Below are 576,716 nucleotides of genomic sequence, written 5' to 3' on the forward strand. Positions count from 1 at the left end.
TAGTAGTGCATATGTGAGAAGGTGATTGGATGCTTCTGGAGTCAAACACAAATCATAACCCACTTCCCTGGATTCTTCCCTCTTATGTTGCCAAAAAGCTGAGCCTCTGGGGCAGGAGTAGAAAACCCTTTTATCCCAGAGCACAGGAAGAGATTCTTGTATTCTTAAGTAATTGTTTTAATATTGTTATATTTAAATAAGGCAGAAGCTATATTTCTAATACTCCCGTATGCCATTTTTCATTTTATGTTGAAATTAATTTAACATAAAATGAAATTTTATTTTATTAACAAATGAAAGTTAATTGTTCTCTGGAGTTCCATGGGTAGTTTTTTTTTTTTTTTTCATTTTAGCTTTAAAACTTTCTCCCAAAGTAGCAGGATGCCAGGCAATTTTGTTCAAGATTTCAGCAACTCCAGTAATAGGTTTCAGACACCATTACAATGGCCCTTTCTAATATTCAGCAGAGAGATGAAAGCTATAAGAAAATGTCAAGTAAAATGGCTTGGAATTTTTTTTAAAAACCATGATATCAGAAGTGAAGAATTCTTTTATGTAGCCTATCAATAGTCTTGAAAGAGAAGAAGAAATAATGAATGAACATGAAAATAAGTCAATAAAAATTACCAAAACTGAAGCACAAGGAGAAAATAGAGTGGAGAAGGGGAAACAACAGAAAAAGGCATCCAAAAGCTGTGGGATATGTGTCAGTCTGACATATATAAACTTGGTGATCTTGGAGGAGACAGAACAGAGCAGATGATTATGTGAAAATATAATTGCCAAAATGTACCAAAAATAGTGGAAGATATCAAACCATGGGTCCAGAAGCTGAGAAAATGTCAACATGATAATTCTAAAAAATAGATACATTGCAGTCAAACTTCTAGAAGCCAAAGCTAAAGAGAAATCCTACAGGCAGACAGAGGAAAGAAAAAGAAATGTTATCAACAAAATACACAAAAATGACAACAAGAATCATAGCAAGATTCTCATTAGAAACTATATTATATTACATTATAATACCCTATGCTGAACTATATGACTGTATCATGCACCAGAAGACAAAGCGTTGTCTTTAAAATATTGTCGACTCAAAATTCTATACTCAGCAAACATATGTTTAAGAATGAGAGATACAAACGTCAAAAGATGAAACAAACATGTTTTCAGAAAAACAAGATAATTGACCGCTGGTAGAACAATATGTTCTTAAAAATAGACTTTCAGTTATAAGGAGTGTGAGACCAGACCAAAGCTTGGATCTACACAAAGAAATAAAGAGTGCATGAAATGATAAAAATGAGGATAGTAAGATAGATATTTTAATCTAATTTTTAATAATTTTAAAAGATAACTGTCTAAAGTAAAAATCATAGGTTTAAAACGTATGAAACTAAGTTGTTCATCCAATAATCTTGTTCAGAATAAATTGGATGACAACAATCATGTAAAGAAGAAGGGGAAAAACTTGAAAGTATATGCTTGTAAAGTTGTTGCACACTCTAAATGAGGTGGTAAATATTTAAAGGTAACCATGGTAAGTTAATGGTTTCTTTTGTAATCTATAAAGAAAGTACTAAAAACATGTACACCTAATAAACCAATAGTAAAAATTGAATAAAGCTATTTTTGAAAATATTCAATTAATCCAAAGAAAGCAGAAAAAAGAAGAAAGGTGAATGAACTTGGATGTGTTCAAATAGAATACACTCATGAGTTAGTAAATACAAACACAATTATATTAAGAATTATATATAATGTAAATGTCTAAACACTCAAATCAAATGGCAGACATTGAGAGACTGGTTAAAAAATTCCAACCACTGGCTGTCTACAAGAAATCCATTTAATTATAAATATGTGTAGAGATTTAAAGTTAAGGGATGGGAAATAATTATAGTATGAAAGCATTAACTCAGGAAAGCTATAATCACTACTTATATCAGATAAAGTAGACTTCAAAACAAATAGTTCCAGAGGGAAAAAGAGGTATTATATAATAATAAAAGAATCAAGTAGTCAATTAGCTCTAAAAATTCTATATGTATATGCATCAAACTATGCAGTTTCCGAATGCATGAAGCAAAAACTGGTAGACCTGCAAAGAGAAATAGAAAAATCTACAATTGTATTGGACATCTCAATATTCCTCTTTTAGTAACTGAATAAGTAAATGGGAATCAGTAAGGATAATGAAAACCTGGACAACATAGGCTGGGCATGGTGGCTTATGCCTATAATCCCAACACTTCGGGAGGCTGAGGTGAGTGGATCACCTGAGGTCAGGGGTTCGAGACCAGCCTGGCCAAGCTGGAAACCCCATCTCTACTAAGAATGCCAAAATTAGCTGGGCATGTTGGCAGGCACCTGTAATATCCCAGCTACTTGGGAGGCTGAAGCAGGAGAATCACTTGAACAAGGGAGGCAGAGGTTGTAGTTAGCCAAGATCGTGCCATTGTACTCCAGCCTGGGCCTCAGAGTGAGACTCTGTTTCAAAAAAAAAAAAAGAAAGAAAAAAAAGAAAACCTGGACAACACTATCAACAACTTGACTGAATTAATATTTTGAATACACTATACAACATGAACTAAATACATATTTGCATATGCACATGAAACTTTTGCCAAGATACACTGTGTTCTCAGCTATGAAGAAACATCAACAAATTTTGAACAATTGAAATCAGGCAACATATGCTATCTCACCAAATGGAATTAAAACAAAAATCAATTACAGAAAGAAATCTGGAAATGCTCAAATATTTGAGACTAAATAACACACTTTAAAATAGCCCATGGGTCAAACAGCAAAACAGCCATCGAAACCTAAAAATATTGTGCACTGAATGAAAATGAAAACTCAACATATGGAACACACCTAAAACAGTGCTTAAATTGCCATTTATGTAACGTTAAATGCCAATTTTTAAAAACAACAATGTTTTTGAAACAATATAATAAGATTTTAAGAAACCATGAAAAATAAGGGGAGCAAATTAAACTCAAAGCATGAAGACAAACGGAAATAGGAAAATAAGAGCAGACTTCAATGAAATTTAAAAAACAAAACCTGATTACTTGAGAAAAATTAATAAAAATATAACAAAGATACCCAAGTAAAAGTTTGGGGCATGATAGCTGCAGAGCTGAATTCTACCAAATATTCTAAAAAGAACTGGTTCCAATCTTTTTCAAAATTTTTTAAAAATCCAAACTCATTTTATAAGATCAGCATTACCCTGAGACCAAAGCCAGAAAAGGACACTACAAGACAAGAAATTTACGGACCAACAGCTCTAATAATCATAGATGTAAAAATTCTCAATATTAGCAAACGAATCCAACTGCACATTAAAAGGATCATTCGCCATGATCCAGTGGGAGTTATTTCTGGGATGCCAGAATTGTCCAACATAATCAATAAATGCGATACACCACATTAACAAAATAAAGGATAAAACTCATAGATCATCTCAACAGATGCAGAAAATGTTTTTGACAAAATTCAGCACTCTTTCATGATAATAGCTTAAGGATAGAATAAATATATCTCAACATACTAAAGGCCATATATGACAGGCTCACAGCTAACAACATACTTAACGGTGAACATCTGAAAGCTTTTCCTCTCAGATCAGGAGTAAACAAAAGTGCCCACTCTCACCACTACCACTTAAAATAGTATTCAAAGTCCTAGCCAGAGCAATCAGGCAAGAAAACAAAATGAAATACATCCAAATCAGAAAGAAATAAGTTAAATTGTCTGCAGACATAATCTTATGTATAGAAAACTCTAAAGATTTCCCCCAAAACTGTTAGAACTAATAAATAAATTCAGTAAAGTAACAAGATATAAAAATCAATATGTAAAAATCAATTGTATTATATCTCATGCTCATGGATTGGAAGGTTAACACTGTTAAAATAGCTATACGACATAAAGCAATCCACAGAGTCAGTGAAATCCTTATCAAAATTCCTATAGAAAATTTCACAGAAATTGCAAAACCACCCTCAGATTCTTACGAAATTACAAAAGACTCTAAATAGACAACATAATCTTGACAAGGAAGAACAAAGCCGGAGGCCTCACGCTTCCTGATTTCTAACCATATTACAATGCGTAGTAATCAAAACGGTTTGTTAATGGCATAAAAACAAACACATTAACCAATGGAACAGAATAGAGAACCCAGAAACAAACACACACAAATGCAGTCGTTGTGGTTTGAATGTGTCCCCTCCAAAATTCAGATGTTGACAATGTGATGGCATTAAGAGGTTGGGCCTTTAAAAGAGAATTGCACCATGAGGGGTCCTTCCACATAAATGAGATTAAAGTCTTTACAAAAGAGGTTTCATGCAGCATTCAGCAACTTGTCCTTAGAACTTTTGCCATTTGAAGTCATAAGTTTCTCTTTTTCAGGGAATATAGACATCACCAGATGACCAAAACCTGCTGGTACCTTAATCTTGGTCTTGCCAGCCTCTACAACTGTGAGAAATAAATTTCTATTCTTTATACATTACCCAGTCTGTAGTATTCTCTTATAGCAGCACAAATGGACTAAGACAACAGTCAACTCATCTTTGATAATGGCCCAAGAGTAAACAACATGAAAAGGATAGTCTGTTTGATGCGTAGTTTTGGGAAAACTGGATATAAATAATTTGAAAGGGAATACAACACTTTCACGATTCATAGGTAATGTGATTGTAAACATAGAAATCTAGAATAATGTAAACAGTTTTTAAATTAACAAAAGGATTTAGTAGAGTGTCTGGATACAACCTAAATATACACATATCAATTGTATTCCTATATAACAGAAAAAAACAGGAAAAAAGTATCAGTTACAATAGCATTAAACAATCTAAGAATATTAGGAATTCATAAAATTTGTGAAAATCTCCATGGAGAAAATTATAATTTTATTGAGGAATATTAAAAAGACTGAAAGTAAAAGGAAGATATGCTATGTTTATGGAAAAAATATTTTTCAGATGTAAATTTTATCAAAATTAATCTATAAATTTCATGAGATTCTCATATAAAAATGAGAAGAAATAAGAACAGGAAAGATACTCTTGAAGCTATGGTAATTAAGACAGTTTTTTTTTTGTTTGTTTGCTTTTTATAGCACAGAGATAAGGAACATAGACCAGTGACACAGATCAGGAGTTCAAATACAAGCCCTCATACATATGGACACAAAATGACAGAGACGCCATAACATGTCAATAGGTAATTGGCAAGCTTCAACAAATGGAACTGGGCCAGTGAAATGGCCACTTGAAAAAAAAATTTTAAAGTGTATTTCCAGATAGATGAAGAGCCTGAAAGTGAAAGACAAATCTATAAAACTTTAGGAGATAAGAAAATATCTCCATGAAGTAGAGTAGGAGAATATTTCTTAAACAATATACAAAAGTCACTAAGTAAAAAGGAAATATCAAAAAATTCAAACACATTCAAATTTTTAAAACTCATTCATAAAAGCAATATTAATGAGAGTGAAAAGCCATTGGAAGAGAGGTTACGACTGCAACACATATCTTGAACAAAGATCTGGTATACCAGTGAAATCTTATAAATCAAGAATAAATACACCACCACCTAAAAGAAAATGAGTAAATAAGGCTTTAACAGTTTCCTTACAAAAGATGAGATCCAGGCGACCTGTAATGCATTAAACTGTGTCTCTCAAAAATTCATATAGTGAGGTCCTAGCCCCCAATACTGCAGAATGCAATAAAATTTACAAATTGGGATTGTTGCTTATGTAATTAGTTAAGATAAGGTCATACTGAAGTAAGGTGAGCTCCTAACTCATTATGATCGTTGTCTTATAAAAAGAGGAAATATGGACACAGACACACACACAGGGAGAATGCCATGTGAACATTATGGCAGAGATTGGGCTGGTGCATCTAAAAACCAAGAAACACAAAAGATTGCCAACAAACCATTGGAGCAAGTCAAGAGGCACAGAAGAGATTCTTTCTCACAGCCCACAGAAGGAACAAACACTGCCAGCACCCCAGACTTCCAGCCTCCAGAACTGTGAGACAGTAAGTGTCTGTTTAAGCCACCCAGTTTGTGGTCTTTGTTATAGCAGCCCAAACAAACTAATTCATGGTCAATTAACCTAAGAAAATGTGTAGACCAAGCTAGTAATTAGAAAAATCAAAATAATAATAACCTATTTCTACCCACCCATCAGATTGGCAATAGTACAAAAATATCAATGAATGGTGAGGATGTAGAGCAATAGAACTATCCTGTCATCCACTACTTTTGACAACCACTTTCCAAACAGTTTGGAACAACTTGATATCACCTGGTAAGTTAAATCTATACATTATTTCTTAATTCAGAAACTCTACTGTCTGGTGTATACCCTAGTGACTAATGAGTGTGTATAATGATTTCTATGCACCCAGGATACATACACAAAAATGTGTAATTAGAAGCTAAATGAGAAACAAACTAAATCTATCAATAGCAAAGTAAATAAGCAGATCAGTGTATATAATTGACCCTTGAACAAGACAGGTTTGAACTGCATGGGTCCACTTACATAGGAATTTTATTTTTTAGTAGAATTAGTAGGCCCTCTATAGGGACAGGTTCCATGTCCACACGTGGATCAAAAATACTGTACCTTATTCACAGAATGTGAAACCCTTATATAGGCAGGTATAACTTTTCATATCTGCAGGGCCAACTGTGAGACTTGAGTATGTGCTGATTTTGGTATCCATGGGTAGTCCTGGAACCAATGTCTCATGAATACTGAAGGCCAACTGTATTTCTTGCAGCAATGAAAAAAAGTAAAGCTACACACAACAATATGGATGACCATCACAAACAAAATTTTAAAAATATGATACAGATGGTGACATAGGTGTTTGCTTTATGATTATTTGTTAAACCAAATCAGCACATTATTTGCTTTTCTTTAGTTATATTTCACAGTTTAAAAATTCTAATATTTGTTTTCTATTTGGGGGAAGTCCCACCCAATGTCTTCAATCTTCAGGTGGAAATTTGCCACTTGGCTACCTCTAAATGCACAGTCCAGAAGAGTAAAAACAACAACAATGACAAGATTCTGTTTAAGAAAAAAGAAGAAGATAGATATTTGGTAAGGAATTAGCAGTATCTGCTCCCCTCATTCTAGTCGTTGTTTGACATGCTTGTGCAATTATACTTTTTCTTTTTTCATATACTTTTAAGGTATATATTTTTTCATACAACAATATGTATAAATGAGGTCTGCTCTAAAACTTGAAGAATAAATTTTCTACATTGAACTTAGTGTGAATGAGTATGTCAGCGGTTACCTTGATTTACTTCTGAAAAACTTTCAAGCGGAAGTGTTCATCCTCAAGAACTAATCCCTCTGTGGGACAGATTATAGCCTATCCCTCTTCTGTGGAGTTGGCCTCTCACTCAACTTGGCATAGTGATCTAGAGAGGCCAGGCCCAGAACTATTTCCTGGTTCTGCTGAAGAGATAAGGATATAAACAAGATTATACTTTTCAGAATTTATCATTGCATTTTTACCTCAGGGTCACTTTTTTCCCCCTAAATTTCAGAGGATTTTGGTAATCCAAAATCTTCTGTGTGATGCCTGAGCCAACCCTTACTCATAATTCTTTTTCCCCTAGTAACTTAGGGAGCCTCTGTGGAAGTGGGGAGAGACAGAAGTGGAAGGGCTGCTTCGAAAACTTTTGCTTTCTTGACACAAAAGGATCTTTTCTGCTTGTACAGAATGTTGTGGAGATGTTGGCAGGTGTGATGCAGCAAGCATGGAGACTAAAGCAAATCATGGATTGTGGAGCAGAACTTGGACCAAATCCAAATCCCAATAAGCATTGCTGAACACTTGCATCAGCTCAGGATTGCCTATCTATAGACTCCCACATCACACACCACTAGATGCAGAGGCTACATCCTAAGAAGTATTCCAGAAATGTTAGAACGTAAAAATTATTTCTCACTCTGTCTACCTGTTGAAAAATAGAGGCCATTGTTGTAGGGCCCCATCCAGGGGCCTATGTCATATAAATTACTGAACAACAGTTTATTGATCCATTCTCATGCTGCTATAAAGAACTACTCAAGACTGGGTAATTTATAAAGAGAAGAGGTTTAATTGACTCACAGTTTCACAGGCTGTGCAGAAGGCACGGCTGGGGAGGCCTCTAGAAACTTACAATCATAGCTGAAAGCGAAGGGGAAGCAGTCACGTCTTCATATGGCAGCAGGAGACAGAGAGAGTGAAGGGGGAAGTACTACACACTTTTAAACAACTAGATCACATGAGAACTCTATCACAAGAACAGCAAGGGGGAGGTCCACCCCCATGATCCAATCACCTCCCACCAGGGTCCTCCTCCAACACATGGGGATTACAATTCAACATGAGAATTGGGTTGGGACACAGAGCCAAACCATATCAGACAGTCATTTGAAATTTGACTTAAAATCAGTAAACTACCTAGATAAGAGATTATAAATAACTTCAAAAACAATTTGGTAATAAACTCCTGATAAGTCATATATTCTTTAAAAATCCAGCTAAACTAAAACTAAACAAAAATGCTAATAATAGAGAGGCTTTCAAGTTCAGAAGAGATAACACTAGTTTAATTCCTCATCTTTGTTCTCTCTCTCTCTTTTTTTTTTTTTTTTTAGACAGAGTCTTGCTCTGTCACCCAGGCTGGAGTGGCGTGATCTGGGCTCACTACAGTCTCCGCCTCCTGGGTTCAAGCAATTTGCCTGCCTCGGCCTCCCAAGTAGCTGGGATTACAGGTGCTGTGCACCATCACACCTGACTAATTTTTGTATTTTTAGTAGAGAGAGTATTTCACCATGTTGGCCAGGCTGGTCTTGAACTCCTGATCTCAGATGATCCACCCACCTCAGCCTCCCAAAGTGCTGAGATTACAGGTGGGAGCCACCGTGCCTGGACTCCTCATCTCTTTTCTTACCTTAAAGAAGTTAACTAACATTTTAGTCTCAATTACTTAATCTGTTAATTAGTTAGTAATACCTTTCTTACAATATTATTGCTATACATGGAAAACAGCAATTACATTTCTAGTACATAGTACTTTTTCAATAAATAGCAGCTATCATTAAAGCTCACAAAATCAAGTCATTCCCTAAGGTCACTAGCTATGTCAATTGATTATTCTTGGGGCAATTGATTCTTCTTTTATATAATAAGTGGTTTAGGCAAAATGACTCTAATATTTTATAACTATGTAAGACAAAAATTGTCCCTATAAACCAGCATCTCATACAAGTGGAGTTGCAGAGAAAGAAAATGATCCTTGAGTTCTAGTCCTAATTCTACCGCTGGCTACCAGGTCAACAGAGAAACCACAGATCCCTTCTGTGTAGAATTACAGGGTTGAGTGAATATGAGCTCTGATAGTCTCTGATGCTGTTGATATCAGACAGAAATATCTAATACTTTTGGTCACGGTGGGCAGAAAACATGTGAAAGCAGAAGTGAGTTCAAAGCTGGAAGAGTTCACCATATTTCAGGATCAACTGCTGAGACTTGGATGTCTGGTACCATTTTGATCAAAAGCTCAAATCTGTGCCCCTTGACTCTGGTGTCCAGTGCTGGGAAGTCTATTTGAGACAAAGTTGCTTCCCTTGCTCTAGGATAAAAGGGAAGTTATAGGCTCATATTAATTAAATGTCTATAAAGTGTGGATGAGTGAGGCACATATACAATGAAAGTGAAAAGGGATGTAACCAGCCTAAGGAAGGAGTTCTAAACTCCATCAGCACACACTAGGCCTATACAAAGAGGTAACACAATAATTATAGAAAAGGGATTATAAGCACGAGGACCTGAAAATTCCCTTTTTTTTTTTTTTTTTTTTTTAATGGAGATGGAGTCTCTCTCTGTCACCCAGGCTGGAGTGCAGTGGCGTGATCTCGGCTCACTGCAACCTCCGCCTCCTGGATTCAAGCAGTTCTCCTACCTCAGCCTCCCAAGTAGCTAGGATTACAGGTGCCACGCCCAGCTACTTTTTTTTAAATTAATTTATTTTTTATTATTATTATACTTTAAGTTCTAGGGTACATGTGCATAACGTGCAGGTTTGTTACATATGTATACTTGTGCCATGTTGCTGTGCTGCACCCATCAACTCGTCAGCACCCATCAACTCATCATTTACATCAGGTATAACTCCCAATGCAAGCCCTCCCCCCTCCCCCCTCCCCATGATAGGCCCCAGTGTGTGATGTTCCCCTTCCCGAGTCCAAGTGATCTCATTGTTCAGTTCCCACCTATGAGTGAGAACATGCGGTGTTTGGTTTTCTGTTCTTGTGATAGTTTGCTAAGAATGATGGTTTCCAGCTGCATCCATGTCCCTACAAAGGACACAAACTCATCCTTTTTTATGGCTGCATAGTATTCCATGGTGTATATGTGCCACATTTTCTTAATCCAGTCTGTCACTGATGGACATTTGGGTTGATTCCAAGTCTTTGCTATTGTGAATAGTGCCGCAATAAACATACGTGTGCATGTGTCTTTATAGCAGCATGATTTATAATCCTTTGGGTATATACCCAGTAATGGGATGGCTGGGTCATATGGTACATCTAGTTCTAGATCCTTGAGGAATCGCCATACTGTTTTCCATAATGGTTGAACTAGTTTACAATCTCACCAACAGTGTAAAAGTGTTCCTATTTCTGCACATCCTCTCCAGCACCTGTTGTTTCCTGACTTTTTAATGATCGCCATTCTAACTGGTGTGAGATGGTATCTCATTGTGGTTTTGATTTGCATTTCTCTGATGGCCAGTGATGATGAGCATTTTTTCCTGTGTCTGTTGGCTGTATGAATGTCTTCTTTTGAGAAATGTCTGTTCATATCCTTTGCCCACTTTTTTTTTTTTTTTTGTATTTAGTAGAGACGGGGTTTCACCATGTTGCCCAGGCTGGTCTCGAACTCTTGAGCTCAGGCAATCTGCCCGCCTCGGCTCTCAAAGTGCTGGGAAAATCCCCTTTGAATGTAAGGGACAGGTTACCTAAGAGAAAGGCACAGCATTGCAAACATAAAATTAATTAAGTAGCTAATTTCAGAGGAAAAGACTGAGTTTTAGAAAGCCCCTGTTCACTAGCAATAAAAAATGTGACCATACAAAACAGCCTGTAGCATCATTTCCAGCTTAGGCCAGTTAGTAGGGAGGAAATCATGGTGTGTTCTGTGTGTGGTCTGGGCCTCAAGCCATTGGAAAATGCTTAGAAGAATTTGATCTACTATGTTTGTAAGTCTGATTTACTTGATTTACAATTTCAGTACTTAGCAAGATGTTGTTAGATCTGTATTTGAGTGTTTAAAATAAAATCTGTACGTATCTTAGTCAATTAAACATTTGAGATAATGCAGATGTTTTAAAGTTGTCATTGTAGTTTAACATATCCAAGGCAATTTTATTAAATACATAAAATGGTTTTGTTTGAAAAAGAATTTGATCTCAAATATCAAATTCAGAAAAGCATTTTTTCAAAATTACTGAACGTAAAAATAAAATAAGATTTATAATTCAAACTTAAAAGTCTTGAAATTTTTTAATTTAAAAATTATACATTTAATCAAAGGAATATTGATTAAAATCCAAGTTTTGGATGGAATTCCTGTTCCTGAACAAAATCCCCACTGGTATTATTCCTTTCGGTATTTGTCTTCCTCTAGTCTGGCTACCCCAGGCAAAGTGCAGCATAAGGTAGAAGAATCCCATCATAAGTAGGTAGGCACAAATCTAATAAATGTTTCTGCCCATGCCTGCATCTGTAATGCCACCTAGTGTTAGAGAGGGATGATAACATTTTTAGAAGTCAAGCGTGGAGCATGAAATCTGTTTCAATTATCAATTTTTTCTTAAATTCTTAATGCGTGAAACTTTCCAAAATCATGGTGTCTAAAGCCCTTTTTTCCCCTTCTGTCTCATGGCATTTTGTGTTTTCTTGTTTATATTCCCATAGCACATTCTATTCATATCATTGAGTATATTTCTTCGCTTTGTGTTTAGTGAAACCTCTGCCTCCATGCAGCTTGTGCACTAGTAAGATTTTCACTTCTGTCATACTATTTATCACAGTTGTTTCATATTATCATCATTTATATATGTCCACCTCTTTTATTGCCTGGGAGCCGTTTTCTCAATAGCGCCTCATTACTAAAGAGGGCCTTGCATTGTGTTCAATGAATACTTATGGAATTAAATAGATGTCCAAAAAAGAATATTGAGCATGATGTACAAATAAATTGATTTTATAGATTTAATGTTCCTTTCATCTTTGTGTATTTGGTCAACAACTATTTTCTTCATCTTTTTATGCTGGAAGTCACACTGTTGTATACTTTCTAGCTAGAATAAGATATAAGATAATGGAATTTCTCTTATTTTGCATGAGAATGATTAGACGCTTATAAAAGAAAATGGTCAAGTCTATGATTTTTACAAAATAACATCATTTAGTCATCTTTTCTACTGTATTCTATTTCCTAATTTATCAAATGTTATGTATCATGTGAGAAAAATTATTCAAGTACTACATATACAAACATCGTCTTCCACAAACATGTCATACTGTTAAATAAACATATCATTAAAGAATCACAATGTTCAACTCATTAAAAGAAATTCTAATTTTTTAAAAAGATAATTGATACTGGATGAGTTGAGGTAGAAATAATAGGTAATAATAATAGTAGTAGAATAATAGAAATAATAATGAATAAAAAATAATAGAGATATTTTATTTGATCCCAGGATACCTGATATCAAATGTACATTTTAGGGAATCTTATATACTAGTCTTTTAAAAATGTAAACAATATTAACTAGATTCACAATAAAGAAGCTGGTCTCCATAATTTTCATGTATTTGAAGTTCATGCAAATACAGAATATAAAAACACCTATGATGTTTTGTTTCCTCAATCTAATCCCTAGAAAGTGTGAATATGCAATATAACATAGCAAAGTCAGTCTAAGGTTGCTGATAAAATGATAGTTCCTAATCAGCTGACCTTACAGTAGAAAGTTTAGCCTGGCTTATCCAGGTGGGCCCAATGTAATCATGAGGATCCTTAAAAGTGGAAGAGAGAATCAGGAGAGAGCACCAGAGGTGGTAGCATGAGAAGAAACTCAGCCTGACTTTGCTGGTTTTGCAGATGGAGGAAGAGGGCCAAGAGTGAAGAGGGCAGCCTCTAAAAACTGGAAAAGGCCAGAAAGCAGATTCTTCCTAAGAACTCTCAGAAAGAAACACTGCCCTGAGGGCACCTTGATTTTAGCCCAATATGTTAGTCCGTTATTGCACTGCTATAAAGAAATGCCTGAGACTGGGTAATTTATGAAAACAAGAGGTTTAAGTGGCTCATGTTTCTGCAGGCTGTACAGGAAGCATAACAGCATCTGCTCCACTTCTGGGCAGGTCTCAGGAAACTAACAATGATGGTGGAAGGCGAAGGGTAAGCAGGCATGTCTCACATGGCTAGAGCAGGAAGAAGAGAGTTGCAGGGAGGTTCATGGAGGGGATGGTACTAACCCATTCATGAGAAACTGCCCCCATGATCCAATCATCTCCCACCAGGCTCCACCTCCAACACTGGGGATTGCAGTCTAACATGAGATATTGATGAGGACACAGATCCAAACCATATCACCCAGTGAGACCCGTGCCAAACTCCTAATCTAGAGAATTGCAAGTTAATAAATCTGTGTTGTTTCTTTGCTGCTAGATGTGTGGTATTGTGTTGTGGCAGTGATAGGAAATTAATTCATTCCTACATTCTTCTACTAAAGAATGATAGAAACTGTTAAAATTGCATTCCATTAGCTGTCAACATTGTCTATATTAAGTATTTAAATCAGACTGCAAAAGTCAGGCAAGGAATAAACAATCCAGCCTTTTGATAGCAATACCAGAAGGAGTTCATTAATTTGGGATTTCCTAACATCCAGTTAGTAATATATTGAGAAAGACCAAAGATCAAACCCCTATTATGGAATAAGAGTTATAGTCATTTATTTATTATATATATACAAATTGTTCATACACAATATGTATATGTGAGCAATTTATTTCATAATCTCACTCCATATATATATGTGTGTGCACATATACATATACACATATATGCATTTTTTTCACATATATATTTTATACAGATGCATGTGTACATATGTGTGTGCATACACACACACATATATATAAAATCAGGAACATGTAAAAATATAATATAGCGACAAAACATCTCAGTTAGTTACTGGCCAATCTGCATTTGACTCTTTTCCTGTGCTTTAAAAGTGATATTGAATTTTCTCTGGATTTTCTATGCTGTTCTGATCCAGTTCGTGTTGCAACCCCATTTTCTTGTACCAAAACCCTTATCACAATTTGTAAAAGAGTCTCAGTACGTAAAATTTTAATTGCTTCTAGACTTTGTCATAAATACTTTTATAAGGTTTTGTCTTCTCCAACAGACATGAAAAATGCCAAGTTCTTACTTTGCCCATTATCCCAGAGTGACTTTGCTTTTAGCTTTCTCAGTGCTTCAGCTCTGCACTGAGTTCTGATCTCTCTCCTAAGTCCTGTGTCTGCGTGTACTCACAACATGGGTAGAGCCAAGTTAAATCCTCCAATATGATATCGGGTCAGGAGCATAGCTTGAGACCTGTTTTCCTCATGGCTCTGCTACTTACTACCTATGTGACTTGGAACAAATTTTGTTGTCTTCCTTATTACTCCATTTTCTCATCTATAGAATGGAAGATGTTAATACACACCTAACAGAGTGGTTGTCAGGATGAGATGAGTATATATAACACTCATCCACACAAACATCTACCATATAAAATACCATTCCATGGTAGTGAATGCTACCATGAAAGTTGTGCTAACCAGAACTAGTATTATCAAGAAGTATAAGGGGACTTAGCTTCTACATGTATGAATATGAGTACTGGTATGATATTGTCAAGACTCTCTTCCTCTCTTAGATCTGCTTTTTATTTGCACTTATCTCATTTTCAGGGTATCTCTTTGCGGTAGCAAGATAATTGGCAATAGCTTCATCTTCTGAGCAATGACAGCAGGATAAAAAAAAAAAACAACAGCAACAGAGTATATCTTTACAAGGTGCTTCAATAAAAATCCCAGAAATAGATTTGATTGGCCCCAATGGAATCACGTGACCAGTCCCTAAACCAATCACCATGTCCAGAGGAATACAAGACTCTTATTGGACAGCCTGGAAACAGAAGCAAAATAAAATCCGGGGAAACAGAAGTGAAAAAGCTGGCACAAATAACAAGCAAAAGCTTCCAGAAACATCACCCCATTCAGCTGCATAGATCCTACACAAACGAGTCTGGTGAGGGGCCAGAAATCCAGTCAATTCCCTCTTGTCCCACCTGACTGGGAGCCGAAGACCATCAGGTGTCCTTTGTGCTAAATGTGGCCCGGATCACATTCCCTTCTCCACTGCATGTCCCCAGGCCATGAGTAGGGCCAAGCTGAGAGAAGGAGAAACGCTTTGAACTGAAGGGGAGATTAAAGTCTTATTTTGATTTGACGAGGTATATATATATATATATATATATATATATATATATATATATTTTTTTTTTTTTTTTTTTTTTTTTTTGAGACGGAGTCTCGCTCTGTCGCCCAGGCTGGAGTGCGGTGGCCCCATCTCGGCTCACTGCAAGCTCCGCCTCCCGGGTTCACGCCATTCTCCTGCCTCAGCCTCCCGAGTAGCTGGGACTACAGGCGCCCGCCACCACGCCCGGCTAATTTTTTGTATTTTTAGTAGAGACGGGGTTTCACCGTGTTAGCCAGGATGGTCTTGATCTCTTGACCTCGTGATCCACCTGCCTCGACTTCCCAAAGTGCTGGGATTACAGGCGTGAGCCACCACGCCAGACCGTAATATTCTTATAATACCTAAAAGGGACCCAAGATACATTAAGGGATGAAGAGAGATAAGACAGAGCAAACCCGAAGGTAGTAGTTGGAACAAACGTGTAAAACTGTGTTCTGGTCGTGCCTGTTAAGTCAGCTCATTCACTAAAGCTGCTTGCTTGTGGGCATTATGGTCTCTTTACACCACTGCTGAATTTTAAAAATTTGTATCAAGAATATATTTATTCTAGGCACGCACCAGGAAAAAAAAAGTTTCATTTCTCTGCAAAACTGAAGAAGGAGGCCAAGGCAGGAAGCCAATATTTATTGATGTGAACTATGAACTCAGCCCTGTATCTTCTTGATCCCCTGGAATGCTCCCGAAGATCCTGAGACACATTATTATTTCACAGTTGGGGAAACAGAGGCTCAGAGATGATAAGTGATTTAACCCAATTCAAAGCAATGGTATACGGTGTTGGGAGGGTCAAATTTAGTCCATTTTGATGAAACGGTATTGAATTTCTCATCTCCTATTGTGTGAAAGTGAAAGCAGTTGTAGGATGGGCCCCATCTAAATCTCCACAGTCATTGAGCACTTCCTTGGGAACCCACACATTGGTCCCTCAAACCTTAACCTGTCTGGAGTCACCACACAGCCTTGACCTAGGTTAAAGTGAACTGAAGCTGATAAGGGTGTTGCGTAGTCCAGTTTCTAATCCAAACAGCTGAAGAACCGGGTGCGCGTCATAAATCACTGAACTTCACAACAGTGAACTTTTAATTTTAATGTGGAGGCAGATAATTTTTTTCATATTTGTGCAAAAAAAATTTAAGTTAAATTTTTGCATTCAAATTCCATTCTTGCTCCTGGGGAAGGTGTGCATTCACTGGCGGATACATTCTCCTTTTCTCTTTGCGGGAACTGCAAAACCTGCAAAGCCAAAAAATTTACTATCTAGCTCTTTTCTTTAAAAAAAAAAAAAAATGAAAGAAAGAAATGCCAATCCCTGTCCTAGAGTATCGGTTGTTAAAGTTGATTGCATATTACAATCACCTGAGGAGTTTTTAAAATTCCAGATGCCCATGCCACACGCCAGACCAATTAATTCAGGACTTCACGGGGGTGGAACTGGCGTTATTTTACAAAGATCTCTACTAAGTTGAGAACTCCAGAGCAATGGTTTTCAAATATTGGTGAGCACAGGAATCATCTGGCCTGACTGTCAAAAATGCAGTCCAGGGCCACATTTCCAGATTGTCTGATTTGATAGGACCAGCAGGGTTCCAGGAACCTACATCAGCATACCAGGGCTTCAGACATAGGAGCCTCAGGACTTTATTTCAGAATTGACCAAGGCACACGCCTTTTAATTTCATAAAACTTGCTTTATTAAAAGTTTCACATCATCTCAAGTATTTACAGAACCACGATTTACAAGAATGAGTCATTATTACAAAGTACAACCCGTACCAGCAGTCCTACTCCTTTCCATTAAAAGTGATCCTGCACACAGAAAAAATGTCACCCACATCCTATTTTACTTAACCTCTGAGTGTCATTACTGCTGTAAATATCAGGCAAAAAAGACGAGTTTCTCCGGAACAATTCATAGTCTCTATGATTGCCCTTAGGAGTTTGCTCTTTATTAGCATAGAAAGAAGGAATGAATAACTTAATAATTTGAAACATCTAGAAAGATTTGTATTCCTCTGACTGTGCTTAAGGTTGCTTTAAAAATTAGCAGGACAAAAAGATCATTTTTATTTAATCGTAATATTTAAAAATTAATAATAACTTACCTTTTAGGGCAGCAGTGTCAGTGACCAAAATTTCTAATGAAATTATGATAAATGTGGACCAAACCCATTGTTTTTACAGGGTCACTGTACTATCTGCCTAATGGCAGGGACCTTAAATCAGTAGTTCCCACACGACTTCACTTTCTACATTTGCAGGACCTGGGTGTGGCAGTGGCTTTTCAGATTCCTCCTCCTTCTTTGGGCATTACTAGGATAAATGTAATTAAAGTAGTCAGTGAGATCCTCATTAAGCCTGCCTTTCACATCTACTGAGATCCTAGTGGAGTTTCACATAGGTCTTTCACAGTCTCATGGAAGAATCACCATCTGATCACTTATTTTCCTTTTTTTTTTTTTTTTTTGACAGAGTCTCACTCTGTCACCCATGCTGGAGTGCAGTAGCACAATCTCAGCTCACTGCAACCTCCCTCTCCTGGGTTCAAGCGATTCTCCTACCTCAGCCTTCCGAGTCGTTGGGACCTACACCCGGCCAATTTTTGTATTTTTAGTAGAGACAGGGTTTCACCAGGTTGGCCAGGCTGGTCTTGAACTCCTGACCTCAAGTGATCCACCTGCCACAGCCTCCCAAAGTGCTAGGATTACACTCCTGGCCTATTTTCATTTCATTTATCCTTATGTCTCCTAAAGGCTTGTTGGAATCCTGATCGATATCTGTGCAGTCAGGCAACGGGAGAAAAGTGAAGGAAAGCACACGTGAGATATTGATTGATTGCTTTAGGTTCTAAAATTCAAAGAAATAAAAATATCCAATACGGTTCTAAAGAAAACCTAGCACGTCCCTTCTAGTAGCATAGTCATTTGGCTGCATGGATTAACAATCCAACCTTCCACAAGATGAAATAACTTTTGGAAAAAAATGAGTTTTTTTTCTAGAAGAGGAGATGCTAAGCACCAAAGAGATGAGCGGGAAGAAAGGTCAGTTTTTCCCCAGTGCAGTGAAGAGGACTGATTCTAAAGCAAGGAACTCCTGGCAACTTGCAGTTCCTCAGTCAGTGTCCGAATTTTAAAAACCAACAAATGTTATATTTCAATTGGTCACAAGATGGCAGGATTTCAGCACATTCACACAGATAATGGCCTCCTCCCCATCAGGGTTAATGGATGGTAGTGATTTAAGCGTTGACACTCTCTTCTCAAGAGACTTTATACTCTCATAAATGAAATACGAATTGGTTCAAGGACTTATGTTTTATAGTTTTAAAATACCGAGAGTCAGCGATTCACATAATGTAATTGGCATCCACACATGTTAAAGCTATGGAAAAGGTTCTAGTTTTGTTAATGGGCCTCTCATCTATCTCACTGGATGAGGCCTGGGAACCACCTGGACTTTATTTTGCTTTGCTAAGCCTTTCTCAGAAGGAACAAGTCTTGCCGCTACTGTGGACGCACAGCTTCTGGGAGTTCCCTAGGACCACGTGCGGAGAAAGGAAGGGACGCAAACTTTGACGGTAGAAATAAAGGAAAAGGGGCTGGGTGCGGCGGCTCACGCCTGTAATCCCAGCACTTTGGGAGGCCGAGGCGGACGGATCACGAGGTCAGAAGATGGAGACCACGGTGAAACCCCGTCTCTACTAAAAATACAAAAATTTAGCCGGGCGAGGTGGCGGGCGCCTGTAGTCCCAGCTACTCGGGAGGCTGAGGCAGGAGAATGACGTAAACCGGGGAGGCGGAGCTTGCAGTGGGCCGAGATTGCGCCACTGCACTCCAGCCTGGGCAACAGAGGGAGACTCCGTCTAAAAACAAAAAAAGAAAGAAAGAAAGAAAGAGAGAGAGAGAGAGAGAGAGAGAGAGAGAGAGAGAGAGAGAGAGAAAGAGGTTGTGGGGGAAAAGAGAATGTTTTCGCTTTGAGTTAAAGAAAGACGGACAAAGAAGTGTCCAGTAGGGTACAGTCTCTCAGAAAACCGTAGACTGTGATACAGCTCTAGCATGTTCATTCATTCGTTCATTCATCTGTCCATCTGATATTTATTGAGCAATTGTGTCTCACTAGGCAGTATGCTGGTCTCAAGGAATGGGAAAAAAGGGGAAAAAATATTCTACCCTCAAAGAGCCAGTCCATTAGAACATCTTGAAATGACCGAGAAAAAGAAAAATTCCATATGGTAACTAGACTAAAACAAAACTACAGAACAATCGGAAAAGGAATTGGTGGAATTACAAGCCATGTGAAGAATGAAGTGGGCACCCTGCAGGGATTATCAATAAGAAGTAATGGGGGCCATGAGATCAGATAAAAAGTCAGAAATGGGGTGCTCTTCGGGAGTTGGGGGTTGAACATTTATTTGTAGGAAGGTTGGGACCCTATGTGGTGGAGGAACTTGGGACTGGAATTAGAAACAACAATAAAAAATAGTTGAGTTTCATCAGAGATTTCAGAACTGGCTCGTTGTACGACCTTGAGCGAGTAGCTAAATCTTTCTAAGCTTCGATTCCTTCATCTGTAAAACGGATCCTGCAATAACTAACTCGGGGAGCTAATAAGGATGATAAAGGTGAAAACATAAGGGAGTGTGCCTGGAATAGAATTGTTCATTACATAATGTCAGTTGTTTTTCTTCCGTGTCAGACCATTTGAGAAAAGTTAGCAGAAAATATAGGGAGAGCAGGGCCCTCCAGGCTGCATAGCTAAACAGACACACTTTCATCCCAGAAGCCCAGATCCTCCTCGGCACTCATACTTGCAGTAAAGGCAACCGTGATGGATTCCTGGGCTCAGAAATCACGAGCTAGCTAGACAGAGGCCCCATACTGCATTCCACTAAGGCACATGGAAACACACTGTTTGCCTTTTTACACAAACATGGATACATGCTCCTCATATAAAGAGAAAGAGAGAGAGACAGAGAGTTTAAACTATGAACCCTCTTTACACAGTACAATCATATGCTCCTGTTCATGTAACCACACAACAGTCTGGGATGTGGTCTCCTAGCTTTTGACTGATGCTTGTGTGTGTGTGTGTGTGTGTGTGTGTCTGTCTGTCTGTGTCTGTGTATGTGTGTGTGTGCATGTGTGTGTATGTGTATGTCCTCATATATGCATGTCCGTGTACCTGTACCTGTAACTCAGATGCTGGCCATCTCCAGATGAACCCATCTCTTCCCCTTTCCAATCTGGAAGCTGGTGGTAGCATTTTTCTACACTCTACACAAAGGAAATTGACTCCACAGAGCATTAGGGAGTGATGTAGAATTTGCTGAAGTCTTCTTCACCCTAGGGCAAGTCTTTTCTAAGTCTTCCTTCACCACCACCACCAACTGGGAATTCACTTCTCTTTGACTTTCCCTAACACTGAACCGAGCCTTGAACCTGCCCACTGCCATTCTTTACCATACTGAGCCTCTGCCTCCTTCCCCATGAACTTCGGTCCTCAGGCTGAGGCACTTTTCTGATGTACAAGGGTCTTTTCAAAGCTTCTTTTCAACAAAGATAAACCCTTCCTCAAAATAATTTCTGTGCCAGTTATCATAAAGATTAATAATTTTCTCCATGTTATAATGTCTATATGACTATAACTACATACATTATTACATATACGAATGTTTTTAACATGAAATGGAATCATACGATCATATCATGCACATTGTTTTCTGATTTTCAGTTGCTTCTCAATTATATATTTTGTGTATCTTTCCAAGTCATTAGAAATAAGTCAAACTCATTTTTTTAAATTACTGAATAAAATTAGTACTTTAATGTGAGACATGGTCAATTTCTTTGTGCTGTAATTTTGTTATTGACAAGATGGAACATAATAACACAGAGTTATAATGAGAATTCCTCAGCTACAATATTAGAGACCTTCAGTTGCTTAGAACAAGTGAGCTACATAAATAATAAAAATTACGTTAGCTATATAAACAATGCTAATCAAAGTTGCTAACACTTCATCAGCGTTTTTCTATGTGCCAGGACCTATTCATAGTCATTTATATGCACTAACTCATTTAATCCTCATAGCGACCCTATGAAGGAGATACTATTATTATTCCCATTTTATAGATGATCTTTCTGAGTCATGGGAAAGTCAGTACATTGCACAAGGCAACGCAGCCAATAAGTGACATTGCCAAAATGCAGTGAGTCTGGCTCTAGAGTCTGTGTTGTTAATCACTAAACCATCTATCATCATCTCCAACAGGAAATACTTTGTACAAGCTTGCTTGCCAGGGACCCGAACTGGCTGTCATTGATCACCTTTAATAAACGTGCTCACTGCAAGTGGCGCTCCAGCTGATCCTGGCGTGGGGCTCTCTGCACTGCTCCAAATCAGGCAGCCAGGCCAAAAGAAGATATGTAGCATCCATGGGGAACAAAGCGAGGCAAGGTCTGCTGAGCAAGGCATGGTTTGGAGGGAAAATTGGGGTTGCGGGGAGAAGCTACAAGGAGTCAGAATAAAATAATGAAGAGGAATACTGCCAGGCACCTGGCCCAGCTGAGGAAGCCTCTGAGGTGTGCATGCCAAACCTCAGCAGCTCCAAGCCCAGCTCCCAGAATAGCTGGAAGGAGGCACACTGCCAGCGAGCCACTTATTACAGACAGAGCTGGGAGCACTTAATCAGATGCATCCGGTTTGTGTTCACAAGATATTAGGCGGAAATATGTGGTCAACTGCAATGAATTGGCATGCCCTGTAGTGGGCCAGCCGTTGCCGGAAGCCATGTCTCCGGCAAATTGAAACCTAATCTTTCTCTCCTCTAAGTGCCTGCCATAACTAACTGATTATGTACATTTTATCTCTGTATGATATACTATCTAAGGAAGAGGAAATATTTCTTTTTTTTTGTGATGGCCCAATGGAAATTGAGAATGCATAAAGCTAGTAGGACCAAATCCATGGAATACCCAAAGCAGGTACCCATCAGATAAGGCCAGTCTCCTACCTCCAGCAGGTTACTACACAGCGAATGTCATCTGATGCATCAGGCCCAGGGAGGCTGGCATAGAAAGCATGAAAACATTATGGAGAGGGTTAAAATGACCCTAAGGATTGCTGAGCTTCCTTTTCTGCCAGGAATTCCCACAAATGACATATCATTGTTGCTAGTTGGCTCCAAAGTCTTCCTGAATTAAGAGCTACCAGTTGGCGATCTCAGTGTACTTGGGGTGTTTAATATTCTTTTGAGTATTTTTTTTCCTCCTAAAATTGCATTGCAGACACTCCTGGTGTCCTGTCCAGATTCCCTTACCAGGCAAGTGCAGTCATCATCCAGTTGCTGTGACTGTTCCAGAGGATTGCCACCTCACCAGGACATGACTGGAAAATTGTACTAATCCTACAAGTGTCCTATGGCCTGTGGCAGACTGAAGTGAGGTTATGACAGTTCAGCCACCTTACCCACAGGCAATGCGAACTTTTTGTTTCATTTAAACATTAAAATTACTTGGGGGATCAGTCTGAAGCTAATATTCTCCTAAAACCTTGACTTGCCTCGTTTCTTATCGTGCTCTATCTCATTTCCCTTCCTCCGCTATAGGTTTGTCCTGAAAGTGTCCCCTCAGTAATTCACCTGTACAAAAATCCCTGCCTCAGGCTCTGCTTCTCAGAACTCTGGCCTAAAACAGTATGTAAAATCTTTGTCAGCAAAAACCTTATAGTAAACACATGCCACCAGAGAAATACAATGCAGTTTCCCCAATCTCAGCTGTTCATACACTACCTACATTATTTTCCCATAATTGCATATTGCTTATACAGCTATTTACCTAGCAGTTATTTGTAAGTAGTTTTCAAACTAACTTCTTTTTCAAAAAACTAGCCTTACCCTAGAAAAATCATAATTCTGCAACCATGATTTTGAGGCATTAATGAGATGTATCAATTACATAGTGAAATAATGTGTGTATATATATGTATATTTACATATGGGCATTAATCTATGTATAACTTAAAAATTATTCTATCTTTCACCATGAATTGTATGTACATGAACCATGTCTTTTAAAACATCATAAAATGAAAAGTATGGTTTGTAAAAATCTGTTTTTCTACTTTATAGTGCTACTGCAGAGCTATCTCATATTGAAGATAGAATAAATTCTTGCTGATGTTTCTAAATTCAATAAATACTTTTTAATTTTCTCTTAGCCCCTGATCTTGCCAATAGTTCTAAGGGGATGCACAAAACATGAAGTAAAAAGAGGAAAGAAGTATCAATTTTTTAAAATAAAGAAATAATTTTAAAATCCTTAGCATTCTATCTTCAGTGCTTAGATTTTTCTGGGATCATCTGCTAATCTGCTCCTGTCACACAGGAACATGTTACTCAATGATTGAATTGACAGTGACTTGCAAGGAAAGAGAAACTTCCAGAAACTTGAAATTCCTGTTGCAAGGATGATTATCTGATATCATGAAACTCAGATACTCCTCTCAGAAAAGGGAGAGCCATTGATGGCCATTACGGCAGGTTTTGGACCATACGGGAATGCTTTACATTGCACCTTTTCCTCCAAGTTGCAGCAATGCATTAAACCGCATGACCCTCATCCAGAGTATTTCAGTGTGGAAGGTAAAAGGTCAACTGTCAACAAAATACTTTAGGGTCAGGATTTTGATTCTCATCTCCAGCATAATGTCTTTTCTGATCCATTCATCCTTCATACATTCTTTCAGGAACAATCTAGTATTGAGGAAGTAGAAGCCTGAAGACCACTGTGTCTTGAAATGCATGCTTTGCACAGTTGCAAAGATTGCCAAAATCATACATTTCAAACCTGACAGGACAAGTTTAAAATTAGACACTAAGGAAGCATAGCACCTGTAAATCAGGGAAATGAGTGCAAGCTTGGTATTAAAAAAACCTACTTAACTAAGTCATAAAATTCTTTCCAAAACTAAAACCTGTTCTTTAAAATGTAATTCTTCATGTTTTTATCCACCTGAGCATGCTTCATTGAATGACAAGATCTGCTGACAGCAGAACTTCAGCTCCATTAATATATCGATTAATATATCTGTGCATAGAATTTCCTGGTACTGGGTATAGGATTTCTCTGATGCAGGAAAGTACATCATCTTGGTCTTATTCTTTAACTGGCAAGGAGTTTTCTTTTACAAGAGATTTGGTTATATATTCCAGTAGTAGTTATATGAGTTTAATTTTTTAAATACAATCCCTATATGTCCCTTCATTCTCAGAGGGTTTTCTTCTTAAAGGCTCCTTATTGTGACAGTAGCTGCTTGAGTGATCTGTCTGCTTCCACTACTCAATAGTTATAGCCTCAGGAGTCCAATTCTGTCCTTTCTTGTAGCTCTCTAATTTAGCTGAGTATATAAACAAGAGACATTATACCTTAAAGCCAAGTCAATCCTCTCTCCGTGGTGGAATGTGGACCAAAAGATAAGAACTTTTAATTATATATTTTAAATTAAAAAAAATAGGAAAGTAAGCTTTTCTAACACATCATATATGGATTTATACTGGTGTCCTAATATATTCACATGGAAAAGAAGCAAGTGTCACATATGGTCACTGAGGCATGCTGGGAGAAGGGCAGAAGTTCTAAGTATAGAGGTGGGGTCAGTCCTGGCTTCATGCCATAGACTTCATGCCATCTTGCAAAAAACATGGACTAAACATAATAGCAATAATCCACAGACAAAGAAAAATTGGCAGAAACTTCCACTTTTAGTTTGATCTTTTTACCAAGCACATCAAAATGTTGAAAACAATGAGGATGTAATTAGATAAGACAGGAAGTAAACCAAAATGATTTGAAATTATCCAAGCTGTTTGAATCTCATGCTAGGTGTGTTTGCTGCCTTGACATGGTTGCAAATGATAATACAGAGCCATCATGATTAGTGAGACATTTGGGATCTGAGCATCCAGAGAATGCAGACAAACCTTTACAATTTTTTCCAAATTTTTTCTTAATGCGGTTTCAAGCCGCATTAAGCCCAATTTGCTAACCTGTTCAGGGAGAACTAGTGATTGTCAGTAATGTGCTACCCAGAAGATATCTTTCTCAAAATAAATATATAATCTATTCCTTCAAGGTAAAGGTGAGTTTTTTTAACAAAGAGTGAGAACCTACCTGTTTTTAAAGGCACTTGTCATGCAAAATATATTTGAGAAGTGCTATCAGTTAGTGTTTGGAGCAGTATGTGATTTTGTTGCTGAAAATTACATCACTTATGAAAGCTCTCATATCTGCATGCTTAAAAATACAGCCACAAATGTATTATTTAACCTATATCAAAAATATCCCAAATAGTTTTGATGGATTTTGAATCGTATTTTTAAAAAGAGAAATGCAACATATTACTACTTATTTTCAAGAACAATAATCAACATTGGGGAAAACAGAAATACAATAACTGAATTTTAACAAAAACTTTTGTGTAATTGATGGGTGGAATATAAAAATCAGTATCATAATACAATAAGCATAGACAACTCTGTACTTCATTTATTTAGCTCTCTAATTATTTGAAGATTTTTTAAAAATATGATAGCCATTCCAATCAATTTCTAAAATGAACGGAAATTAGAAACTTCCACTTCTTCCAAAACTGGATTAATGGAAACCAGATTTACCATCCTACTTGAAATGGGGAGGAAAAAACTGGAACAATAAATAAAACCAAGGTTTTCATGACATCGGACATCGAGCAACAAAAAACAGTGATCCATGACAAATGGGAAACAAATAAATAAGCCTAAGTTGATTCAGGCTTACTGCCTTCAGAGGAATTCCAGGCAGCAGCTCAGGGAGGGGAAACACGGAGTCAAGTGAACTCCCCGAATTGAGGGAATAAGCTGAGAGTCCGTAAAATCCAAGGTGGCTAGACTTTGCAAAGCAGAGTAGCAGAAAAGATAAAGCTACAAAGTGAGAGAACCCCAAAGATCTGCAGAAGATACATCCTCAAGTGATAAGCAGAATGCTTATTAGTGCATGTACGTGAGGAAACTACCTAGTTCCAGGGAAGAACCACCTGAAAGGATGAGAGAGAACAACAGCCAGCACTCATACGGGACTGGGAACAGTGCTAGTTTCCACCAACCAGACTGGAAAACTTCATAAATACCAGTGCATTGGTTAGAGGACTCATAAGGAGTCTTGCCTCAGGAAAGTGAATAATTAGTGTGCTCAGGTTCCACCTGCCAAATCAAAAACTGTCTCAACACGATGAGTTGTTTTGCACTAACTTAACTATATCACAGCATTAAATTCAAGAATATATGTCAAAACGCAAATTATACAGTACCCAATAATGTAAAGGTTATAATTTCTGATGCCCATTCAAAAATTACCTAACACACAAAGAAGCAGGTTGCAATCCATGAAAAGGACAAAAATCAATTAATTGAAGCTGACCCAGAACTGTCAGAAGTTTTAGTTAGCAGACAACACCACCTAACATTTATTATAACTGTGTTCCATATGTTGAAAAGTTAAGTAGAAACGTGACAGACACTTTTGTAAAAGACCAAAATAAAACCTTTGGAAATGGAAACAATAGTACCCATGGTGAAAAATAAACTAGATAGGAGAAACAACAGATTAGATATTGCTGAAAAAAGATTATTGAATTTAAAGACATAGTAATGGAAACTTCCTGAAATGAAACAGAACAGAAACAGAAAAAAGCACCACTGATCTGTGGGACAATTTCCTAATATTCATGTAATTGGAGTCCTCAAAGGAGATGGGAGAGAGGAGAAGAAATATAAGATGAAATATGGACAAGTTTTTCTTCCACATCTGAAGAAATATATAATATAAATGCACAGATCCAATAATCTCAATAAATGCTAAGTATATGTTGAGAGATATGAAGAAAATCACACCAAAATACATCGTGTGCAAACTGCTCAAAACCAATGATACATAGAAAATTCTAAAAGCAGCCTGAGAAGTGAGACATGTTAGGTGCAAAAGAACAAAAATAAGCATAATGGTAGATTTCTCATTAGAAACAATTAAGCAAGCAATAAATGGAGTGAAATCTTTAAAGTACTGAAAGAAAAACACTGCCGGCCAGATTTTATACTCAGATAAAATATATTTGAAAATGAAGACAAAATAAAGACTTTTTAACACATAAAAATGTAAAGAACTTATCTACAACTACTTAAACTTTAATTGATGTTCAAGAAAGTCCTTTAGGAGGAATTAAAATTACAGTAGATGGAAATGTGGGTCTACACAAAGATACGAAGAGCAATGGAAATGGTACCTATGCAGGGAAATCTATAAGATTATTTCCTTATTATTTAAATGTACTTAAAGAGTAATAGATCGTTTAATCAAAAATAATTACAATGTACTGGTAATAACATGTACAAATAAAATGTGTAACAGGAACAGCATAAGGATGGGAAAAGAAAAATGAAAGTATACTGCTACTATGTTTCTTACACTATCCATGAAGTAGTATGATATTACTGCAAAAAAGACTGTGATAAGATAAAGATGCATACTATAAACCTTAAACCAATCAGTAAAGTAATGGAAAAAGAATTATAGCTAATAAGTCAAAAAGTAGATAAACTCAAATTATAGAAATTATAATTTATCCAAAGGAAGACAAGAAAGGGATAAAATGGAAACAAATAACAGACAAAACAAAGACAAAATAAGATCATACATTTAAACCCAACCATATTAATAATCTTATTAAATTGAATTTATGTAAACACCCGATTATAATGTGAAGATTGACAGGTTTGATAAAAAAGCAAACCTATCTATATATTTTCTGTGAGAAACACTTCAAAAATAAAGACAGAGTAGGTTAAAAGTAAAAGGATAGGAAAAGATATACCATGCGTACCCTAATCCAAAGAGAAGGAAATGGCAATGTTAGTCTAAAGCAGAATACGTTTCAGAGCAAGTAGTATTAACCTGGATAGAGTCACTTCACAATTACAACAAGCTCAATCTACCCAGAGAACATAACAATCCTAAGTTGTTGTACCCTTAATAACAGAGCTTTTGTATACATGAAGAAAAAATTGATAGAATTGTAAGGAGAAATGGACAAATCTATAATTATTGTTTGAGACTTCAACACCACTTTCTCAATAGCTACTAGAACTATAGAGAATATAAGTGTATAGAAGACTCGAACAACACTATCAACCAACTTGACCTATTTGACATCTATGTGATATTCCACCCAAGAGCAACAGAATACACTTTATTTTCAAGTGCACAAGGAATATTTACTACGATAGACCACATTCTGGGCTTACCTTTTGATAAAGTTAAAAAAATTTAGGTCATAAAAAATACTTTCTCTGGGCACAATGACTGAAATAAAAAACTAATAACAGAACAGGAAGATCTCTGGAAAAATACTCAAATGTTTGTAAACTAAGCCCACGGATCAAGAAAAAATCAAAGGCGGAAATTATAAAGTATTTTGAGCAAACATAAATGAAAACACAATATACCAACATTGATGAGATGAACCTAAATCAGTGATTCTCAGCTCGGGTAATTTTGCCCACTTGCGTTCAGCGGACATTGAGTAATGTCTATAGACATTTTTGATTGTCACAATGGTGAGGAAGAGGAGAGATGCTATCGACATCCAGTAGGAAGGAATCAGGGATTCTGCTAAACCTCCTACAATGTACAGGAGAACTCCCCATAATAAAGCAGTATCCAGTTCCAAAATGTCAATAGTACCTCTATCGAGAAATTTTTATCTCTACCAATAACAAGGGAAAACGTTATAGCACTAAACACCTATATTTAAAAAGAACAAAAATCAAATAAATGAACTCAGCTTCTGCTTTAAGAAACTAAAGAATCAAATTAAACCCAAAGCAAAAGAAAAGAAATAATAAAGACTTGAGCAGAAATCATTACTTTTAATGGAAAAACAATAGGTAAAATCAATAAAACCTAAAGTTGGTTTATTCTGAAGATCAACAATATTTATAAACATCTAGCCAAACTGATCAGGAAAAAGAAGAAAGAAGACACAAATTATCATATCAGAAATAAAAGAGATATTAAAATGATAATAAGTTCATTCAAGAAAAAGTAGATACCTTTTATATATATACCTTTTACACCTATACCTATAAAATAAATTAAAATTTTTATTACACAACTTCCAAATAAGAAAATTGTAGGTCTAGATGTCTTCACTGGTAGATTCATGCAAATATTTAAGAAAGATATAATACCAGTTCTATACAAACTCCTTCAGAATATAAATGGAACTTCATCACAAATTGTGCTATGATAACATTACTCTGATACCATAACCACAACATGATATTACAAGAAAATAAATTATATTACAATATCCTTCATGAGCATAGGTGCAAAAACATCCTAAAATTATTTTTAAAATTCTTAACAGTGTTTATGTATTGGAAGACTCAATATTGTTAAGATTTCAATCTTCTCCCAAGTTAATTTACAGATTCAAGGCAGTCTCAATCAAATTGCAGCAGGCTTTTAAAGAAATTTACAAGCTCATTCGCAAGTTCACAGGAAAATGAGGGAGACTAGAATAGCAAAGCAACCTGTCAAAAGAATAAAGTTGGAGGACTAATACTACCTGTTTTCAAAACTTGTAAAGCTACAGTAATCAAGATAGCATATTATTAACCACAAAATTGACAAATAGATTTGTGGGACCGGTAGGAAGTTCAGAAATAAGCTCATGCATATAAGGACAACTTATTTTTCCCAAAAGTGCAAAAGCAATTTATTGGAAAAAGTTTTTTTTTTTCCCAGAAAATAATGCTGGAAAAATGTTCCTTTATTATTATTTTTTTTAAATAACTTTAATCCATACTTTATATACAAAAACGAATTCAAAATGGATCACAGTCTAATTGCTGGAAGACAACATGTGAGAAAATCTTTTTGACCTAGGGTAAGGCAAAGATTTTTTTGATAGAACACCAAAAACATGATTCAAAGATTTAAAAAAATGATAAATTGAACTACATTAAAATAAAAACTTTCTATTATTTGAAAGACACTGTTAAGAGAATGAACAACAAGGAATAGACTGGAATAAAATATTTGCAAATTGCATAGGCTAAAGAAATTTCATCTAAAATATATAAATAACTCTTGGAACAAATAAGAAGAAAATTAATGACTTAAACAAAAAAGGGAGAAAAGGATTGAACAGACAGTTTACCAAATAAAATAAATGGATGGCAAATAAACACCTATGGTAAAATTAAATTTATAGTTTAGGTACAGTAAGAGGTTAGCAATAATAAATAATAATAAAGTGAAAATTATAATACACTGTAATAAAAATTATGTTAATATAATATCTCAATCTCTCTGTCTCTCACACACGCACACACAAAATATCTTATTATACAGTACTCACCTATTTTTGGACTGTGGTTGACTGTGGGTAACTGAAGCCACAGAAGACAAAGCCACAATAAGAGGTAGCTACTGTATATTTCTTTCCTACTCATTCTGGTTCTGCAGAAATAGCTATAGAATAGGTCTCAGTCTCACTGGACCAACTGTGAGATAGATTTGACCAAGGTCAGTCTGTTTAATTAGATCTTGTCCTTCATAAACCTCCACTCTGATAATCATACTGATGTGTCATTATGAGCCTCCAAGTGTTAATGTCTATTCTGTCAGTATCTAATAATTCCTGGGAGCCCTGGACATTTTCCTGTTCCCATTTCACAGCTGCTCTAGTTAATGGCCATAACTCTCTTTAGAGAAGGCTTGGGACTGGCTGTAAAACATGGTCTCCACTTTATCTGAGAAGTTTAAAGCTTGTGAACTGAGGAGTGAAAACTAGCTGAGAAGCTGTAAACCCTTTTTGAAGGCTCATTAATATTAAAATTTTAATTTTAACATTTTCTGATGTAGTGAGTCAAAGTCTCGGTTTAAATTTAGTTTTGTTTAAATATTTCTTTTTATTCTCAGTACTTGGGTGATGGGTACTGAGAATAAATTCCAAGGTTTGGAGTCAGCATCATGCAATATAGTCAGGAAACAAACTTGTACATATACCCCCGAATCTAAAATAACAGTTGAAAACTAAAAAAAAGAAAATAAAAGACAAAAATGTTTCTAATATATTTATTGGAGTATAGTTAATACACATAAAGTGTACATATTTAAAATGCACAGTGTAATATTTTGACCAATGTATATACCCATGAAGCCATCACTATAATCAAGATAATGAAAACATACATCATATTTTAAAGTTACCATGTATCCCTTTGTAAGCGCTCCTTCCTGTCCCTCCTCCTTAATCCTAAGGCAACCACTGGTCTACTTTCTGTTATTATACATTTATTTGCATTTTCTAGAATATTCTATAAATGGAATCATACAGTACATACCATTTTGTGTATAGTTTCTTTCACTCAGCATAATCATTTTAAGATTCATTCATGTTATTGCTTCTATCAATAGTTCAATGCGAAATAGAATTCCACTGCACAAATATGCCATGATTTGTTTATCCATTCACATATTGATGAACATTTGGATTGATTCCAGTTTGTGGGCTATTACAAATTAAACTGATATAAACATTCATGTACAAGTTTTTGAATGGACATACGCCTTCATTTCTCTTGAGTGAAAACAATGAAAACAATAGGGACATGTTCTAAGAAATGCATCATTAGGCGATTTTGTAGTTTCGTGAAGACCATGAAGTACTTACACAAACCTAGATAATATAGCCTACCACACACCTAGGTTATGTTGTATAACCTATTGCTCGTAGGCTGCAAACCTGTACAGCTTGTCACTGTAGGGAATATTGTAGGCAACTGTATCATAATAGTATTTGTGTATCAAAACATGTCTAAACATAGAAAAGGTACAGTAAAAATATGGTACAAAATACAAAAATGGAGGCTGGGCAAGGTGGCTCACACCTGTAATTCCAGCACTTTGAGAGGCCAAGGTAGGCAGATAATTTGAGGTCAGGAGTTCAAGACCAGCCTGGCCAACATGGTGAAACTCTGTCTCTACTAAAAATACAAAAAAAAAAAGGAGTCAGGCATGGTGGTGTACACCTGTAATCCTGGCTACTTGGGAGCCTGAGGCATGAGAATAACTTGAACCCAGGAGGCAGAGGTTGCAGTGAGCCAAGATCGTGCTACTGCACTCCAAACTGGGTGACAGAGTAAGACCTGTCTCAAAAAATGTCTCTCTATATAAATGGTGCCCTTGTATAGGGCACTTACTATAATGGAGCTTTCAGGACTGGAAGTTGCTCTGGGTGAGCAAGTGAGAGAGTGGTGCGTGAATGTGAAGGCCTAGGACATTATTATACGCTAATGTAGACTTGATAAACACTGGACACTTAACCTACATTAAATTTATGAAAAAATGTTCTTCAATAATAAATTAACTTTAGTTACTGCAATGTTTTTTACTTTATATACTTTTTAAAGTTTAACTTTTGACTCTTGTAATAATATTTAGCTTAAAACACAAACACATTGTACAACTATAAAAAATATTTTCTTCCTCTATATGCTTTTTCTATACATTTTTTTCTGTATTTAGTTTTTTGTTGTTGTTAAAAACTCAGACTCAAGTGCGCATATTAGCCTAAGCCTACACAGGGTCAGGATCTTCATCACTGTCTTCCAACTCCACATCTTGTCCCATTGGAAGGTCCTCAGGGGCAATATCACTCATGCACTCTCATTTCCTATGATAACAATGCCTCTCAGACGAATACTCCTGAAGGAACTACCTGAGGCTGTTTTACAGTTAACTTCAGTTTTTAATAAGGAGAAGGAATACACTCTAAAGTAGCAGTAAAAAGTACAGTGTAGCATTACCAGGTGGTAGGAAATTTGCATTGGAGCTAACCATTACAATCTTACAGGACTGCATGATATATGTGGTCCATCATTAACCAAAATATTGTCATGCAGAACACGACTCTATATGGGGTTTGGAACTCTCCATGGTTTCAGGTATCCAGTGTGGGCCTTGGAAGGTATAGTTCACAGTAAGAGGTCGGCAGGGGCGGGGTACTATTGTAATTAGTAAAAGACGGGACCTTTAGGTTCGTCCCCTGATTCATGACTATCATGATATGAAGGATCAAGTGAAAGTTCCTCCAATCACACCCCCATCCAACTCCCTCACCAAAGCAGTAAGTCAAAAACAACACCGTGTCCCTAGGTGTATTAAAGAGATTAGTGCTACCGTCTAAGAACTGAACATCTCTGGGTACAGTTTTTACCATTTAACTTGCCCATTTGGCTGGTGCAGAGGCCAACAGGTTCTGGAAGAATGACGGTGAATTATTGACAACATAATCAGAGGTAATCCTAATCACAGATGTAGCTCAGAATGTGATATCTTTATTAGAGAAAATTAGCATAGCACTTTGCTCATGGTATGCAACTATTCTGGATATGGAAATGTCTTTTCTGTCTGGAGGGTTTCTATCCAGCACACATTTGTAGACTTACAGAAAACCATCTTCATTGTTGTCATATCTCGTCCAACATCACATCCAACTGGGATACCTTTATTGCCTGGAAAGTGCAGCAATGAGCTCTACTTACAATTCACTGATGTTTCATGTATCCTATCACCTAGAAAAACCAAGCAGTAGAATGGTCTGTTGAGAATTCATTATGGTACCAGCTGGCATGCAATTCCTTAAATATGGGATGCTGTCCTTTTGGATATGGTATGTGCCATCACCCAACCAATGGACGATGTATGGAATGCTTTTAAAATCTAACTCCAAGATTCGTAATACTTATGTTTTTATTTGAAAATGATGTTGCAGCTTTGTTTTCAAATAAAGAGGCAACCAGAGTATGCACTAAAAACTGTAGGAAAAATTACAATAAAGATATGACAGATACAAATATAGGTTATTTTTCTGGATTTTTTATAATGTTTGTGGTATTTATTAACATTTGTTTAATTTATTGTGATTTTTGTCCTCATTCAAAATAAATATTTGCTTTTACATGTAATATTGTATTTTCAGTTGTGTATTCTTTTTCTTAAAAAAGGCTTCCCAAACTCTGTAAGCCTTAAGGCTGCATATCTACCTTCACTTCTAAAGTTGCTCAATGTCACTTGACCAAGTCATTTCTCCCACCCTAACACACAGTTCCAGGCTGTCACCATGTAAAGGGTCTAGGATGGTCACTCTCCTTTGCTCTATTATTAAGGTGACTTAGGAATTTGACATTAGTTACTTTCTAGAGGATTCAAAATAGATTTTTTTAAACTGAAGTTTCACAGGACCCAAGTATTCTAAAGCACAAGAGTATGATACATAACCCACTAATAAAACTGACTTCATTTTAATATCCTGACTGGAATACTGCAGAATGATTTTTAGGTAGTTATTTATTTACTTTCAAATATAAGCCTTGTCTACATTTAACTTGTTTCCAAAATGCACGTGTGCTTTCAGCCATCAGCACCAATAATCTGGACTCTTATTAATTACTTAGAAACATTTCACATAAAATATGGAAATGCCAAAGTATTTTAAATTCTCTCTGATATAATTCGAGAGTAGATATAAATAAATGACTCCCTTTGTGATGAAATAGATTATCAAGTCCTCCAATTTAGAATATCAGAAAAACTAATAACACACACATGCACACACAAAATGCTCTATAGCGAAAACGTGTGCTTGATTGAATCAGAAATATAAAAAGGCATTTTATTCCTATATATTACAGAATCAAATTATGGATAGAATTGGATGCGTATGTGTGTAAGGAAACAGCCAAACTACAGTTCTTGTTTCCTCATCATTCTTATCTCTGCTTAACCATGGTGGGTTAATGGAGATATCTTACTGGATCCATTATTTCAATACAGATGTCACTAACTTCTCTCAGACATAGTTTAATTGCTATTAGTTTCTAATGAAATTTATACTCCTGAGGGAAAGTGAATCTCCTTCAATAAGGTTCACTAGCTCACTACAGAATACTAAGCAGCACAAATTACTGATACTGACATAATTAATAACACTGCTTGGGAAGAAATTTATTCCAAAGGATTGGCCAAAAATTAAATGTATTAGATACTATACAGAATAATATATTTTCTAACCTATCACTATTCTAATGTAATATGCTACGATAATATTGATCATTTTTCAAAACATAGACTAAGAATCCCTTATTTGCAACACTAAAATTCATAGCAAATCTGACGCCTGGATTTTGTCATAGCTGCTGAACTGGAATTTTGCCAACCGAGATATGAACAACATTGTTCTTAATGTGTAGCAGGATCAAGGGACTTTTTCCTACTGATGTTTATTTTGATAAAATGTTATATAAAATGGGAAGCCGAGTAAGATGGCTGAATAGAAGCCACCACCGATCATCTTCCCCACAAGAATACCAAATTTAACAGCTATTAATATCTTCATTTAAAAAGCACCTTCATAAGCACCAAAAATCAGACAAGTGATTGTAGTACTTAGTTTTAACTTCTTATCACTGGAAGAGGCCCTGAAGAGGATAGGAAAGACAGTCTTGAATTGTCAATGCCACCCCTCCCGACTCCCTGGCAGCAGCTGTGTGGCACACAGATGGAATTGTGGAGCCTTGTGTTAGAACTCAGTGCTGCAAACACCGGGTGGAGCTCAGTCAACGCCCATGGAGGGAGCATTTAGATCAGCCCTAGCCAGAGCGAAATCACCCATCTCATCAGTCAGAACTAGAGTTTTGTCAAGCCTCACCACCACAGGTTAAAGTGACCTGGAGTTCTAAATAAACTTGAAAGACTGTCTAGGCCACAGTGACTGCAACTCCTATGCAAGCACTAGTGCTGTGCAGTGCCTGGAGCCAGTGGACTTGGTGGGCATGTGCCCTAATGAGACACCAGCAGGGGAAGCTAAGGGAGTTTTTGCATCACCATTCCCCAAAGTCAGGCAGCATGAGTCACAGCTCCAAAAGAGACCCATTTCTTCAACTTGAGGAGAACAGAAAGGAAGAGTAAAGAGGACTTTGTCTTGCAAATTGGACACCAGCTCAGCCACAGTAGGAGAGGGCATGGGACAGAGCCATAAGGTCTACATTCCAGGCCCTAGCTCCTGGATGACATTTCTGGACACTTGCTCCCTTGAAAGGAGGGGCCCAATCTTGCAGGATTTATTACCACCAGATGACTAAAGAGCCCTTGGTCCCTGAAAATCAGCAGCAGTACTTATGCAGTACTCACCATGGGATATGGGTTTGACTCTGGCATGTGCTGACTTCAGGTTTGACCCAGCACAGTTCCAGTGATGGTGGTCACAGGAGTGATGTGTCACCCCTCCCCCAGCTCTGGGTGCTCATCACAGAGAAAGACTTGGTTTGTTTGGGAGAAAGTAAAGGAAGAATGCAAGAGTCTCTTCCTGGTAATCCAGAGAATTCTTCCAGATCTTATCCAAGATCACCAAGGCGATACCTCTGCCCATTGGTAAGAACCACAGCATTACTGGACTTGGAATGCCCCCTATTGCAGATAAAATTGCGGTGAACAAAAACTTAAATTCCAACACCGAAGTCCTTTTGAATACCTGGAAAGCCTTCCAAAGAAGGACAGTAACAAAAAGAGTTCAGACTGCAAAGACTATAATAAAATACTGAACTCTTCAATGACCAGACACCAGCTAACAATCACAAGCATCAAGACCATCTAGGAAAACATGACCTCACCAAACAAACTAAATAAGAAATCAGAAACAAATTCTGGAGAGACAAAGATATGTGACCTTTCACACAGGTAATTCAAAATAGCTGTGACGACATTTAGCTCTGTATCCCCACCTAAATCTCATATCAAATTGTCATTCCCAGTGTTGGATGAAGGGCCTGCTGGGAAGTGACTGAATCATGGGTGCAGACTTCCCTCTTTCTCTTCTCACGATAGAGTTCTCATGAGATCTGGTTATTTGAAAATGTGTAGCCCCTCCCCTTTCTCTCTTTCTTCCTCCTGCAGGCCATGTAGGATGTGCCAGTTTCTCCTTCATCTTCCGTCATAATTGTAAGTTTCCTGAAGCCTCCAGAGCCATACTTCCTGTACAGTCTGAGGAACTCTGAGTCAATGAAATTTTTCTTTGTAAATTACCCAGTCTCAGGTAGTTATTTACAGTGGCGTGAGAATTAACTAATACAAGCTGTTTTGAGAAAACTCCAAGAAATTCAAGGTAACATAAAGAAGGAATTCAGAATTCTAACAAGTAAATTTAACAGAGGAATTAATTTAAAAAATCAAGTAGAAATTTTGGAGCTGAAAAATAGAAGTTACCTACTGAAGAATACATCATGCCTATATGATGTACAAAAAGCCTTAAAAGAGGAAATCTAAGAATTATTGGTTTTCAAGAGGAGGTAGAAAAAGCTAGGTAGAAAGTTTATTCAAAAGGATAAACAGATAACTTCACCAACATAGAGAAAGATACTTAATACAAAAAGGTTATAGAACACCAATATTTGAGTACAAGAAGGTTTTAGAAACCCAAGAATATTTAACCCAAAGAAGATTAACTCAAGGCATTTAATAATCAAACTGCTAAAGGTCAAGGATAAATAAAGGACTCGAAAAGCAGCAAGAAAAAAGAAACAAGTAACATAAAATGGAGCTGCAATACACCTGGCAGCAGACTTTTTAATGGAAACCTAATAGGCCAGTTGAGATTTGCATGACATATTTAAAGTGCTGAAGGAAAAAAATAAAACTTTACTCTGGAATAGTACATCTGGCACAAATATCCTCCAAACATGAAGGAGAAATAAAGACTTTCCCAGACAAACAAAAGCTGAGAGATTTCATCAACACCAGACCTCTCCTACAAGAAAAGGTAAAGGGAGTTCTTCAAAATGAAAGAAAAGAACATTAATGAGCGATAAGAAACCAAGTGAAGATAAAAAACTCCACTGGTAATAGTATGTACACAGAAAAAGAGAATATTATAACACTGTAATTTTGGCATGTAGAATCCTGATACCTTCAGTAGAAAGATGAAAAAATGAAACGATAAAAAATAACTACAACTTTCCAAGACACAGCACATTAAAGTTTAAATAGAAAAGACAAAAAGTCTAAAAGCAAGAGGATGAAATTAAAGTGTGGAGTTTTCATTAGTTTTCTTTTCACTTGCTTCTTGTTATGCAATCAGTGTTAAGTTGTCGTCAGTTTAAAATAATGGGTTATGGAATAGTACTTGCAATCCCAAATTGAAAAACATACAATGAATACACAAAAAATTAAAAGCAATAAATTAAAACATGCCACAAGAGAAAATTATCTTCATTAAAAAAAAGACAAGAAGGAAGGAAAGAAAGAAGAGATCAAAACCCAAGCAAAAAACTAACAAAATGGCAGGAGTAAAGTTTTACTTATCAATAGTAACATTGAATGTCAATGCAATAAACTCTATAGTGAAAAGATACAAATAGGTTGAATGGATTATAAAAAGCAAGAGCCAACAAACTATTATCTACAAGAAACACACTTCACCAATAGAGACACACATAGATTGAAAATGAAGGGATATAAAAAGATATTCCATGCTGATGGAAATCAAGAAAGAACAGAAGTAGCTACACTTCTATCAGACAAAATAGAATTCAAGAAAAAAGCTATAAAAAAGACAAAGAAGTTCATTTTATGATAAATGGATCAATTCAGCAAGAGGATATAACAACTTTAAATATTTATGCACCCAACACTGAGGTACCCAGATATATAAGGCAAATCTTGTTAGGGTTAAAGAGATAGACCCCAGAAGAATAATAGTTGGAGACTCCAACACCCCACTTTCTACATTGGTCAGATCTTCCAAACAGAAAATCAGCAAAGAAACATTGGACTTAATCTGCACTATGCAGCATATGAACCTCATAGATATTTACAGAACATTTCATTCAACAACTACAGAATACACATTCTTTTTCTCAGCAAGGCCCCAAACACGTCTCAAAACGTTGAAAAAATTGAAACATTTTCTCTGACCACAATTGAATACAACTATAGATCAATAACAAGAGGAGTTCTGGAAACTATACAAATACAAAGAAATAAAACAATATTCTCCTGAATGTCTAGTAAGTCAATGAAGAGATGAGGAAGGAAATTGAAAAATTTCTCGAAACAAATGATAAGGGAAAGAGAACATACCAAAACCTGTGGGATAGAGCAAAAACAGTAATAAGAGAGACATTTATAACTATAAGTGCCTACATCTAAAAAAGAAAAACTTGAAATAAACAACCTATCAATGCATCTTAAGGAACTAGAAAAGCAAGAGCAAACTGAACCCAAAATTAGTAGGAGCAAGGAAATAATAAATATTAGAGCAGAAATAAGTGAAATTGAAATAAAAACAATAATACCAAAGATCAGTGAGAGAAAGAATTGGTTTTTTTGAAAGAATAAAAAAATTGACAAAACTTTAGCCAGAATAACAACCAAAAAGAGAGAAGACACAAATAATTAAAATCACAGATGAAAAAGGAAACATTACAACTGATACCACAGAAATTCAAAGGACCTTTATAGGCTATTATAAACAACCATATGCCAATAAATTGGAAAATCTAGAAGAAAAGAATAAATTCCTAGACACATACAACCTCCCATGATTCAACCAGGAAGAAATAAAAAACCTGAACAGATCAATAATAATAAATGAGATTGAAGCTGTAATAAAAAGTCTCCCAGTAAAGAATATCCCAGAATCCTATGGCTTCACTGCTGAATTCTACCAATCATTTAAAGAAGAACTAATACCAACCCTACTCAAACTATTTCTATGTATTAATCCATTCTCACATTGATATAAGAAAATATCCAAGACTGAGTAACTTATAAAAGAAAGAGGTTTCATTGACTTGTACTTTTATGTGGCTGGGAGCCTCAGGAAACTTACAATTATAGCAGAAGGCACTTCTTTACAGGGCAGCAGGAGAGAGAATGAGTGCAAGCTGAGGAAATGCCAGACACTCATAAAACCACCAGCTCTCATGGAACTTACTATCATGAGGAGAGCATGGGGGAAACTGCCCCCATGATCCAATTACCTCCACCTGGTCCTGCCATTGATATGTAGGCATTATGGGGATTACAATTCAAGGTGAGATTTGCATGGGGACACAGAGCCAAACCATATAATTTCACCCTGGACCCTCTCAAATCTCATGTCTTTTCACATTTCAAAACAAATCATACCTTCTCAACAGTCTCCGAAATTCTTAATTTCAGCATTAACTCAAATGTTCACAGTCCAAAGTTCATCTGAAACAAGGCAAGTCCCTTCTGCCTATGAGCCTGTAAAATCAAAAGTAAGCTAGGTACTTCCTAGATACAATGAGGAAACAGGCATTGGGTAAATGCTCCCATTCCAAGTGGGAGATTTAATAAGGCAGTCATTAAACCTTAAAATTCTTTTGACTACATGTCTCACATTCAGGTCATGCTGATGCAAGAGGTGGGCTCCCCTAGCCATGGGCATCTCCACCCCTGTGGCTTTGCAGGGTACAGCCCCACTCCTGGCTGCTTTCACTGGTTAGTGTTGAGTGTCTGCTGATTTTCCAGGCACACAGTACAAGCTGTTGGTAGATCTGGCTTTCTGGGGTCACGAGGATGGTGGCTCTCTTATCACAGCTCCACTAGGCAGTGCCCCTGTGGGGACTCTGTGTGAAGGCTCCAACCCCACATTTCCCTTCCACACTTCCCTATCAGAGGTTCTCCACAAGGGGCCCTGCCCTTGCAGAGGAGTTCAGCCTGAACTTCCAGGTGTTTCCATATATTCTCTGAAATCTAGGCAGAGGTTTCCAAACCTCAGTTCTTGTCCTTTGTGCACCTGTAGGACCAACACCACATGAAAGCTGTCAATTCTTGAGGCTTGCAACTTCTGAAGCAACAGCCTGAGCTGTACCTTGGCCCTGTTCACCCATGGCTGGAGCAGCTGGGGCACAGAGCACCAAGTTCTGAGGCTGTACACAACAGGGGAGGGGGCATCCCAGGAAACCATTTTTCCCTCCTAGGCCTCCAGGCCTGTAATGGGAGGGGCTGCTGTGAAGGTCTCTGACATGCTCTGAAGACATTTTCCCCATTGTCTTGGTGATTGGCATTTGGCTCCTCTTACTTATCCAAATTTCTGCAACCAGCTTGAAATTCTCCCCAGAAAATGGGATTTTTGTTTTCTACTGCATTGTCAGGCTGCAAGTTTTCTAAACTTTTATGCTGTGTCACCTCTTGAATTTCTAAGATTTGCTCTTTAGAAATTTCTGCCCCTGGATATTCTAAATCATCTCTCTTAAGTTCAAAGTTCCACAGATCTCTAGGGCAGAGGCAAAAAGCCTCCAGTCTCTTTGCTAAAGCATAGCAAGAATGACCTTTACTCCAGTTCCCAACAAGTTTCTTGTCTCCATCTGAGACCACCTCAGCCTGGACTTCATTGTCCATATCACTATCAGCATTTTGGTCAAAGCCATTCAACAAGTCTCTAGGAAGTTCCAAACTTGCCCACATTTTCCTGTCTTCTTCTGAGTCCTCCAAACTGTTTCAACTTCCACCTGTTACCCAGTTCCAAAGTCACTTCAACATTTTCAAGTATCTTTATAATAGCACCCCACTCTCCATGGTACCAATTTACTGTATTTGTTCATTCTCATGTTGCTACAAGGAAATATCTGAGAGTAGGTAATTTATAAGAGAAAGAAGTTTAATATTCACAGTTCTGATTGACTGGGAAGGCCCCAGGAAACTTACAATTATGATAGTAGGCACCTCTTCACAGGGTGGCAGGAGAGAGAATGAGTGCAAACAGAGTAAATGCCAGATGCTTATAAAACCATCAGATCTCTTGAGAACTCAGTCACTGTCATGAGAACAGCAAGGGAGAACCACTCCCACAATCCAATTACCTCCACCTGGTTCTGCCCATGTGGCGATTATGGGGATTCCAATTCGAGGTGAGATACTGGGGTGGGGGGGGACACATAACCAAACCATATCATCCTATAAATAGAAGAGGACGGAATACTTTTAAACTCATTTAATAAGGCCAGTTTTACCCATATGCCAAAATCAGTCATAAATGCATTGGGGAAAAAAAAAAAAAAAAAAAAAAAACTATACTCCAATATCCCTGCTGAACATTGATGCAAGAATCCTCAACCAAATACTAGCAAACAAAATTCGACAGCACATTAAAAAGATCATTGAATATGATGAAGTGAGATTTATCTAAGGGATGCAAGGATGTTTCAACTTATGAAAATCAGTCAATGTGACATCATATAAACAGAATGAAGAATAAAAACCATATGATCATTTCAATTGATACTGAAATGGCATTTGATAAAATTCAATATTCCTTCATGATAAAAACCCTCAAGAAACTGGGGTTAGAAGGAACATACCTCAACACAATAAAAGGCATATATGACAGACCCACAGCTAATGTCATACTGAATGGGGAAAAACTGAAAGCCTTTCCTCTAAGATCTGTAATATGGCAAAGATGCCCACTGTCATGACTATTGTGTAACATAGTACTGGAAGTCCTGGCTAGAGCAATCAGACACGAGAGATATAAAGGCCATCCAAACTGAAAAGGAAGAAATAAAATTATCCTTGTTTGAAGAAGATATGATTTTATATTTGAAAAAACCTAACGAACCTATTTTCCTTAAAAATTATTGGAACTGACAAGAAAATTCAGTACAGTTTCAGCACACAAAATCAACATACAAAAATCAGTAACATTCCTATATGCCAACAGCAAACAATCTGAAAAAGAAATCAAGAGAGTAACCCCATTTTAAAAAGCTATGAATAAAATTAAATACATAGAAATTAACTGAACCAAAGAAGTGAAAGATGTTTACAATGAAAACTATAAAACACTGATAAAAGTAATTGAAGAGGGCACAAAAAATGGAAAGATCTTCCACGTTCATGAATTGAAAGAATCAATATCGTTAAAATGCCCATACAACCCAAAACCATCTACATACTCCTTGTAATACCTATCAAAATACCAATGACATTCTTTACAGGAATACAGAAAAACTCTCTTAAAATTAATATGGAACTGCAAAAGACCCAGAACAGAAAAAGCAATTCTGAACAAAAATAACGGAATTAGAGAAATGACATTATCTGACTTCACATTATACTACGGAGCTATAATTACCTTTAAAAGCATAATACAGGCATAAAAACAGACACATAGACCAATGGAACAAATAAAAAACCCAGAAACCAATTCATACATCTACAGTGAAGTCTTTTTTGAAAAAGTTTCAAACAACATACATTGAGGAAAGGAAAGTGTCTTTAGTAAATGGTGCTGGGTAAACTGGATATCCATATGTAAAAGGATAAAACTAGACCACTATCTCTTGCCGTACATAAAAATCAAAGCAAAATGGATTAAAGACAAATTTAAGACCAAGCTATGAAACTACTAAAAGAAAACATTGGAGCAACTCTCTAGGGCATCCGATTCAGCAAAGATTAATTGAATAATATTCTACAAGCACAGGCAACCAAAGCAAACATGGACAAATGGGATCACATCAAGTTAAAAAGCTTCTGCACGGCAAAGGATGCAACCAACAAAATGAAGAGATAATCCACAGAATGGGAGAAAATATCTGCAAACTATCCACCTGACAAGGGATTAATAACCAGAATATATAAGGAGCTCAAAAAACTCTGCAGGAAAAAATCTAATAATCTGATTTTTAATATGGGCAAAGGATATGAATAGGCATTTCTCAAAAGATGTACAAATGGCAAACAGGTATATGAAAAGGTGCTTAACCTCACTGATCATCAGATAAATGCAAATCAAATCTACAATGAAATATTATGTCATCCCAGTTTAAAATGGCTTATAACCATGCTCACTTCGGCAGCACATATACTAAAACTGGAACGATACAGAGAAGATTAGCATGGCCCCTGTGCAAGGATGACACGCAAATTTGTGAAGCGTTCCATATTTTTCATACTGAATGGGCAAAAACTGGAAGCATTCCCTTTGAAAACTGGCACAAGACAGGGATGCCCCCTCTCACCACTCCTATTCAACATAGTGTTGGAAGTTCTGGCTATGGCAATCAGGCAAGAGAAAGAAATAAAGGTATTCAGTAAGGAAAAGAAGAAGTCAAATTGTCCCTGTTTGCAGATGACATGATTGTATATTTAGAAAACCCCATTGTCTCAGCCCAAAATCTCCTTAAGCTGATAAGGAACTTCAGCAAAGTCTCAGGATACAAAATCAATGTGCAAAAATCACAAGCATTCTTATACACCAGTAACAGACAAACAGAGAGCCAAATCATGAGTGAACTCCCATTCACAATAGCTTCAAAGAGAATAAAATACCTAGGAATTCAACTTACAAGGGATGTGAAGGACCTCTTCAAGGAGAACTACAAACCACTGTTCAAGAAAATAAAAGAGAACACAAAGAAATGGAAGAACATTCCATGCTCATGGACAGGAAGAACCAATATTGTGAAAATGGCCATACTGCCCAAGGTAATTTATAGATTCCATGCCATCCCCATCAAGCTACCAATGACTTTCTTCACAGAATTGGAAAAACTACTTTAAATTTCATATGGAACCAAAAAAGAGCCCACATTGCCAAGACAATCCTAAGCAAAAGGAACAAAGCTGGAGGCATCATGCTACCTGACTTCAAACTATACTACAAGGCTACAGTAACCAAAACAGTGATATAGACCAATGGAACAGAACAGAGCCCTCAGAAATAATACAAACATAATTTTCTCTTTTTAAAACTGACATGGTATATACATATGATTTTAGCTGCATTATTATGCATACTCGCCCACATTTAAAATACTTTACAAAAAAATTAAAGGCAAATTGCAATCTGAAAGATTTTATTTGCAATACATATTACATATTAAAGAAGATTAAATTATGAGACTACATAGGATTTTTTAAATTAAATAAAAAGTAGAATGGGAAATCAAATAAAAAAAGAGACTGAATATAAACAAGAAATTCACAAAAGAAATTTTAAAAAATAATGTGTTCAACCACTTTAGTGATCAGGAAAATGCTAATTATACTGTATGTATTGGCATATATTATATCTCATTAATTTGAATGATATTATCCAATGTTTCTAAAGGTGTAAAAAACTCTTGTAATCTATTGGTTGCTATACTTTCCTCTTCAGAAAGCAATGCACTTGGTAGCTTTTTCTATCCACTTGTACATATGCTTATTTTTTGTACATAAATGGGATCACACTGTATATACTGTTCTATAATTTTTTTTTCTGTTAATATAAAAATATAAACATTTTATAAAAACTCATATAAACTGTTGGTTGTTAGGCATCAATCTGAGGGTAATTTAGAAAAATTAATGAAAATATAAACTATCCACACTTTCTTGCCTTAGCTAATTTACTTCTATGACTCTGTCATACAGATTGTGTGCATGTACACATGATGTATGAAAAGGAATATTACAAGCAGTGTTGTTCATAATAGTAGATCATAGAAAGCAATGTATGTTTCATCCCAGGCCAGTGATTTGCTACTTAGTGGAATATTTCATGTTATACTATGGTAATTGCTGAAAAAAATAAGGTGCTCTTAAGTGTGCTGAAGTATAAAGATACACAGATATTGTTAAGGAGAAAAAGCAATTTGCAGAATCCTATGTACGATATGATCCCACTAATGTACAAATGCATATACATATGTACAAATGGAGAAAAAACGCTAAGAGTATTGCTTTCTGAAGAGGGCACTATAATCCACAGAGTGCATACAGAAAGGAAATTTTTATAGTTTATTCCACATACTTTTATAATGCTGAAAAATTTACATTGAGAGTATGTTTGATGAGCCCATTGGCTTTAGAGTATATAAAATTTTACACAAAATAGTAATATAAAAATAGCAATAGTAAGGCCACCAATTAAAAGACAGATGTGGAATATTATAGATTAATTTTAAAATGGATGGATAAATAAAGTTACTAAACACATGGAAATATTGAGGACATAAGTAGGAACACAATGAATATGTTTGAAATGAAATAAAAAGATTAGCCTTATATAATATTTTTAGAATGTAATTTTTTCAATTTTAATTTTTTAATTTTTATGGGTATATAGTAGTTATATATATTTATGTGATATGGGATATGTTGATACAGTCATATGATGTATAATAATCACATCAGGGTAAATGAGATATCCATCACCTGAAGCATTTATCCTTTGTTACAAATACCTTTTTAGTTATTTTAAAATGTACAATTAAATTATCATTGACTATAGTCAGCCTGTTGTACTACCAAATATTGATCTATTCATTCTTTCTATGTTTTTGTACTCATTAATCACCCACTGTTCCCTTTACACTCCTTACTACCCTTCCCAGCCTCTGGTAACCATCTTTCTACTCTCTCTCTCTGACTTCAGTTGTTTTAATTTTTAGCTCCTGTAAATACGTGAAAACATGTGACTTTATGTCTTTCTGTGCCTGACTTATTTCACTCAACATAAAGACCTTCAGTTCATTCATGTCGTAAATGACAAAATCTCATTCCTCTTTATGGCTGAATAGTACTCCATTATGTATACCTACCTGACACTTAGGTTGCCTCAGAATCTTAGCTATTGTGAATAGTGCTGCAATAAACCTGGGAGTGCAGATAGTACTTCAGTATACTGATTTTATTTCTTTTGGGTATATACCTAGCAGTAAAATTGCTGGATTTTATAGCAGCTCTGCTTTGAGGTTTTTGAGGAAACTCCAAACTGTTCTCCATAGTGGTTGTACTAATTTACATTCCCACCAACAGTGTATAAGAGTTCCCTTTTCTCCATATCCTTACCAGCATTTGTTATTGCCTTTTGGTTATAAGCCATTTTTTTTTATTATACTTTAAGTTCTAGGGTACATGTGCACAACGTGCAGTTTGTTACATATGTATACATGTACCATGTTTGTGCGTTGCACCCATTAACTCGTCATTTACATTAGGTATATCTCCTAATGCTATTTCTCCCTCCTACCCCCTCTCCACAATAGGACCCAGTGTGTGATGTTCCCCTTCCTGTGTGCAAGTGATCTCATTGTTCAATTCCCACCTATGAGTGAGAACATGCGGTATTTGGTTTTCTGTTCTTGCCACAGTTTGCTGAGAATGATGGTTTCCAGCTGCATCCATGTCCCTACAAAGGACATGAACTCATCCTTTTTTATGGCTGCATAGTATTCCATGGTGTATATGTGCCACATTTTCTTAATCCAGTCTGTCACTGATGGACATTTGGGTTGATTCCAAGTCTTTGCTATTGTGAATAGTGCCGCAATAAACATACGTGTGCATGTGTCTTTATAGCAACATGACTTATAATCCTTTGGGTATATATCCAGTAATGGGATGGCTGGAGTCAAATGGTATTTCTAGTTCTAGACCCTTGAGAAATCGCCACACTGTTTTCCACAATGGTCGAACTAGTTTACAGTGCCACCAATAGTGTAAAAGTGTTCCTATTTCTCCACATCCTCTCCAGCACCTATTGTTTCCTGATTTTTTAATGATTGCCATTCTAACTGGTGTAAGATGGTATCTCATTATGGTTTTGATTTGCATTTCTCTGATGGCGAGCGATGATGAGCATTTTTTCATGTGTCTGTTGGCTGTATGAATGTCTTCTTTTGAGAAGCGTCTGTTCATATTCTTTGCCCACTTTTTGATGGGGTTGTTTGCTTTTTTTCTTGTAAATTTGATTGAGTTCTTTATAGTTTCTTTTGCTGTGCAGAAGCTCTTTAGTTTAATTAGATTCCATTTGTCAATTTTGGTTTTAGTTGCAATTGCTTTTGGCATTTTAGTCATGAAGTGTTTGCCCAAGCCTATGTCCTAAATGGTATTGCCTAGGTTTTCTTCTAGGGTTTTCGTGGTTTTGGGTTTTCACTTAAGTCTTCAATGCATCTTGAGTTAATGTTTGTATAAGGTGTAAGGAAAAGGCCCAGTTTCAGTTTTCTGCATATGGCTAGCCAGTCTTCCCAGCACCATTTAGTGAATAGGAGATCTTTCCCCATTGCTGGTTCTTGTCAGGTTTGTCTAAGATCAGATGGTTGTAAATGTGTGGTGTTATTTCTGAGGTATCTATTCAGGTTCATTGGACTGAAGTTTTCTTTTTCTGCTGTGTGTCTTCCCAGTTTTGGTATCAGGATGATGCTGACTTCGTAAAATGAATTAGGGAGGACTCCCTCCTTCTTAGTTGTTTGGAATAGTTTAAGAAGAAATGGTACCAGCTCCTCTTTGTACTTCTTGTAGAATTCAACTGTGATTCTGTCTGGTCGTGGGGTTTTTTGTTTTTGTTTTTGTTTTGGTTGGTAGGCTATTAATTGCTGCCTCAATTTCAGAACGTTATTGGTCTATTTAAGGATTTGACTTCTTCCTGGTTTAGTCTTGGGAGGGTATATATGTCCAGGAATTTATCCATTTCTTCTAGATTTTCTAGTTTATTTGCGTAGAGGTGCTTATAGTATTCTCTTATGGTAGTGTATATTTCCGTGGGGTCAATGGTGATATCCCCTTTATCATGTTTTATTGTTCTATTTGATTTTTCTCTTTTCTTCTTTATTTGTCTAGCTAGTGGTCTATCCATTTTGTTAATTTTTTTCAAAAAACCAGCTTCTAGATTCAGTGATTTTTTTTTGGAGGGTTTTTTGTATCTCTATCGCCTTCAGTTCTGTCTGATGATAGTTGTTTCTTGTCTTCTGCTAGCTTTTGAATTCATTTGCTCTTGCCTCTCTAGCTCTTTTAATTGTGATATTAGGGTGTCAATTTGAGATTTTTCATCTTTCTGATGTGGGCATTTAGTGCTATAAATTTCTCTCTTAACACTGCTTTAGCTGTGTCCCAGAGATTCTGGTACATTGTCTCTTTGTTCTCATTGGTTTCAAAGAACTTCTTGATTTCTACCTTAATTTCATTATTTACCCAGGGATCATTCAGAAGCAGGTTGTTCAATTTCCATGTAATTGTGTGGTTTTGAGTGAGTTTCTTAATCCTGAGCTCTAGTTTGATTGCACTGTGGTCTGAGAGACTGTTTGTTTTAATTTCAGTTCTTTTGCATTTGCCGAGGGGTGTTTTACTTCCAGTTATGTGGTTGATTTTAGAATAAGTGCCATGTGTCACTGAGAAGAATGTATATTCTGTTGATTTGGGGTGGAGAATTCTGTAGGTGTCTACTAGGCCCATTTGATCCAGAGCTGAGTTCAGGTCCTGAATATCCTTGTAAATTTTCGTCTTGTGGATCTGTCTAATATTGACAGTGGGATGTTAAAGTCTCTTACTATTATTGTGGGGGAGTCAAAGTCTCTTCATAGGTCTCTAAGAACTTGTTTTATGAATCTGGGTGCTACTGTAGTGGGTACATATATATTCAGCACAGATAGCTCATTTTATTGAATTGTTCTCTTTACCATTACGTAATGCCCTTCTTTGTCTTGTTTGATTTTCATTGGCTCAAATTCCGTTTTGTTAGAGACTAGGATTGACAACTTGCTCTTATTTTTTTTTTCTTCTTTCCATTTGCTTGCTAAATTGTCCTCCATCCCTTTAGTTTGAGCCTATGTGTGTCTTTGCACATGAGATAGGTCTCCTGAATACAGCACACTGATGGGTCTTGGCTCTTTATCCAATTTGCCAGTCTGTGTCTTCTAATTGGGGCATTCGGTCCATTTTAGGTTTATATTGCTATGTGTGAATTCGATTCTGTCATCATGATGCTCTTTGGTAATTTTGCACACTAACTGATGCAGTTTCTTCATCGTGTCATTGGTCTTCATATTTTGGTGTGTTTTGGCAGTAGCTGATACCAATTTTCCTTTCCATATTTAGTGCTTCTTTCAGGAGCTCTTGGAAGGCAGGCCTGGTGGTAACAAAATCCCTCAACATTTGCTCTTCTGGAAAGGATTTTATTTCTCCTTTGCTTATGAAGCTTAGTTTGGCTGGATATGAAATTCTGGGTTGAAAATTCTTTTCTTTAAGAATGTTGAATATTGGCCCCGAATCTATTCTGGCTTGTAGAGTTTCTGCTAAGAGGTCCACTCCTAGTCTGATGGGCTTCCCTATGTAGGTGACCTGGCCTTTCTCTCTGGCTGCCCTTAACATTTTTTCCTTCATTTCAGTCTTGAAGAATCTGATGATTATGTGTCTTGGGGTTGATCTTCTCTTGGAGTATCTTAGTGGTGTTCTCTGTATTTCCTGAATTTGCATGTTGGCCTGTATTGCTATGTTGGGAACGTTCTTCTGGATAATATCCTGAAGTGTGTTTTCCAGCTTGTTTCTCTGTCTCCTTCAGGTACTCAAATCAATTGTAAGTTCAGTCTTTTTACAAAGTCCCATATTTCTTAGAGGCTTCATTGACTCCTTTTCATTCTTTTTTGTCTAGTCTTGTCTGCATGCCTTATTTCAGCAAGGCGGCCTTCAAACTCTGATACCCTTTCTTCTGCTTGGTCGATTTGGCTATTGATACTTGTGTATGCTTCACAAAGTTCTTGCGCTGGGTTTTTTCAGCTCTGTCAGGTCACTTATGTTTCTCTCTAAACTGGTTACTGAAGTTAGTAGCTCCTCTAACCTTTTATCAAGGTTCTTAGCTTCTTTGCATTGGTTTAGAACATACTCCCTTAGCTCAGTATTTTTTTTTTATTACCCATCTTCTGAAGCCTACTTCTGTCAATTCTTCTTCTCATCCTCTGTCCAGTTCTGCACCTTTGCTGGAGAGGCGTTGTAATCGTTTGGAGGAGAAGAGACATTCTGGCCTTTTGGGTTTTCAGCACTTTTTCATTGATTCTTTCTCATCTTCATGAGGTTGTCTAGTTTCAATCTCTGATGCTCCTGATCCTTGGATGGGGTTTTAGTGGGGGCTTTTTGTTGTTTTTGATGCTGTTGTTTTTGCTTTCTGTTTGTTTTCTTTCAATGGTCAGGTCCCTCTTCTGTAGGGATGCTGCAGTTTGTTGGGGGTTCACTTCAGGCCCTATTCATCTGGTTCACTATCATGCCGGCAGATGTCATTTAAGGAGGCTGGAGAACAGCAAAGATGGGTGCCTGCTCCTTCTTCTGGGATTTCTGACCTCAAGGGACACCAACTTGACGCCAGTAGGATTGCTCCTGTGTGGGATTTCTGACCTCAAGGGACACCAACTTGATGCCAGTAGGATTGCTCCTGTGTGGGATGTCTGACAACCCCTGTTGGAGGGTCTCACCCAGTTGAGTGGTATGGGGAACAGGACCATTTAATGAAGCACTTGGTTGAGGGGACATGCTTCACTGGAGGGAACGACACTCATCTGGGCTGCCAGGATTCCTCAAAACTTCCAGGAGGAAAGGCTAAGTCTGCTGGGTCCACAGAGACTGCAGTCACCCCTCCCCTTATGGGCTCTGGCCCAGGGAGACCTGACTTCTGTCGCTGAGCCTCTGACTGGAGTTGTTGGAGTTCCTGCAGGGAAGCCCCACCCATTGCAGAAGGAAGGCTGGATCAGGGTCAGGTCTGAAGAGGCACTCTGGCTGCAGTCTGCCACAGCTGGTGTGTACCAAGCCATCCAGTCTCCCTGGCTCCAGCAGGGGAAAAGCACAGCCTGGAGATATAGAGATGGATGCTGCCATTACCCCACCCAGGGAGCGGCAGTTGTGAGTCCCAATGCTGGCTGCTGCCCCTCCCCCAAGGAGCTCAAATGGCTTAGAAAGCAAGCAGTAGCAGCTGTGGTGCTGGTTGCACCTCCCACCAGGAGCTCAGAAGGCTTAAGCATATTCCAGCTGAGAGGCTGTTGAGCTGAATGGTTCCGGGGTTGGGATGCTAGGACTCGATGGCATGGGTTCACAAGTGGGATCTCCCAATCCCTGGGTTGCACAGTTCCGTGGAATAAGCATGGTTCCCCGGTTCCCCGGCTGGGTAGCATGCTCACTCACTGCCTCTCTTAAAATGGCAGTGGGGTGGGGCTCTCCTGCCCCGTGTGGCTCTCACAGGGGTCACTGCACCACACTGTTCCTTCCTCTCTGTGGATCATGCCAGCCTCCTGGTCAGTTCTGATGAGAGAACCTGGATACCTTGGTTGCCAGTGAAGGATTCACATGCTTATTATGTTCTTTTCAATAGGAGCCTCCAAACGCTGCTCACCTCTTTTCTTGTAAATTACCCAATCTCAGGTATTTCTATTTTTCCTTCTTTCCTCTTTTTTGAGACGGAGTTTTACTCTGGTCACCAAGGCTGGACCGCAATGGCGCGATCTCGGCTCACTGCAACCTCTGCCTCACAGGTTCAAGCGATTCTTCTGCCTCAGCCTCCCAAATAGCTGGGATTACAGGTGACCACCACCATGCTGGGATAATTTTTGTATTTTTAGTAGAGATGGGGTTTCACCACATTGGCCAGCCTGTTCTCGAACTCCTGACCTCAGGTGATCCACCCGCCTGGACCTCCCAAAGTGCTGGGATTACGGTAATGAGCCACCAGGCCCTGCCTCAGGTATTTCTTTATAGCAGTACAAGAATAGCCTAATACAATACCATTATGGAAAACAGTCTGGAGGTTCCTGAAAAAAATTAAAATAGAACTGCCATGTAATCTGGCAATCCCACTACTGGGATTTCTTTCTTTTATATCTAAAAGAAATAAATCAGTATGCCAAAGACCTATCTTAACTTCCATGTTCATTGCCACATTATTCACAAAAGCCAAGATACGATACAATCAGCCCAAGTGTCCATCAGAGCATTAATGGATTAATAAATGTGATATATGTATATATACAATGGCATATTCTTCAGCCCGAAAAAAGAAAGAAATTCTACCATTTGCAACAATGTGGATGAACCTGTAGGACATTATGTTAAGAGAAAAAAGGCAGGCCCTGGAATACAAATGCAACATAATCTCACTTAAATGTGAACTTAAAAATTCAAACTGATAAAAGCAAAGAGTAAAATGGTAATTACCAGGAGCAGTGGGTGGGGTGAGGGTGGGGGTAGGTTTTAGGAAATGCTGATGAACGAATACAAAATTTCACTTAGGAGGAATAAATTCAGGAGGTTTATTGTAAAATATGGTGAGTACAGTTAATAATAATATATTGTATATTGAAAATTACTGCCGGGCGTGGTGGCTCACGCCTGTAATCCCAGCACTTTGGGAGGCCAAGGCGGGCGGATTGCGAGGTCAGGAGATCGAGACCATCCTGCTTAACACAGTGAAACCCCGTCTCTACTAAAAATACAAAAAATTAGCCAGGTGTGGTGGCGGGTGCCTGTAGTCACAGCTACTCGGGAGGCTGAGGCAGGAGAATGGCCTGAACCCAGGAGGCGGAGCTTGCAGTGAGCCGAGCTCACACCACTGCACTCCAGCCTGGGCGATAGAGCAAGACTCTGTCTCAAAAAAAAGAAAAAAAAAAAAGAAAATTACTAAATGTAGATTTTAAGTCTTCTCACCATGAGAAAAGATCAATATGTGAGGTAATATATGCATTAATTAGCTTGATTTAGCCATTTCACAATGTATACATATTTTAAAACATCACGTTGTGTATCATAAATTTTTGTCAATTAAAAATAAATTTACATTAAAAATAAAAGTAAAATTAATTTGCCAATTAAAAAATTTAAAAACACAATCTACTATATAAATTCATCAGTTCAAAAATCAGAATGAAAAGTAAAAATTGTTTTAACTTTAATAACATTACAACTTATGAGTCATAAATAAGAGAAAAATTTATAATATAGAAAAACATACCAAAAGTTAAAAGTAAGACACTGAATGTTGCATCTAAGTTTTCACATAAATTAGTTCTTTATAATATCCTCAAGCTTAAAAATATCTGGGAATCAAAAAGCCACCTAATTTTTTGTTTTCAATGTTTTTTCTTTATTTATGTTATCTTAGCCCATCTTACCAAAAGTTGTTTTTTTATTTGTCTTTTCAAAAAGTAAACTTGCATCTTCTCTTTTTAAATTTTGTTGGTACATGGCAGGTGTGTATATTTATGGGGTAGACGAAGTGTTTTGATACAGGCATGTAATGTGATATAAGCACATCATGGAGAATGGTGTCTCCATCACCTTAAGTATTTATCCTTCGAGTTAGAAAAAATTCAGTTACACTCTTTAAGTTACTTTAAAATATACAGTTAAGTTTATTATTGACCATAGTTGCCTTGTTGTGCTATCAAATACTAGGTCTTATTCATTCTTTCTTACTACTGTTTTTGTACCCACTAACTATCCCCACCTTCCCCACCATTTCCAACCTCACCTTCCCACTACCCTTCCCAGCCTCTGGTAACCATCCTTCTACTCTATATGTCCATGAGTTCAATTGTTTTGACTTTTAAATCCCACGAAATGTGAGACCACGCAATGTTTGTCTTGTTGTGCCTTGCTTATTTCACTTATCATAATGATCTCCAGTTCCATCCAGATTGTTGCAAATGACTGGATCTCATTCTTTTTTATGGCTCAAGTACTCCGTTGTGTATATATACCCCATTTTCTTTATCCATTCGTCTGTTAGTGGACACTTAGCTTACTTTCAAATGTTAGCTATTTTAAACGGTGTTGCAACAAACTTAGGAGAGCAGACAGCTCTTCAATATACTGATTTCCTTTCTTTTGGGTATATACCCAAAAGTGGGATTGCTGGATCATATAATAGCTCAATTTTTAGCTTTTATGAGAAACCTCTAAACTGCCCTCCATAGTGGTTCTACTAATTTACATTCTCACCAAGCATCATATGAGGGTTTCATTTTCTCCACATCCTTGCCAACATATTTTATCACCTGTCTTTTGGATATAAGCCATTTTAATTGGGATGACATGCTACCTCATTGTAGTTTGGATTTGCATTTCTCTGATGATTAGTGATGTTGAGCACATTTTCATATATCTGTTTGCCATTTGTATGTCTAATAATTATTAGATTTTTAGATTTTTTTATAGAGTTGTTTGAGCTCCTTACATATTCTGGTTATTAATCACTCGTCAGATGGGTAGTTTCCAAGTATTTCATCCCAATCTGTGGGTTGTCTCTTCACTTTGTTGATTGTATCCTTTGCAGTGCAGAAGTTTTTTAACCTGCCATGATCCAATTTGTTCATTTTTGCTTTGGTTACCTGTGTTTGTGGGGTATTGCTCAAGAAATTTTTGCCCAGACCGATGTCCTGGAGATTTTCCTCAATGTTTCCTTGTAGTAGTTTTATAGTTTGAGGTCTTAGATTTAAGTCATTAATTCATTTTGATTTTTTTCCTGGTAAATGGTGAGAGATGGGGCCTAGTTTTATTCTCCTGCATAAGGACATCCAGTTTTCCCAGCACCATTTATTGAAAAGACTGTCTTTTTTCCCAGTGTATGCTCTTGGCACCTTTGTAGAAAATGAGTTCACTGTAGGTGTGTAGATTTGTTCCTGTGTTCTCTATTCTGTTCCATTGGTCTATGTGTCTGTTTTTATGACAGTATCATACTGTTTCGGTGACTGTAGCTCTATAGTATAATTTGAAGTCAAATTAATGTGAATCCTTCAATTTTGTCCTTTTTGTGTAGGCTAGCTTTGTTTATTCTGGGTCTTTTGTTGTTCTGTATAAACTTTAGGATTGTCTTTTCCGTTTCTATGAAGAATTTCATTGGTATTTTCATAAGAATTACATTGAATATGTAGATTGCTTTGGGTAGTATGAACATTTTAACAATATTAATTCTTTCAATCTATGAACATGGAATATTTTTCCATTTTTGTGTCCTCTCCAATTTCTTTCATTTGTGTTTTATAGTTTTCATTAGAGATCTTCTACTTCCTTGGTTAATTCCTATGTATTTAATTTTATGTGAGGCTATTGTGCATAGGATTACTGTTTTATTTAATTTTCACGTTGTTCACTCTTGGTATGTAGAAATGCTACTGATTTTTGTATGTTAATTTCGTATTCTACAACTTGACTGAATTCATTTATCTGTTCTAATAATTTTCTTGTGGAATCTTTCGTTTTTTCCAAATATAAGATCATATCATCTGCAAACAAGGATAATTTGACTTCTTCCACTCTAATTTGAATGCTTTTATATCTTTCTCTTGTCTGACTGCTGTAGTTAGGACTTCCAGTACTTTGTTGAGTAACCATGGTAACAGTGGTCATCCTTGTCTTGTTCCAGATTTTAGAGGAAATACTTTCAGTTTTTCTCCATTTAGTATGAACTAGCTGTGGGTTTGTCATATGTGGCTTTTTTATGTTGAGGCATGTTGCTTCTATCCACTTTTTAAGTGACTTTGTCATGAAGGAAAGTTGGCTTTTATAAATGCTTCTTTAGCATCAATTGTAATGATGATATAGTTTTTATCCTTCATTCTGTTGATATGATGTATCACATTGACTGGGTTACATATGTTGAATCATCCTTAAATCCCAGGGATAAATCTCATTTGATTGTGATACGTGATCTTTCTAATATATTGTTGAATTTGGCTTGAAAATATTTTTTGACAATTTTTGCATTGCTATTTTTCAGAGATATTGGCCTATTTTCATTTTTTGGTATGTCTTTTTCTGGTTTTGGTATCAGGGTAATACTGGCCTCATAGAATGCATTGGAAGTATTCCCGCCTCTTCTATTAATTTGTAAAACCCTAGAGTCTAGAAACAAATCTTCTGTAGGTCTTTCTTAATGTTTATGCAACTTTGCTATTATCATCTGGAAAATGATCATGAGTAACACTAAGTCTTTATATTTAGGTAAACAAAAACAACAGAGGTTTTTAGTACCAAGAACAGGCCAGTGTATTTAATTTAGGATCAACAGCACAACAGCAGTTGATGTGGATCAGTAGAGATCTACAAGAACTAGTAGCTTTGAGAGTTAGCAGTGAGATTCCCAGGATATCCTTTAGCTCTTCAAGGTCATTGCTGAAGGACCTCATGGCACCAATATTTAATTGGCTTCTTAAATTCAAAGTAACTTGACTCATTTTGCTTTATAATAGCTTTGAGTGTATCAGTAGTTGGAATTTTAAAGAATCGTTTTCTTATAAAAAATTTCTGAACATGAAATTTTGCCAATATTGCTACAGTTATAAAATAGTAGATGCATGCATATTTGATTTTTCGCATTTCTAACTTCAACTCTCTAAAAATAACAATATTCACGCTTTCTTTCTGCTTAAATAAATCCAAAGAAAAGTTTTTCAAAACATAAGGAATGGAAACATAATAAAACCAACAAGGTTTAAAGCTATAGGACCTAGCCGAAAATACTTAACACATAATAAACACTTAATAAGTTCCTAATGAATAAAAGAATAAATTATTCAGTGAGAGTCTTTGCATAACTAAAGATTATGTAATTATAAAAGAAATATTAAACCAAATAAGACTGAAATACTATTGACAAAATGTTTAATAAATCATATATATATAGAGAAATCTTTATGTTGGATTCTTACTTACATTTACATATTCAGATTGCTCCATTAAGGTAGGCTGTGATACTTATTTTATAAACAGATTATACCATCATAGCTATGTAAGAGAAGACCTCCACAGACTTAGGTATAGGGGTACAATTTGTCTTCATTCTGATGAAGGGAGAGAAGGAGAATTTTTCCCTCCATCTATTTCTAGAGAGCCTACTGCTGCATTCTGAAAAGCCAGAAAATGAAAATCAGACTAATTCTCAGTCTTTGGATTTCTTCTTTTCAGTACCGACACTCTCCCTTAGTGATCTCAGACAGTTTCAGAGTTTTAAATATCATTTAAAAAACTGAATATGCCTAAATATATTACTCCGGTCCAGACCTAACCCCTCACTTACAGAATAATTCGTCTGATTCTTATTCAGGATCATCATTTAGGTGTCTAATAAATATCACAAAATTAACATATCTGCATGTCCACTTTGAACTATTATTTCCTCAAAACCTGCACTACTTCTTTCTTTTTTTAAAAAAAATTTTTTTAGAGACAAGATCTCACTTTGTCACCCATGCTGGAATAGAGTGGCACAATCATACTTAACTGCAACTCAAACTCCTGGGTTCAAGTGATCCTCCCATTTCAGCCTCCCAAGTGTCATTCATTTTCAAATGATGGCAAGTTCATCATTTCTGTCCATGCCAAAAACATGAGTTTCATCTTCCTTCCTTACTTACTTCCTTTTCCCCTTCCTCCCTTCCTCCTTTCCTCCATCTTTCTTTCTTTCTTTTTCTTTATTTATTTATTTATTTATGTATTTATTTATTTCTTCCTTCCTTCCTTTCTTTTTCTTTCTTTCTTTCTCTCTCTCTTTCTTTCTCTCTCTCTCTCTTTCTTTCTTACTTTCTTTCTTCTTCCTTCCTTCCTTCCTTTCTTCCTTCCTTCCTTCCTTCCTTGTTCTTTCTCATCCTCTTTCTTCCTTTTAATTTTTTTTATGTGCCTTTGTCTGGTTTTTATATCAGGATAACACTGGTCTTGTAGGATGAAGTTAGAAGTATTCACTCCTCCTCTATTTTGGGGAATAGTTTTGAGTAGCACTGGTATTAGTTGCTCTTTAAGTATTTGGTAGAATTCAGCAGTAAAGCCCTCAGGTCCTGGGCTTTTATTTGCTGGGTGACTCTTTATTACACATTCAATCTCATTACTTGTTATTGGTATATCTATATTTTGGGTTTCTTTCTGGTTCATTCTTGGTAGGTTGTAGGTATTTAGCAATTTGTCCATTTCTTCTTGATTTTCCAATTTGCTGGCATACAGTTGCTCATGATAGCAACTAATGATCCTCTGAATTTCTGCAGTATCTGTTGTAATCGTTTCTGATTTTATTTGGATCTTGTCTCTTTTTACTTAGCCTGACTAAAGTTTTGTTAATATTGTTTAACTTTTCAAAAAAGCAACTTTTCATTTTGTTCATCTTTTGTATTTTTTATTTGTTTCAATTTCATTTATTTCTGCTCTGATGTTTATTATTCTCTTTCTTCTACCAATTTAGGGTTTGGTTTGTTGTTGCTTTCATAGCTCTTTAAGATGCGTCATTATATTGTTTATTTGAAATTTTTCCTCTTTTTCAATGTAGGCACCTATAAACTTCCCTCTTAGTACTGCCTTTGCTGTATCACATAGGTTTTGGTATGTTTCGTTTCCATTATCATTTGTTTCAAGAAGTTTGTCAATGTCCTTCTTAATTTCTTCATTGACCCACTGGTCATTCAGGAGCACAGTGTTTAATTTTTATGTATTTATATCGTTTCCAAAATTCCTCTTGTTATTTATTTCTAATTTTATTTCTTTGTGGTCAAAGAAGGTGCTTGATATTATTTCAATGTTTTTCAGTGTTTTAAGAATTGTTTTGTGACCTAACATATGGTCTATCCTTGAGAATTAACCCCGTGACAAGGAAAAGGATGTTTATTCTGCAGCCCTTGGATGAAATAGTTTGTAAATGTACATTAGATCTATTTGATTTGTAATGCAGATTAAGTCTGATGTTTCGTGGTTGACTTTCTGTCTGGAAGATCATCCAATGCTGAAAATGGGGTCTTGAAGTCTCTAACTATTATTGTATTGAACCTGTCTTTCTCTTTAGTGCTAATAATATTTCCTTTTTATATCTGGGTTCTCCAGTGTTGGGTGCATATGTGTTTAAAGTTGTTATATCCTCTTGTGGAACTGACCACCTTTTATCATTATATAGTGATCTTTGTCTCTTCTTACGGTTTTGATCTTGAAATCTATTTTGTCTGATATAAGTATAGCAACTCCTGTCCTTCTTTGGTTTTCATTGTCATGAAATATATTCTTCAATCCCTTTATTTTCAGTCTATATGTATCTTTACAGGTAAAGAGACTGGAGTCAAAATCTCATAAGTCTTCCTGGTGGTCTATTGTTTTGCAGCTGAGCTGACATACAAGCAACTATATGCAATACCTGCCACTCTTCTCTCTGCTTTCCAAAGGCAGTGGAACCTCAACCCATAGCCACTGCCACCTTGGCTGTGAGGAGCACTGCCAGACTACTGCCTGTGTTCCTTTAAGGCCCAAGGTCTCTTAAGTCAGATTGTAGTGAATTCTGCCTGGCCTGAGACTCACCCTTCAGGGAAATAGGCTCTCCTCTGGACCAGGACAGGTCCAGAAATGTCTTCCAAGGGTCAAATCCTGGAATAGAAAACCCCAAGAGCCTGCTTCGTGTTCTACTCCATTGTGGCTGTGTTGCTACCTAAGATGCAAGACAAAGTCCCCTTCACTTTTCCCTCTGCTTTTCTCAAGCAGAAGGAGTGTTGCTCCACAGCCACCACACCTGGTAATGGGCCGAGTCTCATCTGAAGCTAGCAAGTCTCAGAGACTCACTAAGGCCCTTGATGTAGTACCTGGGTACTGCTGCTGGTTATTCAGAGCCCAAGGGCTCTTCAGTTAGCAGATAATGAATGCTGCTGGGACTGGGTCCTTTTCTTTAAGGAAGCAAGTCCTCTCTGACCCAGGGAGTGTCTAGAAATGTCTAGGAGCTAGGGCTTGGAACGGGGACCTCATAACTGTGTGTGGTGCCCTATCCTGATGTGGCTGAGCTGATATCCAAGATGCAAGACAAGTCCTCCCCACTCTTCCCTTTTCTCTCCTCAAGCAGAAGGAAGGGGTCTCTTTTGGAGCCATGAGCTGTGCCACCATGGGTTAGGAGAGGGGTGATACCAGCACTCTTTTGGCTGCCCCAACTGGTGTCTCAGTGTATCATGTATCCCCCAGTCCACTGTCTCTGGTCCTAGTTCAGCTCTAGAGCTCACTTAAGAGTTGCCATCCTAATGGTCTAGACTTCTTTCAAGTTTATGTAGAGATTGAGAGCACTTTGGCCCTTGGTGGTCCAGGTTTGGACCACTGGTATCGGTGATTCCCCTCTGGCTAGGGCTGGTTTAAATGTTCCCTCTGTGTGTGGGCATCAGCTGAGTTTGGTCTGGCTTTCCTTTCTGCCCTAACAGGATAGCACTGAGTTCAATGAGTCATAAATTGCTGTCTTCTCCTTCTGTCAGCACCCAGAGATGCTCTCTGCACCAGGCCGCTGCTGCTCAGGGTCATGCCGGGAGATTTAGGACTGTTTTCTATCTCTTCAGTGTCTCTTTCAGTGATATGAAGTGAAAACCAGGTATATGAGAGTTCACCTGATTTTTGGTTCTTATGTAGGTGTTTTTTCTGTGTAGATAGTTGTTAACATGGTGTCCTTGTGGTGGGGGGCAACAGGTGGAGCTTTCCATTCTACCATCTTGCTCTGTCTCTCTCCTATATAGAATTCTTGCTTGGAGTTTTTGTTTTGTTTTTCTGGATTTTTATTTTCTTAATTTTAAAAAAATGCATTAAAATTCATAAATTCATGCTTTTTAGTATAAAGTTTGATGGGTTTTGACAAATGATAAAGTTATATAGCTGCCAATGAAATAAAGATTTAGAATATTTTCATCACCCCAAAAGTCTTGTGTGTCTTCTAAGTTAACCCCTTTCATCACCCCTAGTCCTTGGCAACCATTGGTCTGATTTTGTTCTTCATAGTTCTGCCATTTCTAAAGTGACTCATAAATGAGTACATACAGATTGTGATTTTTGTGTCTGACTTCACTTAGCATAACACATTTTGAGAGTCATTTACATTGTTACATGTATCAGTGGCTCAGTTACTTTTATTTCTGAATAATATTCTGTTGGGTGCATGAACTATAGTTTGTCTACTCAATTACAATTGAAAGATTGCCTGGATTTTGAGTAAAATTATCACCCTCATGAAAATGACTTTCCCTTATGTGTTCCTCTCCTTGATCATTCACCAACCTTTTGTTCTGCACCCAGTTCCCTGGGATCAATCATATGCAGATATTATTACCTTGTTGTCTCCTACTTGTTCCCTACAAAAAATAGACGTTAACCTAGGGTAAATTTTAATATCTCACCTTAGACAATTATCAAAACATTAAAACAAACATTTCATATTTCAATATTTGATGGTATAATTATCACTGGCAATTATTCTACTTTATTCATTCAACCCATACTCTCTGTGTAGCTACTTATTTTCTGGAACTAACTTAAGTGCTCAGGAGAAATTGCTCAGGAAGTACCTGACATAATCCCTGCTCTTTCAGAGTTCATAGTGATGAAAAAGAAAACAAAATATCAATACTAAATAGACTAGGTGGGTTATGAAAACTTAAACTCTAGAAGTATGCTGAGGAAGTAAAGTTTGAGCAGAAATAAGACTACATTTGGGAGAGGAACATTCCAGGCAGAGAGAATAGCACACATCGCAGTATCAGGAGGGAGCATTGTATGAATGAGTTTTAGAAGTTCAGAGAGCAAAGGTGATGGAGATATCACAAGAGATTGGAGATTCAGGTAAGGGATACATTGTTTAGGGCCCATGGACCAGAGGAATTTTTTTTTTTTTTTTTTTTTTTTTGACAGATTTTCACTCTTGTCACTCAGGCTGGAGTGAAATGGCGAGATCTCGGCTCACTGCAACCTCCACCTCCCTGGTTCGAGCAATTCTCCTGTCTCAACCTCCTGAGTAGCTGGGATTACAGGTGCCTGACACCATGCCCAGATAATTTTTGTATTTTAATAGAGATCAGGTTTCACTATGTTGGCCAGCCTGGTCTCAAACTCTTGACCTCAGATGATCCACCCGCCTCGGCCTCCCAAAGTGCTGGGATTATAGCCATGAGCCATCATGCCTGGCCCAAGCTAAGGAATCCTACTACTATCCTGGAAGCATTTGGAAATCATTGGTTAGTTTTATGTAGAAGAGTCTGGTTAATCAGACTGAAGTTACAAAAACTGGTTCTACCTTGATGCAGTTGGAAATACTTTTTTGTTGTACTCCAGGCTGAAGTGGAGGAAGCCAGAGAGGATAGAAGTAGACTAGACTCATACAAATAGGTATTCGTGAAGGTATTGCAATCGTTCAAGCAAAAGGTAAAGATAATTTGAACTAAAGTACAGGTAGGGTGGGATAGAGAGAAATGAATTGACACAACAACTATTTCAGAAGCAAGAGAACAGGACATTGAATCACTCTGGATTTAGTGCTGTTGGAGGTGGGTAGATGGAGAAAGAGGCATGAAGAATGATACCTGGGTTTCTGACTTTTGTGGATGGTTTGAGCTTGGTATAATTTACAGAGCTAGAAGTTTCTGGGGGAAATTATTGAGTTCAGTTTCAGACCTGTTAAGTTTGAGAAGTTTGAAACACTTACAAGGAGATTCAAGCATGCAGTTAGCTTTGTGAGTGTGAAATACAAAAGAGTGTTTTACTAAGGCTACTGACAGGACCCTGTGGTTCATCCTCATAGGTAGGGATTGAAGATGTGGCCAATGATTAGACTGGCAAAGGCAGAGATTCAGAGGAAAACAGGGAAAGTCTAGGATTAAGAATTGAAAATTGCAACATTAAATGGACAGGAAGGTGAAAATGAACAAGCAAGGGAGATACAAAAAGAACAGTCAGACATATAGACACAAAACAGGGTTGTGTAAGATTACGGAAAGTTGGAGAAGAGAATGCTTGAGGAAGAAGAGAATAGCCAACATAGCATAATCTCCCAAGAGGTTCCTCGTGGACTTTGGTGAGAGCAGTGCTCAGGAGATAATGGGAACAGAAGCGCTACAGAGTGGTTTGAAGAGCAAGTAGAAGCTAAAAAATATGGAGACCGAGTATACACAACCTTACGAAAATCATTGCTGTGAAGGGGCAGTGTCTGTGGTGAAAGATAGAGAGAAAGAAAAGGTGGCAGCCAAGGACAAGCAGGGTCCAGAGAAGACTTTCTTTCCTTCAGTTGTGAAGTTATGAACATGGCTAAAAACCCAAAGGATGGAATCCATCAAAATAGCACAGAAAAAGCTGGAAGTAATGAGCTCCAGAAAATAAGTGGTAAAATTTGCTTTATATGGTTACAGATTGAGAGAGAGAGAGAGAGAGAGAGAGAGAGAGAGAGAGAGCACTCCTTATGCTCAACAAGACAGAAAGGAATTTAATATGGGTTGGAGTTATGTTTACTGCCAAGGAAGATAAAAAAAGTTGTCACCTCTGTTTCCTCTGTAAGGTAGAAAGTGAAGCCAAAACACTGAAAAGTTTTGCAGGGGAGAGGGTTGAAGCTTTGAGATGAGTAGAAAAGACAGAAAGTGGTCACTGTAGAGTGAGATAATGAGTTAATCGAGAATGGCCATAGGCTTCACATATATTGATCCCTGATCAGATTTCACTCAAATCATCCTAAGATACATTAAATGCTTACTCTTATAATTGTTCCACATTATCTAATTATTAAGTGAAACAGGTGAAATCTCTACATACAATCCCCACTCCCAAACTGCTTCTCTTACAGATATTCACACTAAGCAAGCGTATCTAGAAACGTGTGACTTTCCTGTTTTGCCTTTTCTTTTTGTGTTTTGATGAGGAGGATGTTTTAGTTTTCCTTTGGGTACTTCATTTTCTCTAGAATTACTGTGCCTTCTTTAAATATTTTCTCCTAAGTCCCTCTGCTAAGACAGGTAATAACACCAATCTATCAGTGGCATCCCCTCATCTCTTCAGAGCACGGTCTTCTTTACCCCTTCTCTCACAGTTACATTTGAATATATCATTAGCTTTGGAATTTCAGCATAAAATTGATTTAGTGTAATTGATTCGAAGTATGATTGTCAATGCAACGTTGCTATACCTGCTATAGTACTATAACTGCTGAGGTACAATCCTTAGCAGTTAAGGCAGTGGATTTTCAAAATATGCGATTAATGTTTTCATAGTTTTTACATAGCACCTGAATCTCACCATCACCAAATTTTTCATAATTAGATATTGGTAGCTGCTTTTAAGTGGCACATATGTAGGCACTATGTGTGACACCGAGTTGACTGTAAATGTTGCATTGCACCTTTAATTTGAAGGGAAGTAAAGAAGGAAGGGAAGGAAGCATGAGCAGATACCATTTCCACTTAGCAAACACTATGTCTTGTTTTAGCTATAAATTACACTCAGGTTCTGTTCTTGCTTTTTATGCCAAGCTAAAGTGAATCACCCAGTGCGGCGATGCTAATACTTTAAATTATAGTTAGCCAAAAAACCTAGTTAGGAAGAAAAGCTAAATTAGTAGATGATAGCAATGTCTGGAATATTCAGAAAAAAAATATTTTAGAAGTTCATTAGTCAAGACATTTCATATAAATAAAATATGGGATAAAATTGTATAACTTAAGGCTGTCTAATGTCTTTTATTAAAGTTTTAGGGCAATTAAATGAAATGCTAGCAACCAACAGAATTCTAGTATATGACTGAATGAAGATATAATATCTAAAAACATGACAATCTGCATTTCTAATGTAGGATTATTTATCCTGTAGCCTGTAATTTGTGTCCGATGACACATATCTGCTCACACTTTCTATGTATGTTTCCTTATTTCTTTAAGTATATAATTTTGTGTTATAAAATGTATCTTGTAATGCAATATTCTTATTTGGTTTTCTTTAAACACGTAAGGGTCAAGTACAAATAAGATAGGTCTCTTAATAGGAATCTTGCAGTGGGGGGGGGTAAATATAATGGGAAAAGCCTCTCCATGTAAAAGCAAAAATGACCTCCTTTAGTGTATTTCCACTGTTTTTCAAGTGTAGCAAGAGTAATAAGCCTTGGCAGTTGGAACATGCCATTCACCTGAGGGCTGTCAATCATTCTAATTTTGAAAGACACAAAACGTATGGATTGTCAACACATCATTTAGGCGAGAAACCAGTGCTCATCAAGAGAAAAAATTAAAACAAATGCTCAAATAAATAGAAAATCAAAATGCTTCCTGGTCATTTTCTTCTAAGAGCTTAATACAGATAATCTACAGTTTATATGCTATAAAAATTGTAACGTGAGATATGGACAAAAAACTGAATGGCTATTAGTTTTCCAGTGGAATATGGTCTAGAGATCAATTGCTCAAATTTTTCTCTTTATTCCATAAAAAGTAAATTATTTGTCATTGAACATCCCCCATAAATACAACTATCTAATACTGAAACTGCTGACAGTCTCATAGGCTATTTCAGTAGTGGACTGAACTACATTAGAGTCGGTCCCTGGAGGACAGAATTGAGCTTCATTGGCAAGGGCACTGTAAGAGTTCCATTTGACTCCTCGTTAAACCTCTCACAGGGATTCTAGCTGCTTCTCTGTGTCTGCTCTTGCTTTTCCATAGAAGAGATAGATGTGAACCACACAGGCAAAGACACATTTCTACATATTTAGGAAAAGTTCTCTTTTCTTGGTAAAAACCAAGCCTCCTATAGATTTTAAAAAGATCTTCCAGTTTCACGATCATTAACCACCTTTTTATAATTTTCAAAGAAAGTAGAGAGCTTTATTTAAATTTGTGAGAATTTATTTTTCAATGATTGTTTTATGGCAGGTAAGAGATTTTATTATTTTTCTGTGTTTATTTATTCTCCAGGAAAAGTAGCATGAGGGGAAAATAGTTGGTGGTAACGATCTCAGCCTTCTTTACCTAACAGTGTGGTTGTCATAATGAAATCTGGACCAATATGTAGAAGCAATTGGTGAAACATAAATTACTATATGCACTGTGTGTTGCCACTGGCTGTTTTGTTGATTTGGAGTCTTGAGAATAGCATAATAAGATTTATCGTACTTTGGAAGTATTGTACTGAAAAATCAGTCAATAGTTCAAAGAAACACAAAACATGCTCTATGAATTGAAAACCCCACACTGCGGATGACACAGCATTCACATTCTTTATGAGAGTCTCTTCTAGGTCAATTCAAAACACTGTTATGGTTTAAGTGCAATAAAAACAAATGAAAGTATTTTATCCAGCAACAGCAATGTAAAATACTTTTCTCTAGAGAGGAAATTTTCTGTGATTATAAAATAATACTTTCAGTCTTCAGCCCATCTAACCACAATGTTACTAATAAAAGAACAACAATGCCAAGTACTAATGCTTTACTACTTACTGTTTACTGTTATTGTTCCTCCAAGGTGGTCCACATATACATATGCACAAAGACAGAAAGAGCTGAATGAATTGTGATATATGACTAAGAGAAAAACAGAAAGACACAGCAAAATATGATTATTTAAAAGTGTGCCTCATTATGAAAATTCTTTTAGCATTTACAAGATTAATTTATGATCAGAATTGCTTTCAAATGCCCCACACACATCAGGCAACATTATATCCATGTATAAACACACACATACACATACACACAAATGAATATCATCATACACGCATAATTCACAGACACATTTTAAAACTAAAGGCTACTCCAAAGAGAAATTACTGGCATCCTGTGAGTGTAATTGCTGCCCTTGGCCTATACATACCTTATGTTCTAGAGGTTAGATCACTTTACAGCCACTTCTGAGGGTTAGTGGGAATAAAATGCTGCTTCAGGAGCATCAAAATAAAAAGAAAACGTATTAAACCAAAGTTCCTATAAGTGCAATCCCAAGGATTAAATGTTCAGATAGCTCGTAAGTCTGACCCAGAGGGAGGGAGGAGCAGCTAACATTTTCTCAAAAGAAGAAAATGTGCAAACCAATGAAGAGTGGACATGAAGGGCCTGAAGAGAGCATGTGATGGGAAGAAGGCGAAAACAAAAGAAGCTTCTAAAAGAAGACACCAAGGACAATATTCTCACATAAATTCAGATCATCATTCTATATTTTCCCGCATATGAATTTTGGTACATTTATACATATATATACATATACATATATTCACACTTATGTAAATATACTCAATCTAAAGCTTTCTTAAGACACATACATACAACAACCAAATGATTAGTGTTTGGCATTGCTCATGCAGCAAATGCTGAGAAAGCACAGCCCTGGGTCCTTTTCTCAGGCCACCACTCCCTAGCAGTATGACTGACAAAGTCTGTGCCTGAAAGCCTACGTTCATGACCAGGGTGGCCTTTCCTGTCTCCTGGTGCCCAAGCATGTCTGGGGTATAAATAAGTTCCAATACTGAGAGGGCACAGCAAGGGTAATTTACATGACAATAAGAAATGATTTCTATCTGAATGGTGCATACCAGAGTTGATTTCGACAGATTTATCTTTAAAAAAATACACATAACAAAAAAGGAGACAGGTAGAAGATTGGGGACCACAGCTTGAAAGTCGTTGCTTGTGATTCTAAAACGTCCCAGTAAAATTATTCACAGATAATTGTTACAAAATATAACTGCGGTGGCTCACCCCTGTAATCCCAGCACTTGGGAGGGCGAGGTGGGCGGATCACGAGGTCAGGAGATGGAGACCATCTCTGCTAACACGGTGAAACCCCCTCTCTACTAAAAATACAAAAAAAAAAAAAAAAGGAAAAAAAAGAAAATAGCCGGCCGTGGTGGCAGGCGCCTGTAGTCCCAGCTACTCGGGAGGCTGAGGCAGGAGAATGGCGTGAACCCCGGAGGTGGAGCTTGCAGTGAGCTGAGACTGCGCCACTGCACTCCAGCCTGGGCGACAGAGCGAAACTCCGTCTCAATAAATAAATAAATAAATAAAATAAATAAACATATATATATATATATATATATATATATATATATAAATCTGTACATACCGTTGACACTTGGACAGCACAGAGAATCATGCAGTTGAAAATCCACATATAACTTTGGATTTACCAAAAACTTAACTACTAATAGCCTACTCTTGACCAGAAGTCTTACTGATAACATAATAAACAGTTGATTAACACACATTATGTGTTGTATGTACTGTATCCTGTATTCTTACAATAAAGTACGCTAGAGAACAGAAAATGTTATTAAGAAAACCATAAGGAGGAGGAAATACATTTACATTCATTGAGTGGAAGTGAATTATAAAAGTCTTTAACGTCATCGTTTTCAGGTTGATCAGACTGAGTAGGAGGAGGAGGGTTTGGTCTTGATGTCTCAAGGCTAGCAGAGGTGGAAGAAAATCTGCATGTAACTGGACCCAACAGTTCAAACCCGTGTTGCTCAAGGGTCATACATGTAAAATATTGTGATTTTTTCCCGCTTCCATATTCAGCTTCAGTTGACCCGACACACTTTGGCATCAAAAGAGAATCTGAAATGTACAAGAACTGGATTTCGAATGGAAAACGTACATAACTGTGCTATTTGTTCCTGGGTGAGTGAGGGACGGAGAGGGTGAGAGTGTTTAAATGGGATGGAGAGAATGGAAGCAGTGGGGAAGGAGACAAAATATCCTTCCTATCACACACACACTCACACTGCACACTCTATTCTAAAGTCACAACTACCCAAGTGTTATTGATCCTTTATAACTGCAACTGAGTACAGATGTAGCAAGACTGAGAGGGAACTGGGATCTGGCGCCTGGATTGCTCAAGAGGGGCCAGGGAAAACCCTCAGAACTCCTGAGACCCAGAGACTGTGGGAAGGGTTGAGGCGGAGTCTGCAGTGGGGGCTGTCCAGCAGTAGTAGGCAGCGGCCGACCCTGGTGGAGGGTTGGGAGGCTGCTGTCATCTTATGGGTCGGCAGCCAGAGTGAGAGTGTCCCTGCTGCCAGAGGACCACAGCGGGCTAGGCGCGGGGCCTCCACCTCTCGCTCACCACGCGGACCCCGCGCCTCCTCCGGCAGCCGCGGTGGTGGCGGCGGCAGAGCCTCGCCCACTCCAATCCCCACCCTCTCCATCCTTAGTCATTAAAGAACAGCAGCGCCTGGCACGTTCTTGGAGGACCCCCGGCGCAGAGGAGGAAAGGGAGCAGGCGCAGGGGGACTGGAAAGGCAGCATGCGCCCGCCAGGAGCAACCTCGGCGCCCAGGGTCTGAGGCTGCCGCCCCAGTTCGCCATTGTGAGGAGCCGCCGCCGGGGGAGTCCGCTGGCGCAACCGTGCCCCCGAATCCCCGTCCGCGCAGCGATGGGGCACCTGTCCACGGGAATACACGGTGGCCGCCGCCTCCTGCCTCTGCTCTGGCTCTTTGTGCTGTTCAAGGTAGGGGAGCTCCGCCACCCCTCCTTCCCAGCGGTCCGGGCGGCATCCGCGCTCCGGCGCCCTCGCTCTGCCGTGGGGAGCGGCGCGCCCCAGGGCGCGATGGCCCAGCCGCGGGAAGCGGCTGCCGTGCAGCCTGGGAGCACGCTTTGTTGTCCTTGCGTGTGCGTGTTCCTGGTGGTCTTGAGAGGTGGGGGGCGGCAGGGGGAAGAATAAGGGAAGTTTGCTCCCTCCAGCTTTCACCCTTTGTGCTCTTTTATCGCCGCTGAAATCCACATCAAAGGTGGGCTTGTTGGATAGTGCTTTCTCAGGCAAAATGAGGTCACTTTCTTTTCTGGTTTCCACTGCACCCCAACGCTGCTTAACCTTTCCGCCCTCCCTCTCACACAATGTGTGGCTGCTTTGTCTTAATTCTCCTTACTGCTGGAATTATACACTGGGGAATGGAGGGGGACTGAGCTCCCTGGCCACACATGGACTGCCAGGGCTACGTTAGGGCAGACTTGTATTTGAATAAGGAGTGTCAGGTAGAGCTTGGGAAGGATTCCTCTCCCCAACTCCTATCAACATCTTTAGAATTCCTTTTAAAAGTCTCTCGACTTTCTCCACTGTATTTACAGATGATAGTACCCCTAGATTTAATGGTGGAAAATATATAATAATTAACTTTTTCCTATCTTCTTTGGAATGTGCTACCCTGAGGTTTTACTTTGAGAAAAATGAAAAGGAGAGGAGTTGCTTTTGAAAAATCAGTTTGACAATTCCATTGTACATACATTTTTTTGAAGAAATGTCAGCTAGATGTTTTTCTTGGACGGCGATGTGAAGTTATGAAGTGATTGTCTATCACTCATGTCTTCGATGGATCTACGTTAGTTCTGTCATTCGTCCTTTCCCCTCTTCGCAAAGCAAACTCAAGAATGTCGACAGGTGACTTGGAGCTATCCTTTCAGGACCACAGTGATACTTACCCTAGAAATTTATGCCAGGTTAATGGATCCAGAGGTTTTCTTATTTTAGAGTCACTTCTTGCTTATATGCACCATTAATTATGAATGCCTGAAAAGAATATAGTGAAACAGGACCAATGGATTCAGAACAGCATTAATTTTAAATACTCCTTACTTTCATTTATCTTAATGAAAAATAGAAAAAAAATTTCAGGGCGAAACAGCAACAGAATGCCTAAGTGAGACTCTAAATTATATTTAATATGTTTTTACTTTTTTTCTTAAGTTATCAATAATCATTAATTTTAAAAATATGGTAACTAATAAGCTCAGTTATATGTTTTTACTGTAGGAGCTTGTTCTTTTGTACACACCACAAATGCATTAGACTTATTAGGTTGTCTATTAGTCATTTTCTAACTATTTATCAAACTGTCACAACTATTTTACCTATGCAATAATTGTCATGAACCAAAAATGAGAAACCAAGTCACTATGCATTTTACCCAACAACAGCTAAGAGTGATATGTATGACATCTGATCCAAACCTAACGTTTAGCACAACTGCAGGTTTTTGCTTGAGTTCTTCATACTGAGATAATTCCAGAAATAAGAGAATGACTTGGTTGGGAGTGAGGGTAAGGTTTTGCAATTAAAATAAAATAAATGTGGCCATTGTTTGACTTAAAACTCGATATTGGAATGAGAAAATGCAGTTAGTGACGGCGTAATGAAAATGTTAGTGATTGTCATAGAGGTCCAGCCTACTTCACATAATAGATATATTCCTGAACATTGCAGGTAAATGTAAATTATGACGAACTGCTTACATAGTAAATACATTGTCAAAGTTTGCCATTTAAATAATAATTATTGTAATGGGAGACATAATTTTGTAAGAAAAATAATTGTCCTTTATTTTATGTGAATGTAATATTTTTGTCACCTGAATATAAAATATATCAAAGGAAAGAAGAAAAGACTGTATATATTAGATATCTTCTATGTGCCAGTTTTTTAAGGTATTTTAGATATGTTATTTCCTTTAATCCTATTTTGCTGCAGTTGACAAGAGTTGTTCAAAGTGGTAAATTGAGCACATAGTGTAATGTCTTACATTTAGGGGATAGTATATTACATGGTTCATTGGGCACATGGTATAATCTCTTTATAATTTGGAGATTTTTTTAAATTAAAGGTCCTGATTAAGTGCCAGTAAAATAGATCTACTCAAGCAGATGGTGACTGGAAGATAAGAAAAGAATCCATTATTAAATACCGAACTGCTAACTGTATCTCAATAATAAAATCCAAAATGTTCCACGTGTGCCGAGTCAGAAATAAAACATTCTCTCAACTGTCCCTTGCCAAAAAAATTTCCATAGTTTTCACTATAGTTAATACATTTTTCATTACTCCATATGAGTATCCTTTATATAAGAGTGAAAATCCCGAAGGAACAGAAGACAGAGGAATTCAAGTATGAGGCTTAATTTATAGGTTTACATTTTCCACAACTCAAAACTAAGCAGCTGGATATCAGTGGTGGAAAAGTAGGAAAGTTTGAATGTGTATGAATGGCTATAACCAGTTCCATTGAGGGAGACTAAATGTGACTGGCCAAGAAAGTCTTTGTGCCATCATTCCTTATCCATGAAGCGGTGATGGGCACATATAATCGGGCATCTCAGACTGTCTAAATCAGCCACTGCACATTATGAAGCTAATATCTGCATAATTTATCTTGCCTAAACACAATGCTGGTTATGAAAATTTTTATTTTTATATCAATATTGATGGTGTATATAAAATAGAAGCAAAAAATGGAACTCTATTATTAAATTGAAGGCTACTAATTTCAAAGTCTTCTATGGATGAATGCAAGTGAGATATTTATTTAACGAGCCTCACTGTTGTGCGTCTTCCCATAATTCCCAGTGAAAGAAATGTAATTGTCCTATCTTTACTAAAGCCTTTCTAGAAAATGTCTTCCTGTATCAGTTTACTCAGTGTAAGTACTTTGTCTACTAAGGCGCAAATTGTGGAATATGACATCATAGGAATTTGAAGTAGGCCTTCCCTGAAATGTTGCTTTTTAGTAGTCAGCTGGAATACATTCCTAAACTCATGGGCTTGGCGTGTGTCCTTTTTTAACTCCTTCTCTTTATTTCTTTCTATTTCTGCTTTTAGCAGAGATATCATCAAATAATATTAAATTTAAAAAGAGTCTTAATATTGTATTTTCTGAAACAAGTTTATATTTAATTCTATAATACATGAGTGTTATGATACTGGCCATTCTACTCTTATCCAGGGGAAATATCTGCTTTTCACGGTCTGTCTGCCTTTCTCCCCTTTCCTATGTCTCCCCTCCCAACCCCATACACGCACATAAAGAAGTTTCACTTTTCATGGTTGAGATTTCATCCATATATTGCACAGTGTTGGCAGGTGAACCATAATCCTTTCATTTTCCTGGAGTAGCTTAGATCCTTTCCATCACAATGAAGTTTGCTGCCCTAACTCCCATGTCATCTGACTCCTTTAATAAATCATATTGCCAACCTTTTGGAGAAAGCTTTTTACATGCGACATCTCCAGTAGGTTGGCAAAGGCTCCCTGGGCCACGCTTCTACAGACGATCGAGTAATAATCCTTCCCACTGTGAACATATGTTTGCTTTTGTTCTTTGTTTTGTGAGAGACTATTGTTGTATGAAGGAATGGAAAATTCACATTACACCTCTGCCTCATTTTGGCCCAAAAGAAAATACACATTTATATAGATAACTGATTAAAAACAATATGAGTTGTACTTCATTTTAAAATGTAACACTGTTTCTACTATCTAAATATCCAACTTAAAGGTATTTAAATGTATAAGCAGATTTACTCCTGAACCTTATAAATATATTTCTAACTTGAGGCTTCAGGGGTTGTAAAAGAATGTTTGATGTCAGATACAGTTGATGCACCTAAATAAAACATTGTAACTGGTAGCAGTGTGGCACAATAGAAGGCTTAACAACAATGACCACAGATATCAAGTTCTCATTTTCTCCCTAATTTAATGCCTCTCCGTACACGGTTCCAGTGATGTTGCATTTTCAGAAACATAGCCCAGTGCAATGATGAGCTTTACTGTAAAGCACTTAATGTTTTCATTGAATTACTCCAAATATGTTGTAAATATTTTTGAAGTAAAGGAATGTCTACTGTAATATTTCTCTCTTCCATGGTGCTACTATGTGGTGTTAGGAATTTAATAGAAGGTTTCTGCATTATATAAAAGCTCTGACTGAGAATAATGAAATATTATAATAGTGACTTGTGAACACATCTTTAAAGAAAATATAGGAAAATTATCATTATGGGAGTTAAATAATCATGACTACAATGCACTCATTACATTAAAAGAGTAAAAATTTTACCAATCACTTATATTAGGATCTTATTAAAACCATAAATTAAAATATCAATGTGCTATTTTTTCCCCAAAATGTAATACTCTCAGTTGCTCATTTATTCGTTAATGTTGCCTCACCTCTCTTAAATATTATTAATTAAAAGGTAGCAAATGACATACTAGGGGAAATTGATTGTTTTAACCTCTATGGGTGACCCACAATTTCAGACAGTACCCAGATATACAGACAATATTTTTGCCTCCTCTTGCGCATCACCACTCCCCTATGACCACAACCAACCAGAACTGGCCAAGATTTCTGTGTTCCTAGTAGAAATCCTCCTAATGTTTTGTCAGACATCACCCTTAAGAGATGAAGTCTTTTCTCCACTCTGGTCTTGGTTATATCTATGGTGCTGTTTAATCCAAGGTCATCCAATTTCTTACAGAACTGTTCTATAGTCATCTTAAATACCCATTATATCAGCTCTTTTTGCTTCAATAAGTATGTAAGTTTTTTTTGTGTGGGTGCATTGTTGTCATTAATTTGAGGAACCCAAACAAGGCTAATGCGGCCCAAGTAAAGTGAGCAAGAGTGTGAATGGATCGGGATGAGTGTGAGTGGGTTCCTTCTCTCCTGGTGCTATTGACTCCAGCAGGTCCCATATGGTTTCTATCAGCCAATAAGGGGGGCTCACGCCTGTAATCCCAGCACTTTGGGAACCTGAAGCAGGTGGATCACCTGAGGTCAGGAGTTCGATACCAGCCTGGCCAACGTGGTGAAACCCCATCTCTACTAAAAATACAAAAAATAGCTGGGCGTGGTGGCAGGCACCTGTAATCCCAGTTACTCCGGAGGCTGAGGCAGGAGAATCGCTTGAACCCGGAAGGTGGAGGTTGCAGTGAGCCAAGATCACACCATTGCACTCCAGCCTGGGCGACGAGAGTAAAACTCCGTCTCAAAAAAAAAAAAAAAAAAAAAAAAAAAAGGGGGATATGTGAATAACCTCCTTAATTGAACACTTCTCATATAATCTGCTACCACAGATTACTCCTAATGTTTCCCTTTTCCAAGCTTGTTCTAGGTCTTCAGAACACCAATTCTTAGATTTTTTTTTTCTTCTACACATTGTGCCTTTGAATTTATTCCTATGAGTAGGATCACATCTTATCCTTGTGCCAGAAAAGCGTTCGCAACTCTTTCAGCATCTAATTCTCCAGTGAAAGATTTCTTCTTTCCTTAGACATTCTAGTTACTTAAAGGCCAGCTCCTTTTTCTTCTGAATATATTAAAACCACCGAACAAACAGAAGATGTTTGAAACAAGGTTGCAGGGATTTCTTGATAAAAGCCTTTTTTTTTTCTTTCCTTTTTTTCAGGAAATTGAGATGAAAGGGGAGAAAAGTGATATATGCTTGGAAAAATATTTCAGAAACAGAGAATCAGAAATGGAAATAGAACTTCAAGCTTGAGAGCGTTATTGCAAATTATGAGTATGAATGGTAATTTCTGCAAGAAAATGAATATAGGGAAAATTAGAGAATGAAATGAAGAACATTCGATGAAAACAAATACACTGCTATTCTATTTATATGCAAATACATGTATTTTCTTATCAAATACTCTTTATCTATTTGGTTTTCCACTCTTTATAAATAGGAATGCCGCGCAGTTCATTTTTCTAACGAAACTATTCCTATCTTAATGACAATTTAAACGAAATAAACCTGTTTTTTAATGTAGTTTTTGGTACATTTACTAGCAAAGTAAAAGAATAAGAATGCAATTTCTCTACAAGTAGTGGTCCAAGATCAGAATTTTATTAATAGTAATCTACACGAGATTTAAATGATGAATGTTTCTCTTTTTTGTGCTATTTCATTTTACTGTTTTCAGATAATTGAGACTTTTATTTTCCTCTTTCTGCTCACTAAGTTTTTAATATCAGTGATTTATGTAATGGGTGAGGAAGGGCATCATATGACTGTACCATGCCCTCAATACTGTTCCTTCGTTATTACCCGCCATTGACCAAATTAAGTTCAGAGGAATTTCTGACCCTGGTTCTCTCAACCTTTAACCCATATCAGAGACCAGCTATGAGCCTGCTGTGCTGATCCGTGTCTTGTGATTCTCCCTTGGTTCCACCCATAGGAATTTGTGATTGGCATGTACAAACCAGATGTCAGAGAATTCAAAAGAATATTCAGTGCCCTTTGTGTCTTCGGTCCTATCTGAAGTCTGATTCTGACCTCCCGTACTTACTTTCTGAATCAATATTCCATTTTGATAAACTCTAGTATTCCTGCTTTTGGATCCTGGCGTTAATTATAATGAACCTCTCCTTGTCTTTTAGTTTCCTTGAAAGAGCATCCTATAAACATTTTTTGGCTGACCAATCTTTTCCCAATGCCAAAATGGCAAGATTGAGAAGCTCCTTTTCTTCTTCAATACTGTCTTTTGTATTCCAGAATGAAGACTTACTGCCCAATTCCATTTAGTTAATCAAACATCCATTAAACATTTAATAGGTGCCAGGAATTTTACTAGATATTTTAGGTACAGAAGTGGATAATACTCAGTTGAATCCCTGCCAATGGCATAGTGGGAACATGGACACAGACGATGGTCATTAAAATATGGTGTTTTGTTTTAAGGAGGAAAATGTGGGCTGCTAGAGGAGTGACACTTAACTATTTAGTGGTTTGGGAAATGATTTCTTTTAAGATGATTCCTGAGCTGAGTCCTGAAACATGCGTATGAGTTAGGTTTAAAAATATACACACATTGGCAGAGAAAACTGCATGAGCAAAGGCCCAGTGTTGTGAAAAGCATGGCAGAGTTTAGGAAAATGCAGATATATATATCAAAGGCAATGAAGCAACAGGAACCAGATCAGGAGGACTTCTGTATGCTGAGCCAGAAAGTAGGATGTCCACATTCTCTAGGTGAAGAGGCCTTATTGAAGGGTTTAATCAAGGCATTAGTGAAGTAAGAGTTGCATTTCAGATAGAGCTCTTTACCTGCAAGAAAGGCTATCCCAAAGGTAGAGCAAGCATGGAAGAATTAAACTAGTAGTTATTGTAATTATCCAATTAAGAGATGACGAACACTGGCATTAGGGTGACAGACAGAAAAGAGTGGCAATGCTGAAAAATGGCTACATTGGCAAGACTGATTAGATGTGGAAAACTGGGGAGAGCAGGATGTAGGGTAATTTCTTGGTAACCAACCCTCTTGCCTGGAAGAGTAGCGGTCTCAAGATAGCATGTGTGCTGGATAGTCTACTCTCGAGATCAACTCACCCCTCCACTGTGCCCAGTGCCAGGAAGCTTCCCTCTATAGACCATTTCTTCCTCTTCCCTTGCCCTTTGGCTCCTAGTGAGTTTGGCCAATAGAAGGCACTAGCCAAAGATTACTGCTAGAAGGAGGGAGAAATCAAGTCATTTATTCTCCTAGCCTCCATGCTGGCCAGCCCCCATTAGGCAGTGGCTTCATTCTCTCTTCCAATTCTATAGTAAGCCCCTCTTGCAAGGCTGATATTCTGGCCAAATTCCTGAAACAGTTCTCTGTCCTTATCCCTTGAGATCAATAGCTTCTCCCTGCTTCTAGACCCTAAGTATGTTTTCTCCCTGCTTAATACAGTATTTCTGCTCCACGCCTTGATCCCTTCGGCTAGTCCATCCCTTCATTTCATTCTCTGGGATTTTCTTTTTGAGTGTCCTGCTGAGACCCTGACTGATATAAGACATGGTGGTTTAGTGGTAGACTTTTGAGTTTGAAGCAGCTGAAAACAAAGACACAAACAAAAACAGGTGCTTGATTATGAGCCTGAAGGGTAGAGGAGATGGAAGGCCTGGAGATGTGAGTGGGATCCCCTAGCAGAGAGAAAGGGAGAGAAAGGCAGTGGGCCAGAAGGGGGTCTTGAGAATCACCAGTTGTTAATGTCAGGCAAATAAGGAATCTAAGAAGCTGAAGGCGCAGTCAGAGAGGTACAAAAGCAAAATTAAGGAAACCCAAGATCTAGGAAATTTCAAGTGGAGGACTTGGCAAACAGCATCTAATGCAACAGAGAGGTCCCATAAGCTAAGATCTGGAAAATATCTTTGTATTAGGAAATAGGTAGGCTATTGGACTCTATGGAGACTGGGAAGTACAAATGCTTCTGGGAATTGAAGAATCAAAAAGCACCCCCTTATCTGATAAGAGCCTAGGTGCCAGGTGAGATCAGAGAGACCTGAGGTCAATATCAATTCTCCACTGTGCTATTTACTGGCAGTAGGATGTTGGGAAAGTTATTTCACCTCTCTGGATTCCCTTTTGGTCATCTCTTATACATATGTCTTAGAATTATTGTCAGGAATTAATGGGAAAATGACCATAAAGTACTGGGAACAGTGCCTAGAATACAGTAAGCACTCAATTAGTGTTATGTACAACAATAAACTGAAGACAAAAATAGTAAAAACAGGCAAAGCAAAGTCAAAGAGGTAGGGCAATAAAAATGTGTACAGAGCAGCATTTCCCAAAATATGCTCCACAGTACATTGGAGAGGCTGGCAATACTCTTTTACTGAATGTTATTAAAAATGAATACCTTTGTGGTGACATGAATTTCGGAAATTATTAGTTTAACTGTGTTTAAATTAGTATTAACTTGTTTGTGTGTGCCAGAATTTATTAGAACTTTTAATATGTTAACACATATTGTGTCATCCACAGGAGAAATATAGTGTATAATATTTTCAAACTTGTTTGTTATAGTATCCTTTTCCTTTTTTTTTTTTTTTTTTTTTTTTTGAGACGGAGTCTTGCTCTGCCACCAAGGCTGGTATGCAGTGACATGATCTAGGCTCACCGCAACCTCTGCCTTCCAGGTTCAAGCGATTCTCCGGCCTCAGCCTCCCAAGTGGCTGGGATTACAGGCATGTACCAGCATGCTCAGCTAATTTTTGTATTTTTAGTAGAGTGGGAGTTTCAAGATGTTGGCCAGGATAGTCTTGAACTTCTGACCTCAGGAGCATAATGAATACGCTCTAAGAAACAATATTTATCCTTATACACTAGATGCTTTGTTTATCTTTCCTTTGCTTAAAAAATGATAAATGTAACCTTAAGGATAAAGAAAATATAGCAGCAAGATCAACTGTAACTTAAATCTCAGGATCAGGAGAATTTGCTTGGAAAGCAATCATCCCAACTTTCTTATAAAACAATGATGTTCAGGAAAATGCTTTTGGAGGAAAATATGTAGATATCCTCTTATTTTATGGATTGTACTAACTCTGGCTTCAGTAATTGTACATGTAAAATGTTTCTTTGAGTTTTGAATCAAAAAATGAAACATACATTTTAACATCATTTTCCAATGTGATTATCTTAATATATAACTTCACAGACCAATCAATTTTGTTCAGTATATGTCGTTGAATCATAAAGCCATATTTTTTCAAAGACCATCTAGTTCAAAATGTAAGCTGATACTTAGATATTGTCTCTAATATCACTGCCAATTAATCATAAATGGTGACATTACCAACAGCTGTAAAGTAGCTGTTCCACCTTTAGACAACAGTTTTGTTGCTTTGTTGTTGCTGTGTTTTGGTTTGATTTAGTTTGGTCTTGAGATTAACTATTTCTGGTTGTAGTATTCACATGCTACATGTTACTTCCATCTCTGCTTGACTTTAGTAGAGCACTATATAGTGACTGTTCTCGCTCTCATGCATGTTATGAATAACTGCTTTGCCAACAGACCTGATGGCTTATAAAGATAAAATGTGAGAAGCTTGTCATCTCACCATTCTGTCCTCATCCTCCATCATACCACTTTAAGCTTTTTACACCAGCCCAAATTTTCTGCCTATTGCCATTTTTTTCTTTTTTATAGTCACAATAACAAATTGAGTGGAAGACAGTTTTTATTCTTCCCAAGGGAGTTCCATGATGAACCATGGTAAGGAGTTGGGGATGCTAGTGTGAGAAAAATGCATGGCATGTAGTAAGCATTCTATATATGCAGATTTTATATTATTCCAATCTCTGCTCAAAAAACGTTTTTATTCAGCATGTCTTTCTGAACAGCCTATCTAAAATCATCCCTATCACTCTAACATTTTACCACTCTTACCTAAGCTTCTTTTTCTTCAGAGAATGTATCATTCAGTACATGACATTGCATTGTATTTTTATAACTTAGCTCCTCTACTGGAATATTTATAGGTTTCATGAGAGCAAGGACTTTGTCCATTGTGTTCATTATTGTATCCTCAGCACCTGGAAGAGTGCTGGCCAATGGTAATGTCTAGGGAACATTTGTTGAATGAGTGAACGAATGAGTGTTGAATAAATAAATGGAGTGAGGGAGGGCAAACGGGAGGTATGGGACAGACTCGATCCAGAGGAAGAGCAGGATGCAGGCATGCAAGCACAGGGAGTAGAGAAGCTGCACAGTGAGATGAGCTAGGAAGGAGGGTCTATCACGCAGGCACCGCTGAGTCAGGCTGGCGAGGCAGTGGCATCAGGGTGGAGGATGACCTGAAGATGCCATTTTGCTCTGGTGGAGGGAACAGAGGTTTTATTACCACAGGTGAAAATGAACTTGTTTAGACGTTAAGATAATGTTCTTGACACTTTTTTCTTCTCTTTATTTTATCAGGTTAGAGTAAACCACTGAAGACAAATGATGGGTGCCCAAGTCGTATATAGGTTCCCTTGTGTAATGAAGCAAAAACATAGCTTTTCTGATGATTTATACTCCATCTTATTCATTGACTGTGCCTGTAATTTACTTACTTATAATAAGAAGTTTTCTGAGTTTTTAAAATGTAAAAATTTGTTTTCGTTTTGGCTCTACAGTTTGAAAATATCAAATTGAAAATTAATGTGTAAATCTTTTTTTCTCTCTCCATGCATGTCAATATAACCAGATTGTCTCTAGACCTCAAAAGGCATTTCTGGAAACTCACACAACTAACTGAAGCTCAGATGATAAATTATTGTTTTTCTTCAAAACTTAAAACTTTTATGATTTCCTTTACTTTTGAAAATTTTATTTTTATTTTTTTAAATGCTTATAGATACCTCATGGAAATTTTAAAAATGACTTTTTCAAAATGATTGTCTTTTCTTGGATAAAATTCCATCGGGTAACTTCTTACAGAAACAACTGGTAATTTTTATACTCAGTTGAAATACTAGGTGATAAATATTTTATAATGCAACACAGACAGTGAGTTAAACATGCTGATTCATGAGTGCTACATACATTAAAGTGTTAGTATATATAGACCAAAAACCTAGATTGTCAAGATTTTCAAGTGACTAACATACAAAATATATGCTTAAGACAATTGCTATTACTTAAATAATTCAGTATTTCTCTGGTAAGTTGAAAGGTATTACATAATCTTGTAACGCACTGATCTATTCCATAGTCTATTAACTGTGCTGAAAAAGTACTGAAGTTTGGGTTAGCTGTATTTTTTGTTCTACAACTTTAATTTTGTTTTCATTTGTTGGCAAATCAATATATATCTTTATAGAAGGAAAATTGTGATCAAATTATTTACACTCTCACATACATGATTGAAAGGAGTTTTTGCTCCTCCCTTTATAAATTTATGATCAGGAGACTCACTTCTGGAGAGTATAAAAATAACATTAGTAATTCTTTGATTAATGAATTGTTTTCCTTAAAATTAATAATCTTCTTTACTTAACATCAAATCAAAATTTCTGGAAACATTTGAGAACACATTCGCACAAGTCTTTTTCTGTCTCTGCAGTGGCTACACTAGAATTAGGCTAATTGTCACACATTACCCTGTCTTTGAGAGAAGCCAGGAATTTCCAATTTAAGTCAAGTTGGTGATCCATAAAATAGATATTCTAGTAAAATTACTATGAGCTTTCTACTTACTTTGATATTGTGCTGATAACTAAAGTGTAATTATAAAAATTGAAGTGTTGTTACTGCCAAATACCACAAAATATAAACATCACACTTATAATAATAAATACTGACACCATCACCTTAAGAAATATCTTCTCATTTGGATGTACTTAAAATTCTTAGATCTTTATCTAGGAAAAAAATTAGCTTCTAAAGTTCTTGAATGTTAAGTTGATTAACAAGATAAATAGTAACAGATCAAGGGAATGGTATATTGTCTGCATATATTATTAAACATTGAGTCATATGGTCATCTTTTAAAGGATTATAGGGAAAAAAAGGTTATTATGAAATGCATTGGTGTAATAGCCTTATTTACATATAAACATAGTGATGAGATGTGGCCAAGTGCATTCTGTATTGTCATGGGGGAATTTCCTCTGCAATTTCCCCTAACTAAATTATACTTTTTAATAAGTCTTTCAGAACTGATGATAGGCCTTATTCAAAGTGGTTAGATACTTGAGATTTTTAATATGGAAATTGTGGTATTGACAAAGCTTTGCTAAAATAATTATAAGGACATAGAACTAAATACTTTGGAATTCATTCTAAAAACTTAGTTTATGAAGTTTTGTTAATTTTTTTAATTAACAAAATTTGCTAAAACTGAGCCACCCTTACAATGTGTCTCAGATTGCTTCCTTGGATTTACATTTTGTTTATTTGCAACAAATAAAATACAGTTGCATCTTTAAACCCTTTTTCCATCTCTGTGCTATTACCTTGGTTCATTTCCACTGCTAGATTGATGCAACATCTTTCTTTTCTGAAGGATAATTGAGAAACTAATGAGAATCTTTCCATTGAAATTCTTGTTGCTACACTGAGGCCTTCAATTAGCCTCTTTACTATACAGCTGCTTATGGTTCTTAAGTAAGGCATTCTTAATTTGATATCTTTAAGCCTGAATCAGGTGTGCATCATCATGCATGACAATTCTATAATAACATACAAAGAACTGGAAAACTGATAGATGTTCACAGTGGAAGATGTATAAAATACAACAGGCAGAAAAAGAATATCATCATTCCCAAACACTGAATTCCAAAATAGCTACCATCTGGAGACATATATTTCCAAATCTTTTCCTATGTCTGTGCATTTGAGGGTGTATGTTTAAAAAAAGGTATAAAACTTCCCTACTATACATGCTTTCTTCTCTTAAAGGTGTTGTGATAATTTTTTCAAGACCTGAACATTTTCACTCTTCTGCAATTTAAGACATTAACCCATATGTCCTGGTCAAATTGCATACAATTCCCAAGTGTATTTGCATTGTTAAAGACGTAGATGATCATTGATACAGACTGTAACCATGAAGTGGGGAAAAGGAATTTGTTGAGCAAAGAGATTGTTGTCTATGTGTGTGCCCACCATTAGTGTTTAAGAGTTACTTAAGAATTACACACACAACAAAACTTCAGATGCTATATTGACAGGCATTTACTTTCTATTTTTTTCACAACTAAATACTGTGCATAAGAAACTTAAGTATAAAGGCATGCTGGTAAAAAATAAAAACGATATAGGATTGAATTCTGGTTGTATTCTTTACTAACTATGGCATTTGGCAGTGTACTGATCTCTTCACAGAAGACAAATCACAGTGGCTGCCCAGATCACTAATCCTCTAGCAGCCCAGTCTGCCATCCCACCAGGTCAGCCGATGCCCAGCCTTGCTAATATCTTGCTAATCTTGGAGGAAAATTTCTTCTCCTCTTTTATCCACATTGTCTGAAGTGGGGATACCATTCTCCTACTTGACCTCACTGCTCTGGGCAGAGCAAACAGCAAAGAGGTGAACACCTGACCTAAGTCCATGTGGGGACTGCACCTCGCTGACCACTGTCTTTGGAATTGGCATGTGATCTAAGCCAGAACAATCAGAACCTAGTCCTACAATTGTTTTCAAACCAGCAATGGCAGGGGAGGTGAAAGAATATTTTCCTTTCCAGTTGTGGAGCTAAGGCATGAGCTTGGACAGTATCCTCAGCCATAAAACTGACTTAGGAAGAAACATTTTGTAGGAAGAAATATTTTGTAGCAGAAAAGAAGCCAGCAGGAACAGTAGAGAGACTCCAGCAAGACTATCATTCATTGCAGGAAGATGATCTCATTCCTCAGACTCCAGTGAGTCACTCCACAGGTACTTAGAAAAATTACAAATTTACTAAAATTCAATTCCATCATAACCAAGCAGGCCTAATAGTGATACTTGGGATCCTTAAGTAAACTGAATCAGAGTGATTATGTAATTTATCATACCAACCAGAACGCTTCTGGGAGTGAAGGGATCCTTACGCCAGGACAGAAGACACAAATCAGCCTGTTCTGGGAAAACCATGATGGATGGTTACCTCTTCCTGAAAACACAAAAAAGCAACACGTTTTGTGCAGTATGCAGTCATTAGTTCCTCGCCCGTCTCACTCATCCATGAAAATCTCTGCTCTAAGTAAGATGAACTAACCATAGAAGAGAAATTGCAATTGTCTTAATCAAAAATTAAAACCTGTACACACATATTCCTAGAAACTTCATACTGGTCCCAAACTGAGAATAACCAAAATGTCCTTCAATAAGTAAAAGGTTTAAAAACTGTGGTGCATCCATGCCATAGAATATTACTCAGCAATGAAAAGCAATGAAACCACTTAAGTGGTTCACTGTGTATCAATGAACCATTGATACACAGAGCCACTTAAGTGAACTTCAGGAAAACTATGCTGAGTGGAAAAAGTCCATCTAAAAAGGTCTCATTCTGTATGATTTCATTATAGAACATTATGATGAAGGAAAGCTTCATGGTTGCCAAAGACTAGGGATTAGGGGAATGGGGAATAGCTGCATGTGGCTAAAAGGGGGTAACATGAGGAAGCCTTGAAATAATGAAACCGTTATATACCTTGATTGTGGTGGTAATTACATAAAGTTATGCATATGAAAATTGTAAGATCTAGACATACACTCACAAATGAGCACATATGTAACTGGTGAAATCTGTATATACTCTATGAGATGTACTAATGTCAATTTCACAGTTTGGATTTTTCTTGTTTTAATATGTAAGATATCAACATTGGGGGAGGCAGGATCAAGGGTACATGGAACTTTCCTGTATATTTCTTTGCAACTTCCTGTAAATCTGTAGTTATCTCCAAGAAAATGTTTTTTAAAACTTCATTAGGTTTTTCAAAGCTTGCTGCTTTGTTTTTTGTGTGTGGCACTCTGCTACATATTTTAATAGTGGATAGATACAGTCTTTGTCCTATAGGGACTGTCTCAGAAAAACAATAACTACAATTGCAGGGAAAATAAGTTATTGAAACAAATGTGAAGCAATTTAGGAACATACACAAAATACACAAGGACCTCAATAAAACACCATCAGCTTTAAACTCAAATTTATTATGAAGCAGGTTGTATATTGGACTGTATTCTTACAAGGTTTATCCAGAAAGTTCTTGAAGGGACCAAGTGTTAAGGTATTCCCTTTCATAATTCCCACAACATTGTTAAAGGCAACATTTTAAAGACTCTTCAGAGAATCAGATAAAAATGGAAATTATCATTGTAGGAGGTAAGGGCAAAATATTAATTGATGAAGTAATATTCTTCCATTCTTTTAGTAATTATTAAGTAGCATATCTGGAAATGGTATAAATAAGTTTGAACAAAATAGAAAGTATAAGATAAGTTTACAAGGTTTGAGTAAAATCGGAGCAGAGTAGAGGAAAAGGATGGATGAAGTATTAATGTGAAGATGAATAGATGTTCAGATATTTCCACCAGTCAATCATCAAACATACATTAACGTACACATATGAGGAAGGCACTGTGTTCCTCATTTTTAAGAGTATAAAACGAAGTTATTTTCCTAAGAAATCTGTGATATAAATGTAATAACATAAACATGTAAGAAGCTAAAGGGCAATATATGAGTTAATACTATAATAGAAGCTTTGAAGTATTAACCTATTAATTTGTAAATGAATGGGAAAGAGAACTGTATTCAAATAACTGTCCTTGCATTCAGATAAAGGAAAAAGCTCTTGATCTGGAGGGGGAGCACTGATTTCATGAAGGAAGACAAAATGTAATATAAGTCCAATAGAGTTTAAATAGTTAGAGTACATTAAGAAAAACATTTCACATTGGAGAAACAGAAGAACAGAAGTAGAAACACGAGAAAATGTAAGTTACATTTAGGAGGCTTGAATAAAACAGTGGGGATAGATTCAGGTCCTGAGGAGGATGAGTAGTTGGAAATGAGGTTGAAAAGGTGGTTTTGCCCAGCCATGAACTTCTATCCATAATAATCTACTCAATCATGCTACAAAGGGAAACATTAAAATGAGCTTTAGTTCAGCAGTGGTGTGCAGGAAAAAAATTATCATACCTCATTTTAGCTTTAATTGCTTTTATAATTCTGAATTTGCCGTTAAATGCAAATGCTTAATTCTAAATACGTGTGCTCTGTCTTAATTAGATAAAATAATCCTCTGTTGCTTGGGTAGTTCAGCAAATTAGTCCCTAGACTTAAACTCCCCTGGATCATGTTGTTTATGCATTAATCGGTATGCACTCTTAGAGATAAATGAAAAATAAATGGATTTTTTCAGAGACAAGTTGTAACTGTCAACATACTTTCAAATTTTTATCCTCTGCATGTGACTAAAACTTTGCCATTGTTTACTATAGTAATTACAATTCATATATATATATGCCCCCATACTTGTAGAATTTCTTCTACATGTTTATATTTTATTTAAAGCTACATGTTGCTAGCCCAAGCTAAGTAGAGAATCTAAACCTCACTATTATTTACATAACCATACCACCAACTCAACAATCGAGGTTCTATCTGTGCTTGTATATAAGATATGTCCCAAAGGAACTAATCAATACAGGTAACTCAAGCAGAAATTAAATGATTTAGTTCTTCCAAGCTTCACTGCCTTACTGATAATGATGGAGATGATACTGATGATCACTACCATCAATTGAGTGACTGCCGTTTATCGGGGACACTCCTAGGAGCTTTATGTACATTATCTCATCAAATCTTTACATACTCCTATATATTATAATCATTTCAGTAATGGGGAAACTGAGTTTCAGAGAGAAACTAAAGGAGTTAGGAGTGAAACCTTGATCCATTTGACCACAGAACTCTACACACACTGTAACATACCATACTTCTTTTTTTTTTTTTTTTTTTTTTTTTTTTGAGACGGAGTCTCGCTCTGTCCTCCAGGCTGGAGTGCAGTGGTGCGATCTTGGCTCACTGCAAGCTCCGCCTCCCGGGTTCACGCCATTCTCCTGCCTCAGCTTCCAAGTAGCTGGGACTACAGGCGCCCGCCACCATGCCCGGCTAATTTTTTGTATTTTTAGTAGAGATGGGGTTTCACCATGTTAGCCAGGATGGTCTCGATCTCCTGACCTCGTGATCCGCCCGCCTCAGCCTCCCAAAGTGCTGGGATTACAGGTGTGAGCCACCGCGCCCGGCCAACATACCGTACTTCTTTGTGTGAAAACTCTGACGTGGCTTGTATTGCCCCATTTATTGGTTTACCACTTCTTCCTCTTCCTCTTACTATAGAAATATCTCAAGACACAGGTGAACTGAATCAGTCCTTGGTTGGGACTGCCTTTTGGACAGAAATGGGGTAGGGATTACTCCTGGAGACAGCTGATTCCTGCCCATCCAAAATCATTCTTGCAGTTTCTTTTTTCTGTCCGTCAATCTGTCAGGCACATGTTCCCAGAAAAAAAACCCTGCTATCAGGGGATTCCTATATATTCATAAATGTCAGATTTATTCTTTTGTTTTTTTATCTTCTTCAGTGTAATAGATTTGATGCTTCTGTACTTTGTAAGATAATTACACAGAGCTGAATGTAATGCTATGTGCTGATGGGGAGAACTGGTGTTTTAAATTCTTTTAAATCCGGAGCTTTTATGGTCAACTATAGAAGCACCATGGCAGACTCATGCCCTGGCTTTAGAAGCCTACATGAGATTTTGTGACTTGCTGGCTTTATGAGACTTTTACACCTCAGACTGGCCTTTCCCTCCAAGAAAGATACCACCAGACAACAACAATTTTAACACTAATGTCTTCCTTTTGATTACATTAGATTTGCAAATTAAACAGATTAATAGTAGTGTTCTGCGTTCCTCTCAGCTCTTCTGTTTAATACTCTTATCTGACAAAGTGTAAATAGAAGACATAATTAATTACTCATGACTTGCATGTCAAATTGCATAAAAAATTACAGCCCCAGGAGGCCCATTATTACATATCTGACTGTTCAGTGAAATTAGTTTTGCAAAGAAAAAGCATACCTTAAGATAAGGGTTTTGTTTGTTTTTCTTTTCCTTTTATTTAATTTATTCGAGTGTCTGCAAAAAAAAGTGGAAGAACAACATTAACTCTTAATACAAAATTAAGGAGCTTAATTCTTTTGCCCAAGGACATGTTATTTTTCCTTTTTTTATTTTTTAGTTTGTCCATGAGATACTAAACTTTGCATATGAAAGTTATAAGGTGGTGATGCTTCTACAAAAGGAAGACCCCAGAATTTGCCTATTTTCTCTTTAGTATATATCCCCACAGAGAAAGTTATTAGTCAAGCGGGCTATGCCATACCCCCTCCTCTGTAAATTGTCTCAACCTTGAGCTGGGAAATGTACTGCCATGACTGAAAGAAATGGAATAATTTTCTAGCCACTTCTTGTCTTATCTGTCTAGAGTTGATCTGAATGAAATGAGGTCTCTGCTTCAACCGGAGAGCTCAGCATTTCATATTTAGCTCTCAATCTGTTTCATGATAATTTTTGAAGGAACAGACCGCTTATGACAAAATGTGCTGTACTATTATTAAAGGCATACTGCCTTTACAGAGTTCCATCACTTGAAACAAAGTGTTGGCTGGGAAGAATGCTTGAATGTGCATATCTTCTGAGGTTTTTCTAACAGCTATTAAATAAAATACAGTATGTGCCTCAGGTAAGAGAAAACCAAGTACCTGATTTAAAAAAAAAAAAAAAAAAAAAAAAAAAAAAAAAAAAGGTCATAGCATTGTCAGTAGAGCAAAGCAGCATAAAGCAAAGATTACCTGCCTGCAATCATTAGTCACTTCACCTCTCTGGAAAAATGAGAATCATAATCACTTCTACCTCGCGGGATTACTGTGAGGTCTAAATGAGCTAATCTGTGAAAGCACTTTGTAAACTGTAAAGCACAATTTAAATACATATTATCTTATCAAACATGTCTGCATCGCCTGTTTCATTGACTCTGGGATTGAGCGCTTTTCTTCTCCACATTTTTGTGTATCTGTGCATGTGTGTAGTGTGTTTCATGGAAGCCTATAATTAACATGGTCGTACTTTCTTTTTCTTTCTATAAACTAAAGTTTGCCATACCCAAGTGCATTTTCTGTCACCTGAAGTCACAGCTTAATTATGTGTCTGGAATGACTTAATACATAAAAGTCATAAAATATTTCTGTCTAATGGCAAATACTTTTATGTTAGACCCGTCTTTTATATACTGACCAGATCATTCTCATTAAAAATTGTTGTTTATCTAATTTCACACCTATACCATCCAGCATTGTTTGTACAGTGTTTTATGTTTATGATCACCAATCATCTTTTATATGTTATATTGGAGCATAATTTATTCTTTCTGTGAACAATTATAGAGCATCAATTGTATGCCAAATACTGTGCTAATCATTCACTGTCTCCTTGGATTTCACTTATCTGTAGGTGAAAATGGTTACACATTTATAATAATAACTCCAATTACAGTGCAGTTGGCTCAACCTGTACACACCCAGTATCAGCCTTTTTCCTATGAAAAGCCCTCACAGGTGTTGTTCAGTGCCCAGTGGGGCTTTGCTATGGAACCCTAGTTCTGTGTCCTTCCATCCTCGAAGGTTTCCTGTTAGACATCTGCCCTGCTCGACCAGGTGCTGCCAACCCCAGCACCTTCCTTAATGTACCCCAAATCTTCCCATCCCTTGAAAACTAAGCCTTTCTTAGTATGTCAAACTGTTGCCTTGGTTTTTCTGTTTGTTTGGTTTTCCCCTGGCAGTTTGTCAGCTGTGGGCCAATAGGTTTCTGGAATTTCAGTGCCACTAATTATTCAGGTATGGGTCCCAGCATAATTGTGTGTGAAGGCGTGTGAAGTCCATTTAGGCACAAGCTGGGATCTCCACTCCCGACCCCATCACATTAAGAATAGCAAAAATTACTTATCTCATTTTATCTTCCTCTCATTTGCCTTGTCCGTCTTCTGGCGGAGTTGAATAAACTAGTGGACTGTGAAATAATCAAATGCGGGATAGCATACAGGAAGATGAAAAACATAAATATAATCGAATTTTTAAAGCCTGTGTTACATTTATTATGTGTGTAAAAGTTTTGACATCTTAATTGAATGTGAAAATGGATACAAGGTAAAGGGTTTATTTTTGTTTGATACATGTCCTCCGTGTATGTATTTCTAATTTCCACAATGGATGAGATATTACAAATTATTGAAAGTCCTAATTATCTCAAACATATTTGCATTTTATGTTAAATGTCCTCAATAAGCAACCATTTAATATGAATTTAAAATTAAAATGCAAAGGCTGGACGCGGTGGTTCATGTCTATAATCTCAGCACTTTGGGAGGCCAAGGCGGGAGGATCACTTAAGTCCAGGAATTCCAGAATAATCTGGGCAATGTGGCGAGACCCCTATCTCTACAAAAAATTTCAGAATTACCTGGGCGTGGTGGCACGCACCTGTAGTTCCAGCTACTTGAGAGGCTGAGATGGGAGAATCGCTTGAGCAGGGGAAGTCGGTGTTGCAGTGAACGTGATTGTGCCAGTGCACTCCAGACAAGATGACAGAGCAAGACCCTGTCTCAAAAATAAATAATTTTTTTTCTTTTTTTTTGGGGGGGGGGACGGAGTCTCGCTCTGTTGCCCAGGCTGGAGTGCAGTGGTGCGATCTTGGCTCACTGCAAGCTCCGCCTCCCGGGTTCACGCCATTCTCCTGCCTCAGACCACAAGCACCTGCCACCACGCCCGGCTAAGTTTTAGTATTTTTTAGTAGAAACAGGATTTCACCGTGTGAGCCAAGTTGGTCTCGATCTCCTGACCTCATGATCTGCCCGCCTCGGCCTCCCAAAGTGCTGGGATTACAGGCGTGAGCCACCGCATCCAGCCATAAATAAATAACCTTTTTAAGAAAAGTTTCATTCTTTATAGAAACATATCCTACGTTGAAGGAGAGTTTTAATGTGAGTCTATATAATCATTGTCAGGTTCTAACTGAAAAGAAAGCAAATATAAAAACCAGGCTTTGTGACTTGAAGAACACAAGAAATAATAATGAGAACTATGCACCAGTTCACAATTCTCACACTTGAACATTGTTAATGTTGAAGCCCCAGGATTATGGAAACATTGGAAATATGCCACACTGTGATCACATTGATTCGTAGAATTAATAGTAGGTGTCATCCAAATGGTTCTAAAATACATTTTTTAAGTGTGAAATGTCTCTCACAAAGATGGTCACGAGTTTTCAAAGCACTCTTTTGCAAATAAATAATTCTGGATAGCCAAATTCTACTAGACCTCCCCATACAGAAATCTCATAAAACTCAGATAAATGCAAATAAGTCAATGAAAAGAATACCTCTCTATCTTCCTCCTAACTCAGCCACTGAAGACTAACATTACCTCTATTAAAGCGATGAAAGCAGATGTGGTATACATTATTGATAATGCTCCACACTGAAAGTTAAAACTTTTATATATGTTCTCTCAGATTATATAAAACTCATATAAAATTTACTTAATGAAGTTTTCAAAATAGTATATGGAAAAAAGGGTAAGTTTGTGATTTCATAGCTGTTTTCATATGCTGATCTCAATTCAATATCGTCTCTCTCTTTTCACAAACCATCTGGGAGATTGACAAGTTGCATCTCACCAGATGGCCTCGCATACCAACCTCACACTTCCGTGGCACCATCCCTCCATGATAAATCCTGAAATGCTTTAATACAATGTTCCTGCTCAGGAAAAACTCCACAGCTCATGTCTTAAGAACCAGCTCATCGTCGCCCACTTCATTTCCCAAGGTTGAAATGGGATGTGATTTCCACTGGGTGCCAAATTATTCTATGGCTCAGAGGAATTAAGTGATTCCAGCTGGATACACCACGGAGCTCCTATCCTCCTATCTTTCTACAATCTCTTTTCTTATTCTCTGTTTCCCTTACTACTCCCTGGCCTATTGTTTTACAACTTACACTTTACAGAGAGATTCCATTCTTTTTTCCTCTCCTTTTCCACATACATAAATCACTGGAATGTATACTTTAAAGCGTCAGAAAGCAACTACAGTTTTGAGCTGTGGTTCATGTCTTCCTGAACCTAGCATGCAGAGAGTTGATACTGTAAAATACAAAACTGAATTGTCTGTGTTTATTATTTTATAGTATAACTACATATTTAAAAGACACATGCACATATGTGTTTATTGTGGCACTGCTCACAATAGCAAAGACTTGGAACCAACCAAATGCCCATCAATGATAGACTGGATAAAGAAAATGTGGCACATATACACCATGGCATACTATGCAGCCATAAAAAAGGATAAGTTCATGTCCTTTGCAGGGACATGGATGAAGCTGGAAACCATCATTCTCAGCAAACTAACACAAGAACAGAAAACCAAACACCATTTGTTCTCACTCATAAATAGGAGTTGAACAATGAGAACACACGGACACAAGGAGAGGAACATCACACACCAGGGCCTGTCGGGGGGTGGGGGGTTAGCATTAGGAGAAATACCTAATGTAGATGATGGGTTAATGATGCAGCAAACCAACAAGGCACGTTTATACCTATGTAACACACCTCCACATTCTGCACATGTATCCCAAAACTTAATGTATAATAATAATAATAAAAAGATACTGCCTGGGAAGAGATTCTTAAGATCCTTCCTTCTTCCTTTTGCCTTTACAAATATCAGGGAGGCACTAAAGAACTGTGTGGGAAAAAGACCTGAAAAAATATCTTTTTCCCCCCTAGCTTACAGATCAAATCTGACCTCAATATCTTCTCCCATTCCCTCCCCTACTTTTCCCCTCTGAGCCTCTCTCATAAGTTTTATAAATTCTTCCAGTCATTTAGTGTTCAAGAAGAGAGTCCAAATCAGAAACTTTGATGAATATGATAGGTCTTATTTCTCTGGTGCCTTGATCATCTTTCTTTAAATACAGTGAATTTTAGCTTCCAAGTTACTTTTTCTTCTCTCTTTCTCGACTTTTAGACTTTACTGTGTCTGTATTCTCTGACAAACATATAAACTGCTTATATCTTCACCCTCATGTTTTGCATATCAAATCCAACTCTCTGCTAAATTTTTCTTTTCATTTAGCAGTAACTGACTACCATAAATGTACTATCACTGTAAGAACAAACCATGTCATAGAGAAGTTTGCCTCCAGGAACTTTATTTCAACTCTTTTTACTTAAGTTTTCAAAACGCTACTTTATATGTTATTTTATTTCTCCCGTTGCATCCCAGGTTGGGTCAGATGACAGTATACCCGCATCATCTTTATACATGGATATCAGCTTCCATTTCCTGTTCTCCCAGATGCAGAGCTGCAGGAAGTTGTCTGCAGCTTGCCAGGCACATAAAGATCTTTATGGAACAGTCTCTGCACAATCCAACATAATACTGACCTCAGAGAAGTTTGGTGCTTTCCTTGGGTGTGACTTTGTCGACTAGAAGATTAGCCCAGTGTTTCTCAAAAATACTGAATGGTCTATTTAGTGTAGATAAAAAGGGAAATTGTGATGATTAATGATAGAGGAATTTCTTGATATGGAAAGAATAAGATTAGTTCTGTCATGAGGATAGGGAGACCAACAGCTAATTCAGTTAGTTAAAGGATAATGGAATAGAGCAAGATGAAAATCTGTCATCTTACTTCCCTGCTTAAAACATACAAATAGTTTTCTATGGTTCTTCAGATAATGTCCACACTTCTTCAAGGGTTTAAAGTCTTTCATGATCTGATTTATTATCACTTTGTTAGTATCATCTCTTGTCAATTCCTCACTTTTTTATGCTGTAATCATTCTGAATTTTTCTCCATTCCTCAAACTTGATACTCATTCTCACCTTCCTCTAATCCTTTGCATATACCATTCTCTCTGCCTGGAAAATTCCTAACTCTACACTCTCCCCTTAACCCAACAAGTGGCTCCTCATCCTCCAGGTCTCAGCTAAGATGACACTCTATTCACAAATGCATTCCTGACCTCCTCTCCTTTAAAACTGGGAGAAGGACTTCAGTTTTTTCCTCCTCCCGAGAAACCTTCCCCACTCCATCCTCAATTGGCTATCTGGAAAAGTCCTGTTTATTTATCAAGACGCAACTTAAAACAATTTTCTATTCTTTGAAACCATCCCAGCCTCATTCAAGTGTAGTTGACTCTTTTCCTTCTTAATACATCACTATAACTTGAATATGTCTATTATTGATTAAATTATACTGCTATGACAAGATTTCCCTGTATATTTGTATTCCCAACCAGGCAACAATATAATCTCCTTAAAGAAAGAGACTGTCATATATTCACTGTTATCATTTTACCCCCAAATATACTCTTTCCCCACCTGCTCGTCTTACAGATGTAATTAATGTTTAGTTACCTGTCTGTTACTCTGTAAGCCTTCTAAGGGAAGGACCATGTTTAATTCACCACTCTTTACCTACCACGTTTCACAAAGCTTGGCACATACAGACACTCAGATACTTTTAGAATGAATGTATGAGCTTGCATTAGTATACAGAAGATAAATTTTTCTGCAAGTATTAACAAAAAAGGGCTGGGCCAGAGACTCTTGGTAGTTTTCTGTAGCCTTTACTAATATTGATAATATATGATAAATTGGAGGTCATAGAAAATTCATCTGGTCTATTTAGTTATAATGTATTTGCATGGTCCCATGCATGGCAGAGATCTAGAAAAAATAACACTTGTGAAAAGTTATGACAAATAAATCAGATAAGAATACCAAATTATACAACTTACCTGTGACCCTAAAAATGGTCTAATATACTTAAAAGACATACTTAATATCCTCTACATACATTTATTTTTTTCAACAAGCATTGTTTAAAGATCATCTAAAATGTGCTAGGCTGTGTTGATAGGAAAAAACAATGCACCCCAAAAGATGTCCATACCCTAACCCTAACCCTAACTGTGGAAGCTGTAAATGTGTTTTCTTACATGACAAAAGAGATTTTGCTGATTGGATTAAGATTAAGGACCCCAGAAATAATCCCACACATCTACAACCACCTGATCTTTGACAAACCTGACAAAAACAAGAAATGGGGAAAGGATTCCCTATTTAATAAATGGTGCTGGGAAAACTGGCTAGCCATATGTAGAAAGCTGAAACTGGATCTCTTCCTTACACCTTATACAAAAATTAATTCAAGATGGATTAAAGACTTAAATGTTAGACCTAAAACCATAAGATCCCTAGAATAAAACCTAGGCAATACCATTCAGGTCATAGGCATGGACAAGGACTTCACGACTAAAACACCAAAAGCAATGGCAACAAAAACCAAAATTGACAAATGGTATCTAATTAAACTAAAGAGCTTAGAGCTTCTGCACAGCAAAAGAAACTACCATCAGAGTGAACAGGCAACCTACAGAATGGGAGAAAATTTTTACAATCTATCCATCTGACAAAGGGCTACTATTCAGAATCTACAAAGGATTTAAACAAATTTACAAGAAAAAATCAAACAACATCCATCAAAAATATGAGCAGACACTTCTCAAAAGAAGACATTTATGCAGCCAACAGACACATGAAAAAATGCTCATCATCACTGGTCATCAGAGAAATGCAAATCAAAACTACAATGAGGTATCATCTCACACCAGTTAAAATGGCGATCACTAAAAAGTCAGGAAACAACAGGTGCTGGAGAGGATGTAGAGAAATAGGAACGCTTTTACACTGTTGGTGGGACTGTAAACTAGTTCAACCACTGTGGAAGACAGTGTGGCAATTCCTCAAGGATCTAGAACTAGAAATACCATTTGACCCAGCCATCCCATTACTGGGGATATACCCAAAGGATTATAAATCATGCTGCTGTAAAGACACATGCACACGTATGTTTATTGCGGCACTATTCACAATAGCAAAGACTTGGAACTAACCCAAATGTCCATCAATAATAGACTGGATTAAGAAAATATGGCACATATACACCATGGAATACTATGCAGCCATAAAAAATGGTTAGTTCATGTCCTTTGTAGGGATGTGGATGAAGCTAGAAACAATCATTCTGAGCAAACTATCACAAGGACAGAAAACCAAACACCACATGTTCTCACTCATAGGTGGAAATTGAACAATGAGAACACTTGGACACAGGATGGGGAACATCACACACAGGGGCCTGTCATGGGGTGGGGGGAGGAGGGAGGGATAGCATTAGGAGATATATCTAATATAAATGACAAGTTAACGGGTGCAGCACACCAACATGGCACATGTATACATATGCAACAAACCTGCATGTTGTGCACATGTACCCTAGAACTTAAAGTATAATGAAAAAAAAAAAAAAACAACAAGATTAAGGACCTTACAACAGCAAGATTATCTGGAATTTCTAGCTGGGCTCTCCAATCACATAAGTCCTTAAAACTAGAAGAGGAAGGTAAAAGACTAGGTCAGGGAACTGGCCACAGAGAGACTCCACCTGCCATTGCTGACTTTGAAGATGCAGGAGGAAGGTTATAAGCCAAGGTATGCAGGCAGTCTCTAGAATCTGGGAATAGTCCTCAAGGAAATGGTGACCTCAATCCTTATAACAGGAAGAAACTAAATTCTGCGAACAACAGTGAATGAGTTTAAAAAAAAAAAAATTATAGAGCCCCTAGAAAGGAACACAACTCTTCTTCTGATACCTTGATTTTAGCCCAGTGAGACCCATGCCAGACTTCTGACCTGTAGAACTATAGGATAATACATCTGTTTTCAGTCATTATGTTTATATAAATTTGTTGGGCCGCAATAGAAAACTAATGTAGCACTGGGCTAAATGCTTGGGAGAGAACAATAGATACTCTTAATTACTGTCTCTTTTTTATGGCATTTTTAAAGACCATCGAATAATCTGGCCTGCAAAACACATTTATGGAACAAGTAATACTAATACAGTATAATAAAACTTATAGTAGATGTATATAAGTTTTATACTTCAAGAAATAGTGATGGAATTAAGGAAGGTGTCAAATCTATTCGGAGTGGGATCAGGGAAAATTTCAGAGAACAAACCATTTTAAGATGGGTCTTCAAGTAATAAATACTAGTTTCCCAATTGTATAGATGGGGGATACGATTTAGTACAATGTTAAGCTAAGAAGGAGTGCAACTGGAGATGCATGAGTGATCGATGAATGAGTGACATGAGGACTTGTTTGTCACACAAAATATATTTGGATGTATAATGTGGAATAATTTGCATCTAGAAAGTTTGCTCCAGCTGCAATATGTGGAGAATGGAAGAGGGGCAACAGTGTATACAGAGGCTGCTACCATAGGCTAAGTAAGAAAGGATGAGGTCTCCGTTTCATAATAGCCACCATTTATTGGAACTTGGCTATGTGTCAGCAACTGTAACAACACTTTACATATATAATTCCATTTAGTCTCTATTAGTTAACTCTGCAAAGCGGATGTCGTTTCTATCTCACAGATTAAGAAACCAAAGTTTAGACAGATGTGACCTTAAAAAAGAAATACCCCCACAAAAAGCTAATAAAAGTAGGATTCAAACCCAGTTGTTAATCACATTAAAGCCTGTGCTTTAATTCACTCTACCACGGCAGGAATACAGAATCAATATAAGAAGATGGAAAGAGAGAGACTTAATAGGTAAAATTAGCTAAGCTTATTGTTGATTACACATAGGACAAGGAAAAGAGAGGAATTGGGGCCTACTGACAGTTTTTGGATTTGAGTTATAGGGGAAAGGAATTGCAGCTAAGATAGGAACCAAAGTAGAAGACATCTTCTGAGTCAGGAATAAAAGTTAAGCTCTGGATGAATTTAAGGTGTGTATTGGGTAGCCAGGTAGAGATGCCCAGAAGCCAGTCTGGAATTTGGAACTGGGACATGGACTGAACAGAAAGATTTGAAAACCATCTACCTGTAGGTAACTTTCATGGTCTGGAACGCTTCATGTAAAAATGTTGGAGAAATCTCCTGTTTTTAATGAATAGTGAAAGAATCTATCCTTATCTGTGCTCTGAAAGAAACTTTCATCTGAGACTCCCTGAGAAGATGGCTCAGCCTAACACCAACGCTGACTACCAGACTGGGGGTGCTGGCAAAATGGCAAACTGAGAGTGCCAAGGGCTTTGCCTGTGTCCTGCTTGGTGAGGTCAGAACCTTGTTCCCGTGGAAGACCTACTATGCCATACGGCTCTGCTGCATCAACAGCCAGTCTGAACGTAAATACTTTGCTTTAGACACTGTTTTTAATCTCTTAATGAGCATACTGACTTCCCACCCTACCCCCCAATTAGCTGCATATCAATCAGTCAATTAGCAGATTGACAGCTCAGCCAAGGAACAGTGAAGGCTGGTGTTGCAACTGATTGTTAAATTTGTCTTGAATTTGCTACTGGAAAATGAGAGAAGTTTAGGGCAAATACTGCTCCCTGTACTCCTGACTGAAATCTTTTAGACAAAATAATTGCTATCAAATATTCTGATATAGGAATTCTTGAAACTGCCTGGTTACTTTACTAGAGAGGGAAGCAGCCACTAACTGCAAAAGACTACCTCTGTTGTACCAGACGCACAAGAAGAGATTTTCACCATTGCAGAGCTATTTATACACAGCCAACTTCTGTCCTCAGTTCACATATACACACAACTCCCATTGATATCAATGGAAGCTGCGGACATGTGGCTGAGAACAGAATTTGGCCCACTGAGCTGCAAGGCTTGGCATTCTTTTGCTCACTATGACAACTTCAGAACTGGATCTCTTAGCACATGTGCATTTAGAAGAAGAGTTCTTGATTTATTTTCTTTTTTTTTCTCCCCTCTTTATCTTGGCCTTGAAAAACAAAACGGAAACTTGAGAAACTACTGGCAGCAATGGGTTTCTTGCATAGAATGAACTGTGTGGGGGACTTGGAGAAACAGAGACCATACAAGTTTTTGGATTCAAAAACTTGACAAAATAGTTTTATGTAAGCGTGCTGCCACTCGCAGGATGCTGACTAACAGCTTGGTTTCACAGTCATCCTTGAAATAAAAGCAAAAGATGCCATGAAACAACTTTTACACACGTAAAATTATCAAGTCCAATATTTAATTTGCAGATGACATATTCCAGAGAATATTTGAAATCTGTCATTAATATGTACTTTCATTCTTCTTATAGGAATTGCCCTTTCTCTAGTCCAAGTGATTTTAGTAGGGCTGTCAGGAAGACTCCTGCCTCCTTGTAAGTGTACATGTCAGGCTAGGCAATCAGTGTATCCAGTCCTCTTGGAAACAAAAAGCCTATTAACCAAGGAGAGACAACCAGCATATGATATTCCAAAGATTATATGGAACAGGGAAACAGGCTCTCCTCTGAGGTCAGGAGCTTAAAGGATACAAAGTCTTTTAGCTTTGGGGGGCCAGTTTTGTACCACTTGGAGAAAAACGGCAGGTAATGAAGCCAACAGGGAGGAAAGTAAAGAAGGAAGAGGAGAAAACATTTTTATAATATTTAAATCCCCGGATCTAGCCATGCCTTACTGAATTTTCCCACTATGAGCAAAAAAATTAATCCCTTTATTCTTAAACTGGTTGGAGCTGAATCTCTAATAACTTGTAACCTATAGGGATTTAACAAAAAACATTGCTCCTTCATTCACTCTAGAGATTTTCTCTGCCAAAATATATTTTCTTATTGTGTTCAAACACTCAGATTTCACCATCTTTGTATATACTAAAACTTTCCTAAATAAATAACCTCAGGAAAAAACATGTGATTTGCAATGACTGTGGATGCTCTGCCCACTAAGAAGATAAACAGGAAGATTATACTAGAGAATGCAGAGCACACAATGTCTCCATGTCTCCGCTCTGTTGGGAAACAGGAAGCCAGTGGAGGACGCTCTTTGTGGATGCACTTGGAGGAAGCACCTCATTATCTGGACTCTTGGCTGTTGCCCATTGTGGTGCCCTGATGGAGTCTGAGCCCAGCATGTAGCTCTGGTAATGGATCCAGTGACAGGTAGACTGTGCTACAAGGTGCATTCCACTTGACCAGCCATCATTACATCGGTTCTCCCCAAATTATTTGATTGACATTTTTAGAGAAAGTCAGGAACTGTTCATGATTGGTAGCCAGGAAGCCACTATTTTCAAATAGGTGAACACCAAGAATGAAGGTGCAAAGGAAGAGACTTAAAGAAATGGGAAGGATCTAGGGAAATGGGTCTTCTGCCATTGTGAAATTTGGATTTCACATTTTAGGATGTGTGGGCCTAATCCTAAAATTAGGAGAATGTGATTCAGCCTTGATACACATGAATTGGAAGAATAGCTTATATAAGCAGCCTTAGTTATGTCTATTTGGCATAGCAATGAATCTATGCAAAACCTTAATAGTTTATTGTGCAGTAGATTCCCATCAGTTACCCAGAAAATATATGTCTTATATGTCAATATATCATGCAGTAGATTCTCATTAATCATCCAGAAAATATGTCTTAGGAATAAGTTATCTACTGCCTGAGGAATTTAATTTAGTTGTTGAAGAAACTGTTTGCCTTCAGCATGGACTGATTTGTTGCATCATTATCAGTGAGTGTTGCCTCACATATAATAACTGATTTTCCAGACATTCACCTTATTACTCCTATTTATGTGCAGGCTACAATATCCATTAGACATAGAAGTCCCCCTTACCACACATGAAAACACATACACCCACCTACCCACTCATCTACCACGCCCTACCCATCACACACACATAAGAGGACTTCAAAAAGTTCGAGGACAAATGGAATTAAAAGATAAAAACTAAAAAGATGAACTTGTTTTTCAACATGTCATCAAGTTCAAGACACTTATTATAAGTTATGATACCAGCCATTTAGTCCGTCCCTAAAGAATTGAGGCTCCTAAGAATTTAACCATGTTGTCGCAGTCTTTTTTACATTATTAAGTGAGGAAAGATAGGTACTCTTTACAGACTTTTTTTTTAACATTAAGAAACAAAAAGAAGTCAGAATGAGCCAAGTCAGGACTGTAAGTTGGATATCTAATGAATTCCCATCAATATTCTCACAATATTGCCCTCGTTTGATGAGAAGCATGAGCAGAAGCATTGTTGTGGTGGAGAAGCATTGTCATGATGAAGCTTTCCTGGGCATTTTTCCTCAAAGGCTTTGGTTAACTCTCAGAACACTCATAATAGGCAGATGCTATCGTTCTTTGGCCATCCGGTATGTCAACAAGCAAAAAGGTCTAAGCATTCCAAAAAACTGTTGCCATGACCATTGCCTTTGACTAGTCCACTTTTGCTTTGATTGTACCATTTCCACCTCTTGGAGCCATTACTTTGATTCTGCTTTGTTTTCAGGATCATACTAGTAAAGCCATGTTTCACCTCCAGTTACAGTTCTTCAAATGAATGCTTCAGAGTCTTCATACCACTCGTTTCCATAAAAGCTCTGCTCTTGTCTGCAGCTGATCTGGGCACATTGGTTTTGGCACCCATCAAGTGAAAACTTTGCTCATTTTTTTTTCAATCAGAGCTGTGTAAGCTGAACAAACTAAGATGTCTATGGTGTTGGCCATTGTTTGTGCCATTAACTGCTGGTCCTCCTCAAACAGGGCAATGAATTTAAAAAATAAAACAAAACAAACAAGTAGGGCACTAACAAGATTACATTTTTCCACACGAATTGATGTAGATGGTCTGCCACTGTGGGCTGCATCTTCAACATTGTTTCATTCCTTCTTTTTTTTTTTTTGTCCCCCAGACTGGAGTGCAGTGGCGCGATCTCGGCTCACTGCAAGCTCCGCCTCCCGGGTTCACGCCATTCTCCTGCCTCAGCCTCCCGAGTAGCTGGGACTACAGGTGTCCACCACCTCGTCTGGCTAATTTTTTTTTTTTTTTTTTTTTTTTTTTTTTAGTAGAGACAGGGTTTCATCGTGTTAGCCAGGATGGTCTCCATGTCCTAAACTCGTGATCCGCCCGCCTCAGCCTCCCAAAGTGCTGGAATTGCAGGCGTGAAACACCGCGCCTAGCCTGTTTCATTCCTTCTTAAAATGAGACATCCATTTGTAAACTGATTTCTTTGTGGCATTGTCCCCACAAACTTCTTATAAAACATCAATGATTTCACCATTCTTCCACTCAAGCTTCACCATAAATGTGATGTTTGTTCTTGCCTTAATTTTAACAGAATTAATGTTGTTTTCACAGGGTGTCTTTTCGAACGGATGCCTTGTCTTTCTTCCGGCTTCAAACTAGATTGTATTTATACACATTATAACAAGTTAGTAAGAGTTTATTTTGTTGCAAAAATTTTTTGAAATCCATCTATAGTTTTTTCGTAAATGCATTTTCCATGAACTTTTCAAAGACCTCTTTTCCATCATAGATTTAAAAAATGTTAAGATTTAACTAGCTTCACTCATCTAAGAGAATCACTAAGCATTTATTTGACTGCTTATTTTTCTTCTACTTCACGGTGTGCATTTGTTTCTTACTGCATATAATAAAAGGAACCATATAAAAAAAGTTTTTTATATGGTGTAATAAGCACCTTATATACATTGTCTTTCTGGATACTCACAACAGCCTTGTGAGACAAAGACAACCCCATTTTACAAATGGCAAAAACAAGGCTTAGGGATATGAAATAACCAAGCAAATGAGTTTGATTCCGAAGCTCATTCTAATAACCACTAAGTAAAGGTCAGTGCATTGTTGTTTATTTTTACCAAATTTTATAAAAGGTCTCTAAAGACCCAAATCCTCTGTGCGTTTAGTTACAATCACCCTTCTACATTTCCCACCAATACATTTTCCCCTGGTCTATACTTATCTTCTTTGTTTTATTATTTTTGAAATTTTGAGTAGTAAAGGAATTTGGGAGAGGGAGAATGAAGAGAGAGAGAAAGGAAGACAGAATCACACCGATTAAAATGAATTTACAAAGTAAGACAACTATGGCTCACATTGGCGGCATTTCCGTTTGTCTTCGCAATGCTCTTACCTGAGATGGGCCTTTTAAAGGTTGGGTTGAACATCTGTTCCTCAGTTATTGCTCCTTCACTCCCCAAAATCTTCCCCTACAAAGGACTGAAAATAATCATCAGAAATGACCTTTCCTTCCTTAGTCCCAGGTTTGTTGGGGATTTCATGTAATAAACTAGAGTATGGGCGCCTTCTTCCACTGATTGCCATGTTCATTTCATGGCCTTAGTCAAGTGCCTTGGCTGCGAATTTTCCCTCTCGGCACTGAAAACCCAGTTTTGCTGGGCAATTTTAGTTCCCAATATGAAGAAAACCCTTCCAGCATGTAAATGTAATGCTTGGTGAGGCCTTTCCTGAAAAGCAGTGTTGCCTTCCCATACAAGATGAGACATGTGGAGATTAACTTTAATGTCTAATCTGTTGCAAAGGTGAAACTAAATTCTATTTCTATCTTTCTCCTCATCTGAAATGAAAAGGAAATGCTTGAAATTTTGCTCCCCAAAATAGAGCACTTTGATTAAACCATTTTTAGGTGATATTCCTATGTCCTCATTAAGTTTCCAGACAGTTTTAATGTTTATTGAACTAAATTGATAGGGTTAAACCTCTTTGTAAGTAAAAACTAAAGTTTTTATGCCTATTTCTATTATTGTATAAAAGAAAAATAACAAAAAAGCATCTATTCGTTTGAGGAGGTAGCTGGTATTTGCTAGCAAAGGAGAACAGCCGTATAATTAACTGTGTCAAAATGTTTTCTTTGTTCACAGTTAATCTAACTGCAGCTGCTAGGAGGCAGAATGCATAAATATGACTGTGTACTTTTAATTACAGAAAATGACAGGCGTAAGTTGTGACTGGAGCGTTGCCTGAGATTGTTATGGGCAAAAATGTTGCTCAGAGACTCATTGAATTAATAAGTAGCCCTTTGTTTTTGGTGTCCAAATCGTATAGATGTTACTAGCAACTAAAATAAAATTAAAGTTCAGAATTTTAATCAGCCAAAGAAAATGTAAATATAATCTTGTAACATATTTAGAGAAATCACGGCACATAATAACCATTTGATACTGAACATTATATACAATAATACTTCGTACATGTGATTTTGTCTTGGAGCAAGAAATGCTCTACATAAGTGAATTTTCTAGAGGTACCTTTAAGAATTAAATTCTTTCTCCCAAGTTTCCTCTCCATTCTATGCAAATAAGTCACTCTCAATTCTAATTTTTTTCCCTAGGTGCTCTAATAATAATGAAGACAAAATATCTCATATTTGTCGATTTTTCTGTTTTGATAATACATAGTAATGCCTGTAAATGGAGGGGTGGGTAGCTCTGGGCCCTGGAGTTCATTCTCCTCTAAGTGTTGATACTTATGAGATAGTATGAAAGAGAAATGAAGCAGCATTTCATTATTTGGGACATTGTTCTCTTCCTCTTTCCCTTTGCTCTTCTACCTTTATTGGCTGAATAGTATAGCAAAATGTTCACTGGGCTTTACATCAAACATATTTTATATTCATTGTAACTCTGAGCAAAGAACATCTCTGAAAATCAGTTCATTTCTTTATATGGATGAAACAGGATAATCAATGTTTAAATTTTAAATATAACGATTGCTCAGAAATGCTATTCCTTTTCTTTTTTGTTTTTCTCCTCTATAATTATTTTTTAATCACCTTTTTATTATACATCTTTTCTCCTTTCTGTGCTGTGGTAGACAGGTAGGGGGTGTGGTGGTATTGGCTAGGGAGGCTTAAGGGGTCACGGTCAATGCTGTAGATAATTGCTGTTTTCAGCTGTCTTGTTGCCTTCATTCTATTGTTTATCCCTGCACGTAGCCACTGTGGGGGTGGCTGTCACCTTGGTGACAGCAGTTTTGTGCTGTGCATGTGGTGTGAACACTGGCTTAAAGCAGAGTGTAAGCAGGTCCTGCTGCCTCAAGTAATTCGGTGTAAGCAGACAGACTCTTGCCTTTGTTCTCTTAGCAGCTCTGCTGCTGAAATACACTAATAATAGAACATGTTAGTTGAAATTATGCCTCTCCATCTCTAATTACGGCATGCCAAACTATTCTGACTGCTACTGTCATTTCCCAGCAACTGATGGCTGCAGGTGATTGTTTCCGATTGTGCTCAAGGGACTTCTTCCACTCATTCTCCCTTTGCCCCACTACGTCATGTGTTCAATAACTTGACTGATTAATTTCAGTATGCTGAATGGTTTGAATGAAATAGAAATGAACATTAAGAAAATATTTTAAAATCAGTAGATGCTCATCGTGGGTTTTCTCTGTGTGAAGGGAAGTGGAACAGTCATAGACATTGTTTAGTTAAGATGATCTATGCATTCTTGAACCCAATTTTCCTGATTTTGGCAAAGACAACTATTCAATTCCATCCCTACTCCTAACTAACTCCCCCACGTCTCCATGCATTTCAGACAGACCTTCAGCCATGACCTGATATTCTTTCTGCTGCAGACAGCCAGCTCTGTTCGGTCAGGCTTTGGATCTTGGAGACTCTCTAATCTAGTTTCTAAGTTTTACAGATGAAGAAATTCTGTGTTACATGAACTGTCTAAGATCTCACAACAGTTTAAGCAAAGTTAGAAGACAAACCCAGCATTCCCAACGGTTGATATCGTATGCTCTGTGCCTCATTTCATTGTATCATTTACCTGTTATTTAATCTAACAGATGTTGCTGAACAGAAGTTGTTAGTGGCAGGTACAAATCCCAGGCCAACATCGAAAGTTTGTCACTGTCAGAACTTCTGTTCAGTTTTAGTTACATCTGCTAAGGATTCTAAGCACAGTGTACATGAACCTTCCAAAAGATCCTTAGCATTTTTACATCACTTTTGTTTCCTCCTGCTTTTTACATTTTATTGAATGAGGTCAAAATGATCAAGGCAGGTACAGTTTACATAATTGTGCACTCAAACTTGAATTTTACATGCATCCAGATTTGGGTCTAATTCTGTAAAATAAAACCTCAGTTGGAACTGGGCTATGCTGAAAAGCAAGTTTGATATAAATGACACTCAAGATCACCATGTATTTTCCAGATGATCAGACCTGCTGTTTCTAAAAGAGTACCTCACTTTGTAGACCACTAAATGCAAATTGTATTTTAAACTATAGATTTAGGGGAGGAGGGGTAATTAAGAGTTACAATAATATTGATTCTTACCCATGTATGAGTACAGATGATATTTCCATTTATTCAGGCATTCTTTTATATCTTTCATTATTGTTTTGCTCATTTTTAATGCGCTTATTAGATTCATTCTCAGATATTATAAAGGTTTGCTCACTCTTGTGAATTGATCTACTTTTCTTTTTCTTTCTATTTTCTTTTTCTTTCTTTCTTTCTTTTTTTTTTTTTTTTTTTTTTTTTTTGAGATGGAGTCTCACTCTGTCGGCCAGGCTGGGGTGCAGTGGCATGATCTCCTGAGATCGAGTGATTCTCCTGCCTTGGCCTCCTGAGTAGCTGGGACTACAGGCACCCACCACCATGCCCAGCTACTTTTATTTATTTATTTATTTTGTATTTTTAGTGGAGACGGAGTTTCACCATATTGGCCAGGCTGGTCTGGTCTTGAACCAACTCTTGTGTGTGGATCAAGTGATCCGCCTGCCTGGGCCTCTCAAAGTGCTGAAATTACAGGCATGAGCCACCGCACTGGGCCATTGGATCTACTTTTCTGTCATGGTTTTCAAGTTTGTTTTGGCTGACTTACTAAAGAAAATTTGATTTTTTGATACTGATTCTTTGTTCAGCATCTTTCTAGGACTTTCTTCTCAGTTCATGTGGTTTGTCTTTTTCTATCTTTCTAATCTTATCTTGAACAGTCTCCTTGGCTTTGTTCCAACGACAGGGACCTTCAAATACTTCCTAAATTCCCCAAGCGTTTTCCTCACCCAGAGCCTTTGCTGTTCCTATGTCTGAAATGTTCTTCAGCCCAAGCAGTTAGCTCCATTTTCTTTATCTTTCAAGCCTCCACTTAAAAATCAACTTATTGCAGAGATTATTCCTAATTTTACCATCAAATGTGGGCCCTTCCCTCTATTGTGCTTTCTCAAAATCCCCAGCATCACGTTTTTACCCTTCTTAAAATGTATCAAATGCTGGAATTGTTTTAGTTACATGCATTTTTACATTAAAATATGCGTTTCATCAGGAAAGGAGCTTGTCGGTGTGGCTTACTATTATCTTCTTAGCACCTAAAGCTGTGTCTGACAAATTGTAGGTGATCAGAAAATATAAGAATACAAGAAGAGTGACCTGAGACTAATGATTTAACATCTCTAATTATAAGTAGAAAATACTTTTTCAGAGCATATAGTGATACACTCTGTCTCCTTTGTAAAAGAATAAAAATAAGATATAATCGTAATGAATATCCATGACAATGAAACATTGTGAAATTTTCTGGTACAAGTCCTGTCCCCAAGTGCCATGCAGGAACAACAACAAAAAGTCAAGAATAATGCATAGGGACTCAGAACCCTAGTACTGTATGAGCCACCTGAATTTAAACAGTTTGTGATTGATTTAGTAGCTCTCTTTCTCTCTCTATATATATATATATATGTGTGTATATATATACACACACACACGTATATATATATATACACACACATTGTGTGTGTGTGTTTTAGCATATAAACATATAGGTATATGTTTAAACATACAAATACAAGAGAAAATTTGTATATGTTGAAACATAAACCAATATAAGAGAAATTATGGTAAATATTTAATAAATAGTTCAAGAATCACTTGCTGCAGAAATTCAGAACATGGGCTGGGTGTGGTGGCCCACACCTGTAATCCCAGCACTTTGGGAGGCCAAGGCGGGCAGATTACAAGGTCAGGAGATCAAGACCAGCTTGGCCAACATGGTGAAAACCCATCTCTACTGAAAATACAACAAAAATTAACCTGGCGTAGTGGTGCATGCCTATAATCCCGACTACTCAGGAGGCTGAGGCAGGAGAATTGCTTGAACCTGGGAAGCAAAGGTTGCAGTGAGCCAAGATTGCACTACTGCACTCCAGCCTGGCGACAGAGCGAGACTCAGTCTCAAAAAAAAAAAGCAATTCAGAACATGTATCCAACACCCAGTGTATCAATAGAAGAATAGGGCTTATTTGACCAAGGGTCATTAACAGTGTTCTCTTAATGAACCTTGAATTGGCCCCAGAAAACAATATTCAGATCTGTCAAAGAAATGTTACCAAGTGCTTACTACATTCAGCAGTGTATTTAGTTTGTTGAAGAGCAGAATGACTAAATGAATGAATGAATTTTAAAATTGAGTTAGTTATGTGGATGTTTGGCAAATGTACAAAAAGAATCAGCAAAATTTTATTACTATGCAAATGTTATGCTGCATTTTAATTTCTATTTAGCCTCTAATATGCAACATTAAATCAAACTATTGTGTACAAGAACCTTAAAGTTCATTTAATGTGATTTTAATTCATGTTATAAATTAAATGATTTACAATGTAAATGGAGAAATGTCTTATATCTTAGTTTAGACTCATCGGCTTTCCAGGCTAATTTTGTGCACGGTAATACTAACTGTAGACAGACAGTGTACGTGAACTACAGTGTCCAATCATAGATCAAACCTACAATAAACTTCTGTGTGGAGAAGAATACATTGCCCTTCTTCTCTCCATTTTCATATCAAGCTCCTCTGGTACTGCATTGCTGGTTGGCACAAACTCTCCCATAAACAGCATTTAAGGGGATGCTGCTATTGATGAAGCACACACTGCTATTGCATCCCATTCTTCAAGCTTCTGATGCATCACTGAAAGTCATTCAGGACTCTGGATTCACCAGGAACTATAAAAGCCACCAGCAACCACTGAGAAGGCAATGCAATTGAAGTGTAACCCTGGTTGGAAAGTAAATAGGGAATTGGGTGTTGAGTCCCTGTGTATTATTCTTGGCCATATACATCAGAGCTAACATGTCAGGTTTTGTCCGAAAGTGTTGTATTTGCTTTTATTTTCACAAGTTCAATATAATTCCATTATTACAAGTTCATCTATTTCTTAATGTTTTAAATACATTTTATCTAAGTATTGTTTTGTATTAGATTTACTCTGAATATGTTGGGCCTTTATAGAGAAACAGTAAATAGGAAATATGATACAATATTTACAGAAAATATTCTCCAGTTAATGTATCTTATTATTATATGCTCTTCCTTATGTGGTAGAGTTTATAAAGTTATTGAGTTCATTAGAAAGTGAATTAAGAACATGAAATAGGTCCAGTAAAATATGAACCCATACATCAAAAAAAATCTCATCTCCAAGTGGCTTGAAGTTTAGTATAAATCCAGTATCGCTCCAAAACAAAGAAAAGGATATTATAGTATGCATATTCAAATGTATTAATAAAATTGTGTGAAACCTTTTTTAAAGAAATGTAAATCTGAGTTAAGTGTTCTGGCTGTTACAGACTAATAGATACACAACTTTCTAATTTCAAATTTGAAAAGCTAAACTTGTGCACCAAAATATTTTCAGCTAAAATATTTTTAAACATTATGTTTTTTCTATTATTACTTGAGCTTTTTAAACTTAGTAATTTAAACTAATCTTGGAACACTTGCAAAGTGTGGTGGAAATGAAGAAGAAATAAGCTGTAAATTCAATATGGCTGAAGTTTAATTTCTGTGCCGTCCTTGAGTATGTCTAGGGAGGAAAATTGGCACTCTCTTAACAAAACAAACCAGAGCTTAGTTTCTACATAGAACAAGGTTTGAAATGAATATGGAATGAAAGTAAATATTTAGAAGATTAATTCCTTGAGCTTCCTCAATACCTTAGTTTTGCAAGACTTTGAAACCATCTTCTCCAGGGACAAAAGAAAGTAATTACCTCTCCTCCACATGATGTTTAATCATGCTCTATTTTTCGAAGAACAGCTGTGCAACACTGGCTGGGCTACAAATTAAACACACCTCCTTCAACTTGCTTAGATTTAAAAGATAATGAATATGTTGGGTGACAGAATCTGAATTCAAAAAGACTTTAATAGACCAGAGCTATAAGCTGAAAACAAGATCAAAGTAATCAAGGATAAATGTAAGGTCCTATACTTGAGTCCAAGAAACCAAGTGAGTAAATACAGGGTGGGGAAGATATGACTTAATGGCAACAGAATGAATTAAGCACCACAGAATTTAGAAGCTATATTTTATAAGAAGCTAAATATGAGTTCATGGTTTCATTTGATTAAAAAAAATTGAATGCGGCACATGGTACATAAGTAAAAGCATTCATCTTTGAAGACCTAACCTAGTTTGATACAACATAACATAAATTTGAGGGACTTACAGCTCTTTGCAAACAAATGCTATCACTGTTGTTTTAATATTTGTTCGAGCAGAGATCAAAGGATCTATGCTGACACAATCTTCCTTTTACTAGTTGTACTAAAACTCCGACAGTTTCTGTTATGATAGAATTTGTAAATGCTTAGAATGGCATCAGAATATTACGTATATTAAAAATTAGCATATATACCACACATGAATGAATGAAACAAGGTGTAGCCTAATGAAATTATGTTGTAGAACTATTCATTTAACTTATGTCACATTTGTTAAATCTAGATTACTTTCATGGTTCTGGCAAAGACTAACAAGTGACCACTGTGTCATAGAGAAAGAAAATAGAACCTATGTAAAAATCACAGAGGGTCTAGAAATACGATGTCTAAAATATTTTGAGGCTTCAGTCTAGGAATATGATATATGAGACATTTTGAGGCTTCAGTTCAAAGCATAAAGAGTGAAACATGATACATTTACCAGAAAATTAACTAAACTTCTAAACATAAGTAAAAGAGAGAAGTTATTATTATCTTTGTGAATATTCATTATTACAGAATTGGTAAATTTCCCAGGTAGAAGAAGTGTTGTCTCGGCTTCTCTCTCTACAAATAAATCACTGTAGTAAAAACTCTCACGGGACTGTCGGGTGGGTTTTCTAGAAATATTTACCACAATTGATTTTTGTGGGTTCCTAAATGCTGTAATCCAAAACCTCATTTATCAACTTTCTGTCTGCTTTATTGTAATTGCAGAGTTTTCTATTACTATATCATGACAGGTCAGAGCAGTGCTGTGACAAGGAGCCTCTGTATTAGGAAAGATACACATTCCACACACCAGCTCAGCAATCCAGATTGTTGACTGTAATTAAACTCACAGGGGAGTTAAACTTGTTTGACAAGAAAGGGGGTGGGATGATTTGTAGGATTTAATAAGTCATAGCAACAATGACACATGCCTGCCCCAAAATTTTCTCTGATTTTTTGCAGGGCCTGTACGCATTTAGAAAAGATCAAATAATTTTGTTCTGCAAGAAAGTAGTACATATTTATAAAGCACTGAATCCTGGAATCACTGGTCCCATGAATTGAACAACGGAAGCATGTTTCTTGAAGAAATTCATATACCAAATTTTGTTATTCCAATATCCATTCATTGCAGTCAGACTTCTGGCCTGGATTCAGAAACAATGCCATTTTTAATGGATTGATTGCTAAATCTCTTGCTTTCTGTAGTTTAACTCTTTTTTTTTTATCATTTCTTCTTCTGATTTTGACTCATTTTTCTTTCCACAATTATGCTTTGTCCTCCTTCTGCATCACTTCTCCAGCTTTGACCATTTTCTTCTAATTTTTGCCAAGAATTCAGAATCTAGTTTTGATGACATTGATTTTGCTATGCTGGACATATCCCCCGACCATTCAATGGAGGTCCTTAGGAACCCTACATTCTGGGTGTCCTGATCTCTTCCCACTTCTTCCACCTATCTTGCTGCCTCTTTCTCCCATATTTGGCCAGTCCACATGATCGTCCAATGTATGTAAGTGAGACTCAAACAAAAGCATAGAAAACTTTCTTTTCAAAAAGTAAAAACCATTCACTCTTTTGAATATTACAGTTTGAAATGTGTTTAGGTCCTTTGGGGGAATGGCTATATATGTATATATATGTATGTATGTATCTCCACAGTGGTAGCAAACAAAATCAATAAAGTGTATTTTTGATGACTCCCTTTTATTACAGGATAAGACCAATAAACATTAGAATCATTTAAACCTACAGCACAGAGATTGAAATACTTGTTTTATGTAGGTCCAGTCTCTATTCTCTGAATTTTTCATCAGCTATAGAAACTTTACTGGATACTGGATACAGTTGAAAAAAAAAAAGAGGGAAGAAGATTTCAGAACAATGTGAGCAAAATTTCAGATGCAGCAAAATAGAATCTAGAGAAGAATAAATAAAGCAAATTAGCTAGTAGAGTCATAGACTTTAGCTAAGGCTAAAGTGGGACCACAGTGAGGGTAATATCTATTTTTTCAGACTCCTAAATTAGTATCTTCAGCCTGAGCCTCCCATGGAACTCCAGATTCACATACACAACTGTATACTTATGTTCTCTGCTTAAATGTATAATAGATGTCTCAAACGTAACAGACCTGAAACTGGGCTTCTCAAATTCTCTCGCCAAACCTGTTCTCCTGTAGTTTTCCCCATCTCAGTTAGTAACAACTCCACCCTCCCAGTTGGTCAGGTCAAAAAGTGTGAATCATCTTTGACATCTCTCTTCACACCCCACAATGCCCACCCCAAATGAAATGAAGTGGACAGAATGCTCCATGGACCTGACGGGCTGCTGTTGGGGTAACCACCATGCTCATAACCTTAATCCTGCACCGAGCCTGACCTGGAGTGAAGTCCACTCTGCCCTGGACAGTAGTGCCTTCTCTTCATGCCTTTCTGGGTCTCAAGATAACTAAAGAGGCCATAAAGACTGCTTACTTTACTCATTTAATCAATTCATGGATCAATCATCTAAACATTTCTCAATAAAACCGTTTAGTAGCTTCACTTTCCATTCAGAGGAAAAGTCATTACAATAAGCTGCAAAACTCGCCAGGGTCTGGACTCCTCCGTGTTCTCCTACTTGACACCTGGTTCACTCCATTCCTGCCAAACCTTTAGCTGTTCCCCCAATGTGCCAGGCTTGCTCTGGCCCATGGCTTTGCCTTGGCTCTTCCCTCTATCTGGTACTCCCACCCTCACCACCACCACACCATGCCCGGTATTATTTCCTTACCATATTCGGTGACTGACGCAAATTCAATCTTTGGGAGCCTTGTCTAGCCACTTTATATAAAGGTGTAATTAAACCATCTCCATATCACCTGCAGCACCTTCTAGCACCATTCCTTTATTTATTTTCCTTGTTAGCACTTTTGCCACTGAATCACTGCATGATTGATTGATTGATTGATTTTTATTGATTGTCTTCCTTTCTACAATGTAGGCAAGGGTTTTTTCTGTTCCCAGGATAGCTACATCCACAGCAGTCAGAACACGCACAGTCCCGAGTAAAACTCAAAAAACAGAGTTGAATGAATGTGGCATTTGAAAGGAATGAATACATGTTAAGAATGTAGATAAATATGAAGTTTATTCATAAGCCCTGGATTTATGCTCTGGATAATTTTCTCCAAAGTGTTTATTCTCTGCCCATCTTATTTGTTTCTTTTAAAATATATCTCCTGAATTGTTATATTAGATTGCACATTGAGAATGTTATATCACGTAATTCCTGTTGACTGCTGAACCTTTAATTGTTGGAAGTGCTTAAGTGGACCTGTTATATTTTTAAGATGACATAGAGGGTTGTCTCTTAGTTGAAAATAAAGGATGTTTGCTCCAGGGGCTGGAAAGCATACAGAGGTAACAACCTCTCATTCTATGAGCAACTCCCCTGGGGGCTGTGAAATCTTAGGGCGGAGAATCACTGAGGTGGCAAATCCTCCTCTCACTAAGGAAGCCTGTTAGATGGATGGCGCTTAGCTTGCCGATGTGCTGCTTCATTAATCCTCTAACCACTGTGAGGGTGTGAGGGAGACTGCTGAATGTTTTGAAAGGAGTTTTAATTGGGCCTTCAGTCAATACAGTTTTCTAAAACTAAAATTAAAAAAACTTTCCCCAGTGGATAGGGTCAGTGACACATATCTGGAACAAGAAGGAATGATTTCCTTGAGTTGGTGTGTTTTAGGGGAACAAATCCTATGATTAAAAGCAATTCTCAGCTTAAAAGATGAGGCAGGAAAGGAAAGCAGCCAGTTTTTTTCTCTCGACCTTAGGGTCTTCAACCAGTTTTTCATTCACCTGCTCTTGCAGATGTATCAACAATCAGAGGTACAGAGCTCAGGCTGAACCTAGCAGGTAAGATGCGAAACCCTCTCAGTCATATCCTCATGGTTTATTTAAGCTAAACAATCCATTCAATTTTACCTTCTTTGTAAGCCTGCCTACATTCAAAATAAATGATGGACCATTAAATAAAATATGCAATTGGCATTACTAGATTCTCAATGTGATACCTAACATAAACTATAAGCTTTGTCATTGCATTAACTCGTATCTCTTTCCTCATATCCCCAAGCTTTTTATGAAACTAAAAATGATTTTCAGCCTCTAAAGTCTCCCTTCATATATATTGATTATATATCTTAGAATACGGAAAATTCTTACAAATGAAAACTGAGGCATATCAATCAACAACAAAAAACATATTTCCGGCTGGACATGGTGGCCCATGCCTATAATCCCAACACTTTGAGAGGCCAAGGCGGTTGGATCACCTAAGGTCAGGAGTTCAAGACCAGCCTGACCAACCGGGTGAAACCACGTCTCTACTAAAAATACAAAACTTAGCCGGGTGTGGTGGCGGGCACCTGTAGTCCCAGCTACTCAGGAGGCTGAGACAGGAGAATTGCTTGAACCTGGGAAGTGGAGCCGAGATCGCCCCACTCCACTCCAGCCTGGGTGACAGAGCAAGACTCCGCCTCAAAAAAAATTTTTTTTAATGTATTTCCTCCTCAAGGAAGTATATGTTATCTCAATTATATGACACATATTTTAACAGAAGATTTTTGAGTAAATTTCTTGCAGACAGTCTTTGTATGAATTCTAGATATTCACAGAAACTAGTATGAGCCTTTAGAATATTTTAAAGAAAAAATTATAATGCTTTCCTCCCTGTTGCTCTACATTCTTAAAATCCCAGCCTCTTCTATGTCTAAATTCATCAGTGAAATATACAAAAAAAGGTAGTAAATACAGCTCTTAATACCAACTTAACATCTGTCATAACTAATTCAGTGAAAACAAATCTGTAACCCCCAAATAAATTCCAAAGTGATTAAAGTCATAATTGCAAATTAGAACTGTAAAATAATTAAAAGGAACTATGTGTGAATATTAATTTAATTATAGCATATAGAAAACTTCTCAAAGCATGAGTCTAAAGGCATAGAATTTTAATCTCCTGTATGTCAAATTTCATTATAAATATGTAGGAAGGCCGAAACAATTCAGGCAAGAGGACAATGGCAAGATATGCATGAGAGGTGTCATATTTTTTGTGTTGTTAATATTCTTAATCCTTAAAGCATTTTTGCAAATCAATATAGAAGAGGAATATTTCAATTAAAAAAACACAAAAAATTTGTTAAAAGTCAAAAGCCATGAAAATATGCATATATTTAATCTAATAAATCCACTTAGGAATCTAACCTGAAGAAATAATCAAAGATAATACAAAGCTTTTGTTAGAAACAAATGCAATTTTACCTATGAAAAATGTTCATTGAAACACTACTTAGAATATCAAAGAACTAAAACAGCTTGAATTTCCAACAATCAGAGATTGTAAGTTGTGGCATATTCATACTCTGCAAACCAGAACAGTAATGCTGCATAAAATATCCAACAACATGGATAATGTACGTAATGTATTGCTAAACAAAAAAAAAATGGATTACATAATGCTATAATGCAAGTTATAATCTGGATCTTCAGCAAACTATTCACGTCAGCTTTTTCTAGTTTGTGAGATAATGATTTTCCAAATTTTCCACAATAAGTAAGTATTGTATTTGCAATTAGAAAAGATGATATATTGTAAAACTTGTAGTACTTTATAACCAGCAAATATTCTTCTAATGTTAAATAAAGAACATAACTTCAAGCTCACTTTTTTTTTTTTTTTTTTTAAGACCGAGTCTCACTCTGTTGCCCAGGCTAGAGTGCAGTGGTGCAATCTCGGCTCATTGCAACCTCCACCTCCTGGGTTCAAGAAATTCTCTGCCTAGCCTTCTGAGTAGCTGAGATTACAGGCACCCACCACCATGCCTGCCTAATATTTTGTATTTTTAGTAGCAACAGGGTTTCACCATCTTGGCCAGGTTGGTCTTGAACTCCTGATCTCAGGTAATCCACCCGCCGCTGTCTCCCAAAATGCTGGGATTACAGGCGTGAGCCACCGTGCCTGGCAAGCTCACCTTGTTATTTTAAGCACTGATTACAATAAAATGATCAGCCCTACGCATTCACTAAGGCTGACATAATATTGTATATGTGTGTGTGTGTTTGTGATTTTATTACGTATATGTACAATCTTTTTTATTTCTTATTAATATAATTAGGCTTTGTTCCCCACTCAAATCTCATCTTAAACTGTAATCCCCATATCCCATGTGTTACGAGAGAGACCAGGTGGAGGTAATTTAATCATGAGGATGGTTTCCCCCATGCTGTTCTCCTGATAGTGAGTGAGTTCTCACGAGATCTGATGGTTTTACAAGGGGCTCTTTCTTCCACCTTCAGTCGGCACTTCTCCTCCTGGCCGCCTTGTGAAGAAGGTGCCTTCTTTCTGCTTCACCTTCTGCTGTGATTGTAAGTTTCCTGAGGCCTCTCCAGTCATGCTGAACTGTGAGTCACCTACACCTCTTTCTTTTATAAATTGCCCAGTCTCAGGCAGTTATTTCTAGCAGTATGAAACCAAACGAATACACTTATATTTTGCAAACTGAAATTGTCTTTGAAGGCAATTTTACTTTGCAAAATTCTTTAAATTGTGAACTCCTCTAAAAGAAAATTGTGTTCACTAAATGTGGGTCAAGAATTATTATATGTGCCAAGTGTCTGCGGCATTTTAGTGATTGTATATACCCCTAATGAATCATTTATATATCCTGAAAATATTTTCTGCCCTCTTAGCATGTAGTGGTACAGTTCAAAACTTGAGGTATTTGATTACCATGAATCTTGGTGCCTGAGGAGAATAAGCTAGAAAGAGCTTTCCTCTTTACTGTCTATGGCAGGAACCACTTATATAGTATATCTCTCTAATTCCATAAATCCTTTCATCAAAAAGACCCCTAAAGTCTATTATGAAGCTAATTAGAAGACTCATTTATTTTTAAAACCCTGCCCCTCTTGTTTACCCACAGCTACTATGTGGCAGCGAAAATGCAATTTGATAGTTTCTTGTTTCAGAAAGGAGTGAAAGAATAACCTCTCTAATTAAAACCACTATGATTTTGTGGGATTTTATTTTTCTTTAAGTGGGAGGACAGTGTAATTACACAGATTGGAATGCAGCCAAAACAGTAAAGTTAACTGCCTAAAAGTGAAATACCAGGCAAGACATTGCCTATATTAGTAAATTGTTGTGGATGGAGTGAAGGTACATGAGGATACACAGGACACTCTCTAGTGGCCTGTGAATTGAACCTACCACTAAAAATAAACTAAATAATTATTATTATGAAATGTGATAATCACACTCAGTTTTCCTCTATAGTAGACTGAGAATAAATAGACTGTCTTAGTCGGTGTCCATAATTTATATAGACAATGCTGCAAAGGATATTATTTTGTGCTGGATTCGGACTAAAACTAGTCTAGGCAAGTGGACCATCTATTTTTGTCAGTTGATTAATTGGAAGTTGGTTCTGAGTCAGTTAATGGCATGACTGTCACAAGGGCAAATTGGAGTATAAGTTTACAGGACAGGCAGCAATTAGTGTTTCCAGATGTTTTACGTGGAATCAAGTGAAAATACATGGAAAAATTAAAGTAGAAGTAATTACAGTACCAATGAGATGCTGTTACCATATTCAGATCCATAACTAAAATACTAGGTAAAGTGGTATAGGGGCTTTACAGAAACAAACATAAATACGAGATCATGAAGTTAAATGTAGGCTTTGCTGCTCTGTACCATTAATGCTAGCATGGTGACAGCAAATTGTCTCATGAGCAGCATACTATAGGACAGGAAAACAAAGCAATTTGGGTGCTGAGATTGGCATCACAACTGAAGGCCCTGAGAACAAATCTTCATCAGTTGTTTTACGTAGTTTCATACTGAAGGATTTTTTTAAGAAGCAGATCTTAGGTGTGGTGGAAATGGAGAGATTTCTTAAGTTTCCAAAAGTCTATTTGAATCTATTATTAATGTCACCAGTACTTTTTCATCTTTCCTCCCCACCCACTCTGCTGTTTCTGGAATGTAAGATATTATCAAGTTATTCTAGTTTTTTGTGGAGGGAAATGTTTAACTGGCAAAAGCTGAGGAAACAGGAAAGCTGAAGGAATATATTTTGAGTGGTATTTATTCAAAATATAATTATTAAACACCTACTATGTGCAAATCATTTTACATAACATAGAAATTGACAATCAACACTCAATAAATATTGACTTCATCCTTCTTGTTTACTAGCAAGGATACATTTTCTCAGATACAAAGGTGGTAGAATATAGAAGAACAAAGATTATCAAAAAATGTAATACAAAATTCTAAGACAGGATTCATAATCTGTGTTCCAGAGGCTTGTTTGGGATTTGGGCCTATGACCCTATTTTAAAATGGGTCATTTTGTACTCACAAATGTATATTTTGGGGGGTATGGGTCTCTGTCTTGGAAGTAAGTTCATCGTATTTTTTCAAGACTCAGTCACCTCAAAAATTCAAGGACAATTAGTTGAAGAAAAGGAATAAGCATGCCTAATAAGTAGAGAACATGCTGATTAGTACAGACGTTTGCTAATAACGGCTTTGAAAATGTTTAAACACAATATATTTATTACCTAGTTTTAGAATGGTGCAGAAAAATTTCAAGGCAAGAGTAATATCCATAGGAAGCACATAACTTCTCTGAAATGGAAACTGGGTCACTGAAATACTGGGAAGGAAGGAAGGCAAAAATAACAGTTAAGATTCAGTCAAGGGGCTTGAAACTTCTGAGACTTCAGAGTGAGGATTTCCATAAATCCACTTCTTCATGAAAACACTGAAAAAAATTTCCTTCAGAACTCTGAAAATTAGTCAAATACATGTAACCATTTGAGGAGTGTTTTATTATTAAAAAACTGCTGAACTTGAGTAAGAACAAGAAAGTTTATGGCTTTTTAACTTGACCTAAACCCTTGCCCCTCTCCCCAGTTTTGAGTAGCCTTAAAAACCAACAGTCTTGGAGCACTGGAGGAAGCAGTGCAATTTTGGAACTCCTCAAATAGTAACATCCCCAGAGTATCACCACTTTTTAATCTGTCTTGAAGCTCTCTGGAAAAGCTGTATTCACAGGGCATTGTCATTATTTGACCTGATTCAGAAACCAAAAGCCTTATCTGCAGGGCATTGTTGAAAACAATTACCACAGCAATTGTTTAACATCACAGATGACACAATACCAGCTGGGGTGAACAAGAGCCTGAACAAAAACATAAAAGGAAGACCTGCCAATGAGATATCCATAGGGGTCTTTGTAAAACCCTGACATATTGTAAGGGATTTAGAAGCCACATGTATAAGTAGGGCTGTGTGCATGCTGAGGAAAGACTAAAGAGTGCCCCAGTCTCTCAACTCTGACTGATGTTGAGCCCCTGTACCAGGAGGAAGTGAAGGCAAAGGCAGAATTTAAAACTGTCTGAGCATTGCTGAAGTGCCCCAACACACACAAAGCGCCTTGGCAAAGGGTTGACTTACTGGTTCACGGTACTCTGAAAAATATCTAATCTATCACTAGCTGACCACTTAGCTAATCAGAGACTTCAGTGGTTGCCCAGTAGAGTAAATACAGACTTTACAGAATTAGCCCTAGAAAATCTCTAAATAACAAACAGCAACAAGAAGAAAAATCAACAACAAACCCTGGGGAAAACATCTGACTTTCAGGTTTGCCACATTTTATGATTTGCAATGTCCAATTTTTAAGAGGAAAATTGTGGTGCATACACAGGGGAAAAAAATTTGTCAGTAGAAAATCTGCTCCCTGAGGGGACCCAGATTTTAGACTTACTAGACAAACTTTAATTAAGCTATTACAAATGTGTTTAAAGAACTAACAGGAATCCTTTTCAAAGAATTAAAAGACAGTATGATAATTCACTCAATAAAGATTATCAGTAAAGAAACAGAAATTAGGCCAGGTGCTACGACTCACGCCTGTAATCCCAGCACTTCGGGAGGCCAAGGTGGGTGGATCACGAGGTCAGGAGTTCGCAACCAGCCTGGCCAAGATGGTGAAACCCCATCTTTACTAAAAATACAAAAATTAGCCAGGCGCAGTGGCAGGTGCCTGTAATCCCAGTTACTCAGGAGGCTGAGGTAGGAGAATCACCTGAACCTAGGAGGCAGAGGTTGCAGTGAGCTGAGACCATGTCACTGCACTACAGCCTGGGCAACAGAGCAAGACTCTGTCCCCCACCAAAAAAAAAAGGAAACAAATTATTTTAAAATCACAAACAGATATTCTGGAGCTTTAAAGCATAATAACTAAAACAGCATATTTGAGTTGACTCAACAGTATATTTGAGTTGGCAAAAGAAAGATCAAAAGACAGAAAGATTAGTGAACTTTAAGACAGGTCAATTGAGATTACCCAGTCAGAAGAACAGAAAGAAAAATGTTTGAAGACAAATGAATAGAGTTTCAGAGACCTGTGGGACACCATCAAGCATATCAACATACACATTATGTGAGCTCCAGAAATAGAAAAGGGAGTGAATGGGGCAGAAAAAATATTTGAAGAAAATCATAACCATAAACTCCCCAAATTTGATGAAAAGCATGAGATAAAGTCAAGGAGACCCACACCTAGTCAGACTGTCAAAAGACAAAGGAAAAATGTTGTAATCAACAAGAGAAAAAAAAGACTCATCCTGTAAAAAATATTTAATGAGATTAATGGCTGATTTCTCATCGGAAATCAGGGAGGCCAAAAGCCAGTGGAACTAACATTCAATATGTTGAAAGAACAATACTGTCAACCAATAATTCTATATTCAGCAAAACTATCTTTCAAAAATGAAGGAGAGATTGAGATATTTTCAGGTAAATAGAAACTGAGAGAATTTGTTACTAACGAATTTTCCCTACAAGACTTACTAAAGGGAGAATTTCAAACTGAAATGAAAATACACTAGCCAGTAACTCAAATTCACGTGATGAAATACAGAGCCTCCATAAAGATAACTATACAGAAGTCTTAATTCATTCAGTATGCTACAGTAAAAATACCACAAACTTGGTGGCCTAAACAACAAATACTTATTTCTCACAGTTCTGGAGTCTGGGAAATCCAAGATCAAGGTGCCAACAGGTTCAGCATCTGGCAGGGTCCCACTTACTAGTTTACAGACAGCTGTATTCTTCCTGTGTCCTTGCATGACAGAATGAGGTCAGAGAGTTATCTAGGGTTCTTTTAAATAAAGGCGTTAATACCATTAATGTGGGCTCCACTCTCATAACCTAATCACCTCCCAAAAGTCCCACACCCTAATTCTATCACATTGGGGGTTAGTACTTCAATATATAAATGTTAAGAGGACACAAACATTTAGTCCAGTGTAATAGGTAAATAGAAAAAGTTTAAATGTAATTTTATGTAACTCTTTTCTTCTTTCTTATGATTTAAAAGACAGTTGCAGCAATTGTTAAACTGTGTTGATGGGTTTATAATGTACAAAGATGTAATTTCTATGAAAATAATAATACAAAGAGATGGGGAGAGTAGAGCTATATTGGAGTAAAGTCTCAGTATATTATTAACTTAGTGTTAATATGAACTAGGTTATTTTAAATTAAGTTGTTAAGTATAATTCCAGAGCAACCACTAAGAAAATAACTAAAAAACTACAGTAAAAGAAACAACAAAATAATTAAAATAGTACACTAGAAAATATCTACTGAATACAAAAGAGAGTAGTTTTGGAAGCATATATAAACAAAGACATAAAAACTGTAAAGAAGAACTACTATAATAAATAAATCCCACATTAAACTCTCTAATAAAAAGGCGAATGATTTCAGAAAAGATTTTAAAAGTGAGTCAACTATACACTGTCTACAAGAGACATATTTTAGATTCTAAGAAATACATAGGTTGAACGTAAAAAAGTGAAAAATATGCTATACAAACAGTAACCAAAATTAAAAACTGAGAGAATTAAAGGAAAATATAAACAATTTAAAAATTATAGTTGGAAAATTCAATATCTCACTATCAAAAATAGAACAGCTGAGCAAAAGGTCAACAAGGAACTAGAAGACTTGAACAACACTATACACCAACTAGCCTTAAACATCTGTAAGATACTCCATTCAATGACAGCAGAATACACATTTTTCTCAAGTATACACAGACTATTTTACAAGATAGACAATACACTAAGTCATTAGACAAGCCTCAGTAAACTTAAAAGAATTTAAGTCATACAAAATATGTTCTCTGACCACAAGAAAATAAAATCAGAAACCAATAACAGAGGGAAATTTGGGGAATTCACAAATATGTGAAAATTAAACAACACACTTCTAAATAACCAATGGGTCAAAGGATAAATAACAAGTGAAATTTTAAAATACTTTGAAATGAATGAAAATGAGAATGTAACATACTAAAACTTATGAGATATAGCTAAAATAGTGCTTAGAGAGAAATTTACATCTGTGAACGTCTATATTACAAAACATAAAAGATCTTAAATCAATAGCCTAATGTTCCACCTTAAGAACCTAGAAAAAGGAGAGCAAACTAAACCTAAAGCAAGCAAAAAGAAGTAAATAATTTCAAAAGCCAGAGTAAATGTAAATGAAATGGAGAATTAAAAAAAAAAAAAAAAAAACAGAGAAAAATCAAAGAAACCAAAGTTGGTTTTTTGAAAAGATCAACAAAATGTATAAACTGTAGCTATACTGACCAAAAATAGAGCATACTCAGATTACCGAAATCAGGAATGAAAAAGGAGACAGCCCTATTGTCCTTATAAAAGCCAGGATAAGAAAATACACTATTATAGTGTATATTCTTATAAGAAAATACACTATTATATTCTAATAAGAAAATACACTATTAACAACCCCATACCAACAAAGTGGATAACTTAGGTGAAACCGATAAATTTCTAGAAAAACACAAAATACCAAAGGTAACTAAACAATAATGGAAACCAACCAAAGATGAATGGAGAGGATCAGGTGTGCCAGCTCATTCCTGTAATCCCAGCACTTTGGAGGTGGAGATGGATGGATCACCTTAGGTCAGGAGTTCAAGACCAGCCTTGCCAACATGGTGAAACACCTGTCTCTACTAAAAATACAAAAAAAAAAAAAAAAAAAAAAAAAAAGATTAGCCAGGCGTAGTGGCACACACCTGTAATTCCAGCTACTAGGGAAGCTGAAGCAGGAAAATGGCTTGAACACGGGAGGTGGAGGTTGCAGTGAGCCCAGATCGTGCCATTGCACTCCAGCCTGGGTGACAGAGAACAACTCTATATCAAAAAGAAAAAAAAAAAAGAAAAAAAGGTGAATGGAGAGACAAATATAATTTGTTATAAATAATAGAATATAATTTGGCAATAAAAAAGAATTACTGATACATACTCAACATGTATCAACCTTGAAAATATAATGTGTCAAGGATGCTGATCACAAACGTACACATATTATATGATTCAATTTATATGAAATAGGCAAATTTATACAGACCAAAAATAAATTAATAGTTGCCTAGATCTGAGAGGCTGAAAGAAATGGGGGATGACTGATAATGTAGGTAAGGTTTCTTTTTGGGGTGGTGAAAATATTCTAAAATTAGGTTGTAGTGATGGTTGCACAACCCAGGTAATATACTAAAAACCACTTTAGTATATCATTTAAAGTGATTGTGCACTTTAAATGAATAAATTTAATGTAATGTGAATTATATCTCAAAACAACTGGTTTTTATTTTTTTTAAACCAATGAAGAAATGAAGTGCTAGTTTTTATGTTTATTGTTTCCGTGAGAATATTTTCATCTAGAATAACACGTAATGTATTGAGTATCAAACTCCAGCATATCACCTAATAATCACTTGGCCTTAAGCAAGTTACTTGAATGTTCTCAGATCCTTGTATTTCCACTTAAAAATGGAGGAAATAATACATCACAGGGATATTGAGTGACCATAATAAGTAACTTTAGATCCCTAATGAATATTAGTTGCCTTCCTTCCTTCCATCAGGGGCCATAGGCTCAAGACAAAAATAATAGTCATGGACAATTCTTAAATTACAAATAGGGAATTCAATAAATCCAAGAAACCAAAGGTTATATGTAAATTTTGTGTTTTTGTCAATGGAGGGGAAGGATAACTAAATGTGGCAAGGAGGGGAAGAAAAGGTGGATAGAGAAACTTGCATGAAAAGGGAGAGAGAAGTCGAATGAACAAGCACAATGAAATAGACTCAAAGAGTAGCAACTTATGGATATTTTTAAAGACATATTGGGCCAAATTAAATGGGATTTGGATCATTCTAATTAAAATTAAAACCATGCTGCATTTGCTTGTTCAGAAAAATTCATCTAAAGGTAAAATTTTGCTAGTGGCCCACAGGGCTTTATATCTCAATTTGGTTTGGAATCTGATGAAGTGATGAAGTAGAAAAATCATAGAAACATAAATTTCACCAATAGAACTAAGCAAATAAGTAACCTCTACTGCGCCGTCAAAATTTTTCTTGCACTAAAAATTTAAAGGTTTTTTAAATTAACTTTTCAATTGTATTAATTGTATGCTAAAGAAACTTAGACCAAAATATACTTTCATTTGAGTGAGTTTCAATCACTGGTCTTAGAAAGAACATTCAATAATATTTGATAGGATTTTACTTCTGTGAATGGATTTTTTAAAGGAGGAGACATACTATATAGAATAGCAGTATAAAAGAATATAATCACTGAAAGACTAATTTGTAGTTTTGAAGATATAGCATAATAAAGTTCTTACAATATAATAGCCTAGTACATCATAGGCTGATACCACACTAGACAGTACATTATAGGCTGAATACTGTTCTTTCATGAGATTTATCTTTGAAAATAAAAGTCATCCAGTTTCTACAATTAATTAATGGTGTATCCTTACAGTTTATATTAATTAAATATTCTCAGAATATAATTTTTAAGATTCTTGTTTTATCTACATCACAAAGTTTATTCTTCAGTTTTTGCATTTTCAGTTGCATTAATATTATTTGAATATAGGATAGATGGGCTTTGTTTTAAATTCCTGCTATAAAGCATTGATATTTGGGCTTAATAATGGTTTTTCTCAATGTCCTACTCAGAGCAATTTAAGTCACATAATCCCCACCGGAAGCATTACTCCACGGTTGTTTTCTATATCCCTAGTATAGCAGTGATAAAGCCATGAATGCTGAATGTACTGGGTTTTTTCAGCCAACAATGGGCAAATGACATTTCTAAGGCTATGCATCAGTTCCTACTTCTTATCACTAATCCTCTGTCCCTTCCAAACCTCAACTGTTGCTTTACAAATAATTAAGAAGACAATAACAACCTCTTAATGACATCCTGCAGCAGCTTTACGATGGAAAGGGAAAGAGGTCATGTTTATTGGCACATATTGTCTCTGGATGTTTTCTCCTTTTCTCAACTCCCATGGAAAATTTGCTAACATACATACTTGCTTTAGTTAATGGCAATAGTAGACTTAGTGTGTTTAATTCCCTGCTCCTTTTTCTTCCTCTAAGTGAAAAAGACCTTTCAAGCAGTGTTTAGATTTCACCTTCAAAGTTTTAGTTGGAAAAATGATTTTCCATATTTAATGAAAGTTTGGTGACTTTCTAAATTTAAGCAATTCTTAAACTCTGAGTTTAAAACTCTCCCATCTCTAAAAGAGAGGTATACCTAACAATGATAGCCTTTTGTGGAAGATTAACTGAGCAAAATAAATTAGAAACATCTAACAATATGTGTTGTTATTTTTATAATCTTCATTCTGAGCCCAAATTCTCTAGCAAACAGAGACCAAGATAAAAGCTCATTGGCTATTATTTTATTCAAGAATATAATTTCAGGGAAATAGGAAGAAGGAAAAAGAGAGATGGCATCGAAAAAGTGAGATATATATACACACACACACACACACACACACACACACACACACACATACACACACATACATGAAATATATCTCCAAACTAAATTGAGAAAAAAAAATATATATATATATATGGGATTGCAAAGCCTGCTGCATCTTGGTACCAAGCAAACTGCAGACATTTTTGACAATCTTTCTAAAGCCTAGATGAATGACTGCATCTCAGGGCAATCCATTTGGGGAAATAAACAGAGAAGGATTGATCTGCTAGTTCCCATTTCCTTAAGTTCAAAGATTCACCTTGAGGGATATTAACTTCCCCATACTTCCAGGTGGCAAGTGCCTGGATTCTGAGATCCCTGGAATCTGACATCTCAGTACCAACAGGGAGGCCCTGAGACAGGAGGGAAGAATTTCAAAGCACAGGCTGTGGAGACAGAATTTCTCTCAGAATGGTGCATCTTGACCTCTCAGAGCCCATGCAGAGCTGGTCACACCACAGTAACAGGGCCCTCCAGGACAGATGAGGCTGAAAGAAATAGGGCAGGCACAGAAGCGTCTGATTCATTCTCCTTCAAAACAAAGTTTTGTAGGCAATATATTCATTTGTCAAGTGACAGGAAGTCTTTTGAATCAATATATTCTTGTTCTGTTTTAGGGTTACAGGCAGTATGAAAAAGCTTGATTATAATCACCCACAAAAACCTATAAAAACCAGATTTTTTAAGACACTGCAACTAAGTACAACATCTGGCTTTTATTATAAGTCTTTTTAGAATTGTATTTTTAGTTGACAAATAATTGTATATATTTATGGGGTACAGTGTTATGGTTTGATACACATATACATTGTAGAATAGTCAAATCAGGCTGTTTAATGCATTCATCACTGCACACACTTATCATTTCTTTGTGGTGAGAACATTAAAATTCATTCTTTTAGCAATTTAAAAATATACAATATAATATTATTAACAATAATCACCATGCTGGGCAATAGATCAGGAGGTCTGATTCCTAATGCCTAACTGAAGTTCGATATTCTTTGACCAACATCTCCCCTTTCCTTGTCTACCCCAACAATATCCCACAGGACCTGGTAACCACTATTCTACTCTACTTCTGAGTTTAACTTCTTTTTGATTCCACATGTAAGTGAGATCACATAGTAATTGCTTTTCTGTACCTGGCTTACTTCACTAAAAATAATGTCCTCCATATCCATCCATGTTGTCACAAACGGCAGAATTTTCTTCTTTTTTAAGACCAAATAGTATTCCATTGTGTGTGTATATATATATATATACACCACATTTCTAAAAACCTGTTTGTCTATTGATGGATGCACTGTTTCCCTTTCTTGGTTATCGTGACTAATGCTGCAGTGAACATGGGAATTTTACAGCACTGGCTTTTTTATCAACATAAATGACTTAATGTTGATGATAAAAACCAATGCTGCAAAATATTTGAAGAGGTTGATTCTGAGCGAAATATGAGAACCAGGGCTTATGATGCAGCCTCGGGACATCCTGAGAACATGTGCCCAAGGTGATTGGGTTACAGCTTAATTTTAAACATGTGAGGGGCACAGAAGCTACAGGCAAACACATAAATCAATATATGCAAAACATACGTTGTTTTGGCCCAGAAAGGCGAGACATCTCAAAGCAAGAGCTTCCAGGTCAGAGGTGGATTCAAAGATTTTCTGAGTGACAATTAGTTCAAAGAGTTAAGGTTTGCTGGTAAATATCTCTTATTAGATCTTAAAAGGTGTCAGACTCTCTAAAAAGACCTAGTAAGGGAAAGAGATACTCTATGGAATGCAAATTTCCCCTGCAAGAGATGGCTTTGCAAAACCACTTCAAAATACGTCAAGTGTATTTTGGGGTAAAATACTTTAATTTCCTTCAGGGTTGGCTGGCTGTCGTGTGATGCTATACCAAAGTCAGGGTAGAGTTGGGTATCTTATTTCTACAAAGAGTCTGTTTTTCAGTCTTATGATCTCCATTTTAATATTAATGCTAGTCAGTTGTGCCTAAACGCCAAAGATAGGAGAATATAATAAGGCATGAAAGACCTCCCTTCCAGTCATGGCCTGAACTAGATTTTAAGTTTTCTTTGGGATCCCCTTGGCCAAGAGGGAGGTCCATTCAGTTGGTTGGGGGTCCGGGGGCTTAGAATTTTATTTTTGATTTACAATACTGATTTCAATTCCTTTGAATATGTACCTAGTAGTGGGATTGCTGGGTCATTATAAATCTTTATATGTATTACAATTTTGTTAATTAGGTTACTGTCTTAGTTAGTTTGAACTGCCATAACAAAATACCATAGACTGGGTGGCTAAAACAACAGAAATTTGCCAACATGGTGAAACCCATCTCTACTAAAAATACAAAAAGTATCCGGGCATGATGGTGTGTGCCTGTAGTCCCAGCTACTCAGGAGGCTGAAGCGGGTGAATCTGTTGAACTCAGGAGGTGGAGGTTGCAGCAAGCAGAGATCTCGCCACTGCACTCCAGCCTGGGCGACAGAGCAAGACTCTATCTCAAAAAAAAAAAAAAAAAAAAAGAAGAAGGGCAGATGATAGATAGATACATAGATACATAGATAGATAGATTTTTAAAAAGAGATATTTGCCTTATCAGATGCAGAATTAAAATAAGAATAAATGAACAGATGTTATATTTAAATAAAGAAGAAATAAAGAGACTACCAAAACTGGTCACTCATATTTGAAAAAGAACAAAAAATAACTTCTACTTCTGAGAAATTTTAATGAATAATATTAAATGGAGCAGTTAACTAGTAGAATACAACTGACAAAAAGATTATGAAATAAACAAATATACATATACATATATGTATCCCTGATAACCTGAAATGTATTTATTGATATATGTATTACCTTGTATGTATGCATGTGTGTATCATGTTGAACTATGTGAAATTGCCACGTTGTATAGCAAAAACAGTCACATATAGGCAATTTCATATGGTTAAGGCTATATATGAATATTGGATTGAAGATGCACTATATGATATAGGTTTTCCATATAAAGGTAAAAAAAAATTCTTTTGCTTTAAGAATTCTCAGAGTTCTGTCTCACAGCACGTAGTCTACATGACAGTAACTTTTTTATCAGAATTGTGGAATTCACACATAGGTCATATACTGCTCATGATAATGATGCTCAACAGTTAATTGGCTTTGTCAGGCACTCGCCTATATCTTCCCACCTTCCTCTCTAACAGTCAAGTTTCTAGACCCAAGGCTCTTGTTTCTCCAAAACTGCTTACAGAGATAGCTATGCCTTCTTTGCCATTTATTTCAGGCCACCACTTATTAGTGACATCTGATATTAGATTCTTGTAAGATGAAGATTGGAGACTGGCTTGAAGTATCTATCAGGACGTTTTTCTATTTTCAGATTATATTGCATACAAAAACTCTTGCAAGCCAAATCTGTCTCGGAATTAAAATGACATGAGCAACCTTAAAAAAATTATTCCATGTACACGTGTCAAGAAAAATACTGCTTCCATCATGCCACCCCACTTCATTGTTTGCAGGGAATCACTGAAATTCATGTACTCAGTGATCAGAATCTCCTGAACCCTGCCTTCAGACCTCGTTTCCAAACATACACCGAAACCTCCAAAACAAATTTGGTCTTTAGCCTCCTCTAATAACAATAGTTATTGTTAAAAGTCCAAACTCTTTAACATGTTATTATATTTTAAAAGCCCAGGGAGGAGGGGGTAAGGGATCTTCTTACTCCACAGAACTTCTAAGTTCCCAGACAATCAGTTGTTCAAGAACACAATGCCATTCCTCATTCTTTCTTTGCCTGTATGCTGTTCTCACCCACCTGGTGAAATCTGCTTCCCTCTTCATATGTCACCCCCTCAGTGAAGTCCTCCTTGATGTCTTCAGGAGCATTTAATGGTTTTTCCTCTATGTCCCCTTAGTACTTTCTTCATATCTCTACTTGTCTCTCCCACTAGACCGTAAATTCACTTTTGTCAGCACCATGCCATCTGAATACACCAGTGTCTAAAACATAACCTGGTACTATATATGTCTGCTGAATGAATGAATTAAAAAACAAATGAATGCAGGTTATTTACATCAGAGCAATCATGATAGAAACACTAATATTTTACTGTGCAACAAGCCAGAACAATGTTAAAAGAGTGGTCTTCAAACTCAAAAGTTTATCTTCCTGATGACACCAGCCTTAGAAGAACAGTTTCTGTGTTACCATTGTCGTGCTGGAATTCAAAGGGTTTTTCTTGGTTCTTATAGAGACTACAGCTGTACATCTCCAAGGCTAATTATTCTTCTGATCTCATGGTTTGATTCATGTGAATTGTGACACCCTATAAGGAAAGTCAAAAGAGATCCACTTAGTTATAAACAATGCTCATTATAGAACAACCTCCAGCCGAGCCAATGCAGAAGGCCTCAGGGAATACTAAAAAAAAGATAGTGGATTTTTTTTTCCTTGCAAGCACAAAATATGTTTTAACCGTAAAAAGCAATGTGAAGGTTTGTCATCCTGGTGAAAGGATGATTAATTTCCATAGTGTTAGAATATAACATATGGATTACCTGAAAAAATTTTAAATTTTACCAAAAAAAAAGAGAAAAAAAGTAAATCTAAGAATTACTGCATATAAATTTTATATGCTTCTTTTAGATAATATAGAAGAGCTAGCCACTCAACCACCCTGAGTTTTATTGTACAATTCTGGCTTCTTTATTGAAACTGCATTGAAGCTTTTTTCTTCCCGTGTTTTAAACTGTGCTGAAATTATAAGATTTGAAAAGCCTTTGTTAATAGCTGGAGAGTCCTGCTGTTACCGAATGCCAAGAGAGTAATGAAACACCTAAAATGATAAGGTGCTAGTGTCTGAGCAGAATAGACCTTTAATTGGAAAAAGTTCATGCATTAATATTCAACATTAAGCAGTGATTAATAGATACACCATGTGGATTTTTTTTTAGGAGGATAGATAACAGTGTGTCCAATTTTAATGTAAATCTAGTGACAATTTCAGCGTGTTACTCTAAAATGCTCTATCTGATTAGTTTCAGAGGCATAAAAAGAAAATCTTTTCTAGTGAGCACATCCTCTGTGTTAACAGCAAAGCTCCTTAAAATAATTTTATTCTCTGAAATTGTTGCCATAGCTAGCTGGAAGATTTTCATGTTTAATAACCACATGTTATATATATATATATATATACATATATATTTTTTTTGAATGAAATCCGCATAAGGTGTTCATTCTTTTCTCTATTCTAGAAAAAAAAAAATCTACTCTTATTGACCTCTTTCCTTACTCTAACTGACTGATCAAGGAAAAAGGTTTTATTTTCTCTGCCTTTTTATCTATTTTGATGGTATTTGTTTTTTCTCCAGGGAATCTTTTTTTTTTTTTTTTGAGACGGAGTCTCGCTGTCTCCCAGGTTGGAGTGCAGTGGCGCGATCTCGGCTCACTGCAAGTTCCACTCCTGGGTTCACGGCATTCTGCCTCAGCCTTTCGAGTAGCTGGGACTACAGGCGCCCGCCACCACGCCCAGCTAATTTTTTTTTTTTTTTTTTTTTTGTATTTTTAGTAGAGATGGGGTTTCCTCCTGTTAGCCAGGATGGTCTTGATCTCCTGACCTCATGATCCACCCGCCCTGGGCTCACAAAATGCTGGGATTACAGGCGTGAGCCACTGCACCCGGCCTCTCCAGGGAATCTTTAAATAACCAGGTAATAAGAATTCTCAGAGTGGATAGTACACTAATGTGAAAGTGAAGAATGACATCCAGGATAACTATTCTCTCTTTGTATTCAGGGGGCTCAGTCTATTAATAAGGAGATTTTGTCTAACCATGTTCCTCAAATATTGCTGTCAATAGAGTAAATTGCTGTTATCCATTTAATGTGAGAAACTCATTATTTCTCACAGCTTCATCTATCACCCAATCCCATCCTTTCACCTTAAATCTAGACTTCTAATGCCAAACACCTTCTGGATAAAATTTGTGTTGAACTCTACATCTGAGGTTAAATTTTAATCTACCCAACCAATGTAGCTCTCCTTCCAACATTGCCTGTTTCTCATTAACACAATCAGTTAGTTACCCTGGCTCAAGAAATCGAGAGGAAAATTGGACTTATTTGCTTCTTCACTTCATGTTTCTAGAGTCTCCAAATGAAAGTTTCTTTGAAAAACTTTTTCAAGCCCTGTTTTAATCTAGATCCCACACAAAAGCAAAACAAGAGACCAAGTCTTATATAAAGTTACTTTATTTGAGAACATAGTTATAGAGAACATGCATGAGAGGCAGCAGTTTTGACCAGAGAAGGAGAAAAAAAATTCAAAAACATGCTATTGATGAGCTTCCCCAAGAGCAAGCATTGCTCAATCTCACAGGATTTTTCTGGGGAGCCTTATGAAATAAGTTTGAGAACTAATAGCTTAGGGGCAACAGGGGAAAGCATTTATCCATTGGTCCCCAACCCCATTACTTAAGGTTGGAATTTAAGTAATGCATTTCTGCTTGTGCATGAATGAAGGCCAAATGTGGTCCCATGGTATATTAGTCTGTTTTCATGCTGCTGATAAAGACATACCCAAGACTGGGTAGTTTATAAAGAAAAAGAGATTTAATAAACTCACGGTTCTGTGTGGCTGGAGAGGCCTCACGATCATGGCAGAATGTGAAAGGCACATCTCAAATGGCGGCAGACAAGAGAAGACAGCTTGTGCAGGGAAAGTCCCCTTTATAAAACCATCAGATCTCATGAGACTTATTCACTATCACAAGAATAGCATGGGAAAAACGTGCCATCTCCCAGTGGGTCCCTCCCACAACACGAGAGAATGATGGGAGCTACAATTCAGGATGAGATTTGGGTGGGGACACAGCCAAACCGTATCACATGGGTATCGCACACCATGGTGCCAGAGAAGTCTCGTGGCAGAAAATAAGAATTATATGGTCTAGGCCCAAAGTGAGATACTATAAGGCTGGACTGGGGCAAAGCTAATTGAAATATTTAATGGAACTAACTAGCACAGCAGTGGCTGGGTAAGAGATGGTCTGAGAGGATATGAAATGGCCAATATACCCTGTCTTAGTCTACTCAGGCTACTATAACAAAATACCATAGACTGAGTGACTTAAACAACAGCAATTTATTTCTCACAGGCATGAAGTCTGGGAATTCCAAGGTCAAGTTGTCAGACCATTCAGTTCCTGGTGTAAGGGTCCTTTTGCTCGTTTTCAGACAGCTATCTTCTTGCCCTATCCTCACATGGTGGGAGGAAATGAGAGCAAGCTCTCTAGTCTCTTCTTATGCGGACACTAATCCCATCAACGAAAACCCTACCCTCATGACCTTATCTAAAGTACCTTCTGAAGGCCCCACTTCCAATACCATTACATTACAGGCTACAGTTCAACATGGAGTTTTGGGAGGATGTAAACATTCAGTCTATAACGCAGCCCATCCCTTGCACCATTCAAATCCAAAATGTCTTTTATAAAGTGCAAGCAATCATAGAGTTCCCCTTCAAGGTAATTTAAGTCACAATCTCTGAAAAGGCTTAGTAACAGTTATTATTGGAACAAATTCCAGTCTTCACTATTGCAGCCAATTTCAAGGTCATAATTCATATTTATAACCTCCCTTCTTTACTATTTATTCTATTCATTCCCCTCACCATTTGTAACACTTTGGCTGGCCTAGGGTTCTTTGCTAGTTGGATCCAAACTTTTATATTTGAGAGATCTGAGCCCTTAGTTGAGTTGCATTTGTTATATTTGTCCACTCACGTTTTCCCTAGATCTGGAAACACAGATATTCACCCCTCATGAACACTGTGATTCCACACACACTCCTTCATGTCCCCATTCCATATCACCAATCCTAGACTTCATAGAAATTAGGGTGAGTCCCTCCCTTAGAATAGTCATTACTCACTCACCTTGGCTACCGCAATGGCATGGGCAGCCCAAAGTGATGAAGTGGTAGCTGTAGTTTCAACTTAAAGTGAGACAGAGTAAAGGTTCCACTTTGTCTCCTGGTCAAAACAATCTCTTTCTAGAAATTAATGCCATGAATCCTGCAAAACCTGTTTGTGGGGATGGGGAGCACAGATTTCACAAGTGGGTCTCTGGGAATGATAGTGAGATAAGCCAATTCTACTTTTGCCCCTTGGTTCTGGGACCCATGTATTTTAGCTACTGCAGACAGCACCATATAACAGCCATCGATTTAGTGCATGTACCACATCCAAGAGAACAGCAACCCAACCCATAGGGTATTATACTCAAGTTTTTGTCTTCACTGGGCCTCTAGTAACCATTCAATTATTCTGGTTCTAAGTGATGAGATATAGACAGACAAGTGGGCTGTGTTTTTATATGCCCATTCTTCAACCTTCTGTATCATAAAACTAGTCCCTGAGACTGAGAAAATTTAGTGTAAGAAACTATACAAATATATATATCAGATGTTGTATGACCCCTAGGACGATAATGGTATTAGCAGTGACCCCAGAGGAAGAAAAGGCAAATCTCTATGAGAAGGTGTCAATTCATGAGAGGATTAACTTCTGCTCTTCCAGGGAAACTGAGTCTAATATAATCAACCTACCACCAACTGGCTATAGCCATATTCTTGAAGAATTGGTGTTACAATGAGGGCTTAGCATCATTTTGTGTGCCAGCTAGTTGGCAGTAGTTAGATAAGCTTTAAAGAAAGGGAGCCAAGGCCAGGCATGGTGGCTCACGCCTATAATCCCAGCATTTTGGAAGGCCAAGGCGGGTGGATCATTTGAGGTGAGGAGTTCAAGACCAGCCTGACCGATATGGTGAAACTCTATCTCTACCAAAAATATAAAAATTAGCCAGGCATAGTGGGTGCATGCTTGTAATCCCAGCTACTTGGGAGACTGAGGTGGGAGAATTGCTTGAACTTTCGAGGCAGAGGTTGCAGTGTGCTGAGATGGAGCCACTGCCCTCCAGCTTGGGTGACAGAATAAGACCCTGTCTCAATAAATAAACAAATAAGAAGAAGAAGGAAAAAGAAGGGGAGCCCTGCTGTGGAACCTGCATAGATATCTCCCTATTATTGTAGTAACTCTGTTCATGGCCCCATCCTGCTAGCACTGGGGTTGTTAAAGGAAGAGGCTTGCTGATATCCACAGGACAAATCCTATGCACCTGGTTACTGAGTGCCTCTTCTGAGGTAGATGCTCTCTGATGGGCATTAAAATGAGACACATATGCACACTTTGTGGCCATTTCATAGATCCAATTCCATGTATCTTTCTATGATTTTGTTGTTTATTTCTAATTGTCTTTCTTTGGAGTCTTAACCAACTAGACAAACCATTAACCTCCCAGAAGCCCAAAAGTCAGACCACATTTTCTTGCATGCAAAGCGAACTCCCTATTGTTATCTTTGAAGATCTGCCTTCACCATGTTTTCTCAGAGCCATCCCTGGATGAACCTATAGTGTAATGATTACCCAGTAAAACTAACATGAAAAAGAATCACACCAACATATCTAGGAATCAAGCTCAAATTTCTGATTCCTTTGTCATTTAGTCACAGGGAAGCCAATGATGCCATAGCTATGAGTGGTGGGTAAGGGACTGGTACCTCACAGATACCTTAGGAGTTTTCCCACTGATTTGTATAATTTACTATGTCTTCTGGAACTTCTCAGGCCCAGTATTGAATAGTACATTCACAATGGATCATTGCTCTTCCTGCTCACCTTTATGACATAGTAGATTTGCTAATATCCAGCTCAGTCCCATAGTCAATTTGTGTTGCAAGATTGTGCATGCAGCCTCTACCAGAATTCAGTATCATGTCAGGTCAGGAATCATCTTTCAAATGTTCCGTAATTCTTTGTTATAGGAGGAATGGCCTTGCTCTAGTACACTAGGACTTTTTTTGCTGAGAGTCTTCTGTTTAAGTTTGTCTTCTGCAACATATAGGCAACTTGCCAGGACAGCTAAAACCTAGCCAGTTCTTCCTAATCATGTCAAGTACCATTTATGTCACTGTCTTAGTCAGTTTTCTGTTGCTATGACTCAATACCTGGGACTGGGTAATACGTGAAGAAAAGAAATCTATTTCTTACAATTTGGGAAGCTAGGAAGTCCAATACCAAGAGAGCCCATCTTGTGAAGGCCTTCTTGCTGGTGAAGGGGGAGTCTGCAGAGCCCAGAGGCTATGCAGGGCATCACATGGCAAGGGGGCTCAAGGAAGAGGGCCAATCTGACTTTTTATAACGGAACCACTCTTGTGACAACCAACCAACTCTTGTGATAACCCAATGATCTATTAATTAATTAATATATTAAGCCATGAATGGACTAATCCATTCATAAGGCCAGAGCCCTTATGGCCCAATCATCTCTTAAAAGTCCCACCTCCCAACACTGTTACACTGGAGATTATGTTTCAACATGAGTTTCAGAGGGCACAAACATTCAAACCATAGCCAACATAGTGAGCCAACAGGATGTGTTCCAGAATATTAAAATGATGAAAGTCCTGATGACTATATAGTGACAGAGAGTAGGAGACTTAACATAGCTCTGAGATAAAGCAACAAATGTATATTATTCTTCATCTGTGTAAGTCATCTGCTTTTTGATTTCTCTTACTGAGAGGGACTGAGGGATCACATCCACTAAACCAGTAGTACGAAGCAGCAGTATACCAAGTGCCAGAGGCTGAGTTGATCCTTTCTTGAAAAGATACTACCTTCAACTTGTAATTTGGATGATTGTTTAGTTACTTTTTAGAGTTCGTTGTCATATACCCTGATCTATTGGGTTTATTCATAAGCCGAACAAGAATTAATTAGTGTTATGAGGGGACTAATAACTTATGCAACTCTTAAGTATTTCACAGTTGTGTTAACCTCTGAAATTCCTTTCGCCGTGAAGTACGATTTCTGATTACCATCTTTGCTGGAATGGAACAAGGTGGGGATGCAGATTCAAGAGATTTTACTTGGCCTTTCCAAATATATTGGCTGCTACTTCATAATCAGGTAGTCAATGTAAGGTTCTTCCATCTATAGAGTATATTTATCCAAATTATATATTTGGGTGCTTAGGGAAGTAACTACAGGGCTTGTCTATGTTCCTGTTAGATTTATTTGAGATAGACTTCAACCCAAACTCTGCTTATCAACTGAAGACACCACAGGAGTGGAAGAAATCACACCTAATAGAACAGATGAGAACTCTGGTAACACTACTATTTAAAAAGGCAGCAAAGAAAAGCACTCAGCAAAAGGACAGAGGAAGAGAGATCAGAACAGAGAATGAATGAGAGCAATATGCAGCAAACCTAGGAAGGAAAATATTTTTAAGGAGAAAGAAGTGGTCACCAATGTGAAATATCACTGAGTATCACAATGGGATAAAGAATGAAATGAGGCAAATAGTTGTGGAAAATGGGAAGACATTATTTTCCTTCGCTAGAGCAGTTGAAGCAGAAGAGCAGGAGCAGATGTAGGATCACAGCAGGGTGAGAAGTGTCTGGAAACTGAGGAAATGTAGGCAATTGAGTTTAAATATTTCAGTAAGTTGGCCCTTGGAAAGAGGAAGGGTGAAGGGATGATGACTTGAAGAGGAAGAAGAAAAAGAGCAAGGTTTTTTATGGTTGTTCCTGCTGCTGTTGTTTAGGACTGGGATGGTATTAATATGTCTTAATCAGATCACAAACAGAAATCAAAATATAAGAGAGTTCACAGAGATTCTTCTTTATCCCCAAAGCCGCCATTCTTCTAATTCTAATATTAATGATAAAATAAAAATCTCTATAGCCTCCTTCTTGTATTAGAATCATTGATCTCTTATATTGGCTGTTTTTGTGTCCTATATCTTAATTTTATTTTCTCATTGCTGGTGACTTAATGTAGTAAAATTTGTAGTAAAATTTGCAAAACTACTAGACTACAGCATGAGAGAAGAAAGGAATAGTCACAATTACCTGGCCTAAATTGAAGCTGCTCAAATTTGAATTATTATTGCTTTTGAGGAGACAGCAACCTATTTCAGTTTATTGTTCCTTAATATATGACAGCACTGGATAATTAAAGATCACACACACACACACTGATGATGGAAACTCTTGTATTGCAAAATGGGATATTCTGGTGTGACAGAAAAGATTGATTAAGCAGTGAACCTCAGACAAAGTGTATGGTGGTTTCCAAATAATCAGGCTTTTGGAATCGTTGAGGTTATAAATGAAAGCAGGTGTCTAATTTCCGATGAATGCATTTACCACTGTGAACACAGATCACCAGTGTGCACATGCATACATCTGTGTGTGTAGTATACCATTTTTAGAAGATCCCATATTCTATAGAAGTTAATTTCCTTTATTGCTTTTTATTCACAGAGTGACTCTGAATGTTCTCATAGAAATAAATCTGAATATATGTGATGTGTGTTGTGAAGATATGTGTGAATTTGTACAGAAACACATAGGTTCAGATATGTAAATGAACATATTTGGGCATATATATTTGTGTTTGCATGTGAAAATTAAGGTATAGTGACAGGTGCTGAACTCAATTGAATTGTACTTGTGTCTTTAAATATAATAAAACATTTTCTTTTAAATGTTGGAAAATAATTATTAAGTATGCATAATTAACTGATAATAACATAAATTTCTTAAGAAATACTATAGCCTTAAATGTTACTAAATTACAAAAAAAACTGGAGTTATTGGAAAAAAATTGCTCTAACTCAGTCCTCTTTTTATAGTAAAGAATTAACTATAAAATATGTGAATCCAAAATATTATTTTTACCTTGATGTGATATTAATGTATGTTTAGGAAAAATCAAAAGGGAATTCTTTATTGAACAAGGAATCTAGCAACAGCAATTCATAGAGCCAGACCAGGTACCTACAGGCTCATTCTCTCTTAAGTTTTTCATCTAACATAGTCTCGCTCTTCAACACTGTATGGACTTTTATGATTCTATAGAGGAAGAAAATAAAATGGAAGTCAAGGAAGCATTTTTATTAGGCCATTTACTCCTCTTAATATAGTCTTTCCCTTTGAGCATTTACAATAAAAATGGACTTAATCTTTTGCCTTCCCATGGGAAGTCTAACAAAAGAAAATGGAATTGTAGAAAGACCACACATATCACAGACAAAGTATTTTTAGAAACTGCTCTCTCAGGAAGTGGCTAAGTTTTATGGCTGATATAATTAAGTCAATCTTAGGGAACTTCACCATTTTTTGACACCCAGAAGCTTAGCTTTAGCATGAGTTGGATTTTTTTTCTTTTCTTATAATGCATCACTAAATTGTAAGAACATTCGATAATTGTCCTCAATAGAAAGTTCCTATAATACGTTGAAATCATATAATATTTTAGCCACTGGCATATCATAAAAATTTATAACCCAAAGACTACATTTATTTCTAATTATATTTGCTTTCCTTAGCCACCAAGATCTAAGTAACAGATAATATTTATATTTCTAACAACTGTGCTTTATTTGTGCAAATGAAGAACAGAAATAAGCTTTCATTATTAAGAAACAACTATGTGCCTGTCACTGCGAAATATGCTTTCACATATATTGCTGACTCCTTGCAATAACCCTAAAAGATTAATATCATTAACCCATTTTATAGACAGTACAACCAAAAAGTTAGATTCAGATCCAGATCTTTCTCATTGAAAAGCACCTGCTTTGGACTGACAGAGAGAATGAAGACTTACTTCAGTTTGATTGTCTTGAATGGGCTTCAGTTATTCACTGTACTCCAAGCCAGCCACACTTGCCTGAAACTGGATTTCACAGGTTCATTTTACCTTCAACTAAGTGAGAATATGGACATCCACAACCCTCAGTGCTGGCCCTTGGAAGTCTCAATGTCCCACAAGGCATAGGGTTTGTGGCTTTGGTCCTGATTCATGTATCCATCAACCAACCGTTACTGAGCACCTAGTATTTTAGGGACTAGGAAGAAAACAGGAAATGTTTTAGCCTTTGTGGCTCTTACATTCTATCTGTTCTATGTGGTTGGGTGTAGGGAGATATAGCTAAATGCATAAATAAGTCTCTGAATACTCTTTGACCAATATCACCAAAACCATACCTGCTTAAGGACTTAAATCTTTTTAAGGTAGGCCTTATGGAAGTTGGGGATATGCATTATTATAGCAATGGATTACCATCTGCCTTGACCCGACCCCAGTTCATAGTTACCCTGAATAATTTAAGAGTCAAAGGAATAAACCCCAAGTCAAAACCAGTATCCACAAAACAGGAGCATAAGGCGAGGCAAGGGTTAATTGTTGCTCCCAACACAGTGCTGCTCCCATCTTTAACGTGAAGATAAATATGAGAGCAAAAAGGAGAAATCTAAAGTGGTCCTGATGGGTCTGATTTAGGTGAATGGGAGCTACTTCAAATGCTAACAACGTCATTAGGAGCACATAAATAGGAGCTCATTGTGTTGGTGAAAGCGGTTGTTCGCAGCAGCACAATATTGTTTAAATGTTCAGAAACAATCTCTTAATATAACTCCCCACCAATTTTTGTTTTGGTTTAGTGTTTTAAAATCATGGTTTTTTGGCACCCTGAAATCAAGTCTTGTTCCCATGTTCATTTTTACTTTCTCTCGTTATGTTTCGTCTTTGACCCTCTGAGCACAGTGGAGAAAACGGACGTGTTCCAATTCCAGGGCTACTATTTATATGCTAGCTATAGCTATATTTTTTCCAAAAAAAAAAACTCTCTGAATCTTGGCTTGTAGGAAGTTCATTTTTACTATAGGAACAATAATGCCTACCATAGAGTGTTTTGAGAATCCAGTGAAACTTAACTTGCCTAAATGTGTAAGTAGGCATTTGGTAAATTTAGCTAAATCCCTGGAATATCTGTTCGGTTTTAACACTGTATGAATGTAATATTTTACAGAAACTCTTTTTGTTTTTTAATTTTGTGCCTGATTCAAGTAGATCTTCAATGAATACTTGTGAATTAAATATTTTCAACATAATGCACATAATGAAAGTAACTATGTACAACTTGATGGTTGTCATATTTGTGGCATATCAAATCATTGTACCACGAGTGTTTTAATTCAGAATAAAAACCCAGTTTTCTTAGTAGTTTTTCTCTTTAGAGTGTGGCTCAACACTAGAAGAGCTCTTTAATCATCAGAGCTGCTCCACAATGGAATGAATTGGATTGTTCAGGGGTAAACTCCACATTTCTGCAAATATTAACAAAAAGGCTGAATGAACACCTATCAAGAAGGTGGTCAGAGAAGATTTCCAAATTGGCCCCAAATGACTTCCAAGTTGTCCCCTCTCGATGATCTCATAATACTAAAGTGTTTCATTTAAATGCAAGCAAGAAAAAAGAAGCTTTGATTTCCTATTGCATATTTCACAGGGGTACTTTGAGCATTACTCCATTCCAAATTCCCTTTGTAGAAAATAATACTTACTCACAATAAAATTGCCCTGCCAAGGCACTATTCTGAGTTTTTGCATGTATTAACATACGTAGTTCTCACAAAAACCCTAAGAGGTATGTACTACTGGTATTTCTCTGTCACACATAAGGAAAACGAGGCACAGAAAAGCTAAATAACTTGCCCCAGGTAAAGTAAGAAAGAAAATGTTGGAGCTAGGAGTTGAATCCAGGCAGTCCAGCTCTGAAGCCCACTACTAGCATGCAGTACCAAGGGCCTCACATAATACAATCTTGTTTCTCATAAATCCAGACTTTGTCCCACTAATCTAGAAGCACTTTGAAGGCAGGGGCCATTTCTGTTTTCATTCACCACTGCACCTATAGTACTTGACATATAATAGTTAAATAATGAATAATTTTGTTTCATGTATAAAGATTATCACTTATTTTTTGTATCTTGTATCATAGAAAAACATATTGCTTAGCTTTCATACCAAGGTATTATTTACTATTTAGAGGTAAGAAGTGGTTCAGAAATATTTGTTTGTACTATATTCAGAATCAAAAGAGCTTTGGCTGGGCATGGTGGCTCTCACCTGCAATCCCAGCACTTTGGGAGGCCGAGACAGGAGGATCACTTGTGGTCAGGGGTTCGAGACCAACCTGGCCAACATGGCAAAACCTCATCTCTACTAAAAATACAAAAACTAGATGGGTGTGGTGGCATGCACCTGTAATCCCAGTTACTCAGGAGGCTGAGGCAGGAGAATCACTTGAACCCAGGAGGCGGTTCAAGTTGCAGTGAGCCCAGATTGTACCACCGCACTCCAGCCTGAGTGACAGAGTGAGACTCTGTCTCAAAAAAAAAAAAGAATTGGCCAGGTTCAAGCAATTCTTCTGCCTCAGACTCCCAAGTAGCTGGGATTACAGACATGTACCACCATGCCCAGCTAATTTTGTATTTTTAGTAAACACAGGGTTTCACCATGCTGGCCATGGCTGGTCTCAAACTCCTGACCTCAGGTGATCCAACCACCTTGGCCTCCCAAAGTGCTGAGATTACAGGTGTGAGCCACTGCACCAATGTGCCCCATTTTCTTAGGCTAAAGCCTGAAGTCCTATACAAGACCTACAAAACCCTTTATGATGAAACTCCAGCAGCCTCACCTGCTGCACCTTGTACCGCTGTGCCTGTTTTTCCCTGCCTTTAGTCTATCTCACCATCATTTCTTCTTCAAACCTGTGTCATTCCCACGTCAGTGGCTCTGCATGCCATTCCATTGGCCTAGAACATGCTTTCGTTTCCTCCACTGCCATCCTTACCTAGTTCATTCCTACTCCCCAAAAGCTACTCTCTGACAAAGACATAGTCTCCAACTCCTCCAACTGGGGCACCTTGCATCATGACAGGCTTTCATCATACTCTATACATTTCCATTGTGCAAAGTACCAATATTTTTTTTTTTTTTTTTTTTTTTTTTTTTTTTTTTTTTGTGAGACGGAGTCTTGCTCTGTCACCCAGGCTGGAGTGCAGTGGCCGGATCTCAGCTCACTGCAAGCCCCGCCTCCCAGGTTCACGCCATTCTCCTGCCTCAGCCTCCGGAGTAGCTGGGACTACAGGCGCCCGCCACCTCGCCCGGCTAGTTTTTTGTATTTCTTAATAGAGACGAGGTTTCACCGTGTTAGCCAGGATGGTCTCGATCTCCTGACCTTGTGATCCGCCCGTCTCGGCCTCCCAAAGTGCTGGGATTACAGGCTTGAGCCACCGCGCCCGCTTATTCTGTTTCTTATTCATTTGTTCAACAGATACTTGTAGATGAGCACCTATTTTAGACTGGGTACCTTTCTAGTCCCAAAATATAGCCATGAACAAAATATACCAAAACTCCTACCTTCATGTATCTTCCATTCTAGTGAGTAATACTAAGTATCCTCACTAAAATATAAGTTATGTATAGTCTGTGACTATTTCTGTATTGTTCACTGATGCATCCCCTAGCACCTAGCACAAATTGTTGTTTATGATATGTTTCAGCAAAAATAGCTTGGGTAATGATATGGAAACAAAGAACCTTAATATTTTAGTGACCTAAAGCAATGCAGGGTTTTTGGTGGCTTTTTTTTTTTTTAAAGTCATTCTACATGCCCATCAGGTTGACTGGGAATGCTTCCTATCTTCCCACAGTCATTCAGAAACATGGGCCAGTGATACAGACATTATCTCAAATGTTGCCAGTCACTATGACAGAAGAGAGAAAACTATTCAGAGATTTAACCAGTAGTTAAATGACTCCCCAGAGTTTTAGGCAGAAGTTAAATACTCCAGCTTAGACATGCGCAAGACACTTCCACTTACGAATCACTGCTCAAAATTAGTCATCTCCCCATAGCCAACTATAAGTGACCAAAAGGAAAAGCCATATTTTAATTGTCAGCTGTACTACGGGCTAATTCAGATGGAAAACAATAAATATTTGAGGAAAAGATGACTGAATCACAATGAACAGTAGTTGTGATATAGATAAAAGCCCTACCTCTTTCTCTATGAAACATACCTGTTCATAGGATGTGCACAGCATGGATAGATTAGGCTAATGATAAAATGAGTTTGCATTCTTTCAGCTTACAAAATCTACTGATAGTTTGCTTAAACACAATTAAGAATGATAAATTTGCTATCCACAACATATGGAGTAGACATCCTATAGACAAATAACTGAGAATTCACTGTATATTAAAAAATGTTTCTTCATATGAACTATATCGTATTTCTTAGGTCAATTTCATTAGACTGGCTCACATGGCTGGTCTGGCTGAGACACAGTCTACAGAGTTGATTAAAAAGTAAGATTGATTGCACATCTTGTTCTTCTTGCTGACTATAATTTTGTATTTTGCCTGAACATTCAATTTTCTATGTTTAATTAAAAATTAATTAAAATTTGTTAGAGTATAAATTGCATCTCATCATTTCATTGAATCCTAACTATAGGTCATGCCTCTTAAACACAGAAATGATCTAGCATTTTATTTCAATATGAAGCAGAAGAATTGTCAGGATTATTTTGGTGCCCAGATGGGGATTTGGTATTTGTTTAACTAAATTCTGCTTTAATTTAGGGCATGAAAGGAGGCTTTTGGACTTAATTTAGAAGGTTTAGCCAGAGTGACAAGAAAATCCAATAGGAGGCCAGGCACAGTGGCTCACGCCTGTAATCCCAGCACTTTGGGAGGCTGAGGCAGGCAGATCACAAGGTCAGGAGATCGAGACCATCTTGGCCAACATGGTGAAACTCCATCTCTATTAAAAATACAAAAATTACCTGGGTGTGGTGGTGTGCACCTGTAGTCCCAGCTACTTGGGAGATTGAGGCAGGAGAATCCCTTGAACCCAGGAGGCAGAGGTTGCAGTGAGCAGAGTTTATGCCACTGTACTCCAGCGTGGAGACAGAGCGAGACTCCATTTCAAAAAAAGAAAAAAGAAAAAGAAAGAAAGAAAAAGAAAACCCAATAGGAATTCCTCCTCAAGGTATACGATTTTTGTAAAATCCGTTTGCGTCTGCTTAGTGGAATCCTCAACTACAAAATTCTGATGATTATAAGCCCTTCTGAAGGAACAATCCACAATACTATGTCTTAGATCAGTGCTTCCCATCTGTGGTCCATGGACATATACTCAGGAGCCTAAGTATTCTCTATGTAAATTGTTAAATGTTATGTTTCTATTTGATACAATATATATTGTTCAAATTGTACATATTCTACATAATTGGGGTGACGAATGTTGGCATTAGCTTTTATGCTTGTTATGTCACTGACACCAAGCAGTACTATACTACTTTAGTTATTCTAACCATTTAATACATAGAGAATGATAAGAGAATAGTGGATTCAAGTCAAGTATCACGTAAATGATAAGCTAAGTATAGTTTTAAAATAAGAGGATTAACGTCAACATAACTACATAAAACTAAAAAGAATCTGTACTGTCACAGTCAGTACTAAATACACTCACCAAATGCAGTGTAGAGTCAGCAAAGATCATCTGCCATGTTAAGGCAACGTTGACAATTTAAATCTTAAGTTTTTTAGTTTTATTTGATTGGTAAATTGTGTTATATTCTATATGCACCATAAACATTTGATTTCTTATTCATCTGAGAGTTCATATCTGATTTGACTTCACTAAGAATAAAATTCAAATCCCTTACTATGATATATAAGTCCCTGAATGACATGGCCTCTTCCTCCCTGGCTTGTTGCCACCTTGCCACACTGTCCTTTGACCATCACGCTCTTGCTTCATCGGCATTTCTGGCAGTTCTTTTGGTACTGGAGTGTCTTCTGCCTGGACAACTCTTCGGACTCTTAATAAAAATACTTCTTGGCTGGGCACGATAGCTCACGCCTGTAATTCCAGCACTTTGGGAGGCTGAGACGGGTGGATCACCTGAGGTCAGGAGTTCAAGACCAGACTGGCCAACATGGCGAAACTCCGTCTCTAGTAAAAATACAAAAATTAGACTGGCTTGGTGGCAAGCACCTGTAATCCCAAATACTCTGGAGGCTGAGTCAGGAGAATCACTTGAACCCAGGAGGCAGTGGTTGCAATGAGCCAAGATCACACTGCTGCACTCCAGCCTGGGCGACAGAGCAAGACTCCATCTCAAAAACATACAAACAAAAAATACTTCTTACTTCTTCAATTTTAGCTTAATTATCCCCTGTTTGGTGTGGCCCTACTTGACTTCCCTATTTAAAGGGAAGTCCATTTACTCCGCTACCATTTCTTCTTAGCAGTGTCCCTTGTTCATTTCCTTCATGGTACTTAGTTCAATTTATCATTTTTTATTTTGTTTACCTAATCATTGCTTGACTCCCCACTAATCACCAAACATAGAATAGGCACACACACACACACCAGAATGTGAATTTCATGAGTACAGAGAGCCCATGGTATTATTATTATTTATTTTATACCCATTTCTTAAAAGAGTGTTTGGGGCCAGGCGCAGTGGCTCACGCCTGTAATCCCAACACTTTGGGAGGCTGAGGCGGATGGATCACGAGGTTAGGAGATCAAGACCATCCTGGCTAACACGGTGAAACCCCATCTCTACTAAAAATACAAAAAATTAGCTGGGCGTGGTGGCGGGCGCCTATAGTCCCAACTACTCGGGAGGCTGAGGCAGGAGAATGTGTGAACCCAGGAGGCAGAGCTTGCAGTGAGCCGATATTGTGCCACTGCACTCCAGCCTGGGTGACAGAGTGAGACTCTGTCTCAAAAAAAAAAAAAAAAGTGTTTGATACATTAAGTAATATTTGACTAAATAACAAAATCCATCTCTCACTCATGTCCAGAAATATATTTCTTAAAGTCTTTGCTAATTTTTATGAGAGGAAAATGGCATGTTATTATTTTAATTTGCTCTGTGATTACTTATGGCGTTGGACATTTAAATATGTTTATTGGCTATACATAATTTGTCACAGAATTTCGTATACTGTACTTTCTGTTGGGAAATTTTTTATTTATTTGTGTTATTTGTGTAATCAGAGGAATCATATTTTAATCGACTTGTGTATGTAAAAAACGTCTCCACTTTGCTCTTTGGCTTTCAATATGTTATGATTTCTTTTGGTACCCAATGCTCTCCTTTTATGGCATGAAGCCTGTTCAGTGTTTTTCCAGTGGAAATTGTCAATCATATTTCATCAGTGAATAATCTGAGACTAAGAGAAAAAAAAACCTTACAAATGACTCATGTTTGGTTGGATCTATCTAACTCTAAAATCCATATTCTTTTCACTCTACATGTCAACTGACTTCCATACAGTTGGAGAGGCACCTTACCTCAATATTTGCAGCAGATAGTTGTCTTAGTTTGAGCTGCTATTCCAAAAACACCATAGACTGCATGGCAGAAATTGATTTCTCAGTTTTAGAGGCTGGAAAGTCCAAGATCAAGGTGCTTGCCAATTTGGTTCCTAGTGAGGGTTGTCTCCCTGATTTGAAGATGGATGCCTCCTTGCTGTGTCTCACATGTGGGGAGAGAGATCATCTCTCTCATGTCTCTTCTTATAAAGGTACTAATCCCATTCATGGGGGTTTAGCCTTCATTTCCTAATTACCTTCCAAAAGCCCCACCTCCAAATATCATCACATTGGGGATTAAGGCTTCAACATATGAATTTGGGGCAACATAAACATTTAGTCCATAGCAGATAGTTAAGTAAATCTATATTAAATCTATATTTCTATGCATATGTTTAAGGGAGGAAATCAGTTTCATTGCTTTATTGTCATAGTCACATGAATGTGTCATGAATATCATCTAACAAAAGGGATCCAGGGACCCTGAATTTTAGGAAGCCTATCTTGATGGTTTCTAATGGAAATTGCTTATTTGCCTGCATTAAGATTGTGCCAGCCAACTGAAACTTTATGTTTCTGAGCTTTGGACCAACCTTTTATCATTTCAGTGTGGTGACAGTGTATCTCATATTAATCAGAAATTCTAATTGATCAGAAACTCTAATTGATATGAGTTCTAATCAGAACTCACAGTTCCATATGCCTTTGGTTAATACAAATGGGAAAAGGCTTTATTTCCTAGTTACCTATTAGGTAGACAAAAATGTTTCCTAACGTAGAATCCATGAGGGGAGAAGATAACAATATTATTCTTTGCAAAAAAGTTTTAAGTCATTATCTAGGACCATCTTTATTCCCATCTGACTGTACAGAGTATTGGCTGTTAAGAGGATGCAGGACTTTAAAATGACTTTCTCGTATTTAATTTATTAGAAGTCAGTTAATTGTTACATCCTGAACCACAAGCTTATTTAATACTAGAAGATGAGTTAATAATAAACTGCTCCATTTCATCAAGAGTGGTAGACCTATACCGTTACCAATGAAGCAGAACCAAGGGAGGAAGACATGAGGTACAGTGACAAAGAAGTGGGAGAGAATTGCAATATAATATGTTCAATTGTGAAATCAAGTGCACATTTAAATATTTTTGTGTTATTGCCAAAGGAAATGTTATTTTTGATTAAGTTATTAAAGTCATTAAATTTGATTTTTTATTCTCTAACTAAATTATTTTATTTTAATCTGTGGTTTGGTCAAGTTGTCTTTGGCCTACCATCCCACAAGAAATCAGTGACAATGTTGGGACCAGAATTCAGGGGTCACTAGAGTCGACTGTAGTATTCTTGTAACCATACTTCACTACTTCTAACTCAGAGGATGATTTGATTTGTAATTACCACAATTACATGTGCAATCTATCTTCTGCTAGCACTTCTGTGTATGCGGCCATTGCACATGGGTACTGTTAAAATAAATTGAATAACACATGTAGGGATACATGCAGAGATAAATGATTTCTGTAAGCCCAGAAAAGATACAAAGAGCCATGAAACTTTAAATGAAATTCGTGTTTCTGGAGCAGCCAAATCAATCATGATCCCCAGCAAGAACATGCTTTGATCAGCACCCATTTTTCTTACAGTCTTACATACAATGGTCACCTTGAAATACTGTCATTTAAAAAAATTAATTTCCATAGTGATTTTTAACCTTGTTTTGGTGTTATAGCCCTTTTATTTGTTCAATTTCTGATTAGGCTGTATTATATGCATTTATTTCTCTAACGGACCTCCTTAGTTGAACAGGCAATAATGCCGTAATATAAGATTAAATACAACTATGACTGCCTTCTCAATGGCTTGAAATATACTCACAGTAAAAAAATAAATGCTATAAATGCAAAGTGCCCTGGTAGAATTGTGCTTAGAGAGGGAGACAGCACAAAATGTCAGATAAATGATGAGGCTCAGAAAGGATCTTTATAACATTTTGTTAACTTTCTGTCAGTTTTCATTTTACATAACAAGATAGACTAAAAAACATTAATATGAGAACAATTTTGCATCAATATGAAGAGAAATAGAAGAACATTTTGTTTTTCCAGAATGTTTTATCTCATTACTAAAGTAGCATAGACTTAGCGATTAAATAGCATAAAGCTGATGAAATTAAGAGCTAAAACAAAGACATGGAACTAGCCCATGGTTTGGTACATAAAGTGTGTTTCTGCCAGTTGTTCTTTGCACTATTTAATTCAGTCACAATCTCAGTGATTTCCCCGAGCTTTTGGATCACAGAAATGAGAAGGCTGCTATTCCTTCACGGCAGGGCTGTGGACCCCTCATTGTTTACCTGAAGATAAGCTTCATCTCTCAGTTAATGGCAAAATTATATTCTGGCCTCCAATCTAGTGCTTTTGTTAACTCAGCATTATTTAGAAAAATCTAAGGACAAGAGTCAGTCTGGACCCTGGTGTGGCTTCTATGTGAAATTCAGTTTATTTGAAGGCTCATTGAAATTCATTTTGTACATAAACAAAAAACTACCAGGTTTTTTCCCCCAAATTCATTTGATCACCAGATCTGAAAGTATTGAATACATCCCTAAAACCTAGTGCAGTGTCTAATCCTGAAGACACTTCAAAATATTAGTCCTGGGGCAATTCTGGGTTCTGTGAGAGAAACAGAAAAATCAGACGATGCATTTCTTCCTTCAGGTACTTTAGCATCTACTTGGAGTGCCAAAGCAGAGCAACTACAGAATAAAAGCTATGTGTGTATTGTGTAACCAGCTTATGTACTATAACCACAGCCAAAATCCAACCTGCAATTACAGCTAGGGTTTCTAACTTTTCTCTTAAAAACATGTCTACTCCTCTTCCTCTGATTATGAAAATTGAACAATATAACAATTTTAAAAAGAAGGGGAAAATGAAAACTAGAAAGGAAAAGCATACAGATGACTATTCCTTCAAATTTTTCTCTGATCTTTGTGTGAGAGACTTGAAACGAATTGTTTATTTATCAAGCTCATTCACTTTACCTTCCTAGCAATTTCAAAGTTGACTGCTCCTACAAGATGAGGAAATTAAATGATGAGAGAGAAGTAGGCACTGATGGGATGGGATGAAGGATTTGATGATAAGGACTGATTTGATCTCCTTAAAATCCTAGACTCTAGCCCAGGATTATTGTCTTAAGTATCCTCTTCTGTTATCATCCAATTCTGTCTCTAGGATTGAGATACTATTGTTCTAAGAAACAATGTATATTTTCTATCTACTATATGAATCTTTCCCTCCTTTGGATATGCCTGGATGCTTCTCTGTGTGGGTGGGTGATTTTTAAAAGTGTTAGTTATTATTGGTCTCTACTAGAATCACCTGCTCTTTTTTTTTTATTATGCCACATTGGAAAAAGAAAGATAAATTCAGTCATTTTTCCTTTATACTCTATGGAAGGCTGCATTATCAAGTATCTCTCCCCAAATAAGATCAATCATATCCTGTTTTGATAAAATGGCCATAGTGTTACTTCACCTTCTTTCTTTATGTCATGTTGAGGAAGTTTTTTAACTTCGAGGGAAGTCAAAGTTGTTGTTGTTGTTGTTGTTGTTGTTGTTGTTGTTGTTTGAGACAGAGTCTCACTTTGTCACCCAGGCTGGAGTGCAGTGGCATGATCTCCCTCACTGCAAACTTCACCTCCTAGGTTCAAGTCATCCTTCTGTTTCAGCCTCCTGAGTAGCTGGAACTACAGGCGCCCACCACCACGCTTGGCTAATTTTTGTATTTTTAGTAGAGACGGGGTTTCACCATGTTGGCCAGGCTGGTCTTGAACTCCTGACCTCAAGTGATCCGCCTGCCTTACCCTCCCAAAGTGCTGGGATTACAGGCGTGAGCTACTGTGCGCAGCCAGAAGTCAAAGTTTCTGTGTCAGTGTTTTCATAAACATTATCTCTGAGGTGTGGAGATGTGTCTTATTTTCCATTTTAAAAGTGATATATAACACTGTTAGCTCCTCTTAGCCTCAGTATTTTTACCTGTAAAATGTCAATACTAACATCTACTTCTTTGGACTGTTAAGAATGTTGGATACTTTTAAAGTACTAAGTTTGGCACATATGGGTCCAATAATGGTACTTCCTATTATAATTAATATCTTAAGTGTACTTTTCCTTCGGGGTTGAATTCAAGTTCTAGTGTCCTCTAGAAGACCTTTCCTGAGAACTCAATCATTTCTAATTATTTCTCACCTTAAGCCCTTCTCCGTTTGTTATTTATCTTTTGGTATATGCTACTTTGTATTTATGAGGTATAGATATAAATATTTGTCCAATCTCTCCAACTAGATTATGAACCTCAAGAAATAATGAATAATAAATAATGCCACTTTGTACCTCTAGTACCTAACAGAGTGCCTACTGACTAGTAGAGGCTCGATGAAAGTTAAGAATAATTATATTTCCATTTCTTCATTTCTTGAATAAATTGGATTTCTGTATTATCCCAGAATCATTATTTTTAAAATAATGTATTATTTTATAGTAATAACTAAGCCCATGATCTAAGTTAAAACTTTCATCTGAATCTAAGAAAACAAGGATTTGATGGAAGTCAGCCAATAAATATTACAGCTGTGTCAAAACAGTGTAGCTGTTTCTCACTGTGCCAATTTATTTTACCCAAGGTGTTGCAATTTTGAGATACCTGACAAAAAAAGGCTTAAAGGTATTGTCAGTCTACATAGACAATCATATGTTGGTCACATCTGCTGAAAAACATGGGTTTATGTGGAAGTTTTTCCTGACACTTAGAAAACAGCATAAGCCAAGATAAAATTTGCTTTCATTTGTCAATGCAACATCAATACTTCTACAAGCAGTAGACTCGAGTTTTAAAGTAGTGACAACCCACAGGATGTATTCTTCCATTGTCTCATATATAACAAGCTGTTTCTCTCCCTGTCTATTAGGCTATTCTTATATTGCTATAAAGAAATGACACTGGGTAATTCATAAAGAAAAGAAGTTTAATGGGCTCATGTTTCTGCAGATTGTACAGGAAGCAGGGCACTGTCGTCTGCTTCTAGGGAGGCCTTGAGAAGCTTTTATAATCATGGCAGAAGGGGAAGGAGAAGCTTACACGTCACGTGGCGAGAGCAGGTGCAGATGAGTGCAAAGGAGAAGGTGCTACACACGTTTAAATGACCAGATCTCATGAGAACTCACTGACTATCTCAAGGACAGTACCAAGGGGGATGGTGCTGAACTCTTCATAAGAAATCCACCCCCATGACCCAATCACATCCCACCAGACCCTGTCTCCAACACTGGGGATTACATTTCAATATGAGTGGGGACTTATGATTTGGGTGGGAACACAGATCCAAACTATGTCACCCTGTTACCCTCCGAGTGGGGACCTCCAGATTTAACAACGTTAGGGAAATGGAGTAGGAGAGCCTCATGGTAATGATTCCTGCCTGACTAAGGTATAACAAAGAGTTACTAAAGAAAAATGAAAAAAGAGAGACAGAAAAACAGAAAGCAGGAATAAAAAGTTTTATAAATGCAAGAAAAAATATGTTTGCATGAAAATGTCACAAGAAGTATCAAATGAATAAACACAATTTATGAAACATACATGTCATAGTCAATTTTATGTGTCAACTTGACTTGGCCATGGATGCTCAAATACCTGATTAAATATTATTTCTGGGACTGCCTATGAGGATGTTTCCAGGAGAGATAAGTATTGGAATGGATGGACTGAGTAAAGCAGATGGCATACTCCAACATGGATGGGCATCATTCAATCCATTGAGGGCTTGTATAGAACAAAAAGACAGAAGAATGCTGGGTTCACCTGCTCTCTGCTGTACTACTTGGGCTGGGACATCTATCTTCTTCTGCCTTTGATGCTTCTGGTTCTCAGGCCTGGGGATTTAGCCTGGAATCTACACCATTGACCCTCTCGCTTTCAGGCCTTTGAGCTTCACCTGGCCCTTCCTGCATGTCCAGATTGCAGACAGCAGATTCTGTGATTTCTTAGCCTCCATAATCATGTGAGCCAATATGTTATAATAAATATCTTTAAAAATACAGAGTTAATAAAATTTGCATCCTAATATACATGTAAGCATTGTGACAGAGAATACTTTAGTCAGTCTCAAATCCTAAATTTGAGATTGAAATTTAAAATGGTTTAGGATGAGGAAACCACAGCATCCTTATCGAAGGAGTGACTTACTGACTTCTACATCCAATATAGCTCCTCATATTTGACAATAAAATTGAAACAATAGTAGTTTAAATCTTGGCACATAGACATTACATGTCCCTGACCCGCTAATTTTCTGCAATCAGGATGCTAGACAATTAACTTCCTAAAGAAAACACATGGACAATTATGCAATGTTTTTGATAATGAAGAAATGTTAGTTCACTAAATGAAGTAAAATCTGAGGAAGCTATGAGAAGTATGAAGTTAATTACTATGAAAAAGAAATTTGAGCTGTATCTTAAAATGAACGCTCCTTAGGTCAGTCAGTAACTTTCAAAATTACTTAACTGAAAAAATTATTAACGTGTATCTTTACTTCCAGAGTCAATTAATTATCCAGATTTTTATTCCACTGCTCTCTATTGTTCTATTCAGACAACTATATATGGTCAAAGTTATATTTGCCTAAGTTTTTCTCCATGTTTGCTTCCATTGTTTATACAAAAAACTTAGGCTATTGTTTTACGTGAAAATAAAAAATAGGGAGTTACATGCAGTTCTTTTTCCTGCTGACCAAAGCAAGTTTTCTTCAGAGAGAGCAGTCCCATTTTCAACTTCTTTAAAGAATCCACTTTCTTTGTTCTTCCTGGACATACGTCTTTTGCTTGGAATGGGAACAGAAAAGGTTAGACTGCCTCTGGAGAAGCTGAAAGCAAAGTAGTGGGTCTGTAAGATCTCAACATAATCAACAGTAGCTGTGTATTCACAGGTGTGATACAGAATGCTGTCATACATCTCACCACCACTCCAAAGCGTTGCCATGCTGCTTAGCACATTCAAGCCTCATCTCAGATCTTGCCGGACTCATTAAGATGGAGTCTAAAGGACAAAACTAAATGCTTGCATGATGTTTAAATTGGGCAACAGAAATACAATCTACTTAGAAAGTGGTGTCATGTTATTCCATTTTTCAAGAGTTTAATCCTCACATTGGTTGTTATTTGCTATGAAGACTCAAGGCATCATTTCACTTGATTTAGCCTAGCCCTACCACAGTGATGGCAAAATAAGTTATATTAGCCCCGCAGCATGCATCAGACAGTCTGAAAACATTCTAAATGATTACCATCGAATAAGAGAAAAGAGAGCCATCAAGCCTCATTGAGAGAGGCATGTCAAATCATCTACCAAGATCATTTACCACCCTGTTCATTGTTTTACTCACCAGACACCCTCACGCAGCTCTCTTCAGACCCTGTGTCAGCGAAATTACAAAATGTCCTTGGGATCATTCACACGCAGTTGAAACTATGAATCTTTAATCTGGAAATGCCAAATTTTCTGGGAAGAAAAGCATTTGAAAAATGCCTTACAATGTCATTATTTCCTGCCCTGAGGGCTACTGCCCCTTTTGAAAACCAATTTTTAGAAATTAGACTTTTTCCAATACTTTGTAAGTCCTTGAACCAATGTACAATGTCAGCTACAATATTTTATGTGTTTCAAGACAAATAAAATTCTTTTTTATTAATAGTTACATGTCTGGCCCTTAAAATGCTGTAAAATAAAATTCTTCACTGTGTGAAAGGCTATCATGGGGTCATTGGATAAGTTACTAAAAATAGTTTTTCTGTTTTTAGGACATTTTAAGTTTAGCTTCTGCTGCTGTTGAAATAAAGAAAACCCTTAATTAACATTTCTGCAACTTGTCATTTTTTTGTCATCCTCTGTATAACTAGTTGAGTCATTACATGAGGGCAACTTTAATAAACAAATCTGGTAATTTTTTTGGATAACATTTTATTTTGTGTCTTCTTATAAATGAATATTTAATGATCTTTACATTCTGCAAAAAGATTTACACTTTCAAATGCTAGCCATGAATTAGTGGAAGCAGTACAACATTTTATAAAACACCTTTATTTATTTTTAAAAACACCCCAGTGTATAGAGGTTTCTTGTTGTTGTTTTGTTTTTGTTTTTGTTTTCTGAGACAGAATCTCACTCTGTCTCCAAGGCTGGAGTGCTGTGGCGCAATCTTGTCTCACCGCCAACTTCACCTCCCTGGTTCAAGTGATTCTCCTGCCTCAGCCTCCCAAGTAGACAGAATTACAGGCATGCACCCCCACACCCAGCTAATTTTTGTATTTTTAGTAGAGACGGGGTTTCGCCATGTTGGCCAGGCTAGTCTCGAACTCCTGACCTGAAGTGATCTGCCTGCCTCAGTCTCCCAAAGTACTGCGATCACAGGCATGAGTCACCATGCCCGGCCTTGTTTTTGTTTTTTGAGACAGGATCTCGCTCTATCACCCAGGCTGGAATGCAGTGGCACCATCTTGGCTCATTGCAATCTCTGCCTCCCAGGTTCAAGCAATTCTTGTGCCTCAGCCTCCCAAGTAGCTGAGACTACAGGCACCTGCCACCACGCCCAGCTGATTTTTTGTATTTTTTATAGAGATGGGGTTTCACCAAGTTGCCCAGGCTGGTCTCAAACTCCTGGCCTCAAGTGATCCCGCCCACCTGGGTTTCCCAAAGTGCTGGGATTACAGGCTTGATCCTGGCCTGCTAATGGTCCTTGATACAATTAATGATTGGGTGTGATTTATATAGTGAATGATTACATGCTTTAAATAAGAATACATTAATAGATTTTTAAATCACACTTTAAGATCAAAAAAAGATTCTAAGGTATTTTAAAAGATTGAGGTCAGTCACAGTGGCTCACTCCTGTAATCCCAGCACTTCAGGCGGCCAAGGTGGGTGGACCACTTGAAGTCAGGAGCTCAAGACAAGCCTAGCAAACATGATAAAACTCTGTCTCTACTAAAAATGCAAAAATTAGCCAGGCGTGGTGGCGCACGCCTGTAGTCCCAGCTACTCAGGAGACTGAGGCAGGAGAATCACTTGAACCTAAGAGGTGGAGGTTGCACTGAGCCAAGATCGTGTCACAGCACTCCAGCCTGGGCAACAGAGCAAGAATCCGTTTCAATAAATAAATAAATAAATAAATAAATAAATAAATAAATGTAAAAGACTGAGACATTTTTTAAGTGGTGAGAATATTTCATTTGAGCAAAGCATTCCTCAGCTAAAAAAAAAAAACAAGTTTTGAATTTTCTGACTTAGGAACAAGTAATATACTGAAAACTGATGTTTAAGTGTCAATATGCTAAATAAATATTTACATTTCCCTAAGTACATGTCATAAATTGCAAAGTAACTAGAAAGAAAACTATTGATCTTCAGCTTATCTGCCTTTGTGCAGATATTTGTCAGGTTCAATATTTGACAAACTTGTCTAACCATAAGAACCTCCTGGGCCCCTTGTTAAAATACTGATACCCAGAAGTAATTTAACATGTCCTGACATATGTTTAGAAAGGTCTCCTGTTTGAATTAGAGGAGTGTTCTTCAACTTTGAATCCCATAGGAACAATGTTCATAACATTGAAGAGGTCTTGTGAAAATGCAGATTTAGATTTATGTACTACAAGATTCTGGGTGATGTTGTTCTGCAGACTACATCTTGAGTAGCAAAGCATTGCAGAAGCATGCAAGATGCCAGAACAGAGCACCTTATCTAGCAGGTCCTCCACAAACCTTTATTACTCAATCAGAATCTAGCTAGGTGCAATGGCATTAAATGTCTTTTTTTCTTTTCTCCTTTCTTCTCCCTTGCCCTAGCTTGGAGCTGTGCATAGAAATTATTTTATTTTATCCTGTAAATTGAGCACTTCTGTTTGTTTTATAGAGGTGTGTGCTTTCTGTTGAGTATCTTTCTAAGAGCCATTATGGTGTGACTCATCTTTCTGATAGTATTTATTTCAAATTTTAATTTATTCAGCTGCTTCAATCACATTCATAAGTTATCTTTTAGAATACCTTCTCTCCTTCACACTTACCTTGGCCGGAAACCTAATTATCTGAATACTTGTAAGAGAACCAAGAAAATATGGACTAATGGTTTATTTTAAAAAGCACAAAGAAGGAAGAAATGGATGTGATTTTTTCTTGGAAACAGGAATTTAATCACCTAATAGAATCTCTTAGAAAAGTATCATTCCCACATCTGTTCTTGATTTTGAATACTAAATTGCTCTAAATCCACCTAACTGTTGTTTAAACCTATGACACCACGGAGAATGTGAGAACAATACCGTCTATTAATCTCTTCAAGAATAAGCTCAAAAACGAACTCCACCAATTGATGTGGAAAGCATTTCATGCATGGGACGTTCTAACCCGGGAAATGGTAAAGAGCTGGCATAGCAAAGGTGGAGGGGCTAAGGAAGAACACTGAGAGATGGGACAGGGATGACTTGCCATTCACACGTCACATGAAAAACACCCAAAGGTTTTGGAAAATCCATAAATAACCTAAATTCTCTTTTCTCCTGGCCCGTCCAGCTACCCAAAGTCAAAAAAGAAAGAAAGAAAGAAAAAAGCCCTAAACAGCCTCTTCGCTATGTCTCAGCTAATCAGCAGCTCACATAAGAAAAAGTAAATAATATTCACTCTTTCAAATTGTTCCTCTCTCCACTTTTCCTTATATAAATCAGGGATTTGTTTGGTGAAATGAATTTATTACACACTCTATTGATTGTATAAGTAAAATAATGTGCTAAAAATTAGCTACATGTCTTTTTATTATTCCTTGAAAAAAGAGAAGGGTTCAGTTTGAAGTATCTAATTCATGACAGTCAGCCTGAACTATTAAAAGGATGTCAGGCAGAACAGAGCAAACATGTCCTTTTTGCTACAGAATGCCAACATTATATCAACAGGTAACAATCACAGGATAAACCTGTTTGCCTAACAAGATAAAGAACTTTCTTAAAATCAGAATTCCAATAAAGTCTCTCATTCAAATTCAGGGGTTATATAACTTAGAATGGGACAAATAGCACTTATATTTTAATCTCTAATTTTTGTCTGTTTGCACCACTTCAGGCCAGGAACTATTTCTTATTCGTTTTTCCCTCTCCTGCACCTAGGAGAGTGTCTAGCTCATCTTCATTACACAAATTTTATTGAGCAGTACTGAAAGGCACAGACTTAAGACTTAGGAACCTTTAGCCCTTGTCGTGTTGAGTGAACAAATGAATCATCAGTTTCAAGCTTACTTAATGTTTCCCACATGTCATGATTAATGGTCAGACTAAATCTTGGTTCCTCTCTCTCTCTCTCTTTTTTTTTTTTTTTTTTTTTTGAGACGGAGTGTCGCTCTGTCACCCAGGCTGGAGTGCAGTGGCACAATCTCAGCTCACTGCAAGCTCCGCCTCCCAGGTTCACGCCATTCTTCTGCCTCAGCCTCCCGAGTAGCTGGGACTACAGGTGCCTACAACCACGCCCAGCTAATTTTTTGTATTTTTAGTAGAGATGGGGTTTCGCCATGTTAGCCAGGATGGTCTTGATCTCCTGACCTCGTGATCCGCCCACCTCAGCCTCCCAAAGTGCTGGGATTACAGGCGCTAGTCACCGCACCCGGCTGGTTCCTGTCTCTTAATCCAATTTCCCAGGGTCTTTACTGAAAGCCCTCTGTTAAGAACTGAGCAGTTTCTTATATCCTATCAGTGGTTTTGTCACTTCCTTTTTTTTTTTTTTTCCTACCAACATGCTCCTCTCTTTCTCTAAGTGAAGTTGCACAGTTTTTTTTCTCTAAGCTGTAAACAACTACACTTGGGATCCCCAGCCTTCCCTTCATTACCTTTATGACTATGCCTTTGTGTCAGTGGTTGGCAAGAGACAAATAGTAATAATAGAAAATCAATATACTGTATAGGGAGAAGTGGAAAAGTGGCTGGATATAAGTTTTACATTAAGGTTCAGTCTATACACACTTATACAGATTAGATGTAATTGATAGATTATCTTAGTACTATTCACACAACATTATTTGCACCTTCCTGAGAGGATTCTACCCTCCCATGATTCGTGGAACTATCTAAACAACTTCCTAGGAATGATCTTCTCCCTTACTCCTATACAGTCAAACTACATGCAGAGGTGCCCAGCACATGGTTAAAAAACAATACTACCTGTGCAAATACAGATACTACTCAACTTATAATGGGGATACATCCTGATAAACCCATCATAAGTCAAAAAATACATTTAATACCCTGATAAGCCCATCGTAAAGTTACAAAAGCATAAGTAGAACCATTGTAAGGAACCTTCTGTATAAGATATCAAGACAAATAAAAGAGAATATCAGACATACTACTTGTAAACTTTAATAACTCTGAACACAAACATCTTGAATACAATAATTGGATAGATGATCTTTAATTCATGTCTTTATGAAAATAGCAAAAGAATATATTGAGAATGATTGAATCAAATTTGCTCTAACAAAACCTTGCTTTTCAGTGTGACCCCTGATCGTCAGCATTGAAATCACCTAGAAGCTTCCTAGAAATGTAGAAACTAGGGCCCACCCCAGACTTACTAACTCAGAATCTGCATTTTTAACAAGGTCCCAAGAAAATCAGTACCCACATTATATTCAAGAAGCTACTCTAATGAATATGCACTAAGTATTGATCACACTTCAGTTCCTTCTTAGAAAAGAACTCATGGCAGGGCTTAACCCGTGTGACTAAAGGAATGATCTCACTGTTGGTCTGTCCTAAATTTTCCTTTGTGTCTACCCCGAACTGAGGATCGTCAGGGCCTTTAATACTAGGATTTAGTCTTTCTTTATGCATGCACTCAAATTAGAGCCTTTGTCATCTAAGTCAAGTCATTGTTACAGATGACATCTCTCAACAATGCTGGGAGTGTGGCCTAAAGCAATGTAATACTAAGTGAAGTCAGAAAACTGGCTGCCCGTCTGAAAATTGTTTGTTACTTGTCTGCCATAAGATAGCAACTTTGGTAGAATATGCATGATGACATAAGAAGCTTGTGCCAAAATGTAAATCACCTACATCACTAGGCACACTCTTAATTTCAGCTGCTCTTTTTTCTTAGCAAAACTTTTTCAATGAAGGAAGTAGCATGTTGATTTCTACTCAAGCATAGCTTGTTACCTCCTTGTGGACAAGAACTTTGAATGGCACAGGCAAAGTGATTAAATGCAGAAGGCTTCTCTACTTGCTACAATGTGAACGTGGTTAATCACAACAGGCCCTACATATTAGAGCACAAATTAACTATGACTACAGATTAACTGCTTTGTTAACTCCATAATTTCTCTTGGGTTTACAGCTAGATTCCGAGTACCTGGCACAGAGATGGCCTTCAGTGTCTGTTGAGTGAAGGAACTGCCTAGCTCAACTCTCACTGTTTACCTGTTGTTGTAGTTGTTGCTTCTGGCTTGGGTTTATAAAGTTCCTGAGGTACGTGTACTGTTGGTTTTACATAAAGAGGCTTCAGCAGAAGAGAATGTAGGGAGCAATCATACAAGAACTAGAAAAGACAAGGAAGGTTTTATGAGGAAAATGAAGATTAATCTAGAATTTGAAGGAAAAATGGGACCCACATCAACAGCCTAGAGAAAAGGGGATTCCTGGCAAGGAGAACATGGAATTTTGTAGAATGCGCAGAATGTAGGAGGTAGGAATACATACGGCATTTCAAGGAATGAGTGTGCCATATATCAATAGCCAAAGACAAAGGCAATGGAGTACTGGGAGGAAGTGTTAAGAATTATGAATGGACCGGATTCTTACTATAACATCTTTGTTTTTTTCCCTAAGCCTAATGTGCTTCCAAACTTGCCTCTTTTATTAAATGATATTCATAACAAAAACAATACTAAAGTCCTTCCTTGCCTGTTTCCTCTATATACATAAAAATTAAACATTTAAATAAAAGTAGAAAAATTGTGACTTTTCTTAAAGCTTCAGGAGTAAGATTTCACATACAGATGACACATTTTCTACAATGTAAAATTTAGAGCATTACTAATGCATATTAAATACTAGATCAATCTTTCAAGTTAGAGTATACAGAAGATAAAAATAGGTGCAATTTGGAAAGAACAAAGGTGAACTTGAAGCATACAGTGAATAGGCACAGATCAGTCACAAATTTTAGCAGATATTCATGTGCATATTGAAATAAGCCTCCTTTTCCTTCATTTGTGCCAACAAGTCCATTTATCCTTTTTAAGATGCTCCAGTAATGATAGGGTTGTGGGGGGGCTAATTGATGTGATCTAATTTTTCAGACTCAGGAGTTTTGGAGCAAGGTCAGTGTAGCAAAAAACCTGCCCACTAGAAATAACATACCTAAACTGTCAGAAAAGGGTGCAAGCCAGAAGATAAAGCAATTCAGATTGCTTCCCTTCTTTTCCAAGATTCTTGGGGAAAAAAAAAAATTCATTACGCATAAGAAGTATAGCTAAATACTTAACTGAAGCTAAAACAAAATCATGTTTTTTAACAGTTCAGGTGAATTTCAAGCCATCCAGGCCACAGGATAATGATGTCCTCCAAGTATGACCTACAGGGAACTTTCCTTCTCATTAATAAACAAGCTACAGCAAGAAAATTAATTTATGCAACGCATTTACTTGTTGATGCCCTTCGAGAGTGTAGCATTTCAGTAGGCACTGTGTACATGAGAAAGAGCAGAAGAAAACGTCAAAGCTAGTTATTTGATGTTTGTTTGTTTGTTTTTTCCCCAGAGAAAACAGAGGTAATCCAACATTAGACAGAATTTGTCAAGATCACTAGATGTACATTCAAAACATCCATTCAACAAACCAATTGAGTTAGTTACATATAAGAGCGTCCCCTCTAACTCATATTTTTCAGGACTCCCTGGGTGCCTTTTTAAAATTTAAGTCTGATATTGCCTGTTTCATAACTTACGGGGCAGTGCCCTCATTCCTTAGCACGTCACAAGAACTTCTAAATCCCGGTTCTGCCTGATTATTCAACCTGGTTCCACTCTTGTGCCAGCCACTTCATACCTAATCCTCCACCATTGCTACCACCAGTGTGTGAATGCATCTCACCTCTGTGCATTGTACCACGATTCTCCCACTGCCTAGAATGAGACCACACCCTTTTCACCCTGAAACAGAGCCAGGCAGTTGTGGAAACTCCACTCAGGCGCCTCTTCCTTCCTGTTTTACTGCATTTCCTGACCAATCCATGCCACCACTGAATGGCTCCTTAAGACTTAAGTCCTCTTATTTTTGCAGTGATTAGATGAAATACTATACGTAAACTATTTAGCACCATGCCTGAAAGTAGTAAATAGCCATCATTATATAACACGTTATTATAATTACACTGCAGAGACAATATAACATGGTGGTTAAATGAGTAAAACTTGCCATCCCGTGCCTGTCTTTCAGTACTTATTGTTCTGTGAATTTGGTCAAGTTAACGGGCCCTCCCCTCTGGGTCAGTTTTCTTACCTGCAAAATGGGTACAATAATAGTTTCTACCTCACAGGGTGTTTGTTAAGAGTTGAATGAGTTAGTACAGAGAAAGCACTTAGTGTCTACCACATAGTAAGTATGCAATAAATGTTAACTGTGCGGCTGCTACTGATGTTCTTTTTAAACACTTTAATAAAAAATTTCAAATATATGCAAAATTAGAGACAATGGTATCCATATACTGAACACCCAGCTTTAGCAATTATCAAATTTTGCCATTATTGTTTATTTATCTATTTCTCTTTGGTCTGTTTTTCATTAGTGTAGTATTTTAAAGCAAATCCCAGACATTATCATCAGTTTCCCTTTAAACGCTTCTCGAAACAATGATGACTTTCTACATAGAACCACAGTACCTTTTACATCCCTATCTTGTAAATACGTCTAAATAGGATATTTAATTGAACTTATTTATTTTCCTATCTTTCCTTCTGGGCTGTAAATCCTTGAAAGCAGTTGTTGTGATATTTAATTCATTTAAGCTGTAGCTCACTGGCTAGAACATGGTGATAGTGCAATAAATGTACTTTTTAAAGAGAGAGAGGAAAGTGAAAAAGAGAAAAGGGAGAGAGTTAAGGACGGGGGAGTAGGAAGGGCTCATATAACAAAATAAGACGTTAAACAAATGTTGACCTTAAAATAGATATAGTACAACTAGTGCCAGAATAGCAGTAAGTACCAAATGCTGTGATCCTAGAGAGGTGTCTCAGAAACCTATGCACGGCCAGGTTTAATTTGCCAGCAGGTTGTTACTTCACTGACAGGTCAGGTAGAGAAGAAGAAAGCAAAAATAAAAGAATGTATTATTCTGTATCACAATGGTATCAGAGTGTTTATTTTGGAGTCTGTGTCTATTTCTCATTTCCAATAATTTACAATATTACTTATCATTATTAAAGGAACCTTATTTTTAAAGCCCTGTGACACCTAGGGTGAAGCAGAGAGTTTGCAAAGTTTAAACATCAGATTGTTAAATTCTGGAGTGGCTTTAACTAGCTCTGTGATCTCGGGCAAGTTACTTGCTTTCTCTGCTTCAGTTCTTCATTTTTAAAGTGTGACAGGATTAGCACCTATCTTATAGGCATGACATGCTTAGAGCGATACCTGATACATGAAAAGAATTTTTAAAATTTTATCTATTATTATCTGGTTATAAGAGAACAACGAAATAAAACAAATATGAAGCTCGCCCATTTAAAGAAAACAAAAAAGAGTGATTTCATTTAAGATACTTCCTCTGCCATGGAATTGCTAAATGAAACTTTGCAGCAATTCCAAAAGAACTTGCCTCAGGGAGTAGGATTGGATTTTGCCAAACTGAAGATTTCAGATTTGCCAACTTTTTGGTTGTAATTCATCCTTACCTCTGTCTAATGTGGTTGCAAAGGGAAAGAAGACATCATAATTGTACGAAAGGGTTTTAACCGGGTTTTTTGTTTGTTTTTACTAATTGTTTCAGGGCATTTGAGGCAATTGTAAAAGCTTACACATGGTAACCACTACATAAATACTAAAGTGATGGCTTGGTACAAAAAATGGCTTTAGGATGAATAAAATCACAAAAAGACTTGAAAAAGAGTTATAAAAATCATCCATAATTGAGGGCCAACTTTGGGCCTAATGTTTTATGTAGTAGGTAGAACCCAGTAACTGCCAATTATTTGGCAGTTTTGACGTTAGAAAAGTTTGGACAAAATACATTTTTTCTATTCCTCCAGATAGTAGGGTTCTCATTTTTCACAGAGGAAATTAGGGTTTAGATAGATAAGGGACTTGTATAAACCACGTGCTACAAAGTGACCAGGTAGAAACATGGGCCCGGGTTTTCAGGCTCATCTTATTGGTGGCTAATTCCAATGTCCTTTGCATATGTAGGAAATGTTTGCTATAATAAAGAAGAAGTTGAGCAATAAGATATTAAATATTTTGAAAAGGGTAAATATTTGCTGATTTAGCAAAGGAAGCACAAAGCATTGAGTACTTTAGCAGAAGAAATGGATTAAAGATGTGAGACCCATGTCACATAAACCAAAGACCATTTCTCCTCCGGATAATAATGAGATTGTCACATCTATGAATTTCTATGTGTGTATTCCACTGTACATCCTCTCTCTCTAAATTTTAAAAAGTTACGATCATGGCCGGCCGCGGTGGCTCACACCTGTAATCCCAGCACTCTGGGAGGCTGAGGCGGGCAGATCACAAGGTCAGGAGATCCAGACCATCCTGGCTAACATAGTGAAACCCCGTCTCTACTAAAAACACAAAAACAAAATTAGCCGGGCGAGGTGGCGGGCGCCTGTAATCCCAGCTACTCCGGAGGCTGAGGCAGGAGAACCGTGTTTACCCGGGAGGCGGAAATTGCAGTGAGCAGAGATCGCGCCACTGCACTCCAGCCTGGGCGACAGAGCAAGACTCCGTCTCAAAAAAAAAAAAAAAAAAAAAGTTACGATCATGTGGATATGCAAAGGGAGTTTGTGTGTTTGTTTAACTTTTTGAGGAGAAAGTGAGAAAGAGAAAATATTTTACATTCCAAGAGAGAAGCACTTTAGAGAAATTGAAGCAAAAACTGGGAAGAAGACAGGGCCAACCAGTGGAAAGTACCCCAGGCTGAAACAGAGGAGCACTGAGCCCTGATCTACTTCTCACTAATGGCTGTGAACCTCTCATAAATTCCTTACCCTTCCTGGTCTTCAGATTCTTCTTCTATAAAACAAGATGGCTGGAGAAAGACTCTCTGCGGTTTCTTGGAGTTTTTACAATTTACCAATCTTGTGAAATTAGACCATTACTTATCTTTAAATGTTTTTGCAAAGTGTTAAGATGGAAGAAATAAACTAGTAAAATATAAAATAGTTTGCAATCACAAATATTTTCCATATTTAATTATAGTTTATTTCTCACAGAAGTGTAAATTGAGGTGGGTTACAGTGGTAAAACAATATTAGACCAGTTTGAAAAAAAAAAGCTAGAAAGTTCTATGCACTTACATATTTTGTGATAATCAGATATTAGTCACCATTCTTTACATAAACCCAATGTTACTAATTACTTAAGCTTTAAGATGAATGCCAACATTTTGATTTATTCACATCCGTAACATAATTTGGAGAACCTAGAATTTTTTTGTTTTTACATTTGCGCAATGACGTTTCAGGTTTACTTGGTTTTAGAGTTCCTTCTTTTCTTTCAACATGATGCTAAGAAATACAAGTAGTAGGATAATCACAGGTTCATTTCTAGCCATCACTTTTGCCTGTCAATATCCTAATTACTTCCCTACTCCACTTAGATGACTCAGAGTCCATGCCATGAATACTGATGATGAGAGATGATGCAACGGGAAGAACTTATTGTAACGCCATCCTGTCCTTTAACTTTCATTGTTTCTCCAGCCAAGGATTTAAGGGCACAAGTTAGAGGAGAGTCTGGTCATCAGAATAAAATTCATTAGCCTTTTAAAATATGTCAGGCTAATAGGACAAGCAGCCTGCAAGGAGAAGCATCCCTGACTTTGCTGGACAGCATTTCCAATTATCAGCATCTTCTGGCATTTTAAGTTATAACTGAATATTCTCAAATAAATGTTGCAAGAATATGAAGTGTAGCATAAGTATTATCTTTTCAGTGACGTCTAATCTTATTTATTTACAGAGAGTGTATTCTATTTTAAATCATATATTTATAGAACATCAAAATTCACACATTTGACAAGTTTTTTGAAGAGCCTTTTCCATTGGAGTATAAAGATGGAAGTTTTGTTAATGGCATTTGATTGGTATTCCATTTTTTTTTAATATTTGAAAACGTTGTGTTGCTCATATTTTAAGCAGGAATGGATCTATTAACTACCATGGAATCAATTTATAGTTATTCATGAAAATAAAGCAGGAAGAATTTTTAAATAAATATTCACTCTTTATTTACAAAGATTTATTAGGTCTCTGCTATGTGCCAGTCCTAGAGAAATATACTGGCGATGGCCTGGATCCTTTAGAAGCTTACAATGTCTTGGGAGAAGTGCACACAGAATGATTAAACGAATCAGGAGATGGTGAGCTCCATAGCTGATGTATACACAAAAAAATAATGGGTGCATGAAAGAGGGTCACCTTATTTCTTCTGATAAGGTTATGAAGGTATCCTAGAAGAAAAACATCTGAGCTGAGTCTTAAAACGGCAAGAGAATATTCCCAGATGAAGAAAGGGGAGCAGGCCATCTCAGGCAGAGGAGACGTCAATAGATTTTCAGCAAGTGTGCAGAGTGTTTAAGGACTGATTGTCAGGTCAACGTGGCCCAAGTGAAAATGGTGAAGGTTAGTTGGGCCCAACTGCGCAGGTCATGAAGTCAGATGGGAGGATGGCTCCCATCTCATCTGGGAGGGAGAGATGCCTTCCTTAGGCATCAAGTGCTTTCTTCTTAAAGCTGCAGTTATTTCAGCACTGTTTAAATTTGTGTTTTCCCAATTGTCAGAGACTACAGTCAGACTGCCTCTTGGATTTCAATAATCTTTGATTTACCTGTTTACACCTTTCACATACTTGTTATTGTTTGCATTTTAACTTGTAGAAGCTCTTTATAAATATGAGTAGTCATCCTTTGTCATTTTTGTTATGCTCGTACTTCCATAGTACTTTGCTAGTTTTGTTATTTTTGTCTATGATTTTATCCCATACACAAGATTTATTTTATAAGTTTAGCTAACAAATACTTATTATGTGCCAGGTTTTGTCCTAATGTTCTTCACAAATGTTAACACATTTAATCTTCATAACAACCCTGTGGGGAAGGTATTAACATACTTACGTTACAGGTAAGAAAACTGAGCCACATCTTGAAGGCCACATAACTTCCCAAGGCCTCAGTGTGGTAGGTGTGAGGCCAGGGAATGCTTTAAAGCCCTGCTTTGAGCCTCCGTTAAGCTGTTTTCTTTCAAATTTGTCTTCTGTTCCTTTATGGTACTTGTATTTTACATCTTATTAAAGAAGGCCTTGCCCAGCTCAGATTATAAAATAACCTCCTAGACATTCTTCTAATAATTTTATAGATCTGTGACTTTTGGGTTTAGAACTTTAATCAATCTGCAATGTATTCTTCTGCACGATTTGAGTTAGAAACCTTCTCAAATATTATATTATTTATTGCAGTCACCACTGTTTCTCTCATTTATTTGAAATGATAAATTCCTTATTGTAAAATAGATTTTCATATATGCATGCATTTCTTTATAACTTTTTAATTATATTTCACTGTTCAATTTGTTCATTCCTTCACTAATACCATACATTGTTCTAATTACTATTACGTTTTAGCATTGAAACTGATGTTTAAGTGTTCCCTTTTTAAAAAATATTTATCACTGTTCTCATTTATTTATAAACTCCTCCAAATAAATATATAGAATTAGTGTCATACATTTTATAAAGTTGGTTTGTTTTGGTGGAGGGGGTTAAATGTTGACTTGGGATGCAATAAACTCATAACATTAATTTGAAGAAAACTGATATTGTCAAAATAATTAACTTTTTCATACTAGAATATGGGGTGTCTTTTCATTTATTAAGGTCTTTCTTGTATTTCACCACATTTTTAGTTTTTTTCTTAAGTCTTACACGGTGTTTGGTAAGCTTATTTCTAAGTATTTTATCATTGTTTTCCACTTTTAATGAGATTTCAAATTCCATTAAAATTTCTAATTGGATCCTGCTGATGTATAGAAAAACTATTAATATTTGCATGTCTTTCTTGTGTATAATTGCTATATTAAATTATCTTATTAATTCTAGCCATTTTTCAATTAGTTATCTTGGAATTTTTCTTAGTCATATCCATGAAAATTGTTAGCTTTATCTCTTCTTTTGCAATGTTTACACTTTTTAATTATATTGTCTCATTGTGGGTAGGTACTTATAATGAAACTATTCGTGATAATATTCTTAATTTTCTAGTTCCTGGTTTTAATTGAAATTCTTTGTATATTTCACCAGTTAGATTGTTCTTACACAGTAGTTTGATTTTTATTCCTAGACTAGTTATTCCATTTTCACATTTAAATGACACTTTGGCTGCTTTAGATTCTCAATCCTTTGTCTCAGAACTTTCTAGCATCTTTCCAAACATAGTATCCTGTGTTTTAGGGAAGTCTGAGACCAATCTGAGAGTTACTCCATTGTACTACCTTAGAATTATCCACTCCGTTCCTTGGTTTTTAAAATTCTCTTCATTCTTGAAATTCAAAGATTTTATCCAAATTTCACCTAAATGTGTGTAGATTTGGAGTTAGGTTTTCCAGATAAAATACCAGACACTCAGTTAAATTAAAGTTCAGATAAATAACAAATAAAAACTATTTCCCAGCTGTATGCATTCTTATTTGCCCAATCTGATAATTCTAATGGGGTATTGACTGTTGTTATATTATTATTATTATTAATTATTGTTATTACTGTTTGGTAGTCAATGGGCTGTTTTAAAATAAAGTCCTTTTTCAGATCAGACCAATGTTTTTCAGTTACTTCTTTGACACAGTGTAGCAGGTCGGAAAACTGGTTCTTAAAATCATTGCATATATTGAATGTGGTCTTACATTTAACTCCCAGACAAGCTGTTTATAATTTGAGAGTATGTCTTAGGCTCTTAGATGCTCACATGCTAGAATAAGACAAAAAAAATTAGGCCGTTTCTTTTCCTCCTTTATTCTCTGTTCTTTTCATCTGGAAAAACAGATATTGGAAATTCTTCATCTATTCCCTATGTCTCGTAACTTTTCTATTAAATGTATATATTTTTGTCTTTTATGCCTCATGTTTTGGGAGTTTATCTTCACCCACATTAATTTTAATACGTATGCCTAATAAATTTATTTAAAATTTCTACTTTTAATGAGATTTCAAATTCCATTAAAATTTCTAATTGTATCTTGCTGATATATAGAAAAGCTATTAATGTTTACATGTCTGTCTTGTATGTAATTGCAATATTAAATTATTTTATTAATTCCAGTGGTTTTTCAATTAGCTGTCTTGGGAATTTTTCTTAGTCATATCTATGAAAATTGTTAACTTTATCTCTTCTTTAGCAAAGTTTACACATTTTAATTATATTGTCTCATTATGGATATGTACTTATAAAAACTATTTGTGATAATATTAATTTTAAATTAAGAATTTTTAAAATATATTAACTTTACATGTATAAATTTATTAGGTCTGATAATTTTATTATTAGACCTTCACTAAAATGTTAAATTTTGTCTACCATGGTTTTAATTTCAAAAATCTTTTTTCTTGATCTTAGGTTATTTCTTTTTCATAGCAATTTGTTCTTGCTCTATGACTTTTGAGTTCTTTTCTGTTTTAACATTATTGTGAGTTCCTCTAAGATTGATCAACTTTCTCCTTTTACATAAACATATTGGATGATTTTCCTCAAATATCTGGTGAATCTTGATTTCCATTCTTATTATGTTATTAATATTTATAAATGAAGTATTGGTTTATCAATGTAGGTAACTAAAGTGGTTTTAACAATAGTTATGAAAGGATGATTTTGCAATATGCTTCTTCCCTGAACAGGAGAGAGAAACATGTGGGTCTGGTTTTCCTTTTCTTATTATGCAAGCAGGAAGAACCAGAAAAGCAGGGGCACTTTCAGGATTGCCAAAGCAAGTGCCCATCTGGGTGGTACTTTTAAGATCAAGTGCTTTGGCAAAGGATGAGGTAAAATTCAAAGACAATAGCATCACTGTTTTCAGAACTTCATTCAGAGCCATTACGACAAATAATTTGGTTGCAAGGGTGTTTGATACCTGAGATAACATAATGATACTTAGCATTCTCTCTGTCTGTTCACAATTGTCTGCAAAAAGCAAGGGAAAGCATAGAGGTCATGCATGGTGTTATTTTTCATTTGTGGGAGTAGAATACATGTTCTTATTTTGATATTAAAATTAGGAAGGATTAGTGGTCAAAATTGAAAGTATACAGCTTTAGTGTAACATAATTGAGTTTCTTATAAGAGTACCCCAGAGTACTTTGTATTGTGCTTGCAATGTTTCTGTAAGTTAAAATTATTTAATAAAAAAGGATTTTTTTTATAATCAAGGACTCTAAAGATGGAAACTTATAATTAGATTTAGGTTTAACTTAAAGTGACAGAAAACACAAAATATTACTGTTTCAAATAAGATAGAATTTATATCTTACCTACATAATTGAAGTGGTCATCCAAGCCTGGAATGGTGCTCCTTGGTGCCAGGAACTTGGGTTCGTTCTGTCTTGCAGCCTCTCCATGCAGGAATTCCATGTTCGGGTCAGCCCATGGTCTAAGACAAATGCTGGAATTTCAGCAGTTCCATTCACATTCCAGCCAGCAAGAAGGAGCAGATGATTGCCAAAAAGTGCACTCCTTTCCTTTAGGAACACTTTCTAAAAGTTTTACTTTCTTCCTGCATCCCGGTGTCTAGGAACTGGTCACATAACCAGATCTAGCTACAAGGAAAACGAATAAATACAAAAGCTGATAATTACTCCTCAGCATTCCTGTGCCTACTAAAAATCATAATTATTGTAGAAATTGGATATGGAAGACAATGAAGAGTATTTGCCACACCATTTGAACAGGGCAGTGTTTGTTGAATCTCGTGAAGCTCATATTCATCCATTCCAAAGACATCCGTGAGTGCTTATCATGTATGAAGCACTGTGCTAGGGCTTGAGATTAAAATGTTGAGAATGACACACTTGGTCTCTGTGCTCGTAGAGTTTTAGGCTAACGGGAAAGGTGGGGATTCAAGACCTAATGAAACATATTTGAATATTAATGAAAGCTAAGAGACTGTGAAGAGGGAAATTATCACATGTTCTGAGAATGTTTCACAGAAGGACTTTGCCAAGCCAGGGAAGGATGATGATGATCTAAGAAGGCTTTCCTGAGGACATGATACATGTACTCAAATCCAAAGGATGAATGGGAATATGCAAAGGAGAGGCTAGAGTGGGAATATCAAAGAAGACAGTATATACACAAATCTCACAGTGAAAGGAATAATAATCCAGTTAAGAAACTGAAAGATCTTTATGGCTGGAGTACAGCAAACAAGGGGGAAAGCAGGAGAAAATGAGACTAGAAAGGTTCTCAAGGTTAAAATAATGTAGAATCAAATGCAGGCCACATACAGTTATTTGTGTCATTAAAGGGTTTGAGGCAGAGAGCAACATGACCTGTTTTATACATCGAAAAAATGTTCTGAATGCAATGTAGAAAACAACTGGATGAGTGTAAGAGGAGACTATGCTAGGAGTTCAGGCAAGGTGGGAGAGAGAGCAATGTGGACAGAATCAAGAGATATTCAAGAGATTAAAAACAGTAAGACCTGATGATAATTTAGATAAGAATGAAGGGAAAAGAGGAGTTGAAGGTGATTCCCACATTTCCAGATTGTACAAATGGATGGATGGTGGACCATTTATTTTCTGAAAAAGAGAAATATCAAATAACCAATTAGGGGCAAGATGTTGATTTTTAGTTTGATTTAAGAGCCTTGAGTTTGCAGTGCCTTTCTGACGTTCAAGTAGGCATTTCAGGTAGGCACTTAAACATACAAATCTGGAACACCGAAAAAATAGCAAGCTTAGAGAAACAGATTTGAGAGGTTTTTTGCACATAGGTAGTTGGTAACTAAATCACAGTTTCAGAGAGGAGCCCCTACAGAGATAGCAGGGAAAGAGTTGAAAAAAGACAAGAATCTAGGACTTGAATATGAAAGGCAGGCAGAAGAAGGGTGGCAGAAGGCAGCAATGGAGACTGAGGAGGATGGGTGAGAAGGTAGGGTTCTGTTGGGAGTTTGTACTGTGATAGAAGCCGAGGGATTCTAAAGCACTAAACAGGCAAATTCTTCCTTGACTTCTTAAGTCAAGGAAGAGGAGAGCTGGAAGAAAAAATTGAGAATACAGAAGGGATCTGAAATGTTACTGCAAGGATGAGATGTGACAAGTATCTCTTAAAGATGGTGGTGGTGGGTGTGTCTGTGTATCTTTGTTATGCATCAATATTTGAACCATTTGGGGAGATGTCAGTCAAAGAATACAAAATTTCAGTTTGGCAGGAGGAATAAGTTCAAGAGATCTATTGTATATCATGGATGCTTAGTAACAATATATTGCGTACTTGAAAAATTTCTTAAATCCTAAGTATTCCCACCACACACAAAAAAACTGTGTGAGGTAATGCAATGTTAATTAGCTTGATTTAACCATTCCACAATATAGACATATATCAAAAAATTATGTTGTACAGTATAAATATATACAATTTTTATTTGTCAATTAAAAGTAAATGAACGAATGAATTAACTAAAATATTTGGATCACTCTGAAACTGAATTCTGAAATGATGCTAAAAGGACTTGACTTTGTTAAAGACAGAATTTTCTTAGAATATATGGAAATAGTAATTAGTGCCTAAAAACTATATTCAGTATTTTGATGTTGACCTCAATAAAAAATGTGTAATCAATTTTTGAACTTCTAGTCACTTAGGGGACAGACAGAATGGTTACTCTTTGCTGTCCTAAAGCAAGGGTAGCATATGGGCTTGTCCCAGGAACAACCAGTTGGTCTTCAACTAAAAAAGTGGATATTTCCATCAGGGACATTTGCCTGGACACCACCATGTTAGATTCTAAAAATTAAAGGTGTGTCCCACCCCAACTTTGCCTTTGGTCCCTGAAAGAATGGACCTGGGGGCCGGGCGCGGTGGCTCACGCCTGTAATCCCAGCACTTTGGGAGGCCAAGGCGGGTGGATCACGAGATCGGGAGATCGAGACCATCCTGGCTAACACAGTGAAACCCCGTTTCTACTAAAAAAAATACAAAAAATTAGCTGGGCGAGGCGGAGGGCGCCTGTAGTCCCAGGTACTGGGGAGGCTGAGGCAGGAGAATGGTGTGAACCCGTGGTGGAGCCTGCAGTGAGCCCAGATCGCTCCACTGCACTCCAGCCTGGGAGATGGAGCAAGACTCCTCTCAATAAAAAAAAGAGTGGACCTGGGTTTGAGAGAGGAGAATAGTGAGGGTCATCCCTCTTCATCTCAGGAGGAATTAACTAGTTATTTCACTAACTCTGGGAAGAATTTGCCTTTAAAATTATACCTTTTGGAAAACTATACCATATAATTATCTTCCTTCAAAATGTGAATTATTTGATTTTTTTCTCACTTTAGCTTTTCAAAAATTTCGCATAAGGAGCCCTATTCAATTATCTTCTTCCGTAATTAAAACATTTTAGTAAGTGTGCAACCAAATTGCCAAACTAAGACAAATCTGGTTATTTTAAAAGAACATTATAATTTCAATTGTTCTAATAATTATTATTTTATAGAGCAAATTATATATGAATTCAATTTTCAAAGCAAATGAAAACATGATAAAACAAATTCATGGTTTTTCTATACTGCTACAAATTTGGATAATTTCAAAGTGATTATCTTACATTTGGCTTTTTACCTTGGAAAATATTAATATTAGAAAAACTGTGCAAAATTTTGGAATCTAGACTAAAGAACGATAGATTATGATAATAACTGTTTACTATTCTTATTTTATTATTTCTTCTAAACCTGCTCTTTCAATCTGGAGAAACATGTCTAGTCTCTCTCCATATTCATACTACATATTATAACATGGTGTTAATAATCTCAATATTCCATGGCCAATCAACCTTCTTTAGACACTAATATTCATTATGAAACTGAGCTTAACAACTGTTTTTTGTTTTTGTTTTTGCTTTTTTAGCTTTTAAGTTTAGGGGTATATATGCAGGCTGGTTATATAAACTCACGTCATGGGGGTTTATTGTACAGATTATTTCGTCATCCAGATATTATAATCCTAGTACCCATTTGTTATTTTTCCTGATCCTCTTCCTCCTCTCACCCACCACCCTGATGTAGGGCCCAGTGTGCATTGTTCCCTTTATTAGCTCATTGTTCTCATCATTTAGCTCCCACTTATAAGTGAGAACATGCAGTATTTGGTTTTCCATTCCTGCAATAGTTTGCTAAGGATAATGGCCTCCACCTCCATGCATGTCCCTGCAAAGGACATGACCTCATTATTTTTTATTGCTGTATAGTATTCCATGATGTATATATAACACATTTTCTTTTTTTTTAAATTTATTTATTATTATTATACTTTAAGTTGTAGGGTACATGTGCATAACGTGCAGGTTTGTTACATATGTATACTTGTGCCATGTTGGTGTGCTGCACCCATCAACTCGTCATTTACATCAGGTATAACTCCCAATGCAATCCCTCCCCCCTCCCCCCTCCCCATGATAGGCCCCGGTGTGTGATGTTCCCCTTCCCGAGTCCAAGTGATCTCATTGTTCAGTTCCCACCTATGAGTGAGAACATGCGGTGTTTGGTTTTCTGTTCTTGTGATAGTTTGCTAAGAATGATGGTTTCCAGCTGCATCCATGTCCCTACAAAGGACACAAACTCATCCTTTTTTATGGCTGCATAGTATTCCATGGTGTATATGTGCCACATTTTCTTAATCCAATCTGTCACTGATGGACATTTGGGTTGATTCCAAGTCTTTGCTATTGTGAATAGTGCTGCAATAAACATACGTGTGCATGTGTCTTTATAGCAGCATAATTTATAATCCTTTGGGTATATACCCAGTAATGGGATGGCTGGGTCATATGGTACATCTAGTTCTAGATCCTTGAGGAATCGCCATACTGTTTTCCATAATGGTTGAACTAGTTTACAATCCCACCAACAGTGTAAAAGTGTTCCTATTTCTCCACATCCTCTCCAGCACCTGTTGTTTCCTGACTTTTTAATGATCGCCATTCTAACTGGTGTGAGATGGTATCTCATTGTGGTTTTGATTTGCATTTCTCTGATGGCCAGTGATGATGAGCATTTTTTCATGTGTCTGTTGGCTGTATGAATGTCTTCTTTTGAGAAATGTCTGTTCATATCCTTTGCCCACTTTTTGATGGGGTTGTTTGTTTTTTTTCTTGTAAATTTGTTTGAGTTCTTTGTAGGTTCTGGATATTAGCCCTTTGTCAGATGTGTAGATTGCAAAAATTTTCTCCCATTCTGTAGGTTGCCTGTTCACTCTGATGGTAGTTTCTTTTGCTGTGCAGAAGCTCTTTAGTTTAATGAGATCCCATTTGTCAATTTTGGCTTTTGCTGCTGTTGCTTTTGGTGTTTTAGACATGAAGTCTTTGCCCATGCCTATGTCCTGAATGGTACTACCTAGGTTTTCCTCTAGGATTTTTATGGTATTAGGTCTAACATTTAAGTCTCTAATCCATCTTGAATTAATTTTCGTATAAGAAGTAAGGAAAGGATCCAGTTTCAGCTTTCTACTTATGGCTAGCCAATTTTCCCAGCACCATTTATTAAATAGGGAATCCTTTCCCCATTTCTTGTTTCTCTCAGGTTTGTCAAAGATCAGATGGCTGTAGATGTGTGGTATTATTTCTGAGGACTCTGTTCTGTTCCATTGGTCTATATCTCTGTTTTGGTACCAGTACCATGCTGTTTTGGTTACTGTAGCCTTGTAGTATAGTTTGAAGTCAGGTAGCGTGGTGCCTCCAGCTTTGTTCTTTTGACTTAGGATTGTCTTGGAGATGCGGGCTCTTTTTTGGTTCCATATGAACTTTAAAGCAGTTTTTTCCAATTCTGTGAAGAAACTCATTGGTAGCTTGATGGGGATGGCATTGAATCTGTAAATTACCTTGGGCAGTATGGCCATTTTCACGATATTGATTCTTCCTATCCATGAGCATGGTATGTTCTTCCATTTGTTTGTGTCCTCTTTTATTTCACTGAGCAGTGGTTTGTAGTTCTCCTTGAAGAGGTCCTTTACATCCCTTGTAAGTTGGATTCCTAGGTATTTTATTCTCTTTGAAGCAATTGTGAATGGAAGTTCATTCCCGATTTGGCTCTCTGTTTGAACACATTTTCTTTATCCAGTCTACTGCTCAAGGGCATTTAGGTTGATTCTGTGTCTTTGCTATTGTGAATAGTGCTGCAGTGAACATACGTGTGCATGTGTCCTCATGATAGAACAATTTCTATTCCTTTGGGGATATACCCAGTAATGGGATTGGGAGTCAAATGGCAGTTCTATTTTCAGCTGTTTTAGGAATCGCCACAGTGTCTTCCACAATGATTGAATTAATTTACACTACCACCATCAATGTATAAGCATTCCCTTTTCTCCACAACCTTGCCAGTATCTGTTATTTTATGACTTTTGAATCACAGCCATTCTGACTGGTGTGAGACAGCATCTCATTGTGGTTTTGATTTGCATTTCTCTAATGATCAGTGATGCTGAGCTTTTTTCATATGTTTGTTGGCCAAATGCATGTCTTCTTTTTTTTTTTTTTTTTTTTTTTTTTTTTTTTTTTTTTTTTTTTTTGAGACGGAGTCTCGCTCTGTCGCCCAGGCTGGAGTGCAGTGGCGCGATCTCGGCTCACTGCAAGCTCCGCCTCCCGGGTTCATGCCATTCTCCTGCCTCAGCCTCCCGAGTAGCTGGGACTACAGGCGCCCACAACCGCGCCCGGCTAATTTTTTGTATTTTTAGTAGAGACGGGGTTTCACCGTGGTCTCGATCTCCTGACCTTGTGATCCGCCCGCCTCGGCCTCCCAAAGTGCTGGGATTACAGGCGTGAGCCACCGTGCCCGGCCTGCATGTCTTCTATAGAAAAGTGTTTGCTCATGTTCTTTGCCCACTTTTTAATGTGGTTGTTTATTTTTTGCTTGTAAATTTAAGTTCCTTATAGATGCTGGATATTAGACTTTTGCCAGATACACAGTTTGCAAAATTTTTCTCCCATTCTGTAGGTTGTCAGCTTTCTTTGTTGATAGTTTTCATTTGTTTATTTTTGTTGTTTTTGCTGTGCAGACACTCTTTAATTAGATACCATTTGTCAATTTTTGGTTTTGTCACAATTATTTTCGATGTCTTCACCATGAAATCTTTGCCTATTCCTATATCCAGGATGGTGTCGCCTAGGTTGTCTTTCAGGGTTTTTATAGTTTTGAGCCTTTTTTTTTTTTTTTTTTTTTGACAGAGTCTCACTCTGTCGCCCAGGCTGAAATGCAGTGGTGCTGATCTCAGCTCACTGCAACCTCTGCCTCCTGAGTTCAGGCAATCCTCCTGCTTCAGCCTCCCAAGTAGCTGGAACTACAGGCTCATGCCACCATGCTTAGCTAACTTTTTGTATTTTTTTTTTTAAGTAGAGACGGGGTTTCACCATGTTAGCCAGGATGGTCTCGATCTCCTGACCTTGTGATCTGCCTGCCTCGGCCTCCCAAAGTGCTGGGATTACAGGCATGAGCCACCACGCCAGGCCAGTCTTGGGTTTTGGGCTTTACATTTAAGTGTTTAATCCATCTTGGGTTGATTTTTGTATAGGGTGGAAAGAAAGGGTCCAGTTTCATCTTCTGTGTATGGCTAACCAGTTATTCCAACACCATTTATTGAATAGGGAGTCTTTTCCTCATTGCTTGTTTTTGTCAGCTTTGTTGAAGATCAGATGGATGTAGGTGTGTGACATTATTTCTGGGCTCTCTATTCTGTTCCTTTGGTCTACATATCTGTTTTTGTGCCAGTACCATGCTGTTTTGGTTACTGTAGCCTGCAGTATAGTTTGAAATTGGGTAGCGTGATGCCTCTTGCTTTGTTCTTTTTGCTTAGTATTGCCTTGGCTACTCAGACCCTTTTTTTATTCTATATAAATTTTAAAGTAGTTTTTTTCTAGTTCTGTGAAAAATGCCATTGGTAGCAGCTGGTTTTTGTTTGTTTGTTCATTTGTTTTTGAAACATAATGTTGTTCTGTGCCTTAAGTTTGAAAATCTTCCAAAATTTTCTGTCCTTTTGCTGAATATGTGGTCTATTGGTCATAATGCAGCCACTGAATTCCCTGTTAATATGCATATCTTGGGTTCTTCTTTCTATTCAGTATGCACAGAAGTTGCTCTCTTGAAAATGAGTAGTCCAGTAAAATGCCCTTTGCAGAGTTATATCCCATTTTTCTAGAAATAAATTCTACCAAATATTAGCACAACTGAATAACACTTTTAACAATGTTTAAACTATTGCCTTTTTAGTTGAAAGCAAACATAAACTCAGCTGAAATATCTCAAGTTCAAATGCACTAATTTTCAATTTCATATCAGATTTCAGAATACTTTTAGGTTTCTCTTCAGCACTTCGGTTTTCATACATAAGCAACAGAGTATCACTAAAACTCATTTGGGTGGCATGTCTCTCATATAAGTAAAGGTAAAGACTAAGGACAAGTAAGTTCTTTATTTTTGATCAGAGTGAATGGTAAAATAGTAAAGATCAGTATTTCCTGGAAAAGGAGAAAATTTTTTTCAGCAGGAGTTTACAAATCCATTTGGCCATTGAACATTTTTCACAGATGACATCAAAGGTATTATTCACATAAATGCATGGGAATTTTTTTCTGACGTATGTAGGTGTTATTATGTTAAATAAAACACAGACCTACTTAAACATCACTTAATTCATGGTAGGCCTTTCAACAAGCTGGCCAGATTTGGTTGATGTTTCAAGAACTACTAAAATTTCAACCAAGTGAATGTCTGTGAAATGTTCTGAAATTTAAAGGAGCTGTTGAATGTGTGCAAAGATTTAGCTATAGGGATGTTCAATGAATCACTGATTAGCGCAATGAAAATGTGAAACAACCTAAATAAGCAATAATAGGAGTTTGATTAAATACATTATACTGTATCCATAATAATTTGGCCCTTTTGTTTGCAAGAATCCCAGATACAGTCAGTCAATTGCAAAATAATAGGTGCTTTTGCAAAGAAGCATTAGCATCTCTGCTGCAAGACATAGCCCTAACTCCTACCCTTCTTCTCTCAAGGAGGTCTAGTGGCATAAATTTTAAAGACACCAGTGCCCCCTGTTTTTCCCTAACTTAGCAGAGAAGATCTGACAAACTTATTCAGTCACTATCATTTATGAAGCATCTCCTATATTCACAATGTGTGGGCAAGAGGCTGATATAGGGTAATAGACTTTCCCAACTATAATAGGGTAAGAGTGATTGTAGCTATCAAAAATATGACAGATCTTTCAAAAGTATGTGAAATTACTAATTTAATGATGACCCATAAGTCATGATTTTCTACTGTTTGGCATAGCTTCACAAAACACAATTTTCATATGTATTGAAAACTAAAGCAAAGGAAAAGTATGAAAATGTTTGTGTAACTGAGCTGACATGACATCAGTCATAAAATCTCTGCTTGGCAATCTCGTCTGTCATTCTTTCAAAAATAACTTATTTATTAATGTCAACAGTGATGCTGCTTTGCACTGTATTGAATATAAATCTGTTGCTCTTTTGGCATTTTGGCTAAGGTTGGCTAAATTACCTTAGTAAATAAATTAGCAAAGCACTCTTTTTTTCTTTTTGGCAATCTCTCTATAATTCCTCTTTACCTGTGTCAGTTTTTCTCTTTTCCTCATATTTCGCAAATATATATCACCATTGATTCTTCTTCCTCTTGATTTGGAATTCCTGAGAAATGTTGGTCCGTAGTAACCAGTATTCTAAGGTTAGATGAAACAATCAGGCCTTAGTGAGAAATTATTGTTCAGTACCATGGATAGCAGTACACTTATTTCTCCAAATACTAACACATACTCCTCCAAACTGTAGCTGCCTTATCACTGAAAACATTCCTATCAACATGTCTTTGGCTCAGGCTATTATTTTCGGGCCAAGAAGTTCTAGTCAGACTAGCCAGATTGGCTATCCTTTTTAAACTATCTGTGGCAAAGGATCAAGGATTTTCCCCTGCTCGATCTACTGTGTACCAATATGTTCATCAAAAATAAATTTGTAAAAAGTTAAAGCAAGCATACAAAATACAAGCAGTAATTTATTTTTATTATTACATAAAAAACAAACATAATATAGTCTGGCAAATTGCTATGATAGTTTTGAACAGCCCTGTGATGGCATCCAGTTGATAAAGTGAGTGAAGCCCCAGTATGTGAGAGAGGCAGAGAGTTTCCCTCTGTGACTCACCTTTCCACTGGAGATTCAAGCAACCCAGGCCAAGAGAGAGCACTTTGCTTCTCCTAAGCCCTGGAGTTAACTTAGGGAGGGTTTTGGAGATGCTGTGAAGAAAAGACACCAGGAAAAGTGGCAAACATTTTCTCAGACCCTGGATGAGAGCAGGATGCCATTTTAAATCTGGGTGCACACAAAGTCAGCCATTCTTTGGTGCCCTAGCAGCATGGCTACAGAGGCACTTCAGTCTTGGGCCAGAGATTGAAGCATCTTCTCTGGAGTGGGGTGGGGGCCTCCACAGCCAGAACTGTGAAAAAGTGTCTCGGCAGTAATCTCTGGAATTGTGCTCTCCCCCATCACAGGCAGGAGGAGAGCTGCTACAGTTGCAGTTTCTTCTGAGCAGCAAGACTTGCAGCCAAGGCCAGCTTGGCAATCTGGAACTGATCTGTGTGTGCCATTGCTGAGTGCCCCATCTTCCTCCCCTGAGATTGTGGTACAACAGAGCCCTCCCTGCTCCATCCCCAGGCAGAAATCTGGGTATTTGGAACGCCTGCTTGTCTGGACCAGCAGCCTGAGCCACATCACCCTTCCTTGACATATATTGTGGTACTGAGAGGGTCTCTCTGCTCCATGCCCAGGCAGATCTCTAAGCATTCAGAGCACCCATTCACGTGGTTCGGCAGCTGGAGCCACCTATCCTTCCTGTGCAAAGACTGGTGCAGAGGAATCCTCTCTGCTACATGCCCAGGAAGATCTCCAGGCATCCAGAGCACCTGCTTGCTTAGTTCAGCAGCCAGAGTCACCCCACCCTTCCTATGCAGAGATCTTTGTGCAGCGGGGCTCTCTCTGCTCCACACCCAAGCAGATCTCCAGATTTTGGGGCATTGCTCACCAGGACCATCAAGACTGTCCAAAGATCTTGGTGCAAGGAAGCCCTCTCTGTTCACACTCAGGCAGATCGCCAGACATTCTGAGCATCCAGCCATCTGGTTCAGCAGCCTGAGCTGCCCCACCATTTATGGACATAGATCATGGTATAGCAAGATCCTTTCTGCTCCATGCTCAGGCAGATCTCCCGGCATTTAGAATACCTGCTTGCCTGGTGTTCTAAACACAGAACTTGGAGCAAAGGAGGTTTCCCGAATCCACATTTAGACACACCTCTGGGTGTCTGGTAGCCACCCACTGGATTCTCACTTGGTACTGGTGCTTGTGCCTGCATCAGGAGACCTACAGGCAGACCTGCCCAACTGGTCCCATCCTTTGTGGGTCCTGCCCCCACAGGGCTGAGCAGGGACCTCAGACCAATGTGTATTCTATGAATCAACCCATTGCCTGGGGCAACAGAGAACTTCCACCTCTAAACATAGATCAAGTACATACCCAGCCACTTTGGCCACAACTGGCTCTTACCTATAAATGTTATCTACAGGCTTGTAGGACAAACTCCAAAGCCCAATATAAAACCTGTTGAAAGAAGCACATACTGCTACAGAAGCAAAACTGAAAGACCCTGCTCAGCATTCTTTACAGTCACACCCCATAGGGAGTAGGGAAGGGAAAGGGAGTAATAGTAATTATATTTGTTATAAGGAAAGAAAGATAAAGGAAAAGTCCTACTTGTATGAAAAAAATACAAAATACAAAAATTAGAAGTGCCAGTGTCTCCAGGTGAGAAGCAACCAGCACAAGAGTTCCAGCACCATGAAAAACCTGAATGCAGTGAAACCACAAAAAGATTGAGCTACCTCTCCAGCAATGGTCCCTAGCCAAAATCAAAACTCGGAAATAATAAATAAAAATTCAAAGCATGGATTGCAAGGAAGCCCATTCAGATCCAAGGCAAGGTTGAAAATCAACAAAAAGAAATTTCTAAAGCAACCCAGGAAGTGAACGAAAAGATAAACATCTTTAAAAAAATCAATCAGAGCTTCTGGAATGAAAAACTCACCTAAGGAATTCCAAAATACAAATGAAACCTTTATCAATTGACTGAACCAAGCAGAAGAAAGAATTTCAGAGATCGAAGACTGTTTTTTTGAACTAACCCAATATGGCAAAAATAAAAAAGAAGAATTTTTAAAACGAGCAGTCCTCATTAAATATGGGGTTATGTAAGACGACTAAATGTACAAATTATTTGCATTCCTGAGAGAGAAGGAAAAAGCAAACAACCTGGAAAATATAGTTGAAAGAATAATTCAAGCAACATGCCCAATCTAGCTAGGAAGATAGATGTCCAGACACAAGACATTCAGAGAATACCTGTGAGATACTACACAAAACAAATATCAAGCCATGTAGATTACAAACCATGTAGTCCCCAGATTGACTGAGGTCAACACTAAAGAAAAAACCTTAAAGACTGCTAGAGGAAAAAGGACAGATCATGGACAAAGGGAACCCCATCAAGCTAATAGAGGACTTGTCAGCAGAAACCTTGCAAGTCAGGAGAGACTGGAGCCTATTTTCAGCATTCTTGAAGAAAAGAAATTCCAACTAATAATTCTATATCTCAACAAACTAAGGTTTATAAGTGAAAGAGAAATAAAATATTTTCCAAACAGGCAAGTCCTAAGGGAATTCATTACCACTAGACCAGCCTTAAGAGAGATCCTTAAGGGAGTTCTAAATATGGAAATGAAAGAAGGATACCAAGACCACAAAAACACACTTAAGTACATAGTCTGCAGACCATGTAAAATAACTACACGATAGAAACTACAAAGCAACCAGCTAACAACTTTATGGTAGGATCAAAACCTCACTTATCAATATTAACTTTAAATGTTAATGGTCTCAATGCACCACTTAGAAGACACAGAGCAGCAAGGTGGATAAAAATACAAGAGTCACTTCTTCTCCAAGAAAACACCAAATGGCGGATGATGCCTGTGCAGTGAGGGGGCCAGGAGGCCCCAGGAGCCCTGGGATGGGGAACCGTGGTGGCTTCCGTGGATGTGTCAGCAGTGGCATCTGGGCTGTGGTCACGGCCCTGGACGGGACTGGGGCTGAGGCCACGGAGCTCCATGAGGCAAGGCCGAGGATGACTGGATGCCCGTCACTGAACTGGGCCTCCTGGTCAAAGACAAGAAGATCAAGTCCCTGGAGGAGATCTATCTCTTCTCTCTGCCCATCAAGAAATCTGAGATCATTGACTTTTTCTTGGGGGCCTCTCTCAAGAAGAAGGATTTGAAGATTATGATGGTGCAGAAGCAGACCCACGTTGGCCAGCGCACCAGGTTCAAAGCATTTGTTGCCATTGGGGACGACAATGGCCACGTCGGTCTGGGTGTTAAGTGCTCCAAGGAGATGGCCACTGCCATCTGCAGGGCTATCATCCTGGCCAAGCTCTCCATTGTCCCCATGTGCAGAGGCTACTGGGGTAACAAGATCGGCAAACCCCACACTGTCCCTTGCAAGGTGACAGGCCACTGCAGCTCTCTGCTGGTGCACCTCATCCCCAAGTTCAGGGACACTGGCATCGTCTTGGCCCCTGTGCCCAAGAAGCTGCTCATGATGGCTGGTATTGATGACTGCTACACCTCAGCCAGAGGCTGCACTGCCACCCTGGGCAACTTTGCCAAGGCCACCTTTGATGCCATCTCTAAGACGTACAGCTACCCGACCCCCGACCTCTGGAAGGAGACTGTATTCACCAAGTCTCCCTATCAGGAATTCACTGACCACTTCTTCAAGACCCACACCAGAGTCTCCATGCAGAGGACCCAGGCTCCAGCTGTGGCTACAACATTGGGTTTTTATACAAGAAAAATAAAGTGAATTAAACCTGGAAAAAACAAATACAAGACTCATCAGTCTGCTGTGTTCATGAAACCCATCTTACATGTAAAGACACCCATAGGCTCAAAGTACAGGGTTGGAGAAAGATCGACCATGCAAACAGAGAAGAAATAAAAGCAGGGGTCACAGGCCAGGTGCAGTGGTTCACACCTCTAATCCCAGCACTTTAGGAGACTAAGGCAAGCAGATCGCTTGAGCCCAAGAGTTCAAAACAAGCCTGGACAACATAGGAAGATCCCATCCCTTAAATAAATTTAAAAAAAAGCAGGGGTCGCTATTCTTCTATCTGATAAAACATACTTTAAACAAACAACAGTAAAAAAAGACAAAGAAGGGCATTACATAATGATAAAGGGTTCAATTCGACAAGAAGACTGGACTCTCGCAAATATGTATGCATCAACTTTGGAGCAACCAGATTTATAAGCCTGCTAAAAGACTTAGACAACCACACAATAATGGTAGGGGTCTTCAACCCCCACTGACAGCATTAGAAGGTCATGAAGGCAGCAAACTAACAAAGAAACTCTGAACTTAAACTCAACACTTGACCAAGTAGACCTAATGAAGGTCTACAAAACACTCAACCCACAAACCACAGAGTATGTATTCTTCTCATTTGCACATGGAACATACTCCAAGATTGACCAATGCTCTACCATAAAGCAAGTCTCAATGAAATAAATATCAGATCAACCATACTCTCAAACCACAATGGGATAAAAACAGAAATCAATACCAAGAAAATCTCTTAAAACAACACAATTACATGGAAATTAAACAACTTGATCCTCAATGACTTTTGCGTAAACAATGAAATCAAGGCAGAAATTTAAAAATTCTTTGAAATAAATGAAAACAGAGACACAACCTACCAAAATCTCTGGGATTCAGCAAAAGCAGTATTAAGAGGAAAGTTTATAGTGCTAAATGCCTACCTCAAAGAGTTAGAAAGATCTCAAATTAACGATCTAACATCACATCTAGAGGAACTAGAAAAACAAGAACAAACTAACCCCAAAGTTCTCAGAAGAAAAGAAATAACTAAAACCAAGGCAGACATTGAGAATAAAATTGAGACCCAAAAAATTCATACAAAGTATCAACAAAACTAAAAGTTGGTTATTTGAAAGGATAAACAACATCAATACACTAGATTAACAAAGAAAAGAAGGGAGAAGATCCAAATAAGCACAATCAGAAATGACAAAGATGACATTACAACTGATCCCACCAAAATACAGAAGGTCCTCAGAGACCGTTATGAACCCCTCTACACACAAAAAGTAGAAAATCTAGAGGAAATGATAAATTCTTGGAAACACACAATTTCCCAAGATTGAATCAAGAAGAAATTGAAACATTGAACACACCAATATCAAGTTCTGAAACTGAATCAGTAATAAAATAAAAACTACCAACCAATAAAAGCCCCAGACCAGACGGATTTACAGCCAAATTCTACCAGATGTACAAAAAACTTGTACCAATTCTACTGCAGGTGTTTCAAAAAATCAAGAAGGGAATCCCTTCTAACACATTCTAAAAAGCCAGTATCAGGCCAATACCAAAACCTGGCAAAGACACAATGAAAAAAAAAGAAAATTACAGGCCAATATTCCTGATGAACATAGATGCAAAAATCTTCAACAAAATGCTAGCAAACTGAATTCAGAAATACATTAAAAAGCTAAGTCACCATGATCAAGTAGGTGTTGTTCCTGGAATGCAAGGTTGATTCAATGTGCACAAATCGATAAATGTGACTCACCATATCAAAAATTAAAAACAAAAAAAATATGATCATCTCAGACACAGGGAAAGCATCTGATAAAATCCAACAACTTTTTGTGATAAAAAACCCTCAACAAACTAGGCATCAAAGGAACATACTTCAAAATAATAAGAGCAATCTATGACAAACCCACAATCAGCATTATACTGAATGGGCAAAAATTGGAAGCATTCCCTTTGAGAAATGGAACCAAACAAGGATGCCCACTCTCACCACTCCTATTCAACATAATACTGGAATTGGTAGCCAGAGAAATCAGGCAAGAGAAAGAGATAAAAGGCAACCAAATAGGAAAAGAAGTCAAACTATCTCTTGTCATGGACAATATGATTCTATACATTGACAACCCTAAAGACTCCACCAAAAGCCTCCTGGGACTGATAAACTACTTCAGCGAAGTTTCAGGATACAAAATCAATGTTCAAAAATTAGTAGCATTTTTATACACCAATAACATTCAAGCTGAGGGCCAAAACAGAAATGCAATCCCATTTACAATAGCCCCCCCCCCCCCACACACACACACACACAAAATACCTGGAAGTACATCTAAATAAAAGAAGAACTACAAAACACTGCAAAAAGAAATCAGATGACACACACAAACAAAAAAACATTCCATTCTCATAGATTAGAAGAATCAACATCATTAAATTGGCCATACTGCCCAAAGCAATCTATACTTTTAATACTACTCCTATCAAGCTACCAACATCATTTTTCACAGAACTAGGAAAAAAAAAAAAACTATTCTAAAATTTATACAGACCAAAAAAGAGTCCAAATAGTCTAAGCAATCCTAAGCAGAAAGAACAAAGCCAGACGCATCACATTACACAACTTCAAACTACACTTTCTGACTACAGTACCAAAACAGCGTGGTATTCTTACAGTAACAGGTACGTAGACAAATGGAACCGAATAGAGAACCCATAAATAAAGTCTATGCCATCTGACGTGTAGAACACCTAAAGCCATCTGATCTTTGACAAAGCTGACAAAAATAAGCAACGGGGAAATAATTGCCTATTCAGTAATAAATAGTACTGGGATAGCTGTCCAGCCATATGCAGAAGAATGCAACTGGATCCCATATAAAATATACAAAAGTTAACTGAAAATTGATTAAAAATTTAAACATAAGACTTCAAACTACAAGAATTCTAGAAGAAAACCTAGGAAACACCAATCTGGTCATCGGCCTAGGGAAAGTATTAATGACATAATTCTCAAAAGCAATTTTAACAAAAACAAAAAATGACAAGTGGACCTAGTTAAACTAAAGAGCTTCTGCGCACCAAAAGGAACTATCAACAGAGTGAACAGACAACCTAGAGAAAGAGAGAGAATGTTCACAAACTGCGTCTGACAAAGTTCTAATATCTAGAATCCATATGAAACTTAAACAATTGAACAAGCAAAAAACAAATAACCCCATTAAAAATAGGCAAAATACATGAACAGACACATCTCAAAAGAAGACACACAAGAAACATGAAAAGATGCTCATCATCACTAATCATCAGAGAAACGCAAAACAAAACCACAATGAGATAGCATCTCACACCAGTCAGAATGGCTGTGACTAAAACATGAGAAAACAACAGACGTTGTCGAGGCTGTGGAGAAAAGGGAATGCTCCTACACTGTTGGAGGGAATGAAAGTTCAGGCACTATGGAAAGTAGTTTTGCGATTTCTCAAAGAAGTTAAAACAAAAGTGTCATTTGACCCTGCAATCTCATTAATGGGTATATATCCAAGAGAAAACAAATCATTCTACCAAAAAGACACCTGCACTCACATGTTCATCACAGCACTATTTGTGATAACAAAATCAAGGAATCAACCTAAGGGCCTATGAGCAGTTGAATGGATAAAGAAAATATGGCACATATAGACCATGGAATACTATGCAGCCATAGAAGAGAACAAAATTATGTCCTTTGCTGCAACATGGATGCAGCTGAAGGACATTATCCTAAGCAAATTAACACAGGAACAGAAAACCAAGTCCTGACTATTCTCACTTATAAGTGGCTGATAAACATCCAGTACTTACGGACATAAAGATGGCAACAATAGACAATGGGGACTACTCAAGGGGAGAGGGAGAGAGGAGGGCAAAGGTTTAAAAACTAACTGTTAGGTACTGTGATTAATACCTGGGTGATGGGATCATTTGTATCCCAAACCTCAGCATCACACAGTATATCCTGATAACAAACCTGTGTATGTACCCCCAAATCAAAAACAAAAAGAAAAAAAGAAGTTTTAAAGGCAAATCCTCCATTGACATTCTTACTTTGTTACATATAACGCCATAGACAATTTGTTCCCCTGCTCCGCCCAAATTTGTTTGCCGAAACATAATCCCCGATGTGACAATATTTGAAGGTAAAGCCTTCAGGAGGTGATTTGTTCCCTTATAAAAGAGGTCCCAGAGAGATCCCCCTCCCCTTCCACCATGTGACAGCAAAATTATGGCCATCTATAAACCAAGAAACGGATCCTCATCATGCACCAAATCTAATAGTGCCTTGATCTTTGACTTCCTAGCTCCCAGAGCTGTGAAAAATAAATTTCTGTTGTTTATAAGCTATCTAGTCCATGTTTTTTCTATAGCAGGCTGAACAAACTATAATAGATGACTTATAAACAGTTTTCAGACTGGCCTTATTCCACAGACCAGTCTTTGAATAGTAATGACTAAAAAAAATTAGGACTTCTTGTCTCTCAATGGGTTCTATAATTAGAAACCACAATAATGTTTCTAGTACCCAAAAAATGTGAATAAGGCAGTCACTTAAAATGAATATAAACAAAGAATACTTATTGACGTGCTAAGTTTTTTCCATACATTAATGGGAAAAAGCATATTAGAAAACAGCAAGATGCCATTTTTATTAAAGAACAACAGCAGGTTGAAAGAGTCAAAGTATAAAGGTGGTTACTTCTGGGTAATGGACTTACAATAATTTTATTTTCCTTTGTTATTAATGTTTTATTAGCGACATATGCTAATTTGTACAGTGGTCATATATTTCTTTTATCTAAATATTAGGACTCATTGAAATGGATTACTATTTTTAAATTGATTATTCAATATTTTTATATTTCAATCTAGGGTGTTACTGAGTCCCTATGTGCTTTTATAAATGGCTGGATAGGCACCTCTGTAAATAAAGTACATAGCCTTAGAGCATGACACAATGTAAGTGCACAGGAAACATTTATTGTAAGAAAATGAAAGGAATGAAGTTCTTTGGTTCTTATTTTTAAAGCATTAAGTGTCAAAAATGTATTGGTTGAGTACCATCAATTTCATGTGGCCTAACCTAATGTTAAGTGGAGTTACAGCTAAGTAAAATGTTCCGTCCCGCTTTGAGTTAACAACCAATCATGTGCTTACACCAAATGGTGGATAATCATTACTTTTATTTTATAAAAATGTAGTTTGGTATCTCCATTTAGAAAAAAATTACTTCATTAAAATGAATCAACTTAAATTGACTTGGGTTTGTTACTCTAAATTTCTGCTTGATTTCATTATTGTAAATTATGTTCAGTAAATTAATCCTTATCTCCCTAGGCCAGGTCTTTGACATATCTGGAACAAAACTCAGCCAAATATTAAAATGGGAGGACAGAAACAGTTCAACTGAAACATATTAGCAAAATCTAAGTTAAATGAATTTATGCTTTTTAGGATGCAGAGCACTCATGAAATTGACATTTGTAAAGCAGCCTTTGTAGCATATTGATTAAAAATATTCAATATATGGATTTTTAAAAATAGTGAATCACTCATTACTCTAATGCCTCGTTAATATAGTGTCAATCTATTCAGAACAATGCATAATAGCAGTGCACTTTCTCAGCATGTTATTCTATTGTTCAATTTGAAAAACAACAACAACAAATAATCCCAAGCCTTTTCCTTAAATTTTGGGGATTTGTTTTCCAAATTATACAGGTTTTGTGGTACTAGAAGTTTAAATTTTACTAATGTAAACTACATTTCTCTAACTAAAGACTCATGGTCAATGTAAAGAAAATTATTATTATAGAAGAAATTGAATCAGAAAAACACCTTTCAAAATCTCCTAGTTCCCTGCCCTATCCACCAAAGAGATGGAAGGCAAAGAGGTCACCACAAGATACTCAGAGCAGCATTTGCTCTAGCAACTAAAATAATGGGAGACTCATTCCATTCTTCCTTATGTACCTGGAAATATAAGTAGGAAAAGATATTTTATTTTATTAATTAAAGTATTTTATTCTAATATTTGCTAGGGACAGGAAGACAGAATAGGGAAGAAGGCAAATATATGATGCCCGATGGATTCTTTTGAATAAAATTCCACAGGGAAAGTTCCTAGTATTGGGAAAAACCATTTTCAACATACAGTGTAAGCAAGTTACTTGGGATGTCATAAGTAAGATAGAAGTCATATGAAAGTCGTAATAGAAGTCCTTTTTTCTTAGGGTAAATAAATATAAGTAGGAAAAGATATTAATTTTATTTTATTAATTAAAACATTTTATTTATATAAAATATTTTATTTTTTATAAAATAAAAGTAGGAAAAGATACCCTCAAAATCCATCTCACTCTGCCAGCAGGGAGTGGTTGAGGAAAAGTCTATCCTCAGTAGGGAAGCTTGGAAAGAGTTGGCCAAGTTGCAATTATGTCAAGAAAGTAACACCTGCAGAGAGCACGCATTACTCATACTTGGGATACTCGTGACACATCATCTAGCCCCGTCCTCCCTGCATGTTAGCACACAGTGAGCACACCCGCTTTCCAGTGACTTCTTGGTATTTTGCTTACTGAAGCTTACATTCAGCATATGAATCATCTAGCCCTCTGCAAAGAGCTGCCTGGAAAGAATAAGGTTTTAGAGAATCAGTCCTACGGAATGATCATTGGTTCTGACCCCACAACTATTATGACAAGTGAAACAGAATAACAACAAATGGCTATGACTTTTTTTCTTTGTGGATGGATTTCATGGGGGGTGGCAGTAGAAAGTATAAATGACATACAAGAAAGAATATTAAGCTCCAAAATTGTGCTTAAGTAAAATCTTGAATAAAAAACTGCAGCAGGTTCTTATTGCTCGTTTCCAGCCCATTTGCAGAGAATAAAAAGGCAAAGCAATGTGGGTGAAAAGCAAGGAATTTGCCACCTTAGCTTTGAATACTATTTCATTTATGAGTTTAATTGTTTCCCCACCAGTCTTCACTAATTTCACTTGATCTCCATCAAGAAAGATGGAGAAGGTTTTGATGAGCAAGGCAACACTGACAAAATTAGATGTAGGATTAAAAAAGAAAACCAATCCATAATGTAAGGAATTACTAAATTTAAAGACAACTAATGAATTCCTGGGCAAGCATGATGGATGCGTTCAAACATAGATTTGTGAATTTGCCACAATCCTATGCCTCATAACTATGACTTTTCACCAAAAAGCAAATTTTTAAGAGCCAAATTTGCCATCTATGTTAGTGGGTTACATCTTATAGTCTTTGAACAAAAAGGACAGTTATAGGTACATTGAGTTCCTGGTTCTTTGGAAACTGATGGTTTCATACTGCGCAGATTAATGGTCAAATTCATCAGGTTCATTTCAAAAAAAAAATCCCCTGTATAAGGGAAATTGTGGATTTCATGTCAGTCTTCTCAGGAAATATTTATTTTATTTTGAAATATAATTCCAGTTGATCTGCCTAGCAGAAACAAGTGAAATTGCTTCTGTTATCATTGAGATAGAGTGATTTCCATTTTCAGATATTCCAAATGGCATTTACTTATGGTAGCTGTAACAATAGAGTAACACGTTTACAGCAATATGGTAACAATATAGAACTACTCTGAAACATATGCCGTATATCTCATTTCTTAGCCTATAAGATACTGAAATGCCGAACATTCCATACATGTGTACTTCTCCTACTTACCACATTCCAGGTAACTTTCTTACACTCTATGTTAAAAATGATTTTTTCCTAATACTAGAAACTTTCCCTATGGAATCTTATTCAAAAGAATCCACCTGGCATTATATACTTGTCTTCTTCTCTATTCTATCTTCCTGTTCCTAGCAAAAAAAAAAAAAAAAAAAAAAAAAAAAAAGGACTGATTGAGAAGGAAGTGCGATAAGGAACAGAAAATAGCATTATCTGCCTGCACTTATAGAAAGGCCTTGCACATCCAGACATTTGCTGGATGTTTTCCACAATCACCTCATACCTGTTAGGAGGGCTATTATCCAAAAGCCAAGAGAAAACAAGTGTGCGCAAGGTTGTAGAGAAAAGAGAACCCTTGCACGCTGTTGATGGGAGTGTAAATTGCTACAGCCATAGGGAAAACAGTATGGAGAACTCTCAAAAAATTAAAAATAAAACTACCATATAATCCAGCAATCTTTTATCTGGGCATATGCCCAAAGGAAATGAAACAAGCAACTCCAAGAGATGTCGGCTCTTCCATGTTCATTGTAGCATTATTCACAATAGCCAAGACATAAAAACAATCTCAGTTTCTGTTGATCAAAAAATGGATTAAAATAATTGGGGTACTATGCATATACACAATAGAATATTATTCATTCTTAAGGATGAAGAAAGTTCTATAATGTATAACAACATGGATGAACCCGAAGAACAAGACATTATGCTGAGTGAAATAAGCCAGACACAGAAGGACAAATACTACATGGACTTACTTGTATGTGGAATCTGAAAAAAAAAAAAAAAAAAGGTGAATACATGTAGAATATTGATAAAAGAAAAACTTTGGCAGAATTAAATTTAAAGTTTAATTGAGCAACGAACAATTTGCAAATGAGGCAGCCCCCAGAATCACAGTAGATTCACAGAGACTGCAGCACAGCCACGTAGTGAAAGAAGATTTATAGACAAAAAAAAAAAAAGGAAATGATATACAGAAATCAGCAGTGAGGTACAGAAACAACTGGATTGGTTCCAGGTTGGAATTTGCCTTATTTGAACACAGTTTGAACACTTAGCAGTCTATGAGTGGCTGAAGTATGGCTGCTGGGATTGGCCAAGACGCAGTGATTGCTACAGGTGCATACTCCTAAGCTTGGTTTTCAGTTTTGTCTGACTTTTAAGTTAGGTTACAGTTCATCCACATGGACTCAAATATAGAAATATGGAGTCCTTCTGTGGCCATATTTAGTTTTCTTTAACAGTATAAGGGTGCACACCATGGGCAGGGAAGAGGAAGAAATGAGGAGACATAGGTCAAAAGGAACAAACTTGCAGTTATATAAGATGAACAGGCCAAGAGATCTACTGTACAGTAGGAGGACTATCATTAATAACATTGTATTGCAATACTGAAAATTTACTGAGAGTAGATGCTCTTACTATAGAAATAAAAAATATGGAAAGGGATGGATATGTTAAATTGCTTACCTATAGTAATAATTTCATTGTGGCTATGCATAGCAAAACCTCATGTTATACACCTTACATTTATACAATGAAAATAGTATTGTACCAATGTTAATTTCTTAATTTTGGTGAATGCATCATGGTAATCTAAGATGTTACAGTAGGGCAAATTGAGTAAAGAATATACAGGAATTCTCTGTACTATCTTTGCTACTCTTCTGTAAGTCTAAAATTACTCTAAAATAAAATGGTTCTGTACTTAGTACTATCTGCCCCTAATAAACTTTCATCACCATTTTCACTGCCCCAGAGGATCTGACTAAGTCACCTCCAAGGCTCCTTTTAATTTTAAATTGATGATTTATGATTCAAGTAAGGATCACTTCCTGTGTGAAACATTCTTTTATATATCCAGCTAAATACAATCTCGTTTTTTCAGTTCCCTTCCCTTTTTCTTGTTATGCTCTATATGTTATACATGTATGTCCATGTCTTATGGCTCCTATTATATTTGCTAGTTCTCTAAGTGACGCTGCATTTTTAACTTGATATTTCCTACAGTCCTATGGCAGTGGCCTGCATTCAGGAAATTCCCTCTGAAATTGAATGAATTACAAAAGCAACATTCCTGCCAATAAAGAGGTTTTGTACTATGAGGTATTTACCAGGTTTTCCTCTCCTGAATATTAGAGACCCTCTACCAGAAGCAGCTTAAGGAAACAACTCTTTCCCAGTCTCTATTCAGATCCTCTCCACCTTCGCTTTCTAGCCCTTCATCCTGTGTTGGCCAAAATGATTTGACAACTTTATAGAAACCTGTCGTTATACCAGGAACACAATTTTAAAGCCTTTCCATCCATAATTGTTTGATTTAATTCTTTTTTTTTTTTTTTTTTTTCTTGAGACAGAGTCTCGCTCTGTCGCCCAAGCTGGAGTGCAGTGGCCAGATCTCAGCTCACTGCAAGCTCCGCCGCCCGAGTTTATGCCATTCTCCTGCCTCAGCCTCCCGAGTAGCTGGGACTACAGGCGCCTGCCACCTCGCCCGGCTAGTTTTTTGTATTTTTTAGTAGAGACGGGGTTTCACCGTGTTAGCCAGGACGGTCTTGATCTCCTGACCTCGTGATCCGCCCGTCTCGGCCTCCCAAAGTGCTGGGATTACAGGCTTGAGCCACCGCGCCCGGCCTGTTTGATTTAATTCTTAAAGTTCAGGCCAGGCATGGTGGTTCATGCCTGTAATCCCAGCACTTTGGGAGGCCGAGGCAGGCAGATTGTCTGGGCTCAGGATTTCAAGAACTGCCTGGGCAACATGGTGAAACCCCATCTCTACAAAAAGTACAAAAATTAGCTGGGTGTGGTGGTGTGTGCCAATAGTCCCAGCTACTCGGGAGTCTGGGGTGGAAGGATTGCTTGAGCCTGAGAGGTCAAGGCCACAGTGAGCCATGATCACACCACTGCACTCTAGCCTGGGTAACAGAGTTACATGCTGTCTCAAAAATAAATAAATAAATAAATAAACAAACAAACTACCAAGCCAGCACTCCAAGAACTGCTAAAAGGAGCTCTAAATCTTGAAACAAATCCTCAAAATACATCAAAACAAAACCCCCTCAAAGCATAAGTCTCACAGGACCTATAAAACAACAATAAATAAAAAAAGGTATTCAGGCAACAAATAGCACAATGAATAGAATGGTACCTTCCATCTCAATACTAACATTGAATGTAAACGGCATAAATGCTCCATTTAAATGACACAGAATGGCAGAATGGATACGAATTCACCAAGCAAGTATCTGCTGCCTTCAAGAGACTCACCTAACACACAAAGACTCACGTAAACTTAAGGTAAAGGGGTGGAAAAAGATATTCCATGCAAATGGATACAAAAAGCAAGTAGGAGTAGCTATTCCTATATAAGACAAAGCAAACTTTAAAGCAACAGTGTTAAAAAAGATAAAGAGGAACACTATACAATGATAAAAGGCCTTGTTCAACAGGAAAGTATCACAATCCTATATATATATATATGCACCTAATGCTGGAGCTCCCAAATTTATAAAACAATTACTACTAGACCTAAGAAATGAGATAGATAGCAACACAATAATAGTGGAAGACTTCAATATTCCACTGACAGCACTAGACAGGTCATTAAGACAGAAAGTCAAAAAGAAACAATGGATTTCTTTACCCTAGAACAAATGTACTTAACAAATATTTACAGAACATTCTCCCCATCAAACACAGAATATGCATTCTGTTCATCAGCACATGGAACATTCTCCAGGATAGACTGGATGATAGGCCACAAAACAAGTCTCAATCAATTTAAGAAAATTGAAATTATATCAAGCACTCTCTCAGACCACAGTGGAATAAAACTGGAAATCAACTCCAAAAGGAAATTTCAAAACCATGCAAATATATAGAAATTAAATAACATGTTCCTGAATGACCATTGGGTCAACAATGAAATCAAGACACAATTAAAAATTCTTTGAACTGAATGATAATAGTGACATAACCTATCAAAACCTCTAGAATACAGCAAAGGCTGTGCTGACAGAAAACTCCATAGCCTTGAATGCCTACATCGAAAAGTCTGAAAGAGCACAAATAGACAACCTAAGGTCATGCCTCAAGGAACTAGGTAAACAAGAACAAACCAACCTCAAACCTAGCAGAAGAAAAGAAATTAGAGCAGAACTAAGCAAAATTGAAACAAAAAATACACAAAAGATAAATGAAACAAAAAGCTGGTTTTTTGAAAGGATAAATAAAACCGATAGACTGTTAGTGAGATTAACCAACAAAAGAAGAGAGAAGATCCAAATAAGCTCAAATAGAAATGAAAAAGGAGATATCACAACTGACACCACAGAAATACAAAAGATCATTCAAGGCTACTATGAACACCTTTATGTGCATAAATTAGAAAACCTGGAGGAGATGGATAAATTCCTGGAAATATACAACCCTCCTAGCTTAAACCAGGAAGAATTAGAAACCCTGAACAAGCCAAGTAACAAGCAGCGAGATTGAAATGGTACAAAAAATAATTGCCAACAACAGAAGTCCAGTACTAGACGATTCACAGGTGAATTCTATCAGACATTCAAAGAAGAATTTGTACCAATCCTGTTGACACTATTACACAAAATACAGAAAGAGGAAATTCTCCCTAAATCATTCTATGAAGCCAGCATCACCCTAATACTAAAACCAGGAAAGGACATAACAAAAAAAAGAAAATTACAGACCAATATCCCTGATGAATATACATGCAAAAAGTCTTCAACAAAATACTAGCTAACTGAATACAACAGTATATCAAAAAGATGATTCACAATGATCAAGTGGATTTCATACCACCTCACAGAGATACAGGGATAGTTTAACATATACAAGTCAATAAAAGTGATACACCACATAAATGGAATTAAAAACAAAAAAATAAATCTTAAAGTCTAGGATTTCTACCTTTACTACACAGAGTCAATCAACTCTATCTGCTACTTTTTCTAGGTCTAAATCTGTTTCACAATCATTACAACCCAGGAAACATAAGAGGTGCAACACTCTTTTCTGACTCTTTGATAGAACATTTTCATTTGGAAAAAATCTCATTTAATTGTCTGATATGGAAGTGGCTTCATGAATTTTCCAGATCTGAGTGAGAAAAAGAATATTTAAGTCAAGATTACCCATAAAATCTTGAAACACACATTCCTCTTTTTTTCTTGATAGAAGAATAAGATTTCAAATTTTATTTTCAAAAACCCATTATAGAAAATATTTTTTTATTTTATGTATGCCTAACAAGGAGAAAATCTGGACTGGCTAATTTTTGTATTTTTAGTAGAGATGGCATTTCACCATGTTGGCCAGGCTGGTCGCAAACTCCTCACCTCCGGTGATCCGCCCTCCTCAGCTTTGCAAAACTCTGAGATTACAGGTGTGAGCCACCACACCTCCAGCCTGGGTGACAGAGCGAGATTCAGAAAAGAAAGAAGGAAGGAAAGAAAGAAAGAAAGAGAGAGAGAGAGAGAGAGAAAGAAAGAAGGAAGGAAGGAAGGAAGGAAGGAAGGAAGGAAGGAAGGAAAGAAAGAGAGAAAAGAAAGAAAGAAAAAAAGAAGAAAAGAAGAAGAGGAAGAGGAAGAGGAAGAAGAGGAAGAGGAAGAAGAAGAAGAGGAAGAGGAAGAAGAAGAAGAGGAAGAGGAAGAGGAAGAGGAGGAGAAGGAAAGGAGGGAGAGAGGGAAGGAAGGAAGGAAGGAAGGAAGGAAGGAAGGAAGGAAGGAAGGAAGGAAGGGTTTTTCCTGATTTTTTTCCCAATGTTAAAACATGCCATTGGGACTTTGATAGGAAGTATGCTAAATTTGCAGATTGCACAATAAGAAGTAAGGACATTTGAACAATAATAAGTCTCCTGGTCCATGTACACAGGACACCTTTCCAATTGTTTGTGTCTTTTTCTTTCATTAATGTTTTGTAGTTTTTAGTACAAGTCATTTGCCACTATAATTAAGTTTATTCCTAAGTGTTTTATTCTTTTTAAAGTTATTATAAATGGGATTGTTTCTTAATTTCCTTTTCAGATATTAAAAATGATTCATTGTTAATATTTAGAAATGCAGCTGATTTTGAATGTTGATTTTGTATCCTGTGACTTTACTGAACTTATTTGTTACTTCTAACAGTTTTTTTTTTTTTTTTGGTGGAAACTTTAGGGTTTTCTATATATCAGGTAATGTCATCTGCAAACAGGGACAATTTGACTTCCTCCTTTTCAGTTTGAAGGCCTTGTGTTTCTTTTTCTTGCCTAATTGCTCTAAGACTTCCAGAGGAGAAATACCTAACGTAGATGACAGGTTGATGGGTGTAGCAAACCACCATGGCACATGTACACTTACGTAACAAACCTGCACGTTCTGCACACGTACCCCAGAACTTACAGTATAATAAAAAAAGAAGGGTGGTAAAAGTGGGCATCCTTGTCCTGTTCTAGATTTTTAGAGAAAAAACTTTCCATTTTCAGCATTGAGTATAATGTTAACTTTGAGCATTTCATGTATATCCTTTACTATATTGAGTTAATTTCCTTCTATTGCCAACTTGTTGAGAATTTTTATCATAAAAGGGTGTTGAATTTTATCAAGTGTTTTTTTCTGCATTTATTGAGATGATGGTGTGGTTTTTACCCTTTATTCTATTAACGTGGTATACCACATTAGTTGATTTTCATATGTTGACTCACCCTTGCATCCCAGGGATAAATCTCACTTGGTCATGGTGTCTGATCTTTTTAATATGCTGTTGTATTTAGTTGGCTAGCATTTTGTTGAGGATTTTTGCATCTATGTTTATCAGGGTTATTGGCCTGTAGTTTGTTTTCCTTACAGTGTCTTTGTTTGGCATTGGTATCAGAGCCAAAGTATTTTACTTGGTATTTTATTGTTTGGCCTCATAAGATGAGTTTGAAAGTATTCTGCTTCCTAGATTCTTTGGAAGAAATTGAGAAGGATTGATGTTAGTTCTTTAAATGTTTGGTAGGAGTCACTGCTGGATTTTTCTTTGTAGAGAAGTATTTGATTACTGATTCAATATCCTTACTAGTTATAGGTCTTTTCCGATTTTCTATTGCTCAATAATTCAGTCTTGGTAGGTTGTATGTTCCTAAAAATATAGCCATGTTTTCTAGGTTATCCAGTGTACTGATATATCATTGTTCATAGTAGCCTCATGATTCTTTTTATTTCTAAGGTATCAATTACAATGTCTCTGCTTCTGTTTTCATTTATTTGAATTCTCTCTTTTTTCCTCAGTTATACTATGGGGAAAAGTTACACTAATATCTTGTTAATCTTATCTTTTAAACAAACTAATTCTTTTATTAATTTTAAAATTATTTTTCTATTTCATATTTCATTTGGTTCTGTTCTAATCTTTATTATCTTCTTCCTTCTGCTTATTTTGGGCTTAATGTATTCTTTTTCTGGTTCTTTGGGGTGTAAAATTAGGTTGTTTACTTAAGATAATCTTTCTCCCATGCTGATGCGTCCTTCCATTTCTCCTGCTCTTGGACATCAGACTCCAGGTTCCTCAGCCTTTGGACTCTTGAACTTGCATCAGTGGTTTGCTTGGGGCTCTTGGGCCTTCGGCCCCAGACTGAAGGTTGCACTGTTGGCTTCCCTGCTTTTGAGACTTTTGGCTTCAGACTGAGCCACTACTGACTTCTTTTTTCCCCAGTTCACAGACAGCCTACTGTGGGACTTTGCCTTTTGATCATGTGAGCTAATTCTCCCTGATAAACTCCCTTTCATATATACACATATCCTATTAGTTCTGTCCCTCTAGAGAACCATGAATAATACAGCATATAACTGGAACTTGAGGTTTTTAAAACCCATTTAGCTATTTCTAAGTCTTCATGGAGAGTTTAATCCATTTGATCATTGCTAAGGGAGGATTTACTATTGCCTTGTTGTTAATTGTTTTCTGTCTGACCTGCAATTCTTTTATCTCTCTTTTATCTCTGGTTGTCTTCCTTTGTATTTTTTTAAATTTTTTATATTGATATTTTATATTGCAATTTTATATTGATATTTTATGTAGGTATTATCTTTGTGGTTACCATAGGTTTACATAACACAGCTTTTATTATGTTGTCTATTTTAAGCTGATAACAACTTATTTTCAATCATATACAAAAATCCCCACCCTCACATACTTTGTTATATTATTGATGTCACAATTCACACGTTTTTATATTATGTATCTTTTAAAATATTTGTATAGATGTAGTTACTTCAGTACTTTTTTGGCTTTTAACTTTTATCCTGAAAGTAAAAGTAATTTATATACCACCATTACAGTATTACTGTGTTCCGTATTTGTCTATGTATTTATCTTCACCAAAAATTTTTGTACTTCCTTTTGCTTTTGTTCTGTCATTTCACATCATTTTGTTTCAACTTAAAGAACTCCCTTAAGCATTTCTTGTAAAGCAGCTCTAATAGTGATGAACTTCCTCAGCTTGTGTTTCTTTGGGAAAGTCTTTATCTCTCTTCATTTTTGAATGATGGTGTTGGCCATATATAGTATTCTTAGTTGACAGATATTTTTCTTTCAGCACTTTGAATATATCATCCTGCTCTCTACTGACATGCAAGGTTTCTGCTGAGAAATCTGCTGACAGCCTTATGCAGATTCCCTGTACGTGATAAGTCATTTTTTTCTTGTTGCTTTCAAAATTCTATTTATCTTTGGTTTTTGGACAATTTGATTATAATGCATCTCAGTGTGGATGTCTTTGGATTTATCTCATTTGGAGCTCTTAGACTTCCTTTTTAATCCAGATTTGGGTAATTTCCAACCATTATTTCTTTGAATAAGATCTCTTTCCATTTCTATCTCTCTTCTTCTTGTGAAATTCCCATAATGCATATATAGGCCATTTGATGGTGCCCTGTAAGTCCCTTAAGTGAGCTTTTATCACTCTTTTTCATTTTCATTTTTTTTTTGGTAGTCTTTTTTAATGTTTTCTATCTCTTTGTTGAAATTCTCACTTTGTTCATGCATGTTCTATTGACCTCATTGAGCATATTTCTGATGGTTATTTTGAATTCTCCATCAGAGACATAATATATCTACATTGCAATAAGTTTGATTTCTGGAGATTAATCTTGTACTTTGTTTTGGACATATTTACCTGCTGGTTTTTCCCTTGGTTCTTTATTTTATTATATCTGGATATTAGACAAAACAGCTACCTCTTCCAGCCTTCATGGACTGGCCTCAAACAAAAGAAGACCTTCACCTATCAGCCTGACCAGAGATTCTGGGGACTCCTCAAATCTGCATGCTAGTCAAAACCACCAGCTATGTTCTTAGTCGCTCCCAGATGTCTAGAATGTACTGGGTGTCATCTGCATTCTAAGACAAGTGAGACAGAAGCCAGTTCCCCAGGCAATCTCTAGAAGAATTGAAATGTCGAACATGTGGTCCAACACTTTCCTTCCTCAGGAAGTAGATGAGATCTGTCATTTTTCTCCCTTGTACTAAGCAGGACCCTCCCAGGTCTGTGATGGCTGCCGGCATGCTAGTTCAAACAGCCATCTTTATTTTTAGTAGCTCCAAGTGTCTAGAATATGCTGATTTTCATTTGCACTCTGAAACAGGTGAGACAGAAGTCAGATCCTTGGGCAACCCCCAGGAAAATCAGAATGTTGAACACATACTGTAGTTCTTTCCTTCCCTCTACAGGGAGAACCTGGGAGTTGGGGGTTTCCTCCCAAGCATATGGCAATATGCTGAGTGTAGGGATTATGGTTAGAGGATGTCTCAAATTTTCCTATCGCTTCAGTGTGGTTAGTTTTCTGTTCACCTCAAATCCAAGAGCTTCTCAACTGGCTTCTGGATTTATTACAAAGGGAGTTGGTCTGTGTATGGTTGTTGAATCACTGAGTTTATGATGGGAAGGAAGACCCAAGTCTTCCTATTCTGCTATATTGCTGATGTTACTCTCCTCTAATTCTTGAATGCCTTCTATGTAACAGAGAATTTTCATGCACATTATCTCGTTTCCTTTTCTTACAATTCTAAACACAAAGTTGACAAAAACCATATCATAAAGTATAAGATTTAGTAAAAACATAGGCTCAAAATTTTTAATCACAAAGCTGGTAAGAGGATTTGAACTCAGGTGCCCAAAGCAGAGTGTAGTGCTCCTCTACCCAGGGTGTCAAGGAGATGTGTCAATGTGTGGCACATGGTTTATGTTCCTTGGGTTTATTTAAAGCCTCTGAGCCTCATGTGTGTGTTGCTGTAGTTGTGGAAACCACCATCTTGCTAAGAAGGCTTCACACCGGATTGACAGCAAATTACCTTTTCCATTCATTCATCTATTTTCACACCGAAAATAATTCTCAGTATTTTTCAGTCAATAAACAAGAATGACTTGTTTATGCCGGGCTTAGGCCTAGATGGCTCAGGGTCTTGCTGATGGAACTGTTCATGCTTGCAAACTATGAGATAAAAACTTTGAAAACTAAGGCCTTGCTACCAGCATGTGTCTTGTTGTTGGGGGCCGCACCGGGGGTGGTGGAGAATGAAAGAACACACACAAAGACAAAGACACACAGAGAACATGGCGGCCGCGCTCAGAGCCTCCGCCTCACTTTATTTATACTCCATAAACCTCACGTCAGCAGAAAGAATGCAATGCAAAACAAACTTTCTTTTCCCACATGTAACCTTCTACTCAGTACCTTGTTTCTATATTCTTTCTTATCTACCCGCCTTCTTGGCGCCTACGGGAGTTCATTAAAGGTTCAGTTGGAGATACTGTCCTTGAGCCCTATCTATTCTCAGCATACTGTTTTCAAAGGCCCCTGCATCTTGTGGACCAGCAGCATTAGCACCACATAGAAGCTTATTAGAAATGTGGAATTGCAGGCTGTATCCCAGACCTCCTGATTTCATATGCCTTTCAGTTTGAAAAAACTCTACTCTAAAGCACAATATACATTTTGATGCTTTTCTCATGATGTAATAATTTTCTAGTGTGTTTGTGACTAAATGCAGTAAAGAAAGCCTTCAATTTCTTATTTTTCTATGTTCACTAATTTTAAAATAATAAATAATGAAGGAAGAGTCTTCATTGCCTCTTAGAAAACAATCACTTATTTACAACAATAGCTTTACAACTCCAACAATTCATCTAAATGCCCGATTTGCCCTGTACCTCTACAGCAGGCACACAGAGCCAACCTGGGTAAGCCATATTCTTTACGGGAAAAAAAAGAGAAAATAAGTTGATTTGGTAAGTTTATGAAGTTGAAACATTGTAATGGAAATACCACTGGACTGGGTTCAAGAAGACCTATGTTTAAGTGAGAATTTTCCTCAAACCGTCAAGATATTCTTGGACAGGACTCTTCCCTTTTCTGGGTCTTGGGTTTCCTCATGTGTATTAAGAAGTTGGTACAACCTGGGTTTCAAGGCCTTTTCCCACTCAGAACACTTGCTAATTTTTGTTTAATAGATCTCTCCTTGTTCCCCTTGGAAACCAAAAATAAAATTCTCAGGCCCGCCAACCACCTGAATGGACTTCCTCCTCAGCCAGGGCACTCTTAAATTTTAACCTGAAAGACCAGTTCTGGTCATGACAGGAATCTGAGGGTCAGACATGCCTCACGGTGCCTCTCTGGTATTAATGTGAACACAGACTTTAAGCCTGATAAGAAACATTTTACAAGCCAGTCTCTGAACCCTGCTACCTGAAGGCTTCCTCTGCAAATAAGAACTTTGGTCTCCACAATTCTTTATCTTGACCCAGACATTTCTTTCAATTGATCCCAGATCTTTACATAAACTCAACCAATTGTCAAGCAGAAAATTTTCACATCTACCTATAAGCTGGAAACACAAGCTCTGAGTCGTCCTACCGTTTTGGACCAAACCAATGTATTTCTTAAATGTATTTGATTGAAGCCTCATGTCTCCCTAAAATGTATACACCAAGCTGCACCATAACCACCTTGGACACATGTTCTCAGGGTCTCTCAAGGGCTGCGCCACATGGTCACTCATATTTGGCTCAGAATAAATCTCTTCAAATATTTTACAGAGTGTGACTCTTTTTGTCGACATCTTCATTTCCTCCACCACTGCTATTTACTAGTCCAAATCACTCTTCCTTCATTTATTGCTACAGCAATCTGTTTTTGTTGTTGTTGTTGTTTGTTCGTTTGTTTTTGTTTTGTTTTGTTTTTGAGACGGAGTCTCGCTCTGTAGCCCAGGCTGGAGTGCAGTGGCCGGATCTCAGCTCACTGCAAGCTCCGCCTCCCGGGTTCACGCCATTCTCCTGCCTCAGCCTCCCGAGTAGCTGGGACTACAGACGCCCGCCACCTCGCCTGGCTAGTTTTTTCTATTTTGTAGTAGAGACGGGATTTCACCGTGTTAGCCAGGATGGTCTCAATCTCCTGACCTCGTGATCCACCTGTCTCAGCTTCCCAAAGTGCTGGGATTACAGGCTATTTTTGTATTTTTAGTAGAGACGGGGTTTCACCATGTTAGCCAAGATGGTCTCGATCTCCTGACCTCGTGATCCGCCCGCCTCAGCCTCCCAAAGTGCTGGGATTACAGGCGTGAGCCACCGTGCCTGACCTGCTACAGCATTTTAACTAGTCTTCTGATTCCTGCTCTCTTGGTTTCCTGCTCCCTCAATTCAACTACTCGTTCCTTTGTTCTAAAAAGAAAAGCTGACCATATTCGTCTCATGCTTGGAACACTTTAACCGCCCCAAGGCCCTTTCTGTTCCTTGAAGGTGCTATGCTCGTCTTCTGTCCCTGACCACACTGCTACTTCCCATCCCCTCTCACCTGAAATACACCACACACACCAGCCTCTTTACTTAGCTGAGTGTTGCTCGTCTTTTTTCTTTTGAGATGGGGTTTCACCCTTGTTGCCCAGGCTGGAATGCAATGGTGCAGTCTCGGCTCACTGCAACCTCCACCTTCTGGGTTCAAGTGGTTCTGCCTCAGCCTCCCAAGTAGCTGGAATTACCGATGTGCTCCACGATTCCCGACTAATTTTGTATTTTTTCAGTAGAGACAGGGTTTCGTCATGTTGGCCAGGCTGGTCTCAAACTCCTGACCTTAAGTGAACCACCCGCCTCGGCCTCCCAAAGTGCTGGGATTACAGGCGTGAGCCACCACACTCGGCCTTGCTCACCTTTTAAGCATCATCTTCACCATCACTGGGAAGATACTCTTGCTGCCATGGTGCTCTGTCCTTTTCGTCATAATATTTGTTGCTTCTTACTATTATTGCTTATTTGTAACTTATCTCTGTGTGGGCTGAGACCAGTTTCCCGTGCTCACAGTCATGTTCTTGTAGATAACACCAAGTAAGCACTAAAAATAATTGCTCGAATTGCCTATGTGAATTCTTGTCTCCCACTTCCTTTGTTGATTAAATAATAATAAGCTCTAAATATTGCTTTAAGGAATAGGTATAATTCACTCAAGACACATAGAAAAATTCCTGGCATTTATTATTCACTTAATACGTGCTAGCTATTACAATTGTTATTATCCTTTTCTCTCTTTAATTACAGCAGTCAGTATGGGCTTAATTATAATTACCTGATAACTAAAAATCTTCTCACTTTGAAGCTAAATGGAATACTTAAAAAAGTAGATGCATTAATCAATTAACCAAATGCATCAGTTTAATAGTATTTCTTATTCCAATGAAACAAAGAATCATACTGTTATATGCTATATATATAATTCATATTTATTATAAATTATGCACCAATATATTTGCAAAATAATGCATTTAATTATTATAAAATATTATTAAATTATTCTGAAAATGGTCTGTGATTTGTTTTCTCAAAGCTTAATGGGAAAGGCTTGAGAGAAATTGTCATTTTAAAGAAAATAAATCCTGGATACTTATGACCTAAAAGGAAATCTGGCATGCATCTCTTAATATTCTTAGAAATTACTCAAAGGTTCAGCTTTTATTAATTCATAACTCTTCAAAGTTATGAATCAATAGATCCTAAATCTCCACCCAATCTCCCACCCAATATTTGAATCTCCGTGGCACCACCTTAGCCCAGTGATTGAACAATCACTGCATGGAAAGGGAGAATATTAAAGCTCTATTAGTTCCCATAGCAACATATGATTTATTAAGATTTTATCTACGGTTTTTTAAAAATGCATTCTCTGCAAATCAGAAACAAATTATAACATAGTCATAGAAGAAAAAAAGGAAGATGGATGGTGGATAAGGAAACAATTGAGATATTTATATTAGTTTCTTTCTTTGTCAGGCACTAAATAATTATATAGGTAGGAGTTATGACCAGAAAAGATGCAAAATATCAGTCTTATTCTGTCACTATTATATCATTCAACATTACTCTTATTCCCAATTTGCAAGCTTTCTTCATTGTCTCCTAGTTATTCTTTGTTTATATTCTTTCTCTCCATCTGATTCCCCCTTCCTCCCTTTTTACCTTCATGCTTCTTTTCCTACTAGCTCTCTTTGTTTATCCAGGTATTCTTTCATTTCTGTAATACAATAATATGGTTTTACCTTAATAACCCAGAAACTGAACTGTAATAATAATAAAAAATACTCTGACATAGGAGGGGTAGGCTGGACAGCCACAGTGATAATATGTGGTTAAAGGCTCAAAACATGTAGGCTGGGTAGATGGATGGATAGATAAATTTAATTTTACAGATATTCCTCAAGTTCCAAACAGTAAAGTACTGTACTGTATACTGTGATAGATAATAGGTGAGGTCTCATTCTCTGTACTTCAATGGCTAAAATCTCCCAGAAATTTTATATACAGAGCTAACTAAACATAGCACAAAGGAAATGGTAAGAAACAATGCAAAGAGAGGAAGAAGTGAGAAAAAAGAGGCACAGCAGAAGAGAGAAGGGGAATTTTATGCAGGGAGGAGGAAATAGAAATAAAGTAGTTAACAAATGGAAAATTAACATGGACTACAAGAAAGGCGTGTTTCAGAACTTCAAGCACATTAACATTGGTTTTCTTCAAATCGTGTGGATCCAACACATGGCCACTGGTGAAAATGCTGCATGCTATGACTTTATTAAGTTTTGTTGTTGTTGTTGTTGTTGTTGTTTTATGAGACTGAGTCTCACTCTGTCACCCAGGCTGGAGTGCAGTGACACAATCTTGGCTCACTGCAAGCTCCACCTCCTGGGTTTAAGGGATTCTCCCGCCTCAGCCTCCTGAGTAACGGGGAATACAGGCACATGCCACCACACCCAACTAATTTTTTGTTTTTTTCTTTTGTATTTTTAGTGGAGAGGGGGTTTCACCATGTTGGCCAGGCAGGTCTCAAACTCCTGGCCTCAAGTGATCTGCCTGCCTTGGCCTCCCAAAGTGCTGGGATTACAGGTATAAGCCACTGCGCCCAGCTGACTTTATTTAGTCTTTATTATAAATTGAATAAAACCTTGGTAAATAGAGATATTTTGTTTCTTGTAACCTGGGTGGATTATTGTAAATTAGCATCATATGCTTGTTTCAGACCACCAATAACAGCCATCTTTATGAACAGAGGCTTTCAAATAATAGGCGAATGTGTGAAAAGAGACTTAAACATTTCTGTAAAGAATTCTATGAAAATTTTCAACATGGTCATTAGAATTTGTACCATTAAAATTTTTTAATAATAAAAATCACTTTAAAACATTATTTTAATGATACTAAATTTCTACTTTTTACTTTTTGAAATACATACGGTAGCAAGCAATGAGAAAGTATTTAATGATGACATGCCAATTAACAAGTTCAATATGTCAAGTAAAAGTAATAATGTTTCCTTAACACCAAATAGTACAGCATGATTTATATAAATGCCCATCCTTCCAAAGAATGGAACCCTTTCACATGGTGCAGTAAATTGAATACTGTCTTTTTACAGCTGTTCACAAAGACAAAGATATTTTTGAGCTTCATTTATAAAACATAAATATCATATTGTTATTCCAGCCTTCTTGTAATTCAAAATAGCATCAGTGCTGGCTGAACATATTACTCATGCATTGGAAAGTTAGAAATGGTGACAATTTGAAGTTAACATTGTGAAATGAAGATGAATGTGCAAAATGTTCTAGCTTTATTCTGTTTTCTATGAATAATCTGAACATATTTCTTCTTTATATATTGGTTTAAGAAGATGTTATAAATACCTAACTTGGGGACAGAAGGATTTTAGTAAAGAAGAAGAGACATTTAAAATTACTTCTACGTCTTACTCTAAGAACAATCTGCCAATTAGTAGAGCTGTATGTTTCCAGGTACAGAAAGATGTGTCCTAAGATTCAGACAGAAGGTTGTGAGTTTACAGGAAGAAAGAAACTGATTCCTTCTGGGGTGTCCTAAAGGCTTCTCACAGAAAGTGGTACTTGAATAGTGTCAGATATTTGAAGCAGGGACAGGATATTTCAACAAGAAGGAATGCATAAATAGGACATAGGCAGGGAAGCAGCCAGGGCATATGGAGACTGAGGAGTTTGGCTGTTTAATGGAGTTCATGGAGGTTGTGACAGAGAAGTAGTGGCAGATAAGATGGATGGTAAATTGGGGGCTAATTGTGGAAGGTTTTGAGTGCTAAGCTAAGTAATTTAGTTTTTATTTGGTAATGAATAAGAAACCCCATGGTTTATTTTCCCCTAAGTTTTAAAATGCTGAATACTCACATGATCAGAGCTCGCTATTTATCGGATACTTAGAATGCACCCAGCTATGTTAGGTGGTTTATAAATATTATCCAATATGATCATCACAAAATTATGGCTGAAAGATGTATTAACCCCATTTTTCAGATGAGAGAACTGAGTCTCAGGCTATATAATTTGCCTGTGTACAACAATCTAATAAGCAGATTTTTTAATCAAAATCATTTTGCTCATTACGCTACATACTCCTGTTGTTTTCATAATTCTATTGTTTTAACAAAATCCTGTTCCACTATAATCCCATTATGCTTCATAATCTAGTATTTTGAAGAAGATAAAAATAGAAAAGATCGAGAATATGTCAGAGGCTATTTTAATAGCACAAGAAGTAATCATTCTGATTCAATTATGTTTGTCACTAGTTCAAGTAACAGCAAATCTGAGTTATCACGGTTTCTGAAAAAATGCACATTGAAAAATTGTGTGATGGTTATTTTAGATTTTTAGCATGATGTTGAGGGTTCCTATGCAAAGGAAAATTTAAATTTGTTCTTTGACTGTTGGGTTTCTTATGTTATTCAGGAAGTCTGGCAATGCCTGTAATGGGAACTTTCCTAGTAATATGCATTAAACGTAATTTCCACTTTTTTAAACCATCAAAATTAAGCATATAGTGTGTGTAACATCTAAACTATGGCAAGCACCTTAATTACATTTTTTCATTTTAATCTCACAACAACCTTGTAATGTTGGTGTTCTTCTCCCATTTTATAGATGAAGAACCTAAGGCTGAGAGAAATTTTGTCTGTATACGACGCAACCAACATTCATATTCAGCTCTATTTGTCTTTAAATCACTACAGTTTCCACTATAGCCAATTGCCCTGTAACTCCTCATGTAATAAAAATGACTGATCTTAAAGTGATATTCATATCTCATGATTGAAAAAGAATAAGGAATCATCCGTGGCACAAACCTGCCATGCAGGGAGTGTAGAATCAGTGTTAATACACAGGCTTTGGGATCAAAGGAATGTGAGATTAACTCTCATATCCACCATCTTAAAGCTGTGTGGCCTTAGATATATTACTTAATCTTTCAGAGGCTGGACTGCTAATCTGAAAAGTGCAAATAATAATATCTACTTCAGGGAGTTGTTAAGAGGATTAAGTGAAATAATGCCTAAAAAGTACTTAACACAAAGTAGGCTCTTAATAAAAGCAAGCTCTAGGTGCATAGCACACTATGCTATTTCCTTGATTCTCATAGCTTCATCTCTGAGTCAATCACTTCCAAATATTAGATTCAGACCTCTCTTCTGAATTCTGGATCCGGGTATCCCATCACCTATTTGGCATCTGCGCTTGGATGCCCACAGGCATCTCATACTTTGTATACATCAAACTGAACTAATGATATATGTCACCCTCCCTCCTTCCCAGCTAGTATCTGCTCCCCTGCAGTTGGTTTTTTTTTATGGTAGTGAGGTAGGGGTGAGTGTGTGTGTGTGTGTGTGTGTGTGTGTACAAATCAACACTGTAACCAGCCCACAACTAATCCATTCTTAAGTAACTCAGTGCTAAGGGATATGGCTTCTAAATTCCGCCCGATACCACCCTAGTCTTAGTGGCCATAATTTCTCTCCTAGCCTAATGCAGTCACATCCACTGCTGCCTACACCCACCAACCAGTTAGTCATACTCTAACCAGAGGAACCTTCTTAATGCCCCTTGAGTTTTAAGATTGGCTTAAAGTCTCATTCCACTTTGATGGAAATCCAAAATCCCCCTTGGAGTTTTTGTTAACTTGGTATAAACATTCAATCTTATAAATTCTTCTTCCCTCAGGAGCCAACTTCCACAAATACTGCTTCTGTACCCTAACACCTCCAGGTGAAACTCAGCCCCTTCTACAAGTTCCATGGATGATCCACTCCTACAAAGCACTTGTGAGCCCATATAGCCGACTTTAGTGAACATTAGGACTCAGGGAGACGGAGAACTATTTGCTATTCAGAATGTGAACTCCAATGGTGCGTTAGGTATTTCCAGTCTTGAATGTCCTCTGCCCTTCTCACCATCTGGATGTTTCAATTGGCAGATTGCCCCTTCTTCATCCCAGCATCATACCATCTTGGGGGCTCTTATCTTATACCCTTTCTTTATTCTAGATTTCTTTATTCTTTATTTAAATCCTTTGTGATTTGAATCCCAGTTTGGATGTCTGGTTTTTGTTTGTTTGCCTGGGTTCCTCAGCTCACACCATCAGTATTTCCTTCTATCCCAAGTGGTTGGTTACCAAGTATTTTTCCAATAAAAGTTCCCACCCCCAATAGGAACTCTGGAGCCAGAAAGTAACATCATAAACTTTTTGCTTCTATTACAGAATGTAAATCAGATCATCCCACTTCCCTGCCAAATATCCTGTAAGTGGCTTCCCATTGCCTTTAGCATAAAGCCTCTAACTTTTTTAGAAGGGTCTACAAAGTTTCCCATGATGCCTCCTCTACTGGCCATTCTAATGTTGTTTTGGTTTCTCATCCACATTGTGCTTTCTCCAGCACCCAGGTCTTCATATTCACTGTCCTTAGGTCCTGTTCTATCTCCAACTCATCATCAGGTCAACTCTTACCAGCCCATAGGTCTCTGCCTAACTAGCACTTACTCTAGGCTAGAGCCACCTGCTAGGAGCTCCTTGATCATCAGGTATTTCTTAACAATGCTTTCTCCACTTGCAGTTATCTAGTTATTTAAAATAATGTATTTCCTCTCTCTCCACAGACTCAAAACACTACTAGGACAGAAACCAGATTTCTTGTCTTAACTATCACATTCTCAGCAAGAAGCATACAGCAGGCACTTAATTGTTAAAAACTATCTGAAGGTAAACGTTGAGTCAAGCATCTGTGTAAGGTATTGCCCTAAATCTCCCTTAACTTCTGGGCTTTAATTTATTCTGCATATATAGGGATCAGTCTTTCAGAAGACCCCGAAAACCTTAGTGAAGGTGGAGGGCTCAATAAACTATTTGCTTTAAAGCTCTGACAATTTTGTTGTTGCTGATATTAACAACTCAACAAGAAGGGGAGTTAAAGGGCAGTGCGTACAAAAGGTCACAAGTGTACTGCCTAAATATGCTGTGAGCTTCGTAAGTAGGCTGCACTCTTGTTCGCTATCATCAGGATTTAATTAACTGGTGTCACAGCTGAATTGACATTTCATGCCTATGGGGAAATTTGACGGAACTCATCCATTCCAAAATAAATGATTAGCACCACCGTCTTTCACATGATCTTTCAATAAGTGGGACAGCTACATTTTCACAACTTGCTGGGGAAAAACCATTTTCAAACTCGAAATACCAGTAAGCATGGAAAAGAAGGATGGGAAATAATAAAGTCAGGCAAAATGATATTTGTGGACCCTTCATTTTATGAAAATAAAACTTGTTTCAGAGGCAAAACGAACCTGTCAGGAACCCCTGTTTTTCATAACAAATTATGCCAGAAGAATGTTGCACAGTTTTGGAATTTACCTGATCACTGAGCTGTTGAGAACAAATGTATTTTTATGGGTTCCTGGGTTGTGGGCCGACCCCCTACCCAGTCAGTCACCAGCCAAGCACAGCTTCCAAGTCTTTAAACTTCTCAGCACAGTAGGCCCTAAAACTGTTCCCATGGTAACCTTCCATCAAACAGGTGAGCTGTAAAACAGGTGAGCTCAGGCTGTTATTTGCAGGCAAAACGAGAAAAAGAAATACTGGCTGCTCTTGTTCGTGATGCCACAAAGAGAAGTAATACTGATTACTGAATAAATAGACTGCAAGTCAGAATAGTTGTTGAACCAATTAGGAATCATGGCGTTAGTGTCCTGACCAAAAAAAAAAAAAAAAAATACACCTTCTAAAATGTATACGTCTCAAAGAAAATCAATGAGAAAACAGATCACAAATTGTGTAGAAATATTAGTCATTGTTTTTGGAGGATCTCCTAAATATTGGGTCCTTGGATAGAAAATTTGCACATATGATTTCATTTGTCTCTAACCCCCAAAAAACCTGTCATAATAAGCTTTTAGTATTTCCATGATTTACCTTAAATAACTGAGGTTCAAAGAATAAAAATGAGAGACTGTCACTTAAGTGGGATTTGAACCCGGGTCTCTGTGTCTCCAAAATTTCTGTTTTTTTCATGATGCTACACTTTTTGAGCATTTATCAAGCATATTCTAAAAGAAGTCAGTCACAGTTTGTGCTGAGGGAATTTGCCACCAATTAAGTACAGATGTGAAAGGCGGCATTTGGGAAATCATCTTGGCTCCAGGATCTTACAGTCTAGGGACTGTAGTATAATAGAGTCACAAAATCTGTAGTTATAAGAATTGCCTTGAGTGCTGTCTCCTCCACAATATAATAGGGTAGCCTTGAGAAATCCATTAAATTTTTTGAACCTCAGTTTCTTCTTCTGTGAATTGAGATAATAACTTAATGGAATGTTCTGAGAATCAAAGGAGAAAATATATTTGAAAGTGCTTTCTAAAATATAAAATGTGATATACGACTATTAATATTACCCTACATATCACATAAAATCTTGGCACATCTCTTTGGCACAACAGTTTCTTTTCACTTAAAACTGGCCAGTTGAATTCTTTCCTCAAGCGTGTTTTATTTAATCTCCAAAATTAAGAGTTGTGCAGAGCTTCCAGTCTGAGTTCATTTTAGAAGTCAGGAAATAATTGTTACATTATTATATATATTGAACTGTCATTATACACATGCACACACATATGGCAACTTGATAAGAAAATATCATTTGTATTTATTTTAAATTAATGCTTAACTGGTGACAGCCTGTAGCTATCACCTACACTCTGGTTGGGCCAAGAAAATAGTGTATGATTTAGAAACTGAAGGACAAAAGATGAGTAATGGTCAAGGAAATGGCAGTGCAAGGAATTCAAGGCAGCCTACAGGCTGGGGCTGTAATCTGGCAGCCTACAGGCTGGGGCTGACCTGCCAATGTATTTTCTTTGGCCAGCAGGGGTTTATTTTGTTGTAATTGTGCTTTTTAATGATGCTCTTAAACAATGTATGTACCCTCCAGTTTGCTAACATTCCATCATTTGTATCCTCTTATACCTGGCTGCCTCTCACATGTATATTACCTGCCTGACAGCAATAGGCAGTTGGGAGTCCCTTTACCAAATAACAGGCAAAAGAGATGAGTCTTCTTCATTCTGAAACCATAAAGAATGATGGGAGGCTGAGGTAGGCAGATTGCTTGAGCTCAGGAGTTTGAGACCAGCATGGGCAACATGGTGAAACCCCGTCTCTACAAAAAATACAAAAAAATAGGCAGAATTGGTGGTGCATGCCTGTGGTCCCAACTACTTGGGAGGCTTACCGAGATCTACTTACTGAGATCTGGCCACTGCACTCCAGCCTGCATCTGACCATTAAACCAGGAAAGACTGAGCATACACTGGGCTCAGGCACCAAATCCCGCAGTAGTAGAGAACTGGCATACTGTATCTGAGGAGATACATTTAGGATACATATTAAAAAGTCTAAAGTTACACAGCCAGTTGTAAATATTCTAATTCAACAAGCATTTAAGAACCTGCCATACGAGCTTCAGGAAAGTTTCTGGCACACAATAAGTACGATGTAAGTGGATGTTCTTTGTTATGTCATCATCATCATCCTTATTATCATCATTGCTATTATTATTGGTCAGACACAATTCTAGGAAGGGCGAAGGCTCCTAACTCCTGTTTTCCTCTTTACTCCCAAGTAGAGGGTATCCCCAGCATTCTGCTCAGTTTCTGATGCATGCTTGTTGCCCAAAATATATCTGAGGAATGACTGCATAAATAATGGAAGATTAGAGAGAGGCCATCCCTGGCCTTTGAGATCAACAGTCAAAATCTGCTCTGACAATTTCTGAGAGCTGTGAATAATTCTAGCCAAGTGTCAGAAGGAACCTGGCAAGGGTAGCTCTGGGACTCTGATTTTCCTGAAGGAACTGAAAAGAAAGAATACCTTGTGGAAAAGGTATCCTGGTAGCTGGACAGGAAGGATGTTCAGTGGATGCATTATGTAATGTCTGCAGAGAATCATGGCCATAGGTGCTACGTAAGCACCAAATATCATTAATATTACTATTTAAAAGAACGGAGCAGCCTATTCCTTCCTAAGTGGTAACCTGAGCACAGCAGGATTTTACTAAGTCTGATCATTTATTGGGTTGCCAGCTGGAGCACTGACCATGCTCGGGATGTACGTCACACAGCCTGATTTGGTGCAGCCAGCACTGGTTCTGACTCAGCATCTTACCTGCCTGAACTATTGCAACACCCTCCTTCCTGTCTATTGGCCTTGTGTCAGCCCAGTAAGCCTGTTATTCTGCATACTCCTAATTATATAAGTCTTGCTGAACTGTAATCGAATCATATCACTTTTCTGCATTACAACAGTTCATGATTTCCTTTGGCCTAAAAAATTGCCAAACTCCTTAGCAAGGGGCATCTTGGTCTTGGGCCACCAGCACTCTATTCTGAGCATCCTCCGTTGATCTAAACACTCTAGTGGTCTCTGGATGCTCTTCCCTCTTAACAAGTGACTTTTCTGACCTGTGTTCCCCTGGCAAACTCATGAGCATCTTTCAAACATCACTTGCTCCCTGAAGCCTTCCCTCACACCCATCTGCAGAAGCAGAATTGAGGGCCTTCTTGTCTACATGTCTGTGGCACTGAACAGTTCTCTTGTATTGGCCAGGATATTTGGGTGCAAATCTTGGAAGTCTAGATCAAACAAATTAAAGAATATGTTGGGATTTATTCACTCGTGTCACCAAACTGCACAGTGACTGGGTCTTTGGATGAGTGTGACCAGGGCCTCCGACCAAATCAGGGAGTCTACCACTAGTAACTATCTTCATGGGGCAGAAATGACACACACTTCAGCTCTGCATTCATACATACTTAAAGCCAGAGAGGAACAAGAGCTCCTTCCCATGAATTCTAGTTATAAAACTTCAGAGGAACCACTCTGGATGGCCTGGCTTCGTCCACATGAGCATCACAGGAAGGGGACCAGGTGCCATGACTCCCCTAGACTGCTTCAAGGTACCTGCTCAGACCCAGTGACGGGGTAGCATGATTAGCAACCCTCGTCAGGACCTCATTAGATTGAGAGTGGGAAAGAAGCAGTGTCCCATAAGAAGGTGCAAGCTCAGATAGAATTTCAGACAGGCGGAAGAGTAGGTGTCATCTGGACTGTTATTCAAATTCGATAACTAATAACACTTCAGATCCTAACTGTGTATTTGAGTTTTTGAGTTTGCCTCTCACTACAGAGTGAGCTCCTAGAGTGCAAGGAGGTACATCTGACTCATGTGCCTCTGCTCTCACCTAGCATGATGCCTGGTGCCAGGTTGCCACTTAGCTCATGCCTGTGTGTTCTTGAATTAACAAACGGATAGCTCTCCAATGCTCTGTGAACAAAACATCCAGTGAACATAATTACGGAATTCTGTAGTGTTTGGAAGTTAGTTAAACAAATGTTTATAGAACTGCTATAATTTAAAAGACATCGAGTAGCTCACGCCTGTAATCCCAGCACTTTGAGAGGCTGAGGCGGGCAGATCACCTGAGGTCAGGAGTTCGAGACCAGCCTGGCCAACATGGTGAAACCCCATCTCTACTAAAAAATACAAAAATTAGCCGGGCATGGTGGTGGGCACCTGTAATCCCAGCTACTCGGGAGGCTGAGGCAGGAGAATTGCTTGAACCCGAGAGACAGAGGTTGCAGTGAGCTGACATGGTGCCACTGCACTCCAGCCTGGGTGACAGAGTGAGACTCCATCTTAAAAAAAAAAAAAAAAAAAAAGAAAGAAAAGAAAAATAAAAGACATTGAGTGACTCAAAACTAAAATATAACACAATAATCTTTGAAATACAACTAGTATTTATAGAGTTCATAGTGTTAGCATTCTTACGGAAGACATTTAATCCTCACAAAAATTCCATGAGTTTCAGGAATTAGCCCTATTTTATAATTTAAGAAGATGAAGTTAAGAGATCCTTGGACTTCCCCTAGTTCTCACAGGTAAAAGGCTACAGAGGCAGAATACAAACCCAGGCCTTCTGATCTCAAGTCTGTTGCCTTGCTCTTAAGCAAATTATTTAACCTGTCTGGGTAAAATGGAGATAACAACACTGGTTTCTAAGGATTGCTGTGAGGAGTAAAAGAAAAAACATATATAAACAAATGAGCACATAGCCTGGTCCAGATGAGGGGATTAATAGACAATAGTGCTATATTTGTCAATGATGGTGGGTGATTTCCTTTGATTCTGACTGGTACATATCTCTGGCCAGTTTGGGTCCTTGTCCCACAGCCCAGGGACTCGTCCTGTGTTAGTCACCTCTTCAGTGCTACCCACTCTGTCTCTAGTAGCTTCTCTCTCCGAAGACTGCTTCTAGAACAGGTCACAGGCACCTGGGCTCCCCCTTCGTGCTGAAGCCAAGTGCCCAGCCCCCTTTTGCTGCCTCAGTTAGCTGGCCCCACTGGTTATGGAAAGATAAGTACCAAGAGGCATAAGGATATATGGATCCTAGACCTCGTCTTGACATCAATTAGCTGTATGACATTTGCACCGCTGTTCTCTCAAGCACACAATGAGAGCTGGACCAGAGAAACCACTACATTAAATTTGTTATGTAAAGGAAATTTCAGCAAAAATATTTTTCCTGCAGAGTCAAGCAATACTATTACTTCGCCTCAAAAAAGTTTTACATATTTTTTTTACAGTAACCAAGTAGATCAGCATCGGACTTGCCTACATTTATCAGATCAATTTCTATTACTTTTAACTGTTCCTTCCTGCTCTACTTCTCAGCAGGGATTACGTGCCTGCAGCATGCTCTCGGAATTTTCTCCTGAACATAGATTCCAGGAAAAGCTAAGGTAAAGACGACAGAGTAGAAAGTAAGAGCACAGATGACACTTCTTTTAGGCGCACTGCCTAGATCTCACTTGGCCTGCTGCCTTCCTCTCATTAGTTGCACCAACTGAATCTGATTAGCCCACTCTGATTTATTTTTGGCAACCTGGGAGTGCATGGGCCAATGCTTATTTTCATGGCTGATACAATCATCCCCAAAGCTGTCGTTAGCATTTGGAAGATTAGTCCCTTTCTCTGGATGATTTTACTGCCTAGGAAGCATCATGACACACATTAGACATATATTTCTTAAACACTTTACAAAATTGAGTCTATTTACTCCTCTTCTTATTATCACAACCACCTTCTGTTATTGGCTGCTAAAACATAGAGAAAAAATTATTGATAATTACATATTTGATGCTTCTAAACTTATTGTTTTCTGAGTTAGTGAATCACCCGCTATAATCAATAAGAACTAAAAGCCAGATTTCAATGCTACTGGATACTCAGTGCCTGAGTTGTCTACATTTTGCTTAATAGACTTTCCCATTACGCACCAAACAGTACTATCTGTGTGAAAAGTGAATAATAAGGAAATATGAATAAACATTTTCTCCTAAAAATGCAACTTTCAGATATGAAGCACAATGTCCATATGATTTCTATTTATATTTGTTGACAGTAAGATTTATTAGTAAGGATCATTATTTTTAGGTCTTTGAGACACAAAAATTCTGAGATTCCAAATAAATCCTAAAGTACACTTAGTATAAAAAACATTATCATGAAAAATGAAACACTTTGGCAAATTTTCCAATAGGTTAAAAGTAAAAGGATTTTTTCATCAGCTCTCAGTTAATTTGAAAGCGTATTTATAATCAGGATTCCCCATTCACTAAGCATTTCGTAAGTAAACAACCACTAACCACCACCAAACTTGCAGCTCCTGGAGGCAGGACTTTGGATCCCCAGTACTTAGCAGACTGTGTGATTCTTAGTAGGTTCTTAATTTGTATCGACTAAATGAGTATTTCAATTAGTAACTTCTATCATGGGTGTGATTACTCTTTCTTTACCTCATTCCCAAGTCTTCTTCCAAGTCTTCTCTATCCAATGAGGACATCCCAGCTGTTCCAGATACCCTCTTGTAAAGTCTGTCTATAGAAGATTCTAAGGAAAGCAAAAGGATAGAAGAGAAGAAATGATAAAATTTGCAGAGAGAGAAGTTTAAAGAGAGAAGGCCACTATGATAGGGGGAAAATGAGAAGTTTAAGAAATATTGCTGGAGACCTCAGGTGCACTAGTTAATTGGGGTCTAATTTGTTTCTTGTTGTTGTTGTTGTGCCAGAATTTTAGAAGTATTTCAATGCTGATGAATTTTCCTTAAGAGCAAGGGAAGATGAGGAGGCAGATGTTGAGGCCAACCTACATATTACTTGTGTTCCCTGCTTGATCCTGGGAATGTATTCACCGTGAGCTAAGGTGAATTTTGTTTTGCTTAGGAAGGTTAGAGGGAGGGCTCTTTGCTTTCCTTAGGAAATACATTATATTCCCCACACTAAAGTAAACTGATGATGCTAGAGGAAGAATTGGTGTGCCTAGTAAACAGAGGATCCAACTCCATCGGGTCAGCTGTAGCAGCAAGGGTATGGGGGCATTCAGGAGCAGCAGGAGTTAGCTTCAGAGCACGAGTGGGAACAAAGTGACAGGAACAGGTGCACCCTTGGGCAAAGTAGCCCACCAGAACAGGGGCTGATGACTTCACTAGACTGTCAAGTGCCCCCGCTGCACTTTGGGCCTGTCCATCATAAGCACACGTTGTGCTGATAGCCTCCATGGCACCATCACAGGGATGGGAGGGCATCCCATCTACCTTTGAGGCCTGGAACCTCTGGGTACATGGGTATCTCTTGCACACCTGTGACCCAGCACCACACTATACACTCATCAACAAATGTTCCTCACCCATGCGCATTGCTCAGGGCTTGCTCCTGGACTGCTGGCCCCGCCCTGCTCCACCAAGCAGGGGACAACCCTGACCCAGCTGTTCTATACTTCTGATGGCCAAGAAAATTGTTCCCCACATTCTCAGTTCATTGTTCACACCCACTATTGATTCGACACCCCCTTGGGACACTGACAGAGCAAAGCTGGAGGGTATGGGTACAACAGCAGACTGCTCATAGAGCCACGAACCATTAACAATGCAATACTTCTAGATTTGGTGCAGGAGGCTAGGATGTCTGTGATCCTCAGCTAATAGGTTTTAAAAGAAAGTATAGTAAGGGAAAAGAGATCATGCATCTATGATAGCAACCTGGACCTTTCTAGTCATATTAAGGGTACGGACAATTGCTTGAATTACTAATAGAAGTCTATTAATTTCAAATCTTAGTTGACGAAATGCTATGGTTGAAAATGTCAACTTTCTTTAAAAAATTCTACAGGTGAATGATCCTGACTTAGTCAGGTCTTAATGTGCATTGGTGTTAATCCCGATTTACATTATACAGGTAATAATCTAAGATCATTTTTTCTTTTTAAGCATTAGGAACCTTTGTGCATGTGTGTTTATTCCGGGTATGGGGAAGGGAGAGGAAACAGTTAGAGAATTTTGTTCACCCTATTGGCAGAAAAGGGCCAACAGGCACAGGTCACAACCACAGGCAAAAGGAGGTTATAGTAGCCTATTATTAAATTTAATTTTTAAAAATACAAACCCTTCTCTCACGTTCACCCACTCCGAGGAGGAACGGAAGATCCCCGAGCCCTCTATTCTAGGGTTTCCATATGTAAAGCCTGAGATGGTGAGGGTAAGAATTAAAAAATTATTTATGAAGGGGAAAAAGACATCTGTTGCTACCTTAACCTTCAGACACTCCCATCCCCAGCCCCTTTTGCTTCTTCAGAAAGCGCCCCTGGGAATCAATTTGAGTATAGAACAAGCCCTTCTTCTAGAGGGGCACTCAAACCCCAACATGGTATTGGAAGCTCTGGGGTTAACTGAGGAAGAGGGGGAGAATGGATAGCACCTCAACCTAGCAGGGGAGGGGATGTGCCCTTCCTTACCATGTAGTCAGCCAGCTGGACAGACGGCAGCCTGTGCCTCAATTGCTACCATCTAATAATGACTTTTTCCCTTTATGTGTTGTCCTCCCCAGTACTTCATAGAGAGTCTCCCTCGCCTCCACTGGAGACACTAGGTTTCTTGATCTTTTCTTCAAAGAGAAGGGAGGGGAGAGGAGGTTGTAGGTGGGGCAAAGCCCATCTCATCTCTTCATCTAAGTCAGAGCATTTGCTCTCCTAAAAGGAACCTAGAAGGGAAGTTCTCCAAGTTCTTGCTCAGATAGGAGCAGATTTCTCTCCCTCAGCAGAGGAACAAGACAGTAGCAGAACACACTGGTCTTGATGAGTGATGCCATCAGTACTGAGTAGCAGGGAGGGAGATTTCAGGAGGCAGGGAGGTAGGGCACATCTGGCGCTGGTCTCACCCTGATGCAGAAGACTAGCCCTGCACTGTTCTCCTCTTTAGATGAGTATGACGATCACCACGGTCCTGTTCACTGTAGCTGAATGTGTGGGAAGACCAGGCACCCATGAGGCAAGGGGTCTTCCCTCAGTCTTGGTGTGGAGGCAGCACATTACTTGAGCCCTAAATATTTTTAAATTCCTTTCGGTTGTGTGACCGTATTCTTCAGGACATTGGGTAGGACTAAATGACTGAGGATGAAACCAAATATGTCTATATTGCAAAGATTCTCTTGATTTTTTTAAAAAAGGCCTTTGAGTAACACAGAACTATGTTCGGTTCTAGAATTACTTTTTTTTGTTTCTATTTCTCTGGTGAAATTTTCTACCCTTTCATTCATTATGAGCATACTTTTTAGTTTATTAAGCATAGTTATAATATCTGATTTACAGTACTTGGCTACATCCAAAACCTGGATTTTCTCTTGAAAATTTGTCACATTTTCTTGGATCTTTGTATATGGACTAATTTTGGACGATTTCTTGAATATTGTGAGTATTATGTTATAAAGACTGTAATATTTACGTTTCATGATTAAACTAATATTTTAGTCTTAGCAAGAAATTCACTTGGTTGGATGAAAACTACACATGCTTTTTTGTGGGTGGCAGCTTGAACCTTAGGACGATTCTTTTAGCTTTGGCTGGGTTACCTGCAGCCTGACCACCCTATGAATGGCTCAGGAATCAGCCTGAGGTTTGGACAGACTTTAGGACCCCCTGTTTTGGCTCACCCCTTTTCAGGATTACCCACTCACTTTCCATTAGTGGTGGTTGCCAAGATTCTCTTATCTTTTGCCTCAGGCCAGAAAGACTGAGATTTTGTCAGAGTTTCAGCTGTCTCACACTGTGCTGAGTGAAGCCTCTGCCCTCTGGCTATAAGCTGAGATAGAAGATGGATGGATGGACAGGTGGGTGGATGGACGGATAGACAGACACACAGACAGACAGACACAGACAGACACAGATAGATAGATAGATAGATAGATAGATAGATAGATAGATAGATAGATAGATAGATATAAAAATAACTCATTCTGTGCCAATACCTTCTGCCAAGTGTCAACTTCCCTCCAAAAATCTCTGCTTTGTTCATGATTCAGTCTTTAGTTGTTTATTTGGTAATTTGTCCAGAGTGTATGGTTATTATTTGCTGGAGGAACAGTCAGAGAGGAACTTTCATGGCCATAACTGAAGCATAACTTGCAGAAGCATAATTCAAAAGAAAGAAAAGGGTAATGGAAAAGGGAAAGAGCTAGCATTTGTTAAGCTCCATATATAGGCAACACATTAAATACTTTTTCTGTTCTTTTTCTGTTTGCTTATGTTTTATCCTTCTTGCCCAAACAGTGAAATGCTCTTACGAACTTTAGGCTAGCCTCACAATTCCACCTGGACCACTGGCAATATAGCATGGCTCATATTTTGTGTTTGATCCCAGAAGTATATTGCTCAATGTTAGAAACATGCCCATGTGTCTGGAATAACTGCCTTGATACATTCTCCTAGAATTTTTCTAGGACGCCACAGCCTCACTCATATTTTTTTAAAACATGCAATTTCACCAGCATAGCTGAAACCAAGAACTTCCCTAGAACCTAAGTGTCAAAACGACTTTCATTCATTATTGACTCCTTCACAAGATGTTTATTTTGTTTATTACATGACATAGTCCAATAAAGGGACATTTTAAAAGTTCATTCTCAATGCCTAGCTCATATTACAGAAATCTGCCTAGGATCACCCACATCAAAAGCACTTAGCATATACCAGGTACTAATCCTAGAGACGCAGCTGGAAATAACATGCAGTTCCTGACCTTAGAGGACTTATGGTCCAATATGATGAGATTATCGGGAACACAATTTAGTCTATTCAGTGTTAAGACAGAATTAAATTTGTTTATGCCAGACATTCTTTATAAGTACTAGGGCCTGTAAACACTGGATTTCTAACAAATAAAATAAGAAGAAAAAGTCAGTACATTTTTTGGTCTATAAAGCCTCTTGGAGAGTAGTGATGTATACTGTGTGCTTCATTTGGTTGCTGAAAATATGTGAGAAACCAAAATCAATAAATTAAACTGTTGGTGGAAATGTAAATTAGTTCAGCCATTATGGAAAACAGTATGGAGGTTCCTCAAAAACCTAAAAATAGAACTACCATATGATCCAGCAATCCCACTACTGGGTATCTATCCAAAGGAAAGGAAATCAGTATGTTGATGATTTCTCTGCACTCCCATGTCTATTGCAGCAGTCTTCACAGGAGGCAAGATACAGAATCAACTTAAGTGTCCATCAGAGGATGAATGGATAAGGAAAAGATTATGTGTGTATATATATGTATATATATGTAAATATATATATGGAATATCATTCAGCCTTAAAATAAAAAGGAAATTGTCATTTGCAACCACATGGATGAACCCAAAGGACATTATATCAAGTGAAATAACCCAAGCACTGGAAGATAAATACCACGTTTTTACTCACATGTGAATGCTAAAAAAAACTTGCAAGTTGCTCTAGCAGAAGTCATTACTAGAGTCAAGGAAGGGAGAGAGAGGGGGACAGCCAAAGGCTGGTTAAGGGACACAAAAGTATACCTAGACAGGAGGAATAAGTTATAATGCACTATAGTACTATAGGGGGACTATATTAACACTTTATCGTGTATTTTCAAATAGCTAGAAAAGTGGATTTTGAATGTTCCCAACACAAAAAAATGATAAATATTTGATGTGGTTGATATGCTAATTACCCTGATTTGCTCATTACGCAATGTATATATGTATCAAAATATCACACGGTACCCCACAAAGATGTAAAATTGTTATATATCAATTAAAAATAAGAATAATAAAACCAAAATCAATAAATTGAGTAATTTGTTAGAGGCAAATGCCCATATATCATTGATTCAATCAGCCATTCCTTCATTGATGTAACAGAAACTTACCAGTTACGTGTTATGTGTTATGTGACAGACTCGGTGTTAGGAAAGTAAGTTAGGAGATGAAGACAAATTAACATGTGGAACAATAATTAGGCTGATTTTTTTGTACTTGTGACTATAGGCAAGTGACTTTATGTTTCTGAGCCTCAGTTTCCTCAGCTACAAAGTGAGATTAAAAATAACAATACCTATATCAGGAGGTTATTTTCAATATTAAATGTGATTTTTTATATAGAGAGCACCTGGGATAGTGGTTGGATCCCAGTAGATCCTTAATGAGTTTCAGCAATTTTTCCATCCTGCTACTATAGAAGAGAAATTTGAGGCCCATTGCAGTGAGTAACTTACTCACCTGGGGCACTACACACCTAGAAGATAAATTAAACACAAGCATGTGGTACAAAGTACATGAGTCTTGTTTGAGACCAAAAAGAAAGATTAATTCTGCCTGTGGAGTCTGAGACAGAATCAGGGAGGAATATTTAACCAATTCCACGGATGACTTTCCAGATATTGTCCATAAACATATTATCTGGAGACTTGGAGCAAAGTTTTTAAAAAGTCCATCAACTGCTGATCCCGTAGACACCTTCAGATCTTCCATCTGATCCCTTCCTCACTAATGTAGCTTCCTTCATCTTTAAGAGATTATGCTGGTTAATCTTTAATGACAAGCATCAACACCAGTTTCTCAATCCTGACTTTTTTATCATCTTCAGAACTAGCAGGTGACAGGAAAGAGAGGAAATAACTGCCTTGATATGTTCTCCTAGCATCACTCCCTCTAAAGTAAAAAGAGTACTTCTTTAAACCATGTAACTTTGCCAGCACAGTTGAAACCAAGAACTTCCCTAGAACTTGAGTGTCAAAATGACTCATGCATTATTTAATCCTCCACAAGATGTTTATTTTGTTTATTACATGACATTGTCCATAAACTGGAAGCAGCTTCAGTGGAAAAAAATCCTCAAAGTAAAACCCTGAGAAGATTATTAGTCCTAAAAAGGATAATCTCTTTTTGATTTTCCTTGTGTAACTAAAATACCTATGTAACTCTATTTTAAGAAATAAGGCTTATCATAAACATTAGTTTATGATATACAATATGTAAAAATTATCTTAGTATGACTTTATTGCCAATTATCTGAATATAACCTCCATCTCTTTTTTTCTCTTTCTTTCAACAGAACGCTACAGCTTTCCATGTAACTGTCCAAGATGATAATAACATCGTTGTCTCATTAGAAACTTCAGACGTCATCAGTCCAGCATCTGTGTATGTTGTGAAGATAACTGGTGAATCCAAAAATTATTTCTTCGAATTTGAGGAATTCAACAGCACTTTGCCTCCTCCTGTTGTTTTTAAGGCCAGTTATCATGGCCTTTATTATATAATCACTCTGGTAGTGGTAAATGGAAATGTGGTGACCAAGCCATCCAGATCAATCACTGTGTTAACAAGTAAGCATCATGTGTAATATTGTCCCGTTTCTTCTTATTGTTCCCCTGTTTCTTCTCATGTGGCTTGAATTGAGAGAAGCCACCCAGAATGGCAAAATCACTTGCCTTGACGCCAAGTGACATAGATCCAATGTTATGAGCTATATTAACAATATAGCTTCTTGCTGGAGTTTGATGTTTACTCCTTACCTTGTGATAACAAAAATATTTTTAAACCAAAACAAGTAAACCTCAATGAAGGAGTATATTTTGAGACTGAATGGCAATTTCAAATTCATGATTGTACTATGTAATGTTCTGCTGTATTACTTAATAATGTCATCATAACTTGTCTATTTTTTCCAGAGCACGTACTCTCATATTTAGCAATTCAGTTTGGGGACAACGAACTGATACCCCTATTTAGCCTGCTCAAATTCAGGTATAGGTCTTTGGCTGAGAGAAAGAAAAAGATATATTTATTTATCACTTGTTATTCCCTACCTCGTCTTCAAAATAGCTTTGCCTTCTACTTCTCAAGAAAAAATGCCAAGAAAAAAATTACTGGCATTTTAACCTTCATGAGTCCGTCATATAGAATTAAGGCTGACATTGGGAAATTTTTAGGAATGGTTTTAACTCCATGTGATTTTTTTTCACTTTACTCACTGACTTTAATATCTAGTGTCAAATTAAGATGTGACTCTACTGTCTATGTTGACATGTGGAAGAAAAACTGATATCTGTAAGACAGCAGAGTTTATCACTAGCACAATACCATGGCTCAGCAAAGTCCCTTTTGCTTATGTTCTTCAGTGCAAGTTTTGCAACAACTGCAATTTGTTAAATGCCATCTACGCATGATTGTTCTCGTGATAATTAAGGGAAAAGACAGTGATATTGTCTGTTGGGATAAAAGGAAACAAACTACAAGAAGCAAAAACTCAGAACCAAGCTAGAGGACATATTTTTAATACGTCTGTCAAAAATTAATTAAAGTCTCCATTGGCAGAGTCGCAGGATCAGTAGTGAGTCCTAAAAATTAGGAATGGTATACACCCAAGACCTTCAAAGTTTATAGACATAATGAACAAATCTATTAGCTGAATTAAAGGGAGCACTTACCTGGTAAAATACTGTCTTAAACAAGCTCTAGAAAAAGACGAATTGCAAGTCAGATTTAGGCAGCAGATATAGACATATAATGCCTATAATACAAACTCCTTGAAATCAAAAGCTGTCTTACTTATCTCCATAATTTCATAAACACCTAGCCCAAGGCTTATGCTTGCTTAATAGATGATCCATAAATATTAGTTCAATTTAGTTGAGCAAGTAATAGGAGAGATCCACAGGAAAAAAATAAAGCACAAAGAAAAATAAATTTAGGACTGTAATGACGGTTGCTGATCCACCATTTATGAGCATGCACTCAGCCATTCCTCATCAGTTGCAGCTGAATGATTCAGCCCTTTAGCTAAGCCTTCGTGAAGAAATTTGATAGGTAAGTAGATGCTAAAAGATTTCTAGAATATCACTTAGCATTTATGATGAGTTTCATTCAAAATATATTCTATTTTCCTTTGTGATGTTTTTCTTTGACCTGTAGGGCTTACAAGTGTGTTGAATATCCAAACATTTGGAAATTTTGCAGACATCTTTTTTATTGATTTCTAGAGGAAGTGCTGTTGTGATCAGAGAACATATTTTATATGATTCATTTACTTGAAAATTGTTGAGATTTGTTTTATGGGCCCAAATATGGTCTTTCTTGCTGTGTATTCTGTGAGCACTTCCTGGGTGAAATTTCAATAAGTACCAACCAGGTCACGTTGTTTGTTCAAGTCTTCTATATCCTTACTGATTTTCTGTTTATTTTTTCTAATAATGACTGATAGAGGAATCTGAAAGTCTCCACCTGTAACTGTAAATTTGTCTATTTCTCCTTTCACTTATTTTGGTTTATGCTTTACATATTTTGAAGCTCTGTTGTTATTAGGTACAAAAACTTTTAAGATTGCTGTGTCTTCTTGATAAACTGACCCTTTTGACTATATGTAATGTCCCTCTATATTCCAAGCAATATGCCTTGTGTTAATTTCCCTTTTGTCTGATATTAAAATAGTCATTTTAGTTTTCTTTTTTAAGTGTTTGTGTGGCATACTTAATCCATGCTTTTGCTTTCAGCCTACTTCTGTCTTTACATGTAAAACGGTTTCCTGTAGACAGCACAGAGTTGAGTCTTGTTTTTTTTTTTTCCAATCTAAAAATCTCTGTCTTTTAACTGGAGTACTTAGGACAGCACTATCCAATAAAAAGAGAATGTTAACCCCATATGTAATAGTAGATTTTCTGGTAGACATATTAAAATGCTTTTTAAAAAGGTGAAATCAATTTTAATAACATGGTTTACTTAATCCATTACATTCAAAATATTATTTCAACATATAATCAATATACAAATTTACCCATTTTTTTACTTTGAAACAGAAATTAAATTTAAGTAAAAATAAAGCTGCACTAGCCTAATTTTAATTGCTCAATAGCCATATGTAGCTAGTCACTAGCAATTTAAATGTGTAGGTTTAGACAATATACATGTAATTATTAATATTTATTATTATAATATAATACAATTATTTCTATGGTTGAATTTGAATTTACCATATTGCTAGGCTGTTAGGTAGAATGAGCAGTGAGTAGATCTAGTCAATAGTTGAGCTGGGTTTAAAGTATTAGACACCTTCTGTTCATCACAGATTTCCAGTTCTTCCCATGGTAGGCTGCCAGGAGTGGTAGAGGGTATTTCTCAGTGTTTCAGTTCCACCCTCAGTATGCAGCAAGCCCTGAACATCGGCACCACAGAAGAGCTCCCCCAGCAATAGACTGCTCTTGTTTTTCTCTCATCGCTAACTTTTTGGCGGGGACAGAAGATGTTCTTGGTTCTCATGATCCAGTCTCAGGCTTAGGCAGACCCTGTGACATTAGATGGGACATTCTTGACATTTTTACCCCTCAAATTACACTGACACTGAAATTCTACATTAAATCTGTGGGTCAGAGAGTTTCCTGCCTCTTCTCCAGTGGTAGCAGAACCACTGATACTCTACTTTGTATCAACGTAGGATTCTGGGCCCAAAAGAGTTTCTGCTCCTCTCCCAGGAACAGGCATCTTTTGTTTCTATTCACCCTTCAAAAGAAGGGATCTTTTCCTGAGAACTGGAAGGGAAAGATTTTTCTGCCCCTCCACAATACATTAAGGTTTGTATTCAGGAAAGGTCCAGGGAAGTAAGTTTTCTTGTTGGCCTCTTAGTGGTTTCAATTATCATCTGCATGCCTGTCGCCTCCCACACCGATCCCCAACCCCCCAGAAGGAGGCTCTCTCCAGTCCCTATATTTATGAGACTGCCTCTGGTAGTCCTCATGAGCATGGGGTAGAGGCCCAAAGGGAAAGCGAGAGAGACACAGTAGACTCTATTTGTATCTGTGTCTCCCAGTTAGTCTAGACTAGTGGTGACCCAGAACTTCGGGATGATAGAAATGTTCTATATCCATATTGTCCAACATAGTAGCCACTAATTTTTAATTTTAATTAGTTTTAGTTCATTTAAAATTTTATTTAAATATCTCCATGTAGCTAATAACCACCATATTGGACAGAGCAATTCTATGCATCCATTTAGACCATACTTAGCCTTTATGAATCCATTAAAATTGGAGCTGCTTTCTTCTTACCTGCTTCAATGTTGTATCCTCTTCCTGCTGTGCTTTGCCAAAAGGTGAAATAGTGTGTCGCCTATCTCCAGAGGGGTTGTTCACGCCTTGCAATTCATATTACTTGGTTGACTTGCTACCTCACCTCTCCCGTAACCTCAAGAATAGTTATGATTTCGTGGATTACATGGCTTTTGCTTGTTGAGTTAGAGAAGAAGTGATGTTGTCCTGGGGCTTTCTACATGTTAAGGGGAAGAGGAAACACGTATTGATTTCCAAAGAGTAAAATTAATTCATGATGGCCTATCAAATATTGTCTTGTACCCCACTGTTAAAGGCTCCATTACATTATCCCAAATTTAAGGAGCGATAATAAGTTGGGAATATAAGAAGTGGGGATTAGTGCACAAATATTTCTGTGACATTAGGCATGAGCTGGCATTTAGTGACATTTGGGTTTCAGCTTCCACCTTCATAAGAGAGGGAATTAAAGTACATGATGACTCAGATAACTTTTGAGCTCTGAAACTAACATTATCTGTCAGTTAATGATGTGTTTTTGCCATCTTTATTTTTCTAACTGAAAGCTTTTTAAACAAGTTTGGAAAACATTTGTAGTATCTGCTCACAGAGTTGACATATTTCTCTTGAGAATAAGAGAGTACCTTTGTAGCAGTCATTTATTGTGTGTTAGATGCTTGTCTTGATGAAATAAGTAATGACAAAGCAATTGGCCCCAGGGCAGTCCTTTGATATTTCGCTATAGTTGTTCTGAGTCTGTCACTCTTAGAGAAAGCTGAAAAACATGTCAAAGAATAAATTTGGCATAGCAGAGTCATTTGGCCAGTTCAAAAGAATTTCACAACCCTTAGGCTGTGACATCTCATTAATATTTAATTGATTGAGAACCTTCAGTATATTGCATGCACTTCAGAGGGAAGGGGTAGTTTCTCAGCAGGTAAAAGGATACCTGGAATCAGTTGCTTGGAAATTGAGGAAATGTCACATACACACAGCTGTGTCACGTGTCAGTGAAGTTCTACAGATACTGGCTGTACACACTAAAGAATACACAAGGAGACACTCTACAAATATAATATTCTATACAGACCTATTCTAAATAAAAATAATTCATGAGTTTTTATTTTAGTTATCAGATACATTCTCTGTGCCATGTCCTAGGTACCAAAGAAATAAAGATAGATAAAAATACTCATAATCAAAGATGTTATACTATAGTGGAAGAGACAAATAAAAACCATTGCAAATAATATGATAACTGCTATTGTAACCAGAAAGGGGTCCCAATCCAGACCCCCAAGATAGGATTCTTGGATCTCAGGCAAGAAAGAATTCAGGGCAAGTGCACAGTGCAAAGCAAAAGCAAGTTCATTAAGAAAGTAAAGGAATGAAAGAATGGCTACTCCTTAGGCAGTCCCAAGGACTGCTGGTTGCCCATTTTTATGGTTATTTCTTGATTACATGCTAAACAAGGGGGTGGATTATTCATGAGTTTTCCCAAAAGGGTGGACAATTCCCAAAACTGAGGGTTCCTGCCCCTTTTAGACCATATAGAATAACTTCCTGACATCGCCATGGCATTTGTAAACTATCGTGGCACTGGTGGGTGTCTCTTAGCATGTTAATGTATTATAATTAGCGAACAATGAGCCAGTGAGGACAACCAGAGGTCACTCTCATCGCCATCTTGGTTTTGGTGGGGTTTGGCCAGCTTCTTTACTGCAACCTGTTGTATCACCAAGGTCCACCCCAGTAGGTCTCAGCCTTATTTTACCCAGTCCCTATTCAAGATGGGGTTCCCGTGGTTCAAATGCCTCTGACACTGAAAGAATTATGTGAAAGAGACTGCCTTGCCTTCCTAGGGAGCACTGGGAAGGCAGCACAGAAGAAACAATCATTAAAAAACGAAGGAAAATTTACCAAAAGAATAAAGAATAGAAAGTGTTACAGAGTGAAATGGAATCATATATGCAAATAATGGAGGCATACATAGTGTGGCACACTTGGTAACTGCAAGAAGTTAAGATGGCAAGTGTTAGCTGTTCCAGAAAATAACAAGAAAGGTGGCTAGAAATGTTGAAGAACTTTAAGTACCTTGCAAAGGAATTTAGACTTTAACCTATAAGTGATGAGGGAGAAATTACATAATAGGATTTGAATGGGGAAAGCTCTCTTGCAGCAGAGCTGCAATCCAAGAGATCCTGAATCCTGCATTGGAATTGAAAAATTATCAAGCGAGTAAAGCAAGTATTTGGGGTAGTCGTTCAACGATATGTATAGCCTTAGGCAGATGATTACTTTCTCTAAATCTTAGTTTTCAAATCTATAATTCGTTCTAGGGGTTAGCAAACTTTTTCTATGAAGTCTTAGATAATAAATGTGTTATGCTTTAATGGCCATACAGTCTATATTGCAACTACACAACTCTGCTGTTGCAAACAACAGCAGCCACACACGATACATAAACAAATTATCATGACTATGTTATAACTAAACTTTATTTAGAGACACCAACATTTGATTTTTTATATAATTTTCATGTGCCATGAGATACTATTCTTCTTTTGTTTAGGTCCAACATCTAAAAATGTAAAAGCCTTTCTTAGCTTAAAAGTCAGACAAAAACAGGTGGCAGAACAGATGTGGCTTTGTGGACTGTAGTTTGCTCACTTGATCTGTCATATCATTATAATATGTAATATTGGGATAATTAGAGTACCTACTTGGTGGGGGGCATTATAAAATAATGCAAAGTAAGCTCCTTAACAAAGCATGCAGTACAGGATCAATCAATATAATATGTATCAATGGCACTAAATAGAAAGTTACTCGAGGTGTCAGAAGTGAAGGAGATTGAGACAGATTGGGCAGGGAAATATCAGTGAGATGGAGGTGACTGGTTTAGGACAAAGATTCTGACTAAAGTGAGAATATCAAGTAGCCTACAGACATTGAAATTTTGAGCAGAAATGAGTAAGAAAATTAAGGGGAGAATGGAGGCAGGGAGAATAATTTAGAAAGTTGTTGAAACGCTCAAGGAAAGAAATGATGAGGACTTGAACTAAGGTACTGGGTGTGATGGTCACCACCTAGCTTGGACCATGGGCAGCCGCTGCTGCCAGACCTACTTCACTGGTATGCTTCGATGTAGCTGAGGTGCCAGGTCAGCTATCAAATCATCATCTAAACACCAAACAGTAGCTGTGGTCTCAGTCCAGTCCCTTTTCCCTGTGCCTGCCATCAGAAGTGAGGGTCTAGTCCCAGATCCTCTCTCTCAAGAGAACTTGGCTGGAAGAGACACATTCCTCAGTTGGTCACATCAGAGGTTACTGAACATGAACACAATTGCTTCTTTAGTTTTAATTCTTTAGTCCGGCTAAACAGAGCAATCTCAGAAAGGAGCAACTCTTAGCAGTTAGCATTTAATAAGTAATACAGAGCTACTTTTGTTTTCTTTAAACAGTATGTGCTCCACATTTGCTTTTATTTCTTTGTCTCTTCTCTGAGATAGTCACATCCAGAACTTTCAAAACTTTCCTATTCATGATCTCTCGTGAATGATTCAAAGATAATTAAGGGGCATAAAATATTGCTCAATTTGAACATGAGTTTTCATTATATGAGACACATAATGAGGGAAAAAATAATCATACTAAATGTCATTTGTTTATTAAAGAAAAAACTGGGCACTTAGGCTAGGATTTCTTGTCAAAATAATGCAGTCCATTCTTCTTGTCATCCACTTTTTGCTCCTACCACAAAGCAAAAAGAAAAGCAGAAGCACATTTCCAGACCCAAACCCACAATAGTTCTCTGAGAACCAGAAACAAAATAAAAACTCAAAGTGGGGAAATGGGCTGAAGTAATGGGCCCTCTGTGCTCTGGGTCTGGAAAAGACACTATTGAGTCTGGACCCCAGTATAGTCAGAAGGACTGAAATGCTCCATGCTAGACAGGGCACAGAGCCAGGCTCTCTGCTTATAGCAAAGATTCTTCCTGTTTGACAAACAAAAAAAAATACATATATAAAGACCTGAGGATGCAGAGGACACATATGCATCTTACTACCAAGGTCCAAGGCTAGTTACTGTCTCACTCAGTGAATGAATCTATAGTGATAACCACTATATCATCCACAATATTAAGAATGGCAAAATAATGTCATATGTCTTGTTGTAGACCGGGTGCTTTGGTGGGCTGACAGGATTCAATGGCTTAATTGTTTTAAAAGCAAGGCATAATAAGTGAGAAATGGGGAGATGAAAAAGCATCAAATGAGCCCAGAGCCTGTGTCTCAAAACACATGAAAAACTTATGCTAAAAAAGATAGATATCAAAACAACTATAACTGTTCAGATTGTATTTTAAATAGCAATTTAACAAAAATTTAATTATGTTTATAATGTTCAAGGACATAAATGTAAGAACCGCCTCCAGTTTTTGAAACCAGGGAATTAGTGAAAAAAAAAATTGGCAAAAACAGTGCAGTGCTGTGCCTACAGTTCCACCTACTCAGGAGGTTCAGGCAGGAGGATCCCTTGATTCCAGCAGTTCAAATCGAGGCTGGACAACATGATGAGACCCTATCTCAAAAAAAATTTGCAGAAATAAAATAAAAACATACAGAATAAACATGAATAAATTAAAACTTTTATAAATGAAAACATAATCATTTAAATTAATTTAAAATTTAATTCATCAAACAAGGTAAAATTAATTTGATTGATTAAAGTTAAAGTTTACTAATTGAAAAGCTTCAGTAGATAGGACAAATTCTATACTGATAACAATTACAAAGAGCTAGTAAATTGAAGGATAGTACCATGCAATTTGCCCCATAATACAGCACAGTGAGGCAATTCACAGGCATGGAAGTGGGAAAGGCTCTAGCTAAGAAGGCTTAAGGATTCATGAAAAATAAGGAGGGAATGGTGGGCACAATATTTGGAGAGATTATTATGAGAATTTCCAAGACTTGAAGAATGACATGAATTCACAGACTGACAGAGCATTCCAACTAAGTACCTAATAGAGTAATTCAAAACTAAAACCATGCCTAAATATATAATGCTATATTATTGCTATTATGTATCATCAGATTATTAAGGCTAAATGAAAATAAATAAATAAGCTTGAAAGGTACAAGAGGAAAAAAGCAAAGTATCTACAAAGGAATGACTATTCTACTGACAGAAGTCTTCCCTTCTGCAATAACTGGTGAAAGAAAACAAAAAAACAGCATCGTCAAAGTACTGACGAAAATACCTGTCTACCTAGAATTTTATACCCAGATACATCAAGAATAAACCACATTAAGAATAAACATAAAATAAAGAAATTTTCTAATATACAAAGCCTAGAGAACTTAACACCTACAGCTCTGAGTTAAAGAACTGTTAATAGACAGATTTCAGCAAGAAAAAAGGTGAATCCAGAAGGAAAGTCCAGGACACAATTTTAAAAAATGACAATGGGAATATGGTATATGACAAAGATTGTGTTACAAATTAGCAGGAGCAGATGGAAAAAGAACCCCAAAACAGGCAAAAGAATTTAACAATTCTAAGAAAAGGAAAGCTGATTGACCAAAAAACATAAGAAAAAATAATTAATCTCCATGAGCAGGAAATTAAAACAAAGAGACAAAATTTCACACACCTCAGAGTGGCAAAAATTAAGAAGACTGGTATCAGCAAATGTTGGAAAATAATACGGAGAAAGAGGAACTATCATACACTGCTAATAGATATGTAAATTGCCCTAATCTAGTTAGAAAACTTTCTAAGAATATCTGATACAGATGATGTGTAGACCCTACTATCCAGGATTTGCCACCTAAAGAGACATGCTGCAAACATTTATTGCAGCATTATTTGTAAGAGTGAATAATTGAAAGCAATTACTGTACTAAAATAATAACAGGTATATATTGTGTGGGTTGTATAGTTGCAAAATGGACACTAAAATAAAATTTTTAGGTGTTCTTGTATCAAGAGTGATAAATCTTAAAACAATGTTAGACAATAAAAACAAGCTGCAGGATAGTTATGATAATTTACATAATAATTTAAAACATGAAACAATGTTGGATACTTACAAATACATGTTTAAAAAACATGCATGAGAAGATAAATACCAGATTCAGAATAATAATTTACTTCTGGTCATGGTGGGAAAAGAATGGGGTTTGGGTAAGTTACATGGGGGAATTTCAACTACATTTTCTAAGACTTTATTTAATTGAAAAATTAAAACATCTGTGGACAAGAAAGTAATGAACAAAGATATTAAATGATTCACCTTGTCCAACAACTCCATTTCTCTGTCCAGTCCAGGCTGGTCCTAAGAAAGGGAAGTACAATGGAGTGACTGACAAGGTGAGGACTATTGACTTAGATTAGGATTTAACTTTGTCATCACTGAAATGCCTGTTAGTAAGTATAGCACTGGTTTATACCACACCACTTAATTTCTAAAAAGAAAGATAATGAGAGAAGTCACTGGCGAGATAGTAAAATATTTTTATACTATACATTTGAGTTCTTCTAAAAACAGTAGTTCTTGGATTGAATACTCCTCAGTAATACTTAGACATCAACAGGATTTACAGCTGACCTGGGTCATTTACACTGAAGCTGAGGGAAACAGATAAAACAAACATATAAACAGGCATTTTAAGACATTTTCTTAGTTTAAAGTTTAAGTAGCTTGTTGCAGGAAAAAAAAAATCGGAAAATAAAATATCTGTTCTCTAATCCTCCTGTCTGTCTTGAATTTCAAAGTTTGACCGTGGCTTTGATGTGTAGACTTCATGCCTCAGGTCATGAAAGATTAAGTGCCCTTCTAACTTCTCTTTTCAGTAGAAGAAACCCTGATGAGGATGTGAAACAGGACTGCAACAGTGGAGGAGTTACTGCTCTGTGGCTGCTTTTTCTGTTTCCTTTCATTTTAGTTCTCTTAGGGCCAGAGTCAATAGCCGGATCTGGTAGACTCCATGGGTTAGTAAATTAGGCTGGGTCGAAAGAAAGAACTTGAAGCAATTCAAAACTTCTTTGGGAGTTTTGAACTCAAAACAGAGTCTTCGAGGGTTGGTTGATTGGTTGGTTGGTTGCTTGGTTGGTTGACATGGTACATAAGTGAGTACGTGAGTTCATTCTGAAATGTTACCTGCATGTAGGAAGACTAGGGATGAGACAAAGATAAAATTCATACCTTTTAACCAGAGACTATAGCACATAGGGTACAGTGACATGATCATAAAATACACTGGAGTCTGAAGGTCTTCCTAACTTTTTTGTAGATGTTGGCTTCGTTTTTCAGAAAATTCCAGGAAAAATCAAAGCATTAACATGTAGCTTCAATTATTTCTGGGTTTCTTAAAGTCAATAGCAAAGATAGAGTAATACCCTGAGCAACAAAATAAAACATATCCCGCTACAGATTGAGACATACTAGATACTCAATAGTTATTTATTGAATGAACTAAGTCAAATTTGGAGTTCTCATGTTATTGAAATTGAAATTTTTTGAATGTAAATTTAAACTAAGGATATTTCTTTAGGTCAGGCTATAGATGATGTCCAAGAATCCTCTCAATTCTGAAACTGTGAATCAAAAAATTTTTTTCTGTCAATCTAAAATTGTCAAAAGGGTCAGCATCTCATTTAAAGAGAGTTTTTTCAAGCACAAAGTGTGAGGCTAGACCACCTGGAAACACCAACTCCAAAAGCATTCAGTCAGTGCTCTGAAGTAGTGCAACTGGGATCTCATTTCTTATAGGCAGAGACAGAGAAGTTTTTATCAGGATTACAAAAAAGTATTCATACAAAGTTGACACCTGGTTAACAGAAATTTCATTGGTTGTAAGCAGTGTTTCTTTTGGGGAAGGGGACATTTAACATTTTTTTTACACAGAGTGTGATAGTGATTTATAGGTTTTCTGTCATCCAGCCTAAGCAAAGTGGGACAACAAAGAGGGGAAGTTAATCTACAACAAGGGTCATTAATTAAGAAGGCAGGAGATTTTTGTCCCTGACGTTATTTAATTCCCTCTAGTCATTGTACAGAAAAAGAAAAATAAAGTGAGTTAATCTGTAATTCGAGAACAGAAGTTATAACTATATGTGACTCAGATCACAGTTATATCTTTTGCATGCTTAAAGTGATTTTTGGGGTTCCAACAGCTTTTAAATTTTATTTATCTTCATTTTTTTTTTTTTTGAGATTTCACTCTTGTTGCCCAAGCTGGAGTGGAATGGCACTATCTCTGCTCACTGCAACCTCTGCCTCCCACGTTCAACTGATTCTCCTGCCTCAGCCTCCCAAGTAGCTGGGATTATAGGCGCGTGTCCCCACGCTCAGCTAATTTTGTATTTTTAGTAGAGACGGGGTTTCTCTGTTTGGTCAGGCTGGTCTCAAACTCCCAACCTCAGGTGATCTGCCCGCCTTGGCCTCCCAAAATGCTGGAATTACAGGTGACCCCAAACGAAATTATTTAACATATCTTACTAATAAAATTCATACAAGTAAAATCTGTTTAATAGCTTCTTCAGAAAGGTGCAAAATGCATTATTTACAAGAAATTTGCAGGACAGTGGGAGTGGGAAGAAATGCAGACATATATTGATAATGGATTTTTTAAAATGAGTATTTTTAAAGTTTTCCAGTGAATGAATAACTCAAGCAAAATAGAAATGTTTTCTTTAAACTTCTATAGAAAAAGTAGTTTGAGAAACACCACAACATATATTTTTTACAACATTGGACAGTTTAAAATTTTATACTTCATATGGAAAAATAAGTGCTATGCTCACACGAAGAAATAAATGATCATATAACTATCATCGATCTGAGCCAAAATTTATTTTCTGTTACTGGTCTGTTACTAATATCAAATTTCCTTCGCATGAGAAAAAGAAAAATAAACTGGGAATCTGAAGATACAGACTGTCATGTACTTGTTAAATTACCTTGAACAAGTAATTTAGTCTGTGAGCCATCATTATATTTATCAGTGGGAAGGATATATTAATATTTGCTCTTCCTAGATATCAGGACTGTTGCAAAAGGAAAAATAAATGTAAAAGTTCTTCAAAAAGCAGAAAGCATTATATAAAATGTACTATATTAATTACTGCTAAGAACATTCAATTCATGGGTACTGAGGAGTATAGTGCCCACAGACAGTGAAAATATGTGTGAATTTCTGGTAGGTGTAATCCTTGGTTCGTTCAAGTATTGATACCAGTCTTTCTCTCTCCTCTTTCTTTTCCCTTTCTCCATTTACTTCACTTCTGTAGAACCTCTACCTGTAACCAGTGTTTCCATATATGACTATAAACCTTCTCCTGAAACAGGAGTCCTGTTTGAAATTCATTACCCAGAAAAATATAACGTTTTCACAAGAGTGAACATTAGCTACTGGGAAGGTAAAGACTTCCGGACAATGCTATATAAAGGTAAGCAGCAAAAGGAAGGCTGAATCAATGATGACCCTCAATTTTTAGCAGCTTTTCCCAAATGATGTTCTTTCTTACTACAACGAGGTTTTATAATTCACTATTTGACCTATAAATGAGCCATTAAAAATAATTATTGACTTATGAAAATCATGCTATGAGGAAACCTAGAACATCTGGTTCATTTCTTGAGAGTCAGGTGTCATGTGTACAGCATGAGAAATACTCAAATTATTATCACTTACATGCTACTCTTCCCTAAGGCAGCATGCCTGGTGCAGGAAATAAATTCAGACTTAAGTTTAGAAGCACAAGTAACCATTTCCTTCTGGGTATGGTAGATGGGCATTTCCGAGACTGGGAAGCCAGAGCGGTGCCTTTTGCAAAGTTTCACTTGGGTATGATCCAGCATCCTCAAATGCGATGCTGTATGACTAGCTAAATGAACACATTAACATACAAAAATTAGTTTTGCTTTTTTACTCACTTGATGGGAACCTTGTGGGGAAGGGAGAGAAAAGAGCCCAGGAGAAGCAATACTTCAATTAGTCAAAGGAACAAAATCAACTTCTCTGGGTAGAAGGGGCTAGAGGGAGAGGGAAGAGAGGGCATTCAGTTTCATTTGGGAGTGAATCCTAGTGAAGGAACTTGAATACTCTCAGGACATACCGGGTGGGGGTGGGAGGTAGGTAATGCTACCAGAGTTGGCTAACTGTAACTGGAAACATGTATTGGTGGGAAGAGAAAGAGTATTGAAGCACACAGAGCATGACATCCAGAAAAATGTCACTTTGACTTGCTTCTTTTACACACTCATTTCTTCCATGGATTTATTTTTTCCGAGACATTATTTAAAATATAAGCAGTGGGGCTGGGAGTGGTGGCTCACGTCTGTAATTCCAGCACTTTGGGAGGCCGAGGTGGGCAGATCACTTGAGTTCAGGAGTTCGAGACTAGCCTGGCCAACATGGTGAAACACTGTCTCTACTAAAACATACCAAAAAAACTAGCCAGGCGTTGTGACGGGCACCTGTAATCCCAGATACTCAGGGGCTGAGACAGAAGAATCGCTTGAACCCGGGAGGCAGAGGTTGCCGTGAGCCGAGATCACACCACTGCACTCCAGCCTGGGCGACAGAGCAAGGCTCCATCTCAAAATGAATGAATGAATGAATGAATGAATAAATGAAATATACGCAGTGAATTTAGTTTTTTTAAACTTTGAAAAAATCAAAGAAACATAAATTCCACAAATTATTATGTTGTTTATTTACAATGAAAACAAATAATCTGCAAATTAATAAATGGAAAGTTGTTTATAGATCATATGCAAATATATTTATGAATGATTAAAAAGCAATTACTGAAACTTTTGTTAATCATAAATTTTAAAATAATATAATCCCATTCTTAAGTCAATTACGTCTTATTACTTCTTCAAACTATTTTTAGATTTCAATTCAATAAGTGGTATTTTTAGTTTTTTCTCTCATTTCTTTTGAGTCGGATTGGATTTTTAGTTTATTGTTATTCTCTTTAAAGTTTTCTAAGTGGAGTCCAAACTTCTATTATTTCTTTTTTTGGGCAGGTTCTGTCTTCAAACTGGCAAATAAACCAGTTTTAAATTAGGCTAGTTTTTCTAAATGAAAACTTTTCTTGTAAAATTGCTTTTTTTCAGGTCATAAGATGGCAAAATACCTTGGATTTTTATTTTAAAGTAAATGGCCAGTGTAAACTTAACGTCTACAATTTCTTTATATTATCTCCTTCAATTAATACATACCCCAAAAGTTCCTATCATAAAAAGTTAACTCCAACTGTGTTCGATTTCCTTAGGAATTTTGTCAGAAAAAGTCCTTCAGGATTGAGTCTAAACATTCAACGTTTTGTCTCTAGCCTTCTACTAACTCTTTATTATTGACCATAACAGTAGTTGAAGGAAATATTATGTTGTGAATGTTTAACCATAATTGTTTCAAACTTTCCAGAAGTGTGTGACATTTAGAAGACCATATTTTTCATGTAATTGATTTTCTCTTCACAGATTTCTTTAAGGGAAAAACAGTATTTAATCACTGGCTGCCAGGAATGTGTTATAGTAATATCACCTTTCAGCTGGTATCTGAGGCAACTTTTAATAAAAGTACCCTTGTTGAGTACAGTGGTGTCAGTCATGAACCCAAACAGCACAGAACTGGTAAGTCTCCTGAAGAATCAAATACAGTGAAAAAATAATTCAGTTATATTTTGCTGTATATTTATTTTTTATCCTAAGAAATATTCTGATCCAGAGCAAAGAAAGAAAATGCATATGTTTAATAACCTAAAACAGATTTTATATCAATGTAAAAAGAACTGGGCAAAACATTCAATAAGAAAAATCTAAAATATGTCAATGCAATCATAGATTTGTAATCTTTGAATAAAAACTACTATATTATTACCAAAGGTTATAATTAAGTAAAACTTACCCAGATCTAGTAGACATCAGTTATTACTGACAAGTAGCCCTATGGCAGAAAAAACTAGAAGACATTCTAGTACAGTTTATCAGATTATTAAAGGAAAATATTGAAATTCAAATGTATCTCAAACTTGAAGTGCTTAATTTTAGTAACACCACTAATATAAAGCACTATTGTAGGATGGATGGATAGATGCATGGATGGATGGATGGATGGATGGATGGATGGATGGATGGATGGATGTACGGATGGAAGAATGAATGGGTAAAATAAGCATATATCTACTAAGTACCCATCACCAATATAAGCAACATCGTATGGGCCCAATGTGCCTGCATATTCAATAGGAAAGCTGGAGAGGCCATTCTGATGAGCATCAGGAAAGGATTATGATAGATTACTTCTAAGGTCTTGACAATTTGAAATTCTAAGATATCATGATTCTTATTCATTAGTCCAAGACCAGGAAACTATTTCAGCTAAATCACTAATTCACCGATGTCAACATTTAAGATTCTATTTATGTTTTTCATTATTCAATGTAAGTAGAAAAACATTAATTGAGCACCTTCTACCTGGAATTTGTTCTAAGTACTGAGACATGAAGACAAACACTGATGAGACGGGATCCTTGTCCTCAAAAAAATGGTACTCGTAATACACAAGTGGCACTAATACAAGGCAGAATGAGATAAATATTATAAAAGAGGTACAAAGTTATTTAACAGCACGAAGGAGAGAGAAATTTTTATTAGAAGTTCATGGGGCCTAGCACGGTGGCTCATGCCTGTAATCTCAGCACTTTCGGAGGCTGAGGCGGGTGGATCACCCGAGGTCAGGAGTTTGACGCCAGCCTAGCCAACATGATGAAACCCCGTCTCTACTAAAAATACAAATATTAGCCAGGCTTGGTGTCTGGTGCCTGTAATCCCAGCTACTCGGGAGCCTGAGGCAGGGGAACCGCTTGAACCCAGGAGGCGGAGGTTGCAGTGAGCCGAGACCGCGCGCCATTGCACTCCAGCCTGGGTGACAGAGCGAGACTCCGCCTCAAAAAAAAAAAAATTAAAAAAAAATTCATGGAAGAGGTGATAATTGAACTGCTATTTGAAGGCCAAGTAGAAACTGTTATAGGCAGAGACTATGCAGTGTGTCTTTGTAGTTTTCTCCCTGTAAGTGTGCTTCCATAATTTATGAACTCATTTTGTGCTTATATGTTTCATTTTAGAGAGGTGAGGAGTGAAGCCATATTTCTAACATGTGTGTTAACATCTCTAAAGGCAGCACACGCATGCAACTCTCCTAGGTGCAACTATGTCACATGGAGTATTTTCATCTTCATAGCTATAAGTACACTATACTTGTTTTTTCTTTGTAATAAAAATCCAGGAACACAGATACATTTTTTTGTAAGTGAGATTATGATAAACTGAAAAATATTTACATACTCTGCTTTTAGAAGTGGTTAAATTACCACTTCAACAAGCATAATATTGCAAGTTAATATATTTGAAGTGTGACTAGTGGTATGTTAACAGGTACACATCATCCACAAAATGTTAGAAGTATATATATGGAGAAAAACGCAGTTTGTCTTGACGTAAATTTGTCTGTGTATTAGAAGTAAAATTAAATTCCATTTTTAAAAATCTGCTTTTGTCCCTGACTCATTAAGAGATTAAGTATTCACTCTAATTGAATTAAAAATTACTTGAAAATGAAAATTCTCTCTCTTACAGCCCCTTATCCACCTCAGAATATTTCCGTTCGTATCGTAAACTTGAACAAAAACAACTGGGAAGAACAGAGTGGTAATTTCCCAGAGGAATCCTTCATGAGATCACAAGATACAATAGGAAAAGAAAAACTCTTCCATTTTACAGAAGAAACCCCTGAAATTCCCTCGGGCAACACTTCTTCCGGTTGGCCTGATTTTAATAGCAGTGACTATGAAACTACGTCTCAGCCATATTGGTGGGACAGTGCATCTGCAACTCCTGAAAGTGAAGATGAATTTGTCAGCGTACTTCCCATGGAATACGAAAATAACAGTACACTCAGTGAGACAGAGAAGTCAACATCAGGCTCTTTCTCCTTTTCCCCTGTGCAAATGATATTGACCTGGTTACCACCCAAACCACCCACTGCTTTTGATGGCTTCCATATCCATATTGAACGAGAAGGTAAAGCAGTAGGAAATCAGAGGAAATAAGAACTGATACAAAGGAAGGGGAATTGAACTGTTTTTAAATTTGAGTTTAGAAACACTGATCATAGACACTCAAATCTCCAGAGAATAATGGTAAAGAAAGGGAAGAATGTAATTGGGTATCCAATGCAGACAGAGCAGAAAATCCAAATGAATAGACTGGGTAAGAATCAGAAGGTTTGGGTGATTCACAAGTTGTGAGTACTGCCAACTGTATATATTTTACTGCCTGATATTTCTCATGTCTCAGAACAATTAGGAAAACATCATATTTGGAAATATTTTGAATCAAAGATCTAACTATCCCAGAACATTACAGCATATCCTAGAGAAATTTCCTGTTTTCTCATATGCAAATTTTTAAACATGGCAGCAAAGTAATACTTATGAACACATTACTACTTTCCTCAAGAATATGAGGCTTGTGTCCTGCTAACCAGCTACTCTTGTTCCCTTTAGGGTATGTCCCTCTGGAACAAGCACCATAGTTTTCCAAAGAGAAGCTGATAGTAACATGGAAAATACACAGCTACTGACATTTCCATATAGCTACTATATTACATTTTGCATTGACTAACTCAGCATCTGAGATTCATTCTTTATAGCCCACTAACTTAGGAAAGTAGAGCCATGACTTTCAACAAGTTTGGGTCATGATACCTATCTCAATTGTTGTTTGGTAGATTTTTATGGTTATTTGTTGTTTGTTTAGTTTTTACAATAATATACTTCATTTTCCATTTTCTGGTCTAGTAGTTTGAGTGGCAGAGGTTATAATTTGTAAAAATTTGAAGTTACGATGATAGCCTTATTTTTAGGGTGAGAGTTTAAGGCCCATGTAGTCTCATATACTGACATATTGTTTACTCCTATTTTACTTAATAGCATGAGATACAACAAAAATCTGTGGATTCTTCTATACAAGATGATGCAGCATTCAACCATAACCAAATAACACATAAAATGAAAATTCTTAATTATTTGAGTCAAAAGTCATTTTCTTGGAATTGCCTACATTTTTTTAAAGTTTCCCTAATCGTCTTTTATTTTTCTGTTCCTAAATATGTTCCTATGGCAAATAGGATCTTGTCATTACAAAATTTTTTTACTGCCTCTTCTCATGAAGGTTCTATTATGCATTTATCTGACTACAGTGTCTTCTTTTGAAGGCTGTTGTAGTCACCAACTGATGATAATGACTTCAAATGAAGTAATAAGCAGCAGAGGATGGATGGACTGTGATGCAATGTGAAATAATTCTTTAAGAAGATTTGAAAGCAAATGGATGAAGGAAAAATATTACCATGATTATTATTTTTAAATTTTACTTTAAATTCTGGGGTACATCAGAAAATATATCTTAAAAAATGAGATGTATTTTAAATAAATGTTAAAGCACTTCTGAATGGTTAATACTACCACAAAGAACTTACAAGATATTTGATGCTGGTTATTTTTTAGCCCTTACCTCGTGATGAGGAAGCCAATAATTGTTATCTTTTCCTGACTATCTACTTCTGTTTTGTAAACATAATTTTGTTGGGTAGGAGTACATAAAGATACACAGTGTAGACCCATCCCTAGTTTTATTGATTCGAATGCCATATTTGAGTTTTGTTATTTGGAAGGTTGTAAAAATATTGAACTCTTACTTATATTCTTTAATAGTACCTTTAGTTTAGAGGTGTAACTGAACTTGACAAAAGGAGGGAACATTTAAAATACCTAATTATTTTTTTTCATTAATTGACTTGTCTATACCCAGGGCCTTTCCAGGCGTCAATTCATATATCTTCTCTTTTTTTTATATGATTTAGAGAACTTTACTGAATATTTGACGGTGGATGAAGAAGCACATGAATTTGTTGCAGAACTGAAGGAACCTGGGAAATATAAGTTATCTGTGACAACCTTTAGTTCCTCAGGATCTTGTGAAACTCGAAAAAGTCAGTCAGCAAAATCACTCAGCTTTTATATCAGTAAGTAACAAAGAGATCACTTTACACTTACTGGGGAGCTAGAACAATGGAACTGGTGAGATTATTGATGCTCAGATGTCAACTATTCACAAACCTTAGAGATGCGGAGAAGTCTTCAAGATCAGGAGAGGCTGAGATCCACAAGCTTTGGACAGCAGAGGAAATATATGCATATTTAATAGTAGCAATCCTATCCACGGGTTTAACTTGAGGATTCTTTTCACTATTGTGATAATTGAACATTTATTAAACTGACCTTCCACATTAGCCATAACAAACCCTCCAAGGATGTGGACATACAGTTTGGGAAATACGACATTTGCTTGAGGCCATAAGGAAATGACATTATAGGACTATGAAAAATCTCATTAGAGTATTGAGCTTGCGAAGCTCAAAAGAAAGACAAAGATTCAAGTACACCCAGGTGGTCTCCATAAAATTGGTGGAAAAAGCCATAGCTAGAGCAACCTAAAAGCCCAATGTCAAGTCCTAGGGTGGCCTCTACCAATTCCATAAGGGTCACAGCACAGCAAAAGCTAGCCTCTGAAGGTTGCACAAACAGTGCCAGCCTCTATAACGTGTTTAGCTAAACTGACTATGTTTACTGGAAGTATAGAGGTCAAAAATCAGTAACCTACCCTATCAGGAGTTAAATGTGCCTCTGATCAGTAGAAAGAAAAACCAGAAGGCAAAGAATAAAAATTGCTTTCAGAAAAGGATAACCACCACATATCCTATTGCCATCTGGAAAGGCAAAATACCACCTTTCGTTCAAGAATGGATGAGAGCAAAAGAGGAGCTCAGTTTATGCAGCGGCTTAAAAATGTTAAAAATATCCCATATAATATTTTTACTAAAAGAAAAACCAAAAATGTCACCTCTGGCAAAAGAAAGGCCTTAAAGATTTATCAGATGCATAGAAAAGGTATTCCCAACTGCCTTGTGTGTCTTTCAAGTATTAGAGACCTTGGACATGTGATTACTTAAGAAAGAGAACAAAGTTGAGTATTTCATTCTTTCCATAAGACTAAAAATGCCTCACTGAACAAATGGTCTTTCTGCACCAGTACAGATCCACTGCCCATGTGAACAGCCTCCACGGAAACTCGGCGACAATTCTGGTCTTTCTGACTTCTCTTCTCTGAATTCCTATTCCGTCTCATAGTACACAGCACAAAACACAGAACTTATTAGTGTGTGGTATTTTTCTAGATTTATTTTAGGTGCATCTTGCTTCTCATGTCAAATTGTAAAATCCTAGGCTGGAGTTATACCGTTTGCATATTTATTCATTCTCTTGTACATTCAAGAAATATTTATGGAACCACTTGTATCTTTCATGTGCTCTGCTCTATTCTTAGAGTATCTAAAGTGACTAGTGCCATTGAGGACATGTCGGAATTGCTCAAAAATGTGATTACTTTAAAGAGATGCATCTTAATATTTATCTAGAAAAATACGGGTTCCCAGAAGTTTTGTTTTTTCTCTGTTGCTAAAAGAATGACTTTTTTAAGTGCTTAGGAGATTCTGTTCTATGGTAATGAGTTATTCAGATGTACTGCATATACTTCTTTGGTTTAAAAAATGGATACCACATATATAAATACACCTAACTGGGTAAATGAGCAACAAATTAGGGTGGCTCACGTTTGCTCAGCATAATGTAGTCACACACCAGCTAAAGTATATTTGCAACCCATTTTTCCTGACCAAACTGTTTCACATATTCTGGTATTGAGCTGTTACATTACAATTTATTATATGTTTATGTTGTTGCATTATAATTTACATTTATGTAGCTTTGAAGGCCTTCCCAGAGATGAGAATTCAGGTAGGAATTTGTACTAGTCTGCCAGCAGCCTTATGAAGGGAACACTTTCATTACCCCCATTTTTCACATTAAAAAACAAACTGAATCGCAGAAAGTTCAGTGACTTCCCCAAGTGTCAAAATTAAGATTAGAACTCAGGAGTATTTGATAACAAAATCCATTTTCATTTAGCCTGCAATGACCCAATTCCTCAGGTTGATTATCAGGTCAGTCATAAGGTAAAACTATTAAATAACTGAATTTGTTTTGCTTCCTTCAACCTTTACCCTCTGTGCCCCCACTACACTAGTACTCTTCAGAACAGTAGTAACACTTCACGTTTATGTAGTTCGCTAACACATATTATCTCATTTGATCCCAGCAGCAACTTTATGAGGTAAATTAATCAGATTGTCACAAAGCGCTAACTCAGGAGACAGGAGGTCTGGGTTGGGTCAGAAGCACTTACTAGCTCTGTAACTTCAGGCAGCTTGTTTATATCTCTGCGCCTCAGTTTCCTCATCAGCAAATGTATTAGTCCGTTTTCACACTGCTGTAAAGTACTACTTGAGACTGAGTAATTTATAAAGGAAAGAGGTTTAATTGACTCACAGTTCAGCATGGCAGGGAGGTCTCAGGAAACTTACAATCATGGCAGAAGGCGAAGGGGAAGCAAGAACCTTCTTCGCAGGGTGGCAGGACAGAGAGAGAGAGAGCAGGGGAAACTGCCTCTTTTAAACCATCAGATCTCGTGAGAACTCTCTCATTATCTTGAGAACAGCATGGGGGAAACCGCCTCCATGATCTAATTATCTCCCATCAGGTCCCTACCTCGATAAGTGGGGATTACAATTCGAGATGATATTTGGGTGGGGACAGAGCCAAATCATATCAGCAAAATAAGGCAGTGGGTCTCTAAAGTTCTGCTCTGTTCTAAAATTCCATGATTTATCCATTTAACAGATGCAATGACTGAGATTCAGAGACGTTAACTCATTTGTCCAAAGTTGCACCATTAATAAGGACCAAACTTAGTGCAATTATCCTGTCTCCAAATTTTTACTATTTCATAGTGCTCCAGGAAGTCTCATGCAGGGTTGAGAGCATGGATTTTGGAATCAGACTTCCTGTGTGTGAATCCTAGTTCGACTTACCCTATCTCTGCCTCAGTTTTCGCATCTGACAAGTGAGATTTAATAAAAGTACTTATCTCATTGGCTTGTTATAAAAGTTAAAGGGGCCAGGCACGGTGGCTCACACCTGTAACCCCAGCACTTTGGGAAGCCAAGGCAGGCGGATCACCTGAGGTCAGGAGTTCGAGACTAGCCTGGCCAAATGGTGAAACCCTCTCTCTACTAAAAGTACAAATATTAGCCAGGCGTGGTGGTGGGCACCTGTAATCCCAGCTACGCGGGAGGCTGAGGCAGGAGAATCGCTTGAACCCAGTAGGTGGAGGTTGCAGTGAGCCAAGATAAGGCTGCGCTCCAGCCTGGGTGACAGAGTGACACTCCATCTCAAAATAAATAAACAAATAAATAAGTAAATAAATATAAGTTAAAGGAAGGAAATACATAACACATATAAACTTGAAGTTTATATGCTAAAAAACAGTTTATATGCTGAAAAGCAGTTTATATGTGAGCATCCGTGTTTTAAGCTCAACCACTATTGTGATGTCCTAGACATCTTCCCAAGAGAACTACGGTAGCATCCTTGTGTCTGTGATGCTACTGACCTGCCAGGAACAAATATATAAATATATAACAGATTCCATATCTCTTTACTATAATTAATATCATTTTTTATCATTTCCCTTGCACCATTTACACCGAACCTTAGTCTGTCCTCCCCAGTAGAGCCACGTGCTCCTTTTCCTCTCCTAGGTCTCAGCCTAGGAATACAGTATTAAATTAAGGAGCTGAGAAATGCATCCTAAGCAAATAAATGGAAGTTTCACATGCGTTTCAGCAGGGAATTTCCGTAGATAATAATCACCTTAACATGTCTTGAGTCCTTACTAGGTGGCAGGCACTGTGTTAAGAACCACTTTATGAACATATGAGAACAAAGCTAAGGATGGGCACTTCTATGGAGATATTTTATGATAAGGATCCTGTTGTGTTCTTCAAATTATCACCCAGGTTTCAGCCAGCTTCTTTAATGGAGCCAGCCTGTTGCGTGTTTCTTCTCTAATAGAGTCACAGCCTGCCTTTTTGTTCTCACTGTTGCCAAATTCAAATGTTTTCACATGATAGTAGTCTAGGCTGATTTGGATCTCGAAGTAATTATTCCTAGAGACCAAAGATCCTAGTAGCAAAGGAATTATAAGCCCTGATGAAATGCCACCCTGCCACGCTCACTCTTTGTTAAAAGAGAAGTAAATTTTCTCTGGTAAAGAATTTACCAGAATATTCTCACATGCACACGACGATTGAAGTGGCACTTTCGTTTCTGCTGCTATTGCTGAGGCTGCTGTTTAGGTGAGGTCAAGGGGTACAGGGTTGCAGCTGGGCAGAGGACCTGAAGAGTTGCCAGTCTGACCACCAATCTGACTTTGAATCTCATTGTAAGGGCGAAAAGAAAACATGATTTTTTTAAACCAGAATCTTTTATCTTAATCAGTGCAATGTGCAGCCTCCCCTGTGTTCCAATTTGAAATGTGCAGGTCCTTCAGGAGAGTGGATTGAAGAACTGACCGAGAAGCCCCAGCACGTGAGTGTCCACGTTTTAAGCTCAACCACTGCCTTGATGTCCTGGACATCTTCCCAAGAGAACTACAACAGCACCATTGTGTCTGTGGTGTCGCTGACCTGCCAGAAACAAAAGGAAAGCCAGAGGCTTGAAAAACAGTACTGCACTCAGGTAAAGGAGAGAAAATGAGGATGGGCTCGCCAGTCCCACCTAAGCACAGCCTTACAGGGCAATGCCAAGGAGGCAATTGCAGGAAGCCATGCTGAGGTCTGCTGGGATGGGTGTGTTGTATGAGTGTTCCCAAGAGCCAGAGGGGCCAGAAATGAGTGGGAATGGCTTTTCCATGGCACTGTCATCTCCCTTTCTCTTCATAGGAGGGTCATGTTCCTTTCTCTTTCATTCCTTATTCAAAAGAATTTGCTGAGCACCTATGATGTGCCAGGTACTAAGATAGATGTTAGAAATTTTTAAACATCCTGCTCTTGCAGAGCTTATAATCTAGTGAGAACGATAGATAAGTGAACCTATAATGACTGCACTGTATAGAATAAGGCCTCAGCTTAAAATGAATGATGAGAGTCCAGAGGAGTTCACAGAAGAAGGAGCTGAGCATGAGTAACATGGATGAACGGGAAAGAGGATTTGGAAACTGGCTGGAGAAAACATCGCAGAGGAGACAACCAAGCAGAGGGTTGGAGGGTTTTTTGTTTGTTTGTTTTACTTTTTTCCATTCCTTTAATTTTCATTTTTACTGTAAAAGTAACATATTCTTGTTAAAAAAAAAAAAAAAACTTAAAAATGTAAAGAATATAAAGTAGGCTGGGCACGGTGGCTCACGTCTGTAATCCCAGCACTTCAGGAGGCCAAGGCGGGTGGATCACCTGAGGTCAGGAGTTCAAGACCAGCCTGGCCAACATGGTGAAACCTCGTCTCCACTAAAAATACAAAAATTAGCCAGGCGTAGTGGCACGTGCCTGTAATCCCAGCTGCTCGGGAAGCTGAGGCAGGAGAATTGCTTGAACCTGGGAGGTGGGGGTTGCAGTGAGCTGAGATGTCGCCACTGCACTCCAGCCTGGGCGACAAAGCAAGACTCGGTCTCGAAAATAAATAAATAAATAATATAAAGTAAAAAAACTACCCCATCAGCAGTCACAACTGAAAAGAGCTTTGAAGAATATATGTCAGCTGTGCACAGAGGAGAGCGAGGGGCAGGCAGAGACAGTGTGCAACTCAGTAGTCCTGTGAGTGGCTAGCAGAAGGAATGCACATGCCAGACCAATCCTTAGTAATACCGTGCGACTGGAGCCAAGTGGACCTTGCTCTCAGATGCCCTGAGAACCTGGGGCCCAGTCCTATTTTTCTAAATTCTGGCCTTATGTTTTTACACGGTCAAATTCGGTGGTTCTTGGTGTCTTACAAACATATTTTCTTCCCTAAAGGCAAAAGGAAAAAAATAGTTATCAATTCATGTGGAGTACATTGGAAATGTAATGTGCAGAAAAGATGTTTGCTGTATGAGAGCTATTTGGGATGTTTCCATTCCTCCCAGGAAAATTAAGCATTTAATGAAATTCAAACAATGATAAATTGTAAATTGATAAGATGAATTCAGGAATCGTGTTCTTTGAAGCACTAGAAAGCCATAGAATGCTGAGATAAGCCCTTACTTGAGAATGAGGCGTCCCTTGAGTTGAATTAAATTAAGGAATAAATATGCTAAACTGATTAACTAGTAATCACAGTTCATTGTGTAACTTATTAGCTTCCTTTCCTGAGTGTACCCAAGATGACTGACTCATTACATTGACAGAAAAACAGGTTTTCCCCTACAGACCTTGACCTAGAACTCAACTGCTTCAAGGTAGATTTCTCCCCTTGCCCTACCTAATGTACACATTATATATCTTTCACATAAGATTACAAAGGTTAAAGGAAGAGATAGATATTGTAAATTATCAATGAGCCAGAAAAGACCAGTCCAAATGTACTTTTACAATATCTTCTCAAAATGCAAATAGGAAAACAGAACATGAAATGTCCTATTCAGCATTATAAGCAAGAAGACTAATATTTAAAGGGGAGAACAGAAATGAGACCACCATGCTAGGCATCATCTCAATTTCCACAAGAACTTTTTGAGATTTGTATAATATCATACCACTGTAGTCCATTATGCTACTAAATAAATGTGTAGAAAAGCACCAATGGAAAGATCACATAAAGTGGAAATAAGACCATCTCAGACTCAAAGGAACCTACACTATCATCTAGTTCAACCCTATTATTTAAGAGTCTATCATATACAGGTGCAGTGGCTCACGCCTGTAATCCCAGCACTTTGGGAAGCTAAGGTGGGCAGATGACTTGAGCTCAGAAGTTCAAGACAGCCTGGGCAACATAGAGAAACCCTGTTTCCACAAAAAAAAAAAAAAAAAAAAAAAAAAAAAAAAAAAAAAATTGTCTATCATATACTTATTTTGACTTCTATGCTCTCTAGTACATTTTTCTCCTTATTCCTTTAGTTGAGGAGGAATAGAATAGAACTGGTATCCAATTGGAAAGACATTGGACTCAACTAAATTCTCAGGAATGAGGACTAAGACAGTCAGGAAAAATATTAGGATGCTAAATGAGTGGAAATTAAGGGGGAGTGGAGTGTGGAATTATTTTGTAAAAAATAAAACACATTACTTAACATGCAGAATGCAGAGGCATTCCACTTTTCCTCCTCCAACACACACCCAAGGAGGTCCAGGCTAAATAAAAAGGCATGGAGAAACATAGAAGTGTACATATAGGTTAGCAGCTCAGTAAATATTCAGAAATTGGGGAGGATGGAAACTAGTGTTTATAACTTATTACCAAGTCAGGTAATCTGTAATCCAATTACCCTTTTGTCATTTTTTAAATAATATGATGTATGTGCCCATAGCTACTTCTTATTCTTGTTTGTTTGTTTCTTTGGGTGTTTTTTATGAGACGGAGTCTCGCTCTGTTGCCAGTCTGGAGTGTGGAGTGCAAAGTCACGATCTTGGCTCACTGCAACCTCCGCCTCCTGGGTTCAAGCGATTCTCCTGCCTCAGCCTCCCGATTAGCTGGGACTACAGGTGCATGCCACCACGCCCAGCTAATTTTTGTATTTTTAGTTGAGACGGGGTTTCACCATGTTGATCAGGATGTTCTCAATCTCTTGACCTCATGATCCGCCCACCTCAGCCTTCCAAAATGGTGGGATTACAGGTGTGAGCCACCGTGCCCGGTTATAATGGCATATTTAAACAGCTATGATTCCAGATAGTCCTTTGAATAGTTAGAATCAACTATTACCTAAAATATTATCAAAAGAAAGGAACCTTAACATCACCCTGAAACAATCTATACTCCTTATGTCCTTTATTATTCTAAACATTCTAAATAGGCAAAACGGGTGATTAATGAGCTAGGTCAGCATTTACACTTACAGTCAGATGTCTACAATGTGTTAAGTTTAAATGGAGCAATTTTTTTGGTTTTTTGGGGGTTTCTTGAGATGGAGTCTTGCTCTGTCACCCAGGCTCGAGTGTAGTGGCGTAATCTCAGCTCACTGCAACCTCCACCTCCCAGTTGCAAGCAATTCTCTTGCCTCAGCCTCCCAAGGAGCTGGAACTACAGAAGTGAGCCACCAAGCCTCGCTAATTTTTGTGTTTTTAGTAGAGTCGGGGTTTCACCATGTTGGCCAGGCTGGTCTCGAATTCTCAACCTCAGGTGATCTATCCGCCTCGGCCTCCCAAAGTGCTGGGATTATAGGCATGAGCCACTGCACCCGGCCTGGAGCAATGTTGATAATATAACACATTATGTGGTTCAATAGCATATTATTTATGTATATATGTCAGAAGAAGGCCTAGAAGAATGCACATCAAAATATCAGGATTTGTGGGAGAACAAACATGACTTCCAATTTACTTCATTTGTTCTTTTATTGGGTGAGCAATTTTTACAATAAGCATATATGTTTTATCATATAAAGTATATTTTAAATAAATAAAATAATACTGCTTAGTTGTGGATAATATGCGTCTTCTTATCATAGTTTGTCTCTTTAGAAAATTCTCTATCAGGCCAGGCATGGCAGTTCATGCCTATAATCCCAGCACTTTGGGAGGTCAAGACAGGAGAGGCGCTTGAGACTAGGAGTTTGAGACCAGCCTGGCCAACATAATGAAACCCTGTCTCTACTAGAAACACAAAAATAAGCTGAGCATGATGGCGCACACCTGTAATTCCAGCTACTTGGGTAGCTGAAGCATAAGAATCGCTTGAACCCAGGAGGCAGAGGTTGCAGTGAGCCAAGATCGTGCCACTGCACTCCAGCTTGGGCAACAGCGTGACAGAGCAAGACTCTGTCTCAAAAAGAAAGAAAAGAGAAGAAAGAAAGAGAGAAAGAGAGGAAGAAAGGAAAGAAAGAAAAAAAGAAAAAGAGAGAGAAAGAAAGAAAAGAAAGAAAGAGAAAGAAAGAAAAGAAAGAAAGAGAAAGAAAAAAGAAAGAAAGAAAGAAAGAAAGAAAGAAAGAAAGAAAGAAAAGAAAGAAAGAAAGAAAGAAAGAGAGAAAGAAAGAAAGAGAGAAAGAAAGAAAGAAAGAAAGAAAAGAAAAGAAAAGAGAGAGAAAGACAAAAGGAGGAAGGGAGGGAGGGAGATAGGGAGGGAGGCAAGAAGGAAGGAAGGAAGGAAGGAAGGAAGGAAGGAAGGAAGGAAGGAAGGAAGGAAGGAAGGAAGGAAGGAAGGAAGGAAGGAAGGGAGGGAGGGAAATTCTCTATCAGATGAAGAGATCTAGTTGACTAAATCTGCCTATATGGCTTCCAGCACAATGAAAAATCTAAAAGTTGTGCAAGAAACCCTGATATGAAAGAGTATAAATAGGAAAGAAAGAATGAAAATGCCAATTTATTAATTCAATGTAATCTTATTTTGTTCAAGCCAGTGGAAAGTAAATTTTGGTATACGGCTCCTTTTACTTACATGTAGAGCAAGTTGTACCAATTCAGATTACATAATTTCTACTGTGTATAATCAGTTTCCAGTGTGGAAAGGTTTAAAATTCAAATCATATCACCAGTTCTATATTAATCCTTAAAATCTTAATGAGACTCCAAAAAACACCTTACAGCATAGATAAGCTGTAAACAACATTGTTCTCCATTGAATTCATGTTCCTTCTTGGAGCAATTCCACAATTTTATGTATCCTAGAGGTCAAAAAGTTAATAAGATGAATAAAGGTTAGTATTTATTGATACTCGGTTTAAACATTCTCAAACTCTATGAGGTGTATAATTTTATTACCTATATTTTAGCAACGAAGTAACCAAGGCAAGAATTTTCAATAAATTATAAAGCATAAATAAACCCCCATGCTAATAATGAGCAGAGTCAGGATTTGATTCCAGGTAGTCCAAAAAAAGAACCTGTGTTCTTTCCACCAAGCAATACTGTCTTAAATATTAGACACTGAAGGCCAAAGCAGCACCTTAACCTTTTAGTTGAATTATCAATTATTGTGCGTGCCAACATTCAACTTTAATAAATGCATTTTATTCATCTATATGTTCTCACTGTTTTTCTCTATATGGTATTTGTTATGTATCCAAATTTTTTTTAAAAGAGCAGGGCTAGGTGTGGTGGCTCACGCCTGTAATCCTAGCACTCTAGGAGGCCCAGATGGGCAGATCACCTCATGTCAAGAGTTCAAGACCAGCCTGGCCGACATGGTGAAACCCTGTCTCCACTAAAAATACAAAAATTAGCTGGGCGTGGTAGTGCGCAACTGTAATCACAGCTACTCAGGAGCCTGAGTCAGGAGAATCGCTTGAACCTGGGAGGTGGAGGTTGCAGTGAGCTGAGATCGCACCACTTCACTCTAGCCTGGGCGGCAGAGCAAGACTCCGTCTCAAGAAAAAAAAAAAAAAAAGAACAGTAAAGAAAGTCTCATCTAAATGAGAAGTGTCCTCTACAGTATTATTTTAGGGGGCTACAACAGCCTGGCAGGGTGCTTACCAGGATATCTCGATGCTTAGCACAGTGACCTGCCCATAGTGTAGATTACAGATCCCAGCACTAGGCTTCCAGTCCCAACACTGCATCTAAATATATGACCTTGGCCATTCTCTGGCTTTACTACATTTATTAAATGAGCACTTTGGACTAGGTCATCTCTAAGGTCATTTCCATTTCTTCCTTTTTTTTTTTTTTTTTTTTTTTTTGAGAGCTTGTTTCACTCTGTTTCCCAGGCTGGAGTGCAGTGGCACAATCTTGGCTCACTGCAACCTCCGCCTCCTGGGTTCAAGCAATTCTCCTACCCCAGTCTCCTGAGTAGCTGAGATTACAGGCACCCGCCACCATGCCCGGCTAATTTTCTTTTTATTTTAGTAGAGACAGGGTTTCACCATGTTCGTCAGGCTGGTCTTGAACTCCTGACTTCAAATGATCCGCCTGCCTTGGCCTCCCAAAGTGCTGGGATTACACGCATGAGTAACTGTGCCCGGCGGTCATTTCCATTTCTATAATTAGATATTATATGCTTCTAAATGACAAGAGACTAAAGACATTTCTGTACTGATATTTGCATGTAATCAGCTGACACTACAATTTAGAATGTCAAACTATCCTCATGGTATTGCTGATTTGATTATGGTTAGAGGCTGATGTGTCTCTAGTGTGCATAGTTACAATTGACATTGATGGGTATAAAGCAGTTCACAGGGCTCAGAATAGAAAAAATTTCAATCTTCTAGGTTCCCTTCAAAGTTCACATAAACTATAAATCATCCTAATTTTGGAATCTGACAGCTTCAGTAAAGTCTTCTGGATTTCAAAGTCATCTGTGATTCCAAAAAGAGTCTCTGAATATTATTTCAGCCTCTGTGTAACATTCTGAAAGCCCAGCTCTAAATAAATCTTATCGGGTGTTTGGTTTAAAGGTGAACTCAAGCAAACCTGTTATTGAAAATCTGGTTCCTGGTGCCCAGTACCAGGTGGTAATATACCTAAGGAAAGGCCCTTTGATTGGACCACCTTCAGATCCTGTGACATTTGCTATTGGTAAGTTGCTGGCCAAAAGAAGAATGAGTGACCTATATATAAGGGTACTAACTGGAGGGGTGCAATATGCAAGCTCAAATCATTATCGTCGTATTTGGAAAGCCTATCTTAGTTCATCCAATATGCTACCGTCAGAGTAATACACAGCTAGAATTGTATACTTGGAAAACATTCTTAATATTTATTACTTGTGGAAAAACTCAGAGCCAAACATACTTTAGTTTTCAATGATTACACAACAAGAGTAAAGCTGTGTGCCGTGGCACACACCTAAAGTTCCAGCTACTTGGGAGGCTGAGGTGGGAGGACTGCTTGAGCCCAGAAGTTGTTTGTTGTTGTTGTTGTTGTTGTTGTTTTTGAGACAAAGTCTCACTATGTCACCCAGGTTGGAATGCAGTAGTGCGATCTCAGCTCACTGCAACTTCCGCCTCCCAGGTTCAAGCGATTCTCCGGCCTCAGCCTCCTGAGCAGCTGGGACCACAGGCACGTGCCACCACACCTGGCTAATTTCTTGAATTTTTAGAAGAGACGGGGTTTCACCATGTTAGCCAGGATGGGCTCGATCTCCTGACCTCGCGATCTGCCCGTCTTGGCCTCCCAAAGTGCTGGGATTACAGGCATGAGCCACCACACCTAGCCGAGCCCAGAAGTTTTAATCCAGCCTTGGTAACACAGCAGACCCTGTCTCAAAAAAAAAAAAAAAAAGAGTAAGAAAATAGGAAAGAAAGAAAGAGAGAGAGAGAGAAAGAAAGAAAAAGAAAGAAAGAAAAGAAAGAGAAAGAAAGAAAGAAAGAAAGAAAGAAAGAAAGAAAGAAAGAAAGAAAGAAAGAAAGAAAGAAAGAAAGAAGGAAAGAAAGAAGGAAAGAGAAAGAAGGAAGGAAGGAGGGAAGATTGAAAGACGAAAGGAGGAAGGGAGGGAGGGGGAGGGCAGGGAGAGTCAGGAAGGAAGAGGAGGAAGCAAGGAAGCGAGGAAGGAAGGAAGGAAGGGAGGGAGGGAGGAAGGGATTGTATCAGAAGAGTGAAAATTTGGGTCATTAAGTAGAAGTTTGAGGCCATTGCTAAGACAGTAAACATTCCTTCTTAACTTTATTTTTCTACCCCCTTCCTCTCTTCTTTTTAGTTCCCACAGGAATAAAGGATTTAATGCTCTATCCCTTGGGTCCTACGGCAGTGGTTCTGAGCTGGACCAGACCTTATTTAGGCGTGTTCAGAAAATACGTGGTTGAAATGTTTTATTTCAACCCTGCTACAATGACATCGGAGTGGACAACCTACTATGAAATAGCAGCAACTGTCTCCTTAACTGCATCTGTGGTAATCTTCCCTTAACCAACTGTCACTCTTTCCTATGGGAACAGGCAAGCCTTTATGTACCAAATGTATCTTTAAAAAATTATCTATAAATTTGATTATTTTGTAAATATACATAGTGTGTTAGTTCATTTTCACATTGCTGATAAAGAAACACTCACGACTGAGCAATTACAAAAGAAAGAAGTTTAATTGGACTTACAGTTCCACGTGGCTGGGGAAGCCTCACAATCACGACAGAAGGCAGGGAACGGCAAGTCACGTCTTATATAGATGGCAGCAAGCAAAGAGAGCTTGTGCAGGAAAACTCCGTCTTATAATAACCATCAGATCTCATGAGACTTACTCACTATCACAACAATGGCATGGGAAAGACATGCCCCCATGATTCAGTTACTTCCCACAAGGTCCCTCCCACAATATGTGGGAATTCAAGATAAGATTTGGGTGGGAGCACAACCAAACCATAGTATTCTTCCCCTTGCCCCTCCCAAATCTCATGTCCTCACATTTCACAACCAACCATGCCTTCCCAACAGTCCTGAAAAGTCTTAACTAATTAACTCAAAAGTGCACAGTCAAAAGTCTCATCTGAGACAAGGCAAGTCCCTTCTGCTCATGAGTCAGTAAAATCAAAACCAAGTTAGTTACTTCCTAGATACATTCAGGGGTACAGGCATTGATACAGCTGTTCCAAATGGGAAACATTGACCAAAACAAAGAGGCTACAGGCCCTATGCAACTCCAAAATCCAGTGGGACAGTCAAATCTCAAAGCTCCAAAATGATCTCCTTTGACTCCATGTCTCACATCCAGGTCATGCTGATGCAAGAGGTGGGTTCCCATGGTCTTGGGCAGTTCCACTCCTGTGGCTTTGCAGCATATATCCCCACTCCTGGCTGCATTCACAGGCTGGCATCGAGTGTCTGCAGCTTTTCCAGGTGCACAGTGCAAGCTGTCAGTGGGTCTACCATTCTGGGGTCTGGAGGGTGGCGGCCCTCTTCTCACAGCTCTACTAGGCAGTACCCCAGTAGGGACTCTGTGTGGGGTCTCTGGCCCCACGTTTCCCTTCTACGTTGCCCTAGCAGAGGTTCTCCATGAGGGCCCTGCCCTGCTGCAGCAAACTTTTGCCTGGGCATCCATAGTGTTTCCATACATTTTCTGAAATCTAACTGGAGGTTCCCAAACCTCAATTCTTGACTCCTGTGCACTCACAGTCTCAACACCACATGGAAGCTACCAAGGCTTGGGGCTTGCACCCTCTGAAGCCACCACCTGATCTCTACGTTGGCCCCTTTCACCCATGGCTAGGATGCAGGGCACCAAGTCTCTAGGCTGCACACAGCACAGGGACCCTGGGCCTGGGCCACGAAACCACTTTTTCTTCCTAGACCTCCAGGCCTGTGATGGGAGGGGCTTCCATGAAGACCTCTAACCTGACCTGGAGACATTTTCCCCATTGTCTTGGGGATTAACATTCAGCTCCTCATTATTTATTCAAATTTCTGCAGCCAACTTGAATTTCTCCTCAGAAAATGGGATTTTCTTTTCTATCACATTGTCAAGTTGCAAATTTTCCAAACTTTTATGCTCTGTTTACCTTTTAAAACTGAATGCCTTTAACAGCACCAAGTCACCTCTTGAATGCTTTGCTGCTTAGAAATTTATTCTGCCAGATACCCTAAATCATCTCTCTTAAGTTCAAAGTTCCAAAATCCCTAAGGGAGGCACAAAATGCTGCCAGTCTCTTTGCTAAAACATAACAAGAATCACCTTTGCTCCAGTTCCCAACAAGTTCTTCATCCCCATCTGAGACCACCTCAGCCTAAATTTCATTGTCCATATCATTATCAGCATTTTGGTCTAAGCCATTCAACAAGTCTCTAGGGAGTTCCAAACTTTCCCACATTTTCCTGTCTTCTGAGCCCTCCAGACTATTCCAACCTCTGCCTGTTACCCAGTTCCAAAGTCACTTCCACATTTTTAGGTATCTTCTCAGCAGCACCCCACTCTCAGTACCAGTTTACTGTATTAGTTCATTTTCATGCTGCTGACAAAGACATACACAAGACTGGGCAATTTACAAAAGAAGGAGGTTTAATAGGACTTACAGTTCCACGTGGCTGGGGAAGCCCCACAATCATGGCAGAAGGCAAAGAGGAGCAAGTCATGTCTTACATGGATGGTACCAAGCAAGAGAGCTTGTGCAGGAAAACGCCCCCTTATAATAACCATCGGATCTAATGAGACTTACTCACTATCATCATAACAGCACGGGAAAGACCTGCCCCCATGATTCAGTTACCTCCCACCAGCTCCCTCCCACAACACGTGGGAATTCAAGATGAGATTTGGGTGGGGATACAGCCAAACCATATCAGATAGGTATGGCTATTTTCAAGGTTTTTTCGTTGTTTTTGCTTTTAGGTTTTGAGATTCTCTTTTGTTTTGAGAGGGAGGGAAAGAGATAATTGTGTGAAGCTAGCAGTCATCTCTAATTGAATATATTTGTTAATCAACATTTTTTCCTAAGCACAGAATAGAGCAATCAAGTGCTTTTTGCTTCTCCCAGATCCTGGGGAGGAACACAAGGAGATTTCCCTTTAGTATTCAATAGTTAGTTTGACACTGCCTAATTTTAATGATGCCTCTTCGTGGCATCCACAGATCAATTAAGTACCTCTAATGTCAGGCTTTTAGAGGATGGTTTTTAAGAAAACGGGTAAAAATTGCTCTTTCTGAAATTGAGATAATTTTGAAAAGTGTAGATTACCCATTCACAAAGTACACAATTGCTCTCTACCCAGTTGAAGACTCTGAAGGACTCCTGTTCATGGTTTACCTTGAAAAAACACCGAGTTGTGAGAGGTTACTTGTTTTAGAAATAGGGAGAAATGTATGTACAGTCACTTATAAATAAGCACTATTTCACCTGTGTAATATTACGAAATTGCAAAATGAAACAAATATTGGAAATCTTTGGCTGTATATCTTTAAATCACTTTTTAAAATTTATATTTTTGTATTTTACATTATATCTCATTTCATTCTAGAAAGAATATTTTATTATAGTAAATTTAGGAAATACAAAAAGACAATATAAAGGAAAATTAAAATTACGTATTAATTTTTTATGAAAGTAACTCTACTCCAAAAATAGTACTTTCTCCCACAGTCTTTTGTCTCCTTGCTTGCTTTTCTCATTCAGAGAATAGCTAATCTGCTGCCAGCATGGTACTACAACTTCCGGGTTACCATGGTGACGTGGGGAGATCCAGAATTGAGCTGCTGTGACAGCTCTACCATCAGCTTCATAACAGGTGAGGCATGTGTGGGGAATGGTTCCATGAGGAGGGAGCATTATTGTGAGGAGTTACCAAGGTTCCAAATCTCTAGAAAGTGCCAGTCATTCACCCAGCACTGGTGAACATCAGTTTCATGGGAGATAATATTGATTCTGATGATTCATTATTTTGTTTAGTTGATAATCTTTAAAAATCAAAATACCATTTTTATTCTGAGCTACCACCATTGACTTATTTTATTCTGAGGCACTGACCTTAATTTATGTACTCCCCAGCTGGGATTGATTAGAATAGAGATATGGCAGGCACAGCCATCAGCTTTGCACTACACAGTCAATTGATTTTACCCATATGATTATTATATTTGTTAGAGTGCCTCCATTTTCTTATTAATTAAGCCATTTTTAAAGTCATAGGCTTACTGCAGTAGGGTCCATTGTGGAAATAAAAAAATAGGGTTTAGAGACAGATAGATCTGGATTTGAATAGACCCTCCCACACACCACATATAATCTTGAGCACGTTAATGTTTCTAAACCTGTTTTTTTTAAATGTAGAAAATGAGGATGATAATAGTATCAGTTGTCTGTTATTACAACTTCATTATTATATAAGCTACTTTGCAAAATACATGGCACAAAGTTTAAGCACTTAAAAAACGATTAGTCTTAGATCCTCGGAAACCTTAAATTATGTAGTTGCATCATCAGTAGTCAGAGATAGCAATGAAAAGGGGAAATTCATCAAAGAAACACTAATCTTTGTTGTTTGAACTAAGACATTTCAAGAAACTTTTATCAAACGACAAGGTTGTAATTAGAGTTGTCCTGAGAAAACAGAAGAGAAAAATACTGCTTAGAAGAATAATTTGGCAAACAGTTTCCTCAGTGGACATCTAGTTAACGCTGTTGAAATTTATCAGTGAAAAACAGTGGAAAGAAATCAATGATCTGTGAATTCTTACACAATTAACTTCCATAAGCATGTCTCTTTTCTCTACTAGCCAATATCCAGAGCACTTTTTGTTCCAGATTTTAATAGTAATATTAGAGCATAAAAGTGAAATAATACCCAAAAAGGAGAAAATAGCAATTACTTGGCAAGCACTGTGTTAGGCATTTACCTATATTGATAATCACATATTTAATTATAATTAAACTTCTCTGTATCAATAATTCTTATAATTTAACTATATTGATATAAACGTTCTGAGAACGCTCTTTCCTTCTTACCACAACAGTTGTCTAGAAAAAGCCCAGATGTAACATCTCAACCTGGGACTGCTCATTTCTAGCTGTCAAACTTTGAGCAAATTATCTTAATGATTCTGGGCTTCTATTTTCTCACCGGCAGAACCCCCTAAAATATCAGCTAAATAGGCTCTAAAGCCTACTTGGAGACAACTGGTTAGTAGAGCAAGACTTAATATATTGAATACCACCTTGACAGTCTTTGCACTGTCTCTTAAGGGGGGCAAAAGAAATGAAATATTAATAGGATTTGGCTTTCTGGTTCGAGCGGTTTAAAGTATGCCTTTCAAGATGGGAAATTGACTAGGATTTGGCATACTTCATAACAGTTTAAATGGACATAGCAAGCCTGGATTCATAAACTATGGTTAATAAACAAGCTGCTTACCTGTTAAGCAGTCTGTTGTCTCCAATGTATTGATGTTGACGATTTTCTATCTTTTCCTGGGTCAAATAAATAAATGATGCTGAACCAGCAGTCTGTAGGTATTGTCTGAGCATATTGACAGAGATGGTCTCAATTCTCACATCTATAAAATGGGTATCATAATAATAAATAAATAATAATAAATATCCCACAGTATGTGTGAGAATTAAATCATGTAACGTAAGTCACTATTACAATATATATGATAGATTATTATCATGTTTATACTTATTTTTTAAACCAGTTGAAAATTGTAGTAGGCTTTTTTTTAGTCTTTTTTTTACATTTTACTTTAAGTTCTGGGATGCATGTACAGAACATGCAGGTTTGTTACATAGATATACATGTGCCATGGTGGTTTGCTGCACCTATCAACCTGTCATCTAGGTTTTAAGCCCCACATACATTACGTATTTGTCCTAATGCTCTCCCTCCCCTTGCTCCCACCCCCCAACAGGCCTCATATAATGCGAATACTTATAACAAACATTCATAACTAGCTGTGCTTTCAAAAATAATTATTCACTGAAGAATTTGTAATATATAAAGTAAAAACGCATGTGTGTGTGATGTTTTTTACCTTCTTATTTAAAGCAAATAAGAATCTCATGCTTAAGTCTCCTATGCTTTAATTTTCCAAATTGTGTGGTATAAAAGGAAACAAGAACAAAATATTTGAATTAGGTGTGATTTATTAGGAACTCAAGTATACCATCTTCGTTAGGCAATTCAGTTGACTAGCCCTCAATCGTAGTAATTATGCTGAGGGGCCAAATTATTAATAAACAAATAGTGACATCTTGTGGCCTTCCAGCAATATGCTAGGTTTTAAAGCAACAACATGGAAATAAAAATCTGACATGTTGAGAGGAAAGATACATACTTCTGGGTTTGCAATTTTAAAGATATTTCTTTTCCTCACTAAAATTGGAACATGAGAAAATATCCTTTGAAGAAATATATGCATAGATTCTTGTATATGATGAAATATGTTGGAATATATTAGGAGGTTATAAGGAAGCCAAGGTTATTTTCCTTTAGTAGAATATTCTGAAATATGATGTAGATTTCTGTTACTTGTTAGATGAATTGTTTATCTTTCAAGATTTTATTGCTAAGCATACTATATAAATGCTACTCCTATTTCACATGAAACAGAAATGCATTTTTACTTTATATATTACAAATTCTTCAGTGAATATTTTTGAAAGCATAGCTAGTTATGAATGTTTGTTGTAAGTATTAGCATCATATTAGGAGAAATGATTCTTTATAGAAATTTTCCAAAGATTTTAGTTGACATTATGCTGTATCTCAGAATGGAACACCGACTGTCTTCAAACCAACGTACACATGATATTTAAATTCAACTGCGTATTTGTTTTTTAAAATAATCAGAGTTAGCAGTTACTTTAAAAAGTAATTAAAATATGTTTTCAGAGCCTATATAGTATAAAGCTTGTGATGAATTCTCCTCCCTAGTTAGCAAATTTTTAATTTTTTTTTTTTTCTTTTTGGCTGGGCGTGGAAGCTCACGCCTGTAATCCCAGCACTTTGGGAGACCAAGATGGGCAGATTGCTTGAGCCCAGGAGTTCGAGACCAGCCTAGGCAACATAGAAAGATCCCGGCTCTACAAAAATTACAAAAATTAGCCGGGTATGGTGGCCTGTACCTGTAGTCCTAGCTACTTGGTAGACTGAGGCAGGAGGGATGCTTGAGCCTGGGTGGTCAAGACTGCAGTGAGCCGAGATTGTGCCACTGCACTACCGCTTGCGTGACAGAGTGAGACCCTGCCTCAAAAATAAAAATAAAAATAAAATAAATTAAAAGTAATTTTTTTTTTTGAGGCAGGGTCTTACTCTGTCACCCAGGCTGGAATGCAGTGGCAGGCTCATGGTTCACTGCAGCCTGGACCTCCTGGGCTCAAATAGTCCTATCCCCTCAGCCTCCCTAGTAGCTAGGACAACAAGGTGTGCCACCATGCCCGGTTGAATTTTCTAATTTTTTGTAGAGATGGGGTTTTGCTATGTTGCCCAGACTGGTCACCAACTCCCGGACTCAAGCGATCCACACACGTCAACTTCCTGAAATGCAGGGATTACAGGCATTCCCTGCTTAAATTTTTGAAAATTTAAATGTGTAAGATGATAAAGTAGCAAGCTTAGTGTTAGCTTCGTGGCATGATTAAAAAAAAAACAAAAAACTTGTTCTTCCCTTCTTTCCTCTCTCACTACTCGCTCAGCAGCATTTACTAAGAGCCTGTTTTGTGCAAAGCACTGGGCTACAACACTGTAAATACTGTCTTGTTATTTTATGGAAATAACATTTGTCTTCTATCCTACTTGTAGTACTATGATCTTCTATCTTTCTACCCTTGTATCCTACTGTTCTTTATTCCCATAAACGTCTTTGCTGCAAGTAAATGAAAGAGACTTAGTTTACAGGACTCTAAGTTATTTAATCCTACTTGAATAATAACTCCACTGATGCCTATTAATATGAATTGGTTGATGTAACAAATATACCCAAATAAGTGAACTTTTTAGGAATTTTGTAATGGTGAAATTTATATAAAAGACTTTGATATCCTCAGGTACAGATGGGTCTGGGTGTCTTGTATCTTAGATTTACAAGATGTGGGATCCCATAAAACAAGTGCCCATCCTGTATCACCACCCTTCACTGTTAATGAGAGGTCCTGAAGTTACCAAGACTATCGTGTGCTGTGAATTCTAATTCGCTAAGTTGACTCTATGTAGGATTTCATGCTCTACTAGTAAGTAATTTATTTATCTATTATACTAAATTGTGCCTTGTTTCTCCCTTGTAGCCCCAGTGGCTCCAGAAATCACTTCTGTGGAATATTTCAACAGTCTGTTATATATCAGTTGGACATATGGGGATGATACAACGGACTTGTCCCATTCTAGAATGCTTCACTGGATGGTTGTTGCAGAAGGAAAAAAGAAAATTAAAAAGAGTGTATGTTTCTTTGAATGCTAGTATTGGGTGTCTGTAAATTTAGTTTTATGAACTATTGAAAACCACTAAGCAATCATTTATTGACGCATCAAATGTTTGCATGCCAGTTGTCTGTTTTAGGCTCTGGAGATAAGACAGTGAACAAAAATTAAATTCTTCCTTTCATAGAGCTTACCATTTAATCTTTAACAGTGAGCTGTAAGAACTGCAACTATTGATTTCATTTATATTTAGAATTGTGATTTCAGCTTTTTCTTCAGGATGCCAAACATTTTCAAGAAAACTACAATTAACATATTTCCCATTTTTCCCATATATCACCAACACCTAAAGATTTGGGGACTTTGGGACTACTGACTTCTTTTCTCCAAAATATGCTTTTTGATGTTTATTGATTAGGGTACAGACTAAACTACTGTAATAAAGAAACAAACAAAAGGAGAGTGGCTCAAACAAAATAGAAGTTTATACCTCTCCCATTAAAGCACAGGACTAACCGGGAACTTCTGCTTTAAGGGGTCGTCCAGGGAGGCAAATTCTGTTTTGTTGTTCCATCTGCCACATTGCACAGTCCTTGTCTCTAGAGATAAACCTTCATCATCATTACCTCCATGTTCCAGCCTGCAGGAAGGGGAAAAGAAAAGGGAGGATGTGGGAGCCCAGCACTTACAGGATATGAACTGAACTATAAGTTGTCCATGTGGCTTCTACTTAAAATCCACTGATCAGAGCTAGGTCACATCGTCCCCTCTAGCTGTAGGAGAAGATGGGAAATAACAATGGCCCTTAGGTAGGAAGCCACACGTCTACAGATATGGGTAGGTTTCTTTTAAATTTCTTAGAATGTACGTATCAGTAGCAACTCAGTAATTTTCTTTTCTAAAACCTGTTATGAATACATGAGAAAATGTCAGAATGAGACCCATTCCAAATAAGGGAATTAATCACAAAATTGTTCTGATGTATATAATGCATTGTTAAGGCTACCTTGCATTGGGCCCAACTGAGGAATTTATAAAATTTTCAGAAGATATAATGTATCTATAATATAATAAATTGCAGAGTGCAGCATAGAACAGAGAGGGAATGTGTCTGCTATAGTCCTTTAGTTTTTTGGGGTGGTGCACTGACTCATTCACTAAAAGTTTAAACCCTCGATTTTGATGATCTTGCAGGTAACACGCAATGTCATGACTGCAATTCTCAGCTTGCCTCCAGGCGACATCTACAACCTCTCAGTAACCGCTTGTACTGAAAGAGGAAGCAATACCTCCATGCTCCGCCTTGTCAAGCTAGGTAAGAAGAGGACACAGAGATGGGTGTGAAATAATCATGTTGGGATAACTAATGTTTGCATCATTTGATTCAGCAAGACCTCCTCAATTCAATGAAATAATAACAGAAAAATGGCTAATTTTTTATGAGTAGAAAATGGACATTTGTACTAGCAAAAGAGTATGTTCAACTTGGTACAAGTTTCTGTGAGTGGGATACATACTGTTCTGGGAAACAGTGGTGTTCACTATTCTTGGTAAGGTTAAAGAAACCAGGTAGTCATAGGATTTTGGAGATGGAAGCACATTAGAGATTATCTAATGCAGTGTTCACAACCCTATAAGACAACATTTTATTTTCATATTAATATTACGTAATATTATGTAATACCCTCTTTATTATCTTAAATAGTAATGGATTTTAAAATCTACATATTGATTTTTTAAATTTTATATAGTTTCCTAACTCTAGTATAAAATTAAGACAAAAAGAAACTAATTTATAATAAAATAATATGGATTCCCTATGTATATGTTCAGACACAACTACTCTAAAAGACATAATGAAATTACCTGATGCCTGAATATAATTAAAATGAATAAGTTGAGGTTTACAAGAAATAAAAAGATTACTAGTCTTTTATATAAGAAGTATAAAAATAAGCTAAGAAATGAACAATTTAACATAAATTAATTAATAACAAATAACTAAACAAGCATAGATACAGGTAGATCCTAGAATAAAAACTAGAGTTAAGATAAGTACTCAAAGATGAGCTATATTGTCATATAATGAGAGAAAGATGGAAATAATTTTAATTAAAGTAGGGACAACACCCCAAAAGTTTATAAATGGCAGCATAGAAGCAAGCTGGCTTCACTCCCCTCTACCCAACGGAAAACCAAAAGCAAATATACAGCTCTGAGTTTTTCGCCAGAAACAACCCAGAACTCAAATACGAGAATGAAACAGATTCCAGAGCCATAGAGAAGTGACAAAACTCTGAGCAGATGGTAGGAGAATCAGGCTTCCACATTCATGACACCTCCCCCGCGATTCTGCCTGGCAACAAGTGTGCAGAAAATCTTCTGCCAACTCATGTTTCTACACTAGAAAAAGTGAGGTTGAGGTAGTCAACTAGTTTCCCCACTATGTTGTGTTCCCCTGGCAGGATTATCTGTCCTTGCCTTAAGCCACAGGAAGCATTGTGACTGCCCGAAGGGAGAAATAGCTTGAGGATAGGCAGAAACAAAGAGGTGAGGTGGAACTACCATTCCCAGTCCCAGCAACTCTGCTCTGTAACTTGGCCAAAGGAGACACCAAATCAGAGTGGCTGTTCCACAGCACCATACTGTAGGTTTATTTCACAGGTCCCTTGGGCATGAGCCCCCCAGCCAACTTTGACACACTGCCAGGATAATTCCTTTAAGACCTTTCCTTCTCAGGACAGGCAGAGCCAAGGCAAATCTGGATTTAAGGTGCTACCTAGAGCTGACATGTAGGCAGTGATCTAGTGGTGAAGATTTGCAAAGCAAATATAGCCAATAAAGACAAAACAAGGCAAGGCAGACATAGGAAAGTGGACTAGTTAATTCTTTAATGCAAAGACATAGATCTATGCCCATAAGAAACAACAACAGGTAACTGTGACCCCCCTCCCAGAAAAGGACAAAGCGAAAATCCAATGACTGACCCTAACAAGATGGTGATTTGTGAGCTCTCTGAACAAGAATTCAAAATCCAGTTTAAGGAAAATCAGTGATGTCCAGGAAAAAACAGAAAAGCAATTCAGAAATTTATCAGAGAAATTTTTAAATCAAACAAAATCTTCGTACTGGGAAATATGTTTGCTGAACTGAAAAACTCATCACAGCAGAATGGACAAAGGAGAGGAATGATTCAGGGAGCTCAAAGCCTATTTGAAAACACACCATTAGAGGAGCAAAAAGAAAAATAAGACTGAAAGTAAGCGAAGTCTGCCTGTAAGACATATAAAAAAGGCCGGGCGAGGTGGCTCATGCCTGTATCCCAGCACTTTGGGAGGCCGAGGTGGGCGGATTACGAGGTCAGGAGATCGAGACCATCCTGGCTAACACGGTGAAACCCTGTCTCTACTAAAAATACAAAAAAAAAAATTCGCCTGGCATAGTGGCTGAGCCTGTAGTCCCAGCTACTCAGGAGGCTGAGGCAGGAGAATGGCATGAACCCGGGAGGTGGAGCTTGCAGTGAGCTGAGATCATGCCACTGCACTCCAGCCTGGGCGACAGAGCCAGACTCCATCTCAACAACAACAACAAAAAACCTTAAAAGGTCAAACATAAGAATTATTAGTATTCAAGGGGGAGCTGAGCAAGGAAGTTTACTCAAAAAATAATAATAGAAAACATTCCAAAACTTGAGAAAGATATAATTAGCCAGGTTCAGGAGGGTCTGAGAATACCAAACAGATACCACTCAAATAAGATCATCCCAAAGCAGATAATAATAAAACTCTCAAAGGTCAAGAACAAAGAGAAGATCCTGAAAGTATCAAGAGAAAAGGAGCAAATAACAGGTAACAAGCTGCAATTCATCTGGCAACAAACTGTACACGCTATGAGGAAGAACATTTTCACAGTGCTCAAAGAAAAAACTGCCATCCAAGAATAATGTATCCAGCAAAATTGTCCTTCAAATATGAAGGAAAGATAAAGTATTTCTCAGAAAAACAAAAGATGAAAGAATTCACCACTACTAGACCTGTCGTACAATAAATGCAAGAGAGTTATTCAATCTAAGAGAAAAGGACACATGTAAAAAGAAAACTTTTCAAGGTATTAGACCTTTGGGAAAATTAAATACATGGACCAACCCACGATGTTCTATTACTGTAATTGAGGTGTACAATCCATCCATAACTCTGGTATAAAGCCCAAAAGACAAATCTTTTAAAAACAATAATAGCTACAGCAACCTGTTAAGAGACAGGTAATGTAAAGCATGTAAATTGAGGCAACAAAGTCAAAACTGGGGGGTGGAGAGAAATGAAGTTAAAAGGTAAATTTTGGGGTGTGGTGGTTTTGCTTTTTTCTATTCTTTTGCTCGTGATCTAAGATAAGTTGTCATCTCTTTAAAGTAACTTGTTATGGCCAGGCATGGTGGCTCATGCCTGTAATCCAGCACTTTGGGAGGTCAAGGTTGGTGAATCGCTTGAGCCCAAGAATTCAAGACCTCATCTCTACTAAAAAAAAAAAAAAAAAAAAAAAAAAAAAAGCTGAGTATGGTGACACATGCCTGTGGTCCCAGCTACTTGGGAGGCTGAGGCAGGAGGATCACTTTAGGCCGGAGGTTGAGGCTGCAGTGAGCTGTGATTATAACACTGCTGCACTCCAGCCTGTGTGACAGAGCAAGACCCCCATCTTAAAAATAAACAAATAAATAAATAAACTTGTTATATGTATAAGATTTTTTATAAGCCTCGTGGTAAGCACAGCACAAAATCATATAATCAGTGAATTAAAAATAAAAAACAACAAATTAATACATAGCACTTAATAATCACTTAACCACAAAGAATGAAAGGAAGAGACGATTCTCAAAACAAAAAAACAGGCAACAAAATGGCAGTAGTAAATCTGTACTTAGCAGTAATAACACTGGATGTAAATGGCCTCAATTCTCAATTAAAAGTCACAGTGTGGATGAATGGATAAAAAAATAAGACCCAACTATATGTTGCCTTTAATAAACCCACTTCACCTGTAAAGACACACAGGGACTGAAAGTGAAGGGGTGGAGAAAGATATTCCATGCAACTGGAAAACAAACAAGCAAAAAGGCAGATGTAGCTATGCTTACGTTAGATAAAACAGGCCACAAATCTAAAATTGTAAAAACAGACAAAGAGGGTTACTATATGATAAAGAGATCAGTTTAGCAAGAGGATATAACAATTATAAATATCTACACACCCAACACTGGAGCTTCTAAGTATATAAAGTAAACATTAATTGATCTAAAGGAACAGATAGACTTGATTACAATGATAGTAGGGGACTTCACCACCCCACTCTCAGTAACATATAGATCATCCAACAGAATATCAATGAAGAAACAACAGAGTTAAACTACACATGAGACCTGATAGTCCTAATAGACATTTAAAGAACATTTTGCCCAACTGCTAGAGAATATACATTGTTTTAACTGCACATGGAACATTCTCTAGAATATATCATATCTTAGGACACAAAACAAGTCCCAACAAATTCAAAACGTAGAAATAATATCAAGTATCTTTTCTGACCACAATGGAATAAGACCAGAAAGTGATAACAAGAGAAACCTCAAAAAATACACAAACACATGGGAATTGAACATGTTCCTGAACAACAAATGAGTCAATGAAGAAATTAAGAAAATAATTTTTAAAATTCTTCAGACAAATGAAAATGAAAATACAACATACCAAAATCTGTGGGATATAGCAAAAGCCATAGCATGAGGGAAGTTTCTAGCAATAAATGCCCTTAATATAAAAAAGTAAAAAGTTCAAATGCACAACCTAATGATGCACCTCAAGGAACTAGGAAAGCAAAAGCAAACCAAACACTAAATTAGTAGAAGGAAAGAAATATAAAGGTCAGAGCAGATAAATGAAATTGAGACTAAAAATAAATACAGAAGATCAACATAACAAAAAGTTGGTTATTTAAAAAGATAAAATCAACAAACCTTTGGCTAGATTGAGAAAAAAAGAGAGAAGACCCAAAGAAATAAAATCAGAAACAAAAAAGTAGACATAACAAGAGACCTCATAAATACAAAGAATCATTAGAGGCTACTATGAACAACTATAAACCAACAAATTGGAAAACTAGAAGAAATGAATAAACTCCTGAGCATACCTAATGAGACTGAACCATTAAGAAAGAGAAAATCTTAACGAACCGATAATGAGCAATGAGATGAAAGTCATAATAAAGTCTCCTACCAAAGAAAGCCCAGGTCCTGATGGTTTGATCCGTGAATTTCACCAAACACTTAAAGAACTAATGCCAATCCTGCTCAAACTCTTCAAAAAAGTTGAATAGGAAGGAATACTTCCAAATTCATTCTGTAAGATAATCTGCCAAGAAAAATAATAGGCTGTGGATGAGGAAAAACAGATACTTTAACATTCTTGCAAATGAACTGGATCTTTTTGTGTAGTGTAATGTCAAAATAATTCTTTATAGTATGACATACAACTGGAAAGTGACTGTGTAACACAAAACACATCTTCTACATTCAAAAATTGACCATTTATTGCGGTATACGTTTAGTTTCTGATACTTACAGGGAAACTTGAAGACAGTATCCTAAAATCTGCCACAGACAATGGAGGATAGATTGACACAAAGTTGTGTGGTAGACCTTTAGAGGCAGTATGACTGAAAGAGTGGCAACCCAAAATTAAATGCATAATTTCAATATGTAATTTTCACAGCAGAGATTTTATAATTTCCGTATTTCAAAAGTTAAGTCTATCAAATGGTAATAAAAGTGTTTTCCATATAGTTAATGCAATTTAGTAACATCATTTTTTAAGATGTCTGCTAATTTTTGTGTCTGAATCTGTCCATAGCAGTCTCATCTCTGTTATTACATGTGTTCATATTAGCAGCTGTAAGTAAAGACTAATTCACGGTTGTTTTATTAGTAGCTTAAATACCATGGGTGGCATTGTTGACAGTGATGTACTTTGAGAAAACTTTCAGAAAATCTAAAAAGCAAAACATACGGTCTTTCTTCAATTTACCCAGTAATTGCATTTCTCCAGAACTCAATGCATAAGTCACTGAGTCTTAAATTTCTTTGTCTCATATTTGCCATGACAAAAACTAAGTTTTTGTGCTGAAATACTTTAAAATTGTACAGGTAATTTGGAAATATGTGATGTATTGATTCGACACTATGGAAGTCAAAATTATATTATTGAATAATTTATAATTTTAAATATTATCTTATTTTCATTTAAATATGCCTTTTCATGACAACTTTCTTCTAAATTATTTTACTTAATTCCTTTTTAAAAACTTCCAATACTATGTAGTGAAGTACTTGCAATTTACACATTGTGGATTTTCTCTGGTGTGACATTTGGAAGTCATGTGGGTTGTGGGACATGGGACAATTTTTCATTTGGTGTCCTCTTAATAATTCCAGGACAGCTAGCATTTCTAAGTCCTGACCACAAAAGAACAGCTAGCTAATTCCCTCTGTTGTGACTAATAAAAACATTCCTCCAAACTTCCAAACACCCTCAAGGGGGCGCTAGTGCTCCAGTTGAGGATCAAGGGTAGCCTCTTATCTTTCCTGCACTGAAGGCAATCTGTTCTTCCTCCCTTGTGGTCTATACTTAAATTCTATGAATGTGGAGAGCACCAACTTCCAACTTTGCATAATCTTTCTATTAAGAAAAAAGTTGCCTGTGTACCAATTCTAACCATTATCTCTGACTCTGCCCTCTGTGAGTGTAAAGGATCGTTCAAAAACTCATTTCCAGGTAACTGTAATTACCTGAAAACTGTGCTCACATTCCCAACGTCTTCCTTTTTCCAAGCTTTACTATTACAGGAAGCTGTTAAGTGTTTCTCAGATCCTAGCAGCTTTCTCCAACTCATTTGGTTTTTCAGTCTCCCTTAAAATTTAAGTTCAGAGGTGGTCTTATCAAAGTAGCATTTAGTGGGCCTATTGGACACTTCACTGAAATTTCTATATGACATCATGGTCTATGGTGCCTCAGGAATATAAGTCAAAGTCATGAACTGGTACAATTGTACCTACATAGGACTGTGAGTTAAAACCATGATAGTTTCCCAAACTTATCAAAATGTTTGGAGTCTCCATGTCTCCCTGATAACAGAATGGACTATGTAAACCAGCTTGGAAAATTTCTTTAAACTTTACAAGAAGGAAAGGTTAGTTTTCATGGAAATTATTTCTAGTTAATATAACCCTTAGAATTAATAAGCTTTTTCTTATTGGTATTTTAAATATCAAATGGAATATTGTTTCTATGTTATTCCTCTCTGTAGACAAGACAATCTGTATATGAAATGCCTTTCTTATTTTCTTGAAAACAATGTTGGTTTTTATCCTTTGGTCAAAAGATCTGTTCTACTAATCATGTTATTGTGTGTATAAGCCCTTTCCATTTTGTATAACACAATGCCTGAACACATATAACTGCTTAACAGATACTGTTGAATGAATTGAAATTGCGGACCTCAGAACATAGTATGCCAGTTAATATTTAATCTGAACAAGTTTCACCTTTCAGAGAAGTGAAATAATATCTTGCTTTAGTAGTACCTGAATTGCAGGTTGTGTGTGTGTGTGTGTGTGTGTGTGTGTGTGTGTGTGTGTGTGTTTACAGAACTTTCATTCTAGTTGTTTTATGTTTCTTCACAGCATTCATTTTGATATATATAGAAGCCATAGTCATTCTCCTTTACAGAAAAACACAACTTTGGCACACAGATTTTTCAGAGCATGTTTGAATCAGAATGCCGTTGTTAAAGCTAGGGCCAAAATAGGTTGGACTAACCTGCAGTGCAATTTATCTGTAATAAAGGCCTCTTTAGAATGCCTCTGAATGACTCCTGTGTCATGGAGGGTAGGTTCTGCCTCTATGGAAAGAAACCAAACTACCAGTGAGTCCAGTATCATATAAATTAATCCAAGATGTCATGTGCAAGGATAGAAAGCCCTCAAAACAGTTGCCAATAATTCTCAATATTGTATCATCAATAAACATCCACAAAAAGACATGCACCAATAATGATGCCTTCCCTAGGATGTTGAACCGACCATCCCATTAGGAATTTTAGGTTGCCAGCAGTTTCATGATACTTTGGTGGTGTGTGACGACAGGTCACTTTGGCAGTCAGTCATTACAAATATCAATCAAATCTGCCTCTAGGACTTGTCATTTTACAAGAACTCATTGGTCTGCACATGACTGTGGCTTCAACCAGTAACCAATCGTATTTTCTAGTTTTAGTGAATCAACCTGGATCCCTGGGCCAACTTTAAGAGGACTTGCTAAGTCTACATAAGAGAATCAGTTTCCCAACCTTAAAAAAAAAGAAAAAGAAAGGGAAAAAAAAAAAAGAAGAAGAATGAGACGTGTTGGATACATGACAAATAGCTCTCTGGTAATAGAATGTCCATTCATCAATCCATTTAACTAACACATATTGAGAACCTTCTAACTACTACTCAGATGCCAGACTACTTGTGGTAGTAGTGATGGTAATGAACCCAGAGTGCTGCTTTCACTTTCTGTGCACAAGGAGCTTATGATCTAGTGAAGGGGAAGATGGTAGTAAGTGCTGTACAGTGCTCTGCAACAAGGAAATGTGGTGCAGAATGACTATGTGGTCAAAGCTTTCTTTGAGAAAGCCATGGATAACAAGAAGAACCAGCCATGAAAAGGCCAAGAAGGAGGATGCCAGGCAGAGGGAAAAGGCAGGCTTGAGTGTAGGTCTTTGAAGGCATGCAGTTGGAATATTATTTTCAGAGTAATGAAGGGACATTTAGAGAACTTAAATAATCCGATTTACATTTAAAACAATCCCTCTGGTTGCTTAATGAGAAAGGGATTACTGTATCAACAATGAAAGTAGGGAACTGATTAAGGGGCTATTTGTGCCAGCTTTAAAAATAATATTCTAATTCAAAGAGGTTGCAAGAGAGTGATGGTAACTTTGACTACAGTGGTTGTAATGGAGATGAAGAGAAGTGGACAGAATTCAGGAGCTCTTTTGGAGGTTGTATCCACAGAACTTTCTGATAGGGCAGAAACAGGAAGTGAGGGAAAGGGAAATTAATGACTCCCAGACTTCACTCTTGAGCAACTAGGATGAATGGTGGTGCAATTTACTGAGACTGAGATGACTAGTAAAACTACAGAGGGAGGACATTTAGGGTGAAGTAAGAATCAAGGATTCTTCTTTGATGTAAAAAAAATTTTTTTTAATGATTATTGGATATCCTGGTGCAGATGTGAAGGCCAGGGGAGAATTCTGGGCTGGAAATATAAATTTGGAAGTGTCTGGATGAAATCACCAAGTAGTAAATAAAGATAGAGAAGAAAAGAGAAGCCCTGGATTGAGTCTGGAAGAACCACTCCAGCAGTTAGAAATTCAGCTTAGCAGGAAGAATTAGAAAGAGAGAGTGGAAAGGAAAAGCTAAGGAGATCAGAGAAAACAAAACAAAACAAAAAAACCAGAATTGCACACCACTGTCATCAAATTTCTGCTTTATCCTGACCACAGACATGTTTGAGCATGTTCAAGATAAGGAATCATATAACTTTAGTGCTAGGAGAGCTCTTGGAGATAATTCAGTACTGTGTCCTCATTTGAACAAGCTGGCGCTTAGAGAAATATGACACGCTTTATCCATTGTTAGGTCTTGGTCCAGAAACAGTCATTTCGTACTTTTTATCCATCTGCTCCTTCTATTTTCCTAGACTGAGGTGTGCTCTTTTTCCTACAAACTTCATTTTTCTATTAAAACATTTCACAGAACAGGGAGGAGCCTCACACCCACTTTTGTGACTTTCTGTTCCTCTTTTGGAATTTGGTCTTAGGGACATTGGCTTGATTTTCTTAATCTCAGTCATAGAAACTTTTATAGAGATTAGAAATCCTTAAAACATAACTTGGCTATGGACAAGGAAAAAATCAAAATACTTTGAAATGTTAAGTATTTGGGGGATAGTAGGCTTTTTCTCTCTGTCTCACTCAAATACAGATATAGAGATAGATATATAGAAATCTGTAGGCCGCCAGTCAGCTAGAAAGAAGCTGATAAAATGCTTAAGGTCTTATACTTTAAAAAAAAAAAGTTATCCTGTAAATCAGCGAATATCGAATATTTATTTAGCATTTACTATATGCCACACACTCTTCTTGGTTCTGAGCACACAGAAATGAACAAAACTGACAAAAATGTCAACTCTCATTCTAATGGAGAAAAGGAGATGATAAACATAAATATAAGAATGTTAAATGGTGATAAGTGTCATGGAGAAAAGTGAAAGAGGAAAAGAGGATAGGAAGCGCTATGGGGGATGGGTGCTATTTTTGTGGGGAGTAGAATAAGTGTCACTGTGAAGGTGATGTTTGAGTCAGAGCCTAAAGGAAATGAGGGAGTAAGCCAAAGAGATCACTGGGATGAGATTCTGCAGGCAGAGGGAACTACAGGTGCACAGCTCTGGAGGCAGTAGTGTTCCTGGCAAGTTCGAGGAAAGGCAAGCAGGCAGTGTGGCTGGAGTGGAACAAACAAAGTGGAGAGTCATAGAAATTGGGCAGAGAGGTAGCAAGGGAACAGAGCACGTAGGGTCATTGAAAAGACACTTTCCTGTGAGTGAGATGAATCTCTGTTGCATGCTTTAAGCAGAAGCACATAACCTAACGGGTTGCACTGTGTCACTCTGGTGATAACAGATTGTTCAGAGTAAGGATAAGGGCAGGAGGGAACCGACTAGGTAATATGACCATACATCCCTCTTGCCTTAGACAATCCCACTTTACACTTCTTATGGATTAGTTAAAAGGCAGTAATCCTCTTTAGGATTTGGGGCAAGGCTTTTCTGCCCCAAAAATGTTCCTGTGTGGACACTTCTGATAAATTACATGATCACCTTCAAGTTTAAAGAACATTGAGTCTGTCCAGATAAGAGATTATACTTGTTTAGGTCAGACTGGGAACCACACAGGAGATGAAAAGTGGTCAGATTCAAAATTTATTTTGAAGGTGTTGCTGAGAGAATCTGCTGATGGACTTAGATGTTGTCTATGAATGAATAAAGAAGCCTAGAGACCCACCAAGATTTGGGGCCTGAGCAATTGGAAAGACAGAGGTTTTATTTATTACTTGGAAAAGGTTATGGGAGAGGCTGGTTGGGGGGCAACGTCAGAAATTCAGGTCTGGATGGGCCAACATTTTGAAGGTTCCTGTGAAACCATTAAATAACAAATACTGAGCAGGCAGTTAGATAAAAGGGCTTGGATTCAGTGAAGACTTCAGGACTGAAAATATAAATTTGAGTGTAGGAAGGAGACAGATGTGATGAGTTAACAAAGACTCAATAAAGAAAAAATAATGCTATCCAGGAACTAAGCCCTGGGCCATTCCAACTTTAAGATGTGGAGATAGTGAGTAAAATCCAGCAAAAGAGACTGAGGAGCGTTGGCCAGGGAAGCAAGGAAAAGCACAGAAAAGTGTCCTGTCCCAGGAGCCAAGGGAAGAGAGCGCCTCAGTGAATGGAGATTGCCCAGGTCAAACCTGTGAAAACATCTGGTAAGATGAGGAATGAGAACTGACCACCGATTTTAGCAGCCCAGAAGTCACTGGTGATTTTGAGAGAGGTATTTGGGTGCCATGGTGACAGAAAAAAAATCTAATTAAAAGATGTTCAAAGAGAATGAAAGGAGAAAACCATAAAATAACTAGAATAACAAAACCTTTGAGGATTATATTATAAAGGGAAGGAGAGAAAATGCACAGGAGCTAAAGGATAGAAGAATCCAAGAGTGTTTGTTAGTTTTTTGTTTTTATTTTGTTTTCTTTAAGTGACTGAAAGCAGCTTGTCTGTAGGCTAAGCAAAATGATTCAACAAAACAGAGAAAACTGTTGACGGAGGATAGTTAGAGGTGAGACTTGGTGTGATGTCCTTGATTGGAGAGAGGAGATGGAACCCAGGGAGCCAGTGGAAGGATTCAGTCTGGATATATCTTCAGGAAGACAATGACAGACAGAGAGTATGGGCATTAATAGGACCGTGAGAAGAGTGAAGGTCATGATGGCAGCTTATGGATGGTTTCTTTTGATTGACTTCTTGTAAGATAAACATATCCGTGTTCTTTCGGTTTGTAGGGGGCAATACCTGTCGTGCTGCTCTTCTGATATATATCTCCATGGCCAGCACCCCCATGCAAGAATTGTTTTCAGATTTAGGCTCTCAGTGATAGCCATGTCATGGTCCCATGGCTCTGTACCTGGGCCTGACACTAACCAATCCCTCACCTCAATATACCCCTCCTCACTGCAGTCTTCTGAGTGTCACTGTGGTTTGTCAACTGTCCAGAGGCATGCCAAACCGCTTTAGTGCTTCTTTCTTTTTTTCTTTTTTTTTTTTTTTTTTTTTTGAGACGGAGTCTCAGTCTGTCATCCAGGCTGGAGTGCAGTGGCCTGATCTCTGTTCACTGCAACCTCCACCTGCCGGGTTCAAGCGATTCTCCTGCCTCAGCCTCCCAAGTAGCTGGGATTATAGGCGTGCACCACCACGCCCAGCTAATTTTTGTATTTTTAGTAGAGATGGGGGTTTCACCATTTTGGTCAGGCTGGTCTTGAACCCTGACCTCATGATCTGCCCACAAATGCCTCCCACAATGCTGGGATTACAGGCGTAAGCCACCGTGCCTGGCCCACTTTAAAGCTTCTTTAAAGGCATTTCTCCTGCCCATCATAAGGTACTGCATATTCTGCAGGTACATGATCCTCTCCAATGTATTGGAAGAATCTGAAAGATGGACACATAGGGCAATGACTGTGAAGTCTGGCACTGACCTAAATACCTGAGCAGGTGCCGACTCTGGAAAAGTTGGTCTTCTAAGCAAAGGGACTTTCAGGAGGGCTTGTCATCCCCACTTATACGCAACTGAACGGGAAACTCACTGACTGGGAGGAAACCAGTTGTTTCCCCTTAATTAGGAGTCCAGAGGTGTGGATCCCAGTTCTTGCCCTTGCCATCATATTGTGTTACCATAGCAAAGTAACTCATACCCTCTGAATTCCAGCTTCCTATCTATAAAATGAGTCTGGGCTAGATGATCCTTTATGCTCCTTCAACATTTAGAATTTCGTTCCATACCTGAGTTCAGAATAAAAGCAACAAGATTAATGACGCAATGAAAGTACTGATCTTTTTCTAAGAATTTTGCAATATATGACCCCTAACAAAATAAAAATGCTAAGTAAAAGCATATATTCCTGGAATCATCGAAAAGGAGGAATTCAGATATTTGTTTTGAAACCAAGTAAAGAGAATCAGAAGGGTGAAGGGGTGGGAAGTGGGTGGATGATAGGAAATTATTTAGTAGGTACAATGTATGTTATGTAGGTAATGAATATCCTGAAAGCTCTGACTTCACCACTATGCAATCTGTGCATGTAACGAAATTACACTAGTATCCCATCAACATATGCAAATTTTTAAAAATTAAAAAAAAAGAAACTAAGTAATGTTAAATGGGAGCTTTCTCTGAAAAACTCTATTGGTCTTTAGAAGTTACTTAAGGTACTAAAACTATCAACCCACCTAGTGATTCACAGAAGAAGATATTATACTTGCTATCTCTAATCCATAAAGAATATAGGTAAGGCTGGGCACGGTGGCTCACTGCCTGTAATCCCAGCACTTTGGGAGGCCGAGGCGGGCAGATTACTTGAGGTCAGGAGCTCGAGAAAAGCCTGGACAACATGATGAAACCCCGTTTCTACTAAAACTACAAAAATTAGCTGGGCGTAGTTGTGGGTACCTGTAATCCCAGCTATTCAGGATGCTGAGGCAGGAGAATTTTTTGAACAGGGAGCAGAGGTTGCCGTGAGCCGAGATTGCGCCACTGCACTCCAGTCTGGGTGACAGAGTAAGACTCTGTCTCAAAAAAAAAAAAAAAAGAATATAGTTAAAAAGTAATGAAAATGACAGACATTTCCAACTCCTGAGAAAATTTTATTTTTATATATAGGAAACAGGCCTATATATATTTTTATATATATATAGGCCTCCTATATATTTTATATATAGGAAAAATTTAATGTGTTCTCAGGTGCTAAATATTTGCCTGAATTTTTGCCTGAATTTTTTTTTATTTCCTGGTATTTTTTAAAAATGTTCAAATTACATGTTAAATGTATCTAGGAAAATAATTTCCCTAAGTCAACAAGAAAAGGTCGAATAAACTTCAGATCTAACAAAGGCTTCTGCTGTTTCATATAAATATTTCTCTCCTTAATTTCATTGCTTATCAATCTTAACTCACCCTGAATAATTTCTATACCTCTTGTTTATTTTCCTTTCAGATAGTGCTTTCTTTTGCAGATGTTATTTCACCAACTTGAGCATAATTTCTGCAGCCTACACTGCTTAAGTTGCAGATGCTTCCTTTGGTCAAGTCGAATATGCTATATGACTTATACTGCTTAATATAGAGTTGCTTGAGTTGAGGAAAATAAAAATAAATTTAAAAGACTTATTACAATGTAGATGTTAACAATTATGCTTTGCATATGAAGAGCATCCTAGAAAATTGTGATCAGTGAGGCTAAAGATTGAAAATAAATTTTGTTATGTGGGTCATGGATTAAGATAATTTTAACAATGCTTTTCTACTTAATTTTCCTTATTACCAATGTCACACATTTGTAAAATGACTCACCACGCTGGTCCTTATGGATATAATCTTGTTCTCATAAACATTATTCCCTAGGCAGCTAAATTAATGAGTCACATTAAAAGAAGAAACAATGTAATAGCTATCAGAGAAAGATGGGTTTTAGACAATAAACACAGTACATTCTGCTCCTAGGCTAAATATTACATCTGACTATTCCCTTTGGAATTCCCGAGTAAAGGAAGAGATTTGCTGCCAGAGCGCAGAATAAGAATCAGACACTAGCTCGTACTTCAGGAAGGTCACTTTCACTCCCCAGAGAGCCTAGGCAACAGCTTGAGCCTCTCATAATCCAATCTAAATTAAATGGTAGAGATGGCCTTCAGCCTTCCAGTCTGCCCATATTCTATGCATGGTACTTGATTTTCTTCTAAAATTAGATTGGATTCCCAGTCCAAACCCAGACAGGTATGGAATGAGAGAAAAGAAAAAATAGGGAGGGCCAGCTAGTTGAGTGGAACACCAGCAATGTTAGAAAGCTTTTAGAGGATATTTAAAAGCAAACAACCCCATATCTATACCTCATTTTATGAAAATGGTATGTCAGTCCCCTTTACCCATATACATAGGTACTCACACCAAATATCATGGACTGTGAAATTATTTCAAACAAAAGGAAATTTGACATTTTGGAGCATGAGAATATTGAAAATGTTAAGATTGAAAATGTCATTTAGAGAGATAAAAAGCAATAGGAGATGTTCTATAACTAATATCTACATGACTTTACATTATATAAAGTGTTTGTGTATACGTTGTCTTAAATTTCATTTACTCTTCACAACATTATTGGGGTTTTCCTATCCTTCTGCTTTAGAAGATAGACTATATTTGATATTTTATAGGGTTTAAACCCTCATGTGCAGAAAGGGACATATTTGGTATTTTGAATAGTGAGAGACTGTATTAGTTTGCTAGGGCTGTCATAGCAAAATACCACAGACTGTGTGGCTTAAACAACAGAAATTTGTTTTCTCACAGATCTGGAGTCCGGAAGTTCAAGGTCCACCTGTGAGCAGAGTAGGCTTCTCCTGAGGCTTGCAGATGATCACTTTGTAACTGTGTCCTCACTCGGTCTTTTCTTTGTGCACATACATCTCTTTACTGTCTATATTTCCTCCTCTTATAAGGATACTGGCCTGATTAGATTAGGACATATGCTAACAGTTTCATTTAAATTAATCACCTAAAAGCCCTATTCACCCCGGATGTGGTGGCTCATGCCTGTAATCCCAACACTTTGGGAGGCCCAGGTGGGTGGATCACTTGAGGTCAGGAGTTCGAGACTAGCGTGGCCAACATGGTGAAACCATGTCTCTACTAAAAATACAAAAATTAGCCCAGCATGGTGGCAGGCCCCTGTAGACCCAGCTACTCAGGAGGCTGAGGTGGGAAGATCGCTTGAATCTGGGAGGTGGAGGTTGCAGTGAGCCAAGATCATGCCACTGCACTCCAGCCTGGGCGACAGAGCAAGACGCCGCCTCAAAATAATAATAATAATAATGAAATTCAGTCACATTCTGAGGTACTGAGGGTTAGGGTTTCAGTATATGAATTTAGAGGGAGGGGATATAATTCATCCCATAACAAAGATAGAAAGCAATCAAAATGCTTTTGATGTCATTGTATTCCCTATCATATGCAATTGCCTAAATAATATTTAGCCACTATCCACTTTAATTTTGTGCCTCTGAGGATGGAGAACATGAGTCATGTAAACCAGCCTTTTGGCTTTCGGCTTCCATGTGCCACACTGGAAAAAGAAGAATTGTCTTGGGCCACACATAAAATATACTAACACTGATGAATCAAAAAAAATTGCAAAATATCTCACAATGTTTTGAGAAAGTTTATGAATTTGTGTTGGGCTGCATCCAAAGACATTCTGGGCGGCATGCGGCCTACGGGCCATGGGTTGTACAAGCTTGATCTAAACCATCCTAGGCTGTGGCACTGAGCTGGCCTTGACTTCTCATGAAATGTGGGATTGCTCCAGCCAGTTTTTGCCAGGAATTTCCAGACTTCTACTCTAGGCAATAAGAAGAAATGCTCTAACTCAGTCCTGTTCATTTGAAACATAGTAAGAGCCACATGTATAATTTTCAATTTTCTAGTAGCCACATTAAAAATTAGTAAAAAGAAACAGGTAACATTGAATTCAATATACTTTATGTAACCAAATATATTCAACATCATATTGTTCCAACATGTAATCAATATGAGTAATTATTAATGGGATATTTTATTCTTTTTTCATACTAGGTCTTCGAAATTCTGTCTGTATTTTACATTTATTTGCAGCACCTATCAATTTAGACTAGCCACATTTCAAGTACACAACAACTACATGTGGCTAGAGGCTGTGTTGGACGATTCACATTCCAATTCTTACATTTTAAAACATTTCCTGGGACAGTTGTTGTCTTGAATAGGAAAATCTAATTAAAAGCACTCCCAATTCAATTATACTTTCACTTGTGAAATCTTGTCATAGTAATAAGTTCATAATTATAATAACAATAAATTGTAATAACTTTCTTTGTTTCCTTTGGGATACCAGAGTTAAATTTTTGCCTGATTAATTTAGGGAAGCACACCTATCACGAAGAACCTGAACAGTCCTCAAGCAGGTGATTCGTGTATGTTATTCATTGACCTACAGAGCTGACATGTAAACATCTTTCAGAAAAAGAGCACAGTGATAACAGGTGCAGGGACCTTGAAATAATCCATTGCCCTCATAGTCCACCCAAAAAGAAAAATTTGTTATGTGGCTGTTAAATGTCCCAGACCTTTAGGAGATTTTCCTGAGGATTGTGTCACCTACAGCCACGTTCTCAGCCAGAACAAAGGAAACCCTCACTGCAGTATTCATGTCGTATTCCTTGGACCACTGGGAGCTCTTGCAATAATTCATGATAATTCTTGACTCTGTCCCTGAAATTCGATAATTTTATCTACATGATCACCATAAAAACAGAAGAAAACATTAAGATACAACCCCAGCGTGTCTGGTCTTGCCTGGGGCTTGAATCCTCCTCTTTTGGTTGATGAATCTTGACTCATGTTTTAAATCAGCCGATAAATAAGATTTATTGAGTACCTATAGGTGGCTACTTCAAATGAAGACAAAGTCATTTATAACATATGACCCCTGTTCTTAAAGAGTCTAATAGGATCTACTAGAGTCAGGCCTTCACTCGCATAGATTACATAGGAAATAATTAAAGGCAGTAGAATGTCAGAGAAGGGATAAATCATCAAGAGAAAGAGTCACCAAATGAGACTTCAAGGAAGTGGTAAGGCTTTTTCTTAATCTTCGAATGAGCAGAATAAAGAGCATAGTGATTGAACGTAAACGTGGGCTGACACAGAGCACTGCCCCTCTGAAGGTCAGTGAGAAGACCAGCTTTCCCAGGAGGCAGCACATCTGTGTGTTAGGATTGGTGGTGAAGCTGGATGGATAGCATGCAGTCAATTTAAGCAGGATCTTAAAGATATGGTATGTTTGGGTCTGATACCACAGACAATGCACAGATAGGATTTTACATGGCAAAATGGCATTTTAAGGTGATTTTCATCCATCATTGACAAAATGAAGAAAGAACTTATTAGAGCCAGGGAAAAAGAGGTACAGCACGTTTGTGATGATCAATGAGTGTGATGACAAAAGTCTGGACATGCAATATAATTTAAAAATATATCAAAGGAGGCCGGGCGTGGTGGCTCATGCCTGTAATCCCAGCTCCCAGCATTTTGGGAGGCCAAGGCAGGTAGATCACAAGGTCAGGAGATCGAGACTATCCTGGCCAACATGGTGAAACCCCGTCTCTACTAAAAATACAAAAAAAATTAGCTGGGTATGGTGGCGCACGCCTGTAGTCCCAGCTACTCAGGAGGCTGTGGCAGGAGAATTTTTTGAACCCGGGAGGCGGAGGTTGCAGTGAGCCGAGATTGCACCACGGCACTCCAGCCTGGTGACAGAGCAAGACTCCGTCTCAAGAAAAAAAAAAGATTAAAGGAAAAGGTAACAACACTTTTTAGAAGATGTGCTCTCTGGGACTGAGAAATAAGGGAAGAGCCTCAGAGTTGTGTCTGAGGAACAATTCTGTAGTGTGCATTTTTAAAAATGAAAAGCCCAGGCTCAGCCTAACTAACCATTCATCTATGCCCCCAACAACTTCACACTTGGTTCCATAGATCCAAGTTCCACATGAGTCAGAATCCCTGAAGGACATACTCTTATTAGCAATGGCAATTATAAAGGAAGTGAGAAGTGGAAATTAACCTCTGTGTTTCACTGGCAGTCTTCATCAGAGCAGAAGCGGGACAATACAATGTGGGGAGGACTGGACAACTCATGACAAGTGAAAAAGTGGTCCTGACATCTATTGTGGATTTTGCTTGCCTAAGATGAACTCATCTCTTCCCTCCTTCAACTCTTCTGTCTAACCTTGTCAAGTTGCTGCAGAAAAGAAACATGCTTCTTTTTAGTTGGATATAAGTTTAGGCGATCTATGATAAATCATGTCAAGAATGATTTTGACATACTTCTTGGTCCTGGGCAGAGCCATAATGATGATATTCTAGAAACAAGGTTCAAATCTTCCCACACAAAGATGTGTACCTGTCAAAGCAGTGAAATGGCCGACAGGACTCTTTCAAGCACCTCTAAAGCATAGGAGCTGGAGAACAGACTTAGGAGAGTGGGACAGAAAATGAAAAAATCCAAGTAACAAGCAGGAAGAAACCTACAACAGTGGGTAGTTGTCTGACAGGCACATACAGGTGGATGGAGGATGCTGTTATGTGAACCTAGCAGCAAGATACAGTATGTTCAAATAAGCAATGTCAGGGGGTCTGAGAGCAGGTAATAGGGACCCCAGCTCAAGACCTTGAGTTCAGGCACAGCACTCTGCATACTGGGGAACTTGGAGGGAAAGACAACATTCAAAAGACAGCGTCACAGGCAGAAGACCAGGAGACATTCGGGAATGGAGAATGAGACAGAAGATGACTATTAGAACTGAGGAACAGGCAGGGTTTTTTGGTCTCAAGAGAACAATGCCAGTGACTCAATTACTAGAAATAAGTATGAAGAAGACAGACAACACAGCTTCCTGGACAAATGGATTTATTTATTATTAAGATAAAATGTCTAAGATAAAAATTTATCTCTAACATTTTATTAATCGTCCAATCCTCTTCTATCAATTATTTTCTTAAAAAATTATATTATCAGCCGGGCACGATGACTCACACCTGTAATCCCAGTACTTTGGGAGGCCAAAGCGGGTGGATTGCTGAAGCCCAGGAGTTTGAGACCAGCCTGAGCAACATGGCAAAACTCTGTCTCCATAAAAAAAATACAAAAATAAGCCAGGTATTCCCAGTTACTTGGGAAGTTGAGGCAGGAGGATCACTTGAGCCAGGGAAGATGAGGCTTCAGTGAGCTGTGTTCACAATACTGCACTCCAGCCTGGGTGACAGAGTGAGACCCCACCTCAAAAAAAAAAAAATCATACTATCTGTTTAGCTTTATCTTTTTAAATTTTGACTACATTTTCAAGCAGCCATTTTTTCTGTCTGAATTGTTCCAAATAGTTTCCAGAGAAAGGAAGACAGGTTGTTGGCTAAATACCAAACTGCATCTCATCATTAGAAGGAAACACACCAAATTTCATTTTTCTCCACCTTTCTCAAGTGCAGATTTTTGTTTCTCATCCAGAAAGTTCTGTGTATTCAGGGCAATGCTAATTCCAGTATAAATGACACAGAAACTATTAATAGATTATGTCTGTGATGAAACTGAAGTAGAAAACAGAAGTGTTTCGAAAAGAGAAGTAAAACAATTGAAGGGGGAAAAGGCAAAATATTCTGCCTTCCAAGTTAGATAGCTATCTTTATGAAAGGACGTATTTCAAAAGCAATACGAAGTCTTTATGGTGCTCTTACCTACCTATATTTGAATTTGGGGGATGCTTCACCTGCTTATTAGTGAAAGAAGAAAGAATACACTTAGTAAATTAAATTAAATTGTTTAAAAACTTTTTTTTTTTGCTCAGAACCAGCTCCACCAAAATCACTCTTCGCAGTGAACAAAACCCAGACTTCAGTGACTTTGCTGTGGGTGGAAGAGGGAGTAGCTGATTTCTTTGAAGTTTTCTGTCAACAAGTTGGCTCCAGTCAGAAAACCAAACTTCAGGTACTGTACCTTTTGATCTACCTTTTCTCAGTTAATTTTAATTAAGGCTAATTATCTGGGCAAAATAAGAATCTTCTATTTCTTTGAGCTATATCAAATGAAAACTGTTTATTTGCTCTTTTGTGTTTCAGGGATAGAAACTAAGAGGATGCTTAGACCAAGCCCACAAGTTGTTGAGAACGTTTATCTTTGTCTGTATCGCCTGTTCCTAATTCATAAGCCACTCCAGGTCAGACAAAGGAATAAAGGTCATAGGCCATTGAATTGATCAAGGGAAGGAAGACCCTACCATATAAAATATAATTTAACAAATATGAACCAATTTCCAAACATATAAAAGGCACTGTATAGAACACACATGATAGAATCAATATTTGCCTTCAAAACATTTTTATATGGTGTGGACATTGCATAAGTATAGAAAAAAAGTAAAGTAAAATATAAGTACCACAAGAGAGGTCCATATTATCAAGAGAATTTAAAAGAAACATGCATATCTAGTTTGTAAGCGGGACAGTCTTGCTGCAAAATGAAGACTGAGAGAAGGCTGTTGCTAAAGTTCTAGAATTACAAATGGCAGATATGATAAACAGAGCTGTTCACCAGGTCAGAATGAATGCAAGGAAAGAGATGAACCTGCAGTTCTAGGAGTGGCAATGCCACAAGGAAAAAATATTTCGCAGCCAGAGGTGGAAGGAAAAGGACAGATTTGTTAGGGATTTTACATAATACAGTGTGTAGACTAATACTGTGAACATAAGTAATTGATCTTTTTTAAATAATGAAGTTCATGAGATTGAGAAGAAAAAAGGATTGCTGGGAGTGCAAATCTTTTCATATTGAATGCTAAGATAATTTGCTTTGATTCCTTTCTCCTTTTGAGATTCCCTTCTATGAATGTATCTCTTGTTGATTTGTACTGAACAGCTGAATTTTCCCTATTCTAAGAATCCATTTGGAGAATAACTGCTCTGCCAATAATGGATTTTCTTCTCTATAACTACAGTGATGCCTTCCTTTAAGAAAACAATGGTTAGTTAGCTACTTACTACAACCGAGTCCTGTTAGCAAAAGTCTTTCCTTAGAATAATTCTTTTATAGAATAGTGAAAGGGAAGGAAGTGGAAGAAAATGCTGATGGCTGTCATCTATGCAAGGGTGTTTCAAAATCTTATTTTGAAAAAGATGCTGGTTCATCTTTTGCTATTATACAGTAGTACTTGTCACTGGTCTGGTCATGGGTCCACCAAGTTAGCAACTTTCTTGACTCAAGAATAGGTTAATACTAAATGTTTCTTAGTGCGGATAGTTGCCATGTTTTAGTGGATGTTATATAAAAGCTAAGAATGCAGACAAAGGGGTAGTGTCCTTAATATATAAAGAATTGCTACAAGTCAAAAAGGTAAAGATCAACAACCCAAAACAAATATTTCATAGGAAAATAAATACAGAAGTCTCTTGAACAGATGAAAAATTGAGCAACCTTACTTATGGTTAAAAAAATGCAAAATAAAACTACAAAATACAATTTTCACTAGTAATAATGGAAAAGCTCAGAGTTTGTAATGTATGGTGTTGGAAAGAATGTAGGGAGGCAGGCATTGTCACACATTGATGCCATAGTTGAGTAACTTGAAAAATGCCTATAGAGAACCATTTTTCAATAGCTTTCAAAATTTTAAATGTGTACTTTTTGATTCAGCAATCAAGATTTTAAATGTACACTTTTTGACTCAGCACTTCAAAGAATATGACACTAGCAAAGAATATATGTGTATGTGTGCACGTTCACACATACATACAAATTACATGCACACATTGTGTGTATATGTATATATATGTGTGTGCGTGTGTGTCTATATGTATATGTGTGTGTCTTCCCACATTTGTGAAATGATGTTCATTGTAGGATTGTTTGCAATAGCAAAAAATCACACACCATTTATGCGTTCATCAATGGGGGCTCATTAAATAAAGAACTGTTATGTCCTTTCAACTGATTTCTATCCAGCCCTTAAAAAGAATAAAACAGCTTAATCTGCACTGATATGGAAAAAGCACCAAAATATATTGATAACTAAGATAAAAAAAATAAGCAGAACATTGTGCAAGCTAAGCCATCACTTATGTTTTTTAACTGTGTCATATGTTTGTACATCCATAAAATGCATATGGGAAGAAAAATAATGCCCGACAATGGCTGCTTCCATGGAAGGGAATTGGTCAGATCAGGAATGGGGAAAAAAGGAAACATTTTTCAATGCTATTCTTTGTCATCTCGTAAATTTTTTACTCTGTCAGTCTATTACCAACTCAACTATGAAATATGTTTTTTAAAAATATAGATGAAGATAACCCAAAATTTATCTTATTTTCTGAAACCCCAGGAACCGGTTGCTGTTTCTTCCCATGTCGTGACCATCTCCAGCCTTCTTCCTGCCACTGCCTATAATTGTAGTGTCACCAGCTTTAGCCATGACAGCCCCAGTGTCCCTACGTTCATAGCCGTCTCAACAATGGGTAATTATACACATTAGTGGAATCTGGTCTTTGGAAGTTCTTTCCATATTTTTTTCCATATTTTTCTCACTTTTTCTTTTTGAATATATATATGTATTTGTGCCAATATTCCACCAAGAAATCCCAAGCTTCGGGGTCAGAGTCCTTAATTTCAATGCCAAAGTGCACTTACTACCTATGGCGTTAGAGAAAGACATTTGGTGTCTCTGAACTTTTTTTTCATCCATAAAATTGGAATAATAATATGTAACTTTCTGAGTTGTTTTGAAGCTTAGAAATAAAATACTTAAATCCTTAGTATGTGCTGTCTAGATGCTAGCTGCTAACTCATCTCATCTTCTTCAGGAATAGGCACAGTACTCCTATCAATCCAATTTCATCTATTTAGCCTTGGTCTTCATCTGTCACTGATCAGAGAATGACATAATTATAACTGGGTCAAAGCAAGAAAGTTTCCAATCCAACCAAAAGTATAAGTGGGAAAATTAGAGATTAACGAAAGGTCTGGAATGATGCTGTTTATTTCCTTATTCTTTTCTTAGTTGTATTACATGTGTTACTCCTAGTTTGTTAGAGTCTGATTCTGCAACCTGAGACCCTCTATGAAGCCTCTTGTAATACAGCCACTCATAGTTTTACTGGTTTAGTTCCATTTCTATAATATTAGTCATATACTTAGCTGCTATATTCAGTGATGACTGGAGTGGACTATTTTCTTTTTTCTTTTTCTTTTTCTGTTTTTAATTTTTGTTTTTTCAGAAAAGAGGACAAAAAATATACCTGCAAAGTATTTTAATGGTCTCTCATTCCTACATCCTTGTACGCTTTCTAAAGTATACAGTTGGTCATGAATAATGAGAGAGTTAGAAGTGCCAACCCCTGCATAGTTGAAAATCCATGTATAATTGTTGACTCTCCCAAAACTTAACTATTCGTAGACTACTGTTGACCCGAAGTCTTACCAATAATATAGACAGTTGATTACAAATTTTGGTATTTTACACTTATTATATATTGTATTCTTACAATAAAGTAAGCTAGAGAAAAGAAAATGTTATTAAGAAAATCATAAGGAAGAGAAAATACATGAACTATTCATTAAGTGGAAGGAGATCTTCATAAAGATCTTCCTCATGATCTTCACAATGAGTAGGCTGAGGAGGAGGAGGAAGAGGAGAGTTTGGTCTTACTGTCTCAAGGGTGGCAGGGAGGAAAGATAATCCATATATATGTGAACCTGCACAGTTCAAACTCATTTTGTTCAAGGGTCAACTGTACCTTAATGCCCATCATTCCTTGTCAGCTCCATGACAACATAGCACAACAGGTGATATTATTAAACTTATTTACAGATGAGGAAAATGAGGCCCACAGAAAACAGATGAAATGCCTTCTCTCCAAATAGCAGTACTCAAGTGAACAAACTCTTCTGACCATGAGTCTATTATTCTTTCTGTTTAAGCACTCTACTCATAAACTGGAGCCAAGCTGGCCCAAATGGGAAGTAATAAGTACCCAAAACCTTAGGGATCAGATGCACCCGCTCATTCTGTGATTTTATGATCAATGCAAAAGATCCTATGAGTCCTCAGGCCCATTTTGAAGAGTTTTATAAGAATATTTAACTTATGTTCCTGCCTTTGATATCCTGTTCTTCCGTGTAGTATGAAGAAGTAGACAATGTGTAAGTGCCATAGGAGACAAGTCTTTATAGAGAGTACATGAAAAGGACATGACCCCTGTTCTTCAGGGCCCTACAACCCATTAATAGGTTTAATCTCTTGAGTTGTGCAGATGGAAAACCTCTAAACATATGGCCATGGATCATCAGAATGCCTGCTTCTAGTAATGTGTTAAGTGCTTCAGCAGATGGTAGTTTGCTAATGTCTTTTTCATATACATTATTAGTGGTAAGCAAAGTATACAATTGTGCTTTCTGACTTCAAAATCATGGGCACAAAATAAGAGGTTGCCATCCTCTAAGCTTGCAAAAATGTTAGAAAATGATAATACATGATAATGACTTCTATATTTTTAGCTTTCAAATGAATTTGAACTGTGGCACAGGTATTCTTCATTCTTCAGTTTTCCTGTGTAAGAATATCCTGTAGGCCTTTGAAATGGACTCAATTCTTTCAGACACCTGAATACCACTTATCAGTCTAGTTTGCTAAGTTACAGTTGACCAGGAAGAGCTCATTGTTGGCTTCGGGAACATGATTGTTACTATTATTGGTATCGTCGTAAGTTCACTGCTCTTAAGACTAAATGAAAAACAATGAATGGTTCTGTTTGGTTCCCTATAACAGAACCTATGATGAAAATGCATGACTTATCTCTTTAGTTACAGAGATGAATCCCAATGTGGTAGTGATCTCCGTGCTGGCCATCCTTAGCACACTTTTAATTGGACTGTTGCTTGTTACCCTCATTATTCTTAGGAAAAAGCATCTGCAGATGGCTAGGTAAGTTAAGTTTTACTAACCTTTTATCCACAATCTTTAAAATAGCTTTATCTGCCATGTATATATTGTTTTTGCAGACCTAAGGTGTATAGCGGTATATTTGATTTTAGTTTTCAGTGTCTGTTTCTATTTTGTGTGTTTTCTAAATAGACTTTGAAACATTATATTGTAAAATATTACCATTGAAATGAGAAAGCAAACGATTGCTTGTTTACACAAAGTCAGACCTCTTGCTATCAATCTTGGCATTTGAAGTAGCCCATATATGGGGATCCATTCCATTTGGGTACTTTCAGAACACATTTGGAGTAAAAGAAATATCTATGTCTGTTCGGTATAATTAATGAAAAAAGTTAATAAAAATGGAGATGACAAGAAAGAATGGGGAGGAAAATCCTCTCCATAATTTTAAGCTGTTTTATTGGAAAATATTTGTATGGTTTATGATTAGGTCCATTAGCAGTCTCTATTAGTTTTATTCCTATTACTCAGAGTTGCAGCCAGCTTAGTTTTTCTTGCAATTAGAAATGCCTTTGATTTATGATTTCAGGGCTTCCCTGTTCCTTTGACCACTGATGCATTGCTCATCAGAGCACATTCTCAAGCAGTTTCTGTGGCCCCCTGTATTATCAGAACAATCGATCAATTCCCTTGAAAACTGTTGCTTATTTGAATACTACTTGGTTTGGGAAATTTGATTAACATTTATATTTGCCCAATGTTAAACTGCTGAATTATAAATTAACATTTTTCTCCTGTCTCAGAGGTCTTTCACTGACATATTCATAAATAAATGCATCCATCCAATAGTGATCTAATCAGTTCCTGACATGGCATATCCAGAGAAAAATCAGACATCAAAGCTGTCCACGAGGAACTTACCTACTTAGCTGGATATATGAATAGAATAGATAGATATATTTAAAGGCATAAGCTGACATGTAGCATAAGGGGAATTAAAAACAGGATGCCATGAAAGTAGAGACTAAAGACTAATTCTGAAAGTCAAAATTAGCTTCTTGAAAGTTGGCATTTGAATAAATCTTAAAAGGATAAGAAGAGATGTGGGATTGCACTGTAACTACAGTGGAGAGCTCTGAAATTACACTCCTTGAGGTCAAATCTTTTTTTTTTTTTTTTTTGAGACAGAGTCTCACTCTGTCACCCAGGCTGGAGTGCAATGGCGCCATCTTGGTTCACTGCAATCTCTGCTTCTCAGGTTCAAGAGATTCTTCTGCCTCAGCCTCCCGAGTAGCTGGGATTACAGGCATGCACCAGTAGGCCTAGATAATTTTTGTATTTTTAGTAGACACAGGGTTTCGCCATTTTGGCCAGGCTGGTCTCGAACTCCTGACCTTAAGTCATCTGCCTGCCTCAGCCTGCCAAAGTGCTGGGACTACAGGCATGAGTCACCATGTTCGGCCTCCTTGAGGTCGAATCTTGACTTCCAACTTGTGGGAATTTGTGTAAGTCACTGAAACTTCATGTGTTCATATTACAGATAGTGATACATATATGACAGTATATGAAACAGACAAAAAAATATGTGCCTTCATGGAGCTCATATTCTAGTGGGAGAAAAAGACAATAAACAATAAAGATATAAGTAAAAGGACTGCACCTTATGTTAGCAGGTGATAAGGAAGGGAAACAAAGCCAAGTAAGGGAGATAAGCAGTACCAGTGTGGGGATAAGGTTCCTGGGAGGTGAGTAGGCTCCACTGAAATAGTGGCATTGGAGCAAATACTTGAAGCACATGAAGGAGGTAGCCTGTGTTATCTGTGGAAAGAGTGTGCCCAGTAGCAAGAACAGCTGGTGTAAAGGCCCTGGGGTAGGAGCACGACTGGGATGTTCGAAGTGTAGCAGAGGGGCCGTTGTGACTAAAGCGGAGGAAGACAAGAGTAGAAGGAGATGTCAAGTCATACGGGGCTTCGTATGCCGTTGGAAGGACTTTGGCTTTTACTCAGTAAAATGAGCAGGCATTACAGGCTCTGGGGCAGAAGATTGACAGCATCTGACTTAGATTTAACACTTTCATTTTGACTTTTATGTAGAAAACAGGCTGCACTTAGGCAACGACAGATACAGGCATATCAATCGTGGTAGCCAGGAATCCAGGCAAGAGATGGTAATAGTTCAGTCCAGAGTAGCGGCACTGAAGGCAGAGAGAAGCCATCAGATTCTGGAAGTATTTTGAAAATAGGAGCAACAGGATTTGCTAATAAGTTGATAGGGAATGGAAATGAAAAAAGGAGTTGAGGCTGTAATGCCAGCATTTTGGGAGGCCGAGTCAGGCGGATCGCCTGTGGTCGGGAGTTCGAGACCAGCCTGACCAACATGGAGAAACCCTGTCTCTACTATAAATACAAAATTAGCCAAGCATGGTGGCGCATGCCTGTAATCCCAGCTACTTGGGAGGCTGAGATAGGGGAATTGCTTGAAACCAGGAGGCAGAGGTTGCAGTGAGCCAAGATTGCACCATTGCACTCCAGCCTGGGTAACAAGAGTGAAACTCCATCTCGAAAAACAAACAAACAAACAAAAGAATTGAGGCTAACTCCAGGTTTTTGGCCCAAGCACTGGAAAGGATGGAGCTGCCATCAACTGAAAGAGGATTCCAGGTCAGAGTTGGGGGAATATCAAGACTTCAGTTTTGGAAATTGTATTACTCAGAGATCTCTAGAGAGACAAAACTAATAGGATATATATTATATATTATAATAGGATATATATATTAGATATTATATATATAGGTATATGGGAGTTTATTACATCTTAAATTCCACAATCACAAGGTCCCACAATAGGCTGTCCACAAGCTTGAGGAGAAAGGAGAGCCAATCCGAATCTCAAAACTGAAGAACTTGGAGGCCAGTGTTCAAGGGCAGGAAGCGTCCAGCACAGGAGAAAGATGTAGGCTAGGAGGCTGGGCCAGTCTCTTCACGTTTTTCTGCCTGCTTTATATTCACTGGCAGCTGGTTAGATTGTGGCCACCCAGTTAAGGGTGGGTCTGCCTTTCCCAGCCCACTGACTGACTCAAATGTTAATCTCCTTTGACAACACCTTCACGGACACACCCAGGATCAATACTTTGTATCCTTCAATCCAATCAAGCTGACACTCAGTATTAACCACCACAGAAATATTAAGTTTGAGATAACTTGCAAGTGCAGGTGCAGAGTCACCACCTGAATATAAAAGTCTAATGTTTGAAAGAGAAGTTTTGGTTGAAGATATAAATTTGAAGAGTTGTTGGCTCGGCATGGTGGCTCACGCTTGTAATCCCAGCACTTTGGGAGGAAGACAGATCACTTGAAGTCAGGAGTTTGAGACCAGCCTGGCCAACATGGTGAAACCCCGTCTCTACTAAAAATACAAAAAATTAGCCAGGCTTGGTGGCAGGCGCCTGTAATCCCAGCTACTCAGGAGGCTGAAGCAGAAGAATCACTTGGACTCGGGAAGCAGAGGTTGCAGTGAGCTGAGATTACACCACTGCACCCCAGCCTGGGCGACTGAGTGAAACTCCGTCTCAGGAAAAAAAAAAAAAAAAAAAGAGGGAGATGTTAACATATAAATTGCATTAGAGCTTTAGACTGGATGAAATTCAGGGAGTAAATGTAAAAGAAGGTCCTGCATTAATCACTGGAACAATCAGTATTAAGGTTTTCAGGGAGAAAATAAGACAACAGAAAGACACTGACTAGAGGCAGCCAGTGGAGTAAAGGACAACTAAGGGAGTGTGGTGGCCTGGAAGCTAGGGGAACAATGTGTATGCAGAAGAGATGATAATCGCCCCTCCATTAATGGATACTTAGGAGCATTAATGCAGTAATAACATAGCATAATACTCAACTCATAGGAAGTGTGCAGTAAATGTTAGCTTATAATAGTAATGATGGAGGAGGTGATAATAGATGTAGTAAAGGAAATAGTGGTATTTTTGAGCATTTTTTGTGGTACATACCAAAGATATTTAGGAGGGGTGGTTCTGATTCTTTCAGCTAGTTATTAAAACAGAGATTCCCATCATTTTTCATGCCATGATCCTTTTTGGCAGTCTGGCGAACTCTCCTAACAATAGTGCTTCCATTTTATGTGCCTAAAATAAAATACATAGGATTATACAACTATATTGAAATATGATAATCATAATATTTAAAAAGCAAATGTGTTGTATGCTTTTTAATTAGTACATTAAATGTCAATATGTAATAGTCTTAACAATTTCATCATGGTGATGAATATGACCAATATTTCAAGATAACTGCAGCAAGTCTATTATTAAAAAATATGTAATCTCTATTGTTAGCAAATCACACATGTGGATATTATGATGGTTTGGTACCTATTTTAATCATAGAAGAGACTGCTAAGTTTAGTCACAGGTTGTGAAAATAAATGTGTACCTTTTTTCCACATTTGTTCATAGAGCCCTAAATTCTATCTTTGGAACCCCAGATTAAAACCTTTGAGTTAGAGGTAAAACAAATCCCATATATAGGAAATCGACATAGGAAAATTCATTAATGAGGTATAATTTATAATACACGATGATATTATATTAGTGTATTTTTCAAAAGAAGAAAATTGTTCTTGGAACACCCTAATAACAGGTAGATAATTCAAGTAATTAGCACATTGTGCCAATAATGTTAAAATCTCTGCTTCAGTTCTGAATATTAAATCCATTAATTCCATATAAAGAAAAAATGAGATACATGAGCCCCAGTGAGCTGTTATTCATGCATGAAATTAGCCAAAAGGTAGAGAAGGCATGAGAATATGTTTACTTTTTCTCTACTTTTGGAAAAAAAAAAAAAAAAACTTCAACAGTGTTTTTCCTAGCAGATTAATAGGCCACATTTCGGATAATAGGCACGCCAGAAGCTTGCCTATTTCAGTACATTCCACTCTTTTATTCGAATCTCCAGTGATGAATAATACGGGCATCGCAATATCAGAGAAAGATTTCAGAGGAAGTAAACAATCCACTTGATCCACTATCATTGTAGAGAGGAAATGAAAATGCCATAAAACAAAACCCTACGAAGAATTTTTGCTAAAGATGGAAAATGCTGAGTTTCTATATTACTACTAAAGGCTTTGTAAAAAGTAAATATATATTATACCCCAAATAGTTCAAATATTTATTTTAGAATCATGAATGCCCTTTGGAAAGGATTGTGAAGTGAATTATTTTGGCTCAAATAATTTGATTTGCAACCTTGCAAAATATTATTTCATTTCATTTTATCTTTCTGTTTTGCATTGTATGCCAAAGGGGAACATATGGAACTTGTATTAGCTTCTTTTTATTGATTGATTTATTTATTTATTTTGTTTTTTCTTTTTGAGACAGAGTCTTGCTCTGTCTCCCAGGCTGGAGTGCAGTGGCGCGATCTCGGCTCACCACAACCTCCGTCTGCCAGGTTCAGGTGATTCTCTTGCCTCAGCCTCCCGAGTAGCTGGGATTACAGGCACGTGCCACCACGCCCAGCTAGTTTTTGTATCTTTAGTAGAGACAGGGTTTCGCCACGTTGGCCAGGCTGGTCTCCAACTCCTGACCTCAGGTGATCCGCCCAACTCGGCCTCCCAAAGTGCTGGGATTATAGGCATGAGCCACTGCGCCCGGCCTAGCTTCTTTTTATTAATTTAATGCTGTGGTGATAAGCTAGTGAAGACTCTCTTTACTTTTATGTCAATGTAAGAATGCTTTGTCACGCAGTAACCTTGATTTTGTGGTTCCTTTAAAACAGGGAGTGTGGAGCGGGTACATTTGTCAACTTTGCATCCTTAGAGAGGGATGGAAAGCTTCCATACAACTGGTGAGTATTGTTTTGGAACAAGCTTCTACATAGTTTAACTGTGCTGTGTGTGCTCCAAAGTCAATTTTACTATCCTTTGGGGAAAGTTTTGTCTGATTATCGTTTTGTAATTTCAGTGATGGTAGACTTCACTGGCTGGATCTTCACAGAATATAATGGTTTATATAAGCTCAGCGCAGTTCTGAAGTAGGGCAAACATCATGGTCTGCTCTGTGTTTACAATATTAAACAAGGGACTGACACAGTGGTGCACAGGAGCCCATACCTGGGCTGAAAAAGGGCTTAAATGCAGTAGCCACACTGAACAAGTGGTGGCTAAACGCAAGAGAATAGATTCCAGTGAAGCAGCTTGAGACAGACCAGCATCTCCATTTTATTTTATTTTATTTTATATTTTATTGTTTTGTATTTTTTGAGGAGAAAGAATCTCCCTCTTTGGTCACCCGGGCTGGAGTGCAGGATGATCTCAGCTCACTGCAATCTCTGCCTCCTGGGCTCAAGTCATCTTTCCATCTCAGCCTCCCGAGTAGCTGGGACTACACACATGGACCACCAAATCTGGCTAATTTTTAAATATTTGTAGAGACGAAGTCTCACTATATTGCCCAGGCTGGTCTCGAACTCCTGGGCTGAAGTGATCCTCCCACCTTGGCCTCCCAAAGTGCTGGGATTACAGGTGTGAGCCACCATGCCCACCCAGCATCTCCATTTTAAACTCACATTTCAGTGCCTGAGGCAATAAGAGCCACCACTTCTGTTAAAAAATTATATAGCCCAGGCCGGGCGTGGTGGCTCACGCTTGTAATCCCAGCACTTTAGGAGGCCGAGACGGGCGGATCACGAGGTCAGGAGATGGAGACCATCCTGGCTAACACAGTGAAATCCCGTCTCTACTAAAAATACAAAAAAATTAGCCGGGCGTGGTGGCGGGCGCCTGTAGTCCCAGCTACTCGGGAGGCTGAGGCAGAAGAATGGCGTGAACCCGGGAGGCGGAGCTTGCAGTGAGCCGAGATCGCACCGCTGCACTCCAGCCTGGGCGACGACTGAGCAAGATTCCATCTCAAAAAAAAAAAAAGAAAAAAAAAATTATACAGCCCAGCATTCAGTTCTCATGCTTACAGATAAATAAATATCAAAGCCAGGGAAGTTTCATAAGAAAACATGGCTTCATTTTTCTTTTATGCTTGAGTATTAAGGATGTGGAGGGAGGAAGTGTTCGAATTTTAAAGAGCGTTGTCAAGAGATTAAATTGGTTGACATTATACCTGACAATGATAGATGAAGATTACCAATCCTACCTAGTTCAATCAATGCCCAACAAAAGTACTAATTAAGTAAACATTTAACATGAAGCTGGTACTACTTACATGATCTAGTTTGTTTCTTTTGCAAGAAACTATGCAAAGTATATGCAAATGAATATGTCATATTAATCATTGTTAAGTTATTGCTTTCTGTTTTCTAACTCCTAAAATGGTTAATCTTAAAGAAATACACATGGGAGATTGGAAATTTTACAGAATCAATGAGGGAGGGAGAACTTTATTTAGGATATAAATTTTACTTCCCTCAGTGTAGCTGATACTCTAGTTGAAAATCTAGTTGAAACCAGATTTCTTTTAATAAGACAATATGTTGTGCCACTTTAAAATTTTAACATGAATAGAATTTTGCTATTAAAAAACAACCCAACTGTGAAGAAAAAGAAATCCATCAACCCTTGACAGTGAAAAGTTAGGAAACATTACTAGGTTTGTTCAAATATATTAGTACTCTTTCCAAAATGAAGAGATTGACCCACTGATACTTGTTTCTTGCCTGGTTCACCCTTTTAAAAGGCCCAGTGGGAGACCGGTGATGAGTGGCCCATCTAGGAACCAATCCGATTATATGTATTTAATACTTGTGACTCATGAGAGTTAGGTATTAACTAACTTCACAGCCAGTCACAATTCATAGAATTTATGGGAGACCAGTCATGGGAGAACTGCAGCAAAAGAGAATTCACTTCAAGATCTTTCTATAAAATCAAGCACATCTTGCAGCTCTTCGCAAAGACAGTTTTGCCGACTCTAGCATTTTCTAGCTGACTGAGAATAGATATCTCAGTGAAGAATTGTAATAAATGAAGTGACAAGGTGACAATATTTTTCCCCCTAATTCTCAGAATAACTCTAGATGCAGTCACAGGGTATTTTTAAATCTATATTAATGGGTGTTCTGTTTGACAAGTGGTTTGAATATCTGAAACCAGGCATTTTAAATCAACAGTCTGAATTAGAATTAAAGTGAAACTAAACTATTTTGCTCCTACTTAGCTGAGTATCAGTGAGGTCACAGACTAAGTAGTTGATGAGCTACTTATCTTGAATGAATGATATTCGAGTATTATCCATACTTCTGTTTTAAGGGTTATATTTACAAATTGTATAGTAATTTAAAAATAATACAGAAAGTCACACTTAGTAGTGCAGCTTTGTAAGAATGTCTCTTAAAAGCTTAGTCTTCATCGGAATCAGTATATGTGTATATGTAAACTGACCTTTCTATTTTTTTTTGAGATGGAGTCTCGCTCTGTCGCCCAGGCTGGAGTGCAGTGGCACGATCTCGGCTCACTGCAAGCTCCGCCTCCCGGGTTTACGCCATTCTCCTGCCTCAGCCTCCCGAGTAGCTGGGAGTACAGGCGCCCACTGCCACGCCCAGCTAATTTTTTGTATTTTTTTGGTAGAGACGGAGTTTCATCGTGTTAGCAAGGATGGTCTCGACCTCCTGACCTCATGATCCGCCCACCTCGGCCTCCCAAAGTGCTGGGATTACAGGCGTGAGCCACCGTGCTCAGCCTAAAGTGACCGTTTTTATTTTCTCACACAAGCTGCTGTTTAGCTGTCAAATGATGTTATAGAGGTTTCTTAAAATAGGCTTAAGCATAGGAAGAATAATATGCAAGGTAAGCCTCAAGATAACTAATGAGGCATTTAAGTGCTTCATTTGACTGAATGCAAAATGTAATCACCTGGTAGCAGACTAATTGACACAAAATAAGTTGAAAGAAATATATCTGATTACAATAAGGTCATGTGTGAATAAAAACTGATTTTGTCAATATTGTAGCATTTAAGCCCTCACATTTATATTTTACAAAATGGATTAATATTTAATTATAATTAAGGTGCTTGTCATATTAATTAATCCCAGTAGGTAATTTACTTATATCTATTCACAGTTTATATTACTAACTCTTGCAACTTTTTCATCTTTCCATCTGTTATCTATTAATGCACACAGGCGTAGGAGTATATTTGCTTTCTTAACCCTGCTACCCTCATGTCTTTGGACTGATTATCTTTTGGCATTTTATATTAATCCTTGGTAAGTGATTTTTTTTTTTTTTTTTTACTGTTTAACACAAACTCTTTAAAAGTCAGCCTTCAAGAAGTAAACAAAAAGGAAAGTTTCTTTTTAACTATTTTGTATGTTCAATAACATCTAAAGTTATTAATCATGTATTGAAGTGAATTAAAGCAGTTAACGGTATAAGGATGTTAACTATAAGGTTTTCTGTTAAATTATTTTCCTTGATGTTCTTGGCAAGCCTATTTTCCCGTTTAATACTAGTTATTTGCTTCTTCATTGAGTTAATCCATTGGCCTCTCATCTTTGCAAATAATGCTTTCCATTTTCCATTATCATCTTCATCCATTAGAGAGCTCCAAATTTCCAAGAAGGTAGAAATGCATTAAGAAGGAGAAATCAGAGTCTATACAGTTCTCTGTATCTGAGGCCTCCTTGTTTTTATAATAATGCTAACTCAGTGACTAGGAAACAGCTGACTATATGCAAGCCTCTTTGTATGATTATCTTATTTCATTCTCCCCCACAATCCTGCAGAGAGTATTTTAGTCCCATTTTAGAAATGTGGAAATGGAGGCTTAAGGAGATTAACTGTCTTAATAGCACATTCCACTATGTACAAAATCCAGGTTCCAAACTCAGGTCTCTCTGAAATCTGTTCTTTCCTCTGTAAAGAGCAGACTCCTTTAATTTCTTATTTTCTTTAATTTCTAGATCATTTTAATGATCAAATCTTGAAGTGTTCCTTTTGACTTTTTAATAGGTAATAATAATAGTAACCTTGAATTCTGAGACTAAAGAATCAAGAACTATTTCTTCTCCTGTGCTATAAGATAAAAGGTAGCGGTTTCCCAGGGAACTGACAAAAAAAGTCATTGTCCTTAAATATTAATACCTAGTGTTTAGGTACTAAATTATGTATAGACAGATCCATAAATGTGGACAACTTTAAAAGGTCTCAGAAGAAAACAATAAAAATATCTCATAGACTGGAAAAAAAATAGCTTATGGGGTGGTGGTGTGGGTATGAGCAATCTGGAGCATTTATTTATTCAAAAAGACAATTGACCAAATATTCTTCAGCTCCTCCAAGGACAGAATAAATACGGCTGGCAGAATTTAGGATTTCAAGTTGCACTGGAAGAAACATAAAAAAGGATTTCCTCAAAATAGAGATTGTTAATTCCAGAATTCATATCTTCTTTAAAAAAAAGAGACTAGAGGAAAGCTTTTGAAACAAAGTAGACATGATGTATAAGTAATTAAGTCAAAGGAATGTGCTAGATGCTGAGGACCCATTCACTGTTATTCTAAGTTCGTTTTTATTATGGTTTTTAGTACAGGGCTTCAGCACAGTCAACTCTATATTTTCAGTATTTGACATCAAATAGTTTTCAGGTATGAATAGCACACACAAATTCCATTTCGACCTTCAAAATATACATTTACTTTTAACTGAACATCTACTAATCATCCTCAAATAGTGTGCCTATTGTTAAAATACTGATAGCAAATACCCATAAAGTATCCCAGATTGCAAATAAAATGAAAGAAAGATGCATAGATCATTTCCTTGCTTAATTCTCTGAGACTTTCTCCTTTTTCACAGCTCATTTTTAAGCTTCTGTAAGGTAGGCGTGTGCTAATAAGCAGGTATTCCTTAATAGGTCTCGTTGATGAACATATCTTCAAATTTCAGCAACCCTCACAAGGTCTGCTATTTATAGTACCAATCAAATAGCATGAAATCCAACTTATGGGGAGAAAATACCGTTCAGGAATTTTTAGAAGAATCACCTTGAAACTGTAAATGGTTGTCTCCAGGTGAGAAGAGAAGGTAAAACATAGAGCTCCATGCTTTCTGTCACTTTAGTAAATTTCACACATACCAACTAGTGAAAGCATACTGGATATAAACTATGTTCTCAGCCCTTTTGTACAATGCCAGATACAAAAGACGTGAAATTCATATTCCCTGCTCATTGAAATACAGCTTCTACTCACACAACCACTCCAGTTCCCTGTTGGCTTCATCTAATAACTTGTGGTTATTTTCCCCTGCTTTCATTAGCTAAAGAGTCATTTTTAATCCTCCTAATGATGTGTTTGTCTTCAGATTTCACCTACCCTATTAACAACAGCTGTTAATAACAGAGCCATCTCCCCTGATGCACACTGCCTAATACACTGTCCAACTTCCTTTCTAAACTGTCGATTTCTTGGAAATATATATATTCCTGTTGATTTTCTAAAACCCATTTGATGTCACTAGTGGTTTGTTTGGAAATCAAAAAAACTCTTTCTCTCTCTCATAGTGTTGCTCGAATCTTTTCCTGGGGTGGTAACAGAATCAGTGTGGAGCACCAGTGCCCAGTTAGGTTAGTCTCAGGATTGTGTTCTGCAAGGATTTCTGACTTTCATAACTTAGAGTGTTTCCTATTGAAAGAAATCATCTAAGTCGAACTAGCTATATCTAGATTTAGTGTTAAATCCTTTTTTTTTTAAACTGCCATAACGACCCTCATGCTTTACTCAGGTATTCATCTGCTTGTTCTCAATCCTAAGCAGTTGGCATTTTAAGCAATAAGTGGCATTTAGTTGAAAATGCTCAGCTTTACTCATGGTGATTGCATGTTCTATTTGAAGAATGATATAATCCTAAAGTTCTTTTTAAGATTTGGGGATGGTTTCTGCTTACCTCATCAAAGAGTAAGCAGCACTTACAAAATTGGAGACTTTTAGAGTTTTGTTTTGTCTTATTTCAACCATTATAAATCCCATGTCCTTGCTATTGCTTTTTTGGAATGAATTGCAGTGTGGATGGCTTTCCAAGACTGTCATAACCATGACTAACTTATGCAGAATGTATCTTAACTTTTGAAGTCATTAGGATTTTGAACCTTCCTAATATAAGTGAAAGAGAAAAAATTACAAGTGCACAATCGTCTATGCATATATGCTGTATGTATGTCTGATGGGGGTTATTTATTGATTTGGAAAATCTTTTGCAATGAAAAGGCGATACCCTACATGTCCCACAAAATCGTCACTGTAACATGTGCACATATTGGCTCCTTCCAGAATGTGCTTAAGTTAAAATTGCTAGCAAAGTCTTAATCTGCATGAATTTTCCCCTGGTTTTATCTTGTTTTAGTCGTGGAATTAGCACAGCAACTGAAAATATAGGAACATTTGATCAGTGTTGCTGTGGAGTTTCATAATTCAATCCTGTCATGTTCCACAGCCTTAGGATACAGAAACTCTTTGGAATCAGCAAGATCTAAATAGAACAATGCAAATTGTATACAAATCATGATTACTTATGCCAATAAGTATATGATATGTCATACAAAACGTAGTATAATTATACATTATATTGAAAGTTCATTCAATAATGAATGCGATTGAAAGAAAAAAATGTGTCTCTCCTCTATGAATCAAGTTTCTACACAGTACACAACTGCCGAGTAGTAGCAGCTTAATATTTCAGCACTGAATTTATTCAGTGTTACCCTCTTACATACATTTGTTACTTCCTAGTTTCCTTTAAAGCCTGTTTGGATAGGAAAGTATTTTTTTGTTCACTCCTGATCACAAAATATGTTGGCAGCCTCCTGACTTTACCAGAGCTGTTAGTCATCTCCGCTGACATTCTGCTTTCCGAAAGCACTAATGTAATTGGCACTTACTACAAGAAGTAAATATGGAATTCCTAAAACTAACTAAATTACCATCACGGGGCTGAATAAAAAACACTATCAATAAATATTCCCTTAGGTTCCCAAACGTCTATAACATACAGCTATGTCCAACAGGACAGTGTTTTTTGAGGGGATCAGGGAGAGGCAGAGTAAAAACTGGACTGATTTTTCCCTCTAAATGTCAGGTATGGAAGACAAAGAGGATGAGGGAGGAAGAAATAGAACAGGAACCATTGAATGGATTGTTTTCACTTAGAAGTGGGAGGAAATTAAAGCTACCTGAAAACCACAAACACCACTTGCCTTCGTGGATGTGTTGCTACATTTCCTGACCTGCATTACTTTCTCTTCATCCACAAGTCCCATCTTTTCAATCAGAACATCACAAGCCCAAGTCTAGTACTCAATTGTTAAAGGAATCATTAAGTGAAATTCTGAGGGTAACATGGCAGAGATATTTTGTTTCAGTTCAACTGAATAAGCGTTTATTGACCACCCACTATGTGTTTCATTAACGATGCTCAGCCCTGGGGGGAAGTGATAAAGTGAGTGTAGCAAGGTGTGTACCTGCAACTAACAGTCACACAAAGTAGTGCTTCATCCTGCTAAAAGCTTTCAGGAAGTGGAGATATCCAAACATTCATAATTGTAAATATAAATAAATATTTGGACACATTAAAGTACTAAGATTACAACTGGTTATTTACTATAGACTGTTTATTTTCTGAAAAGCGGGTGCTTCCATCAAAATTATGTGAAGACCTCTGAGAATTACTTACAAAAAGTTTGCTATAATGTCATTCATACAATCAATCATGTTTCAACATTTATTATTTATAGAAGACAATAAGAATAAAATCACAAAGTGCTTCGATAGATACTGTTAGCTTTAGATAACTTAGGTGAGTTATCTTACTTGGTTGAGTGAAAACCATTACCGTAATTATCCCCCAAACAAATACAACTAACTAAAGCATGCATTAGCATTTCTTGTGTTTCATCTTATAGACTAGTAATGATGAAGAGCAAGCAGGAATAGGTCCAGTTCTTCAGATAGCTTAAACATTAGTTCAAGATGAAATAAAAACAATGCCATAGTAGAATTGTATAAGATACATGACCACACTGACAGCACACATTCACATCCCCAAAGAAAAATGTCAGAAAAAGTTATTTTAGTCTTTAACTAAGAAAACAACATTCCACCCTCTCTTTATTAGTTCTCCATTTCATTCCCCAATTCTTCCTTCCTGACTGTAGAAACTGGAGTGTGCAGGTGGTAGATAAATACTTCTAGACATTTACAAACTGCTCTAGCAACTTAATTGACAGCAGTTAAAAACTTCATTTCTAGAACTCAGTTCTTGGCAAATGGAAAGTATAAAGTGCAGATATGTTCATGCAATCTAGTAGAGTTTTAAAAAATGAATCTGAAATTATTATTATCTTCTCATGAAAGGAAAAGTAATTAAACAAACCTGATGTGTGTTTCATGAAAATTAAATAAAACTGAGGTACCTGATGTAATTATTTAAAGCTCTTCAAGTTTAATTATTATGTTAATCAGTTCTTTTGCCCAGATAAATTTGTCTTTTCTTTTTTAATTATTAGGAGTAAAAATGGTTTAAAGAAGAGGAAACTGACAAAGTAAGTTTTTCTTACTATGTCATTTAAAAAGATGTTTGTTATAGTAATCTTAATGTTCCAATTAAAGATTGTTTGTCTTCAAATAGAAGAGATGCTTAAGAAAGAGGCAAATGCATATTATGATAGCTAAGCACAGTAATGTATCGGTCGTTTATGCCTGAGTGGCAGTGGCCACTAGAAAAGTGTATCACAGAAATCACATCAGAAATAAGGATAATGTTTATCATTTCAAATCTGAGAGAGTGGATCATTAGTAATTTTTAAAGTCTTGGAGGAGGAAATATGGTATTCTAAATACAGTATATGAAAACCTAATATTTAACTACATCAAAGAGTTTCAAAAATCCTGTTAGTATTTTGAAATTCTGTGTTTATTGCAGGAAAAGGCTTTTACTCTATTTGATATTATAATAAATACTTTGATAATGCTGTCTCAAGAAACCTGTATAATAAATAGAGAAGATAATTAACCTAGCCTGTGGTTTTCCTTATCTATTAAACCATTGAATCAGAAGAATTACGATTGTGGTGAGTGAAAATTAACCCCCAGTTGATTTCAAAAGCCTATTAGATTATCACCTCCATGCCTTTTCTTAGTTATATTTCTACCTGTGAAGAGTGGAACTTTCCTTTATATAGAGTTTGTTCTTGATACCTGCCTATATAGAACACTGGTGAATTAGTACAAGAAGGCAATTAGGGGTCCAGCCAGGTCTGTGGCATCTATGCTTATGGAAAGAAATCATGAGTAATCCATGACATAATCCAAAAGAAAAGTTGACGTAAAAATGTTTCTAGTCAGTCTTGAGTGGCATATAATTTTATGGCATATATGAAAACAGAATAATTTTTTCTAAGTCAATTTCATTTTTTTAATTTATTTTTATTTTTAAATTTATTTTATTGTATTTTTTTGAGATGAAGCCTCGCTCTGTCACCCAGGCTGGAGTGCAGTGGCACAATCTTGGCTCACTGCAACCTCCATCTCCCGGGTTCAAGTGATTCTCCTGCCTCAGCCTCCCGAGTAGCTGGTACTACAGGCACATGCCACCATGCCTGGCTAATTTTTGTATTTTCAGGAGAGATGAAATTTCACCATATTGGTCAGGCTGGTCTAGAACTCCTGACCTCATGTGATCCACCCTCCTCAGTCTCCCAAAGTGCTGGGATTACAGGCATGAGTCACCGTGTCCAGTCTCTAAGTCAATTTCAAAGCAGCACACATTCCATTGGCTCATACCAACTGATGTAGGAGAGATAAGACCAGACTGAATAGAGGAGAGGGTACCGTCAACTGGGAGGGATGATTTCACAGAAACAGAAAGACTTTGTTACCAAAAACTATTAGTTGGGTTGGCAGGTGAGCTAAAGAGGCAGAGTCTAGAGCATTTTGAAGATAGTGTCCTTGGACAAAAAGGAGAGACTATCAAGGCTTGCTCCTCCCAAGACCCAGGCAAAGAAAAGAAGGAGAAGCAAGACCCAGACAAGAGATATGGTAGAGATTAGGAGTGGTAGCACATACCCACATGCAAAAACAACTCACATCAATTCAGCTTCCGCCTTCCCCCTCTCATTTTCCTTTGAGTCCTCTCTCCTTCTCTAGAAGACAGTTCTTGAGAGGCTTTCCTCTCACCTTTTTATTTGCCTTCTCTACCATTTTTCTTTCACTCCAAATGCCCCACCACTACCGTGTCCCCCTGGTTCCCATTTTCTGTCTCCACTTGTCTTCATTCCATCCTTCCTTTCCTTCACCTCCTCTTTTTCTTTCTCCTCTGTAGGTATTTGTCCTTTTGGTCTTTGCTCCCTTCCAGCTTTCTTTTTCTTCTCCTGGTCATTCTCGTTCTCCCTTATGTCCATTCTTCTGCTTGCTATTCCTTCCTCTCTCTCTCTTTTTCCCTCTGCTTCTTGCTTTTACTTCTTTTAACCCATAAATACTTTGTCTGGTTTGCCTTCAGTGTACATGTGCCCATTTTCCTAGTAACAAGATGAAAGCCAGAGTTGTTAAATCCAACTTTAAGGCCAATACACAGCCCAAAGACACCAGCCAGAGATTGCCATTTTAAGGGAGTTCATTCCAGGAGAGGAGTCCCAACTTTAGCCCATTATTTTGGAAGGATAACAAGTTTGAAGTGGGACAAGTTTTGAACTAGGACTTACTCTCCCTGGATTCCAGTGAGAATTCTACTGCTTAGTAGACATGTGATGTTGGGCTACTCATTTAACTCTCTTAGCCATGGCTCTCTCAGCTGGAGCTTGGAGCTAATGTTGTCTGTTCCTACCTCAGGGATCGATTAAGCAAGATAACGCATGTGAATATTTATGAAGTGTAGCATGTTTTATAAATGAGTTATTATTATTATTATGTAAAAACATTTCAGTTTAAAGTATTCTCTGGAAGATATAATGCCCTCTAAAATTTACTAAAATATTAACATAAATGAATTCATCAGATTAGCTAATCAACAACTTTAAATGAGCATTATTAAATACTATGTATTTGCTAATTGGACATAAGACCACAGTTAGGCCGGGCACAGTGGCTCATACCTGTAATCCCAGCACTTCGGGAGGCCGAGGCAGGTGGATCACTTGAAGTCAGGAGTTCAACACCACCCTGGACAACATGGTGAAACCAAATCTCTACTAAAAATACAAAAATTAGCCAGGCGTGGTGGCACCTGCCTGTAGTCCCAGCTACTCAGGAGGCTGAGGCAGGAGAATCGCTTGAACCCAGGAGGCAGAAGTTGCAGTGAGCCTAAATAGTGCCACTACACTCCAGTTTGGGTGACAGAGCAAGACTCTGTCTCAAAACAAAACAAAAAAGACCACAGTTAGATGATATAGGCTGAGTAACATGCCACAAGACCAAGGGAAGGGTCAACTATAAGGACCCTGCCAAAGTGGAAAAGCTTGAGTTAGATGACAGAATGTGGCATTCTGCAGAAGCAGAGAGCTACTTTAGAGAGCAAATTGGTTTAGGTAGGCTCTAGAGGAGATAAGCAGCTATAGAAAACTACAGGAGATAAAATTGGATTCTTATTCTAAAAAAAACGAAGTGAGAACTGCTGCTGCAGATGCAGAAACATAAGCTCAGATGTGTTACTTGATTGAATCTAGATATGCAAGCCTCTAAAGATGACACTCCAGTGAGACCCTGGGAGCTTTCTGGACAAAAGTTTCATCCCACTGATCCTGCCTCTGCTTTGGAGAGACTGTAGCTAGCAGCACAATTCCTTATACTTGTAAAGCTGTTGAAACTTACAAAGTTCTTTATATACCGTATGTCAACCTCGTAGCTATAACTATTGTATTTTATGGATAAGAACATTGACTCTGAAAGAGTTAGGTGATTCTCTAGGATAACACAGTCAATAAAGCAAAACCATAATTGAAACAGGTCTTTTAAATCTATTCCTTTGTTATTTTCCATATGCCAGAGTTTTCTAGAGGCAACATATATGGGGATGTTTATATGAATATGCATGTATATAGTACTGTACTGCTAGAGTAAGAGTCAAGTGAAAATCTAGAGATTTCTCCTCTCAAGGAAGCTGGATATATATGCCCTTCTTTTCAATTGCAATATATTAAGGATTGGTAACTTGAACTATAAAAAAGAAAAAAATAATAAAAAGGTAAGTGCTAGAGAAGTAAAACTTCTATTTTCTCCAATAAAATTAAGAAGTATGATATTAAACAATATATTATACCTATCAGCAAGAATTTTAAATTGTATATATATTTCTTTGTGTTTGGCAAAGCCCGGTTCAACTGGATGACTTTGATGCCTATATTAAGGATATGGCCAAAGACTCTGACTATAAATTTTCTCTTCAGTTTGAGGTGAGTTGGTTAAGGCATTTTCTACCTTCTGTAATGGAAAGGGCCTGGGAATTGTGGGTTTTGTGTTGGGATCAAGTCCCTGCTCACTGGCAGTGCTTGTGATGTGTTTGCATAACAAAAAGGGCGTTGGCCCGGGCGGGGGGTGGGGAGGGGGGATGGGGGGGCGGGGGGTGCTGATCTGCTGGTTCAGAGCAAGGGCTGTCAATCCTTGCTTACTGGGCAAGGCCTCAGGTGGCACAAATGAGGGGAAGAAGAGAATAGGTGCAGGTACTAAGGTGGCAAACATAGGTATAGTAGAAGTCATCATTGAAAACCAGGGAAATCGAGAGTACAAGAAGAAAAATGCAAGCTGAGGCATGAAGCCTGAGGCAGAATTTCCCTTTCAGGGGATTTATAGAGTTTCTCATGCTTCTTAGGCCACAGTAGGGGCGGATCGTGGATAAAACTGACCCCCTTTGTGTCCTGGGCGTATAACATCCTGGAGTGGGGCCTTTCAAACTATAGGACTCCTGGCATTCTACTTAATAATTGTTGTGCAGTTTTATTTTCTTTCCTTGGACAAATTGGGAAGATAAATTTACACATGATTTGTGTTAAGAAAAAGATTGCCAACATCTCTTTTTTTTCTGAAGGACACATATTTCTTTGGATCTAAAACCATGTGTCAGAAGAGATGGAAGTGAGTCTAAGATCTCAGCAGTGTGGCGGAAGATAATTAGTTCTCACTTTTTCTTTCCACAAATTTTATAGCTCATAACAGTCTAAATGGCCTCCCATCCTTCAGGTTTCTATAGCATGGCTTGAGTGTTCAGTGATTCAGGGAAAAGGGGAAGATAAAGTGATTTTTCTAAATTCTTCAGTTTTTTTTTTTTTTTTGAGACGGAGTCTCGCTCTGTCGCCCAGGCTGGAGTGCAGTGGCCAGATCTCAGCTCACTGCAAGCTCCGCCTCCCGGGTTCATGCCATTCTCCGGCCTCAGCCTCCCGAGTAGCTGGGACTACAGGCGCCCGCCACCTCGCCCGGCTAGTATTTTGTATTTCTTAATAGAGACGGGGTTTCACCGTGTTAGCCAGGATGGTTTCGATCTCCTGACCTCGTGATCCGCCCGTCTCGGCCTCCCAAAGTGCTGGGATTACAGGCTTGAGCCACCGCGCCTGGCCAAATTCTTCAGTTTTTTTGTTTTTTTAATAAAGCCTTTTAAGTGCTCTTTTCTACGAAGGTAGCTGCTTTTTCTTCATTTTTTAAAATCATTTCTCCTTTCCACTTATCAGCCAAGGACAGCTGTAGTCTGCAAAAAGCATCATGGTCCTAGTGTGGAGACACTAATGGTGAATTTGAGGATGAGAAGAATCTTATACATTACCAAATACAAAGACCCCTAACTACCACCTGTGTCCTGAAAAATTCTACACAGAGTCTGCTCACTTATCCATTGCACGCAGGTGCATAGGAAATTATAGATGCTACACCAAATGCTATACTCAAAGACGTTCAATTTGAATTGGAAATGAATGATGAGGATGGCATTTCAGAAAGTATATCAAGGAAAGGAGGAATTTTTTTCTAAGCAAACATGAGGCAAACCTGAGAAAATAAATAGCTAGATGATTCTGACAATGGTAATAGAAATTATGGTGTAGCTACACTTTTAACCTTATTAAAGTCGCATTTTCTTAATTCCTGCATGCCCTTGGTGGCACAGCTAGGATCATTACCTCCGCTGGCAACTCACAGTTTATGTCTTGAAACCCAAGTGTAACTATCACTGTTTCTGAATTGTATGATTATAAAAAATTCAACCAGTCATTTTCCAGTAAACATATTCTTTTAGTTGTGAGTGACAAAAACATAGCACAAACTAGTTTAGACTAAAGGAAAGGGGGTTTATTCAAAGCATACTAAGGTATCTCACACAATCAAAGAAAGGGTTGAGTAGTTAAACCACGGAGAGGGAAGCAGCACAGTTTCAGGGATGACTGGAGCCAGGGACTAGAGCCCTGCAGGGGCCCCTCTATTTCTCTCTCTGCCTTGGTTTCACTGAACACCGAGCTCTTTTTCTTTCTTTTTTTTTTTTTTTTTTGAGACAGAGTCTCGCTCTGTTGCCCAGGCTGGAGTGCAGTCGCACGATCTCGGCTCACTGCAAGCTCCGCCTCCCGGGTTCAAGCAGTTCTCCTGCCTCAGCCTCTCGAGTAGCTGGGCCTACAGGTCCCCGCTACCATGTCTGGCTAACTTTTGTATTTTTAGTAGAGACAGGGTTTTACCATATTGGCCAGGCTGGTATCGAACTCCTTACTTTGTGATCTAGCTGCCTCGGCCTCCCAAAGTGCTGGGATTACAGCCGTCAGCCACGATGCGCAGCCCAACCTCTTTTTCATAGTGAAAAGGGGCCAACAGCAACCTTTGAGCACCACAGCCTTTTGTTTCCATGGTTTCCAAAGGGAACTATTATCTCTCTTGTTTGTAGTTTGAAAATTAACAGGGGAGGATTTTGATGGACAAGGCTGTGTCATGGTGCCCATTCAAACCAATCGCAGCCAGAGAGGGCAGATGCACAGAATCTCTAACTAGAACCATGTGGTCAAGTAGCAAAACCTAAGAAGGGCATTATCTCCCAATAAAGAGAGGGTATTGGGAGAACCAGGCAATAAGTGATGAGCATGCTGTCTTTAGATACCACAAAACTGTGAAAAGCAGAATTATAAATTGTATGTGCTAAATGTTCAATTTATAATATGCTGAGGGCTTCTATACATTCAATGGATAAATGAATACATTTAGCCTGACTTCATAGGATTTATAAGGGAGTCAGGAATGTGCTAAACTAGGAATCTAAAAACCTGAATCCTCACTACAGTGTGGCTACTAATTATTAACATTTTTAAAAACATGTTTTTTTCTTAACCAATTGATACATAACGAGTTGGGGGGGATGATGTATTACCTACAGATTTTTTATGTAGTGAACATGCTCATGTATAAGTTTCAATTTATCCAACTACTTTGTTGGAGTAATTCCTATGGATTGAAACTGCCCAGGCAAAGTATATGCAAAATCTGCATTTTGAGTAAATTTCCCATAAGTAGAGTGAGCTTTCCCAGTGTTTGAGTGTTCCCCACTTCCTAAAACTATACAAACAGTAGATATCCACATTTGTCATCATTGATAATGTAATACTACAAAGAAATTACTTTCTCATCTGTTAACAGTAAGCTACATCATCTTCATATAGCACTATTAGTCATTTGTGTTACTTCATTTTCCTCTCTTTCTTTTATTTTCATGTACCTTGTAATCTTCATCATTTTGTTACTGATTTCTAATAGCTGATTTATGATTCAAGAGGTTAACATTTTGTCGAGCACTGTAAATGAAATACCATTTTTTCTCATTTTTTTATATTGGGGTTTTATTTGGAGTTTGTACAGAAGTCATGTGTTGAAAAATAATCATGTTCTGCTTTTTTTAAGTACATTTTCTCATCACCTTAGTTTCTTTATGTATAAAATGGGTGAGTTGAACTAGATCAATGGTACCCAACTGGACAAGGACCAGTCAGCCCCCAGAGGAAATGTGAAAATGTGTGGGAGTGTTTTTGGTTGTTAAAATAGCTTAGGAGGAGGATGCTCACGGTATTTTATGGAAGAGGGACAGGGCGTTAAATGTTCTTCAATGAGTGGGGCAGTCTTGCACAATGGAGAACTGTCCTGGACCAAATGTGTTTGAGAAATATGGGTTAAATATGGGATGAGGCTACAACCAAGCTTTATAACCCATATGTATTAGTCAGGGTTCTCCAGAGAAACCAATGGGATGTTTATATAGAATGAATATGATTTACATAGAGAGAGATCTATTTTAAGGTATTGGCTTATGAGGTTATGGAGGCTGGCAAGTCTGAAACCTGAATGGCAGGCTGGCAGGCTGGAGACCCAAGGAAAAGTTGAGGTTGCAGTTTTGAGTCTGAGGGCAATGGGGAGGCAGAATTCCTCCCTCCTTGTGGGACCCATCTGTTCTCTTCAGGCCTTCAACTGACTGGATGAGGCCCAGCCACATTACGTAGCATAATCAGCCTTCCTCAAACTCTACTTATATAAATGTTAATCACATATGAGAAAAACACATTCACAGCAGCAGACTGGTGTTTGGCCAAGCAACTGGACACTATAGCCTGGCCAAGTTGACATATAAAATTAACCATTACACCATGATTTGAAGGTCTTTAATATTGTTATTTATTATGATGCTCTCTTCATACATTTCTTTTTTTTTTTAATTTATTTATTATTATTATACTTTAAGTTGTAGGGTACATGTGCATAAGGTGCAGGTTTGTTACATATGTATACTTGTGCCATGTTGCTGTGCTGCACCCATCAACTCGTCATTTACATCAGGTATAACTCCCAATGCAATCCCTCCCCCCTCCCCCCTCCCCATGATAGGCCCCGGTGTGTGATGTTCCCCTTCCCGAGTCCGAGTGATCTCATTGTTCAGTTCCCACCTATGAGTGAGAACATGCGGTGTTTGGTTTTCTGTTCTTGTGATAGTTTGCTAAGAATGATGGATTCCAGCTGCATCCAAGTCCCTACAAAGGACTCAAACTCATCCTTTTTTATGGCTGCATAGTATTCCATGGTGTATATGTGCCACATTTTCTTAATCCAATCTGTCACTGATGGACATTTGGGTTGATTCCAAGTCTTTGCTATTGTGAATCTTAGGACATTATTTGTCATATATGTTATTAATTGGGTGGTAAGTCCTGACATTGTTTACATGTTCTGGTGGGAAAATACAACTTACTCTCTAGAGCTCTGTTTTAAGTCACAGGCTTAGACTGTATTTGGGACTAACATTTGCTCAAGCAGTGGCCCACTGGTCCAATTTACTTCCTTCTTCATGTGACAGACTTCAGGTATTACCAGTCCTCAGTCCCATTCTGCCCCCTACATCCTCAGTGTCAGGGTTTCCTTGCTGATTTTCATAGAAGTATTGTGCTCCCATGCCTGATTTCAGGGCGTATGCTGGACCTTTCATATGGCAGCCCTCAAATTTTCTTGAAATATATTGATAGCTAATTGAGGCTTAAAGAAAAAAATGCTCCTAGCTCTAATGAGAATTCAAGAGGGTATGAGATGACCGAATCACCTTGGTCTAGATAATTCCAGCAGCTGAACTTTTACTTGTTCTGTTTATATTAATGCCTAGTATTTGTATTCATTTTTATGCTGACATTGAAATATCACATTTGCATTGAGAAATTACATCATTTATAAGCATTTTGCAAATTGAAACCAATGTCTGGATTTACATATACTACCAATACAGCTGTAAGTCATACATGAAGCTATATGAGTTACTAATTTGTGTTTACTGAATAAATTTCTTCTTCCCTCTGAATCTGATTTTAAATCTGCTAGAAAGATTGATTATCCTTCTGATAAAAATATACACCTTTCCTTTAAAAGCCTTGGGACCCAGGGATTAAAACAGGTTCCTCATTTTTTATGTTTCACATGGGAAAGATTTTGAAGAACCAGACTTTATAACCGAAATGTGAGAGTCCAGAAGACATATCACATGTTGCTCATTCTGCTATTAATGTCTGTACTTAGTGTTTGATCAGGATACTAGTAAAGGCCCTCACCATCTCTGTTCAGACATGTGGCTGCAAAGATAAAAAACAAACAAACAAACAGGAAAACAAGCTACAGAACTGGCCGTGCAGTTCACAAGAGGTGACCTTTGATTTCTGGTAGTAGAATTTACTTGCTATACATGGAACTTCTTCTGTCAACACCACTGGCACATTGTTTCTCTTCACTTTTTCCATGCCTACAGACAAGTAATCTAGTAGTCTAGTTCATCTGGCTCTGATGTCCAACCTATCCCAAAGCAAACACCAAAAGCAAACTGACACTGTTACAAACCCTAAGACCAGAATACAGATTGTGCTGTCCTCAGAAGCTGATGTTGCAGGTTATGGGCTGAATATTTGTGACCCCCCAAAATTCCTATGTTTAATCCCTAACCCCCAAAGCAATGGTATTTGGAGATGGAGCCCTTGCTAAGTAATTAGGATGAGATGAGCTCATGAGGGTGAGGACTTCATGGTGGGATTGTTGCAGGACTTTTCCTTAGTTCAGCTAAAGATGAGGTCCTTGTCCATCCCACAGCCATGAAAATTTAGGTCACAGGCTGTTTGGAGGGTGAGTAAAACAGGGTTTTATTGGGTGAAAAGGAAGAAAAGGGAGAAACAGGGACTCTCACTAGGCTGGAGTCCCTGCTAGAGCACTTCCCACCGGCAGCTTGAATCTCAGGTTCCACACAGGAAGAGGAGAGACCAGGCTCCTTCCCCACTGCAAACATGGTGAACTTCCCAAGGCTCTACCTCTGTCAGCAGGCTAGTTGGAATTTCTCCAAGGACCCCCTCCTACCTGACTGTCTCAGGATTAGCCAAGACAAGATGCCTAAGAATGAAATCTACCTTGTTGGCATCTTGATCTTGGACTTCGCAACCTCCAGAACTGTGAGACATAAATCTCTACTGTTTAAACCACCACTCTCTAGTGTTTTGTTATGGCAGCCCAAGTCAACTAATATAATGTATATGCTTGTGCTTTGCTTTCCAAGACCCGTATGCTTCAAACACAGCCAACAAAACGTAGCCTGCTATTGGGTTTGGGTGACCATATTAGTTCCTATGGCTGCCATAACAAATTACCACAGTTGTGGTAGTTTAAAACAGCAGAAATTTATTCTCACAATTGCAGAGCCAGAATTCCAAAATCAAAGTGTCAGCGGGCCATACTCCCCTTAAGGCTCTAGGGAAGAATTTTTCTTTGCCTCTTTCAGCTTCCGTTGGCCGCAGTGACTCCTTGGCTTGCATCTGCATAACTCTGATCTGTCTCCATCTTTACTTTCCTTTTCCTCTACTCCAGGATGATCTCGTCTCATGTTCTTTAACTTAATTACAACTGCAAAGACACTTTCTCCAAATGAGATCACATTCACAGGTTCTAGGGGTTAGGACATAGATGTATCTTATTGGGGATCACCAATCAACCCACTACAGATGACTGTATAGCCTAGAAAAAAAGGGTGATAAATTATATTTAGAAACAAAACTGACAAAAGAAAATTCAAAAATGATTTATGTGGGTTTCAGGTTTATCACTCCATACTTTGTCTTCATAAAGATTTAAGCCAATGGAATTTCCATATGGTTGGAAAGAAAATAACTTCAAAGCTGCTGAACTGGAAACTTAATATTTTATTTTCCACTTAGTGACAGGCTAAATTACAAAGGCTGCTAAGCATATTGTGTTTACATGCAGTTCCCGCTTTGCTGCAATTCAACTTTGGCAACTTCCACTTACAGTGTTCAGCCAATTAAACCTCTCTTATCAACTTAGAGTATTTACAGCAGGAAGGCAACACACAATTAAAGTTCTATCAGTTTAGTCAGTTTCCACATGTGCTCAAACACTCAGCCTCAATCTGGTTCCACAATTCCTTTTGTATCTGAGGCCTTTTCCTGTGGCTTGCCAGTCTGTCCCCAAAGCAAGGAAACTGGGGGAAGAGTTATTGGTCTGCTGGCATAAATGGCAAAGGAGGAAGAAATTGTGGAGCCAGGCAAAGCAAAACAAAGAATCATTGCAAAAGTATTTCACAATGATTATCAATAGTGCTGTATTAGTATTTGTTGAGTTAAACTATTCCATTTGATAGTCACTATAAAAAAGGAAGGTATGGAGAAATTACTAGCCTTATCTTACAGGTAATTGAACTGATGTTAAAAAAAAGAAAGTTAACTACCCTTCCATGAACATATAGTTTATTAAGTGGCACATCAAAATATGTGAGATATTTTGAAAAAATATCTATGCAGGCATTTTCTAAAGGAGGTAGATTTCTAAAAGAATTTAAGCAATTTAAATAAGCTTATAACCACCAAAAGGAACTAACCTAAACATTACACTGATTTAGTTGAAATTTACTAAAAATAAGTTGCTTCTTACAAGAAAAATATACTCAACCTTTGAATACCCTTTAAAATGGAATGCTCCATTATAAAGTAACAATGGCAAGCATCTACCTAAATATATTTGGCAAGTAAGTGCTTGAGATGGAAGAAAACCAATTTTGTGAGTTGAAAATCAAATGTAACATAGTTTGTATGTAAGACTAACATCAACTTAGTCCAAAGAACTTGAGATACTGTCATCTTGAAAAGCCAAAAGTGATGAGAAATCAAAGGAAGAGAGAAATCTGGGCAAATTTTGTTGGTTCATCCATGTTGGCTACAGTCAGGCAACCCAATGCCATTAAGCACAAGGTAATTTGCCACCATGGATCTTCTATTTAAAAGCATCAGAAGACTCAATAACTTGATTAATAAAGCATGTGCTTTGCAAAGAACACTTGAATAAAGACACAAAGGGCATGAAAGAGATATCCCTATTCAATACTAGAACATGGTCCAATGTCTCCAGTTCTCTTCAACAGTGTTAAAAGATGCTCCAAAATTCTTCTCCCAGGAAAGTATTCCTCCAACTTTGATTCCTTGAAGTAATAATTGGGAGGAATTATGAAGAGTAAAACTTGGGCTCAATATTAACCTTCTATAAATGTAAATAAAATTTCTAATAAGCAATTTCTGCCTCACTTAATAGTCTTATAGAAAGATGCACACTACGTGGGTAATCCTGCTTATACACAGTTATGTACACTGTTTACTAATATTCCTCTAAAATTTGTATAGGAATATAACTAGATCCACTGCATTGGCTGTGCATTGTACAACTCCAGTGGACACCATTCACATAGACCACAATGTGAATGATGCCTCCAGGAAATACAGATGGCCTGACCACAATCCCCTTGTTTCCTATAAGATACACAGCGTAGCAACTTAAAAATCCCCCTTACCCCATAACATACCATTTTTGAAGTGTGACGGTTATTTATATAAAAATTTTCTATCAGTGCACCTTCTGAAATGAGGTTTATAAGAGTACCAATATATGGAGGCAGACATTTGAATGTTCTTATTCTCACTAAAGGATTTTCCCCAGCAACTACAGATCCATCTTTATGTTTGAGGTTTCATCACCAGATATTCAGATATTTATTACCAGATATTTAGTGCCTGTTAATCCTATACTTTTTTTTTTTTTTTTTTTTGAGACGGAGTCTCGCTCTGTCGCCCAGGCTGGAGTGCAGTGGCCGGATCCCAGCTCACTGCAAGCTCCGCCTTCCGGGTTTACGCCATTCTCCTGCCTCAGCCTCCTGAGTAGCTGGGACTACAGGCGCCGGCCACCTTGCCCGGCTAGTTTTTTGTATTTGTTAGTAGAGACGGGGTTTCACCGTGTTAGCCAGGATGGTCTCAATCTCCTGACCTTGTGATCCGCCCGTCTCGGCCTCCCAAACTGCTGGGATTACAGGCTTGAGCCACCGCGCCCGGCCTAATCCTATACTTTTTAACATGGAGATTGTTCTCTACTCCTTCCTCGTTCTTTTTTACTATTTTCTCTAAGTCTCATTGCCTACAAGAAAAAAAAAAAAAAAAAAAAAAAAAAAAACGTAGATTCCTTCAGAGAATAAGAAAAGTTTGTACAAATTTCATAAACTTAAGTTACCCTATTCCTCCAAAAATCTGAAAAACATTTTTATTTTCAAATTTTTCATACCCTGAGTGTTATACATATAGCTCTTACTTCTCCAAATGACCACTAAGTTATCCAAGGTATTTATGTGTTGTATTAGATAGCTATTACCACAGTAATGCTATATGAGAAACAACCTCAAAATCTCTACAATAACATTTACTTTTCTCACTCACGGGTCTGTGGAACAGCTGGGGCAGTTCTGCTTCAGGCTATGGGTCAGAGTCAGGTCTGCCCTCTGTGTCTCCTCATTCTGGGACTAGCAGCTTCCCTGGTCATGTCCTTTTCACGGCAGACAGCAGGCACCTAAGAGGGCAAACCAAACAAGCAAGTGCATTGAAAGCTCCTGATTGGACTTGATTTCTACCTAAGATCATTGGCCAAACCAAATTGACAATAGTGGGGTGGAAGAGTACACTCCGCCTCTAATGGGAGCCACTGCAGTGTCATATACCAAAGGGCTTGTGAGCAATAAACCAGTGTGAACGATAATCCAATTCACACCATGTGTGGAAATCTCAAATCCATTCTCTGTCCTTTACAGGAGTTGAAATTGATTGGACTGGATATCCCACACTTTGCTGCAGATCTTCCACTGAATCGATGTAAAAACCGTTACACAAACATCCTACCATGTAAGATCATCAATTGTGCCAATCCTACTCATGTCTTTTAAGGGTTGAAGGACTGTCATTGCAGATTAATCAATTTCACCAATCTCTGACCACACCCAGCTGTGGTCTGGATCTCAAGGCCACGTCTAAGATTGCATTGATCTCACTCTGCTTTGATGTCTTTAGATCTTATCATATGGAGGAAGATTTAATTATTGTGCTTTTAAGTGAATTGTGTCTGAACAAAAAGACTGACCATTTGGCCCTTTAGAGATTAGAAAGCCATAGTCAAATTGGGGACTGGATCATTTGTACTCTCATAAAATATTTTCAGTCAATTCATTGATAATGGAAAGAGGCAAATTGAAAGGCAATGCAATATATTAAAATTCCTTCTCTAACTTCTGACAAGTTATATAGTTGCTTAGCATTTTGTAATAAAAAGCAACATTCAAGAAAAAAGGTAATATAAAGTACTTACAAAACAATCAAAATACATTCCAGTTTAGATTTCACTTTCCTCTCTGCTACATGCTGTAGGAGCTGGGCACGAATGGAAAAGTGAGAAAAGGAAGGCTGAAAACGCTCTAGAAAGAGAAGTCTCTTCTTGATATGGTTTCTTGATGAAATTAGATATATTATCATAATAACACTTCACATCTGTCCACAGTTCAGAAATCACTTCTTTCATTTAATGTCCACCTACAAAAGAAACCCATGCATCTTCTCTTGTCTAGGCTTCCTTAAAGAAGTGAACTCTCTGGACATCTCTAGGTGAAATGCAAACTGTGTGCTGAGGCTACATACTATAGCTGTCCAGTCAGTCTCACAGATATTTTAGTTCCTGAAATACTCTGCACAACCCCTAAACAATCCTGGAAACAATTCTTTCAAGGACAGGAGAGCTGGTAGTGAAAAAAAAAATAGTGATTGGAAGATATTCACTTACTTAATTAAACAGCAAACTAAAGTTGAAGAATGGCTAAAATATCAGGCTAAAAATTATTATCTACCTACCCTGTCACTGACTTATTTAACTTAATACTGGATAGAGAGGGTCAAAATAGTTTTTCCTTCCATCCTGAATTTTAATCTTTTTTTCTCCTTATTCTCTACAGATGACTTCAGCCGTGTGAGATTAGTCTCCATGAACGAAGAGGAAGGTGCAGACTACATCAATGCCAACTATATTCCTGTAAGTAGAAAAAAAAATCAGGCACCCCAGTGCTAACCCAGCCAGAGAAAGACTAGCAGGGCTATACGGATGTGTCAAACAGTTCAAAAGAGAACCATTCCCAACCCAGCAATTGAATTCTAAAAAGTTTGCATTACCCCATTTCATAATAAAGAATACCAAAAAAAGTCCATAGACTAGTAATGTTTCTATTTCTTTATAAAGGACCAGTGAAAGGGAAAGTAGAAAGGCTAAAGATCACCTATCTTGTGTTTAAATTTGTTTCAGCAACCAAATTCAAAGGGTTCCACGCTAACACCTGCACTTTTAAAATATAAAGATCGTTATTATTGTCATAAAAAGGTGTGGATGTGATTTTTGCAGCCTTCTGGAGAACAATGCTTACAATCACACAGACTAATTATGGTCAGTTATCTGATAGCCTCTTTGATTAAGAAAGGAGAAAACGTTACATAGGTGTGTGATCCTTTGCCAATTTTATCACCAGTAAATTTTCATTTTTTTTCCCATAGGCGTTGAGCAGCATTTGGTGTTGACAGTGGCTGGTTAAGTGATAATTTTGTCACTTATCTTTCAGGGATACAACTCACCCCAGGAGTATATTGCCACCCAGGGACCACTGCCTGAAACCAGAAATGACTTCTGGAAGATGGTCCTGCAACAGAAGTCTCAGATTATTGTCATGCTCACTCAGTGTAATGAGAAAAGGAGGGTACGTACTTACTGAAGCAGTTCCCACTTAGCAGCAAAACCTGCCCCAGCCTCTGCCACTGATGAAATGCTTGCTGTTTTCAAAGTCAAATAAAACGTAGAGACAAAGCGCTAAATTTAAAACATTGTATTCGTGAAGCAAGAATTACAATTTGGGGGCAAACACACAGACCTGGTGGTCTTTGCAATGTTCAAAGGAAAAAAGAGAAGGTTGGAAGTCTTCTAAAAAGGAGAAATACTGCATATTGTTTTGCAGGAAAGTTCATTAGCACTAGTAAAGTTTTGGGGAGCTGGCAAGCTTGGATTGGTGAATGGATGGTGGTGGGTAAAACTAGTCTCAGAGTCGCAGGAGGTTGTTTCAGTTGCTATTAGATAACACTGGTTTCAAGTTACTAACGGCAGTTTCAGCAACCAGGGCTTACGGAGAATTATATTCCTGGAACAATGTTACGCGTTTTGAGTGCTTTTTTTTTTTTTTTTTTTTTTGTTGTTGTTGTTGTTGTTGTTGTTGTTTTTGAAACGGAGCCTCTCTCTGTCGCGCAGGCTGGAGTGCAGTGGCGCGATCTCGGCTCACTGCAACCTCTGCCTCCCGGGTTCAAGCGATTCTCCTGCCTCAGCCTCCCAAGTAGCTGGGGTGTTCTGAGTGCTTTATCCCCTGACCCCTCAACTCTGTTTCAGTTAGGTATGATAAGAATGACCCAAGTCATGTGATAAGAATTCACACTATGTAGCAAAAACGATTGTATTTGCTTTACGTTTCATCTTCACCACGGTCCTATCTAATTCGTCACAGGCAAATACCTTTGTTTTCCCTAAGTGAGCACAGGCTTAATTGCTTTCCTAGCCCGTTTGTTTTAAACAATTGTTTTGTCCTTGCTCCAGGTGAAATGTGACCATTACTGGCCGTTCACGGAAGAACCTATAGCCTACGGAGACATCACTGTGGAGATGATTTCAGAGGAAGAACAGGACGACTGGGCCTGTAGACACTTCCGGATCAACTATGTAAGTCACCAAGCAGAGAGCAGGTGCTGTCCTTGTGCTGCCACCTACCCCACCACCACCGGGCAAGTGCTGGGAGACCGCCCCAGTGAGCACTTGGAGCTTTGCAATGCTGCCTCCTTCAAGAGGAAAAATCCACTTTCAGTGTCATTGTTCCCCAGTTCATCAGTGATGGTGGGGATGATATGGTTGTTCTGGAGAGGCTGAGAAGATGCAGTAAAAAGTCTGCACTAGTTCATCTCAAATTAGCTCAGGATCATAGAAGACACTGTTAATCATTGCTTATCAGGCATCATTGAAGACAGAAGTGTTCTCATTACTTATATTAATCATACATGAGTATAATTAGGGTCTATAAGGCACACTTACATTTTAAATTAAATAATTAAACCATGAGTTAGTAGTTTGGGTTTTGTTGTTTGTTTTTTCTCATTTTGTTCTGGTTTGGTTTTCATTGTTTGGAAGGTACTTCTAGGTCTTATTAATCATAATTCCCTATCGCTCTTGAAGGGCTATTGATTTCTGATTGATAACACATCCAAAAAAAAAAAAGTCTGTTTTTCTCACAAGGCCTGCCACCTTTCTGCTGACAAGTCTCTGAGCAAACGCTGAATATTTCTGTGACAGACTTAGGTGCTAACATCCATCAAAGTCATGCCATTGACCTCAGCCTATAGAATGTAGAGTTTTTACTATTAATAGCCCTCTCCACTTGAACATGCTCTCTATGAAGGCAAAATTGAATAGGAAAGTTCTCACCGAGATGTTCTTCCCTGCTTAGAAACAATCCTTTCTAATAGTTAAGGAAATAGCAAATCGTAGCCTGTGGAACAAATTTACCCACTGCCTGTTGGATAAAGCCCATGAGCTAAGAATGGTTTTTACATTTTTTTAATGGTTGAAAAAAAATCAGCTGAGCACGGTGGTTCATGCCTGTAATCCCAGCACTTTGAGAGGCTGAGGCGAGCAGGTCATTGAGCACAGGATTTCAAGATCGCCTAAGCAACACAGGGAGACCCCATCTGACTAAAAATACAAAAATTAGCTGGCATAGTGGTACACACCTGTAGTCCCAGCTACTCAAGAGTCTGAGGTGGGAGAATCGCTTGAGCTCAGTGGGGGGATGTTGCAGTGAGCCAAGATTTTGCCACTACACTTCAGCCTGGGCAACAAGAGCAAGACTCTGTCTACACACACACACACACACACACACACACACACACACACAAATCAACAAAAAAATATTTTATATGAAATACTATATGTAAATTATGTGAAATGTAGATTTCAATGTCCATATATAACATTTTATTAGAACACAGCCTGCATTGTTTACGAATTGTCTATACTGCTTCTGTGCTACATCAAGCTTGAGTAGTTGCAACCAAAACTATATGATCTGCAAAAACTAAAATATTTACTAACTGTCCCTTTGTGGAAAATGTTTGCTGACCCTTAAAATAGGCAATGGAAACAAAGATTGCCCATATCAATACAACGTAAGAACTTGATACTGCCTACTTATTGATATGTACAAGAGATAAATCACTTCTTAATCATTGTTAACTGGCAGTTAACAATGTCTTTTATGACTAGGAGAATTTAGGCAAATTCCTGTATAACTCAGACTGTGTTTTGTGTTGTTTCAGTCGTTTGAAATTCACATTGCTTCCTTGTTAAGCACGTTTTTACTCAAATGCAGCGTTTCAGCTTAAGTGTCACCTCCTTTGTGGAGTCTTCTCTGGGCTTGGACACCATTAGCCCTTTCCTCCACTGGGGCAGAGTCTCAAGTAAGCTGCTTTATCACAGCACACCATAGATAGTTACAATTCTCGCTTTTTGTGTCTGCCTCCCCAGTATACTGTGAGTTTCAGAAGCAAGTGCTCTATCCCTGTGGAATGAATAAATCAGTGAATGAAGGAGTTATTTCAAAAATAATAAGGCACTTGTAAAGCATCAATAGACTTTCCATCAGAGGAAATATTTGTCAATCCAAATGCCATTTGAACTCTGTTTTTTGTTCTTAGCTATTTCAATTGAAAAGCCAGTGCAAACTGATAACCAAATACAGTACGAATCTGTCCCTAGGTTTGCACATAGGAGAAAAAATTTCAGAGCACAAAATAGGGTCTGTTCCACTGCCTAGTCTGTTGACAAAGAAGAGTCACATAGATTATTGCATGGTCAGTACTATGCTTCTTGTCCTTGGTCTTAAATGATGACCTATCTTTCAATGACAATCATGTGAAGGACTTGAAAAATAGGAATAAAACATTGAACAGTAGTGTTTGCTTGTAAGGAATTTACTTGTTACAAGCATCTGGTACCAGAGTGCCCCCTTTTGGCCATAAGCATGATGAATCTAAATGCTAAGCTCCTACAATGAAGGCTAAGTTGCCCAAAGAACATTGTGCTGTGCTAATTAATATATTTTTCTATTTGTTTCACTTTTTTGTTTATACCCTTCTTTATCCATTCCATTTTGATATGTGGAAACTTTCCAATTACAAAAAGATAAAATTACATAAATAAGGAACTCAAGGTAAGAGAAATTTAGGAATAGCTAAGTAAGATAAAACCAGAAGAGTTTTCTCCTTTAACAAGAAAGGAGAAAAATGACCATAACACACAACTTGTCACTTTCTACTACTTGGAACTTGGCACGAACTGAGTGAGAGCTGGAGACTAAAGATCATGAAAAACCTGTTTGTTGCCAGGGACTTTGTGCCTTGCTATTCAGGTTGCTATTCAGGCTGACCCCAGTTCCAGGACCCCTGCCTTGTAGCTGTGGAGAAACTAACTACAATTTAATGATTTCCTGATTTTAAATGATTTTAAATTATCTTGCACCTTTTTTTTTTTTTTTTTTTTTTTGAGACGGAGTCTCACTCTGTCGCCTGGGCTGGCGTGCAGTGGTGTGATCTTGGCTCACTGCAAGCTCCGCCTCCCGGGTTCACGCCATTCTCCTGCCTCAGCCTCCCGAGTAGCTGGGACTACAGGCGCCCACCACCATGCCAGTTAATTTTTTTGTATTTTTAGTAGAGATGGGGTTTTACTGTGTTAGCCAGGATGGTCTCAATCTCCTGACCTTGTGATCTGCCCACCTCGGCCTCCCAAAGTGCTGGGATTACAGACATAAGCCACCGCACCTGGCCCACCTTGCACTTTTTAACTGAATACATTTTCACCTCAACCGTGCTGGAATATATATATTGGCTACAATGTACATGTGTTATACAAATTATGATCAGCATTTGAACAGGGCAAGCATTTTCTTGAACTTCCCTGGCAACCAAAGTTATTTGGTGGCTGAGTATTCTTAAATCCTCATGACGTTGCATAAGTAAATTATTCTGCACAATTCATTATGCCCAAGATAGTTTCTCAACATACTTCCTGAAAAGAGCAGTGAGGGTAGCCAGTGTCTTTGTAGACTTCATGTTCTGTGTGTCTAAGCCAAAATCCTTGAACATAGTAGGGGAGGCGCTGCACGCTACTGGGGATATATATTAGGTGCCAAGGGTACAATGGGTGTGGGGGAGGTAATAACTTATGCATATTTAAATAAATCTTACATATTTACTGATACATTTTATTTTTGAATTGTCTTTATACATTTATTTTCTGCCTAAGACCACTGACTCTTTGGAATTCATTTCTCTTTTAATACCTGAGCTTAAACCTTAGTTCAAAACTGACAGCGAGGTCAAGCTTCCCTCCTTCGCAGTTAGGATATAGTATTGCATCCTCTGAGTGAATTCTAGGCTCTTCACAAGTTTGAGGAATGAGGGATGAATCAGACCTTCATGAAGCCTGGGTTTGGGATATTTCTGGCAGTTGATAACAAGTGGAGAATATATCACTCTTACAAATTAGTTGGAACTAAAAAGAATTGATCTGGAAAGATCCACCTTCTAGTTAATATGTACTCAGTTCAGAGGGAACAGCAATATATTTGATGTATGGGTTAATAGAAGTAGGATACTTATACAAGTTATACTCACTTGTATATCTGGGAATCTAGGGATTCCCAGAACCAACCATACAATTGCATGGAGCTGGATGACAGTGAACGATAGTAATGAGGTACTAGTAAATAACAATATCACAAACATGATTACACTTAATCCACACAACAACTCTTGTTATAAGTATCACTAGGCCACTTTTAGATATGAGAAAACTGAAGCTCAGTGAGGTGGTTCCTCTAGTATCAAAGCCCAAGACAAGGATTCTCATATACGTGATTTTGTGAAAGTGCATTCTTGGGGAAATTCCATAAGGGAGCAAGGGAAGCAGATTGATAGAGAAGAAGCCCTACAGATAATTCAGCTGAAGTCTCACCTGTGCTGGATCCCACAAACAATGCTGGGGCATGAACAGCACCATGGTATTGTCTCACTCTGAAAGAGGCTGGATTTTTGTACCCCACAATTAGTCAGGCATTAGCTCTGGGCTGCCCTCAGCAGGAGAACGCAACCTCTTAGGCATTTTCCGTCGAAGCCCCTCTGTGCAGTGGAAGGCAACTATCAAGAGATGGGTACTGCTGTGCTGTTAGCAGCAACTGGGAAAAGTGTGCCTCAGGCTGGCAAAGGTATCTAAAGGGCGCCAACAGCACTTTCTACAGTGTTTAATTCATTAGCCAAAGCTGATGCAGCTTCTAAATGACAGAGCCAGGATGCAAACCCTAATCTGCTTAAGTTTTGTCCTTAATTACACAGGTACAGATTAGCCTACTTATCCTACTATTTGAAGCTTTATATAATTAGCGTGTTTTTTTTTTCATTACCTATTTTATGCCAGATATGGTGCTCAAAACTAGAAAGGATGGAAAGTGTATAGACCAGGTGTGGAACATGGCTCTACCTTTTTGCATGATTAACCTGTGATCGCTAATGGAGTCCTGGGTCATCCTAACAGTGAACTGAAAAATTAATGCTTGTTTTTGGCTTTTTTTTTCTCTAAAGGCTGACGAGATGCAGGATGTGATGCATTTTAACTACACGGCATGGCCTGATCATGGTGTGCCCACAGCAAATGCTGCAGAGAGTATCCTGCAGTTTGTACACATGGTCCGACAGCAAGCTACCAAGAGCAAAGGTCCCATGATTATACACTGCAGGTAACCTCATCAACTGCACAGTCTATTAAATATTAGGAGTTGATTCTGTAAGGGGAATAGCTCACCATTCCATAAGCCTTTATCAGATTTAGTTGAAAATTAAATGAATTCTGATTTTTTAAACTATGATTAATTGATGTCTTATTATATACAATATTTATTATGGCTTTCTTGTATCTATACCCTATAAGATAGATGTTATTATTCCCATTTTTAAATGGAAAAAAAAATAGAGAAGGGTAGAGATGTTAAGGGATTCACACAAGTTCATGCAACCAGAACATGGAGGAGTTAGTATTCAAATCCAGGCATGCCAATCTGCAAAGATCATGCCCTTCATATGTGATATTATCCTGCCCCATCAAGAATTCTGAGTAGTTACAACATGGACAAATACAAGGTAAAATTATAGAAAGCTGATCACAGCTGGACATTATATAAATAGACATAAAAACTAGAAAAAGAAAAGAAAAAATGAAGATATTCAGCTTATGAAGATAAACATATTTGCTATGCTTCCTCTTTAGCATTGTCTCTTAAATTTTCAGACAGTAGAATGAAAAAGGATATAGGATGTAAAAAAATCAGGGTCCACACTAATTCCCAACAGGAACAGTTATCATTAAATTTAATTCGTTCTTCCTACTATACGAACAGAGCTCCATCAAAATCTCTCTCTGTGATACAATACTTCTGTAAAATCCTTATGCAACCTCAAAAGAATAGGGGACATAAACATGCTCCAATGGCATGTGGCAGGTGGTGGTGGGATGAAGATGGGAAGGGAAGCATTGGCAGCCATGCCAACCTAAGCAAATAAATCTACAACCCCAGACCTACTGCTTTGGCCCTTGTGAATTAGAATGGCTAGAATGAGGATGTATGTGTGTGCATTCATGTGTGTTTGTGTGGAGTGTGCATCTCCCTGGAAAGGAAGATGCTTCATAAGCTAGTAAGTTTCTGTTTAGGGCCGATATCGTTGCTGTCAATCCACTGTAGGCATTCACAGTTTAAAGGATGTGCTTTAGCAGATAAGATTATCTGTTCTCAAAATGGTTTTTTTCAAGAGCAGAAAATGAAGCTGTTCAACTCTGGGGTCAAACTCATGGATTCCTTTCATGGAAGATAGTAAGTGCAGTTCTGGATATGACTTTACAGGCGCTTACTCAGTGGCAGATCATTTTATCTGAGAAATCCTGGGAGGGAAGGGTTGTCTAGTAGAAAAAGCAACCTTACACTCAAGGTTTATAGAGTGGGATCTTTCTAGCAAACTCCATATAATTGGCTTGAACTTTCTCTTTTCCCATCATTTCACAGGAATTCAAAGCTTAGAGCCATTTGGCTCTTTGCTGCGGATTGGAGGGAAAAAAGGGCTGACTTCAACACATAGAACTAGGGACTGTGAAGGGCAGTTGGCCGGCGCATGTCCGTCCACTTCCACCTGTGCCCTGAGCACTGGGATTGGGGGACTGGCTGAGACTGGGTCCACATTTTTTCATGTGATTTTAAGGTAACTATTTCAAAGGTCCCTGTGAGATGGAAGCAGGCTCAGGACCCACTAAAAGGGCAGGTGTGCTGTAAGACAGGTGTGGGGTGGTGAACTGAACTTAGGGTTGAAGATACACAAATCTCTGTGGTCCCAGAGCTAGAGTTAGAGTATGGACATCTCAACTGGACTTTTGAGCTGGTCTGAGGGCTTAACTCTGATGGTGTTCAAAAGACAGGGTATTGTTTATGTGTATCAGCTCTCTGAATGCAGAAATCAGCTCCTGGGAGTACTCAACGTGGAATCCCTACTTTTCTCCAGAAGCAGAGACCCCGAGAAAGGGTGTGGCCAATGCAGTGCAAATCTCTCTCAGGAAGGTAGCCATGACAGTCAGAAATGTAACATCAGAAGGAACACCAACCACAACTGCACACTTAAAAATCAGTTAAGTGGAAAATATTGTCAGGAGCTTAGACTTCTTTTTTCCACAAGGGTACTATTTGTAGTTTTTTAGAAATCATCGATTTTATTTCAACAGTAAAGTAGCACCATCTGGGCCGGCCGCGGTGGCTCACATCTCTAATTCCAGCACTTTGGGAGGCCAAGGTGAGAGGATCACCTGAGGTCAGGAGTTCGAGACCAGCCTGGCTAACATGGCAAAACTCCATCTCTACTAAAAATACAAAACTTAGCCAGGCATGGTGGCGCATGCCTGCAATCCCAGCTACTCGGGAGGCTGAGGCAGGAGAATCACTTGAACCCAAGAGGTGGAGGTTGCAGTGAGCTGAGATCACGCCATTGCCCTCCAGCCTGGGCGACAGAGCAAGACTCCGTCTCAAAAAAGAAAAAAGAGAAAAAAAAGAAGGACCATCTGAATAATGTGCCATCGGAACATTCTTTTGCAGTGCTGGAGTGGGACGGACGGGAACATTCATTGCCCTGGACAGGCTTTTGCAGCATATTCGGGATCATGAGTTTGTCGACATCTTAGGGCTGGTGTCAGAAATGAGGTCATATCGGATGTCTATGGTACAGACAGAGGTAGGAACATAATCTATATGTATTTTTAAAATTTCCCTGGACAGAAAAACTTACCATTATTCAATGGTATGCTTGAAAACAATTCTCTCAAACTTCTTTGTATCTGTCTTTCCCATTTTCTTATTGTATATGTTCAAACCGCTTTGAGGCATAAAAGAAAGACACTAGCCTCCAGAAAACCATTTGGTGTATAGTGATTACACTTTTATTGGCATCATAATTCAGAGTGCATGGGTAGATTCCTAAGAGTAAAACCTCTTTGTACAGACTCAGAGTCAATTGCAGATAACAGCCATCCTGGGTAAATGCCACCAAATAGAGACTGTAGAACTGGTGCAATTTGATTTATATTTGAAATGTTGGATTTGATTCAATACCTTTGTCATTAGTTTATCCTCCATGTGACTCTATCCCAAATTCACTTTTCATGATGATTAGAAGTTGGATTTAAGCTACCTGTCCCTTTTATGATTTTAAAGATTCCCAGTCCCCAACCTACCAGCATTGCCAGTTCCCTTCATCTCAGTGATGAAGATTTATTATTTTAACAACATGGAAGCATCCCCTGAAATATCCAACAGTGTTATGTGCTCCGTCTTCCTCCTCTTCTCCCAAGTCCTCCCTCCCTGAAAGCCTGAGGACGCACTTAGTCTGAGGTGGCAACCCAAGGCAACGCTGGCAGACAGCACCGCCTGTCTCAGAGCAGCCGTGGGTGTGTACCTCTGTGGGCGGAAAAACCCAAGTACAATAGCTTCTTCATAAGCCTCATCACCCAGCCATACTCGCGACTTCTTAGCCTCAGTCTTACAACAATCCTTTTTCTCAAAGAGTGTGTGTGGGTGGAACACTTGGGTAGAACACAACCTGACCTGACCTGTATCAGGATATTTTAAAAATGCTTTGATCTTCCTCATGCTTTTCCTACCCAGCACCACTAGATGTCAGCATCACTTCAAAAGCCCAGAGTAATGGCGGCCGTCTCAGCTCTGTTTCTGCTTTCCCACTGCCTTTGCTTTTCTTTCCTCCTGGCTCCCCAGTCTTATCTCACCAACTTTTGGCAAGGCTGTTTCAACGCGTCCATTTCTGAGCTACAGCAGGATCATACCACTTGGGAAAGAGTTATCCTCGTTAATATTCAGACTTCTCATTAATAATTAGGAAGCAAGTACAATTGGTTTCCTCACTTTCTTGGTTTCAGTCATGCTGCCTGGTAATTTAGTGTGGTGGGGACATCAACATCACTTTTTAATCATAAGTTTAAAATGTCTGGTTTCCCAGAGGAATCCACTATCTGGTGAGTAAACAGTGCTTTATTAATCACTCCATGTTTTTGGCTTTTACTTCCATAAATTTGCACCCTGATACGTGATTAAAACTCTACCTTATGTATACGAATCTCCAAGCTTCAAAGAGCCACACCTTATTTTAAGTATTTTGTATTTGATGAATTGTCTTCCCAATTTACTTAATTCATACCTTTTAAAATTTAATAGATTTTGGGGCCAGGCGAGGTGGCTCACGCCTGTGATCCTAACACTACAGGGAGGCCGAGGAGGGCAGATCACCCAAGGTCAGGAGTTTGAGACCAGCCTTGCCAACATGGTGAAGGCCTGTCTCTACTAAAACTATAAAAAAATTAGCCGGGCGTGGTAGTGGGCGCCTGTAATCCCAGCTACTCGGGAGGCTGAGGCAGAAGAATTGCTTGAACACAGGAGACAGAGGTTGCAGTGAGCTAATACGGTGCCACTGCACTCCAGCCTGGGAGACAAAGCGAGACTCCATCTCAAAAAACAAACACACACACACAAAAACTGCATAGATTTTTAATTATGGCCTGTTTGCTTTTTACTTTTCCCAACTACAGATTCTTAATTTTTTTCACGTGACAGATCCTCCGTCCCATTTTCAGGGCCATTATCTCTCTTTGGGTGGTAATTAAGCAGCTACCATGTCACTTCCCGCAAAGCCAAGAAAACGTTTTCTTTTCTCCCTAAATGTTTTACCCTAAATTTTGGTTGTTTCATTTGTTTATGGCAGCATTTTAGGTTGATATCTCCACAGACAGAGCCTTTTTAAAGTACAGTATCCCCATCCTGGCCAACATAGTGACACCCCGTCTCTACTAAAAATACAAAAATTAGCCGGGCATGGTGGCACCCGCCTGTAGTCCCAGTTACTCGGGAAGCTGAGGCAGGAGAATCGCTTGAACCCAGGAGGCAGAGCTTGCAGTGAGCCGAGATCACACCACTGCACTCCAGTCTGGTGACAGAGTGAGACTCTGTCTCAAAAATAATAATAATAATAATAATTAATTAAAATTAATTATTAAATAATTAAATAAAATTAATTATTAAATAATTAAATAAAATTAATTATTAAATAATTAAATAAAAAATAAAGTACAGTGTCCCTTCCCTGAACTCTCATAGGGAGTTCAAAGTCAGCAAAGGGGGCAGAGGTCCCCTGGGTTGCTTGCTTTTTCCAACTTTTCTTGCTTGACCCTTGATTCCCTCAGGACCTCGTGGTGGATGCTTTCCAGTTCCCGTTATTTATCTGTGTCTGTTTCTTTTCTTTCTTTTAACTTATGTCTAGAACATCTTGTTCATCTACTTTTATTTTTTCCCTGTTCCTCTGCTCACCATGGTTCATCCTGTATTTTGAATACAGATTGATCTGCCTAAGATTCTCCTTTAGCCCATTCACATTCAAATTCTGCTGCCAGGTCACAAAAGTTAACAAGGAAAGAACAAAGTAAAAAAAGCTTATTCTTTTCACATGTATCCTCCTAGAGTACTCCTTTGACACTAATGCTTTTCAAGAGAATGAAATGATTCTTCAGTTGAGCTTTGTTTATATGTATATAATCAACCCACGTAGACCATATTTCCTCCCATCACTGGTATCTAATTTTCCAGCCTTCTCTACATTGCCTTGATTCCACCACTCCACCTCACCCAAAAAATTGCAGAAGCAGCTCATAGGATGAGCCATATCTCCAGGTGCATATATCAGGGTCATTGCAACATGCTGCCTGGACTGCACTGTGACCTGCCCTCTTCCTCTTCCTCACCTGACCAGACACGCTCCATGGGCTTCTTCACACAAATAGAGGCGTATTTAGAAAGAATGCCAGACCCTGGGGGGAGGCCCGAGTCTCCACTTTACTGCTGCACCAGTCATGTCACCTCTCAAGGCTCCCATTTCTCTTCTATAAAACACGAATGATAACTTTCACTCGTTTTTGTAAAGTAGACATGATGGGAAATAATATAACCTAGATAAGTGCTTTGAAACTGTGAAGTGTCACTTATGAATAATGTTCTCCTCTCTACTATTTTTACCGAATATTTTGTTTGGTTTTCCTCTAATACCCTTCCCTGGAGGTCAGCTGGGGCTTTGCTTTGAGCAGCCTCTCCTCCTGATCTGCAGTTTGGATATCTCAAGGACTTTCAAGGACAAGTCTCTCCAAGTCTTTATTTACTTTCCTTGTGGTCTTTTTGTTTGGTTGTTTTTTGTGTTGATACAAAATGTAGCCACTAAGTAGATGCAGATTGAAAGTCCAGGCAATCTCTGGTCTTATCTATTCCCTATGTTGACATAACACCAGAAACAATGGATTAGGTGTCCATGTGTGATGACCACAAGTGGTAGCTCAGCCACTGATACCATCACCACAAAAGGGAATACATTTTCTCCAAACCGTGTTGAAAAATACAGGTTAGGCTGAGGTATCAACCCAGTGATGTTTGAAATATGAATTTTATTTTTTGTATGAAGTTGTTACACAGGAGGCTTCTAAAAATCCTATGGATATCTTGACTGGATCTTATTTAAATGTTATTTCTAGTGCTATTACTTATAGAGAAACTCTGGGAAACAAAGAGAAAGGAGGAACACTGTGAAATTACCCTTCCTTCTTGGCAGAAAGAAAATTTTGGTGATTTTATCTTGGCTTTCATTCAAGTATAATTTTTATATGATTGTGCTCATATTATATGTATATATGTATATGTGTGTGTGTATATATATATGTATTACTTTACATTCTATTTACATTCTAGTTTCTCTTTAGGATTTTACTATGTAGCCTGTATAGTATCAAAAATTACCTAAAACTCTATAAATCTCATTTTAAGGACAGACTAATGTTTCATTATAGACACACTATTGCATACTTAAACCAATCTCCTTTTTATAGAACATTAAATTGGATTATTTCCCACTTTTTACTATCATCTGTGTCCACACCATGATTAACACTTTATTAATTCTGCCTCCACAAATAATAGGTAAAATGGACTGCCTCAACAAACTTGTCATCATTAAATATTATCTTTTCCTTTTAGCTTTGTCCACTACATAGATAGAAAATAATGATTTCAATTTACTTTTTATTACTTGACTATTTTTGGCATATTTTAATATTTCCTCAGTTTACTTCAAAAATCATTTAATAAGCACAAGCTAACTGCTAGGCATTAGGAATAAAAATACATAGTTTCTAACTTCCAGGGAATATTTGGCCTAGTGGCTGATGTCCTTTACTTATTTATCTATTTGTATGTTACTGATTTAGATGACTTTATCACAAAAATAAAGGTATCAATATTCTGTCATAATTCTAGAAAATATTTTTCTCTCCCAGTTTCTGGTTTACCCTATGTTTTATTCTTTTTAACTTTTTTAAATATACAGTAGATTGAGATTTTTATTTGTAATTTATTCTACTGCTCTTAATTTTAGAAATTCCTTTCCTAAATTTATCAGAAATTAACCAATATTTTCCCCTATATTTTTAATGACAATGTATTAAATTACCTGGAATTTACTTTGGTGTATGATAAGGGGATATCCTTTTTTTTTCCCAAATAGCCCCATAATTTGATTGAATATTCATTTCCTTTAACATTAATAATGATCTAATGTACAGCATGGTGAACATAGTTCATAATACCATATTGTATACTTGAAATTTGCTAGGAAAGTAGATCTTAAGTGTTCTCACCACACACACACACACACACACACACAAATATATATACACATATATACACACACACATATATAAAAACATATATATAATCTGGGGTGATGAATGTATTAACTAGCTTGATTGTGGTAATCATTTCATAATATATATGTATATCAAATCATCACATTGTACACCTTAAATATATACAATTTTTATTATATTGCAATAAAGTTAGGGGAAAAAATTCCACTGTTTTTAAAAAAAACCATGATGTTCTAAGCTCTATTATTAATCAGAATACTTTTACAGTTGATTCTTTTGGATTTTCTAGTTATAAAACTGTATCTCTGTAAATAATGAAAATGGTTTCCTTTAACACCAGATCTTGATCATTAAAACTGTCATAGTATAAAATATTATGTCTTTCCACATATCTGCTCTGAAACCTGTTTTTGTCTTTTGTTCCAGGAACAGTACATTTTTATCCATCAGTGTGTGCAACTGATGTGGATGAAGAAGAAGCAGCAGTTTTGCATCAGTGATGTCATATATGAGAATGTTAGCAAGTCCTAGTTCAGAATCTGGAGCAGTAAGTGGAGAAGAGCTCACCACAAGTGCTCGGTCTTAGAACTATTAGAGGGGGACGTGATGGATGGGACAAAAGACAGCAGTAGCCATTTGTATTGACTCTGACTTCACATGAGTATTGCTTCCCAGCTCCTGGCCACACATGGGTGGTCACAGGGAGAAACAAGTACTGTAGCAGATCTTTGAGTTTCAATGCAGCTTGGTTGGTGTTAGCAACAAACAGGAGTTTCTGCACCTCATGATGACTTCACCTCCATTCCCTCTACTCAGAACCCTAAATTATTCTGTTATTGGATCTGTGCCTGTAATATCAGGATACTACCATCCAAATCTATCTAAATACCTTGTGCAAATATTTTATTGATTACAAGGGCTGTATAAGGGGTTACCAAAAAGACATGAGCTGGATTGGACACTCCTAAAACCAAAAACAGCAGTGACAATAGAGTCTCAGGATAGTCTCAGGATAGCCTGAAAATGCCTTGATCTCTCCTATTATGTGAGCCCTTCCTTGAGCTTCATGAAGGCACTTGTAACATATTCAATGCCTTCTACTCCAATTTTGACTAGGAGATCAGATTTTGGAGGTATAAGTAATCTTGGCTGAGGTAACAGTAATCTGCCCATTTAGTTCAGTAAACAGACTATAGAGTGTCTGACTATACTGGGGGGAGAGGAGCCAATGACAGGGTAGGGAAAGGACAGTGGTGCATGATGGGAGAATCATGAAAGTCTGGGAAGCATATGGACCAGTGGGCAGCAGGATAGGATTAGCGCTGCACCTGTACATCCATCAAGAGAGACAGAGCACACAATGGAACAGGAAGGATAAAAAATAAAGAAAGAGAGAAACAAATTTTCTGGGAGAGGGAAAGACATTCAGACCCACAGAAAGGTGGCAGCACACAGAGAAAGATGCACAGATCAACCCACATCTGCATGGGTTGTGAGATTGAGCATAGTGAGAGCAGTGGTGGAGCAGGAGAAGGTTGCCGTGACACCAGGCTGCTTACTGTCTTTCTCTGTCTCATTCACAGGAGAGGACATGATGTGCACCCATCCTCCCTTGCTTCCAGATTGTTTTAGGGGGCCCTGATAGTCATTATTCTAAAAAGAGGCCCTGCTTTGTACTATGTGGCCAAGGAGATAATTTATCTCACAGAAGCACCGGGAAGACTTAGCCTTAAAGAGCCTACAGTGTCTTTTTGGACTCTTTCACTTCGGGACATTTAATAATGGACCAAATTCAATAGAACACCAGGAAGGTCAAGACGCTCTCCAAAGGGCAGGAAGTACGGCACTTCCGAAGAGTTTCGTTGGCCCTTTGCTGGTTGGGCTGAGTTTTTTATTTTTAAGTGTTTGTTTTTAAGTGCAATAATTTTTGTGTGTGTGTGATTCTTATCAGAAAGTTGAATTGTTTTCTGCCTACACCATTCATCAGCCCCATTACCCAGGAAGGAATAGGCATTGTTAGCATCAGATTATACCTCATTATTCAAAGGAGGCATGGCCACACAAGAAGAAATGGTCATTCTGCTTCAAGGACATTGAGCCAGCACTATCTGTACTCCAACATTACTGGATCTGGAGTGGAGAGGTTGGACACGGAAGAAAGGGGTTCTACCCACAGATCAACTGTGTAATCTTTTCCTATTCCAAATATGAAAAGCTATAATTCAACTTCAAAGTAGAGTAGAAAAAAAACTTGTCTTAACTGTTCTAGTTATTGATGGTTTTCTTCCTTATTAACAGTTGGTGTTTCTTCCTTGGCCCTTTTGGACTAATGTTACTGTCCAGGTTCTTTCTCGAGAAACCACATCTGGTTCAGAAGAGTGTCAAGTCAGACTCTAAACTCCGTTGCTGTCTGAGCAATCTTGGTGCCTAGACTTTGCATTCCTTGTTCTGTTGACCTGCATACATGTGAGAGCTATTTCTTTAAGAACTATATAGGCTGTGAAAACGCACTTTCTTTCCCCCAAAGAGCTGGGAATTTATGAAGTTATGGCAATGAACTGCAGCATGCTGGGACAATTATTTAACTCCATTTTTTTTGGTAATATTGTCAAATGTCTCTGTGGATTCTGACAGAGATTTCTCTTTGTTTTGTTATTCTTTTGGTTGTCAGTTTCATTTTAACGAGTGTAACTAGTAACATTTTATTCTTTGGATTTTGTATAATTACAGTACATGATTGTGTATTGTGACATGAATGCTGTCAAAATGACATTGATGGCATTGTGAAACCTGTTACTTTGTGTCACTTCCTGATAAATAAGAGGTGATGACATGGATATACAACAGAAAACACTCTGAGTTGAAAGTAAGCACAAACTGGCTGCTTCCCCGTGGCAACTGTGGCTGTTGTAAGCCTCCATGTGTGTGCTTTCAGAAGGCTTTGCTCCTCTTCGTGCACCTGACACTGCCCCTTCCCCTGGCTTCCCTCCATCCCTGATCATCTTCATGAAGCCACAGATAGAAGATCAGCTTAATATTTTATCAGTGACCTCAGTGATGGTGAAGGATGCCAAATGAACAGCTCTGCACCCCACCGTCTCTCGTCACTGAGAAGGCTTGGCCATGGCAGACCTTGGCAGAGTTTCTTGCGAGATCTGGCCAGTGAGTCTCAGTTTCACCTTGCAGGGTGAATGGCAGAGGATGCCCATACCCTGCAGGTTAACAGCTTGGGCTCCTCAGGGATTGTCAGTTCCTACTCACCTTCCTGCTCCCACCTCCTCCTCTTCTTCTCACCCCCCACTCCTTTATTTCCCTTTTTGGACATTTTAATAACATATCGCACCACGCTCAGGAACAAACATGGTTAATGAAAGGTGGCAAAGGGATGTGTGACATTCTTAGATTTTCACACATGGACAGTCAGGAGTGAAATGTGCAACCTTGGAAGAGCTGATACAATGTATGGTAAGCTGAAATACATTTCCAACACTGCAGCTCAGAGCGTACAGAAGTCTTGGAGCCTGGAACATTGCTTCCTATGAAACAAAGCACTTCATAAATATTTTATGTTTTTCTTGAGCACCCCATCAAGGTAGGGATCGAATAGTGCCCGATCAATTTTCCCAAAAGGAAGGAGGAAGTATCCAGAGTTTAGACTGAAGGCTCATAGTCAAAACTACAGGAAGGTCACACTGTTCACTGGACCACTGTTGCTCCTCAGTTTGTAGAGCTTATGATGGAAAAGGCATCAGTCTATCAAAATACTTGATTAATCCCGATAATGACTTTGGAATTATCTCTCCTGGGTCTCAGTTAATAAACTGAAGAATGACCTAATCATAGCTAGAAACAGGTATAAGAAGTATCGGGTATGATAATTGACCCAAAGGTGCTTTGTGTCTTGTTCTGTCGTGTATGTTCCATAAAGCTACTCTAACCAGTTCTGTTTCCACACTAGGACCCAACTTTCAGCATTCAGGAGGAGAGGGTTCCAGAGCCTCTGCATTATTAATTAGGGTTTTTAAAATTCATTTGAATAGTGCTTTGTTCCAAAAGAACACAGGGCCCTTAGCGCATGCGTTCACAATAGCCTGTATGGCACACAAAAAGATCTAAAAACTTGAGCATTACAAAACATTTCACTTTGAGTGCTATTTTTTCTTTTTGAGACAGAGTCTCTCTCTGTTGCCCAGGCTGGGGTGTAATGGCACAATGGCGTGATCTTGGCTTACTGCAGCTTCCACCTCCCGAGTTCAAGTGATTCTTCTGCCTCAGCCTCCTGAGTAGCTGAGATTACAGGTGCGCACCACAACGCCCAGCTAAATTTTTGTATTTTTAGTAGAAACGGGGTTTCACCATGTTGGCCTGGCTGGTCTCAAACTCCTGACCTCAGATGACCCACCCACCTCAGCCTCCCAAAGTGCTGGAATTACAGGTCTGAGCCACCATGCCAGGCCTTGAGTGCTATTGAGATCAAATTCCTTGGCTGCAAAAGATAATTTATGAAGTTAATGGAGAAACTAGCATTAGAATCTAATTAATAAATGTAATAGTTGACACCATGATATCCATTACTTCATATGATGATTTTATCTAACTTGAAAAGAAAAGAGGGATGGATGACAGCATTTTTTGGAAAAGCATTTTAATTCAGGGTCTACAATTTCCCACTGTAAAGACAACATTGCCTCCAAAATGTAAAATTAGAAAAGTTACTACTTTTTTTTTAAATGTCAGATTTTATAATGTATCTCCTTTCCTAAAAACTGTTCCTACTCCCAAAAAGGTGACACAGCTCTCAAAGGAGGCTGTGGTGTCAACAGGCAAAGCAGGATCAGGGGCTTTGTTTTTGAATTTTTTGCAGGCCACTTGATAGCTGCTTGCTAGAGTATTGGTTCTTAGCCAAGGAGTTAAAGTTACTGAGTCCAATCTCTATGAGCCAAAATTCTCCCTGCTTTCTAGCAAGGAGGCCTTCCTTTACACCTCAGGAAATGTCTGATGTAATGTGCTTCAAATAGCTGGCTTGCATCCTAGCTCACAGATCTCTAGTCTGGTACTTGGCACAGGGATGAAGTCCAAGAGCCATGCCCATCATTGAATATAACATTCACTTTGGCCAAAGGGGTTATAAAGCAACAAAATATAACCTGCAAAACCTGCAAACTTCCGCCCCTGATTTTTCATAGCCTCATTTGGAACCATTTGAAGGAAGTTTCAGCTGTGACATCTCTGATCCCTGGCCTTCCAGAAGAGTAAGATTTTTGCTTTTAGTTTTATCTGGTGATTATCACAAGGCCTTTTCCTGGTGGGTCACTGGATTAAAGATGGAGTATAAGGTTTAGCTCTGGGAGTTGCATTAGAGGAGGAACATGAACAGACTGAAGGCTGTCCAGACATGGTCACCAGATCCACTGAAATGTGGGAAAATAACAGGTTATGTTAACAGAACCTGGGAAAACGGGGGCTATTAAATCTGGAGTAAAGGAAGTCATTTATTGAATCATTCAGTCAACAAACATGTGTTTATCTAATCATATTGGAGGAATCAATCAATCCATCCATCCATCTAAGATTTCTTGACCACTTGCAATATGCTAGGCCCTGTGGTAAGCAAAAATATGACGACTTTTAAAAATAGGCTGTATAATCAGTTTTAATACTGTTGTTGGAAGGTTCAAGAAAGCCTTAGTCAAGTCTTTTTCAACATTTTTACTTATATCTTCCACAACTTTGTCAATATATCTTCCGGACATACCCACCAGCCATCATATTTAATGATGTTAAATATTTTCCCCAATGGCTTATATAACAGAAACAACAAATATTCATTGTTTTGGTTACTCATAAACCACTAGAAACCCTGACATGATCGCTTTTGCTTGATAAGAATCATCAGACTAGTCCTGCACTCCTACTCATAACAAGACTCTCCTCAATCATATTCCTGGTGGATGGCTAAGTCTTTTCTACTGAACACTTTCAGAGGGAGGAATCGCTCCTAAGGTAACAAAGCATTTTTTCTTTTGTTTACACATCCAAGGACCTTACTGACATTAAGAATGTATGAGTCTGTGCCCCCCATGGGCATGGAAATCTACTTCCCCATCTTGGGAAAAAAAAAAAAAAAAAACAGGTTCTGCGACTGCTTTGAATACCGGACTGGCTTCTCACTTGGCAGCAAAGGAGATGGCACTTATACCTGACTCAGAGAGCAATGGGAGTTTCTTTCTAATGTGTTAATCCCTTTATGTTCATATCCTCAACTTCAAAACATCATTAGGAGGTGATAATACTCATTTACCAGGTGGCGAAGTTGAGAGACAATAAGGTGAAGAGGCAGTGTAGTTAAATTACAACTACAGGGTTAGAAAGTGGCAGAAGCAGGATTCCAAGACAGCTCTGCCCAGCCCTAAACCTTTTCCCTCACGACTTCATGCTGTTTCTCGTTCCTACTTGGCATGGATAAAGTGCAGTAGGACGGAATTAATAGCTTCATCTCCAGGTAATGTGTTTAATACAGAGGGGAGGCATTCAAGTTGAGAAATGGTAAATCCCTAATCTTCTAAGAAAATCATTGATTTATTGAACCTTTCATGCCAGGCACCGTAGAAGGGGCTATGGCTATGAAGATGGATGCAACGAGATTCTTGCTTCTAGTTTACATTCTAGTAGGGGAAATCAGAAGTAAAAATAAGGGCAACAAAGTGTAACAGACACCATGATAGAAACAAAAAGCATCCAATGTAGGTCCAAGGGAAGGACAGGTGATTTTTTTTTTTTCTGGAAGGGTCAGGAAACACTATACTACTATATTAAAGGACTAATAACTATAGGGCCACATTAAGCAATACTAAAGAGGAACACTCATTGCTCATTCAGCAAACATGAAGCACCCGTGTGCATCAGTCACTGGGGCCCATATGGAGGACCACTCCTCCCACCCTGCCTCCTGAACCTGTTCTTCTTGGCACCTTCCAAAGGGACCATTTCTCTTAAGATGTCCACGAATAGCTCCAGCTCATGTATCACTCAGCAGAATCCACTGGATTTACTCTTACTGCAAACCTAACAGAGCATATTGGGACTACTTTTCAAGACCCTTTGCAGAGTTCTGGCCAATGGAAGGTGTGCTTCCTGGGACTCTGGACCATGAAAATTAACCAGGAGTGGCCGGGCGTGGTGATTCACGCCTGTAATCCCAGCATTTTGGGAGGCCAAGACGGGCAGATCACGAAGTCAGGAGATGGAGACCATCCCGACTAACACAGTGTAACCCCATCTCTACTAAAAATACAAAAAAAAATTAGCCAGGTGTGGTGGCGGGCACCTGTAGTCCCAGCTACTTGGGAGGCTGAGGCAGGAGAATGGCATGAACCTGGGAGGCAGAGCTTGCAGTGGGACAAGATTGAGCCACTGCACTCCAACCTGGGCGACAGAAAAAAAAAAACAACAACAACAACAACAAAGAAAGAAAGAAAAGAAAACTATGCAGGAGCAACTTTCCATTCCACCCTCCCCTACCCACGTCTTTCTCCTCTCTCTCTCTCTCTCTCTCTCTCTCTCTCTCTGTCTCTCTCTGTCTCTCGGAGTGTGTGTGTGTATGCCTCTTTCTCTCTTTCCCTCCCCTCTACCCCAACACAGATGGCAGTGCCACAGGTAGGAGGACCCTGGGTCCCTGAATCACTACTTGGGGAGGGCATATCTGGCAGCATTGGTCCATTATGTGATCAAGAAATAGATTTCTATTGCGTTGTCAATGAGGCTCAGTGATTGCCAGTTACAGCAATCAACCTGCCCTTAACTAATATGGCAGCACAAGGATAACCTTTACAACGACGTTCCATCTAAGTTACAACAGGAAGTTTTCAGAGCAATGGTGTGCGACTGCCCGGTAAAATTCCCAGAAGACAGTTAAAGATGAAGCAGTGCAGAGCAAAGTAAACCCACAACGCCAAACAAGGGTTCAGGAAAGGCCACAGAGCAATAATGGTTCCTTTAATAAATAAACTTTTTAATGGAAATATACGAATTCTTCTTTATAAGTTGTTTCCCTCCAAGTTAGATCTCTCCTGATCTTTTGGTTGTCACTGCTTTTCACACCCCATCATAAGACCATGACTCAGGACACCCACTAGAATTTCTTACCCTTACACTAGGCCACTGCCTCTGAATCAGACTCCTGGATTCCTATTAACAATATACCCCAGAGTGGTTTCCCATCAACAAAAGCTCATACATACAGGAGCCCATGAGGCTTGGCGTGTGGAGCAATGCTGGGAAACCCAGTCCTTTGCTTTTTGTGTGTGTCCTGGTGCGTTCCAGAGCCATGGTCACAGTTCAAAGCCAGCTGACACAAAATATTTTTGTTCGGTTCTAAGAACACCAAAATGTCCAAAGAGCAGTTTAAACTAGAAAAAGTTAACTGTAACCACTAAATCCTTTATAAATATAAAACAGGATGGTCTTAGAAAGGTTCCTTCATGTCCAAAACCAAATTAGATCATATTGTCCCTTAACCAATGAACTTGGGAAACAGCACAGGATGGGGTCCAGCAGGACAGCAGAGCAGAGGGGCTTAGAATAAGGGACTGTGGATGAAGAGAGGCTTGAGCTAAGTTTCTGCTCCTGACTACATATAACTCAGTCGTCTAATCTATGAAATGACATCGTGATGGTAGCTCTCACATAGGGAGTCTTAGTCAGGGCTGTTGTAACAAAGCACCATAAACTAGGTGACTTAAACATTTATTACAGTTCTGGAGGCAGTAAGTCCAAGATCAAGATGCCAGCATGGTGGGTCCTGGTGACAGCCCTCTTCTGAGTAGAGGACAGCTGCCTTCTTGTATGCTCACATGGCAGACACAAGGCAAGCGAGCTCTCTGGGGTCCCTTTTATCAGGGCACTGATCCCATTCATGAAGCTTCCACCTTTATGATATAATTACTTCCCAAAGGCCCCACCTTCTAATATCATTACATTAGGGGTTAGGATTCAACGTACGAATTCTGGGGGGACAAATTCAGTCCATCGCATAGGACATCAGAAGATAACGTGTGTAAGAATCTGAAAACAATACCAGGAATAGTTCAGTACATTACTTGCCACCTTGTTGCAAGTCAATGTCCCACAGTCTCTAAGGGCCATCCTGATAGTCTTCAGCAGACTTGGTAAGAGCATCTGAAGCTGGTATCTGGCCTAGGCTAACTGGATTTTTCCATGGTGACACCTGAACCCCCTCCCCTGGCACCTACCCTCACAGTCACAGACCTTGGAATATAAAAGAGGAATATAAAAGAGGTAAAATGTGGATGACCTTGTGTCATAGGCATGTGATGCAAAAGCGGAAGCTAGTTTTCCAGATAAGAGTCCTGATTTCCCAGGCCTGACTTTCCAATTCTCTACCAGCAAATGTATCACCGATGTGTGTGTTTTATGTCCAGTGCATGTAGTCTATGCTAGCGGGTTTCCCAGAAAAGCAATGTCAGCACCTAATTTACATTCCATGAAGATGTCTGCAGCTGTACAGATAATCTGCACAAATCCCTTGCACTAAAACTATGTCTAGAAAGCTGACTAATTCTAAGACAAGACAGTCAATGTGGACAAACCTTAATATGTACGTACGCCTGGGTCAAGTTAAGAAGAGATGCTTGGAGTGAACAGACACCGCTTGTGAACACCACTTAATCCCTCTGTGAACTGGTTTCCTTGTTTGTTAATGGCAATAATAAGAGTCTCCTCCACAGGGTTGTGCTGAGGATTAAATGTAAAGCCCTTGGCATGGTGCCTGGTGGTCTGGGGGTGCAGAGTGGCATAATTGAGAAAGTATAGTCTGTAGAGGCACAGAACTCTGTGCTCTTATGCTCACTAGCAGTGTGGGCTTGAGAAGTCACCTACTATTTCTCAGCCTAAGTGTCCCCACAATAAAGAAGTAATACCTATGTTTTAGAGTTGTGGTAAAACTTACAACTGGTTGTGTAAAGCACCGGCCAAAAGCCTGGCACAGTCAGCATAGCAAAAATGCAGTATGATTCTTCAGATTTCCAAATCTCTCCCTCTCTCAGTGCATTTAGGTCACCAAACCCACCTACTCCCCTCAGTACCAAGACATCTACAGCGTGAGTGTGCCCCTTTGATTCCTCAGTCCCACATAGGCGCCCTTATCATGAGCACGCCCGCCCACAAGGTCAGCTCCCAGAGCAGCGGTAACAACCCAACCTGTTAAGTGCTGCCACACTTGGAGTCAGCAGCTCCCGTAAGAGGCAGAAGTTTGGCCAGGCGCCGTGGCCCATGCCTGTAATCCCAGCACTTTGGGAGGCCAAGGCCAGCAGATTACTTGAGGTCAGGAGTTCAACCCCAGACTAGCCTGGCCAATATGGTGAAACCCCGTCTCTACTAAAAATATATGTTTAAAAAAATTAGCTGGGCGGGGTGGCCTGCGCCTGCAGTCCCAACTACTTGGGAGGCTGAGGCAGGAGAATCGTTTGAACCCAGGAGGCAGAGGTTGCAGTGAGCTGAGATCATGCCACTGCACTCCAGCCTGGGTGACAGAGCAAACTCCGTATCGAAAAAAAAAAAAAAGAGGCAGAGGTTTTGTCTGCACGTACATGTCACATATTGGGGTGGGATACTCAGTTGGAAAAATACTAAAAGAATTTGGAAGCATCCAGGCAATTTCAGATATCTGTTTTAATTTGCATTCTGTAAATCCACTGCGTTGTCACCAAGGTATAATGTCACAATAGTCATTTTCTCATTTTTTTTCCATTTGCTGCAATGCAAATGAAACAAATTACCCAAACTTCCAAATTCCATCCTATAATAAGATTAGTTTTGGAGATGAGGCAATAAACTAACTTCCCTGTGCTGTTTTCCTAATAAAAAATGCGCTCTTACTTATATACTGCAAGATACTAGGTTGCTTCAGGCTAGTAACACCCATGACCTGCTTACCTTGCAAAGAGCTGTATTTTGTGTGTGTGTATGACACAGAGTCTCGCTCTGTCACCCAGGCTGGAGTTCAGTGGCGCAATCTCAGGAGAGCTGTATTTTGTGAGCTAGAAACAGTTCATGGCACCTGTCTTAGCCTCTTTTAGGCTGTGTTCCAGTAGCTCTGCTGCTTTGGTGCCTTCACCAGTGAAAGACCAATCCTTGTCCCACATGCCTCCTAAGAGCTGGAGAGGACACTGTCGTGCTTACCACACCACAGATTAACTTGAAGCAAATGTGTGTGTACTCCTAGTTTGGGCCTGGCTATTATGGGCAGGGTTGAGACTAAGATCCACTAATTTTTGCCCTGATTTATTGATATTTTTGTGTAACGTCTACACCAAAGCATAAATGTGGATCTATGAGAGAATGTCCAAAGGTAATTTTTCTATCTAAGCAAAATAGTGCTTTGAGGAGGTGGTCAGTCATTTGAAATTCCCCATAGATACAAATGACCTTTGCAACTGACAATTATATCTCCTAGTTCAACTGCTGCCTGGAACAACCAGTGTCCAGAGTCCACCTTCATGTGCACCTGCAAGGGCCTTCATGGGACCTGGATTTCCAAGGTCCAGAGATTTCCAAATAAAGCTCCAGACTCCTCTCTGCAGCTTCAGTGCCGATTTTACCTGTGTTATATAGAGGCATACTATATACAATTTCATTGTTTAAAAAAGTGCTTTTTCTGCTTAAATTGTTGTATACACCGACCTACATAATACATGAGAGAATAAAAGGTTTGCATGGTACATAGAAGTCCAAGAAATTGAGTCAAAATTTAGTTGTCCGCTTTGTAATCTTTTACAAGCTACTTAACTAATCTGAGTTTCCATTTCTTCTCTTATAAAGTGGGATATATGTGAAAGTGCTCAGCACACATGAATTCAGTTCCTGTTTCCCTTTCCTTAGAATAGACGGGAGAGCAGAAGGCCTTGGCATATGATACCAATTCAGAGTAAGAAACAATGAAACAGGACAGACTCCGAAAGATCTAGAGATTTCAATTTCTAGCCAGTTTGTGTGTGTGTGCGTGTGTGCGTGTGTGTGCGCGTCTGTGTGTGTGTGTTCATGCATGTGTGCTTTATTCCATTTTTCCATGGGCTGAAAGGGCCTTCATTTCATTTTTGGAGTAAACAGGAATGATTGAACATGGGGAAATTATATTCTATTCCATATGCAGGGCTTTCCCACCCAAGGCAGCCCAGAAATGGAGCAGGAATTGGGCCAACTGCCTGGGATTACAGTCAGGAAGGAAAGAGCCGTGAGAGCTGCCTGGACCAGGACCATCTGGGCCCCGCAGCAGTCCTGGCTCGTCGCCCACCTCCTTCCAGCACCAAGCTCAAGGTGATGTGCCCAAAGCTCTTTCGAAGGCATTTCAACTGTTAAGACAACCCAGTTCATACAGAAATCCACGTTCAGGACCTTAGTTCTCTCAGAGCGTGTAATAGCCACCCCCTCCTCCAATTCAGCTTCACGTTTAATTGTGTAGTTCTTAGTAATTCTGTCTTATCAGAATTATGCTAACTTTTCATTTTTTAACCTTTCTTTCACAAATGTGACGAGATAAATCTGAACATTTGGGTATTAGAAGCTATTTCTTCTGCTAAGTGTGCCCCCCACTCAAAACAAAAACAACAAAAACAAAAAACAACTGAGCATTTCCCGAAAAACTGTTCTCAGAACACTGGCTTCTTTTTCTGTCCTCAACCGAGGATGGAAAGGAACAAAGAGACAAGCAAAGGGGCTGTGAGATGATGTGGGAGCAGGTCTTTAAAATGTAGGAGAAAAGAAGGGATTGGGGAACAAAGATGATGGAGAGAGAATGGGTGGGGAAAAAGGAACATGTCATTCAAACTGAAATTCCTATATAGAACCCAGAACTGCTGAGAATGCAACCTTTCTCTGGAAGTCACTTGCAGCAACCATGACTTTATAAGTATTTTATGCTTTATTTTAGTTTTATAAATAAGTATGCAAGAGAAAGCTGGTATTATAGAATGATAAAATGTTTTCCTTTCCCAATCCGTTCCTAAGGGCCCTTTGTACAACCCTATGAACATCTTTCATCCTAGTTACGAAGTTAAGGTCATGCCCTTTGGGAGAAACTAAGTGCCACAGCACAAAATTACAGTCTCTGGGAAGTCAGCGCTGCTAGTTGTAGGATGTAATTTTGTCCTAAGAAATCAGTAGAACTAGATTCAGGGATAAATAAGGCAAACTGCAATGGTTCTTTAGATTGTCTATTCCTTGATGGCAGAGACCCTGTCCAGGTTTCTTCTTGAATATCCAATTCTAAAAGTAAACACGTGCTAAATGTTTGTTGAATGAACATTGTCTCCTGCTTAGAAAAACCAGTCTTCATATAAACTCCTTTATGGACTGTCTACAATTTTCTAATGTTGTTCCACCTTCCTTATGCAAGCATTGAGAAGAAAGTGAGGAGACTCAGACCTGGTGAGATCTCCACCCAACCCCTAGTGCAACCTTTATAAAGTTGATTTTCGGAAACAAGTGAATCCCATATTTCCTATACATTTTCTTAGAGAAAAGTGTGAAAAGAAGAGTTTTAAGTGATTAGAAGAACTCCCACATTAGCTTCCTATGACCCAGTGCCTGTTAAGGAGAGGGAAAGAGATAAAATCTATTGGTCCCCTTTGATAAGCAGTACAAGACTGTCATATCTGGGATAAGGAAAACTTGCCAGCTCTCCACTGGTGGACAGTTCTGCAACCTCAGATCAGCATGCTAAAATTCAAGCAGAGCAAGATAGTCCCACTGAACTGAAAAGGCAAAGACCAGAATTCAGTTCAGCTGAAGTGCCTGAAATTTCTCAAAAGTGGCACAAGGGTGTAGGGATTTGTGCAGAGTGGCCACAGAAAGCTGTAAGTGAATCTACCTCCCATCCTTAGCATAGGCAACATCACCCAAGGCCTACCAGTGACTGCTACAAGGCTGAGAGTAGACTAGAGCTACCAGGGTAGTTGTGCAAGGGACATTAGCAGTCCAGCTCAGCAAAAGTGAGATTTGTTTGGCACCTTTTAACAACCTGGGATGTAAATTCAGCTAAGATTAAAAATATCCTGGGCATTCATCCAAAATGCAAAAAGGACCTTAGAACTAAGGAGCCTAGAGTAAAAACTGGTCTTCTCAGGTACAAACAAAGCCTAGAACTATGCCCTGACAAGATTTGCAAAGGAGAGTTTTTAGATCAAGTTCCACTAAGTTAGAGGCTCTTGCAAAAAACATTTTGCTTCCCATAATTCATTCTAACAAAGCATAAAACCAAGCCTATACAATTCTAAAGTGATCAGCCGGCATTGAACTCCCTGCTAGAACAAAAACAAACATTCCTCAAGGAAAGATAACATAGTCTAGGATATCTGAAACATACCATCTGCAATGTCAAATATATAATAAAAAATTAGGACACACACAAAGAAACAGGACAATAGGACCAATGTTAGCAGGGAAAGCAATGAACAGAAAGTGAGCATGAGAAGGCTCAAATGTTAAACTCAGCAGATGAAGATTGTGAAATAGCCTTTGTGCATTATGGAAATAAAAGTGTGTTCAAAGAATTAAGGGAAATATATTATTTTATGAGTAAACAAATAGTCTTAGCAGAGAAATGGAAGTTATATAAACCAACTAAATGTAAATTCTAGAACTTACACAATAATTGAAATGAAAAATTTTCTTGATTGGCTCAATAGAAAAGAGAAGATCACAGATTTTTAAAAAAGAGCTGGTGAATCTGAATATTGAGAGAAATTTTAGTATCTAAATAATAGGGAACATATGTATTTTAAAAATTAACAGAGATTCAGGGATCTTGGGGAATGATATAAAACGGCCTAATATATATGTATATAATAGGAGGCTTAGGAGAGAAAAAAAGAGGAGAAAAAATATCAGAGGAATATGCCTTCTAATGATGAGAAAGCATTGATTCATACATCCGGAAACTCACTGAATCCTGAATAGGCAAACTACCAAGAAAACCACATCAACTTGATAATCAAGCTGTTGAAAATGAAAGATACCAAAAAGAACCTTGAAAAGAGCCAAAGGGAAAAACATGAAAGATGGCTGTCACGTCATCAGGAACAATGAAACCCAAAAATCAATGAAATGACATTTTTAAAGTGCCAGAGTTAAAAATGGTAACCTAGAATTTTGTATTTGTATACAGTGAAAATATGCTTTAAAAAGCAAGGTGAAACTGCTCCCAGTTTTGGCCAAGGTGAAGTCAGAGGGACTAGATTTACCCTCCAGTCTGAAACAATTGAAGAAAACAAAATACATGAAAGGGCAGCTTTCAAGATATTGAACACTAGACGATGAATGCCAGTGATTACAGAAAGATAAAAAATGCATGAGGAAATCCTACAATTGTTCCCAGCTTTCTGCCTAAAGATTGTTTCTGGCTGGGTGCAGTGGCTCACGCCTATAATCCTAACACTTTGGGAGGTCAAGGCAGGAGGATCGCTTGAAGCCAGGTGTTTAAGACTAGTGAGACCCTGACTCTTAAAAAAAAAAAAAAAATACACACAAAACAAAAAGATTGTTTCCAACCTATAGTGCAGGGAGCCCATGAGGACTCCGGATCCCTTGAGTAGGGAAGACAAAGTTGATAGTGTGAGAAGGACAAGGGAACTAAAGTTCACAGGACAGTGTGGCAGAGAGGAGACAACTATCCAAAGAGAGAGCTGCAAAGATCTTTACAGGTTCCCCATAGATTCTTCAAGTTAGTATTGATAAGGGCATACATAGGAGAAAATTGCCCAAGGCTGAGAAAAGAACCACCTGAAAGAATTAGAAGGAACAATTTCCAGAGTCTGACACAGGACCAGAAATAGTTCTCATTCCCACCAGACAAAATGAAAAACATTATAATTCATGGAACAATACGTGGAATATTCAGAAGGGATTTGACTTAATGGTGGGATAAAATTAGCCCTTGTATAAATACTGCTTTGGTTTAACCTAACAAAGCTTAAAAGCCAGATCAGAAAGGATCAAACTATTTCCAAGTAACTTAATAGTATCCCAAAACATATCTCAATAATAGTTTATAAAGATAAAAAGTGTGCAACACATGATAAGATAAAATTCCCAATGTCTGACATCAAATTAAAAATTATATGTCATGCAGAGAAATCAGACCTATAGTGAAGGCAACAAAATCAATTAAAATCAAGCTAGAAGCTACAAAGATGATAGAATAAACAAGGATATTAGGAGAGTTTTTTTTCAATTTTTCTATTATGGTAAAATACACACAGAATTCACCATCTTTAACATGTTTACATGTATGATTCAATGGCATTAAATACATTCATGTTATGCAGTCATATCATTGCTGTTCATCTCCAAAACACTTTTCATCTTGGTAAATGAAAACTCTATACCAGTTAAACAGTAACTGTGGATATTAGTCCCTTAACAGATATACAACTTGGAAGCATTTTCTCCCAATACGTTGGCTGCCATTTTTGCTCTGTTGATAGTGTATTTTCATGCACAACTAAAAAAAAATTAATGAACTCCTATTTTCTATTTTTTCCTTATATTTTCTCTGTTTTTGGTATAATATCCAAGAAACAATTGCCAAATTCAATGTTGCAAACTTTTGCCCTATGTTTTCTTCTAAGAGTTTCATAGTTTTAGGTCTTACATTTAGGTCACGGATCCATTCAAGTTAAATTTTGTTAGGTAACGCCCTGACTTCATTCTTCTGTATGTGAATACCTAGTATTTCCAGCACTGTTTGTTGAAAAGACTGTTTTCTCCCCCATTGACTGGTCTTGGTACCCCTGTGAAAACTCATTTGACTATAGAGGCAAGGGTTTATTTCTGGACTCTATTCTATTTCATTGGTCTATATGTCTTTTTTTTTTTTTTCAAGTTTTGTTTTAGATTTGGGAGTACATGTGCAGATTTGTTACAAAGGTATATCACGTGATGTTGAGGTTTGGGGTGTGAACACGCCCATCACCCAGATAGTACCCCATAGGTAGCAAAGTACCCCATAAGTAGCTTTTTCAGCCTTGCCTCTACCTCTGTCCTTCCCTGCTTTTGGAGTCCCCAGTGTCTACTGTTCCCATCTTTATGTCCATGAGTACCCAGTGTTTAGCTCCAACTTATGACTGAGAACATGTAATATTTGTTTTTCCATGTCTGCATTAATTCACTTAGGATAATGGCCTCCAGTGCCATCATGCTGCTGCAAAGAACATGATTTCATTCTTTTTATGGCTGCGTAGTATTCCATGGTGTACATTTTCCACATTTTCCTTATACAATCTATTGTTGATGGGCACTGAAGTTAATTCCGTGTCTTTGCTATAGTGAATAGTGCTACTATGAATATGCAAGTGTATGTCTTTTTGGTAAAATGATTTGTTTTCCGCTCTTATTGCCCAAGCTGGAGTACAATGGCGTGGGCTCGGCTCACCACAACCTCCGCCTCCTGGGTTCAAGTGATTCTCAGCCTCCCGAGTAGCTGGGATTACAGGCATGCGCCGCCACGCCCAGCTAATTTTGTATTTTTAGTAGAGATGGGGTATCTCCATGTTGGTCAGACTGAACTCGAACGCCCAGCCTCAGGTGATCTGCCCACCTCCGCCTCCCAAAGTGCTCGGATTACAGGCGTGAGCCACTGCGCCTGGCCAATTTGTTTTCTTTTGGATATATACCCAGTAATGGAATTGCTAGGTCAAATGACAGTTCTGTTTTAGGTTCTTTGAGAAATCTGCGAACTGCTTTCCACAGTGGCCGAACTAATTTACATTCCCATCAGCGATGTGTATGTGTTCCCTTTTCTCTATAGCTTCACCATCTGTTTTTTGAGTTTTTAATAATAGCCATTCTGACTGTGAGATGGTCTCTCATTGTTATTTTGATTTGCATTCCTCTGATCACTAGTAATGATGAGCATTTTTTCATATGTTTACAGGCTGCTTACACATCTTCTTTCCAGAAGTGTCTGTTCATGACCTTTGCCTACTTTTTTTTTTTTTTCCTGAGATGGAGTTTTGCTCTTGTTGCCCAGGCTGGAGTGCAATGGCATGATCTCGGCTCTGTGCAACCTCCACTTACCAGGTTCAAGAGATTCTCCTGCCTCATCCTCCTGAGTAGCTGGGATTATAGGCATGCATCACTATGCCTGGCTAATTTTGTATTTTTAGTAGAGACAGGGTTTCATCATGTTGGTCATGCTAGTCTTGAACTCCTGACCTCAGGTGATCCACCCACCTCAGTCTCGCAAAGTGCTGGGATTACAGGCATGAGCCACCACACCTGGCCCTTTGCCTACTTTTGAAAGTACTTATTTGTTTTTCACTTGTTGATTTGCTTAAGTTCCTTATAAATTCTGGATATTAGACCTTTGTTAGATGCATAGTTTGCAAATATTTTCCCTCATTCTGTAGGTTGTCTGTCTACTCTGTTGATAGTTTCTTTTGCTGTGTAGAAGCTCTTTAGTTTAATTAGATCCTACTTGTCCTTTTGTTGTTGTTGTTGTAATAGCAATAAATTCTTTGCCAAGACCAGTGTCAAGAGGGTATTTCCTAGGTTTTCTAGGATTTTTATAGCTTGAGGCTTTACCTTTAAGTCTTTAATCCATCTTGAGTTAATTTTTGTGTGTGGTAATAGGTAGGGGTCTAGTTTCATTCTTCTGGATATGGCTAGCCAGTCATCCCAGCACCATTTATTGAATAGGGAGTCCTTTTCCCCCTGTTTATTTTTGAAAACTTTGTCAAAGATAAGATAATTGTAGGTAGGCAACTTTATTTCTGGGTTATCTATTCTTCTTCATTGATCTATGTGTCTGCTTCTGTACCAGTATCATGTGGGCTTGAAGTATAGTTTGAAGTTAGATAATATAATCCTTTTTACTTAAGGTTGCTTTTGGTGTTCAGGTTTCTTTTTGGTTCCATATGAATTTTAGAGTAGTTTTTTTCTAATTCTGTGAAAAATAACAATGGTAGTTTGATAGGAACAGAATTGACTTTATAGATTGTTTTAGGTAATATGGCCATTTTCACAATATTGATTCTTCCAATCTATGAGCATGGAATGTTTTTCCTATTATTTGTGTCATCTATGATTTCTTTCACCAATGGTTTGCAGTTCTCCTTGTAGAGATATTTTACCTCCCTGGTTAGCCGAATTTCTAAGTATTTGTATGTGTATGTGGCTCAGCTTGAATGTTATTGGTGTGTAGATATGCTACTGAGTTTTGTACATTGATGTCATATCCTAAAACTTTACTGAAGCCTTTCAGTTTTAGGAGGATTTTGGCAAAGTCGTTAGGGTTTTTCTTAGGGATAGAACCATATCAAGAGTGAAGAGAGATAGATTGACTTTTTTTTTTTTTCTATTTGGATTCATTTTATGTCTTTCTCTTGCCTGATTGCTCTGCCAAGGACTTCCAGTACTATGTTGAATAGGAGTGGAGAAACTGGGTATCCCTGTCTTGTTCGAATTCTCAAGGGGAATGCTTTCAGTTTTTGCTGGCTTAGTATGATGCCAACTATGGGTTTGACATAGATGGTTTTTATTATTTTGAGGTATATTCCATCGATGCCTGGTTTGTTGAAGGTTTTTTAATCATGAAGAGATGTTAGATTTTATCAAAATCATTTTCCACGCCTGTTGAGATGATCACATAGTCTTTGTTTTTAATTCTGTTTATGTGGTGAATCCCATTTATTGATTTGCATATGTACATTGAGCCAACCTTGCATCCTAAGAATAAGGCCTCCCTGATTGTGATAAATTAACTTTCTCATGTGCTGATGGATTCAATTTGCTAGAATTTTGTTAAGGATTTTTTGAATCTGTATTCGTAGGGAATATTGGCCTTTAGTTTTCATATTTAATTGAGCCTTTGCCAGATTTTGGCATCAGGATGATGCTGGCTTCATAGAATGAGTTAGGGAGGAGTCACTCCTCCTTAATTTTTTGGAATAGTTTCAGTAGGATTCATACCAGCCCATTGGTATGTCTGGCAAAATTCAGCTATGAATTCCTCTGGTCCAGGGCTTCTTTTGGTTGGTAGATTTTTTTATTACTGATTCAATTTTGGAACTCATGACTGGTATGCTGAGGTTTTCAATTTCTTCCTGATGCAATCTTGAGAGGTTGTGTGTTTCCTGGAATTTACCCATTTCTTCTAGATTTTCTGGTTTGTGCGTGTAGAGTTTTTCATAATAGTCTCTGAGGACTTTTTGTATCTCTGTGGGATTGATTGTAATGTCACCTTTGTCATTTCTGATCGTGCTTATTTGGATCTTTGTTTTTCTTTGTTAATCTAGCTAGTGGTCTATCAATCTTATTTATCTTTTCAAAAAACCAACTTTCAGTTTCATTGATCCTTTGTATGGATTTTTGAGTCTCAATTTGATTTAGTTCTGCTTGGACTTTAATTTTTTTTTTTTTGCTTGCTTTATTTTGTTCATGTTTTTCTAGTTCCTTTAGATGTGGTGTTATATCATTAATTTGAGAACTTTCTAACTTTTTGAGATAGGTGTTTGGCACTATAAACTTTCCTGGTAATAACACTGCTTTTGCTACCTCCCAGAAATTTTGGTGTTTTCTGTTTTTATTTATTTCAAATTTTTTTTTAATTTCTGGATTAACTTTGTTGTGTATCCAAAAGTAATTCAGGAGCTAGTTATATAATTTCCATGTAATTGTAAGGTTTTGAGAGATTTTGGTATTGATTTCTATGTTTATTCCACTGCAGTCCAAGAGTATGGTTGGTATGATTTTAACATTTTTAAAATTTATTGAGATTTGCTTTATGGCTGAGCAGGTGATCAGTCTTAGAGTATGTTCCATGTGCTGATGAGAAGAATGTATACTCTGTGTTAACGGGTACAGTGTTCTGTAGATGACTATCAGGTCTAATCGATCAAGTGTTGAATTTAAGTTGGAATTTCTTTGTTACTTTTCTGCCTTGATGGTCTGTCTAATGCTGTCAGTGGGGTGTTGAAGTCTCTTACTATTATTGTGTGGCTGTCTATATCTTCTCATACATTTAAAGGTACCTGTTTCATGAGCCTGGGTTCTCCAATGTTGGTTGTGTATATATTTAGAATAGTTAAGTCTTGTTGAATGAACACTTTTTTATTATATAATGACTTTCTTTGTCCTGTTTAACTGTTGTTTGCTTAATGTCTGCTTTGTCTGATATAGGAATAGCAACTTCTGCTCCTTCTGAAGAAGTCTCTTGAAAACAGAAGATGGTTGGGTTTTTTTTTTTTTTTTTTTTAATTCAACTTACCATGCTGTGCCTTTTACGCAGGGCATTTAGACCATTTACATTCAAGTTTAATGTTTGTAGGTGAGAGTTTGACCCTGTCATGTTATTAGCTGGTTACTTTGTAGTCTCTATTGTGTAGTTGCTTTATAATACCTGTGAGCTATGTACTTAGTGTGTTTTTGTGGTAGCAGATATTGCTCTTTCATTTCCATGTTTAGAACTCCCCAGGCCTAAAGGATATCTTATAAGACAGTTCTAGGGGTAATAAATTCCCTTAGCATTTGCTTGTCTGGAAAAGATTTTATGTCTCCTTTGCTTATGAAGCTTAGTTTTGGTGGGATATGAAATTCTTGGTTGGAATTTCTTTTTCTTTTCTTTTTTTTCCTTTTTTTTTTTTTTTTTTTTTTTTTTGTGGAGTTTCACTCTTGTTGCCCAGGCTGGAGTGCAGTGGTGCAATCTTGGCTCACTGCAACCTCCACCTCCCGGGTTCAAGCGATTCTTCTGCTTCAGCCTCCCGAGTAGCTGGATTACAGGTGCCTGCCACTACGCCTGGCTATTTTTTTGTATTTTTAGTAGAGGTAAGATTTCTCCATGTTGGTCAGGCTGGTCTCGAATTCCTGACCTCAGGTGATCCGCCTGCCTCAGCCTCCCAAAGTGCTGGGATTACAGGCATGGGTCACCATGCCCAGTGGAATTTCTTTCCTTCAAGGATCCTGAAAATAGGCCTCCAATCTCTCCTGGCTTGGATTATGCTGAGAAGTCTGCTGTTAACCTGGTGGAGTTTCCTTTATGAGTGATTTGATCCTTTTCTCTAACAGCTTTTAAGATTTTTTTCTTTCATGTTGACCTCGGAAAGTCTGATGACTAAGTGTCTTGGAGACAGTTGTCTTGTTTAGTATCTAGCAGGTGTTCTCCAAATTTCTTGAATTTGTATGTCAACTTCTCTAGCAAGATTGGGGAAAGTTTCATGGACCATATCCTCAAAAATATTTTCCAAGGTGCTTATTCTTTATTCCTTCTCTCTCAGGAATGTCAATGAGTCATAGTGTGGAGGTCTGTCCCGCAGACCCTGACCCAATGACAGATGAATGAAGTACACTGACACACAGATATTCTGCTTTGCCAGTTCGACTGAGTGTCCGGGTCACTTAGTTGCAGCCGTGGCCCTGACCAGCCAGTGAGACTTGCATTTATTCAGGAAAGATTAATTGACAAAGGCTTGAGTCAACACCACTAGAGGGTAATTGACATTGTGGACTTCCCGAGTAGAAAGCAATTAAGCACCTGTTGTAGATCAGAGATTAGTCTTAGGACCACATGAGTAAACAAGCTAGTTAGGTAAACTCCCCACATTCCTTTGTTTCTACTCTAATTTGTTTAACTAAGGGGACAAGGCTGCCTTCAGCCAAGTTTATTACTGGAGCTTATGCAAACCCCCCAGGCCTTCCAAGAAGGTTTGCATCTTATAATTTTCCCCGCCATCCTGACCGAACCCCCACATCATAGATTTGGTTTCTTTACATAATCACATATTTCATGGAGGCTTTGTTCATTTTTATTTTTTTAAGTTTATTTTTTAAAATTTATTTATTTATTTTTGAAATAGGTTCTTTCTCTGTAGCCCAGGCTGATGTGCAGTGGCACAACCATGGCTCACTGCATCCTTGACCTCCCTGGTTCAAGCTACCTTCCTGTCTCAGCCTCCTGAGTAGCTGGGATTACAAGCATGTGCTACCATACATGGCTAATTTTATTTATTTATTTTTTTTATTTTTGGTAGAGATGGAGTTTCACCATGTTAGCCAGGCTGGTCTCTAACTCATGGACTCAAGTGATCTACCTGCCTCGGCTTCCCAAAGCGCTAAGATTACAAGTGTGAGCCACCACATCCAGCCTGTTCACTTTTTAAAATTCTTTTTTCTTAATTTTATCTGACTGGGTTTATTTGAAGGACTAGTCTTCAAGCTCTGAAATTCTTTCTCAGCTTTGTTCAGTCTGTTGTTAAAGCTTCCAACTGTATTTCGAAATCACTGTAGCGAAGCTTTCAATTCCAGAAGTTCAGCTTTGTTCTTTCTTTAAATGGTCATCTTTGAAGTCTTGGATCATTTTATTGGCTTCCTTGGATGGGGTATCAACTTTCTCTTGAATCTCATTGAATTTCCTTGCCATCTAAATTTTGAATTCTGTCTTCCTTTTTAGATATTTCAATCTGATTAGAATCCATTGCTGGGGAGATACTGTCATCCTTTGGAGCTATGGAAACACTCTGACTTTTTGAATTGCTGGGTTTCCTGTACTGTTTCATTCTCATCTGGTATTTCTTTATCTTTTTGAAGTTGCCGTCATTTGGATGAGGCTTTTTTGTTTTTATATTCTTTTTTCTCTTGAGGGTTTGATGGTGGTGTATGCTGTGTGTATAGTTGATTGGTTTTGTTTCTAGGTGCTTTCAGAGGACCAAGGATCTATACAGGTTCTTCAGCTGTGGCTAGTTTTCTTCATTGGAAATTGAAGGAATTTTTGCTTGATGGTGTAATTCACACTCCAATCCAGTAATATGGTGCTTAAGAGTAAAGGCTGGCAGATATGTTCTTACTCAACTGTGTGCCTCTTGTATTTCTTCAGTGTGTTCACAGAAGAGCTCTGGAGAGGAAGAGATGCAGGCGTGAGCAATAATTCCCTCACCAACTCTGTTCCTGGGCCTTGGGGGAGGCCCTTTCAATCACTGGCTCTATGCCTGCATCTCCTTAGCCCCAAGAGGGTCCCTGGTTGGCTGCAGCCTCCCCTCCTGATATGGTTTGGCTCTGTGTCCCCACCCAAATCTTGTCTAGAATTGTAATCCCCATAATCCCTACATGTCAAGGGAGGGATCTGGTGGGAGGTGATTGAATCATGGGGGCAGTTTCCCCCATGAGGTTCTCATGATAATGAGTTCTTATGAGATTTGATAGTTTATAAGTGGCAGTTTCCTCTGCTTTCTTCTCTCTTCTGCCACTTTGTGAAAAAGGTGCTTAGGTCACCAGGAGACCCACAGCTTCCCAGGAACCCACTGGTCCTCTCAGCTTGGCAGAGTTAGAGTGGGCTCTGGGGTATATCTGCAAGTGCTCTGGTGATGCAGTGGGTCAGGGGCAGATCTCTGGGCAGGGCAGCTGTGCTGTGGGTGTGCAGCTTGTATGGTACCTGAGGCTCAGTGTAGCTGAGTTCAGCAGATAGCTGTGGGGTCTGCCCAGCTCACACCCTCCCAATTGGGTCTCCCTCTGGCATCTGTCCCAAGAGCAGGCCCAGCCAGCTAGTTTTTTTCCAAGCCTTCTGCGCCCAGATCACTGAGCTGTTCAAGTGTTCCAGGCCACAGGGCTCCCTCAGGCAGAATTTGCATCTGGCCAATCGGCTACACTCTTCCAAGACCAGTCTTGTGGAGGAAGGGGCACCTAGCTTCGCACCCGCACCAGTACACAAACTCTCACGTCATTCTTCTCAGTGTTCTGGAAGTGGAAGCTCTTCCCCTGCTTGAGTTCAGACCACAGATCTCAGCATAATATCCCCAGACAGTGTGCTCAGATTCTGGGGAGTTAGGACCAGGTCCTTACATTTGTTCCCCTCTGGCCCCTCGGGGTCAAGCAGCGGCCGTGCTTGGGGGTCTGAACTGCTCCCAGGCCACTGCAAAACACTCAGGTGGGGCAGTAGTATATGTCTATTTCCAAGTACCACACTATTTTTATTACTTTGGCTTTGTGGTAAGTTTTGAAATCATGAAGTGTGAGTCCTCCAGCTCTTTTCTTCTTTTTCAGAATTTCTTTTGGGGGCAGGGAGCTATTTACAGTCCCTTGAGATTTCATATGAATGTTAGGATAGGTTTCTCTATTTCGACAAAAAAACAAAACAAATCCGAAAAACAACTCACATCATTGGGATTTTCAGAGAGATTGCCAATCTAAATCTGTAGACTGGCTCAGATATTATTTTCTTAACAGTATTAAGTCTTCCAATCCGTGAATACGGGATTTTGTTCCATTTATTTGTGCCCTCTTTAATTTCTCTCAGAAATGTTTCATAGTTTTCACTGGACAAATTTCATACTGCCTTGTATAATTCCTAAGGACTTTATTTTTGTTTTATGCTACTATAAATAAAAGTTTTTAAATTTATTTTTTAACTTTTGTGTATATTTTAAGCTATTTTCCTTGTGACTAGCATGAGAATTACATTTAACATCTTGAAGTTATAACATGCTATACCAGCTTAACTTCAACAAACTCTGTTCCTTTAACAGCTATGTCCCCATCTGCTTCAGTTTTTGGTGTCACAAAATTACATTTTTATATATTGTGGATCCAGAAACATAAACTAATAAATATTTTAATAAAAATGTGAAGTTTCACTAGGTTTGACAATAATTGTTTTTAATATGTATTAGCCTCTCAATCATATGGAAAACAAGAAGTGGAATTACATGCCAATGTTACAATAATACTAGTTTTTATAATTGCCCATGTATTTACCGTCACTGAGATCCATATTTTGTCTATGTTTGTCAACAGTAACTACAAGTTACTGTTTGGTATGCTTTCATTTCAAGCTTCAGGACTCCCTTTAGCATTTCCTGCAGGGGAGGTCTATTGGTAAAAAATTCCCTCAGCTTTTGTTTATTTTGGAATGTCATAATTTCTCCTTCATTCTTGAAGGACAAGTTTTGCCAAATGTAGGATTCTTGGTTTAAAGTTTTGGGGTTTTTTTTTCCCCCTTTAAGCATTTGAAATGTATTAATCCACTGCCTTCTGGTTTTTAAAGTTTCTGATGAGAAATCTGCTGATAATCTTATCAGGGATTCCTGGTAGGTGATGACTCATTTCCCTCTCGCTACTTTTAAGATTCTGTTTTTGGTTTTGGACACTTTGGTTATAATGAATCTCAGTGGTGTCTCTTTGAGTTCATAGTTCATCTTATTTGGAGTTCATTAAGTTTCTAGAATGCTGATATTCAGATACTTCATCAAATTTGAGATGTTTGTGGCCATTGTTGCTTCCAATATTTTCTCCACTCTTCCTTTCTCCATTCTCCCTCTTGGGCTCCCACAGTGCATATGTTGGTTGACTTAATGGTGTTTCACAGGTTGGTTCTGTTCACTTTTTCTTCCATTTTTTTTCTTCTTGATCCTCATACTTGATCATTTACATTGTCCTATCTTCAATTTCACTGATTCTTTCCTCTGCCTGCTCAAATATGTCTTTGTATTCCTAGAGTAAATTTTTCATCTTAGTTATTGTACTTTTAGACTTCAGGATTCTATTTCTTTTTATGTTATCTATTGCAATTTCCATTTCGTCCATACATAGTTTTCTTGACTTCCTCCATGTCTTCCCTTAGTTCTTCGGTACATTTAAGGCAGCTTCTTTAGTCTTTATCTAGTCGATCTGCCATCATATCTTTTTCAGGGATCATTTCTGTTGGTTTTTCTCCTTTGAATGGGCTCTACTTTCAGTTTCTTTGTATGCCTTGTGATTTTTTTGTTGTTGAAAACCGGACATTTGCATCTACGAATGTGGTAACTCAAGGTATCAGTCTCCTCCTTAAGACCCTGTTAGATGCCTCCTTTCCCCCAGTTTGCTGTTTTCTGCTATTGTTTTTTGTTTTTTGAATTGTTGTAGGCTATCTCTGTGTTGAATATCAACATGAGGTGTAAAGTTAAGGTCTTCACACATGTTTCCTGAACCTGTGCCTTCTCCTAGGCTTGCACAATGACTTTTTTTTTTTTTTTTTTTTTTTTGAGACGGAGTCTCACTCCGTCGCCCAGGCTGGAGTGCAGTGGCGCGATCTGGGCTCACTGCAAGCTCCGCCTCCCGGGTTCATGCTATTCTCGTGCCTCGGCCTCCCGAGTAGCTGGGACTACAGGCGCCCGCCGCCTCGCCCGGCTAGTTTTTCGTATTTTTTAGTAGAGACGGGGTTTCACCGTGTTAGCCAGGATGGTCTCGATCTCCTGACCTCGTGATCCGCCCATCTCGGCCTCCCAAAGTGCTGGGATTACAGGCTTGAGCCATCGCGCCCGGCCTGCACAATGACTTTCTAATTTTCCCCTTATATATGGTTGCTTTAGAATGTACTAGTTTTTAATGTCTGGCTCCCAAAAGGAGACAAAAAATGAAGAAAAAGAAAAAATGGTGTCAGCCTTCAAAGTCTCTAAAAGTCACCTTCAGCCTGTGGGAAGGGGTTGACAATAATGTGTGGAGGAAACAACAACAATGGTCTCTGCCTCTTTGCACCTCTATGATCAGAGAACAGATCCCCTGTGTTGGGGGGACAGGCCTGATTTGCCCACCTCGGCTCCCACAAGCTGTGTGCAGGCTCTTCCTGGAACATGTGCGCATCTGATGCCACAGGGCTTGGGAGTGGGGAATGGGTGGCTACTACTGGGATAACAGCAAAATTGTTATTATTGATTTTTGTTATTTACCAAAATTAACTGCAAATTACCAACCAAGGTTTTCCCTGAAAGTTGCAAGCCATCAATGGATTTCAGAGTTTCAAAAGAGTTGCATCAAATAGATTCTGCCAGTGTAATTACTGTCTAGGTGGGTAGACAGATTTCTGGTACTTCTTACTCTGCCATCTTCACAGAATCCTCTTTTAAAACTGATATTCTAACTGTATTCCATATAACTGGCAAAGCTGAAAAATACTGAGTGAGCAAAGCAGAGATATAGAAGATATTTTAAGAAAACAAAACACTCAAGTCAGACTTTATGAAACTATAATGTGTGAGATGAAAATATAATGGAAGCAATTAAAAGCAGATAGAAGAATAAAAGGTTAGTGAACTTTAAGACAGCAATAGGAACTACCCAAATAAAACAGGGGAAACAAAAACTTGGTAAAAAAATTAACAGAGCCTCAACGACCATGGAAAAACTTCAAATGGCCTAATACACATAAAATCGGAATCTCCCAAAAAGAGAAGGTTGGAGGGACAGAAAAATCATTAAAGCAATAATGGCTAAAAGTTTTACAAATTTAATAAAAGCTATAATTCCACAGTTCCAAGAAGCTCAACATGAAGAACTAGAAACAAGAAAACTACACAAAGGCACACAAAAACCAATTGGCTGTAAGCCAGTAAAATAGATCTTTACTCTGGCACCACCAGTTGAGACCAGTAGTAGCAGGTTATTCTGTTTTACAGTTTTTACCCTAACATTTTTGGGATCAACATCACTGCACTCTCTCAGAGGTGCCAGCATCAAATGGCCAGAATCTCCTCCTCAGAGGTCTCTGTCCCAGCTCTACAGGGGGCTTTCCTCTGTGCTACTGAGGCACCAGGACCAACACCAGACCATGCCTCCTTTTCATGGATCCCAGTCCAAGCTTTCTAAGACTCTCCTTCCAAGCTTCTAAATGCTGATAAATGTAATCCCTTCCCTTTGCTCTGTAGCCCTAGGGGTAGGAGCTGCTTCCTATTATAGCCACCTCTGTGATGTCTTACTGTTCTCTTTTCGCCTGTTTAACCAATTCTTTACATTAAGTACTCTATATTAAAAACTACTTAAATAACAGAGAAAGATGATTGCATCTTGTTAGGTAAAATCATAAGCTTTTTCTACTTTTTAAATTTTTTAATTAATTTTTTTAGAGATAGGCTCTCATTCCATCACCCAGGCTGACATGCAGTGGTGCAATCATGGCTCACTACAGCCTTGAAATCCTGGCTCAAGCAACACTTTCACCTTGGACTCCGAAGTAACAGGGACTACAGGTGAATGCCACCACACCTGGCTACATTTGTTTTTGTAGAGATGAGGTGTCACTTTGTTGGCCAGGCTGGTCTTGAACTCCCTGGGCTCAAGCAATTCTCCCATCTTGGCCTCCCAAAGTACTGGGATTATAGGCATGAGCCACTGCTCCTGGCCCACATTTTAAAAATTATTGTTGTATGAAATTTCAGATACGTACAGAAGAGCAAGTGTAGAGGCTAAGTACTAGAGATTGGAATGGGTTATGAGTTATTCTCTCAGCTTCAAATCCATCTCTTTATTCTTATCTTTGAGATTTGGGGCTTTGCCAGGTGCATGCTCAATAGACTGTGCCCAAAGCATGTGCTATAGTGAGATAGACGGCTAGAGAGAGAACAAGGGCCTTCTCCCTCCTGTTTTACTTCCTGTTGCTACCAACATCACCCCAGTAGTGGTTCTTCACTCAATAAGTAGCAAGTGACTCCCAGAGCAGTAGTTGGCTCAATTTACCAGTTTTCTTTTCCTCATGCTCCCAGAGGCATCCTCATCGTGCCCTCTTAGAGATTCAAGCACCAGCTACCTGCCATGCTCTTCTCCAAAGTCTAGGTCTCAGAGCCATGGATTTTCTAAACTGTTTTTCAATTCCTGAAACCTTTCCTAAATACCTGAGTCAAAAGCACTGATTAGGTTGTGTTCCCCTGTTAGCCTTGTGGGGTCTTTCCTCAAATCCTCAGATAGCAGTGACCAAACCCCTCAGATGTCTGGATCCAAACTCTGTAGTGCTGCTCTCCCAAGATTCTAAATTCCAGGAACCTCTTCTCTTTGTTCCTACATCCTTAGCTGATGTGACTGCTTTCTGCAATTACCACCTCTGTGATACATTCCTTTGGCATCTTACATAAAGATGTAAATTACACCAATTCTTTTCATATGCGATTTTACACACAGGTTATTTTAACTTTTGAATCTTATTTTCTTTCATCTTATCCCTTTCAATAAAGGCTAAACTATACATATGTATCGGTCCTTATGAAATGTAAAAGATCTAAACTAATTCGCATTTATCATGCTCATGTTTGTTCCACTTTATCCAAGGGGCAGTGTTATAGAGAGACCAAGAGATATAAGATGAGAAACTCCCACATCCTTCAGGATCTGGGGAAAATTAGCTTCTAGGAAGCTAACTCTCCTCATCTGTAATAACTCATATAGAGCTGTTGTAAATATCCAGGAAAGCATTTATGTGGAAGCATTTAGCAATCATAAGTGCAGTGTAAATTAGTTCCATTACCATTACCAAATATGACTAGATGGTAGAAGGAAAAGATAATGAAACGAGAGGCGAAAAGAAGAAAAATAACTGAAAAAAGTATTCTAGAGTTTCTCTACCCACTCAGAAATAGAATAATACACAGTTTTTAAAAAATGTGGATCTCCATTTTTTCCCATTACACTCAACTCGAATCCTCAGCCCATATAGCACAGATCCTTTTTGCCAAGGAGACAGAAGCCAGTTATTAACAGACAGCAAATACTGTTTATTGCAGACTTTCCAGCTGACTCATGTGAAAAAGGCACTATGAAAATTAATGAATCTAGATAATTTCTCTAAATGATTTATGTTAAAATATACAACATTCTTACATAACATCTGTTTTATATATGTGAAATAATATAACATTTAATGACAAAAATTGTGTTTCCAAAAATAACATTTGTTGAAGGTTAGGTATCTTTCTTTTCTCTATGTGGACTCTTTCACAGGATTAAAATATGTGTAAATTAAGTGCTTCTTAATACCAGAAAGACTTGACACAGATAAACACATAAAATGGCCCCATTTCCTTTTAACTACTTATATCAACATTCAGAACTGAGGCTTTCATTAAGCAAAATACTGTAATGCACACCAATGCAGACTACTTCCTTTGCTAGACTTTGAGCAGACATGACCTCTTTCCCATTTGTGCTTTCTCATATATAAGAACACAGTATACATAATAAGCAGAATACAAACTAAATCAAAATACAAGCTACACAAGGAACTGCAATTGACAGAGCCACGACAAACTGTCTTGAGAATGCTCCATAGATTGATATTTGCATGTCCAAGGTATGGCTGTACTTTACAGTTCATTCAAATGTTTTAATTGTTTTAAACTGTTGGCATTAAGAACTTTAAATAAATCTAAATATTCTTCCATTGATTATGTCAGAGAAGAGACCTAAGTAAGCAGAGGCTAGCCTACAGTGAGCTACGCCCTGAATGACAGACACCATATTCACAGGCACAATCGAAACTGCTTAGATTTTGAATCATGGACAATACTGTTGCTTTGTTGCAGTGAAGAACGCCACCACCATCAAAACAATTTCTGCTTATACCCCGGGATGGGGATCGAATAATTAATCTAATAAAGGAGACTTCACCTTGGTAAAGTAAGAAAAATATTTTCCAAGGTCAAAAAATTCAGTTTAAATTTTTTCAGTTTCAATAAAAATAATGCGCCTAGAAGCAAATCCTGTGCTCACTCAGGTTTGCATGGGTCTTTTATGGCGATAAATTACACCCAGAAAAATGAATCTGACATTCCCTTCAAGGCTTCTTAAAACAAAGCATGTTGGAATAATGCCAAAAACAATGGAGTTTAAAAACAAACAAACAAATTAGTGACTGCTTCCTTCATCAAAAGATTCCACTCCTGAATCACTAGCAGCAGCACTGATTTTTTCCTGTCGTCTTCTCATAATTTCTTGTAACTCGGAGCTGCCACTGCTATCCTGAAAGATAAATAGTTCAGACAAGATGGTTACTGAATCGTGCAGGCTGCAGGTCATATCATGAAATGGCTCAGGACAAAAGTCGACTGTGGTTTTCTTCGAGTATCTCTTTAGGAAAGCTAACAGCTCCCCTTTTTAAGTGAAGCTTCTGCACTTCACTCATATATCACAATAATTTTTCATTTTGTAAAGTCTGTTAAGGCAATTCACCCACCAGGCCTTTCATTAGAACGTGATAAAGATAATCAATAATGTATGTGTAGTACTCTAGGTTTGCTGAGAGAAAAAAGAGGGTATGTGTACAATAAGCATAATAACATGGTAAATTATCAAAGAACTCTTTTGGGGTCAGACAAGATACTGATCTGCCTTTAGAAGATTTTAACTCAGGCCAGAGTGGGCTCAGAATTCACCCAGTTTCCCCTCCATATAGTTCTGACCCTCCGATCATGCTGGCTTTGCTTTCCCATCAACTGAAGTCTCTGGCAACACAGGCAAATAATCTAAAAGATTAACTAGATCCAAGGAAAGGGTGAGGTGGTAGAAGGTGGCTGAGGAACATGAAGAACCTCAGGTGGTCAGCCTCTGCCTCAGTTCCCATCCAGAGAATAGGAAGAGAACAAGAAGCAAGAGGCCATCCTGAAGTGGGTGGTGACAGCAAATGACAATAATGATAGGCAGGTGTGGGATGAAGGAATTCAGAAATTTTAGGAATATGAAATTTTCTAGCATGCCTTGATGAAGTAATTATACACTCTCAACAAAATTAAATATAGTGGTAAAACTGCTTGAGAAAAATATATAATCCTTATTAACATTCAACATATGGAAAGCAATCAAACCTTAATCCTTCAAGATCAATGTTGTAGGGAAAACCTCCAAGGGAAATATAATTTCTCTGGATTCAGAATGGCTACGGGGTGATATGCATGAAGTGATTTTACCCTGAATTATTTAACTGTTGAATTTATAGAATATACCTGTTAGAGATGATCATGGATCAATTTCATGCCAAAGCCTACATTCTTTCATTTGAGTCCAAGTATAATTTTCATGAAACTATTAAGAACTGTGAGATATAACAGTTGGAAACTACTACCTGTACACAGCACATTTTAAGTCTAAAATAGGATATTTGCAGCTTAGTATAAACCAATCTAGAAACATGGATTCTCCTGCTTTCATACAGACCATTGTGACTAAATACTTTTCAGGGCTCTCTATTTTTTTTTTTTTTTTTTTTTTTTTTTGAGACGGAGTCTCGCTGTGTCACCCAGGCTGGAGTGCAGTGGCGCGATCTCGGCTCACTGCAAGCTCCACCTCCCGGGTTTCGCCATTCTCCTGCCTCAGCCTCCGAGTAGCTGGGACTACAGGCGCCCGCCACCACGCCTGGCTAGTTTTTTGTATTTTTAGTAGAGACGGGGTTTCACCATGTTAGCCAGGATGGTCTCGATCTCCTGACTTCGTGATCCACCTGCCTCCACCTCCCAAAGTACTGGGATTACAGGCTTGAGCCACCGCGCCCAGCCTCAGGGCTCTCTATTTTCAGTGATCTCTACCTAATGTATCTTTCTCGATTATTGAGATGTATTACTAGACCTAACACACACAGCCAGGGTTTTACAACCTTATAACCTATACACTATTAGAATCTCAAAAAATATATATTAAGACTAGGCAAGCGTTCTGGCCTCTTAAGGCTCTTACTCACTCAGAAGCTAATTTCCACTGTTATGTCAAAATTAAATTTCCTATAGAAGTAGAGAATACATATAAAATGAGAACATTATGCTTTTTGTTAAGTATCCAAAAGTATGTGCTCAAGCTTCACGTCATATGAGCATTTACAATAAATTAACCTTCCAGAAAATGTCATTGATGATCTCAGTGACAAATTTACAAAAGCAGAGTTAAATTTAATTCAGCTCTGCTAAGAAAGGGAAATTGGCCAATACGGACATAAACAGTTGTTCCCAGAGCTTTCAATTTGCAGAAAAACACCACCTTAGGTTGACAAGTCATACCTCTAATGCAGCTTTTTGTACAGTGATTTGGCTATAGACTCTCGCCCCTTCAGGGCAGACTGTCCTCAGTTCATCCTTATTGAGGGAGAAAAGTTGTGCACCATTTAATACTCCAAGACTATTGACAGTCCTGAAAGAAAGAAAAGAAAAAGAAACTGAGCATTAAAAATATTGCCTGCAAACAAAGGAGAAAAGTATCTGTTCCTGCCAGTAACTTCTCTTTTCTAAGTGTTCCATACCCTGGAACTCTTATTAAATGCCACCACGGTCTTTATAGTCAGGGCAATGACAAGCTTCTTTCATGATGATGACCCCAAGGCTATACAGATTACTAATTACAAGTATCAAAAAGGAGCCAATTGGGTTTAGGGTCATTGTTTAATACCAATTCCTTGCGATTTGGTATTTCATAGAAGGAATAGATAACTTTCTAGTAACCTGGCAATTGACCAACCATTGTACCTCATTTTTCAGTCATGCTGGGTAGGTGAGTTTATAATATGTCAAGGTCCCTTGAATATGTATTATTCTAATAGTTCAATGTGCCAAATACATGTGAAATGTTTATAGACTTTTAGATAGATAAATAGAACCTTTACTATGGGTTTATTAAAGGAAAAGTTCTATTAAGATTATAATTGGTGCTAGGTAACACTGTCTATTTTTTATTTGCCAGAGACACTATAACCTGCAGCGGGAGGAAAACTTGTGCTGTATGTCCTATGTGGTCTAGGAAGTTCTGCTAAGACCATGGTCCTACCTAGGTTACATCAGAGTAATCTGATGGAGAAAAGAAGCTACTGGGCCTGAAAGCTGCCGACAGTTTGCTTAAAGAACTAATAATGAACAGATACTACCAACTCGAGAATGGGGTGGCATCAAATGATAATTACCTATGCTTATTTTAGTTCTTTCTCAGCTATGAACAGCTATAGTGATTTCTTGAGTATGGCACAAAGTATGCAGTCTGTGCCCTTATGTCTTTTAAGAGTTATCTGTGACATCTAAGTAAGCAAATTGAAAACAATGCATGTTGTACACACAGAATTGCAAGGTATTCAGAGAGCGACTCACACAGGGTTGAATCCCTTTGACTGTAACCATGTCTTCACATCCTCTGGTGTGGAGTCGTAAGTGATATTGATAACTGGCACGTTCTGCCGGGGCACATGGAATTTCTTCTGAGCGGCACTGCGACCAATGGTCAGTCTGTGGATGAGTTCATCCTGCACTTCCTCCATCTGAGATTTCCTTCCTAGACACCAACAGGGAGTAGGTTGTTTTTGAAAATCCCTAATATTACATCACCCTCTCTAGAAACCAATCTCTATAATCCTTTGACCCCAGGCGGACGTACAATCTAGTGTTCCTACCATCTTTCCTCACTTTTATCCTCGCCTGGTATAAATTCCATGATCAATTATTAAAATAACTCCCTGGCTCTTCTCTAGTCACTTCATTGTACTCCTCTGGCAAAACCCCAATCCTGGTTAAATCTAACTTTCTGCGTATTCTGTGCCTGCACCTGCACAGCTGAATATAACAATGCTGAATGATCTCATGTTAAATTCATGATTATGAACCTTAACTTGGCGTTAATGCTTCCTGACAATCATACTACATTTCCTGAGACTGGTGGCTCTCAACTGGGGACAATTTTGGCCCCAGAGGACATTTGGGAATATCTGGAGACACTTTTGGTTGTCACAATTGAGGAAGAAAAAGGGGAAAGGCTGCTGCTGTCACACAGTGGGTAGAAGCCTGGGATGCACAAAACATTCTATAATGTCAGCCTCTCCTACAGCAGAGAATAACCCAGTCTCAAAGGCCAAGAGGGCCCGGCTTGAGAAATCTTGCCTAAGGTCATGTAACCGCCCACTGTCTTAGACAAGTATTGAATATATTCTACTTTCTCTCTACAAACCCCTAACCCTATTCCCCAATCCTCACCTTGAGCTGATGATCTCGTTTCCTAATTTATGAACAAAAGAGTTAGAAGAAAACCTCCGTAAGTTCCCCTACCAGCACTTTCCCCATATGCTCTGCCTGCCTTCCTATTATGTTATATAGGAGCTGTCTCCCTGTTTCCAAGGCTAACCCTCCATGTATGCACTAGGCCTCAAGTTCTCTGCCTATTCAAATAGTCATTTCTCCCTTATTTATCCTGTTATTAATTTTCCTTCTTCACTGAATCAGTTCATCAGCCTGCAAACATGCTATTATTTTATGATTTCTGTTACCTTTAAACAAGCCCTTTTTACCATGTCCTTTCCCAGCTACTGGCCATTTTTCTGCTCCTTTTACAGCAAAAGTCCATGAAAAGTTGCCTGTACTAGTGGACTCCAATTCCCATTCTCCTATTTTCTCTTAATGTCATCAAAATTCAATTTTGCTTTTCCCCCCATCTCTCTGCTACACTTTGCTAAACTCCAGCCAATTCTTTCCCAGCTACTATCTCATTTAACCTATCAGCACACATTTGAAGCAGGAGATTCCTCCTGGAAACATTTTCTTCCTGTGGCCTTCAGGATACTACAGTCTCCTCATTTTCCTCCCATGTCTCTGGATTCCCCTTCTCCGGATCCTCTTCTGAATATTCTCATCTCTCCAACTAAATAATATTAAGGTGCTCTAGGGGACAATCCTGAGACTCATCTCTGCTGGCACTACCTCCATCAGTGACCACTGTGCTTAGGTCCACGGCCATTTAAAAGATGATGGTTACCAAATTATTTTTCCAGTCCTCTTACTCGGAACTTAGGTCCATATATGTTGTCCACTTGATATATTCATTTGGATATCTGCTAAATAGCTCAAATGCATGTCAATATAGCATGCCCAAACCGGAATTCCTGATCTTCTTCCTGAAGCTTGCTTTTATAAACTCTTAGACTTGCTTTTTAGACTTCTCAACTCACTTAATGACAATTCTATCTTTCCAGTTCTGGCAAAATACCATGGAGCTGCACTTGATTCTCTGTCCTATGCTATATCCAATTCATTAGCAGATCCTGTTAGTCCGACCTCATAATGTATCCAAAATCCAATGATTTCACTGTATTCTTTCTGTTGCCAGCTTGGTCTGAGTCACCAGCCTATTAACAGATCTCTCTGTTTCCACTCCCTACCACCCTACCCCTTTCTCTTCATTCTCTCCTCAATATAACAACTAAGTGATTCTTTTAAAATGTAAGTCAGGCCAGGTGGCTCACGCCTGTAATCCAAGCACTTTGGGAGGCTGAGGCAGGTGGATCGCAAGGTCAAGAAATCGAGACCATCCTGGCCAACATGGTGAAACCCCGTCCTACTAAAAATACAAAAATTAGCTGGGCATGGTCGTGCGTGCCTGTAGCCCCAGCTACTTGGGAGCCTGAGGCAGGAGAATCGCTTGAACCCGGGAGGTGGAGGTTGTAGTGAGCCAAGATCGCGCCACGGTAGTCCAGCCTGGCAAGAGAGCAAGACTCCGTCTCAAAAAAGAAAAAAAAATGTAAGATGTTGCAGCTCCTCTGCTCAAAACATTCCCAAGTGATCCTAATTACTCCCAGTAAAAGGCCCTACAAGACCTCCACCTCTCTAAAGCCACTCCACAACTCTTCTGGAGCCCTTCACTCTTGCTCCCAATGGCTCCCTTGGCGCTCTTCAAATTTAAAGGCCATTCCAGTCTCCTCTGCCTGGAATGCTTTCCTCTGCATCTTCACATGGCTTATTCCACCCCACCTTTACATTTCCCCCTGATGTATATAAAATTGCAACCCCTCCCCCAAAGCACTCTCTATCCACATAGTTTTATTAGTCTCCAAACCACTTACCACCTTCTTCATAGTTTTGTCTATCAACTTAATTGTTTTTTTTGTTTGTTTGTTTTTGTGAAATAGAGTCTTGCTCTGTCGCCAGGCTGGAGTGCAGTGGTGTGATCTTGGCTCACTGCAACCTCCACCTCCTGGGTTCAAGCGATTCTCCTGCCTCAGCCTCCTGAGTAGCTGGGACTACAGGTGTGTACCACCATGCCCACGCCCAGCTAATTTTTGTATTTTTAGTAGAGATGGGGTTTCATCCTTTTGGCCAGGATGGTCTCAATCTGCTGACCTCGTGATCCGCCCGCCTCAGCCTCCCAAAGTGCTGGGATTACAGGCATGAGTCACCACGCCCAGCCAACTTAATCATTTTTTAAACTACCTCCTTTCATTAAAATGTAAGCCTGAGGAGAAAAAGGACGCTTCCCTTTTTTTGTTTGCATCTATATCCTAACACCTGGAATGGTGCTTTAATTCAATAACTACTTGTTGACTAAATGAATGAATGAGGCAGTCTGCTGACTTTTTCACTGAGACTTTGAGAATCATCATGTACAAACCCCTTAAATAACCAGATAACAAAATGAAGGCCAAAAACAGAGAAATGATCCGTCAAAGTCACATTTCAATTAGTAGAATAATTTAGCTAGAATTGGATCTTCTGACTTTCAGCATAGGGCTGTTTTATAGCCAAAGTCATTAAAATCACCTTTGATTAACTTCCCTAGCTACTCCTTTTTCCTAGTCATTTGTGCTAATGGAAAAGATGTGTGTGTATATGAACATAATGTCATGACAAAAATAGGAAAGACATAAAAGTATGGGAAGGGGAATAACGTGTCTGTGTATTTAAAAATATGTGTGTATCTATACATAGGTACATTACCTTGTTTTCACTTTCAAGAAGTAAGAACAATCTAATTAAGTTGGCAAGTGACAATAACCTCATGGTCACTCATGGAGCTTTTTGTGACCAATGTTCTATGATTTTTTTCCCCTAGGAAAAGGGTTTTAGAAAGTGTTTGGTGCCCCTGGGAAATAAGGGAAAGTGTGGATAGTGTTATTTCAGTCTAATTTTTTTAATGCCTCAAGTAGCTAGGAAATCTTTTGAAGGAGAAGTCAAAAAAAGGGAAAAGGGGAGGGAGGGAGGAGTAGGCGGTGCTAGAGAGACTGAGAGAGAGAGAATACTATTGATTGTTACATTTAAGTATACATTACATGCATTTCATTAGTTACCTTTTAAAAAATCACTACATCAAACTGTCAAACAGCATATGAGTGCGTCTCAAAGGGAAAAAAAATAAAATGATTTTTAAAAGATTTGGTTTCTTATCTGCTGACTTTGCCAGTATATTGATCATCACCAGTCTGCAGCATAGTTTTCTTCCAGGAAGCACAAAAAAACCCTCCGCCTAACATGTTCCTGGGCTTTTGGTTTCCATTTCCAATGTTCTAACACACAACAAACCAGAATAACTTTACACCTTTCTAAAATAACACTCTGATTACAAAAGATTAAACTCAAATAAAAGGACTAGCATTTCAAAGGAAATGGGAGAAATACAAAGCAACTAAAGTGTTGGTATCTTAAAAGGGATAAAAGGAGAACCTTTTGGGATCCTGCGATAAAACAGTCTGAATAGCTTCTATGACACAAGGCTTCGCAGCTACTTTGAATAGGCAACACACAGACTTCCACAAAAGGGCTTCACTCTGGCCACTTGCTACGCTGTAAAAACAGGCATGTTGGCTTCTTCCCCCTGTTCATACCTGCTACTTGATAGATTTCTATGAGTATTTACTTCCTAGTTCCTTCCATTTTATTTTTACCAGATGTTTAGGCAGTAAGCAGAGAATGTGGGTAGCATGAGTAGGCATATTTTGAAAGAAATCTGGCTATCAATAAACACACACTGAAATATGTGTACTGTCTGGTTCTAAAAGAACATTAAGCCCCAACATTCATTCAGAAAACAACTGTTCTGCAATCAAGTTATCAAGAAATATTTGTTTTATAAAGAGAAATATATTTATTTAACGCCAAACTGTATTTCTGAGATATTTTAAAAAGGAACTTACATAAGTTGCAAATATATTGTAAGATTTTTATTATTCTAAGGAAACAAGTATGTGTGTTAATTTTGAGAGAGATGTTTATATTTTATACACCAATGCCACCCTTTTACTTATGAAAAACAGACTTGAAAATGATGAGTCACAATTATCAGGAGAGTTCTCTATCTTTAAAAGTATGCAAACTATGCCTCTTTCCCACTAGGTTATTCTTGGTTTCTCAGAGTGAACAAAGAACAGACTGTCCTAACCCACACACTGCTCCAAATGGGGACTGGATGCCGATGAACTCTGATCCCAGCTAGGCCTGGAGAAAGAGTCCCACCGTGTCAAAGATGACTATGCTGACGTCTCTACGGAGGGAAATGCTATAAACTTGTGGGAAGAATAAAGAAGGGAACAGTTATTTCTGACAGGAAGTTTTCTCCTTAGGGAACTCAATAAAAATATTTATAGAAATTTCTCATCTTAAAACTATGTCTTTAGTGTCTTTGAAAAAGAAAGCTCTTTTTAAAAACTCCATGTAATTTTAAAAACTTAGTAGCATATTCTATTTTATTATGATTATACACACTCACACACACAGTTGTTTTTGCCATACAGAAAGAGCTAATCACTTTCCAAAACTTCATTTTTCCTTTAGTTTTCTGGTAAGATAGATACGACAGTCATTTAAATTGGATATACTGTGGGAGAAAAATTAATGAGTAAAAGTAGGCTTATGCTTATTGCATTTAACCAGAATTTTTAGAATTGTTAAATAGTAATAGTTTTAGTGTCTTTTTTATTTTTTAATTTATCAAGAATGTCTACAACTGAACAGATGTGGCAATGACTTACTGAGGTGAGAAAAACAGGAGGATGAAAATGGGAGTGAAAGATTCAGTAATTTAATTTTCAACATAAATAGAAAGCATCCAATCTCAGCTATAAAGTTAATAGTTCCATACTGTTATCTGGATGCCAGAGATGAGTTTTAATATGATGACTAATTTGGGAATCATTCTTTTCCCAATGATATAAACAGTACTGAAAGAAATGGAAATAGAATGAACTATAGTAAAAAAGTATGTTTATGTGGAAAATGAAGGCAGAACCCTAAGAGAGGCCCACATTGAGGGAAAAATAGATATCCGTCTCTCTCTCTCTCTCTCTCTCTCTCTCTCTCTCTCTCTCTCTCACACACACACACACACACACACACACACACTTTATATACTTTTGTCATATTGAGAAAATATGAAATATCTTCATAGCTCTGGTTTTCCAAGAGTTTTTACATATCATGTATAGATAAAGCAAAGTAACTTTATAACATGTTTAAAACACCAAATTCGGAGATTAAATTGACATGCCACATACTACAAGGTTAAACAAAATTTATCTTAAAATTACCTTCAGTTTTCAAAATATCTACACCGCTATTGACCAACAATACAAATAAGGATAATCCAAAGTTGGTCATAGTGTCTTTTTAGTTTATTTAAATATGGTTTTCATAGAAACCATTTATATGAAACATCAAATTTAAATTTATGAAAATATGGCACTGAAGCGTAAGTCACATGAAATTTGAATTTGGAGGGTAAATCTGAGACTACTATTAGCCAGTGATTATATTAACATAGTGTGATTGTACAGCTACTGTGAATAGCAAGAGGAAGAGAAGTAGGAGGGTTATGATGATGATGACGACAACGACAGCATGTAGTTAGTGACTGCGTATTATGTATCATACAGTGTCAGAATCAGTCAGGGGTTTTCAACCTCAGCACCATTGACATTTTAGGCCAGATAACTCTGTTTGTTGGGGGCTGTCCAGTGCATTGTAAGTTGTTGCTAAGTGTCCCTGGTCTCTACCCATTAGACATCAGTAGCATCCCCCCAGTTTTGACAACCAAAAATGTCTTCAGGCAGTATCAAATGTCCTCAGAAGGATGGAGAAGAGGACAAAATCGCTCCTGGCTGAGAAGCACTGAATTAGATGCTTTCTATGCATTATCTCATTAAATCCTCACGCTTATCCTATGAAGTAGATACTATTATTTTTCTCCACTTCTCAGATACTGAAGTGCTGAGAGGATAATTAAACCACTGAAGGTCAGGCAGCTGGCAAGTGCTGTTTCACTATACAAAGTCCAGGATGTCTGGCTCCAGAGTCTGCATTCAACCATCATGATAGATTGGAAAAGGAGTAGAAAGGCATGCATTAGAGAGCGGACAGAATACTTCCTGTTTCTCAGAACCACATAGATGATGAGAAACCAGGTGAAAATCTTTGCAATCTATTAAGTACCATGCAAGTATAAAGGACTATTATTTATATTTAATACAAGTAGAATCAACAGTAAACAATATTTTACTTTGTAGTATTTTTAATTTGCAGAAGACATTTTTTGCCTCCCTGGGAAACTTACGGTCCACCGGAAGTTGTTTGTGTCTCTGGCTGTCTCGCATGATATTGACACCACTGTCACTGGAGCTGCTGTTTTGACGCGTTACATTTGCTGGGACCTTTGACACAGGAACAGGTGCTGGAGTGGAAGGGGGAAGGGGGACAGGAACAGGAGCTGGTGTTGGAGGAGGTGATGGAGCAGGGGGAGTATCAGCTGCTCTTGGGCCATACTCCATCCTTTGTTTCTATAAAAAGGCAAATAATTAACTTAAAATTAAAAAAATATAAACCTAGGCTAGGAAAACAAATTATACTTCGATAGGACATTGTTGGCTATTTTTAAACTTACTTGCAAACCCATTACAAATTTATCTGTAATCCTATATGGTATAATGACCATTAAAAATTGTATTTTAAACATTCTACATAATTTGTTCAAAGTCAAAATGTCAGTTAAGGAGTCACAAGGCTATGTCAATAGCAAATAGTAGTATTATAATAATAAATGTCAAGAAAACTGAATTTGGGCTTGGAATCACCCAAGACCAGGGGAGGTAGAAAGATTTATAATTATTTTTAAATTTATGCTAATAATAATTTGCAATTGCACTGGAAGTCTAAATGTCAATAGCATAAAGCATTACTTACTCATTTTAAATGTATGCTATATTCGAAGATTTTAAATTCTGTTTCCAATAAATAATTTTAAAATATTGGTATTATTTTGTTCAAGGCATAACTTTTTCTGCCAGCATCTTAATGCTAATTTATTAAAATTAGAAATTTCCCTCATTAAAATGGAAATGTCTTGAGGTGGATGGTTGTGAGGGTAATAGTATGGTTTTTAAATGTTTATGATTGCAACTCACAAATGAATACTAGAAAGGGACCTGTGGCCATTTGTATTAAAAAAGGTAGGTGTGACAAAATGCTTTTTAATAATTTTAAAAACATGATTGTTAGGCATACCTATAAAACAGCATTTGTGAATATTCCTTATTAAAACACACACAATAGTTAACACTTTAAATCTAAATAAAACAATTTTAATAGGTAACGCATTGTGAGAGGCTCCAAATTCTCAAAAGGCACTTTTCTTTTTAGAATCAAAGACACAGGGCAATTATTTGTAATTAAGGCAAAGTTTAGATACTGCACTGGCACAATTTTAATTATTCTAATTTAGGCTTAGCATATTACATGCAAAAAGACCTTTTGGTAATCTGGTCCTTTGATTAGAACAGTATTTAGTTTTAAATTCTAAAATGGCCCAAATATCAGGTAATATTGATTTTAAGAGAGTCCTCCCAATTTCCACAGAGATCAAAAACAAACAAAAATACACACCACACAGAGACACATCACTTTTTCATTAAACTATTACTCAAAAACAACACATCAACCTTCATCAGTCACCTTCATGGCAAATGACTAACACCTGTGGAAACCGGTGTGGGAAGGAACCCTCATTCTTTTCAGCTCTTTGTTTCAAAGCTGCTACTCACTGACCAGTGGGATGGGGTCGAGGAAGTGGGAAGTGTATTATGAAAGGATGGAAGTATATCTGAAAGGAGTGTTTATAATGCTGGTAGATGCTGAGGGAAGAAGGAGGGTAAGGAGGAGAGAGGCAGGACGGGAGGGAAGGAGGGAGTAGAGGGTAAGATTCTAAGAGTGAAAGAAGGGAGTTAGGTGGGACAGAAACTGAGTTTCTAATCCCCTTAGCATTCAAGACTTAGAAATATTCTAATGTATTCAATACTGTATTAGAATGAAAGAATGAATTGTTATTATTATTCCCCACAAAACAATCTTCCTATATTTGGGCCAATAAAATACTTAAAGCAGTCAAAATACAGCAAACATCACCAGAATGTAATACTTAGCACACACAAAAGTCTTCTGATTAATGTATACGCAATGTTCCCTTGACAAGAATGTCCTCTGCACATAATTTCATGAAGGGCTAATGAATTCTCACATTAGTGTTTCAAAAGCATCATCGTTTTAATTATTGTTTTTAAAGCCTAAACAAACAAAAATGCCATGAGCCCGCTTTCCATGACATGACTCATAATTTTTGCTTTTGCTAGTCATCACATACTACTGTGAGAAAGTGAATAAACTGTGTTACTGTCACAATCAAGCTTGAAAACAAACTCACCAAATGTTCTGTGCCTTATTTCATTCATGCCATTGTTACATAATGCAACTTTATCAGTATGACCTAACAAAATAATAGGTTTAAAATACATATTTGATTAAAGAAAACCCATATGAAAATGTATGCCATAAATTATATTTACTTGCATATTTTCCTCTTTACTTAGTCCTCTCCTCCTGCCCCATGTTTCCAACCTCTGACATGAAAAGGGGGGAAGTACCTTCCTTGAATCGTGACAACTGGTTTTGAATGGCAACCAAGACAGCTCTTCCATGGAAACTGTTTGAAATTCTTCATGTGGAAGAAAAAGAATCAGCACTGACTCCTAACGTCACTTTTCTGTGTCCCTCCCTAGCTTCTCTACTCCTCTTTACCTACCACCCAACTACTGCTCTTCCTTTCCTTACGTTTGTCTCTTGGCTATTTTTTGTTGAAGCTACAGAATTAATGATTCCAGTGTATCTCAGTTTACAGAATGTCTTGGAGAACAGAAGTGCACTCTGAACACTCTTCTCCTGAAACAAAGGTACTGAAGCTCCAAATTCAAAAAAGAAATTCTGACCAACTGTTCTTGGTTTGTCTGAGACTTTCCTAGTAATTAACACTGAAAGTACCACATCTTCACAAACCCCTCAGACTCCCCAACTAGGAACTGGGAGGGTTCGTCAGCCTGGTGTGGACCTACTTTTGCACCCAACTGTCACTTCCTTACTCTTGCCTGTGATATCCCACAAATACAAAGTTCTGTTAGAAGTAAAATGCATCTTTTTGTCTCTCTTTCTCTGAAAGAAGGCAGAATTAATAGACCCCATAAGAAATGTACTTTCCTATTGATAATTAAGTTGGAATGAGTCACTTTTCTTTAGCAACTTCAGCTGAGTAGAAATTCTAAAGAATTAAAGAATGCTATTGAGAGATAAGGTCCTGATTCATACAAGATGCTGCTTCAGAGGGGAAATTATGCAAGTAAGCTCAACAAAGCCATTAAAATTGAACTGTTCTTAAATATTTAACCTACTCTAAATTACACATTTTTCCTCTAAATTTGGTTTCTTTGGAACTCTGCAGTGAAAACTAAGCACAGCTGGAACATTTGGAGGGTGTTAAGTCCAGAGACTGAATCCAAAAAATTATATTAAAAAGAAGTGCCATGAGGGAACGAATGTGGGTTACCTCTGACAGCTCGCCAAGTAATTGCTATTAGGAAAATGGAGCAAATCACATCAAATGAGAAAATTAATACAGGAAATGGAATTAAAATAATATCAATTATAATTCACATCAAATATCAGAAAGAGTAAATTAGTCTGACAGTAAAATTACATGCCCACAATCAACCAGTGAAGGAGCCTGTAAATCTATAATTAATTCCCATCACTATCTAGCCATGGAAAACTAATCATATAGATTCTACTACAGTAGAAACAGTGTAAAGTACTTCAATAGTAACTATTTGTATGCTTAAATAAAATACTAAGATATAGGTTTATTTTATTCCTATTGCTCATAAAGAATACAATGAGAATGCATTAAATATAAGAGTAATTCTTGTTTAATTAGCTGATTTTACAAAAGGTAATACTGCAATGCATTATGGTGTGATTTTAGTGAGCTTTAGTTTCAAACTTTGTGAGCAGCCTGAACAAACAGAACATTTAATAAAATTATGTACATGTGCATGTCAGACAGTAATTATCAATACTTTATATATGTATAAAAATACATATATATATATTTAGAGTGGGTATTATTCAAATTATCATTAAGAAGCCTCTGAGAAAATGTCAATACATGTGGCAGAATAAAAAGTAAACATCTTTGTCTAAAAACCATGTCTATAATTAATGAGCAGAGTCTTCTGAGATTGATTTTTAAAAAACAGTTTTGAAGAACTGAATATTATCAGGAGCTTGGCCTGGCTGGAAGAGTATGAAGCCATCTTTGGTAAAATGGTCACTCTGTCCAGCAGTAGTATCTAAATGTCTGGACTGAGCTTAAAAAACAGAGCACTAATAACATAGGCTGAAATTAGTAGTGTTAGTGGTTTAGTAATCACCTGTAGAAAATATTTCCCCTTTTAATTTAGGGCTATTTAAACATGTATATAATGAATGAGAAGATTTTATACCTGGACTGGATTGTAGAGACCACATAACTGACTCCTTCTATTTCATGACCAAGTGAATTGGAACACAGAAATAGAAAGTGCTCTCTTTAAGGACTAGAACCCTCATCTACCAATACCTAGATTGGGGCTTTTCTCATGGTATCACATTACAATATCTCTTGCTAGACAACAGAGAATATGGGAAATGTTTTGTTGAATTCACATGACCACAGAGACTGGACATTCATAATTATTTGAATCTTGGTAGAGTAAGAATACCTATAATAATAATAAATGCATAGATAATAATTAAGAATAAATGAGAGACTTCTTTAGTCAGTCCACGGGATATATAATAAATAACATCAGGGGAGGAGGTGGTTTCTGCTCTTGGCATATAGCTTGCAAATTTAAATGGGCACAACGGTAATTCTAGTAGATGAGCAGCCACAGGGCTAGAGGTCTGAGAATCAAGCCAAAATAAAGATCAGGAAACTTTATGTGGCAAGTAGCTTCCAGGTGGGGAGAAAGCACCCTGGATATCCATCTATTGCCCGGCTAAAATACTATAAAGCCTTGGAATGCTGTACAACATTCTTTATCAAAAGACGTCTTTATCAAAAGACGTGTTATCTCTCCATAATCTCTCCTCAGCATTGACTTCCTTTCTCTGTGGTTTATTCAATCTTTTATGTCAGTATCTTTTGTGTATTTTTATTACTCTCTGTTTTATGTTTAAAACTTTGCTGAAGCCATGGGGGAAATACATTAGGTGGGAATGGTTGTCTTTACAGAGCTGTTAAAAATCACTTCAAATGTGAGGATATTAAATAGCCCGGACTCTCAGGGACACCAGGTGGCAATTCAACACCTATTCACTGGTGGTGCCTGGTATGAGCATCGCTGTCATCAGAACAGAATCTCTGATAAAAAGTGTGTGAACAATAGGCAAGAGCTGCACTTGTGCCCTTCACCCAGAAACTGCCATTATTTATATGGATTTCTTTATAGGAAATGTAAGGGCATAAGAATAAGAGTCATGACTGTGTCCATTTTTTAAATATTTGGTGACTCACAGATGTTGCATGGAAATAGTTTACACCTTATTCCCTTACTTCCACCACTTACAAAATGCCCTATTCTAAGTAAATCATATAATTTGGGTTATTTTCCTAAATTATAAAATAATGAAAGATACCATGGAATCCAGGGAATGGATACATAAGGCAAAAATCAGTTTCCAAGGATTGTGACTGATCAGATCAACTTTTACCACAGTATAATGCAAAGTAAAGCTATTCTGAGAAAATACCACTTCAAATATTAATACAGAGAAAAACTATGGGTTTATACAAAAAGAGATGACAACCTTTTTTTTTTCTTCTTTTTCTTGTTTTGAGACGGAGTCTTGCTCTGTCGCCAGGCTGGAGTGCAGTGGCACAATCTCGGCTCACTGCAACCTCTGCTTCCTGGGTTCAAGCGATTCTCCTGCCTCAGTCTGCTGAGTAGCTGCGATTACAGGTGTGTGCCATCATGCCTGGGTAATTTTTGTACTTTTGGTAGAGACAGGGTTTTGCCAGGCTGGGCCAGGCTGGTCTCAAACTCCTGACCTCAAGTGATCTGCCTGCCTTGGCCTCCCAAAGTTTTGGGATTACAGGCGTGAGCCATTGTGCCCATCCGAAATAACCTTTTGTAATCACTATTCTCTAGAACAGCAGAATGCAACACAGCACAGGCTCCGGATCCGGAGCACTGGGGCCCAATCCTGGCTTCATACAGCTGTATAAATCTGGGCAAGTTATGTCTCCTACACCTTAGTTTCCCATGAAAAAATGTGCCTCCTTAACAAGGTTGTTATGGGAATTAAACGAATTTGGATTTGCCAAGTGCTTAAACAATGCCTGGCACAGCGTGAGCACTAGCCACTGGCATATCTTCTCTAGAGTAGAATATCTGTCAATGTTGTTCTCTGTGAATGTGAAGCAAACTTAAGTAATGAATCATTGCTTGCCTTTTGGCAGCATGGTGCAGGAATCTAAAATATTTTTGTTAAAAGAAGTTTCTTTATATTTCTTCAAAGTTTTGATATCATTAGATGAGAGAGACAGATGGAAGGGAAAACAAGTGTGTGGGCTGTATCTGAGGAGGAGAGAGAGGGTCACGTTGCTCTGGATACAGCAAGCATGCAGGAAGGAGCAAGGCCTTGGCAGATGACCTGTGGACTTAAGCGGGCTTTCGGGAAGGATCTGCTTGGTGCTAGGCTTTCTATTGTTCTTTTTACCAAGTGTGTGAGATGCCAGTACTCAATATGTATTTGTGGAATGAGTGAATAAAAAGATGAGTAAGACATAAAGTTGCAATCCAGTTGAGTTTTATAAGGCTAGGGTATTAGGATCAGTGGAATCTATTATATAAATATTGTGGTATCTTAATTATCATTCTGAAATAAGTTACAGGATTTTTCCTTAGATATTTTAGATATGGGTATCTGGTGACACTGTTGTAGAGATATAAAAATGACTGGCACATATTTCCAAGGATGTTTTCTTTTCCATTTTACTCTATTCTTTTTTTTTAAAGACTATATTATAAATGTTTTGAGAATAGGAATCCTTTTAGAGTAGGATTTATGCCAGATAGCAGACAGCAAAGCAGACTGTGAAGCTTGCTTATTAAAATTTTACAAGGTCTTAGTGGTTTTGTTGAGCTCAGCCCAAAATTTTCAGGAGGTGTTAAAAAGCAGATTGTTTTTAATATATTTTAAAAGTAGGGCCCTCAATCTGAACAGCATACGCTTCTGTATATACACTGAAAGCCTCTGTACACATGTCTACATACACCACGTTTGTAGTTGCAATCAGAATTTTTAAGAAGAAAGTAGGATAGTGTTGAAAAGTTTAAAACGAAATAGCCAAATAGGCAATCCCTATAAGAACCACAAGTTTCTATTTACATAAAGTAGCAAAACAAACTCCTGAAACTTGTGAACTCTTAAAAAAATGTCTTGGTTGTGCCAAAGTTGACAAAAATAAAAGATGAGGTTCTGTTTAAGAAAGGAGGAATAGGTTTGACATTCTCTGAAAATACTTTCCCTGCCTATGATATATATTAATAGTTTTGGTTCAGTTTTAGACAGAAGCAACCTTTTAAACGGAAAAGTCAACTTATGGCTCAAGCCAAGAATCAGAACTAAAGAAAAAGACAGGACTGAACAGTAAACAGCAAAAAGTGAGAGATATTAAACTCTTTAGGAATCTCAGGTAGGAGAAAATTTCTATTATAGAATTTATACTATTGCATGTTTAAGTATTTTATTTTATCAAAGTTTGCTTATTTCCAGCAGCCACGCACACAAAAACAAATTTGGATAATTGCTTTCAACACTTAAAATACAAACTTTTGCCTTCTGCTCACATATGGGGATCAGGGATATCCTTTATGAATAGTGCTTCTCAGAGCTTACCATGAACCGCATATTAAAATTAGTTGATACAGCCCAAGGTATGTACTCTACCATTATTTTAAGTATAGGTTTCAAGCATATACTACCTCTATAGGAAAGAAAATGAAGAACTGGTATTCATGAACCAGACAGAAGCCTATATTGTATTAGGTAAACAGATACTAAACTCAGAAAAGTAGGAACTAAGAAAAGAAAAAGGTATAAAAACTAAGAAAATTCACTTCAGAAACCCATGGGAAATGGAGGAGACCATACCTTGAATAACTCAAACTCCTTCTTTGGCATCAACAGCTAATGACAAATGATGAACATAAAATAAGTAATACATAATATATACACACATCAGGCCAGCTAAAACATAACACAGGAAATAATTTCCATTGCCATCACTTTAAGTTACTGAGATAGAGAAACTACACACAAATTCTTTATTTTGAATGTTTGCTTGGTTCATGGATTCTAGTAAGGCCAAGTCCCTCTGGATAAGCACAGGACCAACCCCAGGCGTGAATGTCATGAGGAGCCATAAGTACTGAAATAAATTGTCATGGCAGCAGAAGTATGACCACAATTCCAGCTTTGGACAATCTGTATTTTTTTAAGCCTAGATCTGATATAAAAATTAATGATTTCACTGCATATTCTATGCAGCTTCTACTCAAATTCATGACATTATTATGAGGTCAGATGTGATCTTTTTCTCAAGACTTTGAAAATTAAAGAATTCTTTCTTGGGGAATGAGAAGCCACCCCAGGTTTATAGGCTGTACCTGAGAGAGTCCATCCATTCTTTGTTTACAGACCTGACACTAGAGAGCCTGTCACAGGTCTAAAATTCCCAAATTTAAAAGCAAGTTAATTCAGATGTTAGGGCGAATGAGCTGACCAGGGTCATTGAAATCCTGAAAATGTGGCATGGGCCCTAAGAATGGACCTTCATAGGCCTTCAATGATCAGGAAAAGAGAATCTGACCTATCTAATCTATATCATAAGTACATTTTAATCTTAAAATCAAGAGAGGAAAAATATTGTAATCCAGCTGAACAAGTACTCATGTACTGGTGTAAGGTGAGATGAGTGCAAGTTCAAGGCTGGTCAGTGGCAGATCATTTAAGAGACTGAAGGCAAGGGCTGAAGATGAACTGCTGGACACCAAGCCACGATCTCAGTGCCATCCTCTATTAAGAGGAAGCCACTAGTGGATAGGAGAGCTGTGGGTAAAAAGACAGAAATACCATTTCTTCAAATGTCAGAAATACTATAGATCGGGGGAAAAAGCTTTCAGAGAATCAGGCACCTACTGCTAAACATTTTGAACAATTTCTAGAAGTAAATCAGAAAACATATGTGTAATTTTCCCTGTGTCTCTCACCATTGCCACTCCCCAACCAATTACTCTAGAAAAAAATATATAACCAACTACATATCAAAATGATCAATACACAAAGGTGTTTAAATCCTCTTTAAGAGTGATAACTTTGTAAATGTGTACATACTACATTTTACTAAGAAATCATGCTCACCTGTATAGTATGAGTATAAGGTGGATCAGCACGCCCCAATCCAGATTCTGGAGGTCTCACAATATCCAAAATGTTATTTGGCACAAATCCAGAGTCTCCACTTGCATTTCGAACTTTCCACCATTGCTTCCGATCATCAAGTATCTGTCACGTGCAAGAAAATAAAGGTATAATTTCCATATAAAAGCCATTTTATGAAGGAAGTTCCCTAGACTTCAACAAAGAAAATTTTTCTACTTCTGATAATTAACTCAGCATCAACATAGTGTTGATTGAATGATTCTCAGGAATTACACTAAGACATTTATGAGTATACAGTAGGTAAGGTATCATTATGGTGAATCTACACAAGGTCCATTTTACTTCCAAAGAATGGTCTGCATTATTTGAAGTACTTAAGGACTAAAGTACTTAGAGGACTTAAGGACTAAAATGACTTTTGGAAAAAGCCATTGTCTCCATTTTGGCGATAGAAATAAAAAGTATATAAACATCACTTTTTTTCCTTACAAAATTTATTGTGATAATTCACCTTACATATTCAAGAAGATGAACTCTCAATTAGAACCTAACAAAGAGAAGTTGGTGTTATGGTGGACTATCCCTAACATCATTAGCTCAATGACTGCTGAGTATATCTGTGCAAGGATATAGGATAAAAAAAGAAAATGTCACTTATTGAACTATTATGTGCCTCTACATCTGAATTGATAACTAGACTTGGCTCCAAAATGAAGAAATATCAGAAGAAAGAGGGCAAGGAAGAGAGCAAAGGAAGTTAAAAGCCCACTCCCTCCCCTTCCCACAAAAAAACAAATAAAGGAGTATTCTAAAGCTATCCCCTTACAAGGAGTATCTGTATACCTCTTCTAAATAGATGTAGGTATTTCTCATATACTATGTCTTTAGTAATATAACACTTTTGAAGGAAAGTTTAGTTATATACCAAAAGAGTAATACAATAAAACTACATTATTAAGAGTATAAAAAAAGAAAAAATTATATTACCTCTAAAATATCATCCTTTAGAACTGAGAGCTCACTGTTGTTCCTTGCTACAAAGTCATACTTGGATTTGGCATATTTCTTGGGTTGTGATTTGAGTGGTTCATAATTTCTATAAAAAGAAAGAAAAAAGATTATTATTCTGTTTTAGCTCTTCCTAAAGGATAAAAACAGAAAACATTAAGACAAGCCAAATTCTACCAGAAAACCTTCTGAAAAGTTACAGCAGTTTCATTTTATTACATTTTACATTATGACAAATACAAGTTACTTTAAAGTTCTTGCTATTAAAACGAACAAACTGTGGCCATGGAAAAAAACAAATAATGCAAAATCACAAGGCTAGGTGGTACTTAGAAAAATCAAGAATCCAAGTCTATAAATTCTTTGTCAACTAAATACATATACTGGATATTTTGTTAATTATCATCTCTACCATAAAAGAACTAGATAAAGACAAATGTTAGTATTTTTCATAAAATTAAAGGAGACTGAAAATAATTTCCATAGTGGTAATTTTAGTTATATGTTGATTTCACTAATTCAGGCAATGTCTGCAATTCAGTAACCAAATATGTAAATTAAAAATTTATAACTAGGCATCGGTTTTTAGAAACACTTTGCACAGTTATCTAAACTGCAAAAAAAAGACAGATATGCACTAAGTATGAGACTAGTAACACTTTCAAATAAATAAATAAATAATTTAATTCACTATAAACTTTTAAAAAGTGTATGGGCCCTATTTTTTAAAAATAAAACTTCCTCAAAAAACCAAATACCTCTTCTAATCATTAAATGAGTACTAATAGATTTAATAACTTAACTAAAGATTACTTTTATTTGTAACACAATTACAATACACTTGATGCATTAAATATTTGTATTTTCTTCATCTATTTCAATAATAAAATTACTTTAACCCTTTATTAATTTTACTTCCTAGTCTTCTCCTCCATTTACATTCCCACATTTATTTACACATCTCCACAAGGGAAATAGCAGGTAGAGACTAAAGATGTTAGGTCATCCTACCCCGTCAAGTTGCCATTATTTTTGCTGTCTACCAAGTTCTCTGGAATGCTGAGTTATACCAGGGCCTGCAGGACAGTTGTAGACATAATAATGTATCCTGTCATCATAGGTTTTTGTTACTTCTTAGGTAGTAACTCCATTGGAGGAGGGAGATAGGGACAAAGAAGAAAGAAGACCAGTATAGAACACCTTATAGACAAGCATGTATGAACAGCTTATTGGCTATTTTTAGTACATTAAAAAGAAGATTGGTGGAAAAGGTGAAATTATGGTGAAGTAATTATTATATGTTATTAATAATAATAATTTTAAAACTGTGTTCCATAGATTTCCCATCCCTATCCCTACTGGAATAGCTCTGCTTTTATTTACTTTATATATTCACATTTAATCTACTAAGATTTCATTTGGGGGATAAAAGAGATTCAATTACCCCAAACATTAGGAAAACAGTAATCTCAGTGTTTTATCTTCCTCTCTTCCCCTATTTTCCTTTCTCCTATGATCTGCAAAATAATCATTATTAATAATGGAGAGTTAAGGGTCTATAACAAAGTTTTTTTTATCTTGCAGGTCTCAGAAGTGTTTACCTTAAGTGCTTTAGAATTTACAAATCTTTACGGCTTACAGCTTCTTGCCCTCTATAGGTTAAGCATGGATATGACACTGACCATAGTTATCAAACAGATAATCACAATTTGTAATTTTTCAGAGGTACCAAACTTTCTTGGCCAGGCGCGGTGGCTCATGCCCCTAATCCCAGCACTTTGGGAGGCTGAGGAGGGCGGATCACCTGAGGTCAGGAGTTTGAGACCAGCCTGTCCAATATGGTGAAACCCCATCTCTACTAAAAATACAAAATTAGCTGGGCATGGTGGCACATGCCTGTAACCCCAGCTACTGAGGAGGCTGAGGTGGGAGAATCGCTTGAAACCAGGAGGCAGACGTTGCAGTAGGCCGAGACTGTGCCATTGCACTCCAGCCTGGACGACAAGAGCAAAACTCTGTCTCAAAAAAAAAAAAAAGAGGTACCAAAGTTTCTTAAGAGCTATGGAATGTAACAAAAGGTATGGGCTCAGTTTCTGATTTGGAATAATAGATATGCCACTTGATAGAGAGCAGACATATAGACAGTTGTAATTTGAGAACTTCTCTAAAATACTAATGGCATCTGACAGCAGTAAGCTATAAAACTCAAAGGTGTGGGCTTTAAATTCAACGAATGGTCTACCTAATGGCATAGTAATTTCACAGAACAGTTAATATACTTTGTATGGCATTGTTAAGCTAAATATGTTCTGAGAAGCCCTCTGTACTTCCACACTTGAGTCCTGTGGACAAATCATAACCTAATTTAGTAGGTAGACACATTGAAAACCCAATTTAGGAGTATGCTTCTGTAACAATAGCTGAGTCTCAGCCAATCCCAGCAGCCATACTTCTAGCACTCATAGGCCGCTGACTGTTCAAATTGTGTGCAAATGCCAGACTGTAACCAGTCAGCTGTTTCTATACCTCACGTCCGTTTTCTGTACGTCACTTTCCTTTTTTTGTCTATACATTTGCTCTGACCATGAGGCATCCCTGGAGTCTCTCTGAATCTGCTGTGATTATGGGGGCTCCCCAATTCATGAGCCGTTTTTCCCCCCATTTGCTCAATTACACTGTTAAATTTAATTTGTCTGAAGTTTTTCTTCTAACAGTATCTACTGCATTCCTGCTATGTAATAGAGTTTAAGGTCAATAATAATTATTTGTAACAACAAATTCCAAACCTCTGTATATTTTATATCAGACCACAATTTTCAGAGAGTTTTTCAAAATGATGACAAATTTTCTTAGCAACATAGAACATCAATGATTCATGTATTTATCAACTATCCTAGCTCCTATTAAGTCCAGCTGAGGCAGAATCCATAAGAACAACTGAGATATAAAATCTACCCACCACTCAAGGTATTCAAAAAAATTCTTTCTATGGCGAACTTCTGACCACTCTAGTCTATTATTCCTTCATGGAATTTCCTTCACTATATTTTATTTAAATTTCTATTTATCAAAGGTTACTAAAAGAAACCTTATAAAATTCACGACAGCCTTCTCTGTGGTGAGGAAAAAAAATTGTTAAAAATAAATGTCCCTGACATCACCTATCCCATCCTACATTAAGTTTCATGAGACAAATATTATTGAGAATTTAGGAGTAAGAAAAGCATTTTTTTATCCCAATGAACTGATACTCATTCCTTTTCCTAATGTTAGCAAATGATTATGTTTCTCTTTTTGTTCTGACAGCCAGAAATCTGAAAGACAAATCTGAAATTCAACAATAGTGTCAACTTTTACACTTCATAAAATTTCTCATCTTCCCTCTTAACTTCTTAATTTTATATTTTATTTCATTATTTAATTTTCAATAATAATACTACTTTAACTACATATAATTTAAGTGAGCTAACAATCTATTTTGGAAGTAGAAGGGGTACAAAGATATAACTAAATCAATAAACCAAAGTTACATTTCCCTGATACTCGATAAAGATCATACAAATCAAGGTAAGCTTTTAAAAGACTCTGTGGTAAGGTGCCCAAAATAAATGGCAGAGTTTATTCCATCAGTAATACTATCCCTTATAGATATGCAGGTGAAGGACAGGGAAGTAGTGACTCTGAAATACTGGATACACTCTCACGCTTATTCATCCAATCCATCAATCAAATAAATCTACACTTATGGAGTGACCACAGTATGCTAGATGTGGTCTTAAAATGGAACCTGAAAAAAGTTTTCTAATGTCAATATGTACTCTACATATGCACTCAAGTGGTTTTCTAGCTACTTAGCTGTGGAAAATCATCCAAATTACTGAAGTGATAAAACTGAAAGAAATCTATTAATCTGAAATGATTTCTATAATATTGACATCTAAGACAGAAAGAAAGAAAAAAGAAAATATTAAGATGAGTACTAAGTTAGTTAAGAAGGATTTCAATGAAATAATGTTCAAGCTTCAAAACCGATTTCCAACTGTATCTACTAAAAATTAATTATATAATTAAAACATTCTCATATGTTGGCATTTAAAATATATATTATTCATTGCTGACTTTTCTTTGTACTCAATTTAATGTCACTGGTGCCCTTGGAGTTGTACCTGTGTAATTTCTACAGCAATTACTTTAAGCATTACCTGTCACCTTCCCTGACAAAGAACAAAAATTTTGAATCTCACTTTCTTCAGATTATATTAAGAAAAGAGTGTACAGAAAAGAAATAAAGGGCATATAACTCTTGTGGTAAGAGAGGCTTTGAAGCACGAAAGTACTAGGCTGAGTTCTCTACCCCCAGTTCATTGAATGACCCTCCTCCTATACCCGTGTTATCAACATTTTACCTCCTTTTCTCTTTTCTACATGGCTTGGCTCTATGTAGATCTCACTTACTAAAAACAAGATTGGAAATAAAAAAAAAGAGAACTTATTCCAGTTCCTTTATTTCTTCTCATCCCAATTCTCCATCTCTGCCTATATTAAATTTTTTAAGAGTGAAAATATAGAAGAATAAATGAAGTATAAAACTGGAAAGTCAAGATAAAAAGATGAAATAGCACGAATGACAAATAAGGCATTGACCCTGTTTAAATATTTAGTTTATACTCAGTTTAAATATATCTATCTAAAGGAAGGCTTATTTGTTTTCATTGGGTGAAGATAAAGATGGAAACTGTTTCCTTTAAAAGCTACAGAGCTGGAAGGATCCTCAGAGACCATCTGGTACAAACTAATGGAGGGTTTCAAGACAATTCTTTCTTCTTAATGTACACATTTTGTCAGAAGTAGCTTTTAATAAATGGAAAGTCATCCAAAGGCATTTGCACTAAATGAGAATTACAGACTGAAGGTCCAGACATCTTTTGTTGATCAACACCAGTTCTCTAAAGGAACAACTGAAACTTTATCAACTAATTAACAGACAGAAAGTTCAAAGAAGCAGCAGACAATACAGACAGTGTCACCTCTGTTAGCACTAGATCAGACAGTTATCCACAGCTCTCAAAAGGGTGCTCATTAAATGTTACCTATCTATATGGCGATTAGAAGTTGGCTTAAAAGCAACAGCAGCTTCCCCTTGCTCCAGGTGGGATCCTCTTGCGTAAATGTTGCTACCGAACGCATGGCCATCCGCTGGATGATACTCTGATACACTGGAATGCTGAAAGACAAAGTGGGGCAGATTAAAGAATCACCAAATACTATTTGAATCAGCACTCAGGTCAGTCAACAAGATCTCTCAACTATATTGTGATAAGTTTTCATTTTCAAGTGACGGATCATTATGTTAATACATTATGAAATGGGAGTGATAACATTTTTGTCAAAGACTTACTTATAATAAGAAAAGTCACTAGTGCAAAGGGTAATCTTGCTCTTTCTGTTCAAGAAACTGTCACCACTCTAGCAAAGTAAATATTGTCACATGAAAATCAACTGAACTCTATGCATTAAAATTATACTGACTTCTCTTTTTTTTTCAATTTTAAAATGATACACAGAATATTACAGTATTTTCAATTTTTTAAAAAAATAGCAGCACTATTATCATCTTTGCTGTTAAGGGAAACACAGAAAGGCACAACTAAATGGATCTTGATAGCCACGAGTCCAGGATAAGAGCATGCTGGAGTCATTTCTTTTTTGCAGTTAAGATAATTCAGACAGGAAACTACTGGGAGCGACCAAGAGTGACAGTTGAGATTCACAGGTCCCACTGAGGACCACGGTTTCCATGGTTTTAAAGCTATAGACCAGCAATCCCCAACCTTTTTGGTAGCAGGACTGGTTTCACGGAAGGCAATTTTTCCATGGACCCCAGGGCCGGAGATGACGGGGATGGTTTTGGGATGAAACTATTCCTCCTCAGATCATCAGGCATTAGATTTTCATAAGTGTGTAACCTAGATCCCTTGTATGTGCAGTTCACAAGAGGGTTCTTGCTCCTAATGGAATCTAAAGGTGCAGCTCATCTGACAGGAAGTGGAGCTCAGGCAGTAATGCTCCCAGGCCTGCCGCTCACCTCCTGCAGTGAGGCCCAGTTTCTAACAGGCCACACACCAGTACTGGTCCACGACCCAGGGACTGGCGACCCCTGCTACAGAGAATACATGCTCAGACTGGGAGAAAACAAACAAAAACTCCCCAAAGCCTTTACATTGTTTCTTTATATGAAAATGAGGTCTGGAAGAAGCATGATAGACACTGAAGCACTGGAATTCCTTGGCTATTTTCATTATGGATTTTGTGTATTTGTTGATAGATTCATTGGGGCAAAATAGTTGAAACTGGGAATGTTTCAGAAAAGTCTTGAACATATGGTTACCACAGTTAATTCTAATGGCAAAGTAAGCAGGAGGAAGGCTGAGTTTATCCACGGACATGGCAGGTGACGTTTATATATACAAAATCAGGATACCGTGCTTAATATAAATACAAATAAACAAGTTCAGCCTTTTAAATTAAAAAAATCTGAGCTTAATTAATTCAGTTTATCATTTCCCTGGGAAAGAGTAGAGGCGCTACATTAGATTAGGTAATCTTTAATTAAAGGCTGTTCTAAAGAGGTGAGTGCTCTGTTAGAAGCACCCACACCTTTTGCCCAGCTCTGAACATTAACAGTGAAGTCAGCAGTATGAAATCACTGGGTCCTGAGAGTGACTGGGAATACTGAAAGGGAGAAGAGAAATGATGACTAATGACTAACTGTGATGACTACCAAAGCTCACTTAGGGTTCAGAGGAAGTAAAGAAGCTGAGTACTGCCACCCATATTTGTCACTGTATGTCACCTATGTCTTTCAATCCTAAACAAAAATCATAAGATCCTGAATTACCCAAGTCTTGTGGTAAATGCATTTATTATAGTAGCAATAAAGTATAATAAAATCTCTCTTCTAGGGATGATTACACTTTTATGCATTTTAAGTTACCATTACTCGGCCTCTTTCCAACAAAATCTCAAGGCATAAAATTCCCTGGAACAGCTAGCATGTGTTTTTCATTTTTTAAAACCTCTGAATAACTACTTCAGCCATAAAATGAAATACAGTTTATAACAGGAAAATGATAACTCATTACAAGTAAGGATTCTCAATAATTCCTCTTTTAAAATCACTTATTCAGTGAAAGTAGACAAACTTATATCCTGGGAGCCCATTACTCTCTTCTTAAATACACAAATTGAGAACGAAATCACAAAAGTGAATTTCTGAGGCATACATTATAAAGTGAGTATATTTTCTTATTTAAGATATGAAGGCTATAAGCTGGAAATTTTTAGGATGTAAAAACAGTCAGCTGTAACTATAGCAACAGCAAGTGTATCATAATTTCATGTTTGATTATATTTTCTTTCCTCTAGAAAAACTGCCCTTTAAATGGAAAGAAAGTTCACAGTGATGAGGCCTGAACTCTGAAATACAGGCAGGGATATACACTTGCCAACCAAGCAGTGAGGTCATCTTAATTATTCATTTAAAGGGAAGGACAGGCATGGAATCCACCTCTTCCCTTATAATACAGCCAGAGAAAAAAAAACAATTACATTAGAAAAAAATAATTTCAAAGTAATATGTTGCTTTATTTTTAAAGTTTCAGGAATTGAACCAAACTTCTATAATACTATTGTTATTGTCCAAATAATAGTTCACAAAGGGAACAATTTTTAAAATTTAATTTAGATAAACATTTCACCTTAAAAGTAGTTACAGGATATAATACACCATGGTTTGACAATTCATTCCTTCACACCACATTTGCCACATTATAAATACCTATGATAGCCTGAGAAAGTTAATCTAAGGAATTAATAAAAATAATAGGACTTTGGGAAGATCTCGTCATCATTTACAGTTTCTTCTTCAAACTAGATCTCATTCACCTAATTCTTCAGGTTCTGCCCATCCTATTTGTGTTTGGTCCAGCTTTAATCAATGTTCAATGTTCTTTTCCAACAAGAAGAGTCACAGAAACATCATTTGTAAGGAATGTGACAAGACAGCATACTCAATTTCATTCTCTCAACTTGATTCCCAAATAGGTTATACTCTAAAGATGACTAAATACTTAAAAGATAAAATGAATGTTAAGATCTCCTCAAGGTGTATAGTTTTATAAATGATCATTTGAACCTAAGAACTAGAGTACAGAAGAACTTTGGTCCTCTAGCAAGGGGGATAGGACTCCAGAGGCTTAGAACTAGGCAAAAGGGAAGAAAGAAAACAAACAGAAGACAAGAGAGGCAAAGCAACGTGAAGAGAAGAAGGATAAAATAATTAGGGACATTCAGGAAACAGCTGCTTGGGACAGGTTAGAGGATCTAGGTTCAGGGAACTGTCTAGAGGGCCTGATAAGGGGAGAGGAAAACAGAAAGAAATAAGCCAAAGGGCAGTAGTGCAATTCCCTGACAAGGAGAGAAAGTCATCCTAAAAAAGCCTACTTAGGATCGCCAGAGCCAGGAGAACAGTGGCAACAAGGGGAGGGGGAGGGTTGACAGGCTATAGGAGAGCAATTTGGGTTGGGGTTGGGCTTCACAGAGGAACACAGCAACTGTCACAAAAAATGACAGAGGCAAGAGAGAGAGGTAAGTCAGGAGAGGGTAACATTCAGACTTTGATTCTAGAACACTTTTCAGATCAATCAAATGAGAACTTGCAATCAGAATTATAAGAGAATACAGAGATAATTACACTGTCTACAAAGGGTAATGTTAAAAAAAAAAACTTTACCTCGGTGGATAATCTTTTTATTTCCTGTTTGCGCTGATGTTCTGCTACATTTGCCACAGATTCTGCCAGTTGATAAAGATCTTGTTCCATTGTTGCTCCCATAAAGTTCAGCATTGGGGGCTCCCAGCCATTGCGGAACCGTGGAACATATGGTGGAATAAACTGTTCTTTTGGCCACTCTGCTCTGTAGGAGGGAATGAAGGCGTATAAACAATAAAATCTAGGAATGTATCCATACTCACAGTTATCTTCGGTAAGGCTAGACATACACACGCACACACACATAAACAACAAAAACAGCACATAGACCTAATCTGTCTTCCATCTACCCAAAAAGAAAAAGCAAACATGTTTATGCCAGTATTTCACACCAATAAAATGAAAGAAAGATTGAAATCTGTTGCATGATCTGTTTTCACAACATTGCCCCAATTCTCTGTTAAACTCAAGTTTTTAACATGGGTATAGGTTTTTAAAAATTTGTGTAAGAAGGGAGAGTGGAGCTAGGAGTATAAGTATTTAGAGAACAAACTTCTCTAACATTTAAAGTAGTTTCAGATTCCCAACTTTCCCTTCACTCCTCTGCCATCGTTATTGAAACCTCCTGGTATTAGACGTATCTTTCAAAAGAGAAACAGTCCAGCAAGTTCTTAAGGTTTATGATTTTTAAATTTATGAAGTCCCCTAAAATGAAACAGATGGCCAGTTTTATAAATTAAATGTATCAGCTCTGTTTTAATCAGTACAAGTCAGCTAATCTGTAATCACAATCATATCAGTTCATCATTTAATGACACTGAGTGAAACTTATTTCTATAAGATCCTAATCACTCATGAACCACAAAAATAACTAGGACAAAAATGAGGGCTTCGTTTTTGCTAGAATATGTTGCTTTATCTTTCATATTTAATTCTTCATGTAATATTTCTACTATGATGAAATCAGCCATCTTATTCAGATTGTTATAGATTTTCATGGTTCTTTTTATTTTTATGAGTTTTTAAATCAGTCAGTACATTCATTTCCGAAGACTCTTAACAATCAGGATCTAAAATGACCCTTTCTGCATGTTAACAGCTAATATAGTTCGTTTTGATGTAGTTTTTTGAATGTTAATTTTCTTATTTTAAGATAGAACCCTAAACAAAGAAATTAAGGAGCCTGAGCTATATTTGTAATGTGAGGCTTGATCAATTTAATAAGCTTCATGAAATTAAAGGATACCACCTAAGCTTATCATAAAATCATAACCTATATAAATCTAATAGATTTAAGTGATCTATTTACAATGGAATATTATTCAGCCATAAAAACGAAAGAAATCCTGTCATTTGCAGCAACATGGATGGAACTGGAGGTCATTCCGTTAAGTGAAATAAGTTCACTCATATGCAGAAGCTAAAAAAAGTGGATTGCATGAAGGTAGAGAGTAGACCGGTGATTACTAGTGGCTAACAGGGATGGGGCAGGGTTGCAGGGAGATGAAAAGAAGTTGATTAATGGATACAAACGTACATTGAATAGAAGAACTAAGACCCAGTGTTAGATCAGTAGGGTGACTATAGTTGGCACTAACCTATTGTACATTTCAAAATAGCTAGAAGAGAAAAATTCAAATGTTCCTAGCATAAATATTTAAGATATTTAAGGTGATGGATATCCTAATTACCCTGATTTCATCTTTATACATTATATGAATGTATCAAAATATCATATGTACCCTGAAAATATGTACAACTATTAATAATGTATCAATTAAAAATTACAAAAATAAAAAGATTTAACCAGTTTTATACAGTATAAGAACAGTATTATATGGCATACACTGTGCTATACTAATACATAAATAGTATAAATAAATGTAAATATTTTCAATTTAAAGGCAACAACTGCAATGCTTTCAAAGAATTCTCTGCTTAACTATATTCCAACACAAGCAACTGTCGAAGTCCAAAAAATAAGTGGAAACGTTTGTATATGTTTCAATAGGAGAAAAATGGAGAAAAAACATTATGAATTGGCCCATGACTCTTAGGCTAACCCATTCAAAAACATTAGGAAGACAAATGTCTAAGTGGCCATGCTAAGTGATTTGTTCTAAGTGGTGAAATAAATAAAAAGATTTAGATAAATGAGCAAAGCAAAAATTATTTATTTACAATCATGAAATTAGAAATATTTTCTTACCTTGCCTTGATCAGCAAGCATTAGTACTACAGTTGTTAATAATCTGTCTTCCATAATCACTTTATTGACAAATGTACAATTCTTAAAATTACCCACTCTTCCTTTTCAGTTCCATTGTGACTCTCTAGTCCTGATGAATACTTATTTATAAGGAGCCTCTACTAAAACATTAGCATCTCAAAAGGCCTCTGCCTCCAGTTACTTCTGTCCTTGTCCTTGCTAGCCTCAACTACCAGACTGACCTTTCTAAAACATAGATGTCATTATTTCACACCTCTATTCACAAAGTTATTGGTTCTCCACAGCCTACAGAACCATGCTCCAACTCTTTAGCATGGCACTGAAAGCCTGCATAATCCAGCCCTCAACTCTATATGCTCATTTTAATACCCTCCTCCTCCTGCCCTTCCACAATCATCTGCTACCCAAAGTCCATATTCTAGAGAAACACATCTTTATCCTCTCTTCTCTTAACTACCTCATGCTTTCACTTCTGCTTTTCTCTCTACCTGGACAGGCCCCTGCCCTGCTATGGAACTGTGGAAATCCTACTCATCCTGCTAAAAGGCAGTTTAGCAAACTAATGACGAATACTGACTCCAGAGCTACATGGCATGAGTTCACATCCCTGCTCTGTCACTTACAAGTTGTGTGACCTTGGGCAAATTACTTATCCTCTCTGGGCCTTACTTTCCTCATCTGCAAAATCGGGATAATAAGAGTAATTATGTAAAGTGCATGGACTAGCAAGCACTGTGCACGCATGTGTGTGTGTGTGTGTATGTGTGTGAACTCTATGTGTACCTGTTGATTTTAATGCCAGCTCTTCTTTGAAAGCTAACTGCCCTCCTGTCTAAATCCTCTTCCTGACTGCTCCCCCTTGCCAACCAACAGCATTTTGTTTATGATTCACTCCTAAGGTATATCATGCCTTATATTACATACACTTCTATCTCTTCCACTAGATTTGTAGCTTTTAAGGGTTTAGGCTTTTTCATCCTATGACACTTAGCCCTCGTATGTACAAGGTTAAATAAATGTCTCATTAGATCCATGTAATAAACAAAGAACGGTACTTAAGGCATTATAGGTGGCAAATGCTGAACTCATATATGCTTACCTGGCTTTCATCCAAGTTGCTCCCAAAGATATCCACAGCTGCCGTTCATCACCATTGACAGTATAATTTAAGAAATCAATTGTGTCCTTAGTCAATAGGGGACTAAGTACTGAACTGGCTAGTTCAGGACCTCCTGTTGCCTGCACCACCTAAAAGAATAAACCATTTTTAGCAAGAAGATGACTATTCTTTGTGTATTTTCAAAATGTGTAGACAAAATGGCAGACATGCCAAAATAAGCACTATTTTTTAATAGTCATATTAAATTTTGATGCTGTGCAATATGCTACCGAATGAAAAACAGCTTGTCAAATCAACTTGCCCAGCCCAGCAGTGCTTTAAAATCTAAAATGAAAGTTAACAATTTAACAACTTTCACAGCATCTGCCTATGGGCTGCATATGACTATAGTTTCTCTGGAAGATACTGAAGGCTATGTAGAGAACTCTAGATCAGGTGATTTTACTATCCCTGTTTTGTTGTTGTTGTTGTTTTAAATATGTGTTTCTCTACTGGCAAATCTATTATGCTAAACTTGAAAAATACAGTTCCCAAGATGAATACTATCAAGAAAAACAATACTATCAAGAGTTAACAGTCTATGGCTGTGCCTATACAGACACATAAAAAATAAAAGGATCCAGGGAGGAAGGCGAAACAGGAATGAGAACTGGTACTCTGAATCTATGGTACTTTTCTCCAGAATTATTTTTGGAAAATTTCCCTGATTTAATATGGATAATTTAATGACAGCAGAAACAAACAAACAGGTGCAATTCTCTGATAAGCAAAATGAGGATAAGTAGATGTCCAAAAACGGCTCTAAATTTACTTCTTATGAGCTATTTTCTGGCTTAGAAAAATGGTAGTTATCTCCTAGAGCAGAAACCAGAGACCTTTTATAAAATCTTCCCTTCTCAGAGATGTGGCATAAGAAGAAAGGAGATTTTTTGAATGGCTCCAATCATCCAGGTGTTCTCAGCATGCTATGCTGTTCTAGGCCTCTGTGTATTTGCACATGCTGTTCCCAGTTCCCCAGAAGGCCCTTCCCCATTATTCAGAACTCTACTCAGGTCCCAAGTCTTAGGAAAGCCTGTGTTAACCCCACAGTGTAACTCTGATGTACTACTCCCCACCCTGCATCCTCTAAACAATTTAGGCGTATTAGTAACACATTATACTATTACACTGTAATTTATGCATATGAGTAACACACTACACTGTTACACTGTAATTTATGCATATTAGTAACATATTACACTATTACACCGTAATTTATGGCTTTTCAGTTTCCCCTCCTTGAGGAGTTGGACTAAGACTTATCTGACTTTCAACTGCAGATGATACAGTGGTACTGGAATGAATGAAAAAAGATGGCAGATAAAGGAGGAAAGCTAACCCTTATTTGAGAACAAAACCTACCCTGCCTACCTAGCATAGTAATTTTTAACTTCCAACCTTGAACACGTTTCCAATAAATATGTGGCAATAAGAGGGAAAAGTAAAACTAAAGAAAATGAGTAGACAAATATAAAAATCTCTGATTTGACAAAGAGGAAATAAAATGAAAGAAACTGTAAATGAAAGGTTAAGAGCCATCGTTCCCTCTCAAGAACGTGCGCAGGCACATGTGCTGTGGCTATGCTTGTGTGTATACGTCCATGCTGAGGCAAGAGGAGAGCAACTTGCAGGTGTAAAGCCACTACATCATGCCTGGCCAGTAGCAGGCCCTGAATAGATGTTCCTCCCCATCTCCCTTGTCCAAGTAAAATGTCTGGGGCCCTGTAGGGAGAACATTAAATGGACCAGCAAAATATTATGATTGTAGGGACCATTAATAAGGAGTAATTTTTGAGAAAAGCAGAGATACTAAACATTGGCAAGTAAACCAATGTTTTCAGGCACATAACCTGATCACAAAGACCAATTTGTATATGTCAGGGAAACCAGTCTTATTATGTTATAGCTCTACTCTGTGTAATGACTAGACATCTACATATGATCTCTCAAAGTGTGTGAAATAAATAAGAAGAGGCAGCAGAAACTGCTTTATAAATAATACTTACAAATACTCAAACTAAGATAGCATCAAAAATGTTAAAAAATAAGGAATACAAACTTTGTTAAGGAACTAGTATCAGTTTTTTTGCATATGTATCCCCTTGGTCTCCGTCTAATTTTTTAAAAGCAATTATATAGCAAGAATTTTTCAGAAATAATTAGGCAAGTAGAAATCTGATGCTCCATATATAGCAACAACATATGGAAGCATTCATAAATTATTGATGTACTCTTGGACTTTGATCTTCTAATGCCTTATTGCTTAGCTTCTGACATTCATGTTGATAATGTTACTTACTTTCCTATGTTTGTAAAGCAATACTCATTTCATATTCTACTTCAGGTCTTGTCTACTTATCCCTGGGGAAAGAAGGATGAGAGTTATCCTCCCTTACTGCCTCCTGTCAATCTTACTTGCTGGTTCTTCCCATTCTCCTAACATCAAATGCCCAGGGCTCAACCAGTCCTTGGCCTGATTTCTCCATTGAACTCCAAATATATATACTCAACTATCAATTCAAATTTCCCCATCTGGATGCAACTCAATTTTGATATGTCTAAAACTGAATTCTTCACCAACCTCCAAAAACCTGCTCTACCCAGTCTTCCCCATCTTGGTTAATCATCACTCCATCCTGTCAGTCTTAGGCCAAAAAGCTGGGAACAATCCTTGGCTCTTGCACAGTATATCCAATCTAGCAGCAAATTTATAACCAGATCAGACTTCTCACCACCTTCAACGATACCATGTCCAAGCACCATAATCTCCCATCTGGATTATTTTAGTAATGACCCTAGCTTCTTCTTCCCCAAAATTTCTAAACATTATAGCCAGGGCAATCCTTTTCTGCTGAAAACTCAATTGTCAAAGGTCTCCCAATTCCTGATAAAGACAAACAAGATGTATTTTCCTGTTATCCCGCTGATACCATCTCTTTCTAATCTTTTCTTCCCTCATTTCATTGAAGTCACAGTATCTACGTATTCCAAGAACATCCTTTGCATGTTACCACCTCAGAACATTTACACATTAACTATTCTCTGTCTGGAATTCTCTTCTTTCAGGGATCCACATGATCCATTCTTTACTTCCTTTACTCCAACGACATCTTCTCATTAAGGCTTCCTTTAACCAACCCTACTCAAAAAGTGCAACACTCCGTTTCTCACACACATACACACATGCACGCATCTCCCTGGAGAACTCCCAGTTCTCTTTCGCTCCTCTATTTTTCTGCATAGCATGTGATTTTTAGACTACTGTATTACTCAGACATTTATTTAGGTTATTGGTTACCTCTGTATGCTACAATATAAGTTCTAACAGTGTAAGAATTTTTGTCTGTTTTGTTCCTGATGAGTTACTTTAAAGCCAAGCACAGAGGAGGCTCTCAATTTGTATTTGTAGAATAAGTACATAAATGAATAAACAAGTCAGAGACAGTTCAGGAGATGAAGGAACACCTCAATAAAAAGAACATGGGTCTCTGAATGACTTCATGGAGCAAACCATCCATGAAGAACTAGACTTCTTATGATTATTTTGTGAGAATGAGAAAAACATCTACATTTTTCAAGGCACTGTATATTATATACTAGTATACATTGAAACACTGGTATACAATAAATCTTTATTTATTTTCATATTCCTAGCACTGTCAGAGACACCAGTTTCCTCAACTATAAAATAAGGTGCTTAAACTAGATGATTTATAAGGTTCTTTTAAATTCTCGAATTTTACATTCTTGATGTTTACACAAATGGCAAAGAAATAGTACCCACACAAGGTAATGAAGAAAAGTAGTTTAGATAATCCAGACAGACACTCGGGGTTAAAAAATATACTAAGAATGATTCTTTCTTAAACTAATAAAATCTCACCATATTTAATGGAGTAAACAAAAAGTGAACCAAATCTGCAGCACTAGGATTCTGAATATGAGACTTTAGTTTTGCCTGCAACATGAAGAAAACAGAAAATAGATTAATATCAAGCAAAGTCAGACACTCAGAAAGGTCCAACATAGACTCAGAGGGGGTGGTCTTTACCACCAGTTTCATTTTACATACATTCCTTAGCATGGATAGAGTGAGAATAGAAGTCATTGTTTTTCAATCAAGTCTCATAGATATATATGTTTTAAAATTTGCTGTTTTAATTGAAGGCAAATCAAAACATACATACCCCCCAAAAAATCTATAAAAACAATTTTATTTCTTAATTTGATCAGAAACATCCTGACTAGACTTTCATCTTTTTCATTTATTTCTTCTAATTCTATATACATAAATTTCACTTACCAGAAGGTTAAATCCATGTTTAAACTTTTGGAAACAGTCAAGAAATTCATCAGGAGGTGGAGGTTTTGCCCGCAGCGTTAAAACACCCTCTAATGAAATAAGCAAGAGGAGGAGATCAGAGCAAAATCCAAGAAAACTTATTAAATGGAAAAACAAAAACCACATTTATGTCTGTAAAATTTGAGGATCTCATCAGACATGCTACCTAACTACTGGGCTACATCTCATAGTCTGACTGTAAGAAACTGAAAAGATACAAAGTTCAAAATGGATTGCTCTGTCTTTAGGCACTACAAATTACTCATTTAATTCCAGAAATATACATTGTAGCCTTTCTCTATGGCAGGCATTGGGCTTATCATTGTGAAGGGTATAAAAGTGAGTAAGTGACAAGCCCTGCCTTAAAAGCTAATAATATACATGAATCAGATAAATAACAAGACAAGTACCAATCGTTATGAGAAGAGACTTACCTGGTTGGGAGATAAGGAAATGGATACTTAAAAGGTATTAGATGGAGAAAGTAGCCTCTAAGATGGGATCTGAAAAAGTTTGGTCCAGGGCGATGTGGTGGGAAAACCATCATGGTTGTATAAAACAGCATCAGCAAAAACAAGGAAAGGGGGAATTGCATGTATATGAAACAACAAACAAAAGCAGAGAAACATGAGATTGGAAGGGTAGATCAAGGTTAGATTGTGGATAACCTTGATTTCCAGGGTGAACAGTTGTACTTAAATCAATAGAACATGGAACTAGCGTGCTTTACAGCAGAAGCATGAAGTGGCTGAACGCTTTTGAAGATTGTTCTCACAGCATGAAAAAGCAGAGGCTTAAAACTGCTTAGAAAGCAGGGTAAAAAAAAATGATAGTAGCTTGAACTGGATATGAAAATTAAAAGGGAAATAACTGGATACAGGAGATGTTGAGAAAATAAAATTGATGTTGGCTACAAGCTAGAGAATGAAATCATAGAAGAATCTGTGGTTTTCAATCTGGGTGATCAAGAGCATAGTATATCTTTCACAGAGAATTTCAAAAAGAATAAGTGGTTTATGATACCGGGAAGCAATAGTACTTAATTTCAGAATATGTGGAGAGGAGGCACATTCATGTATTCACATGTAGAAGATAAAGCCAAAGGTGATATGCTTATCATATAACTATGTGGTAGAGAAAGATTTGGAAATTATCTGTAATGTAAGGGATATTTATTTACTATTTTATGTCTTTCCATCTCTACCATTTTGTCAGCGGAAGTATAAACATTACTTCCGTAAGTTTAATTTTATATAGCTGAGGCCATTTTAAATAGCTGAACTGCAGCATACTTCAAAATTGTCTATATGTGACTTCGTATGTGACCTGAATGTACTGTTTAAAGTTTTGTGATAAAAAATTCAAATCCGTTGAAACTTCTAAATATTTTAATAAGTCAACTCTTTTATTTAACAAATAATATGGTTCTACTTTATAATAGAATAAATTCAAATATAAGAAGAATAGAGCTATGTCTTTCTTTAACAGACACTTAATTTTACAATAACTAATCAAAACTACAGACAGATGATCACTGCCTGAATCTCAGAGTCTCTGCGATTTAGGTAAAACATTCCAGGATCTTTCTTCACTATATAGCTGACTTATAACCAAAATGGACTCTTCCTGAGTTCATCTTACTCTTTGCCTAAATCTCAGGTGCTACCCCAAGACTAGAAGAAGAACCCTAGTCCACAATCAATGAAGTTTTGCTAAGCAGTTCATGAGGGTCAAAACTCTGCCTAGTACCAGAGTTCTTTTTTTTTTTTTTTTTTGGACACAGAATTTCGCTCTTGTTGCCCAGGCTGGAGTGCAATGGTGCCATCTCGACTTGCTGCAACCTCCACTAGGTTCAAGCGATTCTCCTGTCTCAGCCTCCCGAGTAGCTGCGATTACAGGCACATGCCACCATGACCAGCTAATTTTTGTATTTTTAGTAGAGATGGGGTTTCATCACATTGGACAGGCTGGTCTCAAACTCCTGACCTCAGGTGATCTGCCCACCTCAGCCTCCCAAAGTGCTGGGATTACAGGGGTGAGCCACTCCAGCCAGTACTGGAGTTCTAACCAGTCATAAGAAGATTAAGAAAATCCAACTTACCTCCTGGTCCTTTCTTTTTACCTTTCTTATTTTTCTTCCTTTTAGAAAGTTCAGAAAATGCTTCTGCTGCTTTTTGGAGTTTCGTGATAAAAAATTCAATGTCATCCAAAATGTGGTTTAAGATTTGCTGAAATTAGAAATTATAGAATAAAATATAAAACAAAACGTTTACCTTAGCTGTACACTGTTAGTAAATAATAGAAAGGTTTTTTTTAGAAAAAGTAGCAGCCCACATGCCAATTTCAAGTTTATTACTAATTACAAGAATCAAACTAAATATACCTGTAGCCAACATCTGACATTTACATATTTCTTTAGCTTACTTTTGCTCTATTTTCAATGTCATCAAGGAAGCATTCACAATAACTACTCGGATTATTATTTTCAATTGCTCTATTTTTCCCAGGGTTCTCCCACACAGTTAGGAGGAAAATTCTAAACTACGTTTTGTTAGAAGAGCACTGCCATTTTTCCTTTACTGATAAATGTTCCAATAAAGCACTGACAATATTATTTCATGGAATTAAAGGTACATGGATTGTTGTGATAACCTAATAGCTAATCTATGATACTAAGCATTAATAAGAATTTCCACGTGACAAAATAGAATTAATAATGCACCATGCTATCAGAGACCACTGGAATGAATCTGATTATCTTACATACTATAGTCTTAGTTGCCTTTCTCCAATATGTGTGAAACTTGACATTCTTCTAATTTAAGACTAGAAATTGGGGTTAAATAAACTTTTCAGTATCACACGTAATAGTGTGATATAAAAATGGAATTCCAAATTTCAAATTCCTTTTAGTATTTGTTTCTCAATAAGCTAGTAACATGCGTACAGTATAAAAAGTAACTATATTAACAGCATATTCTGTATCTCATTTATAGAATGAGAATGCTATAATAAAGCATTTACAGCATTCTCATTCTGTAAATCACTAGAAGGAAATGAAAACAAATGTAGCATTATCTTTTACAAAAGCATTACGATTTACAAATCTATCCTTTAAAAATGCCACTTAACTTTTTTATTTATTCTAAAATACACTGTTAGTAAATGCCAATAAGACATATTAAAAAGATATTTCAATTATGAATTACAAACTATAATAAAATAAAAACTGCACCATTCCTGACAGCTAATAATTCAGCCTAAGTTCCAATGTAAACTAGTTAATATGCTGATTCTTCTATCACAGCCCAAGTCTACTAACTAAATACTGGCATAAAGGCAAAAAATGGTTAAGGAAAAAACTAATTCAAAGGGCATAACCATCACTGGAAACAGAAAACATAGTTTCCATAAAACATCTTTATTTAAATAAGCTTCATTTACTTATGAAGTTTTTTTTCCTCTTAAGAAAATAAAAGCCAATGATCTAAAGGCGACTCCTGTACTTACCACATCTCTGTCAATGCGGGCTGCCATCATCTCAGGCGTTTCTTCCTGCTCATGGTACTGCCTTGGTTTCTCAACTACAGAAAGGAGAATCATGTCTTTCAACCTTTTACTCACACAATACCAATATAGGCAATTAAAACATAAAAATTAGTTTAAAAGGAGGACCATTCGCAAAAGGGAACACCTCCACTGGATACACAAGTCAAAACTGTGCTCATCAGCCATGAAATGCATCCTTATCTACACTAACAGGAGCAGCTGGGCAGAGCTTATGTATTGGTCCTCTCACCTTTATGATGTTTATTTAACTTGTAATATCCCCTCTATTCTCTCTCTTCCCTGAGTCAACTACCTGTAGAACCAACCTTAACTTAGCATCGTTTAATTCCTACACAAGCCAGAAACATAAACCAGCAGTTAAGCTTTTACTTCTCAAAAGCTGGTCAACTAAGTTCTAATGCAACAGAGCTATAATTTTTATACATTCAAATACTGTGACTACAATAAAGCTTTGGGAGTTCTGACAGCAGAGTGCTTCTTAAAATTTAAGTGTAATTAAGCTTAAAACCCACAATATTGGGCTCATTAATTTGAAGCTACGAGCTTTAAAAGCAGACAGAAATTTTCACATTAAAAAATAAATGTCCATTCAAGATATTAAGGTTGCTCAGTTGGCTAGAGCATGATGTTACTCATGAAGTTATTATCATGAACTCCTTCCTAGTATGAGTCAGTTAATACTACCCCTAAACACAGAGAGTTGTTACAGATATTTCATGGAAGAATAAATTTTAAAATATATGGATGGAACAACAGAAAATAACACCACAAACGGAAGTACAACTCACGATACATCATCATGACTCATGATGCTCAATACAGAGAACTGCAAAAAAATATTGGAAACTTTGTATTGCTATTCTTCCTATGCACTAACTTTACCTATAACTGGAACACTTGCCAACAAAAAAAAAAAGAAAGAAGAAATCACCATGTCTTATGAAACTTAATTAGCGGCTGTTAACTACTTTAAGATAATTAAAATTTCTATCTATGAAATCTTGCCAGTTAGCTACTATTTTACACATAGTTAGCTGCTACCTTGGCTGTAGTGGACTACCACAGAAAGCACTAAGTTGAGGTTGAAATAGCTATTAGGAACTCTACAGAGGTCCCCAAAAAATATCATTTGGAGGGCACAGTGACAGGGAGATATGGTATTTCTTGGGCTCTGTCAGGTCTGAAACACAACTAGGAACCCTAGTGCCACTGGCGCTATTCCACAGAGATCACTTTTGGAAGTCAGGGTTAGATATACCTCAGGGATTCAAAGGAGAAGCAGTTCAGCCTGAGTCAGCCAGAGCCTTCAGAGGAACCAGAAAGATACTCCTCTTGAGGGGCTTTCCAACTAAAAACTGGACTGGATCCAGGCCAAACCTGAATAATAAGTCTTCTGTTTAGTCTAGTGGTAAATTTGAAGTTCTGAAAGCCTTATCTCACTTAGTTTAAGCAGATGACACTGCAGAAAATATTTCAGATAAAATTTAATGAGAGCTCAGAAAACCCTAGGGATAAATTCTCTCTTTGTTATAAATTATATTAGGTTCGGCAGGGCACAGTGGCACACGCCTGTAATTCCAGCACTTTTGGAGGCGGAGGCGGGAGGATCACGAGGTCAGGAGATCAAGACAATCTTGGCTAACACGGTGAAACCCCGTCTCTACTAAAAATACAAAAATTAGCCAGGTATGGTGGCATGCGCCTGTAATCCCAGCTACTTAGGAGGCTGAGGCAGGAGAATTGCTTGAACCCAGGAGGCAGAGGTTGCAGTGAGCTGAGATCGCACCACTGCACTCCAACCTGGGTGACAGAGCGAGACTCCATCTCAAAAAAAAAAAAAAAATATATATATATATATATATATATATATATATGGTTCAACATATTATATATATAGTTCAACATATATATAATATTATACATAATATATTATATATACGTCATATAAGATGTATTATATATACATAAGATGTATTATATATACATTATATAATATATATAAGGTTCAGCATATATTTTTACAGGTTTATTCAGAATGTCTGTAAGCTTGTCTTATCCTTCCTCTACTTCAGAACCTCTTCATCAAAATAGTAACAACAAAAACACCATAAGTACACAAAAAGTATAGAATACAATAAATTACTGTATTTTAAACATTTTAAATACAAAGATCAATACAAATTTACATAATTTATGAAAACAGAAACTTATAAAATTAAACTACATAGCTCTATTTTTTTTTAATGAATGCATCAGAGTTCTTTTTTTCATATATTCGGTAGCTCGGCTTACATTTAAACCTCTGAAAAAACCTTTAAGAATACAAGAAACCTAAACAAAATAGAAAACAATTCAGAAAGAAAATGAACTCAATTTGGCAAAATGAGAACCACAAATTACGCTTACTATTCTGCAGTCAGTTACTATCATAAACATTATTTACTTTCAGATTCACAGCAACCCATGAATTCTTATCCGCATTTTAGAGATGAGGCTGAAGTACAGAGAGAGAACTTCCCAAGACCACACAGGTAGACAGATCAGGTCTTGCTTCAGAGCCCAACTTTTACCCTGCACATCCAAAGAAGAGTCCGAGGTGCCTCATTTTTGGAAATGAGTTATATCGTTTAACTATAGTGCCAGATACCCTGTGTGAATCATACTTTACTGGTTAAAGAATAAGAAAGCTGGCCAGGCGCGGTGGCTCACGCCTGTAATCCCAGCACTTTGGGAGGCTGAGGCGGGTGGATCACGAGGTCAGGAGATTGAGACCATCCTGGTTAACATGGTGAAACCCCGTCTCTACTAAAAATACAAAAAATTAGCCGGCCGTGGTGGCGGGCGCCTGTAGTCCCAGCTACTCGGGAGGCTGAGGCAGGAGAATAGCGTGAACCCAGGAGGCGGAGCTTGCAGTGAGCCAGTATCAGGCCACTAGCCTGGGAGACAGGGAGACTCTGTCTCAAAAAAAAAAAAAAAAATTAGAAAGTTAAGAAGTCCCACTGGAGTAGAGGCAAAAGAATGAGGCTCTAGCGTTCATCGATTCGAGCCTGCTGAATCACAATTTATTCGTCCTTAAAATGAAGACTAGACCAAACACATTTTAAGGCATTTTTTAGTTATAAACATTTCAGACTCTAGTAAAATATTCTAACACATAAAAAGTAACACTAATAACACAGGTGAAACACAATGAGATCTCAGTTATTATTGATGAAGCAGCAGATAGCAGCTCTCATTTTTCCACAGCAGACTTACGGAACTGTTATCTGTCTGAATGCTCAGACCCCTACACCATATTTCCATTCAAACATTTAGCTACAGGATCTAGCAATATAAATCATCCAAAATTACACACTGAGAAAAGATAGCCCACCAAAATGTCAGGTGACTTTTAGCACTAGAAGGCTATCCACTGAGTTGCTTTGGTTGTTTAGTAATATAATGATGTCCTAACTTGTCTATTTTAATGAATATATTACTAATAAGATAGATACACATTAAATTAAAAAAATGACTTTAGAGAAATATAAGCTAAAACAGGGAGGTTTTTTTAAGCAAGTGGGAAATTATAATTCAGTGTTTTTAGGAAGTTGTTTGGCAATATGTGTCAAGAGTTTTTTAAAGGTTAATATTCTTAGCCCATAATTTCACTTCTAGAAATCTATCCTATAGAAATAACCAGAGATATGGTCAAAGATTTATAAACGAAGCTGTCCATCATTATTGATAAAAAATAAACTATGAAATAATATTTCAAAATTGAGAATGATTGAAAATGATACAATAATATAAACAATTATATATTCATCAAAAATCAACTTTTAAAAATGTTATATGGCAAAATATGCATCATATAATTCTAAAAATCAGTCTTCAAAACTGCGTATACAACATGAACTTTATTGTTTAAGAAATAAGAAAAGACTAGAAAGTAAAATCAACTTGTCAACAGGATGATGAAAATTACAGATGAATTTATTTCCCTACGTATACAGGTCCAAGTTTTATGCATTCCAAATTTTTCAAATTTTACATAATGATTATTTGTAAAATAAAAATATATAAGGTTATATTTTTTAAAAAAACAGTAACGCTAAGTTCTATGTTATAATTGTTTTTAAACAGAATGCCAAGGTGAAATGATGCCACGCTCATAGGGCCCACTTGACAAGTACAGTACAGTCGTATGATGGATACCTTTTACCCTTCTCCACTGCCAGCAGCCAACCACTGTCCTGACAACCTTTCCATCAATATGACAAACTTGTCCACAAAGGGACTGTAGTTAAATAATAAAAAATTGGAAATAATTTTAATTGCGGTCTTTAAAAAAACCTGTACATATTTTGTTGCCATCTTTTTAACTGTCAATCAAGTGAAACTTCCTCTCTTAGCATTAAAAAAAAAAAAAAAAGAAAAGAAAAAAAAAAAAAGACTCTAACCCTAACACCATGTTTATTAAATGGTGGGTCTGAACTCTTACAGATAATAATCTTAACAAAATTCAAGGCTTAACTTTCTTTCACCTAAGATTTGATTTTTTTTTTTTTTTGAAATGGAGTTTTGTTCTTGTTGTCCAGGCTGGAGTGAAATGGCGTGATCTCAGCTCACTGCAACCTCCGCCTCCCGGGTTCAAGCGATTCTCCTGTCTCAGCCATCCCAGTAGCTGGGGTTACAGGTGCCTGCCACCACGCTCACCACATTTTTGTAGTTTTAGTACAGACAGGGTTTCATCATATTGGTCAGGCTGGTCTCGAACTCCTGACCTCAGGTGATCCGCCCGCCTCAGCCTCCCAAAGTGCTGGGATTACAGGCATGAGACACTGTGCCCAGCCAGATTTGATTTTTTAAAAAGTAACCTCAAGCTTCAGTTCTGAAATCAGCATCAGAATTTGAAAGCAAGACCTATGCCCCAACCCAAAGTAAGTGTTCAATAAGTATTAATTCTAGGAAGACTCACAGTCCCCTTGGTCGGCTGCCCACGCAGACCAGGCTGCCACTCGACTTCTAACATCCACCTGGGTGACGGTCCCAGGGGGCGCAGGGGCAGGAGCTCTGGGTGGGGGCGGTATACCAGGGTCTGCGTTGGAAATCATCCTTAAAAAGATGAAAACAAATAGAATTTTTACCATCTCTATTTCTATAACATATCAATTAACTCAACTTGTGGTACTAGTTATTAAAATTCAGAAACAACTATGTCAAGGGGCAATAAGGATTTCCTAAGCATTCCATATTATGCATATTTATGAATGCATATGAAATAAAAAAAATTAATAGTCAGCTGAAAACTAGGTTGATTTTCTTTCTGAGTCTCATGTGATTTGGAAGGGCCATGGAACAATTACAATCCTACTGTCTAGCTTGTATTTCCCTAAGATACCTTCTCTTCAAATGCCACTCATCTTTCATGACCCTGTGACTTCCAACCCAAGTGAAGCCATATCAGAGAAAGATCAAAAATATGGAGAGCAAAGGAGCAAACGCACTGACAAACTTGGGAGAACAAATGTGTTGAGACTACAGGTTATGATCTATACAACATAATAATATACTTCCATGGAAAATAATTCTTCTAACTCTTTGGGGGAAAAAAGCCTTAGAAACAAATCAATTCCACCCCTTGATTTCTTTTAATGTTTTTACCTCAGGGCATCAGGCCGCCTCTTCTGTTTCCCTCCTTTACTGTCACTGATTGCACTTTCAATATCTTCACTAATTAGGTTTGCCTGCAAGGAGATACAAGTTACCTGTAAGTTGATAGATTTTTCCGAGTCTTGATATGTAGTTTAAAACAGGAAAAGGAATTGTTCCTTGTCTGAATCAGTAAGCATCTTGATGTAAAAATCTTTTTATAAAAATGTTGTGAAACATGACTCTTGTGGTTTTTATAATGGTGAACTATATAATGATAAGATTTTAAAAACTGAAGAAATGTTTAAAGATTATCTTAAAGGGAAACTATCATTGAATAAAGGCAATGAAGGAGGCAAAGAATGGATATGCATATGCTAAAAATGAAACTGAGTAAAAATCTCTAATTGGGAAGAAATTAAGGGGTTAGAGATTCCCACACATAGAACAGACAGAGTTCCTTCCCTTTCTCATCCTCAAGATCCACTGGATACCTATTAACCCAGCAAAACATATCTTTGGGTTTAAGGCAAATCCACTACACCCATGAGATAAACTCCAATACTAGGTTGTACCCTTTTGGGTAACCACTTTATTTTGTCACTTCAGGTAAAAGCTAACTTTCTACAAACAATTAACTTTTCCAATACTTTTCCAATAAGAACATTCAGTTAGATATTTCTTGGGGATCAATGTGAGATTCACAGATAAGAAGTTTTTGTTTGGTTGCAAAGTTTGTTTAGAGCCAGTCATTATCACTCTATATTAGAATGTTGATGAGATGCACCATCTATGTTTGTGCCTCCTTGTTGTATGTAATGTTTTCTCAAATATGTACGTTGTATTTCTTTTACAGTAAGCATCGATAATCATAAAATTTTGGAAATGATGGGATATTTAAAAGAGCATCTCATCAGTTCCTTCTAATTAATAAAACTGAGGAGTACTTGTATGAAAGGGCCTGGCCAAGGTCACATTGCTCGTTAAATGAGAGTGCCAATGCATCCCAGTCCAGTGTGACTTCCTAAGAGCATTAAGTTTCAATAAGACATTACAAACATCCTGTCAAAGGCTTTCTGTTACATAGGATACTAAAACTGAAGATGAAAAGACAGTTAATTAAAAATAATTATTTTTTTTTTTAAAAAACCCCAAACAAAAACTGAAGATGCCTAGGAATCATCAACTTCTTATACTGGGGCTATTATATTTCTAAGAAAAATTTTGCTGCAAAGGTGGGCAGGAGCATTGCATGAAGTCCTATAATAAAGAAACTTTAAAAATCAAAAACAATATTGCACAATGAGCCATATAAAATAAACTGCATTTTTCATTGCGTTTATACTTTTAACCAGCCAAGGGAAAAAGGTCTCATATGCAGAGTATAAAACCAATGAGTAAATGCATATGGTGCTCTGTGGTATGTGAGCTTTTGGAGTTAGGACAGAACTATATTCAGTAAATACATTTTGAATCCATTATCATTACCATTCCATATCAAATAAAGCAAACCCTTTGTTCCCAAACTTAAAATTCAGAAGCTTTACACTATGGCATAGTAACTTTTAGCTCCCGGGGGGCTTTTTAGAGCACAGATACAAACATCAAATCTGAAATGTTTTTTAACTTAGGCCTCTGGTTTATATATGTTTGAATTAAATTTCACTATATTTTTAAAGCAAAATGTTCCCTTTAATATTTATTGAATATATCTAACCTTACAAAAATTATAATATACTATGACTTTCAAAAGGCACTATACAAAAATCTGATGAATATCACTTACACAAATTACTTAAATGCCAGTTCTTTTAGAAGAAGGTTTTTAGAAAGTCATCTGTGATGTAAATTGAAATTAGAAGAAAATTATGAAACACAGTTTACAGTCAATTTTACTTTATCTATCATCTTTAAATGTCAAAAAATACAGAAAAGATCAAGTGACTGTGCTAATCTCCTAAAAGTTCTTTATAAGATAAAATTACATGGATATTTTATAATATATCATCAAAATGTTAAATCACTGCTTTAGCAAAGTACCAATTAACACAAAATGATTTCTCTTTTAAAGAAAACAACTCAGGAAATAAACACATTCAAGGTTGAAGATAACTTCTAAGGTCCAATAAAGCATCACAAATTATAATCATTTGAAATTACACTATACTTTGAAATAGAAACTTTCAGGACACATCGTGTTATTACTGGCTCATCCATTTTCACGTATCATTTGGGAATTACAAATCCTGAGCAACGATTCGAATCACATAATTAAATGGTGAACTTTAAATCAATATCGTGGGAAATGTCTAAGTACTTCATTGCAGTAATCCACGCTATGTCATTAGTGCAGAATAAATTAGAATTACATGATTATTTACTGTCCACAAAGCATGATTTCTGAACAATCAATTTTTAATTATAAGTTTAAGGCATTTGATGTGAATTTAATATATTATCTATCCTTTAAAAAAAAAAAAAACAGAATGCCTCTTATTTTTAAGAGACACAGTCTCACTCTGTTGCCCAGGCTGGAGTGCAGAGGGTCGATTATAGCTCCCTGTAATCTCCAACTCCTGGCTCAACAGATTTTCCTCTCTCAGCCACCTGAGTAGCTGAGACTACAAGTATGTACAACCACACCTGGCTAATTTTTTAAACCTTTTCAGTAGAGACTGGTCTTGCCATGTTGTCCAGGCTGGGCTTGAACTCCTGGCCTCAAGCCATCTTACAGCCTCGGCCTCCCAAAGCACTGGGATTACAAGTATGAGCTACTCTGCCTGCCCCTGATTTTATTAACATCACCCTAATTTCTTTATTTACTTGCCATGGAAATCCTAAGGAAGATACTAAGGTATTTGTTTTCCTTACAAGATCCTCAGAAACTAAAAATCTAGTACCTAATATGAGATATATTATCAAAATAGGTAATTCAAAAGCTGCCAGAACGTCTGCTTAAAGAGGAAACAAAAATTTCACCATTCTCTTACCTTAACCTCATCACACTGGAAAAGATGAAGATCTGGCTTGTTCTGGGTTGGCTCTTTGCACACCAGGGCAAGCACTGAATCATAGCTGCATGAATGCATCACAGCTTGGCAGTGCTGGATTGTGTTTAAAGGAAAATTCTCCAGTTCATTCTATAAATAAAGTAAACATTTTATTTTTCAAACTTCCACCCATTTTCAAACAATCTGAAATGACTGTAAACATTAATATTAGTGGCATTTTCTTGAAAATAAAATAGTATAAATTTTACACACTTGCCTTTGATTCTAAATCAATCAGGCTCACAGCTCTGTCATCCACTTGAAGAATCATATCTTGAGTCCACACTTTGCCCTTGGCATCAAGCAATTTCAACTTCCTTATTCCATCATCAACAGTGATCATAGCATCTTTCCGATCCAGGATAAATGTAGTCAAGTGCTTACGATTGGCAAAAAGGAAAAGGATTTATAACAGATACAAATACATACAACCTCTTACATTTCCAATACATTTTCCAAAAGAAAATCAAATTAACCTGAGGTCAGCTAGCAGAGAACGACAAACATAAAGTGCTCTTAAAACTTCATGACTATTTTAACGAGAGAATAAAGCCAAGCAGGGATTTTTGGGGTTTTTTTGAATAGAAGAAATGGTGTTTTGACTCATAAGATACCTAAATCTCTTTCATACTGAGCCATGTTGAACTACATAAACATGATATTAAAACAACTTCTTAACAGCTTAAATAATATTCTCTTTAAGTATACTTTTCCCTATTTTATACTCTATTATGGTTATTTAAATGCTGAACCTAGCAGCATTTAAACAGCAGGCTATCTGTATGGGAGCTTTAAAACTATGGACACTGATTGTAGCAACAGCACAATTCTAGCCTACAGGAGCTGTCAAACTATTCAATCCACTAAAACCACTTACTGAAACAAAACTGTTTGAATTTGATTAAGCATGCTTGAGATAGGTAGAAAACTGGAAATAAGAGCAATTTAAAAATTACTTCTCTGCTTAAATATTTTCTATTATAAGCAGAGGTCATCTAGATAAATTCCAACCAAGAGCAAATATCTTAAAAGAGAGCCAAAACTTAAAAATAACCCTTATTTAACTAGAACTAGTAATAACTTTAGTTAAACTAGAAACTAAACTGCTCACTGAAACTGTCAAAGGCTTAATTTCGAGAAGATTCTACAGCACAAAGTAGAAGCCATTATCCTTTTTTAAATGAAATAAGACTGGCAATGATAAATGAGTAGTAGTTATGATTTTAAATCATTCTTTATGAAAATAGACCACAGACTAACAAGATATTTTACATGTAACATCTGTTTTAAAAAAACCTAAACAAAAAGGTCAGTGCAACTTAAAATACATCATAAGAATGAAATAAAACTGAATTCTGATTTAACTTCCAACGTTTATGTTCCTCAAGTGTCACTCTAAATACTAGCAAATGCCAAAGCATCTTACTTCAACACGGTATTGAGATATATCTGACACACTGCTGACACTGTCCCGTGCATAATTCTTCCTTTGTTCTGAAAGAGAAATTGAAAAAGCCATGATTTGTCGCCTAATAAGCTGAAGTTCATATATTGGTATCATGTGGCTATCTCTAAAACTAGTCTATCTCACGTATAAATACAGTAGCTGACAAGTTGCCATTGTGTGGTATATCTGAAAACACTCATTATTCACAGTAAATCTAAAAACCACAAGAACGTCTAAATAATAGGCAAGAACAATTTGATCCACTATATGTTTTTAGAATTCCAAAGGTTAACAAGATTATAAATACTATAAGAAAAAAAGTTATTTCCTCTAAAGGTTTTTTTTTATCAGTCAGGGACCTACTGTTTTGACAAATCAATTACAACTGGCTTACAAATTTCATCTGTTACTGCACTGATAGCAAAATATAATTGCAAATATTGTCATAGATACTGTATTATATGAGTTAGACTACATTATTAAAATCATAGACACTACAAGGAACAACTTCTTTTGCAGTATCCAAACTGGGATAGTGTTAGAGGAGATTTAAAGCATGATTCAATCACATGGCTTGCCATTAAATATTAACAGTTTTCACACATCTACAGAACACACAAATGTGATACTTTGAATCATAAATATAAGTTGATAGGAAAAATGAGAAAGTCAGGTAGAAAGTTATTGCACCAAACTACTTAAAAAGCAAAAAGAAACCTTTAATTTTCTTTTCTGAAATGCTGCAAAACCAAAAACTAACATTAAAATATAAAAAGTATGTTGGTAATATTTGGCATTTGTTACTGTCTTTTTAAAATTTGTATTATTTTTTAAAATATGGAACACTTCATGAATTTGCATGCCATCCCTGCACAGAGGCCACGCTAATCTCTGTATCATTCCAATTTTAGTATATGTGCTGCCAAAGTGAGCACTATTTGTTGCTTTCTAATCAAGCAACTTGCTTATTTGTAAATTCAGAGTTGCCCTGTTTCTTCTAAACAGAATGCTATGATGAAAAACAACTTTGAGAGGGAACTGTCAGATTTGTTCTCCCAGCTTCAGCTGTGTCACTAAGTAGGAAACTAAATTTGGGCAAGACACTTAATACCCTGGGCCTCAGCACCCTTACTGTAAAATAAAAGGGTTAAACAAGGTCAAACCTACAGGCCTTTAAGGATTTAACATTCTGACATATAGATATGCCTTAGCTTCCCCAACAACCTGTTTTCTTTGTAAATGTAAACCTATTTATTTTAGTTAATATAGTTATTCTATAACAGATAAGTTGTTTGGAAAGTTCTGCTGAACATAAAAGCTGAGCAAGTACAAAAATATAAAGTGCATAATGTACATATGCAGACTCAGAACGTTAACACAGAATTTTAAGAAAACTTAATAAATTTTCGTTTTACAACACATATGAAAGTAACTTTTCATTTATATTTACTTGTACAATTTAGATTAAAATCTCCATATCCTTGTATCAATATTACTCTGATACTCCAATACATTCCATTTTTGCTTTTGCAGCATTAAAATTACTTAATAAAAACAGAAGCACTACAAAATTCACTCTCTGCTACCTTTCTTTTTTTGTTTGGATGACGACCTGAGGAAGTATGATCCATCTGGTCCTACCAAAATAATGGCATCAAAATGAAAGATCTGGTTTCACCTAAAATTTTCTCTCCCAATATAACAAAACATAAACCTTCACTTACATGACTGTATTCTATATATTTTTAAAAAGTGAACGACCATGATTTTTCTGATTAGCTGTTGCGGATTAATCAGTGTGAGATATTAACGCATGGATAATTATCCTTGCGACAGCCGTTACGACTCTTGTAATACAATATATAATTCAGGAATATATTTCACAAAACCACATCTAGAAACAATCACTATTTCAGAGTCCCTGGCTCACCATATTCTAACACAACTGTCCATGACAGATTCACAGCAGGAGCATTCTGCTTGCTTTGATCTGACCTTAGGACAGTAAAAGAAATGGCAGTGGTTGCCGTGACACCCAGTCATGATATGGGAACTCCTGGATGTTCAAATGCTTGTCTTTTGGGTAATTTATTGGCAAATACAACAGCTGAAGATCTGAAACACTGTGTTTCTATTTAGATATTCTCATTATGAAGTATTAAGAATTTATCCCTGACCTCCCGATTTCCTAGCATATAGTTTCCCAATCCCACAGAAATATAATTTACAGAAATGAAAAGAAAAACTATCTGATAGCATTTTTAAACAGTGTGACATTAACTGATCACTCTGATTGCCTAGAAGATATGATGTCATTTCTAATATTCCAAATTAAGAACCTGCTTTAGGAATTCCTAAGCTGCTTTCTCTCCTATGTTGTACACTAAATAAGTTGTATAAGAAACTACCTTTTAAAGATCCTAAAAATGTATAAATGCCATAAAATGGATTTATAAATAAATTAGTAGTTCCAGTGATTTTTAAGTCAATCCATAAATAAAGGTTAATATTAACATTTTAATAGGCAATTTTGAAAGACATTTCCTAAAAGGCAATTATAATACATTTCTTTTTTATGAGAATCATATATATTCACAAGAACTGGTATAAATAGTAATTAGGCTCCTAAGCTAGAAATCTCACCAAAGCCTTAAAACAGTATAAAAAGCCTAACCAAAATCTCTCGACACTACTCAAGATGAATCCTCTAATGAAATTCACCACTGTTGCTAACAGTGGTTCTCATCCTTGGCTGCATGTTAGAATGAACTTGATAAAACAGTGTGCAACTCATCTACTATATACTATCTCTTTAAGCAGAACATTTTCCTTTCCAAATTAAGAATGTAAATATGGTCAAATAGTATATTAAATAATAAATACATGAATACATGAATAAATATGGCAGTAGGGTTTTAGCTTTCTAGTAGTACAAGCTGCTCAACTCCCAACATAAGACTAAGTCTATTTCCCCTCCAATTCTGGCCCCTGCCTCTCTTTCTCTCTCAGAATCAATTAGAGGTAGGATGAAACTTACTTGCCTATAGAACCACTGGTTGTGTTTCACTATTTTGCCTATTAGCTTTTATGTTATGGTCCAGAATGTACAACTCCAAACAGACAGAATTGCATGAATTCAGTAACCAGTGATGAAAAATCTTTACATACAATTTTATTATACACTATTGCAAAAACTGATATTCAACTCCCAGATCAGAAATACTAAATTTAGGTTTCATTTAATTTGTTAATTAGTTGAACTACAAGTATAAAAAGCATCCAGGTCTTGGTATTTATACTTAATTCCCCTTTACCTGCATTGCTGTTTACGCATAATATAACATTTGAAACGGCTAATATTCAGAGATACAGCTAATATTTAGAATTTTTGTTCTCTTTCTCTGAAAACAAAAATGTTCCTTAGAGAGTAAGGATTTGGCCACTAGCAAGAAAAAAGTAACATAAAAGCAGCTGCTGAGTACTCCTCTCTCTAAATAAAACAATGGGCTAGAACTCATATTACTTTACACTTAACGAAAACTTTCAACCACAGTAAAGGAGAATTCCTTTCCCAGTATCTTAGTGTCTAAGTGTATTTATTCCGTAGAGGAGAGGTGCTTAATGGGAATCAGTGGTGAGCACTGAGTGATAATTACAAGCTCTCAATATCAGGCAACTACAATCACAGTTTGACAAATGAGTATCTGAACCAAGATACCATTATGAAGAATAAACAAAATCATTTCTTTAAAACTACATTATTTAAGAAGTAATTTTATTGACCTGTTCAACAAATTATTAAAATGGCTTATTCCATGAGGTAAAAAAGGAGTTTTAAAATTTTCAGCTAAGTTGGGAAAACTGCCAAACTGTCTTTTTGAGTCAATTGCTCTGCCACATTCTATCAAGCTGAATTTTTGACTCAAACATTTAGCTCAATTTCCTAATACTATTTAATGAATTAGAAGCCATTTACATCTTAAGAATTTAAAAAAAAAATTTTGTTCTGTTAAAAAAAAAAGATTTCAATGTTTTCTCTAAGTAAAATACATACCGTAAATAATAAGGATGGGCAAAAGAGAAACAGATTTTCACTCTTAAGTGCTACTTGAATGTGTAAGAAGTTGCTTGGGCTTTAATTATAACAATTAAACAGAGAGGCTAGCTCCAAACCAAGATCAGGAGATAGAGAGACACATGAAGAGAAAGAAAGCTAGGTATGAAAAGGATAAAATATGGAATGGATATGTGTTAAGAAAAATTCAGGAACACTGCTACAAGACAGTTGAATCAAGCACTCTGTAGAACTAAAGTTTATAGTAAACCCAACTATACAGAAATTCACCATGCAGTTTATAAGTTACTCATACTCAATTCTTACCAATACCTCCTTGAAAAGAAAAAACAAAGATGGAAAAACACAAATATATTTTCCTACTTGTTAACATCACAAAGCAGTTTAAACTTAAGGTTAAAATAAGACTTAAGGCCAGGCGTGGTGGCTCACACCTGCAATCCCAGTACTTGGGAGGCCCAGGTAGGCAGATCACTTGAGGTCAGGAGTTCAAGACCAGCCTGGCCAACATGGCGAAAGGCTGTCTCTACTAAAAATACCAAAATTAGCCAGGTGTGGTGGCACATGCCTATAATTTCAGCTACTCAGGAGGCTGAGGCAGGAGAATTACTTGAACTAGGATGTGGAGATTGCAGTCAGCTGAAATTGTGCCACGGCACTCCAGCCTGGGTGACAGAGCGAGACCCTATCTCAAAAAATAAAAATAAAAATAAAATGAGACTTAAAAGAGTACCTTTCTATCATACTGACCCAATATTGTGTGTCCTCCCAATAATAAAATCTCAAAGTTAACTGTAGGTGTTGGTAATGACAACAAAATATCGCTAATTGGTAATTCAATGAAATGAGTTTTCTAGAGACAAAATGACTTTAAGCAGTTGGTAATTCATGAAATGATCACATTCCAAATTAAGCAATATCTAATTTAAAGAGAAGTTACCGTTCTAGAAAGTCCAGCTATTTAGAACATAGCATAATACCCACACTTAAATAAATGAAGTCCTCTGAGTGTTTGTTAGAGATGTCACCATGTCTATACATTAACACGTGCATATTTTAACATACAGACTGTAGTGGAAAAGACTCTCCCAGCTGGGCGCGGTGGCTCACGCCTGTAATCCCAGCACTTCGGGAGACGGAGGCAGGCGGATCACGAGGTCAGGAGATTGAGACCATCCTGGCTAACACGGTGAAACCCAGTCTCTACTAAAAATACAAAAAAATTAGCCAGGCATGGTGGAGGGCACCTGTAGTACCAGCTACTCGGGAGGCTGAGGCAGGAGAATGGCGTGAACCCAGAAAGCGGAGATTGCAGTGAGCCAAGATCGCGTCACTGCACTCCAGCCTGGGCGACAGAGCAAGACTCCGTCTCAAAAAAAAAAAAAAGACTCTCAAGTCCCCACTTAGAACCTATTTACTAAGAACATTTTTTATGTAGTTTCCCGGCCCATAGATATCAGAAGCCATGCTAGAAGCTCACAGGTTATAACAACATGGAAAAGGGACAGGCTTGAGACCCAGCCACATGGAAAAAGCAGCCCTAAATATTCAAAAGGGTGGTGAATCCGAATGATTTGGTGTGAAGGTAAGGAATGCAGCCCCTGAGTTTCACAGTGCATAAGCTAATGTGCACACACATGATCCTTTGTCACTAAGAAGATCATGTACCAGGAAGATCTGGCACCAACCGCTGTCAGACCCAAGGGAAGGGAATATTTAATATACTTTCCAGGTATTTCCCTTAAGAACAATTTTAAATTTTAGTGCTTAAAGGCTTTGACAGACAGCCTAGCTGGAAAAAAATTATAAAATTTCCAGTATTCTGATAACAGTAGCTAAATAAAATGTTACTGTCATGAGATAACTGGAGGAGGGAGAAATTAACATTTATCTTCCTAAGGAAGTGTTATGGTGTCAGGGACGATAATGATGCAGAGTCTTTCATATGCTGGCTCAAAAATTTCTTGTGTGATAATTTAAAAATGTCAAAATCGAGTTATTAAAATTGCTACATATTTTCACTATTTTCCTTGAATAAATTAATATGTTCTCAAATAAGCAAATTTATTGTCATATACAAGCATAGTTCACAATACATTTATACCACTTGTAAAAAATATTTCTAGAACATTATAGGGAGTGAATATGGAATATAAGTTTTAAAATATATAATGAAAGTCACCTCTTGATTCTGTCAAAATATCACTATAATGAATTGTCTAACATTTGGAGGTAATATCAAAATATTAAATTTGAGAATCTTGATGAATCTGAGGACCCGGGACAGAAAGTGACTCTCCAGTACCACTCCCCATTTCCATGATGGCGTCATTACTTCTGTTTTCTCATATAAACTTACCACAGAGTTATTATCGTTTTTATTTTATACATGAGGAAACTGGGGTCAATCATTTGTGCAAAACAGCAGCCATTTGGTAGCAGTACCATGATTCAGATCCTCTGGCCTCCAAAACCCCTGCTGCCTTTCTGAGCACATTCAGTGGAAGCAATCCGGGTGGCCCGTTATGGTGTCAGACCTGAAAAGTGTTCTCATGAAAAACTCTACATGAAACTTCAGATAGAGTAGCTAGACTGTGGTCAGTGCGTAAAAAACAGTGTGAACATTCATGTTCCAGTGCACAAGACAGTATCCTCCTATTACAAAGATGTTCATGAAGGCAAATTAATTCTTGGAAGATGATTTCAACTCATTTAAAATTGTAAAAGGATAAATTTTACATAAGATGCATAAACTGTGAGAAAACAAACTATATCACAAATCTCTTTACTAAATTTCCAGTTAAGAAGAGACACTGCCAGCACACACTGTTTAAGTTGCAGATGTGGTTTCCTTCCTCTTTGTGTAATACCCACCACTGTATCTCAACACACCACACAAAACACACAAATAGTGCCTTCCCTCTGAGAGTTCTCAGAAAATGCCTGTGGAATGAATGGACAGATGGATGAATGACAAGGGAGAAATATGTTCATGTTTTGAAGATACATATAATCTCTTCTGGGTGACAAAGGATCGTGTGTGTGCACATTAGCTTATGTGCTGTGAAACTCGGGGGCTGCATTCCTTACCTTTACACTAAATCATTCAGATTCATCTCCCTTCTGAATATTTAGGGCTGCCTTTTCCATGTGGCCGGGTCTCAAGCCTGTCTCTTTTTCATGTTGTTATAATATGCGTACTTCTAGCATGTGACAATAGACGCTATATATAAGTTAAAACTATGCAGACTGGGATGCTAAACATTCCCAAAGCTACCTAAATAAAACTTCAACTAGAATCTGTTTATTGCAAAGCTATCTTCAAAACATGAACATATTTCTCCCTTGTCATTCATCCATCTGTCCATTCATTCCATAGGCTTTTTCTGAGAACTCTCAGAGGGAAAGTACTATGTGTATGTCTTTGTGCAGTGTGTTGAGAGACAGTGGTGGGTATTAGAAACAAAGAGGAAAGAAACCACATCTGCAACTTAAAGCCATCTTACTTTTAAGCCTAATCCATTGCTAAGACTTATTTCCTCCCTATAAATGCTTCTTGGATTTGCCCCTTTCTTTTTTTTTTTTTTTTTTTTTTTTGAGAGGGAGTCTCGCTCTGCCGCCCAGGCTGGAGTGCAGTGGCCAGCTCTCGGCTCACTGCAAGCTCCGCCTCCCGGGTTCACGCCATTCTCCTGCCTCAGCCTCCCGAGTAGCTGGGACTACAGGCGCCCGCCACCTCGCCCGGCTAGTTTTTTGTATTTTTAGTAGAGACGGGGTTTCACCGTGTCAGCCAGGATGGTCTCGATCTCCTGACCGCGTGATCCGCCCGTCTCGGCCTCCCAAAGTGCTGGGATTACAGGCTTGAGCCACCGCGCCCGGCCGGATTTGCCCCAGAAATGAAAATGAACAGTCACTGTTCATTTTCAGTATAGTCTACAAAATTGTTACATTGTAATCAAGTTCTAAGTTATGTGACTTTGACAATCATCTAACTTGCAAAGGAGGCCTCACTTTGCTTTATATGTAAAAGGAGGGAAATAAAATTTACTGCTTAAAAGCTAATGATTTTCCAGGCTGGTCTCGAACTCCTGACCTCAAGTAATCCACCCACCCTGGCCTCCCAAAGTGCTGGGATCACAGGCGTGAGCAACCCCGTCTCTACTAGAAATACAAAAATTAACCAGATGTGGTGGCACGGGTCTATAGTCCCTGCTACTCTGGATGCTGAGGCAAGAGAATTGCTTGAACCCAGGAGGCAGAGGTTGCAGTGAGCCGATATCATGCCAATGCACTCCAGCCTGGGCAACAAAGCGAGACTCTGTCTCCAAAAAAATAAAATAAAATAAAATAAAAGTAAGAGTTTTCAATCCTTGGATCTAAGATTTTATACAGTTGCTTCTAATACAATATAAACATTAAAATTTACAGGTGAGTTCTATATTCTATTCTTATTTCTTTCTTAGCTCTCTGAAATTAGATTTTAGATCTGTGGTATTTGTGAGAGGATTAATACTCTTTCTCCTTATTAAAATCTTTAGGCTATTATTAGGTGTCTAATTTGCCATATTACTTATATCTCTGATTCACTTATTTCCATGCATAGTCATCAAATTCATCCTTGATATTACTACCAGAGTGAGCCAGAGCAACTCAGACCTATTACTATCCTGATTAAAACACATCAAAGGCTGCTCATTCATTGTAAACAATGCCTAAATTCCTTAATATAATTCTTCCCAATGTGGTCTATGTTCACTTTTTCAATCTTATTTCCCAATGCACCACCATGCACTCTCCAGTTAACACCAAATTGCTTGCATCTCATTAATTCATTACACTCATTCTGCAAGTATTTCTGAGCATAAATTATATATTAGCCACTATGCCAATAAGCACAGGGAATCCTGAAGTGAACAAGACAAATATGGGCCACCTTCACAGCCTTGACAGTCCCGCTTAAAAGGGTTTCATACTGTCTGTAGCATCCTCTGGCCCCTGAAATGCCGAAGAACACAATATAACTTTCACAGCTCAGCTCAAGGCTCAATTCCCCCATTAAATCCTTTCTGACCAACCCTCACCATTGCACCTCATACACACTACCATCTAAGCACATTTAGCCCTTTATTATAACAATGTGTTTACTAGTCTATTGCACCAAAATGGCACACAGGCAACAGCCATCTCTTAGTCATCTTTGAAATGAATGAAAGTACACAGAAATAAAGACTATGAAGATCATGGCATAACATACTTAATAAATACTGTACTTAATAAATATCTGTCTTCAAATGAAAGGCTGAAAGAATATGTTTTATTCTTATCAAAAAAATCTTTTTCCTGCTATCTTCAAGTTATTCTCCAGACTATAAGTCCCTTAAAGTCAGGGGTCATATATTTTTGGTCCTGTTCTGTACACATATTAATGACAAAATATTTATTGAATACATTCTCTAGATCTACAATTCATAGCTATTAGACCACGGTAAGAATGTCACAATACTTGATAAACTGAAACCAACAATAATCAGATTAATAAGGCTATAAAAAGTATAGGCATGTATGGTATTAAATCCATTTTATGAAGGTCTGATTTCAGTGATAATGCCAATTCACTAAAACCATAGGTAGAAAAACAATCACAAAACCTTAGAATTGTTTATTCTTACAATAGCCAAGAAGCTGTAGATCTAGATAATGTAAAAAAGAATTCCACAATTTAGAAAATGCTGTTGGTTCCTATAGTACATAATAACAATAATATCAACAATAATAATAGCAAACACATACAGCATTTTCTGCTTGCCAAGAACAGTTCTAAGTATTTTGCATGTACTAACTTATTTAACGCTCATTTCAACCCTATGAGATACCCTCATTACACAGATAAGCAAAATTAGGCACATACATGTAAATTAATTTGCCCGAGATCATTCAGATAATAAATAACTGAATTTGAACCTAGGAAGTCTGGTTCCAGAGTCTTTGCTATTAACCTGAGTATTATTCTCATTCTTTATTGTTAGTGGCCATCCAGACCCTATACAAATACATGCCATCCTAAACATATGTGGTAAATTTCAGGAGTCCTCGACTTTTTGTTACTTATGACTTCCATTTTATATCTGAAGTGTAAAAACATAGTATGTATATGTGAGACAATCCAGAGAGGTCGCTGAGAGTAAGATCAGGGAAAAAGCGTAATTATTTTGCAGTGCATAAAGAAATTATATAACAGCTATTAGACATACTGTAATAATACCCCCCAAAATTCAAGAGCTGCGAGGAAAAAGTTCTGTCACCTGTCAGTCCACCACCAACTAGATCAGTCATAAAGATCAACAAACATTATTACAAGTAGTAAACGGGAAAAGCCACCTAGGGCATTGGTGCCATGCATAGGACTTCTGAAAGCACTGCAATACATTTCATCTGTAGTTCCAAAATGTATAACAGAAAGCAGAGTTCATAGCTTTGGTAGTTTTTATAAAAACTCTTCTTTAAAATAATCCTTATTTAGCTGTCACCACCTCATTCCAAACAATATTAAGTGTGTGGGTTCAAACCATGAGTTTGAAAATGTAATTTGTAAAAAGTGGTTAGAAACAGAATTATACCCTATCAAATAAACCTACCATAAAGGGCCTTCGCACTTGTTTTTGAACCATGTTCTCTGTCCATCTGGGAAAAGGTAGGTGATGATCCGTAGCCACTGTAATAATTTAAAAAAAAAAAGGTCATTGTGTTGGGTTCAAGTCCAATATAAGTAATAGAAGCTCAACTAGAAAACAAAAATTCCAATGCACTATAATCACCATGTGTTTAAAAGAACATACTGATGGCCGGGTACGCTCACGCCTGTAATCCCAGCACTTTGGGAGGCCGAAGTGGGCAGATCACCCGAGGTCAGGAGTTCGTGACCAACCTGACCAACATGGAGAAGCCCGGACTCTACTGAAAATACAAAATTAGCTGGGAGTGGTGGCACATGCCTGTAGTTCCAGCTACTTGGGAGGCTGAAGCAGAAGAATCGCTTGAACCCAGGAGGTGGAAGTTGCAGTGAGCCGAGATGGTACCACTGCACTCCAGCCTGCGACAGAGCAAGACTCTGTCTCAAAAACAAAAAAAGAAAAAAAATTAGCTAGGCATGGTGGCAGGCACCTGTAATCCCAGCTATGCAGGAGGCTATCTAACCTCTTGTTACTAATATGCTATGTGAAATAAATAGTGCTTTATTTGAATTTTATTCATCTTTTCAGTAAACATTTTTTAAGACCCCAAACCTAGAAGAATGAGGAGTATGAGAGGGGGAAAGAGGGTGCTGTCAATAAAACAAGTACATAAAATAATTATAATAGAATGTGATATCTAGGTAAAACTAACAGATATGACATGTAAAATCAAAGAAGGGCTAACTCTTTATCAACATATCTAAGAAAACTTTACTACCGTATTGATACAAGCAGAATCTAAATGAATGGAAAGAAGCTCTATAAACAGGCAGAGAATCAAGTGAGGAAAAGGTATGTGGAACTGACTCAAGAAATAGCACAGTGTCTGTGGAAAGATGCCATTAATGTAACATTTCCAGAATAGGCAAAAGCCATGGCAAATTGAGGGCTTTCAGTATCATGATTCAGAATTACATTTTATTATATTCTCTCGAAATAGTAAATATTACCTGTTATGAAAAAATGATGAGTAAAATATATATCACAATGGCCGATGTCAAACAGTAACATTAATTGTAATATATAAGATTAAGTCAGGGTTATGATTTCAAGTTATACCCGGACCCACTGGAATTATTTTGTTAGTTTGCCTGATCTTTTCTAGTTTTACGCAATGGTAAATAATTTGATTAGTTTATACTAAATGACATTTAACCCTTCTCAAATGCCAATATTTTACAAATAACAATAACAGAATGCACCAGAGAAATTCAAAGTTTTGAAATAGATTATATATTCCTCCATGAAAAGCAATAATACATAAAGTACTAGAATGAAACATCTTCCAAGTGTGAGATCAGTATCATTATCATGAGGCTATTTGCTTTACCATCTTATTCTGCTCAGACATAGTAAACTTTCAATGACAACATGTATTGTAACAAAGCTATTACATATTAATAAAGAATGAACTACTGAACTACACAACAAAATAAAAGTAATCTTTTCACTAAAAATATAAAACAATTAAAATCACCAAATCAAATCCCCCCAAAACATATTAAATATAAACCTTTCAACTTACTTCATCTGAGATGGGTACATTCCAAAACTACTGGGATGATTAGAAATATGACCATTCATTGTGTCTTTCACTCGTGTGTTCTAAAAAAAGGAATACACATAGATTAAAGGCAATAAAAAGGTCAAGACATCTCAGTTTCAAAACTTATTCATTCAACAAATATGTGTTGCTGCAGGAATTATAGTAGAAATACAAAGATAAAGATCTCCACCCTCAAAGAGCTCAGGCCCCAGAGGTATATATGAACATTTAAACAAAGATCCGACCGGCATTTAAAATTAATATGTTAAAATTGTAAGCCAATTTAGGTGAACAAAAGAAAAATCTAAAATATAGTTCTGAGTCCTCAAAGCATACAGACATAATTCTACATTCTGCCCAAACTCATAATCAACTATCACTTTTATGAGATGTTATTTTGTTTACTGTTCCATTATAAAAGTAATAGAAACTCATTTAATTTTAAAAGTTGAGAAATACAGAAAAGTACAAAAGCAAAAAGTATCACCCAGAGTCCTATCATTAACAACCAGGTAACAGTTACCTTGCAGTCTTTTTGCCTACAAGTGGTTTTCTTTCCTCCCTCCCTTCTTTTATTTCTTCTTTCCTTCAAAGCACATTTGACAACATGTGCTTTGTCAAACGCACAAATGCACATGGATATATCTTTTCTCAAGAAAGTTTTCATTCACATGCTTCTTTTACTTTTCACAAGAAAATAACTTTAAAAATCAATACCAGATGTTTAACCTCAAAAATCATTTTTAAATCTATTTTACAGATTGAACAAACTTACTTCAAACAAGACAAATAATGAGTAAAATTTCCTCATTATCAAATGGAATGGCCTTTTCTTTCTTCTCGACAACATTGCTGTACCCAATTTATTTCTATTCACTCCTGGATATTTGGTCCTGTCCGGGTTTTGTGTCACTAAGCTATCCTGGATTCTGTCTTATTTTTCTGACTTTTGTCTTTTCAAATATATTATATTACTATGTCCTCTCAATAACTGTGAATTAGGCAGGACACAACCCAGCTTTGTGGGCCAAGGGGGTGAAAGCATGAACAAATACTGATTATGAAGTTTCAGGTCCTGCGATGGATATTAGGACCACCAAAGTGAACCAAACGGACATGGTCCCAACTATAGGCCTACAGTCTAGTGGGGGGAAACAGATAATGAATAAAGATAAAATTTTCAGTTGTACTTATTAATATTATTACAAAGGGAACATTCATCATAACATGGATGCATATAATAAGGGAACTTAACTCAGATTGGAAGAGCATAGAAAGCCTACATAAAGAAATAATATGCAAGATCTGGTCACTTTGAGTTAATTCTTTCTCATTCTTCAGGTCTCACTTCAATCACAGTGTCCTCAGGGGAAGATTTTACTGACCTTCCTGAATAGATAAGATCCCACTATCAGACACTCTCCACACTATAAACAGTTTTTCAAAGCATTTATCACATTCATAACTTTTCCTTTACTTAAATTAATACTTGACTCTTCACTAAACTCTTAGCCGCCAAAAGGCATGAATTTTTGTTTGATGACTTCTGCTTTGCAAACAAGAAGAAGGGTACCAGGCACAGAACAGGTGTTCATTACATATTTATTCAAAGAAAGAAAGAAGGAAATTCATGTTCCACTCTTCAAAGAGTTTATTGTGTTCTTAGGGAAACAAAGTTAATTCACGTAAAACAAATAGTAAGGAATTAAGTCCCAATGTATGTAGCTCTATTTTAAATCTGTTAGAAGTTCGGAGAGGGAAAAGGCCATGAAGACTGTCTACTTTCTGGAAGGACTGGGACTTGACCTAGTTCTTTAAAAATGGATAAGAATGGCCCTCAAAACACTGGAATTTAATTCAAGCTTCCCTATCCACTGCTTAAAAGCAAGTTTATAAATTAAGAAGCAAAGAAAGATTGGCTTCTGCCCTGCACATGCACTGTACTTATAAAATTACATGTATGTTACATTGCTGTGCTCCATTTTTGTTGTTTTCCTTCTTCAGTTTATGCTTAGATACCATCAGTGGTGTGCTGGTAAACCAATTCTCAGGGTGGGACAAGGCAGAGGGCCTGATTTGTAGTGCTTATTGATTTCCATGGTATAAATATTCCCACCATGGCCAATTTCAAGCAGTCGGTGGTTTAATAGCAGCTTACGAAATTCCTAAATCCTTCACAATTGGCTCTCATAAGCCTAAAGGATCCAACTACAGCACATCATTCCTACGTTCTATAATTTGGGCCAGAACAGAGGCCTGGAATAACATTATGGAACTAGAGATAGTCTGGAATTTTAACACTATTCTTGGCACTAATTGGGCTAGGAAAGTCAATTAAGTCTCTGTCTCAATGTTCTCGTGAGTAAAACAGAGATAATTCTTCGTCTTCTGAGCTCACAGTGCTAGTGTAAAGATGAAAGGAGACAGATGTGCAAGTTCCTTCCAAAACTGAAAAAAAGGAAGTGTTCTTTCAAAGCAAGCTGCTTCATTCAGTATATAAATTAAACCCCCAGGGTTTGTGCTGATTTTGATCTGGTTTGCATTTTAAAACCACAGCAGCTGGTTTTAATGAAAAATGATAGCCACAGCATCTCATCTTTTCATGTTTAATTGTTCAAGACAATCAAATAAATGCATGGTCTCTGTTTTGTTTCAAAATAGTGATCTGTTAGAATAAGAGAACATTAGAAAAGGGGATAGAAAATGTCAATTTGCTAAATTGAATTTTAAATATAGAAACTTTTTGTCATTTGGCAATCACAGGTTCACTTATCACGGTGGGTTATGCGGTAAATATGGAGGCTTTCAAATGTCCAATGTGAGCAATTGCAGTGTATACCATGCAAAAGAAACAATCACAAATGTTTGTCTTTTTTTCCATTAGGCTTTTAAGACATATCCAGTTTATACCCATATACGCCATATACACAATTAAAAATAATGATCAACTCTAACTGAAAAATTAAGTGTCTTTATTTTTATACACTGTTAAAGCAACCTAAAAACTAAGGAGATAAAGGTTTTTTTTTTTTTATCACTTTTAAGTTTAAAGATTCACAAATGCAGTTAATCACACTAACTACATAATTCTACTGAAAGTATACACTAACGCCATCATCATAGCTACCATCTACAGTTGGCTCTTGAACATCAGAAGGTGGGACTGCAGAGTCCACTTATAAGCAAATTTTCCTCCACTTCTGCTGCCCTGAGACAGCAAAATCGACCCCTCCACTTCCTCTCCCTCAGCCTACTCAACATGAAGACAACAAGGATGAAGACCTTCATGATGATCCACTTCTAGCTCATGAATAGTGAACATATTTTCTCTTCCTTAAGATTTTATTTTCTCCAGCTTACTTTATTTTAGAATATATAATACATATACAAAATATGTTAATCACTGTTTACATTATCTTAGGTAGACAGTAGGCTATTATTATATGTTTTAGAGGAGTCGAAGTTATACACAGATTTTCGACTGAGTGGGGGTCAGCACCCCTAATTCCTGTGTTTGCTCAAGGGTCAGCTATATTTGATTTTAAGTAACAGCATCAATTTCCTTATGAAAACACTTTTCGTAAGTCGTAGTTACTATGATTTTATTTTCTACAGAAAATAAAATTCTTTGGCAATTAGAAGGATACAAATGATACATTTAAGATCTAAGTTAAGCACATCAAAAACGTCACACACTATAATTTTCAAAAAGAAAGGAGGTGGAATGTATAAAAAATGACTTTAAGAAGAAATAAGGCTATAAGGCTAACTCAGCAGATTAAATTTGTATTAGAAAGTTTTAAGATTCTCAAATATAAGTTTTAGATTCCTTTTCTTTACTCTTGCTTGCATCTAGTATCAATTTTCAAATTGGCAGATGAGTATATAGTCATGACTCAATGTTAAAACTACCTACCCCATCTTGCTGTCATATAATTAGTAACTCTCTGCATATTTAACTGTCCTTCAAATGACTTGTGTTCTCAGAAAATATCACAGATGTTTTTTATCTACAGAAGTGTGTTTGGATATGACATTGAAACATTTATGTCTAGGTTTCAATTTAATTTAATTGATGTCTCCCAGTCTAAGTTACAAGCAAGTGGGAGGGGGCACTATCATTACTCAGGATTTTAACTAAAAGATCAGTGAAACTTAATTTCTACCAATACTTTGTGACACTGTCTACCAATGATTTTGCTTAAAACATATTTTAAAAAATCTTCTTTAAACCTCTTAAATCATCACACATTCTGTCTCCTGCAGTGTCTTCTAGAGCAATCACGTTTTAATATCTCTTACCAGTACCATTGGTAAAGATGGCACCATGTATTTTTCTATGCTATTTGTTCAAACATTGAGTAACAAGGAATTTTTATGTGTGAATAAACTCAAATAACTAATAAGGATATTAAGCTCTTGTAACAATAATGTGGTTAATGCCTGTGAAGGTATTACAATAATTTCTAGTCCATATAGAAGAATAGTATTTTCTCAAGACCAGTATCAGTGTAAATGGAGCAGTTTTATGCCTTTAAATCAACACAATAAAATCACTTAAAACAGTTAACTTAGTTCCTCTTTCTTTATGACAAAATTCTTAAGTTTATAAATTAGAACATAATTTTGGGAAAAGTCTATGATCAAATCAGAATGTTGTTTGCTTAACAGGTGGCTGAAGAAAACTACTTATAACAAAATGTAATATGTAACTTTAGAAAGAACTACTTTAGCACTAATTATGTTTGCTATTGTGATGGATTTCATAGGAAGGCCTAACACAGAAAAGAGCCATAGACATATCCGAATACTACTATTGTATTTCCCTCCAATTCTTGTCTATTCCCTGAGTTGCTATGATGACATCATCAGCACACGTGCACTATTGGATGCTATACTATACGTGGAAATTACTAATATCTCAGTTCAAAATATTGTTGATATTTTACCGACTTGGGAAACTATGCTAATTTTAAAAAGAATCACTTCTATTTATTGAGTTTTAACCCTGCATCGGGTATCATGCTAAATGCATTCTATTGTCTTACTTAATCTTCACATTAGTTTTTGAAGGAGGTACTATTCTTCATTCTCATTTTATAGATGAAGAAATTGAAACAAAGAGATTGCCATCTGTGTGGCATTTTGAAACTTAAAATCATATAGTGCCATGAATGACTGAAAATAATGTCTTATTTGCACCTAAGGTAAAATCCTAGGCAGAAGAGAACACAAAGGAGAAACCGAAGGAAAACATTTAATGAGCCCCCACTTCATATGACATTTTACAAATATCACCTCACTTTATCCTTAAAACATTATCGGCTAGTTATTGGCTCTATTTGTGGGTGAGATGACAGCCTCAAGGCGGTTAAGTCATTCGCCTAAGTGGTAATGATACGGAAGGGAAGGGAGTGGTCCCTTTAAATAATACAGAAGGGGAGAAGGGAAGTGCTGGGTAGAGGAAGGCGTGGTCACTGGTTAGGCCTCCACCCCCATGGACCTAGATGAGGACAGGCATTTTTGTTTTCCTGCCCAAATGTTGCATTTCCCAAGACCACCCTGGCCTGCCATGCCCCCATCCTGTGCCTATAAAAACCCTGAGAACCTAGCAGGCAGACACATAAGCAGCTGGACATTTTTTTTTTTTTTTTTTTTTGAGACGGAGTCTTGCTCTGTCACCCAGGCTGGAGTGCAGTGGCGCGATCTCCGCTCACTGCAAGCTCCGACCTCCCGGGTTCACGCCCTTCTCCTGCTTCAGCCTCCCGAGTAGCTGGGACTACAGGCGCCCGCCACCTCGCCCGGCTAGTTCTTTTGTATTTTTTAGTAGAGACGGGGTTTCACCGTGTTAGCCAGGATGGTCTCGATCTCCTGGGGTGGCTCAAGCCTGTAATCCCAGCACTTTGGGAGGCCGAGGCGAGCAGCTGGACATTGAGAGGGACACATCGGCAGAGGAACACCCCGACAGGCACCAGCATGCTGCAGGCCACTGACCAGCAGAATGACCCGGAGTTTGGATTTTGGCTGGGGCAGTCTGAGGAGATCCCAGGCTACTGAGCAGCCGGACTCCAGGGGAAAACCATCTCCCTTCTGGCTTCCCTCATCTGCTGAGACCTACCTCCACTCAATAAAACCCTGCACTCATTCTCCAAGCCCACATGTGAATTGATTCTTCTGGTACACCAAGGCAATAACCCCAGGATACAGAAAGCCCCCTGTCCTTGCAATAAGGTAGAGGGTCTAATTGAGCTGGTTAACACAAGCCGTCTATAGACAGCAAAACTAAAAGAGCACCCTGTAACACACGCCCACTGGGGCTTCATCTGTAAACATTCACCCCGAGACACTACTGTGGGGTTGGAACCTCACAGCCTGTCCTCTGCATGCTCCCCTAGAGGTCTGAGCAGCAGGCACTGAAGCAACAAGCCACACCCGCATTGCATGCCCTGCGAGGGGGACAAAGGAACTTTTCTTGTTTCAGTAACACAAGAAGCTAAAATTAGAAGCAGAACTAAAACTCTGATCTGACTGATTTATATTCCTTTTTTTTTTCAATAAGTTACACCATTGTGTGATAGTTTGACCACTGTGTGCCTGCCAAAAGTTTTCAGTTTTATTCACTCTATGTGCAATTATATTCTTTATTCTAATCAACATTTCTTAAAATAAGATATTAAAAATGCTAGTTTTTGGAAAGGAAGAGTATTTACTGAGAAAACTAGGATTAAATATATTTTTAATGCTAAATATCCTTTTTCCATAATAGCACCACATGCTAAATTAGTACAGTTCAACATACTTTACAAAAGCAAACAGATAAAGACTTACCAGGGCCTGACATAAACCAGCTGGGTGGGTAGATGGAAAAACATACTCTAAAAACATCTTTTAAAAAAGTTTTGTTTGGTTTTTAATTGACAAATAAATAATAGTATATATTTATAGCATACAATGTGGTGTTTTGATACATGTATAACTATGAAATGATTAAATCAGGTTAATTAGCATATCCAACACCTCAAATATTTATCATTTCTTTGTGGTAAGAACATTTTTAAACCCTCTCTGTTAGCTATTTTGAAATATACAAAACATTAGTATTAACTACAGTCACTGTGCTGTGCAATTGGTCACCAGAACTTATTCCTCCTAACTGAAACTGTGTACCCATTGTTAAGTGAATTAAGCCAGGCACAGAGATTTCACTTATACGCAGAATGTAAAAAAGTGGTATTCATGGAAATAGAAAGTAGGATGGTAGTTAGCAGAGGCTGGGGGTGGGGGAAGGAGGTGGACCAGGAGAGCAGAAACGTTGGTAATATCATCTTTAATGAGACTGAAACGCCTGAATTCAAATTCCACTCTGGTGTATTAAATGGCCTCTAAAAATAGTAAATCGTAAAACATTACAGGTACAGCGAGAAGAGCTATAACCCACAGATGAGATATAATATTTTAATATTTAACCACCCTGTCACCACACGATTACCTTCCTCTGCATCACCTAGAGCAAAGGACATTAAGCAGCAAACAAAATACTGCAGGTGACTCACTGCATTTCCGTACAGCTCCTTAAGAGGATCAATCTTTTCTAAAATGTACAATATATCTTTATAAATGCTTACAACCTACAAAGTGGAAAATGGTACCTTTAGGCAACTGCTGTACTGAATTCATCCCACTTTTCTAGATCATAAATACATCTCCCGGATAGTACTACAAGTAAAAACTTAATTGTTAAACCACACAGAACTTTTTTTTAAAAGCATACGAATTCTATTTTTGTAAAGGTTAAATAACTCTTTCTAGTGTATTATAATGCACATACTTACACTACCCCCAAAGTACTTCTCATATATTTTATTGACAGTCACTATTTCTCATCTCAACTTCCTCTCCTCCTGCCTGCCATAATATTCTAACATTGATTGTTTTGATAAGAGAACACAGAGGTATTATATCTTATCAAGGATTATCCATTGTTTCAATTTGTCTCTTCTATTTTAGCAATACATGGTTTTACAGATCCAATGGCCAGCAGAATGATTATATGGGGGAAGGTAATTGCTTTCTAACAGAATACTTTGTTTACTTTTCTAGGTATCAGACTGTATCAAGAGCAATATGTATAACTTTTTAAGTCTATGAAAAGTTCATGACTAAGCAGGTAAGGTAAAACCCTCAATTCTTAACTGTTCCTTCTTCCTATTATCCTATGCCTCTTAACATTTTGTCCACAAAGATAAAAATGTACTCTTTTCAAAATACTATTTTTCATTTATCTTCAAGAATAGAGGAAGTCCTAATAGGCTGCTAGAAAGTAATGCAACAAAGAAGAGTCAAGACCAAACAAAAAAGTCAGTTCCACTAACTGTCTATACTTGGCTGAATATAAAAAAAAAACAAGCCAGATTGTCAGTAGGTAATCCTACTAAGAAAACAAATCTCTAGCACCTCATCCAACTCACAGAAAACCTAGGACAAACTTTCCTTGAAGCTTTCCTGCTTATAAAGAAATTTTAGGGGGGAAAAAAAGCATCTTTAAGAAAAGACCACATTATAGGCAATAGAAGACAGCAAAGTATGAAGTTCAAGGGCAACTAGATTAGGGGTGGATCTAGAGGATACAATCTCCCTCAAAGAATGACTAGACCAAAAAAGGCAAGAGAGGCCGGGCACAGTGGTTTACTATGCCTGTAATCCCAACACTTTGGGAAGTCAAGGTGGGGGTATTGTTTGAGGCCAGGAATTTGAGACCAGCCTGGTCAACAGAGTAAGGTCCCAGTTCTACCAATAATAAAAAAAAATTTAAAAAAAGAAAGAAAGATAATGACTTTTAGAAATGTATAGAAATGGGGCAGAGAGACATCCAAAAGATCATTTATAGTGCAGTGTGGCAGGTAGAAGGTCAGTATGCAAGGCCTGCGCCTAGGGCTGGAAGCGGGAGATATTCAGTTCCTAACTGCCTTCCTTCACAGGCTGTGATGCAGGAGCTAAGCCAGAAGGCAAAAGAGAAGAGCAAAGGCAGGAGATGGCTTTGGACACTTAGGAAACTGTCAGCAGTTTGGTAGGAAGTTATGAGGGATGAGGTTGGAGATGAAGTGAGAATCATATCACAGAGGACAAATTACAGATACACCACATTTTTGTGAGACTAAAGTTCAGTGTTTATTTATTGTATCTATGTAAATGCTATTCACAGTATACTAAGAATACCCTTCCATTTTTATACATTTGTCTTCTATTTGTTAATAATTATCCCCCGCCCAACTTTTAGTGTTCCTATGTCCCCTCGTTAATTTTATTACTTTACACCACCAGAAGTGGAGCCCTCCTTTCAATACACTGAAGCACTACCCATTCTATCATTACTCTAACATTTCTGTCTTTCTGCAGGCTTCTTTCCCAGATATATGACTGCTCCACTTGAACTGATTACTCTCTAAGGTCCGAACAGCTTTCATCATGGGATCCACATTCCTCACCGCCCTGTGTATCCCCTTCATCTTCCTCCTGTCTTGGAGCCTTGCTTCCTGGATCCTGGACCTCCCTCTTTCCATGCTTTTTCTTTTATATTTTGGTACGGCACGTACTTCAGGGAACTTCCTGAGAAAGAGTATTACAAAAGTACATTTTTCAAACTTTATATGACAAAAAATGTGTTTATTCTACCTTTACACATGATGGACTGTTTGTCTTGGTTTCAAATTGTAGATTTTAAGAGGTTTTTTGTTTTGTTTTTGTTTTTGTTTTGCCACAGAATTTTGAAGCCATTGTGGTTCTGTCTTCAATGGCCCCTGCTGAATGTTAGGGGCCACTCTGATTCCCGATTTTTTGTATAGAGCCTGTCTGTTTTCTTCTGTCTGGAGTCTAGGATCTTCATTTTTACCCCTGATGCTCTGAAATGTTATGGTGCTATACATTGGTATGGGTGTTTTTTGAAAAATTCAGCATATTGGAAACACAATAGGCCTTTTCAAACTTGAACATCATTTTCCTAAAGTCCAGGAAATTTTCATTTGCTATTTCTTTCATAGTTTCCTTACTCTATCTATATCTCCTTTTTCTAAAAAATTCAGTTGCTCAGAGTAGGACCTCCTGGTCTAAGTCTCTACTTTTGTATTTTCTCTTTTGTTTTTCATTTTGTAATTTTTTTTTTCTACTTTCTGGGTAGCTTCCTCTTTTTTATCTTCAAAAAACATTTTGAGTTTCTTATTTCTTCTATCAGTTCCATTTTCCAGGAGTACATAAGAAAAAGAAAGCTTCCTTTTCTTATAGTGTCTATACTTATTTTGTAATTACAGTATATTCTCTGATCTTTCTGAGTACATTCATGATAATGTTTTTAAGTTTTCTTCTCCCTTCATTGTCTCTTTATGACAATTTCCTTGTTTTCTCTAGGTTTGTTTTGGCTCCTGAATTGCTTTAAATATCAGGTGATTACTGGTTATTACTCATATTGAAGATAAAGCCCTAAAAAGCTGGCAAGAAAGTCAGTGTATATGGGTGGGGATGGTGAACAAGTGGGCTTCCCTGCACAGCAGTCCTGTTTGTAGACCCCAACCATCAGTGTCTACAGGTCTTTTGCATAGATCAGTCAGGTTCTCCAGGGAAGTATCTTCCAGTTCCACGTTTAGAGAATGTAAAGCTGACTGCCAAAACTTCGGCAGTAAGTGGAAGAAGTCAGTCAGGGTGTCTTGCTGTTTAGTAAGCATTTCATTTCATCTTTCACCCTCTCTCTGTGCCTTGGTATCCCCAACCGAGTCCTCTAGTTCACATTCTCCACAGAATAAACTACTGGTTTTACTGGAGTGTGAGGAGGCAGCTGGGATCCAAGTTCACTTTAAACACATGACTAATACGTCCTACTATTCTCAGCCTCACGCTCACTGTCGAGGCAGTTGGAGGTTCTGAAGTGAAAATAAGGTTGTTTCTCAATGTCTCTCACTAGTAGCTTAGGTTTCAGCATCTGAGGACTTCTAGGTTAATCACAATTATCCACAGGCTTTACAGAGTCCCTTTGTCTCACTGGCTTTCTGCATTTTAAAAATCCCTTTACTGTTATTTTATTTGGAGGAAGTGAAATAAATGCATATACTATCATGGAATACTATGCAGCCATAAAAACAAATGATATCATATCCTTTGCAGAGACATGGATGAAGCTGGAAGCCATTATCCTCAGCAAACTAACACAGTAACAGAAAACCAAACACTGCATATTCTCACTCATAAGTGAGAACTGAACAATGAGAACACATGGACACAGAGAGGCAAAAAATACCAAGGCCTATCAGATAGAGATGGGGCAAGAGGAGGGAGAGCATCAGGACAAATAGCTAATGCATGCCGGGCTTGATACCTAAGTGACGTGTTGATAGGGGCAGCAAACCACAATGGCACATGTATACCTATGTAACAAACCTGCATGTTGAGCACATGTATCCCAGAACTTAAAGTAAATTTTTTCAAAAAATGAAACAAATGTATATGGTTAGTCTGCCATTTTTCTGTAGCATATTTTCATTGTCTAAACATTAAGAAATATTTGTCAATGAAAAACCCAAATGAAAAATTCAAGTCACCTCTAATATGAACTTGAGAGGTTCAGGTGGACTATGAAATATGAGTACAAGTTTACACTAAAAATAAAGGTACCATAACAACCAGAGTGAAAGTAACACACACAAAAAATTTACATTTGACAAAGTCAGCTGGTATTTTGGTAGTATATGTTTAACTACCTATTGTTATTATAACAGCAAACTCTGTTTTCAAATCCCAGAGAAAAAACAATGCTCTAAAGCATGGACGTGAGGCAATATCCCCAGTTAAATCAGACATTACTGTTCATGAAAAGCTCTTGCTTTAATTGCTTTTCTAGAAATTATTTAGGTGCCTAAATAAAACGTGGAATTCATCCTTAGGTAAATAACCACTACTTTATCCATTTTCATTAACGTTTTTCCCAAAAAGAAGCCCATTTAAATTGATAAGTTGGGCTGGGCGCGGTGGCTAAAGCCTGTAATCCCAGCACTTTGGGAGGCCGAGACGGGCGGATCACGAGGTCACAAGATCAAGACCATTTGGGCGAGGTGGCCGGTGCCTGTAGTCCCAGCTACTCAGGAGGCTGAGGCAGGAGAATGGCGTAAACCCGGGAGGCGGAGCTTGCAGTGAGCCGAGATCGCGCCACTGCACTCCAGCCTGGGGAACAGAGTGAGACTCCGTCTCAAAAAAAATAAATAAATAAAAAATAAATAAATAAATAAATAAATTGATAAGTTGGGAACAAATTATTTGTGAACTACTCCAAAACAAAAGCAGAGATACCTGTGCATTAGTTTTAAAATTCAAGTCGCCTGTAAAAGTAGTATGAAATTCTCTTCTCTCTTCTTGAGAGTTTACCTACTTACATAGTCATAAAATATAAAGGAAGAACAAAAAGTTAATTCCAATGTGAAAATATAATTAAGCCTATTATATTTCATATTTAAAAGTCAGTAAATATAAGCTTTGACTATGAATAGCACTACCTTTGAAAAATGTGCGATTATAATAGAAGTTCTCCAAACCAGCAGTAAAGTTCTTCATAACCATGAAATCATCCATGAATGAGGTAAATTTAGACATATCTTACTATTTCATTATTGTAAAAATAATGCTTATTTATTAAGTATTTTAATGCGTCAGCCACTGTGCAAGCACTTTACATGCATTATCTTACTTCTTATTAAGAGGTAATAAGAACTTCTTATTCCTACTTTAATGAGAATCTGAGACTTATTAGAGTTATAAGTAAAGGTAATTTGGCCATGACATCAGCAACAAGTTGTGCTTTTAACCACTATTATATACTTTCCTTTTACTAATGATAAATCCAGTATTTTGAAGTTGGCTGGGGAAATGTCAACATGGATTAATTAAAAACTAAAAGAACTTTTATACATGATTATTCAAACAAGATTCATTCAACATTAATTGGCAACTGCCAATCTTGATTCATTCACTCATTCATTTAACAAATATTTACTACGTAACCAGAATGTGCTACGTAACCATCAGTGCTCTCGCACAATCCAATACAACTTCTTAGAATAATAGAAATGTATTGTATTAGCACCACTCAATACAGTAGCTGAGCACAAGTGTTGAGCACTTGAAATATGGCTAGTGCCACTAAGAAACTTAAGTTTTATTACATATAAATTAGTTTAAATTTAAATGCTAATAACCACATACAGACTAACAGCTACCACACTAGACAGGGTAGCTCTACATATTGAGTGCACAGTTAGCAAAACAGACAGGGCTCCTACCTTCATGGAGATTACAATCTAGTGAGAGGAGAGCATGAAATAAGAAAATGAGGTGGGGCGTGGTGGCTCACACCTGTAATCCCAGCACTTTGGGAGGCCGAGGTAGGTGGCTCACCTGAGGTCAGGAGTTTGAGACCAGCCTGGCCAACATGGTGAAACCCCGTCTCTACCAAAAATATAAAAATCAGTCAGACTTGGTGGCAGCCACCTGTAATCCCAGCTACTCGGGAGGCTGAGACAGGAGAATCACTTGAGCCCAGGAGGTGGAGGTTGCAAAAAGAATAAATATGACAACTTCTGTTAATTTGTTAAAAAGTAAAAACAAAACAGATAGCATTTATAAGATACAAACACAGACTGCATCAAACCTAGCTATGAACTTCTCAAAAGTACGGGACAGATTCATTCGGAAAATGTTATCTCAGGATTTCTCTATTTAAAATCCAGGATAATTAATCTACCTTTAAAACAAAGAATTTATGCATTTATTGAAGGTGTTTTTAATGTTTCAAGACAGGTGAAACAATATTCTGTTGACAAAAAAATAATGTGAAAATAATTCTGAACGAGAATGCTATTATTTACTGTATTTCAGGTAGCAGTTTGAACATAAGCAAAACAAACTAAAAGACAGTAGGGATGAAGAAACACAAAAATAAAACAGTAAAATCTATAAAACACTAACTTTAGAGACTTTCCAAGTTTAAGAACATGGACTTGACTGGGCGCAGTGGCTCACGCCTGTAATTCCAGCACTTTGGGAAGCCAAGGTGGGCAGATCACGAGGTTAGGAGTTCGTGACCAGACTGGCCAGCATTGTGAAACCCCGTCTCTACTAAAAATACAAAAAATTAGCTGGGTATGGTGACACATACCTGTAATCCCAGCTAATTGGGAGGCTGAGGCAGAAGAATTGCTTGAACCCAGGAGGCGGAGGTTGCAGCAGAACATGGACTTGATGAATCAGAAGGTCAGAGAAAAACACCTGAACTGCTATTCCACTTGGGAAGAAATGGGGCTTTTTTACACGTCCAGTTTTAGGCCAGTGTCAATTTATAAAACCCCAGAAATATTTGCCAGGAATTACATTCCTAAACTTGGGCATCTGGAATTAAAACCAAGCAGAAACACACCACTTTATAGTGAATTAATAAGTGAAAAACGGTGTTTGGATTAGCAGGCAAGGGAGAATGACCAAAGAACCTTCATGTTCTCGGATCACATTATGTAGATTTTTGTTTGGGAATTTCAGATAGATTTGTTTGCATAAGCAGGCTATTTTAGGTCAGAAGAGGAGATTTGAAGAGGGAATTATCCTAAGGCCAGCATTTGCATTTCTTTCTTTCTATTCCCACAGTTCCCATCTCTAAGCAACTGGGAAAATGGCCTGTAGACTGAAGAAGGGAAAACTTGAGGGAGAAGCACAAATTGATTAAAATGCGTTGCTTATAGGAAGAAAAAGTTTAATTTTTCTAAATAACCCCCCAAATTAGTTCTAGCTCTTGATTAAACAAATGGGATATCACTTACATGGCATAACTGCTGTCCCCCATTCTAAGCCAAATGGTGGTACAAAATCAGGGCGCGAAGGAAAACTAAACTATTACTAACTGCCGATAGCAGTGACAGCAGGAAGAGGAAGAGGCAGAGCAGCAGCAGCAGCGGCAATGGCTTACATCTAGAAAACACGGAGTGACAGGCACAGTTCTAACTGCTTTCCATGTGTCATTTTCTTTTAATTGTCACAACTGCCTCATGAAGTAGGAACAATTATCATTCCCACTTTACAGATGAGCAGGCTAGGTACAGAGTTTAATAACATGTTCACTGTCAAAGAGGTAATTAATAGTAGATGTGGGATAAAATTCAACCGCTTTCCCACATAGAGGAAAATAATGGCTAGAGTTTTTTACCCAAAAATCACATGGTCACATGACCTCTAAAAAGAACTACAATCATTTTTTTTCTTCATTTGCCAAAAATTACAGATGATAGTCCTACATCTGTATAAAAAAGTCCTGATAATCTAGCTTTACTGGTAAGTAAGAAGAAAAGGGAACTGGATTCTGAAAGTTTAAGAAGTCCAAGCGGAAGATGATCAGGATTATTAGAAATAGTATCAATATGAAGGCCAAGGTAGTACCAGAATAAAGACAATGGACACTAGAATGACAAAAGAATCACCAAATTCCAAAGGAGCATGGCATCACCTTGACTTTATTCCATTAAGTTCATGCTTATTACAGAAATTTCTCTATGGGAACATATTTCCAGTTGTATAAAAGCTATCAATAAAACTAGAAATGACACTTTTATATCCAACTTTGAGGCAACATGTGTTTTACAAAGCATGGGGACATGTGAATGATTATGAAAGAAATATGTATTTTAAAAGACTTTCTGAAACTGTTTAATAAAGGTAAAATGGAAAAACTCTAGAATTTCCTAAAATCTTTTATAAAAAATTATGCCTGTGAATCTTTTATTACTTGGCTAAATAGAGATGGTTATCTCAAATCTTCTTATAAGAAAAGACAGAATAAAACAATGTTCTAAAAGTAATTTTAAAATCTTACTAGAAAATACTTTAACCAAGTAAGTTAAAACAGAAAATATTCAGCAGCTCCAGCTTCTAACAAGAAGTACTCAAGGCAAAGAACAAGCAGTGTCAACTAGACGCCCCAACCCCCTCTTTAACTTAACCTCATCCACACAGTAAACAGACATCTCTCTCCTCCAGCCCCTCCATGTTGATCTCTCTTATTGCCAGCCAACTTCCTTATTTTCCTCAAATGGAGTGGAAAAATAAATCTTCATCCTTTAAAAAAAAACAATTTGGCTGCTAAGAAGCCCTGGGAATAGCACGTACCAGCACATAGTAGCACATTCAAACTAGTTAGCTGGGGAAAACATGACTTTCCCTGCTCTCCTAAGAACTGAGCTGTTCAATTCCAGATCCTATCAAAGAAATTTTTCCAGGATACCAGTTTGTAATTTAGGTGATAGGAGATTCAGTGTTTACAAGAATGGTGTTTTATCTCAACTGCCACTGTTGAAACCTCAGGGAAGGTCAGTTTTGCCAAGAGCCACATGACTGCTTCCCCATTATGAAGGAAATAGGATAAAACAATGTAGCATATTCTTGTAAATGTTGTATATGTCAAGAATGAAAATTAAAGACTCCAACTAATCAAGGCCCAGATGCTTCAGATTTGAAAAAATGAAAATGACCATCAATCTACTAATATAAATGGGCAAAGGACAGATGATCCACAGCATGGCTCACCACAACCTACAAATGATCCCTCCACCAATTTGACTGCCCCTGCAAACCTTACAGAACGCTGCTCCCCAAGAGGAGGAGAGCAAGCTTACCCACAAGGCAGTTTCCTAGAGTCCAAAGATCTATCCCTAAAAGCAAGTAATACTTCTGTTGAGAAGAAAAATGCCTTTGAGTTGCTTTTTCATAGCTATTGGAAATAATAAAAACTTACTGAGTATGTCCCAGTGCTCTTATTGTGGTATTTTGCCATAGTGAAAAGAAAACAGTATGAAGATGAGCAGCCCTGAGTGTAAATCCTGACTAACATCTCTCTGTGACCTTAAGTCACTATCCTATCTCAGCCTCGGTTTACTCATCTGTAAAATGAGAATGATTGTTATGAAGATTATATGCAAAAACACACACAGATCATTTGACATCTATATCTATCAGTTCCTTTATTTTCCTGCAGAATTATATATTTAAGAGAAAGAGAAAAGTTTTCTTTAAATATTAGTTATAAAATGAAATTCACTAAAAACCAGTTTCATTCAACCAATTACAACTCAAGAGAAACATATGACAATTAAACAGTGTTACCAACTACACACTCACGCATACAATTTTTCAGTGTACAATTCAAAGTTCACCACAATTTTGGCTTACATAATTTTTCTAGTAATCCATATTCTCTCAAATACTCCTACATATAAACCTTCATTCCTACCACTCTGTCCTGAGCATATCTTGACTGACTCACCTTTAAGTGTCTGTTCTTATCCTAAATGCCCTTTCCACTACTTTATACCTCCCATTTAGCAGTTTCTCAATTCCTCAATTTCCACCCCTTTTTAAAAGTCTTCCCTTAGGCCAGGTGCGGTGACTCACGCCTGTAATCCAAGCACTTTGGCAGGCTGAAGTGGGCAGATCACAAGGTCAGGAGTTCAAGACCGGCCTGGCCAACATGGTGAAACCCCACCTCTACTAAAAACACAAACATTAGCCGGACATGGTGGTGCCCAACGTGTAGTCCCACCTACTCTGGAGGCTGAGACACAAGAATCGCTTGAACACAGGAGGCATTTTGGCAAATGAAGAAAAAAATCCTTGTAGTTCTTTTTAGAGGTCATGTGACCATGTGATTTTTGGGTAAAAAACTCAACATTAACAATATCTAGTCAATTGGCAATTATTTATCATGTTTAATGTTTTTTAACGTGGTTATGAAGAACCACTCTAATGTATTATTTTCTATCTTCTAAACAACTCTGAGTTGTGGCAAACTAGTACAGTCTTTTGCAAAATAATCCTCGAACTGAAATTGTGCTATAAGAGTTATATGAGTGTGCTACAAAAGAAGTCATAGAATTCTAATGACTAAAGTGTATATTATCACCAATATAAATTCCTCTAAAATTTACGCAACTGGTCACCTGACTCCACTCCTTTCTGAAGCAAAACTGATATGAAAACAGAAACTAATTTAGAAGTACAGAATTAAATTGAAAATTTAAAGAGAAATTTATTCCACAGAATTTCTATAGTCCCAATTAGATAAAGAGCCTCAATGCCAGCTGAGCAGAAAAACCAATGAAGGCACTGCTGTTAGTGTAGCCATGTATCAATGATGATTTTAACATCTGAAAAGCAGAACTTTTGGTAAAAGTATGTCTATTTATATCAAGGAGGTTCCAAACTGACTCAGAGGAAAAAGTACTATGCTCTGACTCACCAAGACCACTTCCTGAAACACCCAATGTTTTTCTTGGAAGGAAGTCCATACAAGTGCCATTTCTTTCAAACACTGATTAGACAAAATTGAAGTCTATCACAAAATAGACAAAGGACATATATTTTCTAAACCCAGCCAGGTTTCAAAGTAAACATATGGTCAGGAGAAAGAAGACTTCAAAAATAGTCAAAAATTGGTAATATAAGGTATATTATAAAGAATAAACTACTACCTACCTGTGTCCATCGTTATACCATAGTCTCTTAATGATAAACAACCTTATGACTTCAATCTGCTAAATTAACTAATATCTTTGGCTTCAAAACAGTCACTTTTTAAACAGGTAATTCTTTTCTCTCTCTGAATCAACTGTGTCACCAATATTTTATAACAATTTACAAAAACAATAACACTAAGTCCATATATGTGTCAAACATTGTTGTAAGTTCTTTGCACTCATTAATTCAATTGATAATCACAACTCTAAAAGGCAGGTACTACTTTCATCTCCAGTTTACCGATGAGGAAACAGGGGCACAGAACAATGAAGTGCCTTGCCCAGTATCACATAGTTAGTACATGGTAAAGCCTTAAACACAGGCAGACCAACACAAGAGCCCAAACTCAGATTCTATGCTGTGTCTGTATGTGTGACCCATCCCCCTTTAGAATGCTTGATAGTAACTTAAACACACTTAAGCATACACACACACACAATTACACATATACAGATATGTATTAACATTTCACATCTACATAATCCATGCCTAGATTCAGGTATGTCCTTCTCATCCATTAGTTTAAAAATTTTAATGAAACTAATTATATCAATAGGACTTTAGTACAAATAACACCAAGTCTTCAATCTGAAAGAACAACTACTTGGATAAGCTTTGAAACATTACACTGTCCAGATACATTTATGTCAATCTCACTTGTTTTTTAGTTTTGAAACATTGGAAATATCTCACGGATCTATAAAAACACCAAAACGATACTGCCCTGGATACAGCCCTTAGGGGAAGAAAAATAACATAACATTTCCTTCTTCAAAATAACAAGCAATTAAATGGGATCTTGCTGTTTGTTTCCTCTTGAGTAATCTAGACTAAAAAGAGTTCAAACATCTGACTCTTACAATATTTTGCTTTCAGTAGAAAGGCCATCCTTTCAGATGTCAAGTCAGCTAATAAGTATTCACTCATATTTATAACTGGTTCATGGAAACTAGTTTAAACATTAAATGACTACACATGTGAAAAAGAAATTCTTAAGTAGTTTGTGAGTCAGGCTAAGCACCATGAAATAAACCACATTTCTCTGCCGTGAAGATTATTAGGAGGCAGTATAAGCAGAACAAATTTATTCCAAAAGGGCGAAGCCCTTACAGCAGCAGCCTAAGGAAACAGAATATATTCCCACTGTTAACACCACTCTGGAGATGCTAAAGATTCCGAGGCGCTCTTGGAAGCCTGACTGTCCAGTGTGAGACAGTATCATGTTGGGAGAGTATCATCCTGTTTCCTTAAAATCTATCGTTTTACACAGGCAACAAGGTGAATAAAATTCTACCACTGGAAAGTAATTCATTCTTTTGAATTAAGCATTTTCATCCATAGGAAGCACTTTTAAACTACAAACAGTTCTGGGAGTAATAATGTATTGTATTATATCATTAACATTTAAGTGTGGATTATGAGATACTTTCTCCTAGGATAAGAGGACTCTGGGGTAATGTATGAATGCCCATGAGATCAGTGTCTGGAAATCTTCATAGAGCAGCAGCAAGCTACTGAAGAAAAAAAATGCATGCTTAATACTTTTACCTATCTCTAAAACATATATCCAGTATATAAATATGAAGAAAAAAATTGCATGCTTAATATTTTACCTATATCCAATACATATATATCCAGTATATTAATTATGAAATTATGAAAGGAATTCTAGCTTATGCATGCAATGGTTATTAAAGGTAAACATTCTATAGAGTGAGGAAAACCACACGAGAAGTTCATTCAGGTCCAGGTGCGGTGGCTCACGCCTTTAATCTCAGCACTTTGGGAGGTCAAGATGGGCAGATCACAAGGTCAGGAGATCGAGACCATCCTGGCCAACATGTTGAAACCCCATCTCTACTAAAAATACAAAAATTAGTTGGGTGCAGTGGTGTGTGCCTGTACTCCCAGCTACTCGGGAGGCTGAGCCACAAGAATTGCTTGAACCCAAGAGGCAGAGGTTGCAGTGAGCCGAGATTGCACCGCTGCACTCCAGCCTGGTGACAGAGTAAGACTCTCTCTCAAAAAATAAATAAATAAAAATAAAAATAAATACAAAAAAGAAGTTCATTTGGTATTTTTTGGACATTTATGCCTACAAGGTATTGTGCTTTGCATGATGACATATAATAAACATATTTCTCTCCTCTGGGAACATTCAGTTTAGCAAGATGGATAGATATACAAACAGATAATTACAATGCATTTTAGTAAATGTTATTATGGTATAAACAATGTACTAGGAAAGTGTCTACCTATGGAAGCTGCTGGTAGGTTTCATATAGGAACAGACAGTAAAATCAGGTCTTGAAAGACAGTGAGGAGTGTACCAGTTGGTACATGTATAGGTAGTCAGAGAACATTCCAGACATACACAAAGGATATGGAAGGACATGAATTTCAGGAAATAGTGAGATATTCAGTGTGGCTGCAATATAGAATATATAAAAAGAAGATGTGAGGAAGAAAAGCTTGATGCCAGATTGTGAGGGGCCTTGTAGAGCATATAAAGGAGTTAGGACTTAATCTTTTAGGAGATAGTAAGGAGTAACAATCATAGTACTAATGTTTAAGAAAATAACTATGCAGGCATTCTGGAAGGCAGAGTAGATCAGGGAATGAAGTTGACACTTTCAGGAAGCAACGTTGATTATTTGAGATAATTGTGTCTGTTTCTTTCATTTCTATGGGAATCTTCCCACCTGTATTCTGCTCTATGTATTTTTTTTTTTTAAAAACTTAGACTCACCTTTGTTATTCCCCTAATGTCTCCAAACTCCATTATTCTCCAAAGAGAAACCAATATACTAATTTTAAATGTGCCCACCACTTACCTCTAAGGACACAGACCATACTTCCTAGAATTATTAGTTACAAAAGAAATCCAATGAAGGTATTTTCACCCTATTTTAGAGAAGTTCATTTTAAAATTCGAAAGACGATAAGAATAGAGGGTTTTGCTGTTGAGTTTTTTGTTCGTTCATTTAAAATATCCCTTTAATGGTGTAGTCATTGTGGAAAACAGTATGGCAGCTCCTTAAAAAAAATCAAGCATAGAATTACTATATTATCCAGCAGTTCTTCTTCTGGGTATATTACTCAAAAGAACTGAAAGTAGAGACTAGATATTTGTACACCCATGTTCATATCAACATTATTCACAAGAGCCAAAAGGTAGATGCAACCCAAGTGATGTCCATTCACAGATGAATAAGTAAAATATGGTATATCTACATAAAGGAATGATTTATCCTTTAAAAGGAAACAGACATCTCTCACACATACTACAACATGGAGGAACCCTGCAGCCATTACACTAAGTAAAATAAGCCAGTCATAAAGGGACGAATACTCTATGATTCTACTTAAATGAAGAACTTGGAATAGTCAAATTCAAAGACACAGAAAGTAGAATTGTGGCTGCCGGGACTGTGGAGGGTAGAGAATGGGCAGTTATTGTTTGGGGGCACAGAGATTCCATTCAGGAAGATAAAAAACTCCTAGAGATGGATGGTCATGATGACTGCACAACAATGTGAATACACTTAATGACAATATACTATACATTGAAAGATGGTTAAGTTGGTAAATTTAATATCAACTTTATCACAATAATTAAAGAAATCTGAGGAACAAATGAACTACTGAATGTCTGTGAGCCTATCAGGTAGAGCTACCTGGTCTGTAAGGCAAAGGCTAGAGCTTATTGTAGCTGCTTCTGTTATGGGGATGTACTAGAAGATTAACAATCTCCTTTGTGTGCGTGCACGCGCACACACATGCACACACACACAGCTAGAACTGTCCTTAAAATCCTGTGTGTATATACACAGACATATATACATATACATGTGTGTACATTTTTTTAAATTTGAACTAAACTAGGTTAACATCGTATTCTACTTTAATGAAGATCAAGAAACACAATCTCTAATTTACAAAAGCAATAAACTGAACTGCATTTTGATGAAAAAAAAAAAAGCTCGCTGGTCTAGTTTTATACCAACTCCTATTTTCTGGTCCAGTTCTAACATTATCTGGCAGGGACTTTTGCAAATTCCATTTCTCACTGATTCTTAATTTTTACACAAGTCAAACAGAGTAGGACTCCTTGCTTCACCCTACACACCGATCTCACAGTGTACTGACAAGGTAAAATAAGAAAATGAATACATGACATTACTTTTGAAATATTCAATGATTTGGAATAGATATGTTGTTTTATGAACACATGTGAAATCACTCAAAAAATTTTCAGTGTCTATTTTTCACTTTTTAATTGAGCTTTTAAACAATCTAATATGCATATAAGTTTGGGTAAAGCATTCATTCAACAAAATAAAACCCACTAGTACTCCAAGGGGTTTAAAAAAATCTGTTCAATAAGGTGATTTCAACACATGTTTACGGCAATTGGAGAAGAAAACATTTAGATCTTGTTTTCATAATTAACTAATCCATTATTAAATCCCATACAAAATATCAATAATTATAAAATGATGTTAATTAAAGTACTCAACACTCATTTAAAAAGCAAAATAAACACATGAATGTAACTTCCTTTTAAAAAGTTATTGACATTTTATGGCAAATCAGTTGTTGACTGCAGTAGTTAGAATACCCTCTTGGAAATGAGCCCAGGGACATTGTTGATATCTTAGTAAATTTTAATACTTAGAAATAACCTGTTTTAAATCAATAAGAGTTCTCACTCTGCCAGTACCATTAATCCCCCTCCCAACACACCTTGTGCAAGCCTCTATTTTTCGTAAGGAGGGATGTCTTTTTCCTCACTGTTCAAGACTTCCAACTCTTAGCAAACACTAACCTCAACTGCTAGCCAATATTATCCTTTTCGTAAGGAAAAACAGACTTATGATATCCAGTAGGAAGACATTAAAACCCCCAATGTTTGATATCATTAACTAAAGTTCACTAAAGTTTAAGCTTATGTAAAACATCCACAAGTATCATCATGAAATTCTTGTACAATCAGAGGCACATGTGTTGTTCTTACCACCTATTGCTATTTTTTTTTTAATTCAAAGAAGACTAGCATTCAAGAATGACCCTGAATCTGTTTTCTTTCCTTCTGTCTCCAAATCCCAGTCTTCTCCTCACCTAAGGTTACTCTCTCTTTCTTTAATTCTGCAAACCAGTATGGTAAACATCTTGTAAAATGGTCCCTCCTATTGAGACAGCTAAGTGGGAAGGGGTCCCTGGCAAAACTCCTGCCTGTTTGCGCACTGGGGTGGAGCCTGAGGAAGTTTGCACCTTTGCAGAGGGGAGGAGCCTGGCCTTTCCTTTTCCTATGTGGAACCTGGGATTCAAAAGGCAAGGCAGGAAGCACCGTAGCATCGACTTCGGCCTTGTGGAGAGTCCCTGTTCACCCTTTTTTTCCTTTTCACCCGATAAAACCCTGCTTTACTCACCCTTCAAACTGTCTGCGAGCCTAAACTTCCATGGCCATGGGAAAAGGACCCCATATTTAACTGAACTAAGGAAAAGTCCTGCAACACTGTGGTTACTATAGTCTTAATTCACAGACATAGGAAACGTGCAACCCTCTCCCCCTTCTCTTTCTATTTATAAATTCCTTAATGCACCCAAACTTATAAATGAAATTATCTCAATTTGGAAGTTCGAATTTGATTTTGAAGAAATAAGCTCCTCTAATAGAAAGTATTTGAGTATTTAACTTCTTTATTAAATCTCTAAGCCTGATTATCATGTGTTATTTAGTCACCAGTGATGACCCAGAGAACCCAAGATCATGTGTTCTAGCACAGAACACCCTCCCTCAGCAGGTTATTTTTTTTTTTAAGTGGCTGTTTTCATTCTATCTCAGGTTTACTGCTGACACTGTAATAATGCAGATTTACTTCTCCTTCTCAGGAGCAGATCCAGTTGTAGTATCCTACATTCATTTTTCCTGCATTTTCTGCTCAGACCGTCTCCAGATCGGCTCCATCCAGACACTGAGACAGCAGTTAAGAAGGGCTGGGAAAGTGGCCTAGGGTAATCTTCTGGGGTTACCAGCAATCCGAAGAACTTAATGTAATTAGGTTTGCTTCAGAAAAGAGAAAAGTAGCCTACATCCAGGGAATCCCTGTACTCACAATCATACCAGGAATCTCCTAGGAAAATGTCCATTCCTTCTTATCCGCTCAATAAATCTTGCTGAGGGCTTACTATATAGCAGCAAGTACTGTACTTACAAAGCTGGATATAAATGATGAACAAAACAGATACAATTTCTGTCCTCAAATGTGTTGGAAGATAAAATGCTATTTCCTTGAATATGCCAAGTTCTTCCTTCCTTGAGGCCTATCACACTTGTCTAGAATAATTAACTTTTATGTCTTCGCCTATCTAAATCTTGTATCTCAGCTTAAATGGCCCCTTCTTGGGAAACCATTCCCTGACTCACCAATGCATCCTAGATTCCTATATTACATGATTTCACAGCACTCTGAAATTCTCTTCATAAATCTTTACTGTTAGACATTTGGGCCAACATTTGCTTAATATCTGCATTTCAAAAATAAAGTACTAGCTGGTATACTTTCTATTGAAGCAAAACATACTTTTTGTATTTTGCATTTTCTTTCTAAAACATCTTGAATCTCATCTTTCTTTTAGGTGAATATTACATTTTTAATATGAAACTAGAATTTTCTGTTCTTTATATTTATAAGTTTTTTTTAACAACTTATCCAAAGATATTCTTCCTTGTGCAAATTTTGTAATAAAATGACACAATTCTCCAACCTACTCTATTGTCTATGTGTACAATTTTTTTTCTGTTTTACATACTAACTAAATTTACATAAATGCCCATATTTGATATCTAGTTAGCAAACCAGACAAGCTTATATTTCAATCCTTACTAAATATAAAACTTTAGGCTTACTTAGCCTCTACAAGCCTAGTTTCCTCTTTTGTAAACTGGTTACAGTATCTCTCAAGGGTAAGAACAATCAAAGTATGCAAAGCCCCTAGCAAAAGAGCAGGCTAAATAAATGACAATTCTTTCCTCCAGGTGGGAAAAAGGCACATATTTGAGAATGTAGCCCCTGTGAAATATTACACTTTACAGTACCTAATCTAATTTCCTAAAAGGGAACAAGTCTAACTTTTTTCTTCATGCGATATATTTCAGGTCAGGGGTTGATAAACTTTCGGTAAAGGGCCAGGTTATAAATATTTTAGGCTTTGTGTGCCACATACAGTCTCTGTCGATATTCTTCATTTTTGTTCTTAATAACCTACTAAAAATGTAAAAAGCATTCTCAGCTTGTAGAAAGAAAACAACCCAATGGCTAGCGTTTGCTGACTCTCTGCTTTGAGTTCATCATTACTCATCAATTCCACCCTTACTTTTCCTACTACTTCATCTTAATCAATACCCAACTGAACAACTACTCTCCTTACTATTTGTTATGCTTTCAGTATAACAAATACTAATTAAGTACTTGCTCATCTGTAAGGGCCTGTGAGGTAACTCACTACCTTAAAAAAAAAAAAATCACATGCTACAAAACAAGTACAAATAAAGCCTTCCCAAGACTTCCTCTAGTGTCGCCTTGTTCTTCCCTCTCATTTCTGAGTGTATTACTAGTAGTGATTTATGCTCATGACCAGATTTCTCTTACCACAATCTTGTAATTAAGTTGGTGGTTTTAATTCCTTTGTAAGAATTTGATTAGGCTTTTTGTACCACAGAGTTACAAGTCCCCTAGTGTTCATTTTTCATTAGACTCTCTCCTTACAATTCTGAAGTACTACTATAACTCACCTTCTTCTGTTCCCCGACTTCCAACACAATCTTTTCATCCTCTTTTTGTAGTTCAGTTCACCTCCCTATCCCTAATTCTTTAATTGTTTTCTTCCTCTTTTATGTATAAGCCCCAGGAAAAAAATTCTGATTTAGGTATGAGAACGAGTTTCTGTTATTGCTCTGCCTATGATCATCTGTGCATTCTTACCCTGAGCAGTGTTGTTTCCTCATCTACCATAGGGATCGAAACAGCCTATGATGCCTATCAGAGACAGTTACTAAATGCAGATGAAATAACACATGTGAAAGCTACTTATCTGTAATCTACAAAGTAAGAGAACACTAAGATCTAAATCAGACTCGATTCAAGAATTGGCTCTGCCATTTATGAGTTATCGACCATGGGCAAGTTAATTACCCCCTCTAAGCCTCACTTTCCTCATCTGTAAAGACAGTAATAATACCTACTGTATCAGGTTTTGTGAGAATTCCTTAACATAATCCATGTTAAGCACTTATCATAGTGCTTAGCACATAGTTAAGGCTCAAAAATGTTAACATAATTGCTTTTTAAGGGAAAGATATATTCCTATTTCAGGCAGCCACAGGCCTTGTATGTAAATTATTGGGAAGTGGTGCAAGATGGGTTATCTGAAATTGGAGGGGAAGTTATAATACAAAATATGAATGGATGTGGTTCATAACATGCAGTAAAGTGAGAGAGCTGGAAAATGTCTGAGGTGTGTGCATGTACACTTTGTGTGTCCTAGGCAGCTCATTTTAGTTGAGTGAAATTTTCTGTGCACGCCTACTATTTCTCAGGTGAAATCACGCATAAGCAAAAGTGAAATTTGCATTATGCTCAAAGTGTTCCCTAATATCAATCATGCAGGAACAAAACCTTCCATTTTTCAAAACAATCATTACAGCAGAATTGACTGTATTTATTCTCACACTATGAACTCATGAAAAATGTTATCTGAGGTAGAACTGTAGACACTATCTACAAAGCCTGTGTTACTCTTCAATTTCCTATCAGTCCAAAGTCTTTCCCTGGTAAGAGCTGTCCTTTACCTGTCAGTACTGAGCCACTATGCAACATGATTTAAAGCATTTCTCAGCTGTAGCCTTGATCGTTTCGTCAGCTTTCCCTGCTGGGGACAACTTGATTCAAAGAGCCATGCCACACTTGTTTAGATCCAGTTGATCCCCTGTCCCCAAATGTCCATTCCAAGAAAGGAGTAAAATGTCTTGTAATCAATAACACTGTCATATCATTCCATTTTTTTCAGTAACCAAATATTTATAATAAGCATGTACTGAATGCAAGGCAACCTAGGAGAAACAAGCCAAAACCACCTCTAACCCATCATAGTAAGAGACAGTAATTCAATCAGTTAAGCTCAGTCATTAGAAAGGAAGTAAAATATAACACATGTAAACATAAATATAACAGAAGATGGAACACAAAACACCCTAAGAAAATGTAGAAAGAAGAAGGGGAGACCAGGAAAAATTTAATGGCAGTCGTCAGTAAACCTTAAGGATAAGGTAGATTTTGAATATGAGGGAGAGACTTTCTAATTACACCATGTGTCAAGAAAAAGAGGCAGGAATGGAAACTGTAAAAGCAGCAGCTTAGGCCATATATTAAGATATATGACTCAAAAGATAAATTACGCACTAGACATTAAATTTCTTATAATGGGAAGTGGGAAATCTACTGACAATTTTTAGCTAGAAGAATGTAGCATGAATTACGAATGGGCAAAGGGAGCCCAGTTGGCTTTTAGAATCCAGGCTTTGAATAAGTTAAGAGAATTGAGTCTTTGGAATGCTAGGCCAGAGCAGCAGGAGGGCTTTCCCCACCCACAATCCCAGGCTTTGTGTCCAATATTGATATTCATGGCTCTGCTTAATGCAGTGGTCCCCAACCTTTTTGGCACCAGGGACTGGTTTCATGGAAGACAATTTTTCCAAGGCAGGAGTAGGGGGGTTGGGGGATGGATCAGAATGAAACTGTTCCCCTTCAGATCATCAGGCATTAGTTAGATTGTCATAAGGAACACACAACCTAGATCCCTCACATGTGCAGTTCACAATGGGGTTCGACTCCTGTGAGAATCTAATGATGTTGCTGATCTGACAGGAGGCAGTGCTCAGGCAGTGATGCTTGCTGGCCTACTGCTCACCTCCTGCTGTGCAGCCCAGTTCCTAAAAGGCTGCCAACCAGTACTGAACCACGGCCCAGGGGCTGGGGGACCCCTGGCTTAAGGGATACTAACTATGTCATTTGGTCTGGCCAATTGCATATATGGTGAAATAAAGAAAAATTACTTGCATAATGAGGAAAAGTATTTTTTTAGAAACAAGGAAGACAAAGAATCAAATGGAATCTAATACTACAGTAATAATGAGATGGCAGAGAATTGTTACCAGAGCATCAAATCTAGTGATTAGAATACCATAATTGGCAAAGTTAAATAATATTGCTCTAAATTACATCTAAATATCTGACACAAAGAATTTTTAATAATCAAGAAAATGCACACAAATGTTCCTAAAACCAAGCTCTTGAACAAATGTTGATACAAAATCTAAGACAAGCTTAAGAAACAAGAAACTCACATTTCATTCAGCTCAGATCTTACATTATCAAGTACAGAGCGACAATATTTCACAAACTGCTTTTGCATTTTAGAAAAGATATTGAGCATTAAAACTACCACAAGTTTCTTCTAACCAAATTAACAAACCTTGTTAATATACTTTGTACACACGATCCTGTATCAAAATGCCACAAATTTAACCGAAGTATAATTTCTTCATGTAGCTGGAAAGTCAATTTTTAAGTGCTTACATGTCAAATTAAACAAGTGAAAATACATACACAAACTTAAACTCTAAAAAAAAGAAATTTTAAAATACTGAATTGCTTACATTAGAAATATCCTATATGATAAATGATCAAAAGACCATATGATAACCTACCTCATTATATTCTCTTCAAAAAATATTTATACAATTCAACTAAGCTGTTATTTAAAAGGCTAGAATTTTTTTTTAAGCAGTCTCGCTCTGTCGCCCTGGCTGGAGTGTAATGGCACAATCACAGCTCACTGCAGTCTCAGTCTCCTAGGATCAAGCCATCCTTCTTGCCTTAGCCTCTTGAGTAGCTGAGATTAAAGGCATGCACCACCATGCCAAGCTAATTTGTTTTTGTTTTTTTTTTTTAGGTAGAGACAAGGTCTCACTATGATGCCCAGGCTGGCCTTGAACTCGTGGGTTCAAGTAATCCTCCTGCCTCAGCCTCCCAAAGTGCTGGGACTACAGGCATAAGCAACAGAACCTGGCCAAAAGTCTAAAGTGTAATGAGTTCGTTTTTGTCACCTTAAAACACCAAGGTTCACGCTTACCTTGATGATTCAATGACAAATGACATCACTGAAAAGTAAACTAAAAAGGAGACTTCTCTATACAATTTATGTCAGAACTATTTACATAGAAATGAGACTAAGCAGCATTATCTCTTCCATAGTCATTTCCTCTTATATACAATTTGTTTAAGTTAAATTGAAAAAAAAATTGTTTCCAAGTCTAGTTGCTGAAAAACGGAAACCTCTTTTATAACTCAAGGTACGGCAGACACAAGGGTATCTTACTAAAGGTGTGGACAGGTGGATCAGGGAACAAAATATTTCACATACCATTCCAAGAATATATATGGAGATTTATACTCCACATTAATACTGCCATTTGCCTTAGAGTTTGGCCACTAAAGCTGACCAAAGCTTTATAGCAAGGGTAAGAATACACCAGGCCATAAGCATCTTGAGGAACCTCACCTATTTATGCTACAAAAAAAGCTGTATACAATATTTCTGTGGGTAGTTAAAATTTGTGTAAATTGATAATACTCTTTACAGCATAGAAGGGTCTTAAGAAATAATAGAGACATTAAAAGAAAATCAACACATCCAAGAATGTATTTCAAAAAAGGATCAAAACAGCCATAACCATGGCACCTAAACTCAAGAACCTACTACATTTCCCAAGACCAAAACAGTGACTTAACCAGTTATTTACTTTTGCTTTCTCTCTAGTCTGTGGTACAATGTTATTAGCTCTTATTTGTTTTTAAATAGCCCTGCACTTAATTACTAGTAACAGAATAACAAAAAAGTTTCTTCTGAATAAGATTAAATGTAACAAATCAATAAGAACTACTTATAGATCTTTATATCTCATACATTATATGTTTGTCACTAACTCAAGTTTGATATTTAAAACATCATAATTACAAAATTGAATATTTTGAAAGAGCGGTTTCTTAAAAGCTTCCATTAATTAACTATTTAAACATTTACAAGTTCCATTAATATACATGGGCTTTAAAAAAAAAACTTTAAATACACATATTCAACTGCATTTTAGGTCCCAAGCAAAATGTTTACACAGAAATTTGGCAGTGTTAAATCTGTGGACTCAAAGCCAATAACAACCTAAGAAGTCTAAACCTGGTTAATAAGCAAATTTTCATAGTAAAACTAACATTGTATAAACAATCCAAAGCAGTTAATATTTACAAGATAATCAATGTTTTGCATATAAGGTTAAGTTCAAAGTAATTTTTTTAAACATTTGATATATTATGCCCACGGATTCCCAGTTTGTAATACTCAACAGACCTCTTCTTAGCTATAATATGAGGGGAAAAATTATTCTCTTTAACACCATGACCTAAAGGAAAGAAATCCTTTGAATCTCCACCTCTGTAAGCCAGAAGACAGGAAGCAAGACCCTGTGGAGACTGGGTTACCACTAATTTCACCGAGTTCAGAATCCACTTGGAATACCAAATGGGAAGTTAAAAAGCAATCAAAGGGCTTACTTGGACTAAAAGTATTGCTACGCGTTTCAAGGTCTACAAATACCCTTTACAATAATTATGCCTTTGAGAGCCCTCCTTAGCAAAGAAAATATTAACAAACTCAAACTCACCTACCCACACAGTCCAGGAAATACTCCTCTAAGCAATCGTCCAGGCAATACTGAGAGGCCATTCCGCTCAGTTTACTTATGTGCCAAGTGACCTTTGGCACAGTGTCAGAAAGGGTGGGACTCTAAGCGTCAGTTTCGGCATTGTACTGTACAGAACACAATTTCTGATTTGGTTTCTCTAGGGGTTAACTAAGATTTCCTCCTCTTGTTAAGTAAGTAAACGTAGCTACTACTACACTTCCAACTCTTGCCTAAGATGAATTTTTTTTTTTAAGTTTTAAGTGGTGCAAATAATACTGGCTAGCATTGACTGAAAGCTTACTGTGTGGTTTAAATTAACGCTATATAGATAGACACCATTACTACTCCCATTTTAGAGAGGTTAATAAGTAACTTACAGGAATTCCAGATACAGAAATACGGTCAACTGAGCTCATGAAGACTTCCCACTACAGACACTAAGAAAAGAAGAAAATAAGTGTAACAAAATTAAATACATAGCTTTACTTGCAATAAAGATAATTCCCTGATGCCAAATCAAAGCCAGAACCGATGGCCCAAATGGTAAGCACAAAAGCATACACTGTCAGCTGTGGCCAACACTGGAGCTATGGGGATAATCACTGGAGTCTCTTTAGCACTTAAGTGTAGATTGAAATTGGTAACAAGATGCCCCTTGAAGGAGAAAGAATGGAAGAAAGTGCTCCCTCAAGAGAGAAAGAGCACTCTGCTGGATTTCCAGCCCCATTAAACCTTCACAACTCTAAAGCAGTCCTGATACTTATGCAGGGACGGAAGGGGAGGCTCTGGGCACACATGAGGTATAATGTTGGTACTGAGATTCTTCCAGAAAACCAGGGCTGTCTTCAAAGGTCTAACCTCATAGTTAAAAAGTGATGGTGGGGTCAGGGGAGGAGAAATTCACTCATAGTCATATTAAGACTTCAAGGGAGCTTGTCTCTGACAATCTGGGTGAAGAGGACAGGGGAAATGCTATAAATGCTGTAAGAAATTAAAATCCTAAACCTATGACACAACAGTTTTGAAATTTGAATCTTATTTGTATGAGAATCTCCTTGGTAAAAAAAATTAAGAATCTCCAATCTAAGGAATTAGATCCTGGGCCAGTGAAATCTCTAAAGCATCTAGAAGAAACAAACACAAAACTATTTTAAAGTGATGATAGATAAACAAGGCCCCATGGGATTTCTTTGGGTAGAAAAACCAAACCAAAACAAAGCCAAACAAAAAACAATCCCCACTGAAGATGAGCTTATAAATTTAGAGATTACAAAATATGTGAGAAAATGATTTACTGTGATTATTAACAAATATGCCAAACAGAAAATTGAGTGCTCAACTAATTTTTAACATGAAGACACCAAAAAAGTATATTTAAATTATTAAAGAAATGGAGAAAGAAAAAAGAGCCTATAAAGGACATAAAACTAAAAAATCTGTATGTTTTATAAAACCAAATTATATTTGCATAAAGATATGGCACAGGCTGGGTACGGTGGCTCACACCTGTAATCTCAGCTCTTTAAGAGGCCAAGGTGGGAGGATCCCTTAAGTCCAGGAAGTCAACAGCAGCCTGGGCAACATACCAAGACACCATCTCCACAAAAAATTCAGCCATCAGCCAAGTGTGGTGGTGCACACCAGCAGTCCTAGCTGCTCACGAGGCTGAGGCAGGAGGACTGCTTGAGCCCAGGAGTGAGCTATGATCACGCCACTGTATTCCAGCCTGTGTGACTGAGCAGGACCCATCTCTTGAACCCATTTCTTATTTGGAATAAAAAAGTGCTGCTTGTTGCCAGTGCAGAATTCTTGGGGCAAACGGGAAATGAGTTAAAAAAAAAAAAAAAAAAAAAAAGAAGTACATTCTCTGTATACTGCACTCAGAGTTTTCATCAGGTTTCTATAACTTTAAAAGGAAAAAGCATCACTATAAATAGAATTTTTAAAATGTATTTAGAAAACCAATAGTCAATGGCAGAAGTCAATTGTCTGGCAGAACCTATTCTACATCCACTTTTGTTCTCTACCATCTCTCCAGCTCCTGACCACTGTATGTTGCAACTCCTCATTCCTGAAAATTCTGACCCATCCCCTGGGCCATTCCTTCCCATCTCCAGCATCTCTGCAAAAAAAGATTGAATGGAAACTGTGACATGCCACCCACATCTCCTTTCAGGACTGAAGGACTGATTCCCCAACTGCTGCGGTGCTGCCTGCAGACAACCTTCAACTGTCAGCTCTTTCAGGATGGCCTCACCTCACCCAGTATCACACTCCCTTCCCAGGGAAGCCCACAACCAAAGATTGGTTGACATGTGGAAGACAAAGCCTTGGTCCCCTTTCTCCAACTGGGGACAACGGTGAGGAGACATCTCACCGTACCCAGTCTGTGCCATTAGAGCACCACCCCACAGGATCAGATCTTATTTGAGACTACACGGCAGCCCAACATCCCCCTTGGCCCAACAGTGTTTCCTTCCTTCCCTTCATCCACAGCGGCTGACCCAAGAGCACTTTCTTTTTTTTCTTTTCTTTTTTTTTTGTGGGGGATGGAGTTTCACGCTGCCGCCCAGGCTGGAGCGCAGTGGCACAATCTTGGTTCACTGCAGCCTCCGCCTCCTGGGTTCAAGTGATTCTCCTGTCTCAGCCTCTCGAATAGCTGGGACTACAGGTGTGCGCCACTATGCCTGGCTAATTTTTTGTGTTTTTAATAGAGATGGGGTTTCACCATGTTGACCAGGCTGGTCTCGAACTCCTGACCTCAGGTGATCTGCTGGCCTCAGCTTCCCAAAGCGCTGTGATTACATGCGCGAGCCACCACGCCTGGCCCCCAAGAACACTTTCTAATAAACTTCCCGGAACACTAATTTCCATCTCATAATCTGCTTTCTGGGGAACCCAAACAGCAACAGAAGGACATTAGGGAAACAAACGAACATGGCAGGACACTGAAACTGAAAGGAGTAAGAAGAGGATAATAATATTAAGTCTTGAAACCAATGGAGAGAACAGCAGAAAGTACTAATATAATTTCACTGGTGAGAAAATCAGTATTAAAAGTAGCAGGAAGAAAACCCTCCAAAATGAATGTAATCAAAATAAACACTATAACCATAAAATTCCAACCCAACATTTCAAGGTATCACTAAACTTGAGACCTGAAAGAAATCTGAGAGTGTCAATTCCAATCTCTGTCATTTTTAAGATACTGTCTCTTAAAAATGGTCCATAGGTCTGCCAAATGTCAAAAAATGTTGCTGCTTGGAAATAGACAGTTTCCTAATAATAAGTTAACAGGTACAGTTAATACCCTGCTGTTAAACAAAATTCTGATATACCTTTGGCTCCTGAATTATCTATCAGTAAAGATGTTAATGAAGTCTTACGAAAGGCTAATCCGGCACAGGCTGATATATGGCAAATCATTGTCCAAATATTAATTTTAGAAATGGCATGGACTGTAAACCATCCATAGTCATTCATATACATACACAGGATATCAATGATGTGGGGCAATCTAAGCAAAGCTTATGAGGTATTTGCTGATTCCTTCAGTTTTCTACTATAGGGCAGTTTACCAGAAATAGTCACATGAAATATTATATATTTGGAATGTGACAGATTTGGTTACTGTACTTTTTTCCAAAGCTCTTGAAGGAAGCTGGAAATTGCACACACACACACATCTTTACTGGTAACCTTGCCCTATATTCCCATACTTTGTAACTACAAATATAGAGGCAGACAAAATAGGCTGTAACATAATCTGTCAGCTAAGATCATCAGATCCAAAATGATGTGAGGTCACTTACATAAGCTGTTAGGACAACCAAGCAGAATCGATCAACAATGTCACAATCCATTCATCTTGGAAGTATAAGCAAAATTTCACTTTCAGTTCCTGTATTGTTCAACCCCAATTCCTCATCGGTCCTTCATTCCTTCTTCTCATAAGATCCACTTTCTGCTTTGTCTTCTCTAAACCAATCCTTCTTCTCCTAACTTTAATACCTTTTTCAGTGGGAGTAAGAAACCCAAAAGAAGTTTCTAAAGAAACACTCTAAACTACATATTGTCAAATTTCAATTACATACATGTTAAGCTAGTTAAATTCATATGGATAGAATGACTAACCAAATGCTTTAACAACTTACCTGGAGAGGGACAGGAGATGTAATATGACTCATCTTTGGGAGAATCATATCTAACTACAGTCATGCAAAAAGACAAACGTGCATGGCATGTAAATGACAGGAATTTGTTAAAATATTCAATGAGTCAGTATGGGTTGAAGCTATTGTTTGGCTATAGAGCCAGGATTAAAGGTAGAAAAAATGAAAAAAGGGGGCCAGGCACAGTGGCTCACGCCTGTAATCATGGCACTTTGGGAGGCCGAGGCGAGTGGATCACCTGAGGTCAGGAGTTCAAGGGGCAACATGGTGAAACCCCGTCTCTACTAAAAATACAAAAATCAGCTGGGCGCAGTGGTACGTGCCTGTAATCCCAGCTACTTGGGAGGTGAAGGCAGCAGAATCGCTTAAGCCCAGGAGGCAGAAGTTGCAGTGAGCAGAGATCGCACCATTGTACTTCAGCCTGGGTGACAGCATGAGACTCCGTCTCAAAAAAAAAGAAAAAACAAAGAAAAAAACAAAAATGAAATGGACATTTCTTGGTGTGAATAAATATAAATAGCAGGACCAATAGTATACGTTCTTTCCATAAGTTATTTAGAAGAGTGAGACCATAAATTAAGTGTACAGATGGCATTAGTAGTCTAAGTTAGGAAAATATTGATTTGAGAAAGATGAACTGCAAAATTATGTAACAGGGAATATAAATGAACAAAATGATAGTTTTGCCTTAAATTGGCAATGTTTAGGAATGCATTAAGGGAAACACCACACACATTAATTTGATTATGGATTTTAAACGTCATTTTCAACCTAGAAATCACTGTATAGCTCCAATAAGACACGATCTTATTTGACAATTTCAGTTAAAAAGCCACCAAGACACAAAAAAATTGGGGGAAAAAGTGATTTCTCATTTCCATTCATGTCCTATAACTAAAGATTAGTTGTAAAGTGTCAAGACCTCAGTACAAGGAAACCAAAAGCTTGTGTTTGTGCACCAAGTCTGCCACTTAATAGCTCTATAACCTTTGGTGAGTAACTTAACCTCGCTCAGCCTCCACTTCCTCACCTGTAAAATGAGACCAGTGAGACCAATTTGTACAGTCTCATTCAGATCCAATACCCCGGAACATTTTCCTAACTCAAATTTAAAAGGAGAAAACCTATTTAATTAGATTTTGGCTAGAAGACAGTAACTAGCAGTTTTACACTTCTCAACATAAAATTTGAAAAAAGAAATAACCAAATAGTCACAAAACCTAATGACGAATAAGGAAAAATTATGAGTCACTATGAGGACATCTGCAAATTCACCTTACAAATTGTTAAGTAACAATATTTACAGAGCCTCCCATTTCTGTTGAAAATTTCCCATTTAAATATAGAATCTGCTAAAACACAATAGGTACAAAGAATTGAAGCAGGGAAAATGAAAGCTTTTGGCATGAAGTATCAATATTTCCCATAATTAATAAGATTTTACTTAGACTTTCCTCATTTCACCTGGCTCAAATGGAACCCCCATCCACTGTAATTAGCTTGCTGAGTGCCTATCAAGAGTCTCATATTCTCCCAAATGAGCTAGCTGGACATGTTGGTGAACGCATATCAAAAGAATTGTCTAGAAGGTCCTTGTAAAATAGCATTTTTAAACTTACAATGTTGTCCTCAAAGCCTGTCCTTTCCACAAAAAGTTAAACTCTAAAAAAAAAAAAATGACAGGACTACTTCAGCTTATTAAAAACATGAGTGCTTCTGGTTCTTAAGTGCCATTTAGAAAGGAAAAAAAACAAAAAAGGCATTTCTTATAGAAGTATCAATCCTTTCCGGAGTAGTTTTACCTTAACTCTGAAATACTGTCGGGAAATTATCACATTAGCTAGGTAGCGAGACTTAACCTCTCCTACCTGTAATCATGTGCTATATAGCAATGGGAAGGAAGCGAGGAAGGAAGGAAGAGAAAGAGGCAAATCAGTAAATACAAAGAAGGAACTGTGAATGCTGATAAGGTGTCCTCTTATCAAAAAATCCGGGGAGATGCCCAAGTTTAATTCCAAAGGATGTACCTATTGAAACACTGCAAAACATCATCATATATATATGTACATATACACATATATATAAACATACATATATATACACATACATACTTACTTACATATAAGTTAATTACTGAGCAAGCAGCCTTGACAAGTCAGGAAGCTTTACAATACACAGAGTAGCAGTTTAGAAAAAGCTGTGCAAATAGTTGTTAAAATGATATAGCTTATGTCATCCTTCCTTTAAAAGTAAAACCTGCAATTAAATTTGCACATCAAATGGTCCTTGAAGCTTGTATGTTACCAGTAAATAGGAGTGACAGAAGAGGCTTGAAAGCAGACAAGCCGTGTCAGTGACACATAACAGAAATGCAGTCATATAAACAGAAGATATTACAGCAACACATGAGCTGAAGCTGAATGCCACCATGATACACCTATATTAAATTGCTAGAGGATATATCAGTTTTTAAAATGGTTTAATTTATTTGAATATCATTGGACTAGAGTTGGCCTAGGTGGCAGAATTTAGTTAGGGCCTTTGGCTGAAAATTGTCAAGGTTTACCCTGGCTGAGCAAAACATGAAGGATCCCTTTTAAGTTTATTTTCAACTGATAAAATGCTTATTCTCCTAACCCGTTCTTAACCTTTATTTAGATTATAGTTTAAGACCTCTTAATTACAATTCTAAAAATGGTATCTAATCCCCTTCTATTTTTGACATGGGGCTATGAAATACAGATTAAACCAACAATGTCAAGAGGTGGCATGTTATGGCCAAAAAGCCATGGATTTGAAATCTAAACCTTAATTATTTTCCTGGCTATACAATTTAGTGTTATGTGACAAACAAATCATCAGTATTGGCAGTAGAACACACTTGTAAAGAATTCAGGTTCATGTACAAAACAAGCTCATATCCCAACTTCATACTTTAAGGCCACACAACTTTGACCACATTACTAAATCTGTTTGCTTATCTATAAAATGAAAATAAGAGTATCTTCTTCACATATTATTTTCAAATAATATACGAAAAGAGTATAGCATAGTACCCGATTAACTATAAGTAATAAATGGTAGATTTAAAAAATCACATCTGAGTTTTCTCTTCTAAATAATTCAAATATTTCCCCCTTGCTAGATAACACTTGGGATCAGATGAGGTAAGATAAATTGTAACTTCTTTTTTTAAGAGATAAAGTCTTCCTATGTTGCCTAGGCTAGACTTGAACCCCTGGGCTAAAGCAATCCTTCTGCCTCAGCCTCCTGAGTAGCTGGGATTACAGACGTGCCATTATGCCCAACTAGAACTCTTCTTTACTCCAGGGTGACTAAGAACATAATGGTCACACTACTGATATAACCAAAGCATACTGCAAAAGAGGTTCATTGACAGTCACATTCTGCTAAGTGTTACAAATAATCATACACTTAGTGCTCATAAAATTGGGTGTTCCTTAAATCTGGTCATGTTATTTACTTAGAACCCTTCAGTGTTGTCTGAATGCCCTTATAGCAAAATCAAAACCTCTTAGTGTCACCTAAAAGCCCTTTTAGGATCTGTCCCCTGCCTCACTTTTCAGCTTTGTCTCTTTCCATTGCCTCCTTACTCACTTTGGCCCAGCCCTGGACTCCCTGGGCATGTTGCTCCCTCTGCCTGAAACTCAAGTTTTCCACTCCTTAGCAATTCTCATCCTTTAAGCCTGTTTATCTACCACTTGCTCAGAGAAGCACGCCCAGATATTTAAAGTGCTGTATGAGATTATCTATCCCCAGATCTAACCCACCCTCTTGCATTAATCTCTGTGTGAGGACATTTTTTATTTTCTCCTGACCACTTACTACAGTAGGTGATGTTGCATGTCATTTATTTTTGCCCTATCTGTCCCATTTTTGAGGGCAAGGGCCAGCCTTTGTTTACCACTGTATCCCCAGCACTTAGTACAATAGTTGGCACATAATAGGTAAAGGCAATCAAAAATATGTCCACATATACTCAAAGTGAAAAGAAAGCAAGAAAATACTATAACACAAATACCACAACAGAGTGACTCAAACTTTTCCCATTCACAGTCTGTAGGAAACCCCCCCACCCATGTCTGTAATATACAGTCATATGCCATTCCCCACTCACAAAAATAAACCTAGCACACACCAAATAGTTTTTTAATTGACAAATAAAACCAAATAGATTTTTTTAACTCCAGTAGCTCATCTCCAAACTGTTTTCCTAGATGTAATGAGGGAAAGAAAGCAATGCTGGAAAAACTACGTAATACTCAGCTAAAAGAACGAGGTTTGTGGAGCTCAACAAAAAAAAGTGACTATCTGGAAGCAGCCAGTTCTGTGAACCAATAGACAGAAAATTTCATCTCCAAACCCTCAAGCAGCTCTCCAGTTAGAAGGCACACTGCTCTACATCTCAGCCCATCAGTTTGGGAGGAAGTCCTTTGGAATAGTACATTTTATCCTCCATTTCTTGTGAAAGACAGCAATCTTGTTTGCCTTTGTCTTGTGCATCAGGTTAAAAGGATTTTCCTGAAAACTTAAAAGTAATAAAAGCACACTTTACTACAACAAATAGAAAGAAGTGCCTGCAGGATTTCTAGTGTTTCATCCAGCACCAAATATCAGACTTTTTTATTTTTTATTATATTTTACAAATATTATTTCTGATCATAAAAGTAAATCCATGGCAGAAAGTTAGAACATTCAAAAATATTTTAAGAACAAAAATCATGAGTCATCCTACTAGCCAGAGATAAATGCTTTCACATTTTATATATTTTTCTAGTGTTTTTTTTTAATGCATACATAAACTTTTTTTTTCCAAAGGCAGCTACTGTCTGTATGGTTTTATAACCTTTTAACTCAAAGTATCCTGAGAAGTCACAACAAAAAGACCATCGCACTATGATTTCTCATTGAAGTCTTCTACATCAGGGGTGTCCAATCTTTTGGTTTCCTTGGGCTACAATAGAAGAAGAATTGTCTTGAGCCACACAGAAAATACACTAACGATAGCTGATGAGCTACCAAAAAAAAAAAAAAAAAAAAAAAAAGCAAGAAAAAATCGTAACATTTTAAGAAAGTTTATAAATTTGTGTTGGGCCGTGCTCAAAGCTGTCCTGGGCCTCGGGTTGGACAAGCTTGTTCTACAGCCTATTTAAAACAGTTACCCCCCACCAAAAAAAATTATGTAACTAATTTTTCCTTGAGCAGTTACATTGCTAATATTTATCATAAAAATCTGCAACTAAAAAATAAAAGACAATCTAAAACTGCCATCCTTGAACATAAATCTTTATGCCTATTCCAGCATGTTGTCTTAATGTAAAATTCTAAAGAAGATGCTATGTAACAGGATACGCCCATCTCTACATTATTAATACACTGTCCAAATTTCCCTCCAGAGATGTTACGCCAATTTAGTGCATTCAGACTGCTATAGCAAAAATGCCCTATGCTGGGTAATTTGTTAAAAAAACCCAGAAATTTATTTCTCATAGCAACAAAGGCTGAAAAGTGCAAAATCAAAGCGCCAGCAGATTCAGTGTCTGGTGAGGACTTGCTCTCTGCTTCAAAGATGGCACCTTTGTGTCTTCACATGGCAGAAGGGGCAAACAGTTCCTTCTCATCTCTTTTACAAAGGCACAAATCTCATTCATGAGGGCTCTCTATGACTTAATCACCTTCCAAAAGGCCCCATCTCTTAATACTATCACATTGAAGATTAGGTTTCAAATATGAATTATGGAGCGATACATTCAGACTATAGCACCCAGCCACCAGTAGAATTTTTTTTCTGTTCTCTTACACTCTCACCAAAACACTGGATATCACTTGTTTTAAAAACAAACAAACAAACAAACAAAAACTAAAAAACATTTTTCAAGGCTGGCACAGTGGCTCATGTCTATAATCCCAGAATTTTGGGAGGCTGAGGGGGATGCATCGCTTGAACCCAGGAGTTCGAGACCAGCCTGGGCAACATGGTGAAATCCCATCTCTACAAAAAATACAAAAACTTAGCTGAGCATGGTGACACACACCTGTAGCTTCAGCTACCTGGAAGGCTACTGTGGGAGAATCACTTGAGCCTGGGAGGTAAAGGTTGCAGTGAGTCGTGATTGTGCCACTGCACTCCAGCCTGAGCAACTGAGTGAGACCTTGTCTCTAAAAAACCCAAAAAAAAAAACCAAAAAAAAAAAACTTTTTCAATCTGATAGAGGAAAAAATTACTATTTCTTTGCTTAGTAATGATGTTACCCTTTCTTTAAAACCATTTCTCTTAAAGTTTTCAATGTTTTCTTGTTGATTTTTCATCTTTTTCCTTTTAGATCAATAGGAATCATTTGTTAGTCATCAGTGTGGGTTTTTCATTGTATATGTATAAGGTATAAATATGCATAATATTTTTCCTCAAGACCAAAATATACACACATCTTGGATTTATGTTTTCAGTGTCAAATTCTAAGTTAAAAAATTAATGTAGACCTATTCTATATCTACACTTCAAAAAAGGTTACAGATTATGTCTTTCTGTATTATCGATAACATCCTTAAGTTAAAAACCACATCTGTTTATCTTTTTATAAATCTCATGAAGTGGTAATCCTTTCTGTATACCTCCATAGATTATTCTAATTATACTTAACCCAAAACCAAAAGTTTTTGATCAACTTTCAAGTAAAGTCATTTTACACTTTACTTGAAAGTAGAAGAAGATGAAATTTACCCATTAACCTCATGCTACCTCTCAAATCCCAGAAGATCACCTTAATTTTTACTGCAAATACAGAATTAAGTTTGAAGATAACCAACAGGTTAACTATACTTGTACAAAAGCACCATTACATCATTTATATAGATACATCTGTCATTATTCTTTATCTTTTATTGACTTTGAATATTCTAGTATTCACTGACTTAACAGAAAAATTCTGTGGCTTCTTAATATGAAATCAAAACATCACCTTTGGGTCAGTGAATCCTAAGATTTATGAACTTTCAGAATTTTCATCTCAGACTCCCAGGATAAACTGTGTACTTTATGTATAACGTATGTGTCAAATGTCACCAAAAAGTCTGCTTTCAAAGACTTCAACATTAGGTAAACATGAGACTTAGATCCAGAAAGAAGAAGTAGCTTTTCTGAATATGAATAAAGTTTATCAAAGTTTTCTGTGTTGTCAAATCATAGAAATTAATTCAAATCAGCTCTAATTGCATTTCAAAATTTGGCTGTTATGGTATAATAAGTACATATTAAATAGTCACTTTGTGTGAGTCTTATGTATTGATATTTTAGAAAGACATATGATATACATAAGTATATCTCCCACAAAAATTATCTTGGCATTGCTCTATTTTGTAAGGGAGACTGTTTACAGACATCTCAATATCTGCAAGTATGGATATCACTTTACTTTTAAAATTTTTCAATCTCTGATATGGTTTGGCTATGTCCCCACCCAAATCTCATCTTGAACTGTAGCTCCCATAATTCCCACATGTCATGGGAGGAATCTGGTGGGAAATAACTGAATCATGGGATAGTTTCCTCCATACTGTTTTCATGGTAGTGAATAAATCTCAAGAGATCTGAAAGTTTTATAAGGGGTTTTCCCTTTCACTTGGCTCTCATTCTCTCTTGCCTGCCACCATGTAAGACATGCCTTTTACCCTCTGCCATGATTGTGAGGCCTCCCCAGTCGCATAGAACTATGAGTCCATTTAACCTCTTTTTCTTTATAAATTATCCAGTCTTGGGTATGTCTTTATCAGCAGTGTGAAAACAGACAAATACAATCTCCAAAGTTCTTTTCTCCTAAAACTTAAAATAGCATACAATGCATGAAAATAATGAGTCTTCAGTTCGCTTTGTCATTTTGAATTATTTCACAATGAAAAAAATTCAATATCCACAAATCATTCACTCCTAGGTATCTTGTTAGGAAAAAAAAAAATGGACTTTCTTATTCAAGGTAAATGTCCTTCTGCATTCCAATAGGATACCACAAGTCCACAGGTCTGTGTCAATAAACCAGAATAAGCCAGCAAATCTGACACTTACCTGCTAGATAACTGAAGCAATTTCTACTCGTTTATGGGGACTGTCTGGAATTTTAGCAGCAATGTGCTTTATCTCATACCACTAACTGTGTATCACCTGAAATCACTCTCAGAGATCTCAGGAAAAGCCAGGTAGCTGATGCAGTGGCTCACACCTGTAATCCCAGCTACTTGGGAGGCTGAGGCAGGAGGATCACTTGAACAGGAGGACTGAACAGGAATTCAAATCCAGCCTGGGCAATATAGTGATATCCTGTCTCAAAAAAAAAGAAAGAAAAAAAAACAAGAAAAATCTGTGCGGGTGTGCACACACATTTTGCAATTTACACAGCACTTCATTTACACTATCCTGCTTAATTCTCATACCTTTGTTACCTTATGAAAAATTCTAAAATAGGGTAACACAATGGGTCTTCATTATATGGTGATTCACTCACCACCACAGTATCAACCTTGAACATCAGACCTGCAAAGATCTCATTATTTCATTAAAAGAATCCTGATTCATCATCATCAAATAACGGAAATGAAAAAAAAGATGGAAAAATATGAATTTTAAAAATTTACAAGCTCTGTCAACATACAAGTTTTATTATATATTTATCAGATGTGTCTTAAGCATTTGTTGAAATTTGTCTCACATCAGTAGGCTGATTGATTGGTTCAAAAACGAGATGCTGAATTTGGCCTTTAGGTTTATCTGTATTACATACAAAAGTATAGATACACATATTAAAAGCATACACATACCACATGCATACACTGAACAGCATAAACACTGAACAAAACATAAATCTAATTAAAAAATCATACTTAAATATAAGATCAGAAGACTTTAATATGATGGCTAGTTATTAGTCACTCATGAAAACTGAATAGACAGAAAAATTTAAGGAAGCAAATTGCCACTTCTCCTCCAGTAAGGCTTTGTGGGGAGCTGATATCTGAAGATTATTTCACAAGAGAAATTAAAGAGCTGACAAAGGAAGAAGGATTGGGTGCCTTTTTTTCAGATGAAGGACATGTTGAGGAACAAAGATTACAAGCAGGAAAGCAGCAAGAAACAAGAGGGATAATTACACTGTCAAGAGTGACAGAGTGATGGGATTTATGGAAGGGGCTGGAAATCTCAAACTCGTCTGTGGGATATAAAATTCAGTCTCTGTGGTTGGCAAGGAAGAAAATCTTAAAAACATATCCCTGAAGAGGATAGCACTGGCTCAGCAGAGTTCAAATCTGCCAAAGTCCAAGTAGAAGGACTAGAACAAAAGCTCTGTAGTGATACATGCCAGATAGTTATAAAAAATGGTCAAGAGAGGGGGTCAGATTTTGTGAAAAAGCCTGATGTCTGTGTGGTGACAGCAAAAAATGAAGATACACACTTATATACATACACATGGAATGCTTTCTTGCCAGAGATATTAGTGATAGAGCGGGCATTCCTTAAAATAGTGAGACGGCAAAAAGGCAAATTTTGAAGTGATAATCTGTAGCTTTATTATTCTTAACTTGGTCTGAGCTGGTAATTAGCTAATCTGTTCCTGCTTTGCCTCCTGAAAGAATAAATAAAGATTTCCTGAGTGTCTAGTATGGAGTGTGTACTATATTAGGGATAAATGAAATCATACAGTCATCCTAGAAGCAGAAATGATTACTCCAGTTTCATTAGTGATGTAGAAGGGAAAGAGAGGAAAATCTAATTCAGGCTAATTATATAGAAAGCTATTTTCATTACTGAAAGTTATGAGTTAGAAAAGACACAGCATAACCAGAACTGTACTAATTTAAACCTTGTTGCATATGACAACTTAGATTTAAATTGTTAAACAGTTAAGAATGACTACGATTCAGTGAGCAGTATTTTTTCAGGGTCTGAAATTCACTAGCTCTCTGAAACCATCATTCCACTCAGGAAATTTTATGAATTTGTTTAGTTAAATCCAAGTTAAGTACAGGTGACTATGGTTTTACTGTTTAAATTTTTTACAAAGCCTGGGCACCTGGGTTTCTGATTATTTCCCTGGTGGATTTAATATCTACCTTTATATGTAGGACTTTACACAACTGGGTTTGCTTTAGAAGCAATGATCCCAAGTAGATTAACTCTCACTATATCCCCAAGTAGAATGACCATTTGGCATATAGTATATATCTCTAAATCAACAACTCATTTTATTACCCCAAACTGTTTTACTTGTGTCCATCACTCCTCATACTTGTGTTTTATTTTAAACATAATTGAAACACTTTAATATTTCCTTTAATGTTGGAAGATACTAATAAATTTAACTTAAGACAACTGACCCATTGCTACAACTTTTGTAAATACAGTAAGGCAAAGTATTTAAAATTCTGACTCATTAAAATAAAGAATAAGGCTGGGCGCAGTGGCTCACGCCTGTAATCTCAGCACTTTGGGAGGCCGAGGTGGGCGGATCACGAGGTCAGGAGTTCGAGACTAGCCTGACCAACATGGTGAAACCCTGTCTCTACTAAAAATACAAAAATTAGCCGGGCATGGTGGTGCATGCCTGTAATCCCAGCTACTCTGGAGGCCGAGGCAGGAGAATCTCTTGAACCCGGGAAGCAGAGGTTGCAGTGAGCCAAGATCATGCCACTGCACTCCAGCTTGGGTGACAGAGCGAGACTCCATCCTCCCCCGCAAAAAGGAATAAATAGGTCTAGTTTCCAAGATGCTTTTATCAAGATGGTTATCCCATAATGCTTTAATAAATGATGAAAAACTTGTAACTGCAGCACAGAATAATTCCCTACCAGGTCTGATTGCAATGGAAAGATTTAAAGCCCTGTGAAATGAGTAAGCCCCTGCTACTTAGCACTGAAAGGGAATAATCAACAGATTAAAAGCATTGATGTAGCTAATTCTACTAAATCATTAGTTTTGCATTCTCCCTACTAGCTTTTTAGTGATGGAACTTTAACTCTTACCGAAAGTGTAGTCAACTGGTATTATAGAAAGAAAACACAAGTGACCTAATCCAGAAGAATCATGCCAACCATAAAACTCAGCAGACTATTCATCACCATGGCAATAACTCTCAAAGCAGACACGGAAGCCAATTCATAGATTCCATTTTCAAACCAGGGGGTTTCTTCGGGGTGTATGTGTGTGTATATAATTTATCCAGTGTCCTGTGCCAAGCTAATAACAATCCAAGATGAAGCTTAAAGAAATTATAGCAGTGGCCCTTTTAATAAGACGGGGTCCTGACTCATGGAAAGGTAATCTGTTCCTCACTACAAAGAACCTTAGAGAATGTTACACAAACACAGCAACAAAAATCAGGAATGCTCTCCTGGGTGCAGAGTCATTAATTGAATTTGAAGAGTCAGGCATTACTCCTAATACCACCATATTTATGTGAGGATAGCATGTATCTTTTACATGAAAATACAAATCCTGAAATAATAGATTTTACTATTTACATTTCAGTGAAATATTTATGCTTTGTGACTTACTTGAACACAAAATAACACTCCATTCCTGAGACTTTCAATAAGTTTATACTGAAAATGTTGGTTGCAGAGATGCTATTTCTAGAAATATTTAAAGCACAATATATGTTAATATCAAACTTTGGTAGCAAAATATTCAAGCCAATAAAAATGGGCTAAAGGACACTATGAAAACGAAAAGACAAGCCACAGACTAGCAGAAAATATTTGTAAATCCATCTTTTTAAAAAACATTTCTTGTAAGGCACTGTGCTGGCAGCAAATTCCCAGTTCTTTTGTCTGAGAAAGTCTTCACTCCTCCTTCACTTTTGAAGGATAATTTTACTGGATACTGAATTCTAAGTGATTTTTGTTTCTGTTTTCCAATAGTTTAAATATTTCATTCTACTCTTTTCTTGCTTACATGGTTTTTCAAGAGATGTCTGACATAATTCTTACCCTTAATCCCTTAAAGGTAAGGTGAAGTTACCCCTCAACCTTTCAAAAATCTTCCCTTTGTTTTTGAATTTCTGCAATTTAAGTAAGACATGCCTGTCTGTAGATTTTTTGGTGTTTATCCTGAGCTTGGTGTCTGGCATTAATTTTGAGCTTCCAAGATTTGTGGTTTGATGTCTGTCGTTAATTTTGGAAAATTCTCAGTCATTATTATTTCAAATATTTCTTTTGATCCTTTCTCTCTTTCTTCTCCTCATGGTATTCCCATTCCGCATACATTACACCTTTTGTAATTGTCTCATAGTTCTTCAATATTCTGTTTCAATGTTTTCATTTTTCTTATGCCTTCGGTTAGGAAAGTTTCTATTGCCCTACCTCCAAGCTCACCGATTCTTTCATTAGTCCTCTCCAATCTACTGATGGCATCAAAGGACTCAAAGGCATTCTGCATTTCTGTTAGTTTTGAATTTATTTAGTTGTGTCCCACAAATTTTGATATATTCTGTTTTCATTTTCATTTAGTCAATGTATTTTTTATCTCCCTTGAAACTTCCTCTTTATCCTATGGATTATTTAGAAACGTGTTGCGTATCTTCTCAATGTTGGAGATTTACTCATCTTTCTGTTATTGATTGCTAGTTTGTCTCCACTGTGTTCACAGAATGCATGTATGATTTCAATCTGTCTAAATATGTTGAGGTATTTTTCATAAGCAGGAATATGGTTTATTTTGATATGTACAGTGCCTTCATTAATGTTTACATAGGTATGATTAACTCTCAAGGTCTGTACCTCCCTACAACCTCTTGAATAGTACTTCCAGATTAATCCTGTTTAAATACATTTTGATTTAACTATTGACAATACACTTCTAGGGATCAAGAACCTAAAATGGGTCCATACTGGCTATCACAACACTGTAAATTCACCTGTGTAGCTTCTGAAGTCCATCATCACCTGGAACCCTCTCCATTATATTAACTCCCATCTCTATGACTTTGGGGCCATCTCAACTTTTCCTTAGTTTTGATAACCATATTGATAATTACAGTTATTTGATAAACACTTTTGTAGTACACACACACACACACACACACACACACACACACACACAGTCATTTACCCATTCAGCTAACTTATGAAATAAGTATGATAATCATGATTTTACAACAGAGGAAATAAAAGCTCAGAGCTTGGTACTTGCCCAAGACCACCTAAGTGGCAGAGCCAGGTTTTAAATTCAGATCTTGATTACTCTAAAACTTCTGCTGTCCATCACTGGAAGAAGAATAAAAGCATGACTTTTCCTTTAGCACTTGATTCCATCCGGTTTAATTTAACCAATATTTGGGAGTATAAACTGTAAGCATGGAGCTAGGTACTTGAAGACAATCTGAAAAATAAAGATTCCACAAGATACACTAGAACTAGACTGTAATTGTCTGCAGGCAGCTTAAAAACTATGGGACTTTAAGATAGATAATTCTAGTTTGTGAATAAAATTATAAACTCTTTGAGGGCAGGGGCCTTTTCTTTACCCTGGCATACGACTATTCAATCTTCTCTATATTTGCTTCCTGTTTTCCTTTTAAGGTAATTATGAACCTATTGGGACCACTATACATTGTTATCAGTATTGACTAGTTTCTGACCGCTGCTCACCAATACTTCCTTTCTTTTTGGTTCCTTAAGAAAGTCTCCCATAATAACTATGTCCTCAAATTATAACATAGCCCTTCTTTTCCTTCACTCCCCTCAGAAAATAACTGCATCTCCCACACAACTAAAAAAGAGATACAAATAGCATGCCCTCCTTTACATATAAATAAGAACATCTACAATAGCACACGAGGTCTATTAGATGTTAAATACTGCTTTAAAAATAGATTCACAAATGACATTTAAAATATTCCATTTACTTATTTCAGAAATGCATCTTGTGCAAAAAGTTCAGTCAAAAATATATATCATAGTACCTTAAATGCATGTCTTTATGTGACATAGAAATTCATCTTTTTTAGATAGAATAATTAAAATGTCGTGGGCAACTGCTATCCAGGTTTTTAGCTAGCTTAACCAAATCCTCTAAACAGAATTCCTGTAGCCTTCGAAATGTTTAGTCTTTTTTCAAAGTATTTAGAAGACAAATTCGGAATATAAAACTTTAATAAGACTTCCACCATTAAAAATGTTTAATTGACTTTTTTTTTTTTTTTTTTTTTTTTTTTTTTGAGACAGAGTCTCACTCTGTTGCCCAGGCTGAAGTGCAATGGCATGATCTCGGCTCACTGCAACCTCAGCTTCCCGGGTTCGAGCTACTCTCCTGCCTCAGCTTCCCGAGTAGCTGGGATTACAGGCGCCTGCCACCATGCCCAGCTAATTTTTGTACTTTCAGTAGAGACGAGGTTTCACCATGTTGGCCAGGCTAGTCTCAAAATCCCAACTTCACCCACCTTGGCCTCCCAAAGTGCTAGAAATACAGGCATGAGCCACCGCGCCTGGCCTTAATTGACTTTTAATTGGCTTTTTTACATCATGTGACTGACTTCATGTTAAAGATTCTAAGAGGTAAAGTATTTTCTGAATAGAGAAGATTTTTTTCTAGTATTCTTGCATAAACAGATTTCATTTAGTCTTCATGTAAGGGTCAATAATTTCAATCATCCCCCAAACTAGCAGCAAGAAGCTATTCAATGTGCTGCTAGCTAACCCCTACAGCTTGTGCAGTCATATTCTGAATGAAAAACAGAAGATAAAGTGTGTGTGTGCCTGTGTGTGTGTGTGTAGGCAAAAGGAAGCTGGAGGGTTAATCACTATATGTATCTCTTCCTTAAAATCTGATTTCAGGATGGAATTTTTTCATTTTATCCATAAAAAGGAAACAAACTGAAAAGGTAGATTTTTTTTCTTTCAAATTGGCTACTACTTAAATAACTGCCTACTCCTGAGAGTAGATAAGTCTAAAGTTAAATTATGCATTTCATAAAACTCTAACCCTATTCCCAGTAACGCAGCTCATCAGTGACCAATTAACCCATTTTCATAAACCTATAGTAATCTCAGCCAGAAATGTTGGCACATCTCTAGGGCTGGCTGGATAGTCTCATCTTAACGAAGATGAATGGTGTATCAAAGAAACGATGACTACACACAATTTGTCAAGGTGATCTACTGTATCGAGACCTTCATCAACAACGCATTCCATTTTGAGCCCCTTAGTACAAAACTCCCTTTAGGTTTTCCCACATAATCATGGTGATAATGACAACAACAATGAGGAGAAGATACCTGTAATAACAATAATTACATTATTCTGTGAACTTCTTTGTGCTCCTCAATGTACTAGGCATTTTATATATACTATCTCATTTAAGCCTAACAATCCCAACACTACACCCTCTTTACAACTATAAAATTTAAGGCTCAGAGAGCATGCATGCCCAGAACTAAACAGTGAAGACTACGAAACCCGTTCTTTTTGCTACATCCTACACTCACTGTCTACATAAAAAAGCAACTGGTAAATGTTCCTTAAAACTATTTTTCTTTTAATAGTCAATTATTTTTTGGAGAAGTCAAATAAATGACTTACTATTTACTAAGAAGCATTTCTTAAAGATAAAAAAGAATATGATTTGCAATAGAGAGAACACAAAAGTACTTGCCAGATTACTCATAGTTTAGAGGTTACAGTGGCCACAGGAGAATGAAACTCTTGGGCTAGCTCTGAAGATTAAGGGACATGTTGTTAATCATTGTTAAGGCCTTGAATACAGTCACCTCAATCATTATGCAAGGAACAGAATAAGTAAGCTATGAGAGGAAAATATAACATTTTCTTCTAGACGAAAACACAAAAATAGCAGCTGCAACATTAGACAAAAATGACCACCTAGGTAGTCATGACCACCACACTAGAATCGAAGAATACCTAAATAATGGAGTACATGGAGATAATTTTACTAGCAGCTGACCAGCATTCCTCTCCCAAAACAGATACTGGAAAGAAATATAGTATATTCGTCCATTTTCACACTGCTATAAAGATACTACACAAGACTGGGTAATTTATAAAGGAAAGAGGTTTAAGTGACTCACAGTTCCACAGGCTTAACAGGAAGCATGGCTAGGAGGCCTCAGAAAACTTAGAATCACGGTGGAAGGTGAAGGGAAAGCAAGCCCATCCAACAGGCGAGAGGTGAGAGTGTGTGAAGGAGGAACTGTTCAACACGATAAAACCATTCCCACGATCCAATCACCTCCCATTAGGTCCCTCCCTCAACACAGAGGGATTCTGGGGATTACAATTTGAGATGAGATTTGGGTGGGGACACAAAGCCAAACCATTATCCTATAGTAATTACGTTCATTCAATAGTATCCTGGCACCTTTAAAAAACCTAGGTATATCTTTTGTGAGATGAAGAAAGAATAAAAGGACATGCGAAAAAACCTCAGCCCAGAGATAAGAGGACCACATGTTCTTGGTGGATGGAAGAGTAACAACAACAGAAATAAAGGCAGGTAAAAAGAAAACCAAACAAATGGGAAAACTCATGGAGATAGAAGAACTATCCATTCCATTTTACTAAGCATCATACCACATATATCAAGGCATCCAGATGAATGATTAAAATTCTAGAGAAGGGACTAGGGTTTTCTCCACAGCAAGAAATGTAAAAACATTGAAAATAACATAAGCTGGTTTTTAATGGAAAATTCATTTTTATTTTTATTTTATTGAAAAGGGGTCTCACTCTGTCGCCCAGGCTGGAGTACACTGATGCAATCTCAGCTCACTGCAGCCTTGACCTCCCGGACTCAAGTGATCCTCCCACCTCAGCATCCCGAGTAGGTGAGACCCACAGCTAACTTTTGTATTTTTTGTAGAGACAGGGTTTCTCCATGTTGCCCAGGCTGGTCTCAAACTACTGAGCTCAAGTAATCCTCCCACCTCAGCCTCCTAAAGTGCTGGGATTACAAGAGTGAGTCACCACGCCTGGCCAGAAAATTCATTTTTAATTACCTATAGATTAATAATTCCTTCAAAAATTTCCAAGTGATGTATAATTCTAAAAATGCCAATGCTTTCAAGACCATATAATCAGTTTAGTTTTGTTTTCTTTCCTCCTCAGCTGCTTCCTCCTCTTCCTTTTCTTCTATTTGTTTGCCAGTTTATTCAGAAACAACATATAAGATGGCCCTGTCTTACTACTGTTCCAGGGGCACTAGGCTACAATAACATTCAAAAGTTTCATGCTTAAAAGATTCTCTGCATGTAATGAGTTAATTCCCATTTAACTCACTGTGACAATTCACAATATTATTACTTTTACCTTACATTTTTCATAATAAAATACTTTCATATCCATGATCTCAATTGATTCTTATAACATGTAAGCTGGAAGGTAAGCAGGGCCAACTGCCACACCATTCCCATTTTAAAAATAAGCAAACTGACACAAAGACGTCAAGGAACTAGGGTCACAACACTGAAGGGCATCTGCAGCACAGCCCAGGTGTTGACAGGGAGCTCCGAACACCTAGCCTGGGACCCTCATCACGACTTCACACTAACAGCATTTCATGGATAATTGCAGTATTTCTGAGTACATGCAAATGACAAAGTTTCCAAAGAAACAGCAGACTGATTCAAATATACTAATTTTTCTACAAATGAACTCACCTCAGAAATGAAAATAAGCTCCAATTCTTACATTTCTACTTCAGTCCAATGAAGGCTAAATTAAAGGGGTTCTGCATGTAACAAAATGATAAAAGTAAAATATTCATTTTGAAGCACAATATGTAACCCATAGTTGCTTTTGCTTAATAAATATATTTCATTCTCTCCTATACTTTTTTGTTTCCTCTTTTTTATCAAGATTCAAAATTATATAGATGGAAACAATGAAGAAGAAAGAGATCATGAAGGATCAAATATTGTCAAATGGTGCATCCCATGTTAATGCTACTTGACTTAATCCCTACAGTAACCTTGGGAAGTACTGAAAAAGCTAACATTCTAAGATTAAAACTATGATTTGAATCCATGTCTAATCCCAAATGCCTCAAAGCTACTTCATTTTGCATCTTTTTAATATTTTTCTAGCATTTTATACACTGTAAGTAAAATAGGCACATTTAAGTATTTCTTCTATGTAGTTGGGCACGTGTATTGAGCTCAAAGACTATAAATAAACATAGTAATCAGGTTATTTAAATTGTAGACCTTTTAAAAGTACATGTTATTAAATGTAACCTATATCTGTGTAACTTACTATTGTAAAATATATGTTGAATATGTATCCATCAATTAAATATTTAAATAATCCATAATTGGGAATATTTTTTAAAACTCAAATAGGAAAAAATGCCAATAATAGGACAAAGACAAAGAATTTGTGGTTTTTTGTGTTTCGTGACAGGGTCTTGCTGTGTTGCCCAGGCTGAAGTACAGTGTCACTATCATAGTTCACTACAGCCTTAACCTCCTGGGCTCAAGCAATCCTTCCACCTTGGCCTCCCAAGTAGCTAGGACCATAGGTGTGTACCACCACATCCCGCTACTTTTTATATTTTTTTGTAGAGATAAGGTCTCACTATGTTGCCCAGGCTAGTCTCAAACTCCTGAGCTCAAGCAATCCTCCTGCCTCAGCCTGCCAAGTGCTGGGATTATAATCATGAGCCACTGTGCCCGGCCGAGTTTGTGTTTTAAACCAAAAACTACCCTAGTTACCATGGCACTTTAACGAACTATAATAATTAACAATATTAACTTTTTTATAACATGAGTCTAGCAGCAAGGAAAATGGACTTTGGAGTAAGGGAGATCTGCATTTGAATTCCCATGCCATAAGTTAACACTATGGAAATACTGAAGATGAGAATTCCATTCTTTTGTACAGACGTTAATATAATAAAAAAATCACTTGCCTGCAGGCCACACATATTTGACAACCTGAGCAATGTCATAAAAAAAGTATAAAACCTATATGGCTAGCTAAATAGATGTCACACCCTCTATGTGCTGAACTTCTGCATTTTACTCACAGAAGACGCCCTCAAGCTTGGTTAACATCTTATTAATAAATCTTTCTTTTTCTTTAGGTTCTAATGTTTCTACTTTTTTATACAAACTTTATACAAACATTTTTTATACAAACTTTAAAATTAGCAAATCAATCCGCAGCAGGTTAGAAGCATTAAATTTGAATTTAGGAAGTTAGGGTTGCTAGATGTGGCAGAAAGAAAGAATATAAGAAAGAAATTGATATATTATAATAATAAGAGAAAAATAATACATAAGATGCAAAGAAAAAATGCATAAGGCATCCTGAGAATATGTGATATAGAACCAAACAACCAAGCATATATCAATACCCTCCATGGAGACACTATATTACAGCCCAAATAAACAGTATGCATAATGATGAATTTACATTATGCTTACGAAGGATGGGATGTGCTCAATGCTTATAAGAAAAATTATCCTAAATCGTTAAAAAAAAATAAAATCTTCGTATTTAAAGTAATGCACTTTAATTCATGTAGCTAGACAGCTAGGAAATTCACTTGTTTTTAAATTTGAAAAGCACACTATTAGGTAAACCTGATAAATGAGATGTTAGAATAGTTAATAGAACAACTATTAGGGGCTCAGGCCTCATACCTAGTACCAGACAGTGTACTAAACACAACAGTGTAGGTTTTTTCTTTCAAAAAGCTCACAGCTCAATAGAAAATACTACCACAAATATCAATAAGTTGTAATACTATTTGGTACTGTAACAGAGGTTAAACAAAAGACATACAATGTTTAGTTTTCTCCTTTTATGACATTATCAGCTACTGAATTTCAAAGCCTGGAAGCTTTAGTTCAGAAAGGGTTGCGAAGCGTGACTTTAAGAAGGCTGAAACAAACAAAATAGTTTAGAAAAAATATACCAAAGGCAAGACTCTGTAACATAGATTAAAAATAAGCATCAGAAGTTCCATCTCTCCTCCTCTCTACAAAGAAAAATAATGACAATAACAACAACTAACATTCACTGAGAGCTTACTGTGTTCCAGGCTCTGCTCTAAGTGCCCAACATATATGAACTCATTTAATCCTCACAATGACCTTATGAGGGAAGTTCTATTATTATCCTAAATTAATAGATGATAAAATTGAGGCATGAAGACACTAAATTATTTGCCCAAAGTGACACTGGTAAGTGAAGAACTAAAATTGTAAACAGAAAGTCTGGCTTCAGAGCCCATGACGCTAACTACTACGTACCCAAATATTAAAAACTTAATGATGCCATTGTGTTATAGAAGGTATAGTTCTCAAAGCACATCCTAGTGACTCTTTTTTAAGAGCTATTATTAAAACTGTTTCAACAGTCCTTCAACACAAATTATTTTCCATTTTTGCTCATTTACCAACATATGTTTATGATTTGGATCTATTTGCTCTATATTCCTCAGGTGCTTTTTGTAAGTACATCAAAAATTTCCCTATGACTCCTGCCATTAAAAACTCAGAGACTAAGAAAGAGCAGCATTTTTCCATTTTTTATACAAACTTTAAAATTAGCTAAACAAATAGTAAATGAGGGGAATTCGCTCTTCATAGAAATATTATTTTAATCTTATATATAAACTACCAAAATACATATATTTCCTAGTGTTATTTCTGGTAGACAGTGTTTAATACATAGTAGCTAATATTTTAATCATGAATATCCAACTATTATTCTAATTAATATCACTTTTATTCTAACTAATATTAGAGTCATTTCTCAAATGCCAGCAATATTTCCCATAGGTGTAAATGATCATTTAGAAACACACCCACTCTGAGTGACTAAGAAACCCTTCTGTATATTGCAGCTATTAGTAGGCTTCACATAATTAACAAGATTTTGCCTGTAACTCCTATTCACCTAAGTTGTGAAGATTAAGGATAAATAATATTGCTAGGAAAATTTAAAGATGGGCTTCTGTCACTTAAATACCCAAAGTTAACTTACATTTTCAATATGTTTGGTGTTTGAAGGATTAATCTATACTAAAAATATCAAAATAATTCATTGAACTTACTGAAGGTCCTTCTATAATAAGGGCATTCTTAGCCCTGAAGATAAAATGTTAACAAAGAACAACTTCCCTCTAACTCACTTTATCCCCTGGACCATGCTGCATTTACCTTAAAGCACTTATGTTGTATTTAATATCAGTCATTTGTTTGCATATTTGTCTCATAGTTGGAATATAAACTACAAAAGGACACAGGCCAACTTGCTTTTTTTGTAATACCAGCACCTACAAAGTCCTGGCAGTAGCAGGTGCTTAATAAATGTTTGTTGAATCCACATACAAGCATACACCTTCACTCCAAGGACTTCAGATTAAATCATTAAGCATGCCACAGTTAAACAGTCCATGGTGGAGCTAAATCTACCAACCCTGAGACTCGACTCTCAAGAGACTTTCATTTGGTCTTATTCTGACCCCTTAGCCCACAGAGGCATGTCTATGCAGATTGCTCTAATAGAGCACAGACTACATCCCTGGATTATTCTTCTAAGCCTAGATCCTTTGATCTATAATAATAGCTACCACTCACTGATAGCACTCTATGTGCCAGGTACAACACCAAACACATCATATACCTCAGTTCATGTGATCTTTACAATAACCTGAGAGTAGTAAGTATTACTCGCACTTTACAGGTGAAGATGATGAGGCCCTAAAGAGGTTATGAAAAGTGTTGAAAGTCCCAAGGTCATGGGGCAGAGGCAAGATTTGAGCCACATTTGTCAGACAGTACAGTCCACATTCTCGACCACTGACATTCCTAAACAGAAGGTATGATGATTAATTTTGGGTGCCAACTTCATTAAATTAAGGAATACCTAGATAGCTGGTAAAACATTACTTCTGTGTGTATCTGTGATGGTGTTTCTGGAAGAGATTAGTGTGTGAGTTGGTGGACTGGTGAGAAGGATCTGCTGCCCTGAATGTGGATGGGCACCCATCCAATCGACTGGGGGACCAGATGGAACAAAAAGGTGGAGGAAGGGTGAATTTCTTCCCACTCTTCCATAGTCAGGACACCCTTCTTCTCCTGACCTTGGATGTTAGAACTTGAGGGTCTCTGGCTTTTGGACCCTGAGACTCACACCTGTAGCTCCTTGGGGTCTTAGGTCCTCAGCTTCCCTGGCTCACAATCGACTAACCTGGTTCTCCAGCTTGCAGATGGCCTATCGTGGGACTTATCGGCCTCCACAATTGTGTTAGTCAATTCCCCTAATAAACCCCTTATAATCCATCCATCCATCTATCCATCCATCAATACATATCCTATTGTTTCTGTCTCTGGAGAACTCTGACTAGTACAGAAGGCTACTAGTAAACAAAGCTTTTCAAAGAAGCCTCTAAAGGTCCCTTGAGAGTCACTTTAGATGGTTTTTAATGAGCTTTTAAAAAGCAATGTTTGTTGCCTTGTGGTAGTCTACTATTTTCAACTCTTACATTCTCTGACACACAGGGACTCAGGAATACAGAGAATACTAACCAAAAGAAGTTACTCCGAGGTGACAGCAAAGTTAAGGATAAAAATCATGCTCAAAGGAAAAATCTGAGCAGTCTAGAAAACTTGTGAGCAAAACACTAGAAAAAAAAATCAAACTCCTAGATGCACAATCTTATTGCATAACGGACCAAATCCCTATTAATAACTAAAATCCTTATAGGGCTGAAAAACTCTAGAGCACTTACAAGTATACACACTAAGTTCACTAAATAGGAAATTCCTAGGCTGGGAGCAGTGGCTCACACCTGGAATCCCAGCACTTTGGGAAGCCAAGGTGGGCAGATCACGAGGTCAGGAGTTGGAGACCAGCCTGGCCAACATGGTGAAACCCCATCTCTACTAAAAACACAAAAATTAGCCAGGTGTGGTGGTGCATGCCTGTAATCCCAGCAACTCGGGAGGCCAAGGGAGGAGAATTGCTCGAACCCAGAAGGTGGAGGTTGCAGTGAACCGAGTTCATACCACTGCACTCCAGCCTGGGCGACAGAGCAAGACTCCATCTAGAAACAATTTTAAAAATAAAAATAAATAAATAAATGGGAAGTTCCTGAGGCAAAAAAACTGCCGCCAGAACATATGTGTCATATAGATTTAATGCTAAAACTTTCATGAGAGGCAGTGGAAACAGGAATAAGGCTAAGGAATAAGACAGTCTCTCCCAAGTTTAAACTTCAGCTCTGCCAATTAATACATGACTTCAGGAAAGGCACTTATCAACTACTCTGAGCCTCAGTTTCCAGTGTGTAAAGTGGAAACAATAATACCTCCCTGTAGTGAAATTAAGAGAAACATGGCTAATGCATCATGTCCATGACCATTAAGTTGAGTACATCTATGTGGATTGGTAATGATAGAAAAAAGGTAAATTTCTTTTTTAAAAAATGGTGCTTTTAGTGACCTGTATGTTCCAAAGCAGCCGCAGCCAAGAAACTGACCAATAATGGAGACTTGTCCTAAAATCCAAGTTCCGAGGCAGAACTGGACTGCCCACAAGGGAGACCCTACCCAGAGAGGTATATCTAAAAATCTGTTCTTCACCAACGTGGACTTCATGGGCAGGCAGCTGCATACAGTCGTGGGCTCAAAAGGTTCAGGACCTTGTTCTGTGATAATAATCTTTCAATTCTTAATAACTGTATCTTTGAATTTGTGTTTTGTACATAAAGCCCAAAGGGATAACAGAGCTTGGCTTAGCACTGTGGCTCATGTGCAGTCCTGCCTCCGGCCAGCCCCCTCCACTAGGGACAGAAAGTGGGTTGCAGAGAGGAAATGGCCATCCCCCTCCTGAGCCAGCAGTGAGATACCACTTTAGGTGGATGACTCAGTGGGGTTCTCTTGCCCACCCCTAATTCAGGTACCAAGCGAATCCTGGCAGGATCGCTTGTAGGCTGACCATCTGCGGTTTGGGGTAGAAGGGGAAAGTGACTTTCCTAGCTGGAACCCCCACATTTCATTTTGCTCTTGGCCCTGCAATTTATCTAGCCTGCCCTGTCCCTGACTTTGTGATGGCAACAAAAACACTACCAAGAGGAGAGAGGTAATTGGTTAGCAAATATCATCTTTTAAAGTGTAAAGTCCACTGGGAAACTATTAGCTACTCCAGCTTAGATTAATCAAACTGTTGCCTTTGCAACGTGGCATTGAGACCAGCAACACTAAGTCTTAATGATTAAGGAAAAAGAAACTTTCTTCTAGAGTGGAGCTCAACAACCATGGAAATAGCACTTTGTTAAAAGAGCTGGCCTCTTCCTTCCTCTTTCACCCTATGAGATACCACGTGATCTCATAGGTCTTCCTCTGCCCCTTCCTTATTTAATTGGTCCTTCAAAGAAATTTATTTAAATGCAGATACTGTTCTAGATCCAAGTATACACGGATGAACTATAGTGACTGAAACTGACCAGTAAGAATAACAAAAGCTAATATTTGAGCACTTGCCAGCTAATATTTGCTGCCTAAAGCACCATTGAGAAGGATTCTCATGACTCTTTCAAGATTCCAGGCTCTTTTTTAAGTGCTTTACATATTTAACAATTTAATTCTTGTAACAAGCCCATGAAGGTAAGTTGTAATACTGTCCTATTTCAAGAGACAAGAAAATTGAAACATGTAGAATTTGAGTAACTTGCAAATTCATACAGGTACTAAGTGGTAAAGGCTGGTTTCAAACTTAAACAATTATAACACAGTATGATAAATGCTGAAACATAGATTATGGGAATAGTACAAACAAGAATTTAAGTAAACCAAGTAGTTATGGATAACGTTAACAAAAACTTTTAAGAGTCTTTTGTGAACTAGCCTAAAAACTTAACTGTCTGTGATGACGACGATTATTATTATTAATTTTTGAGCCTGTGTCGCCAGGCTAGAGTGCAGTGGCGTGATCTCGGCTCACTGCAACCTCCACCTCCCAGGTTCAAGTGATTCTCCTGCCTCAGCCTCCCGAGTAGCTAGGATTACTGGCATGCACCACCACGTCCAGCTAATTTTTGTATTTTTAGTAGAGATGGGGTTTCACCGTGTTGGACAGGATGGTCTCGATCTCCTGACCTCATGATCTGCCCACCTCGGCCTCCCAAAGTGCTGGGATTACAGGCGTGAGCCACCATGCCTGGCCAATTGTCCATTATTTTTAAAAGTATTTGTAAAGAAAAACTCTGTTTCAAAGAAATTAGTATAAAAGAACACTTTACAACCTAACTGATTATTACAGACTAAGTTCAGTAGATTTTAGTTTCCTCACCTGAGAAACAAAAGAACTAGACTAGATCAGGATAGCAAGTACATGACGTTTGTGCGGGCACTCCCCATTCCCATAAAAGACATCAATAATTTATCATTACACTCTTTAATGCTGAGCTGAACCCAAAAATGTGGGAATTCTCAACCTTGCTCTAAACAGCCACTACTAAATTCTAAAGTCAGCATGGAAATGGAAACCAGGTATTATCCCTGAATTAGACAATCTCCACAGTCCCTATCTGACTCCAAAAATCTATGACTATGTATCAAAAAAAAAAATTCTTTAAACCACAGAAAAAGAAATCACTTTTATTTTGTCAGGTGAGTGTACCAATCATTGCTAGCAAAATACAGACCTCTCATTATTTACTTTCAAATCCTTGAAAATACACAAAGAGGAATTAAACAAAGGCACTGCCCCATCTTTAAAATTTTCATAGACTATCTAGATAATAGCTCAAGTTCTCCGCCTTTGAGTAGAAATATCAAGAGCTATGAGCTATTATATGTGGTTTAAAACAACAAAGGATGTAAGTTTAAAACAACAAAGGATGAATGACTAGGGCAAATATGTGGTCCAAATGAAACTAGTTAACATTATTAAACTGAATTACTATCATGACAATAAATGCAATCATGCCATAAAATGTCACAAAGCCTGATGAGGGTTGAAGGGTTACATCATTTTCTTTAACACACAGCTTTTACGTGGGATTGCATTCTATGAACACCTTTATAGGAGAAAAAGAAGCATCATACAATTATATAATCAGGCCAGTATTGGTATTTTTGAGGTGAGTTTGCCTACACCAGTGTATTAAACAAATGTTTCAGTCAGTGATGCATCTAATAGATAACTAATCTTTCCTTGAAGCAGGAGTCAGGGGGAGACTTCCTAGAACTAAACTGCCCTCAGTAGTACTGTGTGAAAGGATTATATTGCATGCTAACCAGCCAGTCAATCCTCCTTAGCTGCTAAATATAATTTAACACCTAGAATATCAGCCCCATATTATTATTTGCCTAATCAAACACTTCTCCTTGATTTCTAATTTGTTCAAAATAGAACAAATTTTCTTTTCCACCATAAGCTTTCCCACCATAAGCTTACTCTTCAAATGTTCTCACTTATTTTAATGGCACTTCCTTTCTCCTCATCACTCTAGCCATTGGTGACTCCATCATCGCATGTCTGGATTGTCAAAATGAGCTTAACTGGTCTTCCAATTGTAAATAACTTCCCCCTTCTAAGCAACCTTCTTTTTCTAAGACTGTAAGAATTCATTCAAAAAGCACTGCTGTCCTCTCTCTCAGAACCAACAATGGCAACACATGAGATCGTACAACAGAAGAAACACTAGCTTATTAACCAAGAAGCTTGGGTGCTAGCCCCAATTCCTCCTCTCAGTAATTTGAGCAACTCAGTTTGGTTTCCTTACCTGGAAAGCAAATCCTGGATTAGAAGAACTCTGGAATCCCTTCCATTGGACAACAACAAATCTCTTATCCTGGAAATCATGGTTCACCATAATTTAGCTAATCAAACTCACCTGCGATCATCCCCTAAGCATATTCTCCTACTGTCCGCTATGGTTTGCATGCTCCTGAATTATGTCAGTTACCATAGCGCCCTACTAATTAGTTCTTCTTAGAAAATGAACTCACCTTCCTTTCTTACCAAAACTGCTCTCAAACAGAAGGGTTAACAAGGGACTCCTTTCTTTGTCTTTTTCTGATATTTTTAAATTCTCTACAGTCAATACGTATTTTGTATGCAGGAAATGTTCAGAGAAAATAAACTTTTCAAACCAGAACTACAAAGTAAAATTATCTCAATACATGAAGCCTAACCTAGTAACCCTCAATAATATATCCTATTTTTCTTCCTAGAGATTTTATTTGCTGTGCACATTTGGAATATTAACTTTAAAACAACCTATATAAACTGTGGTTCTAATGTAAAGACTCAACAGTTAATAAACTGATTTTATTTTGGTTCTTTTAAGTGCATGGTCTAATTTATTAATGGTAAGCTGAAGTGGATATCATACATAGCTAATATGGTTATGAGAAAGTGCTTAATCTTAGTACATTAACAAACTTACTCCATTTCCTAGAAACTCAATCTATTTTTCAAACCAAAATGCACTATTTTAGGAGCAACTGGTTAGTTCCAGTACTACCAATGCAGTAATTTTATAAGTTAAATTATTTTTGTGAACCCATCGGAGAACCCCCAGTTACCATCTACAACACTGCATTAGTAAGAAAGTGGCAAATGATCAAAAAAGTAACTAGTGGGGACCCCAAAACATATTTTCCTTTCCCTCAGCCATCATTCAGCTTACAGAAAGAAGAAATGAATGATCCAGAGATATTATCCTATTCTCCAGAATCTTCAGTGACTTGATTTCAATATAAAACAGCATAAATACTCCAATTTAAGAAAAAGTAGCCGGGCGCAGTGGCTCACGCCTGTAATCCCAGCACTTTGGGAGGCTGAGGTGGGCAGATCAAAAGGTCTGGAGATCGAGACCATCCTGGCTAACATGGTGAAACCCCATCTCTACCAAAAATACAAAAAATTAGCCAGGCATGGTGGCAGGTGCCCATAGTCCCAGCTACTTAGGAGGCTGAGGCAGGAGAATCGCTTGAACCAGGGAGGTGGAGACTGCAGTGAGCCGAGATCGCACCACTGCACTCCAGCCTTGGCAACAGAGCAAGACTCCATCTCAAAAACCAAAACCAAAACCAAACCAAACCAAACAAAAAAAAAGTAATGCCTCATGCATGCAAAAAGGGCAGAGAATTTGCTATCAAAAGGTCTGTGCCAAGCCCCACAACTTAATAACTCATAGTCAAGTCTCAGAGCCTCTTATCCTCAGATTCCTTAACAGCAAAATGGGAGAAAATCATAATACCAGTCGTGTCTACTGCATAAGATCACTGAGAAGCAAATGATATAATAATGTAAAATGTTTTGAAAACTTCAAAATTCTTCACAAATATCAATTAAAATATTATGAAGCAATATTCTTAAGTCAAATGCTCACCAATTTTAAGTATTCAACTATTACCAAATAAATTCACTAAGTAGGAAAACTAAAGTGATGAGGATTAGAAAGGAAAGAATTATCCTCAATAATATCAATTTTCTAAGTCTGGATTTTTACACATCTTGTTTTTTTTTTTTGTTTTTTTAAGTAGGACACACAAAACTCTACAGAAACAATTTCAGTCAATTAAGTGTCGGAACACCTACACCTTTTCTTAAAGATCTCCAGGGAGAGAAATTCCACAGTTCCCTTTGTATTTTTCACTCTGGATCTGAACAACTCAGATAAAGTATAAACACGTAGCTTTCATTCATTTCATCTGATATAAAGAAAAGAAAATATGCCCAGTTGGTTTAAAATGGAATAACTCTAGGGATAAAATTATATTCTGCAACAAGTTTTATGTCAGGTAAAGACAAAATATCCAATGTATAACAGACCTAAGCTTTTTCTCTTTTATTCACATATACTCCTTAAAGGGCGAAAACATCCATTGCCTAGCCCCTCTTCTCATCAAAAAAAGCCTATCTGGTTTCCTAAATTTCATAATGGAATGCTAACTTTGACACTTGCTAATCCAGAATATAAAACGTATAGTCTCTTTCCTCCACACCATGGAACATCAGCACTTTATGTACTTGTCAAATGCTAATGTTAAGCTCCAGCAAAAGCAAATACTGAGACAACTGATGCCAGAGGAAACTTAAGGCACTTTTAACTATTCTTGTCAAGATTCACCCTAGTGTTCTTTTGGAAGAGCTAAATGTTGAACTATATTACCTTCATTAGTCATAAAATGTATTGATTACCTATTTAAGGTTATGCCTTAGGCTCTCACTAAGGGCCAATATAAGAAATAATTAAAATTTTTATTCTGGTTTCCAACACTGTCCAATAGGCTTTTCAATATATCTTTTAATATAATATTCTTTATAGCACTCACTGTCTGTGGCATTTCATTGACAATTCATGCATTATAATTTATTGAAATTCTTATTTGCTTGTCTATCATTTACCCTGGACAGTATCCTCAAGGGCAGGAATGTCTTGTTCAACATTATTTCTCAAACGCTGAGCAAAGGGCCTGCACATAATAGAGCTCAATAATCATTTGCCTAATGAATCAATCATTTATTATAATTTGTTTCCAAGATATATGTTCAGTCCAAAATAGAAAATAATCTCCTTACAAGAAACCACATTTTCCTTTTGTTTTTCTTCTTCACTCTTGCTGTGACTATGCCTCACTCAAAGCAGGGACTCAATAAATACTTGATGACAATAACAATTATGATAGTGGTAGTGGTAGGAAGAAAACTTAACCTAATCAAAACATATATCATATTGTTCATAATATCTTTGTATTACATTGTTCATTATTCATTAAAATCAAATATAAAATTAAGTGATTATATGTTGAGATTACAGATATTTTCTTTATTTCCTGTTTTCTAACATTAGTTAGGGAATATTAGCTGTGCTTCCACACACCAGTAAGCCCAAAATAAATCAGTTCCTCATGTAAACAAAATCTAGTAGACTATAGTAACTCATCTAAGAAAAATGAATCTCCTTCCGTAGAATAGTTACACTTCAGAAACCTAAAAGCCCACTGCCTTTTGTTCCTTTTGTCTAAGATTTCAGATAACTTTCCTGTTTCTTCCTGCTGAGGACAACTGCCTCCAGAATTGGACTCTATCTTTCTAAACTGCCGGGTGCTTGGATGAAGATAAGAAGAAAATGGGGAGCCAAGAGTGACAATGATCTCCCACCCTGTAGAGGACACACCTGCCACTCCAGTGCTGAGTGAGAGTTTGCCATGGCCCTGCCCTAATTCCAACTCCAGTTTTAGTTCACAGCTGGCAAAGCAGTTGTCCCTGACAAGCAAGCTTGGCTTCATACTCCATCCTATGGCAGACATACATGCACACGCACACACAAAAAATGCTCCTATTTATATATGAAGCAATGTTTATTACAATCCAAGGTGCTTTGATCCCATAAGCAGTCCAATCACTCAATGAAGATAAAAACCTAAAAAAGAAATTCCTTGACATGTGTCTATCAAGATAAACCACCCCCCCCACTCAATCTGAGCATTTGCGTTGTACTCTACATAGGTTTTCATTTTCCCAGAATCATAGTGTTTGAAAAGTGTACATCTTTATGGTCTAATATGGACAATGCTAGACTCTAGAAGTACAGACAGATGAAGAGATGAATCTGACACCTGGAAATATTCACTCTGGTTCCCAGATTCAAGAAGCCTCAAGCAGTGAATAATTGCTCAACACCAACCACAGGATGGCAAAATAAGCCAGCGAGAATGAAAACAGTGGATGCTTTTCATCGCTTTGTTGAGTACTTGAAACCATAGCTATTATTCATATGATACTGAATAGAAACATACTTCCAGCATTGCTGTGTGTAAACATGTTGACTATCCATATAAGCAATTTTTAAAGACTATGTTTTAGAAACATATCTACCAATTAAGATTCTGGATTTATATTAACTCAAAAAGAAGCATCTTATGTAAAAATATCCCTTCTTTTTTTAGTATCAAAAGGATTTTCTTTCTGAACCCTTCAACTCAAGCTACAGTATACTGCAAGAACAAAACTCTTAGTACATTAGACAGTAAAAGTAAATGTTAAGATACAGAAGGACACTGTTTCTCTCCTTGTCACAATAAGGACCAAATCCTTAGTTCAGCATTCAATAATCCACATTATCGCAGGGCGTGGTGGCACATGCCTGTAAATCCCGGCGTTTTGGGAGGCCGTGGCGGGTGGATCACTTGAGGTCACGAGTTCGAGACCAGCCCGACCAACATAGTGAAACCCTGTCTCTACTAAAAATATAATAATTAGCCAGGCATAGTGGTGGGTGCGTGTAATCCCAGCTACTAGCAAGGCTGAGGCAGGAGAATAGCTTGAACCTAAGAGATGAAGGCTGCCGTGAGCTGAGATCACACCACTGTATTTCAGCCTGGATGACAAAGTGAGACTCCATCTCAAGAAAAAAAAGAATCCACATTATCAATTTCTGCCTTCTAGCCTCAACTCCACTGATCCCAACATTTATTCATTCAATTTGGCAAAATATATGGCACTAAAGCAACAAACAAGGCTTCAACGATCCCAGCCCTAAAAAGCTCACATTCAAGTGTCCTCCAGGCAAACCAGTCAATTAGTGTGCTCCTGCAAACACTTATTCAACAAATATTTAATGGATAGATTAAATACTGGGCAGTTTCAGAAACTAGGGACATAGCAGTAAAAAAAAGGGGGGCAACATTTTTTGCCTTTACAAAGGTCACAACCCTAGTGAAAGAAAGAATATACCTATCCCTTGTACTTTTATGCTATGTTCATGCCATTTCGCTCTCTCCTCCCTCCCTCCTCTATACTCTCCCTCCTCCTTAGTATCCTTCTTACCATATTCTACTTATACCATAGCTCAGATAACATGTTAGACGTTAACTAGACTTCTGATGAAGACACTAAGACTCAAGCAGGAGTTAAATCTGGCATGCATGTAGGCATGGGTGTGGGGGAGGTGGAGAGCCAGCAAAGTGTAGAAAATGAAGGAGGATTAAGAGATTCTGGGCAGGTTTCTAAGGCCAAGGCAAAATGCCAATACAGGAAATCAGTGACTGGATTTAAGGTATAGTTGAGAATTTCATCACACAAGCAAGACAGAAGGCCAGTTATCAGACTGGGACACAAAGTTAACACAGAATCAGTAGCAATGGTGCTTGATATCAAGCAAGCAGCTCCGAATTAGAACTATTAAAATTCCCCTAAACAGCTGGCCCCTCTAGCCTAGGTTGAGCCCTTTAGCAGGAGTCAAATATTCCCAGCAATAGAATTAAAAGAAATTCAGGGGCCCAGAGTCAGAAACATTATTATATTGAACCCCCAGATTATCTGAGGGGAAAAAAAAAAGTCTTTATAATTGTAATAACCAATGGGTATGATTTCCCTTCTCTTTCCTGCTCAGGAGGCAGAGGAGATGGGCCTGAGAAATTATACCCTGACAGTGAAGATGTTAATAATGGTGATGTTGGTCATGATAAAAATAGTAGGAAAATTAATTGTAATAACAATAATAATTGTAATGCCTCTTTATCAATCATGTAACACCTTAAAAATACCTTTGAATCCACTATCTCATTGCATTATCATAAAATCCTATGAGAAAGGAAAGGCAAGAACCATTACTTTCCTAACAACATCAACAATATTAGTTGCATCATTTCAGTTACATGATGGTAAAAGGGGCAATTGTGGGATAACCATCATTTATTTATAGCTCTGTGCCTTAAAGAAATGTGACTCAGGCAGCAACTAGATCCTTCAGAAATTAGGATATCTCTTTGAGCTGCAAATCCAGTGCTGAACAAGAGACCCTGGACAGGGCCACAGCAGGAAGAAATGCACCACTCCTACCACCCCTGCCCCCTGCAACACGCCAAAGTAATTTTGCTTTGTTTAGAAACATTTTTGTGTGTCCGAAACATTATCAAGAACATTCCTAGACATTTCTTGTTACTTTTTAAAAGACTTTTTAATAAAGTAAAAATTAAGTAAAATTGTAAAAATGCTACTAGTAATGCATCATAATCATAGAAATCAAAGCTGGTATGAAAATGGAAGATCTTTAAAAATGAAGCTCTGTAGAAGGACAAGGTCTTTGTTTCTTTTTCAGAATTCCTTCTTGATAGCTTCAAATAGCTCCTACTACATTTGAGACTGGACAGATGGTAAGACCTGTAAATGCTATTGCTGTTACCATTATTCGGATAAGGCATAACTAATATTATAGTACAATCCAGGTACAAAAGCATAAGTCGCATCAGATTCAGCGGATATTATTTCCATTTGAGGGAGACCTTGGATGCTCATTTCCATCTTATGGATGTTACAAAGTGGCCAAAAGATAACATGTACTAAAACTCTAATGCAAGCACATCTCAAAAGTACTTCTAGCGATCAAAATAATGATATATAATACATGAACTATACCAGTTCAATCTCATTCAAATCTGCCCACTTCCTCTCTCATGCTCACTCCAGAAGCTCTGTTTAAACTCAAGTATGGTGTTAAATAAATTCCACTCCTGAATTTTATTGAGTAATTTGATGCTTTCATACTACCAGTAAACCATATTTTTTTAAAAATCAAATTTAAACAAAATCATATAAACATTAAGTAACAATGAGAGCAATTACTGTTTCCACAGGGTCACTCATGCAAGGAAAGGGACAGCTGGGCATTTCATCCTATACCTGAGGAGGTGAAAGAAAGGCCAGAGCCAATGGTTCACCCGCCAGGCCGCCATCTGGCTTGGGACCAAACAGAACAACAGAGCCTGGCAAAAGAGTCACTGTGTTGTGCCTCCAGCTGGGCATCAGCTTTATCCCAATGGACGCTCTTTGGGTTCACAGTTTCACACCATTCTCCTTGGCACAAATTCTCTCTATGCCAGGGAAGGTGAGGACAAGATTCTGTCACCCTAAGTGTTGGCCTGACCTCAATTAAGACACTTGTTCCATTTGGAAAAAACAAAAAGAGTTTAAATGACTCTTGTTCTATAAACTCCAAGAATCCAGAACTCAAACCAAAACTGTAAGCAGAGGAAGGAAAAGATGGAGCTGGCAGGGGTCATGAGCTTGGCAGGAAAGGGAAAAGCAGGAATGGAAATCCTGAATCTCTTCCCACGACACCATTTTAAATTTGAAATACAGGGGGAGAAACAAGAAGAATGAGTCACATAATAACATATTCCTGTTTTATTTAGTAGCTGATCTGAGGATTTCGTAGTTGGCATGGCTTGAAAGCAAGTGAGGAATAAGTGAATAGGTATTCATCCTTAGACCCTATCCAAACAGAGCAATAGTCATATATGCCACCAGAGATAAAGAGATCCAGAGAACTCTCAAACCATTTTTCCATAACTAGTAATTATTTTTCCTTTCTTTGAACACCCAACTTCATGTGTTCCAAGTAAATAGTCTACAAGATTTCACTAAAAATGTGAATGAAATTTGCAAAAGAAACCAACAAAAAAGTCTCTACCATATTAGCTTACAAAATTAGAACAACAATATTAGCTCTCTTTTTCCCCCAAGTGTTAGAGACAGGAATGTGGACTGACTGAGCAATGTGTTGTGGTGTGATAAGGCCAGTGCAATCATTAAGCTCCCTGGGTATTTCTGCCACCCGGTTACTTTCTACTCCACCTCTCCAAGGTAGAAAGGGAAGCAGTGCTGCTTCCCCTCTGAAGCCTAAACCTTGCGACTGCAAATCAAAATACCACCTTGGCCTGATGTGCACATACCCAGAATGCTGACCAGTGGTCAGGTCAGCTTGATTCTAGTGGTCAGAAATGTCAGGAGAGAAGCTGAATACAGATTACATCTATCAAAGGTGTGTATAGATGACATCACTCATCTAGAGGCACACTTTCAGAGCCTCTGCAAAGTCTATCATCCAATTCCTTCTGTTTTCAAGCTGTTGGAAAATCAAGTTCTCCTTGACACTTGAAAGTATTCATCTTAAGATTACAGAATGAGCTGCTGCACCCAGCCTTTGCTTTTTTCTTGACATGAAATCTTACATGCAAAATCTATATATTCAACAGATTAAAACGGAGATACTCTTGTGGGAGGAGAAAAGGGGCAAGGTAAGCTGAACTCCTGAAACTCCGGCTTTCCTCCTCTCCCACCAAGATGGGCTTCCGACATCTCAGAAGGACCACTGATTTTTTAGCAATGTCTCTGAGCCTGTTTCTTTCATATGTAAAATAAAGACGTTGTCACTGGGTCGTTGCAGGTATTGCATGAAATGATAAACTTAGTAAAGGATTTAGCACAAAAAGCAAATGTAAAGCACTAAATATATCCAAACAAAAGAAAGAAGGAAGGAAGGAAGGAAGGAAGGAAGGAAGGAAGGAAGGAAGGAAGGAAGGAAGGAAGGAAGGAAGGAATAAATCATCTTGGAACCACCTGAAGCAGTGGTCTCTTCCTATGGGTTCCCTCCTGAGCAAATCCTTAAACTGGTCACTCTATCCTAAGTACCCAAACCCACACCTCCACTCCAAAATTCAGCTTTCTCTCTACCCTCCTCCCTTCCTGTCTGCCACTGTTCAAAAGTCTTCCCCCAATGATTCCTTCCTGCCCCTACATTAACTCTTTACCATGTAGTTTTGCTCCATTTCTTAAATAATTCTATATTCTTTCACCTTTATCTCACCCTCCCAGAGTTAAACATACAGAGCTGCCTATCACCACATGCCTCTCAGAACTGTACACTTTCCAGAACTGATTTGTATTTTGATTGCTCCTTCCCCAGCTAGATAGGATTACTCTTATATCTTCCTACAATTCTGAAGCAGCTCTAATCACATCTTCCCTCTGTATAAAGATATAACCCCATTTTACTTGGCAACAGTTATAGTCTGACTTAATTTACTAAATTGTTGATTGATTTATCCAATCATTTATGAAGTTTTTCCTGTAGCCAGTTACTTAGGAAAAAATGTTGCTAGATATTCAGTCTGGGAGCAAGTAACAGGTGAAACTGTAGAGCCTACAAAATTAAATATCTTGAGTTTGACCACATTAGCAAAGTAGTCTAGCCAACAGGGTTTTACCAGAAAGAGAACAATGAAATAAATGGAAATATTTCTTCTTTGTCTTAAATTATATGTTCTATCAAGAAATTCAAATATAATTTGGGACAGAAAAATATAAGTAAATGTGCCACTATCAAGCCAAAAACAAATGAAAAATGTATTTCTTTATTCTTATATACCAGAACTGAATAAACAAACACAGTAAGAAAACTATGGTTTCATATTGGTGGAAAAACTTTAAAGGCTCCATATAGTTACCTTTGATCCACTTTTTTTCATAAGCATGCAACCAGTATTAAAAAGCAATGGTTCATCTATATAGTATTAACCCGATCAACAACTATTTAGGACACTATGTTAGATACTAGCATAGTTCCTTAATACATTGTACCATATATTTTTTCAAAAATCATACAACAGTATCCTGACAGCCTTCACTTCCTAGACATTCATTTAGCTCACTATTTCTTATTTACATAGGAAGAAATTTGGAACATGACAGATCTATATTTTAAAATACATACACTTCTATCTTCAGAAAAAGATACATTCAAACCCCTAAACTACAGGACTAATAGAACTTGTAACATAAGAGTACACTTAAAATGTGTTTTCTTTTAATTCTGTATGACAAAAAAATAATTCAGAAAGAGCATTGACCAGCCTTGGGAGACTAAAGTCTACAGTCATCATAATAACATCATTTTAGTCTTTTGGAAAATAAAAACCTTTTAGTTGAATCATCTTGAAATACAAATTAAGTATTACTCAATCTACCCCCTTTGAATGCCATTCATGTTAGTTTTCATCCATAAGCTCCAAGTGGAGAATGATCATATTTCATACATTTTATGTCCCTAGTAACTGTAATAGAAACCTAATAATATTTATTAAATCAGGTTACAAAATGAAGACACTGAATAAAATGATTTCTAAAATTGTTTCCATTTTAAATACCCTCAAAACAATGGTGTAGAGTGAAATGCTCTTGACAAGAAACTTGCTGGAAGCTGATTCTACCCAAAATTAAACTTTCCTTCCGATTGCATATTAATAACAAAGAGGTAAGGTATTCATTTAAGATGAAGAGATGGGCTGGGCACAGTGGCTCACACCCAGAATCCCAGCACTTTGGGACAGATCACGAGGTCAGGAGATCGAGACCATCCTGGCCAACGTGGTGAAACCTCATCTCTACTAAAAAAGACAAAAATTAGCTGGTCATGGTGGCACGTGCCTGTAATCCCAGTTGCTCAGGAGGCTGAGGCAGGAGAATCGCTTGAACCCAGGAGCCAGAGGTTGCAGTGAGTCGAGATCATTCCACTGCACTCCAGCCTGGCAACAGAGCGAGACTCCGCCTGAAAAAAGAAAAAGAAAAAGAAGAAAGATGAAGTGGCCACCACTTAAGCGATCAAGCGTCATCAGTAACAAGTCACACTGACATTACATGTCCCCTAATGTGATGCAATAGGAAATGCAGACCATCATTCATGTAGTACTCTTGTCATACTGTTTAACCTGTGCATTAGTTATTTACTGCTCTATAATAAATTCCTCAAAACTTAGCAGCTTGGAAGAACAATAGTGTAAGGTACTAGCTCTCACAGTTTCTTTGCATCAAGAATTCTGACAGACTTCAGCTGAACAGCTGCCTGCTTCTCATGCCTACTCAACTAGAAGACTCAAAAGCCAGGAGATGGAATCATCTGAAGGCCCATTCACTGTCAGCTTGAGACCCTAGCTGGAGTTGTGTAACATCTTCACACTGCCTAGGCTTCCTCACAGTGTGATGACTAAGTTCCCAGTGTCAGCACACCAGGAAAGAGTAAGCCAGTCTTATGTCACAGTATGACTTCTACCTTACTTCATTGGTCACCTGTCAGTCACACGCCCTTGCCCACATCCAAGGAGAGCAAAGACCACCTCTCAGCTGCAGGAATGTCAGCCACATTTTTAAAAAAGGATGTGAGACAGGCCAAGTATCTTAGTGCAGCTAGTTTTGCAAGATACAATCTGCCACAACCCAAATCTAATCATGAAGAAACAAGACAAATCTACAATGTAGAACATTCAATAAGACAACTGGCCTGAACTCTTCAAAATTCACAAAGACAAAAAGAGGTGGGGTACGTTCCAGATCTGTCCAACAGAACTTTCTTTGATGATGGAAATAGTCCATGTTCATGCTGTTTCAATAGAGTATCCATTAGCCAGATAGGACCAGTGAGTACTTGAAGTGTTGCTAGTATGTAAGGAACCGAATTAAAGTTTCATCAGTTTCAATTTTACATGTGGCTAGTGGCTACCATACTGTACAGCACTGGTACAGATTAAAGAAGGCCTGTCAGAGACAAGATAACTAAACGCAACACATTGGCCTTGATTAGATCCTAGCTCAAACAAACAAAAGAGCTATGAAGGCAATTTTCATATGATTGCAGAAATTTGAAAATAGACTATATAGCTGATGATAATATTCAATGAGTGCTAAATTTTTTGAGTATGAAAGTGATATAGTGGTTATGTAGGAGAATGTCCTCATTCTTAGGAGATATATAATCAGTGATGAAGTGCCTTAATGTCTGCAGTCTACTAACAAATGGTTGGAGGCAGGGAAATATACATACATGTATACATGGGGGCAGAGAAGAACAAATTCAAATACTGTAAAATGCTAATAATCAGTGAATGGGGAGGAAGCATATATGTTCACTGTACAATGCTTCTACAGACTTTTTTTAATTTTTTAATTAAAAGATGCAGGGGAATTAAACTCTCTCCCTTCTCCAATTCTTCTTATATAAACCATATGATCAAAATTAGCTTATGTGTTAATATTTCATAATACGATATTGTTATATCCTTATATCCCCTACGTTTTCTTTTGGATTTCATAATTAACAGAGTGCTATAATACACTAAAAATGCCTCAAAAAACATGCTTTGATTAACTGATTAATTTTAAAAGGAACATCTATTAATTCAATTGGGAAGCTGAATAGTTTCTTGCCAAATAAATGTACATTATGCTTTGAAGGTAACAATTAGCTATACTTCCATAATTTTGATCTGAATCAACACACAACTAATTTTATGCAATAAAAAAATTATAATGACCATCTACTGTATTTAATATTTATCCATTAAGAAAGATACTAGCATTGACAAATTAAACCTTTATATACTAAAAAGTCTTCAGTCTCTTAAACTTCAGTAGGAAAAACAGAATTCCAATTGTGTTTTCATTATAAAATTATGGTTACACATAGACCATATGTTAGGTCACAAAAGAAGTCTCTAAACATTCAGAAAACGTGAAATAATATCAAGCATCTTCCCTGACCACAAAGGAATAAAACTAAAAATCAATAACAAAAGAAATTTTGGAAAATATACTAATACAAGGAAGTTAAACAATATGCTCATGAATGACCACTGGGTCAATGAAGAAATTAAGAAGGAAATTGAAGAATTTCTTAAAACAAATGATAATGGAAACATAATGTACCAAAACCTATGTGAAACAGCAAACGCAGTACTAACAGGAAAGTTTACAGTTATAAGTGCCTACATCAAAAAAGAAGAAAAACTTCAAATAAACAACACACCAATGCCTCTTAAAGAACTAGAAAAGCAAGAGCAAACCAAACCCAAAATTCGTAGAAAAAAGGAAATGATAAAGATCAGAGCAGAAATAAGAGAAATTAAGAAGAAGAAAATACCAAAAAAAAAAAAATAAATGAAACTAAAAGTTGGTTTTCTGAATAGTTAAACAAAGTTGATGAACTTTTAGCCATACTAAGAAAGAAAGAGAGAAGATCTAAGTAAATAAAATCAGAGATGAAAAAGTAGACATTACAGCTGATACCACAGAAATTCAAACGATCATTAGTAGCTACTAGGAGCAACTATATGCCAATAAACTGGAAAATCTAGAAGAAATGGACAAATTCCTAGACACATACAACCTAACAAGATTGAACTATGAAGAAATCCAAACGTGAACAGACCAAAAATAAGTAATAAAATTGAAGATGTAATAAAAAGTCTCCCAGTAAAAAAAAAAAAAAAAAGCCCAAGACCCAATGGCTTCACTGCTGAATTCTACAAACATTTAAAGAAGAGTTAATATGAATCCTACTCAAACTATTCTGAAAATATAGAGGAGAGGGGAGTACTTCCAAACTCATTCTATAAGCTCAGTATTACCCTGATAAAAGAACCAGACACAGACATACCAAAAAGGGAAACTATGAGCCAATATCTCCACTAAATATTGATGTACAAATCCTCAAAAAAATACCAGCAAACCAAATTCAACAACACCTTTAAAAGATCATTCATTATAAACAGGTGGGAAAAATCCCACCAATAGAGGAATGGTTCAACATAAACAAATCCATCAACGTGATATATCCTATCAACAGAATGAAGGACAGAAACCATATAATCATATCAACTGATGCCAAAAATGCATTTGATTAAATTTAACATCCCTTCATGATAAAAACCCTCAAAAAGTTTGGAACAGAAAGAACATACCTCAACGTAATAAAAGCCATATATGACAGTCCCACAACTAGTATCATATTGAATGGGGAAAACCCGAAAGCCTTTCCTCTAAGATCTGGCAGACAAGAAGTATGCTCACTTTCACCACTATTATTCAACGTAGTACTCCTAGCTAGAACAATCAGACAAGAGAAAGAAAGAAAGGGCATCCAAATTGGAAGAGAAAAACCAAAATTATCATTGTTTGCAGATGATATAATCTTATATTTGGAAAAACCTAAAGACACCACATCAAAAACTATTAAAACTGATAAATTCAGTAAAGTTGCAGGATACATAATCAAATTACAAAAATCAGTAGTATTTCTATATGCTAACAGACAACAATCTGAAAAAGAAAAAAAAGTAATCTCATTTACAACAGCCACAAATAAAATTAAATTCCTAGGAATTAACCAAAGAAGTGAAGATCTCGATCATGAAAACTACAAAACACTGATGAAAGAAACTGAAGAGGACACCAAAAAAATGGAAAATATTCTATGTTCATGGAGTGAAATAATCAATATTGTTAAAATTTCCATACTTCCCAAATCAATCTACAGATTCAATGAAATCCCTGTCAAAATATTCATGACATTCTTCACAGAAATAGAAAAACCAATCCTAAAATTTATATGGAACCACAAAAGACCCAGTATAGCCAAAGCTATCCTAATCAAAAAGAACAAAACTGGAAGAATCACATTACCTGATTTCAAATTTTACTATAGAGCTATAGTAACCAAAATGGCATGGAACTGGAATAAAAACAGACACATAGACCAATAGAACAGAATAGAGAACCCAGAACAAATCCACACATCTACAGTCGACTCATTTTCAACAAAGGTGCCAAGAACACATGCTGGGGAAAAGACAGACTCTTCAATAAATGGTGCTAGGAAAAGTGGATATCCATATCCAGAAGAAGGAAACTAGACCCCTACCTCTCACCGCATATAAAAATCAAAGCTAAATAGATTAAAGACTTCAATCTAAGACCTCAAACTATGAAACTACTACAAGAAAACATTGGAGAAACTCTCCAGGACATTGATCTAGGTGAAAATTTTTGTTGCCACAAGAACAGGCAACCAAAGCAAAAAGGGACAAATGGGATCACATCAAGTTAAAAACCTTCTGAATAGCAATGAAACAACAAAGTGAAGAGGCAACCCACAGAATCAGAGAAAATATTTGCAAACTATCCATCTAACAAGGGATGAATAATCAGAATATATACAGAGCTCAAACAACTCTATAGGAAAACATCTAATAATCCAATCAAAAATGGACAAAAGATTTGAATAGACATTTCTCAAAGGAAGCCATACAAATGGCAAACAGGCATATGAAAAGGTGTTCAACATCACTGATCATCAGAGAAGTGCAGATTAAAACTACAATAAGATGTCATCTCATGCCAGTTAACATGGCTTTTATCCAAAAGACAGACAATAACAAATGCTGACAAGGATGTAGAGAAAAGGGAACCCTCATACACTGTTGGTGGTGATGTAAATTACTGCAATCACTATGCAGAACAGTTTGGCAGTGCCTCAAAAAACTAAAAGGAGAGCTACATTATCATCCAGCAATCCCACTGTGAGGTATAGACCCAAAAGAAAGGAAATCAGTATATCAAAGGGATATCTGCACTCCCATATTTGTGGCAGCACTGTTCACAATCACCAAGATGTGGAAGCAACCTAAGTGTCCATCAACAGATGAATGGATAAAGTAAACGTGGTACTAACACACAATGGAGTACTATTCATAAAATGAATCCTGTCATTTGCAATAACATAGGTGGAACTGGAAGTCATTATGTTAAGTGTAATAAGCCAGGCACAGAAAAACATCATATGTTCTCACTTATTTGTAAGACCTAGAAATCAAAACAACTGAACACATGGAGAGAGTATAGAAGGATGTTTACCAGAGGCTGGGAAGGTGGAGTGGGATATGGTTAATGAGTATAAAAAAAATAGTTAAAAAGAATAAGACCTAGTATTTGATAGCACAACAGGGTGACTATAGTCAATAATAATTTAATTGTACATTTTAAATAGCTAAAATAACATAATTGGATTGTCTGCAACACAAATGGTAAATGCTTGAGGGATAGACAGCCCATTTTCCATGATGTGATTATTATGCATTGCATGCCTGTATCAAAACAGCTCAAGTACTCCCATAAATATACATAACATTTATATACCCACAAAAATCAAAAATACATACTTTAAAAAGAAAACATTAAATAAAAAATTACAGTTAGTATTACTCATACAAGCTTATATTTTAAAATAGATAGGAGTTGCTTGCTTTTTTTTTTTTTTCTAAGACACACTGTAATCACACCTGGATAGGACGGAAAATGAATGCGTATGCTAATGCTTAATAGTGATATCTGACTGGGTTCAAACACTAAACTTTCCAAGTTGGTAAAAAATAAATAAAAATGTAAAGCAAGGCAATGAAATAAGGAATACAATATTCAACAACCCTAAAGGATGGCACACGTGGGTCAATTCCAAAATAAATGGAGAAAGTACACTAATCAGGGAATGCAGAAAGAGCCTGACCATTGCCTTAGTCTTCCGACAATGTATGTTTAAGGCAACAGAATAAGAAGCAGAGGAGAGTTGACAGCAAGGCAATTTACCATCCTGCACCAGTGACTGTGCCAGCTTCATAACAAGGGGCCTCTGTTCCTTAATGGAAAAGACTCAGGGATTCTCAACTTTAAATAGTATTTATAAAGAGAAGTATGCTGCTGTCATCTAGATGATAAAATTAGAAACAAATTAAACTCCCAAGGCTATATATGCACACGCTTCATGGCACTCTCCTTTCTCCATCCTGTTTCAGCCTGGTATGAAATTTTTATGTAGCCCTCCCATACCACAGCCAGTGTTCTACTCTAGACATCAAAACCACAAATTCCAGAATCATTTCACACACAGAACATACCTACCCAATGCCTCTACCCCTATTTATGGCCCCATAATTTTTTACAAAAGTATACAAAAATTAATTATCTCTCAAGTAGATTTCTTGCGATTATGAAAACTATGACTTGTTTTTCATTCACAACAATGCTCAGCATGGTATTGATACAAAGTTGGAATTTGAAAAATATTATATCAGTTTATTAGTATATTCTCACACTGCTAATAGACATACCTGAGACTAATTTATAAAGGAAAGGAGGTTTAATGGACTCACAGATCCACATGGCTAGGGAGGCCTCATAATCATGTCCAAAGGCAAAGGAGAAGCAAAGTAACATCTTACATGGTAGCAGGCAAGAGAGCATATGCAGGGGAACTCCCTTTTATAAAATCATCAGATCTCACTGTCACAAGAACAACACTATGGGAAAGATCCACCCCCATGATTCAATTACCTCCCACCGGGTCCCTCTCATAACACATGGGAATTATGGGAGCTACAATTCAAGATGAGCTTTGGGTGGGGACACAGTGAAACCATATCAATCAGTCAAGTTAGAAGGAGCTGAATGAGAAGTCAAGAGACAATCTGTTCAAGTCAACGAGGTTCCAGGCAAATTAAGAAATATTCCAGGATCAGCAGGAGAGAGGCAAAATATGAGACAAAAGTTACCAGAACCAAGGACTGATTTTACGTAAACTGTAAAACCAACAGGCCTTTGGAGAACTTTTCTCTCTCTAAATCTATGACTATACAGCCTAAAGATTTTATTTTCAGGACTTGATGAAACTTCAACTACATAATGTAATATCTGAACCTCTGAAGCCAGAAATTATACTTTACCAATTTAACTCTTTTCAGTCAATAACTATGTCTGACGTCAGCAATTCTGAGATGCTAGATCTTAGGGAAAGGGAAAGGTTTAGCTAAGACAATTTAAGTAAAACCTTGACCTCTTCTTCCTTTAAGCTCTCATCTTGAGGTAAGAACATCAGGTCTCATACTTTCTGGGGAATGAAGATCTAATACAAATAATTCAATAAAAAACAAGTAGTACCTACAACCATTATAACTAAACATTATCAATGTCAAGTACAATATCACTCTCCAAAAACAGAAGCCATTAATCATTTTCCATTGAATTATTTTATATTGAAAGTCAGAATTTTTCTATAAACTGAGATTAATCTTTGTTTAATGATATCTATCAGGTTATAATTGACCTTAGAAGCCCTTCAAGTTATGAGGTCATAGCCAACTTAGAATTCCCAGAGAAATCCAAAGAAAAAGGAACAGAGCCAATTTTTAGCATTTTAAAGCTTTTTCAGTTTGCAAATCAAAACTCATGTCAGGCAGACTTTAACAAAAGAACCTGAAAAAAGTACCTAAATGAAACAAAATAAGCCTTTATCCCAAAAAGTAATGCCTAGTAACGGTTCCTTCACTGTATAAGTCATTCGAATAGAATAAACTGTAGACTACAAGTAAAAGTCTCATGTATAAATACCACCAAGGGGCATGGGTGCGCAATTCCATACTTGTATTTCTACCCATGTCAACTGGTGACTTTCACATGCTACGCCAACAGATCTTACAGCAATCAGATGTTAAAGAGTTTGAAAAATAGTCCCTTGCTGAGGGCAAAAATAAGTAAATAAACAAACAAAGGAAAAAACAACAACAGATGCACCCAAAAAGAGAGAAGGATCAAGAAGCTGTACCCTTCAGTAGCTTTCAGTAAGACAAAAAAATTTTTTAATTATTAAAACAAAATAATGACATACTGAAATTATTGGGGGTACAGAAGAACTAAATAAAAAATGCCAAGAGAAACTGGAAAAAGAGATTTCTTCAGAAAAGTAAGCTGTCGTAAATCAGTGTTACAAAGAAGTGATTTTCAAAATGTCTACAGGGAGTTAAAGGAATTACAAAAGTCTTGTAAAAGGCAATAGTATTTTGGTTTTTGATACATATCTACATTTGGAGAAAAGTTTTTTTTGTTTTGTTTTTGTGGTTTTTTTTGTTTTTGTTTTTCTGGTTTTTTGTTTGTTTTGTTTTTTTTGAGACGGAGTCTTGCTCTGTCGCCCAGGCTGGAGTGCAGCGGCACAATCTTGGCTCACTGCAACCTCTGCCTCCTGGGTTCAAGCGATTCTCCTGCCTCAGCCTCCTGAATAGTTGGGATTACAGGGATGCGCCATCACACCCAGCTAATTTTTTTGTATTTTTAGTAGAGACGGGGTTTCACCATGTTGGTCAGGCTGGTCTCAAACTCCTGACCAGATGATCTGCCTGCCTCAGCCTCCCAAAGTGCAGGGATTATAGGCGTGAGCCACCGTGTCCAGCCGAAAAGTTTTAACAGAGAAAAAAAATACTCTTCAGTAATTTGTTTCGAAAGAAAGAGAAGGAAGGAAGGAAGGGAGAGAGGGAGGGAGGAAGGAAGGGAGGGAGGGAGGAGGGAGGGAGGGAGGGAGGGAGGGAGGGAGGGAGGGAGGGAAGGAAGGAAGGAAGGAAGGAAGGAAGGAAGGAAGGAAGGAAGGAAGGAAGTTAGTTAGTTAGTTCTGGCCTGGCGCAGTAGCTCACACCTGTAATCCCAGCACTTTGGGAGGCTGAGGCGGGTGGCTCACCCGAGGTCAGGAGTTTCAGACCATCCTGGCCAACATGGTGAAACCCCATCTCTACTAAAAGATACAAAAAATAAAAATAAAAAATAAATAGCTGGGCATAGTGGTGGGCACCTGTAGTCCCAGCTACTTGGGAGGCTGAGGCAGGAGAATCGCTTGAACCCGGGAGGCAGAGCTTGCAGTGAGCCGAGATCACGCCACTGCACTCCAGCCTGGTGACAGAGTGAGACTCCATTTCAAAAACAAAAATCTATATATATATATATACACACACACACGTATATATATGTGTATATATATGTATATATGTGTATATATATGTGTGTATATATATGCAGAAAAATGTTTCTGCATAAAATTGTACACAGAACAAAACCGTTAAATGACACAGTGGCATAAAATGAAATCCTCCTCTAGGAACACCCTACTGAATGGAACACAGGGAGCTGACAATATCAAGTCAGTCTCAGGCCATAAAGAAGTACTTTATTACCCACACTGTCACTCTATTTTCCATAACAGTGAACTAAATGCCTTATTTTCCCAATACATTTAAAAAGGTTTATATTCACCCACCTCTATCAACACTAAATACTTGTTTCAAACAGATATGTCTTCTTCTTTGCTAAACATAGTTGTTAGAATAAGGAAATTGAAATGGTTGGTGGCGAAAGCTCTCCTTCCAGCAATACCTGTCAAAATACTCATTTGTCAGTTTTAAGCTATCTGGAAATCTGTTTTCCCAACAGGATTTTGCAAAGCAAAACATTTCAAGTGGAAAAATATATTACAGAATTGTCTTTCCCCAGAGAATAAAATGGGTATTTTTCGTTGTTATTTTACAAATAAAGTTTTCCATTCAATTTAGAATAATGTAAAGAAATGCTAAGTATTACCTTAGAAACTGGAAACATGCTTTTCTTCCATTGCAGTTAAGAATTCACCTAAGTAAAAACCTATAGAATATTAGAGTTGGAAGAAATCTTGGAGATATCCAATTTTTAAAAAAAACTGTTCTGGCTTATATAGTTAACTACTGATAACTAATAATGTTATTATTATTATTATTATTATAAAGGGAGGAAAATGACATTTAAGAATTTTAAGACTGGGCATGGTGGCTCATGTCTGTAATCCCAGTACTTTGGGAGGCCGAGGCGGGTGGATCACAAGGTCAGGAGTTCAAGACCAGCCTGGACAATATGGTGAAACCCTGTCTCTATTAAAAATACAAAATTTAGCTGGTTGTGGTGGCAGGCATCTGTAATCCCAGCTACTTGAGAGGTGGAGGCAGGAGAATCGCTTGAACCCAGGCTTGGGTTCAACCCAAGGCTTGAACCTCCTGGGCTTGAACCCAGGAGGCGGAGGTTGCAGTGAGCTGAGATCACACCACTGAACTCTAGCCTAGGCGACACAGCAAGACTCCATCTCAAAAAAAAAAAAAAAAAGAATTTTAAGAGCAGAGGTAGCAAGATAAGTTTCCCAACAAATTACCCCAAGTTGGGTGTGTAGTATTTACTAAATATTAATTAATGAGAACGTCACTTTAGGAGTTGGGTTCTTGATACGTTAAGTCACAGAATTTTCAGAAGCCAGTTTTTTTGAAGGGAGAAAACAGGAGCTTTTTCAATATTACTCTCAAGCAAAATAATCTCCCTCTATTATAGTAGTGATCTGGCAGCCCACACACATCTACACAGGGAAAAACTTTTTTTTCCTAGCCCAAATAGGTGGATGGCTAACATTACACGATACTGATATATATGAAGTCATCTTAAGGTTAATATCAGGGAAAACATGATACAATACTAAGACAAAAGCAGAGGTCTGGCACTCTGCAGATTCTCCAGGTTTACACACCTTTTGATTCAAAAAGAACCAAAACCATTTCTTATATATTATTTTAACCAGACTACACTTTCAACATTTTACAGATGAAATTATAATCACCTGAGCTTTTAAAAAATAAAAATTAGGCACAAATACACTTATTCATAATTGCACTGGCAAACAGTTCTTAGATATTTAAATCTTCGTGAAGAGACAGCCCCCTTCTTTTCCCATATGCCCTCAAGTCAAACTTAATCTCTTTCCCTGTCACCCAAAAAATCTCACTTTATGTTCTACTAACCAGGATCGCATGAACTAACCTGAAAGAAGAAAACAGGAGTTCTCTACTGATAGAATAATGTTGGTAAAATAAATCGACATATGCTTAACAAAAAGCACACAAAATAAGAGATACAATCAGGCAAACACGATATGTCATTCTTCCATTATTAACATAAAATTGTAATTCTAATTCTACTTTTGCCAATTTTATCAACAGACTCTCAAAATAAATGCCACATTTGATATATATGTACAACACGAATAAGAAAAAATAATGAAAAATGCATTTTCAAGGATATATTAAAGAAAATCACTCAGAGTTTTATGAAAAATAAGCAAACTAGCATTACAGTTATTACTCAACTTTGGAAAAGTTACACATACATAAGATGTGCTTGTTGGCAAATATTAGGATAAAACATTTTCATAGAAATATCTTAAGTATATCTGGAAAGCAAAACATTTAAGATGTTAAGATATAAGATGTATTTATGACTTAAAATAATCTCTACATAATTATTCTGCACATCACGAGAATATTCAAGACTCTATTGAATGTCTCCCCAAACAATGAACATCTCTATATAGTAACTCTATTTTCAGTCTTTTGTCTAACACTAGCATTCACGAGAATCTGATCACAGAGCAAAATAAATTGGACACAGTACAAAATTTTCCTGAACTTTCTGACCAAAGTCATGTTTCATTATTTCTCAGATGTATTCTGCAGTTATGCTGATTTTATTCTTAGCAGTTGATTAATACCCAAAATAGTTCCAGTTTCATAATTATTTGTAATTTTCATGGGGTTTTTTTTGTTTTTGTTTTTGTTTTCTCTTTTTTGAGACTAGGGTCTCACTCTGTCACCCAGGCTGGAGTGCAGTGGCATGATCTTGGCTCACTGCAGCCTCAAACTCCCAGGCTCAAGTAATCCTCCTACATCAGCCTCCCAAGTAGCTGAGACTACAGGCACACACCACCATGGCTAATTTCTGTATTTTTTTGTAAAGACAGGGTTTCGTCATGTTGCCCACGTTGGTCTCAAACTCCTGGCCTCAAGTGCTCCACCCACCCAGTGACTTAAGGATCACTTGAGCCCAGGAGCTCAAGGCTGCAGTGAGCTATGATCACACCACTGCATTCCTGTCTGCGTGACAGAGAAAGACCCTGTCAAAAAAAAAAAAAAAAAAAAAAGAAAGGAAAGGGAAAAAGGAAGGGAAAAAATAACATTATTCATACTATAAGAAATATTTGTAATTCCAGTAGGATTCAGGAAAAAACAATGTGCTAAAGCATGGTTTTGTAGGCCCTTTTGGGTTTAGTTAATGAAGTATCAAAAAGATCTCACTGTCTTACTCATAATACAAAAATCTCGAAAATTGTGCTCTAATGAGGGGAAAGGACAGAAAAAAGTGAGACTGAAAAAATATCATCTTTGTTGGCTTTTTATTCCAAGAGCTCAGTTTCTTTGTGGAAAAAGTTATAATACTTTAAAACAATGGTTTACTTATTAAATCTGTGAGATGTTAAAGAGCATAATCATAGCCCACATTTAAAAGAATGGGAACTTGAAAAATGGGCATGTTTGCCAGAAGGGTTTATCCTAAATAACAGAGTACATTCTGATTGTCACCATGATTAAGCGTTTTCAGAGTATTTCAATTTAGGCTCAGTAAAAACTGTGGTCAGTATTTTTTTCTTTTTCATATTGAGAGTTGGGGTGTTACTGGCACAAATCTCATGATGAAAGATGCAAGACAAAAATTCATTTATTTCATCATTTAACCAATACACACTGAGCTTCTATCACACAAAAGCACCACACCAGGCTTTGAGGCCTGTCCAAAAATAAAAATCAGATATGGAGCCTACCTTAGAGAAGCTTGATACCTGGTATCAGGTAAGACACATATATATAAATTACAGTTCACGAAAGAGAATAAGTGCCTAAGAGATCTGGAGAAAAAAAAAATTAAGTGGGGGAGGTACCAAAGAAGGCAGATTATTCTACAACAGCAGATAAACTAGAGCTTAACTGATAGATTCGATTTGTATACAGAGATAAATTAAAAAGTTATTCCAAGTACAGACAAGAGGGACACTGAGAGACTGGGAAAATTGAAGTATACAGATGAAAGTGTAGAGTACCTCACTTTGGCTAATGAGTAATCTATAGGAAAGGGAGTAGTGAGGCTAAAATTAAAGAAAGTCACCAGGTTGTGAAGAGCCTGAAAAGGAAACCTTTGTTAGCAGTTTTTAAAGCAATGGACTGACATCATCTGAACTCAGCTTTAGCAAGACTGATCTGAAAGTAGTAATTAACATGAATTGAAGTAGGACAGTAGGACAGAGGCAGATACAGAGACATTCAGGAGGGAGTAGTTTAAGAAAATGGTCATATAGCCTTAAAACAGTGAAAAACTGAACAGAAGGGGCAAAGGCAAGGGTTAACTTTAATGTGAAAGCAGCAGAATTTGGCAATCAGTTGGATATGGCAGGTAAAGGAGAAGGGATCATGGATGTGTTCTTCTAATGGGCTAGAAATTCTCCTTAGGATTGCACGGCACTCCAGCCTGGGTGACACAGAGCAAGACTGTCTCTTAAAAACAAACAGACAAACAAACAAAAGAAATTCTCCCTAGAACTGAACTATTTTTGTGGCTACTATATATTATAACTATTCATAAAGAATTCTTTGTGGTAGTTTCCATACAAAAGAAAGAGGAAAAACTATTTTGCGTAATGATTAAATTACACAATGAACTCAAACGAGATTATCATAAGTTGTCCCGTATTTCATTCATTCTTTCTTCCTCTTTTTTTTTAAGCTGTTTCTTTTTAAGTTTTAGAAATGAATTAGAGAAAACATGGCTGGAAGTCACCCAAGTGACAAAGAAAACAAAACTCAAGTGTCATCTGATCATAACTTTCCTTTTGAACTCCAGGCATTAAGCCACTGAATATAAGAGTAAGCTTTACCTAAACACAAAGTGCAAACTACAAGAGATGGAAAAATTGAATGGTATTATAGACAAACTGCATCTGTCTCACAATTTTACCTTCAGATGTACTAGGAAAGAAAGCAGGTTAAATGGTCAAATAGTGAATGAATGAATTCTGCTCCGTTTTTCTATCATAGTTTATTTATATGTAGATCAGGGACTAGAATCTCACTAGCAACAAACATCATTTTAACCATTCATTCATTGAAAAATACTAAAACAAAAACTGAGTACATACTGTGCACCCATCATTGTGCTAAGGGACAAGAGACAAAAGATTATTCAGACACATTCCTTACTTCCAAGTGCTCACAGACTGGTTAGAAAGAAACACAAGTAAAATAACCCATAAGCGACATAGTAACTACTTTAAAGTAAGTATGAGATTCTACAACTTGGGCAAAAAGAAGCAATGACAAGTTTTTTTCTAGGAAAGTGATCTTTAGATTGAATCTAAAATAATGAGTAGTTTGCCATATGATGGGGTTGACAAAGAGGAAACTCCAGGCAGAGGGAACAGTATATGCAAATTTATGAAAGAGTGAAGCTATGTGTGTCCGGGGAATTGCAATTATTACGGCATGTGTGGAATAGAAGGGCAAAAAAACTGTGGCTGGCAAGGAAAGAAGGGACTCCTTCACAGAGAGCCTTCATTTGTACCACCCTAATGAGCATATGGGGAACCACTGAGGAATTTTAAGCAAGGTAGTAACATGATTAGCAGTGAGAGATGGAAGAGGACAGTGCTCTGTCAGCCATTTGCAAGTAAGAATCAAAAAGATTTGATGACTGGTCACATAAGGGTGGGACAGAAAGATGGGTAAGAAAAAGAGTCCAGAAAAAATTCAGATTTCTAAGGTTGTCATTAGGATAAAAGTCACTCCAAAGTAGAGAGACAGAAAGAGATGAGGGGGCCAGAGTAAAAGCAAGAAATTTATTTTGGAAAATGTGAAGTCTAAGGGGCCTGTGTGATATTCAGGTTCAGTCATAGAGTTAGAGCTCCCAAGAGAGGCATCAGCTGAAGAACTGAGAGTAATTGTTCTAAACGAAACATTGAGGTCACCTAGAAAGAGAATGAAACTTAGAATGTAACATGAAATGAGATGAGGGCTGAGAAAATAATTCGAGAAAATCCAGAAACTTTTCAACTTGTGAACGTTCTGAGAATACACAAAACCATGAACTGAGGCACACACCAAAAAAAAAAAAAAGCATTGGCTCTCCCTGCTGCCAACAGATGGTGCTAGAACTTACTTGAGAGTTGCACTTAGGAAGAATTTGGGATACCTATTCCATCCCAAGTAGCAGAGCTTCTGAATTAACATCTAAGTGTAGATGGGTAACAAAGCAGAGGTAGATGTTAATCAGGAAAGAACAGCACCACCACAGAAGCCAAAGGAAGAGAATATTCTTTTTATTTAAAAGAAGGCAAAAATCATTACAAACATACATTCAGGCAGCAAATAGGTCTACAAAGCACCAGAAACCCTAAATGGTAAAAATTCATAGGGAATGAAACTCAGTTTATGTCCTCAAAGAGTTTCCAGGTAAATGCTACAGCAAAATCAAGTAAAAACTGGACATTTTCCTTCCGGTTTAGGTTTTAGAAGATGGCAGGTGACCTACAGACATAAGGTCAGCATCAGACCACAGTGGGCTGGCTAACGTAGGAGAAGTGAAGAGGAAACCATAGACATTAAGCTTCTCTTCAAGAATCTTACGTGGAAACAAGACAGAAATAAGGCAATAGCAAAAGGATGTTAAGAGACTATGTTCCATATATGCAGAATACCTCACCAGGACACATCTGAACTCCAAGAGCTTACTATATAAACACTTGGACATAGGTACATATAAGAGAGAGAAGAATCACATTTTAAACTGACTCCATAATACATTTTGCAGTAGAGGCCTGAATTATTAAAATTACATTCTAATGTTATTAATTGTGATTATTAATGGTTCTCTTACTATACTCTGGTTTAAGTCAAGTTGAAAATTAGAAGGCAATCATGAAGCAACAAAATTTCAATCATCCTCAGAAGAAGGAAATGAATAGGGATATCCTGGTATTAAACATATGCGTGGGACCAAATTATGTGTTAAAGGGAGATAGATACATGAAATATTTTAGAACTGGGTTTACCAGCCCCTTCAAGAGATGAAGGAGAGAGATTAAAAAGAAATGAAAATATAAATATAAAAAGCTTTGGGATAGGAAAAGAGACATGATGCACTAGAAGCAAGTAAGTATTCTAAGTACAAGTACTTATTAGAAAGAATAACGTGATATTAACAAGTCTAGCTGACATAGTCTGCATCAGTTTTATCATTCCAGCAAATAATCTCAGGACAACATTATTTTGACAGCATATGACGTGAATCAAACGCGTATCATAGGATCAAAAAAGAAGTTCCTATCTGTGTCTAGTAAACAGAGTGACAAGGTGGCAATCAAGGGAAGTCAATGTCTGACCAAACAAAAGTAATTCACGTTGGTAACTATAATCCTCTCTCATTTTTGCAGTAGCAATTTATAAAATTTATAATAAAGGCTAGAAATCTTTTGTGACTTTAATAAACATAATCAATTTCATGCATTCATAAATATTTGTTAAAAATGTTTTAAAAGCTTCATCTTCTTTGGATAGTTGAGCAACTGTCACCAGAAGTGTACAAACTAATTTACTGCAGAAAAGCAGGAAAATGATTCCACCATCTTTTACCAATATATTCAAATACTACCTTTGAAAACAAATCTTCAAAAATAACTAAATTTTAGTGTATCATCAATTAAAAAAAAAAAAGATTCTCTGGTAATGGTTTGCTTGAGCCACAAATAAGAAGGAATAACCAAAATGAGGAAGTAATGAATGTTTTCTTTTGAAAAAGAGGTGCCCGTATGCTACAGATTTGGTAAAACTGCAGAGATGAATTTATATACCTAAATGCTTCCTTCACCCCACCCCCCTCCAACTTGCATACAGGCCTAGTGTTATTTAAGCAAACAGTAAACAGCTATTACTCTTCAGTTAGGTAGACAGAACTTGGAAAATTATTAGATCACAAGACTGCCACAGGGATGCCAACCATCTGTCTAGTAAGTATGGATGACTTCCTCCTCCCTGTGATCCTGTATTCTACAATGCTCAATAGGCAAGGTAAGGGAAAGGTTACAGGTTTGTTTGTATATACACATATAAAATCGTGACCAAAATATTTGGTCCAAATTACCAAGAAGGTGGGAAAACTCAGGGACTTTATTCTTCCACAGCCAACAAACTAATCAATGATTTGACAAATATTTATCTAAAGCCTTCTTTGTGCACAGAAATCTTTTTTTTTAGTTCAGTGTATAATAGCCCAATCCATGCATGCTGACTTAGTATTTAAAAGCAATTCTTGACCCTGCTATCAAACAATTAAGCTCCCTGCAGTGCAAATAAAGAAGTTTTTTGAAACAGATAGTTATGAATCTTTCATTCATAGTAGCTAACTAGGAACACATGAGCCAAACCCATTGTGAGTATCATTTCAGTGGTGTGTAATTTGAGAGGTATGTTAGAATGCACTTGGCTCCACTAAAGAAGGGGGAGTCCACATTTTCCTTGCTTGTAAGTGAAATGCAAAAACAATTTTGCAACTTGGCAATTCATATGGCAGTCTTAAAGTTAACCACATTCAAAATTCAAGACAACAGAATTTTCCCCATCTCTAAGGTTTAACACTTTACAATCAGCCTAAGGTGTTAAATATGAATTCATTTTATGAATAATGGCTTCTTCACTCCCAAAAGTTTCCAGGAAAAAATACTGAATACTGTATATAAAAATGACATAAACCACACTTGTCTGGTCTGATCTTAAATTGAACTTAATAGTTTAAATACTCTTTCAAAGAGAGTACTGGTATACTGTAATTTTCCCCAAAGCTCATAAATAGCCAATGTTCCTTTGTGGAATCATTGTAAAATACACATAAATTGGAAATAGACTTATTTTATAAATCTACAGTACCAGTATATGTAGAAAAACAATACAAAATGTTAATATATTTACATTTGAATAGGAAAAAATGTGAACCTCTATTAAGGAAAGAGGGGGAGAGAAGCCAAAAAGATTATCCTTTATTTTCCAGATTTTTGAGCCCTTACCTAGAACCTGATGCTTCTGTTAAGTTTTTATGCTTCTTTTCATTTAGGCGTCTAACATCACACAGTCCACAAAGAAGATAAGAATGTTGTCTATCTTGTCAATTAGAGTATTCTCATTATTTAGTACTAGCACTTAATAGGCACTTAATTTCTTTATTGACAGATAAATTTCATTAACTGAAACAAAATTATTTTCTATTAGATAAAGTTGTCTATCCAGGACTGTTAGATCAAGAAACTAGATTGGGTTACATTAAGCCGATGGGCCTGCTAATGATTTAGCAAAATTCCTGTCCCATATATGTGTATTACAAGAAAGAACACTGGAAAAAGCTGAAATGAATTAAACAAGCTCTAACACCACTACAACAAACAAACTCACTTTCACATACAAAGGACAGTTTCATATGTATTTTATTATATATTCCATATGCATTTGTGTGCATATTTCTCTCCAACAATTTTTCTTTTAAAAGAAATTTTTGCCCAGGTATTTTCCTTTCCAGTGATTGGTATGGTTGACATCAGTAACAGAAATAGCAGGAATAATTAGAAGAGGAGGAAGGAGCAGCTGAAATGATCATAGCTAGAAGCTTTTAAATGTAATTTTGGGGGGAAATAATACACTTCTGGCTGAACTAGTTTCTCTAGCTTTAAGAGTTAAGCCATGTTCTCAACTCATCGCCTACAAAGGAGCAATCTGGTACTCTTCTGGAAGAGAGAAAAAACCAGCTGACTTAGGTGAATGACTACTCTAAAAACCATCCCCTCAAGTTCACATGCACTCTCTCAGGAACTAACACAGACCTAGATTAGCCCCTACGCATCAGCAAGCATTTGTTACGCCTAATACCCAAAACCCAACTGATGTCCGCATTAGCCCAATAATGTCAATGTTAGCTAGAAATGTCTGGCTCAATCTTGCAAGAATAGAAATTTCCACATTCAGAACTCAGTCTTTTATTTTGCAGCTATTTATTGAACACTTACTTAATATACACTTAAATCAAATAATATATTGTTCCTTACAGCATAGAATCAAAGTTCCCTAGATGTAGCTCATGAAGAGCACGGTGCTGGTAAAAATGGCTTATGGGTTCTTGAGAAACGTAGTGTTTCCCCTTTTGCTACTGCCAAACTATTTCTATATCAGATTCTACCACCGCTTTTTTTTCCAATCATTTTACCACTCTATCTATTAGTTTGGAATCTTATTGAAAATGTCATATTTCCCAATAACAATAGTTTGATTATATCAATGCCTTTGAAAACCATACACATAACACAAAATGTAATTGGTAGCCATTGGATTAAATTATCCCATATTTTTAGGTCTTTTATCCTGTAGTCCAATGAGAGCTGACAAAATCATTCTTCAACAATTCCATTAACTGCCTGGCAGAGAGAAAAGATGAAAATAGCTAGAGATAACAGATATAGATGGAGGAAGGACATTGGAGGTAAGATGAAGTGACTTTTATATCCATTTTAAGATTCTTTACGATGCCATGGAGGAGCCTATGTGAATTGTTTTTTACATTATATAACTCAAGATATAATTCAAATTCTAAAATTCCCTACAGTGAGAAGGGGTACCTACAAAGCAAAATGAAACACACACACACACACACACACACACACACACAAACAAACAAAAGAAAAAAACCAGCAGCATATGTCCTAATATATGAACAAAGCCACAGTGGACCTTTCTAATCGGTATAAAAACTGAATGGTGTTAAGATGCATTCCAGTTAAAGTTAAGCACTGTTAACACATGTATTCTGGACTAGATTTCACTCTCTTCATAATGAGATTTTACTATTTCCAAAATCACTTACTTAGTACCCAAATAAGGTAAAGGCGATGAAGGCTTCAATCCCTCCTTTGTTTCAAACTCCCTAGCAGCCTAAACTTAACCTTCACTGTCACAACCACTATGAATGTCTCTTTTATTCAGACTTCTCTCTCCATGACTGAGATCTCACCAGGCAATAAGAAAGAGTTAGAATAGTAATTGGAAAGCTATCAAAGTTATGAAAAATATACTTTTCTATTAAAGCCATCTGAGGATTTAAAAAGGGTGTCAGAAACGAGCTAAAGGAGGGGGTACAGCTGGGAGGAGGAGAAGAGTTGGGGAAGGCAGTGATGAAGGAAAGCCCACATGGTTATTTATCTGCTTCAAGAATTGTAAAAGACTATTTTCTTGACGAGACCATGGAAAGTAGCAAGTCTTCAGATAAAGCTGAAAATGTGAAATGTGGACCAAGTTTATGGATGTTGTACTAACTGGGGCTGAAACTGTTTGTTTCAACAGTTTGGGTAAGAAATGTAAAAAAATTAAAATAACATAAAAACAAATATGCTTTAAACCATTTATTCTGTAATTCTGCAAACACAGCAAACATACAAACACACAAAAAATAGACTTTATTCCTAAATTTAAATGAAGCTATAATTTTTCCAATTTTCCTTACACATTATTGTTCAGGCTAGGCCATCATGGATTATTCATTTTAAAATAGAAGTGATAATACTTTAAGCAAATCTGAGAATTAACGCACACAAAAATCTTTAGAGGGTGATTTTCAACAATGATTAAAAACACTCCGACATGCACTCTTCAGGCATACGCGTTAATCCCACACCTTTGCATGCATGAGTATCATGTGAATAATGCTGCAAGTACTGGACCAATGACCAGATTTTTATCACAGAAAGGATTCCATTGCTATTAAATTATTCAGAATCTAACAAGGCCCCACAAAGGAGCTAAATAAAAGAACTACTGACAAAATTAATGTTCTGTCAACTAAAAGGATCTTGATGTGTAAAAAACAAAACAAAACAAAACAAAAAAAAACACACTGTACTTTTTTGAAAACAGACCACACAATAGAGGTTCTGAGAATATAGATAAACACTAAAACAATAAAGACAACTCAGTCTGAAGATAGGGTTTCAAAAATCAACATTCCTGGACTAAAGAATAATATTTTTAAACTCCCAAATACATATAGTTTGTCATAAAACAGTTGAAGTTTTGAAAACCCACTGCAAAGGGAAATTGGAGATTACATATACATGCATATAAACATGAACAAGCTGTTCATGCCTTTATGGGGGGAATAAAGATAGTAAATCTACTTAGAGGTAGTGTTTTCATTTCTTCCATATATGAAAGAAACTATCAAATGCAGTTTGCATGCCCAGGCAGAAAATGAGTCATTAATTCACCAAGTTACTCACAAAATGAATTTCAAGAAATCCAAGCCCCCCAAAAAGAAGGCAAAGCAAGATTTTAAAATGTAACAGACTTTTTTTTTTTTTTTTTTTTTTTTTTTTTTTTTTTTTTTTGAGACAGAGTTTTGCTCTTGTTGCCCAGGCTGGAGTGCAATGGCGCAATCTTGGCTCACTACAACCTCCTGCCTCCCGGGGTTCAAGCGATTCTCCTGCCTCAGCCTCCCGAGTAGCTGGGATTACAGGTATGCGCCACCAAGCCCTGCTAATTTTGTATTCTTAGTAGAGACAGGGTTTCTCCATGTTTGTCAGGCTGGTCTCAAACTCCCAAACTCAGGTGATTCACTAGCCTTGGCTTCCCAAAATGCTGGGATTACAGGCGTGAGCCACCGTGCCTAGAAAAATATAACAGACTTTTCACTAGCGAAACAGTTAAGTGTATCTTCTATTTCTATCATCAAAAGTATATCTTTCTTTAAATTCTAAAAGAGTACTTAAAATCATCTTATTATACATTCAGGTCTAAAATAACCATCAACTTTAAATGTCAAAATTATTGTAGAAAATTAGATAAATTGTAATCAATGTCTTTTCAAAAGAGAGAGATTTTACATATATTTTTATTTGCAGCTTTGTTTTTCCACTTCAGATACTGGAAACATTCTATTGTTGCATTAAACTAACAAATATCTCAATAATATACAAGTATTTCTATAATAAGGAACAACAGTAATATTCTAATGGTGTTAACAAAAGATAATTCAACAGCTCTCAATAAGGGACTTGAAAAATGTTTTTCCCTCATTTAAGTACAAACTTCCTTCTATCAATCTTTTTTTCTATTTTTTCTTTCTCTTTTTCTTCTCCCCTTATATTAAAAACACAATTTTTCAATTATAGAACTCTGATCTCTTATCAAGCACATAATTCATTTAACAAGTTATTTTTTAGTACATTCCTAAATAGTATGTTTCAGGTTCTGTTCAGAAACTATTTATGGCTTAGAATTTTAGGTAGGCTTAAACAGGACTAGATCTGGTTTCATAGATTATTACATTCTTTTGTTGCTATGCTACTAAATGTAAGAATGGTTTGAAACAGGACCTCCAATTTCACCCAAAAACATGCAAGTTCTCTTTCTTAAATTCCATATAATCACTTGAGTGTCACAGGACTGAAAAAGCACACATGAATTTGTTTGCTACATAAAGAGCTACATTTAGAAGGCCATGTGACTAGAAGATTCATGCAATTCTTAAACAGGTTTAGTATCTTTATTCTCTTCTGCTACAATGTAATGAATACTCTGTTGTATTGTTACTTACAAAAATGAAAAATAACTGCTCATTCAGTTCTAATACTCCTGTAAACTCTGAATGTGGGAATGTGCAGAACTTCCCACCACTCCCATCATGCCAACCTATTCCACAGACGTCAAACATGCTCATCTTTCCACCTGGAGAGAGATGAGTGTCTCGCTTTGCCTCAAAAATTCATTCTATGAGACTCAAACATCACCTTCCCCAGTAAAGACTTTTCTGACTCCCTCGGCCACAGTGAGGCTCTCCTTTCTGCTATGTGCTGAGATTGGGAATACACACACACACACACACACACACACACACACACACACACACACACTTTTCATTTAACATCCCCCACGGATAATAGTACCTACTTGACATTTCCACCTCTTAGATAAGAAAACCAAGGCAGATAAGGTCTGATTCCAAAGTCCATTGTTTGTTTGCTTTTTAATATATACTTCCTTCAGCTCCACACTGTACTAAAACAGGTGTCTGGCTACCTCCATTCTCTGAGCCTCCTGACAACAAAAGGCAGAGATCCTATCTTACTCATTTTTGTATTCCTGGTGTCTGGCACAGAACAGATACTCAACAAACACTCAATAAAAAATGAATGAATAAACAAATAAAATGTAGTAATGTTCAACTTCCTATGTGAGGAAAACTCATCCCCTTTTAAGTACTTATGTAAAAGTATGATAGTAAGTGCTAACTTCATTCAGCAAGCCTTTTGTGAGTGTGTCATATGCAGTGTGTTGGGCTTAAATACCTCGGGGAACTTAACTGACTCAGTTCCCTGTCCTTGAGAAGCTTTAAATCCAATGAGGGAAAGAAATAACCAACTAGCTAATGCTACCATTACTTGTTTTATTTTGTCTAATTCCCCACAAATTTTTCTCTTTAAAAGAATCTCATTCTTTACAACCATGTTCCATCACCACATACCTCTGGTCAGTAGGATATAGATAAGTCAACAGAAAACAAAGCTAGAAGAATCTTTGTGGAGCTTAAATACACATTCTTTTTAGCTATTCTTGTTTAGCACAGTAGTCATTTGAGCAGGTATACAGCACAGTATTAAAGAAAAGAATATAATTAAGGACACCCTGATACCATCCTTGCCCTTTTTCTTTTATAAGTGCAGCATGACCAAGTGGAAAGGGCATGGATTTTGGAGTCAGGTCAGGGTTCTCATCCCAGTTCTGTCCCTTTCTCCCCATGTGTGACACAAGTCGCTTTATCTTTCTGGGCCTATTCCTTTATCTGTAATTCAGAGATAAAGAAGCATGCCTTAAAGGGCTCTTGTAACAGTAAAGGAGATAATGTATGTAACACATGCCACACAAAAGGTACTATTATTATGTGAGCTGCTCCACCTGCTTCTTGAAGAATACTGGTTCTAACTTTAGTGCAACAATATAAATATTTCTAATCCTGTCTTACTCTGTTTTCCGTTGCTTATAACAGAATACCTGAAATGGGTAATTCTAAAGAAAAGGAATTTATGTCTTACAGTTATGGAGGTTAAGAAGTCCACGGTCAAGGTGCTACATCTGGTGAGAGCCTTCTTGCTGGTGGGGACTCTCTAAGAGTTCCAGGACAATAGAGAACATCACAGGGCAAGAGGGCTGAGTGTGCTCATGCGCTCACTCAGTCTCTCTTCCTTTTCTTACAAAGCCACCAGTCCCACTCCCATGATAACCCCTTAATCCATTAATTCATGAATGGATCAATCACTTCTTAAAGGCCTCACCTCTCAAAACTGCCACATTGAGGATGAAATTTCAACACGAGTTTTGGAGGGGACAAATATGCAAACTATAGTACACCACAATATCAATGACACAAAATGTATACCAAAAGAGAGGTACATTTGACTTTTGAAAAGACAGGTTTGAACTAACATGGGTCCACTTATACCCAGATTTTTTTCAATAAATATATTTGGAAAAATTTTTGGAGATTTGTGACAATTTAAAAACACTTGGGCTGGGTGTGGTGGCTCATGCCTATAATACCAGCACTTTGGGAGGCCAACTTGGAAGCATTGCTTGTGCCTAGGAGTTCAAAACCATCCTGGACAACACCGAGAGATCCTGTCTCTGCAAAAAATAAAAATAAAAATAAATTAGCCAGGCTTGGTGATACATGCCTATAGTCCCAGCTATTCAGAAGGCTGAGTGGGGAGGATCACCTGGGCCTGGGAGGTTGAGGCTGCAGTGAGCCCAAGATTGTGCCACTGCACTCCAGCCTGGGTGACAGTGAGATTGTCTCAAAAAAATTTTTTTAAATAAATAAACACAATAAAAACACAGACAAACCATGTAGCCGGGATAACAAAAAAATTAAGAAAAAAGGTATGTCATGAATGCATTATATATATATAAATACTAGTCTACTTTATCATTTTATGGCAGTAGCCATAAAATTTATTAGAAAAAATTAAAATTTATCAAAACTTACACACACACACAATACACAGTATCATTCACAGTCAAGAGAAATGTAAACAAATGTAAAGATGCATTAAGTTCTAACAGCATACAATTAACTGTAGTATATACTGTACTACTGTAATAATTTCATAGCCACCTCCTGTTGTTATTGCAGTGAGTTCAAGTGTTGTGAGTATCCGCTTAATCCACTGTGTGATGTTAATCATCTCTGCGTGAGCGGTTCATCTCTCCGGTAAATTGTGTATCACAGTAAAAAATGATTTCTCGCTGTTCTCTTGTATTTTTCATCCTGTTTAGTGCAATACCACAAACCTTGAATGAAAACATGCCACTAGAGATGCCGGAAATGCTCCCCAGAAACAGAGAAAAGTCATGACATTACGAGATAAAGTTGAATTGCTTGGTATGTAGCATAGATTGAGGTCTGCAGCTGCAGTTCCCAGCCCTGCCTCTCCATTCCCCGCCTTTTCAGACATAGGAGTCATCTTGTAAGCAGACAAAAACTTATAATATCAATAAGTACAGTACAGTACTGTATTTTCTCTCCCTTATGGTTTGACTAAGAAAATTTTCTTTTCTCTAGTTTATTGTAAGAATACAGTGTAATATACATATAACATACAAAACATGGGTTAATAGACTGTGTTATCAGTAAGGTTTCCAGTCAACAGAAGGGTTACTAGTTAAGTTTTTGGGAAGTCAAAAATTATACACAAATTTCCAGCTGTGCAGGGGTCAGTGCGTCTAACCCCTGCATTATTGAAGGGTCAACTATACTTGAAAAAAGTCACTTGTAGCAGGAAGAATAGCATGGGAAAAGATTCAAGACCATATAGTTAAGTCTCAGATTTCTAGCTGGTGCATACATCAACTGCCTCTTCTCAACATACACCCTGCAAATCCTTTATTCCAGATTCTTTTTTCAAAAAATCAAACTATTATTTCCTATGATAAGATCTAAAAGAACTGACAGATGTTACTCTATACTAACAATTCCATTTTCACGAAGACGAATCTCTGAGTTAGTTAAAAAAAAAAGAGGAAAATGAATTATGTACAATGTCTAGAAATAAATCTTGGCACACAGTACACGCTGTATTATATATTAGTTTCTAAGTCATTTCTCAACTGTTTAGGTAAGTAATTTTGCAGAACATGTAATAAAAAATTTAATAAAAACATTTTCCTTTCAATTCCAAACCTAATTTATAATTTAAAAATCACATTTACTTGTGCTGGTACAACTAGGAATCCATAAGCAAAAAAATTAAGCTAGACACAGACCTTATACCTTTCATAAAAATTAACTCTAAATGGATCACATACCTAAAAGTAAAATGCAAAACTATAAAACTTCTAGGAAAAACACAGGATAAAATCTATGCAGCCTTGGCAATGAGTTCTCAAATACAACACCAAAGCCTATCCATGAAATTCGTAAGTTGGCCTTATTAAAATTAAAGACATCTGTTCTGACAAAGACACTGTTAGGAAAATAAAAAGACAAACCAAAGTGGGAGAAAATATTTGCAAAACACATATCTGATAAAGTGCCTATATATAAAATGTATAAAGAACTCTTCAAACTCAACAATAAGAAAACAACCCCATTAAAAAGTGGGCAAATGATCTGAACAGACATCACACCACAGAAGATGTACAGATGAAAAGGAGCATGTGAAAAGATGTTAATATCATATGTCATTAAGAAATAGTAAATTAACGTTAACAATGACATATTACTACACACCTATTAGAATGGATAAAATCCAAAAAAACTGGCAAAATCAAATGCTAGCAAAGATGTGGGGCAATAAGAACTCACATTCATTGCTGGTGAAAATGTAATAGTACAGCCACTTTGGAAAACAGTTTGGCAATTTCTTACAAAGCTAACCATAATCTTACCACAGGATCCAGCAATCATACTCCTAAATATTTATCCAATGGATATAAGAACTTATGTCTAACCAAAAACCTGCATGTGAATATTCATAGCAGCTTCATTCATAGTTGCCAAAAACTGGAAGCAATCAAAATATCCTTCAATGGGTGAATAAACAAACCATGATATATCTGATAATGATAGAAAGAAATGAGCTATTAAACCTCAAGAAGACATGGATGAACCTTAAATGTGTATTGCTAAATGAAAGAAGCCAGTCTGGCAAGGCTGTATGATTCCAATTATACAACATCTGCAAAGGGCAAAAGTAAAGAGACAGTAAAGATTCGTGGTTTTCTGGGAGAGGGGCTCACAGAGGTTACGAGTGAAGCCCAGGGGATTTGTAATGTGTTGAAATTATTTGGTATGACACTATGATCCTTTAAGGATAGCTACATCAAATTAAGCATTTGTCAAAACCCAAAGAACTTCACAGGACAAAGAGTAAACTTTAATGTATGCAAATGTAAGCAAATCATTTAGAAGGTCAAGGAATCCCAAGGTGGAATGCAGATTGTAACAAAGAAATCTAACTGTATTATAAATGTGTGCTACAATCTCACTGAAAAGGATAGGAGGAAAGGTGCTTAGCTGACTAACTCTAGAAATAAGTAGAGGTTGTGAGACTAAAAGCAAAAGGAATAGTACATAAACAGTGTACTCTTGATGCTAAAGTTGTTTCCCATAGGAACACAGGTTAACAATTTGAATGCTGCTATACATCTATGAAAGAAATGAATGAATAAGCAAATGTATGGCAGATGGTGCAAGCCAGGTTTCTTCTCACTGTTGGAGTAAGTTTCCATATAAACAAGGGGAGAAGGCTAGAATGATACCTGTGGTAATGAATTAGCATTACAGATAAAATGTAAATTCACAGTTAAACATGGATACAAACTGTTACATAAAAATATCTATAGATATGTTCATATACACACATGTATTTCCTGCTTTGTCACATGAGAGAACCTAGAAGCAATGACACTGCAGAAGCAACAAGCACACCTAGCACTCAGATCTTGGTTTCTAACACCATTCCCCAACAAAATGATCCGGATTCCTTGGAGAAATGACTGATTCTAGGACCGTGGCAAGATGTATACAGATGAACCTAGAGCATCTCATAGTACCAGAAAGTAAGGAAATGCTTCCAAAAAAACAAAATTCACATTGATGGTAGTATGTCAAAGAGGCACTGGAGCCAAGCTGTAACAAAATAAAGTAGCATTGGATTATAACCCAAAATATTTAGATAGATAGATTTTATATTTATATAATATATATACCCATGAGTCCAGAACAAAATAAATATGATTGAGTAAATAAACACATGGGGGAGAAGAGACAAATCTCCCATGGAGAAAAACATCTAAGTAATTTATATAGATATTCTGCCTTCAAAGGGGGAAACATAACTTTCTACTCCTTAAGTATAGGCCATACACAGTCCTTCCAAGAGCACAGCATGAAAAAGGCAGAGAAAAGTGGAAAAACCTGATAAATACTACCTCAGCCAGGTGATAAAGATGAGTATCACAGTGACAAATCATGTTGATAGTATATACTCTTGATATCAGATGAAAATGGCGTGTTACCTCTGTGATCTTCCTACCAAAAACCTATAATCACAGTCTAATCATGAGAAAAAACATTAGATAAATTCCAACGAAAATGCATTCTACAAAATACCCGACCAGTACTCCTCAAACATCACCAAAAACAAGGAAGTCTAACAAACTTTCACAGCCAAGAGGAGCCTAGGGAGACATTACAAGGAAATACATTTAGTGGTGTTCCGGATGGTAGGGTCCTGGAACAGAAAAAGGACATTAAAAACTAAGGAAATCTAAATAAAGTATAAACTTTGTTAATGCTAATGTACCGATACTGGTTCATTAACAGTAACAAATACTAATATAAGATGTTAATAAGGGGGGAAGCTGGTATGGGGGTATATTGACACTGTATTTGTAGCTTTCCTGTAAATCCAAAACTTCTGAGAAATAAGGTCTATTTTTTTAAAATCCCATTTAGGAATGCATCTAGAAAATACAGAAAAGGTTGTAGTGAAGCACTGAAGACCTTACACTTTCTTGCATATATTCAACTTAAAATGTTTGCAACTATACCAATGCAGAATTTTTCTTACAAAAATATTTTCAATCACTAACAGCTGCAAACAATTTCATGTAGTATTAATAATTCCCAGGAGGGATTTACTATAGCCAGAGTACTTTAATTAAAATTTCACTTTTTCCCCCTGACATACCTCTACAGATGTCCAAAAGTTTGTACCCTATCATTAACTTACGTTGTTTTGTGATGACCCATGTAACTACCAAGTATGTTTCATACAACTCGGGAAAGCTGAGTTGTATATAAATATTACATAAATCAGTGCTTAAATATTCATCCAATAGAATTTCAAGTATCTAAAGAGACAACTTCTAAAAAGCTATCATTTCCTATTCTGGATACTATGTTTTCTTATACAAACCTTGGTTCAAGTGACCTGCTACAGAATTAAAAGAGGTATGTAAAAGAAGGGAGTAGAGAGAAGAATAAAAAGCAGTAGGGGAAAGGGTGTGAAATAGAGGGTAACAAAACAACTAGGATTGGGAATGTAATAAACACAAAGTAGACAGTAGCAAGCCAATGCCATAGCATAGAAAAGAACTGGTATCTGAAAAGAATCAGTATTGATAAAACCTTGAAAGCAGGAAAAAGCTAGAAATAAAAACAAAATGAATCTTTATGTTTGATCACAAACAAGCAAAATATTCAAAATTAGACACTAGGTTCCTGACAGGAAACAAAAGAAACATCACCCCATTAAAAGAAACATCACCCCATTAAGAGTGGGGCTATTAATAGTGTCAGTTAAATTACACTTGCTAGAAATTACTATATATAATATTCAATGACATTGGGAAGTGAAAAAAATTACAAAGAGAATGCACCAAGTCTTGTAAACAGCAGTTATCTCAGAATAGTAGAATTAAAAGCAAATTATATTTTCCTTCTTTTTTCCTGCTATAAAGTGAATGACTTGTGGTGCAATCTTACGAAGTCTCAATCTGTGTATTCTGCACTAAACGCATTCTATTAACACTATTGTATTTGTGATACATTCTACCTTACCCTTTATGTGACAATTCTATACTGTTTTAACTTTCAAATTGTAAGTAAAAGTGTGAATTCGTGACCAAAAATTTTCCACACCAGTAACTTAAGAACTACAGCAATATGTTTAGAAAACTGCGATCCCAAACAAAAAATTCTATACTAGGTGAGACAGGATGACATTGACTTTAATTCCAATAGACTCACTAGCACATGATGTCCATTACTATTGCTCACTTTCCAGAACCCAAGGAGCTGTGGAAGAATAGAGTCCTTTCAATGAAAATAAACTAGAGGAAATACACAACACAGTTACTTTGAGGGGTTTTTTAATTATTATCATTATTTTCAATATAAAGAAGCCTGCCCGGAATCCTAACTCTCCTATTTCTCAAAAACGACAAAGCCAAAAAATCACACTCTTCACATACACATCTGAAACCAAGTTTTATCTGAACTCATCCTAACATATTAGCTCTTTTTACCAATTCCTCTTTACTATCTAAGGCAAGAAACCTTGAAAACAGAAGCAGTAACACTTTTCACTGAAACATATTTTGTAAAGGAGGGTTCTAAATCCTAATGCTTCACCGCTCTAGATGTCTACGGATTTCAAATCCTAATACCACGGCGTCCTGCCCCCCGCGAGATTCCAACAGTACTACGGGCCCTATGGGAGGAAGAGGATTTAAGAAACACCGCAGGAGAACGATCGGTGCAAAGATTTTGCAAACAGGTAGTCCTAGGAAAGAAAGTAAGAGTGAGAACATCGGAGAGAGCAGGGGGTACATGGGTGGGGAAACCCATTTCAAATGCATGAACTGACCACAACCGGAGAAAAGCCGTCTGTCTTCCCAAAAGTAAAATGGTGAGTAAAGTGGAGTAAGCTAAGAAAGTCAACAGCAATTAGGCATTGACAACGATTCCGAAACAATGAGCTATCTTAATTTGAGGGGGTGAACGGGGGTGGGACCCTGTCCCAAAGGGTCATTTTGAAAAGAACCCCTCCCCATTTGAGGCGGGTGGGGAGAGCAGTTCAACAAATCCCAAGTCTAAGATAATAAGCCGAGATCGGGATACTCGGTCTGCAGTCGCCCCACGGACCAGATGAGCGCAGGTGTATCTGCGGAAGCTCAGGTTACCATGAATATCACTGAGCCACGGCGAACCTTCCCTGCCCAGCCTCCCGGAGCCCTGGGCGCGGGTCTGCACGGGCCCCGCGGCTTGCCCGGACCCGGCGAGCGAACGTCTCCGGCCGCAGCGCCCTCGCGCACCTGGCTGCCAACACCAGTTGAAAGCAAAGTGAAGGGAGGCGGACGCGGCTCCTGGCACCGCTCCGATCCAGCACACAAAGGCGGATTTTTAAAATCGAGAGAGTCAAAGCCGCCGGACCCCCGGACCGGCGCCTTTCGCCAAGGGGCTCTTACCTCGGATCCGCCCTCGGGGCCACGGCTTTCCCCGGAGACGCCGCGAGCCCAGACGAGGTGGGAGGGGACCGGGAGAAAGCCCCCCAATCTGATTCGCGCCCAGCCAGTCGTCCGCGAGCCGCGGAGCCGCCCCCTGCGCCCAGCTGAAGAGCAGCGATCTCCGAGGCGAGCACAGCGCCGGCCTCGCGCCGGGCGAGACCGCCTCGCTAGCTGCTGCCTGTGAAGTCTGGAGCCGCCCGCCCGCTCACGGCCAGTGCCAACCGCGCGCCGCGCATGCCCAGTGCCCGCGCGAGGAACCGGGGAGCGGGCGGGCAGGCGAGTGCGCGCCGCGCAGCCAGGAGCGGGATCCGCTCTCCGGGTCTTGCTGGCAGCCGAGCCGCGGAGTTCTGGTCGACTCCAGCGCTGGAGGCGAAGCGGCCGGTGAGGCCGGGTGGGCGGGAGAGGGACCGGAGGAAAGGAGACGGGGCGCTGCGCCAAGTTATCAAGGCCGCGATCAAAGTCGGACCAAGGCAGCGAGCCGACAGCGGGTTTTCCAGAAGTGCCCTAGCAGGACCGACTAGCAGGCAGGAGGCGCGGGAAGGAGCAAAGAGCGTGTGGAGAGCTTCGCCCCCGGCAAGGATGGACGCCCCGGGCGGAGAAAGCGCTCGGGTTGCAACACCCGGGGTCTGGCTGCATCTCGTAACCCCTGCCCTATGGCGGCAAACAAGCCGCCCCTAATGACCAGCCAGCCTTCGTCTTCCTCCTCTGGCCCTCGGACCTATTTTCCCCTTTTTGTCGCTTTCCTCTTTTTTTGTTGTCTCTCTAACCCATGCGGTAAAACTGGTGGTGCCCAAGGCCCTCCATCGGGTCCCTGGGACTCTCCCAACTGCCGGTCCTTAGCGCCAGCCTGCAAGCCCAGACCCGCCTCGTCCGGCTGCCTGGGAGTCTATTTTTCTTGTAGCTCTTGCCAAAAGCCCTGATGTGGTTTGAAGTAGTGGAGGCTTCTTTCACTTTGTGCTTCTCGTGCCTTAACCAACCCTCGTAACCTCCTCTCTGAGTAGCTTATGGAGCCTCTAAAGGAGAAGTCCATCTTCTCATAGACATTGTGTTTTCTCACTCTTAAAACTCCTCATTGTCATAGCTACTCCCGCAATCCCCCCATGCTGTCCTAATTTCGAAGTCAGTTGACTTCCAGAAGTCAACGAAAGCCTATAAATTAAACTTGGTTAAAAGAGATTGGACCTGCTTGCTTTGTGAAGCAAATAAAAGCACAGTCAGGGAGAAACGAGATAACATGCCAAGGTGGACATTAAAACCATTCTAAAAGTTGGAATCGATCTAACGGCTAAGTCCAGTCCCCTATTTTAAGTGGGAATCCTCTCTCTGATATTTCCACCAGACCACTATCCACTTGAACGTTTCCAATGTTGTAAATTTCTATTTTTTTATCATTACATATAACCATGATTATTTGTTGAATATTTACCTATGCCAGGAACTGAGCAATTTACACACATTATTCCTAGTCTTTAAAATGAGATAGGCCTTATTATACCTATTAAACACATTAGGAAAATGAAACCCAGAAGTTTCCTTCTTTTTGCCAAAGCCAATGCTGACTAACGCCAGAATTAACAACTAGGTCTGCTTAACACCATAGCCTGTATCATTATGAATATCAAATCAACTTCTCTTATACTACTCGTCTTGATTCTGCCCCAGAACCACACAATATGAATCTCATTCTTTATAGACACTGCAAGCCTTGAAATAGTATGAGCAACTATTAAGTAACCAACAGATCTAATACATTTCTTCAAAAATTCTCTTTTAAGTGTTTTTCAAATAACAGTGAGCTGCCATAATCACACTACTCACCTTGCTTTGCATGTGTTTTGCTTTTTCATTCTCCTCTCTAAATTGTGCGCTCAGAATACAACATTCAAATACAGTGGGGCAAGAACTGAGTTCCAGTTCTCCAGCTGCTGATCAGCCACCCCTTTGATCCAGGCACAGACTACCTACATTCAAAAAGAACACCCAAGACTATTTCACATGAACTAAATTAAACTATATCTTCCACCTTACGTAGTCTATACTTCTACGTATTTAAATCTTCATTTTTGTTTTATTCTTATTAAATTTTATGGTGTTTGTTTTAGGACATAATTTCAGATAAATACTAGTGATCACTTTTAACAAAACATTTGTAAATTTAATAAATATACCTTATTTGTCTCCATTTATGTCTAGTAGAAACAGTAACACAGAACAGGCTTTAAAAAGAGCCTGTGATATTATAAAATATATATTTGGTCTTCATCCCATTTTCAGACATATAGCTCCTAAAATCCTTGAAATCTCCAAAGTGATGAACATCTTTTTGTATTTTAATGAATTGGCTGATGACTGGGGGCTCCGGGATAGCTTCAGGATGGGGACTGGTCATAGGAGGACAAAGGCGTGATTAGTGTGTTGGGACTTTCAGCCCCACCCTCTAACTTCCGGGGTTGGTTAAGATTAAGCTGATCACCAGTGGCCCATGACTTGATCAATCACACCTACGCAATAAAGCCTCCACAAAAAAATAAAATAAAATAAAAATAAAAATAATGGGTTACATGCTCTTCCAGAGAGGGGAACATGAATAACAAAACACCTGGAGATTCCTGGATGGCAGTGCTCCCAGAGAGGGCATAAATCACCCTATGCATCCCTTCAACTGTATTCTCTGTAATATCCTTTATAAGAAAATGGTCAGCATGTTTCCCTGAGTTCTGTGAGCAGGTCTAGCAAAATAACCAAACCCAAGGAGGGAGTCATGGGAACCCTAATTTCTAGTTGTTCAGTCAGAAGCACAAGTAAAGCCACCTGGGGCTTTTTTGATTGGCATCAAAGTCGGTGTAGTCTTGCAGGACTGAGCCCTCAACCTGTAGGATCTGACATTATCTCCAGGTAGATAGTATCAGAATTGAATTGAAGACACCCAGCTTCTGTCTGCTACAGGATTGATTGGTTGATTGCTGGTAGGGGAAATTCTAAAACACTTCTTGGTAACCAGAGCTTACAGAAGTCTTCTGTGTTGATTGTTGAATAAGAAAATAGAAAAGAACACTTAGGTTTGGGGTTTCTTTTCCCCTATATCTTCAGACAGTCCACCGCCAAAATAGATTTCCAAGATAACAGTCATTTATGAACCAATACTTTTCAAGAACTTTAGTTCATGCAACCATACCATAAGCAACATGCAGTTCATGAAGGTTTTCTAGATGCTTTGCTGAAATAAACATTTACTGTTTCTGGCATCCCAAATCTACTGGTCCAAGAAACCCTTTCAAAAAAAAAAGGAAACTAGTTAAATAAGATCTGTTTTCAGATTAACCCATTCTGGTATTAGTGATCCCCACTAAAACCATTGTTAATAATCGGGTTTATGCTTTTGTTAAGAATCTATGTCAAACTTACCTATTTGGAGTATCACTATACACAAGTTTTTCCTTTTTGAAAATCTCATTGGTTTAGGTTGGCATTTGGGATGAAAATGATGTAGGAATGATGTAGAATGGAGATAGATACCTGGAGTGAATGGGGCATTCAAAATATGGAGCAGGCCAGGCGCATTGGCTCACATCTGTAATCCCAGCACTTTAGGAGGCTGAGGCCAACCGATCACCAGAGGACAGGAGTTCGAGATTAGCCTGGTCAACATGGCGAAACCCCATCTCTACTAAAAATATAAATGTTAGCCAGGCATGCCAGCGCATGCCTGTAGTCCCAGCTACTTGGAAGGCTGAGGCATGAGAATCACTTGAACCCAGGAGGCAGAGGTTGCAGTGAGCCAAGATCATGTGACTGCACTCTAGCCTGGGCAACAGAGCAATACTCTCTCACAAAATATAGGAGCAGAGTCTACAGCTGGGTGTAAATGGTACATACAGAAAATGTGGAGCAATTATAATGACCGAATTTTATCTGGGGAGTAAGAGCTATCTCCACATTACCCAAGAGTCAGAAGAATTCTTCAAACATCCCTGTTCACTCCCACTCCCCAATCTGATTTATGAGTATAATTTAGGGACTGCTGTGTATACCTTTGTAGACTCACAGCCTTAAAGCGATATAACGTAAAACATATCCATGAGTAAATCTAGAAAAGGTACACTGTAGCTTAGAATATTATTATTATTATTATTATGATCTAAATCTTCTAAGTATAACTTGGTAGACAAGTAATTTCAGGTTGGCTACCACCATTGTTATTATTTCACATTGTTGAAAGAACAAACCAAATTGCTTGGATTATTATATTTGTTCTCACTTTAGGAGGTGCTTGGGCTTGCTTCTTACTTTGTAACTGATATTTATATTTCTTGTTAGTTATGGTTCTTTACACCCATATGAGTTAACAAACTCAATTTGCTTTAGCCTTCAAATGTCAAAATGCCCTAATTTCTTTTGTAATATGTAACTAGAAATGTATAGAAATTTTGAAGCATGATAGGAAGTATTCTTAACAAGGAATTTTTTTTCCAAATATAACCTCTATTTTCACCAAAAAGAAACTATATTAGTTAAAAATAAATAAATGCATATATAACATTGCTTACCCATGGATGATATCTTTTGCTTTTCCATCTTTTTTAATAATCAAGAATTAGTTTTCCACAAAGGGAAGAAAATCCAACCAGTGTTACTTGAGTAAAAAGCACTGAAGTTCTGAAAATAACTTGAATCTTTTGAAGAATTTAATTAGTGTGAAATGGTCATTCATTCAACAAATGCTTTTGGACTCAACTAATAATTATAATTTGAAGTAATAATTTAGTTCAATCCAGCAGTGTAGCTGAGGTAGGAGGGTAAATCAAGAGAGAACTTTGAAAGAAGGAAAAAGGGGAAAGAAACCAAATGAAACACATGGAAAAGGTAATGAAAATCTAAGAAAAAAGAGGAAACAAAATAAAATATAGAGGACACTGGGAGCTCCTTCAGGCAAAAAACTCCCCATCTTATACACTATACTTAAATGTGTGTAGAGAGTTGGCATGTATTTTTTAAGCTTCACACAGAAAGGTAAATTAGATAATTTGAAAAGTTCTCCAGCTACACATCACCTGGATCCTGCATAAAATATACTTTGATATGCATTGTAGGACTCTGAGATAGTAAAGGGAATCTCTCAGGGTCCAAAATGAAAACAAAACCAAACAAAATTGCTGAAGCAGGTGGGGTGGGTAGTAATCTTTTAAATAAGACTTAAACTGGCTACAAGGTGAAGAAGCTAATCTTTTAAATCCCATATTAGCTGACTCTGCTGGAAGGAAGTCAGTATGGTTTCAGGTCCTTGGATCCACAAGTTCCCAAGAAAGATAGACAGAAATCCTCTTTGAAGAAAAATAAGCTCAAGTTAGTGTCCCAGAATTTCCCACAAATAAACATCAACCAAATAGGAATTCATAATCAAAGATCTCAAGCCATATAAGAAAATTCTGCTGACATGAGCATTAGCAGAATAAATAAACATAATTTGATTTATGAGGCAAAAAAACTAATTAGCTATCATCTGGCTGTATAAAGAAATGAAAAATTAAAATCATAAATAGAAACCTATCTAAGATGACTAGGCATACATGAAAAAGAACCCACTAGAACTTTTGGAAAGGAAAAATATAACTGCTAAAATATAAAACCCCATAAATGAGTTAAAGAGTGGATTAAACATAGTTGAAAAGAATAATGTAAGCTACATATGAAGAAATTATGCAGAATGCATCACAGAAGGTGAAAAAAGAGAGAAAATAATAAACATTAAGAGATATGGAATATAGAGAATGTTAAGAGATTACTCACCTCTAATTAGAATCCCAGAATGAGAGAGCTGGATCCTGCATAAAATATACTTTGATATGCACCGGAGTAAAGGCAAGAGCTAACAATGCTCCAAAATTAATATAGAACATGAATCTACAAAAAGAGGAAGTCCTGGCTATGTACATGTATCAAGTAGGATACCTGAAAAGAAAATGAAATAGAGGCAGTACATATACATGTATCACGTAAGATACATGAAAAAAAGCAAACCAATATAAACTACAGTGACATTTCAAAACACCAAGGGAAAAGGCAAACTTAAAATCATCGAGGGGGGTAATATTACCTACAAAAGAAAAACAAGTAGACTGAATAATTTTCAGCAGCAACATGGCAGCCAGAAGACAGTGGAATATCTTCAAAATGTTGAATGAAAATAACCGTCGACCTATAATTTAGTGTTCAGAAAAACTATATTTTCAAAACAAAAATGGAATTAAGACATTTTTAGATTAAAAACTATTCTTTTTACCACCTTCACTAGATGAACTTCTGCAGTACACTTGCAGACGAAGGAGACTGACCCAGTAGGAAATACTGGAATACAAGAAAAAATGGTGAAGAAATAAGCTGATAAACATCTGGATTAATATAAAGAGGCCTGGTCTGTACAAAATAATATTAATAAACAATATGAAATTTGTGAGGCTTAAAAGACACAATTTAAATGCTGGAGAATAACTTACAAGTCAGAAGGAGGATAATTAGAGTTAAGTCATTCTAAGGTTCTTGTATTGTTTTGAGGAGGTTAATATATTAATTTTAAGTGTTCTAAAGAAAAATATTCACAATAATATTTTAAGAGAAATGATCCATATGGTACTTCACAACCTCCATTTTATAGGTAACACACACACACGCACAAAGGTCATAAATCGTAGAGTTAGTATGTGATGAAGTTGGGATTTGAATTCAAGCAGAGAACATGGTTTTGACCATTACGCTCCACAATATTTTAAAGACTCTAAAAGAACAGAAATGTGATGTAGAAATTCCAAACCAGTAGAGGAAGGGAAAAAGAATAAGAAGTAAACAAATATTAACAACCAGTCTTCCTCTGTAGGCCATTAAAAAGCAAGAAAAAAGAAATGTAGAAGAAAAGGAGACATAGAAAGAGCGAAGGTAAAGACTGACGAGAAAAACATTCAAACGTAAATAATCACAATATAAATGGGCTAAACTCTCTAGTTAAAAGACAGAGTCAAAGCAGTTTTTAAAGATATAGCTATATGTTTTTACAAACATAAGAACATGGAAAGCTTAAGATATATCAGTTATGTAATAATTAAAACTAGTATAGCTATGTTGACATCACACGCAATGGACTTCAAGATAAAAAAACATTATTGTGGCTAGGAAAGGTCATCACATAATGATAAAATCTACAAGAGGAAATTGGAAAACCTATTATCATTGTGTAGCTATTTCAACACCCATTCAACCACTATTATTTATATATCTCTATATCTATCTCTATCTCTCTCGATATATATGTAGATTACTTACATAGAGACCTATATCAATATATATATATCATACGTATAATACATATGTGGCGTATAGCAATTAGAGAATACACATACTCAACAAACCCATAAGAAATATTTGTAAAAATTAACCAGGATACCTTAACACATTTCTGAGAATTTGCATCATCTAGCAAAGGGTTTAAAAATCTTTTTGTGTGAAGGACCTGATAACAAAAGCTAAGGTTTTGGAGGTCAGTGGTCTCTGTTGCAACTACACAACTCTACCACTATGTAGCTCAATAGCAGCCATAGACGACCCATAAGCAAATGACCTTAACTATGTTCCAATTAATGTAAGACACATTAAATTTGAATTCTATGTAATTTTTACACACCTCAAAATATTATCCTTCTTTTGTGGTGTTTGACCATTTAAAATGTACCAACCATTCTTAGTTTGCCAGCTGTAGAAAAAGAGGTGACAGGCCAAGTGTGGCCTATAGGGCGGTGATTCACTGACCTCTGATCTTGACTCATCTGTTTGTAAGGCAGGAGAGTTAGAAATCAATAGCAGACTAATTTTTTAAACTTTTAAGTTTAAAATGAAATTTTAATTAATTGTACATTTTAATTTCTAAAGATTAATTTAAATGGGATTTAAAAACAGACTCCCTGCCGGGCATGCTGGCTCATGCCTGTAATCCAAGAACTTTGGGAGGCCAAGGCGGGCAGATCACGAGGTCAGGAGTTCAAGACCAGCCTGACCGATATGGTGAAACCCTGTCTCTACTAAAAATACAAAAAAATTTAGCCAGGTATGGTGGCACATGCCTGCAATCCCAGCTACTCAGGGGCTGAGGCAGGAGAATCACTTGAACCCAGGAGGAGAAGGTTGCAATGAGCTGAGATCCCGCCACTGCATTCCAGCCTGGGTGACAAAGTGAGATTCCATCTCAAAAAAAAAAAAAAAGACTCCCCAATAATGTATGACTAGAATAAGAAATCATAATAATAAAATTTATAAATACATAAAACTGCAAGAAAGAGAAATAAATTCTAGTATATTCTGTTAACAAAATATACTATAGCAATGAACATGCGGAAGCAACCACTGTGTTCCGCAGTACAGATTACTCTTCGAAACTTAGAGTTGAGTGAAAAAAGTCATAGAAGATTATGCACAGTAAGATACCCTTTTAAGAGATCTCAGAAAAGCATAACTAAATATTTATTATTTAGGAGTAACATATGTTTGACAAAAACTAGTTTGTAAACAAAGGAATGTTTATCACAAAATTAAGGATAGTAGTTAGCTCTGAAAGGCAGGAAAGGAATGAAATGAGGAAGCTAACATAGGTAAGTTGCAATAGTATTGTAAGGTGGGTCATGGGTGCTCATCTTAATTACTTTTCTTGTTCCTCCTGGGAGATAAATCGTAGAATTACATACAGTAGGGAGGACCTTAATGCAGGGAGACAACCATGGCTAGGGAAAGGCTAAAAGAGATGAGACAGAATGACAGAAGAAGGACAATGGAATTATTGCTCTAATTTGTGGTGAAAGTGCTCCAGTCATATTCTCTTATTTACCTGGACTCAGGTCATTCCCTATTATCTCTGACCTTTGAATGACTGATGAGCTCTGTCAATTTAAAAAAATAAATAAATAAATAAATAACTCCCTTCTGAAGAAGAGCACAGATATTCTGTTTCCAATTTTAAATGTGAAAGTTTGTTTTTATGAAAAGGTTGATTTCCACCAGAAATTTTAATGTTCTGTATAACTGAGGGAAATTTAATTTTTGAATTTGAGAGTTATTGATCCAATTACTAGTAACAGCTGAATGCTCTTTAAAATGCAAAAAAGACATTTGTTTTACCATTTTGAGAGAATGGTGCTGTTTGTTCTGCAGAACTGGAAATTTGCCATTTACAAACAGCACTTATCTCACTATTTACAGCTTTTTCTAATCAGATCTAGGCTTTTTATTTTCCTACTTGTGCCTAAGGGGGAAAAAAAAAAACAACAGATGACAATGAAAAGGGAAGAAAGTAAAATAACCATGGGGGGAAAAAATCTTCAAAAAACTATCTATTTAAAATTATAGTAGAGCTTTAAAATGTAATTCTACTATACAATTGAAAATGAGGTGGTGACATTAACTACTAGCTAGGATAGACAGCAAGATATATATTCATTAAGGTAGGGGGAGACAGCATGTTGCAATACATTATGTAGTATGAATTAACTTATGTAAAAAAGAATAACAAATAAATATAAGCCAACATTCTACCAGTATTTTTATGGAAGAGAGGTGACAGTGTAATAGGAGTCACTTTCACTATTTCAGTTAATTTATTTCTATAATTGAATTTTAAGCCATGGACCTGTATTATTTTGTAGCAGAGAAAATTTAACTTAGTAATATTTTATTATTCAGTGTGGATTTTTCATGTTTCTCAATTCTTTACTCCTTCTAGAACTCGGGCAGATTTTTAAAACTCCCATCCCTAATGTCCAAAGTTGCATTTTTGTATCTTTAGGATGCTGAGCTAGAATAATCCTTAGGCTATTTAACAATTCCCCCTGGGTAAGCTCATTGGCATTGCAAACACAGACACTGTTTCCTTTAGTTGGCACCCAAACTTTCTTCTTCCTTAACAGCAGAATCCTCAGCAGGGAAAATAAAATGAAAGAAAACTCCTATTATGAATTTGGAAAGTTTTAAAATGCAAATTCACATTTATCAATAGCTATCTCACTGAGATCACTTGTACTCAAGGTAACTCCAACAACTTTAAAGATCATGTTCCTGATGACAGCACAGAAATCCCAGTTTCATTTTTGCTTTGTTTTTTTTTAATCAAAAATTCATTGGTTGCTAAGAAATCCCAATTTGGGAAAGGCAAGAGCAAATACATCCCACAGATTTTAAATGTAACTTCATCTTAAAGGACTCAGAAACACATACACAACCCCCAACAAACACACACAGAGAAAGGAGAGAATCTCTAAAGTGTACTATAAACATATGTTGGCTTTCCAAAAACACTAAGTTTCGTATCACTTTAATGAACACTTTGTAAATGCAAAGCTTTCAAAGAATTGTCTTTACTTTATCGTATGAAGGATGAATTTCTTACTTTCCTCCCTTCCTCCCTTCCTTCTTCCTTTCCCTTTCCCTTTCCCTTTCCCCTTCCCCTTCCCCTTCCCCTTCTCCTTCTCCTTTTCCTTTTCCTTTCCTTTCCTTTCCTTTCGTCCTGACAGAGTTTCACACTGCCATCCAGGCTGGAGTGCAGTGGCACAATCTTGGCTCACTGCAACCTCCACCTCCTGGGCTCAAGCGATTTTCCTGCCTCAGCCTCCCAAGTAACTGAGATTACAAGCATGTGCCACCATGCATGACTGATTTTTGTATTTTTAGCAGAGATGGGGTTTTGCCATACTGGCCAGGCTGGTCTCAAACTCCTGACCTCAAGAGACCTGCCCGCCTCGGCCTCCCAAAGTGCTGGGATTACAGGCATGAGTCACTGCACCTGGCCATAGGATGCATTTCTGATGTTATTAACCACCCTCATCATTCTGGACATTCATGACTGTACTACAGAGGTACACAACCTTTAACCAAAACCCTTGCAACCAGATGTTTTTAATTTTGTAAAGGGAATGTGGTGCTTATACCATATATTCATCCCACCCCAAATAAGGTCTGTAATTAACACTTTATTTCTGCAGCAAAACATATTCCCACAAATTAGAATGAACTTCCTAAGTCGCCTCACATCAGTTCAGATAAGATTTGCTGCCAAACAAGTACAAGTTAGGCTTTGCTACCAAATGGAATTTGAAAACAAACAACCCAAACAAACAAACTTAAAAAAAAAAAAAATGAGTCTTTTGATTTGGCACTGCAGATAAGTCACTGCACACTTATATAGCAGTGACTGAAAGGGTGCCTGAGCTGTTTTGTCTTGAGCGTAGAGGTCATGGCTATCATTTTGAGGACTCAAGGTCTGTTTCTCTAAGTCTTCCTGCCTCTATGCAATCTGGCGTCCTTCCATCTGTTTTGTTGCTATGATTTCCTCTACCACCTTTCCTGTCCTGTTAATTTATTACTATTAAACTGCTGTGACTTAATGAAATAGATAGCAACATTATAATTATGTATGAAGTTAGAGTAAGTAGGTTTTACATAAGAAGCCCAAAATTGTTTTGTAATAAGATATATAAACTTTGCTCATATTCGTGATAAAACCTATTTCAACAATTTAGAGGCTTTTTTGTTTGCTAGTGATTCGCACCTGTATTTGCAATTTTTGAGATACTTATCTTTAAAAACAACCCGCCACTCCCTACTCTAAGAAAAAAAGAGAGAGAAAAAAAGAGAGAGATACGTTGTCTCATTTTATAGATGTCATCTATTTTCAGGATCTGACATCTTATAAAACCATATTATTATAATATATGCACATATGACATTTTGGTCATCGAAAAATAAGCCAAAGTTTAAAACTTATTCACTCTAGCACAAAAAAGATTATGACAATAAATAGTGAAGTATTTGTAAAATATTAAAAGTAGAATCTCAGCATGACTTTTGTAAACAATAATAGTCAATTGCCAACATTTTTATTATCGCTCAACTTGCAAGTGCTTCCATATTCTGCCCCTGCCTTCTGCATTTATCCTCCTTTATTACTGCTGTCAGTATGAGCCTTTCCACAGCTCCAACATGTGGAGCCCTTAGTGGCAATGCCCACACAGGCCATACTTATCACTGCAACACATAAGAAATCTAAGGAGGAGGCCGGGCGCGGAGGCTCACGCCTGTAATCTCAGCACTTTGGGGGGCCGAGGCGGGTGGATCACGAGGTCAGGAGATTGAGACCATCCTGGCTAACACGCTGAAACCCCGTCTCTACTAAAAAAAAAACACAGAAAATTAACTGGGCGAGGTGGCGGGCGCCTGTAGTCCCAGCTACTCGAGAGGCTGAGGCAGGAGAAAGGCGTGAACCCGGGAGGCAGAGCTTGCAGTGAGCCGAGATCGCACCACTGCACTCCAGCCTGGGCAACAGCGCGAGACTCCGTCTCAAAAAAAAAAAATTCTTTCTTTCTTTTTTTTTTTTTTTTGAGGAGGAGTAGAGGGTCACGAATGGAAATCAACACAGGAATGTCCAAGACTCAAGGTTCCCGGAGGGAAGTAGCCAATGCTGGTCAAACATCAGTACCAAGTGTTAAGAGAAAGAGGTAATGAAAGCCCTACTCCAGAAGAGTACTGGGAGAAGTAAGAACAAAGAAACCCAATCAGGTGACTCAAGCATAAGAAAGCATCTTGAGGGCCTCTGACTCACCCATTTAGCAAAGGTCCAAGTACCTGACAGGCACAGGGATGGGCCCTGGGGATACAAAAAAAAAAAAAGTACAAAATGGTCCCCACCCTTCAGGGCACGCAGTGTTGTTAGCAATTAGACAGACATAAACAAATAACGACAACCATATACCATGTCATACCAGTACAATTTAATACCAGGCGCTACCTGAGCACAGGGAAATGAGTGCCTGATGCTGCTGTGCAAAACCAGGGGTGACATCACAGAGACTTGCTGTGCTTCCTTTCACTGAATGGCTTCCAACTTAAGCGCTCTGACATGCATCCGCCACAGCGCCTTAGCACTTGCTCTGCCCTTGCCCTAGAGCGCTCTTCTTCCAGATTGCTACGTGGCTCGCTCACTTCATTCAGTTCTCAGCTCAAGTGTGACCTCATCAGAAAAGATTTCAATGACCAACCACCCTATTTAAACTATACTCTTACCCTGCCTAAACCCATACATACACACACACACACACACACACACACACACATGCTCACTCTCTCTCTCTCCCTATTGTATTACATTACTTTTTTATCACAGCACCTATTACAATCTGACAACTCGTTGAATTATTTATTGTCTGTTTCCCTTATGTAAATTCTGTGAGAGCAGGGATATCTGTCAGTTTTGTTTATTGCTATATGTCCCCAGTGCTGGGCAGCGTTTAATGAATGAATAAGGAGAAATTTGAGCTGAGTTATGAAGAACATGTAGCAGTTGATCAAGGGAATGGGCAGGAGGTGGAGGCAGGAACACAGAACATACATAGGCACAAATAACAAGGAGTCAAAGCACTGTTAAAGGAACTTAAAGAGGGAAATAAAATAATCAATTCCTGGCGCTCAGTGTGTTTATATTACATGTTATTAAATAAATGAGTGAATGAGTGAATACATGGTTGAATTAATAAACAGGGTTAGGCTTTAGAAAGTGTGTAAGGGGGCCAGGCATGGTGACTTACGCCTGTAATCCCAGCACTTTGGGAGGCTGAGTCGGGAGGATCATGAAGTCAGGAGATCGAGATCATCCTGGCTAACACGGTGAAACCTCGTCTCTACTAAAAGTACAAGAAATTAGCCAGGCGTGGTGGCAGGCGCCTGTAGTCCCAGCTACTCGGGAGGCTGAGGCAGAAGAATGGCAGGAATCCGGGAAGTGGAGCTTGCAGTGAACCAAGATCGCATCACTGCATTCCAGCCTGGGTGACAGAGCGAGACTCGGTCTCAAAAAAAGAAAAAGTGTGTAAGGGGGCAGGCCTGGAGCTGGGTGTGCTGTGGACTGTCTTACAGCTTCCAGGGCTAACTCAGGTGAGGTGGAGTTGCTAGGGTCCTGAATTCAGAGATCCCTTGATTGACAAGGAACATTATGGCAAGCCAGTGGCTGAAGTAACTGAGGAGGAGAAGAACGATCAGGAACTCAAGGAGACTCAGCTCATAAAAGCTGCTCCAACAATGTTAACAAGCTCTGTGTTTGAAGACCCCATAATCAGTAAATTAACCAGTATGATGACGAAGGGAGAAAACAAAGTACTAGCCAGATCCTGCATGACTCATGTTCTAGAAGCTATGAGAAGTACCATGATGCTTCTGCAGAGGAATAGCCAACTATTGAATGCAACCCCTACACCAGTGGTCCCCAACCGTTTTGGCACCAGAAACTGGTTTCCACACACAGGGGAGAGGGGTTTGATGGGAGAGGGGTGGAAGGGATTGATGATTTCATCAGGCATTGGATTATCATAGGGAGTGTGCAACCTAGATTCCTGCACGTGCAGTTCACAATAGGGTTTGTGCTCCTATGAGAATCTAATGCTGCTGCTGATCTGACAGGAGGTGGAGCTCAGACGGTATTGCTGGCTTTTTCACCTTGCTTGCTCGCCACTCACCTCCTGCTGTGTGGCCTGGTTTCTAACAGGCCATGAACCTTACCACGCGTCGGTGGCCTGTGGGTTGGGAACTCCTGCCCTACTCCGTCTTCCACTAAGCAGTGAAAAACTATGAGCCTGTGATTGGACTGGTACCCACCTTCAAGGGAGGCCATTTCTCCTGGATCCCTGGATCCTTACCCTACCAATGTCACCACTTCCTGGCCATAAAGTGGATGATCACTAAGTGGCACCAGGGGATGCTGATGCCAGCCAGAGAAGCTGGAGGCTTTTTGCAACCAGGGCCCCGTGATCAAGAGGAAACATGACATGCACAAGATGGCCAAGGCCAACCATGCCCTGACCCACTACTGCTGGTGGTAGAGGTTCCAGAAGGTGTCCAGGGCCCTTCACTGCAAGAAATACTATGAGCCAGTGCCGCTTCGAAAAATAGCTGTAGGTTAAGGATGTAGTTCCTTTTTAAGGGCCGGCAGGCCTCATGAGAAAGATGGAGCAGTATATTTATTGCCTGGTAATCCTTCTTTCTTTGAGGCTAAAATTTGGTCTCTCCCTGTCCCCCTTTCCTTGTAAAGAGAGAGCACATTGTCTTGGAAACGTTGTCCAAGAAACTTAGGACCCGGGCTTCTCTTCGCTCAGCTCGGGATGGACCTTTGGATGATATAAAAGGAAGCAGTTTTAGGTATCAGTTAGAAAAGATTTACTAGAAAATTCTCACACTGAACTGGTATACCATGTGGTACGGTACTACCATTCACTAAAACTGTTTGGAGGGGGAAAAAAGAAAGTGCGTTAGATTGGATAGATTGATGGAAGGGAAGATAGGAAGTAGAGAAACCTCAAAGGCTAGTCTTCTATAAAGAGAAAAATAGGGCTCCAAAATGGCTTTAGCCCCTTCCCCGCCCCAACCCCACAGAGAACCAAAAACAAATATATAGTGCTGAGATTATCACTAGCAATATATAGAACTCAAATATGAGGAGAAGATAGTTCCTGAGACCACAGAAAAGTGAAACAACTTTGAGCAGAGAGTAAGAAAATCAGACTTCCATATCCAGCACATGCTTCCTCCTTCCTGGCATCAAAAGTGTGGAAAACCTCCCTTACTTATGGTTTCTATACTGGAAAAAGTGAGATAAAGGTGGGCAGCAAGCTTCTCCACCATCCTGGGTTCCCTAGCAGGAAACCTGTCCCTGCCTCAAACCACAGGAAGCATATCAGGTGTTGTAGGTAGAAATATCCCTGAAGGCTGCCAGACACAAGGAAAGGAAGAGGAACTACCATCCCCAGCCCTGGAAACTCTGCTCTGTAACTTGGCCAAAGAAAATGCCAAGGCTGAGTGCGGTGGTTCATGCCTATAATCCCAGCACTTTGGGAGGCCAAGGCAGGTGGATCATGAGGTCAGGAGATAGAGACCATCCTGGCTAACATGGTGAAACCCTGTCTCTACTAAAAATACAAAAAAAAATTAACCAGGTGTGGCGGCACGTGCCTGTAGTCCCAGCTACTTTGGAGGCTGAGGCAGGAGAATGGTGTGAACTCGGGTGGCGGAGCTTGCAGTGAGCCAAGATCGCGTCACTGCACTCCAGCCTGGGCAACAGAACGAGACTCTGTCTCAAAAAAAAAAGAAAGAAAGAAAATGCTAAATCAGAGTGTCCAATCAGCGGCACCATGCAGCAGGAGCTACATTCCACAGGTTGGTTCCCCTAGGCACAAACCCCTAACCATCCTTTCCATATTAATGGGATATCCTCTTTCAGACCTCCCTCATTAAAGACAGGCTATGTGAAAGTACACAGTCAAAGAATTAAGAAGAAAAAAAGAGTGAAAAGGAATAAAGATCACCCACAAGATATAGAAAATTACCTTGACAGACCAAATCCAGGAATTATTGGTGTTCCAGGAACAAAAAACAAATACCCCATGCTTGCACCTATAAGTGAGAGCTAAATGATGAGAACACATGGACACATAGAGGGTAACAACACATGCTGGGGCCTATCAGAGGGTGGAGGGTGGAAGGAGGGAGAGGATCAGGAAAAATAACAGTGGGTCCTAGGCTTAATACCTGGGTGATGAAATAACAATAACATTGAATGTAAATGGACTCAATTCTCCAAGCAAAAGGCAGAGTGGCTGCGTGGAAAAAGAAACAAGACCCAACTATATGCTGCCTTTAAGAAACCCACTTCACCTCTATGGACACATATGGACTAAAAGTGAAGGAATGGAAAAATCATTTCATGCAACTGGAAACAAACAAAAAAAAAGCAGCAGTAGCTATAATTAGATAAAATAGACTAGAAATCAAAGGCTTTAAAAACAGACAAAGGTTATTATAATGATAAAAGGGTCATTTCAGCAATAGGATATAATGATTTTATAATATTTATATATTCGTATATCTGTGCACCCAATGCCAGAGCTCCCAACTGTATAAAGCAAACATTAATAGATGAAAAAGGAGATATAGACTGCAATACAATAAAAGTAGGGGATTTTACTCTCCATTCTCAGTAATGGACAGATTATTCACACAGAAAATCAACAGAGTTAAACTACACACAAGACCAAATAGGCCTAATTGATATTTACAGAGCATTTCATCCAACTGCTGCAGAATACACATATTTCTCATCAGCACATGGAACATTCTCCAGAATAGACCATATCTCATGCCAGAAAACAAGTTTCAACTAATTCAAACAAGTAGAAATCATATCAAGTATCTTTTCTGACCACAATGAAATAAAACTAGATATCAATAAAAAGAGAAACCTCAGAGAATACACAGACACATGAAAATCATACAGCGTTCTCCTGAATGACCCACCGGTGGGTCAGTGAAGAAATTAAGGGGGAAATTTAAAAATTTCTTGAAACAAATGAAAATGGAAATACAACATACCAAAATCTATGGAATACAGCAAAAGCAGTAGAAAAAGGGAAATTTATTGCAATAAATGCCTATATCAAAAATGTAGAAAGACTTCAAATAAACAATCTAAATATACACCTCAAGGAACTACAAAAGCAAGAACAAACCAAACCAAAATTAGTAGAAGGAAAGAAATATAAAGGTCAGAGCAGAAATAAATGAAATTGAGACAAAAAATACAGAAAATCAATGAAACAGAAAGATGGTGTTTTGAAAAGATAAAAAAAATCAACAAACTTTTGGCTAGACTAAGAAAAAAGGGTCAGGCACAGTAGCTCACACCTGTAATCCCAGCACTTTGGGAGGCTGAGGCAGGCAGATCACAAGGTCAGGAGATTGAGACCATCCTGGTCAACATGGCGAAATCCCATCTCTACTAAAAATATAAAAAATTAGCCGGGAGTGATGGAGCACAACTGTAGTCTCAGTTATTCAGGAGGCTGAGGCAGGGGAATTGCTTGAACCCGGGAGGCAGAGGTTGCAGGGAGCCAAGATCGTGCCACTGCACTCCAGCCTGGCAACAGAGCAAGACTCAGTCTCAAAAAAAAAAAAAAAAAAAAAAAAAGAAAAGAAAAAAGAGAGAAGACCCAAAGAAATAAAATCAGAAATAAACAAGGCAACATAACAACTAAGACCACAGAAATGGAAAGAATTAGAGACAATTATGAGCAACTATCTGCCAACAAGTTGTAAAACCTAAAAGAAATGAATAAATTCCTGCACTCATAAAACCTACCAAGATTGAACCATGAAGAAATAGAAAAATAATGAAGGCCTGAACTAAAACCATGAGAATAGAGAAGACACATCACATTTGAGAAGCAAGCCAAACTGTCATATGATTGATGTGGAGGAGTCAAAGGGGAAAGAGGATTCTGATATGGGTGTCCAGATGGGTGGTAGTGCCATTGGCTACAGGGTAAAACCAAGCAAGGGGACTGCAGTGGGGAGAGAATCCATTCTGTGTTGGAGATCTTGGGATTGAAGTGCCTTTTTTTTTTTTTTTTTTTTTGAGACGGAGTCTCACGCTGTTGCCCAGGCTGGAGTGCAGTGGCGCGATCTCGGCTCACTGCAAGCTCCGCCTCCTGGGTTCACGCCATTCTCCTGCCTCAGCCTCCTGAGTAGCTGGGACTACAGGCGCCCGCCACCGCGCCCGGCTAATTTTTTGTATTTTTAGTAGAGACGGGGTTTCACTGTGGTCTCGATCTCCTGACCTTGTGATCCGCCCGCCTCGGCCTCCCAAAGTGCTGGGATTACAGGCTTGAGCCACCGTTGAAGTGCCTTTTTAACAGGTGAAGACAACTAAGATGTAGTGTAAAGTGTAGGCCTAGGAGAATAGTCAAGACAGAAGACAGATTTGGTATAGCATGGATCTCTTCATCTTCAGAGTATTCTATTAGAACAAGAAGACAAAATGTAAGGACCATTTAAGAAATCAAGAGGCAGAAAGAAGAAAAGGAGCCTCCACAGAAAACTGAGAAGCAGCAGCTACGAGGGTGATCAGATGAAAACTATGGGTTCAAGCCCCCATGAAAACATGCAGTGTGCTGTCTAGCTCACTAGTCCCATTGCCCTGGCCCATAGGAAAGACTCAAATACATAGGAAAACTGAACAAAGTAAAGCAGGAAAGAGGGAGGAATGGAAAGGACCTTGGAAGGAGTGAACTGGTTAACAGTAAAACTACCAATGTAGCAGGAAAGATAGTGATATCTAAGTATTCAAAATATTTTTTATTTCATTTTATTTATTTATTTTTGTTTTGTTGTTTGTTGTTTGTTTGTTTGTTTGAGACAGAGTTTCGCTTTTGTTGCCCAGGCTGGGGTATGATGACATGATCTCAGCTCACCGCAACTTCCACCTCCTGGGTTCAAGCGATTCTCTTGCCTCAGCCTCCCAAGCAGCCGGAATTGCAGGCGTGCGCCACCATGCCTGCCTAATATTTTGTATAAACAGAGACAGGGTTCTCCATGTTGGCCAGGCTGGTCTCGAACTCCTGACCTCAGGTGATCTGCCTGCCTCAGCCTCCCAAAGTGCTGGGATTATAGGCATAAGCCACCGTGCCCAGCCTTTTTTATTTATTTTTTGAGACAGGCTCTTCCTCTGTCACCCAGGCTGGAGTGCAGTGGCAGAATGACAGTTCACTGCAAGCTCAAACTCTTGGGCTCAAGAGATCCTCTTGCCTCAGCCTCTCAAAGTGCTGGAATTACAGGTGTCAGCCACCACACCCAGTCCGAAATATACTTTATTAACATGCCAGACACTGTTTTGACCAGGTTACATAGTTTAATTGAGTCAATTCTTACGACAACCCTGTAAAGTAAGGATTATTATTATCCCCCACTTTACAGATGAGAAAATGAGGCACAGAGAGGTGAAGTTGCCTAAGGTGACACAGGACATCAATGAGAGAGGCAAGATTGAAACCCAACTGTCCTGCTTCAAAGACAACATTTATTTGCACAGATGGAAGAGTGTGCTTTTTGGGGAATTTAAGTGTGGGCAATTTCAATGGAGTGGCAGCTTTGTGGCCTGGGAAGGTGAAAGGAAGGTGAGGAAGTGGAGAGAGCAAAGGTAAACTGCTGTTGCAAGGAGCTTAGCTAGGAAGAGAGGATAGACTAGTAGCTGGAAGGGAACACAGGAGTGACAGAAGCTGTTTTGTGTTTTTAATGAGCAAGTCTGGAGCATGTGGGCTCGATAGATTCTGTTTATATTACACTGTAGAATTTGCTCAAGGAAAACGAGGGGGTTGGATAAAAAGACAGATTCCTTCCAGCTCTGAGTCTACTATTCCACAACTTTGAAATTCTTTCTCAGTGAAGCCAGATGGAAGATTTTACTTGATAAAATTGGTTGGAAAAAATAATTTACTACACTTTTAAAGAGGTATTTAAATAGAAACCCAAAGACCTATTTAGTCTAATATCCTTTTAATTCATGAGCTTTTAATGTTTTCTCAAGGTGATCTGTCACATTTCTTGGCCTAAATAGAAATCTAAAGTTTTTATTGTCTTTAGATTTGGCCTAATGACATGTTTCTGCTTTCCTGTCTAAGGTTAGGAAAGAAAGAGTCAAGGTCATCTTGGGTTCATATTCTTTTTCTCCATTGCCTTTTCCTTTCTGTCCTCTGCCCCTCTTTCCACACGAAGAAAAAATAGTTAAGTGCAGGCAGTTATAAAAAAGCCATGTTTCTCTCACAATACATCTTAAACTAATGTAATCACTCGCGTAGGTGTTTTCTGCAATTTTCTGTCTACTAAACATCCCTTGAAACACCTCAGCTTTCTCCTAACCTGGTATCTTTCACTTATGCTAAACTTTTTCTTTTCTCCTTCTCTTCCTATGAGCAAAAGAGAAGGACAGACTAGTAGCTAGATAGACTAATAGCAGTGGATGCATGTCAATCCCAGAAATTACCCCAGAGCCTCATTTTATCTCTACATCACTGCACAAAACCCTTTGTCAGCACACCTGCTTCAATTATACGTATTCCTATTTTTTTCATACTTTTTGCACTTTTCCATCTCCAGTTGCTCCTTTTCCTACCCATACGTCAGTTTTCAATTATCCCCTAGTAGGGCTATAAGAAGGGGAGAGATGACTGCAAAAAATATAGAACTCATTTTTTTCAGCTTTCAGATGTGTTTTGGCACCTACCAAAACTGGTATATACCCAGTTTTAGAAATTCACTATACTTCAAACAAAGTAACATTACACTTAGAAGACATGTCTCAAAAGGAATTAGAGAGCTATTCACTTAGCAAATCTTTGCTCCTTGCTCATTTCTATTCTGGGCACTCCTCCATACAATGGATGAATAGCATTATCTCTCAGACAAACGCAAATAATTTTCATAGAAAGATCTTTATATTTTTCTCTAAAGTATGGTATCTTTCTAGCTCACAATTCCCTAGAGCCAGGTGATAATTAAAGTGTTTCAGGTTCAAAGGCGTTCTCTCTGAAATTCCTGATGAGCTAGCTTCAGACAAGAATAAGGGTAAACAGAAATGGTGATGATATCATAAGAGGATCAGGTTATAATGTTAATAAGTTGGAAATGAGATGTGCCTGATATCAATAATTGACTTAATTCACATTTTCCCTGACACATGTAAATCCAAATCCCAGCATTCATAATAGTAGTTACCGTATTTTGGCAGGCATACGTACCAAGCTGAGATGAACAGAGCACAAATAGTCTCTTGTCGGTACTGTAGCCTATACCAGAGTGGCACCTCATTATAAAGAGATCGAAAACATTTTGTGACAGCAGGAAATCCTTCTCTAGAAATAATAGCAGAAATCTCAATATCTCTAACTCGAAATAATGATTTGCACCCTTTATCTTTACAGGAAAGGCTTTTGAAACTATAAAATATTTTACAATACTCAGCATCTGGGACAATCTAAGTACTTCTTTATATAATTGAGCAATGTTTTCAAATATTGACCACCCTGATGATTCCAAACCATGTAATTAGCTTAATCAAGTATACTTTCCTCCATCTTACTCTTGGTAAAACATATTTTTACATCATTTAATACAATTAAAAAGCCATTCCTTTTTCTATTTCTCCTTATTTTTTTTTTCTTAGTTAATCAAGAATGCTGAAAATCTCATTTTTAAACCAGGAAAATTTTCCATTGGAAAATCTTCAATTTTTAGGCTATGGAACATTTTAGCTTAAAATAATTAATTGGCAAATGACCGATGCAAATGCTTTTTATTAAAAATTTACTTCTAGTTTTACAAGGGCTAAAAAAAACCTAGAATATGTGCTTTATACCATCTAATAGTTAAAATTCTTCTGTATGTGAGAATGTGAAAGTCTTCTGTAAAAGGAAACATTTTCCCTAAATGAGTTTTTGAATGAATCAATTTCCTCTATTCCCGGTCACAACAGTTTTTGAGTTTTTGACAAGTCTTGTCTCCTAGAGTTTCTGATACTCTTTCCAAATGTTTAGTGGGAAGAAGCTTCTCTTTGCTTTTTCTGGTAGAAAAAGCCAGAACTCTCAGGCTGCAGTTCTCTCTCCTGACCTCCTGTCCTTCCTCACTCCTAGCTCCCAGAAGGCCTGCCGAAGGTTACCAATTGGCTTTAATCCAACTCTAACTTTTCACCTGAGGGCTTGGAGAGGCAACCTAGACTTTTTAAACTTTTTTCTTTTGTTTCATAAAACACAAGATTAAAAGATTATTATAAAACATTGCCATTTGAACACCTAAATGGCCTTGGCCATGCTTATATTGGCAGAATCCATGAGAGCACTGTGGTCCCAAGGCCCTTTAAGAGGTGGGGTGTTATTTCTGAAATGGATTTGAACCATATGCAATACATATAAGAAAGTTGCATTTTCCCGCCACAGTGGAAAACATCTGTTTTGCTAGTGGATTTGACTCTATTGCCAGAATAACTTTCCAGATGTTTTGAAACTCTAAACAACTGCTTCCTTTCTGATCTGCTCTGGCTCAAAAATTGATTTGCTAAGAAAACACATAGGTCTGTGACATAAATGAAAACAATAATATTTATCTTAACTAATCCATATTACCAAAACATTTTAGACATGGCCTTGGACTAATGGTATAATATAGATTCTTCTTCTTTCTAAAATATGCATACAGACATGTATACACATAGGCTCTTGGAAGGGAATATAGTGCAAACAGGAAAACATTCCCAATCTTCTTAGTGTAAATAACTACTGGTGGTAGACCATTTATGCTCCTGTCATTTTCTCAGCTTTTTCATTGACTTAACTTAAAAGACACCCTGGTAGGATATGAGCATGCCCAGCACATATTTAAACCTCTTCCCTTTCATGACTCCTGTATAGCATGCAAAGTATTTTACATTATCTCACTTTTAGCCTTCTGTAGTGTCTACTTCAGCCATTTCTTCCTAGTTAACCTCTAGCCACTGTTTTGTTGTCATTGTTTTTTGTTCATTTAATGTTTACATAATTTTAAAAGATGATTTTTATGTTTTTTATAATCAACTGCCAAACAATACAATATTTCTTTTTTCTGCCTCACTATACCTCACGATTTCACTTTGTGATCTTTATCCTAACCCTGTTTGGATTTAAAACCTCTACATTTTCATTCAATTTATGTTTTTAACTCCTTGACTTTTTCAAACACTCAGCTTTTCCCTTCATTCTTCACAAAGTCTTCCAGCAGATCATATTCCCATTTCCACTATGATCCAGAAATGCAAATGTTTGAAAGTCAAATTCTAAGTAGAACAGAACAAAACTATTGTGTATTAAAGTTCAATATGTACTTTCCTTTATAAATATTTCCCAACCTTTTGTATGTGTCTTCATTTTACATTATACCTAAGTTTCTAAACACCAAGAATCTGCTTTGAATATTTCTTTAGATTCTAAATTTGGTCAGTCATTTCTAATAAGCACACTTTTTTTTCATTCATACTGTAGAATGCAGCCCACATCTTGTTCACCTTTGTATTACCAGTGCCTAAAGCAGAGAATCTGGCAGACACTCATTTACCATTTATTAAATAACTCGAACACTTGCTTGGCAGGGATTTGATGTCCCAGGCACTGTGCTAAGCATAGATTATATGCTATGTGATGTGATCTCAAGAATTCTGTGCAGTACACATTATTATTCCTATTTTACTCTTAAGGAAATAGAAACTCTGGGAAAGAGAGAAATAATTAATACAAATTTACATGGGTAGAAAGTTACAAATTATTTAGTTCCAAAGACAGGCTCTTGGAATAACATGAAAAACAAACATAAATCATACAAACACTTTTCTTTCCCATTTTCCTCTATCATGGCTGGTCCCAGGAAAAACTTTAAAATGGAGCAGATTTTCAGTACATCTTCCCTTTCCCCTTACTACCTAACTTTTAGTGCCCAAACCCTTTGACTTATCCTTCCAACCAACCTCAGAAGCTTCTACAATGGACACTCCCTCCAGCATCCAGGGCCTACCAGCCATGGTCTGTATCCCCACCTATCTTCAGCCATACTAAATTCTGGTTTTTCCTTCATCAAATCTTGGGTCTTATTGCTTCATAATACTTAAGCTTCAGAGATTGAAAAGTTGCTTATTAGGCAATCTTTCTTCCCCAACATTGAAAAGCTAGAAGAGTCTGTAAGAATTATCTGGTCATAATTTTATGGGCAAAAAAAGTCATTGAAATGACTGTAATCAAAAGGAATGAACTTACATTAGGCTGAACAGAAGCTAAGGACAGCACCTTGGCAGGATCCTCATTGTCCACCTCCAATCAGACTTCACTGCACTAGGCTGACCTCTATTTCCTAAGAAGAATCCTAGCTGAAATATACAATGACTTCAAATTTTCTTATGTAACTTCCATGTTGAAGCCAGTATCAGAATTAAATTCAATGGTAGGGTCTAAAAGTGAAAAGAGAAAGACAATTACCAGCAAACTCATTAATTATTATGTAAATCTGTTAAATTTTACACATACACACAAAAACACACACACACAAACAAGGGTACAGTCCTTGGAAATTATGATGTCTGCTTTTTGCACACTTCTGTAATATATGTTTTTTTTTTTTTTTTTTTCAGATACAGGGTCTTGCTCTATCACCCAGGCTGGAGTGCAGTGGTCCAATTATAGGTCACTACAGCCTCGAACTCCTAGGCTGAAGAGATTCTCTCACCTCAGCCTCCTGAGTAAGTGGGACTGCAGGTGCACCACCACACCTGGGTAAGTATTTTTATTTCTTAGAGACGAGGTCTCACTAAGTTTCCTAGGCTGGTCTTGAACTTCTGGCCACAGGTGATCCTCCTGCCTCAGTCTCCCAAATCACTGGGATTACAGGTATGAGCCACCACACCTGGCTAACAATGCAATTTAAATACATTGACTTATGGCTCAGCATGGTGGCTTACTCCTGTAATCCTAGCACCTTGGGAGGCCAAGGTGGGCGGATCACTTGCAGTCAGGAGTTCGAAACTAACCTGGCCAACACGTTGAAACCCTGTCTCTACTAAAAATATAAAAATTAGCCAGGAGTGGTGGTGGGCACCTGTAATCCCTGCTACTCAAGAGGCTGAGGCAGGAGAATCGCTGAACCCAGGAGGTGGAGGCTGCAGTGAGCTGTCACACCACTGCACTCCAGCCTGGGTGACAGAGCAAGACTCCATCTCAAAAAAATAAAAAGATAAAATAAATAAATAAATACAATGACTTAATCATTAATTCAGTTAAATAGTTATTGAATACATACTGTATAGAAGGCACAAAAGAGAGATTAGAATTTATAAGGTAATATAAATCATGTTCACAAATGATTGAAATGTAAATGTGTAAGATCATTGTCATAAAAGGACAAAGTATTTTGAGTAATCAGAGTAGGGAAGGATTACGAGCAGCTAGCAGAATCAATGACGATTTTGACATATTAATCTTTATATTTTACCTTGTATTTTACTTACAGAAATAATAACCAAAGTATTTGAACATGTGCTATTTTTTCAGGCATTGTGCAGGCAGTTTATAGCACTATTGAATCAATTAAAATTGCTTCTGGCTGTAAGAATCAAAATACTCTATTACAACTTGGTTAAACAATAGTGAGACATTTAGTTATTTCACTCAAAAAGAAGTCTGGAGGCAGGCAGTTGAAGAATAAGAGAAGTGATTCAACAATGTCATAAAAGACACAGGTTCTTTCCATTATTCCCCTCTGCCAATTTTGTGATTGTGGGATGACTAGGGGACTTTCTCTAGAATCATGTATGACACATCTTCATATATATGTATAATAAAATCATGAAGAAAGGAGGTACTCTCTTCAAGGGCGTCTCTCTGTTACATGGGAGGAAATCTTTTCCAAATGTCCCCAGCTAACTTCCCCAGGTCTTTTTGGCTAGACATGGTTCACATACCCATGCCTAGAGCTGTAGATGATGAAGGAGAAGAGGACTGCCATAACGTAGTAACCATCACACACAATGCCTCTTCACTGTCTCCCAAGACTCCAGTGGAAATAAGCAATATGTTTGCATTGATAATGGAACTTCTAAATTATTGCTTTACATACATTTATTAAGATATTTTCTATTTGTCAGCCATGGTCAAAATTTAGTCCCACAAAAGTATATTAATCTTATTTTAGTGGCCAAGAAACAATAAGCATTCTACAGATAGAAATAGTGATTGATTAAGGTAAAGTTTTTTGTTTTTTCGTTGTTTAGTTTAGTTTAGTTTTGTTTTGTTTTGTTTTTTTTTTTGTTTTGAGACAGGGTTTCACTCTGTTGCCCAGGCTGGAGTGCAGTGTCTCCATCAAAGCTCACTATAGCCTCGACCTCCCAGGCTCAGGTGATCCTTCCACCTCAGCCTCCCCAGTAGGTGGGACTATAGGCATGTGCCACCATGCCCAGCTAATTTTTTGTTGAGATGGGGTATTGCCATGTTGCCCCGACTAGTCTTGAACTTCTGAGCTCAAGTAATACATCAGCCTTGTCCTCCCAAAGTGCTAGGATTACAGATGTGAGCCACTGTGCCCAGCCAAGGTGAAGCCTTGTTTGATGTCTTTGTCATTTGGCCCAATCTGTGATTCTAAAATTTTGCTGAGTCAGTTGGTTTCAGCTAGGAACTAGTGAATGAAAACTAACCCATGTGAAATTATTACTGAAATGTCATAGAAAAGTTCATGGCTAGTGGAATTAAATTAATATGGCTAGCATATTTGAAAATATTGTACCTGTCAGAGTAACTCTCTGTTTGAATTTACTGTGTTAATTTCTTATACTTCTCATATTTTGCTGGAATACAACTTTCCACTTCACTCAGAACAAACATTAAAGTAGTATGTTTATATACTATGTGTAGTGTGAGAAAATTGTTTTAACCATTTAAGAAAATAGAAAATCCTTGTTTTTATATCATGTGACTATTGAAATTGCAATATGAATGTTTTATTTAAGGGCTTCTTTATTTATACTGCAAAAATCTGTCTTTCTGTTTCTTTCTCTTTCTTTTCTTTTTTCTTTCTTTCTTTTTTCTTTCTTTTTTTTTCTTTCTTTCTCTTTCTCTCTCTCTTTCTTTCTCTTTCTTTCTTTCTCTCTCTTTCTTTCTCTCATTCTTTTCCTTTTTTTTTTTTTTGAGACAGAGTCTCGCTCGGTCACCCAGGCTGGAGTTTAGTGGCACAATCTTGGCTCACTGCAACCTCCGCCTCTCGAGTTCAAGCAATTATCTGCTTCAGCCTCCCGAGTAACTGGGATTACAGGTGCCCACCACCATGCCCAGCTAATTTTTGTATTCTCTCTTTTTTCTCTCTTTCTTTGAGACAGGATTTCTCTCTGCCACCCAGGCTGGAGCACCCTGCTGCAACCAGGGTGAACCAGGGCTTGCTGCAGCTTTAACCTCTCAGACTCAAGCAGTCCTCTTGCCTTAGCCTCCCCAGTAGCTGGGGCTATAGGTGCATGCCACAACATTCAACTAAATTCTTAAATTTTTTATAGCGATGGGGTTATGGTGCCAGGGCTTATCTGAAATTCCTGGGCTCAAGCAATTCTCCTGCCTTCACTAGGTGTGGTAGCTCATGGTTACAGGCACAAGCTACTATGCCTGGCTTTATTGCAATATTTCTGAAATTATACTTCAGTCATCTATTATTCTACAACAAACCACCCAAAGCTTACTAACTTAAAACCACAGTTTTCTAGATACTGGTGAGGTTGTGGAGAAAAAGGAATGCTTATACACTATTGGTGGGAGTGTAAATTAGTTCAACCATTGTGGAAAACAGTGTGGTGATCCCTCGAAGACCTAAAGAGAGAAATACCATTCAACCCAGCAATCCCATTGCTGGGTATATACCCAAAGGAATATAAATCATTTTATTATAAACACATATTCATGCATATGTTCATTACAACACTATTCACAATAGCAAAGGCTTAACCTAAATGTTCATCAATGATAGACTACATGCAGAAAATGTGGTACATATGCACCATGGAATACTATGCAGCCATAATAAAGAACGAGATCATGTCCTTTGCAGGGACATGGGTGGAACTGGAGGCCATTATCCTCAGTGAACTAATGTAGGAACAGAAAACCAAATATCACTTGTTCTTACTCATAAGCGGGAGCTAAATATGAGAACACATAGGCACATACAGGAAAACCACACATGCTAGGACCTGTAGGAGGGTGGATGGAGGGAGGACAGAGAGGATCAGGAAAAAGTGACTAATATCTACTAGGCTTACCACCTGGGTGATGAAATAATGTGTATGACAAACCCCCATGACACAAGCTCACCTAGTTAAAAAACCTGCATGTGTACCCCTCAACTTAAAATAACATTTTAAACAAAATAGTTATCATTTATTTTGCTCATAAATTTAGAATTTTGGAATGGCTGTGTTGGGATGGTAAGTTTCTGTTTTCCCATGGCATCGGTTGAGGCAGTTTTCTGGGACAGAATCCACTTGCAAGTTAGTTCACTTACATAGCTAGTGTCTGCTTTAACAAAGATACCACAGAATAGGTGGCCTAAACAACAAGCATTTCTTTCTCTACAATTCTGGAGACTGGAAGTCTGAGATCAGGGTGCTAGCTCAATTGGGTTCTTGGTAAAGGCCCTCTTCCTGGACAGATGGCTGTCCTCTTCTTTTATCTTTACAAGTTGGAGTGAGAAAGAGAGAGAGAGAGAGAGAGAGAGAGAGACAGAGAGACAGAGATACTGATGGGTACCTTGGCTCCTTCCCACATGAGTTTCTCCATGTGGACCTCCCCAGGAGATTGCTTGAACTTCCTCACAACATGGCAGTTGGGTTCCAGAAAAAAATATTCCAATGGGAAGTTGAAACTATCAGTATTTTAGGAATTGGGCCCAGAGCTTCAGCTTAGCATCAATCCTGCTATATGCTAATGGTCAAGCAGTCACACAGACTCTGCCTGGATTTAAAGCAAATGGACATAAATTCCTTCTTTTGATAAGAGGATGAAAACTAAATGTAAACATCTTTAATCTCTATAGACTGGAAAGAGGATTCTTTTTTATGTTCAAGGTTCATTCCCATGGAAAATTTTTCTTCTTTATTATATAATACTGTCAAACTGTGAAAATGACCTGCTTTGTAAATAAAACCAATATAAAAATATCACAGAGTTTAAAAAGTTTATTTATTTTTATATCACAATAAAAATATGGCAGAGTTTTATTGTGGTTTACTTAACCACAATAAAAATATAGCAGAGTTGTAAGGTCCAAAGTTATACTTGAATCAGGATTACTCAAACTTGAGTCAGGATTCAAGTTTCATGTATAACTAATGCTTTTCTACTCAGAAAACTGGTCAGAACAAATGTGTCACCAGGATACAATATTGGTGTTGTATTTATTATGGTGATAAAAACAAAGTAAGAAATGTTCCTTGCTATATTTTTAAATTTTGATTAAATATTTTTATTGGGTAGACCATTTTTTATTTTAAAAGGCAGTATTTTAATTCTCTTTCTGTTGAATATTCTTAAATTGCATTTTGATAATGTAGTAAAAAGTAAACAAGAATAGAAAAATTTTCTGTGTAGCGTTAAATGGAACACAGCAGATCACTTCTGATGATAAATGAAAAATTTTATTATGTAGTGAGAGAATAGTACTAACTCAATATAAGGCATAGTGAGGTCGTTTTCAATTAATTTTTTGTTTTTATGAGGATGATGTTCTCAGATTTAATAAAATTGAAAGAGTTCATGACACAGTAAATGACAAATCTTATGGCATTTTCTTCTATTTGTTGAAGAGGGGAATTCCATTTTATTTCTTTGATTTGTGAGAAAACTCTATGTTCTCTAGTTTCACAGGCATCATTAATATTGTTTGTCAGTTATTGTCCAACAACAATGTGCAAGATTAGGCTTGAACAGGCAAAACAATAAAATGAAAGAATAAGAAAAAAATGAGTAGGGATTGCTAGTGTCTTTCCTTCCAAGGATAAGTTATTCAGAGTTTCTGGTGCTATTAGGAGACTACTTCCTCACTGAATGTTTTGATGGTGCTATGCCTCTGGGGTTTTTCACCTGAGCTTTATTTTGTCTATTCAATGGCTTCACAGTCTCCAATGGTCTCTGTCCTCCTTCTCCCTGGAGAGTGTTGGTGTTCTGCAGAGTGTTCCTCCTGGTCTTCTATTATAATTCTACATTTCCTGATCATAGTTCTCAAGACTTTTTTCTCTAATCCAAACTTCTTTACTGAGTTCCACACATATAAGCCACATTACTGTCTGTATATCCTACAGGAATCTCCAACTCATCAGCCCCAGATTAAAATCATCATCCTTCTTCCAAAATCATTAATTAAGAGTTGCTACTCTTCACCCATATTTACTAGGTCACTAAGTCCTATCAATTCCTTCTCAAAATATGTTCATGCTTGCCCCATCCTTTTTATCCTCACGACCACTAACATATTTCAGGCTTTTTGCATTTATTCCCTAGGTTGTTACAAAGGTCTCCTTACAGGTCAAACCACATCTAGTTTCACTCTAAGCCATCTCTCAAACTGCTTCCAGACTGACTGTCCCCAAAATACAAATAAGATAATGTGACAACCATATGTAAAACATCGTCCTTCATTGTTTACAGAGCAGGGTCCAATCTCTGTCATCAGATAGAATAAACTCTCCATGATATGTCTTCCTCTATTATCATCTCCCTCCAATTTCCTTAAAGATCCATCATATTGTTTCCTGCTGCTATACCTTCATGCATGCATACACACATAAACACATATCACATATATACATATAATGTATACATATATAAGTGCACGCACATCACATACATACATACATACATGTAATATGTATGTATATATACATAAATGCACGCACATTCTTTCTAAATGGAATGACTTCCCTCTCTTTATTGGTATATAGAGTGTATCTGCCAAGATCTAATGTAAACATGACCTTCTCTTTGAAGCTTTCTGTTACCCTTCCACCTCTACAGCCAGCTACACAATTACCACTCCCTACACTGTGCTGCTAAGTGTGCCTAAATCAAACATGACTCTTATTATTGCACTGACAAGATTGTATTTCTATTATCTTTTGCATGTCTGTCTTCTGTAGAAAATTACAATTCTTTTTTTTTTGAAACAGGGTCTTACTCTGTCACCCAGGCTAGAGTGTAGTAGCATGATCTCGGCTCACTGCAACCTCCACCTCCCGGGTTCAAGTGATTCTCCTGCCTCAGCTTCCCGAGTAGCTGGGACTACAGGTGCACACCACCACACCCAACTAATTTTTGTATTTTTAGTAGAGACAGGGTTTCACCATGTTGACCAGGCTGGTCTCGAACTTCTGACCTCAAAGTGATCGAACCCCCTCGGCCTCCAAAAGTGCTGGGATTACAGACATAAGCCACCCCACCTGGCTGAAAATTACAATTCTTTAAAGATAGGAAACATGACTTACTTACTAGCAGCATCTAGTGGCATTACCTTCTACAAAACCTTTAAATTAAGCTGTGTAGAATGAATGAAATAAAAATATGAAGATAAGCTACATTAATTATAACATGCTTATTAATTTCTGAAATTACGTTGCAAGAGTAAGAACCACATTATACTCTGACAGAGAAAAGGCTTCAAGTTCAAACATCCAGAAGAAGTAACATTTGAAATCCAGTCACAATTTAAAAAAACAGTCTATCAGGTTTTAATACTTAATATCAGATGCTTTCCTAGGTAACAATTAAAGCCAGGAATTTTCAGAAAACATGCATTAGAAAAAAAGTAAAATAATTGGTATTAGAATAATTGCAGAGGCAGAAAAGACTAAAAATCATTTGTTATGATATGAAAGCTTTGATATTAGTAAAATAATAATGCAGAACAATGTGAAACACATAAAATAACCCAGAAAAGGAAGAACCAAAATTATATATAATAATAGTAATAATAATCACTACTATTTATTGCTTATGACATGACAGGCACTGTGTTGCAGCTCTACAATCTTACCTTTCTATCCTCACAGTAATGTTGAATGTAGATATTATTATTATTATTTTTTTTTTTTTTTGAGGCCAAGTCTGGCTCTGTCGCCCAGGCTGGAGTGCAGTGGCTCAATCTCGGCTCACTGCCAGCTCCGCCTCCCGGGTTCACGCCATTCTCCTGCCTCAGCCTCCCGAGTAGCTGGGACCACAGGCACCCGCCACCGCACCCGCCTAAGTTTTTGTATTTTTTAGTAGAGACGGGGTTTCATCGTGTTAGCCAGGATGGTCTCGATCTCCTGACCTCGTGATCCGCCCATCTCGGCCTCCCAAAGTGCTGGGATTACAGGTGTGAGCCACCGTGTCCGGCCGATATTATTATTTATCTCATTTTGTAGATGATGAACCTGTGTCTAAGAAGGGTTGATCAACTTAATTTACCAAGGTCACATAGTCTAGTAAGTGACAGAATCACATCTGAAATTCTGACTTGGGAGCCCAAGCTCTTATCTATACATACAAAGAGACAATGTCTTACCCATGTTTGACCATGTTTCTCCAGTCTCTTACGAGGAGAAATTAGGAATCATATCAGAACCAAGCTTTATAGTAATTTTGGTAGTTGGATGAGATGAAATTTTGTGATCTTGCTCTTGGGATCATAAGAGCAACAGGTGGGAATGGTCTTTTCCCTGAAGGGAACATGCTTCCCCTGTCGATCACCTATCCACTAACTAAATCTCAGGCTCACAATGAGGATTGGACAGCTGACACTAGATGGACATAGGAGGGAAGAGATGCTTCCTTTCTCTTGGGCCAGAAAGTGGTTGATTTTTGTCTCCCAGTAAAGGACACACCTGAATGGCTTTGTGGGAATTGAGGAGCTGCCCTGACACACAGATCTAGTCAAGGTGTCTGCCTGATCAGAAATGGGGGACAAGAAGAGGGATTGGTGTGAAAGTTGTAGTTAATTCTCAGGGTTGTATCCCCTCTCCATAGTTACCAATACAGTCTGATCTCACCTCTTCTATGACGAGTTAAAAAAAAAAATGGGAACAAGCCTGTGGCCTTGCTTTCAACAAAGCAAAAGAGTACAGAGCAGTACAGCTTCTCCTGGACCAGTGTGGAGGTAACAAAAGCAGTGAACAAGGGCAGGTAACTGTGCCCAGCAAGGCTGATGTTTCATGAGGGTCAGAGGCAACAGAGCAGCCCAACAGATACAAAGTACAGAAGGATGGATTCAACAGATTAATAAATGGCTCAGCATACATTGATCATTGAAAGTAAATGTGATCTTATTTTTAGTTGCAGACCATTGAGGCTTAGACCTCTGAATCACATTCATCGTACTGACGCCCTGCTTTAAGATCTTCTGTGCCTCCCTACTATCTTCAAAAGGAAGTTCAAGGTCCTGATCATCCCACAAACAAGGCAATTCATGAACAGCCCATTGCTAATGTCCTCTCTCACCAGCCTTCTGACCCCACACAGAGGCCCTCAAATTCAAATGTACTAAATTATGAGCGTTTCTCCAAATGTGGGCTTTTGTCCTCTTTTGCCTTTGAACACACGATGCTTTCTCTGTGTCTAATTCTTTTCCCCAAACTGGTTCTGCCCCTAAAACTCATTCTTTGCAGCTCAACTCAAAAGTTCCTTTTTAAAAGAGCCTTTGTGACTAGAATGCAACTTATGTGACCTCTTCAGTTTCCTATTAAAATCCTAAGAAAACATATACTTTATTTATTATTTATTTATTTATTTATTTATTGAGATGGAGTTTTGCTCTTCCTGCCCAAGCTAGAGTGCAATGGCGTGATCTTGGCTCACTGCAACCTCTGCCTCCCAGGTTCAAGCAATTCCCCTGTCTCAGCCTCCCTGGTAGCTGGGATTACAGGTGCTTGCCACCACGCCCAGCTAACTTTTTGTATTTTTAGTAGAGACAGGGTTTCACTATGTTGGCCAGGCTGGTCTCGAACTCCTGACCTCAGGTGATCCACCCACCTCAGCCTCCCAAAGTGCTGGGATTACAGGTGTGAGCCACCGCATCTGGCTAGAAAATGTATACTTTAGAATTGATCACTCCATATTGTTATGCTATGTTTACATACCTGCTTCCTTTTTGCATAATGTGCTCCTAGCGTGCCTGGCCCATGGTAGGATGCAATAATATTTGCTGAGTGAATGAATGACTGGTAATTCTCTTGATCATGCATAGTAGCTGCTGTAGTCCTCAGAGATTTGCATGTGCTGTTTCTTTTGTGAGAAGTCATGTATCCTGGAGGCTGATTCTTCCTTTAATTTGCAAATTAACTTAACCAAAATTGAAATTAGTGAGGAGGGCATAAAGGACTTAAACATTCTGACAATATTTTATCTTCCTTCTTTAGCTGCAGTCATTGATGTTATTACTGATTCTTTCATGTATTATATTAACTAAATTGATCATTCTTACAGCATGTTCAAATGTTTAAAATACAGATATCTTGCTTGTGGCTCCCTAGATGGCTGCTAGAGGAGGTGGATCTTTCTTTTCACTTGCTCACTGATTTTCTCACAATGGACACTTTCCTAGTGCCCCTTTATCACACATGCACACAAAAAGGTACACACAAAAAGATCCCCTTAAACAAGGTACAGTATTTGAAATAAATGAGAGTATTTTAGGAAACAAAAGTTGGATTAATTCTCCCCATTCATACCAACTGTGACTTCAACACAGCTCTTTGTAAATAAGTCTTTCACAATCATGTGATGTCCTGGCACGGTCATCCTATTCATGGAGTAAAAGAATGTATTGATCTGATTCTTGACCTAATAATCAAATTTCATCAAACTTTTATACAAATTTGATTTATAGCAGTCTAGAATAGAGATTCGTGCTTGCTTTTTAAACAATATGTTTTTACAGAACAGACTGTTTTCACTAGAAGTTCTGTTTCAGATTTTATGATCTCTCTCTATATATGCGTATTTTTTGAGACGGGATCTCCCTCTGTCACCCAGGCTGGAGTGCAGAGGCACAGTCACTGCTCACTGCAGCCTCAACCTCCCAGGCTCAAGTGATTCTCTTGCCTCAGGCTTCTGGGTAACTGGGACGAGAGGCATATGCCATCATCTCCAGCTAATTTTTTTATTTTGCAGAGCTAGAGTCTCCCTATGTTGCCCAGGCTGACTCAAACTTCCGGACTCAAGCAATCCTCCCCCTTGGCCTCCCAAAGTAATGGGATTCGAGGCATGAACCACCACAACTGGCTTGATCTTTCTATTTTTAATTACTGGGGGAGAGCACCCACTAGCCTCTTTGTCTCACTGCGTTCCAATTCTACTATTCTGCTAGTATTTCATTGCATAAAAAAGGTTATGAATAATGACTCATTAATGAGGTTGACAACCTTACACACTCCTTCCTCACAATTGTGGAATGGAAGCTTTGTGTTTTTATGTAGTTACATTAACAATCTACTAACTACTTTACCACTGATTTTGTATTCTTCTCACTTCATGGTCTGTGCAATTTTCGCCAAATATGTGTCCAAAAATGTATTTAAAATATTATTCTTTTTTCAACACTCACCCAAGTCAATGTTAACAGGCTCTAGATGCTATTAGCCTCCATACCAAGATTTCATTTGCAACAGTTGTTTAAATTATTTTTTGATTATAAAGTATTTCATACATTTAAAAAGGGATAGAGACAATTAGCACTGGGAATGCTAGACACCGTTAGTCATCAGAGAAAAGCAAATCAAAACCACAATGAGGTACCATTTCACGCTCAATAGGATGGCTGTAATTAGAAAAGACGGACAATAACAAGTGTTGGTCAGGCTGTGAAGAACTTAGACCCCTCACACATTGCTCGTGAGAATGTAAAACAACGCATCTGCTTTGGAAAACAGTTTGGCAGGTCCTCTAGGTTGCACATAGAATTACCATATGACCTACCTATTGCATTCCTAAGTAATATAAACATATGTTCACATAATAACTTGTATACAAATGCTCATAGCAGCATTATTCCTAACAGTCAAAAGTAGAACAATCCAAATGTTCATCAACTGATGAATGGATAAACAAAATGTAATATACCCCAAAATGGAATATTATTTTGCCATAAAAAGGAATGAAGTGCTGATACATGCACAACAGAAATGAAACACTGAAAACATCATGCTAAGTGAACAAAAGCCAATCACAAAAGACTACATATGTATGATTCCATTTATATGAAGTGTCCAGAATAGGTCAATCTATAGTGATCAAAAGTAGATTGCTGGTTTCCTAGGGTTGTGAACGGTTGGGAGAAACTGGGAAGTGAATGCTGGTGGATACATGATTTCTTTTTGGGATGATGAAAATGTTGTAAGATTGATCATAGTGATAGTTGCACAACTCTGTGAGTATCCTGAAAACCTTTGAATTTTACAATACAAATTGAGTAATATATATGGAATATGTTATATTTCCGTAGAACTGTTAGGAAATAAATAAAATGAATAATTTTTAAAACCCTAAATAATTACATAGGCAATATGTAGTAGACACTCACTAAAATATCTCCAACATTTAAAACTATGTTTGCCAGGCCGGGCGCAGTGGCTCATGCCTGTAATCCCAACACTTTGGGAGGCCAAGGTAGGAGGATCTCTTGAAGTCAGGAGTTCGAGACCAGCCTGGCCAATATGGCAAAACCCCATCTGTACTAAAGATACAAAAATCAGTCAAGTGTGTTGGTACGTGACTGTAATCCCAGCTATTCGGGAGCCTGAGGCAGGAGAATAACTTGAACCCTGGAGGCGGAGGTTACAGTGAGCTGAGATCATACCACTTCACTCCAGCCTGCAGGACAGAGTGAGACTCTGTCTAAAAATATATATTTATATAATATATATACTTTAATATATATGTTTGCCAATTTTGCACCAGATTTTTTTAAGAAACAAAAAGTTACAAAATAAGTTGAAATCCCCTATCTTCACTTTGCCCATTTTGCCTAGAAAGAGCAACTATCATAAAGTTGGTGCACATCATTTCCATCTATATTTT

At 37.5% G+C, this 576,716-nt stretch overlaps 2 protein-coding genes, 2 non-coding genes and 2 pseudogenes across 18 annotated transcripts; 4 read left to right on the top strand and 2 right to left on the bottom strand.

Moving 5' to 3' along the window:
* The first annotated feature begins 44,624 nt into the window (after nt 1-44,624).
* On the top strand, nt 44,625-44,731 carry LOC114671253 (U6 spliceosomal RNA). The gene has a single exon (XR_003721127.2). It is a non-coding gene; the product is annotated as a U6 spliceosomal RNA (small nuclear RNA).
* A 25,726-nt stretch (nt 44,732-70,457) lies between these two features.
* On the top strand, nt 70,458-342,687 carry PTPRO (protein tyrosine phosphatase receptor type O). Of its 2 annotated transcripts, XM_015151204.3 has the most exons (27): nt 70,458-70,754; nt 227,716-227,989; nt 241,003-241,161; nt 243,206-243,358; nt 245,363-245,806; nt 247,650-247,811; nt 252,287-252,483; nt 259,268-259,388; nt 260,509-260,702; nt 263,908-264,019; nt 268,513-268,664; nt 269,840-269,960; nt 290,494-290,633; nt 293,020-293,152; nt 295,497-295,617; nt 301,374-301,442; nt 304,728-304,811; nt 310,106-310,141; nt 313,903-313,984; nt 324,196-324,286; nt 325,384-325,460; nt 326,038-326,172; nt 327,054-327,176; nt 332,141-332,295; nt 334,687-334,822; nt 340,263-340,383; nt 341,420-342,687. In XM_015151204.3, exons 1-26 carry the CDS (start codon nt 70,680-70,682, stop codon nt 340,365-340,367), a joined length of 3,651 nt encoding a protein of 1,216 aa, XP_015006690.1. In that variant the 5' UTR covers nt 70,458-70,679; the 3' UTR covers nt 340,368-340,383; nt 341,420-342,687. The 2 variants fall into 2 exon arrangements, with proteins under 2 accessions (XP_015006690.1, XP_015006691.1); XM_015151205.3 differs by lacking the exon at nt 304,728-304,811.
* On the top strand, nt 184,594-188,236 carry LOC144333227 (small ribosomal subunit protein uS5 pseudogene; annotated as a pseudogene). Its single transcript, XR_013401736.1, has one exon. The product of XR_013401736.1 is annotated as a small ribosomal subunit protein uS5 pseudogene (transcript).
* A 27,643-nt stretch (nt 342,688-370,330) lies between the features above and the next one.
* EPS8 (EGFR pathway substrate 8, signaling adaptor) lies at nt 370,331-539,421 on the bottom strand. Of its 13 annotated transcripts, XM_077952565.1 has the most exons (22): nt 539,194-539,421; nt 466,483-466,542; nt 434,695-434,774; nt 433,074-433,150; nt 422,346-422,413; nt 421,137-421,298; nt 420,860-421,009; nt 417,882-417,964; nt 417,196-417,332; nt 412,176-412,249; nt 410,767-410,893; nt 408,627-408,715; nt 408,207-408,281; nt 404,264-404,412; nt 400,956-401,139; nt 397,255-397,388; nt 392,144-392,252; nt 391,136-391,279; nt 381,903-382,125; nt 374,693-374,873; nt 373,619-373,748; nt 370,331-371,594 (listed from the first exon to the last, which is right to left on the bottom strand). In XM_077952565.1, exons 2-22 carry the CDS (start codon nt 466,519-466,521, stop codon nt 371,481-371,483), a joined length of 2,529 nt encoding a protein of 842 aa, XP_077808691.1. In that variant the 5' UTR covers nt 466,522-466,542; nt 539,194-539,421; the 3' UTR covers nt 370,331-371,480.
* LOC114671126 (U6 spliceosomal RNA) lies at nt 423,198-423,301 on the bottom strand. Its single transcript, XR_003721022.1, has one exon. It is a non-coding gene; the product is annotated as a U6 spliceosomal RNA (small nuclear RNA).
* Nucleotides 539,422-551,661: 12,240 nt separating the features above from the next.
* Nucleotides 551,662-554,193, top strand: LOC100429439 (small ribosomal subunit protein uS7m-like; annotated as a pseudogene).
* Nucleotides 554,194-576,716: the final 22,523 nt, after the last annotated feature.

This window comes from Macaca mulatta, chromosome 11 (genome assembly GCF_049350105.2).
Source record: "Macaca mulatta isolate MMU2019108-1 chromosome 11, T2T-MMU8v2.0, whole genome shotgun sequence".
NCBI classification, from domain to species: domain Eukaryota; kingdom Metazoa; phylum Chordata; class Mammalia; order Primates; family Cercopithecidae; genus Macaca; species Macaca mulatta.

What these genes read in the sequence shown, in the direction of transcription:
- PTPRO (XM_015151204.3), top strand. Translation starts at nt 70,680, where the DNA reads ATGGGGCACCTGTCCACGGGAATACACGGTGGCCGCCGCCTCCTGCCT. An exon ending in ACCCAAACAGCACAGAACTG is followed by an intron (nt 243,359 to 245,362) that starts GTAAGTCTCCTG and finishes TCTCTCTTACAG; the next exon opens with CCCCTTATCCACCTCAGAAT. An exon ending in AATTTTCTCTTCAGTTTGAG is followed by an intron (nt 313,985 to 324,195) that starts GTGAGTTGGTTA and finishes TGTCCTTTACAG; the next exon opens with GAGTTGAAATTGATTGGACT.
- EPS8 (XM_077952565.1), bottom strand. Translation starts at nt 466,521, where the DNA reads ATGAGCTCAGTTGACCGTATTTCTGTATCTGGAATTCCT. An exon ending in TATCTCAATACCGTGTTGAA is followed by an intron (nt 421,299 to 422,345) that starts GTAAGATGCTTT and finishes GCCAATCGTAAG; the next exon opens with CACTTGACTACATTTATCCT. An exon ending in CCCGCATTGACAGAGATGTG is followed by an intron (nt 410,894 to 412,175) that starts GTAAGTACAGGA and finishes TTCTAATTTCAG; the next exon opens with CAAATCTTAAACCACATTTT.